This window comes from Carettochelys insculpta, chromosome 4 (genome assembly GCF_033958435.1).
Source record: "Carettochelys insculpta isolate YL-2023 chromosome 4, ASM3395843v1, whole genome shotgun sequence".
Taxonomy (NCBI): domain Eukaryota; kingdom Metazoa; phylum Chordata; order Testudines; family Carettochelyidae; genus Carettochelys; species Carettochelys insculpta.
In genome coordinates, this window is record NC_134140.1 from 138,602,433 (window position 1) to 139,088,415 (window position 485,983).

At 46.1% G+C, this 485,983-nt stretch overlaps 2 protein-coding genes across 5 annotated transcripts; one reads left to right on the forward strand and one right to left on the reverse strand.

The window, feature by feature from the left end:
* The first annotated feature begins 5,244 nt into the window (after positions 1-5,244).
* DUSP4 (dual specificity phosphatase 4) lies at positions 5,245-51,378 on the forward strand. Of its 4 annotated transcripts, none has more exons than XM_074993942.1 (6): positions 5,245-5,687; positions 16,886-17,022; positions 17,781-18,000; positions 18,630-19,967; positions 50,411-50,564; positions 51,242-51,378. In XM_074993942.1, the coding sequence occupies exons 1-4, from the start codon at positions 5,297-5,299 to the stop codon at positions 19,013-19,015; spliced, it is 1,134 nt and encodes a 377-aa protein (XP_074850043.1). In that variant the 5' UTR covers positions 5,245-5,296; the 3' UTR covers positions 19,016-19,967; positions 50,411-50,564; positions 51,242-51,378. The 4 variants fall into 4 exon arrangements, with proteins under 4 accessions (XP_074850043.1, XP_074850041.1, XP_074850042.1 ...); XM_074993940.1 differs by having other exon boundaries at positions 51,239-51,357; XM_074993941.1 differs by lacking the exons at positions 50,411-50,564; positions 51,242-51,378 and adding exons at positions 22,326-22,501; positions 25,737-29,360.
* On the reverse strand, positions 29,498-345,492 carry TNKS (tankyrase). Its single transcript, XM_074993939.1, has 27 exons — positions 344,997-345,492; positions 331,997-332,221; positions 302,532-302,627; positions 216,083-216,119; positions 215,177-215,252; positions 154,969-155,063; positions 145,801-145,867; positions 145,163-145,349; positions 130,789-130,910; positions 126,873-126,964; positions 126,695-126,773; positions 118,000-118,171; positions 114,455-114,534; positions 109,672-109,817; positions 108,390-108,555; positions 101,612-101,831; positions 101,229-101,338; positions 88,910-89,098; positions 85,318-85,555; positions 84,652-84,734; positions 63,021-63,141; positions 62,057-62,154; positions 52,903-52,977; positions 51,276-51,381; positions 47,364-47,550; positions 37,750-37,906; positions 29,498-29,930 (listed from the first exon to the last, which is right to left on the reverse strand). The coding sequence occupies exons 1-27, from the start codon at positions 345,484-345,486 to the stop codon at positions 29,844-29,846; spliced, it is 3,801 nt and encodes a 1,266-aa protein (XP_074850040.1). The 5' UTR covers positions 345,487-345,492; the 3' UTR covers positions 29,498-29,843.
* Between the last annotated feature and the right edge of the window lie 140,491 nt (positions 345,493-485,983).

Genomic DNA, 485,983 nt, shown 5'->3' on the forward strand with positions numbered 1-485,983 from the left:
AATAAATGGGAGCTGCCTGATCTGAAAGAAACTACAGGCTGAACCTCTCTAAGCCAGAACTCTCTGGCCTGGCAACATCTGGAATCCAGCATGATTTCAGTTAGCTGGACGGCCACTTGGGGAGCAGTGAAAGAGATGCCTTCTCCCCTCTACCACACCGGAGGCAGAAGGGGTATTGGGTGCTTGTGGCACGCTGCACCCTGTAGACACCCCTCTATGTCCCTCCGCTGCCCTCAGACCTTTGGACCCTCACTCTGCCAATCACACAGGGCCAAGACACAGCTACTGCTCCAGTTAAAACTGCCCTGTTGAAGGGATGATGAGGAGTCTGGCGGGTGTCAGGCTCTACCCCCAAACAAGAATGGTTTGACTGGGGAGGGGGTTTCCAAGGCTTGGGGTCAGAACAGCACATTGGCTTGGGCCTGTTCAAACACCAGCAGCCTTTCAAGCCGTGGTTCCCTTTCCTTCCGGCCATAGAGACGTTGCCTTCATGGGTCGGGGCAGGCACACCCGCGTCCTCCAGACACTCAGAGCTGAGGCAGGATTCCTCCTTCGACTCCCAGCACAGTAGCCAGAGTCCCGCAGCAGCAGCAACTCACACTCTCTGCTGTATACACACTGCTCCAGCCCAACGATTGAGGGGCTGGAGCACAAGACCTACGAGGACAGGCTGAGGGATTTGGGCTTGTTTAGTTAACAGAAGAGAAGACTGAGGGGTGATTTAATAGCAGCCTTCAACTTCCTGAAGGGGAGCTCTAAAGAGGAGGGTGAGAAACTGTTCTCAGTGGTGTCAGATGGCAGAAGAAGGAGCAATGGTCTGAAGTTGAAGAGGGAGAGCTGCAGGTTAGATATTAGGAAAAACTACTTCGCCAGGCAGGTGGTGAAGCATTGGAATGTGCTGCCTAGAGAGGTGGTGGATTCTCCATCCCTCAAGGTTTCTAAGTTCCGGCTTGACAAGGTTCTGGCTGGGATGACTTAGTGGGGGTTGATCCTGCTTGAAGAAGGGGGCTGGACTAGATGACCTCCGGAGGTCCTGTCCATCCCTATGATTTTTTGATTTACAACCCACTTAAACCTCTCCAGGAGCAACAAGTTGTTTGCATTTTGTCCTGAACTGTTGCGTAGTGCTACTGTGTGCTGTTAAAGAGCTGCTGCACATCACCCCAGAAACGACTGCATTCTGAAACTTTTATTGTTCCCATTTTCCTCTGTTTTATACATTCTGTGCAGGATCTGTATTGGATAAAGGTGTGGGCATGGCAGTATTTAAACTGTGGCTAGTCAGCTTCAGTAAACTTGCCCAAAGGGAATCAGGTTTTCTCTCTTCCTCTATTATTAGGGTTGAAAAATTGAAATTGAAATTCTTCTGTGAATTCAGGTAATATTGATCCAGTCAGCCACCTATGACTATAAACAGCTTACACTCACTGCAGACAGTGAAACAAAAAGCAGTCAGGTAGCACTTCAAAGACTAGCAAAATAATTTATTAGGTGAGCTTTCATGGGACAGACCCACTTCTTCAGACCATAGCCATAACAGAACAGACTCAATATTTAAGGCACAGAGATCTGAAGAACTGGGTCTGTCCCACAAAAGCTCACCTAATAAATTATTTTGCTAGTCTTTAAAATGCTACTTGACTGCTTTTTGTTTTGATAGTATATAGACTAGCACAGCTCCCTCTCTGTTACTATGCAGAGAAATGAAATGCATTGATCTTATCTACTTTGCTGATATTTACACTTCTGAATATTATTTTTCTGTACTAATACTGCACGATGCCTTTCACTTTCTAACATGTGCATTTTAAAACAGGAACTGTCACTAGAAACAGGTTTTGTCTGACCTGTAAATTTGGGAGGTGACGACACACCGACACGTTTCTGTGAATCCACCTTGAGGCAATTATGGGAGCCAGTCATACACAGTAATTGCCAGGTACACAGAGCTGCAGGTTACAGCTGTCTTGTATCATGACATTTAAATATAAACTGATATGTAATTAGTATTTAAGGTGTCTGAGATAGTAACATGAAGCTGAATGTTTTCCCCATGATTCCATAATATGTATCTGCTGGGAGTATGCACTCTGGATTTCCAGCAAAGAGAGGCAGGTTTCTCTATTGTAGGCAAGTGTCAGACCTTCCTCTGCTAAAAGGCCCATAGTTCAGAACTAATTCTTGAAATGGAGCTTCCACTGGTTCCAGGGGAAATTTCCTGAGCAGCAAAATGCACTTTATGGTTCAAAATAGGATTTTAAAATGACATTCCATACATTCAGAATTTAAATTAGTTTGAAATCTGATACTGAGTTTTACTTTTCTTTTTTCAAACTTCAAGATTTAAGGGTGGGTTTTATGCTGGGCACCAACAGAAGCATGACATCTCTTAGCTGCAGGGCAAGGCCAAGGTATCTTCTTGTCTGTCAGTCCCTGTTGAAGCAGACTTACTCTTTTGTGGCTGCTTCTCACAAAGTTATGATTTGTGTATATGTCAAAATAATGTTTTCTTACACTGGATTATTTCTAACTGGGATGCAAAACATTCTTTGGGGGTATTAAATACACTGCATCCAAAGTTTAAAATATGCTAGAGCAGGCGTGCAAATGACTGACTATATTTTGCCAGCAGAAGCACTCTTAATAGTAAATTGCTGAAGGGTAAAACATGCACCACTGGTAAGCACACAAGTCAACAATGTAGCAGGCAGAAGTCACTCTGGTAGCAGTCAAAGAAGCTAAGGGAGTGTGGGGAGAAGGCAGCAGCAGGGAAGCAGGAAAGTGGTTCCTATCCACACCATGTGTCTGGGAGCCGGGAGCCAGCTGTATCTGCTGTGGGCTTAGCTCTTTTACTGCCCTGCACCATGTGTTGCTGTCGACACACATGTAAAATGCTACCAAAGCTGAATTCTCCATTCACAGACCTTGGTGACAGTGCTCCAGTCACTTTACACACTCTGGAGTGTGTAAGGATGTGGCAGTTCAGATCCCCTGCAGTGCCTGGTCAGTTTCCCAGCTCCTTGTTGCTTCTGGGAGCCAGGAAATTGACCAGGCATTGCTGCACTTGGCTCCCTGAGGCTGAGGGGTTTACCCCCTTCCCTCCGCCACACTCCCCCCAGCAGCAGCATTCCCCTGGCTTTCCCCAGCTGGGGGAAGTCAGAGGGAAACCATACCTGTCCCCTCCCCCACCCCCAGGCTCCAGCTACCAGCTTCCCCCAGCAGGGGGAAGTCGGCAGCTGGAGCCTGGGATTTTGACATTTGTGTTAATACTGTTAACACCTATGTCAAACTTGCACAGAGCAGGGGTTTATTGTAATCTAAACTGATATAAAGTTCAGTTATGTTCATATGAAAAAAAAGCCCTTTTGGCATGTGTAAGAAATAAGTATGTAGAAAGTAAAAACATTATTAACTGGTATAGAAATGTAAATGCACATACATAAAAACAGTAACATATTTCAACATTTTATTGAGATAAGCCAGAGACCTAGCAGCCAATCTTACTGTGTCCGCCTTTTGAAATTTCCTGCCCTCCTCCCACCTTTGCTTACCCCTAGATTAAGCAATAGGTAAGCGAATGGTAGGGTTGAGGCAGGAGAAAAATTTTGCTTTGCCAGTCTCACTGGATGGATGTATGGCACCATTATTAACACAGTTCCTGTTTTCTTACCATTAACATAAGGCATTGCTCCATTACAGCATCCTCCATCACCACCATCATTTCTCATCATCCCATCTCTTCCTTTTGCCTGCCTTCCACAGGGTTTTATCTGGGGCTGGAGCAGCAGAGATGAAAAGCAGATGAAAAAACGTAAAAAGTTTGCTCACCCCTGTCTGTAACATGATTGTCAACAAGACAGCAGTTTAGGCTCCAGGGCCCTTTTGTTGTCAGATGGGTCTTCCTGTTTACCAGACAGCAACGTTTGCAGATCTTCCGGTCTGAGGGCCAGGCAGTCTGACGGCTGTTAACAGAGCCGATTGCTCTTTTGATCAGCTCTTATGTGTAGATGCAATCTGTGGACAGAAGTTTTGTGGGGCAAACCCTTCCGACAGTGACTTCTGTCGACAGAGTAGTGTTCCTCTTTTTTCCTCTCTGAAAAGCGGGTGAACTCTTAGGGACGCCTCGGCCCTGGTATTATGAATCAGACTGTGGTATAGGAAGAGGAACGGCAGACCAGCCAGACACACTTCAATATGTGCGTGCGAGGCTCTCAGAATAGAGGCCCTGGCGTGTTCGAAATATTATCCCCCTCGCCCCCCCACGCTGCAGCGGAGCGTCTTTGCGGCCCGCAGCCTAGTCACGGGGGCAGCCACGAGCGGGTGGGTGAGACACAGCTTTTTCTTTAAGGACACCCCTGAATCCCCAGCTTGGGCTTCCCTCCGGTTGGCCGAGGTGCGCTTCGGTCCGCAGCAGCGCAAGCGATGGCCACAGCTCGTTGCTAGGGCAGCCTCGCTCCCCGGGGAACGCCCACCCCATCTTCTTTCCCGGAAAAAGACGAGCGCCTCTTCTTTTCCCAGTCCTCCCTGCAGAGCGTCCCCTCCCGCCGGCAGGTCACCGCAGGAGCAGGGAGCCCGCAGCGCCGCGTGCTCCCCAAGGCTGAAGCGGGTCTCGCCACGAAAGCTCATCACCTAATCAATTACTAACAGCAACGAAGGGTCCTGTGGCACCTTACAGACTAACAGAAAAGTTTTGAGCATGAGCTTTCGTGAGCACAGACTCACTTCACCAGGTGCTCACGATCATGGTGCATCTGGTGAAGTGAGTCTGTGCTCACGAAAGCTCATGATCAAAACTTTTCTGCTGGTCTATAAGGTGCCACAGGACCCGCCGTTGCTGTTACAGATCCCGACTAACACGGCCACCCCTCCGATACCTAATCAATTACTATTGGTCTGCAAAGTGCTCCGTGGCTCCGCCTCTCCGCGCCTGCGCCGCGCTGCCGGCGGCCGGATGCAAACAGGGCGCAGCCAGGCGAAAGGCTGCAGAGGGCGCTGCCGTGGGGACCAGTCCGGCCTCGCCCCGGGGGCCAGGGTGGGGCTGGAGCGCCGGGACTGCCAGAGAGAGAGCGGCGTTTCCCCGCACGCCCGCCAGGTGCCAGCAGAGGGACCGCGGCCCATTCACCCGCCGACCGTCCCGCCCCGCCCCGCCCCGCCGCGTTCTGTGAATGGAGGCGGGCGGTGACGCGCCCTATCGCGGAGGCGGGAGGGCGGTGACGCGCTCCATTGCCGAGAGGGCGAGCGGCGCGGCGCGGCGTGGGGCTGGGCCGGCCGCGGTAGAGGGCGGGCGGCGCGCGCTATGTGGGAGCTGCGCGAGCTGGAGGGCAGCGCGCTGCGGCGGCTCCTGCGGCGCGAGGCGGGCCCCGGGCGCTGCTCGCCGCCGCCGCTGCTGCTGCTGGACTGCCGCTCCTTCCTGGCGCACAGCGCCGGACACATTTGCGGCGCGCTCAACGTGCGCTGCAACAGCATCGTGCGGCGCCGCGCCAAGGGCGCAGTGGGGCTGGAGCAGATCCTGCCGCCGGCCGAGGCCGAGGTGCGCGCTCGCCTGCGCGCCGGCCTGTACGCAGCCGTGGTGCTGTACGACGAGCGCAGCGCCCGCGCCGACAGCTTGCGGGAGGACAGCACCGTGTGGCTGGTGGCGCGGGCCCTGCGCCGCGAGACTGCGCGCGCCGACATCAGCCTGCTCAAAGGTGCGTGGCGTGATGGGGGGGCGAGGGGGTGTCGGAGTAGGGGGACGGGGGAGCCAGTAGGGGGCGTGGTGTGATGGGTGCGGGGGGGGGCGGTGGAGCACGAGGAGGTGAGGGGGTGTCGGAGTAGGAGGACGGGGGAGCCCGTGGGATGTGTGGTATGATAGGTGCGGGGGGGGGGGCGGTAGAGCACGAGGAGATGAGTGGGTGTCGGAGTAGGGGGACGGGGGAGGCAATGGGGGGCGTGGTGTGATAGGTGCCGGGGGGGGGGGCGATGGAGCACGAGGAGGTGAGGGGGTGTCGGAGTAGGAGGACGGGGGAGCCAGTGGGATGTGTGGTATGATAGGTGCGGGGGACGGTAGAGCACGAGGAGGTGAGGGGGTGTCGGAGTAGGGGGACGGGGAGGCAATGGGGGGCGTGGTGTGATAGGTGCCGGGGGCGGGGGGCGATGGAGCACGAGGAGGTGAGGGGGTGTCGGAGTAGGGGGACGGGGGAGCTAGTGGGTGGCGTGGTGTGATCGGTGCGGGAAGAGGGTTGCGTGGTGGGCGGACCAGTGTTATGGGGGGAGGGAGTGTGCGTGGCGGGGGGCGGCGGCGGGTACGTCGGTGCTCCTGCGTGTGGCCGGGCCGGGCCGGGCCGCTCGCGTGCGGGACGCGTGTCTCCGCTCCGCGGGGAGGCCGGGGTGAATGACCCGTGTGTGGGGCGGGGAACCTTTGGCGGGATTCCCCGGCGATCTGTGGCTGCGCACAGCTGGGGTGGCGGGAAGCCTTTGATGTGACGGCGGCCTTGTCCGCAGTGGAGCGGGTGCCCCAGACCGCTGCCCGCATGGGGGCTTGTGAGACCCCCTCTGTCCGCGCACACCCACGCAACGCGCGTGCCGCGTTTCTCGCGCGGCCGTTGGCCGCGGGCGGTGGCGCAGGATCCCCGTGTGTGCGTGTCGCGTTGCAGGCCCGTCCCCCCCGCCACTCCGCTCCCCGCCGGCGGGGTAGGGGGGGCACGGCGCTGGGAGTAGCGGGGCTGGGGGCGGCCCTGGGAGTACCTGGGAGTGGCGGAGCGGGACGGGGCGCTGGGAGTGGCGGAGCGGGGGGCGGGGCTGGGGGCGGCACGGCGCTGGGAGTAGCGGGGCGGGGCGGGGGTCACGGCCCTGGGAATGGCGGGGCACCGCGGGGGGGGGGGGCACGGCACTGGGGGTAGCGGGGCGGGGCGGGGGTCACGGCCCTGGGAATGGCGGGGCACCGCGGGGGGGGGGGGCACGGCACTGGGGGTAGCGGGGCGGGGCGGGGGTCATGGCCCTGGGAATGGCGGGGCACCGCGGGGGGGGGGGGGGGGGGCCACGGCACTGGGAGTGGCGGGGCGGGGCGGGGCGGGGCGCTGGGAGTAGCGGGGCGGGGCGGGGCGGGGGTCACGGCGCTGGGAGTAGCGGGGCGGGGCGGGGCGGAGGGAGTAGCCGGATCCCGCGTTTCCTTCCTTCCATTCACGCTTCGGGCGCGGCCCGTTCATTCTCCGCGCTCCCGGCCAGCGGCTGCGGGCGGGATGGGGGGGCGGTGAAGCACGTGCGCAGGCTCTGCCCGGCCTCGTTTGCCCGAGCTGGAGCCTGCCCGGCGCAGCGCGCCCGTGGCTTACCCTGGGCGCCCCGCAGCAGTGGTGCGGATTGTGTGCGCGCCGCAGGCGTGTCCCGCCCGTTTGACCGCTCACGGGGCGGGGGTGCCCCTGCTGCCCTCTGGCAGGCCCGCGAGGGAGATCTGAGGTGTTTTCCGGCTATGAGGTGTTTGGGGCTCCCCCAGGAGCGGGGTGGTATTAGAAGCAGAACGAAATTTAGAAGAGGGCCGGCCCAGTCCCCCTCTCTTTGCAGTGCTGCAGCGTGGGGCGGCCTAGAGGGGGCTCGGCTAGCAGTGCTGGCTCGCACTGCCTGCAGCGATGGGGCAGAGCCGAATGCGAAGTCCCTTGGCGTAGGGCGAGGGTGTCACGCTCTCAAGGTGCCTGCTCCCTGTATGGCTTAGACAGAACAGTTGGGTCACTTTACAAAAGTCCCCTTCAGGGACAGGTCCAGTGCCTCTCCTGTTTGCCTGGTTGTGCCCGTTTCCTGGAGCCGTGCAGCCACCCCTGGATCAGACTGGACCTCTCCCTGCTGACTTTACCAATGGGCTTTGATGTGATTAGCTGGTTTTCTGGCTGTTAAGAGTATAATTGAACTACTGCATTGTATTTTCAGGAGTATGACACTGACATTGAGGTCCACAGGATCCCTTACAGGCAAGGCACGAGTTTTAGGTAGACCAGGTTGGAGCCACAGGCAGGTTTTTGACAATTCAAAATAGTCCAGAGAGAATGCCAAGCAATCCTGTAGCACCTTAAAGATTAACAAATTTATTTATTTCATTGGTAAGACCCACTTTTTCAGATTCCTAAATGCGGGAATGTTTGGAGGCGGGGGAGGGAGCATGAATTTTGTCAGTTAGAGGTTCTTTAGTGCAGTACTATCACTTAGGAGTTCAGTGATCATCGTACTTGTGGTTGTCGTCTTTCCATAGTCACTAAATTATATAATACAAAACTTTATAGCGCCTGGCACTCCCAGCCTCCCTCACTCTAAATAAATGCCACCCCAGAGCCTGGCACTCCCAGCCCCCCGACAAATAAAGCCCTCCCCCAGAGCCTGGCACTCCCAGTTCCCCCTCATCTAAATAAATGCCCCCCTCCCCAGAGCCTGGCACTCCCAGTCCCCCCATAAATAAATGCCCTCCCTGAGCCAGGCACTCCCAGTGCCCGCATAAATAAAGCCCTCCCACAGGGCCAGGCACTCCCAGCTCCCACCAATAAATGCCCTCCCCTTCCTTCAACTCCACCCTGCCCTGGTCTAATTCAGTGCCAGTGACTCACCAGAGCCCCTGGGGCTGCCGCTGCTGCTGCCATGCACTTCTCCTACCACTTGATGAGATGCGTGCATGAGTGGGCAGACAGCACTCCCCACCTGTGGCTCTCAGGAGGGGCCACATTTAAGGGCTCCTAGAGCCACATGCAGCTTGAGAGCCATGGCTTGTCCATCCCTGTATTCACCACAACCCAGTGTCCTATTCGCCACATGTGGTGAGTAGCAAACATGTTGGACACCACAGCTTTAGTGTCTTCCTCTCTTTTCATTCAGCTAAGGCTATGCAAATATCCGGAATAATTTTTTTTCTCTGCTAAGCTGAGTGTAGAACATATTTAAAATGTACTTGGTTTTCCTGGTGCGCTTCAGCCATTTCCACTTTTAAAGCAGACTGATCTCTGCAGGAGGTGGGTTTGTAATGGCAGAACTACTCCGGTCTTCAGGGGTGTGGCTCAGTTGACACAGGCTGATTTTTTTTGCTGTAGCAAAAACAGTCTGAAGTGTAGCTGTAGAAAGAAACATCTAGAACTGGATGGTATCTGTTGCTGATTTAACAAGCTACACCCCAGCAGTCGCTATTTAAAAAGGAAAAAAAACAAGGCAACAGTAATAACAGTTTCATGCCCTTAGATTTTATTATTTTCTTTTTTGGGTAATGTGAGGAGATCTGTGTGTGGCCAGCTGATGGTGAAAACATTAACAGATTGGTTCAATGTACTATTTGACATCTTATGTTGTGCTAGTTACAGTAAAAAAAAGCAGCAGGAGCTTGCAGAACCTAGTGTACCTGTTTGGTCTTCTGTTAATCATAAACCACTCTGCTGCCAATAACTACATGCAAACAGAATTTGTGTCCATACAATGACTGTCTTATTCACTTAAAAATTGTTTGACTGAAACGGGTCTGGATTTCACTGGGGCCAGGACTTCATCCCAGTGTCATTGGAACTTGCTGAGTGGAAGGTAGAGGTACCATCTGGATGTTGACTAGAGAACAGCCTGGGCCCTGATGCCACAGTTCAGCTCAGTCCTTGGATGTACACAGAGCACTGGTGTCTCTGAGGGTTTCCCCTGGGAGCGGTGACTGACTTAAAACATGAAAACTGTTTGTAGATATCAAACGAGAAAAAACCAGGATCCTGATAAACGTGGTCACCGCATGGCAGCCTAGCCACTGTGAAGGGAGAGAAGTGTCATGTCACCTCGCCAGCGCACAGTCAGTTGTCATCCTACACTTCTATTATCCCTTCTAGCATGAGTGTTTCTGTGAATGGAGATTCTGCCAGCTCACCCATTATGTGGTGGGTGTTAGAAGAGCACCCACAGTCCATCTTCTTCTGTGATACCTTTTGCTGCTGGTTATGCTACATAGCCACACCTCAGTGGCCGCCAGGGGAAAAGCGAAGCCTGGGCCTACAAAAATAAGGTTACATGAGAATTTGATATGTTCTCTTTAGTGGCCCAAAGGATCAGTTAACGAAGATTTCTGAAATCTATTTATTGCTGTGTTTCATGTGTAATAAGGGGCAGTATGTTGGAAGGAGAAACGTAGATCAAGTAATTTAGTCTGCTAGAATTTACAGAAACTGCTACCAAGGAATGGTAATTGGAAGACCGGCAAGTCCAGAACTGCATTTCTCTGGTTGGGATGAAACACACCTATGGATTAAGGTTTCAGCAATTAACTTAAAAAAATAAAGGCTTTAGTCTGGCTAGTTTCCTGCAGTGATAATGAAAGAGCTGAGTGGTGTGCACAATATAAATGTTTAAACAGAGGTCAGTGCTTACCAAGATGTTATAGTCGCCAGTGTTCAAAAGAGAGAAAAAAATCCATGAAAGTAAAGAACGGCAGATGACATTTGAGATTCCCTGCACTAGAGGCCCATTCAATAGCAGCTTTGTTTTGTCTGGCAAGAAAATTTAAAGCCATCTGTGATTGAATATCACATGGACAATCCTGAAAACCAACCAGCTGTTTCCATAGCCTGATCAGATCTGTTTGTGGTTTCTGTTTATTAATAGGCGTGTGATACTGCAAACTGTGTGTGTGGAAATAACCCTCTTCTGATTCTGTCAGCTGCAGAGCTTGGGAGAGCTGGGCTGAGAGCGCACGCAAGCCCCTTTTGAACAGGGAGGTCTGCAGTGTGCTGAGAGGGAGGGCACGAGTAGAGTTGCTGCTGAGAGCAGCATCAGCCCAGAGTTCATAGACAATGAGCATCTGATTCCAGGCTGTCTTAAGAGTAGCTGGGTCTGGTGCAGCTTGTAACTTACACTTGTGCAAGTGATAACACAAGTCAGCTTCACTTGCAAAGGAAACCTGGTTTCCCCCTCCTCATTCATCTAATGCTTGTTACATCTGGTGCTGAACACAGGATTGTGAGATCATTTGGGGGTTGGAAGTAGAGAGGGTAAAACCCTTTAACCACCACCATGGGGCAGTTTCCAAGGGGAAGGAACTGGCTTGTAAATGGCAAGAGATGGTGATAGCAGCCCAAGGAGGTGTGGAAAGAGAAGTCTCAGACACTGCAGATGTTGCTTCCTCTAGACAGTGATGGCAGCCAGTAACTCATTTGTGGCCCCGCCAACTTGCTTTGGAAAGCTGACCTAACCTGTTCTCTGTTCCCCAAGACCATTTGAGCTAGCTCCCAACTGTCTTGCTCCCGCTCTCTGCTCAGCTGCCTTTTCAGTCTCTGGAGAATGGGGCCTTTGAAGATGTGCTGTTTGCCCTTCCTTTGTTCCCTTGGTGTGAACAACTGGACCAATGGCCTCTGTAAGGTCCTTTTGTCTTTTGGGCCATTTAAAGCCAGATGAGCAGCTCCCAGCCTTTTCCAGAGGAGGACCCATTCTGACAATTCATGAAGACTTGGTGACCCAAGGCAAGTCAAAACCTGGGTGTGGGGGGTGGGCAGCTGTGCCATAACTAGCTAATTTTGCACCAAAGCCAAGCATATAAGATTGTGCCCTTCATGTTTATATATTCACAACAGTTATTTCATAGGAAAGGGGAAATGTATTGATAAAATAACACTGCATTTACTATCGTTAATCAAAGTTGAGGTGGAAAGGCTCATCCCCAAAGTGCTCCCCCTGGCTTAAACCCCACAGTCAGAGGCTAGGGGAGTCGCAGTCAGGGGCGAGGAGGGGGCTACAGGAGTGACACTGAGGGGCTAGGAGTCACTCAGGGGCAGGTGGGAGGGGGCTGGGGCAGGCACAGGGTCCTCCCTCGGCTGGAAGCCAGCTGGGGCATGGAGCTCCAGCCAGCAGCGCCAGCCACCTGGGTGTGGGGGGAACCCTGATCCCCCTGCCACAGCTGGAAAAGGTGCAGAACCCTGGGCTATCAGTGCCAGCTGTGAGAGCCCCAGCTGGTACAGGGGGAACCCCCATCCCTGCAGCTGGAAACTGGCTGGGGCAGAGCCCTGGCTGGCAGCACCAGTTGTGGGAACCCTGGCTGAAGTGGGGGGACAGACCCCTGACCCCTGCACCTGGAAGCCAGCTGTGGCAGAGCCTCCCTGGCAGTGCCAGTGGTGGGGACCCCAGCTGGGGTCTGTTGGAGGGATCCCGACCTCACATGGTTGGAAGGTGGCTGGGGAGAGAGCCCTGGCTGGCAGAGCCAGCTGCAGGTACCCTGCTGGGGGTTGGAGGGGGAACCCCACCTTCTGCAGAAGCTGGAAACCAGGGAGCTAATCAGCTCTGCCCTCCCTCCCAACCTCAGACCCAGGCTACTACCTCACCCAAACTGGGCAGTGCTCCTCAGATATGCAGTTCCCTGCCCTGTAGCTGAAATGGTTCTCAGTTTGATTGGCTTAACTGCCTGAGGGCTGTTAATCCAATTAATGAGTACCACCTCAGTGTGACTGGCTTCTTAAGAGCCACCTGTGGAGCCACCCACCCCAGCCCATGACCCTTTTCAAATATAATCAAATTAATTGTGACCCATGTTTGGGAAAGGCTGAGCTAGATAACAGGAAACTGCCCTGCCATCCTTACCTGAGCTGCAAATCTGAGCCCCCATTCCAAGCTAAACAGATATTTAACTAATCCCTGACCCTATCTTTTATAAATATGCTGTAAATGCAACAGTGTGATGCTGTTGCAAAAAAAGCAAACACGATTCTGGGATGCATTAACAGGTGTGTTTTGAACAAGACACGAGAAGGCATTCTCCCGCTCTACTCTGCGCTGGTTAGGCCTCAGCTGGAGTATTGTGTCCTGTTCTGGGCACCGCAGTTCAAAAAGGATGTGGAGAAACTAGAGAGGGTCCAGAAAAGAGCGACAAGAATGATTAAAGGTCTAGAGAGTGTGACCTATGAGAAAAGGTTGAAAGAATTGGGCTTGTTTAGTTTGGAAAAGAGAAGATGGAGGGGAGACATGATAGCGGTTTTCAGGTATCTAAAAGGAGTCATGAGGAGGAAGGAGAAAACTTGCTCTTCTTGGCCTCTGAGGATAGAACAAGAGGCAACGGGCTTAAACTGCAGCAAGGGAGGTTTAGGTTGAACACTGGGAAAAAGTTTCTTACTGTCAGGGTGGTCAAACAGTGGAATAAATTGCCAAGGGAGGTTGTGGAATCTCCATTGTGGGAGATATTTAAGAACAGGTTAGATAGATGTCTGTCAGGGATGGTTTAGATAGTACTTGGTCCTGCCATTGGGGCAGGGGGCTGGACTCAATGGCCTCTCGAGGTCCCTTCCAGTCCTAGTATTCTATGATTGGGCTTGTTGGCTCAGTAGCCCCGACTGGTGCGAAAGATGGCGCAAGGATTCCATTTTGGAGCACTTGGAAGAGGGGAAAGTGACCAAAAGTAGCCAACATGGATTCACCAGGGCTAAGTTCTGCCTGACCAATCTGATTAGTTTCTATGATGAGATGATAAGCTCTGTGGACATGGGAAGGTCAGTGGATGTGATATACCTTGACTTCAGCAAAGCTTTTGATATAGTCTCCCACAACATTCCTGCCCATAAGTTAAGGAAATATGGATTGGATCCTTGGACTATGAGGTGGATGGGCCCAACAGGTAGTGGTCAACAGGTCAGTGGTCTCGATAATCTGGATGGTGGTCTGTTTCAAGCGGAGTGCCGCAAGGCTCGGTTCTGGGGCCAGTGTTGTTCAACATCTTTATTAATGACCTGGATGAGGGGCTGGATTGCACCCTCAGCAAGTCTGCACATGACACAAAAACTAGGGGGGGAGAGGTAGAGACACAATCCAGAGTGACCTGGATAAATTGGAGGACTGGGCCAAACTAAATCTCATGCAGTTCAACAAGAAGTGTAGTGTCCTGCACCTGGGACGGAAGAATCCCAAACATTATTATAGGGTGGGAATCGACTAACTCAGCAGCAGTATGACGGAAAGGGACCTGGGGTTATGGTGGATGAAAGGCTGGATATGAGTAAACAGTGTGCCCATGTATCCAAGAAGGCGAATGGCATACTAGGGTGCATTGGGAGGAGCATTTTGAGAAGATCTAGAGAAGTGGTTGTTCCCCTCTATTCAGCACTGTTGAGGCCACATGTGGAATATTGTGTCTAGTTTCGGGGGGGGCCCCCAGTATGAAAAGGAGGTGGATGTATTGGAGCAGGTTCAGTGGAGGGCAACCAAAATGATTAAGGGTCTGGAGCACAAGACCTATGAGTATAGGCTGAGGGATTTGGGCTTGTTTAGTTTACAGAAGAGAAGACTTAGGGGTGATTTAGTAACAGCCTTCAGCTGCCTAAAAGGGAGCTCCAAAGAGGAGGGTAAGAAACTGTTCTCAGTGGTGTCAGATGGCAGAAGAAGGAGTAATGGTCTGAAGTTGAAGAGGGAGTGGTGTAGGTTAGATATTAAACTACTTCACCAGGCGGGTGGTGAAGCACTGGAATATGTTGCCCAGAGAGGTGGCGGATTCTCCATCCCTCGAGGTTTTTAAGTCCCGGCTTGACAAGGTCCTGGCTGGGATGACTTAGTGGGGGTTGATCTTGCTTGAAGCAGGGGGCTGGACTAGATGACCTCCTGAGGTCCCTTCTTGCCCTATGATTCTATGAAAAGATGCAGCTAATACTGAAGAGGTGGGCAAGGTAGGTAGGTAGCTGTGCATGCCTATGGGTCTTTGAGCTTTGCTGCCTCTTTGTGACTATTCGCCCTGTTGGAGAGTGGTTGCTGTGTTAGTGTAACCTAACAAAACAAAAAACCAGACCTGTAGCACCTCAAAGAGAGCAAAATAACTTATTAGGCAATGAGCTTCTGTGGGGCAGACCCCCTTCTTCAGCTCTAGAAATAGTACTGAAAGTGAATTGGTATGATGATCCTATAACAGAGAGAGAGGGAGAGAGATACCTGGCTGTTACCTACTAGTGCGCTGTTATAGAATCGTCAGGCCAATTCACTTTCAGCACTATTTTCAGTACAGCGCTAATCTCCAGATGCGAAGGGGGTCTGTCTCACGAAGTTCCTCACCTAATGAACTATTTTGTTAGTCTTTGAAGTGCTCCAGGACTGCTTTTTTCTTTTCCACAGGGTTTTTGAGCCTGAAGATGGTGCAGCTTGGGGAAAGAGCTGTTAGCCTAGAGCGCTGGAAGGGGTTGTTTTGATCTACTACCCACCTCCCACAGCTGTACTTGCAGTTGGGCAACTTGCTTTAAGCGAAATGAAATGTGACATATTGGGGCGGGGGCTGTGTTTGTGTATAGGCAGAGCCCAGCACAGGCTGCCCCACCTGTCGGGATGAGAGGGTTAGACTAGCTACTGCTCTGGTAAGTGTGCTTCTCATGTTGGTAAGCAGTGAGTCACAGCTGTGTACTGAGCTCACAGGGTCACACCACGGGGGCTAATGTGCAGCCACGGCTGGGGTCTGCTAGTGCCACCCCTTTGAAGGGTTGGGGGGGTCATGCTTCATTGGTGCAAACCTCTGTAGCAAAGCTTGCAGGCCTGAAGAAATGATCCCATCAGAGCAGAGGTTGTGTCACACAGGGCTGGTTGACCTCTGTTTCTGCTCCTTCCCTGGCCATACACTGCTGCCAGCCTGTGGTAGGCAGTGCAGCCAGCGGGGTCAGATGACTGCTTTCCCATGTGGGATATTTGTGGGTGGGAGGTGGTGTGGGGCAGCAGATACTGGCAGCCTGGCATGGGAGAGCATGAAAAATGGCCATCTGCAGCCTGGGCCCTGGGCTAAGGCCAGATCAGAAATGAGTTGGTGCACAGCTCTGCCCGAGATGCAGTGGTGCTGCCAGGCACTGGGCCCAGTCTTTCAGAACAGCTTGGAGCCCTGCCTGCAGCACTGGGCACGTGTCTTCTCACGCCGGGAGCAGACCAAACAATGACTTGCCACGGGGGGCAGCCCACAGCACAACATGGCCCCATCTAAGACTGTGCGCTGGGGATTACACTGACACCAGCCACTAGTGCAAGGAGCCCAGAAGAGGTGCGGTGATCTGTGCCCGAGTAGGCCAGGGAATGGGACTGCACTCAACCACCACTAGTGGCAGCTACGCTGTGTACGTGGGAGGCATGCAATGGTGCCTAGAAAGGTGTTGATGCTCCGCCCTGGACAGGGCTGAGCCCTGTGGCGGGAGGGTACCAGAGTGCTGCTTTTGTGGGTCTTTTGCTGCATGGCAGGGGCCTGGCATTTGCTAGTTGTGGGGTGGCTCTTGCAGGGAGTCAGGAAGAAGTGGGCAGGGGTCTCTCCTCAGCTGCAGTGGCGAGGCAGGTGCCCGTGTCCCTGAGAACAGACGCATAGTGAAGCCACAGGGCTCCAGCTCTCCTACCCCCACGCCATTGCCGGCCTGGGCTGCTGGGTTTCAAGTGAGGCCCTGTGTAGTGATCACAATGGCCAGCCTGAGACTGGCGTAAAGCTCACCGTGGGCAGGGACTTAGAGCTGAGGGTCCAGTCCCAGAAGTGCTGAACAGCTGCAATGCCGTCGTCTGTCACAGGCTTTCCTGGAGCCACAGGCACTTCCTTGGCAGCCCAGAGGGGCCAAGCAGAGCTGCTCAGGGGTCTGTAGCTCGGCCGTGATGTGATGTAGGCACTGGCCGGCGCTGTCTCTTGAGGTGCCTGGCACTCCTGGTTGATACCCTTCTCCCCTGTGCACTGGTAGCCTGGCCCCAGAGCCAGTACTGTGAGATGGAGAGCAGAAAGGCCCAGCGGCCCTGGAGCACTTTCTTTGCAATAGGGCCATCAGCTGGCAAGGGTGGGGTGGAGGTGCAGCTTGGCAGAGGCTCTGGCAGGTCTCTGCCATCTCTCAGCCCTGTGCACCTGTCGGTAGCCAGGGAAGGCATCACACCCTGTGGACCTTTCTGGCTGATGAGCTGGCTTTTCTAGGGTGACCCTTCACGTTTTTCTCTTCAATCGCAGGAGGCTACGAGAGGTTTTGTTCTGAGTACCCAGAGTTCTGTGCAAAAACAAAACCCCTGAGCAGCATTTCTCCACCTGCCAGTGCGGAGCCACCTGAACTGGGCTGCAGCACCTGTGGGACCCCCCAGCATGATCAGGTAGCTTCCCCTCCTGCAGCCCTGCTGTGAGCTCCCTGTGTACTGAGCTCCCATCCCCCTGCCTGGCTGCTGGGTTTTACAGGGTTTCCCACATGCTGGGGAACTCCACCTCAGGGTGGGGTAGGGATGTCTCCAAAGAAGCCCAAGTCCCCACCTCTCCTGGCTCATCACATGTGAGCCTCACAGTGTGACCTCACAGGTACAGTGCAGGTGAGATTATGCTGTGCGCACAGCCCCGTTTCACTCTGCCTGGGGTCTTGCCTTCCAGAACGCCCTTAAAAGGGGGTGGTGCAGACAGACCCCCTGGGGAGGCCAGCTGCGGCAGAGGTGCTCTGCTCTGGAGGCTAATCTGGCCTGGCTGCATGGAGCCTGGAGAGCTGGAACCAGGTGCAGTCTGTGCCACTACATGTGCCTGACTGGCTTTGCTGGAGGCTCTTGGGATTCCCCAGAATCGGGGGGATGGCCTGATTTGCCCATGGAGTGCCAGCACCTCCGTTGCCAGGAGCACAGTGATTTTGTGCATCTGTTCGTAGGCCCTGGTGTGAGACCTGGGTAGGGGTCTGGGACTGTGTGGTGCACTCTGTCTTGGGCCATGCATCTGGAGGGTCCCTGGTTCCTACGTCCCTGCTGAACGTTTAGGTTTGTTGGTGTTCGCTTGTAGCAGCTCCCAGCTCCTGCCCCTTCTGCCCATGCCTGACTCCTTGCCCCCTTGTCAATGCTCCCCACTGACAGTGACCTTTCACTCTTTCTGGAAACAGGGAGGCCCAGTTGAAATCCTGCCCTTCCTCTACCTTGGCAGTGCCTATCACGCAGCCCGGCGGGACATGCTGGACGCATTGGGCATCACAGCCCTCTTGAACGTCTCCTCGGACTGCCCCAATCACTTTGAAGGGCACTATCAGTACAAGTGCATCCCAGTGGAGGATAACCACAAGGCCGACATCAGCTCTTGGTTCATGGAAGCGATTGAATTCATAGGTAGAGTTGCTTTGCTGGTGAAGCTGGACATCTGTGGGATGGGGCTGGGGGCAGATGTGTATCTGGGTGGGGGAGCAGGATTCAGCTCCATGCCAGGCACAGTGGGGATAGAACTGGGATGCTGGTGGAGCAGGGGTCAGAGGTACTATCGCCACTGGTTCCCTTGCTTGCTTGAGTTGAGAAATAGGAAGCAACTAAAGCTATTCCATAACTCCAGCCGTCTCAGGCCTGAGAGATGCTCCCCCAGCTGCCACCCTCTGTGTGCTGGTTCTTCATTCTGCTGAGTGCGCTGCAGTCTGGGGTTCTCAGAGGCTGCTCCCGTCCCACACCACAGCAGCTGGGGCAGGCTGAGAGGCGCAGAAACCCAGCGTGCCAGGTCACAGCAATGAAGTGGGAAGCAGGAGCCTCTGTCCAAGATGCCTAATACACACAGCACTTAGTGCATGTGGCCCTGCCCCCACATCACTTTGGCTTCAGGATCATGGTTGCTGCTCCCTACAGCTGTCCTGGTCCTGTGGTCTGTCCTGCTGATTGCTGGTCTCTGGTGCACATGGCCCCTTGGCAGCAGGGTGTTCCTGGCTGTCTTGGAGCAAGTGAGACATTCACACCTCCCTCCCTTCTGCCCTCAGACTCAGTGAAGGACTGCCACGGTCGGGTGCTGGTGCACTGTCAGGCTGGGATCTCCCGCTCCGCCACCATATGCCTGGCCTACCTGATGATGAAGAAGCAGGTGAAGCTAGAGGAGGCCTTTGAGTTTGTCAAGCAGCGCAGGAGCATCATCTCCCCCAACTTCAGCTTCATGGGGCAGCTGCTGCAGTTTGAGTCCCAGGTGCTGGCGACTTCCTGTGCTGCGGAGGCTGCCAGCCCCTCCGGGGCACTTCGAGAACGGGGCAAAGCCTCTGCCACGCCAACCTCCCAGTTTGTGTTCAGCTTCCCGGTCTCTGTGGGTGTGCACACGACGCCCAGCAGCCTCCCCTACTTGCACAGTCCAATCACCACCTCCCCCAGCTGCTAGTGCGTGGACCAGACTGTGGCTGGGGCCTCCAGCAGCAGGGCTGTGACCTCAGGGCCCTGCCAGCTGCAAGACTGCAATAAGGGCCTGAGGGCCTGGCTTTGCTGGGTAGCCCGCTCCTCACTTAACCGCGAGCAATAACCATTGGCTGGCCACCAGCTTCCAACTGCACAGTGTGTGGGGGAGGTCCTTGTTTTCTTAGAAATTTCTTACCTCATTTTTTTTCCCTCAAGCAGCAAGGCTTGAAATTGTGAAATCCTGACAACGTGTCTGACCAGTTCTGTTTGGGGAAGGAAATTACAATTTCCCAAAGGGCCTGGTTTTGGCTTTTTTTTAAAAATAAAACCCTGTAAAGCCTCACCCAGCACAGCTGCTCTTAGCCTGGGCTGAAGAGCGCCGGTTTAAAATGGACGTGCTAGGGACAAAGTTTCGAGCATAAGAGTTCCTGTGCTGATTTCTTCGGAGGACTGCAGTGCAGCATTGGTGCTCTCAGTGCGACTCTTTAACCTGTCTATGGTCGCTAGGAGCTCAGCAGTAGGCAGCTCTTGAAACAGCTGGGAACCTGTTCAGCTTCTTGTGCTCCTGCAAGGACTAGTGTCAGGGTCCTGCAGCGCTCTCCCTCCTCCCTGGGAGAGCAGCGTCGGTGTACACGTTTCAATGCAGGACATGAAGTGAGTTCACACTGTTGTCACTGTGCCAGGTCCTTACCACCCAGGGATCAAACTCTGCTTCGTGGGTAGCTGGTAGGAGTAACATCCTTCCTCCTTCCCTGCCCTGCTTGCAGTAATGCTGCTTACAGCAGAGACAGGGGCCTCCTGTTCTTGGGCTTGACCACTGCTTGTACATATACTTTGCATGCACCATGCTCCTCTTCAGTGTGCTGGCTGTGTGCTCCTTGTGATGCCAGGCTGAGCTCCTGCATCCTTGCTTGGGATCCATCTGCTGGGTGTCTAAGGTAAGTTCCATGCTGGGCACATGAGACGGGGCGGGGGGTCTATGGTGAGTAGCAATTCCCACACAGTGTGGCCCCAGCATTGATATTCCTCAAATCATTGATACCTGAGAGCAGTGTTCTTTCTGCAGTGGGGATGAGCCCTGCCAGGGGTCTGTGTCTGTGTGTGCACGCATGTGCACCTTTATCATGAGGGTTGGGGGTTGGTCTGTCACTGGGCCAGCTGTAGTACCCAGAGGCACTGAGCCCTCAGCGGGGGGTGAGCGAGGGCTCTGCTCTACAGCCCCAGCTGAGTGCCAGCTGGCCTTTCGCTCATGTGGTAGAGTGCAGGGCTTTAGATCCTATGCTCACAGGTTCTATCTCCGGGGACAGCAACCTGGGTCTGTCGGTGTTACATATCCACTATTTATCGGCCTGATGCTGCAAGACCATGCTGCAAGACCCTGCTCCAAACATGCACCCAGCTGTATCTCAGACCCTCTGTGAGACTGCATTGTGGTAGCGAATCTCAGACTAAGGCTTATGCAAGGGTGCTAAAAATAGCAGAGTCAAGAGTCTGTGTGGGCTGGGGCTCTGAAAGCTGGGAGCCTCAGTGTGTGTGGTATCTGTTTTATGTCTGGCCATGTAGCACCCCCCCAGCCCCGCCAGTCCTTGGTAGCTAGCCCCAGCAGGGAAGGAGCCATTTTTGGTTGTGTGTGCAGGGCCCTGAAAGGAGGGGGAGGGCAAACAGGTTTCAGTGCTGCTGGATTTATTTCCAGTAGTGTGTACTACTACTTGTGCCTTCGTGCTGGTTGAGCAGTCTGACCAGAGCAGTTGCACAACTGAGACAGATGGGTTCCCCAGACTTCAGTACTAGGGGAAAAGCCATGGGCTTGTGCTGCTGGGGGAAGGAAGCAATAGTGTTTGCCACAGTGGGGTCTCAGTAAAGTCCCCCTTCTTAAACACTGTCTTGTCTCCTGATTCAGGGGGTAGTGGAATGGGCTAAAATTGCCCATTAAAGGACTAAATTTTTGCCATGGAAAATAGAACTCTCACCCTTGCACTAGAAAACACTCTATTCACTGACCATAGCTTAGTGCCTGTAAGAACAGCCAACACTGGGTCCTTGCAAATGTCCATGGCTTTTACTTTTGCACATGTAAATGTCATGCAGTTATTGCTTTGGGGTAAGGGGTGGGAACTGTTTCCAGTTGTAGGTGCCTGACCAAAACGGTCCCTCTGCCCCATGTCAAGGCCTTAGTGACCTGAAGCAGGGCATGAGCTCACAGGACAGCCATCAGCAAAACTGCATTTCATGCAATACTGTTACTGTTGCAAATACACCACCTAGTCAGTGACCACTTCCCTGGGAACAGGTTTCAAGCTGCCTGCACTTGCCCAGTTACAAAAAAACAAAACAAACCCCAGAACTATTAAGGGGTCAAAGCTGTTCATGGGGGGGGGGGGGATGGGTAAAAATCTATGCCCAGTGCTGTTCAAAGGCCAAAACATTCAGGGACCCTCCCCCCCCGGTCTGTTGGGTCCCTTGGTCTCTCTTACCTGTGCAATTGCACCCCTGGGGTGTGGCAGGGGTGGGCACCTTGCCCTCTGTGCCCAGGCTGCAGCCAAGGGTGCTTTGTGCAGTGAGCTGTGCAATTTGCCACACCGCTCCACGCCCCCCCCCCAAAACCAACGTAGCAGGCTGGGGGAGGGAGGCGTGGGAGAAGAGCTTGGCGCTTGGGCTCATAGCTGCTGCCATGGAGTGCGGGGCGGGGTGGGGCTGGGGACCCCCTTGGCAGGGTGGCGAGCACTGTGAATTCCAGGGCCAGTGCCACTTGCCTTAGCTGCACTGTAAGCAGGACTGCAGGGTAGTGTCAGCCAAAAGAGGGCTGCTCCAGCTGGTGGTGGTAGGCTGGTTTCCCACTCTGCTGTTCTGTGTCTGGTTGGAGATTTTGGGGGGGGGGGGCTGTCTGGGATTTGGTCTAGCACAGGCTGCTCAAATTGCCCACACACTCTCCTTCTACTTGAGGTAGCACAAGTCTTTGGCCTGCCCGTAGAGCAGCTCCTTGTGTGGGCACAGAATGTGTCCCTTGAGCTGCCCTTTTGTGAGCAAGGGGGCTGCTGGTGCTTCACTGGGGCGGGGCGGGGCCAATGAGGAGGCAGTGCTGGAGAAAAGCTGGGGCTGCAATGCAATAATTCCTGGGTACTGGGCCCTGCTGCACAGTAAGCCCATTGCTACAGGAGTCTGTGTGAAATGTAGATGTTATGGTTTTCCTACAATGTTGACGTGTTTGTTTTTTATTTATTGCCTGCCTGATCACTTTTAAGGAAAAAAAAATAAATACTTTAACTAGCACTGTCTGTGTTTCCTGCACCTCCCAGGTAGCACTTTGCAGCAGTAAATTTCAAAGCACTTCTCCAAAGATGGCCAGCTGGGAAATTGAGGCAGCACTGAGTGGAGGTCACCAACCATGTCATGTCAAATCAATCTGATAGCTTTCTTTGATAGGATAATGAGCCTTGTGGAGAAGGGATGGATGTGGTATAGCTAGACTTCGGTAAGGCATTTGATATGGTCTCGCATGACATTCTTATCAATAAACTGGGCAAATAATCTTAGATGGGGCTACTATTACATGGGTGCAAAACTGGCTGGATAACTGTACTCCTAGAGTAGTTCTTAATGGTTCACAATCCTGCTGGAAAAGTATAACAAGTGGGGTTCTGCAGGGGTCTGTGTTAGGACTGGTTCTGTTCAATATCTTCATCAGTGATTTAGATATTGGCATAGAAAATATCCTTATTAAGTTTGCAGATGATACCACGCTGGGAGGGGTTGCAACTGCTTTGGAGGATAGGGTGAAAATTCAAAATGATCTGGACAAATTGGAGAAATGGCCTGAGGGAAACAGGATGAAGTTTAATAAAGACAAATGCAAAGCACTCGACTTAGGAAGGAACAAGCAGGTTCACACATACTCCCTAGACAGTCACTTCCCATTCTGTATGTCAGAAAGGGATCTAGGGGTTACAGTGGGCCACAAGCTAAATATGAGTCAACAGTGTGATGCTGTTGCAAAAAAAAAAGCAAATGTGATTCTGGGATGCATTAACAGGTGTGTTGTGAACAAGACATGAGAAGTCAGTCTTCTGCTCTACTTTGCACTGGTTAGGCCTCAGCTGGAATATTGTGTCCAGGTGTAGGCACCACAGTTCAAGAAAGATGTGGAGAAATTGGAAAGGGTCCAGAAAAGAGCAACAAGAATAATCAAAGGTCTAGAGAACATGAGCTATGAACAAAGGCTGAAAGAATCGGGCTTGTTTAGTTTGGAAAAAAAAAATTGAGGGGGGACATGATAGCGGTTTTCAGGTGTCTAAAAGGGTGTCATAAAGAGGAGGGGGAGAACTTGTTTTTCTTGGCCTGAGGATAGAATAAGCAGCAATGGGCTTACACTGCAGCAGCAATGGAGTAACAGAGATAGCCTTGGTAATCTACATATTAGCAAAACAAAAAAAGCAGTCCAAAGGCACGTTAAAGACTAACAAAATAATTTATTAGGTGATGAGCTTTCAGATCACAGCCATACCAAAGAAGTTCTGGTCTGGCTATGATCTGAAGAAGTGGGTCTGGCCCACGCAAGCTCATCACCTAATGAATTATTTTATTTGCTGCTGGGCTGCCTTTTTGTTTTGCAACAAGGGAGGTTTAGGTTGGACATTCGGAAGAAAGTTCCTAATGGTCAAACAGTGGAATAAATTGCCTAGGGAGGTTGTGGAATCTCCATCTCTGGAGATATTTAAGAACAGGTTAGATAAATTGTCAGGGATGGTCTAGACAGTACATGGTCCTGCCATGAAGGCAGGGGCCTGGACTCGATGACCACTCAAGGTCCCTTCCAGTCCTAGTATTCTACGAGTCTATGAACCAGGTCAGTGGCAAAATCCTGAATGGTCTCCTAAATCCTGTGCTCTATTCCTGAGGTCTCATTGCTTCTGCTGTGGGATTTTTGTGATTTGCTCTGGGTTAGTTAACAGAAACAGCAAACGGATATTTTGAAAGGGCTTTCTCCAGTTGAAGGAGATAATCCTGGGCCCTGGATTGAGCTTATATTTTTAGTACCCAGGCAAGGGGCTATCAGTCACGTCCCACTCCTCAGTGGTGTAGCAGAAGATGGAGCCCAAAGCAAACCAGAAGGGTCTACTTCCTGGGTTAGGACCAGGAAGTGGTTATAGCAGGTGGTAGGGAATCCAACGCACAATAGTGTTCTCATTAAGACCCTACCTCTTTCCAGGTCAATTTCATGATCATATGCTTTTAAAATTAGCCTAATTCACATCTTTAGATGTTTACAGAGGGGTAGAACTGTTGAAGTTCCAATCCAAACTGGGTTTGGGGGAATGCAAAATTGCTGGGTGTGGGTCTTATAGGAGTGCCAGATTTTTTCCCAGAGCTGGTGGATTTCACTTGTATGCCATCTGTTCAAGATTCGTAGGGAACAGTACTGCTCCCTTCACTATTCTGTAACGTTTCCATTTTCAAATATCACCACTGTTCCTGCTGCTAAACAATGTAAATATCAGTTGTGCTGCCCCTGTTAGCAGATGCAAGTAGAGAAACAAACAAGAGCAACACTCTTAAAGCTGTTTGGATGTTGACTGGGGGGGGGGAGTAAAAAGGAGAAAAGAGGGGGGAAGGAGACACCCATATTCAAGGGGAACGAAAAAAAACAGTCACATCTGTTCTTGTGTCATGGCAAAATCCACTTTTTCTACACACTTTGGTTGGCATGGTGTTTGCATTAACCCATTTCTTACCTACCAAAATTGAAGTCTTGTTCTAAAAAGTGCTTGAGACAGCAGTTAGATACATTCTGTGCTGGATTTCTGAGCTGTGGGCACAGTTCCACTTGCATGCTCTGGTGTCTAACAGCAGCAAGGAAGCAGGAAAAGCCACAAAAAGTGATGAAATCCCAACAAACACACACTCAACCCTGAATTCCATGATTCTCATGGAGCATAAGATTAATCCAACTTTTCTCCATTGTTTATGCAAATTTGGTTATGGGCAAATGGGGGATATTCTGTTAACAATCATATGTTAATTCCAGATAAAATAAGGAATTATGTACTCTGCATTAGTCTAAGGGGATTTTGCCAAAATTACAGCAAACTATAATGGTCTGCAATTATCACAAGACTCAAAGTGAATTACAGCCCTAGGGACAGTGTCCTATATGGCAACTGCCTGGCAACATGTCAGACCACACAGCTGCATGTAGCTTTGACATTCACCAATTCTTCACTCTTCCCTTGGAAGCAGTTTCCCTGCCTGCCTTCAGCAGCAGCAGCAAGACAATGATCCCTGCACTGGGAGTGAGTGGGAATTCTTCCATCAAGCAGCTAGCAACTTTCAGACACCAAATGCTTCCTCTGCATTTGCTTCCATTCTCACCAGTGGTGACAGAAAAAAGCTTCATGGTTCTTCTTCTCACACAATTTTTATTTTTAAAATACCAGTCCATAAGTAAAATAATAAACAAGCTTCTGCCACATACAGTGACGGGGTGCTCAGCAGAAAGGGGATTTGATCAAAAAAGGTGTCCCCATTCTGGAGGAGTTTAGAAAGATACCATTCTTGTTCTCGGTAATCAAAAACAATTGCATTCCAAAATGGTGAAAATTCTATCCAGAGTTTGCAATAATTTAAGAGCTGGGATGGAAAGTAATATGCTAACACAAAAAGTTAAAATGAAAGATTAAGGTTTCATGTTCTTGTTTGTTTTCTCCTTACAGAATTTGTGTTTACAGCACCCACACTGCAGTATCATATTGTGGAATTGCACATTCATTTATCTGACTCACTGAAACAAATGCAGTGATGAAGAGTAAAATTGGTATTTCCAGTGTAAGCAGTTGTTTTATTTTTGAGGATCATATCACAAAAGGATCGAGCACAGTGGCAGGCAATCTTTGGCTACAAGATTTTTGTTTATCAGTGCCCACCTGTGGGGTTGACAGATTTTGCTGGTTTCCATCTGCAATTTTTTCTTAACAGTATTACTGAAGTGTCACGCATCTAAAGTGAGGGCACATGAAAGTGAGGTGCATGCTGACTGCATACAACTTTGACTGTGAGAGCATGTGTTCCCTCTTCAACCAACCAAAGAACTGAAATGATTAATTCCGCACACCCCAGAAATTTTAGGTACACAAGCACAATTAACAAAGCTATCCAATCTCAGGAGACCATCTTGGTTTTGACAATCTTGCAGCCCACTGACAGGAAAGAGGGCCACTCCGACAGCCCACTCACTAGCCTGGGTTGCCCATCACTGGTTTAGAAGTTTCACGGTGCATGGCCAGAACAGGGTCGATGCTAAATGCTGACAACACTGAAGTCTGACCTTTCATTTTCCCCACAGTGGGCACACAGGCCCTGTATATGTCAAGCACATTTCAGAATCAGATAGAGAATATCTTACTGCCCAAATATAAAACCATGATATAATCACATCTTGAATACTGCATACAAATGTGGTCATCTCATCTCAAAAAAGATACATTGGCATTAGAAAAGGTTCAGCTCGAAAAAAAGGGCAACTAAAATTTTAGGGGTTTGGAATGGGTTCCATATGAACAGAATGTAAAGAGACTAGGACTTTTCAGCTTAGAAACGAGCAGAATAAGGGGGGATATGATAGAGGTATATAAAATTATGAGTGGTGTGGAGAACGTGAACAAGTAAAAATTATTTACTTGTTCCCATAACATAAGAACTAGGGGACACCAAGTGAAATAAATGAGCAGCAGGTTTAAAACAAATAAAAGGAAATTCTTCTTCACACAGCGAAAATGTGGAACTCCTGGACAGAGGAGGCTGTGAAGGCCAGGACTATAACAGGGTTTAAAAAAGAGCTAGATAAATTCATGGAAGTTAGGCCCATTAATGGCATCCCTAGCCTCTGTTTGTCAGAAGCTGAAGATAGATAGCAGGAGAGAGAGAATCACCTGTTCGGTTCACTTCCTCTGGGACACCTGGTATTGGCCACTGTCTGCAGACAGGATACTGGGCTACATGGACCTTTGGTCAGACCCAGTATGACCACTCTTATGTACTGTTTTAAAGATGTAAAAGACTTGAAGCTAATGCCTTTTGTAAAAGGCTCTCCTTTTCCGATGACAGCATTTGGTTTCTGCACCAGAAATGGGGAGAGCTGTTTGAATGCTTACCCTAAGGAAGGCAACTCTGAGGGTAGGATGGATCCTTGTCAGGTGTCAAGTGCCATCAGTGGAGGTCTGACAATGTACAACATCTGTGGATCTGCTCCCTGTTCTCTTGGCAAGAACTGTATCAGGCTTCTATGACATGAGAATGAGATTTAGGTGCACTTGGCAGACACATTCTTCACCTTCTGGCCAGGAACAGTTACGAAGTCAAGTGATTACAAGACAAAAACCACTGCAATGATTTCCTTACATAGCACCTTTACTCTGCACAGAACATCAGATACAGAACACTGGCAGTTAAAAGATACTGGACCACATTTTTGTCCTCTAGAATTTTAGAACTCCAGCTGAAACCTGGACCAACCATTAGTTCAATTAGTACATTGGAAACAACAAACAACATCAGAATCAGGCATAGGGTTTTTTTTTTAAAGCTGTAAAGCTTTGAACTTCTACACCCATGTTAACTGTTTCACTTAACTAAGATGCACAACTGTGTTACCATTTAAAACTATGTCTAATGAGGGATGGCGGGTAATATGCATTTTAACAGCTATTTGAAACTATTGCAGATGGCACATCCCCAACCCGTGATTAACTAAATAAAATTAAAATAAAAAGCCTCCTAAATGAATACAAAACTTCAAAGCCTAGTTGTTATCATTTGAGTTCTAACACTATTAAACAAATAGCCAAAACACAAACACCCAACTTGAGTCAATGATATTTAATCGAAAGGGACACCTGTGTCTTACTTCTGGTTTGGACTGACAACGTATATTAAATGGAGTCACAAAAACAAACTCAGATCCCTATGTCCAGTGCCAGCACAGGAGATGTAAGCAAAACCAGGAAAAGTTTGATATTTATTGGAAATACTACTCCTAACCTTTTCTCTAGGCATATTGCAAAAGATGATGTGCAATTCAGCAAGGCTGCCTCAAATTACCAATTTTACAAGTGGTAAAATTTTTTCTCCACAAGGATTTCTCAGCAGAATTTCATCTATTCCTACAGTAAAAATTTTCTGATCAGTTTGTGGATATTTTTATTTATTTATTTGGCGCTTGTTTTATCATGCAGGTAGAGAATTCTTTTATTTTGTAAAGTAAATGCAATACTCACCTGCCATTTCAATACTTAGCAGAGGTGAAAGTCATTAATGCAAGAATTGTAACATGAACAATTTAACATTGCTAGCTGTTATGGATTCATAAAAAATTTAGTTCTCAGACACACATTTTCGAAAGTCACTGCATACAAATGCGGCTGTGCTCCTCAGTGATCTATCTGGAGAATTTTAAAATAGTTTGATTTTCAACTTCCTATTTCTTTCTGAAGTCAAACTTGCAGAAGGAAGTCAAGATGTTTTTGTTCAGTTAAACCCTCTCTGTATTGGATATCAGAAACCCCTTTACATTATGCTAAACAATGCTTGAAAGTAATTTGACCTCACCCAGACAAAATAGAAGCAAAAAGTTATAGATAGGATGATTAGAAAGGACAAAGCCTGGCTTTGTTCTCATATAAACTCAATCTCCACTAATTGATGGTTAAAACCAATTACACTGGTAGAAATAAATATTTGTATCTTTTTTGTACACCACCATGTACTTCAATTTTGATGTTGTGCATAAAAATACAACAGGAACTCAATATAATGTAATCCATTCCTGTTGCTTTAAATTAGCCAGTTGCTGGGTGTGTCTTTAAGGACCTGCACTGATGCACATAATCTTCTGACTTTTCACCCATTGATTTTCAGCCCCCCGCAATTACTCCTATGAAATCATGCACCATGGTCACTGCACTGGAGAACATTGCGCAGTTTGCACAGCCGTAGAAGCCCCTATGATATTATAGCATCTTTTAAACCTTTCAATCATAAAGTGTTATTTATATTTTAGTCAGCAGAGGGCACAGACCTGCTTCATGAAGCTTTACCACGCACAAGCAGCAGCTTTATGACACCCATGAAGTTCACTAATACGCCCCCTAGAAACCAGAGAGAGTAAGCAGCAAACTGGAATTTGATTCTATTCCACCCTAAACTTATGCCTCTAGCAATGTTTGCTCATAAAAGTGCAAAACACTGGACCTAGTCCCTACGTGGATAAGAAACTCATGTTGCATCGTTCATGATTTCAGTCAACTTGACTTTGTGCAAAATATCTTTTAGAAGGTTCTGGCTCAAGTTCAGAATACAAAAAAAGCAAAATAAATAGTTGACAAAGATCTCTTTAAACACATTGAATTTTGTGTGCTGAAAAGAAATTATGGGTTTAATACAATTTATCTGTAAATAAACATGAGAACAATAGTGTGTGAAATTTTAACATACAGCATTGTACTAGTAATGTTTCCTGCTTGTAGCACAATGTTCCCAAAATCTAGCTCAATGCAATGTTGTTTTACACTTGGTAACTGCAGTGAGAATGAGCCTGAGATATGTTATAAAAAGGCAGTCCCTTGTAAACATTTCCTCAAAAGGAACAGTAGCAGTTGAGTATGTATCATTTACTCATACTATTCTTGTCAATATAGCAATGCTTTATAAAAGACATACAGCGTATATCCAGGTTGTCAAGAATTTTATATGATATTGATTTGCTGAAACAAAATGTCATCCAGTCCAAGATTTAAATCATATTTTGCTTCACCACTCCACGTTTACTAGGTTTTCTGCTCTGCTGCTGTTGCAGTCTGTGACGGTACGTCTGGTTTCATGATCTGGTACGTAATAAGATATTCCGGGTAAGCCTGGAAATAAGCAGAGAACAAAACCATTGCTTCCACAGAGATACAGATGGTAAGTTATAACTTCAGCCTTCATTTATTTTGCACGGGGCTTGAATCTTGGTCTGCTGAGCCTGGGACAGTGCACTTACCACACAGAGCCACCAGGTGGACATGAAGAGCCACAGCCAGGGAGCACTGCGGAGAGGAGCTGCAGCACGGGCAATCAGTCTGTAGTCCTCTGGCCAAGTGCACTATTAAGCCCCAGGGGTTGTCCAAGAAGGCATCTGGGGCAGGACACAGACTTGGGCCTGCTGCGAGGCCAGATTTCGCTTTGTCCCTGGACCTCTGGTCTCTGGTCATGGCCTGCCTCTGACTCTAATCTGGTACTAGTTCGGACTTCTGGTTTGCAGCTCCAACCTGCCTTTGATTCTAACTCTTGCTTCCTGAACCTGGCTCCTGTGATTCCTCTGACTTCTGCTCAGCAACTACCGTTCCTGAGCTGCAGACCCCAGTCCATCTAAACCCCTCAAGGGTTGAACTCACAACCCTGGGTTTAGCAAGCCAATGCTCAACCACTGAGCACCCCCCATGTCCCTGACAAAAGGGCTTTATACCATACGTCTGTTACTGCAACACTGAGGTTTCAGTATTAACATCCTTCTCCTCCTATCATCTCTTCCTCTTTAGCTTTTCCTTGATGTCCGTACAGATCAATCAGATTCCTCAGTAGGGAGTACTGTATAACCGCTCCTCCTACCTCCCCACACAAAAAACAAGCAGTCCTGTGGCACCCTATTAGTCTTTAAGGTGCTACAGGACTGCTTCTGTTTTGTGAAGCTACAGACTAAAAGGGCTACCCCTCTGAAACTATTCACCTCCCCACACTCATTCACAGCACCAGAACTCCCGAACAGCAGTACCAAAGAAGCGAAGCAGAGAGGAAAGCAGCAGGAGAACTACATGTCTATACCAGTGAGTGCACAGCAGGAAAAAGCTTATATTAAGAACCAGATTTTCCAGTGTTCACCACCACAAGGGGAGCCGGTGGGTGTGAGCACTCATGCCCTTATGGTTTCACATTTTTAAACATTCAAGGCCCCTCTGAAAGGAGGCAGTAAGTCTTTAAAAAAGGTGTTTGCTCCACATGGGCATTACCACTGCATGGGTTACTGGACCCTGCAGCAGAACTGGGACATGTTCTATCTTCCTGGGCTAGCACTATAGATTAGTTCCTGTCTCCATCTCCTCCAAGCATGTAACAGAAGACAGGTGGTAGTATTTGACTGGTCAGTGACCACAACAAAGTGCTGGCCAGTGATCTGTTCTGTGACCTGCAAACATTTTAAAAGTAAAGTTAGTACTGAAAGGGCACTGAGCACAGGACTGTACTTCCCTGCCAGTCCCACCCTTCAAGGGCCTTGGGGCACAGCACTGTGCTGGGCCAGGATATTGTATTCTACAACTTCACTGTGGGGCCAGCCTTCCTACTGGTGCTGACAGTAAGCATTTCCCATGGCAAATGGCTTATCCGAACTCTTTTTATGCAAATCAAGTCTTGAATATTTCTTATACTGACACAAAGATAAAACCAAGTTTAGCCAAAGAAGGAATTTCTCTCACTCCCTTTCTGGATAGCAACTGTATACCCTGCAGCAACAGCCGATATAACCAATAACAGCATCTATGGAATCAGATTCAGCTGTCCCCACTGATTACCAGAACTGTATTTAAAATGAGTCTGCCTTTGCTGAAGCAGAGCCAATGCCTTGGAGAATCAGTGCCCTCTCTGTTGTGGCTACCAAGGCCAGTCATGTATATTAACAGCCTCTTGTCTAGCAGATCCAATATCACCAAGTATCTTCATCGCACATCTGGAGAGCGCGATGGACAAGATCAAGGAAGAGGTAGAAGGGGTATCTGTGCACAGGAAAAGAACTAACAACTTGAGGTTTGCGGATGATACAGTTGTCATTGAGGAAGATGAGGAGAAGCTAGCGAAAACGGTGTGGGTGTTAACGATTAAGGGAAGCGGTACGGACTGATTATGAATACCGAAAAAACAAAAACAATGGTATCTGGAGACAAGGATATAGGAAGGAAGATCAGTGTGGATGGTATTGAACTAGAAAATGTAGAGAAGTTCACATATCTGGGGAGCAACGTAACATATGATCTAGACTGTAAGAAGGAAATAGCAACTAGAATAGCGAAAGCAAGAGCGAGTTTGAAGGCGATGGATAAGATTTGGAAAAGCAAAGCAACTAGCTTAAGAATGAAGCTGGGCATCTTGAAAACGTGTATTCAGCAGCATGTTGTACAGATGCGAGACATGGGTGATAACGAAAGATTCTAAAAGAAGAATATTGGCTTTCAAAAGGAGTTGTTATAGAAAGATTCTGAGAATAGGATGGATGCAGAAGGTCACCAATAAGGAATTATATAGGAAGATACAGCCAAACAAGAATCTGCTGCAGAAGGTTATAAAACAGAAGCTACAACTATTTGGACATATTTGCAGAATGAACGAGGAATGAAAAATCAAGACCCTAGTATTTGGCATAATGGATGGCTCGAATAGGAGAGGCAGACCCCACAGAGAATGGATAGATGATGTAGTAGATTGGTGCGGAGCTAGTCTACAGAAACTAAGCCACTCTGCACTGGATAAGGAAAGATGGAAGGAAATAGTGAGAGAAGCATCAGACACCAATGGGCGCTGAGCCCACGGTTATTGATGATGATGTCTAGCAGTACCAGACAGAAGGAGAACAACAAGAAGTCTTGTGGAACCTTATAGACTAATAGATATTTTGGAGCATAAGCTTTCATGGGCAAAGACCCGCTTCATCAGATGCATGAATGGGTGGGGGTGGTTTCACAGGGGTATTTAAAGAATGGGGTCCCAAAAAAGGGGAGGGCCAGAGCTGACAAGGTCTATTCAGCAAGGTGAAAATGGTCCATTATCAATAGTAGGTATCAAAAGAGGAAAAAACAAGTCAGATCAGACAGGGAGATATGAGCCATTGTCAGAGTCTAATGGGGAGATCTTAGCACACAAGGCACAGAAGACGCCTTTGTAAGATGCCAGCCACTCCCAGTCTCTGTTTAATCCTTGGTTAATGGAGTCAAATTTGCAAATAAATTGCAGCTCAGACATTTCTCTCTCCATTTGATTTTTAAAATTTCTTTGTTTCAGGACTGTGACCCTTAAATCTGCTACTGAGTGTCCAGGGAGATTGAAGTGTTCCCCCACAGGCTTCTGTACACTACTGTTCCTGATGTCTGATTTATTCTTTGACGTAAAGACTGTCCAGTTTGGCCAATGTAAACAGCAGTGGGGCACTGCTGGCACACGATGGCATATATTATATTAGTAGATGTGCATGTAAAGGAGCCCCTGATGGTAAGGTTGATGTCAGGTCCTGTGATGATGTCACTGGCATAGATATGTGAGCAGAGTTGGCAGCGAGGACTGTTGCAGGGGCTGGTTCCAGGCCTAGAGTAACTGGTTTGTGATTTGTAGTGGCTGGTGAGAATTTGTTTAAGGTTGGGAGGCTGTCTGTAGGTGAGAACAAGCCTGCCTCCCAAGGTCTGCGAGAGTGAAAGATCATTGTTCAGCATGGGTTGCAGATCACTGATGATGCATTGGAGAGGCCTTACGTGGGGGCTGTATGTGATAGTCAGTGGTGTTCTCTTGTTTTCCTTGCAAGGCCTGTCTTGTAGCAGGTGGCTTCTGGGTACCCATCTGGCTCTGTCAGTCTGTTTCCTCACTTCCTTAGGTGGGTATTGTAGTTTGAGGAAAGCTTGGTAAAGGTCTTGTAGATGTTTGTCTCTGTTTGATTGATCAGAGCAAATACGGTTGTACCTTAGTGCCTGGCTGTAAAGAATGGATCGTGTAGCATGCCTTGGATGGAAGCTGGAGAGGTGTAGATAAGCACAGCGATCCATGGGTTTTCAGTAGAGGGCGGTATTTACGTGACCGTTGCTTATCTGCACAGTAGTGTCCAGGAAGTGAATCTCTTGTGTGGACTGGTCCAGGCTAAGGTAGATGGTGGGGTGGAAACTGTTGAAATCACAACAAAAAGGAGTCAAGTAGCACTTTAAAAGACTAGCAAAATAGTTTATTAGGTGAGCTTGCGTGGGACAGACCCACTTCTTCAGACCATAGCGAGACCAGAACAGACTCAATATTTAAGGCACAGAGAACCAAAAACAGTAAGCAAGGAGGACAAATCAGAAAAAGATAATCAAGGTGAGCAAATCAGACAGTGGAGGGGTGGGGGGGAAGGCCAAGAATTAGACTGAGCCAAGTATGCAGACGAACCCCTATAGTGACTCAGAAAGTTCCCATTATGATTTAAACCATGTGTTAATGTGCCGAATTTGAATATAAGAGCCAGCTCGGCTATTTCCCTTTCCAGAATGGTGCGATAATTCTTCTTCAGTAACACACATACCATTGACAGAATGCCCCATTCCATTAAAATGTTGACTAACTGGTTTGTGAATCTGGAGTGTTTTGATGTCTGTTTTGTGCCCACTGACCCTTTGTCTAAGGGAGTTAGAAGTCTGTCCAATATACAAAGCATCTGGGCATTGTTGGCACATGATGACATATATGAAGTTAGTAGAGGAGCATGAGAAAGTGCCTGTGATTCTGTGAGTAACCTGGTTAGGTCCAGTGATGGTATTTCCAGAGAAGATATGTGGACAAAGCTGGCAGTGGGCTTTGGTGCAGGGAAAGGTTCCAGGACTGGTATTCCTGGGGTATAGACTGTGGCTGTTAGTGAGGATCCTCATGAGGTTGGGAGGTTGTCTGTAGGAGAGAACAGGCATGTCACCCAGGGCCTTCTGGAGTGTGGCATCCTGATTAAGGATAGGTTGTAGGTCTTTAATAATTTGTTGCAGTGGTCTGAGTATGGGGGCTGTAGGTGATGACCAGTGGTGTTCTGTTCTTGGCTTTTTTGGGCCGATCTTGGAGTAGCTGGTCTCTGGGTATTCATCTGGCCCTGTCGATTTGTTTTTTTACTTCTCCTGGTGGGTAATTCAGGTTTATGAATATTTGGTAAAGTTCTTGTAGTTTTTGGTCTCTGTCAGTTCGATCAGAGCAAATGCGATTGTACCTAAGAGCTTAACTGTAAACAATGGATCTAGTCACGTGTGCAGGATGGAAACTAGAAGGGTGTAGATAAGTATAGCGATCAGTAGGTTTTCGGTACAGTGTGGTACTGATCAGGCCATCCTTGATTAGTACTGTAGTGTCCAGGAAATGTATCTCTTGCATGTTGTAATCGAGGCATAAGTTGATGGTGGGGTGCAGATTGTTAAAGTCTCTGTGGAATTCTTCTAGAGCCTCTGTACCATGGATCCAAATCATAAAGATGTCATCAATGTATCTTAAGTAGAGGAGTGGTAATAGGGGACAAGAGCTGAGGAATCATTGTTTCAGGTCAGCCATAAATATATTAGCATATTGTGGGGCCATGCGGGTGCCCATAGCAGCGCCACTAATCTGGAGGTATAAATTGTCCGCACAACGGAAATGATTGTGTGTGAGAACAAAAGTTACAGAGGTCAGACACCAGATTGGCTGTGGTGGCATCAGGGATGGTGTTCCTGATTGCTTGTAATCCGTCTTTATGTGGAATATTAGTGTACAGAGCCTCTACATCCATTGTGGCAAGGATGGCGTTATCAGGAACTTTTCCGATGTTTTGTAATTTGAAATCACGGTGGAACTCTTCAAGAGTCTCCTTCCCATGGGTCCAGATGATGATGATGTGATCAGTGTAGCGCAGGTAGAGGAGGGGCGCTAGGGGACGAGAACTGAGAAAGCGTTGTTCCAGGTCAGCCATAAAAACGCTGGCATACTGTGGGGCCACGTGGGTGCCCATAGCAGTGCCACTGATTTGAGGTATAATTTGTCCTCAAATCTGAAATAGTTGTGGGTGAGGAAAAAGTCACAAAGCTCCGCCATCATTTGTGCCTTGGTCTCATCAGGGATAATGTTCCTAACAGGTTGGAGTCCATCTTCATGTGGGATATTGGTGTAAAGGGCGTCTACATCCATGGTGGCCAGGATGGTGTTTTCAGGAAGGTTACCAGATAGAAGGAGATTACATATACATTAAGGCCAGATCCTCATCTGTGTAGTAATATGCAGCTCTAGGGGCATCAATATGAGTTATGTTGATTTACACCAGATGGGGATCTGGCAGCCACTATGTATTTACATGACTTTTAGAGCCCTGACCTGTGCATAATGGGGGGACTTGAACTGGATTGTTATCAGACAAGCACCTGTATATGACACACTCACTATGCATTTGGCACATACCATTATTCTGATGCTTTGTAATTAAGCTCTCATTTTCAGTTTAAACTGACTTTTACTGAAAAAGTCCTAAGTTTCACGAAAAGTATGATTTTTTTCTGATTTTCAATCTCCCTTTGTAGCATCCAAATATATAAAAAAATTACTCATTGAATTAGGAAAATACAATACATTGCCTGAGATCTATGTATTCTGATAATATATAAATCTGTGTGCATATGCGAAGTTGCTTGTTGAAGCCAGGCTATGTATCTGAAGATCCACACAACAACAGCCAGGTACACAAGCTCTGAAGTGTGAGAGTATCGGAATGCACTGATGAATCTCACGCGCATCATATACACACTTTAAGCTACTAGCAAATAATGGTTTAAATATTTAGCACAATAAAATAGGGTAGAACAAAAAACAAAATGTGTATCAGAATGTGTTTCAGAACAAAGGAAATATTTGAAAATAACCACCACTCCCCCCCCCCCCGAAACAGAAAAAAGGATGAAGCTGAGTTGTACACACTGCAAATGAGAACATTAAGTAGTCTTGTGGCACCTTATAAACTAGCAGATATTTTGGAGCATAAGCTTTTGTGGGCAAAGACCCGCTTCATCAGATGCATGAGTGGGGGGGTGGTTTCAGAGGGATATTTAAAGAGTGGGGTCCCACCAAAAGGGAGGGCCAGAGCTGACAAGGTCTATACAGCATGGTGGAAATGGCCCACTATCAATAGCAGGTATCAAAAGAGGAAAAAAAATCAGATCAGACAGGGGGATTATGAGCTGGGTGTTAAGATCTCCCTATTAGACTCTGACAATGGCTCATATCCCCCAGTCTGATCTGACTTGTTTTCAGCTCTTTTGATACCTACTATTGATAATGGGCCATTTCCACCATGCTGAATAGACCTTATCAGCTCTGTCCCTCCCTTTTTCTGGGACCCCATTCTTTAAATGCCCCTCTGAAACCTGCCCCCGCAACTCATGCATCTGATGAAGCGGGTCTTTGCCCACAAAAGCTTATGCTTTAAAATATCAGTTAGTCTATAAGGTGCCACAAGACTTCTTGCTGTTCTCAAAGCTACAGACTAACACGGCTACCTCTGATACGCTGCAAATGGTGTGGAACAACCATTAAATGTAAATATTTACAGATTAACAGTTCTAAAAATCTACAACAAAAACTGTTTATTCAAATGAAATTTTTATTTCAAGATTAGAAATATATTGTTTTCTTAAACTCAGTGGTGGCATTCTGTTTGGAGTTTTTTTTTTTTTTTTTTAGTTCTGCAGCAAACTACATTAATGAACAGAATACAAACCATGAATCTAATGAATATTTTTTTTCCTGTATTTGAATCCACCAAAATAAACCCAATATTTAGCAAGAAAAATTAATATTTTTGCAATAATACTCACATTTTTGTTATGGCAATAAATGCTGTTAAATTCAAGGGAAAAATTAAATAAAACAAAAATTGAAAACAAGAGGCCATATTTATAACCTACAGACCTGCTCTCCTCTGTAGATAACATATTCAGCATACGCAAGTCCATTCACACTTGGTCTGCCAATTACAGAATGATGTCCTGGAGGGGCATGAGCCATTTTCATTGTACTGAACTGCAGGAAGGATTTTCCAAGGGTGACTCTACAGAAAAGCATTTGTCTAAGAGAAAAACAAACACAGCACATAAAACAAATATTCCTGGGAGCAGACAACTACTGTAAACTTTAAGAATGATTTCAAAATTTAGGAATGCATCTAAATGATCAGATTCCATTTCCCTGAGCCTTCGCATAAGGAAATTAAGAATACAAGCTTTAAACTTAAAAGTGTGAATGAAAGGGAAACATTCAAAGTGGTGTACAAGGACATATGTCTGGTAAAATGCTGGCTGTAGAGATGTATTTTATAATTTATTTTAAACTGTATTGTTACAAGCAACTCAAATCCTTATCACCAATGACTGATTCACAAAAGGAGAAGGGCCAAGGCCACTTGCCCACAAACCCCTGCAGACATATTAACAAGCATGGCGTTGACCTGGAACAACGATTCCTCAGCTCTCGTCCCCTATGACCCCTCCTCTTCTTATGATACACTGATGACCTCTTTATGGTTTGGACCCACGGTATAGCGACTCCAGAAGAATTCCACAGAGACACTAACAATCTGCACCCCACCATCAACTTATGCCTCGACTACTCCACATGAGAGATACATTTCCTGGACACGACAGTACAAATCAAGGATGGCCTGACTGGTACCACACTACCAGAAACCCACTGATCGCTATACTTACCTACACACTTCTAGCTTCCCTCCTGCACACACAACTAGATCCATTGTTCACAGTCAAGCCCTTAGGTACAATCACATTTGCTCTGATCCCACTGACAGAGACAGAAAACTACAAGATCTTTACCAAATATTCATAAACCTGAATTACCCACCAGGAGAAATAAAAAAACAAATCAACAGGGCCAGATGAATACCCAGAGACCAGCTACTCCAAGGTAGGCCCAAAAAAGCCAAGAACAGAACACCACTGGTCATCACCTACAGGCCCCAACTCAAACCACTGCAACGCATTATTAAAAACCTACAACCTATCCTTAATCAAGATGCCACGCTCCAGAAGGACTAAGGTGACGAGCCTGCTCTCTCCTGCAGACAGCCTCACAGCCTTATTAGGGTTCTCACCAACAACCATAGTCTGTACCACGGGAACACGGGTCCTGAAACTTTTCCTTGCAACAAGACCCGTTGCCAACTTTGTCCATATATCTATTCTGGAGATACCACCACTGGACCTAACCAGGTTATTCACAGAATCAGGGGCACAGTCTCATGTTCCTCAACTAACATCATACATGCCATCATGTGCCAACAATGCCAGATGCTTTGTATATTGGACAGACTTCAAACCCTCTTAGACAAAGAATTAATGGGCACAGAACACACACAAAAACACTCCCGATTCACAAACTTGTCAGCAAGCACTTTAATGGAGTGGGCCATTCTGTTAATGACCTGAAAGTTTGTGTCTTACTGAAGAGGAATTTTCACAACAGTTTGGAAAGAGAGGCCGCTGAACGCTCTTTTATATTCAAATTTGACACATTAATACATGGTTTGAACCGGGATGGGAATTTTCTAGGTCATTGTAGGGATTCTTATGCATCCTTGGCTTTATCTAATTCTTGACTCTCCCACCTCCCCACTTCTGCCCCTCCACTCTCTGATTTGTCAACCTTGATTACTATTTTTGGTTCTCTGTGCCTTAAATATTGAGTCTGTTCTGGTATGGCTATGGTCTGAAGAAGTGGGTCTGTCCCATAAAAGCTCATTGCCTAATAAATTATTTTGTTAGTCTTTAAAGTGCTACTGGACTGCTTTTTTGGCCTTGACTAAATGACACATATTAAATACGTGAATATATGCCCTCTACAAAACCCCTGTTCTGAGGCTAAGTGCAATAAATCCAGCTCTTGGCATCCCCATTTTGCTATCCCAGTAGAAGACACTGCATGCAGGCACAAACAACTTTGAAGACTGAATGCATCCAATTGCTATGATTACTCAGTTTCAATCCTGATTTTTCAATCCTTATTCCTAAAGTGCCACTCTCATTTATCTGTATTTCCTGTAAACTCAACATCTAGATCAGCAGTTACCAACCTTTTCCAGATGGGGACCCATTTTGACAATTCAGGAGAAATGGTGACCCAAGGCAATTCAAAACTGGGGAATGGAAGAGGGAGTGAGAGAGCAGAGCCATAACTAGCTAATTTCTACACTTGAGGCACCCCTCATGTTTATATATTCATAAGTTATTTCATAGAAAAGGGAAAATATATTAATAAAAGAACAACATTATATTTACTATAGTTAGTCAGAGCTGTGGTGGTGGAAAGACACTCATCCCCAAACTGCTCCCCAAGCTTAAACCCCACAATCAGAGGCTAGGGAAGTCACACTCAGGCTGTAGGGGGGTAGGTGGGGCTAGGGGCATCACACGGGCTGCAGGGGGCTCGGGGAGTCACACTCAAGGGCTGGAAGTCACTCGGGATGAAGGGGGCCTAAGGGTGTCTCACTCAGGGGCTAGGGGAGTCACGGAGCTACAAGGGGCTAAGGAAGTCACACTCAGGAGCTGGAGGGGGCTAAGTGTCTCACTCTGGGGCTACGAGTCACTCGGGCTGAAGGGGGCTAAGGGTGTCTCACTCAGGAGCTAGGAGTCACTCAAGGCTGTAGGAGGCTATGGGAGTCACACTCGGTCTGGGAGTCACTTGGGCTGAAGGGGGCTTGGGGAGTCGCACTCAGGGGCTAAGAGTAATTCAGGGACTGAAGGGGGCTAGGGGAGTCACACAGGAGCTAGAAGTCACTCAAGGCTGTAGGAGGCTATGGGAATCACACTTGGGCTGGAGGGGGCTTGAGGGTGCTAGGGGAGGCACACTCAGAGGGTAGGAGTGTCTCACTCAAGCACTAGGAGAGTCACCCTGCTGGGGTCTGCAGGGACCCCATCTCCTGCAGAGGCTGGAAGCCAGGGAGCTGATTAGCTCTACCCTCCCTCCTTCCCAACGTTGGCCTCAGGCCCCCACCTTATCTGAGCTGGGCTGCTCCTCAGGTATGCACTTCTATGTTCTGCAGCTGAAATGGTTCTCAATGTAATTGATTGGCTTAACTGCCTGACAACGTGCATTTGTCCTGCCAAAGCTCATCATGAAATCAATCATTTTGTTAGTTTTCAAAGTGCTACATTTATGCCGCTTTGTTTTGCCTGCCGGTGGTTAATCCAATTAAGAAATTGAGAATCACTTCAGAAGCGTGAATGGCTTCTTAATAGCCACCTGTGGAGCTGCCCAGCCCCCCCAGCTGGCGATTCTTTTGAAAGGTAATCATGACCCATGTTTGGGTCCTGACCCATAGGCTAGGAAAGAGAAGTTACTCACTTGTAGTAACGATGGTTCTTCGAGATGAGTCCCCATGGGTGCTCCACAGTAGGTGTCGGGCTCACCCCGGGGCCACAGATCGGAATTCTTTTAGCAGTTTCCTCTGGATTGAGCATGCGCCGATGCGCATTGCTCCCTCGCATGCCCTCGGTCATGTGCGCGATCTAGTCCCCGCCAGTTCCTTGATCAACCGCCCCGGATGCTCCTGAAAAACACCAGACAGAGATCCGACGTGGGGAGGATGGGTGGGTAGTGGAGCACCACGGGGACAGATCTCGAAGAACCATCATTACTACAAGTGAGTAACTTCTCTTTCTTCTTCGAGTGGTCCCCGTGGGTGCTCCACAGTAAGTGACTACCCAGCAGTAATCCCAAGTAAGGAGGTGGGTACTCGATTCATGTGCAGCTTGCCCTTGAGAGGACTGCTGTCGACAGACGGGTATCCTCATCGGACACCCGATACAGGGCATAATGCTTGGCGAAGGTGTTGTAGGATGACCGAGTCGCCGCTCTGCAAATGTCTTTCAACGTGATTCCCTTGAAGAAGGCCCTTGATGCTGCCACCGCTCTGGTGGAGTGAGCCCTGCGCGGGGCTAGCAAAGGGGTCTTTCGAAGCTCATGGCACAGTTTTATACAGGACACAATGTGATTTGAAATTCTCTGGGAAGAGAGGCCTTCCCCTTTCGACCTGGGAGCGAGAGACACCAGAAGCCTGTCCGTTTTCAGGAAGGGCTTAGTTCTGTCTATGTAAAAGGCCAACGCCCTCCTCACATCTAGGAGATGCAGGCACGCCTCCTTGCTGGAGCTGTGAGGCTTTGGGTAAAACGAGGGTAATACTATTGGTTCGTTAATGTGGAACTCCGAGGAAACTTTTGGAACGAAGGCTGGGTGTAACCATAAGATCACCGCCTCCTTTGAGAATACTGTGCAGGGCGGTGTTGCCATCACTTCTGCGAGCTCGCTCACCCTGCGGGCTGATGTAATCGCAAGAAGGAAGGTCATTTTCATGGTAAGTAGTCAGAGGGGTACCGTGGCTAATGGTTCAAAGGGTGGTCCCGATAGCGCGTGGAGTACCAAGTCCAAACTCCATGACGGTGGTAGCGGCTTTCGAGGAGGGTACAGGTTTACCAGCCCCTTCAAGAACCTTGTGATGATAGGATGGGTGAATACGGTGGGCCCTTCCTCTTTGTGCCGAAAAGCTGATATAGCTGCGAGGTGGACTTTTAGCGAGGATAGAGAGAGCCCGTCTCGTTTGAGGTCCAGCAGGAATTCCAGAATTACAGTTATTGGGACATCGGCACCAGGCAGTAAATCGTGTCCATTTCTGTTCGTTAAGTCCTCCTGGTGGAGGTCCTTCGGCTACACTCTATGACTTGTCTTACTCCCTCCATACACGTGCTCTGTAAGGCGTTGAGCCATGGATTAACCATGCTTGTAGGCAGAGTCCCTGAGGGTGCGGGTGCACTATGGACCCCTGAGCCTGCATGAGTAGGTCCAGCGCTACCGGTAGGGGAAGTGGTGGATGATCCGACATGCGCAGAAGCAGGGGAAACCATCGTTGTCGGTCCCAGGTTGGAACTGAGTATCATGCGAGCTCTCTCCCTTCTAGCTTTGTGCAGAACCTTGTGGATAAGTGTTGTGGGGGGAAACGCATAGAGTAGAGGGCCCTTCCATGAGACCCCTGCCTTATTCCTGCTCTGGAGCAGTACTGAGGGCATTTCTTGTTGCGTTGGGTGGCAAACAAATTGACTTGGGGAAACCCCCAGGTGCGAAATATGCGTCATAGCAGGTCGGAGCGGATCTGCCACTCGTGCGTGAGTGCAAAGCGCCTGCTCAGTTGATCTGCCTTCAAGTTGTGGGTGCCCGGCAAGTACGAGGCTTTCAATGTTATGTTGTTGGAAATGCACCAGTTCCACAATCGGACTGCTTCTGCGCATAGTGCACGGGACCGTGCCCCCCCTTGTCGATTGATGTAAAACATGGTGGAGGTATTGTCAGTATTGATCCCGACTACCTTGCCGTGCAGGTATTTCCCAAAATGTCTGCACGCATTGAACACTACTCTGAACTCCAGTATGTTTATGTGCAGTGTCTGTTCCACGGGGGACCATAGTCCTTGTGTCACCTTGCTGCCAATGTGCGCTCCCCATCCTATGTAGGAGGCGTCGGTTGTAAGAAAAATGGAAATTTGTGGTTGGTGGAAGGGTACTCCCACTAGCAGGTTCTTGGGATCTGCCCACCACACTAGCAACTTCCATACCTCCGTCGTGGGCGATACTACCCTGTGGATGGTATGGGCTGCCGGTCTGTAAACGCTCGCAAGCTAATGCTGCAGGCTTCGCATGTGTAACCTGGCATTCTGTACCACAAACATGCCAGCCGCCATGTGCCCCAACAGTTGCAGGCATGTTAGGATCGGCACCGCGGGGCTGTACATCATGACTTGCACCAAGGATTTGATGGTGCGGAAGCGGGCATCGGGCAGGTATACTCTTGATGCGATAGAGTTTATGCGTGCCCCTATGAACTCTATATCTTGCGTGGGCTTGGTCTTTGACTTTGCAAGGTTGATAACTAGGCCCAGCGAAGTAAATGTGTTTGCAGTGACGCGTATCATGCGTCGGACCTCTGCCTTTGAGGCCCCTTTCAGTAGGCAGTCGTCCAGATATGGAAAAATAAACAAGCCCTGCCTGTGCAGGTAAGCTGATACCACTGCCAGGGTTTTGGTAAAGACTCTGGGTGCTGAGGATAGGCCAAACGGAAGAACCCTGTATTGGAAATGCTCCCCGCCGACCGTGAAGCGGAGGAAGCGTCTGTGTGCCGGGTGGATTGTTATATGAAAGTAAGCGTCTTGTAAGTTGAGGGCTGCAAACCAGTCTCCACCATCCAGTGCCGTAAGTATGGAGGCAACTGTGATCATCCGGAAGCGCTGCTTGTGCTAGTATCGGTTGAGGCCCCGTAGGTCCAAAATCAGCCTCCAGCCTCCTGTTTTCTTCTCTGTTAGGAAGTATCGTGAGTAAAAACCTTTTCCTTGGAATTGTTCCGGTACTCCTTCCACTGCCCCTATGAACATGAGGTGATCTACCTCCTGCTTCAGCCTCGCCTCGTGAGAAGGGTCCCTGAGAAGAGGCCAGGTGGGAGGTTTCGTCGGTGGTAGTGACTGGAAGGGGATCGTGTAACCCGTGGCTATAATTTCCAGCACCCATTTGTCTGTTGTGATGTTTTGCCATTGGGAGTAGAATGGTTTGAGGCGATGATGGAACATGAGGTGAGAGTGGCGTTGAGCGATGGTGTTGATAGTGCAGTCCTCGACATACCCGTCAAACTTGCTGCCTCTGGGCTTGCCCCGAGGTTGTGCGACTTTGCTGAGAACGTCACCTAGGGGCCCTGCACTGTTGCTGCTGTTGATGGCTCCCTTGGTCATAGCCTTGCTGATATTGTGCACGTTGTGGTTGGTAAGCGTAGCGCCTTTGCTGAGGATAGAATTTCTTTTTCTTGTGTGGAGGAGTGTAGATACCCAAGGTCTTAAGTGTGGCCCTCGAATCTTTGCTAGAGTGGAGGACCGAGTCGGTTGATTCTGCAAACAGCTTTTGCTTGTCGAAGGGAAGATCCACGATCTTCACCTGTAGATCTCTGGGGATACCAGACATCTGGAGCCAGGATTCCCTACGCATTACCACTGCTGCGGCTGTTGAGCGTGCCACTGTGTCTGCCACGTCCAGGGCAATCTGAACTCCCATTCGCGAGGCCGTGTAGCCCTCCTGGACGATCGCCTTTAACACTGGCTTCTTGTCCTCCGGGAGGGAATCATGAGAGAGGTAAGTCTAGAGTAATGGTCTAAGTTATGGTTTGATAGATGTGCCACGTAGTTTGCCATTCTCAGTAATAAGGTAGAGGAGGAGTAGACCTTTCTGCCGAACAGCTCTAATTTCTTAGCATCTTTATCTGACCACCCTGATTTGTATTGAGGCGTCTTTGACCTCTGTTGGGACGATTCGACCACCAAAGAATTGGGCTGTGGGTGGCTAAACAGGAATTCCATGCCCTTGGCTGAGATGAAGTATTTCTTATCTGCCCTCTTATTTGTAGGTGGAATAGAGGCCGGAGTCTGCCATATGTTAGTGGCTGACTCCATAATGGCTTCGTCCAGTGGGATAGCGATTTTAGATGAAGCCGGGGGTCTCAAATTTTTCAGGAGTTTATGATGCTTCTCCTGCACCTCTGCTATTTGAATGTCCTGCGTGTATGCTACTCTTTTGAACAGCTCCTGGAATTGTTTAAGGTCATCCGGAGGGGAAATGTCCCCGGGGAGGATGAGGAGGAGCCACTAGGATAAACCTCCCCCAAGTCCTCTGGCTCCTGAGTTTGCTGGTATGTTTGCTCCTTCGTGGGCTGTGAAGGAAAGTCTCGGAACTCTGGACCTAATTCCCCCTGGGACAGCTGCGTTCCTCTCCCAGAGCAAGAGTGTACATGGGGGTATTGGCGAGGAGTGGGTGGGGATCTGCCCCTGGATCTAGACCTCCGATGTCGGTGTTCAGTATGATGAGGACGGCCATAACAACATGGACAAGGGCCCGGTGATGGAGACCTGGACCACGATCGGAGTGTGTACCTATGATGTCTGGGAAAGCGAGATCTCCGTGATGACATTGATAATGGTGAATCTGATTTGTGATAGTACTCTTAGGGATCCAAGCCCAAAAAGGGTGAAGGTGGCCTGAGCCAAGGCGAAGGTGGTTGGAGGAATTGAGAGGGAGGTCCGAAACAGGCCAGTGGAGTTGCCGCCCGGCGACGCGGCGTGTGTATCTCGGGGGGGGGTGGGGGGGAGATGGACTGAGGTGCCGGGTTTTGGCTCTAGCTTTCCCCCACACCTGCAGGGTGGGCGCCGCCCCCTCCCGTGCCAGGGATCTCGGCCCCGCTGTCGGTGCCGCGCGGGTAGCTTCCTCTGGCGCCCCTGGGCCCCGTGCTGGGTGCCCCTGTGCCATTGGCGCCGTGAGAGCTGGTGCCGCGTGAAGCGGCGCCGCCGATTCCAGCACTTGCTGCGCTGGCGCCCGCGGTGCCAACTGCTGAATAGTCAGAGGCCTGGCCTCGGCCACATGCACGACCGCGCTGCCGCTTTCATCAGCCCGCGGTTCAGGGCTCTGCGTTCCGCTCGTCCTGCTCGCTGAAACCGCTGGCAAGGATCGAGCCGGGGAGAGTTTCTTCTTCTTTTGCACAGAGGAGGTCAAACAAGCCGCCTTCCTTTTGTGCGACCCAGAGGGCCCTTCTGTGTGAGGCTTCTCCAGCGGCTCAGGCTGAAGGGCCTTATCAAACAAGATCATTTTGAGCCTCATCTCTCTGTCCTTCCCAGCCCTGGCTGTAAGCTTAGCGCAGTGCGAACACTTCTGGGTAACATGGGACTCCCCCAGGCAACGAATGCACTTACTATACCCATCAGAGGCTGGCATAGTCTCGCAGCATAACTCACACTTCTTAAACCCCGAGGAAGACATCGCAGTGAGTCTTTACTGTTAATAGGGTACTTAGCCGCTAATCAGTGCGTTCTACAACACAAACAACATTTACGGCCTTCAGGGTAGCGGATGGCTTAACCAGCCTTCTTTATCCGCTCCTCTTCCCTCCGTTCCTCTTCTCTCTTTTTATTTATTTATTTTTCACTTTCTTGCTGCTTCTGGTTTTTTTGTATAATAGTAAAAACAACGAGCTAACAAGTAGAATTAACTGTCTTATCTGTCTCAGGCGTTAGAGCTGGAGCGAATTCTGTCTGCAGCCATTGGCGGTTGAGAAGGAACTGGCGGGGACCGGATCGCGCACATGACCGAGGGCGCGCGAGGGAGTGGCACGCATCGGTGCATGCGTGATCCAGAGGAAACTGCTAGAAGAATTCCGATCTGCGGCGCTGGGGCGAGCCCGACACCTACTGTGGAGCACCCACGGGGACCACTCGAAGAAGAATCCCTGATCTAGATTTAACTGTCAAACCCTTTTTAGGGTCTGCTGCATTTACACCCCTTTCTGTTCAGCTTTGGGAAAGTGTAAAACCCAAATTTCCATGCCATGCCCATGCAGCAAGTCCTTCACTACAGCTCATTCTGTACCAGAACCGTGCAGTATAAAGAAGACTGAAACAATCTGTCTTTTCTCTGAGGGCAAACCCAATGAAAACTTACCTGTGACAGATGTAACAGGATCTGTCTTTGTGTGTTGGGCAGCCAGTGCCTCCCCCAATGCCATACACATACTGGTTACTTTTCGAGGAGTTCTCTGCAAAGTAAATTCCAGCTCCAAACATCCCTCCAATGTATGCATGTCTTTCATCGAACCCTTTGTGAATAATCGCATTAATAAAAGGGGACCCTATAACAGACATGTAAAGGGTTAGCTTTTGCAAAGAAAGGTTAGAGCTCAGACTTACTGCAGATTTTTACTGGTAAGATGTAGTTGTTTATATGTAATATGTAAATTAAACATTTGAACATTAATTCCATCAATTCAAGAGGATAGATGTAGGACAAGGTACTGCAATGTGTGGGATTTATCATTATGTACCACAAGCCTACATGACTTATGATATTAGTAATTCATTTACTAAATCTCGTTAATGTCTTTTCCTCAATCAAATTCCAGTACAATTTATTTTGCCAAATGTAATCATTCTTTAGTAGATAATTCCACTTAAGACCGTCAGCTTTTGTTGCATTATCCCAACAATACATCTTGCTACACAAATCTGGCTTTTACTGAGGCTTGTGTAATTTGTGTAAGCCATTCAGGCTGTAGTTTTTAAGCATTTCTGGGAAGCCTCCAGAATCTTTGAATGTTCTCTTTCTTCTTTCCATCTTCTCTGGTTCCCTGACCTATAGAATCATAGGGCTGGAAGGGACCTCAGGAGGTCATCTAGTCCAGCCCCCTGCTTCAAACAGGATCACTCTAGCTAAGTCATTCCAGCCAAGACCTTGTCAAGCTGGGCCTTAGAAACTTCGAGGGATGGAGAATCCACCACCTCTCTAGGCAACGCATTCCGGTCATGGCGCAGCTCCCCTCCTTTCTCTGACATCCTGCCCCTCTCATGGCAATGCCATGTCCTAAGGGCTGCCAACAGGTCCAGCAAAGTGGCTTGCACTGAATATGGTTTAACAAAGAACGAGCAAGTCTGAAATATAAAGGGGAGATTTTAAACCTGTGCAATAAGTTCAATTCTTTAAGATGCGTCTCCCAATGGGGACTCTACCACAGACACGTATGTACCCAAGTGCCTTTGATTGGAGATTTTTGATAGCACTGCCTGTTCACAGCCCATGCATGTACCTTACTCACCCTTATGCCCTGTTTCGAGGGCAAATAGAGCTGCTCAGGCAAACCATCCTCAGTTCCTTCCATAATGCAGAGAGGAAGGAGCATGTGGAGCACATCTCAATGAATTCGTTACTGCATAAGGTGAGCAACTGCTTCTTTTTCAAGCAGCGTCCATATGGCTGCTCCACTTCTGCTGCCTGCCAAACACTAGCCCCACAAAGAGGAAGCAGCTCCGAAACAGAACTGAATTGCTACCCTCAGCCATGTGATATATCAGTATGACCCACAGAATAATTGTTGGAAAAAGTATGTGCTGAAATCCAGCTGGAGGGCCTACGAATCTCAACACCACCATTCTCAAGTCATGCCAGAGAAAGAGACTGTGGTATTGTAGAGTAGGCCACCCCTCTAGAAGCCGGCAGAATGTGACCAGAGTCATACCATGAAATAACATACCCAAAGCTCTATCTTAAGTTCCTCTGGCTGGAAACCGTGGATCCCTTGGATCAGTCAGCAACTGAAGCAGACAGGCATCCTAGAGCAGCTTCTTCACATCAGCCATCTAGAGCTGAGAGCAGTGAGAATCCTTCACCAGTTGAATGACCACAGAACCTTCTGCAGACCAGGGGCTTGCCCAGTGTCTCTTTGTTTGGGAATACAGGCTATTTGATGCTCTGACTCCTGGCATGCTGAGATAAGAGATGCAAATGGCCATGTGCCTACAAGTTGAAGATAATTTTTCTTTCAGGGGATCTGAGGGCTGCAGTTAATTTTTGCCATGAGATTCTGTGGAGTGAGAAATCTGTCCCTGGGTAGATAAGCCCTGGCTGTTAACACATCCAATGAAGCACCTCTGAAGTCTCATTGCTGTTCTATCAAAACTGACTTCTTGAGGATGAACTGATGTCCCAAAGTGTAGAATAATGAGCTCATTGTTTGTACTGCTGACAATGCCTTGCAATAAGATCTGCCCTGATCAGCAAATTGCCAAAATCAAAGGACCGTTATCTTCAGGTGAGGAAGGTGGGTTTCCAAGGCTACAAGGATCTAGGAAATAACCGTAGGGCAGAGAAAAGGCTGAAAGGGAGCATGTGGTACCAACAGTGGTTGCATTTGAGCATGATTTGAAGAAATCTCTTGGGAGACAAATTAATTGCCATAAGAAAATGTGTCTTGAAAATTAAGAGTCTCAAGCGAAATCCTAGAATCTAGGGAGGAAATTATAGCTGCAAGGGTTACATCCTGAATTTCTGCTGTTTCACACAATCGTTCAGGCATCTAAGATACAATACTGACTTTCATTCCCATTCTTTTTGGGGCCCCTAAAGTACTTGAATAGCACCTCTTTTCTTACAACGAGGCAATTTCCTGTCTCAGCAATTGACCAGGATAGAGGTCCTTGAAAAGGGACAGGGAAAGGGAAGGATAAAAGTGAAAAGTCTCCCATTAAGGTTGAAACTGGGAAAGAAAGTATTCAAAGGGGAGGAGGAGGTTAGGACAGTGCAACAGTGAGTCCTTGTCAAACAGGCCAGTTAGACTCTTGATGAAGAGATCAGAACTGGTGCTTGGACTTCACAAGACAAATACAAAGTTGTGGCAACTGCTGATTTCCTTTTTTTGAGTATTTTGGCCTTCTAGCCCCTTGGGTGCTCTATGGAAGGTTTAAAAATGGGTTGAAAAAGGTCGCTGTGCTGACTGACTTGATAAATTTTCTTTGGTATCAGAGAAGTAGCCGTGTTAGTCTGTATCTTTGAGAACAACAAGAAGTCCTGTGCCACCTTATAGACTAACAGATATTTTGAAGCATAAGCTTTCATGGGCCAAGACCTGCTTTGTCAGATGCATCTGTAGGAAGTCATGTGTAGACTTGGGAAACAGCTGTCACAATGAATATTTACAACCGTGTTCTTTATCTCCCCAGGAAAGCACGATAGCTGCAGCCAAGATGTTCATCATATTACAATTGCAGTGGACATGGACCAAGAGACTGAAAGGATGTTTTTGCCAAAAGCTGATCTTCCTGCGTAACAGCTTTAAGCTGCCCCTGATGCTCCCCTGCCAGATGTTCAATAAAGGTGTTAAATTTACAGTAGTTCCAATAGATGTATTTTGATGCAAAGGCCTGACAAGTCACCGTTTGAAACTGACAGTCAGGATCATCAGAGCTGATATTTGGCTTTGTGTGGGTTGTTTCTGGATGTTGTCCCAGCTTTGTGCAGACAGCACAGCAGACCTCAAGTGCACTGCACAATGACCACAAGACCTATTAAAGTACAAAGGCACCAGCCAGGTTTACTGCTAATGAATCTTGGGTACTGGTATTCTGCAGCTCTATTGGACCATTAAACGTGTATGCTCATAACAATGGGTGCAGCTCAATCAGTGGTTGGACTTTCCATTGCCCCCTAAGCTGACCAAAGACACTCCACTTGAGACTCCATAGTACAAACAAGTTATGTATTGCCCCTCTGGTGTGGCCACTTACCATCCATCACCTTGGAAAAATAATTGAGGGTGCTTCTCCACATGCAAGTCTATATATCAATGGAAGTGACACATGAATGGCCTATTCAGGCACTGCTTCCAAAAGTCTTTGCTCAAAGGTGCATTTCTCTGAAATGAAGCACTCACAGGGACACTGAGCACATCTGCATAAATGCTGATGGTGGACAGTAAAGTGAGTAGAAATACAATAATGCACAATGATTATCCCTCACCATTACATTCCTCTCCACCCCACTGTTTTTAGAAGCCGTGAAGCTTAGAAACAGAGACCAGTTCCTCACCATGAAACAGCATGCGCTCATTGTGATGGTTGTGATTTTCCTCAGAGACCTCCTTCTGCCTGTGACAGAATCTCTCTCTCAACTTCTTGTTCACAACCTTCTGAATCTACAGTGCAAAGAAATAATGAGTCACTTCTAATTAAATGTATTGGGAAATTGTAGCAAGAGGTATGAACTGTATAATAAATATCTCAGGCCACCCAGTTTCTAAGCTCTCTTTTTGAAAGAAAATTAGCAAAACATTACAGACAGCTGATCACATCCTCTTTAGTCAAGATAGCCCAGCACTTTCCATTATAAGATGCGATTTTCAGTTGCTTATGACTTTGCCAAGCTTTTATCACTTGGGCTGAAATTTTCCTGGCAGGTTTCTGCCTCAGACAGAATTTTGTTAGAAAATTTAGGCAAAAGGTGTTCCGCCATTTCTGAGACAAGGTTAGGGGAAAATGTGTTGTTTTTTGAACATGAAAAAATTCTTAAGACTGTTTCTCTATGACGCTCTAATAGAGGCCTTTCAAGCTTTTGAAACAGGCTTAAAATGTGGTGTGTTAATGCAGGCTGGCTTTTACCATTCCTAGGCCAGGTAAGAGCCTGAGACATCTATTTGAAGATTCTCTGTACAGACTTATAAGAAATACTCTGAGCACTCTATCCGCACTGAGCATACTCCATCCATTCACAGCTCCTGATGGTAACGGAAGTGCATTTGGTCCCCACCCCCACAACGTTCCTGGGTTGTCCCATCTGAGAGCAGCAAGGGAACTCTGTGGTGCCAGGTACAGGAACTGAAAGGCTGTCAGCTGCCTCTTTTGTGGTCCCTGTACTATACCTGTATGAAGCAGGTCAAAGTTTACTTATAAAAAGTTGGAGACATTAAATTAAAAATATCCAAAAGCAAGAGAATGTTAAGACTGCAAAATCATGTAATCAAAAGACAGAATTAAGGCTGCCTGTCCCAATTCAACTTGCTCCCTTTGTGTATTCACTTTATAGTACAGTCTGTAATTACACAGACTATAGTACTAGTCTGTAATTACTGCTTCCTTTGCTGTACAGAATGGAGGTACAGTTTTAATCGTGTTATTTCTTACCTCCTGAGTGAATGACTGTGTAATTTTAACATTCTTTTAATGCGGATTTTTATGCATTTACATCATGACAGGGCAGCATATCACAATGATTTCACGTGTTACCATAATTATAGGGCAACTGTATCTCCCTGTCCTAAATACGGAACAGGGAGATATGAGGGAGAGGGGTGGTTCCTCCTGGCTCCACCAAGGGCTGGGGAGTCAGGAAGGAGGTGGCAGCTGCCCTGGGGAAGCAGCAGCCCCTCAGTGCTCCCTGACCTCCAGGGAAGTGGAAGCCACCAGCCCTCCCTGGAAGCCCCAGGCAAGTGGCAGCTGCCGGCACTCCCCCAGCTTCCCTGAGGCTCAGGTAAGTGACCTAGTGCTCTTGGGCCAGCAGCTGCTGGTGGAAAAGGTCAGTGGTGGAGGGCCAAAATCAAGGACAAGCAGTCCCTTTTAAAAAATAAGTAGGGACTGTTGTTGGCATCCCAAATACGGGACGGATGGTCACCCTACATTGCTTGTTCTACTTCTGATTTTCTGAACTCTTTGAGACTTACCCTGATGACATTGTATCTATTGAAGATCCCTCCAGCATTGCCACCATCCCTGTGCTCCCGGATTGTACTTTGCATCTGCATAAAAATACAAAATGGAATTCTCAAACACAAAACTTGACATCTGCTAATAACGAGATGGAAAGTGAGTTCACTTACCAAGACCAAAAATGAGGAATGATGAATATACTTAAAATACATACTTAATGAGAATGAGCAGGGACGACCACCAGTTTAGAGACCTTAAATTCTAACACAGCGATGCCCTTTTATTGAGTACAGAGTGCAAAAAGTTCTACTGGAGGATACTGCTCCAGGACATTGGCTGACGACAAATTCAATGGCCCAACTTTCCAATAAACTCCATCTAAGAGAATAAATGCTTTAGAATTTACTATCAAAAATAGTCATGGGCACTGAATAACAAAAATTCAGTTTATAATGTTACAAAAAGCAAGAAAGATATTATGGAAAGATTATATTGATATAATAAAGCATGTATAACTAATGTATATAATCTTCCATTTCTTGGTCAGAGGGGGAGAAGGATCAATAATGGTGACATTTGCACATCACTATTGCTTGCTATGAAGAACTGTAATTTCATCTATAGCTAAAACAACAGAATTTAATAACAGCCCAAACAAATATTGCATTTAACTCTTCTGGGAGTTACACAATCTCTATGAAATCTTGTATGAACCCTGGATTCAAAAATGTTAGTCTAAGGAAGAAGCAGCTTGAACATTTTAACTTACTTATGAAAAACCCCACTAGCACAGCACAGAAACAGTTACAATCTGGTGCATTCTTAAGTCAGAAAATCAACAATCAACATGAAGTGAGAGGCAAAAGAGTCTAATAAAAACCTAAACTTTGCAGCTGATATTCTGACTCTTGCTAGGGTAGCTGCTGTTAGGATTTCTAAGCAGACTATTGGCATCACTAACTCACTGGTGACAAGGTGAAAGGACATGATGAGGTTGTCATACCATGCCCCTTTACTAAACTAAGCAAACTATTTGTTAAAACAGCACCTGAAGTCATTGATCCTGCACGTCTTATTGTGATTTCCTAGGAACATAAAATGGACAGCTCACACCAAAGGTCTAGGGTTCAAGATTGGAGTTTTACAATGTCACCTGTTCATTTTCCCATTTAAACAGTTAATACCACAAAATACTACAGGTTGAACCTCTCTTGTCCTACACCCTTGCAACCTGACTGGTGCTGACTGAGAGAATTTGCCAGATCACGGGAGGGTCAATATTATCTAGCACGTTACCAACACTTCGCTGCCTACTGGGTTCTTAGAAGACATTTGGGGTAAATTGCAGTTAAACAGCAGCACACAACACTGAGAGCCACGACTGGTGTAAACAAACTTAATGGGACCACAGGAAATGACACTAAGCTAGGGGGAGAGGTAGATACGCTGGAGGGCAGGGACAGAGTCCAGAGTGACTTAGACGAATTGGAAGACTGGGCTGCAAGAAATCTGATGAGGTTCAATAAGGACAAGTGCACAGTCCTGCACTTGGGCTGGAAGAATCCCAAGCATTGTTACAGGCTGGGGTCTGACTGGCTCGGTAGTAGTTTTGCAGAAAAGGACCTGGGAGTTGTAGTGGATGAGAAGCTGGACATGAGTCAACAGTGTGCCATTGTAGCCAAGAAAGCTAATGGCATATTAGGTTGCATCAAGAGGAAAATTGCCAGTAGATCCAGAGAAGTGATTATTCCTTTTTATTCGGCTTTGGTGAGGCCGCATCTGGAGTACTGTGTCCAGTTCTGCGCCCCCAAATATAGAAAGGATGTGGATACACTGGAGAGGGTCCAGCAGAGGGCGACCAAAATAATTAGGGGGCTGGAGCATATGACTTATGAGGAAAGGTTGAGGGAATTGGGACTGTTTAATCTGAAGATGAGAAGACTGAGGGGGGACTTGATAACAGCCTTCAACTTACTGAAAAGAGGTTGCAAAGAGGCTGGAGAGAGGCTGTTCACAGTGGTCACAGATGGCAGAACACGGAACAATGGTCTCAAGTTGCGATTGGAAAGGTCCAGGTTGAACATTAAGAAAAAACTTTTTTACTAGGAGGGTGGTGAAGCATTGGACTGGTCTACCCAGGGAAGTAATGGAGTCTCTGTAGTAAGTACAGGCCCAGTATGAGGCCTTAGGCCTGAACCAAAGTAATGGTCAAAACTTTGGTAACAGAAAGCAAAGTGCAGCTGTGAGCTAAAGGAATGCATTGCTCACAGAAGTTGGCAAGAAGAGGGTTGATGTTGCATAAACATATCTATGTAGCATACTGAAATAGGAACATGGTACCAGAACACCCGACCCTGGCACATTCCACAGATAAGAAAGAACAGGCCGACCCATCCCAATGACAGGGGCAGAAGGGTGATATGATGGATAGAGTTGTTTTGTTCAAACCAACATGTACAAGGTGAAAGACGGCACCTGACTACGTAGAAGGGTTGTACCTCAATACGTCAGGAATGATGTGTGAATTGTTTGTACCTGTGTATAAGAATGTACTTCTGGGATGTGGTCTGGGTCCGGCCGAGGGGGCAGTGGAAAGTCCCGCCACTGACTGAGCCGAGTCCATTGACCGTGGGTGCATATTTGTAGTATGCCCTGACTTAGTCTGAGGAGTCTACAGGGAACTACTATTGTGTCCAATACAGCAATAAACCTGGCCGACGTGCCTTCGCACCTTACTAGACTCTGTGGTCATTGGGGGTTCTCCTCGAGTCTGCTGTGTCAGCAATCTGCAGAGCTGGGACAGCACACAGAGGGAACACACACACGCAGCCGAGTGATACATTGGAGAGAGCAGAGCACCACGCTGGTGGCAACTCTGACGACGCTGGTGACCCCGACCACTGATCTGGTGAGTAAGCGAGCTGCCCACTGTAGGAATCGCGATCTAACATGGCAGAAAACCTCAAGCTAGGGAACCCCCTGATCCCTTCCCTTATGATCCCCATGGAGTTTGATAACTCTTGGGCCCTCTGGATTGCCAGTAAAGGGGGCCCATATGAATTTAACAAAGAGAGTGGGGAAACATGGACTGGCATATGTAGAGCGATGGTAGAAACCGAGGCTCTGAAAAATAGTAATAAAAGTAAAAAAGCAAGAACTTTGCAACTTATGTCTATGGCCGTAAGATGGCTTAGACAACATGCTGGCCTGCTGGCCAAACAAGTAATGGAAAAAACAGGGGAAGTAGAAGAGGTAACCAGGGCAGTCGAGCACTGGAAAGCCCAAGCTCTTTTAGGAGGGCAGCAGGTGATCCAGACTCATGATATGCTCGAGCAAGTAAAGCAGGAAAATAAACAATTGGAAACAGCTGTAGAAAACCTGCAGAAGCAAAAAGTGCCATCCCCTGGTATTCAAAGTAATTTAGGTGCTGCTACAGTGCCTGAGGAATGGGGACAGAAATGGAAACAGGTGGCTCTTGCCAAATTAAGAGATGGAACTTGGGACAGTTGGGATGGGCGTTGCACTGGGGACCTGTGGAATGGCGCTGGTGACCCACCCTTTCGTGACCCATGGGCAGGGACTACCGCACCGCAACCGCCACCTTATGATGTAAGCCAGGTTTGGGATAAGCCCTCCCCAAAACCTAGATCAACTCCAGTAAAAAAAGGAGAAATGGGTGAAAATGGGACAGAAATTGGACCCGATGCTACCCCGCAGTCACAGAGCCCTCCTGCATTAAAGTTATGGGATGAAGTGGAAAATGTAACAAAAAACTTAACTGAGCATTTGAGGAAGCCCTGGCCCCGCCGTAACGATGCAGCCAGGGAAAGAGATCAAGAACCTACCTCCCCCCCGCATCCCCCACGCGTGAGCGGCTCTGCAGCCAGGCTCGACGCGTTAAAGATTAATGGACTAACTGCGCTAGCTGGAGCTGTTGGACCTCCCCCCTCTGAACATTTCAGTGAGTTTCTGGCATGGCTCCCTAGAGGCTCTCGCAGTCACTCAGAGCAGTCGGGATTGACATGCTGCAGGAACCAATCTTGGTGCAAACTCTGTTGGGACCCCTGAACTGTCACACCCTCGGTTTTGATGATGATGTTGCACAAATGCTTAAACGTGTGGTTCAGAAGCACTTTAAGTTGTCCAGTGAGTTAGCTACTCTCAAAGGAATTGCAAGACTGCAGGGGGAGGCTCCAGCCCAACTGGCAGATGGAATTCAAACTTATCTCAGATTAACAGCAGGGTCTGCTAATGTGGAAGATTTGAAGCAAATTGTTTTGGAGGCGCTGCCTCCCAGTGTGTTAGACTGGATGAATGCTTGGTGTGAGAATGGAGGTAAAGAGGTACCTTGGGACGAATGGATTGCAAAGATGGAGACGGCAATTAAGCAGCAGGAAGGAACTCCTGTTAATGAGCTGCATACTCAGTTAGGACAATGGAAGACAGAGGGTCCTGGATACTCTCCCCGTGATCGTGGCCGGGGTTGGAGAGGTCGTGGACCAAATAGAATTAGAGGAGGTGATAGAGAGAGCTTGTGGGTACCTCCTGGAGGTCTAAAACAGGAAAACTTGAACCTGAAAGGAGAGATTGAGAGGCTGCAGGCACAGCTGCAGGCACGTATGATTGGCAAGGAGTCTCAACAGGAAAAAGATAAGACGGGGACAAATGTAGCCAGGGCGACAGTCTTGACTTCAGGACTGAACGACCCAATCACTACCGATACAGTAGCACAGGACAGCCCTATCCTCGACTCAGAATGCATCTTTCAGCAACCCATGACAGTAGGTGTATGGGGACGCCCCCATTTAAGCATTCGAGCTGGGGAAGGGCTAGTAGATTTTCTATTGGATACGGGGGCTGGAATTCCTATAGTCAAAGACAGCTTTGATGCATACCCAGTTGGAGAGTCTGTGCAAATACAGGGAATATCTGGAACTAACCAAACGTATAATGTTAAAATCCTTCCTCTCCGGTGTGGGATGCATACCGTTCACGAGAAGTGCACTATTGCAGGGAGAGAGAACCTAATTGGGGCAGAAACCATTAAACGACTGGGATTAATTTTGGACATTCCAAACATGTGTATTAGACAAACTCTCACTGTAATGCAAGGTACAACTGATACCAATCTAATCCCTATGGGACTGGCTACACAGACAGTAAAAGCAATAAAGCCTAAACAACCGCCTCCCGCACCAAAAGGCTGGGAGAGCTGGTGGACTGAAATTCAAACCGTCTGGGCAGTGGACTCCCTAGATATGGGTAAAATGCAGACCTCGGTTACATTGGAGGGAGATACACCCCCATTTATAAAGCAGTACCCAATACCTCAGGAAGCAAAGGACTCATTAAGGCAAGTAATAACAGAATTGGAAAAACGAAATTTAATTGGAAGGTGTTCAGCGCCTAACGCAGCACCAATTTGGCCAGTCAAAAAACCTGATAGTACATGGAGATTAACTATTGACTATCAGGGGTTAAACAAGACTGCCAAACGGAGGGCTCCCGTGGTGGCAGCTTACCCCAAACTGTTGGAGGTGGTCACCCCTGACATGAAGTGGTTCTCAATACCTGATGTGGCAAACGGCTTTTGGAGTCTACCTTTAGACCCAGAGTCTCAGTATCGAACAGCTTTTGTATTCCAAGGTATGCAATACTGCTGGAATGTTTTGCCAAGGGGGTACTGTGACGCACCAACAATCTTCCATACAGTCGTGAGAAATATGTTGGAGAAAGAGGGGCTATTACAAACGGGAAGAATTGTTCAGTATGTAGATGACATTTTAATAGTCAGTGAAACAGAGCAAGAGCATGAAGCGTTACTGAAACAGCTGTTGACCAGCTGCCAAGCTTACGGCTTAAAACTTAACCCCTTGAAGTCTCAGATTAAACAGAGAGAAGTGCAGTATCTTGGAATTTGACTCAGTTCTGGGGGAAGGTCTGTTTATAAGGAAAGAGTAAAGTGTATTGTTAACCAGCCCATGCCGGTAGACACCAAGTCTCTGCAGTCCTTTCTGGGACTCACTAACTTTTGCAGAGAATTTATGGTAGGATACGCAGAAAAGGCAGGTCCCCAGTATGAGGTACTTAAAAGACCACAGTGGACCTGGACAGAAGAGGCAACTAAGGCATAGGAAAGTCTGAAACAGGGATTGACGGAGGCACCTACCTTAGCTGCCCCTAATAATGACTTCCCCTTTGTACTGTATCCTAGTGTTAAGAATTTCTGTATTGTTAGTATGCTAACCCAGGATACGGGTGCTGGGGAAAGACCCATTGCGTATTACAGCAGAGCATTGACTAGTCCAGAGAGCAAACTGGGTGTGTGTGAGCAAACGGCCCTTGCTGCGTACTGGAAGTTACAAAAATCCCAGGCAATTGTTGGAGCAAGCGAGGTGATTGTAAAAAGTCACCATGCACTGGGAAAGCTACTCAGTCAGGAAAATCTGTCTAAAGGACATGTGAGAGTCAACAAAGACATTCAGTGGGTCTTTGCTCTCATGTCAGAGAATGTTCAGTTAGTCACACTGAAAGACCCAAAAATATCTGTGTGGGGATTAACTGTGATTGGTAGAGAACATGTATGTGAGCCTCAAAGAGAATCTAAGGCACATCCTGTGTTTAAAACAGCTGCTGTGGATGGTAGGGCCAGGCATCTCGTGGATTAATAATGTACCTACTGTTCCCTTGGGAACAAGATTCCTGTTCATAAATCCACCAAGTGATGCGGTTATACTGTCTTTGTTATATGGGGATTATACCCAGGAAGAGCCAGTGAGAAAGGAATAGATGCGGCTGATATGACTGGTCCTATATCAGGTACAATGGCTATGAAGGATTGCTGCTAAAAAAACAAATTGTAAGAAAGAAGCGAGTGTTGTTTTGTATTTTTACAGGTTAAGATGCCAACGTGGACATCGACCTTGGCGGGCATTTTGGCGATAGCCCAAGACTCGAAGGGACTGGTTGATGTCATTAAGATCAACCGAACACATTCAGTAACCAGGATCTTCCAAGTCAAGACAGCAGATAACCCTGATGGATGGGAGACAGCAAGTCAGCAGCACCCTATCGGGACTGTATTAAAGCTGGTGTGTGAAACTCAAGGAAAGCGACAAATGGAAAACATCCTCAGGTTTTCGCCCTTCCCGATTATGACGACGTGGGGATGGACAGTTAAAAACGGCAGCCAAACTCAACGCGTTCCCATCCCAAAGCTTGAAAATGCACGAAGACGAATTGAAAAGGAACTGACTTTTAAGTACAGAGACACAGGGGGAGTATGCATGCTGTTGGAAGGTTGATGTTGTTGTTAACTGTAAAGCCATTGATATTATCGCCCATCCTCATCCAGGTAGTACACCACAACCCCATGAACATAATACAAATAAGGAAAGGAAACGAGCAACTCCGGATATGGAGCGTGCTCTAATGGCACCAAAGCAGATTATGGAGGCATATCTTACAGGTATGGTGGGGGAGGATCTTACTCTAACATGCATTATACAACCACATGTGCTTCAAACCAATACAGTATATCTGGATTGGTTTCGAGCAGTAAGCCCAGTTATCAGTTACATTGGAGGACAGGTAAAAACTTATGGGGATTGGCTAAATAGGGTGGTATTTACAAATGTGCAAAATAAGTGGAGTGCATCTATTCGCATTTGCAATATACAATTAAGGGATGCAGGTACATACACAGGGACTTAGTCTATAACCCCGAGTACCAGTAAATGTATTTACCATGTGCAGGTCTATGAGGATGCCTGTGCTACATCCCTGGAGGTGTTTAAGTCTCGACTCAACAAAGCCCTGGCGGTGCTGATTTGATAGGTTTGGTCCTGCTTAGAGCAGGGGGCTGGACTTGATGGCTTTTTTTAGGTCTCTTCCAGCTCTATTATTCTATGAAATGTGGCCGTGGCGATGCCCATGATGAGTGGTAGTCCGGCTAACTAAAATCATGCCAGATTTTGAATACTGCCAGACAAAAGAGTTCCAGATTGGAGAGATTCAACCTGTGCACACAAAGGCTCCCTCCTCATCTCCATCTGTTAGATGAGCCCTTTGAACACTTTTAAGAAGCCAACGCAAAACAAAATTGTAAAAATACAAGCATAACAAGAAGCCCTGTAGCGCCTTATAGACTAACCAATATATTGGATTGTGGCAGGGTGGGGCCAGGAGAGGGGAGGCAGGAGTAAAAAGAGAGCTGAGACAGAGCTGGCAACCAAAGTAGGAACAGCTGAAGAGTAGGCTGCCCTAAATCAATCAGGGCCAGCTGATCCTACTCAGGGCTACCTTTATAAGCTCTTCTCCACGCAGGCCAAGGGAAGGGTGGTGAAGGAGAGTTTGGGAGACGAGTGAGGGGAAGAAAGGAGACTGAGAGAAACACCTGGGGCCACGAAAGAGGAGAGGAGCCTCAGCGACCTAGGGGGGCTGTGCTGCCCCAACCCAAGGAGGGCCTGGAGCCTCACCAGAGACTTGGAGGAACTGGTCAGCTGAAAGAGCCAAACTAAGGAGGAGACCAGCTGCTACGACTATCACTCGAGGAAGGGGATGCCAGGGAGAAGCGTCTGGGGGAAGTGGCCCAGGGAGAGAAGCTGCTGGGGCCAGGGCGAAGTAAGTCAGCCCTCACAGGTAGCGGCTGTCCAGGGTCCCTGGGCTGGAACCTGGGGCGAGTGGGTGGGGACCAGGTTCCGCCCCCAGACTGCCCGAGCAAGGGTAACATGGTGCATACGGTGGGGCCAGTGGACTAAACAGAGGACCTGGGGCCCGGGAATGAGACTGACTGCACCACATGGAGCATAAGCTTTCATGGGCAAAGAGCCACTTTGTCAGACATGTCATGGCAGCTCTTTGCCCACTCCAAAAATCTGTTAGTCTATAAGGTGCCACAGGACTTCTTGTTATTTCTGTGGATACAGACTAACGTGGCTACCCCCTAATAAAAATACAAAGTGAGCAGAACTCCTTTGACTCTATTTTAATCTATGGTCCCAAAGACCCAAGCTAAACACAGAGAACACTGTGCAGCAGTAATGTGGAATCCACCAGTGCTCTTATTGAGAGGATTGCTTTGCAGTGTAGAACTACACTGAGTTCCAAGACAGACATTACACAGCAAACAAGACAATTTTGAAACAAAAATATTTGCATTTATAATACCTCTTCTTCTACTGACTGATATTCCTTATCATCAGGCGCAAGATCTAGGAGAATAGTTCCTTGGGTCACACAGTGAAAAGTCAAATAAGGGTTGGTGCCTGCAAAAGACAAGTGTTTCAGAAGTAAAAATTAAACATAAGAAACAATACCAGCTGTATTTTTACTCAGCCTTACAACTATTAATGGTTAAATACTCACAGAGCAGGAGCAAGTGCAATATAAAAAGTAAAGGAAATAAAACCTAAATCAGATCAAATGTTTGAAAAGCAGCAGGCATTAAAATAGAGTTAAAATAAAATGAAATATTAAAAGAAGAAAAAGTATGTGGGAGATAAACTTATCTTGCAATTTCTTCTTTCCAGTGTAGCACCTGAAGTCCATGTGACAGACACAAATCCAACAGTTTGCAATACAATCTGACCCATTCAGGAATGAGTTATTAGTAATGAACTGTTGTGTGTGTTAATCTCAGAACAAGCCCCTGCACCAGACTGTCACTTGCCCTTTCATAGGTATACAAGGGAGAAAAACGGAAAGAGCTGCTCCTGCTTAATGCACTTCATGCTGGAGCATGCCAGAATGATGGCCTTGTGCTCAGAGCAGCATGGGGAACCCTCCCCACCATGCAACCCTTGGGGTATGCATTCACCTGACGAAGGGTAGAGGAGACATGACCATGGCCCCACACCATCTTTGCACCACAGCAATGTAAGCTCCCTCAGTCTCAAGCCATTTTAGTTTTGCTGCCTAACTGAAGTTTGGTCAATGCTCAAGCAGGGTGGCATCCAACCCCACAGAGATTCTTTAAAGTCTGGTTGAAGACTGGGGGGGCGGGAGAAGGGATCATCTAAGAGGATTAGTTTTACAAGGTGATTGCTGAAAGCTGCTGGAAATTATTTCAAGCAGGGGTGGGTGTACATAACTCGTAGTTAAGAGGCATGTCTGGCTGTTTCAACATATTTACCTTGCTGCCCTCCTAGAAGTCTCTCTACGCCTTTTATTAGTTTGTGACGATGTCCATATGCATTAATGCCAATTTCTTTTAGCTCTTCATGCCCCATGTCTGCCAATACATCAAGAGTTATCTGAAAAGAGAAAAGATGACACAAATGAGTAGCCAAGTCTTTATTACCTCCTAAGGAAAAATAAGACAAAGTTCCATTGTTACAGCAAATATGCTGTACTTGCACTGCATTTATGCTAGGAGTAGAATCCTTCTCAGTTTGTGTGTTTTGTGTTTCTTTTTTTTTAAACAATGGTCCCACAATCTAATAGATTTCCATTTTCCTGTCTAAGGCTGGCCCAGGTGAATATCACAAGTCTCTTTCCCCATCATGAGACTGCAGAGAGCTGCTCTAGTCTGGCTGTTGCAGAATGTGTGTAAATAACACAGAACATACCTCTCTCTTCCAAAACCTAACAGGGAAAATTAACTGAGCATACTAGTTAAAAAGTAAACTAATTTCCCAGGCTTTTTTTTTTTTAAATGGTGAGACTCCATATCTAACTGGGAATAATTTCTAACCATCTAATGGATGCACTGAAACAAGAGTCAGATATGACTATGAAATTATTTAGTCTGGCTCTGATAGTGCTAAAACAATAATAGAAGGCTTAATTTAAAACTGACAGCAAATTTCAAGTGTGCACCAAAATCCCATAGACAACTGCCCCATTGCAAATCAGTGGGAATATGTGTTCCTCTGTTCCTTAAGTGCATCAAAATTCTCCACCTTCCATGACTCCCTTCCTGATATGGAATCTCTAAAAATAAATTCCTGTTCTGAAGTGTCAGTGATGGAGCTCCACTGGGATAATACATCGAGGATGACTGTACACAGGTAGCTAGTTGTTGTACCATCTAGAACTACTCTGAGGAGGATTACATGGCACACCAGTTAATGCACCACCACTAACACACCAACCATTGCCAGTACTGCTAGAGCCACACAAGTGATAGTAGAAATAGTAATAAAAGAAATCCCAAATGAGCAACAGTTCTCCTGTCAAAATTATCAAGGGGTTAGGATCACTAACATGGTGCTGTTATATCAGCACTATAAACAAACAAACAGCTTAAAACACACTATAGCAAAATTTCACATATTTGTACAAGTATCTATAAATGTATTTCCATAACATTCAGTCCAATTTTAGCCTGATAATTTCCCATGCTCTTGCTTCCTTATTAGAATGCCTGACTTCTCCTATATTGATGTCGTAACAGCTTTTATAAAACATTCATTCAGTGTTTGTGTGCGAGTCGGGGGGGAGGGTTTCCAAAACTGATTTGGCTATGTTAAATCATGCTTACATAATGTAAGGCTTTTAGCAATGACAACTGTGATGACAGATAAGGATTATGCACTGGTTGTAACTATTAAGATTTCTCAAAACATCGGCCAAGACTGCATTTCAACGTCATAGAGATTGTTGGCTAAAGCATAAAGTACTAAATAGGATGTCAAACGGGATGTGAAACAGAAAACTGATTTAAAAGCAGGAAATAAAGGGCAGTCTAGACACAAACATCTCATACAGTAATCCCCTGATATGCATGATTTCGATTTGCGCTTAACTCGCATTTAAGTATAAACCAAAAGCACTCCAGCCCCTGGCTCCCCCAGCTAGGGGATGCAGGGAAGAAAACCCACCAGAGTGACTGTCTGCCTGCCAGGCTCCCCCAGCTGGGAGAGGCGGGTGGGCAGACAGCCGCGGAGGTGTGGCTTCCCCCAGCTGGAGGAGCCGGAGAAAGCTGTGCCTGGTTCCTACAAGCCCAGGGGAATCAGAAGCCAGGCTGCTGCCTGGGTCATGGTTCCTGCCTCCAATTTACATGAAATTCAGTTATATGAGGGTGTGCAGTAATGCAACCATCACAGAACTCGGGGGACTACTGTACTGTGCAGCAATTTTATGTGTATGTGACTTTTTGGACTTTAGAAAGATTTCATTTCAGAAAGATGCTCAAATACACCTGCTCCCACATGTACACATTACATAGAACTGGAGGTTTAGTAATCAAGGGGAACCCATGCAATTAGACTCAAAAGGAGCTGGAGAGTTAGGGGGACTAGATCTGCTAACAGGAAAGAAAGTCCACTTATCCAAACATAAAACTGCATATACTCAGCCACGGTATATGCAACAAACAGGAAACCCAACATATTGATCTGTCAAAACATAGGAAAACTACTACAAAAAGTCATTGAAAACATCCATCAGGTGCAGAGCAGCACCACAAAAGCCAACAGCAGAAACTGCCATATTGCTAGAGGACTAGGATTAATGTCAGGGAAGATCCAAAATGAGAAACCAACCCTCCCTAGTAACTGTATCACAGGAGAGCTGTTTCCTTACAGAGATTGTAGCGTATGGGAAACAAAGACAGTTCCAGACCTCACGCATCAGAATAATAAGGAATGACTGTGAAGATGCAATCATTGTCTTTGGAAGGATAAACACCATGCAATGAATTTACAAGTTTTCAGAATGATGAAACAAACTAGTAAAGTTGATTTGCACATTTAAAAACCTGACTAGTGGGTATGTGTGTGGGGAAATAATATGGAAAACCTGCAGTTAGGGCTGTCAAGTAGTTAAAAATTAATATCAATTAATTGTGCTATTAAACAGTATGGCTGTCTGCATTAGCACCCCTTTTCAAAAGGTGGATGCGAATGAGACACTTCAGGATATGCTAATGAGGAACTGCAATGAATATGCAGCATCTCAGTCGCATAATGGTGGGCATGGCACTTAACAAGTGCTGCTTGTGATCGCATGTGGCTTGTCTATACGGGCTCTCTGGTCCAGCAACATCAGTGGCCTTGCCGGCCCATGGATGTTGCCAGACCAGAGTGTCACGGATTTCAGAGATTCAGCCTGTACTGTGAAGTAAGATATAATGTGAGGGGAAAAGAAAATATGCATCAATGTTTCCTACAAGCGCTCACTACATTTGTATCACTTCTGTAGATACAACATTTCGGGTAAGCACATTTTTAGACCTAATTTGTACATTCTGCCTTGGTGTCCTGTGAACCAGTTGCCCTTCTGCACATATTTTGAGGTTTCCGCGGTTGCCTACATGACTCAGTCACATATAACTGGCCATGAGTAAAAACTGGTGCAGGTAAACATATTCCATATTTCTCTAGACTGTCCGTTCCTGACTTTTGCTTATAGTCATTGCAAACGCTGGCCTGATGGAAAATTGTTGGCGCTGCATGACAGTGGTGTTCAATAGTAATTCAAGGACCACCACACTTGTGGGTTGTCATCCTTCCATATTCGCCACAGCCCACCCCGGCTCCACTTTAAGTAAATGCCCTTCTCAAAGCCAGGATCCACCAACCCCAACTCCAAAATAAATGCCCCGCTCCTCCCCCAGAGCCAGGATTCCCCAAAAATCAGGCACTCCCAGGACTCCTCTAAATAAATGCCCTTCCCTTCCCCAAGAGCCAGGCACACCTAGCCCCCCTTGCTCTAAATCAATGCCAGCAACTTTCCAGAGCTGCCAGAGCAGACACTGGAGACACTGCCAGGGCCAGAGCTGCTGGGGCCACTTTGGGCAGCCAGGGTGTCTGGGGCTGCAGTATGATTAAAACTGAAACTGTGATTAATTTTTAAATCAATATTAATTTTTGAGTTACTTATGCAAGTTACCTGCAATTAATCAATAGCCTTACCTAAAAGATAATGATCTAAAGCAGAACCTCTTAAGTGCAAGAGGAAGAATTTTTTAAACAGGAAACATGAGTTTAAAGAGCACTTAGAGATTTAGAGAGATATAACTAAAAGAAACATCCAAAATTAGATTAAGATTACCCAAGAAAAAAGAAATATTTGGACAGAAAGGCTATTCCTGGCTCTAAAATGCCAAAATGTCAGTTTATCTGATGCACATACATGTCTATTAAATTTATGGAAAGCATATTTCTATATAAGAAGAAAAAGGTAGCTGAAAGTATCACAATACATGCTGAAGTACTGAAGAGGTATACATAATGTAAATGAAGACTAATGAAAAACTGTCATAACTACAGCAGTTGGGAACGAAGAATAACAACACTCCACACAGTTTAAACAAATTATGTTTAAAGTGTTTGTTTTCTGATCATACAGCTACAGTTTAACATATTTTCTTTTCCCCTCACATTGTATCTTACTTCACAGTCCAGGCTCAACCTCTGAAATCTGTGACACTCTGGTCTGGCAACATCCATGGGCTGGAAAGACCAATGATGCTGCTGGACCAGAGAGCCCCTGCAGGTAGGAGTAAGGGCCAGGAGCCTCAGCCTAGTCCAGGCAACCACAGCCAGCAACATGGGGACTGGAAGTGTCTGGGGATACTGCCTGGGGCCAGGAAGCCTGTGGGCTGTGGTCCTGGCAGGGTGGCCAGGCCAGGAAGCTGGCATGGAAGTTGGTAACAGCTGCATCCTTCGGGGACCAGGGAGGGCTTCAGTGGCTTGGACCAGGAAACCACAGCCAAGGCCAGGTAGCCATTGCCTGGAGTTGGGGAGCAGGAGACCAAGAGTGGGTGCTCGCGAACAGGGTGCGTGCTAACAGGAGGGAGTTTTGAGAGGCTCTCCTGGAGGAGGAGAAGGAAGGAGCAAACTAAAGCACCTTGGGGTAAGTGGCTGCTTATATTTGGGGGTTTTGGGCTTGTGTGTGTTTGTTTGTTTGTTTGGAGTTTGGAGTGCTGAGCTGAGTGTTTGTTTGAAAGGCCGTGTGCTCAGGCAGGCAGTTGGAAGCTGTGAGTCTTGATTAGGTTTGAATTGAAACACCGTGTGCTGATTGGCTGAGCTGTAGGCAGAGGGAGGAGCTATCAGGGAGGCTGAGCACTTAAACCCCGCTAGTAAGCGACCAGGGAGCTTTGCGACCGGGTGCTCGTGAACAGGGTGCGTGCTAACAGGAGGGAGTTTTGAGAGGGGAGCTTGGAGGGAGCCAGTGACTTCTATTGCCCTTAAACTAAATCCTTTATAACAACCTCTATCTGAAACATTTAATTAACCCTCATATATAATTAGAGTAGGAAATGGAGGCAGAAGCCCAGCAGCAGAGTGGGGGCTATCCTGTTTATTGTGTCGAGTGCAGTATGTATGACTACCTACCCTGTGGGTGGGTGGCGTATGTGTGCGCTCGATGCAAGGAGCTCCTGGCCCTCAGAGACCGAGTGCGTGCTTTGGAGGCCAGGGTGGCTGAACTGGAGGAGCTAAGGAAGGCAGAGGTGTTTGTTGATGAGACTTTCCGGGACATAGTAGGGCTGTCCCACCTCCAATCTGACAGTCCTGATGCTGTTACGGAGGATGAAAGGCTCAGGGAAGGAGAGCAGTCAATGGGAGCAGAGGGAAACCATCCCATAGTTGGGACCCTCCTTCCAGAGGGTGCTATTGTATCCTCTCGTGCCGAGGATACTTCACTGGGGGAGGGAGCACCAGCTGTTAGGAAGAAGCAGGTTTTAGTAGTGGGGGATTCGATCATTAGAAATATAGATAGTTGGATTTGTGATGACCGGGAGAACCATATGGTGACTTGCCTGCCTGGTGCGAAGGTTGCGGATCTCTCGAGGCATCTAGACAGACTTATGGGCAGTGCTGGGGAGGAGCCGGTCGTCGTGGTACATGTTGGTACCAATGACATAGGGAAGGGTAGAAGAGATGTTCTGGAGGCCAAATTTAGGTTACTAGGAAAGAGACTGAAATCCAGAACATCTATGGTGGCATTCTCTGAAATGCTTCCAGTTCCACGCGCAGGGCCAGATAGACAGGCAGAACTTCAGGGTCTCAATGCGTGGATGAGACGATGGTGTAGGGAAGAGGGGTTTAGATTTATTAGGAACTGGGGACACTTTTGGGGTAGGGGGAGCCTATACAGGAATGATGGGCTCCACCTAAATCAAGGTGGATCCAGACTGCTGGCATTAAACATTAAAAAGGTCGTAGAGCAGTTTTTAAACTAAGAAGTGGGGGAAAGCCGATTGGTGCGGGGGAGCACCTGGATCGGACGGAGACTTCTCTTACACGAGGCTCCATAGATAGGGATTCCCTAGAAGTTAGTCAGATAGGGAACGAGGGAAATAATATATGGGCAAGATCAGATGTGAAACAATCGCATATAAAAAAATCCAACGCGTCTGTGAAAGGCGGACATATAAATAGTGGTAGTTTTTTAACGTGCTTTTACACTAATGCTAGGAGTCTGTCTAATAAGATGGGTGAACTGGAGTACCTCATATCAAAGGAGGAAGTTGACATAATAGGCATCTCAGAAACATGGTGGAATGAGGACAATCAGTGGGACACTATCATACCGGGATATAAATTATATCGGAAAGACAGAACAGGTCGTGCGGGTGGTGGAGTGGTACTATATGTGAAGGATAATATAGAATCAAATGAAGCAAAAATCCTAAAGGAATCAAAATGTTCCATAGAATCATTATGGATAACAATTCATTCCTCTAATATGAATATGGCATTAGGAATATATTACCGACCACCTAACCAGGACAGTGATAGTGATGCTGAAATGTTAAGGGAGATTAGAGAGGCTATCAAAATAAAAAACACAGTAATAATAGGAGATTTCAATTATCCCCATATTGATTGGGTGCATGTCACCTCAGGACGGGATTCAGAGATTAAATTTCTTGATGCCTTAAATGACTGCTTCTTGGAGCAGCTAGTACAGGAACCCACAAGGGGAGAGTCAATTCTCGATCTAGTCTTGACTGGAATGCAGGATCTGGTCCAAGAGGTAACTGTTACTGGACCGCTTGGAAATAGTGACCACAATATAATAACTTTTAATATTCCTGTGTTGGGAAGAACACCGCAGCGGTCAAACACTCTGGCATTTAATTTCAAAAAGGGGAATTACACTAAAACGAGGAAGCTAGTTAAACAGAAACTAAAAGGTAGAGTAATTAAACTAAAATCCCTGGAAGCTGCAGGGAAACTGTTTAAAGACACCATACTAGAGGCCCAACTTAAATGTATACCCCAAATAAAAAAACACAGTAAGAGACCTAACAAAGAACCACCATGGCTAAACAGCCCTGTTAAAAAGGCAGTGAGAGAGAAAAGGGCAGCTTTTAAAAAGTGGAAGTCAAATCCTAGTGAGGAAAATAGAAAGGAACATAAACACTCCCAAATTAAGTGTCATAATGTAGTAAGAAAAGCCAAAAAAGATTTTGAGGAACAGCTAGCCAAAAATTCAAAAAACGACAGCAAAATGTTTTTTAAATACATTAGAAGCAGGAAGCCCGCTAAAAAAGCAGTGGGGCCCTTAGACGATAAAGATATAAAAGGAGCGATCAAGGAAGACAGTGCCATTGCGGAGCGATTAAATGATTTCTTTGCTTCAGTCTTCACGGCTGAGGATGTTACAGAGGTTCCTAAATCTGAGCCAGCCTTTTTAGGTGACAAATCTGAGGAACTCACTCAAATTGAAGTGACATTAGAGGAGGTTTTGGAGTTAATTGATAAGCTGAATAGTAACAAGTCTCCAGGACCAGACGGTATTCACCCAAGGGTTCTGAAAGAACTCAAATGTGAAATTGCGGAGTTATTAACAGTGGTTTGTAACCTATCCTTTAAATCCACTTTGGTACCAAATGACTGGAAGACGGCCAATATAACACCAATATTTAAAAAAGGCTCTAGAGGAGACCCTGGAAATTATAGACCGGTAAGTCTAACATCAGTACCAGGCAAATTAGTAGAAACAATAGTAAAGAATAAAATTGCAAGGCACGTAGAAGAGCACGAATTGTTGGGCAAAAGTCAGCATGGTTTCTGCAGAGGGAAGTCGTGTCTAACTAATCTATTAGAATTCTTTGAAGGGGTTAATAAACATGCGGACAAGGGGCACCCAGTGGACATAATATACCTAGATTTCCAGAAAGCCTTTGACACGGTCCCACACCAAAGGCTTTTATGTAAATTAGGTGGTCATGGGATAGGAGGAAAGATCCTTTCATGGATCGGGAATTGGTTAAAAGACAGAAAACAAAGGGTGGGAATAAATGGTAAATTTTCACAATGGAGGAGGGTAACTAGTGGTGTTCCCCAGGGGTCAGTCCTGGGACCGATCCTGTTCAACTTGTTCATCAATGATCTAGAAAATGAGGTAAGCAGTGAGGTGGCAAAGTTTGCAGATGACACCAAGTTGTTCAGGACAGTCAAAACCAAAACAGATGGTGAAGAACTACAAAAAGATCTCAGCAAACTGAGTGATTGGGCAGCAAAATGGCAAATGAAATTTAATGTGGGTAAGTGTAAGGTAATGCATGTTGGAAAAAATAACCCAAATTACACGTACTACACGATGGGGTCAAATTTAGCTACGACAGATCAGGAAAGGGATCTTGGAGTTATAGTGGATAGTTCTCTGAAGACATCCATGCAGTGTGCAGCGGCAGTTAGTAAGGCAAATAGGATGTTAGGAATTATTAAAAAAGGGATCGATAATAAGACAAAAGATATCATACTTCCCCTATATAAAACTATGGTACGCCCACATCTTGAGTACTGCGTGCAGATGTGGTCTCCTCACCTCAAAAAAGATATATTGGCATTAGAAAAGGTTCAGAAAAGGGCGACTAAGATGATTAGGGGCTTGGAACGGGTCCCATATGGGGAGAGGCTAGAGAGACTGGGACTTTTCAGTTTGGAAAAGAGGCGATTGAGGGGCGATATGATAGAGGTATATAAAATCATGAATGGTGTGGAGAAAGTGAATATAGAAAAATTATTTACCTTTTCCCATAATACAAGAACTAGGGGACACCAAATGAAATTGATGGGTAGTAGGTTCAAAACTAATAAAAGGAAATTTTTCTTCACACAGCGCACAGTCAACCTGTGGAACTCCTTGCCGGAGGAGGCTGTGAAGGCCAGGACTCTATTAGGGTTTAAAAAAGAGCTTGATAGATTTTTGCAGGTTAGGTCCATAAATGGCTATTAGCCAGGGATAAAGTATGGTGCCCTAGCCTTCAGAACAAGGGCAGGAGATGGATGGCAGGAGATAAATCACTTGATCATTGTCTTCAGTTCTCCTTCTCTGGGGCACCTGGCATTGGCCACCATCGGCAGATGGGATGCTGGGCTGGATGGACCTTTGGTCTGACCCAGTATGGCCATTCTTATCTTCTTATGTTCTTATGTCTGAAACCGGCTGCTTGCAGCTGGTTGAAGAAGCTGATGGCCTGGGCTGGGAAGCTGGCAGTCCCACAGCTGGGCTAAGTAGTGGGGACCAGAAAGCCACTGGGCCCACAGCCAGATACTGGAACTGGAAGCCAGTGGCTGGGGCCAGGGAGCCACAGGCAGTGTCAGGCTGACAGCCGGCAGGGGAGCCCGGAGGCCATTGACCTCTGGTTTGGCAAAATCCCTGGTCTGGGATTTCTCAGGTCTCGAGGGTGCTGGACCAAGGAGGTACAAGAAGCTATTCATAAACTGAATTCACAAGTACATTCAAAAGCTACTCTCTTCGAAACATTGACCATAAACATGGTAACTTCTTACAACACATTTTGCATATCCAGATTTATCGCTGATTTTAGTAACATTCTTTTTTCTTACTATTTATTCTTCAGCCCCACATACCCAAAACAGATAAGAACATAGCCCGGTTGGCATTAGTAAACTATTTTCTGAAATTGCCTAGTATAATCAAGGGCTGGGGAAAGTAGCTTCTCTTCTACTTTCTCCATCATGTTCTAATCACATTCAGAATCATAACTGTGCAATTCAACAAGTTTGAACAGGCATCACAGAATTGTAGGACTGGAAGGGACTTTGAGAGGTCATCTAATCCAGTCCTTTGCACTCATGGCAGGAGTAAGTATAACTCTGGCTTGTTGTTCTCAACTAGGGGTACACGTGCCTCTGGGGGTACGCATGTACTCCATGGAGTCAATCAACTCATCTAGATATCTGCCTTGTTTTACAACAGGCCCCCTCAAAAGTATTGCTGAAGTCTGTACAAACTAAAATTTCATACAGATAATGACTTTACACTTCCCTATACACGATAACAGCGTTTTTCAACCTGTTAGTGGTGATTTATTTTATAATTATACAGTAAAAAATGAGAAAGTAAGAAATTTTCAGCAATAGTGTGCAATGCTAATCATCTTTTATATTTTTGTTTGATTTTGTATGCTAGAAGTTTTAAAGTGAGGTGAAACTCGGGGTATGCAAGTGAAATAGGATTTCTAAAAGGGGTACCGTAGTCTGGAAAGATCTAGACCATCCCTGACAGCCATCTGCCTAACTTTGTCTTAGAAATTGCCAAATGATGGAGATTTCATAAACTCCACGGGCAATTTATTCCAGTGCTTGACCCTCGCTCATGCAAAGCTTTTCTGATGTCCAACCTAAACCTACAGCACCTTTGGGAAAGTGGCTCTCTGGAGTGTGTGGGTGTCTGGGTTTGGGGGTTCTGGGCTTGGGTTTGTCTGTTTATTTGGTGTTTGGAGTGCTGAGCTGTCTGTCTGTTTGTTTGAAAGGCCATGTGCTCAGGCTGGCCATGTGCTCAGGCTGCATGCCGATTGGCTGAGCGGTAGTCAGACGGAGGGGCTCTCAGGTAGGCCAGAGCTCTAAAGCCCTGCTGGCAAGCGACCAGGGAGCATGCGAACAGGGTGGTTGCTAACAGGAGGGAGTTTTGAGAGGGGAGTTTACAGGGGGAGCTTAGAGGGAGCTAGTTACTACTTCAGGTGTAAGAGGCAGCATCATCCCCAACTGCTGGCTGGAGCTGAGGGACCCGCAGCAGCATGTGGAGCAGGGGGGCGAGATCGAGGGATGTCAGTGGTGGGCAAGTGGTATGGGGGCGTCTGGTATGGCTGTGAGGATGGCAGCACCCACGGAGGCTGCTTGCAGCGTGCTGGCTCAGATTGCATGGCTTCCAGGCCCAGTCCTGCGCTCCCTGCATGCACATGCCGCACCAGATCTGTGGGGCTCCAGGGACAGCCATAGCCAGATGAAGAGTTGGTAGCTTTGGCTGTGACCCAGGGTGCGGCTGGGCTGCGAGATCGGTGCCTTCCTGGAGGATGTGGGGCTGCAGCAGCGTGTGGCCAGGTGCGGAGAGGCCAGGGGAAGGGGGACCTGGGGGCAATGAGAACTGATAGCAGGCAGTGTGGTGCAGTCAGGAGACATGGGAGTGGATGGGGGGAAAAGGGGACAGGGAGGGAGGATCTGGGGCTGACGGTAGCTGATGAGAGGCAGAGGGTTGGGGAGGAGGGTCCTGGGGAGGTGAGGTGGTTGTCACAGGGAGCTATGGGGACATGTGGTGCCAGGGAGGTGCAAGAGGTAGTGGGACCGTACCCACATTCTCCATGCCCCACTGCCTTGTGGGTGATCCTGGAAAGGAGCATGGCTAAGGGAGTAAACCCTGGCAGAAAATCCGGAGGGGAATCCTAAGGCGGTTCTGTGCCAACTTCTGGCATTGACCCGACAACTCCTGCAGCTGAGCTGGTACCAGACGTAGAGGTTATCCTCACCTTTGGACTATATCAGTAAAGCCGAGAAGGGAACACTGGTGTCTGGGCAGCCCAGGGTCCCAGTAATTGCCCAAGCTCGCGCCTGGAGAGGTACTCCAGCATCGCTGAAGAGAAGTTACTCACCGTAGTAACGATGATTCTTCGAGATGTGTCCCCGTGGGTGCTCCACGATAGGTGTCGGGCTCGCCCCGGCGCCGCAGGTCGGATCTTTTCAGCACTTTCTGCCGGACCGCGCATGCGCCAACGCGCGCTGCTCCCTTGCGCACTCCCGGCCGCGTGCGAGATCCGGTCCCCGCCAGTTCCTTGACCAACCGCCTCGGATGCTCCTGAAAAACACTAAACAGAGATCCGAAGTGGGGAGGATGGGCAGGTGGTGGAGCACCCACGGGGACACATCTCGAAGAACCATCGTTACTACGGTGAGTAACTTCTCTTTCTTCCTCGAATGTCCCCGTGGGTGCTCCACGATAGGTGACTACCCAGCAGTAACCCAAGATAGGAGGTGGGTAATCGGTTTATGTGCAGCTTGTCCCCGAGAGGACCGCTGTCGAGAGACAGGTATCCTCTTGGAATACCCTGTGAAGGGCATAATGCTTGGCAAAGGTGTTATAGCATGACCAGGTCGCCGCTCTGCAAATGTCTTTTAGTGCAATGCCCTTGAAAAAGGCTGTTAATGCCACCACCGCCCTAGTGGAGTGAGCCCTAGGCGGGGCCAGTAAAGGAGTCCTTCTAAGTTCGTAGCACATTTTTATGCAGGATACGATGTGCTTCGAGATTCTCTGCGAAGAGAGACCTTCTCCTTTTGATGTGGGAGCGAGAGAGACTAGGAGTCTATCTGTTTTCCGGAAGGACTTAGTCCTGTCTATATAGAAAGCCAGTGCCCTCCTCACGTCCAGGAGGGGTAGGTGCGCCTCTTTGTTGGAGTTATGAGGCTTTGGATAAATGAGGGTAAAACTATAGGTTCGTTAATATGAAACTCTAAAGAAACTTTGGGAACAAAGGCTGGATGCAGCTGTAAGGTTACCGCCTCCTTGGAAATTACTGTGCAGGGTGGCGTTGCCGTAACTGCCACAAGCTCGCTCACCCTGCGAGCTGACGTGATTGCAAGAAGGAAGGTCGTCTTTATCGTAAGGAGACGGAGGGAAACCGTGGCTAAGTGTTCAAACGGTGGTCCCGTTAGCGCATTAAGCACCAGGTCCAAGCTCCACGAAGGTGGAAGCGGTTTCCGAGGGGGGTATAGGTTTACCAGCCCTTTGAGGAACCTGGTAACCATGGGATGGGCAAACACCGTGTGCCCTTCCTCTTCATGTCTGGAAGCCGATATAGCGGGAAGGTGGACCTTCAACGAGGATAGGAAGAGTCCGCCTCTCTTGGAGTCCGGTAAATACTCTAGTATTACAGGTATAGGCGCAGCAAGGGGAGCTAATTGCTTGGTAGAACACCATGCAGTGAATCGAGTCCATTTTTGCTTATAGGGCTTCCTGGTGGAAGTCCTCCTGCTACTTTCTAGGACTTGTTGCACTCTCTCCGTACACGTGCTCTCTAGGGAGCTGAGCCATGGATTAACCATGCTTGCAGTCGCAGGCCTCGGGGGTGTGAATGCACTATGGACCCCTGTGCTTGCGTGAGCAGATCCGGCGCCACCGGGAGGGGCATCGGTGGACAGTCCGACATGCGCAGGAGTAAGTGGAACCGTTGCTGTCGATCCCACCTTGGGACTACTAGGATCATTCAGGCTCTCTCTCTCCTGGGTTTCTGCAAGACTTTGTGGAAAAGCACTGTGGGAGTAAAGGCGTAGAGCAGGGGGCCCCTCCACGAGATCGCGAATGCGTCCCCCAGGGACCCCCGTCCCAATCCTGCCCTGGAGCAGTATTGTGGGCACTTCTTGTTGTGCTGAGTGGCAAACAGGTCTATCTGGGGAAATCCCCCTGCATGAAAAATCGGTCGTAGCAGATCGGAACGGATCTGCCACTCGTGTGTGAGTGTGAAGTGCCTGCTCAGCTGGTCTGCCTTCGCATTGTGAGCGCCTGGTAAATACGAGGCTTTCAAGGTTATATTGTTGGCGATGCACCAGTTCCACAATCGGACTGCTTCCGCACATAAGGCACGGGACCGAGCTCCTCCTTGCCGATTTATATAAAACATGGTGGAGGTATTGTCTGTACTGAACCCGACTACTTGCCTTGTATATGGTCTCGAAAGTGTTTGCAGGTGTTGAACACTGCTCTGAGCTCCAGTAAATTTATGTGCAGTGACTGTTCTGTGGAGGACCACAGTCCTTGCGTCACCTTTTCGCCCATGTGTGCTCCCCACCCTATGTGGGAGGCATCGGTAGTGAGAAAAAACAGATATTTGTGGTTGGTGAAAGGGTACCCCTGTTAGCATGTTCTTGGGGTTCACCCACCATTGCAGGGATCTGCACACCTCTGTCGTGGGCGACACCACCCTGTGGACGGAGTGTGCTGCCGGTTTGTAGACGCTCGCCAGCCAGTGCTGCATATATGCAATCTGGCGTTCTGTACCACAAACATTGCTGCTGCCATGTGGCCCAGCAGCTGTAAGCATGTCAGAACCAGCACTGTAGGGCTGAAGGTGATGACTTGCACGAGGGAACCAATGGCGCAAAAGCGGGCATCTGGTAGATAAACCCTTGCTGTGATGGAATTTATACGTGTCCCTATGAACTCTATGTCCTGTGCGGGGTCTATCTTTGATTTGCCAGATTGATGACCAGGCCCAGCGAAGAGAACATGTCTGCTGTGACGCGTATCATGCGAAGTACCTCCTCCTTCGAGGCCCCTTTCAGTAGGCAGTCTTTTTTTTTTTTTTTTTCCCCCAGATATGGGAATATAAACACCCCCTGTCTGAGCAGGTCGGCTGACACCACTGCCAAGGTCTTGGTGAAGACTCTGGGGGCCGAGGAGAGGCCGAACAGCAGAACCTTGTACTGAAAATGTTCTTTGCCTACCATAAACCGGAGAAAACGCCTGTGAGCCAGATGAATAGTTGTGTGGAAATACGCGTCTTGTAAATCGAGGGCTGCGAACCAATCTCCATCGTCCAGTGCCGTAAGTATACAGGTGACTGTGATCATCCGAAAGCATTGCTTGCGCAAGTACCGGTTGAGGCCTCGAAGATCTAGGATGGGCCTCCAGCCTCCTGTCTTTTTCTCTGTGAGGAAGTATCTTGAGTAGAACCCTTTCCCTCGGAGTTGCTCCGGCACTCTTTCCACTGCCCCTATAAGCATAAGATGGTCTACCTCCCGCTTGAGTCTCGCTTCGTGGGAGGTGTCCTTTAGGTGGGGTCTGGGTGGAGGTCGTGGCGGTGGGAGCGACTGGAACGGAATCACGTAACCCGTGGCTATGATCTCCAGTACCCATTTGTCTGTGGTGATCTTTTGCCACTGGTCGTAGAACGGTCGGAGGCGATGGTGGAATAGTAGCTTTGGATGACATTGCATGATGGTAGTGATAGTGCAGCCTTCGATCTGTGTGTCAAACTTGTGGCCTTTGGCCCTGCCCCGAGGACGCACGGCTCTGTTGAGAACGTCGCCTGGGAGTTCTGTACTGTTGGTGCTGTTGATGTCGCCCTTGCTTGTAGCCCCTGTGGTACTGGGGACGCTGTGGTTGATACTGCAAACAGCTTCTGCGTGTCAAAGGGGAGATCAACGATCTTCGCCTGCAGATCCCTCGGGATACCCGATGTCTGGAGCCAGGACTCCCTGCGCATGACCACTGCCGTAGCTGTTGAGTGTGCTGCCGTATCCGCTACATCTAGGGTGATCTGAACTCCTGTCCTTGAGGCTGCGTAGCCTTCCTGCACGATGGCCTTGAGCACCGGCTTCGTGTCCTCTGGAAGCAAGTCCATGAGGGAAGTCAGCCTGGAGTAGTTGTCGAAATTATGGTTCGCTAGATGCACTGCGTAATTCGACATTCTCAACAGTAGGGTAGAGGAGGAGTAGACCTTTCTGCTGAACAACTCTAGTTTCTTGGCATCTTGTCCGTTCCCCGTCTTGTACTGATAAGTTTTCGACCTCTGTTGAGACGATTCCACCACCAGAGAATTTGGTTGCAGGTGGCTGAACAGGAACTCCATGCCCTTCGTCGGGACGAAGCACTTCTTATCCGCTCTCTTGTTTATAGGCGGAGGGGACACAGGGGTCTGCCATATTGTGGTGGCGGACTCCATGATTGCTTCATCAGCGGAATAGCTATTTTGGAAGAGGCCAGAGGTCTCAGGTTTTTAAGGAGCTTATGGTGTTTCTCCTGCACCTCTGCTGTTTGGATGCCTTGCGTGAGGGCCACCCTTTTAAACAGCTCTTGGAACTGTTTGAGATCGTCCAGAGGATGGACGTCCCCTGGGGCCGTGGCCTCGTCAGGGGAAGATAGCGAGGAACCGCTAGGGTAAACCTCTCTGGACCCCTCTGGGTCCTGTTGACGGTGATACATCCTCTCGCTAGATACTTGCGAGGGAAAATCTCGGGGTTCCAGAATCAACTCCCCCTGAGATATCTGCGTTTCCGTCCCCGTCCGCGATTGCCCTCGGGGATATTGAACCGTCTGGGGGGATCTGTCCCTGGGAGTATGACTATGGTGTCTATGCCCCGTGTGATAGGGGCGACCATGGCAACACGGGCACTGTTCCGGAGATGGAGACCTGAACCACTCTAGAGTCGCACACCCCCTGCGTCTGGGGGAGCGAGATCGTCTGGGTGATTGAGATAATGGAGAGACTGATTTGTGGCAGTACTCCAGGAGTTCAAAGCCCAGGAAGGGCGATGGTGGTCCGAGCCATGGTGATGCTGGCTGTAGGAACGGGGATGGGGGCTCAGGGTATACTGGAGGTGACCCCTGCTGCTTCGTTGGAGTCCGCAGCATAAGTGGAGGGCTTAGAGCGAGTAGCCCTGCAGCCCTGTCTGGAGAAGGGCTGCGGTGCCGGGTTTTCTGTGCTGCCTTTCCCCTCCCCTGTGGGGCTGGCTCCGCCCCTTTCCACGTCGGGGATCTCGGCCCCGCTGTCTGCGCCGCGCTCGGCACGCTCCGCTGCGGTGCCGCGTGGGTGGTCTCCCCCGGTGCTTGCAGGCCGCGTGCCTGCAAGCTCTGCACCACCGGTTCTCCGGGGGTCGGTGCCGCTAGCTGCGGTGCCGCCGGTTCCGGCGCTTGCCTGGCTGCCGCCTTGCCCTCGGTGTGGGGCAGCTGTTTGATTATCGGAGGCTCAGCCTCTGCCACGTGTGTCTCTGCGCTGCCGCCGCTCAGCTGTGACTGCGGCTGGGGGCTATGCGCTCTACCCATCCCACTCGCTGTGGCTGCCGGCAGGGATCGGGTTGGTGGAAGCTTCCTCCGTTTTTGCGCTGATGGGGTTAGGGAAGCAGCTTTCCTTTTATGGGCCCCTGCGGGTCTCTCCTGCTGAGGCCGCTCCGGTGCGTCTGGCTGGAGGGCCTTGTCAAAGAGCAGCATTTTCAGCCGCATCTCCCTGTCCTTCCTTGCTCTGGCTGTGAGCTTTGCACAGAAGGAGCATTTCTGTGCTCATCGGAGGCCGGCATCGCTTTGCGGCATGACTCTCACTTTTTCAATCCTGAAGAGGACATTGTGGTGAGTCTGAGTTGTTAATAGGGTACTTAGCACCTTCTCTGTGCCTGTTCCCCTCTCGGACTCAGCCTGCTGCGGCAGGAGGCCTAATGGCCTTACGTCCCCGGGCCTCCGCTGCTCCGCTTGCTACTAAGGCTGTAAAACTTTACTTTTTACTCTCTCTTTTTTTTTTTTTTTTTTTTGAAAACAATAACAAGCTAACTTAAGCTAAAGACTGAAAAAGAAGCTCTAAACACTTTAAAAACATTGAATATGCTAACTCTGGCCGTAGCCTGAGCGAATTCCGTCTGCAGCCGATGGCGGTTAAAGAGGAATTGGCGGGGACCGGATCGCGCACGCGGCCGGGAGCGCGCAAGGGAGCGGCGCGCGCCAGTGTATGCGCGGTCCGGCAGAAACTGCTGAAAAGATCCCACCTGCGGCGCCGGGGCGAGCCCGACATCCATCCTGGAGCACCCACGGGGACACTCGAGGAAGAACAGCATTGAACCAACACGGGAGGTAACAAATACCGGTTATACGCTCTTGCTCGATTGGCGTAGAGAACGAGCGCCAGGGTTTGTCTCTGACGGTGGGTGAAATCATTGCATCTCACTGGACAGTCACCACCCGCCTCAAGCTGGGCAGCCCCCAGCCAATAGGGTACTGTCCCGCCACAGTTCACCTGCCTCACTGGGTGCGTGAGGCTTAAGGTTCCCAAACCTGACAAGTGACCTGAAATCTGAGCACCAGGCACACCAATAAGAAAATCAACACGAAAAGGAAACCATCAAAGTTTTAAGCTTGCTTGCTGGAATGTGCAGACCATGCTGACATGTCTGACTGAAGATCTTCAGGACATCAGTGACACCCGAAAGACCGCTGTCATCGATGAGGAACTGAAGAGGCTCCAAGTTGACATTGCTGCTCTGCAAGAGACATGTCTCGCAGATTCGGGATCTCTAAAGGAAAAGGACTACACCTTTTTCTGGCAGGGTAAAGCCCGAGAAGAACCCAGGGAGCATGGTGTTGGCTTCACCATCAGAAACACCCTTCTACAAATGGTGGAATTAGTCATGGGTGGATCAGAAAGACTCCTTCAGGTCATACTTCAAACTCGTGCCGGTCCTGTCCACCTGATCAGCGCTTACGCCCCAACCCTGTACACCACACCAGGAAGTAAAAGACAAGTTTTATGACGTGGTTAGTGCTGCCATAGCGCAAATACCTGCTCACAAACAACTGTACATTCTGGGTGACTTCAATGTGAGAGTTGGAGGCGATCGTGACTCGTGGCTTTCCAGCTTAGGCCACTTCGGTGTGGGAAAAATGAATGAAAATGGTCAGCATCTTCTTGAACTTTGCACGTACCACAATCTATGCATCACAAACACATTTTTCCAAACCAAGCCACAGCACAGTGTGTCATGCAGACACCCACGCTCAGAACACTGGCATCAACTAGACATGGTCATCGCTAGACGTGATAACCTCAAAAACGTCCTTCTGACACGCAGCTATCATAGTGCTGACTGCGATACAGATCGCTCGTTAATTTGCTCCAAACTCAAGGTGATTCCCAAGAAGCTGCACCACTCTAAACCAAGTGGAAGGCCCCGCATCGACGCCAGAAAGATGGCAAACTCAGAGAGAGCTGAAAAGTTCAGAGTGACCCTCGAGGAGAATCTGCGCAGCAACCCTGAGGGTGCCGATGTGACATCCAGATGGCAGCAGCTGAGGGATACAATGTACAACACGGCCTTGTCGGTGTTTGGAAGAAGAGCTAGAAACACAAATGACTGGTTCGAAGCTAACTCCAATCAGATGATTCCAGCCATTGAAAAATAGTGCGCTGCACTCCTGGAGTACAAATGTTTGCCGAGCCAGAATACCCTGCAAGCGCTCAGAGCAGCCAGAAAAACAGTAGAGCAGATGGCCAGGTGCTGTGCCAACAACTACTGGCTCAAGCTATGCAGCAGCATCCAGACCAGTGCTGACTTTGGTAACCTCAAGAGAATGTATGAGAGCATCAAGAAGGCATTAGGACCCACCCAGAACAAGATGGCACCTTTGAAATCCAAATCTGGTGAAGTCATCACTGGCAAAGCCAAACAGATGGAGCGCTGGGTTGAACACTACTCCGAGCTGTACTCACGCGAGAACATTGTGGTCGACTCAGCCCTCGATGCCGTCGAACTCCTACCAGTAATGGACGAACTGGACCAGGAACCAACTGTGGATGAACTGAAGAAAGCCATCGACAACATCGCAGTAGGAAAGGCCCCGGGCCAGGATGGTATACCACCAGAGGTAATCAAGTGTGCCACAGACACTCTCCTGGAACCCCGACACGAGCTACTGTGCCTATGCTGGAGAGAGGGAGAGGTTCCACAGGACATGAGTGACGCTAACATCATAACCTTGTATAAGAACAAAGGAGACAGAAGCGACTGCAACAATTACCGTGGAATCTCCCTCCTAAGCATCACTGGTAAACTGTTGGCTCACGTCATCCTCGGCAGACTCCAGAAGATTGCTGAGAGGGTGTATCCTGAATCACAGTGCGGATTCCGCGCAGAGAGATCTACCGTCAACATGGTCTTCTCTCTGAGGCAGCTGCAGGAGAAATGCAGGGAGCAGAGAAAGCCACTCTATAGTGCCTTCATCGACCTAACCAAGGCCTTCGACTTGTTCAGCAGGGATGGACTGTTCAAACTGCCCCACAAGATAGGATGTCCGCCACGGTTACTCAAGATGATCCAGTCTTTCCACGAAGACATGAGAGGAACCATCCAACACGATGGCACACTACTGGATGCTTTCAGCATCAGGAGCGGCGTCAAACAAGGATGCGTCCTTGCTCCGACATTGTTCGGGATCTTCTTCGTACTCCTCCTTAAACACGCCTTTGGATCTTCAACAGAGGGCATCCTTTTACACGCAAGATCTGATGGGAAACTGTTTAATCTTGCAAGGCTGAAAGCTAAATCTAAGGTGCGGGAAGTCGTCATCAGAGAGATGCTGTTTGCAGATGACGCTGCTGTCGTGTCACACACAGAAGACCAGCTTCAGAAGCTGCTGGCTCGGTTCTCCAAAGCACGCAAGGAGTTTGGGCTCTCCATCAGCCTAAAGAAGACAAATCTACTTGCTCAGGACGCTGCTGATTCTCCATCAATCAGCATTGACAACTATACGTTAGAGGTCGTCCACGAGTTCGTTTACCTCGGGTCCACCATCACTGACACCCTGTCCTTGGAGACTGAGCTAAACAGGAGGATCGGTAAAGCAGCCACAACTCTGTCCAGACTCAGCGAGAGAGTGTGGAATAACAACAAGCTGTACACTCACACCAAAATGCAAGTCTACAGAGCCTGCATCCTCAGCACCCTCCTTTACGGCAGCGAGACTTGGACCCTATACGCCCGCCAGGAAAAGAGGCTGAACGTCTTCCACTTGTGCAGCCTCAGGCGCATCCTTTGAATATTGTGGAAGGACAGAGTGTCCAACACTACTGTCCTTGAGCAAGCTGGAATCCCAACTATGCACACCCTCCTCAGGCAGCAGCAGCTCCACTGGCTTGGCCATGTCCACAGGATGAATGATGGAAGGATCCCAAGAGACATCCTGTATGGCGAGCTAGCCTCTGGCAAAAGACCTCCCGGATGCCCCCGGCTGCGCTACAAAGATGTTTGCAAGAGAGACCTCAGGGAAGTAGACATCAATCCAGACAGCTGGGAGGAGCTGGCAGACGATCACAGCAGATGGAGTCAGGAACTATACAAGGGCCTTCAGAAGGGTGAGTTAAGGATCAGACAGCTAGCGAAGGAGAAGTGAGCCCACACAAAGCACAGCAAGGACCTGCCAGGCACCCATTACATATGCAACAGATGCAGCAAGGACTGTCACTCTCGTGTGGGTTTTCAGAATCACAGCCGATGCTGCAAATGAGGGTGCCAAACGGAAGTACGAAGAGCGTGTTCCATAGTCTACGTAGACTGAAGGATGCTACTACTACTACAATCTAAACCTTCCTTGATGCAACTTAAAACCATTATTTTGTGTCCAAGCCTCAGAGGTTAAGGAGAACAATTTTTCATCTTCTTCCTGGCAAAAAAAAACCTTTAATGAGTTTATGAATGGTAAAACACGTGCAGTTCAGGGTCTAATTTGGCCTGTAAAACCTTTATTTGTGACAATGCTCAAAACCAAAGGACCTATTCGTGACTCCAATCCTCGGATGAATTTGCAGAGCTAGCAGAAAAAATATTTTACTTGTAAACTGAACAAACTTGATACAAGATTTTCATAACTGTGATCCCATTTATTCAGTCCTTTTCTGAACAAAACCTCACTGTAATATCCTAGATGACTCATTTGTAGCTTTCTTTATTACTTCTCTTTTTCACAGATATTACACTACTTTTTTAAAAAACAGTAAGAAATAACAAATGCAATCAAGACTTGCTTGCATATTTATTGCATTCGCTACAAAGGAATCTATAAGTGTGTCATACATGAGGCTCATTCCTTACCTGTTCTGTTTCAAAGATATCCCGAAGGTGTTCAAGGCCAAGACTTTTCAGGAACTGGCTGATATTCATGTCAAGACCAGTGACTATAATGAAAGGAACAGATTGATGGATGATGTCAGCTTGTCCTCAGTTTCAAACCACAGCTGTGTTGTCCTCAGCCAAATAACCTACCTCAGCATGTACAATAGCTCAGTAAAAACTGAATATTAAACGTACATTAAAATAAACAAGCACTTAAACAGATCACAACATCTGAGTTGCAGTAAAATAGGATGGCTCTTAGAGACATACAGCTGAAAATGGGTGCATTTTTACTACACCATACTTCCAATGCTGAAGGACAGCATACACTTCAAACATTAATCAAAGGAATACATTTTAACAACTACTCCCGTATCTGCCTTTATGTTTCCCCAATCATAATTACATTCATCAGATTTTCTGTCCAGCCACAACAGCAGAAATCTGTTAACTGAGTCAACGAACCTTGCCTTTGTATTCTGAGCTAATCCAAATGGAAAGATAGAACAGTCACCCACAGAGCTGAGGCAGAAAACAGGAGAAAGAAGCAATTTACATTTAAGAGGATCAGGTATGGCAGAATTTGATGCTAAGCACCTTCCTGTTTTATTTCTGCAAAGGAACCATCCCCAGCAGAAAAATTACCTTCTCCTTCTTTTCTTTCTGTTCCTGCTGCTCCATCCCCAGCATTTGATGCTCCTCCCACTGCTAGTTCTGCCAGAGGTCCTGTAAGGTTATCTATGCTACTGGCAGCAGAGAGACAGGAAGGTGTAGATGCTGGTGAGATTAAAGAGGCACTAACTACAGTTGCTTGAGGTTTAAAACAGGTAGGCAAGGTTTCTGGAGGCATTGCATCTATCAGTAAAGCTCGGATATCATCAGCCTGAAAAACAGAAAGCACATTCAGAGATGGTTTTATTTTCATTGAAATCACCATCTGTGCATTTAATAAGGAAGGAAAAATATATTCAGCGGATAACCTTATTCCCAGCTCCCATTTAAATAAAAACCCCAACAATCCAATAACAAACTTAATCCTGTAATAGGTAATTCATTTATAAGAAAACATAAGAAAAATGCAAAAATTGCACACACTTAACAGAACATTTTAGGACCTGGTCTATTTTCTACTATGCATTGGAGAGTCTATTTAATTGTTTCCTCATGGCAGGGTGATTTTGTATATTTTAAGGCCAGAAAGGACCCTTATATTAATCTCATCAGTACTGCACAGCAAATCAGATAGTACCACCATGTAACTCCCTCTTGAATCTGGAGCACCTTTTTTAGAACATTTCTAAACACACACTTGGGCTGTGTTTCCATCAGAGAGCTTGAAACAGTACAGTTGCACCACTGTAAGCTCTCCCATGTAGCTGCTCTGAACTGACAGGAGAGAGCTCTCCCAACAGCTTAACTATGCCAGCCACCACAAGTACCAGGGGCCATGTAGGCAGGCAAGTATATCCTGCTGACATAGTGCTGCCCACACTGGTGCTTGTTGGTATAATTCATATTGCTTGGGGTGGAGAGTGTTTTTCACAATCCTGAGCACTGTAACTTATGTCAACATAGAGAACAACAAGAAGTCCTGTGGCACCTTATAGACTAAGATATTTTGATTACAAATTTTCTGATCTGTCAACCTTGATAACTATTTTTGGTTCGTGGTGACTTAAATATTGAGTCTGTTCTGGCATGGCTATGGTCTGAAGAAGTGGGCCTGTCTGACGAAAGCTCAGCACCTAATAAATTATTTTGTTAGTCATTAAAGTGCTACTGGACTGCTTTTTTTGTTTTGATAGATATTTTGGAGCATAAGCTTTTGTGGGTAAAGACCTGCTTCATCAGACGCATGAGTGTGTGTGTGTGCGCACGCGCGCATGGGGGTGGGGGAAGGAGTTCAGAGGAGTACTTAAAGAGTGGGGTCCCAGTAAAAGGGAGGACCAGAGCTGACAAGGTCTATTCAGTCAGGGTGGAAATGGCCCATTATCGGTAGTATACATCAAGAGATAACGGGCCATTTCCACCCTGACTGAACAGACCTTGTCCCAGTAAAAGGGAGGGCCAGAGCTGACAAGGACTTGCTGTCAAGTATCCGAGGGGTAGCTGTGTTAGTCTGGATCTGTAACAGCAACGAAGGGTCCTGTGGCACCTTACAGAGTAACAGGAACAGACTTAAAAGTAGCTATCCTACAGCAAAGAAATTTCAGGACCAGACTCCAAAGGGAAATTTCTGAGCTACAATTCATCTGCAAATTCGACGCCCTCAGCTCAGGCTTAAACAAAGACTGTGAACGGCTGGCTAAATACAAAAGCAGCTTTCCCTCCCTTGGTGTTCACACCTCCAGATCAACTGCTGGTAGTAAGCCTCACCCTTGCTGACTGAGCTAACCTTGTTATCCCCACCCTGGCTCTGGCTTATTTATACCTGGCCCTGCAGATTTCCAAGACCAGCATCTGATGAAGTGAGTCTGTGCTCATGAAAGCTCATGCTCAAAACTTTTCTGTTAGTCTACAAGGTGCCACAGGACCCAAGGACTTGTTGTGGTTCTCGAAGATACAGACTAACACAGCTACCTCTCTGATTATGTCAACATAGGCTGTAGGGCAGACAGAACCTTAGTCCACAGAAAAATAGGTAAAATTAAAAAGCTGAGAATGAAACTGAATTTAAAAGTTACTTTAAACCTATTTAAGCTTATGGTATCTATTCTGGAGATACCATCACTGGACCTAACCATGGTATTCACAGACTCACAGGCAAATTTTCCTGTTCCTCAGCTAACATCATATATGCCATCATGCACCAACAATGCCCGCATATCATGTATATAGGACAGACTGTAAATACTCTTCAACAAAGAATGAACAGATACAAGACAGACATCAAAAAATTCCTAACTCACAAACCTGTCAGCCAGCACTTTAATGGAGTGGGCCATTCTGTTAATGACCCGAAAGTCTGTGTTTTACTGAAAAGGAACTTTAACGATCGTTTACAGAGAGAGTGCTCAGAACTCTCATTTATATTCAAATTTGACTCATTAACACACGGTTTGAACTGGGACAGCAATTACCTGGCCCATTACAAGCACTCTATTAAATACTTTAACCAACTCTTGACTTCCTCACCCCACATCCCCCTCCCGCCGCCCCTCTCCTCTTCTGATTTGCCAGCCTTGATAACAATTTTTGGACTTCTGTGTTTTATATATTGAGTCTGTTCTGGTATGGCTATGATCTGAAGAAGTAGGTGTGTCCCACAAAAGCTCATCACCTAATAAATCATTTTGTTAGTCTTTAAAGTGCTACTGGACTGCTTTTTTGTTTTAAACCTTAACTGAGAGATGCTAGCATCTCATCCTACGTGCTCTGCATGGGCTTGCCACCAATAAGCCGTGTCTACACATGCACGCTACTTCGAAGTAGCGGCACTAACTTCGAAATAGCGCCCGTCACGGCTACACGTGTTGGGTGCTATTTCGATGTTAACATCGACGTTAAGCGGCGAGACGTCGAAGCCGCTAACCCCATGAGGGGATAGGAATAGCGCCCTACTTCGACGTTCAATGTCGAAGTAGGGACCGTGTAGTTGTTGCGCGTCCCGCAACATCGAAATTGCGGGGTCTGCCATGGCGGCCATCAGCTGAGGGGTTGAGAGACGCTCTCTCTCCAGCCCCTGCGGGGCTCTATGGTCACTGTGTGCAGCAGCCCTTAGCCCAGGGCTTCTGGCTGCTGCTGCTGCAGCTGGGGATCCATGCTGCATGCGCAGAGTCTGCAACCAGTTGTCGGCTCTGTGGATCTTGTGTTGTTTAGTGCAACTGTGTCTGGGAGGGGCCCTTTAAGGGAGCGGCTTGCTGTTGAGTCCGCCCTGTGACCCTGTCTGCAGCTGTGCCTCGCACCCTTATTTTGATGTGTGCTACTGTGGCGTGTAGACGTTCCCTCGCAGCGCCTAATTCGATGTGGTGCCGCGCAACGTCGATGTTGAACGTCGACATTGCCAGCCCTGGAGGACGTGTAGACGTTATTCGATGTCACTACATCGAAATAAGCTATTTCGATGTAGCGTTCACGTGTAGACGTAGCCATAGAGACATAAAAAAGTCCTGACTGCCCTACCCTTTCCAAATCCCAGGATGGGGAAGGCAGAGTACCAGTGGAAGTACTTAGTGTTATTCAATATACAAAGCCAATTCTTTATAACATTTTCTGATGCTTTGCAATATGAACTTACTGTTGCCAGATCTAAAGGTGTTTGACCCTCTTGATTCTTCATGGTTGGATCTGCACCATGAGCTAGTAGCAACGCACATAGCTGTGTCCTTCCTTTTTGCGCTGCTTCATGCAATGGTGTGAATGCCCATTTATCTGTTGCATTTACACAAGTGCTGTATTTAATCAAGAGTGCTGCTATATCGACATGCTGGGGGAAAAAAGGCAATAACTTTAACATGAAAGTACAGAGAAACTGCCATAGGGAACAGCAATGTAGAAGCCATGCCAGCCTGTGACATTGTTAAGCAACATTTCGTTTCTTGAATGTGGTGATAATATGGGTATTAAGAGAACCTCGCCATTTCCCCTCCCTGTATTTACACCCACCACTTGCCCGCCCAGGTCAAAGAACTTCCCCTTCAGTCAAGGACCAGAAATCATTCCCACCAACAATGGACACATGAACAGCGATGGCTATTTTTTTCTTCCTCCTCAGCTCAGCTCCACTCCGCAATTTTAAAGTTGTATGAGGCAGCACCAGGCCACATTTTGTTAGCCAAATAAGCTACATTTCTCTAAGTATGGAAGAGCTAAGGAAACCCTACCTTCTCAATTTTCACCAGGGAGTCAGTTGCGCTAGTTGTTTTGGACTGCATGTAACTCGTAGTTTAACTGTACTGTACATAAGCTATTAAGTGAGTCAGCTCCAGAATAATGAAGTTAGGTGATTTTCTTTGTTTGATGTTGTAGAAAGGGACATGGAATTTTAGATTTGCATCTTCTTTTTCCCAGAAGAATTCCTTATTCTTTCAAACCCTGATCCTGCACACACACGCTTAAAGTAAAGCACATTTGTAAGAGAGCAGGGATACCTGACTTCCCGTGCAGAAGTGTTTGTAGGACCAGAACTTTACTGAGGAAAGTGTGTATACTCCTGAACTGTTATTTTATTTCTGAAGCTCAGATACTGCTCTCAAGTCCCAGGAATAGGAAAAACATTCTAGATACTCACAAGCAGAACAAGTACCATCCTTCCACAGACTGCTACAGCTCAGCCTGACGTAGATTTTAAATATGTTTGAACAGGTTTTAAAAATATACTTTTCATATCCCACTTTGGTACTGCTTAGTCATTAATTGGCTTATGCCCAATGCTATATAAAAGCAAACAGTTAAAAGAGCTACAGAATATAATACAAGATAATTAAAAAGAAACAATATTGTTTTGTGTTCAAAGGACCACCTTTTATGCTATCAGTTATTGCATCGTAGTTATTTTCAGACACACTTTAACAAGTGCTCCCATTTGGGAACCTAAATAAGTGGTCAGATTCAGTTGCAGCTGGTGGTTGATGAACCCTTTTGAAAACCGGGCCTTTAAACATATATTTCATAATATGCCCTGTGCCCCAGCTACATGGCCCTACATATGCTAGTTGGCTTCAAGCCTCAATCATTACTACTTAAGGAAGTATGGATTGGATGAATGGACTGTAACGTGCGTAGAAAGCCAGCTAGACTGTCAGGCTCAATAGGTAATGATTAACAGCTTCATGTCTAGTTGGCAGCTGGTATAAGCAGAGTACCCCTGGGGTTCATCCTCGGGCTGGCTTTGCTCAACATCTTCATTAATGATCTGGATGACACCAAATTAGAGGGAGAGGTTAATAAGCTGGAGCATAGGGACAGGGTCCAGAGAAGCCTAGACAAAGTGGAGGACTGGACCCAAAATATCTTATGAGGTTCAACAAGGACAAGGGCAGAATCCTGTACTTAAGACCAAATAGGGGACCAACAGACTAAACCACAGTTCTTCAAAAAAGGACGTATGGATTAGAGTGCACAAGAATCTGGATATGAATAAAGAGTGTGCCCCTTTTTACCAAGAAAGCTAATGATACATTGTGCTGCATTAGCAGGAACATTGCCAGCAGATGAAGGGAAGTGATTGTTCCCCTTTATTAAGCATTGAGGAGGCCACATATGGAGTACTGTGTTCAGTTTTGGGCCCCCGACTACAAAATGGATGTGAACAATTTGGAGATAAGTATCAGAGAGGTAGCCATGTTAGTCTGTGTCTTCAAAGACAACCAGAAGTCCTGTAGCACCTTATAGACTAGGAGATATTTTGGAGCAAAAGTTTTCATGGGCAAAGACCCGCTTCATAAGATGTGTGAATGGGAGGGGAGGGGGTTTCAGAAGCGGATTTAAAGAGGGGGGTTTCAGTAAAGGGGATGGCCAGAGCTGACAAGGTCTATTCAGTCAGGGTGGAAATGACCCATTATCGGTAGTATTCATCAAGAGAGGAGAAAACAAGTCAGATCAGTCGGGGGGATATGGCCCATTGCCAGATTCTAATGTGGAGGTGTGAACATCAAGAGCAGAGAAACTGCTTTGGTAATGGGCCAACCACTCCCAGTCTCTGTTTAATCTTTGGTTGATGGAGTCAAATTTGCAAATGAATTGCAGCTCAGAGATTTCTCTCTCCATTTGATTTTGAAAATTTTTTGTTTTGGGACCGCTACTTTTAAATCTGTTACTGAGTGTCCAGGGAAACCGAAGTGTTCTCCTACAGGTTTTTGTACGTTACCATTTCCGATGTCTGATTTATGTCCATTTATTCTTTTACGTAGAGACTGTCCAGTTTGGCCAATGTAAATTACAGTTGGGCATTGCTGGCACATTATGGCGTATATTATATTAGTAGATGTGCACGTGAAAGAGCCCCTGATGGTGTGGTTGAAGTGGTTAGGTCCTGTGACATCATCACTGGTATAGATATGTGAGCAGAGTTGGCAGCGAGGTTTGTTGCAGGGATTGGTTCCAGGTTTAGAGTTACTGTGGTGTGGTCTATAGTTGCTGGTGAGGATTTGTTTAAGGTTAGCAGGATGTCTGTAGCTGAGGACAGGCCTGCCTCCCAAAGTCTATGACAGTGAAGGATCATTGTCCACGATGGGTTGCAGATCACTGATGATGCGCTGGAGAGGATTCAGCTGGGGGCTGTACATGATGGCCAGTGGCGTTCTCTTCTTTTCCTTGTGACGCCTGTCTTGTAGCAGGTGGTTTCCAGGTACCCGTCTGTCTCTGTCAATCTGTTTCCTCACTTCCTTAGGTGGGTATTGTAGTTTCAGGAAAGCTTGGTAAAGGCCTTGTAGATGTTTGTCTCTGTCTGATGGATTGGAGCAAATGAGGATGTACCTTAGTGCCTGGCTGTAAACAATGGGTTGTGTAGTGTACCCTGGATGGAAGCTGGAGGCGTGCATTTAAGCATAGTGGTCCGTGGGTTTTTGGTATAGGGTGGCATTTACGTGACCATCACTTATTTGCACAGCAGTGTCCAGGAAGTGGATCTCTTTTGTGGCTTGGTCCAGGCTAAGGTTGATGGTGGGGTGGAAAGTGTTGAAATCATGGTGGAACTCTTCAAGAACCTCCTTCCCATGGGTCCAGATGATGATGATGTCATCAGTGTAGTGCAGGTAGAAGAGGGGCACTAGGGGACAAGAGCTGAAGAAGCGTTGTTCCAGGTCAGCCATAAAAATGTTGATATACTGTGGGGTCAGGAGGGTGGCCATAGCAGTGCCACTGATTAGAAGGTATAAATTGCCCTCACATCTGAAATATTTGTGGGTGAGAACTAACTCACAAAGCAGTTTCTCTGCTCTTAACGTTCACACTTCCACATTAGAATCCAACAATGGGCCACATCCCCCCACTGATCTGACTTGTTTTCTCCTCTCGATGTATACTTCCAATAATGGGACATTTCTGTCCTGACTGAATAGACCTTGTCAGCTTTGGCCCTCCCTTTTACTGAGACACCCCTTTAAATCCTCCTCTGAAACCCCACCCCCACTCATGTATCTGGCGAAGCAGGTCTCTGCCTACGAAAGCTTACGTTCCAAAATATCTGTTAGTCTATAAGGTGCCACAGGACTTCTTGTTGCATTTGAAGACAGTCCAGTGAAAGGCACAAAAATGATTGGAGAGCTGGGACACAACTTTTGAGGACAGACTGAGGGAAACGGTCTTATTTAATCTGCAGAAGAGAAGAATGTGGGGAAGGGGGTTTGATAGCAGCCTTCAGTTACCTGAAGTGGGAGGGGTGCCAAAGAGGATGGAGCCAGGCTATTCTCAATGGTGGCACATGACAGAACCAGGAGCAATAGCTTCATGTTGCAGTCAGGGAGGTCCAGGTTGGATATTAGGAAACACTATTTTACTAAGGGGATGAGGAAGCACTGGAATGAGTTACCTAGTCTATTGGAATCTCCATCCCTAGAGGTTTTTAAGGCCAGGTTTGACAAAGCCCTGGCTGAGGTGATTTAGTTGGGGCTGGTTCTCCCAGAAGATTGCCTTTCGAAAGAGTACATCTACACACAACCAGCAAATTGAGCCTTCGACCGTAACGTGCAAACCTGGCCCGCTCTTTCAAATGGGAGCATCCACACAGCGGCGGGCGCTCTTTCGAAAGAGCAGGCCAGGAAATGCAGTGGATGGGGTCGCACGGCTTACAAGCCCTTCTGGGGGCCGCAGCTAGCCACAGCTGCTCCCTTAAAGGGTCCCCGGCCAAAACCCTCACCCTGCACACGCTGAGGGCTGCCAGGCTGTCTGCCACACAGCAGACGCCGTGCATGGAATGGAGCCACTGCGGAGACACCATGGATCCCCAGCAGCCCCCTGACAAGGACGATCCCAGTGCCGGGGTCCACTTGCTGGCCATGGTGGTCACTGTCGCCCTCTACCTCCTCTGGTGGCTCACCCCTATTGCCATGGTCATGCAGTCCCCTGGGCGATCCAGCACCTGTGGAGCTATCCCGTGAGCTCCGAGCAGTGGGAGTGGCTCGTGATGGGTGAGTGGGATGATGACCGCTGGCTCCAAAACTTCCACATGACCAAGTGGATATTTCTAGAGCTATGTCACTGGCTCGTCCATGCCCTCCAGCACCAGGACACCTGTATGAGGCAGGTGCTCTCACTCGAGAAGCAGGTCGCCATTGCAATATGGAAGCTGACCACCCTGGACAGACACTGGTCTGTGGGGGTACCAGTTTGGGGTGGACAAGGCGACCACTGGGGCCATCCTTATGGAGGTAAGACATGCTTGGGTCAGAGACCTGTCACGAGAAGGGTATGGGCTCCTGGGCAAGGGGGACCTTTGGTGACTGAGGGTGGGGGCCCTGGAGAGAACAGGGGACAGGAGTCCTGGAAGGGTCAGGAGGTGGGAGGAGGGAAAGGCACGTTGGGCATCAGCTCCAGCTTCGGCTCCTGGACAGTGCTGTGTCCTGAGGCGAAAGATGGCGCTCTTCATGACACGGGAATGAAAGAGTGCTTTTGAAATGCAGGCTGTGCTCTTTCTAAAGTACTTTATAAAGACTGTGTTTTGTGTATAGACGCTCCACAGTCTGTTTTGAAAGAGCCCCTTCTTTTGAAAGATTTTTCAAAAGTACTTACTAGTGTAGATGTAGCCTAACTGAAAAGCAAGGCTAACAAACATGCTAAATAATCTGCAATTTAGTGTCATAGTCTCCTCTACCTGGGAGTCGGTCAAGAACAGACTCCACACTGCAGCTTGAAATAGATTTCCTTCTAAATGCACTCACAAGGAAGAGTGGAATGGAATGTTTTAGAAAAGAGAAGTTACTCACCTGTAGTAACGATGGTTCTTCGAGGTGTGTCCCCATGGGTGCTCCACAATAGGTGTCGGGCTCGCCCGGCGCCGCAGATTGGAAATCTTCCAGCAGTTTCTCCTGGATCGCGCATGCGCCGGCGCGCACCGCCCCCCTGCGCACCCCCGGCTGCGTGCACGATCCGGTCCCAGCCAGTTCCTTGACCAACCGCCTCGGATGCTCCTGAAAAACACTAGACAGAGATCCGAAGCGGGGAGGATGGGCGGGTGGTGGAGCACCCACGGGGACACATCTCGAAGAACCATCGTTACTACAGGTGAGTAACTTCTTTTTCTTCTTCAAGTGGTCCCCGTGGGTGCTCCACAATAGGTGACTACCCAGCAGTAACCCAAGTAAGGAGGTGGGTAATCGGTTTATGTGCAGCTTGCCCCCGAGAGGACTGCTGTCGACAGACGGGTATCCTCTTCGAATACCCGAGGCAGGGCACAATGCTTGGCGAAGGTGTCATAGGATGACCAGGTCGCTCCTCTACAGATGTCTGTTAACGCGATGCCCTTGAAGAAGGCTGTTGACGCCACCACCGCCCTGGTGCAGTGAGCCCTGGGTGGGGCCAGCAGAGGAGTCTTTCTAACTTCGAAGCACATTTTTATGCAGGACACAATGTGCTTTGAGATTCTCCAGGAAGAGAGACCTTTTCCTTTTGGCCTGGGAGAGAGGGAGACTAGGAGCCTGTCCGTTTTCCGGAAGGACTTAGTTCTGTCTATGTAGAAGGCCAACGCCCTCCTCACATCCAGGAGATGCAGGCGTGCCTCCTTGCCGGAGCTGTGAGGCTTTGGGTAAAACGAGGGTAAAACTATTGGCTCATTAAGATTGGACTCCGAAGAGACTTTTGGAACAAAGGCTGGGTGCAGCCTTAAGGTTACCGCCTCCTTTGAGAATACTGTGCAGTGCAGCGTTGCCATCACTGCCGCGAGCTCACTCACCCTGCGGGCTGATGTAGTTGCAAGGAGGAAGGTTGTTTTTATCGTAAGGAGATGTATGGGAACTGTGGCTAATGGGTCAAAAAGGTGGACCTGATAGCGTGCTGAGCACCAAGTCCAAATTCCACGATAGTGGAAGCGGTTTCCGAGGGGGGGTACAGATCTACCAGCCCCTTCAAGAACCTGGTAACGATAGGATGGGCGAATACCGTGGGCCCTTCCTCTGTATGCCGAAAGGCTGATATAGCGGCGAGGTGGACCTTTAGCGAGGACAGAGAAAGCCCGCCTCTCTTGAGGTCCAATAAGTATTCCAGTATTACAGGTATAGGAACATCAAGGGCAGCTAACTGCTTGGCGGAACACCAGGCTGTGAATCGAGTCCATTTCTGCTTGTAAGTCCTCCTGGTGGAGGTCCTTCGGCTACATTCCAGGACTTGTTCTGTTCCCTCCACACGTGCTCTTTAAGGAGCTGAGCCATGGATTAGCCATGCTTGTAGGTGCAGACCCTGAGGGTTCGGGTGCACTATGAACCCTTGAGCCCGTGTGAGTAAGTCTGGCGCCACCGGTAGAGGGAGCGGTGGGCGGTCCGACATACGCAGAAGCAAGGGAAACCATTGCTGCCGATCCCAAGTGGGACTATGAGTATCATGCAAGCTCTCTCCCTTCTGGCTTTGTGCAAGACCTTGCAGATAAGCGCTGCAGGGGAAATGCGTAAAGTAGGGAGCCCTTCCATGAAAACATGACCAGGGACTCCTGCCCCACTCCTGCCCTGGAGCAGTACTGGTGACGCTTTTTTTTTTTTGTTGTTGTTGTTGTACTGGGTGGCAAACAGATCGATCTGGGGAAAACCCCCATGTACGAAAAATGCGCTCTAGCAGATCGGAGCGGATCTGCCATTCGTGCGTGATTGCGAAGCGCCTGCTCAGCTGATCTGCATTCACGCTGTGAGCGCCTGGCAAGTACGAGGCTTTCAACGTTATGTTATTGGCAATGCACCGATTCCACAATCAGAGTGCTTCCGCACATAGGGCACGGGATCGTGCTCCTCCTTGTCGATTGATGTAGAAACACAGTGGAGATATTGTCGGTACTGAATCCCGACTACGTTGCCATGTAGGTAATCTCGAAAATGTTTGCAGGAGCTGAACGCTGCTCTGAGCTCCAGTATGGATATGTGCAGTGTCTGTTCCGCAGGGGACCATAGCCCTTGCGTTACCTTGTCACCGCTGTGCGCTCCCCATCCCATATGGGAGGCGTCGGTAGTAAGAAAAATAGAAATTTGTGGTTGGTGAAAAGGCACCCCCACTAGCAGATTCTCGGGGTCTTCCCACCACGCCAGGGATCTGCGCACCTCTGTTGTGGGCGACACCACCCTGTGGACAGTGTGGGATGCTGGTTTGTAAACGCTCGCCAGCCAGTGCTACAGGCTTGACATGTGCAACCTGGCATTCTGTACCACAAACGTCGCTGCCGCCATGTGGCCCAGCAGCCGTAGGCACGTTAAGACTGGCACCGTGGGGCTGTATGTCATGACTTGCACCAGCGAACTGATTGTGCGGAAGCGGGCATTGGGTAGGTACACCCTTGCTGTGATAGAGTTTATGCGTGCCCCTATGAACTCTATATGCTGTGTGGGTTCGGACTTTGACTTTGCAAGGTTGATGACTAGGCCCAGTGAAGAAACGTGTCCGCTGTGACACGTATCATGCGTGAGACCTCTGCCTTCGAGGTCCCTTTTAGCAGGCAGTCACCCAGATATGGGAAAAATAAACACCCCCTGTCTGTGCAGGCAGGCTGACACCACTGCCAGGGTTTTGGCAAAGACTCTGGGGGCCGAGGAGAGGCCGAACGGAAGAACCCTGTGCTGGAAGCGCTCCTGGCCGACCGTGAAGTGGAGGAAGCGTCTGTGTGCCGGGTGGATTGTTGTATGAAAGTAAGCATCTCTTAAGTCGAGTGCTGCAACCCAGTCTCCATCGTCCAGTGCCATGAGTATCAAGGCAACTGTGATCATCTGAAAACCGTTGCTTGCGCAAGTAACGGCTGAGGCCCCGAAGATCTAAGATGGGCTTCCAGTGTCCTGTTTTCTTCCCTGGTAGGAAGTAGCATGAATAAAAACCTTCCCCTGGAATTATTCCGGCACTCTTTCCACCGCCCTTATGAACATAAGGTGAGTCACCTTGTGCTTGAGCCTCGCCTCGTGGCAGCATCCCTGAGGTGAGGCCTGGTGGGAGGCTTCGTCGGTGGAAGCGACTGGGAGGGGATCACGTAACCCGTGGCTATGATCTCCAGCACCCATATGTCTGTGGTGATCTTTTGCCATTGGGAGTGGAACGGTCTGAGGCGATGATGGAACATGAGATGAGAGTGGCATTGAGCGAGGGTATTGATAGTGCAGCCCCCGACATACCCATCAAACTTGTTGCCTTTGGGCCTGACCCGATGGCGTACGGCTTTGTTGAGAATGTTGCCTAGGAGTTCTGTACTGTTGCCGCTATTGATAGCGCCCTTGGCTGTAGCCCCGTTGATATTGAGCACACTGTGGTTGTAAGCGTAGGGTCTTTGCTGAGGATAAAATTTTTCCCTCCTGTATGGGGGACTATAAATGCCCGAGGTTCTAAGTGTAGCACTCGAGTCCTTACTGGAGTGAGAGACTGAATCGGTTGAGTCCGCAAACAGCTTTTGTGTATCAAAGGGAAGGTCCACGATCTTAGCCTGTAGGTCCCTCGAGATACCCGACGTCTGGGGCCAGGATTCTCTATGCATGACCACTGCTGTAGCTGTTGAACGTGCCGCCGTGTCCGCCACGTCCAGGGCAATCTGGACTCCCGTCCGCGATGCTGCGTAGCCCTCTTGAACTATTGCCTTTAACACCGGCTTTTTATCTTCCGGAAGTGGATCCATGAGGGGAGTAAGTCCGGAGTAATTATCAAAATTATGGTTTGCTAGGTGTGCCCATAATTTGCCACTCTCAATAGCAGGATAGGAGAGGAATATATCTTTCTTCCAAACAGCTCTAGCTTCTTAGCTTCTTTGTCCGATCCCCCGATTTGTACTGAGAAGCCTTTGACCTCTGCTGGGACGACCCGACCCCCAAAGAATTTGGTTGTGGGTGACTGAAGAGGAACTCCATGCCCTTTGCTGGGACGAAGTATTTCTTATCCGCTCTCTTGTTCATAGGCGGAACAGAGGCCGGAGTCTGCCATATAGTAGTGGCTGGCTCCAGGTTGGCTTTGTCCAGCGGAATAGCAATTTTGGATGAAGCCGGGGGTCTCAAATTTTTCAGGAGTTTGTGATGTTTCTCCTGCACCTCTGCCATTTGAATGTCTTGCGTGAAAGCCACCCTTTTAAACAGCTCCTGAAACTGTTTAAGGTCATCAGGGGAGAAACATCCCTGGGGGCCATGGCCTCATCTGGGGAGGATGAGGAGGAACCACTAGGGTAAACCTCCCTCGAACCCTCGGGTTCCTGCGGCCGATGATACACTTGCTCGCTGGAGGATTGTGAAGGAAAGTCTCGGGGTTCTAAAATTAACTCCCCTTGAGACAACTGTGTTTCCGTCCCCGATCGGGAGTGCCCACGGGGGTACTGAGCGGCTGGGGGGGCGGGGGGGGGACCTGCCCCTGGGTGTAGGCCTGTGGTTTGTCTGTGTCCAGCATGATAAGGACGACCATGGCAGCATGGGCAAGGGTGCGGGGATGGAGACCTGGACCACTCACGGGGTGTGTACCCCCGATGTCTGGGAGAGCGAGACCTCCACGACGACACAGATAGAGGTGAAACTGGCTTGTGATAGTACTCCAGGGGATCCAATCCCAGAAATGGTGAAGGTGGCCCAAGCCATGGTGACATTGGTTGGAGGAACGGAGAAGAAGGAGTTTTTTTTTTTTTTTTGTTTCTTTTTTTCCGGATGGGCCGGTGGAGACACACACCTTCAGTGTGGTGTGTGTATCACAGGGGGAGGGCTTGGTGCTAACAGCAGCGCAGCCCTGTCCAGAGATGGACTGCGGTGCCGTGTTTTTGATGTTGCCTTGCCCCTCCACTGCGGGGCCGGCACCGCCCCCTCCCGTGCCGGGGATCTCGGCCCCGCTGTCAGCGCCGCACTCGGCACCATCAGCTGCGGTGCCGCGCGGGTATCCCCCTCCGGTGCCTGCAGGCTCCGTGCCTGGCGCCCCTGCACCGCTGGTGCTGCGGGGGTCTGTGCCGCCTGTGGCGGTGCCGCCGGTTCCGGTGCTTGCCTGGCTGACACTCTAGGCGCCGTGCATGCTGGGTGTTGTATAACTGGAGGCTCAGCCTCTGCCACGTGCGCTGCCGCACGGCCGCTTACCTGAGTATGCGGCTGGTGGCTGTGTGCTCCACTCGTTCTGCTCGCTGCAAACGCACAGCAAGGATCGAGCCAGGGAGAGTTTCCTCCATTTCTGCACTGAGGAGGTCAGAGAAAAACTGCCCTCCTCTTATGCAACCCACCGGGCCGTTCTGGGTGAGGCTTCTCCGGCAAGTCCGGCTGGAGAGCCTTATCAACAAGAGCATTTTACGCCTCATCGCTCTGTCCTTCCTGGCCCTGGCTGTGAGCTTAGCTCAGTGAGAACACTTCTGGGTAGCCTGTGATTCCCCCAGGCATCGGATGCATTCGTTATGCCCCACGGAGGCCGGCATAACTTCACGGCATGACTCCCGCTTTGTAAAACCTGAAGAGGCCATTGTGGTGAGTCCTTTATTGTTAATAGGGTACTTAGCACTTAATCCGTGCCTTTCCACCCCAAATAGTGATCACCGGCCTGCGGCAGCGGGTGGCCTAAATGGCCTTCACGTCCGCTCTTCTCTTTTTCCTTTTTTTTTTGTTTAATAACCGAAAACTACAAATTACACGTGGAAAAAAACCACTAAGTAATCTGACTCTGGCCTTAGCCTGAGTGGATTCCGTCTGCAGCCAATGGCGGTTGAGAAGGAACTGGCGGGGACCGGATCGTGCACGTGGCCGGGGGCGTGCAGGGGGGCGGCGCGCGCCGGCGCATGCATGATCCAGGAGAAACTGCTGGAAGATTTCCGATCTGCGGCGCCGGGCAAGCCCAACACCTATTGTGGAGCACCCACGGGGATCACTCGAAGAAGAACAGGTCCATTTTACAGCTGTGCAGATATTAAGATGTGCGATTCTCTGTATGCCAGTGATGCTTTGTGAGGTGGGAAGGGAAATCACTAACAGACTACTCAGCCTAATCATGCTGCTCCACAATAAACCTGGACTTGATCCACAGACACTACCCTCTCTTCCTTTCCCACTGAAACTCTTCCTTTTCATCTAAATCTTGGCCTATTTCTACAACTGAAGGAGAGATTTCTCCTTAAAACCCAGTGGTGTCAAACATTAAGCCAACTTGCTACAAATGTTTGTGTGATTGTAACAGCTACTGTTTCAATGGTATTCCAACACTGCTGTAAGTGACCCTTTACAGTACAGTAGCAACTGCATCCCCCCTCCTAGTCAAATTGTAGGGTGGCTTTTTGTTTTTTTTATGGAAGTCACCGAGACCTTGGGAGCATGCTATAGTAGTGACTTGGGCCAATAATTCTCTCACGGCTACAACACCAAACTTCGTTCAAGACGGCAGAGTCTGATAATTTGCTTTTGATGCAACCATTTGAAAGACTTCTCCCATGTTGTGTACTAAAAATATTACAAAGTTACTAGAAGCTTAGCACTGTAAATCACAAGTGCAAATCCTTTACTCACTCCATAGGATGCTGCATTATGCAAGGGAATTAGTCCTCCTTTGTCTTGAGCATTAACATCAGCACCATGCTCTAGAAGGTATTCAGCTACTTCCAGGTTGTTATAGCCAGCTATGAAAAGAGATGAGAAAAGAAAGCATCAGTAGAACTCACAGAAAAACTGGAAAGGTGTGAAACCAAAAACTAGTTGATTTTTAGAATTCAAAAGCAGCTCTTCAGCAAGGTATTGTTTTTCTGTAACAAGTCTAGACAGCTGGCACTGTAACTGAGGCAACTTGCTGTGAAACTATTACTATGTCAGTTCCTTATAACATGCTCTGTTTTTTGTTGGTTATGTTACATAAAGATGATAAGAGATGTTAGAAGCTCTGGTAAATTACTTACCTGCGAGATGTAATGGTGTTGAATTTCTTCCTTGGGTGTCTCTGCAATTGATATTGTCTGGTGTACACAGCTTCTGCACTCTTGCCAGACAACCCTTTTTGGCAGCATCCAGTAAGGCAGCATCTCCCCGCAGCAGGTCCTGTATATCCGTGTCTCCTTCTTTCACCAGGTCTAAAGGAGTGTTACCATCTCTGTTCTTTTTTGTTGGATCTGCTCCATGCTACAAACCATAGCTTTAAGTTATTGTCGCAAAGAAAGGAGTACAGAATCAAAGAACACTAGAACTGGAACAGACCTCGAGAGGTCATCGAGTCCAGTTCCCTGCCCCCTCAGCAGGACCGGGGTCTGTCTAACCTGCTCTTAAAAATCTCCAGTGATGGAGATTCCACAACCTCCTCAGGTAATTTATTCCAGTGTTTAGCCACCCTGACAGTTAGGAAGTTTTTCCTAAACTCTAACTTAAACTTCCCTGGTTGCAGTTTAAGACCATTGCTCCTTGTTCTATCCTCAGAGGCCAAGGAGAACAATTTTTCTCCCTCCTCCTTGTAACCCTCTTTGAGATGCTTGAAAACTGCTATCATGTCCCTTTTAAGTCTTCTCTTTTCTAAACTAAACAACACCAGTTCTTTCAGTCTTCCCTCATAGCTCTTGTTCTCTAGACCTTTAATCATTTTTGTTCCTCTTCTCTGGGTCTTCTCCAATTTCTCCACATCTTTCTTGAAATGTGGTGCCCAGTAGTGCACACAATACTCCAACTGAGGTCTAATCAGCGCTGAGTAGAGGGGAAGAATGACTTCTCGTGTCTTTCTCACGACATTCTGTTAATGCATCGCAGAATCATGTTTGCTTTTTTTTTTTTTTTTTTTTTTTTTTGCAGCATCACTGTTGACTCATATTTAGCTTGTGGTCCACTATAACCCCTAAATCCCCTTCCACAGGATCCCTTCCTAGACACTCACTTCCCGTTCTATACGTACGAAGCTGATTAGTCCTTTCTAAGGGGAGTACTTTGCATTTGTCTTTATTAAACTTCATCCTGTTTACCTCAGAGCATTTCTCCAATTTGTCCAAATAATTTTGAATTATGACCCTATCCTTCAAAGCAGTTGTAACTCCTCCCAGCTAGGTGTCACCTGCAAACTTAATAAGCGTACTCTCTATGCCAATTCCTAAATTGTTGAAAATATTGAATAGAACCAGTCCCAAAACACATCCCTGTGGAACACCACTTGTTATGCTTTTCCAGCATGACTGTGAACCATTAATAACTACTCTCTGAGAACGGTTATCCAGCCAGTTATGCACCTACCTTCCATTGGCCCAACTGAAGTTGTATTTGCTTAGTTTATTGATAAGAAGATCATGCGAGACCATGTAAAATAGCTTACTAAAGTCTAGGTGTACCACATCCACCACTTCTCCCTGGTCCACAAGACTTGTTGCCCTGTCAAAGAAAGCTATCAGATTCGTGTGGCATGATTTGTTCTTTACAAATAATATATAGGTATGTCAGTTCATGGACTGAATTCTGCAGCACAGCTCTGGGAGTGCTCTCAAAGCTAGTGAGATTTTTGGCAAGCCATTTTCAGGAATTAACAACCATGTACTTTAGTGGATACCAACTGTACAGAATACACATTATGAAAGCTAAACTCAAACAATTCATCCACAGAGTAACCTTACAGGTCTGAAGAACCTTCTCTATACCAGAGGATTATCATGCTGTGAACATAATCTGCACTAATAACGCCTTGCATCCACACACTACCCAGTCTACCATGGTTCAAAAGTTTTGCAACTGCATCATTGTTGGAGACTCTTGATTCAAGCAATTGCCTTCAGCATTTATGCTGCATGTGTCTTTTAACAGTTGCAGTGTTAGTGTAATCTAAAAGCACCAGCACTGTAACAGCACTATTGTACAACATTCCTGTAACCCCTTGGACAACCAGCTCTGTCGGTTGTGCATGTTTTCTCCTATACTCTGATAATTTAGTTTTGAACTGCTGGAGCTTCTGTGCATTGTGCTTTGTAAGCAGCTGTACTGAACCATAAAGGCTTTTAAAATTTAAGAATATATTTTTATCCAACACAAAACGTTGATCTATGCAATCTGCATTTAAAAGGCTTTGGTACTGATCCTGCAACTGAGGATTACAAGTCCCATAAAGCTGTGCCTCTGGGCCCCTTTGAATAGGTAGATAGTGTGCTGACCCTAGAAGGGAAGGAGGTGTACTGAATACTGAGGCATTGCAGTGAAGCACTCAGAGAAGGATGGCCTGTAGAGATGCATTGCATCACCGCTAATGACGACAATTTAATTTCAGCAAAGCTGAGATTCAGGAGAGGAATGTGAATTGATATCAGGGAATGTTTTTACCAGAAGTTAAAGTTAACACCTTACATTACTTTCTCCCCTGCCCCTCTTTGTTACATACAATCGCATCTGCGCCGCTCTTACTGAAAGAGACCGAGAAATTCAAGATCTCTACCAAGCATTCAATAATAGAACACCACTTGTCATTACCTATAACTCCCAGCTCAAACCCCTGCAATGCATTATTAAAAGCGTACAAGCTAGCTCAAACCCCTGCAATGCATTATTAAAAATGTACAACCTATTCTAGATCATTATGCTACACTGAGGAAGGCCCTAGGTGACAGGCCTGTTCTTCTCCCATAGACAACCTCCTAACTTAAGGAAGAGTCTCAGTAGCAATCACAGGTTACACCATGGTAGTATTAATCCTGGCACTTTTCCTTGCAACAAACCCCACTGCCAACTTTGTCCACATATTTATTCTGGGGATACTATCACTGGATCTAACCATGTTAATTACAAGATCAGGGGCTCATTCTCCTGTACCTTGACCAATATTATATATGCCATCATGTGCCAGCAAGGCCCCTCTACAATATACACTAGACAAACCAGGCAAACACTTTGCCAAAGAATGAATGGACACAGAGCAGACATTAGGAATCTCAATACACATACGCCTGTCAGTGAGCATTTCAATGAATTGGGCCATTCTGTTGAAGACCTGAGAACATGTGTCCTACAACAAAGAGACTTTAAAAGCAGATTACATAAGGAGATTTGTGAACTGGGGTTCATACTCAAATTCAACACATTAACACACTTGATATGAACAGGGACAGCAATTATCTCATGCACTACAAGGATTGATTCCCTTCCTTTGATGTTTGTAATTATCTCAGGCAAGATATTTAACATTCCCCCTCCCCTCACTCCCCTCCTTCAGTTCTATTTATTTTATTTGTCAGTTTTTATGACAATTTTTTGGACCTCTGTGCTATATAACTGAGTCTGCTCTGAAAATTCTATAGATCTAAAGAAGTGGGTCTGTCCCATGAAATGTCATCACCTAATAAATCATTTTATTAGTCTTTAAAGTGCTACATGACTGTTTTGTTTTGTTAGAATACAGATTAACAGGACTAGCTCTCTGTTACTAATTGTGCAATGTTATGATCCAAACAACGAAGCAGCTGAGGAATGTAAAACAGACTTCTATGAGAAACTATGAAGTGTGGTGAACCAGAAAGCAAAGAAGAATATGCTGATTTTGATGGGCGACTTCAATGCGAAAATTGGAAGCATAAATACAAGAAAAGAAAAGACCATGGGAAAAGAAGGCCTACGCAACATGAATGAAAATGGAGAGCATTTCAGTGACTTTTGCTCCTTCAATGGATTAGTGACAGGTGGTAGTGTATTTCCACATAAAAGGATCTATGAGGTCACTTGGGTTTCACTGGACCACCAGTCAGAAAACCAGATTGATCATATCTGTATCAGGAGTCCTTTCAGAGAATTGATGTAGGACGTCCATGCTAGAAGAGGAGAAGATGTAGGTTCAGACCACCATTTGGTCATGGTAAAATTCAGGTTCAAGCTCAAGAGATACATCACAAAAGCAATCAGGCTGGGATTGAGATTCAACATGGAGCAGCTGAAGGATTTAGAGACACGAGCCAGTTTCCAAGTGGAGCTGTCCAACAGATATACACTTCTGGCAAACCTCTTCCCGAAAGATGCTACAGCGGAACAAATTTGGGAACACACCAAAACAGCCTGGAAAGAAACCTGCGATAAGACACTGGGAAAGAGGACAAGGCGTCACAAAGAATGGATCCCACAATAAGCTCTGAAAAAACAAAAGGACAGAAAAGCAGCAGTCAACAATAGCAGCCAAGGTGGAAACTCAGACACTGTATTCAGAAGCCAACAAAGAAGTTAAAAAGGCTATAACATGGGAAAAGAAGAACTCTGTGGAAAAACCTGCACAACAAACTGAACAAGCTGCAGGAAAGAGAAACCTGAAAGATCTCTATAACATCACATGGAAGCTAGCCAGGTCATGGCATACAGTGGATCAGCCAGTACAGGATAAGGAGATGTAGCCAACCGGGCTCGGGTTCCCCAGAAACAAGGCTGCACCCAGAAGGCGAGTGCTATATTTAGTTTATTGAAAGCGCGTGACACCCGCGACGGGAGCCCTGGAGACGCCACAGTCACCAGTGGGGGAAAACCGCGAGTGCTATATTTAGTTTATTGAAAGCGCGTGACACCCGCGACGGGAGCCCTGGAGACGCCACAGTCACCAGTGGGGGAAAACCCGATGCGTCGGAGCTTCGCTCGGGGAGAGGCTCTGTAACAGGCCTCCTAACACCAGCTGATAAAGCTGAACTCATTAACATAAGATTGCCTAAAATTGCCTATGCATTTCTTATCACTATCTCTTGTGGCCTACTGCCAGCGTAGCCTTGAAGTCTTGGCAAGCGTGCCTTGTTCTGCAGTAGTTCCCATGGCAGTTATTTTGCAGCTTTTCACCTTGCACAGACTGGTCTGTTTAGATTCTCCTGAGGCTTCACAGAGGGATCGGACTGCACTCTTGACCGTTACAATTCCTACAGGAGAGGAATGTGCTAACGAACCCAAGTGAACACCTCCGTAGATGAAACAAACACTTTGAAGAGCTACTGAACCGCCCTGCCCACATGGAACCTCCCGAGTTACCACCTGCAAATATACCACTGCAAATTAACAGCAGCAGACCTACAACAGAAGAAATCAGAAAAGTGGAAAAGCGCCTGGTCCAGACAACATCCCTGCAGAAGCAATTAAGGCAGGTAGTGAGACATCAGCCAACAGGATGTATGATGTATTTGGGAAAATTTGGGACACTGAAGAGATCCCACCAGACTGAAAAGATGGCTACCTTATCAAGCTTCCAAAGAAAGGCAACCTGAAGGAATGCAAGAACTGGAGGGGTATCACATTACTGTCTGTTCTAGGAAAAGTGTTCAACAGGATTATCTTGAAGAGAATGAAGACAGAAATTCATAAGACCGCTCAGGGAACAGGCCAGTTTCTGAAGTGAGAGATCCTGTCCTCACCAAATAGCAACTCCCAGAGTGATCACAAAACAATTGCTTGAGTGGAACTCCCTCCTATATATGACCTTCACAGACTTTGAAGAAGCCTTTGACTGTGTTGATAGAGACACTTTGTGGAAACTGCTGTAACACCATGGCATCCCACCCAAAATTATTAACTTGATTTGTTCAATGTACAAACCCTCAACATGGCAAGCTGTTTGTAACAGTGTCCCGACAGAATCCTTCAGTATATTCTCAGGAGTACAAAAAGGGTGCCTATTGTCACCTTTCCTATTCTTGATCACAATGGACTGGATTATGAACAGGACAAAAGATGGCCATCAATGAGGCATTCAGTGGACACTTTTCAAATAGCTAGAAGACATTGATTTTTCTGATGATGTTACCCTCCTTTCACACCGACATGAAAACATAGAAGAAAGGGTAACAACACTAGACAAAACTGCAACAATGGCTGGACTGAGCATTAACAAGGGCAAGACCAAGGGTAAGACCAAGACAATGAGGATCAACCAGTCCAACACCACCACCATCACACTCAGAGGGGACGACCTGGAAGATGTGGAGCAGTTCACTTACTTGGGGAGTATTATGGGCATAGACTGAGGAACAGATAAGAATACCAGTGCCAGGACGGGGAAAGCAACAGCTGCATTCTAGACTCTCCATCCCATATTGAGTTCAGAAAGAATATTGAGAAGATGAAACTGCGGCTCTTCAACACAAATATGAAGAGTGTGCTCTTGTATGGATGCAAGAACTGGTGTACTAAAGTCTTCAAATCACAAGCTACAGACATTCATAAACAGATGCCTGAGGTACATCCTTCACATCAAATGGCAAGACTTTGTCACAAATGAGGGGTTTTGGAACACAGCAGAAGAACCAATTGACAATGAAATCAAAAGACGAAGTGGGAATGGCTGGGCCACACTCAGAAAACCATCATCCAGCATAGTCTGTCAAGCCCTCACATGGAACCTGCAAGGAAAATGCAAAAGACGACGACCACGGACAATGTGGAGAAGGTCTACAGAGACTGAACGGCAACAACTGAGGTACTCCTGGAGTCAGCTAGCAGTTTCATCCCGAGACAGAGTGAAGTGGAGACTTGTGGACGAATTATGCTCTACTCAGAGAAAAAGGGTTAAGTAGAAGTAGTAGTAGAACATGTTCAGAAAGAAACTTCAAAAGTGTTCACCTTCAACATAGAAACCTCCAGGTATCTCAGTAAAATTTAAGATGAATATGAATTTAAATTAACTCACTGAAAAACAATAAAACAATCTTTGTTTCAGATCTTTAATGAACGCACATTGAAAAATACACCTGGTAATTGTAAATGACCTACTTTTAAAAGAAGCTTGCAGATTTCGTATTTTCCCTTTGCTGCTGCTTCATGCAGAGGCGTGAATTTCCACAGGTCTGCTACATTGACAGAGGCCCCATGCCTCACTAATAGCTCAGCCACTTCGTAGTGTCCATAAGAACACGCATTATGCAGAGGTACTAAGCCACTAATTAAAGAGAAAAACACTATTAGTTACCAAAAGTTAAATTCAAATACAAGTTTACAAAGTTCCAGTGGATAAAACTGTCTTTTCTTCCTCTCTGAGGCTACCAGCATCTTTTAATATCCCCCATTTCACAGCTTTAGAGGCCCTGCTATTGAGGTTACTATGAAATGAACATTGCTTTTCCAGGGAGCAAATACAAACAGTTCTTCAGCTCCCGCCAATGATGTTCCTAACTGATGATGTTCAACCAATTGTCATTACTGGTCATTGCTATCAACAGGCCATATCAACACTGCTAACAATATTGCATATGTTGCAAGAATCACTGTTGTAATGCCAACTTTAGATACTCGAGTGTAAATTTCCAAAAATAGTTTTAGAGGGTGGCTAAAATCCCATCTGATACGTTAAGTTTGGGTCCTACATCTGTAATATCCTGGGGGAAGATGAGGGGAGGGGAGTGTTAAGAATAAATGTACTCAATTCCATATGGAAGGAGCTTGAAACTTTAGGACATTTAGGCCATGAATCTTACCATCCTCCTGCTCAGTTTTTGCTTCATTGTTGGTGATTTATATTAATACAGAAAATTAACTTTTTAAAAAATGAGTTTGTTTCTTCTAACTATTGTGACAATCTTCATCCTTTTGTATTAAACTACTTGGGAAGCTACAAATAATAAAGACATTGTGTAATATTTCTGGCTTTTCCAGACAGTTTGATTTAAAAGGGAGAAATGTGTCATAACAGTTCTAGCAACCAGTAGTCAACTTTTTAGAAGTTAACTTTTTGTATTAAGATAAACCACCCATTAAGATGAGAAAAATGTGCAGAAGTCACCCTGGCTATTTCACATCATATAGCTAAAAAGCCAGTTTTAGACCTTCAGAAATATTTCAAAAACACTGTTTAGCAGAATGAACAAAACAAAAAAGGGAATAGAGAAGAAAAAGCTGCAGGGAGTACAGAAGTACTACTATCCCAACTATAATACTATCATCTAATCTTTTGGTATCAGTACAACAAGAAAGCTAAATATTACTTAGAAGACCGTTAATGCTCTCCCACAATGACTATGAGAACATTGGTTAAGCAGAAATAGTACTGAAAAGTTACCCTTTGTCTTTGGCATGCACATCGGCTCCATGGTGCAACAGATACTCTACCACAGACACACGGTTATAACCTGCGGCAAAGTGCAGTGGTGTTGAATGACGTCCCTCCAAATCTCTACAATTCACATTCTGAGGGCTGCAAAGCTGCTGTTAAGATAAAAGAGAAACCAACAAGTTTACTATAGAACTTGATCACAGTTAGAGGCTGGCTTGTGTTTTCACCTAATTTTTTCCCTTAATTAAAATCTGAAAAGTAACTACAAATTTCTGTTCTGAGAGTTGGCCGTTTTATGAACTTGAACAGGGGCACTGACTCATGTTTCATGGCTTCCATCTGACAAATTTTCCTTTTATTAAGGCAGTATATTTTGAGTTCAGCTCCTCAAGTCCACAAATTAGAATACTGATAAACAGAATCTATCTATATGGATCACAAGAGAAGGCAGGTAGGTATAATGCCCATTTTTCAGGTGGGGAAGCCGGTCTGTGGTGTCCAGTTCTGAAGGAGTGGGGTTGTCAAATGAGACTATCTTCAGGACATTTTTGGCCATGGTCCTCCACCACAGTGAGGTAAATGAGGTAAGAATTGCTGGGGGAACAATGATGACTTTTTCCAGATAATCCCAGTAGGGGGAATGGGTGAAACCTAGCTATTGCTGGGGCAGATTGCACGCAGAGCCTGGTGTGGTGCACTGCATATATGCATGCTGCCATGTGGCCCAACAGGCACAGGCAGACCATGGCTGTCATCAGGAGAAATATGGATACCTCCACAGTAAGGCTCAACAAGGCCTGAAACCTGTGCAATGGCAGGAAAGCTCTGACAATGGCCAAGTCTAGGATCACTCCGATAAAGTTTATCCTTTGCATAGAGATTAACATGGACACTACAGCATTTATGAGGCTTGCAAGAGGTCAGTACCTCCTTAATGTCCCATCAGACCTTAGGATCTAGAAAGGCCTTTGATGAGCCAGTCACTGAGGTATGGATATATTTGTGCCCCTCTGTGTCTCTGGTAAGCAGTGATCACTGCTGTGCTCTTGATCAACACTCTTAGTGCTGTCACTAAGCTGAAAGGCAACACTGCTAACTGGAAATGGCCAGGGCCCACTGTAAACTGGAGGAAGCCTGTGTGTTTTGGGAAGATCACCTGGCATCCAGAGTAGCCCACTTCCCAAGAGGAACCTGAGGTAATCACTGCCCACAGAAGATCAAAACAGCAGCAGCAGTCTTCAGAGCAGTCTTGTGACCCACAGCCAGGTGAGATGAAGGATCGATGCTGCTCCTTTTGTCAGCGGGCACATGCTTCTGCAGGTCTAAGCCCAGGCACTAGTGAACTATGCTCTGATTCACGCTGTGAGAACCTCCTTCCAGTGAAACCTGCCTGGTGTAGTGATGCTGGCTGGTGTCTGACTCCCCGATGGAGGAGTTGAGCCACGCAACGCAGGCCAGGGGTCTTCTCCAGCCCTTCCCTTTCACTTACGGGAGATGAGAGATCATCCCCTCATAAGCTTCTTAGTCTTTTTCAAGAGTGCTGGGAAGGGAGACTGGTGCTGGTTGGAAGATGGTGTCAGTGGGGTACTCACACTAATAATCCTGTTGTGCTCAGGGCAAAGATGAATCTTTGCTCTGGCGCTGGAGTTAATGGTGACTTCATCAAGAGATGCCATGAGATGACGGTCCCTCTCCCTTTTTGTCCTGCTTATAAACAACTTACATATTTGACATCTGTTGCAAATGTGTCCTTCTTCCAGACAGTGAAGGCAGCTGATGTGAAAATCGCAGATGGGCCTGGGATGCCTACAGCAGCCACATAATTTAAAGCCTGTTCAGGATCAACTGCTAACCCTGACTACTAAGGGATAACTATAACTCTGTTACAGGGAAAAAGGCTGTTAGACAAAATTATGAACAACACTAACACAGAGCAGCAGAACATACCAGCAGTATCCTGGGTAGCAATAAGAAACAGAGTTGGGGGGGTGCACAACACCCCAATACACCAAGTCATGGAATCACCACTCCAGGGTCACCAGAGCACGTACACTGCTGAGGGAAAACTTCCAACCAGTGGGGGTGTGTGGGGAGCACACACAACACCTCTACTGTGCAACAGACATAAGCAGTCAAAGAACTTATCTTTAATGAATTTTACTGTGTTGATTTCAGACCAATTAGTTAATTGTTAAAGTAATTCTGAATTTTAAATTCTCCATAATGCTGACAACCCACCTTCATGTCATCAGCAGATTTTATAAGCCATATTCTGCACTCCACTATCCAAGTCATTAATGAAAATACTGAATAATACCAGATCCAGGACTGACCGTGGAGTACCCCACTAAATACATCCTTTCACTCTGACAGCAACACATTTACAACTACATTTTGAGTACCATCTTTCAATCAGTTGTGCACCCACTTCAGAGTAATTTAATCTAGACCATATTTTCATCATTTGTTTATAATAATATCACATGTACTGAAGCCCTACTAAAATTAAGATATACCCTATTGATTGGTTCCTTCCATCTACTAAGCCAGCTACCCCATCAAAAAAGGAAATTAACTTGCTTTAACATGATTTGTTCTTGACAAATCCAGGCTGTTTGTTTCTTATAACCCTATTATCTTCTATCTCAGGGATTTCCAACCTACGGGTAGGGACCTCAACATGGGTCGCCATTAGATTTTCTATGGGTCACCAGCTGGGCAGCTCCAAGCTGCATGTGGCTCTTTAAGGAATTATTTGTGGCTCCTGCTGCTGCTCACTCGTCCAGCTCTCAGTCACTGCCCTGCCATGCTGAAACGGAACTCAGTTTAAGTGGTTTAATGGCTGGCAGATGGGATCTGGCCATTAAACCAGTTAAATTCACAGAATCACAGAATTATAGGGCTGGAAGGGACCTCAGGAGGTCATCTAGTCCAGCCCCCTGCTTCAAGCAGGATCAACCCACACTAAGTCATCCCAGCCAGGACCTTGCCCAGCTGGGACTTAAAAACCTCAAGGGATGGAGAATCTACCACCTCTCTAGGCAACGCATTCCAATACTTCAACCACCCGCCTGGTGAAGTAGTTTTTCCTAATATCTAACCTACACCTCTCCCTCTTCAACTTCAGACTATTACTCCTTGTTCTGCCATCTGACACTACTGAGAACAGTTTCTCACCCTCCTCTTTAGAGCTCCACTTCAGGAAGTTGAAAGCTGCTATTAAATCACCTCTAAGTCTTCTCTTCTGTTAACTAAACAAGCCCAAATCCCTCAGCCTATCCTCATAGGTCTTGTGCTCCAGCCCCTTAATCATTCTTGTTGCCCTCCGCTGAACCTGCTCTAGCAAATCCACATCCTTTTTATACTGGGGGGCTCAAAACTAGACACAATATTCCAGATGTGGCCTCACCAGTGGCGAATAAAGAGGAATAACTACTTCTCTAGATCTGCTCAAAATGCTCCTCCTAATGCACCCTAGTATGCCGTTAGCCTTCTCGGCTACAAGGGTACACTGTTTACTCATATCCAGCCTTTCATCCACCATAACCCCTAGGTCCCTTTCCATCGTACTGCTTCTGAGCCAGTCGGTCCCCAGCCTGTAACAATGTTTGGGATTCTTCCGCCCCAGATGCAGGACTCTGCACTTCTCCTTGTTGAACTGCATCAGATTTCTTTTGGCCCAGTCCTCCAATTTATCCAGGTCACTCTGCATTCTCTCTCTACCCTCCAATGTATCTACCTCTCCCCCTAGTTTTGTGTGATCTGCAAGTTGAAATTGAGTCCCATTTCAGCATGGCAGGGCAGGGAACTGCCCGCACTGCAGGTGTGGAAAGGGAGTAAGAAAGGTAGCGCCGCAGAGGAGGCAGCAGCGGCCTGGCGAAGGAGCAGCAGCAGCAACAGTGTGCAGTGCTAGAGTGAGGTAGGTGGAGGGGGTGGTTTGGGGCTGAGAGAGGTTTAAGCATGCATTTTTCACAGGGGAGAACCTCCTCCCCCCTGCCCCGTTTTGAACTGCCTTGGGACACAAAGTCTAACTGAATTTTCAAAATGGGTTCCTGTTTTGAAAAGGTTGGGAACCACAGCTTTAGCTATTTACAAATGTTCCAGTGTTTTTCCTCATATCAAAGTAATACTGACTGATCTGTAAATTTTCCAGCTCACCTTTGTTCTCCCTTTCTTAAAAGCAGGTTCTATTGTTTGCCCTTCTCCAACTCTCTAGAACTTCTTCCATCCTCTAACGGCTCTCAAAGATAATCACTAACAATTCCAAGGTTGCTTCAGCAAGTTCCTTAAGTATCCTAGAATGAATTTCAGCAAGCCTTGCAGACTTGAAAACATCTGATCTATTTAAATGTTCTTTAACCTATCTTCCCCCATTTTTGACAGGTGTTTCTTCACCTTGTTCATTTTAATTGTGTTGAGTATCTGGTCACCATTAACCTTGTCAGTGAAAGCTGAAGCACAACAAGCATTAAGCAGCTCAGCCTTTCTGATGTCATCAATTATTAGTTCTCCTTCACTAAGTAGAGGACCTATACTTGCCCCTAACATGTTTAACAAATCTTTTATTGCCTTTTATGTCCCTTGCCAGATGTAACCAATTGTGTGCCTTAGCATTCTTGATTTTGTCCCTAATTGCTTAAGCTATTAAGTTGTATTCCGCCATAGCAATCAATCAATCTATTTTCACAGTCTTTATAGGATTTTGGTGGGGGGTCATTCCACTTCCTCCTAGCAGAGGTCTTTCATGGTAATACTTTGCATCATGTAAGTATCACCTAGACAAACCTACCTTCACAGTTTCCAAGTCTCCAGCTTTGGATGCTTCTAACAGTCGATAGTCTACATCAGAAGTGCGCACAGGTGTATTTTCTATAGAAACAAAAGAAACTTTGCTAGGTATTTTGGCATAGGGCTAAACAATTACAATACTACTATGCTGTCCTAAGCCCTGTATTATTTCTATTATTTTCTAAATTATTCAAGGAGACTACAGACACAATTTTTAAAGTGCTTAAGCAACTTCGAGTTGAAGTCCAAGGCTCAGAATCACTTAGGCAATAAGAAGCAGAGTTGCTGACTTCAAATGCTGAAATAGGATTGTACAGGTTTTTTACTCCTGAGCATACTAGAAGGCCAACACAGCAAAAAGCAGGAGCTGGAGTCTAGAATCTGGCCATGAGAAATGGCTGTCCAGGGTGCACTCAGACTTGCCAGGTATGACTTGCTGATAATGTAAAAATTGTGCACAGTTATATTAATTTAGAAGGAATAAATGGGCCAAAGGTGTTACCACAACTAAGTTATGGTCTATTAATAAACAGTTTTGAACAAAGTCTGGGGTTTGGTGTACAGACTCTTGAGCTTGCTTAGCATCATGGCAAATATACTATTAAAAACCTTTAAAATCTTTTATTATAGATATAGAAGAGGAGAAAGTTAAAACCTTTGATATGTAAAGTATTAAATAAGGCTCTAATTTTAACATTATTTTTCTTTATCTTTAGTTGAATAGAGTTTAAAAAGAAAAACTCCTTGTTTGAGAGTCTCTTAGCTGGTACCAAAGAGAACTTATTTTTTGGAAAAAAGATGTTAGTTGACGTGGGCTTGAGATGTTTTTATTGCTGTTGCTCGTGTTCCTTCCTTTCCAATACCATTGGGGATGAAATCTCTCTCTCTCTCTCTTCCAGTTGTAGTCTGGTCAGGGAATTTTTTAAAATTAGGATAAGACAGACCCAGGGCCCCAGGAAACAGAGGGAGTAGAAGTTTGCTTTTGTAGGCTCCATTTATTTGGTCAAATGTGCTTGCTTTTTAAGTATCTTTTCCACAAAATTATGTTTTTTAAGGACGGAAAAAGTGAGGGATAGGTGGGAGGTTACATCCCAACGTTATTTTACTTGCCAGTTGGGCCTAATATCTAACATGCCAATTTTGGCTCACCAAGTTCTGTTTCTATATATTTTGTATTTAACAACTATAATCTGACCACATTTTAAAATCATATTAATTTAAACCTTTTGTTTAGACTAACAGTTATTTTCTATTCCTTTCCTACTTTGCCCATCAACATTTGCTATTATAGGTTACTACAAATTTTATGAATACTACATAATTTACAGTTAAGCTTACACTCTGGATAAACTGGTAGGCCCTAGTGTCACAACAGCGTCAACTGCCAAACTGAAAAATCTCTCTGCCTCTAATATTTACTAGATCTGGCTTTAAAAAATGGAATGGGGAGTGATAAGATGAATTTCAAATATTCCCTTCCTTGGTTTTAACTGGTAGTTAAAAATTACAGGTATTAGCTCCAAACCCAGACCTAAACTCTTCCCCTCCATTGCCCATCTTGACCAGCTATTGCTTCCTCTTCTTCCACCTGACTGCTGTGTGGGACTTAAGTACCTGCATGAGGAAGACAGCTGTAGAGAGAGGAAGAGGCTGGATGGAAAGGTGTGACAGCCTAGCTGACCTTGGAAAGGTCACTGTAGTCTCCTGACCACTTCTGACGGCTAAAATAGAAACTCTTCATTATTTGTAACAAAATAGGACTCAAAAGAGGCATGTGTGCCACAAACATTTCTGGCAGCTGTATTTCTTTTCTCCTATAATTTCACTGGAAAATATTTTTTATTGTGGAAGGATACATTGCTTAAACCCCCTGCAGTTTAAGAAGCTGAGGAATAATTATATCTGTAATGCAGCCTAATCAGTGATTCTGAGACTATTTCTTATTTCCGGCATAAAGGGAGAGCTCTTGGGGATGGGATCTCTTGTATTCATTCCCTCAAAGTTCAGATACACTGCCCCAAATGCCAATACTCCTACATGCTCATGAAAAGGGAGTCTGAAAACGTATTCTGGAAGGACTGAAAAAAAAAAAAGCTTTAAACATGTATAAAATATTCATTGTCATTAAGAAAAGTAACCAAACAGGCCATACGTTTGTATCTGCATCCACAAAAATGATCCACGGATCCCTGCAGATATGCAGGGCTCACTACACGTAAGAACCTCCTGCAAGCATGCACACACACACAGTGATCTGGTGTCATTAAAACCTCACTTATTTGCTATACCTAACCAGATAGTGCAATCATCTAATACAAAAGGACATCTGAATTCCCATCTAGCTGTGAAACTCTCATGTGCATGTGCATTGATTTGCTGGTCCAATCTAAGCTCGTAGTTCTCATTTGTAGACCCTGTCTTCTCTTTCTGACAAAGTCTGAGACAAACCCTGTGATGATATAGCAGGGAGAAGGTTGGAAAGCACATAGACAGCAGATATCCCAGCTGCTGTTCTTGAACCCTGCCACAAAGATACATTAATCTGCTTCCCTTCTGTCTCTTGCTGTGGGCAGCGAAGGCAGAGGAGAAAGATGGGCAGCAGAACCTAGGAACCCACTTGCAAGGTGGGAATATCCTCAAAGAACAAGGGCAGAGGAAACTTAATTCTCTAAGAATGGGATCAGCACCTCTGGTATGTCCTGAAATCCCAAGTCTTTCCCTTGAACTTACACAGGAAGCTAGCACCCCTGGCAGATGCCAGCATGGACATTAGTAAGCGATGTGTGAGAAGGGGATGCAGTAGGCTAACCGCTAGAATCAGCAGCCCTGGGTAGATCACAGCATGAACCTAATTAATTTTTTTAGGCCCCCACCAGTCCCCCAAGAGGTCTCAATAGAGTCTAGTATCCCATTTCCTTCTGCTCCCTCAGCATCTGCTGGAATTCACCTGGCCACAACCTCCTCACAGCCTTGAAATAAGGAGAAGTGGGTATCTCACTGCTTTGAAAGATCACAAAATGTCACCTGAGACTTGGCTCTTCAGCTGTTTACTTATCTGCTCTCTGGCCTTCTGCCCTCTAACACTTAAAAACTTAATGGGACTCAAATATCTTTAAAGGCAGGCTCCAGTTTCTAGTAGGTATTAATCCCTAGCAGAAGGCAGGGACAGAAGAAATAAATAAAATTAAAATGACAGCTATGCTATCTGTCATTCTTATCACCTTGGGTTAGTCAGGTCCTTCAGCATATTCATTTTTTGCCATGTGCACAGTTACACGTAAATGTCTACTTGGCAGTTTTCTTTACATAAAATAACAGAAGCATGAGGGCATATCTTTATCAATGACACCAAACACAATGTAAATTGCCGACATTGTGCGCATAGTGCAGTAGCAGAGGGAAGACAAAACTGCAGACCATGTAAAAAGATCAGTCACAGCAGAGAAAGCATGTTTAGGTCATTACAAATTTAAAAACAAAAAACAAAAAAACCAAAAAGGTTGGGGGGAGAGGGTAGTGTTAAATATGTCATCTATTTCTACCCACCATTTAGAATTTGCTGCACTGCTTCATTTCCCATCTGTGCTGCTGTGAAACCTTGTAAGGAGATGATGGAGGGGTCAGAGCCATAATTCAGCAGGAGGCGACAGGTTTGCAAGTGACCTGCCAAAGCAGCCCTGTGCAAAGCTGTTTGACCAAGTGTGTCCAGTGCATTCATCTGAAAATCATTCATCAATATAAAATTAAGTATATTTATAACTGCAAGCCTCCACCTCTCCCCATAATCTTAACAAGAAAGAAGAGTAACACGTACAATTTCAGAACATGCTAATTTCCTTATAAATGCCACTGCCTTTCCACATTATTAAAACAGAATGTGGATCAAATAAGACTCGTAGTTAAAAATAATTATTTCAGAATTACTTTCTTAACTTTTCAAATAATACAGTTCATTTATATTGCTAAGAAAACAAAATAAGATAACCAGAAAAATCTCTGTTTTGAAACTTTATTAAATACTGTGTCAAAGTTCAAGTTGGAAACAAAATATCTTTTTGAAATAAGATCGCTCTAACAAAATTTACTGTTTCAGCAAAAATTGAATACACAGAGGATTTGTTGATGTATTTGTATCTACTTAAGAACTTCACCGCAGGTCATATCTGCAAAAAACTTACCATCTGTCATGCTCAGGGGAGAAATAATTCAACATTATCTAATAATAATAATTTAAAAATGCCTCTGAAGAGGTCAGAGGGAGAATTCTTTGCAGAGAAAAATGCAACCCTGAAACTTAAATTTAGTTATCATGAATTCAGCACATCATCTTGTTACTAGTTAATTCTTTTAATTCAATAAAAATACAAGTCATTAGTAAAATACTATGACGAGAGCTCGTAAGCAGGTCACAAGGAAGCAGGTAATGCAGGATCTTAGCATAAAGCCACGAACAGGCATCTCCATGTGACTTAATAAAAAGTCTCATCTAATGGAAACCTACCTGTCAATATCTAATATAACAACACACACCTGAAATATACGCAGAACACTCACAGAGCATGTAGAAGAATAATAGCCAAGATGTTCTACTGAATTTTTTTTCAAGTGCCTCTGTAGTAACTACTGGTTGCTCATGGCAAAAGTAAATGCAGATGTCCAAGAGTTTGGGAGACATTTTTTGGTCAATTTAGGAAATACAAACTACTCTCTGTTCTTCGGATATCCTCAGAAATAAACTTGCCATTAGTATCCAACCATAAGTATTCCACACTTTCAGCTGCACGCACCATGGATGTCCTTACTATACAGACCACCCATCTTACTGTCCCAAAATTCTTACCAGGGTAGACTACAACCAAGCTTTTGCCTGATTTCCTGACTGAAAAAGTACTGCCTACAAGTTTTGATATACTTTCACAGCAGGTAAGTAAACATAGGAATCCATATCTTTAAGTTAAACAGTAACTAAATAACATTAATTAGGAGCATACCTAATACAGATATTTGTTACTGGGCAGGATAAATGAAGCCTTATTAAGTTCTTCCCTTTCATTTTCATTGAACAAAAAGACTTACAAAAGAGTAGCCCAACCACAAACACAAACCAGGCATTGAAAAATTAAAATCCAGTTTTATTCAACAGAAGATTTATTTCTGACTTGGAATCCAAGATTACCATAGCCATTGACAAGGGGCACAACAAGGACTTAATGGCTATCCATGGTTATAGATGGTGAGGTTAGGATAAAGTTAAACTAAGATAAACTGACTATAGATAATATTGCATTTTGACACTGGGATGAACTAGAGCTGAGGTCTTCCCTTTATCTAATATTATTCCTTTCTATAATCTTTATAAATGGGAGGACCACCCTTGAAGGCCCCTCCAGAGCCAGGAGGTCTACCTTGATTCCTTGATTTCAGCCACCTCCTCTGCCTGGACACCCACTCTTGGGCCATTTGGAGGAACAGGTCCTGGAGGGCCCAGCGGTCAGTACGAGGAGGTCCTGATTAGATGCCGCAGCCACCACCTCCTCCAGAAACAATAATGAGAAAGTCACCAGAGGAAGAGGACTTTCCTGGTAATGGCTGTATCAGCACGTCTCCTTGACGACTACCCACTAAAGCGTGCTCAAAGGGGAGCTGAGGCTGAGTAAGCACTTGGAGTTCTTTACTAGCCATCAAATCATTTGCACTAGATAATTTTGAAAGTGAGGCCTCTGGGGGTGAGGAGTGGAGGAGATGGCCTCTGGTGACCCACGGTGATTTAGGCCTGACACGGCTGACCTGGAGGCCATAGAGGTTGCCTCCTGGGCCTGATGTTATGCCCAGGGGGTTTAGAATGGCCACTGGCGTGATGGAGGCCACTGTGATTGCCACAACATATGACAGTCCACCCTATGCCAGGACGCATGCCTGGCCCCCTTGAAATGGATGGACTCCCCCTCTGGTACAGACAATGTTGAAGGGAAAGACCACGATGGTACTGTTATTTCCCTTGCTCTTTTCATTTCAGTTCCTCCACCATGAGATCATCTGGTACAGAAAATCAAAATGAATGTGCACTACCCAATGCTGAAGACATTATTTCCATCACTGCATTGCTGCTGTCTCTCAGAGCAGATTCCAAAGCTATAGCACTATTTCGACATAAGTCATTAGAGTGACTAGCCCTAATGCAGTGGTGCAAAGGAATAGGAGGGATCATGGCACACTTCTTATGTCTTATGAAATTTCTTATGTCTCCACCTTGCCAAGCAGACTACTATAGTCAGCACACGGACCTCCAAAGGATGCTGATGAAGTCCATATCCTGCAGAACACAAAATCTGCTACCTTTGTGTGCTCGCCCACACCCCACTGAGTGAAGAGAAACAGTGCAATGGGACAATGGCTCTCCACTAGTCGGTGTTGTGCTCACCCACCTTCAGGGCGTATTCAAGTCACAGTAAGAGGCAGAGAGCACCACAGGTAGCATGTAGGGGATTAGAGAGCCACAGACGGAGCCTTGGCAACGTATTCTAGCAGCTACAGAGTTGAAGTGTGGAAGCTGAGGCAAGTGACACGATAACGAATTCCCTGCCCTTACACAATAAAGTGGTGGAGAAGCCTTAGATGAGAACTGGAAAGCTGTGAGATCACAGATGCTATGAAACAGGGCAGGGAGACCAATCAACTGCAAATTCAGTTAAAACAGAAAATGGCACACAACGAAACTACATGAGAAGAATATTCCCACCTGCCAAGAGTGGGCCACATCCCAAGTCTCACTGTACTGCACTTGGCTTAGAACCGAAGGATGAAGGAGAACGTGGCTCTAAACTACCTTTATCCACTGCCTCTTGCATCACCTGTAGCAGCTGAGGAACTGAGCCTCTAAACTATGACAGCTTGGTCAGTCCCCTAGGGTGGGAGCCACTCCATCTGGCTCCTAGCACACAAAATATAGATATACATATAGATATAGATAGTCCGTCGTGTCCGATGATGACGTCTTGAGCTTGCACAGGCTCAATCGGTGGTGGACTTGCATGTGGCTGAGGAGTCCAAGCTTTGAATGGCATGGGCGTTCACAGTGGGGGCAAGGGAATTGTCCTGGCTCTCATGGTGCGGCTGCTTCTGTTGCTTTCTTCCTCTCACGAGCATCAATGAGGTGTATGCATCACTGCTCTTCAAAGTTGTCATGCTGTTTGGTCTTTTGCATGCTGCTCTAGCTGATCTGGTTTTAAACCAGCATGAGCAATGTTGGCCTTCATGCAGTCTTTATACCTCTTGCAGGGCCTGCCTTGATTCCTTTTGCTCTGGGAGAGTTCACCGTAGAGGAGTTGCTTAGGGATTCTTGACTCCTCCATTCGTATGACATGCCCTGTCCAGCAAAGTTGGGCTTTCAGAATCATGGCTTCGGTGCTCATGGTTCCTGCTCTCTCCAAGACTTCCAGGTTCATAACTCTGTCCTGACACTGAATGTGCAGTATTGACCTCAGGCTGTGTGTATGGAAGCGCTCCAGCTGTTGTATATGTTTTCTGTACAAGGTCCAGGTTTCACAGCCCTACAGGAGACTGGTCAGGACTACAGCCTTGTACACTTTCAGTTTAGTGGACTGTTGGATATTGTGCTGATTCAACACTCGCGCTCTCAGATGTCCTAATGCCCGGCTGGCCTGGCAGATTCTGGCATTGATTTCTTTGTCAAGGGAGCCGTCATTGGCTATCACACTGCCAAGGTGCTTGAACTCCTCTACTGTTTTTAACTCTGTTCCTTCAATAAAGGTTGAAGCGGGGAGAGCAGCAGATCCTGGATCAGGCTGAAACAGCACCTCAGTCTTTCCTAGGCTGATGGTCAAACCAAAGAGGCGAGCGGCATCAGCAAACTTGTTGACAATGAGCTGGAGATCAGATTCCTTGTGTGCCATAAGTGCCCAGTCGTCAGCAAAAAGGGCTTCAAGGGTGAGCCTCTCAAGCATCTTGGTTTTAGCATTCAGACGACGAATGTTAAAAAGTGACCCATCAAGTCTGTATTTTATGTAGACTCCACGGTCCAGGTCCCTAACTGCGTGGCTGAGGATGCACATGGAAAAGAGGTTGAACAACACTGGGGCCAGTGTGCACCCTTACTTCACACAACTGGATATCTCAAATGGATCTGAGGGCTCACCATTTGAAAGACCAACTATAGCAGCTGAGGAATTGATCCTCTAAACTGTGACAGCTTGGTCAGTCCCCGAGGGTGGGAGCCACTCCATCTGGCTCCTAGCACACAAGGTGGGTGCAAATAGCTACACTGACCTTATACCACCTAAGGATCCCCCCACCCCACTTTAGAGGAATTCAGTTTTCTTTTTAGGGCAGCTCTTATTCCTCACTGAGCTGATAGAATGGCTAAAAGAGGATGGTGCCAGGATGCAGCTCAGTATCTTTAGAGAGACTACCTCAAACTTCCTCGCATATTACTGCAGAAGCACTTACATTTTAAATGAAGCAAGTATCATCAGCAGCCAGTCTGCAATCATATAAATATATACCATCCTATTAAAACTGCTTGTTAAGGGAAATTTCACCAGTATTTCTCTTCCATGGAGTTCACCAATTCTAGGCTTCCACTGCATCAGAAACACATATATAGAGCAGAGACCACATCTCTCTCTCCCCATCCCCAACCTCGATCAGGATTTTTCCAGGCTGCATGATTCCCTGCCCACACTGATATTTCTAGCATGACAAACTCTGTAAAAGTCAGCATCTGTGCTTTGCTTTCCTTCCGGAGGCTCTGCCCATGGTATTGCCTGCAATTACAAGCTACCACACAGTAATATCTATGAAAACATTTATTCTTTGGTGAAACCATCACAGAGAAATCACATTAAAGGAAACATAAAAGAACCTACATGTGTGCTAAAAGGCTGGCCGGAGTACCACAACTAGAAACCTAAGCTCTAATAGGTGTGATTCTTTTAAAACACTCAACCGGATATTCCTTGTGATTAACAGTTCATAAATATAGGTTCCATAACCAAAGTATTCAAGAATAGCTATTCCTTCCTTAATATAGCTTGGGCCTTTGATTCAGGACTTGTGTAACAGGTAATCAGCAAAGAATGGCCCCCATCTCAGGGTAAAGATTCAAAAGGTTGTTTTTTTCCATAACCAGATATGGAGCATTTGCATTCACATACCCCCAGAGATTCCACAGAAAACTAGGATCAGTTTCTGTTCCAAAGGTCCACCTCTGTCACTTTGTTTAACACAGTCTTTTGAACCTCCAGGTATCATGAATCACACCTTCCCCCTTGAGAGGTTTATAACAAAATCCTGGGCTGTAAGATAGAAACCATGAATTTAATATAAGGGACCCCAAAGATACTTATGATTAATTCAGTAAGGTCTCCCAAAGGTATTGTAGGAAATTGCCATACCCATCAAAGTGCTCATTTGAGCTTCTTGGCAGAGGCAATCCCCGTGACTGTTGAATCTCATCACATTTCTTTTGGCCCAAGTCTCCAATTTTTCTAGGTCACTCTGGACCCCATTCCTACCCTCCAACACATCTACCTGACCCCCCACATTAGTGTTATCTGCAAATTTCCTGAGAGTGCAATCCATCCCCTCATCCAGGTTATTAATAAAGATGTTGAACAGCACTGGCCCTAGAACCGATCCTATTTAAAAATAATTAAATCCCTACTACCAAAAAGTGTATTCAAATGTTAAGGCATCTTTTGGAATCCCTCCTCCACAAACTGTTATTAGATCTTGTCCAACATATGAAACAAAACTGACATTCCTGAGCTTTAAGAAAAGCTCTTTTTTAAACCTACAAAATGCATACAGAGCTCCATTTACTAAGCTGCTGACCATCCTTATTCTGATCTAGTGCCACTGAGCTGCTCACACTAAAAATTAAGCACCTGCTTAAATGTTCTCCCGGATTAGGACTACAGTGGATAGCAACTTGCAGGCCCAAGCCATAAACGTGGAATACAATCAGTTTCTCTCCCCCATCCTTATACAAAGCAAAGAACCATTCCCTACCCCACCTGAATAGCTACCCAACTACATCATATCTATGTCTGGTACACTTTGTAAAGAAACACACAAATTTATACACATTACAGTCCAGAGTCTTCACTCAATGTATAAAACTGAACTAAGCCATCTCACATGAAGACCCTGATCCCAATTACTCTTGTGCTTCCTTCTTACACATTTGTCTTCCACATCCACAGGTGTATCTATATTTGAATTCTGTCTTCCTGGGTTAGACTGCAGAACAAGCGTTCCAGAAAATGGAATTTTATAAAGTAGACATTTTTCAAATAGTTAATACAATACATAAAAGAGAGTATCAACATAAAAGTATAAACAAACATGACCAGAGCTTTACAGGTAAAAGAACATCCAACCAGTAACGTGAAAAGCACTGGCTAAGGCAGAATGCCTGTAATAGGGAAAGGTCAAACAAACAAACATTTCTGAAATACTGCTATGTGACTAATCAATAGGAACCTACAATATAAATAGCCAAATCACCATCCGCAGTCAAGACAAATTTACAGATGCACTATAAAGAGGCTCAACAGAATTTGATTTTCCTTTTTTATTATTCTGATGGATAACAGAGAAGTTTATTTTTGAGCTTTCAAATAAATTCAGCTTGTGATTTAAAACATCATACGTATAAGAAATGATGTGGGGAGAGAGACAGACAATAATTATGTAGTAACAGACACAGATTCAGAAATCTAAAGCTTTATAATCATTAAAATACAAATTGTCCATTTCATGCCAAAATATACAACGTAGATGTCCTTACATGAAATTCCAATAAGTTCTCAAGCAGCATTTTTTTACACTTTACCTGTCTGAAATTTTTTATTACTATTTATAAAAACATTTTGTTGGGATGTGTGTATACAGTGAAATCACTGTTTGCTCACATTTACAGATAGAAATCTAATCCTTCCAGATCTAACTAGGTGTTAAACTACTGCTCAGAGACCATACTGGAAGTCTGATTAAGGATAGCTATAATTTTAATCCCCTCCAATGCTGTTATTTCCCTGTCCTCCATGCTACCTCCCACACCAAACACTGAGACTCAGCTCTTGAAAAATCTGGCCCATACTCCTATGAAAATGCAAATCTACTACTGTAAGCAATGGATAATGTATCTAGTATATAATATATTATCAGGAGATAGTGTGAGAAAATGATCATAAATGAACAGTTTGAATGAGTGCAAACTCTTCTCTTAAAAAGAAAAAAACTCCCAGAAAAGACTTAGGTGAGAGGCTGTGATATCAAACTCCTGGAACGTGACACACTGTGCCACGATCACAGTCATGAAAGTATTTTATGTTTCTATTAAACCCCTCTGGAAGTGAGTCAGACACTAAAATCTGCAAGGGCATCCAAACTGTAATTCAGTTTGTCTTAAAATAAAAAGATTTGTATTACCTATATGTCCAATTACATTGCTTTCACTTCCCAGGACTTCAGAAGTGACATTATAGATTGTTATTACAGTTGTACATCTTCATTTCTAGCTACCTAATAAACTGACCTAACTTAAAAGTAAAAATAAGACTGTTCAAATTTAACTGATTCAAAAAACACATTTCATGCAGAACACACCTGAGAGAAGCTAAGCAGCAAAATGGTAATGATCACGATAACAATTTTAAAGTTAGCTGCTACAATCGTTCAAAATGACACTTCTGAAGGAGGCTCAGAAGACCACTGTTTGTGGGACTACATTTTCATCCCACAACTATCAGTGAACTTACACATGACTTGGATGTGTAGTGGTCTACAGTAAAGGGTGAATTAATAAAAGGGCTTGCTGGAAGGTTAAACCAGAACAGAGTTAATTACTGAAGACTGAGAACAAGGTTTTAAAAAATGGATAACCAAAACTGGGCTCCTTAATCTATAATTAAGGTATCTAAGCAAAACTGGCTTGATTTGTACAAGTACTGGGAACTTAAGCCTCTTGCATTTCTGAAAACCTAGGAGAAGACTTTCAAAGAAATGGGTAACTAAAGTTTGGTTCTAAATATGCACTTATGTGGGTGGCCTAAATTTCAAGTGGTGGGCACTCAGCATTTCCCACTAATTTAACGTAAGCACAAATTTGAGGCCACACAGGAAGTCTGAGGGAAAAAAACAGTTCTCCTGACCACTAGTCACGTGCTCTAACTATAAAAACCTCTACCTCACACTTATTTATTTAGAACATACTTACCTTTGCTCCATGTTTATGCAGAACTTCCATGACATCATTATGAGCTCTTTCAGCAGCAACATGCAAAGGTGTCATGAAACTAGGTTGAAAAATGACAGATGTTAGTTTTATCATGCAAATGCTATATTACCTAGTCCTTTGCAAAAGTAAAATTTGGCTTAAATTTTCAGACACCTACTCTTTGTTTTTCTCATTAACATTAGCTCCTTTCCTGAGCAACAGTTCTGTAACTTGCTTCCGTTTAGGATGCAGGGAAGCCACAGCACAGTGCTGCAAAAATAAATGAAACAAATTATAATCTATAATGTATAAGCAATATTTCATGATGCGTGCTGCATCTTCTTTACATATTGCACTGAATATTAGACTGTGAAGCATATAAATCCATCCCATGGATTTCTGCCTCAATATAAAATAATACCAAACAAAATGTAAAGTAGTTATTATGGGTAAAACATGTTGCTTTTCAAACATTTTTGATTTTATAACTCTTAGTCACACCTGAGGAACGGTTAAGTCACCATGTCTAAAAGCAAGACACAGGGACATTAAGGGCTTTTATCCATCATGGGATGGATTGATGCTGCTGCAATTGTTTCCACCATGAAGACCACTAAATCAATCACTGTTCACTCTGCTGTGGAACCCAGTACTCCACCGGAATGAGAAGAGCAAGAAGAGCTGATGGGAGAGTTTCTTATGTCAACCCATCATTGTGTGAATTCCATGATAAGTAGATCTAAGCTATGCCAATTTGAGTTATGTTACTAATGGAACTAAAATTGCACAACTTAGATTGACCTGTCCCTGCAGTATAAACCTGCCCTTAATGTTACAGTACTACAAGTGTTTAAAGGCAAAAGAATTTTAAAATCCAGCTTTTTGTATATGGCTTCTGAAGAGTTACATTGGAATTCCCGTTTCCTTCAATGTAAAATGAGTTCCATGGTAGATTGAATTGTTTTCTTCATTCTTCTATTCAGATATATACTTAAAACATTAATCTTAAACTGACTGCCATGCTGATATGTGTTTGCAGTTACTGCTCAATATCCAGCTAATGAAATGAAGGAAAGTCATGCACTTTGCTTGGAATAGTTTTGTTATATATTCTAAGTAAAAGATATCTTTAGTTGGGTATTTTAGAAGCAAGGGCCTCTATAACCTTCCTTATCCATGGGAAGACAAGAACATTTGTTACTAGGTGTAACAGTCTCTTTGTGTGGGTCATCTCTGCTGGCTGCTTTGAAGGGAGGGTTGCAGAGTACCGGGTATGTAGCCTTTGCCCACGTAGCCATGCATTCAGATATGGCAGAGTAGTGTGCCATGACATAAGAAATTTTCAAACGTGTCCACTAATTTTGAACCCCAAACTGAGATGCTAAAGGCTTGATCTTTAGAGAAGCTGAGCACCTTGTAGCCAGACAGAATCCCCCTGCTCTACTCCATCTTGCCTGCCCCTCTTCGGTGCCTCAGAGCACACAGCACAAAGAAACAGCACAGTCTTGGAATGTTTTGAGAGCACAGATGCACTAATCTCAAACACTGTCCGGTGCCTCACAAACACAGATGTGCTATGTCAGCATGACCCTGAACTGAAGAATACAGATAAGAGGGCTAATGGTCTAGCCGACGGCCTTGCGGCTTCAAGCTGCCCTTGGCTGGTATTGATAATTGATCTGCCCACACTTTTGTCCCAGGAAGGGGAATTTTACTGCCCATGTGAAAGTTTGCCCCGTTTCTATAAATTTAGTTATCTCTGTCCTTACAGGTGTAACTGCCTTGTAAGCGTTGGCATCACAAACATGAGCCGGCACAACTGGTACCTTGGGATAAGGAAGAACCTACGTGCCCCAAGGGGTATAAAGAGGGGCCCGGCAGCCTTCCTGTACCTGCCGGTCGGGTAAGGTTATTGCCTCCCGAGGACCCAGGGGACCCCCTTGCTCGTACAGTTCCTTCCCAAGGGATTCAGTGAATGACTTTGGCTACGCCGGAGTCGAAGGACGCAGGCATGAGAATTATACCTGCAATTTTTTTTTTGTGCACATTTAACAGTAAGAGCTCTTTAGTCTGAGGCGTCTGGTCCTCAAATGGGTAACTTTCTCTAATTGACATGTCATTTGTATCATCCTACTATAGTAGCTAAGCAAACAGAGCAACAACAGTGTAACCATTAAGATTTTATCTAACTTTTCCTGCAACTGCAACCATTAAGACTTTATATAATTCTGTAACCACTAAGATTTTCATTTCTGCTTTGTAATAAATAGTAACCATGTTTAAGCTTCAGCCTGACTCCTTCTAGTTGCTGTAACTTGGCCAAACACAAACAAAGAACCTTATCCTGTTTGGCTATGTTCAGCCTGGTCAGTGGTAAGGTGCAGTAAAAGCTGGGCGGTGAGTCGTGCTGCCTCTACGGAGCAGACTCTTGGGGCACCCGTCAGCCTCCCTGGCTGCCCACTGCGAAGGGACAGTCTGTCCTAACAGTCAAAGTCTCGGGTGGAATAAGGTCTCTGCACCAATCTCGGGGGCACCCGTCAGCCACACTAGCTGCCCACTGTGAAGGGACAGTCTGTCCTAGCAGTTAAAGACTCAGGTGAATCTCGGGGGCATCCATCAGCCATCTTGGCTGCCCGCTGCGAAGGGATGGGCTGTTCTAGCAGCTAAAGACTCGGATGTAAAATAGGCTTACAGACCGCTCATTACGTGGCCATCGGCTGACACACCTACAATTCCAAGTGACTGAAAATCAAGTCCTAGATGATAAAGTAATGATTGGAAGAGACCACAATTAGGACGAAAGGCCATCTTGGACAAGTGCTAGTTATTGGGCCCAGTAAGATAGGGACTATTGATGTTTCTGAGCCCAGACACAGGATTTTTAAACAGCCAGCTGTGCATAATAGTAGTTTTATTTCTGTGAATTCCATCTAACAATTAGAGTAAACCAGCCTAGCCATGACGAGCTGAATGTGACCATCAATTCTATCCCACTTAACTTTCTATGTCTTACCTGCAAAATAGAAAAAGATTGCTGGGACACTGATTCTTTGCTCTGTTACTTCACTTCTTCCTCAAATAATGATTTGAGACTACACACTAATTCCAGTGAAGCTATTAAGACATAAAACATGCACAACTGCCACTGTACCTTCAATGCAAGGCCCTCTCCTAGCTAATGCCATGACCACAGCAAGAATAAATGCCACCATACTGCTGGGCTGCTTCACCTCTTGTAACATTTAACAGTGTTTTAAACCAAAGACCTCAACAACAATTGAAAAGTCATAGGTGGGCCAACTACCTCAGGCAAATCCAATAACAAGTGTGAATGCTAGACAAGTTTGAGTGCTACCACATTAAACAGAATTCACTATACTCATCAGCTGGAGAAGGGAAATACTTGGTAGGTCCTTGAGAGCCACAAAGCCCCTATAAAGCAGGAACAGCAACAAATATTTTATAGTTGACCTCTATCAGTTATAGAAAGAACTAAATATTGTTAATAAACTCATGTGAGGGAATGTTAGAGAATGATTTTCATCAAGAAGCAAGACTAACTGGGATTCTGGTGAAAAATTTTATTTAAAAATAAAACACAAAAAGGTAGAGAGCAGGCTGCTAACTTATTCCAATCCCCCATAGTCCATGACAGTTTTCTCTTGCCTGCCTCATCCCAAGCTTCAGCCACCCCAAAACATTTTTTGTAACAAGTGTCCATAAAAATATAACAAAATAAAGGGCTAAAACCAAGAGAACAGCAGTCACAGCCAAACACAGAGCAACCCCTCCAGCAGCTGGCACTACAGGGAAGGTAATCAGGTAGGAAGAACACACAGGTTCAACCTGAAGAGGCAAGCAGTAGCCTACCATCAGGTTTCTGGAGAAATCCTGCCTAAAAATTGAACTCAAGGGTGGAAAAAATGTACAATGCTTTTTATACAACAGTAATTTATTTTTAAGACTTTAGATGCCTTGTGGCATAACCTCAATTATATTTGCATCACCTACCAATACAAAAATTCCTTCAACTAGCGCTACTTTCACATATATTCCACATCATTAAAAAATATTAATAGACTATATAATCTCACCAGTGCTGTCTCATGTGACTGTGGTTGTTTGAAATTAATGATCTCCAAAGCGAGAGTCTTTTTGACTTTGGCTAGGTCTGCCTCTCTGGCTGCTTGCAGTAAAGAATGCCCTTTGAATTCATCTGTTGGAAAAATGAGACATATTTAATATTCAGTAAAACATCAGGTTTGTGAATCTTATTTCAGAAATCTAACTACAATCAACCAGAGTAGAAAGAAAATTAACTATGCTGCCCTAAACAAGAATGTCAGATATGATAACAGACTACTAAACCCTGTCCTAGTGAAGGCAGATAGTTATATGTGGGGTGAGGTAGGGTATAAATCAATCAATCAATCAATCAATCCTCCACTCCAACCCCAAGATCACAAGAGTTATACGGATCCTTAGAACCTCTGTATCTAGCCAGAGAAGGGTTCTTCTAGGACCAACACTACAGAAGACAACTGCCAGGCCATCTACCGAGAGCCCTACCGCAAGACCCACCCTAGGGCACATGCCGGGGGTAAGGTTGCATCACACAGCACTACAGAGATTTCAGGCACAAGTTATACCAGTAGCCCTTCCACTTTCCAGAGCAATTTGGACCAAGAGGGCCCAAAGATGGCTTAAGGTCTCCTTACTCAACCCTCTCCCACCCAGCCTGAAAGTATAGTATTGAACCTGATGGAAGTGCAGCACAGATCCTCACCATTATATTGTTCCTTTAACATAAAAACGGCCAAGCATTGAATCCTGCTCACTTTGCTCCTGAAAGTAATCCCACTGACAATACTGGGATTACTGTGGAGAGTGAGGAGAGCAGGATATATTAATATCCAAATATGTAAAAATTATCCTTTAATAAATGATGAACAAAGCCAGAAGTCAGCAGATAAACAATTTCTAACATATTTCAGAAGTTACTTGTGAAATTAGCATTTTTCAATAACTTTAAAACTTGTCCTGTCTTTCATTGTAATAAAAATGGGACAAGTGAGAGAAATTTATACACAAGTTTAGCATTTGACTTTCCCACCACAGGGCTTGGAGAAATTCTTCTGTATCAGCTTTCTGAACAGATATCACAAAAAAGAACTGAGGAAAAGAAATGAAATCTCTTGGGAGGGTGGGGAACAGATCTTTATTTCTATTACAAATGATGAATCAGGAGTTCAGTAACATGATTAGACAGAGATGAATTACAGAAAACCTTCAATTTAACTCACACCGATTTAACAGACTTCGGACATAGCAGCTGCTGTCCGACATGCCCCCCTGCAAAAAAATGCTGGTGGTTCACCAGAACTGCCGGAGCCAGAGCTGCAGATGGTGCTGCTGGGGCCACTGGGGCTACTGCAGCAGGGTGAGTGCCCAGACCAGACAGCTGGTGGGCATCCTGCCAGCTGGAGCCCTAGGCAGAGGCACACCCGACCCAGGGAAACTTAGTTTCTGCGGGAGTGCCCAGCCTTGGGCGGGCAATGAGCGGCTTGTGGCAGGCGAGCCCAGAGGCTCTGCTCTGTAAACTGCGCAAAGAGCCTGCTGCCGAGCTTTCTCTCTTGAGCCCACTGTGTTCCTCCCAGGTCTCAGATGGAATGCTCCCTAGTGTGTTTTGCACTTTGCCTCCAGTCCTGCAGATTTGGATTTAATGGACTTTTGGTATTAACAGACATCCCTTCCCTCCATTAGTCTGTTAAATCAAGGATTTACTGCACTGAATATATTTATACCATCATATGCAAATTCAGACCACTGACCATCACAAAATCATCAAGAGCCTTTGAGAAGGAATTCAAAAGAATTAAATACCTTCTGAGAATTAGCTACAGTATCCATGGCAACTTCACCCTACAAGACCAGATGCCAGCATTTTTTCACATCAAAATGATGACATGCTGCAACAGATTCATCTAACGTGACAGCCCAGGAAGAATACACATATGAAACAGGATGACAAAGCAAATTGAAAGCCTTTTTACTGCTTCACTGCCATCTGTTCCAAAAAGTACTGAACTGGTTCTGTCAAAACCATCTTCTCTTGACCAACAATAAGGCTGGCATAGTACAATGAGAGCCACATAGCCCAGCAATGCCAGGAGACCTTACAGAACACTGGAAAACTAAGCATCAGAAATGTCACACATCTCCTCTTTCCTTGTCATCAGTTTGCAAAAGCAAACCAACAATTGGTATAGGCTGATTTGCAGAGCCAGATATATGCCTGAATGACATCGTCTGAAAGTTGTGCCTTTGCTTTACAAAGTTAATTTAAATTGTGTGCCTGAAAATCATTCTGTTCTTAATTATTTAATACCAAAAAATAAATTTTGAGTTTGATTCAAGTGGAGTGGGCAGGTTTCACAGATCAGAATATATTTTACTGGCAGCCACTCATTCAAACAGGAGAAGACTAGAACCTCTCCAGACGTTGGGCTTAAGCCACTATAATGGAGAAAACCTTTCCGAAGATTCCAGGAGCAGTCATAAGTCTGAGTGAAAGAACCACAAGCTGGAAGTGCTGAAGTTCTATTCTGAAGTTCAGGAATTTCCTGTTGGCTAGGTGTACATCAATATGAAAGTATCCAGAAAACCATAAACCATACACCTTCTTCTAGCAATGAAATGGTGGCAAACATGACCACATGGAATTTTGCAAATTAGGTCTCTATCCCAATTTTTTCTGGGTACCAGGGAGTTGTTAAAGTAGAACTGTCTCCTGAAAAGGTGCACCCTTCTCTGCAGGTTCCATGCTGGCCCACTGCTGTTCTCTGCAGGATAGAGTCCACCTCAAGGGTAAGAATACTATTGTGAGAGTGATCACAGAAATGGGTGAGGGAGGGATGCAAAAGAGATTATGTCAAACTCCAGGGTGTAGTTCCACTGCAGGACATCCAGAACCTGCTTATCTGTTGCTATAGTTCTCCTTGCTGATAGAAAGGGCTTAAAATGACCCACCAAGCAGGATGATGGTAGGAATGCTGGTGCTCAGAGTGGCTGACAACTCTCTAGACCATTCAGAAATGCCTTTTCATAACAAATAAGTGCAATGTGCTGGAGTCTGTGTTGCCTGAACAGAGGAGTGGGTTCTGTGCATTTTAAATTGATTCTAGGAGGTTCATATTCTCATTGGTGACAGAAATGTAGTGTTCTACAGCATTGGTTTCATGGTGAGCAATACAATTTTCCTTTTGGTACCTCTGTGTATGTGTGTGTCTGTGTGAGTGAGATCAAGGATTGTAAGGGGCACTACAGTCTTTTAGTGAGTGAAAGTAATCACCAGTTTTTTCCACTGGAGATGTCTGGCTTGTCAAATGGAAATTTTTATTGTTTTGCAACTCTCTTGGGAAATCTGAGGATCATAACAAGGATCCCCTCCTCATGACAATTCCCATTGCTAATACACAACAACGTATTAACTGAAACAAATGTAGCCTAAAGTATTTGCCTTCTTGTAAAATTGCCTAAAAGCAATTATGATTCCACTTGAGTAATTTGCCTGTAAATTCTTCCATTCAGCCACAGTTTATAAAGTCATACTTGGCCATCAGTGTTAAGTAGTTAGAGATCTGGAACTGTAGGAAAGCTGAGGAGAAGAGCTTTGACCAGTGTCTTACACACCCTGACTGCCAGGGTGGAGCACTGTTGTTTTGTCTGTTGCAAGGCAGCCTACATCACCAAGGAGTTAGCTGGAGGGTATGAACACAGAAAGAGAAGCTACTCACCTTCGTGCAGTAACGATGTTTGAGATGTGTCACTGTAGGTGCTCCACCTTAGGTGTCAGGATCGTCCTGCTGGCGCAGCTCAGAGATCTTGCCAGCTGTTTCTGCTGGACCACACATGCGCTGTTCCGCTGCTTCTCTTCGTGGTTTTTACATCATGTGCACAGTTCGGTCTCATACAGTTTCTTAAAACCGCACTGGCTCTGAAACAGAAAGCACAAAAAAGAATCCAAAGTGGGGAGGAAGGGTGGAGCACCAATGGGGATACATCTCGAAGAACCATCGTTACTGCACGAAGGTGAGTAACTTCTCTTTCTTCTTCGAGTGTCCCCACGGGTGCTCCACCTTAGGTGACTGAGTAGCAGTACCCTCCCCCCAAGAAACTAGTAGGCAGGTACTGGATTCAGGTCTTGTCCAGGACAGACAGCACTACTGTGGACAAGGAGGTATCCTCAGTCATCTGTCAGTAGACGGTGTAATGCTTGACGAACGTGTCGTAGGATGCCCAGGTTGTCGCCCTGCAGATATCTTGAAGGGGAACTCCTCTGAAGAATTTTGATGACGCTGCCATCGCTCTTGTCGAAGGTGCCCTCGGTTGGCATGCCAAGGACACGCTGCTCAGGGAGTAGCACATCATGATGCAAGATGTGATAAGGTTAGAAAGTCTTTGCGAGGAAACTGCTTTGCCTTTACAGCAATGAGCTATGGACACCATCAGCCTCTCGGTTTTCCGAAAGGGCTTGGTCCTGTTGATGTAGAAGGTCAAGGCTCTTCTGACATTCAGGGAGTATAGTTGCACCTCTCGTGCTGAGGCATGTGGTTTAGGATAAAACGTGGGCAGCACTACAGGCTTGTTGACATGGAAATCCAAGGAGACTTTGGGGATGAAATGGGGATGTAACCTGGGTGTCACCCCATCCTTATTAAAGATCATGTAAGGTGGAGTCACCATAAGGGCCAACAATTCACTCCTTTCAGGCTAATGTGATTGCAGGAGAAGGCGGTCTTCAGCAACAGCAGTCTGAGCAGAGCCGTGGCCAAAGGTTCGAACAGACCTCGTCAAAATCTCTAAGACCAAGTCCAAACTTCACAGGGGCGCCACTGGCCACCTCAGTGGGTATAGATTCTCCAGCCCTTTAAGGAATCATGCCATAAATGGGTAAGCAAAGACCGACGTGCCAGCTACTGTGTGTCTGAAGGCCAATATAGCAGCCAGGTTTACCTTTATCAATGCTAGTGCTAGCTCTTGCTGTTTCAGATCTAGTGGATTTGTGCTTCACTCGGTAACAGTTGTCTAGAGGAGCACCAGACCCCAAACTATAGCCATTTCGAAAGGTAAGTCTTTCGTGTGTTTTCCCATCTGCTTTATATGAAGACTGCCTTTACTTGGTCTGAACAGAGCTCTTCCGTCACATTGAACCAGCGATCAGCCAGGCTGTGAGGTGAAGGGTGCACAGCTGTGGGTGCATGATCACTCCCTTGTGCTAATAACAGGTCTGTAGGACAGGGCAGGAGGAGAGGCGCATGCAGCGACATTCTGTGGAGAAGCAGGAACCAGTGCTATCAGTATAAGTTTGGCTCCATCCCTGTTGACCTTCTGCAGCACTCTGGGAATGAACACTGTGGCTGGGAACGCATAGAGCAGTGGACCGCTCCAACTGATTAAGAATGCATTGCCGAGGGAGTGCGGCCCCAGGCCTGCTCTGAAACAGTGTAGCTCACACTGGTGATCGGAATCCATTGCAAACAGGTCTAAAACTGGGAATCCCCATCGGTGAAACACAAGGAGGAGAATATCGCTGCTGATCTCCCACTCGTGATCCTGTGCAAAATGTCTGCTCAATGCATCTGCTTCCATGTTGTTACCCCAAGCAAATAGGAAGCAGTTAACGTTATGTCATTGTGGATAAGCCACTTCCATAAACGGACAGCTTCTACACTGAGAGAGAGGGAACAGCCCCTTCCCCCCCCCCCCCCCCCGGACGGTTCATGTAATACATTGTAGCAACACTGTCCATGAATACTTTGACAGACGTGTTGCGAATGCATGGCAGAAAATGTCTGCAGGCATTCCGTGCTGCCCTCAGCTCCAGTAGATTTACGTGGAGAGTCAATTCCATGACAGACCATCAGCCTTGCACGGACTGGCCGTTGAGGTGTGCTCCACAACCCAGCAAGGAGGCATCTGTCGTCATGAGTGCCCTGGGCTGTGGGTGGTGAAAAGAAACTCCCGCCAGTAAGTTGTCTGGCACTGCCCACCACTGTAAGTATTTGAGGAGATCGCCTGGTACTGCCACCCATTTGCACAGATTTCAATGTACAGGCCAGTATATGATTGCTACCAGTGCTAGAAGCATCAAAAACACAGATGCATATCCCGAACCACATACGTTGTGACAGCCATGTGACCCATGAGCTGCAGGAATATTATGATCTGCACCTTTGAACCTGTTGACACTGTGTGGACAAGATCCTGGATAGCCCAAAAACATTGAAATGGCAGGTATGAATGGGCAGTGATGGAGTTCAGCCTCACCCCAATAAACTCTATGTCTTGAGTTGGCTCTAGGGTCAATATCTGTTCATTTATGAATAGGCCCAAGGAAAGAAAGTTGGACTTCATGACCTGAACCATCATGTTGATCTCCGCATGGACCTCCTTTTATGAGGCAGTCGTCTAGATATGGGAAGATGATGATGTCCAGGAGGTGAAGATGGGCTGCAAACACTGCAAGAGTCTTTGACAACACCCTCGGAGCAGTAGCCAGGCTGAAGGGCAAGACTCGGTACTGAAAATGATTCTCTCCAACCACAAACTGAAGAAATCACCTGTGGGCAGGGGGGATAGTTACATGAAAGTAGGCATCCTGAAGGCTGAGAGCCATAAACCAGTCCCCTTGATCGACCGCAGGAATTACAGAAGTCAGTGTGACCATTCTGAATCGCTGTTTTCATAGGTGGTGATTCAGATTGCAAAGGTCTAGAATGGGTCCCCAACCCCTGGACTTCTTTTGCATGAGGAAGTATTGGGAGTAGAAGCCCCTTCCTCTGAACTAATCCAGCAGGGGCTCCACCACCCCACGGCAAGAAGGTGGTCTACTTCCTGCTGCAACTTAGTTTCGTGAGAGGGGTCTCTGAAGAGGGATGGGATTGGTGGAGTGGTGGGTGGGATGGTTCGAAACAGGATAGCATAACCCGAAAACACTATTTCTAGCATCCGTCTGTTGTAATTCTGGACCATTGGTTGAGATACGGTCGTAGCCAGTGGTGAAACTGCATCGAGGAAGGAGATGGAGCTACTGGCTTGGAGGGGGTGTGGCTCTAGATGATGCTGTCAAACTTGCTGCCTCAGCTGTTGCTGCTGCTGTGGCCATGAGACTGCATGTGTCTATGCCTCGGTGGTCTTTGAGAAGGCCTGGACTGCTCATATTGTCAAGGCTGGTACTGTCTGTGGAAGGGTTGAAAGTACCTCCCTCTGGTATGGACCAAAACATCTGTGCCTGAATGGCGGTGGGTACATACCCAGAATCCTAAGGGTAGTACACAAGTCCTTACTTGAGTGAAACACCGTGTCTGTAGATTTGGTGGACAGCTTATGATTATCAAAGGGCAAGTCCTCTACCTTTGCCTGGAGTTCTCTGGGGACGCCCGAATTCTGCAGCCAGGATGCCCTTCTCATAACTAGGGCCATGTCAGCTACATCAAGGGCAATCTGGACACTAGCCCTGGAGGCAGTGTAGCCCCTTTGGACAATAGCCTTCAATAACGACTTTTTTGAATCGGGCAGATACTCCATCAGCAATGCCAGCTTGGAGTAATTATCGAAATTGTGATTGGACAAGTGCACACCATAATTAGCCATGCGCAACAACAGTGCAGAGGACGAATAATTTTTTCACCCAAATAGGTCCAGTCATTTGGAGTCCTTGTCCATAGACTTGCATTGAGGCACCTTCACTCTCTGTAGTGAGGATTCCACGACGAAAGAATTTGGCTGCGGGTGGGTAAACAAGTATTCCATATCCGCAGATGGGATAAAGTACTTCTTGTCCACTCTCTTATTTGTGACGGGTGCAGATGATGGCATCTGCCAGATGTTATCGGCCGCCTTTATGATGGCCTAACCCAGTGGAATGGCCACTTCTGCCAATTGAATTCCTTGAGAGTTGGCCACCCAACAAAATAAGTCCTGGAAGTCCTGGAGGTCACCCGGGGGAGACATATCACCCAGGCCGCCTTTATGATGGCCTAACCCAGTGGAATAGCCACTTTAGTAGAGACGGAAGTCTCAAGGTCTTCAATAACCCTTGTCTCTTTTCAGGCATTTCTGCCAATTGAATTCCTTGAGAGTTGGCCACCCAACAAAATAAGTCCTGGAAGTCCTGGAGGTCACCCGGGGGAGACATATCACCCAGGATGACTGCTTCGTCTGGTGAAGACGAGGAAGGACTGTTGGGGGAGGATTGTCTGGAAGGAAATCCGCATCAGAGAATCGAGCCTCCTCTTCCCCAGACAAAGGTGGTGAAGACAGAGGCTGAGAACCCAGTGGTGGTGGAGGCACCAGAGAAAGAGTGGGAGACCAGAATGCCACAGAAAGCCTTTCTGGTACTTCCACCAGCTCTTCTACGTATCGCTCTGTATGGTGACGCCATTCATTGTCTCGAAACCTTGCGCAGCACGGATAGCGATGATGTCTGTCTGGTGAGTGATGCGCATACAGTGAGTAATGCCCGTAGTCATGCCCATGAGATGAGTAAGAATGCAAATGCCTGGAGTACTAAGGTGGTGACATGGAGGGACGGCTACTTCATTGCCTCCTGGATTCAGCCTCATGCTGCCGAGGGTATTGAGGTCTCAACGCTGGAGATGGTGACCTTGAACTACAGTGGGGAGGTGAGGGACCTCAAAACGGTGACAGAATGGAATACTATTACAGAGAAATCTGTGAAGATACAGATATGGGTGATGTCAAGCGCTGAGGTGAGGGTTCTCAATGGTGCCTATGCCTTGACTTGGTGCTTGCTTTGCCAAGGTTTGTTGAAATTGTTGGCACCAATGAAGTCGATGCTGAGAATGTAGGAACTGAATGAGCCAGTTCTGTATGTCGCAGTGCCAGAATTGTCAGTGCTGGGAATGTCGGTGTCACTGTCTTGAGAGTTTGTGCCGCTGGCATCAGCGCCGCACTGTGAGACTTAGCTAATACTGCTGCCGAGGCCTCCATGCAGCTGAAGTCAGGGCCATTGGTGCCGCCTTGGGACATTCGGGAGCTTGTGAGACACACGGTTCCATCTGTCGCATTGGAGATGAAGGCTTCCTCTTAGTCTTGGCCTTCTTCGGAGCACGAGAGACCACTGCAGTGCCCACTTCAGCCTCACTTGTCACACCTGCAGGCAGACAGGGTCGTGATCAAGTAGGAGAGACTCTCGGACACTTGTGTGAGACCACTTTCTTTGAAATGTAAAACACTAACAGATAAGGAGTAGGCTGTAAAGATTTACATGGTTTTGAATGTACATATGTAAAAATACAACGTTACAATGTTAGCGTCGTGCATATCCTGTGGAACCTCACCATCTTTCCAGCACAGGCACAGTAGCTCATGTAGGGGTTCCAGGAGTGTGGTCTTCTCTCTAAGGCAGCTGCAGGAGAAGTGCAGGGAGCAGAGAGAGCCACTTTACATAGCCTTCATCGACCTGACCAAGGCCTTTGACTTGGTCAGCAGGGATGGTCTGTTCAAACTGCTCCACAAGATAGGCTGTCCTCCACGGTTACTCAAGATGATCCAGTGGTTCCACGAAAACATGAGAGGAACCATCCAATATGACGGCGCATTATCGGATGCTTTCAGAATCAGGAGCGGCGTCAAACAAGGATACGTGCTTGCTCCGACATTGTTCGGGATCTTCTTCACACTCCTCCTGAAGCATGCCTTTGGATCTTCAATAGAGGGCATCTTGTTGCACACAAGATCTGATGGGAAACTGTTTAACCTTGTAAGGCTGAAAGCTAAGTCTATGGTGCGAGAAGTCCTCATCAGAGACATGCTGTTCGCAGACGATGCTGCTGTAGTGTCTCACACAGAAGACCAGCTTCAAAAACGGCTGGATCGGTTCTCCAAAGTGTGCAAGGACTTTGGGCTTACCATCAGCCTAAAGAAGACAAACGTACTCGGGCAGGATGTTGCTGAATCCCCATCAATCAGCATTGACAACTATACATTAGAGGTCGTCCACGAGTTCGTTTACCTCGGATCCACCATCACTGACACCCTGTCGTTGGACACTGAGCTAAATAGGAGGATCGGAAAAGCGGCCACAACTCTGTCCAGACTCAGCAAGTGTGTGTGGAATAACAACAAGCTGTACACTCACACCAAAATGCAAGTCTACAGAGCCTGCATCCTCAGCACCCTCCTTTATGGCAGCGAGACTTGGACCCTGTATGCCCGCCAGGAAAAGAGGCTAAACGTCGTCCACTTGCACTGCCTCAGGCGCATCCTTGGAATATCATGGAAGGACAGAGTGACCGACACTGCCGTCCTCGAGCAAGCTGGAATCCCAACCATGCACACCCTTCTCAGGCAGCGTCGACTCTGCTGGCTTGGCCACGTCCACAGGATGAATGATGGAAGGATTCCGAAAGACATCCTGTATGGCGAGCTAGCCTCTGGCAAAAGACCTCCTGGACACCCCCAGTTGCACTACAAAGATGTCTGCAAGAGAGACCTCAGAGAGGTAGACATCGAGCTGAACAACTGGGAAGAACTAGCAGATGACCGCAGCAGATGGAGGCAGGGGTTACACAAGGGCCTTCAGAAGGGCGAGATGAAGATCAGACAGCTAGCAGAGGAGAAGCGAGCGCACAGAAAGCACAATAAGGACTTGCCAGACACCCACCACATCTGCAAGAGATGCAGCAAGGACTGTCACTCTTGTGTGGGTCTTCATAGTCACAATAGACGCTGTAAATGAAGTCCTCAATTGAAACTTTAAAGGGCGCGATCCATAGTCTACGCAGACTGAAGGATGCCTACTACTACTACTATGTAAAAATATAATTCTACATTTGTAAGTTACACTTTCATTGTATAGAGACTGCACCACAGTACATGTATAATGTGAACTGAGAAAAAATATTTCATTTTTACAGTGCAAACACTTGTAATCCAAATAAGATGAGCACAGCACAATTTGCATTGTGTTGTAATTGAAATTGAAGAAACACCCATAAATAATTATTATTTACCAGTGGAATTGAAAAGCATTTGGGAGTCAAAATGGACAAGGAATGCGGCATAAAATGACAGTGGAAGACTGTGGAAGAGAGGACCAATGCAATTCTTGGATGTATGAACAATAAGTGAGAGAGAGAAGGTGATTTAATGCTGGTGCCACATTTTAAAAAGAATACTGAAAATCTGAAGAGAGCCCACAGACGAATCACAATGATTAAAAGGCTGGAAATAAGGCCTTAGTGTGAGAAACTAACAGAGCTCAGTGGCTTAGCTTGTCAAAAAGAAGATCCAAAGGTGACTTAACTACAGTGTTTGACTACTTTCATGTGAAGAAAAAAGCGGGTACCAAAGGACAGACACGACAAGAACCAATGGCTGTAAGTTATCTCCAGCCAAGTTCACATTAGAATTAAAGCACACACTTGTAAAGGAGTGGATGATCAGAACAGACTACCAAGGAAGTGCTGGATTCTCTCTCTTGACCTCTTTAGATCAAAACTGGATGCTGCTTTGAAAAATAGTCTTTAATCAGACAAGTTATAGGCAGTGGTGGATTAGTCACAAAGCCCATAGGGCTGTACTCAAGGGACCCAGAAAACTGGTGGAGGTGGTGGTTTGGGGGTCTGGGAAAAATTCCTTGAAGGGCAGCAGAAACCCAGATATCTGACCACTGTGCATGCAGGATGGGAAGAGCCCCCACACACCAATCCCACTCCCCAACAGCAGAGCTAGGCAGGCAGGGGAATCGGGATGCCCTCTTCCTTAGCAAACCCAACCCAGTTCCATCCTCATCAGACAGCACAGGAGAGGGGAAGTCTCACCAAGGGGCAACCCTGCCCCCATCAGAGGCTGCAGGACTAGGGAAACCACCACCCCAAGGCTGTCCACAGCAGAAACTGCAGGATGGGAGAACAGCCACAATACATGGAAGCCACCCAGGAGCTCCCAAATACAGCCCCAGCAGAAGCCATGGGATGGTAAAAGCCCCTCACTCCTGTGCAGAAGCCATAAGGCAGGGGAAGCCTCCACCCTCAGCAGTTCCCCACCCATCTTCAGCAGAAACCTTTGGCTGGGAGAAGCCCCAGCACCTGATACCTGTTCCTGGAAGAAACCTTGGGGCAGCAGGGAAGCCTCCTCACCCAACACCACTCTCTAGCAGAAGTGCTGGGCAGGAAGGGTGGGAGATGCCCTAGTGCTCTGTCTCTGTTTGCCTCTAGAAGTACAGGGGATGGTGCAGTCCTGGGACACTCTGCTGTGCTCTAGGGCCATGGCATGGGGACAGAGCTTCTCTGGTCTTGGGGCCATTAGGAACGAGGGGGAAAAAGAGAACAATAGGTTGCAGGGCTGCAGTGGAAAGAACTGTGGGTGGAACAGGGGTGGGCTCCAGGGAAGAAGCAGAAAGGACTCAGGCTGCGAGAGGGACTGAGGTGGAAGGGGCGGGGCCACAGGTGAAAGGGTGGGGCATGGGCCCCCCACCTGCTTTAGCTCTGGGCCCCAGGAAACCTTAACTCACATTTGATTATAGGGATCACTATAAGAGTTATTGAGTGAAATTCCCTGGCCCTGTGCAGGAAGTTAGAACAGCTCAGAGCTCTGCAACCGAAATAGTGAGAAGAGCCATTTTTTTCTAAATTCATTTACAAAATCAATACTTCAAGAGCCTGAGTGCAAGTGAATATGAGACAGTCCTTAATAAATAACACCAACCATACTTTTTATCACCCCTATTTTAAGAACAGCACACACACATTCGTTTGTGCCACCTAGAAAGCTAAGGTACCCATTGTCAGGCTTAATCCACCTCAGCCGCCAAATCCACCCTTTATCCCCATTCCCCAAAAATCCACCCCCCATCTCCAGGCTTAATCCCTCTCAGCCCCATACTGCTTCCCGCATACCCAAGCTTAATCCCTCTGAGCCCCAAACCACCCCCCACATACCCAGGCTTAATCCCTCTCAGCCTCAAAGTGCCCTCCCACATACCCAGGCTTAATCCCTCTCAACCCCAAACCAGCCTCCCATCCTCAGGTTTAAGCCCTCTCAGTCCCAACCCACCCATCCCCAAGATTAACTTGCCTCAGCCCCAACCTCCACCCCTACCCCCAGCATCAACAGAATTAACTTGCCCAACACACACAGCTCCTCCACAGGCAACGCCTCCCCTCTGCTGCTCCCTGCCACCTCCTCCTAGGCAGAGCTGCACGGCTCTGGCAGTGGCAGGCTTGGCCACCCCTCACCCCCAGCATTCCTGTGGCACTTCCGCTTTATGCAGTCAGGATGGCTCCCTGCCCTGCTGGCTGTCTCTTCCAGGGCTCCCTTCCTTGGCTACGTCTACACGTGCAGACTACATCAAAATAGCTTATTTCAATGTAGCGACATCGATGAATAACGTCTACACGTCCTCCAGGGGTGCCAACATCGACGTTCAACTTCGACGTTGGGCAGCACCACATCGAAATAGGCGCTGCGAGGGAACATCTACATGCCAAAGTAGCACACATCGAAATAAGGGTGCCAGGAACAGCTGCAGACAGGGTCACAGGGCGGACTCAACAGCAAGCCGCTCCCTTAAAGGGCCCCTCCCAGACACAGTTGCACTAAACAACACAAGATACACAGAGCTGACAACTGGTTGCAGACCCTGTGAATGCAGCATGGATCCCCAGCTGCAGCAGCAGCAGCCAGAAGCCCTGGGCTAAGGGCTGCTGCACACGATGACCATAGAGCCCCGCAGGGGCTGGAGAGAGAGCGTCTCTCAACCCCCCAGCTGATGGCCGCCATGGCGGACCCTGCTATTTCGATGGTGCGGGACGCAGATCGTCTACACGTGCCCTACTTCGACGTTCAACTTCGAAGTAGGGCGCTATTCCCATCCCCTCATGGGGTTAGCAACTTTGACATCTCGCCACCTAACGCTGATTTGAACTTCGAAATAGCGCCCAACACGTGTAGCCGTGATGGGCGCTATTTCGAAGTTGGCGCCGCTACTTCGAAGTAGCGTGCACGTGTAGACACAGCCCTTGACATGGCTTCCTTCTCCAGGGCTTCCTGCAGTAGCTGACTGCTCAGCAGCTCTAGAGGCAGCCACTGCTTAAACCAAAACCCCCCTAAATTCAGTTGGCTTAACAACAGTCAACTGAATTTTTTTGTTCAAGTGGCAGCAGCCTCTGGAGCATCAAGGAAAGTGAGTGGCGGCAGCGATTGGAGCCACAATTAACTCCTTAAAGAGCCACATTCTGCTCCAGAGCTGCAGGTTGCTGAGCTCTGGACTAGCTCTAACAGTCCCTTCTGGCCTTAAACACTATGAATAAAGATAATTTCATGTCTAGATCTCTACCAGTTTTGAAGTGAGAAATCAAGAACTCCATATCTTGCTGTTTTGCATTTGCCCATTACTAATAGGAAATTGGACTGAAAAGTGAGCAAGGTTATATTACATACAAGTCAGTCTCTCCCTTAGCTCAGGTGTTGGAGCCATATCAACAGCACTCTTGCCATGGCAGTTGACCAATGTTGGATCTGCACCATGACTAAGCAATAAAGAGCAGACTTCTACACGATTCTTCGAAGCAGCCTCATGTAAGGGTGTAAACTGCCAGAGATCCATTGCATTAACACAGGCTCCATGCTACAAGTAAAAAAGAGGTTCTTATGTTAGTAATGAAAGATAACTGTGACAGAGATCACAAGATTTTCTTTTAACAGCTTTTGCACTAGTTCAGTTCTTTTCAACTGAAATGAAAAATAATTGATTAATCTGCATCTACCAAAATCTGTACTTTGCAAAAAACTTAACTTTTGATGAGACACCTTTGCATCAGAAAAATTCTAGTCAACTGAATTCCAATACTTGTCTTCAGAGATTATTCAGACAAACGTACATTTAATTCTGTCATACAGGCATCTGACTAAAGCCCCAAAGTTCCACACCACTGAGCTAATATATTAGAGGTATGAAAATTAGTTTTTTTTTAAAACAGAAATAAGGTTGCAGCTGTAATTATTGTATGAATTAACCACAACTTTCCACAATTTTGCAAGATGGCAATGCTTACATATTGTTACATTCTTCCACTCACCTTGAGTAACAATTCTGTGACTTCATAATGTCCGTATGAACATGCATTATGAAGAGGTACGAGTCCACTAGATTAAATAAAAGAAAATAAAATTACATAGGTAGGAACCATTTATGAAGATTTATGAACTAATTTTATGGTGAAAAATTAGCAGATTTCAAAATCAATTAAATCTTAACCAAATACATTTACATGTGTTTCAAAAATAATGCACTTGTTAAGAATGGTATTACAACATGTTTTGAGTAATGTAACATGGGGTTTAATCTGCCATATATTAGTGTTAACAAATAACACTCATTGCATTCAAAATTATCCTGCAGCCAGAGACAAAGAGGAAGAAAGAGCTACACTACATTTTAGTCTTGGTAAAGGCAAATATTCTGGTCTATATGCACCCATAATAATTTTACGTGGTAGGTTATGTGAGAAATCTCCATACAAAGATTACCTTGCTTCTATGTATATTATGAAGATGTTCTGATATTTATAGGCAGCAGACTGATATAACTACATCAGAGTACAGAGCAAGACAATTTTGCTGCATTCTTCTGAAGCATGTTATACACTTAAGCATATATAATTATAAAACTTCTGAACCATTCTGAGGGTTATTGGACTTTCTGTATAGTAGCATCATTTAAAAATGAAAGTGATAAAGCCAATGACACAGGTCGAATCATAAGCAAAGGCCTTATAGAATGAAAAACATATATATTTGAAAAGGTGGACAAAAGTGACAAGCAATAAAACAAAATTATTTGTGTGTGCAGGAAAGCAAGGTGAGGCACTTGTGGCTCCACAGACATGGCTGAGTACTGTAATTTAAGCAGAAAGTCAACCTGTTTGTTATGCACGAAAAACACCCTCTCCAAACTTATAGCATTTATTCAGAGTATCAAGTAAAACATTTTGAGAATTTACATAAATTTAGATTATTTAAAAAATGTAGCATCCACTGTCCCTACTTGCCAGAGGAACAATGCATATTCTTCAAACTTCCCATGCAGTTAATATCACTGAACTCTTGAATGTGAGTTACCTTTGAAGAAATGTTTTAGAAATCTTAGGATATATCTACACTTAACAGGAGACTGACCCGGTCAGGGTCACTCTTCTGGGGTTTGATTTTGCACACCTAGTGGGGACGCATGAAATTGAATTATCAGGGGTTAACAGCTGACCCCTGTACACCTCATTCTCATGAATACTAAGGGAGGTCAACGGGAGAATTTCTCCCATTGACCTCCCTCAGTGAGGATGGCCAGATAAGTTAATCATAGATACGTCTATTTCAGCTACTGCACTAAGATGACTGAAGTATGCAATTATGGCTATGTAAATAATGTAGCTGGAGTTGATGTACCTTAGGTTGAGTTACTGTGGCGTCTACACTACTGTAAATGGGAGATGCTCTCCCATCATCATACCATACTCTTCTCATCTGGGGTAGAGTAAATGGATCAACTGGAGAGCTATCTGTGGTCGATTTGGCAGGCCTTCACTAAACCTGATAAACTGACCACTGGTGACTCGATCTCTGTTCTGTCAGTCCCAGCTGGAGTGCAGATGTAGCCTTAGTTATTTTCCATAGTTATGTTTTATATCTGAAAATTGAGAAATAGAGGCTGAAGAACATAATTTTCTGCATCAGAGAATTCCACAAAAAAACTGTCATCTTTCAAAATGGCAGCCATCTTCTAATATTTCAAGTAAGGACTTGAAGCCATAAGGTGCCATTACTAAAGAAGAGTACTGCCCAATTCTCTTGGTCTGATTCAGTGTCCTTATCAGCCTCCCAACACTGCATCTTCTCTCACATCTTGCCTAGAGGCAAACTGACTTCATTCTAATTGGGCATTTTGAAAACAGGCATCTTAATTAGTAGAACCTTTGGCCTGAGTCCTCACGGAGAACAACTGGAGATGGCAACGATTTTGAAGAATGTCCAGAAAAATCAGTTCAATCAAGTTTAGATCCACAAACACTAACATACAATCATATTCAGATGATGTCATGAAGGAACAATTCATTAATGTTGTTTGGGTGGCAAACCTACATTAAAGTGTTTATATTAAAATTTAAACATGACCCTCAATTTCCTGTGTTTCTAATACTTGGTTTTGGAATAAATGCAACATATCCCTGTAACATATGCTATTCTAACTTACTGATACAACTTCTCAAGTGACAGTTTGTGCCTAGAATTAACTTTTCAAGCAAATAATTCTAACCATAAACCACTATTGATAAGTCCGTTTATCCTGAAATTCTCTTTCAGTTGATTATCAGTGTTTGGAATCATGTAACACCATATAAAATGTGTAACACAACATGCAAGCATACAGAATATGCACCTTAAACATAATTCATTTTGATAACTGTAGAGCAATATATAAAGTAAGTTTTACAACTTCTTTGACAGCAGATTCAATATACAGAGGACAGTGCCACAAATTAATCTTCAAATGTTCTAGTATGCTTAGAATTGTCTGAGAGATACTCTGTGTGTGTCTACATTGAATTTTAAAACACATGGCAGCAACTTTCACAGACAAAATCTATAGGCTCACAGAACAGTGCTAGAAACAGCAGCACAGAAGTTGAGGTTGGGGCTCTGAAGCCTGCGGCAGATTATAGAGCCCAAGCTATGGCCCACGACATGATGTCTACTCTGCTTTTCTTAACTTTATCCCATAAGCTCAAGTCTCTAGACCCAAAGCTGAGACTAGCTGTCACATGTTTAAAAATGTGCAGATATGCCCAAAATTAACTTAGTTTTTCATTTGAAAGACCTCAGGACTCAAGTTCTTGGTTAATGGTGCACTGAGGAGAACACTAGATAATTAATAGAGAATTTCCCATGTTGGCAGACAGGTGGACAACATAGTCTGGTAGCTCTTTTTCTAAAGTCTAATAATCTCACAGTCAGGGCATGTCTACACTTGGGAATAAAGTCAAGTTTGTTAAAGTCGAATTTTTAAACACGAGATTTTATAAAGTTGAGGTTGAGAGTCCTGACCAACTCAGAAAGTTGATTTAGTGTGTCCCCACATGGGTGCCTGAATCCGACTGTGGTAGCAGTGCATTGTGGGCATCTAGCCCACAATTCCTGCAGCCCGTTACATTTTAGGATTTTGTGCCAGTGTTTTATGGAGGGAAAAAAGTTGCTGCAAGTGGTTCTGGGTTTCTGAAATCATCCCAGAATGCATTCTCCTCACCTCCCCTTTCTGGCTGGGAAAAAATGGCATTTTCATGCCAATTTTTGTCTTGACCGCCAGCTGCCATTACAAACACTAACATGGATCCCAATATGCTTCAAAGTTTCATGCAGTGTTTTTTGCTCATTTCCAACAGTGCAACACAGTATCTTCTGAACATAATGCCCATGCAGTATGAGCTCATTGTTTCTGGGGGCATTGCCAAACATGAATCTCTGGAGAGAAAAACCATGGAGTTTCTGGCAGCACTAGAGTCATTGTACAGTGTGAAGTGCAGGTTCTGGAGCCACAAAATCAACACAGATTGGTGGGTTCACATAATTTTGCAGTTAGGGAATGACTAGAAGTGGCTGTCAAACTTCCACGTGAGTAAGGCCACTTTCAATGAACTTTGTGAACTGCTGTCTCCTGCCCCAAACTGGAGTGATACCAGAATGAGACATGCTTTGTCAGTCGAGAAGCGTGCGGCAATTGCTCTTTGGAAGTTTGCAACACCAGACAGTTACCACTCAGCTGGTAATCTATTTGGAGTGGTAAAATCTATGGTGGGGGCTGTCATCATACAGGTAGCCAAAGTGATCAACATGCTTCTCCTCTGAAAGACAGTAACTCTGGGGAATGTGCTGGAGATGGAGGACAGGTTTGCTGCCTTGGGGGTCCCTAACTGCAGTGGGGTCATAGATGGAATGCACATCTCCATCCTGGCAGTGGACCACCAGGCCTTAGAGTACATTAACCGCAAGGGAAAAACCGCAAGTTTGCTATGGTGTTGCACGCGTAGGTGGATTACAAAGGTTGTCTCACTGACATCAATGTGGGGTGGTCAGGAAGGGTGCATGATGTGTGAATCTTTAGGAATTCTGGTCTGTTTAGAAGACCCGAGAGTGGTACTTTCTTCCCAGACCAGAAAATCACCAATGGGATCTAGAAATGCCCACAGTGATTTTGAATGACCCTGCTTACCCCTTGTTTCCTTGGTTCATGAAGCTCTGCACAGGAATTCTGGACTCCAGTAAGAAGTTCTAACTACAGGATAAGCAGGTGCAGAATGGTGGTAGAATGTGCCTTTGGCTGTTAAAAGACAGGTTTAGGTGCCTTCTGACCCACTTAGACCTCAATGAAGAAAACTCTACCCTTGTCATTGGGGCCTGCTGTATTTTTCAAAACATTTGCAAAGCGATACCTGTGTGGAGGGCTCAGGCAGAGATCTTGGCAAGAAATTATCAGCAACCAACCCCAAGGGAAATCAGGAAAGCCCAGAAAGAGGCACTGAACAGGAGGACTGCCTTAAAAACCAAGTTTGTGAATGAACATGAAGGGCATTAACTGGCATCCCTCATCCCCAATTATGCTGTTTCCTTGGTCTTCATGAAAACCTTACCGCCCCACCATCAACCACGAGATGAGCATCACCACCCACACAAGTCCAAAGCATGTTAACCAATAAACAAAATTCTTTCCCCAATAAATAATGTTTTTATTTAGGGAGCACTAATAGAAGAGTGAGCAGTATAAGAAAAAAGGATAATAAGGTCACAGTTAAAGGTTAGCTTTCTGGTCAGTGTTGATTTTGTGGGGCTATGAACCAGGGCTCTCCATGGCCTTTCCCCCCTTGTTCTAGGTACCTGAGAAGAGGAGGGTGCTGAATGTGTGGAGGGGGGAAGTATTATTAATTACATGCGGAAGACAGAGCTAGGATCTGGGGAATGAACTGACTGGGTTGAGGGAGGTCTAAAATGATGTTGCCTGGAGTGGCTGGGGAATGCAGTGCCCCATCCAGGGGAGGAGAATGAATGAGGTAAGGGTGGTATGTATCGGTGGTAACTGGCATGGCCTGGGAATGCTGTGACTCTAAAATGGAAGGTAATGTATAAGGATGGGGGGCATGTACTGGGTGAGGTGGCATGCATGGTTCACTGACTTTTTAATCAAGCACAGCTTCAATTAATGTTGAGGTCCCTGACTGCAATTTCTGTATCAATGAATTAATTAATTTCATCTGCTTGCCCATAAAGGACATGAATGAGTCATGCATTCATTCTTGAGAGTCCACCATTTTTTTTCCCCAGTCAGAGTTCTGTTTTCTACTTTGTGACTAGTTAAAAATAATTTTCCAACAATTCATTCTGGGTCTTCTTTTCCTCCACATCAGATGCAGCCTCTTATCTGCTGGCCTGGGCCAGCTTTGTCTTTTGCCAGGGTTGTTTGCTGATAAAACAAATTTAGAAATATTAATGTCATTAGCAATAGAAATATTTTTATCTTTACTTAGAACAATGACCATATTGACAAAGAATGGCTGTCTGTCTCTATGGAAGAACATATTGCAATTGCAAGGTCACTCTAGTCACTCTGAAGACTGAAGAATGCATTACTCCAACAAACATGATTTCAGCTATCTATGGCAGAGGTTTACCCTAAAAACTATGGTAAGCTATCCTCAGTACCTGAGAAAAAAAATTCTTAAAGCAATGCCGAGGGTGAGGGAGAAGAGCAGAGGGTGAGGGGGGTTCTGGTATGTCAGAGACGCTGGTCCATGGGGGAGTGGTTGGCTGCACTGTGCCATTGTTATAGTATGCCATCCCAGGAGGTATGCCATCCCAGAGGTTGCCTGGAGTGTGTGCTGCTTAAAGCAGTACCTAGATTTTAAAGTGGCTGCTCCAGCAGTTAAAAAATCATTAAACATCACTGGGGGTGTGCATGTAAACCATGGGAGGGTCTGACTGACTACCAGCCCCATGGGGAGAGGTTGCTGCCGCATGAGTTTTGCTCTGCACAGGACAGGCCCCAGGCCAAAAATCATTAGTGACTCACAAAACATGCATTCTAGGTGGCCAAATGAGACATCAGCCTCATCACACTAACAAGAAGGGATAAGGAAAGATTACTCGTTCTGTTCAGGTACCATGTTGGAAAATTTGCAAGAATGCTCTGTGGGTCCATACTTCCAGATCATTTACTGGTGGCTTGGCACTGTAAGGTGTCTTACCGTGGAAGCAGGAATAAGTCAGGTCTCCCTAAAAATCTTGTGAAGAGAATCCAAAAGTGCCTGTCTAAGACCTTCAGCTTTTTGTCCAAACAGGATCTGAGCTCCATCCCCAAACATATAAACAAGTTGTTCTAAGGGAAAGGTGCATAGACTCTCCACCCCACAATTGCAACATACTATTATCAGGAGAAAAAAAAAACCGCACACTTACCAGAAGTGCCTCTCCAGGATCTGGGTTGGCCTCTGAAGCTGCTTAAGTTAAGGAGCTCCAGCTCAATAAACAGCTCCTGGCTTTCAGGATCTATTTTATGCTGGAATGGATCCTGCTGTCATCCACCCCTTCCATAACAGGACACACTTCAGTATTCTCCCCACAAATATAGGAGTCATTGGGACTCTTGGGGGAAGAGGCTATGCATGTCCTCAGAACAGCATGAAGCTCCATGTAGCATTTGCATTTCTGGGGAGATATCCCAGACTGAATGTTGTTTCTCTTGCATTTCTGATAGCTCTGCCTCAGCTCCTTAATCTTCACACAGAACTGCTGAGTGTACCTGCTGTACCCTTTCTCATGACTCACAAAATTTTTGCATAAATATCAGCATTCCTTTTGCTGGATTTGAGCTGGATGAAAATAGCTTCTTTGCCCCACACTGAAATGAAGTCCAAGATCTCCTGATGGCTCCATGAGATCCCTTTTGAGATCCTGGGAAGTCATGGCTACGAGCTGTGCTAGGTGTAATGCAGAGATGTGATCCACACATCTGCTTGCCGTGCTGGGCAGTGAGGAAAGGAAATCTAATCAAAATTCCCTGGGTGATGACCACCGCTTCCTGTCACCTACTTACAGCTCAGCTGGAGAACAGTGGGGGCGGAGCGATGACTGCAAAGGACACCTCGAGGGGCACTGTGGGACAGTTTAAAGGCTAATAAAATCGATTGTAACAGTGCTGCCATCTCCACTTGTCTAGTTTGACTTTGCAAATTTGACTTCTCGAGTTACTTCAGACGGAAGTCAGCATTACAAAAGTCGACCTTAGAGCCCCTTAAAATCAGCCTGTTGGGTGCTGAAGTGTAGACAAATCGTTTATAAAGTCAAACTTAAATCTTTAAATTTGACTTAATCTCCTAGTGTAGACCAGGCCTAAAATGTGTGGGATTAGGAGCGTGTTTTGCTAAGTATATATACAACCTTACAACAATAGGATGCTGATCTTGACCACAAATAAAAAATTCCCATCAAGCCATCATCTAGACCTACTCCAGAATTAAATCTACAGATTTAATAAAGCAAGAACATCAAAATCATACATCTGACTCTCCCCATTTCACTACAGTATTTTATATAATTATCTCGCTTACCATATAAGAACATAAGTATGGCCATACTGGGTCAGAACAATGGCCCATCTCCCCCAATATCTGTTTCCTAACAGCGGCCAGCAGCAGGTGCTTCAGAGGGAATGAACAGAACAGGCTAATTATTGAGCGATACATCCCTGTCTTTCAGTCTCACCTTCTAGTAGCCAGAGGTTTAGGGATACCCAGGGCATGGGATTGCATCCTTGATCATCTTGGCTAACAGCCAATGATGGACCTACCCACCACAAACTTATGCAATTCTTTTTTAAACTCTTCATCGTATTGGCCTTCACAAAACCCCTGGCAACAAGTTCCACAGACTGGCTGTGCATTGTGTGAATGAGCACTTCCATCTGTTTGTTTTCAGTCCGTGGTGATTTGTTTTAAATCCCCTAGTAATTTCACTGGGGGACCCCTAGTTCTTGTGCTGCATGAAAGGCTAAGTTAACACTTCCCTATTCATTTTCTCCATGCCATTTGTGATATTACAGACCTCCACCATTGGACTCAGTTGTCTTTTCTAATCTGAAGAAGGCCCAGTTATTTTAAGCTCTCCTAATACAGAAACAGTTCCATTCCCCTAATCTTTTTGCTGCCATTCTCTGTACTTTTTTGAACTCTAATAGATCATATTTGAGAAGGTGCAAGCAGAACTGCTTGCAGTATTCATCAAGTGGGTGAGCAATGGATTTATATGGAGGCTATATATTTTCTTTTATTATTTTCTATCTTTTTTTCAATGGTTCTTAACATTCTGTTGGCTTATTTGCTCATAATGTACATTACACAGAGGTTTTCAGAGAACTATTTACAATGATTCCAAGCTCTCTAGAAGCTAATTTAGAACCCATCATATTGTACATATAGTTGGTATTTTGTTTTCTACTGTGCATTGCCTTGCACTTACTGACACAGAATTTCATCTGTCATTTTCTTGCCCGATCTCCCAGTTTCGGAACTCCCTTTGTAAGTTTCCACAGTAAGATTTGGACTTAACTGTCATGAATAATCTATCAAATGTGTTAATTTTCTTTAGAAAAGACTACCCTGCTCTTTCCTCGTAGCATGGTGTTAACTGATGGTAATAGCTGTGAAACTAAGTGCTTCCTTGTCTCATCAGCTGTGCATACACCACTCATGCATATACTTGACAAGAAAAGCTGGTTGCAGAAAAGTGTCACTAAATATGCCTTTTGTCTTTAACAGCTTGCATTAATGTTTATTGCCAAAACAATACTAGAAGTCCACAAACACTTGAAATTGTCCACCGAATACACAGAGGACGCATGAGAAACCAAGCAATCTAGGTTTTTTAAATACACTTATTTAATGAAGGAATAATGCATACAACAAAGATCTGCAAAACTAAGCAGTACACCATCCCAATTCAACGTTTACAAAGGCTTTTACAAAAGATGATTTACTGGAACAAAAATTTTTGTTCTGGAAACAACTTTGCTCCAATTCTTGTCTCCAATTTAAGATAAACTCATTTTCAGATACATGCTGAATTATACAAGAGAACAAAGAAAAATAATTCTTAAAATGTAACTAATTATTGAAACCAGAGAATGAATTAAAAACGGATATACGTACCCCTTGTCCTTTGCATGAACATCAGCGCCATGCTGCAGCAGAAGCTGGACTATTCGAACTCTGTTGTAGCCTGCTGCTAGATGCAAAGGAGTGGACTGCAAACAAAAAGGAACAGAGAGAGAGAGAGAACGTATATACGTTTTGCTATTCACAGAGCGCACATCCTAAGAGAAGTAATTGAAGTTCATTAACAACAGAACGAATGCTTAAAAAAGGCTGAGAATCATTATAGGAGCCAAATCACCAATCTCACATTCAAAATGTGGAATACCCTGAAACTCCTAACAACTTCAGGGTACAGTATTCCACATTTTTTGACTTATTTAGGATGCTTCATTTAACCTCTGCAGCCTAACTTTGTGACCCTATTTTTGGACATCTTGGCTATAATTAGTAAAGTCCAGGTCTAACGTGTGATTCTGGGCATCCATGAGAAAAGATCTTGAGTGACTACAACTTTTCTCATTATTCCTGAAGAGAAATGCCACAAACAACTTTATGGCAGCCAAAGAGCAATTAAAGAATCTACTTCTCTCTTCAAATAGTTGATTCGTGTACACTACACGAATTAGTGATGGTTTAAAGCACTATGAGACATGCTAGTATAATTTGGTAACTATAAAGCTCTTCATTGGACTTCAGAACTTTGTTTTTAAAAAACCTACCTCGAATCTCTGATTCCAAAACATGTCAGAACTCAACGTCCTGCTTTTAACGCCAAGCCAACATCACCAAACACTGCTGACATCTTTTCCCACCTTCCCAAACTCGTCTCCCTCTCTCCTTTTCTTTATAGTTCATAATTTCACTATCCACACAAATTCCCAAACACCAGAATACATTTGAGTCTCCCCCCACTTGTAACTCACTGCTCATCCCACCCTCTTATTACTTCCTCCACAGCTCTAAAAATCTAACCTTACTTCATATATTAGTGTTAACACTCTTCTCAATGCCTTTGGCGAGCTCTTATGAAAGGCATCAGTCCATACAACTGCTACTGCCAAGACACCTTCCTCTCATGTTTCTCATCACTGCTTTTAAGGTTCTAAAAAGACTCTGCTTCTGCTTACATATCTCATCTTTCTGCTTTCCACTCATTGCTTTCAGTCAGTATAAGCCAGACACTTAACTACTTTCTTTGTTACTTTCTCACATAGACATCAATTTTTCCATTGTAAACATTAAGTTTGCAATAGTTTGAACCTTTGTTTTCAACCTCAATCTTTTTTTCCCAGCTGATATTTTATTTGCTGAAATTATTCCTTAATGGAGGATTCATAGTAACAGCCATATTGGGTCAGACACTTAGCCCAGTATCTTATCTTCCAACAGTGGCCAATGCCACATGTTCCAGAGGAAATTAACAGAACAGGTAATCAAGTGGTTCATCTCCTATTGCCCTTTCTTCTGAAAAATTTGGTATGATCTATCATACAAGTTATTTCCACTAATTATGAGTGATTCACTGAAAAAATCCAATCCAAAATACTGCATAATTCAAGATCTTCCCATGAGCAAACACATAGAATCATAGAACACTAGGACTGGAAGGGACCTCGAGAGGCCATTGAGTCCAGCCCCCTGCCCCCATGGCAGGACCAAGTACTATCTAAACCATCCCTGATAGACATTTATCTAACCTGTTCTTAAATATCTCCAGCGATGGAGATTCCACAACCTCCCTTGTCAATTTATTCCACTGTTTGACCACCCTGACAGTTAGGAATTTTTTCCTAACGTCCAACCTAAACCTCCCTTGCTGCAGTTTAAGCCCGTTGCCTCTTGTTCTATCCTCAGAGGCCAAGAAGAACAAGTTTTCTCCCTCCTCCGTATGACTCCCTTTTAGATACCTGAAAACTGCTATCATGTCTCCCCTCAATCTTCTCTTTTCCAAACTAAACAAGCCCAATTCTTTCAACCTTTTTTCACAGGTCACATTCTCTAGACCTTTAATCATTCTTGTCGCTCTTTTCCGGTCCCTCTCTAGTTTCTCCACCTCTTCTTTGAACTGCGGTGCCCAGAACTGGACACAATACTCCAGCTGAGGCCTAACCAGCGCAGAGTAGAGCTGAAGAATGACTTCTCAGGTCTTGTTCACAACACACCTGTTAATGCATCCCAGAATCATGTTTGCTTTTTTTGCAACAGCATCACACTGTTGACTCATATTTAGCTTGTGGTCCACTATAATCCCTAGATCCCTTTCTGCTGTAGTCGTTCCTAGACAGTCTCTCCCCATTCTGTATGTGTGAAACTGATTGTTCCCTCCCAAGTGGAGCACTTTGCATTTGTCCTTATTAAACTTCATCCTGTTTACCTCTGACCATTTCTCCAATTTATCCAGATCATTTTGAATTATGACCCTATCCACCAAAGCAGTTGCAACCCCTCCCAACTTGGTATCGTCTGCAAACTTAATAAGCGTACTTTCTATGCCAATATCTAAATCATTGATGAAGACATTGAACAGAACTGGTCCTAACACAGACCCCTGTGGAACCCCACCTGTTATAGTTTTCAAGCAGGATTGAGAACCATTAAGAACTACTCTCTGGGTACGGTTATCCAGCCTGTTATGCACCCACCTTATAGTAGCCTCATCTCAATTGTATTTACCTAGTTTTTTGATAAGAATATCATGAGAGACCATATCAAATGCTTTACTAAAGTCTAGGTATACCATATCTACCGCTTCTCCCCTATCCACAAGGCTTGTTATCCTATCAAAGAAAGCTATCAGATTAGTTTGACAAGATTTATTCTTTACAAACCCATGCTGGCTGTTTCCTATCACCTTACCACCTTCCAAGTGCTGTAGCCAGACAAAGTCTCCCCCTGACAAGCCAGCTTGCTCGTTGCCCCCCCCAACTGAGGAGCACACAGGGCACGGAAACGGCTGCTGACAGCACAGTCTTTGATGCCCTCATTGAGGCCCAGATATGCTGGCTTATCGTGACCCTGAGAAGCAGAAAGTACAGCTAGAAGGCTAACAGGCCAGACTGTCAACATGCGGGGGGGGGGACCCTCAAGAAATCACCCCAGCTGGCATTGATCAATATGATGTGCACACACAATCACCCAGAAGGGGACGTGCCCCGCCCGCACAAAAGAATGTCCTGTACTCCTAAATTGCTTATCTCTTGTCTTGCAAGTGCAAACTAAGTAAGAAATGCTCTTGTAACAAACTGGTGTCACAAAGACAGACCAGTATGATCTGGCACCATAGATAAGAAAGAGAATACATAATCCAAAAGGGGTATAAAAGATGGGTCCAGCAGAACTTTAACTTTGAGTGCATTCAACCAACTTCCTGCTGGTCGGGTCAGGTGATTGCCTCCCGAGGTCCACAACTGGGGACGCCCAACCTCGTATTCTTCTTTCCGCGGAACTGAGTGACCGATCCGGCTTGGCTACGCTGGTATCGAGAGACGCAGAGAGGGTAAGATACACCCATGCTAGGTCTCTGACTTTTTTTGTGCACAGCTAAAGAACTAGAGCTCTGTAACTAGATGTCATTGTGCCAAGATGTCATTGCGTTAGATGGTAACAGATATCTTTGTATTGGATTGTAACGTAACTTGTTAACACCTGTACTTTGCTAGCATATAAGAAGTAAACAATAGCTTTTCGTAACCGTACGCTTATAACTGTAGCTTAATAAACTTGTAACTAGTTAAGATCCAAGCCTAACTATTTTGTTAACCCTTTTGTCACTGCAACACAGCCGGCACAACAAAAGAACTTTAACCGTTTGGTTACTACAGCCTGGCCGTGGGTGAGTGTGCTAGGAGCTGCCTGCTCTAACAGTAAAAAACTGGGTTGCTTAGGACCCAGGGGGTACCTCACCGCACATTGCCCGGCCACCGGCTAACAAGTGCTTGCAGATGATTTCTTTAATTTCCTGGTCCATTATCTTTCCTGGCACAGAAGTTAAGCTGATTGGCCTGTAGTTTCCTGGGTTATTCTTATTCCCCTTTCTATAGATGGGCACTATATTTGCCCTTTTCCAGTCTTCTGGAATCTCTCCTGTCTCCCATGATTTTCCAAAGATGATAGATAAAGGCTCAGATACCTCCTCTATCAGCTGCCTGAGTATTCTAGTATTCACACTCCTCTGAAATATCTGCTCCTTGTTCTCCTTCACTTTCAAAACTTTCCCCCACCAAGCATATTCTCTCACCATCTTGTACATCTTATCTTGTCCTGAGTGATTAATGAGTACCATTTATCATCATCCTCTTTACAACAACACACCTGTACCCCCCACCTTCCCATCAGTCCTTGCTTCTCCAGACTAAACTTCAATTATTTTTCCCATTCCTTCCTTGTAGTGAATTGTTTTCTCGACTTTTAATCATGTTTGTTGCTCTTCTCTGGCCTTTCTCCAGTTTACCCACATCTTTCCCAAAGCATGGTAGCCAGAACTGGATACAACTATTCCAGCTGAAGTCTTATCACAAAGTAGAGTGGAATCATTACTTTTTTGTTTTGTTTACAATTACTTATTTGTTTTGCTTATAACGCTTCTGCCAATACATTCAAGAATGAGGAGGGCAACAAAAATGATTAAGGGGCTGGAGCACAAGACCTGTGAGGATAGGCTGAGGGATTTGGGCTTGTTTAGTTTACAGAAGAGAAGACTTGGGGTGATTTAATAGCAGCCTTCAACCTACTGAAGGGGAGCTCTAAAGAGGAGGGTGAGAAACTGTTCTCAGTGGTGTCAGATGGCATAACAAGGAGTAATAGTCTGAAGTTGAAGAGGGAGAGGTGTAAGTTAGATATTAGGAAAAACTACTTCACCAGGAGGATGATGAAGCATTGGAATGCGTTGCCTAGAGAGGTGGTGGATTCTCCATCCCCCGAGGTTTTTAAGTTCTGGCTTGACAACGTCCTGGCTGGGATGACTTAGTGGGGGTTGATCCTGCTTGAAGCAGGTGGCTGGACTAGATGACCTCCTGAGGGCCCTTTCAGCCCTATGAGTCTGTGATTCCGTCATGTTCACTCTTTTTGCAACAGTATTAAATTACAGTGACAGTCATAATTTACTTTGATGGGAAATAATGAGAAGTCCTGTGGCACCTTATAGACTAATATCTGTTAGTCTATAAAGTGCCACAGGACTTCTTGCTGTTTTTGAAGATACACACTAACATGGCTACCTCTCTGATACTTTGATGGGAAATATTACCTGATGACTCATTTACTTTGGTATTTACTCTAATCCCCAGATCCTTTTCTGCAGTACTCCTTCCTAGACAATTGTTTCTCATTTTATATTTGAGCAATAAATTAGTTCTTTGCAAGTGTAGTATATTGCATTTCTACTTATTAAACTTGTTATTTATTTCAGAAACTTTCTTCAGCTTGCCATGATTGTTTTGAATTGTAAACATGTTGTACATTCTACAAAGTATTAGCAACCCCTCCAGCTTGGCAATGTCTGCAAACTTTTAAGCATACTTTCTTTGCCATTATCCAAATCATATAGGAAGAAAATGACTAGCATCAAATACAAACAGCTATATGCAGGGCTTCCTTAAATGGGTCTTTCCAGCTTAATGGTGAACCATTGACAACTAGTTTCTGAATATGATGTTTCAACCAAATGAGTTTCTCCTTCATACAGGTTGAACCTCCCAAAAAGAGAAGTTACTCACCGTAGCAATGATTGCTCTTCGAGATGTGTCCCCGTGGGTGCTCCACAATAGGTGTCGGGCTCGACCTGGCGCCGCAGATCGGAAACTTTCCAGCAGTTTCTCCCGGACCACGCATGCGCCGGCGCGTGCCACTCCCTTGCGCGTCCCCGGCCACGTGCACGATCCAGTCCCCGCGCGCGATCCAGTCCCCGCCAGTTCCTTGACCAACCGCCTCGGATGCTCCTGAAAAAAACTAAACAGAGATCCGAAGCGGGGAGGATGGGCGGGTGGTGGAGCACCCACGGGGACACATCTCGAAGAACCATCGTTACTACTGTGAGTAACTTCTCTTTCTTCTACGAGTGTCCCCGTGGGTGCTTCACAATAGGTGACTACCCAGCAGTAACGCAAGTAAGGAGGTGGATAATCGGTTTATGTGCAGCTTGCCCCTGAAAGGACTGCAGTCGACAGACGGGTATCCTCTTCGAATACCCGGTGCAGAGCATAATGCTTGGCGAAGGTGTCATAGGATGACCAGGTTGCCGCTCTACAGATGTCTTTTAACGCGATGCCCTTGAAAAAGGCTGTTGACGCCGCCACCGCCCTGGTGGAGTGAGCCCTAGGCGGGGCCAGCAAAGGAGTCTTTCGAAGTTCGTAGCACATTTTTATACAGGACACAATGTGCTTCAAGATTCTCTGTGAAGAGAGACCCTCTCCTTTCGACCTGGGGGCGAGAGAGACTAGAAGTCTGTCCGTTTTCCGGAAGGACTTAGTTCTGTCTATGTAGAAGGCCAACGCCCTCCTCACGTCCAGGAGATGCAGGCGTGCCTCCTTGCCGGAGCTGTGAGGCTTCGGGTAAAACGAGGGTAAAACTATAGGTTCGTTAAGGTGGAACTCTGAAGAAACTTTTGGAACAAAGGCTGGGTGCAGCTGTAAGGTTACCGCCTCCTTTGAGAATACTGTGCAGGGCGGTGTTGCCATAACTGCTGCGAGCTCGCTCACCCTGCGAGCTGATGTGATTGCAAGGAGGAAGGTTGTTTTTATTGTAAGGAGACGTAGGGGAACTGTGGCTAAGGGTTCAAAAGGTGGGCCCGTTAGCGCGCTGAGCACCAGGTCCAAGTTCCACGATGGTGGAAGCGGTTTCCGAGGGGGGTACAGGTTTACCAGCCCCTTCAGGAACCTGGTAACAATAGGATGGGCAAATACCGTGGGCCCCTCCTCTTCATGCCAAAAAGCAGATATAGTGGCGAGGTGGACCTTTAGCGAGCAAAGGGAAAGCCCGCCCTTCTTGAGGTCCAGTAAGTATTCTAGTATTACAGGTATAGGAACATCAAGGGGAGCTAACTGCTTGGCAGAACACCATGCTGTAAATCGAGTCCATTTCTGCTTGTAGGTCTTCCTGGTGGAGGTCCTTTGGCTACTCTCCAGGACTTGCTGTACTCCCTCCGTACATGTGCTCTCTAGGGAGCTGAGCCATGGGTTAGCCATGCTTGTAGGTGCAGGCCTTGAGGGTGTGGGTGCACTATGGACCCCTGGGCTTGCGTGAGTAGGTCTGGCACCACCGGAAGGGGGAGCGGTGGGCGATCCGACATACGCAGAAGCAAGGGGAACCATTGCTGTCGATCCTACGTTGGGACTACTAGAATCATGCGGGCTCTCTCCCTTCTGGCTTTCTGCAAGACCTTGTGGATGAGCACTGTGGGGGGAAACGCATAAAGTAGGGGGCCCTTCCATGAAATCGCGAATGCGTCCCCCAGGGACCCCCCGCCCCAATCCTGCCCTGGAGCAGTACTGTGGGCACTTCTTGTTGTGCTCAGTGGCAAACAGATCTATCTGAGGAAACCCCCATGTGTGAAAGAGCGGTCGTAGCAGATTGGAACGGATCTGCCATTCATGCGTGAGTGCAAAGCACCTGCTCAGCGGGTCTGCTTTCACGTTGTGAGCACCCGGCAAATACGAGGCTTTCAACTTTATACTGTTGGCGATGCACCAATTCCACAGCCGGACTGCTTCCGCACATAGGGCACGGGATCGAGCTCCTCCTTGTCGATTTATATAAAACATGGTGGAGGTATTGTCTGTATTGATCCCGACTACTTTGCCTTGTATGTGGTCTTGAAAGTGTTTGCAGGCATTGAACACTGCTCTGAGCTCCAGTATATTTATGTGCAGTGACTGTTCCGTAGGGGACCATAGTCCTTGCATCACTTTGTCGCCGATGTGAGCTCCCCATCCTATGTGGGAAGCGCCTGTAGTAAGAAAAAGAGAGATTTGTAGTTGGTGAAAGGGTACCCCTGTCAGCATGTTCTTGGGGTTTACCCACCGCTGCAGGGATCTGCGCACCTCTGTCGTGGGCGACACCACCCTGCGGACAGTGTGGGATGCCGGCTTGTAGACACTCGCCAGCCAATGTTGCAGGCTGCGCATATGCGATCTGGCGTTCTGCACCACAAACGTTGCCGCCGCCATGTGGCCTAGCAGCTGCAGGCACGTTAAGACCTGCACCGTGGGGCTGAATGTAATGACTTGCACCAGCGAACTGATGGCGCGAAAGCGGGCATCGGGTAGATAGACCCTTGCTGTAATAGAGTTTATATGTGCCCCTATAAACTTGTGTGGGGTCAGTCTTGGACTTCGCGAGGTTGATGACCAGGCCCAGCGAAGAAAACGTGTCTGCTGTTACGCATATCATGCGTAGGACCTCTGCCTTCGAGGCCCCTTTCAGTAGGCAGTCGTCCAGATATGGGAATATAAATACCCCTTGTCTGTGCAGGTAGGCTGACACCACTGCCAGGGTTTTGGTAAAGACTCTGGGGGCCGAGGAGAGGCCGAACAGAAGAACCTTGCACTGGAAATGCTCCTTGCCGACCATAAAACGGAGGAAGCGTCTGTGTGCCGGGTGGATCGTTATATGAAAATATGCATCTTGTAAGTAGAGGGCTGCAAACCAATCTCCATCGTCCAGTGCCGTGAGTATAGAGGCGACTGTGATCATCCGAAAATGTTGTTTGCGCAAGTGCCGGTTGAGGCCCCAAAGATCTAAGATGGGCCTCCAGCCTCCTGTTTTCTTCTCTGTAAGGAAGTATCGTGAATAAAAACCTTTCCCCTGGAATCGCTCCGACACTCTTTCCACTGCCCCTATGAACATAAGGTGGTCCACCTCCTGTTTGAGTGTTGCTGCGTGGGAAGCATCCCTGAGGTGGGGCCTGGGCGGAGGTTTCGGTGGTGGGAGCGACTGGAAGGGGATCGCATAACCCGTGGCTATGATCTCCAGTACCCATTTGTCTGTGGTGACCTTTTGCCATTGGGGGTGGAACGGTCGGAGGCGATGATGGAACATTAGCTGGGGATGGCATTGCGCGATGGTAGTGATAGTGCAGCCCTCGACCTGCCCGTCAAACTTGTTGCCTTTGGGACTGCCCTGAGGATGCATGGCTTTGTTGGGAACGTCGCCTAGGAGTTCTATACTGTTGCTGCTGTTGATGTCGCCCTGGGTCGTAGCCCCGTTGGTACTGAGCACGCTGTGGCTGGTACGGGTATCGTCTTTGTTGAGGGTAATACTTTTTCTTCCTGTATGGAGGGGTATAAATACCCAGGGTTCTGAGTGTAGCTCTTGAGTCCTTACTGGAGTGAAGGACCAAATCGGTTGAATCTGCAAACAACTTGTGTGTGTCAAAGGGGAGATCAACAATCTTCGCCTGCAGATGCCTCGGGATACCCGATGTCTGAAGCTAGGATTCCCTGCGCATGACCACTGCTGTAGCCGTTGAGCGTGCCGCCGCGTCTGCCACGTCCAGGGCGATCTGGACTCCTGTCCTCGAAGCTGCATAGCCCTCTTGCACAATCGCCTTCAGCACCGGCTTCTTATCTTCCGGAAGCGAATCCATGAGAGAAGTAAGCCTGGAGTAATTGTCGAAATTATGGTTCGCTAGATGTGCTGCATAATTTGCCATTCTCAACAGCAGGGTGGAGGAGGAGCCTTTCTGTCGAACAGCTCTAGCTTCTTGGCATCTCTGTCCGTACCCACCGCTTTGTATTGGGAAGTCTTTGATCTCTGCTGAGACGATTCTACCACCAATGAATTTGGTTGTGGGTGACTAAAAAGGAACTCCATGCCCTTCGCCGGGACGAAGTATTTCTTATCCACTCTCTTGTTTGTAGGTGGAGAGGAAGCCGGGGTCTGCCATATGGTGATGGCTGACTCCATGATGGCTTCGTCGAGCGGGATAGCGATTTTGGATGAAGCCGGGGGTCTCAGATTTTTGAGGAGTTTGTGATGCTTCTCCTGTACCTCTGCTGTTTGGATGCCTTGCGTGAAAGCCACCCTTTTAAACAGCTCCTGAAAATGTTTGAGGTCGTCCGGTGGAGCAATGTCCCTAGGGGCCGTAGCCTCGTCGGGGGAGGACAAGGAGGAACCACTAGGGTAGGCCTCCCTCGAACTCTCAGGTTCTTGCGGTCGATGGTACACCCGCTCGCTAGAGGCTTGCGAAGGAAAGTCTCGGGGTTCCAAAATCAACTCCCCTTGAGACAACTGTGTTTCCGTCCCCGTCCGAGAGTGTCCGCGGGGGTATTGGACAGTCGGGGGGGGGGGACCTGCCCCTCGGTGTATGCCTGGGGTGTCCGTGCCCAGCATGGTAAGAGCGACCATGGCAGCACGGGCACGGTTCCTGGGATGGAGACCTGGACCACTCTCGGGGTGTGTACCCCCTGGTGTCTGGGAGAGTGAGATCTCCGTGATGTTTCAGACAGTGGTGAAACTGGTTTGTGATAGTACTCCAAGGGATCCAATCTCAGAAAAGGTGAAGGTGGCCCAAGCCATGGCGATGCTGGTTGGAGGAACAGAGAAGGAGGCTCTGGGTAGGCTGAAGGAGACCCATGTCTTCTGGGTGGCGTGCGCAGCATAAGGGGAGGGCTTGTTGAGAGTAGCATTGCAGCCCTGTCCGGAGAAGGGCTGCGGTGCCGGGTTTTTGCTCTCGCCTTACCCCTCCCCTGCGGGGCTGGCACCGCCCCCTCCTGTGCTGGGGATCTCGGCCCCGCTGTCGGCGCCGCGCTCGGCACGCTCAGCTGCGGTGCCGCACGGATAACGTCCTCCGGTGCCTGCAGGCTGCGTGCCTGTTGGCCCTGCACCACGGGGGTCGGTGCCGCTTGTGGCGGTGCCGCCGGTTCTGGCACTTGCCTGGCCGCTGCTCTGAGAGCTGCACGTGCCGGCTGTTTAGTAATCGGAGGCTCAGCCTCTGCCACGTGTGCTGCTGTGCTGCCGCTTGTTTGGATCTGCAGCTGGGGGCTGTGTGCTATGCCCGTCCCGCTCACTGTGACTGCCGGCAGGGATCGGGCTGGAGAGAGCTTCCTCCGTTTCTGCACCGAGGGAGTGAGGGAAGCCGCCTTCCTTTTATGGAGCCCAGGGGGTCCCTCCGATTGAGGCCTCTCCGGCACGTCAGGCTGGAGGGCCTTATCAAACAAATGCATTTTCAGACGCATTTCTCTGTCTTTTCTGGCCCTGGCTGCGAGCTTTGCACAATGGGAACACTTCTGGGTAACGTGTGATTCCCCCAGGCACCTAATGCATTGACTATGCCCATCGGAGGCCGGCACAGCTTCGCAGCAGGACTCACACTTTTTGAATCCTGAAGAGGACATCGCGGTGAGTCTTTGAGTTGTTAATAGGGTACTTAGCCCTAGATTTGTGCCTGTTCCCCTTTCGCGGACCGCAGCCCGCTGTGGCCAGAGGCCTACTGGCCTTCACGTCCCCGCGTCTTCTCTGCTCCTCTCTCTCTTTACTAAACCTTTTATATATATATATATATATATATATCTATATATATATATATATATATATCTATATATATCTATATCTCCATATCCTTTCTTTTTTTTCTCCCTTTTTTTTTTTTTTTGCAAGAAAAAACCAACAGTTTACACTAAAAAAACTCTAACTAAGCTGACTCTGGCCGTAGCCTGAGCGTATTCCATCTGTAGCCGATGGCGGTTGAGAAGGAACTGGTGGGGACCGGATCGCGCACATGGCCGGGGATGTGCAAGGGAGCGGCGTGCGCTGGCGCATGCACGGTCCGGGAGAAACTGCTGGAAAGTTTCCAATCTGCGGTGCCGGGGCGAGCCCGACATCTATTGTGGAGCACCCACGGGGACACTCGTAGAAGAACCAGATTTCTCTTGTCTGGCAACATCTGTCGTCCAGCAGGACCACGGATGTTATTGAGCCAGAGATCTCAGGTTGGAAGGTTAGTAAGGGGAGCCTAGCAGGGTTTGCATCCCTGACCAGAGGTGACAGCTGGCCAGAGCCGGCCTCAGTGGGCTTGGAGCTGCATCTGGCACTTGCGGGGCAGGGACTGTGCAGGCAGCCTGTCTGTGGTTGCACCAGGCACCTGTGAGGTTAGGACTGCCCCAGGAGCCTGTCCGGGGCTGCCCCAGGCACCCATAGGGTCAGGACTATGCCTGCACCCTACCATGGCTGCATCAGACATCCAAGGGGCTGGGACCACACCAGCAGCTGGCCAATCCAGAGCCAGCCTCCGGGCTGGGGCCAGTGCCTGCTGTGCCAGGGCAGTGTCCAGCATGCCGGCCAAGGCTGGAGCTGGCATCTACAGTGTCAGGTCTGCACCTGTGGCTCTGGGGGCAAGCCAACAGCACAGTGAGGGAAGAGCTGGTGCCCATGCAGCCAGAGCTGTGAATGGGGTCAGGCCCATGTCCAGCATGGGGCTGGAAGCAGCCTCCTTGGCCAGGGCTAGCAACGATCCAGCAGGAGCCAAAGTCTTGCAGGAGGTAAAGAGGTGCCAGGGCTGGAGATGGAGGCAGGGAGGAAGAGGTGGCTAGAGCAGGTGACCTTCATCCAGCAAATTCCCTCCAAATCAGGTCCCAAGGGTGCCAGACGAAAGTGGTGCAGCCTGTAGTAGGTTTGTCTGGGCTGTGTGCCTCAGGCTGATACTACAAGCTTAGGTCAAACTTCGCTGCATTAGATTGATTTGTTAACCATGAGTCCACACTATCAAGCTCATTCTGACGTTAATGGGTATAAAGTTTGGTCTTGGTAGTCCTGCTTTTCATGAGGCGTGTCACGCAGTTCAGGGGTCCCCAAGCTCTGCACCCCAACTGTAGCCAGGAGTGACTCACTGAGCAGGTAAAACAGAAAGTTGATTAGTTGACAGAGACACAGCACAGTGCAGAGGTGTCAGTCCACCAGTCAGTCAGTCATTCCAATCCATCTTGGGGGGAAGAGCCTGAGGGGTGCCCCATCTGGGGTTTAGCCTTCCCTCAGCACAGGCTAGCTGTCTTCCCACTCTCCCCTAGCTTCCAACTGCTGCAACCGATTCAAAACCCAGCTCGGCTCCACCCTGCTCTTTGTTCAGGGACAGATGTTACCTGCCAGTTTAGGTTACAGACAGCAGGGTGTCATCCCCAGCCATTGTGAGCTGCTCAGCCTGTCACATACACATCCAGCCTGACACACGCACACACATATCCCCAACTCCATCACATCGAGTAACAGTAAATTCAATCTTACACAACTGACTTTGCGGTAGCATACATGCAGTATTGTAAAAGTCAATGTTCTTGACCTCTGGAGGTGCCAACAATGTCCCAATGTGATTGCTCTAGCTAGCACTTTCTACTCTGCCACTCTCCATGTGCACAGGGAAAGACCCAGGAAAGTGTGAATTTCATTTCCTGTTTGGCCAGCAGACAAACTCGAGCATGAAGCCTGCTACAGACCCTGGACTTGACCACGATGTAGGGGATGAATCTGAGCTTGTGGAACTAGAGACCTCAGTTACTTGTGGGTGAGTCTGATTGTTAGGCTAATTGTTTGAATTTCAATTTCAGTTTGCTGTGTGTGAATTTGAATGTCTAAATCTGAATTTCAGTTTGCTAGGCTGATTGTGTGAATTTGAATTTCTGAATTTCAGTTACTGATTGAGCTCAGTTACTGGGCAGTTAGTTTGAGTGGGTGTGTGAGTGTGTGAGCAATTGAGCTCCTCCCCCTGTGACTCACCAGGGGTAGGAGGGGCCAAAGGAGAGATGTCTTCAAAAGCCAGAGGCTAGTGACCAGCAAGAGTGTGACAAGCCAGGAGCTGCAAACAGGGGGCTACTAACAGGGGAGTTTGCCTGAAAGTTCACCGTGGGGGGGAGCCCCATATTATTTGGTCTTTCAAGTTTTGTTTCTCTTTTGCCCCTCAAGGCGGCATTAATTTCATCTGAGGGAATTCTCTGAAGAAATGGAAAAATGGATAGTGACAAGTCTACTGATAAGTCAGCTGTTGTGACCTGCACAGCATGTGCTATGTTTGTTTTCCTCCCAGAAGACAGAAGGGATTTCATATCTATCCAGTGCAAGCTGGTCATCATCTTGGAAGAAAAGATTAGAGGACCTGAGGCAGAAATATGAACCCTCAGGTCCATCAGAGAAGGTGAAGACTTCCTCGACAGAAGGCAGCATTTAGTCCTTCAGGCACAGCAGGCTGAGCAACCAGTGAGGGTAGTACAGAACAAGGAAGAAAACTGGCAGCATGTAACCTGCAGGAGAAGAAACCCAGTTCAGACATCTGCAATTCCAGTGGAGGTAAGCAACAGCTTTCAGGCTCTCTGCATGGGTGCTATGGTGGAGAATGTTGCGTGAGAGAGCTCTCACAGAAGGGATCAGAAGACGACTCTACTGGCTGGAAGGCATGGGATGCGTAGTGCTATGGGGATGGAAGTCCTACGACCACTACCCCCAAGAGAAGAAGGTGGGTGGTGGTGGTCAGGGACTCCATCTTAACACAGACAGAGTCATCCATCTGCTGTCCACACCTGGAATCTCAGGAAGTTTGCTGCTTACCGGAGCTAGAACCCAGAATGTGACAGAAAGTCTTCCAAAAGTCATCAAATCTGAGGATTATTGCCCCTTCCTATCTCTCCATGTAGGAACTAATGACACAGCAAAGAATGACCTTGAGCAGATCACTACAGATTCTCTAACTCTGAGAAGGAAGATCAAGGAATATGGAGCACAAGTGATGTTCCTGTCCATCCTCCCTGCTAAAGGGGTCTAAGTGGAGATTGTCATATCATGGAAGTAAATGGGTGGTTGTGCAGGTGGTCTCAGAGAGAGGGATTTGGTTTCTTCGGCCATGAGATTCTGTTCTGGGAATAAAGACCACTAGGAAGAGATGGGATCCACCCAACCAAGAGAGGAAAGAACATGTTTGCGGGCAGGCTTGCAAACCTAGTGAGGAGAGCTTTAAACTAGGTTTGTCGGGGAATGGTGACAAGCCCTGAGGTAAGTGGGGAAAGAGGAAGGAACAACAAAGGAGCACCCCTAGTTAGAAATGAGAAAGTAGGCCAATCAGCTAACTGTCTAAGGTGTTGGTACACAAAGCCTGCACAACAAACATGAAGGATTAGAGGCCCTGGCACAGTCAAAGAAGCATGAAGCGATTGGAATGACAGAGACTTCATGGGAAGACTCACATAACTGGAGCACGGTCATGGAAGGGTACAAACTGTGCAGGAAGAACTGGCAGGGGAAAAAGGAGGAAGAGTTGTGTTGCATGCGAGAGAGCCGTATGATTGCTCAGTGCTCCAGGACATGGAGGGAGAAGAGCCATTTGAGAGTCTCTGGGTTAAGCTTAGAGGCGTAAGCAACAAAGGTGATGATGTCTTTGGTTTCTGCTATAGACCACCAGATCACATAGATGAGGTAGACAAGTATTCCTTCACACAACTAAGAGAAGCTTGCAGATCACAGGCTCTAGTTCTCATGGCAGACTTTAATCACCCGGACATCTGTCGGGAGAGCAATACAGCAGCCCACAGACAATCCAGGAAGTTTTTGGAAAACGTTGGGGATAACTTCCTGGTACAAGTGCTGAAGGAACAGACAAGGAGTCGCATGCAGCTAGACCTGTTGCTAACAAACAGGGAAGAACTAGTAGGAAAAATAGAAGTGGGTGGCAACCTGGGCTTCAGCAACAATGAGATGGTAGACTTCAGGATTCTGACAGAAAGGAAAAAGGTCAGCAGTAAAATACAGACTCTTGATTTCAGAAGAGCAGAATTGGAATCCCTGAGAAAACTGATGGGCAGGATCCCTTGGGAAACTAATATGAAGGGGAAAGGAGTTCAGGAAAACTGACAATATTTTAAAAAAAGACTTATTGAAGGCACAGAAACAAACTATCCTGGTGCACAATAAGAAAACCAAATAAGGCAGGCAACTAGCTTGGCTCACTAGGGAAATCATTGGTCACCTTAAACTCAAAAGGGATACAAATAAGAAGTGGAAACTTGGAGAGATGATTAAGGAAGAATATAAATATATGGCTGGAGGATGCCAGGGAGTCCTCAGGAAAGCAAAAGCGCAATTGGAACTTTTCTACAAGCATGTTAACAATAAGAAGATTAACAGGGAGAGGGTGGGGCCATTACTGGATGAGCGGGGGTAACCTGGTGACAGATGATGTGGAAAAGGCTGAAGTACTCAATGCTATTTTTGCCTCTGTCTTCGCAGACAAGGTCAGCTCCCAGACTATGCCACTAGGCAATGCAGTATGGGAAGGAGGTGTACACCCCTCTGTGGGAAAAGAACAGGTTAACAGCAACTGAGAAAAGCCAGACACACACAAATTCATGGGTCCAGATTTAATGCATTCAAGGATATTGAGGGAATTGGCTGATGTCATTGTTGAGCAGCTGTTTCCAACCTTTTCGAGATGATGAACCACTTTGACAATTCAGTAAGACTTTGCGACCCAAGGCAATAGAAAACCAGGGGGGAAGGTTCTCCCCTGGAAAAATGTTTTTGTAAAACTGGATTCCACCCAACCCCTACCACAGGCTTAAACCCCTCACAGCCCCAAACTCCTACCCCCACCCACCTCACACAAGCACTGCTGCTGCTCCTTTGCTGGGCCGCCACATCCTCTGCCACCTAGCTCACCACAGACCTCCTACCCTCTTCCCTCGCCTGCAGCGAGGGCATTTCCCTGACCTGCTGCACTGAAATGGGACTCAGTTTAACTAGTTTAATGGCTGGATCCCTCCTGCCAGTCGTTAAACCAATAATATTGAGTTCCAGTTCACCACGGCAGGGCAGGGACTGGGAGCTGGACGAGTGAGCAGCAGCAGCAGCGGAAGCTGCAAATCGCTCTTTGAAGGGGCACATGCAACTTGAAGCTGTACAATTGGTGACTCTTAGAAAATCTAATGGTGACCCATGTTTGGGTCCTGACCCATAGGGTAGGAATCCCTGGTGTAGAGTCTTTGGCAATTATCTTTGAACACTTGTGGAGATTGGGAGAGATCCCAGATGATTGGAAAAAGGCAAATGTAGTGCCCATCTTTTAAAAAGGAAAGGAAGACAATCCAGCGAACTATAGACCGGTCAGCCTTACCTCAGTTCCTGGAAAAACTGTGGAGGGGATCCTCAAGGAATCCATTTTGAAGCACTTGGAAGAGAGGAAGTGATCAAGAGCACTCAACAAAGATTCACCAAGGGCAAGTAATGCCTGAGCAATCTGATTAGCTTCTACGATGAGGTAACTGGATCTGCGGAAATGGGGAAATTAATGGATGGGATATACTTTGACTTTAGCAAAGCTTGTGATACAGTCTCCCACAACATGCTTGCCCATAAGTTAAGGAAGTATGGATTGGATATATGAACTGTAAGATGGATAGAAAGCTGGCTAGACACTCAGGCCCAATGGGTAGTGATCAATGGCTCTGTCTGGTTGGCAGTCAGTTTCAAGTGGAGTGTCTCAAGGATGGGTTCTAGGAATGGTATTGTTCAACATCTTTATTAATGAGAGGATGGATTGCACTCTCAGTAAATCTGCAGATGACACTAAGTTAGAGAAAGAGGTAGATATGGTGGAGGATAGGAATAGGGTCCAGAGTGACCAAATAAATTGAAGGATTGGGCCACAAGTAATCTGATGAGGTTCAACTAGGAGAAATGCACAGTCTTGTACTTGGGAGGCAAGACTCTCAAGCATTGTTACAGTCTGGGGACCAACTGACTAAGTAGCAGTGCAGCAGAAAAGGACCTGGGGATTACAGTGGATGAGAGGCTGGATATGAGTAAACAGTGTGCCCTTGTAGCCTAGAAGGCTAATGGCATATTGGAGTGCATTAAGAGAAGTTTTTTGAGCAGATCGAGAGAACTTATTATTCCCCTCTACTCTGCTCTTGTGAAGCCTCATCTGGAGTATTGTAACAAAGGCAGTCAGTTGCCAACAGAACTCACATGTATGATCTGTACAATACAATCCGTGAGATTTGATTATGTTTGTGTAACTCATGAAAGCTCCTCTTATGCGGTGCTTTGTTTATTGCTGGTATGTATCAAAACAAATTATAATTTCTTACTTTTTCTGTAATGGGAGACTAAAGAGTATTCTGAGTGATTTTTCAGTTTTCAACTGAAAATTACATTTCTATTTCTTTTAAGTTTAGGGGAAGTGTCAGACCCACTAGGCCCCTGAGCAAAACTATTTCCTAATAGTTTTTGGTGGTGAAACACTGGAATGCTGTATCTAGAGAGGTGGTGGAATCTCCATCCCTAGAGGCTTTAAAGTCCTCGCTTGACAAAGCTCTGGCTGGGATGATTTAGTTAAGGCTGATCCTGCTTTGGGCAGCGGCCTGGACAAGATAACCTCCTAAGGTCCCTTCCAGCCCTAGGATTCTATGATACCAGCAAAATTAACACTGATACCTATGGCAAGATGGCAGAGGGCATGGCGGGAAAAGGATACACTAGGGACAGCCAGCAATTTTGTGTCCAAATAATGTACCACAAGCAGGCATACCAGAAGACAAAAGGAGGCAAATGGATGGTTTGTGTCATCGCCTCAAATACACTGCTTCTAAGAGCAGCAGCACAGTATTCTAGGAGCAGACAGAACCACTGTCCCAAAACCATACGTGGCTACCACCCAAGAGATTCTTCAGGCAGGCTCGACAACAGGGGGCACAACATGGTTGATGATAATGAGGAGCAGAATGGTCTGCAGGAGAACGGAGTAGGTGATCTCACTGACAGCTAGGATCTTTTTTTTTAAAAATAAAAAAAACACTTCTGGAATCAAATCACCTTCTCCCAGGACATACTGCTGCCAGAACCTGATGGTGGGGAGGGTACTTCCAGTAAGTTCACATTTTTAACCTTGCTACAAATGGATTAAGGCAACTGGATGTGATCTGTGGCAGCCACTCTATCTAGAAGGGGTCCCCAGAAAAGTTTGTTAACATTTAGTTAACTTTAGTAACTTTAGTAAAGCATTTGATACGGTCTCGCATAATATTCTTATCGACAAGCTAGGCAAGTCCAACTTAAATGGGGCTGCAATAAGGTGGGTGCATAACTGGCTGGCTAATCGTACCCAGAGAGGAGTAGTTAATGGTGCTCAATCCTGCTGGAAAAGCATAACAAGTGGGGTTCCGCAGGAGTCTGTTTTGGGACCAGTTCTGTTCAATATCTTCATTAATGATTTGGATATTGGCATAGAAAGTACGCTTATTAAGTTTGCAGATGATACCAAGCTGGGAGGGGTTGCAACTGCTTTGGAGGATAGGGTCATAATTCAGAATGATCTAGATAAACTGGAGAAATGGTCTGAAGTAAACAGGATGAGTATTGTATCCAGTTCTGGGCACCCCAGTATAGAAGGGCTGTGGATGCATTGGAGTGGGTTCAGCAGAGGGCAACAAAAATGACTAAGGGGCTGGAGCACACGACTTCTGAAAAGACGCTGAGGGTTTCGGGCTTATTTAGTTTGCAGAAGAGAAGAATCAAGAGCAATTTAATAGCAGCCTTCAACTTCCTGAAGGGGGGCTCTAAAGAGGACAGAGAGAGACTGTTCTCAGTGGTGACAGATAGCAGAACAAGGAGCAATGGTCTGAAGTTACAGAGGGAGAGGTGTAGGTTGGATATTAGGAAAAACAGGATGAAGTTTAATAAAGATAAATGTAAGGTGCTGCACTTAGGAAGGAACAATCAGTTTCACACATACAAAATGGGAAAAGACTGTCTAGGAAGGAGTACAGCAGAAAGGGATCTAGGGGTTCTAGTAGATCACAAGTTAAATATGAGTCAACAGTGTGATGCTGTTGCAAAAAAAGCAAACATGATTCTGGGATGCATTAGCAGGTGTGTTGTGAACAAGACACAAGAAATCATTCTTCCGCTCTACTCTGCGCTGGTTAGGCCTCAGCTGGAATATTGTGTCCAGTTCTGGGCACCCCAATTCAAGAAAGATGTAGAGAAATTAGAGAAGGTCCAGAGAAGAGCAACTAGAATGATAAAAGGTCTGGAGAACATGACTTATGAAGAAAGGCTGAAAGAATTGGGCTTGTTTAGCTTGGAAAAGAGAAGATTGAGGGGTGACATGATAGCAGTTTTCAGTTATCTAAAAGGGTGTCATAAGGAGGAGGGAGAAAACTTGTTCTTCTTGGCCTCTGAGGAGAGAACAAGAGGCAACGGACTTAAGCTGCAGCAAGGGAAGTTTAAGTTGGACATTAGGAAAAAGTTCCTAACTGTCAGGGTGGTCAAGTACTGGAATAAGTTGCCAAGGGAGGTTGTGGAATCTCCTTCGCTGGAGATATTTAAGAACAGATTAGATAGATGTCTATCAGGGATGGTGTAGATAGTGGTCGGTCCTGCCGTCGGGGCAGGGGACTGGACTCGATGGCCTCTCGAGGCCCTTTCCGGTCCTAGTGTTCTATGATTCTATGATTTCTGGAAACAGAGAATTCTCCTCAAACATCTTAGACAAAGCATTGATGGAGGTTCTTTTTCGTCCTTCTCACAACATTTCTGAGGAGGCCTTTCATATTCTGTCCTCCACGTTAGGACAGGTTTTCACACTAAGCCAGTAGAGAGTGATTTGGCGTCACTGCAGCACAAAGCATTGTAACGTAAGGTTCAGGTTTCCAGCCACATTCAGTCAGCATCTGCTCCTTATTATTTTGTGTGATCCAAAGATTGATATACATGGAAACCTGATGAAGCAGGGGAAGCTATGTAACTTATACTACTTGAACAGTACAACTCCATTTGTTCTTTCCCAATGAGAGACAGTCTCAGGTAAACCCTAGCCCGGCCACCACACCCAGCCCCTCTTCCCTCTGCTACCTCCCTTCTGCAGGCTCCTGTGGGAAAGTTGCACTCTCCCAGCAAAGAAGGGGTGCTGAACACAGGGTGACCATGAGAGCTACAATCCTGCCCTGTCCTGATCCCATGTTACCATGTCCCCCCACCATCCTCAACACACACACATACACACACACTTTTGCAAATGTAGAACCTTGGACAGCTGCAGGAGTTCCTATTTTCAGTCACTGTCTCACACATGCTTTCAAAGCAGAAGCAAAATAGCAAGCCCTAACTTGTTCCTTACTACTTTTGTCACCAGAGTGAAGCTGCTCCCTTAAGATCTCTGAGCTGTACCTGTTGCAGTGGCTGCTTAAAAGTTCCAATATTTCATTTAAAAAACAACAGCTGCTCTAGACTACTAAGCTATAAACCTGTACCTCTCCCAGAGGAAATAACTATCATGTGTACTGTTTGAAGCAATAACACTGATATATTGCAGGAAAAACATCTGCACTTACCACTTGCTAGATATCTGTTTCTGGATTTTAAATTAGTTATGTAGCTTTGTATGAGAGATATGCCTTGAGAATAGTCTATTTTGCTTCCACAGTTCATTACACTGAAAACACTAAACAACAAATGTATAGCTCTTAATTTGGAAACAATAATCTGAGCCATTCATCTTGCTACAAAACTTCAAAAAGATAAGAAAAAGTAATGTCCAGTACTTTCTGATTTTAGTCCCTTGTAAGTACAAAAGGCTTCTTCATATTTTATGCCCTTGAAATTCTTGGGATACCCTACGTTCAGTCTGTCCAATGTACAGTGGCTTAGTGTCAGGGCACTGTTGGCACATAATAGCATATATCATGTTGCTTGAAGCGCACAAGGACATGCCTTTGATCTTTTAACTAACATGGTTAGGTCAAGTGATGCTACCCCAGAATAAATACGTGGACGAAGTTGGCAGAGGGGTTTGTTGCAAGGAAAAGTTCCATGATTAGTATTACTGTGGTGTAGCCTATGATTGCTAGTGAGAATCTTCCTTAGGTTAAGAGGTTGTCTATAGGAGAGAACAGGCCTGTCACCTAGGGCTTTCTGGAGTGTAGCACCATGACCTCGAATAGGTTGTACATTTTTAATGATGCGTTGCAGGGGTTTGAGTTGGGGGCTATAGGTGATGACAAGTGGTGTTCTGTTATTGATCTTCTGGGGCTTCTGTCATGGCAGAAGAACTCCATAATTTTTATTTTGAAAAATTCAAAATTACATTGACATATTTTGCTCTTTTTGAAACATTTTTAAGGTTTCTCCAGCTGCCTGGAATCCCCTGTCAGCCCACTATGCAATGGCTTTCAAAAGTTTGAACTGCTTCATTCTTCGTAGGTAAGGCACCCTGGGAGGTTTCCTGGAGCTGCCTCCTATTCTCTGGCTTTCCCTACATGGAATTGCTCATTGATGTGCTACACGGCTCAATGGACTCAAACGTAGGCAGGAGAGCCTGAAGAACAGCACAATAGGGAAGGCAGAAAGATGAGCTACTGAAGCAGACAAGAAGTGTTTCCCTTCCTTGAGACACCTGGAAGGTTGGTGATTCTGCACCAGACTGCCTAGATAATCTCATGCAGCCAAAGCCCGGGGCGTGGTGCTAAGTTATCTGAAGAACACCTTGAAAATAATCACAATAAAACAATCAGTGGAGTTTATGCTAATGGGTTCTCAACTATGAGCCATAACAATGCACACTTCTGTGGAGACAGAGGTTGCACCAAAAGAAACTTCATGATGACCAAATACATTAAACATTCGACTTAAGGTCTTTTACTGGAGAAATTAGTCATTATTGCCATAGAATTTGGTGATTTTTGCCTCATAATTTAGCCTCACTATATCAAGGTGTACACAGGGCACTGGTCACAGAAGCTCTAAAAGCACGCAGAGAACTTCTACAGGCCTTCTCTGCCAGTACGCTGCACTTCAGCAGATGGTGCTGGTTAAAAGGCTCATTTATGCTTCATGCAAAAAGAGTCTTTCACAGATTACATGGATTCCAAGGCCAAAAAGGACCATTGTGATCATTTAGGTCCCGGGTAACACAAGCCAGAGAATTTAGCCAAAATAATTCCCACAGCAGGTCTTTTAGACAAAAACATCTTATCTTGATTTGAAAACGGTTGGTGATGGAGAATCTATCAAAACTCTTGGTAAATTTACATCTTATTTCCAATGTGAATGTGTCTCTCTTCAACTTGTAGCCTTTGAACCATGTCTCTGATAGCCTATTAGTAAAAATTTGTTTCCTGAATAGTTAACACAGACTTCATGCAAGTCATCCCTGGATCTTCTCTGTTCAATTAAACAGATTAAGGTCTTTGAGTCTAATACTGTAACATGTTTGCTAAACCTTTGGTCATTCTCATGACTCTTCTCTGAACTCTCCCCAATTTCTCAAAATCCTTCCTGAACTGTAAACACGAGAAATGGATACAGAATGCTATCACTGGCTGCATGAGTGCTAAATACATAGGTAAAATAACCTCTCTACTCTTACTCAAGATTCTCGTGTATATGCATTCTAGGAACACTAGTTCTGTGGACACTCAGACCCAGTTGATTATCCATCACAACTCCCATAACAGCATAAGACCATAAGAACGGCCATATTGGGTCAGACTAAAGGTCCATCTAGCCCAGTATCCTGTCTGCTGACAGTAGCCAATGCCAGGTGCCCCAGAGGAGGTGAACCGAAGACAACGATCAAGCGATTTGTCTCCTGCCATCCATCTCCAGCCTTCGCAAAAAGGTTAGGTGCCATACCTTACCCCTTGCTAATAGCCATCTATGGACCTAACCTCCAAACGTTTATCAAGCTCTTTTTTAAACTCTGTTAAGAGTCCTGGCCTTCACAGCATCCTCTGGCAAGGAGTTCCACAGGTTGACTGTGCACTGGGTGAAGAAAAACTTTCTTTTATTAGTTTTGAACCTGCTACCCATTAATCTCATTTGGTGTCCTCTAGTTCTTATATTATGGGAACAAGCAAATAACTTTTCTGTATTCACTTTCTCCACATTATTCATGATTTTATATTCCTCTATCATATCGCCCCTCAGTCTCCTCTTTTCTAGACTGAAAAGTCGCAGTCTCTCTAGCCCCTCCTCATATGGGACCCGTTCCAAACCCTTAATCATTTTAGTTGCCCTTTTCTGAACCTTTTCTAATGCTAATATATCTTTTTTGAGGCGAGCAGACCACATCTGCATGCAGTACTCAAGATGTGGGCGTACCATAGTTTAATATAGGGGACATAAGATATTCTTCGTCTTATTTTCTGCCCTTTTTTCAATTATTCCTAACATCCTATTTGCTTTACTGACTGCCGCTGCACACAAGTGGATGTTTTCAGAGAACTATCCACTATAATTCCAAGATCCCTTTCCTGATCTGTTGTAGCTAAATTTGCCCCCATCATATTGTATGTATAATTGGGGTTATTTTTCCCAATGTGCATTACCTTACACTTACCCACATTAAATTTCATTTGCCAACAGCCTCCCTGTTTTCCCATAGAGAGTTGCCTATCCTGTAAGACTAGCTTACATTCCCTCTTCCACTCTTTGTCTTGAAACAATAGGAAGAAATTAATGTCTAACAATACCTATTATACACAAGCTAATTAATTAAAGTAAGGCCTATCAAATTAATGTCACACTACAAAACATGATCATTACACGAATTACTAGAATCAAGGAAAGAACCAGTAAATACTGCAGTAAAAGGATACTATGTGAAACTGATCGATTCTGCTTACAGTGTCTGCTCAGGAAGGATAGACGGAGAAAAGGGACAAGGTGTTGCATTATATATTAAAAATGTACACACTTGGACTGAGGTGGAGATGGACATAGGAAACGGATGTGTTGAGAGTCCCTGGGTAAGGCTAAAAGGGACAAAAAAACAAGGGTGATGTCCTGCTAGGAGTCTACTACAGGCCACCTACCCAGGTGGAAGAGGTGGATGAGGCTTTTTTTAAATAACTAACAAAATCATCCATGGCCCAGGATTTGGTGGTGATGGGAAACATCAACTATCCAGATATATGTTGGGAAACTAACAAAGCGAGGCACAGACTAACCAGTAAGTTCTTGGACTGCACTGGAGACAACTTTTTGTTTAAGAAAGTTGAAAAAGCTAGTGGGGGTAAGCTGTCCAAGATTTTATTTTAACAAATAGGGAGGAAATGACTGAGAATTTGAAAGTGGAAGGCAGCTTGGGTGAAAGTGATCATGAAATCATAGAGTTCACAATTTTAAGGAAGGGTAGAAGGGAGAACAGCAAAAGAGAGACAATGGATTTCAGTAGAGTGGATTTTGGTAAACTCAGAGAGCTGGTAGGTAAGGTCCCATGGAAAGCAAGACTGAGTGGAAAAACAACTGAGGAGAGTTGGCAGTTTTTCAAAGGGACATTATAATGGGCCCAGAAGCAAGCTATTCCACTGCATAGGAAAGACAGAAAATATGGCAAAAGACTGCCTTGGCTTACCCAGAAGCTTTTACATGATCTCAAAATAAAAAAGGAATCATATAAAAATGGAAACTAGGACAAATTACAAAGGATGAATATAGGCAAACACCACATTGTAGGGGCAAGATTAGAAAGGCAAAGGCACAAAATGAGCTCAAACTAGTTACAGGCATAAAGGGAAACAAGAAGGCTTTTTATAAATACATTAGAAACAAGAGGAAGAACAAAGATAGTGTAGGCCCATTGCTCAGTGAGGAGGGAGAAGCAGTAACAGGAAATTCAGAAATGGCAGAGATACTTAAAGACTTCTTTGTTTTGGTTTTCACCGAGAAGTCTGAAGAAGAAATGCTGAACAGTGAATGCTAGTGGAAAAGGGGTAGGGTTAGAAGATAAAATGAAAAAAATAAGTTAAAAATCACTTAGGAAAGTTAGATGTCTGCAAGTCACCAGGGCCTGATGCAATGCATCCTAGAATACTCAAGGAGCTGATAGAGGAGGTATCTGAGCCTTTAGTTACCATCTTTGGAAAATCATGGGAGGCAGGAGAGATTCCAGAAGACGGAAAAAAAAGCAAATATAGTGCCCAACTATAAAAAGGGGAATAAGAACAATGCAGGAAACTATGGACCAGTCAGTTTAATTTCTGTGCCAGGAAAGATAATAGAGCAAGTAATTAAAGAAATCATCTGCAAACACTTGGAAGGTGGTAAGGTGATAGGGAGCAGCCAACATGGATTTGTAAAGAACAAATCACATCAAACCAATCTGATAGCATTCTTTTATAGGATAATGAGCCTTGTGGATAGGGGAGAAGGGGTGGATGTGGTATACCTAGACTTTAGTAAAGCATTTGATATGGTCTCGCATGATATTCTTATCAAAAAACTAGGCAAATACAACTTAGATGGGGCTACTATAAGATGGGTGCAAAATTGGCTGGATAATCCTACTCAGAGAGTAGTTATTAATGGTTCTCAATCCTGCTGGAAAAATATAACAAGTGGGTTCCGCAGGGGTCTGTTTTGGGACCGTTTCTGTTCAATATCTTCATCAAGGATTTAGATAGTGGCATAGAAAGTATGCTTATTAAGTTTGCAGATGATACCAAGCTGGGAGGGGTTGCAACTGCTTTGGTGGATAGGGTGAAAATTCAAAATGATCTGGACAAATTGGAGAAATGGTCTGAGGTAAACATGATGAAGTTTAATAAAGACAAATGGAAAGTGCTCCACTTAGGAAGGAACAATCAGTTTCACACATACAGAATGGGAAGCGACTGTCTAAGAAGGAGTATGGCAGAAAGGGATCTAGGGGTTATAGTGGACCATAAGCTAAATATGAGTCAACAGTGTGATGCTGTTGCAAAAAAAAAAAAGCAAACATGATTCTGGGATGCATTAAGAGAAGCGTGGTGCGCAAGACATAAGAAATCATTTTTCTACTCTTTACTGATTAGGCCTGAATTGGAGTATTGTGTCCAGTTCTGGGCACATTCCAAGAAAGATGTGATGTGGAGAAACTGGAGAAGATCTAGAGAAGAGCAATGAGAATAATTAAAGATCTAGAGAATGTAAGCTGTGAGACAAGACTGAAAGAACTGGGCTTGTTTAGTTTAGAAAAGAGAAGACAGAGGGGACGTGATAGTGGTATTCAAGAACCTAAGAGTGTCACAAGGAAGATGGAGAAAAATTGTTCTCTTTGGCCTCTGAGGATAGAACAAGGAGCAATGGGCTTAAACTGCAGCAAGGGAGGTTTAGGCTGGACAATAGGGGAAACTTTCTAACTGTCAGGGTCGTTAAACACTGGAATAAATTACCTAGGGAGGCTGTGGAATCTCCATCACTGGAGACATTTCAGAGCAGGTTAGACAGACACTTACCAGGGATGGACTAGAGAGTCTTTTTGGTCCTGCCATGAGGCAGGAGATTGGATTTGATGACTTCTTGAGGTCTCTTCCAGTTCTAGTGTTCTATGCTATGAATTCACTGTTTCTCCAAGGCTTTACACTGTAAGTCAAGCGGCCTACAGTTAGAAGTCCTTAGATGGTACAGAATTGTAGATATGTTTTACCATATGGCAGATGTTTTGAAACCTTTTTTGCTCCATCCCTCTTTGGATACTCACATCCTGTTTGTGGCCCTCTCTGTCTAAGATGCCCTATTTTTGCAGATAAGGGAGAAGCTGTCCTCTCACTCCTTGACTCTCCCGTCCCTTTTGTTCTTTTAGCATGGCAGCTGTGGCAAGAGCTGGAGCAATAGCCTGGGTACTGAGAGCTCAGTTAGGCCCTTATTTCCTCCTGGTAATATTTTTGTGTTCTTAGGGTTTACCACCTTTGAAATGGGGAGGCGCCCCAAGAACAAACTATAGCACCATTCCTCCAACATGGCAAGCCCGTCACAAACCCTCCTCCCAATCACAAGCAACTCCACCATTTCCCCTTCAACAGCCACTTACAATATCTGGAGAGAGAACACATATAGACAAATACAGGTAGTATTGCATATCTTTGCACTCTTGCATGACTCAAACCCTCACTTACACACATACGTTGTGCTTGCATGTTGGCTGACGGGCAGACAGCTGCTATATATTCAACAGTTTTGGTCTGTTATCACTTAAATTCCAGAAATGGGAACATTGCAACCTCTGTAGCTGCACTCAAGCTTTTATTATACTATATATTGGGGAAATAATGCACATATTTAAATCAACATGAAAGAAAAAAGAATATGGCAAATTAGACTATTTTCTGGCAACTGGCAAATCCATAACAAAACTGGCCAGACTGAACCAATACCATCCAAGTGGTAAACTAAGTACTCCCCAAAAAGATGCACATCAATGCCACATACCAATAATTTTCTAATGGCTAGGGTAATTAAAGAAGAGTAACTCTGCTTCACAAACTAAAGTAAATTCTCTAAGATGGCTGCGTTATTGGAGAGTTGTAAGGTATCTTTAAGTCAGGGAAAGTGGGTAGCACTCATATCAGTAGAGATCATTGTATACAGGTTGGCAATCACTGCCAGATTTTATACACTTGATTTGTACTACAACAGATTTCACTTTTCTTTAAATTTTTAAAAAAATTAGCTGCCAGGGAATTTGAGAAGCAGGACAACGATGTAAGCAAAGAAATATAAAAGGGATTCATGTTAATTTCACTTAAGTTTATTATCATGGTCTGTACTTCTTACAAAACTATATTTGCAATAAATTCAGGCAAAATCAAATTCTAAGAAATGCAGTACAAAGAGAAAAATATAAAAGCACTCCAAAATACTGAGAGGGAAAACTGAGAGCCCACTATATACAAAGTCGTAAGGCTTTAATTCATTGTAATGCCCTCTAGTTACTTCCTGGCCATTATTTTGCACTAAACAAACAGGTTTTTGAACTGTGCAAATTAACTGTTAGTTGGTTTTACAAACACCAGTGGTGCCCTGTCCTTCAGTTATTCCAAACTAACTTGCTGACCACTTGCTTGAGGTTGGAAAAATTCTCCTGAATAAGGTCACAACATGGCAGATGCACAATGGTGGCACTCAGATGATGCTTTCTCAGTGCATGGCCCCATTCACAAGCCCTGAGTTAGACAATGAACTGAGCTATATCAAAACCATTATGACAGCAGGGTACAATATTTTGCCAAAATTCTTGAAACACCCTGAACTCAAGTTTTGCTAATGGCTATCCAAAAGCCTGACAACACGAGGTTAATGAGGGTAACTTGTCAAGGATCTGGAAGATATCAAAAATAATCACCCTTCTAAAATTCAGAGAGCACGTACACAATGTGGTAAGCTACAAACAAATCTCTCCCATATGCATCATCTGGAAAGTACTGAAGAGACCTATCCTCCCTCATTTATTTTCAGAGATGGAGATAACTTTCAGCGTCAACCCAGCTAGCTTCCAGAAGGGTAGAACCATACATGACCAAGTTCCAGCCCTAGCCCTCACTACATACACAGAAAATGGGTCTCAAAAGAAGTTGAAGACATGATCTGTTAATTTGGACCTGACAGTGATACAGTATGGCACATTGATCTTTTGGTAAAACTGTCATAGAATACTAGGGCTGGAAGAGACCTTGGGAGGTCATCTAGTCCAGCCCCTGCCTAAAGCAGAATCAACCCCATCTAAATCATTCCAGCCATGACTATGCCAAGCTGGGACCTAAAAACCTCTAGATATGGAGATTCCACCACCTGTCTTGGTAACACATTCCAGTCCTTCATCACCCTTCTGGTGAAATAGTTTTTGCTAATACCCAACCTACACCTCTCCCTCCATAACTTCAGACCATCGCTCCTTGTTCTGTCATCTGTCACTGTACGGTGAAAATTCCTGAGGCAGGCAATGGTTTGTGCTAAAGACCCCCTCCTTGATTCCTAAAGTCTGGAGTAGGCCTATAGTCCTATAATACAGAAACCCAGTTAGCATGAGCGGAGAGATATCGCTGGGTCCCCCCTCCCTCATCTCACTCACAGGACCCACGGAAGGCCGTCCCAGCTCGGGCAGGACCTTGGAGTCTGAAGGGAGGGATAGTTGCCTCAGTAACCACATTCCAAAGAGACACCCTACATATGAGAACCAAGTTACGGTGTTTTCTCCTCCGCTATCCCAGACCTGTACTCAAAACAAATATGTTATTGCTTTATGTTATTAATGTCTTTTGCTTCAATCCTCTACATAAGCACCTCTGAACGTGCCAGTGTGGAGGCACCATCGTTACCCTTGTAGACGCATCATCCATCCTATCCGACATAAATATCTTATTGTCTATCTGTTTTGTTCTAATAAACTTGTTAGGGAAAACCACCTGCACTAGAGATAAGATGTTCTATAACCTATGGGTGGCGATACTATGTAACCCTTTTAGGTTATTGGCTTATTTTGTCTTGTTGCTAGGACCTATCCAGGCTTGGCTGACACACATGCAGTAGTTTTCCCCTCGGCCACTAATAATCTATATAATTGATTAAAACCTATTGTCTGACGGTAATCACTGAGCCTAACATGCAAGGTTACACTCCATTAGCTGCGTGTAATAAACCCTCCCGCTTGCTTCATACACGGTGTCCAGACTTTGTTCCAACAGTCACCATTGAGAACAGTCTCTCTCCATCTTCTTTAGAGCCCCCTTTCAGAAAGCTGCACACTGCTATCAAATCACCCCTCAGTCTTCTCTTCTGTAAACTAAATAAGCCCAAATTCCTCAGCCTCTCTTTATAGGTCATGTACTGAAGACCCATAATCATTTTCATTGCCCTCCACTGAACCCGCTCCAAAGCATCCACAGCCTTTCTATACTGGGGTGCCCAGAACTGGATACAATACTCCAGATGAGGCTTCACAAGAGCAGAGTAGAGGGAAATAACTTCTCTAGATCTGCTCAAAATGCTTCTCTTAATGCACCCCAATATGCCATTAGCCTTCTAGCCTACAAGAGCACACTGTTTATTCATATCCAGCCTCTCGTCCACTGTAATCCACAGGTCCTTTTCCGCTGCACTGCTACGTAGCCAGTCAGTCCCCTTCCTGTAACAGTGCTTGGGGTTCTTCTGTTCCAAGTGCAGGACTCTGCACTTCTCCTTGTTGAATCTCATCAAATTTCTTTAGGCCCAATTCTCCAATATTTTTAGGTCACTCTGGGCCCTATCCCTACCCTCCAATGTACCTACCTCACCCCCTACCTTAGTGTCATCTACAGATCTGCTGAGGGTACAATCCATCCCCTCATCCAAGTCATTAATAAAGATTTTCAACAGTACTGGCCCTAGAACTGACACCTGGGGGCACTCCACTTGAAACCAACCACCAACCAAACACTGAGCCATTGACCACTACCCTTTAGGCCTGTCTGTCAAGCCAGTTTTCTAACCATCTTACAGTCCATGTATCCAATCCATACTTCCTTAACTTATAGGCAAGAATATTGTGGAAGACTGTATCAAAAGCTTTGCTGAAGTCAAGGTATATCACATCCTTTGACTTCCCCATGTCCACAGAGCCAGTTACCTCATCACAGAAGCTAATCAGATTGGTCAGGCATGACTTGCCCTTGGTGAATCCATGTTGACTACTCTTGATCACTTTCCCTTCTTCCAAGTGCTCCAAAATAGATTTATTCAGGATTTTTCCAGGGATTGAGGTGAGGCTGACAGGTCTATAGTTCCCTTGATTATCCTGCTTTCCTTTTTAAAGATGGGCACTACATTTGCCTTTTTCCAATCATCTGGAATTGCTCCCGATCTCCACGAATTTTGAAAGATAATGGCCAAAGGCTTGGCAATGACATCTGCCAATTCCCTCATTACTCTTGGCTACATTATATCTGGACCCATGTCAAGAGCTTTCCCAGCACGAGTGGTGGACATTGCTGAATATCTGCTTCATAACAAACACTTTCCTTGACCCACACTGGTATGGCAAAGGTTAACTCTACTTTTCTGGGCTGAAGTGGCTATGCCCTCTCTGCCCTCCTGGGTGTTCTTCATCCAAAAACATAATGATATCACTTTAGGACTCTGCTAAACAGGTTTCTAACTGGCCACGGAATACGCGCAGCCATCCTGTACAAAAAGGGTCTGCACGACAAACAACTTAGTCACTTTGGTCTCAGTCAGTCAATGACACATATCAATGAGTATCAACTGACTAAATTTCATGGTGGCCTTAGAGCTCTTCATTGTGTTGATGAAACTGCTGCTGGGTGGCTTGGATAGCACAGCAAACAGAATTATTTGGCCTTTAAACTAAGGTTGACAAACCTAGGTGCTGAAAAGATCAACTACATAAAATGCTTCTTGTGACTTCTCTTTATTCATCACTGACATTTGTGTGATGTACATTCTTTGGGCTGCTTCTCTTTTTATTTATGCTATAAGTCAATTTGGTTATTATGCATCTTTAGGTCAGGGTCGCCTAGAATCTTCTGATGCCTTGAGGTTTCTGGCCCTTGCTGACACTGAAAGGAAACAGAAGATGAACTAAATAGGTTCCTGACATCAAAATCAAGACCAGAAGGGCCACAACTCCAGCTTGTTGTGAATTTTCCACTGGAATGATTCTACAGGTACTTCATATCCTCCAAAATCTAAGTTTTCCCCAGAAAATGTTGACTTATTTTTGGAGAATCATTTCCAACTCTGTGGGCCACCTACTTCCCAGCAACCCATATGGTAGATTGATAAGATGCCTGGACTCCCAGAGAGCTGACTACCAGGCTCAACAGCAGCCCATAAATCCCACCTTTCAGGCGCCCAGGTTCTCCAAGCTCCCTGCATGGTGGGCTGACAGGGGATTTCAGGCAGCTGGGGAAGCCTTAAAAATACTTCAAACAGATCAAAACATTTCAATGTCATTTTGAATTTTTCAAAATAAAACATATGGAATCCTTCTGCCATGAGAAATTTTAATGTCTTTCCATTTCAGAACAATTTTTTTTATTTCAGAATTTCCTCTTTAGTGGGAATTCAATTTTTCAGTATGCTCTGGGGAAACTGCCGCCCCAGGTTCTAAAGGCAATGATAACAGTTATCAACATGCCAAAGTATGTACTGAAATGCTACAAACACTAGAAATACTGCACGAATGTGCTGGGTGAAAGTAGTACTCTGAGAAAGGCACCAAAGGACATAGTGAAGTAAAAGTATTAAACTACTAAATATAAGCAGCATTTAAAATGTACCACAATACTCACTGAAAGGCAGAATACAGAGAAAAAGACATAACGCCTTCACGCCTGGCCAGCAAAATAAGGAACTGGAGGGCCCTCAGTGAGGTTCAGTCTTGTGAGGAGAACCTTTGTCTAACATGGAAGGAATGAATTTAGGAAGCTTCTAGAAGCAGAAAGTAAACTCAAAATCTGGAACGTATTTTTCAGGGTTTAGCTCACACTCCACCCCTGGGATGAATTTATTTGAAAAGCTCATGGATTTCTCCCCATCTCACATGGGGGTACGGAGAACCTAAGTGAGAATCCTGGCAGACAGGATCTTTAAAGAATAAATATTTTAAAAAGCTGAGGTTCTTAATTCTGAACATGTCCCATATTTTTAATGTTACTGTTTGAATAACACCACATTACAACACTAAACCTTCTGAAGCACACAACTTGAGTTAATCTAGCTGGCTATGGATTTGCTGTATTTAACCCTTAAGGAAGGCTACTATTAATTACTGTACAGGACCTGATCCTGCACACACCTACGTAGGGCAGTAACTCTAAGCAGTCCTATTAAAGCCACTTGGTTAAAATAACAGAGATGGAAGAGTGTATGCAAAATAAGATACCTATATTTCATCATGATTCAGCAGGCAGTTTCTCTCTCCCTCCTCTTCAACCTAAATCTTAAATCGATATACCAGAGGTTCTCAAACTTTGTGATACTGCAACCCCCCAAAATGCTAAAAGAATTCATGTGACCCTACCCTCACTGTTCCACAAGTAAAGCTAATCAATTCATAGGAATTAAGATTGGACAAAAATATGCCAATAACTTTTGATAACTAAATTTTTATTGGACATCTACAAAACAAACATCAAATTTGGAATCATACTGTTTAATGTGAAGGATGAGCTCATTTAATGTTGCATAATTTTTGAAATCTGGGTTTTATTGTCGAGATAGCCACTCTTATTTCTCGTTCCACATTTACTTTTGATGGATATTTGCTTTTTATAGCAGCACCTGCAGAAAACCCTAACTCTCACAAGTAAGATGTTGCAAACAGGATCATACGTTCATAGCCTTCCCACTTCATTCTTTGTACTCATGTTGCAAACTCATCCAAAAGTCAGGAGAGACATTGTTGAGAATTTTATTTTTAAAGCACTGTCAGGAGAGAGATCAGTGATTGCTCCTCCTAGGTACTAGCGTAGCACTGAATGGGTTCCTTACCCAACAAAATTTTTCAATATCCATATCTGAGAAATAGTTCTTAAAGTGAAATTTAAAAGGTGATTTAAAATGCAAAATTTCACATCTTCACTAATATGGTATTTAATTGTATTAAAGTGGGAAACACACCTAAATCTGAATTTTCCATTTTGCTCTGCCACAGTTCAACTTTCCTAATAAAAGCTTTCAAGATTATTATTACCACCTTGCAGTGAGGTATTAAGAATATTCATCTTATTGTATGTCACAAATATGCTAACTGCATATTGAAATCATAGTCGATAAACGTGTGCACTACTATGTCTTTCCTCAATCAAATACTGGTGAAATTCATTCCTTGGTTCAAAAAAACATGTCAAAACGTATCCCTGAGACAGCCATCTTGACTCACAGTAAAACAGCAAGGAAGTGTACTCAGCACCCATCTCTCCGCAAAATGTTGCAAACATCCCTGCCTTTACAGGCCTGGTTTTTATATAGTCACAACATTTATGGTTGCTTGTAGAACATTCCCCAGTGCTGGGCTCAAATCCTTTGAAGCGAGAATTTGCCTATGAGTCATACAGCGTGTCCAAACAGCACCAGGAGATTTTTGGGATATTAATGCTTGAAGTCCTCTGTGACACCTGACAGAGTGTGCTCCATCAGTGCATATGACCACGCAGTTTGACCACTCTCAGAAATTTAACTTTACAAAGCTATCAGTTATATTGAAAAGATCCTCAGCTTTACTCATCCTTGTAATTTCTTTGCAGAAGAGTAAATCTTCATTGATTTTACTGTCATCTATGAATATAATGTATGTTATTAAATGAGCATCTTTAGCATTATCCATTGCCTCATCTATCTGAATCACAAATGATTTGCTTCTTATTTTTTCCAATTAGTTGCTCACCATACCTGCAATTTAGCGACAAACAGCGTCATTAGATACTTTAAAGCTGTTTAGCACTAGACTCCCCCAACACAGTCGTAATTATATCAATAGCTGATGGAAGTATTAAATTTTCTTCAATTGTACAGGGCTTTTTGCACTGAGCAATTCTCTATACAGCTTGATAAGAAGCTAAAAGTGATTTTGAAGGGACACATTTAACTAGACTTACATTTGGTTGTTTCATTTGATCTCTTTTTCAAATAAAAAATATCAAGGTTTGTTAGTTAAGTCTGCGTGACTTGCTCCCAGATGTCATTTTAGTTTGCTTGGCTGCATACTTTCAGTGGATAGCGTTTTCTGAAAAATAACACCTGAGGCTGTTCTAGCCCAGTAACAAAACCGCTCATGAAACCAAAAGATATGTAGCTTTCATCATACTTTCTTGATTTATGCCTATTTTTATCAGCAATATCAGTAGATTTGTCATCAGTTTTTCACTTACCACCCAACAAAAACCTTTCCATGTTGTAAGGCTAAAAATTTAAAATGACAAATAAAAGTTTTTATAAATTTATGATAATTGATAAAACAACAGAACTTCACATACACTCCAAGGACTACTAAAGACGTTGCACTAGTAAACACTGCAGTGCCAGCAGAGACACGGGAATCACATGAATATTTGTTAAAGAAGCCAAACCCAACCACCTGTGATCACAGGATTGGCATTTAGTTGTCAGTGGAGACATCAGAGACACACGAACATTTGAAGACAAGTTGAGCCCACCTATTGGTAATCACATGATCAATGTCAGTGGATTGCCAGTTGAGATGCCAGAGAGACAAATTTTTGCAAGAGAAAAAATAAATTCACTGCAACCCCTATCTAAGCGGGTTGGGACCCACAGTTTAAGAAATGCAGTGATATACCCCTACTATTCTAGTCAGCAGTGGAAGGAACAAATCTGAAAAAGCATTATGAAATAATAATATGCATGATTACTGGAGGCAGCACTACCTTGAACAGAAGTAATTTTCTATCTATATGCATTTTACTTTTGGTCTAGCTAGTTAAAATGCTGGCAACAAAGGGAAAATGATAGTTTCACAGTTCAACACAATTCTAAAATGGACGTTATCTTCACTATCAGCAACTAAATTGCTGCTGCAATTTCTTTTAATCATAAATGAAATTGCCTTTTTTGCTTTCTGCAACCAAAGGTTCAATAGTGTTATGTTCTACAGTTATTGCAATGAATACTTTTTGTCTGTGTCTACACTACAGTGATCTGTCAACAGAAAGTACTGTCAGAAGAGATCTTCTGGCAAAATTTCTGTAAACAGATCATGTCCACACACAAAAGTGGATTGAAAGAGCAATCCGCTCTGTCGACAGATGGGCCAGACTGCCGAATGCTCTCTCAACAGAATGGCCAACTAGAAGCTCAGCAAACAGGGATGCCTGGTGAGCTGGAAGCACTGTCTGTCGACAGAGGGCCCCCCAGAGCATCTACGTGGCTTTTCTGTCGACAGAAACTGTTGATAAAGGCATTATGTCTTATCGCAGAGAGGCAAAACGCTGTCAGCAGAAGTACTGAGTTTTGTCAAGAGACTGTCAACAAAACACATTTTGTGTGTAGATGCTCCATGAGTTTTTTGAACAAAACCCCAGTTTTGTCAACAAAACTTTCTAATGTATATTTAGCCTTTTTGCTAGTTCATAACATTAAGACATTAAGTTTCAAATGGTAGGTTTTCAGCTACGCAAATTTTGCTCTTCTAAATATATTAAGATCTGACTTAGCTTCCCAGACCCTGTATTTTAATATAAAATACAAAACACAGTGTTAGCAAAGAACTGGTAGACAGACATACTTGTGTACCAGAGCTCTGATCAGCAGGCAATATTGTCAAGAATCCAGTTCCTGCTCCCTGATTTTGAGAGCCAACTAACACCAAAAACAAGTTTCACCTGCTGCTTTAAATTATGCCACTGACTTAAGGTGGACATTTTACCAGCAGAAGATAGCACTCAAATAACTGAAATGGTACTTACCCCTGGTTTGGTAACACTAGTGAACAAAGAAGAGAAGAGGTATATCCCTTTTTTGCTCTTCTAGGACATACAAGTAAATTGAAGCACTTAAGAAAAAGGAAGATGAGTACTGCCTGCTCTTTATGAGAGAAATATCACAAAACTCAAACTTCCTCATTGCTACAGAGCTCCTTGGAGGTCTCAGACTTGAACTGTAAGCTTTCAACTCTTAAGTGAAGGAACAAGAATGCTGAAACCTAAACAAGAATCAATTTGCTCCCTATTTTTCAGGCATCTATGTTCAATAATAAACAAGCCAGAGTTTTGAACTGTAAATAAAAATCAAGTGTTCTGTTATTTTGATTCACTTACATCATGTTTTGGATGTTAGAATAGTACTGGCTCTACAGGTACCCAAAAAATCTTTTAGGAAAATCAGCAAAGACAAGATTTAAATTTCCAATGTAAATTATTAGGCAGAAAATCTCAGAGACCCTACACTTTTCAGGATTTCTGTACAAATAATGAAGAAAAGGGAGTATGCCCCAGTTTTTGCTTTGCCGGGCAATTTTAGCTGTGTTATACCACAATACTTTGGATTTTATTGAGTACATTAATAAGAAAATAATTCATTTAGCTTTATACAAGGAAGAAGAGGAAAAGAGAAGTTACTCACCTGTAGTAACGATGGTTCTTCGAGATGTGTCCCCGTGGGTGCTCCACAATAGGTGTCGGGCTCGCCCGGCGCCGCAGATCAGAAATCTTCCAGCAGTATCTCCTGGATCGCACGTGCATCAGCATGCGCCACCCTCCTGCGCGCCCCGGGCCGCGTGCGCGATCTGGTCCCTGCCAGTTCCTTGACCAACTGCCTCGGATGCTCCTGAAAAACACTAGACAGAGATCCGAAGCGGGGAGGATGGGCGGGTGGTGGAGCACCCACGGGCACACATCTCGAAGAACCATCGTTACTACAGGCGAGTAACTTCTCTTTCTTCTTCGAGTGGCCCCGTGGGTGCTCCACAATAGGTGACTACCCAGCAGTAACCCAATTAAGGAGACGGGTAATCGGTTTATGTGCAGCTTGCCCCCGAGAGGACTGCTGTCGACAGATGGGTATCCTCTTCGAATACCCGAGGCAGGGCATAATGCTCGGCGAAGGTGTCGTAGGATGACCAGGTTGCCGTTCTACAGATGTCTTTTAACGCGATGCCCTTGAAGAAGGCTGTTGACGCCGCCACCGCCCTGGTGCAGTGAGCCCTGGGCGGGGCCAGCAAAGGAGCATTTTGAAGCTTGTAACACATTTTTATACAGGACACAATGTGCTTTGAGATTCTCTGTAAAGAGAGACCTTTTCCTTTTGACCCGTGAGCGAGAGAGACTAGGAGCCTGTCCGTTTTCCAGAAGGACTTAGTTCTGTCTATGTAGAAGGCCAACGCCCTCCTCACGTCCAGGAGATGCAGGCGTGCCTCCTTGCCGGAGCTGTGAGGCTTCGGGTAAAACGAAGGTAAAACTATTGGCTCGTTAAGATTGGACTCTGAAGAGACTTTTGGAACAAAGGCTGGGTGCAGCTGTAAGGTTACCGCCTCCTTTGAGAATACTGTGCAGTGCGGCGTTGCCATCACTGCTGCGAGCTCACTCACCCTGCGGGCTGACGTAGTTGCAAGGAGGAAGGTTGTTTTTACTGTAAGGAGATGTATGGGAACTGTGGATAATGGTTCAAAAGGTGGCCCCGATAGCGTGCTGAGCACCAAGTCCAAATTCCACGATGGTGGAATCGGTTTCCGAGGGGGGTACAGGTTTACCAGCCCCTTCAAGAACCTGGTAACGATAGGATGGGCGAATACCGTGGGCCCTTCCTCTGTATGCCGAAAGGCTGATATAGCAGTGAGGTGGACCTTTAGCGAGGATAGAGAAAGCCCGCCTCTCTTGAGGTCCAATAAGTATTCTAGTATTACAGGTATAGGAACGTCAAGGGCAGCTAACTGCCTGGCGGAACACCAGGCTGTGAATCGAGTCCATTTCTGCTTGTAAGTCCTCCTGGTGGAGGTCCTTCGGTTACGTTCCAGGACTTGTTGTACTCCCTCCATACACGTGCTCTTTAAGGAGCTGAGCCATGGATTAGCCATGCTTGTAGGTGCAGACCCTGAGGGTGCGGGTGCACTATGGACAACTGAGCCTGCGTGAGTAAGTCCGGCGCCACCGGTAGAGGGAGCGGTGGGCGGTCCGACTTGCGCAGAAGCAAGGGAAACCATTGCTGCCGATCCCAAGTGGGATTATGAGCATCATGCGAGCTCTCTCCCTTCTGGCTTTGTGCAAGACCTTCTGGATAAGCGCTGCGAGGGAAACGCGTAAAGTAGGGAGCCCCTCCATGAAAACATGAATGCGTCCCCCAGGGACCCCCCGCCCCACTCTTGCCCTGGAGCAGTACTGGGGACACTTTTTGTTGTACTGGGTGGCAAACAGATAGATCTGGGGAAACCCCCATGTGCGAAAAATGCACCGTAGCAGATCGGAGCGGATCTGCCATTCGTGCGTGATTGCGAAGCGCCTGCTCAGCTGATCTGCTTTCACTGTGTGAGCGCCCGGCAAGTATGAGGCTTTCAACGTTATGTTGTTGGCGATGCACCAATTCTGCAATTGGACTGCTTCCACACATAGGGCACGGGATCGTGCTCCTCCTTGTCGATTGATGTAAAACATAGTGGAGGTATTGTCAGTATTGAATCCCGACTACTTTGCCATGTAGGTAATCTCAAAAATGTTTGCAGGTGTTGAACACTGCTTTGAGCTCCAGTATGGTTATGTGCAGTGTCTGTTCCGCAGGGAACCATAGCCCTTGCGTTACCTTGTCACTGATGTGTGCTCCCCATCCTATGTGGGAGGCATTGGTAGTAAGAAAAACAGAAATTTGTGGTTGGTGAAAAGGCACCCCCACTTGCAGATTCTCGGGGTTTTCCCACCACGCCAGGGATCCGCACACCTCTGTTGTGGGCGACACCACCCTGTGGACAGTGTGGGATGCCGGTTTGTAAACGCTCGCCAGCCAATGCTGCAGGCTTCACATGTGCAACCTGGCATTCTGTACCACAAATGTCGCTGCCGCCATGTGGCCCAGCAGCTGTAAGCACGTTAAGACTGGCACCGTGGGGCTGTATGTGATGACTTGCACCAGCGAACTGATGGCGCGGAAGCGGGCGTCGGATAGGTACACCCTTGCTGTGATAAGAGTTTATGCGTGCCCCTATGAACTCTATATGTTGTGTGGGTTCGGACTTTGACTTTGCGAGGTTGATGACTAGGCCCAGCGAAGAAAATGTGTCCGCTGTGACGCGTATCACGCGTGAGACCTCTGCCTTTGAGGCCCCTTTTAGCAGGCAGTCACCCATATATGGGAAAAATAAACACCCCCTGTCTATGCAGGTAGGCTGACACCACTGCCAGGGTTTTGGTAAAGACTGTGGGGGCCGAGGAGAGGACGAACGGAAGAACCCTGTGCTGGAAGCGCTCCTGGCCGACCATGAAGTGGAGGAAGCATCTGTGTGCCGGGTGGATTGTTATATGAAAGTAAGCATCTCTTAAGTCGAATGCTCCAACCCAGTCTCCATCGTCCAGTGCCATGAGTATCAAGGCAACTGTGATCATCCAAAAACGTTGCTTGTGCAAGTAATGGTTGCGGCCCCGAAGATCTAAGATGGGCCTCCAGTCTGTTTTCTTCTCTGGTAGGAAGTAGCGTGAATAAAAACCTACCCCTGGAATTATTCCGGCACTCTTTCCACCACCCCTATGAACATAAGGTGATTCACCTTCTGCTTGAGCCTCCCCTCGTGGCAGCGTCCCTGAGGGGAGGCCTGGTGGGGGATCACATAACCCGTGGCTATGATCTCCAGCACCCATTTGTCTGTGGTGATCTTTTGCCATTGGGAGTGGAACGGTCTGAGGCGATGATGGAACATGAGATGAGAGTGGCATTGAGCAAGGGTATTGATAGCGTAGCCCCCGACATACCAGTCAAACTTGTTGCCTTTGGGCCTGACCCGAGGGCATACAGCTTTGTTGAGAACGTCACCTAGGAGTTCTGTACTGTTGCTGCTGTTGATAGTGCCCTTGGTCGTAGCCCCGTTGATATTGAGCACGCTGTGGTTGTAAGCGTAGCGTCTTAGCTGAGGATAAAATTTTTCCCTCCTGTATGGGGCAGTATAAATGCCCAAGGCTCTAAGTGTAGCTCTCAAGTCCTTACTGGAGTGAGGGACCGAGTCAGTTGAGTCTGCAAACAGCTTTTGTGTATCAAAGGGAAGGTCCACGATCTTAGCCTGTAGGTCCCTCGGGGTACCCGACGTCTGGGGCCAGGATTCTCTACACATGACCACTGCTGTAGCCGTTGAACGTGCCGCCATGTCCGCCACGTCCAGGGCAATCTGGACTCCCGTCCGCGATGCTGCGTAGCCCTCTTGAACAAATCGCCTTTAACACAGGCTTTTTGTCTTCCAGAAGTGAATCCATGAGGGGAGTAAGCCTGGCGTAATTATCAAAACTATGGTTTTTAGGTGTGCCCGTAATTTGCCACTCTCAATAGCAGGGTAGAAGAGGAATATACCTTCCCGCCAAACAGCTCTAGCTTCTTAGCATCTTTGTCCGATCCCCCCAATTTGTACTGAGAAGCCTTTGACCTCTGCCAGGACGACTCGACCACCAAAGAATTTGGTTGTGGGTGACTGAAGAGGAACTCCATGCCCTTTGCCGGGACGAAGTACTTCTTATCCGCTCTCTTGTTCGTAGGCGGAACAGAGGCCAGAGTCTGCCATATAGTAGTGGCTGACTCCAGAATGGCTTCGTCCAGCGGAATAGCAATTTTGGATGAAGCCGGGGGTCTCAAATTTTCCAGGAGTTTGTGATTTTTCTCCTGCACCTCTGCCGTTTGAATGTCTTGCGTGAAGCCACCCTTTTAAACAGCTCCTGAAGCTATTTAAGGTCATCCGGGGGAGAGACATCCCTGGGGGCCATGGCCTCATCTGGGGAGGATGAGGAGGAACCACTAGGGTAAACCTCCCTCGAACCCTCGGGCTCCTGCGGTCGATGATACACTTGCTCGCTGGAGGATTGTGAAGGAAAGTCTCGGGGTTCAAAAATTAACTCCCCTTGAGACAACTGTGTTTCCGTCCCTGATCGGGAGTGCCCACAGGGGTATTGAGTGGCCGGGGGGGACCTGCCCCTGGTGTAGGCCTGTGGTGTCTGTGTCCAGCATGATAAGGACGACCATGGCAGCATGGGCTGTAGTAAGTACAGGCCCAGTATGAGGCCTTAGGCCTGAACCAAAGTAATGGTCAAGACTTTGCTAACAGAAAGCAAAGTGCAGCTGTGAGCTAAAGGAATGCATTGCTCACAGAAGTTGGCAAGAAGAGGGTTGATGTTGCACAGACATATCTACCTAGCATACTGAAGTAGGTACATGGTACCAGAACTCCCTACCCCGGAACACGGCACAGATAAGAAAGAATAGGCCAATCCATGCCAATGACAGAGGCAAAAGGGTAGTATGGCAGGTACATGGTACCAGAACTCCCTACCCTGGAACATCCCACAAGTAAGACAGAATGGCCAATACATCCCAATGACAGGGGCAAAAGGATAATATGATGGATAGAGTTGTTTTGTTCAAACCAACATGTACAAAGGGGGAGGCGGCACCTGACTATGTAGAAGGGGTGTACCTCAATACGTCAGGAGTGATGTGTAAGTTGTTTGTACCTGTGTAGAAGAATGTAATCCTGGGATGTGGTCTGGGTCCGGCCGAGGGGGCAGTGGAAAGTCCCGCCACTGACTGAGCCGAGTCCATTGACCGTGGGTGCATATTTGTAGTATGCCCTGACTTAGACTAAGAAATCTACAGGGAACTACTATTGTATCCAATACGGCAATAAACCTGGCCGACGTGCCTTCGCACCTTACTAGACTCTGTGGTCATTGGGGGTTCTCTTCGAGTCTGCTGTGTCAGCTCTCTGCATAGCTGGGGCAGCACACAGAGGGAACACATGCACGCAGCCGAGTGATACCAGCATTGGAGAGAGCAGAGCACCACCCTGGTGGCAACTCTGACGACACTGGTGACCCCGACGTGATCCGGGGTCCGGGGATGGAGACCTAGACCACTCACGAGGTGTGTACCCCGATGTCTGGGAGAGCGAGACCTCCGCGACGACACAGATAGAGGTGAAACTGGCTTGTGATAGTACTCCAGGGGATCCAATCCCAGAAATGGTGAAGGTGGCCCAAGCCATGGTGACATTGGTTGGAGGAACAGAGAAGGAGGTTCCGGATGGGCCGGTGGAGACACAGGCCTTCGGTGCGGTGTGTGTATCACGGGGGGGGGGCTTGATGCTAACAGCAGCGCAGACCTGTCCAGAGATGGACTGCGGTGCCGGGCTTTTGATTTTGCCTTGCCCCTCCCCTGCGGGGCCGGCACCGCCCCCTCCCGTGCTGGGGATCTCGGCCCCACTGTCAGCGCCGCCCTCGGCACCATCAGCTGCGGTGCCGCGCGGGTATCCTCCTCCAGTGCCTGCAGGCTCCGTGCCTGGCGCCCCTGCACCGTTGGTGCCGCGGGGGCCGGTGCCGCCGGGTCCGGCGCTTGCCTCGCTGACACTCTAGGCACCGCGTGTGCCGGCTGTTGTATAACTGGAGGCTCAGCCTCTGTCACGTCTGCTGCCGCTTGCGTGAGTATGCGGCTGGGGACTGTGCGTTCCGCTTGTCCTGCTCACTGCAAACGCCGGCAAGGATCGAGCCAGGGAGAGTTTCCTCCGTTTCTGCACCGAGGGGGTCAGAGAAAACTGCCCTCCTCTTACGCAACCCAGAGGGCCCTTCTGGGTGAGGCTCCTCCGGCAAGTCTGGCTGGAGAGCCTTATCAACAAGAGCATTTTACACCTCATCTCTCTGTCCTTCCTGGCCCTGGCTGTGAGCTTAGCTCAGTGAGAACACTTCTGGGTAGCCTGTGATTTCCCCAGGCATCGGATACATTTGCTATGCCCCATGGAGGCCGGCATAGCTTCACGGCATGACTCATGCTTTTTAAAACCTGAAGAGGCCATTGTAGTGAGTCCTTTAGTGTTAATAGGGTACTTAGCACTTAATCCATGCCTTTCCACCCCAAATAGTGATCACCGGCCTGCGGGGCAGCTGGCGGCCTAAATGGCCTTCACGTCCACTCTTTTCTTCTCCCCTCCTCTCTTTTTTTTTTTTGTTTAATAACCAAAAACAACAAATGACACATAGAAAAAACCCACTATTTAATCTAACTCTGGCCTTAGCCTGAGTGGATTCCGTCTGCAGCCGATGGCGGTTGAGAAGGAACTGGCGGGGACTGGATTGCGCACGCAGCCGGGGGTGCGCAGGGGGGCGGCGCGCGCCGGCGCATGCATGATCCAGGAGAAACTGCTGGACGATTTCCGATCTGCGGCGCTGGGCAAGCCTGACACCTATTGTGGAGCACCCACGGGGACCACTCGAAGAAGAATACCACATTTTATGCATGCAGCTTTCCCACCTTCCAGTCTGCAAGTCTGAATACATTTATAAAATGCAAGCAGTGGTGCAAAATTCTCACTCATACTCCATCACATGCTATCAGTTACTTTTACCCAAATCAGAACGTATTGCCTACAGAGAATAGCAGGGCTAATGATAAAACTTTGTATTTATTTAGTATGTCTTGGAAGCTCCATCAAAGCATTACAAGTTTATCCCATAATTCAAAGAAAATTAAACAGCAGGGTTTCTAATCAGAGAAAAAGTCTCAGGTTCATAGTTATAGCCAACTATTTTGAAAGATGGCCTGATTCTTGACAAGATGATTATTTGAATTTGGTATACAGTAAACCCTCGAGATACTTGTAATCAAGTAGCACATGTCTCGGGTTAACACGACTGCTGCCCCGACAGGAACGGGAAACCACTCCTACTAGGGGCAGCAGCCGCAAATCAGACTGCTGCCCCTGACAGGAATGGTTCCCCAGTCTCCGGAGTGACATGGAGCTGGGAACCAGATGGCGGGCTGCCCTTGGTTCCTGGTTTCATCTCCCCTCCACTTGCTGGAGCCAGGAAACTGAACGAGGCTGCTGCCCTGCTCATTATCCCCTCTCTGCAAGGGAAGGGGAGCTGGCAGACAGGCTGATGCCTGATTTCCAGCTCCCCACCACTGGCAGGACCCGGGAAACTGACCAGCTGCTCAGTTTCCTGGATCCCACAAGCAGCAAACTGCGGGGAGATGGGAACCAGACTGCGCCCTTGTTCCTGGCTCTCTGCCATTCTGGAAGCCAGGAAACTGACCAGTCCTGCTGGGTTGGTCAGTTTCCCAGCAAGCCCCGGGGAGCCAGAAACCAGGCTGCAAACTGGGTTCCGTCTCCCCTTGACTTGCATAAAAGTTCAAGTTATGCAGGGGTTGCACTGCAGTCCATTTCTGCAACCCCTGAATAACTTGAGGGTTTACTGTACTAAGCCAAAGCTTCTGAGCAGGAAACAATCCTTCCTTCCATGGGTTAGAATTTATGCTACTCCAATCCCAATAGCTGAGTCTATTTCATGCTGTTCTCTTAAAACCTTCTTCAAAACGAATTGCATCGCTCACCAGAGTTCATCAGGAACACCTTCCAAATGTAGCAAGGACACCTCTTGCTGCACTTTATCACACTGATTGACGAGAACGAAAATAGTTAGAATTATTCATGATTCCACAGCAGACACTCCTAAGCATTTACACTGTACGTATGTGCTTATTTATAAACTAGCAGCTTGAAAAGTCAGGCTACAGGAAATACTTTGCAATAATGTATCCACTGTGACAAAGTCAGCAGTTCCTGGGCCTCTGTCCTCTGACCAGTCCACTAGGACCCCTTGAGGGCCCTGTTGCCCTCGCTGGGGCGAGGGGTGGTTGGGGGGGAACCGGGCCCCCACCCACTCATGCTGGGTTCCAGCCCAGGGACTCTGTGCAGCTGCCAGTGGGAGGAGCTGACTCCCTTGGTCCTTGGCACAGCAACTCTCCTCCCTGGGCCACTTCCCCAGACGATTCCCCCAGTACCTTCCCCAGGCTGTAGCAGTTCCTGGCCTTCTCTCTTGATCTTGTAGAAGCTCCTGCTCTCTCTCTGTGATCTTTGGTGTTCCTGCTGTTCTCCTTTGCTCTTCTCAAACTTGTTCTTTCTCTTTCTCTTTCTCTCTCTCTCTCTCTCTCTGCTCTCCTCCCCACTGTGGAGGGTTTTAAAGGCCTCTTATTGGCCCAGTCATTGGGACCAGCTGGCTTTAACTAGGCTGAGCTGTCTCCCACCTAGCTGCCTCTGATTGCCCTACAGGCCCTTCTGTTTGTTTACACAGAATCACAGGGCTGAAAGGGATCTCAGGAGGTCATCTGGTGCAGACCCCTGCTTCAAGCAGGATCAATCCCCACTAAGTCATCCCAGCCAGGACCGTGTCCAGCAAAACCTCAAGGGATGGAGAATCCACAACCTCTCTACGCAATGCATTCCAATGCTTCACCACCCTCCTGGTGAAGTAGTTTTTCCTAATATCTAACCTACACCTCTCCCTCTTCAACTTCAGACCATTGTTCCTTGTTCTGCCATCTGACACCACTGAGAACAGTTTCTCACCCTCCTCTTTAGAGCTCCACTTCAGGAAGTTGAAGGCTGATCTTAAATCACCTCTGAGTCTTCTCTTCTGTAAACTAAACAAGCCCAAATCCCTCAGACTATCCTCACAGGTCTTGTGCTCCAGACCCTTAATCATTTTGTTGCCCTTTGCTGAACCTGCTTCAGCAAATCCACATCCTTTTTATACTGGGGGGCCCAAAACTGGACACAATATTCAATATGTGGCCTCACCAGTGCCGAATAAAGAGGAATAACTACTTCTCTAGATCTGTGTGAAATGCTCCTCCTAATGCACCCTAGTATGCCATTAGCCTTCTTGGCTACTAGGGCACACTGTTTACTCATACCCAGCCTTTCATCCACCATAACCCCTAGGTCCCTTTCCATCATACTGCTGCTGAGCCAGTTGGTCCCTAGCCTGTAACAATGCTTGGGATTCTTCCGCCCTAGGTGCAGGACTCTACACGTCTCCTTATTGAACTGCATCAGATTTCTTTTGGCCCAGTCCTCCAATTTATCCAGGTCACACTGGATTCTCTCTCTACCCTCCAACGAATCTACCTCTCCCCCTAGTTTTGTGTCATCTGCAAACTTGCTGAGGGTGCAATCCAGTCCCTCATCCAGGTCATTAATAAAGATGTTGAATAACACTGTCCCCAGAACTGAGCCTTGCGGCACTCCGCTTGAAACAGACCACCATCCAGATATTGAGCCATTGACCACTACCCATTGGGCCCGACCATCAAGCCCTCTCTCTCCCCATCTTATAGTCTAAGGATCCAATCCATATTTCCTTAACTTATGGACAAGAATGTTGTGGGACACCGTATCAAAAGCCTTGCTGAAGTCAAGGTATATAACATCCACTGACTTCCGCATGTCCACAGAGCTTGTTACCTCGTCATAGAAGCTAATCAGATTGGTGAGGCAGGACTTGCCCCTGGTGAATCCATGTTGGCTACTTTTGATCACTTTCCCCTCTTCCAAGTGCTCCAAAATGGATTCCTTGAGGATTCCCTCCATTATTTTCCCAGGGATTGAGGTAAGGCTGACCGGTCTATAGTTCCCTGGATTGTCCTTCTTTCCTTTTTTGAACATGGGCACTACGTTTGCCTTCTTCCAGTCATCCGGTATCTCCCCTGATCTCCAAGAGTGTTCAAGGATAATGGCCAAAGGTTCATTAATGACCTCTGCCAATTCCCTCAGAGGGAATTCTGGGGGGCATTAAATCCAGACCCATGGACTTGTGCACATCTAGTTTTTCTAGATAGCTCAGAACTTGTTCCTTCCCCACAGGTGGCTGCCCCCCACCTTCCCATACTGCATTGTCTAGGACCGGCATCTGGAAGTTGACTTTGTCCAGGAAGACTGAGGCAAAAAAGTTTAGGCTTCCTTCACCCTGGCCCTGCCACACCACTTTTGTCTCTTGTCCCATACTGAGACTGTAAGCTCTTCAGGGCAGGAAGCACCTTACTGTAAGGTGTTTGCACATGCCAAACACAATGCAGCTGGGGAGGCTAGACAGTCACAATAGAAAACAATGAAATTTAAATTTCTGATACCAAAATAGAGTTTCATTTTAAATATTTATACTGTGGTGCCCAGAGGCTCTAATCAGAATCAGAGCTCCGCTGTGCTAGGTGCTATATAAAGAGGCGAAGAGATCTAATTAATCGCATTAGATTCTCTGTGACTAGACAAGAGTTAATGCAGACATGCTAGTCAGCCATGTGGCTTAGAATCCTCAACCACTCAAACTCCAGCACTTCTGCCCCTTGCCCCAAGTCATTTTATAGAAATCATCTGCTGGCTAATTCCATGGTTAACCATTATACTGTAAGGACATCTTTCTAAATGTAGCTCCATGAAACCAAGTTAAGTCTTGCTCTTGAATGTCAATGGATGAACAGAAATAAGTGTAAACCCTCTGTTCTGGTATGGCTATGGTCTGAAGAAGTGGGTCTATTCCATGAAAGCTCACCACCTAATAAATTATTTTGTTAGTCTTTAAAGCGCTACTGGACTGCTTTTTTGTTTTGATAGTATGTAGACTAAACACGGCTCTCTATCTGTTACTATAGAACCAAACCAGTTACTGAGTTAAATTAATGTTTGTAAATTATGTGTAGAATAAAAAAGGCAAGTCTTAACTATAAGATTTTACAACTGAACAAAACACATTTCCCACACAACTGTGAATTAAGTTTAAATCCTGAGATTAGAACTTTAAGTTAAGTTTAGGTCACAGAGCCAGATAGCACAGCACAGGACTAACACAATACTTATCATATGGTCTGATTAGTAAATCTGTTTTCAAGTTATCCTATAGATTGGATTTACAATTGGTAATTTAAATGTAGTTAATTTAACTGAAATCACATTCCATCCAGAACACAGCCAGTGATACTTAATTGTGCTGTGTAACGGAATAATTTTAGTCTGGTAAAATTCATAATAATTCCTACTAAAATAAACTCCCATGGGGCTTTACAGCCAGTAGTATATACTCTCCCCAAAACATTCAGATCTAAAAAAATACTGATTCCATTTTTAGAATTATCATCTCTTGTGAGGAGCTGAAAGAGACAGGGCTCAGATGAGGGCCAATTAGATAAAGAAAGAAAAGGGAAGTACATATTTTTCATCCTTCCTTTACACTGTAGGGTTAGGGTGAGGGCAGCAGATCAGTATTCCTGGGCTACAGAGTTTATTCTCATACATCTGACCTTTGCAAATGGTTTCTGAACTAACCACTGAACACTCACGGCAATGTAACACAGTAGTGCTTATATTATACAGGTCAGAGTTGGGGCTCGCTATGACTGTCTACACTAGCCCCTCCTTTCAGAAGGGGCATGGTTATGAGGGAGTCTGGCAGATGCTAATGAGGTGCTTTCATGAATATGCAGTGACTCATTAGTATAATGGCAGCTTCACATGATTCAGAAGTGCTGCTTTCGAAATGCACACGGCCTATGTAGATGGGGCCCTTTCAAAAGGGCCCCCCAAATTTGAAAGAGCCCTCTTCCCAAAACTAAATGGAAAGGAGGACCTTTTCAAATCAGGGGGTCCTTTTGAAAGCCCCCCCATCTACATGGGCAGCATGTCTTTCAAAAGCGGGACCTTCGAAACATGTGCAGCCACTATTATGCTAATGAGGTGCTGCATATTCATGTCAGCGCCTCATTAGCATGTGCAGTACTCCCTCATTACCATGCCCCTTCTGAAAGGAGAGAGAGAGTGTAGATGCAGCTTATACATCATGGTGGACAAACAGTAGTAACAGTAGCATTGCCTAGGGCCTTTCTCAAAGAACTAATGCTTACACAAAAACAGTTGTTTGAAACATGTGGCCAGGTGTGGGGGAAAAGGGAACAAAAGAGGGCTAAAGCACAGTCCTATATACGCTATGTCTACACTAGCCAAAAACTTCAAAATTGCCATGCAAACAGCCATTTCAAAGTTTACTAATGAAGCGCTGAAATACATATTCAGCACCTCATTAGCATGTGGGTGGCCGCGGCACTTTGAAATTGACGTGGCTCGCCGCCGCGCGGCTCGTCCAGACGGGGCTCCTTTTTGAAAGGACCCCACCTACTTCAAAGTCCCTTTATTCCCATGAGCAGATAGGAATACGGGGACTTCTAAGTAGGTAGGGTCCTTTCGAAAAGTCATCCTGTCTGGGCGAGCCGCGTCAATTTCGAAGTGCCGCAGCCACCCGCATGCTAATGAGGCACTGAATATGTATTTCAGTGCTTCATTAGTAAACTCTGAAATGGCCATTTGCATGGCCATTTCGAAGTTTTTGGCTAGTGCAGACACGGCCATAGTGTTGGGGACAGTGGTGGAGACTCTCACAAAATGTTACAGTATCTATGCCTATCAGAGGTGGAGAAAAAATGATTAAGTATTGCCCAAAGAGATCAAAGGAAGGCATGGCGTTAGAGACTGACAAGACTTTCCCTTATGGTTATCTTATATGCTGGGAAAGGCTCCTGTGAGATTCAGGAACTGTGCAACAAGGCAATGGAGTCACTATCTAGGAGTTCTATGAACACCAGAAATAGAACACCTTTTATACAAAACAAAAAAGCAGTCAAGTAGCACTTTAAAGACTAAAAAAATAAATTATATTTGTTTAACAAATTATATTTAACAAATATAATTTATTTTGTTAGTCTTTGAAGTGCTACTTGACTGCTTTTTTGTTTTGATAGTATACAGACTAGCACAGCTTTCTCTGTGACTTTTATACAAAATTACCCTGAATTCCTGTCTTCTCCTGAAACCCCTTTCTCATTCCCCAACTGAACTCTTGCTGCAAATCCCTCTGAGAAGGTTCAGTGGGACAGCCCATTCTCACTTCTTTCTATTCTCATACCCATTAAACTACACTGCAGTAGGCTAACAGTGCAAAAGCAGGCCACAGAAAATCCACTAAACCCCTCTTTATGAGTAAAACACCAACAAGCCCAGCAGACACAAAACAGAAATAATTTAGTCATTTTGAATATAAGTGGCACAAAGAAACATTACTTAATGATATTATTCTGTTGTAGCCCTTTTATCTGCCATAATAAGATAATAAGACAAAAGATATCATACTTCCCCTATATAAAACTATGGTACGCCCACATCTCGAGTACTGCGTGCAGATGTGGTCTCCTCACCTCAAAAAAGATATATTGGCATTAGAAAAGGTTCAGAAAAGGGCGACTAAGATGATTAGGGGCTTGGAAAGGGTCCCATATGGGGAGAGGCTAGAGAGACTGGGACTTTTCAGTTTGGAAAAAAGGCGATTGAGGGGTGATATGATAGAGGTATATAAAATCATGAATGGTGTGGAGAAAGTGAATATAGAAAAATTATTTACCTTTTCCCATAATACAAGAACTAGGGGACACCAAATGAAATTGATGGGTAGTAGGTTCAAAACTAATAAAAGGAAATTTTTCTTCATACAGCGCACAGTCAACCTGTGGAACTCCTTGCCCGAGGAGGCTGTGAAGGCCAGGACTCTATTAGGGTTTAAAAAAGAGCTTGATAAATTTTTGCAGGTTAGGTCCATAAATGGCTATTAGCCAGGGATAAAGTATGGTGCCCTAGCCTTCAGAACAAGGGCAGGAGATGGATGGCAGGAGATAAATCACTTGATCATTGTCTTCTGTTCTCCTTCTCTGGGGCACCTGGCATTGGCCACCGTCGGCAGATGGGATGCTGGGCTTGATGGACCTTTGGTCTGACCCAGTATGGCCATTCTTATGTTCTTATGTTCTTATGCCATCTTATCAAAATTCGTTATGCATAACTGTTTTTCCTACCTAAAATAAATCAACTTTCAAAGGGGTGACTGAGCTAGGGCAGAAGACACTAGAACAGAGCTCTGTGTTCACTTTAGAAATAAGTGCCATAGAAGAGTATCGTTCAGCCTGATCCAGAAAAACAGCAGATTTCAGCTGAGGGATAACAACTCCTGAATCCTCTGTGATTAAGTTGGTTCTAGCTGTAAGGTCACTTTCAGAGGAAGCAGATTCAGAGACCAGGCCTAATGCTTCAAAGAGCAGTCCCATAAACATCTGAAGAATATGGGACTGGGCCTATTGAGTAAGCAGTGCCTTAAAGGGGCCCACAATTGCTGGGAACAAAAAAAAAGATATTTACTAGATGGATGGAAACCCAGGTTCCAGCTAGTGTTCTCTCTAACCTTTTCCATCCATGGGCAAAATAAATTTTATGTGCAGCATGGCATGTGCAGCTGTGCACCACCAATAGAAACATGTAATGCCCTCTGTGGATGGCTGCGGGCGTTCTGCTGATCAGCTGGGTGGCGCCTAAATCTCTCCTGGGTGGCCACCCAAGTGCTCAGCTTCCAGAGTACATTGGTCCCAGACACCAAAGCACCAAGAATTTTAGAAACAGCGAGTGCCTGTAACTGGAAAATGATCTCCTCTTGCTAAAGTGGAAGCAAAACAGGGAAGAAATTTCACTGCTATTAACAGGAATCGCTACAGGATATCCAAACATCTAGCATTCCTATAGTGGCTGCTGATGCCTTCTGGTCACTCTAGATATGTCTACACTGCAGCTGGGAGTGAGACAAACTCAGACAAGCTCCACTAAAGCTAGCACACCACACATAAAGTGTGGCTCTTGTGACTCCAGTGGAGGACTAGGCTAGACATCCAGTGTCAGACTCATGGGGTTAAGTGGGCATGAGTAACCGCACTGCAACTTTCACAGTGCTATACTTGGTCTGCTAACTTGAGCTGAGCTAGTGAGAATATCCACCTGAACTCAAAGGCTCACTCTCAGTGCACATGCACCCTCTGCCACCAGAGTGTGCCAAGCTGGTCTAGGTCGGTAGACTGAAAAAGGATTAACAATTTTTATTTCAACAGTCTGGTGGGTATATTTGTTCAGATTTGTATTTAAAATTAATTAAATTTGGCATCTGTAAAATTAGAATAGTAGAGACTTTCATACTGGCTTGAGCTAGGCAAGCTTTTCCACAGTTTTCCAGGGCACCTCAACTCTAATCAGCACAGTCTGTTAGCCTTTAACCATCCTCCTGTTAATCTTCTCAAACCATGTGGTTTAGTAACAGAGAGGAAGCCATGCTAGTCTATACACTATCAAAACAAAAAGCAGTCAAGTAGCACTTTAAAGACTAGCAAAATAGTTTAATAAGCTTATAATAAGTTTATATTAATAATATATTATTAATAATATAATAAGTTTATATTAATAATATAATAATAATAAACCTAATGAACTATTTTGCTAGTCTTTAAAGTGCTACTTGACTGCTTTTTGTTTTCATGTGGTTTAGTGTTTTTAATGACTATAAAGGGATTAGGATGAAGTCACTTTGTTCCCTCCACCAACATACACATTTTCATCCTTTCGAGCAGGTCTAAAACTACAGTGTCAGAGTCTATAAAAGCCCAATCATCAGATATTTCATACAACTTCTTTCCCTTTTTAACGAAGCATTTTAGTGACTGCTGTGATAGCATGGAAGACACTAACTCATGGTTACCCTACCAAATGATCAGGAAAGGATTGTGTACAATATTAAAACACTTAGCCACAGAAACCTTTTAAGACAAGGAATCCCTGTTTTATTTTCTTACCCTTTAGTTGCAATCAGGATTTTTTCTCTATCATAACAGCTTAATGACCCATTTCACTTTCTTTACATGCTTAAGATATTTTTCTACCATTTATTCCCTATCATCTTTGTACACTGATTTTTAATTTCACCAACCCCACACTACTTCAGGCTGCAATTCAGTGCACTTTTCATGGTGAAGAATTTTAGATCATTTTGTCCATTCCTGTTTGTACTGGACTGCACTCTACCATTTCACACGTTAGAATACAAGTGTCATTATGTAATGCCTCAAAATAAACTGTATCGAGTACAACAGGTATGCCCTATCTAGAGGCCTAAATAAAGCAGAAATGCTGAACAGAGTGTGAGATGATAAACATTAGTGTTCATTCCTGACATTTTGGGACCAAATTGATCTGAAGAATGTAAGACACTTTCAAAAGCAATTTATCAATACCCTTTTCAAACCAAAAATGGTTATTTAAGATCTGTATAATTTAATGCCTTAAAAATTCAGGGAAGCAGATCACATTGTTCTACTGAAGAAACAAGGCCGCCTTGAAAAAGGGGGAAAAAAGCAAAGAAGAGATCATTCTTATAGTTAGCATCAGTGTGCATCATTATTGAGTAAGTTTTGTCTGTAAGAAGTAGGGATTACAGTAGATGAGAAGCTGGACATAAACTGGGGTGCCCTTGTTCCTGAAGCGGCGAGTGGCCTATTGGGCTGCATTAGTAGGAGCAGTGCCATATCAAGGAAAGTGATTATTCTCCTCTATTCAGTACTGGTGAGGCCACATCTGGGGTATTATGTGCAGTTTTAGGCTCCCCACTACAGAAAGGATGTGGACAAATCAGAGTGTGTCCAACAGAGAGCAACGAGAATGATTGGGACACTGGGATGCATAACATGAGGAGAGGCTGAGGGAACTGCACTAATTTAGTCTGCAGAGGAGAAGAAGGAGTGGGAATTTGACAGCAGCCTTCAGCTACCTGTAAGAGGAAGGAAGGGGTGTGTGGGGGGTGGGGGTGGGGGTGGTTTCCAAAGAGGAAAAGGCTAGGCCATTCTCAGTAGAGATAAACAACAGAACAAGTTGCAGTGGTAGAAGTCTAGTTGGATATTAGGAAAAAACTATTTCACTAGAAGAGTGGTCTCACACTGAAATGGGTTACCTATGTAGGTGATGGAATCTCCATTCCTATTGTTTAAGACCCACCCTGACAAAGCCCTGTCTGCGATGATTTAGTTAGGATTGGTCCTATATTGAGCAGGGAAGCAGAACAGAGAGACCTCCTGAGGTCTCTTGAAACCATAAACTTCTATGATTCTGTGAATGGCAAAAACCCCAGTGATGATGTTCTCCATCATCTGACACTCAGGAATCCATCCAATCAGCCTTCAAGGCTGAGACATGTTATTCTACACCATGCTGTTCATCTTTATAGTTTCTCTATCACCCACTATAACAACATTCAAGTGAATTTACCTTACCCAGGTGAATTAGGTCTGCAAGATGCATTCCCAAGTGGTTTCTTAATCTTCTGCTTTTTAATTTTACATGATAAAGAAGATTCTTCCTGAAATATACATGGTCCTGTATTCTAATATTATAGAACAGGCTGAACCTCTCTAAAGCAGAACTGTCAGATTCACCAACATCTGTAATATGGCATGATTTTAGTTAGCCGGGCGTCTACTTTTCATGGCTGTGGCCAAGTTTCCAGGGATCCCATAAAGTTTGTTGACAGCCACCAGTCTTGGCTCTTAGTGGCATGTGCTGTTATTTAGCTCTAATTTACCCCTAAATGTCTTCTATGAACCCAGTGAACAGTGGAAGTGTTGATAATGGCTAGATAATATTGACCTCCCGTGGTCCAGCAAACTCTCTCGTCTGGCACTGGTCAGGTCCTGAGGATGCCGGATTAGAGAGGTTCAACCTGTAATAAGAAAAGCGATCTTAAGGGCCAGATGAAGCAGAGAACAGGACCCCACAGGTTTGAACTTGATTCTCTTCAGTGCACTGAGGAGTAAATTTAGGTCCCTCAGTGGAGATCATTCCTTGACATGGGGAAAGAGGTTAACAGGTCTTTGATAAACCTCACACTGGTTGAGGGGGCGAAGACTGAACAATCCCTCGATACTAGTGCGAAATGCTGTAATGGCAGCAAGATGAACATTAATGAAATTCATTAATAATCCTGTAGTTTTTACCGAATAGGTAATCAAGAGTATGTGTCAGACAAGACTCAAAAGAAGGCATAAACCAGTGATCGTACTAAGACTTAAAGCACTTCCACTTCTGCAGTTGAGTTCTCCTTGTGAGTTTTCCGCTGTGGAGTAGCAGTTTGTACTTAAGGGGAGCATTTTTGACCTACACCAATAAACTATTAAGCAGCTATACCTAGAGGTGAATTACCAAGAAGTATAGGCCGGTGATGGATTTCTATTACTTGAAGGAGGAGATTTTCTGTCTGAGACATGGGAACAGTTGGTCTCAGAAACAAACTCTGTCACAACAGTTCTATGAGGATGGCTTCTAACTTTTCTTGATTAAATTAGTTCAGGAGCTTAAGCAGTAAGGGAGTTGGGGACAAGCATGCAGCAATATGGATTGCTAAGAAGTGACATGGGCATGTCCCATCCAGTTGTGACCATACCCCTTCTCCTCCAAAAAGAATCATCGGCACTTAACATTGGATGGCTTCTCAAAGAAGTCTATTTATGCATGATCCCAGGCAAGATATATCTGGGGAAACTTTGTTCAGCTCCCACCTGTTGCCAACGCTGAAATGCCTACTGAGGGAGTCAACACTGTGTTCTGTAGTCCTGGGAGATATTCCACTGAGATCTGCAGGAACTGTTAATACACATCAGTTCTGTAGTTTTATGCCTTTGATGTACAAGGAATGGGATGTCTCTCAACAACTGATGTAACACATTCCTACTCTGTTGTTCTCTGTTATTCTGACCACATGGCCCATGTGCCGGCAAGGGTAACAAACTGCCCTGCCATATCAAGGTATTAGAGGATCACATGTTGAGAGTCCATTTGTTTGGTTCTATGAGATTTTAGAAATGTGTTCCCCAGTCAGTTAGGGAGATGTGGATAGTGGTAATAAGGAGCTGAACTGGATGCAGTAAGCGGTAGAAACCCACCTGCAGTATCCACCTATCAAGATAATGAGCCCCCAAGAACGTAGAAAAATAGATGATCCTCATGAGGGGGAAGAGGGGCAGAATAACATCCAGAGTGGGAGAGAATTCATTACTTGAATTTCCAATCTGCACACTAATACTGAAATAATAAAGTCTTTACATAGTCTTGTCTATGAGCAAACGGGTTCAGTTTATCCAGCAAATGGGTTTGGTTGTACACATTTTTACGATACTGACTACTACTACTACAGAAAGGACAAAGCTATAACAATTAACAGAAACCACCTCGTTGCTTAGAGTGCTTTTAGCAACTGGCTCATTTACTGACAAGTATTGGACAAACACAGATCAATTTATCTTCTAAAGGTCAGCATTGTTTAATTCTAACTTTGATATGCTTTCTGAATATGGGACTTAAGTTTTTGTGATGACTCAAGTTCTGTCATACCATTCAGTGATACCTAGTACACTCATCCCTCCTTAAACAAGTACTTTACTTACGAGTACTTGCTAAAACGAGGGACACATACACCTACCTTTGTTCATTAGACGAGTGAACTCCTCGCCACCCTGCTAACTCGAGCCTTACCCCACTCCCCACAGACCCAACCTGCAGCATCTTGAACCCCCTGCCCACCCAGCAGACCCAATCCACGGCATCCTGAACGCCCCCCACCGGCTCCATGGCCTCAACCTGCCTCAGCCTGAACAACCTGCCCTCCCTGTGGCCCCAACATGCTGCAGCCTGAACCCACTGCTGGCCCTGAAGACCCAACCGGCAGCACCCTGAAACCCCCGCTCGCCTCACAGCCCCAACCCACCTTGGCCTGAACCCCGCCCAGCCCACACTACAGACCCAACCCGCAGGAGCCTGAACCCCCCTCCCTTCTCGCCTCACAGCCCCAACCTGCTGTAGCCTGAAACCCCTCACTCACCCCACAGCCCCAACCCACATCAGCTTGAACCCTCCCCACTCGCCCCACAGCCCCAACCTGCTGCAGCCTTAACCTCCCCTCGGCCAGCCCCATGGATCCAACCCACCACCAGGTTTTAACCCTCCCTCCTGCTCATGGCCCCAAACTGCCTCCAGCCTTTAACTCTTCCCAACCCGTCCCTACCCACCAAACCCAAGGTTCACTTGCCTTTCAAAAGCAGAGCCACTTGCTGCCACTCCACTGAGTTATGAGCACTTGGAACAAATCAGACTTTTACATGTATTTTAATGGGAATTTAGTGTCCCTCTCACAAGTTTTCACCTACAAACAGAAATTTGGGAACCAAGTGTGCTCAAAGGTAACTTGTTTCCTTATGTCTAATTTTTATTTCAATGCAACAAAAATTCTGGTCAGTATCTTTCTGAGGATCATAAGTTTTGTTGACATAGTTACAATCCTATCTTTGACCGCTCATCAATAGTGACAAGACCCAAGTGCTCAGCCAAAAACACGTTGCTGATTTGTATGCCTCAGTACTTAACTAAGACAAAACAGCACATTATAAATATTTAAATAGTACTTCATTGAAAAAGTCTATCTTTCTTAAAAACAGCGAGTTATCTCTTTATTATAACAGATAGGGAATACATCATACATATCCATGTATAAGGACAAAATAATGCATTGACCTTTTTTCATGGGTCTTAAATTAAATGTGTAGGTAGCTTGCTCTACCAAGATTCAGAAGGGCTCAGTTATTGACAATCACCTTTAATATTTAAAATACCAGTAGTGGAAGTAAAACCCTAGGCTTTGTGTGTTTCTAGGCACAGCAATTCAAAGATAATTACATTTATGTAGACAAAAGTTATATATTTCATTTAAGCAAATGTTAATCACACTCATGTATGTAAAGGTCTGTTGGCATATTTTAACAAACAAAGCAGCATTCCAGTAGTCAATAGCAGGCACTCTCAGCAGGTAAGGCAAGAGATTCTTGTCTAGCATAAATCAGCATGCCCCCATTGGTTTTAATGGAGTTGTGCCTATTTACACCAGCCGCAAATCTGGATCAGCAGTTTTATTATACTTAAAAACAAACAAACAAACAAACAAAAACCCAAAGACATTGCACTGAAAATACTTTCAAGAACAGTAGGAATTTAAAACACTTGCTTTTCAGCATGAAATACCTCTCAAATGGATGAAATCTAACTCTTGAGAAAGTGATATACAATTGCATGTAAGAGATTTTTCTACTCTACATGTAGTTAGAAAATTCTAACACATACTTACAGGCAGCCACCAAAATCTAGAAGCCTAGAAAGCTAGATAAATCTGTCTCTTTAATATGAATGGCTCCCATCATAAATCTTAAAACCATAAGGACCATAAGCATAGAAATTAAGTAGCCAGATGCATATTATGTAATTTACATGAACATATCCTAAAAATCTTTCCAGCATTCTAACTTTGCTGTATGTGGCCTTCCTTTCCCCTAATTACAAATAATCCTCATTCAATTTCACTCAGCATCCCTAATAAGTAAGCCTATAGTCAAACCCATCAATGCAATATCAAAAGTTAAGAAATTTCAGTTAGTGCTGATCTCATCAATACACTGACAGATTTAACTGGCAAAGTATTAGGGTCTCTGAGAGCCAACTTCCTCTACCAAAAAAAAGCCTCTCACACCTCCCAAAAATGGAACAGTCATACCACATAATGCAGTTGGTCTCAAACTTTTCTACGGGTGATTCTTTTCACACAGCAAACCTCTGAGTGCAACCCCTCCTTATAAATAAAAAACATCTTTTTTATATTTAATGTATTTATAAATGCTGAAGATGAAGCCGGGTTTGGGAGTGGAAGCCAACAACTCGTGACACCCCCACCCCTCAACCTCACCCCTCCCACACACATAACCATCTCACAACCCCTTGATAGCGCCACAACCTCCAGTTTGAGAGCCCTAGCATAGTATACAGACAATGAACTACCCTCTGGTCCTTTAGCAATTTTATTAAGGATGTAAAATGGCACATTTTGTTCTTAATACCGAAGATTCTGCCATCTCACTTTCTATACAACACAGTCTCTGACATTTAAAAGAAAAAGCATGCTCGATATCCATGGTCCACTGGCTCTGTCGGTCTGCCACAACTGCCAGTATCAAGTATGGTAGCATTCAGTTTCATGGGGAAAATATATCATTAGAATTCAGTCATGTACTCTGTGCTCATGTAAACAACTTAATGTGTTTACCTCTCTAAAACAGTAAATACATTAAATTGATATTATCTTACTTTTCGCCCATCACTTGCATGGCAGTTCACATTTAAAGGAGTCAATAAAGCCATTAGTTTTTCTTCATTACCGCTCCTGCAAAAGCAGAAGTAGACAAGACATGGCCATTTGTAAAAGATTTGATAAGAAGTTTTATATATATATTGTTATTCTTCAAAACAGAGGGAACATACTAATTTTCAAAATCTCACTACTGTTTTAGAACTGTTGTTGAAATACAGAATATTCTTCTATCTGATATTAAATCCACAGTCAATCATGCAAAAAAGAGTCTATATTTTTCCTTCAGCCTTATAACAGAATCTTTCCAGTAGCCAGTTTTACTGATCTGCTGAAAGCCATTTTCTGAATTAGTAGTTGATAACTTATTCTTCAGATCTCATGGCAAGCAAGCTCATATTGCTAAAATATTTTAAAATACTATTGAAAGGGAAAATGCAATATAAGAAAAATGGTTTTATAAGCAGTCAGAAAGACAAGGATGGATAAAAGCATTTCTAGGATATTATATTGAACTTTACACCTTTCACTCTTGCTCCTCTAGACTGTATTTTGGTAGGAAACATTTTGAAAATAAAGCTTTCAGACAGTGAAATAAAAAGAAAATATTACAATTATATTATATTTGCACCCAAAAAGGACAATAAATAAATGGTAAATAAGATTTCTAGCAGTTTAAAGCAAGAACTCAATGATAACCTTATAAACATCATATTACGGGATTTCAATTAAACAGACTTTTCTATTTGCAACAGACTGTAAAGGCCAAAGAGATTATTTTAATGAACTGGTTTACCTGCATCAGTTCACAGAAAGGAATGACAAAACATTACACTTTATAAAACCCCTTTTTCCTCATCTCTTGCCACCCCCAAAATATGCTTTGTATTCTAAGCAGCACTTACCTAGCAGCTTCCAGGAGTTCGTCTTTCTTGTATTCACCTAAATGATTGCAAAATATCATGCTGTTAGCATTTGGCAGAAGACAGATTATGAAATGCAGTAGGAAGCAAATACGGAATTAAACAGAAGAGGAGGAAAAAAAAAGAGCCCACACCCCGCTGGGTGATGGAGCTGTGACGTTAGCCAGCTTGTGAAGGCAGCATCACCAGTGCCTTGGAGACGGGCAGCAAATTGACGCAGCTTCTTAACCAATCCTCAGATGAAATGGCTTTCTTTAGACAGCCAATGAATGCCAAATCTTGTGTCCAGAAACACATTCCCTCTGATAACAGCATGCCAGCTAAAGACAATGTCCCCTCCCCCACTTTCCCATTCAGTAGGACACAGCATACTTGAAAAGCATAATAAATTCTGAAACAAAAGCAAGGCATTATGGCTCATTAAAAGGTACAAATTACCAGTTTCTAAGACAATTTGTTTCTGAAGTTCAATATTACTATTTAATGTCCTTACAAACAGGAATGGTTCATAATGGCTTAGGAAGTACCTACAATCAGAACTTCTCTAGACGTCAGAAAAAACATCCACTTTTAACATAAAAAATACACCCCAAGGGGCACAAACACTCAAAGTTGCAGTTTCATACTTGCACTTAATTGCAGCAAGCATGTCCTTAAAACATAAACCAATATTTAAAAAAAAAGAAATCCCATGAATGGTTGAAGTACATTTTAAAAATTAAATCTCCTGAATATTTGAAGTGAAAAGAGAACACAGTGAAGACAAGTTGTTCTGGTGCCTAAGTGCAACTGAGATTTAATCCAGAGAAGCTAAAGCATAACTATACATATTAATCACTGATTATATTCAGAATTATGGAGAGACACCTACCTCACAGAACTGGAAGGGACCCTTCAGAGGTCATCAAGTCCAGTCCCCTGCCCTCTCAGCACAACCTAGCACCCTCCCTGATGGATTTTTTTTTTAAATCTGTTTGCCTTAGATCCCTAAAAGGTCCCCTCAAGGATTGAACTCACAACCCTGGGTTTAGCAGGCCAATGCCCAAACCACTGAGCTGCCCCTCACTTAGATCTGATTTTTAAATATCCTCAGCAAAAGCTCTCAAAGTAGGATATTCCTAGAGTGCTTAATGGAGGATTTGGAAAATGCACTGAACTCCCAGGCTGTGGCCACATTTGGCCAAAATTTCAAAGTGGCCATGCCAATGGCCAAATGGGAGGATACTAATGAGGCGCTGAAATAAATATTCAGCGCCTCGTTAGCATGCTGCCGGCCGCAGCGCTTCAAAAGTGCCGCTTTCGATCCTGCGCAGCTCAGCTATACAGGGCTCCTTTTCGAAAGGACCCGCAGACTTTGAAATACCCTTATACCTGTCAGCTGATAGGAATAAGGGGATTTTGAAACGTGCGGGGTCCTTTCAAAAAGCACCCCCATGTAGCCGAGCCATGCACGGTCAAAAGCAATGCTTTTGTAGTGCTGAGGCTAGCCCCATGCTAATGAGGCACTGAATATTTATTTCAGTGCCTCACTAGTATCCTCCAACTGGGCCATTAGCATGGAGAGTTCAAAAATTTGGCCAAGTGTGGCCACAGCCACACTAACCGGAGGATTAAAGTAACTCAACAGTAGATTCAAAAAAATGGGATATGGCAACATTTCCCAAAGCGCATTCCATGGAACACTGGTGTTCCGCACAATGTGAATTGGTATTTCATGAAAACAATTTGATTCTTGCAATATTTTTCCTTCTAAAATATTAAATATGAAATTATGCATATATCAAAAATACCAGGGTATTTTTATAGTAGTTAGATCTTAGATGTTAATATTTGTAAAGCATTCTTAAGAGTATGGTTGTTACAATACAACTCGTTCTGAAACAGAGTCTCTTTGGATTGTTTCAGCAGGAATCATGTTCAGAGAAATCAGGTGACGCTGCACCTGATGTGAAGATCCAGCTCTCCAGAATCATTCTTAATATCAAGTGTATTTGTGATCCAAAGATGTAAAAACACTCTTCCCATTAAAAAATTGCCAAATGTTACTTATTTTCATTTTCCAGTAGTTTTCTGCTAAAATAACAAATTTATAAAACAAAATTTATTTTTTCCCATACTTAAATTTGCATCTCTTTTTCATAAAAAATGTTTTTGAGCTTTAAGGATGCACAATCCTTTTTTGAACATTATTGTCCTTTCAATTTTTGTACTAAAGAATGATGCTATCCAGCCTTTTTTTGGCTGTTATATAGATGTTTTGGTTCGGGCTTGTACTTAATTTTTATATTTAATTATGGGGTTGCTAACTGTCCTCCTAGCAGAAGGACATCAGTTATTCATTCAGATGACTTTGCTTGTTATTTTTTGCTCTTTGTAAAATAAGAGACATCTAAAAAGACTAACTCTTTTAAATCAAATTTCGTGTGGCAGTTTTGGGGCACAAAACCCCTCCCCCTCCACTCAAACCAGCAAGTATGTGTTCTGTCAACATATTCCAAGCCCAAAACTATTCTATGGCCAAATTAGTTTGGGAAACACTGAAATAGACAGTTATAGTCAAAGAAACCAGCAATCAATGAGCAACAAAATAGAAGGATTAACATGTTTTTTTAAGAATTGACAAGTGGCTCTATTTCAAAACAGGCTCTACTGTAGGTAGACCCGGTATTTCAAAATAGCTAAGTGCAATTTCAAAACGCATTTTGTATGTAGCAGTGTTATTTTGAAATAAAATATTCTGGAATATCTTCTCCGGAATAGCTTATTTCAGAATAACACTGCTATACAGACAAACCCTCAGAGAGTGGTTATTAATGGTTCACAATCATGCTGGTATGGCATCACAACTGGTGTTATGCAGGGGTCAGTTTTGGGAATGGTTCTGTTCTGTTCTGTTCATCAACAATTTAGATACTGGCATAGAGAACCTATGCTTATAAAGTTTGCAGATGACACCGAGCTGGAAGGGTTGCAAGTGCTTTGGAGGACAGGGTCATAATTCAAAAATGATCTGGACAAACTAGAGAAGTGGTCAGATGAAGTTTAATATGGACAAATGCAAGGAACTCCACTTAAAAAGGAACAATTAGTTTCACGTATACAAACTGGGATGTGACTAGCTGAAAATCTGAAGTGGGTCTTTTCCACGAAAGCTCGTTACCTAATAAATGTTAGTCTTTAAGGTGCTACAGGACTGCCTGCTTTTGTCAAGCTACAGAGTAACATGACTACTCCTCTGAAATGGTCTAGAAAAATTACAGCAGAAAAGGATCTAGGGGTCATAGTGGCCCATAAGCTAAACGTGAGTCAACAGTGTGCCCCAGTTGCAAAAAAAAGCAAACATGATTCTGGGATGCATTAACAGGAGTACCATAAATAGGACACTAGAGTTCATACTTCCATTCTCCTCTTCATTGACTAGGCCTCAGTTGGGAGTACTGTGCCCAGGTCTGGGCACCACATTTCACGAAAGAGTGAGACATTGGAGAGGGCCCAGAGAAGAGCAAATACAATGATTAAAGGATCCAGAAAACTTGACATGAGAGAAGACTGAAAGAATTTGGTTAGTTTATTTTGGAAAAGAGAAAACAGAGAGGACGTAAAAGTAGGTTTCAAGTACCTAAGAAGTTGTTACAGGGAGGAGGGAGAAAAACTGTTCACAATGATCTCTGATGATAGAACAAGAAGCAACAGGCCTAAATTGCAGCAAAGCAGGTTTAGGTTAGATGTTAGAAAAAGCTTCCTAACTGTCAGGATGGTAAAGCTCTGGAATAAATTGTCAACAGACTCTGCGGAATCTCCACTGTTCTAAATACTTAGGAGTAGGTTAGATAAACATCTATGAGGGATGATCTTGATGTCCAAAATCTCCTGTTTAAGCCAAGGTGGTCTTTTGCAATACTTTCTATCTTTCCCACGAAGCAGAATCGCTTGCTTTTTGGGCCCTTAGTAATGTCTCTTTGAAAAACTGCCAGCCCTTACTTTACCAAAAGCGGCCTCCCTGAAATCCATTGTCTCAACTCTGCTGTTCTCCCTTCCACCATAACTTAGAATCACGAGCTCTATGACTTCCATGGGCACTTTCTCCCAAACTGCCTTCCACTTTCAAATCTTCAACCAGTTCCTCCTTATTTGTTAAAATCAAATCTAGAACAGCTTCCCTCAAATAGCTTTTTCAACCTTCTGAAATAAAAAATGGTCTTCAATGCAGTCCAAGAACTTACTGGATATTCTGTGCCCCCCGCATCAGTTTCGCAACATATGTCTGGATAGTTGAAGTCCCCCATCATCACCAAATTCTGCACTTTGGATGATTTTGTTAGTTTTTTAGAAAAAGCCTCATCCACCCCTCATACTTCTACACATGAAGCTTTTCCTCAAGGTGTATTTTCATTTTATCCAGTCACTCATTCAAATTGTAATTGGAGAACAAAACAGACTGATGGCATGCAGAGAAACTACTGATAGATATTTGTAACACTAAATGTACATTAGCTAGAAGGTGGAGACGTAGACTCTTAGTGAAAAGTACCTGCATCCTGTACATTTTTAGAGACAAGTTTTTGAAAATGTAGCATCCAGGTGGCAAAAGGTGTGCATTTACTGGGGGTAGATCTCCCTTATGCTCAATGAAAGTTATGGGATGCTCAATACTTCTCAAAGTACAGCAATTAATTACTCCTCACGGAATTCTGTGCCAAAAATTAAACATTATGCACCACTATATAATTCTTTAAGTGCTTTACTATCCCTCCTCTCCCCATAATTATAAAAAGCACATCTCTTATACAGCAAGCCAGATTCTGCCTGGAAAAATTGATGTTTGGTTAACACAGCAAGGGAATGAGGAAAATTAAATTTGTGAAGATGTCATCAGATACCCACAGCCACTTCCTGGGCATTTTTTTCCCCTTGTTGCACCAGTGAAAATACCCAGAATGCTATGGGGGGCTCAGGGAACTGTGGGATAGGTTCCCACAATACATTACTGCAAAAGTCCATTTTGGTGACTTGTGCGTAGCAGCAGTAAGTTGATTTTGTGGGGAGCCTGTATCAGAGAACCATAGAATCATAGGGCTGGAAGGGACCTCAGGAGGTCAGAGTCCAGCTCCCTGCTTCAAGCAGGATCAACACCAACTAAGGCATCCCAGCCAGGACCATGTCAAGTTAGGACTTAAAACCCTCTAGGGATAGACAATCCACCACTTCTCTAGACAACACATTCCAATGCTTTACCACCCTCCTGATGAAGTAGTTTTTCCTAATATCCCTCATAGTCCTCTACTTCTGTAACTTCAGACCATTGCCCCTTGGTTCTGCCATCTGTAAAGACTGAGAGCAGTTTCTCTCCATCCTCTTTAGGGCTACCCTTCAGGAAGTTGAAGGCTGCTATTAAATCACCCCTAAGTCTTCTCTTCTGCAAACTAAATAAGCCCAAATGCCTCAGCCTCTCTTCACAGGTCATGAGCTCCATCCCCCTAATCATTTTAGTCGGCCTCCATTGAACCTGCTCTATCATATCCACATCCTTTCTATACTGGGAGGCCCAAACCTGGAAACAATACTCCAGATGTGGCCTCACCAGTGCTGAATACAGAGGAACAACAACTTCTCTAGATCTGCTTGCAATGCTCCTCCTAATAGACCCCAATATGCCGTTAGCCTCCTTGGCTACAAGGGCACACTATTGACTCATACCAAGCCTTTCATCCACCATAATCTGTAGGTCCCTTTCCACTGTACTGATGCTTAGCCAGCCAGTCCACAGCCTATAACAATGTTTGGGATGTCTGCGTCCCAAGTGCAGGACTTGTCCTTGTTGAAACACATCAGATTTCTTTTGGCCCAGTCCTCCAATTTATCCAGGTCACTCTGGATCCCATCTCTACATTCCAATGTATCTACCTCTCCCCCTAGTTTTGTATCATCTGCAAACTTGCTGAGGGTGCAATCCAGTCCCTCATCCAGGTCATTAATAAAGATGTTGAACACCAGCCCCAGAACAGACCCTTAGGGCACTTCACCTGAAACCGACTGCCATCCAGATATTGAGCCATTGACCACTACCAACTGGGCCCAACCATCAAGTCAGCTTTCTATCCATCTCATAGTCCATGCATCCAATCCGTACTTCTTTAACTTATAGGCAAGAATGTTGTGGGAGACTGTATCAAAGCTTTGCTGAAGTCAAGGTATATCACATCCACGGACTTCTCCATGTCCACAGAGCCTATTACCTCATCACAGAAGCTAATTAGATTGGTCAGGCACGACTTGCCCTCGGTGAATCCATGTTGACTACTCTTGATCACTTTCCCCTCTTCCAAGTGCTCCAAAATGGAATCCTTGAGGATTCCCTCCATTACTTTCCCAGGGATTGAGATAAGGCTGACCTGGATTGTCCTCCTTTACTTTTTTAAAGATGGGCACTACATTTGCCTTTTTCCAGTCATCTGAGCTCTCCCCCTATGTCCATGAGTTTTCAAAGACAATGGCCCACGGATCAGCAATGACGTCTGCCAATTCCCTCAGTACTCTTGGATACATTAAATCCAGCTTATGGATTTGTGCACATCTGGTTTTCCTAAGTAGCTCTTAACTTGTTCCTTCCCCTCCGAGGATTGCTCTCCACCTTCCCATACTGCATTGTCTAGCACCATAGCGTGGGAGCTGTGCTTGTTCATAAAGACTCAGGCAAAAAAAGCACTGAGTACTTCAGCTTTTCTTATATCATTTGTCACTAGGTTACCTCTCTTATCCAGTAATGGCCCCACACCTTTCCTATTAACCCTCTTGTGGTTACAATGCCTGTAGAAACCTTTCTTGTTACCTTTCACATCCCTTGCTAGCTGCACTACCAATTGTGCTTTGCCTTTCCTGATGACTCTAGTCATATTATTTTTATATACACATGCACACGCACGCGCACGCACACGCACGCGCACACGCACACTCCTCCTTAGTCATTTGTCTTATATGCATCCTTTTTGAGTTTAGGATGACCAAGGATTTCCCTGGTAAGCCAAGCTGGTTGCCTACCATATTTTCTTACCATGCAGTGGGATGATTTGTTCCTGTACCTTCAGTAAGACTTCTTTAAAATACTGCCAGTTTTCCTGAACAATTTTCCTCTTCATCTTTGTTTCCCTAGGGATCCTGCCCATCAGTTCTCTCAGGGAGTCAAAGTCTGCTCTTTTGAAATCAAGGTCTGTATTTTACTGCTCACCTTTCTTCCTTTTGTCAGGATCCTGACATCTACCATGTTATGGTCGCTGTAGGCACGGTGCCACCCACTCTTATTTCTCCTACTAGTTCTTCCTTGTTTGTGAGCAGCAGGTGAAGTTGTGTACAGCCCCTGGTCGGGTCCATCAGCACCTGTACCAAAAAGTTATCCCCAACGTTCTCCAGAAACTTCCTGGATTGTCTGTGTGCTGATGTATCGCTCTCATAACAAATGTCTGGATGATTAAAGACTTCCATGAGAACCAGGTCCTGTGATTTGGAAACTTCTCTTAGCTGTCTGAAGAAATCCTCATCTACCACATCTCCCTGATCTGGCTGTCTATAAGAGACACCAAATACAATATCATCTCTGTTGCTTTCATCTCTAAGCTTAACCCAAAAGGTACTCAGCAGGCTTTTCTCCCTCCATATACTGGAGCTCTGAGCAATCATACAGTTCTCTCACATACAGTGCAACTTCTCCTCCTTTTCTCCCCTGCCTGTCCTTCTTAAACAGTTTATAACCTTCCATTACCTTGCTCCAGTTATGCAAATCATCCCATCAAGTCTCCATTATCCGAGCCACCTCATACTACTTTGACTGTGCCAGGAGTTTGGAGGTATATCTGGAGGTATAAATTGTCCCCAAATCAGAATTAATTGTGGGTGAGAACAAAACTACAGAGGTCAGACACCAGATTGGCTGTGATGACATCAGGGATGGTATTCCTGATCGCTTGTAATCCGTCTTTGTGTGGAATATTAGTGTACAGAGCCTCTACATCCACGGTGGCAAGAATGCGGGTGTCAGGAACTTTTCCAATGTTTTGTAATTTCCTCAAGAAGTCAGTGGTATTTTGGAAATAGCTGGGAGTGTTGGTGGCATAGGGTTTGAGGAGAGAGTCCACATAACTGGATAGTCTGGTGGTAAGGTTGCCAAAACCCAAAATGATATGGGGACAATTTATACCTTCAGATTAATGGAACAGGAATGGGCACCCGCATGGCCCCACAATATGCTAATATATTTATGGCTGACCTGGAACAATGATTCCTCAGCTCTTGTCCCCTATTACTCCTCCTCTACTTAATATACATTGACGAAATCTTTATGATTTGGACCCATGATATAGAGAATCTAGAAGAATTCCATAGAAACTTTAACAATCTACACCCCACCATCAATTTATGCCTCGATTACTCCATGCAAAAGATACATTTCCTGGACACTACAATACAAATCAAGGATGGCCTGACCAATACCACACTCTACTAGAAACCCACTGATCGCTATACTTACCTACACACTTCTAGCTTCCATCCTGCACACATAACTAGATCCACTGTTTACAGTCAAGCCCTTAGGTACAATTGCATTTGCTCTGATCGTACTGACAGACACCAAAAACGACAAGAACGTTACCAAATATTCATAAACCCGAATTACCCAACAGGAGAAATAAAAAAAACAAACTGACAGGGCCAGACAAATACCCAGAGACCAGCTACTCCAAGATCAGCCCAAAAAAGCCAAGAACAGAACACCACTGGTCATCACCTACAGCCCCCAACTCAAACCACTGCAACGCATTATTAAAGACCTACAACCGATCCTTAATCAGGACGCCACACTCCAGAAGGCCTTAGGTTACAGGCCTGTTCTCTCCTACAGACAACCTCCCAACCTTATGAGAATTCTCACCAACAGCCACAGTCTATAGCACAGGAACACCAGTCCTGGGACTTTTCCTTGCAACAAAACCCGCTGCCAGCTTTCTCCACACATCTATTCTGGGGATACCATCACTGGATCTAACCAGGTTAGTCACAGAATCACAAGCACATTCTCATGTTCCTCAGCTAACAACATATATGCCATCATGTGCCAACAATACCCACATGCTTTGTATATTGGACAGACTTCAAACTGCCTTAGACAAAGAGTTAATGGGCACAAAACAGACATAAAAACACCCCGATCCACAAACCGGTCAGCCAACACTTTAGTGGAGTGGGCCATTCTGTTAATGACTTAAGAGTGTGTGTCTCACTAAAGAGGCTGCTGAACTCTCTTTTATATTCAAATTCGACATGTTAACATGTGGTTTGAACCAGGATGTGAATTTTCTGGGTCATTATAGGGGCTATTTTGCATACTTGGCTTGATCTGGTTCTTGTCTCCCCCGCCCCTCTGCTCTCTGATTTGCTCACCTTGATAGGGTTTTTTTTTCTGATTTGTCAACCTTGATTACTATTTTTGGTTCTCTATGCCTTAAATATTGTGTCTGTTCTGGTATGGCCATGGTGTGAAGAACTGGGTCTGTCCCACGAAAGCTTAACTAATAAATTATTTGATTAGTCTTTAAAGTGCTACTTTACTGCTTTTTTGTTTTGATAGTATATAGACTAGCACAGCTTTCTCTCTGTTACTAATCAACATGCAAGAGGATGCCAAGGTTCTCTAAAAAAGGAAGCACACCTGAGATTTAAAAAGCAAACTACATAGTCACATCATGTAAGTCAAGGATGTAGCTGGAATGTTATAGTTTCTGTCATCACAATGAATCAAAAGATGGAACAGATAGCTCACCACGTGCTTTAGGACTTATTCAGTCTATGAGAGAGAGGAATTTGACTTAAGACCTAACGGGGGGGGGGGGGTGGGCGCGGCCAAGGGATTTTTAACCCACATGTGCCTCCTGCCTAGTTCTGACATATGGCCATAAAGCATCTGGTGCAGACCCTGTTCGAAGCTATGTACTGGAATGCGTAGAGCTTGGATCTGATTAAGTTAGAAAAAAGCACCGCCATTCCTTCCCATGCTTACCCTAGTGAATTCTCACTAACTGCTCAGACATTGGCATCTCCCTGGGCAAATCTCCTTGATAATGGCACAGCCACATGTATTCTCTTGATCAATGCCCAAGTAAGTGTGGTGGAACAAATAGTGAAGTAACCTCAAGATAAGCTTCTCATTCACACTTTGAACACAATTTTGGGAGCAGAGGGATGGACAAGTATGCTACGAGAAGGCTTGAAAGTTTTGAAGAGACTTGGATCAAAATCACATATATATTATTTTTGCTGTGTGCGTCCATCTGTCTGCCTGAGCAAGGTTCTCCCATGTTTCTCCTCCTCCTCTTCCCAGCCCCTTTTCTGGCCAGCTCAGGGCCTGGCCCAGTTCCCCCACAACAGAGCCCCCTCCTCCCCCATCACCACGCTAGCCTCAGCCCCTTCCCCAGACAGCATGGGGCCCCCCCCCTCCCTCCCCAGAGCACTCCTCCCACATGTACCATGTCAGCCCCACCCATCCCTCAGCCAGCACGGGGCCCAGCCCAGCCGCCAACGGAGCTCCTCCCCAGCCAGCATGGGGCTCGGCTCATACAGTTTGGATGTGCGTTACGAGTTTCTGTCTACAACTTTCCTCCAGCCCAGCTTCTGCTTGCAAGTGGAGCTTCCACCAAATCTCTAGTTTAATTGATGAACACGCTTTTCTGCTCTAAGGTATACTATCAAACGGGATTTATCTGCATTTGACAAACATATATCGAATGTGTGAAAATTATTGTGAAACTACAGTAGTGACTTTCAGCTGATCACAACATGAACTCATACAATCATAGAATCATAGGGTTGGAAGGGACCTCAGGAGGTCATCGAGTCCAGCTCCCTGCTTCAAGCAGGATCAACACCAACTAAGTCATCACAGCCAGGACCTTGTAAAGGTGGGACTTAAAAACCTCGAGAGATGGAGAATCCACCACCTCTCTAGGCAACGAATTCGAGTGCTTTACCACCCTCCTGGTGAAGTAGTTTTTCCTGATTTCCAACCTACTCCTCTCCCTCTTTAGCTTCAGACCACTGCTCCTCGTTCTGCTATCTGCCATCACTGAGAACAGCTTCTCACCATCCTCTTTTCACCAAAATGTAGGGCTGCTAATAAGTAGACTACATGGATGATCTGCATATCTCCCCAAAGTTAGAACTGGTATTTGAAACTGGGGACTGAGATTACTCCTCTGTTTTATCCCGTTTACTTCAGGTGACTCGATGTGAACTTGCTTATCTTGATCTGCTCCCACGTGGCGTCCAAAGGCAGTTTACATAGGAAAAGGATTAAGTAGATGAAGACAACATTTAAAAAAAGACTCAAAAATGACCAAGAAAACAAACTTCTAGCCACGTTCAATAATATGCACCACAGACTGTGGAAGACACAAGATGTTCCGCACTGGCGGATGGAACAGAAAAATATATATGAAGGTTGACCACAGGAAATCAGTGGGCAGAAAAATTGCAATTACTGTCATGCTGAAAGCCAGAAAGGCTGATGAGAGCTGTTTTGTGAACGTGCTCCAGTATTTCCACCAGATTTTAAGGAGGGAGCGGAGGAAAGAAATATCCCCTCCATCCCTTGTACACAATACTAAACATTATAATCACAACCATTCAAGCTGGGGCTTTGAACTTTCAGCACAAAGGTTCAAGTGTGCAGCATGTCGGTGACATAACACTCCCAGCTGACACCTGCAGCAAGCAGTTGAAAGTCTGGTGTGCTGGGATGGTGGTGGTGGGGAGTTGAGCATGGGGAAGGTTGGGAGAGGGAGACCTTTTATTTCTCACTCTTCCCCCCTTCCCCACCTTCCTCCAAAATCATATCTGGCATTTTTGTGTTATAGAATTGTGGGGAGAGGAAGAAGAGTATTTCAATAGATTATGCACGGTTATGCACAAACAAAAAAAGAGGGAGCCTCTATTACTTGTGTAAGAAATTTTTATTACTGAAGTTAAAACATATTTTATTATTTTAAGCCTGGACTCCTGCTTATTCTATGATCACAGAAGTTGCAAAAGAATCCATCCCTTGCCAAGGAAAATATTGTGACTCTCCTTTTGTTTTCAAAAATAAATGAACAGACTATAAAATGATGAAATAGGCTTTACCTATACTGAAAAATGAGTTGCATCAGAAAACGTGTTAGCTCTCTTGTTAAAGGGTCCAAGCATGCAGCTTTCTTCAAAATGGCTGTTTTCTCACATAAAAAGCTACATATAGCCATATGTTGTGAACGTGAGGGATTTTTGGCTGATAATGTATTCAAATTTAAGGGTCAGATTTTCATGTTTACTAGAGAATGTATGCAGTTGGACAAGTATTGTTGCTTGCCATTTTTAATCTTAAAAGTCTATTATGGAAGAGTAATTTTCTCCTGTATCTCTGCAGACATCACTCATGTTTGAACAGTTTACAGCTTGGGAGGATTAATAATGGCCTACCCAAAACAACGTTGCCACAATTGCCATTTACACAAACAATCAGGAATAATACTAAGAAGCCAATAAAAATTTAGTCAGTTCTCTGGTGTGAATCAGAAGGAGTAGTATCTGAAAAATCTATCGTATTAAAAATGAGAGAGAAGAGAAACCTTAATTTCTGCTCCCCCTTCTGCCAAGAATGTCATCCAAACAGCAGCAGCAGCACAGTGATTCACCACATCATAAAACAGGCCTGAAATAAATCAATCCCACTTTGCTGCAGCCATAGTTCAAACACCTTTTTGCCAGAGATTCTCCTCAGCCTCCCACACACTTCCAATTAACACGGAAATACAGTTGTGCGCCTTTCTTTGATAAAGTGACACAAAAGGTTTGTAAACTCATTGGTCAAAACCTAAAAAAATCTCCCTCTTTCTTTCCAGAAGAAACAAACAAGGTTGATCTATCTAACTTAGCATGCACATCATAATCAAGCCTGTAAATGGTATTTTAGAAGCTAAAGAAGATTAGGAACAAAATCAACTGCATCATGTCCTCATTACGAAGTAGCTAGAAGTGTTAAGGAAAAACAAGACATCATATTTTTATGTAACATTTACAGTAAACTGTGGCAAACAATTTATCATAAAAAGAATGTCAGAACAGAAGTAACAGATTTCATTATAATGAATACCTGTCCTGTGTAGAAAAACTGAACTGTCGATAAATCATTTCTCTAAAGCATTTTGAAAAATACTGTTTTCCACAGTAAAAAACAAAACAGCTTTTCCACATTTAATTTAAAAGCCTTGAAATTCAAAAGTAATTTTGCCTCCCAACTACAGTTATAATTCATTAAACGTTCTTTCCTCTGGCTACCTAGCACGTTTTGTCAGTTACAGACTCAACAGGCATGCAGTTAGCAAATAGGAAAATAATTTGAAATAAAATAGTTTTGGAAAATAGGCAGTAGCTTAGAGGTATAACACTAAATGACTATTTGCTATAGTACATAATATTTAACGACCACTATATATTACCTGACCCCAATATCCCTCTTCATATCTCAGATCAGTTACATCACTGGTCAAAAAAAAAAAAAAAAAAGGCCGGGGGGCGGGGGGGGGAGACACAGAATAATATGCATTAGATGTGCTTGTGAAAGTTCTGTAGGGAAGACTGAGATTTGGTTAACACATAATATTCAGATTCTCTACAACCTATAGGTTTTTGGGTTTTTTAAATCTATTAGAGTGGCAGCTCAGAAAAATAATACAATTTGCCTAGTATTTAAATATTGGTGTCATTTGCTGGTTGTGAAGAGATACAGCACAAGTTGGCTAGTATTACAGTAATATAGGATAAAACTGTGCTTAAAGGTTTACCTGTAAAGCATTATTATTCATTCGTCACTGAAGACAGAATGAAGGACTTTTCTCATGACTACTACAAGAGAACTTGCTTAAATGTCTTCAGGCTCCAGTGCCAGTATGTTCCACTCTTACATATTTATTAATATAAATGTCTTGTGTTTGTTAAATATCAAATGAGTTGTATGCTAGTAGTATACTGGAAAAAGGCAACCAATAATTTCTTTTGAAATTTTATCCTGTTTGACAATACACTTCACTGTCTGAAAATAATAGTATAAATAAAAGCTTAACAACTCAGAAAATAGACTGGCAGGAGGAAAGAAAAACAACTTCAGGAAAGGGATCTTGGAGTTATAGCGGATAGTTCTCTGAAGACATCCATGCAGTGTGCAGCGGCAGTTAGTAAAGCAAATAGGATGTTAGGAATTATTAAAAAAGGGATAGATAATAAGACAAAAGATATCATACTTCCCCTATATAAAACTATGGTACGCCCACATCTTGAGTGCTGTGTGCAGATGTGGTCTCCTCACCTCAAAAAAGATATATTGGCATTACAAAAGGTTCAGAAAAGGGCGACTAAGATGATTAGGGGTTTGGAACGGGTCCCGTATGGGGAGAGGCTAGAGAGACTGGGACTTTTCAGTCTGGAAAAGAGGCGATTGAGGGGCGATATGATAGAGGTATATAAAATCATGAATGGTGCGGAGAAAGTGAATATAGAAAAATTATTTACCTTTTCCCATAATACAAGAACTAGGGGACACCAAATGAAATTGATGGGTAGTAGGTTCAAAACTAATAAAAGGAAATTTTTCTTCACACAGCGCACAGTCAACCTGTGGAACTCCTTGCCGGAGGAGGCTGTGAATGCCAGGACTCTATTAGGGTTTAAAAAAGAGCTCAATAAATTTTTGCAGGTTAGGTCCATAAATGGCTATTAGCCAGGGGTAAAGTATGGTGCCCTAGCCTTCAGTACAAGGGCAGGAGATGGATGGCAGGAGATAAATCACTTGATCATTGTCTTCTGTTCTCCTTCTCTGGGGCACCTGGCATTGGCCACTGTTGGCAGACGGGATACTGGGCTGGATGGACCTTTGGTCTGACCCAGTATGGCCGTTCTTATGTTCTTAACTTCATAAATTAAAGACAAAATCCTTTAATTTACTAAGGTGATGAGATTTACTTTTGATTCCAAAACACAGCATTATTAAACATTCCATTTATGCATGAAAAGCTTTATCAAACATGTTACAGCTGACCATTCCCAGCATATGCTACATGAAGATCAATCCATCAGAATCAGTCTCAGGTTATTTCCACCATGCTGAAACTGTCCACGTAGAAAAAAAAACACATTCTTTATGTGGTTTAACCCCCAAAGTGCTTCAGGCTGTGTAGGTACTGCATACAGAAGTCAATGGAAGTTCTTTGCATGAAGCAGCTCCAAAACAATACTTTTCATTTTCATAATTAGGAGGATTTGCTGGTGATGGGGGACAACTATCCCCATATATGTTGGGAAACTAATGGTGCATCTACACTTGCATTCCTCTTTCGAAAGAGGTATGCAAATGAGGTAAATCAAAAATGCAAATAAGGTATTAATTTGCATATCTGGCACCTCATTTTGCATATTTAAATTTCAAAAGCGCTTCTTTCAAAAGGTGAAAGCCAGTGTAGATGCTGTTTCAAAAGTAAACCCATCTTCGAAAGAATCCTTCTTCCCTTTATTTAATGGAAAGAAGGATTTTTTCAAGGATGGGGTTTACTTTTGAAAGAGCAGCGTCTACATTGGTATTCTTGTTTTGAAAGCAGCTCTTTTGAAATTGGAATATGCAAATGAGGTGCCAAATATGCAAATTACGCCTCATTTGCATTTTCAATTTACCTCAATTGCATACCACTTTCGAAAGAGGAATGCAAGTGTAGACGCACCCTAACACAGTGAGGCCCAGACTACCCAGAAAGTTCGTGGACTGCATGGGTGTTTTTTTTTTTCTTTTTTCCCAGAAGGTGGAAAAAGCTACAGGAGGGTGGGGGGAGCAGTTCTCAATTTGATTTTAACAAATAGGAAAGACCTTGTTGAGAATTTGAAAGCTGACGACAGCGTGGGAGAAAGTAACCATGAAATCACAGAGTTCATGATTCTAGGAAACGGTGAAAGGTAGAAAAGCAAAATAGAGATAATGAATATCAGGAAAGCAAATTTAGGTAAACTAAGAGAGCTGGTAGATGAGGTCCCATGGGAAGCAAGACTAAGAGAAAAAACAACTGAAGAGAGCTGGCCATTTTTCAAATGGACATTATTAAGGTCCCAGAAGTAAACTATAACGCTGCACAGGAAAGATAGAAAGTATGTAAAAATCCACCTTGACTTAGTCAGAAGATCTTGCATGATCTCAAAATCAAAATGGTGTCATATGAAAAGTGGAAATTAGGAGAAATTACAAAAGATGAATATAAGCAAATAATACATATAGACAGGGACAAGATTAGAAAGGCGAAGCCACAAAACGAGCTCAAACAAGCTAGAGAAATAAAGGGTAAAGAAGTCATTCTATAAATACAGTAGAAGCTAAAGGAAGACCAAGGACAGGGTAGGCCCACTTCTCAATGAGGAGGGAAAAACAATACCAGGAAACCTGGAAATGGAAGAGGGCCAATGCATTAATGCCTAACCATGTAGGCCAGTGGGAAAGTGGAAAATTTAGAGGACAAGTTAAAAATTACTTAGAAAAATTAGGTGTCTGCAGGTCACCAGGGCCTGATGAAATCATAGAACACTAGCACTGGAAGGGACTTTGAGAGGCCATCGAGTCCAGCCCCCTGCCCCAATGGCAGGACCAAGTACTGTCTAAAACATCCCTGACAGACATCTATCTAACCTGCTCTTAAACATCTCCAGCGATGGAGATTCCAAAACCTCCCTTGGCAATTTATTCCACTGTTTGACCAACTGGACAGTTAGGAACTTTTTCCTAATGTCCAACCTAAACCTCCCTTGCTGCAGTTTAAGCCCATTGCCTCTTGTTCTATCCTCAGAGGCCAAGAAGAACAAGTTTTCTCCCTCCTCCTTATGACACTCTTTTAGATACCTGAAAACCGTTATCATGTCTCACTTCAATCTTCTCTTTTCAAAACTAAACAAGCCCAGTTCTTTCAGCCTTTCTTCATAGGTCACATTCTCTAGACCTTTAATCATTCTTGTCACTCTTTTCTGGACCCTCTCTAATTTCTCCACATCTTTCTTGAACTGCGGGGCCCAGAACTGGACACAATACTCCAGCTGAGGCCTAACCAGCACAGAGCAGAACAAAAGAATGACTTCTCGTGTCTTGTTCACAACACACCTCTTAAAGCATCCCATAATCATGTTTGCTTTTTTTGTAACAGCATCACATTGTTGACTCATATTTAGCTTGTGGTCCACTATTACCCCTAGATCCCTTTCTGCTGTAGTCGTTCCTAGACAGTCTCTCCCCATTCTGTGTGTGTGAAACTGTTTGTTCCTTCCCAAGTGGAGCACTTTGCATTTGTCCTTATTAAACTTCATCCTGTTTACCTCAGAGCATTCCTCCAATTTATCCAGATCATTTTGAATTATGACCCTATCCTCCAAAGTAATCGCAACCCCTCCCAGATTGGTATCATCTGCAAACATAATACGCCTACTTTCTATGCCAATATCTAAATCATTGATAAAGATATTGAACAGAACTGGTCCTAACACAGACCCCTGTGGAACCCCATTTGTTATACTTTCCCAGAAGGATTGAGAACCATTAAGAACTACTCTCTGGGTATGGTTATCCAGCCAGTTACGCGCCCACCTTATAGTAGCCTCATCTAAATTGTATTTGCCTAGTTTTTTTTTTGTTTTTTTTTTTTACAAGAATATCATGTGAGACTGTATCAAATGTGTTACTAAAGTGTAGGCATACCACATCTACCGCTTCTCCCCTAACCATAAAGCTCGTTATCCTATCAAAGAAAGCTCTCAGATTAGTTTGACATGATTTGTTCTTCACAAATCCATGCTGGCTGTTCCCTGTTACCTTACCACCTTCCAAGTGCTTGCAGATGATTTCTTTAACTACCTGCTCCATTATCCTAGAATACTTAATGAGCTGATATAGAAGGTTTCTGAGCCTTTAGCTATCATTTTTGAAAAGTCCTGGAAGTCAGGAGAGACTCCAAAAGACTGGAAAAGGGCAAACGTTGTGCCCATCTATAAAAAGGGAAAAAAGAACAACCCAGAAAACTACAGACCAGTCAGTTTAACTTCTGTACTGGGAAAGATAGTGGAGCAAATAATTAAGGAATTCATCTGAAAACATCTGGAAGGAAACAAGGTGATAGGCAACAGGATAACAAGGCTTGTGGATAAGGGAGAAGTGGTGGATGTAGCATACCTAGATTTCAGTAAGGCATTTGACACGGTCTCATATGATCATCTTATCAATAAACTAAGCAAATACAACTTAGATAGGGCTACTCCAAGGTGGGTGCACAATTGGCTGGATAACCGTTCTCAGAGAGTAGTTATTAATGCCTCGCAGTCATGCTGGAAGGGTATAACAAGTGGGGTTCGGCAGGAATCTGTTTGGGGACCGGATCCAATCAATATCTTCATTAATGATTTCGATATTGGCATACAGGGTATTCTTAAGTATGCAGATGATAACCTGGGAGGAAATGCAACTGCTCTGGAGGACAAGGTCAGCAGACAGGATGCTGGGCTAGAGGACCTTTGGTCTGACCCAGTAATGGCCATTCTTACATTCTTAAAATGTAAATCCAAAAATATAATAAATTTCAACTAGAATTCTATCGTTTAAAAATCCAATTAAAAGTATGATTAACTGTGATTAATTTTAATCACGCTTAACTGTGAGTTAATTAAATTAACTGTGATTGACAGTCCCAAAATATAAATTTTAACGTGTCAATGTTGAAAAACTTGTTTTTTAAAAAAGCCTTCCAAAAAGCATTACCAGATCTGGAAACAAATGTGAATGCACAATAAAATAAATTCCCTGAATTCTAACACATTGCACTTGTTCACTGTCAGAAAACAGCTTCAACAGGAGTTGAATAAGCTTCATCACTTGTTTTGCATAGCTCATGGTATTAATTCAAATCAAGAAAAGCAATACTTTATGTTATTTACACTGAGGACTTCTGTTCTAGTTCCCACTAATAGCTGTTTGATGATCTAACAGCATATTTCCATCTTACAAAAAGCATTCAGTGGAACAGGGCAAAGAAAGATCATAAACAGAGCGTAATAAACTTAAGGACAGGTGGGTAAAGCAAGGAGGGAGGAAGAACTATGGAGAGAAAGCACATCATCAAAGACAGTAAATGAAAACACTTTACTGATCGCAGCCCAAGCCCAAAGGTCTAATGGTTAACCTTTTTACCATGATAACAATCCCTCACTCTAGCACAATTTTTACATGGTTCACTGTACTTAAAACACATCTAAATTTGGCAAACAGAAACAGCATGCCGCAGTTCAAAAAAATGAGATATTTGGAGGAAAACAGATGAGTCCCAGAAAGAAACATTCTCCGTCACATCTCAAAATGGAAAGAAGAGATCTCAAAAACAACAAACCACCAAAATTCCTAGACAAGATGTATCAGTCAGGAGAGAGGGAGAAAAGAGGCTCATCAAACAATCTTCACCCTTTATTGCATTCAGCCTCAGATTTTCCAAGCAGGAATAATACCTCTGCCCTATTCTATTTCCTCTGCAGAAGAATTCATCTGAAGCCATAAAAATATAGAAAAATGACAGCAATTACAAAGAAAACAGTTCCTTCTGACATCCTGGTTTGAAGACTTAAAGGGATTAGTTGTCAGGTACGAATTCTTGAGCAAAGGAAGTTATTTGTTTAACTTGGGAAAGATGCTTTATAAGGAAATAAGACATTCCAACTCCTCCCATTAAGAAGTGAGCAGTAGTGATGATGTCTGAGAAAACGGGTTACCTTAGAGCACGTGTACAGTAGAAGAATCTATATACTTTCAAAAACGGATCTAGCACAATCAAAACAAAAAGAAGTCAAGTAGCATTTTAAAGACTAGCAAAATAGTTTATTAGGTGAGCTTTCGTGGGACAGACCCACTTCTTCAGACCAGGTGGTCTGAAGAAGTGGGTCTGTCCCACGAAAGCTCACCTAATAAACTACTTTGCTAGTCTTTAAAGTGCTACTTGACTGCTTTTTGTTTTGATAGTGTATAGACTAGCACGGCTTACTCTCTGGATCTAGCACAGTGGGACTACTCTGTCACCATCAGAGGAAGCAATGGCACTGTGTTTAATAAAAAGAAAAACTCAAGTGGCCACCTCGAAGATTTAAACAGTTGCAACTCTGATTTGTAAGTCAAAGCAGCAGCAATCCTGAAACAACAACTTGGAGGGGGCAACACACTTTTTGGAGACATTTAGGTTATCAGAACAAAAGTTTGTTTGTTTTTCCTGATAAATGTTCTAGTCTCATTCCACCATGTGTTACTTCACTTGTAAGAGACAAGATGTGAGTTTCTTTACAAGCAAGTCAAACATCTTTGTTTTCCTAAAGACCTCTTCTCTATTACAAAAATCTGATCCTGTTAAGTTCTGTTCACTTCCACTGGTTATAGTCATGTCCTGCAAAAACAAGTCCTGTCTCATCTTATAGACTAACAGATATATTGAAGCATAAGCTTTCGTGGGCAAAGACACACTTCATCAGCTTATACTCCACATCCCCCTGTCTAATCTGACTTGTTTTTTCCTCCTTTGATAAGTACTGTTGATACTGGGCCATTTCCACCTTGCTGAATAGAACCTGTCAGCTCCCTTTTACTGGGACCCCACTCTTTAAATACCCCTCTGAAACCCACCCCCCACTCATGCATCTGACGAAGTGTGTCTGCCCACGAATGCTTCTGCTCCAAAATATGTTAGTCTATGAGGTGCCATAAGACTTCTTGTTGTTCTCCAATATATTGGTTAGTCTAAGGTGTCACAGGACTTCTTGTTTTTGCAGACACTGACTAGCATGGCTTCCCCTCCGATACTTGTCAGTCATGTCCTGGTCACTGTTTGTGGAAATAATTTTGTAGGAAAATGTCAATGTTCACAGAAGCATATGGGACAACGTGGCAACTAGGGAAGTCTTGCAGATCTTGAATGTTGATTCAGCTTCCGTGGTTGACTCATCTCATTACATCACGCAACCATTGCTTGGTGAACCAAGGGAAGATTTGTATCATTACTGCTTCAGAGTGCCTTCTCAGAGATTCTTCTATTTTTCTATCCATTAAGTTCTTGAGAGAAAAAAGTCACCCGCAGAGATATGAATGGCTCCTTAACAGCAAGCAAGCAATTTTATCCAGTGTATTTGTTAATTTGTGTGCATGTATGGATATACGCATATATACACACAAAAATTACAAAAACCGCATTAGTACTCATGAATGAGTGCATAATTTAGGATAAGACCATTCACATATCACATAAAGAGCCTTGTGTATTTTCACAATATAAAATATCTACACACAAGATCTGCTTGTACAGTAAATTCTTTCATAGCCAGCATTCTATTATCTGGAACTCTCAAACGGCATTTTAACCATGAGTAAATTTTAGTTACATTTGCCATAAGTATACTATAGTGAAAGTAAATACAAATAAATACAGCAACTACGTTATACGTTTACAGTGTACAATACGACTGCTGTTGATAAATAAAGTACTCTGTATCCACTTTTGTTTGTTTCTCAATATCTAATCTTGACTTTCTTTAGTGTTAGGCACTGCTAGGTATACCTACCTATTATCTGGAATATCTGAACATCCGAAAACCTCCCAGTCCTGGGCTGTTACATATGAGGCTGTATCTACACTACAAGATAAATTTGATCTATACTAAATTTGAATACTTAAGCTCGATATTACAAATTCAAATGAAGTGTCCACAAACCTAGAAATTTGACCCGCCTTTTTTCTGTATCAAATCTCCACATCCCCATTGCCCCGTGCAAGTTCAACAGCATGAGCATTGCATCGTGGGTACCTATCCCACAGTGCCTTACCCCCCGTTGCTTGTGGGTGTTTCATTTTGGAATTCTAAGCACCATCCCAGAATTCACTACATCACTAACCAAGCGAAAAAAAGAACTGCAGATCCCGCCATTTCCTGCTGCAGCATTCCAGTGCAAGCATGGATCACAAACGCTCCAACTCATAGCATGGACCGTTTCAACAATCACAGCAGCTGTCAGACAATTTGTCCTTCAATTCCAAAGCTCAATGACACTTCACTATCCCACTGGTGCTGCTGCTGCTGTTGTTGAGGATGGTGGTTTGGAGCAGCAATTGTCCCAACTGCAGTCCAAGAACTCAAAGCAAGTGGCTGCCATAACTGCATTGCTGACAGTGGAATGGCGGTTTTGGACTAGAGACACCAGCACACACTGGTGGGATCATATCATTTTGGAGTCCTGGGACGACCAGAAGTGGATGCAGAACTTCTGCATGCGCCAAGTCCACCTTTATGGAACTTTGTGACGCACTTGTGCCCTCCCTAAAGCACAGAAACACCAAAACAAGGCAGACTTTAACAGTTCAGAAGCAATTGGCAACTGTACTGTGGAAGTTTGCCACCCCTGACAGTTACCGGTCAGTGGCAAATCAGTTCAGGGTGGGCAGATCTACAGTGGGGTCTGTGGTGATGGAGGTGGCCCGTGCAATGTCAGCGTCTCCTCAGGAAGACTGTGACCGTGGGAGATGTACAGGCTATAGTGGCTGGCTTTGCTGGCGAGGGCTTTCCTAATTGCAGTGGGACAATAGTTAACAAGCACATCCCCATCATAGTCCCAGCCCACCTGGCCTCAGAGCATATTAATCGAAAGGGGTACTTCTCTATGTTCATGCATGAGTTGGTAGATCACAAAAGTTGTTTTGCCAACACAAGCTGATGCAAACAGCAGCAGCTAACAGGGAGTTTGCCTGGGAAAGCATCCTTGAAGAGCTCAGGTGAGTGTGGCATTTGGAGGGCTGCACTGTGAGCGAGTGGCTTGAATTTCTTGTCTGTGCATTTGTTTGATTTTGCATAGAGGATCAGTTTGAATAGCTGCCTGTGTGCCTGAGCATCTGTTTTGCAGAGAGGGGCAGTTGGAAAGCATGTTTGGCAGTTTGGCAAGTTTGCAAGGTGTGAATTGGGAGACCTTCCTTCCAGGTGGGCCTTCAAGGGCTGATTAAATTGGAAGCAAAGGCTTTTAGCTGGGTCTAACCAGCTAGCAGCTCTATAAGAAGGCAGCCCCAGGGAACCCTGTGAGCAGCAAACAGGAGCAGCTAGCAGGGAGTTTGGCTGGGAGTTCACCTTTCGGAGGAGCCCCATACCTGTTTCCCCTTTCTTATAGGGTGTTTCTCTTGGGCCCTTAAAGACGGCAATAGAAACAAATATGGGATCTCTGAAAAGGGAAAAAATGGACAGCGACATGGCTTGTGAGAGGTCTGCTGTTGTGACCTGCATGCCATGTTTGTCTTCCTCCCGAATGACAGGAAGATTTTCTATGTACCAAGTGCAAGCTGGCAGCCATTTTAGAAGAGAAGGTTAAAGGACTTAAGGTGCAAATATAAACCCTCAGGTCCATCAGACAGGGTGAAGACTTTCTGGATAGAAGGCAACAGATAATGCTGCAGGAACAGCAGGCTGCCCAAAACAAGGGGTAAAACTGGAAGCATGTTACCTCCAAGAGGAGAAAACCAGTTCAGGTCTCTCCAATTCCAGTGGCGTTAAGTAACCACTTTCAGCCTCTCCCCACAGGTGGTACAGTGGAGATAACTGGGGCTGATGCCTCACAGGGATTGTACTTGAAAGAGTCCCCACGGTTTCTAAGGCATGGGACGCGCAGTCCTAGGGATAGGAGTTCTATGACCACCACCCCTAAGAGAAAAAGATTGGCGTGGTGGTCAGGGACTCCATCCAAAGAGGAACGGAGTCATCCATCTGCCATCCGGAGATAGAATCCCAGCAGGTTTGCTGCTTACCTGGAGCTAGAATCTGGGATATTACAGAGACCCTGCCAAAAACTGTTAAACCTGTAGACTATTACACCTTCCTACTTCTCCACGTAGAAACCAATGATACAGCTACTAGCAACTTTGACGAGATCCCAGTGGATTATGTAACCCTACAAAGGAAGATCAAGGAATACAGTGCACAAGTGGCGTTCTCGTCTATCCTCCCTGTGGAAGAAAGGGGTCCACATAAGGATTGTCAAATCACAAAGGTAAATGCATGGTTGTGTAGGTGGTATAGCACGGAAGGATTTGGTTTCTTTGACCATAGGATTCTTTTTCGTGAAGAGGGATTGCTGGGAAGAGATGGGATCCACCTCACAAAGAGAGGAAACAGAATCTTTGCGGGCAGGCTTGCAAACCTAGTGAGGAGGGCATTAAACTAGGTTCATCAGGGGAAGGGGATACAACACCTGAGGTAAGTGGGGAAGGAGGAGGGACAATCAAGTGGGTTTCCTGGGTGAAGAGGAGAAAGTGGGCCAATCAGCCCCTTCTCTAAGATGCTTGCACACTAATGCCAGCAGCCTAGGGAACAAACAGGAAGCATCAGAGGCCCTGGCACAGTCAAAGTAGTATGAGATGGTTGGAATAACGGAGACTTGGTGGGATGATTTGCATAAGTGCAGCACAGTCATGGAAGGTTATAAACTGTTTAGGAAGGACAGACGGGGAGAAGAGGAGGACTTGCACTCTATGTCAGGGAGCAGCATGCTTCCTCAGAGCTCCAGTATGAGGAAGGAGAAAATCCAGTTGAATGTCTTTGAGTTAAACTCAGAGGCGGAAGTAACAGAGGTAATGTTGTAGTTGGTGTCTGCTATAGACGCCAGATCAGGCAGATGAGATACATGAGGATTTCTTCAGACAGCTAAGTCAAGCTTCCAAATCACAGGCCCTGATTCTCATGGGAGACTTTAATCATCCGGATATTTGTTGAGAGACCAATACATCAGCGCACAAACAATCCAGGAAGTTTTTGGAGAATGCTGGGGATAACTTCTTCATACAAGTGCTGTGGGAACCAACCAGGGGCTGTGCGCACCTTCACCTGCTGCCCACAAACAGGAAAGAACTAGTAGAAGAAATAGAAGTGGGAGGAAACCTGGACTGCAGTGACCATGACAGCGTAGATTTCAGGAACCGGACAAAAGCTGATCAGCAACATATAGATCCTTGATTTCAGGTGAGCACATTTCGACTCCCTGAGACAACACATGACCAGGATTCCTTGGGCAAAGGAGATGAAGGGGAAAAGAGTTCAAGAGAACTGGCAGTATTTTAAAGAAGTCTTAGTGAAGGCACAGGAACAAACCATTCAGCTGCATAGTAAGAAATGTAAACATGGTAGGCAACCAGTTTGGCTTAATGAGGAAATCCTTAGTCAGCTTTAACTCAAAAAGGATGCATAGAAGAAAAAAACAGACACTTGACTAAGGAGGAGTATAAACATACTGCTGGAGAATACCAAGCAGTAATTAGGAAAGCAAAAGCACAATTGGATCTGCAGCTGGCAAGAGACATGAAGAGTAACAAGAAGGGTTTCTAAAGGCACGTTAAAAATAAATGGGTTATCAGAGAAGGTGTGAGGCCGTTACTGGATGAGGGAGGTAACCCAGTGAGAGATGATGTAGGATGATGCCTATATACAAATACAAGAAGTATGGGTAATAAGCAGGAAGAACTGGAAGTGCCAATACATAAATAAATAAATACCACTGTGACATCGTTGGCATCACAGAAACTTGGTGGGATAATACATGATTGGAATGTTGGTATTAAAGGGTACAGCCTGCTTAGGAAGGACAGATAGGGAAGAAAGGGGAGAGCTATTGCCTTATATATTAACAATGTACACACTTGGACTGAGGTGGAGATGGATGTGTTGAGAGCCTCTGGGTTAGACTAAGAGGGGTAAAAAACAAGGGTGATGTCCTGCTAGGAGTCTACTACAGGCCGCTTACCCAGCTAGAAGAGGTGGATGAGGCTGTTTTTTGGTGGGTGATGGGGGACTTCAACTATCCAGATATATGTTGCAAAACTGATACAGCAAGGCACAGATTATCCAGTAAATTCTTGGATTGAATTGGAGACAATTTTTTATTCCAAAAGGCGGAAAAAGCTACCGGGGAAAAGCTGTTCTAGATTTAACAAATAGGGAGGAATTGGTAGAGAACTTGAAAATGGAAGGCAGCTTGGGTGAAAGTGATCATGAAATCATAGAGTTCACAATTCTAAGGAAGGGTAAAGGGAAAACAGCAAAATAGAGATCATGGATTTCAAGAGGGCAGCTTATGATAAACTCAGAGAGCTGGTAGGTAAGGTCCCACGGGAAACAACACTGAGGGGAAAAACAGCTGAGCAGAGTTGGCACTTTTTAAAAGGGACATTATTAAGGGCCCAAAACCAAGCTATCCTGCTGCATACGAAAGACAGAAAATATGGCAAAAGACCACATGGGCGTAACCAGACCTTGCGTGATCTCAAAATAAAAAAGGAATCGTATAAAAAAATGGAAACAAGGACAAATTACAAAGAATGAATATAGGAAAACAACACAAGAATGCAGGAGCAAGATTAGAAAGGCTAAGGCACAAAATGAGCTCAAACTAGCTACAGGCATAAAGGGAAACAAGAAGGCTTTTTATAAATATCTGAGAAACAAGAGGAAGACCAGGGACAGGGTAGGGTCATTGCTCAGTGAGGAGGGAGAAACAGTAACAGGGAACTTGGAAATGGCAGAGATGCTTAATGACTTCTTCGTTTCGTCTTCACTGAGAAGTCTGATGAAGGAATGCCCAACATAGTGAATGTTAGCAGAAAAGGGGTAGAGTTAGAAGATGAAATAAAAAAAGAACAAGTTAAAAATCACATAGGCTACGTCTACACTAGCCCCAAACTTCGAAATGGCCACGCAAATGACCATTTCGAAGTTTACTAATGAAGCACTGAAATGCACATTCAGCGCTTCTTTAGCATGTGGGTGGCCGCAGCTCTTCGAAATTGGTGCGGCTCGTCCCGACAGTGCTCCTTTTCGAAAGAACCCCACATACTTAGAAGTCCCCTTATTCCCATCTGCTCGTGGGAATAAGGGGACTTCGAAGTAGGAGGGGTCCTTTCGAAAAGGAGCCCCATCAGGACAAGCCGTGTCAATTTCAAAGCGCCGCGGCCGCCCGCATGCTAATGAAGCGCTGAATATGCATTTCAGTGCTTCATTAGTAAACTTCAAAATGGCCATTTGCGTGGCCATTTCGAAGTTTGGGGCTAGTGTAGACACAGCCTTAGAAAAATTAGATGTCTGCAAGTCACCAGGGCCTGACGAAATGCATACTAGAATACCCAAGGAGCTGATAGAAGAGCTATCTGAGACTTTATCTATCATCTTTGGAAAATCATGGGAGACAGGAGAGATTCCAGAAGACTGGAAAAGGGCAAATATAGTGCCCATCTATAGAAAGGGGAATAAGAATAACCCAGGAAACTACAGGCCAGTCAGCTTAACTTCTGTGCCAGGAAAGATAATGGACCAGGAAATTAAAAAAATCATCTGTAAGCACTTGGAAGTTGGTAAGGTGATAGGGAACAGCCAGCATGGATTTGTAAAGAACAAATCACGTCAAACCAATCTGATAGCTCTCTTTGATAGAATAACGAGCCTTGTGGATAGGGGAGAAGCAGTAGATGTTGTATACTTAGACTTTAGTAAAGCATTTGATATGGTCTCATGACATTCTTATCAAAAAACTAGGCAAATACAATTGAGATGAGGCTATTATAAGGTGGGTGCATAACTGGCTGGATAACCATACTCAGAGAGTAGTTCTGAATGGTTCTCAATCTTACTGAGAAAGTACAAGTGGGGTTCCACAGGGGTCTGTGTTAGGACTGGTTCTGTTCAATATCTTCATCAACAATATAGACATTGGCATAGAAACTACGCTTATGTTCGCAGATGATACCAATCTGGGAGGGGTTGCAACTGCTTTGGAGGATAGGATCATAACTCGAAATGATCTGGATAAATTGGAGAAATAGTCTGAGGCAAACAGGATGAAGTTTAATAAGGACAAATGCAAAGTGCTCCACTTGGGAAGGAACAATCAGTTTCACACATACAGAATGGGGAGAGACTGTCTAGGAACGACTACAGCAGAAAGGGATCTAGGGATTATAGTGGACCACAAGCTATATATGAGTCAACAGTGTGATGCTGTTACAAAAAAAGCAAACATGATTCTGGGATGCATTAACAGGTGTGTTGTGAACAAGACATGAGAAGTCATTCTTCCGCTCTATTCTGTGCTGGTTAGGCCTCAGCTGGAGTACTGTGTCCAATTCTGGGCAATGCAGTTCAAGAAAGATGTGGAGAAATTAGAGAGGGTCCAGAAATCAGCGACAAGAATGATTAAAGGTCTAGAAAATGTGACCTATGAAGAAATGCTGAAAGAACTGGGCTTGTTTAGTTTAAAAAAGAGAAGATTGACGGGACACATGATAGTGGCTTTCAGGTATCTAAAAGGGTGTCATAAGGAGGAAGGAGAAAACTTGCTTTTTTTCGCCTCAGAGGATAGAACAAGAGGCAATGGACTTAAACTGCAGCAAGGGAGGTTTAGGCTGAACATTAGGAAAAAGTTCCTAACTGTCAGGGTGGTCAAACAGTGGAATAAATTGCCAAGGGAGGTTGTGGAACCTCCATCGCTGGAGATATTAAAGAACAGATTAGATAGATGTCTATTAGGGATGGTTTAGACAGTACTTGGTCCTGCCATTGGGGCAGGGAGTTGGACTCGATGGCCTCTCGAGGTCCCTTCCAGTGCTAGTGTTCTATGATTCTATGAAAGGCTGAAGTACGTAATGCTTTTTTTGCCTCAGTCTTCACGGACAAAGTCAACTTCCACATGACGGTCCTAGACAACGCATTATAGGAAGGTGGAGGACAGCCATCTGTGGGAAAGGAACAAGTTCTGAGCTATCTAGAAAAACTAGATGTACACAAGTCCATGGGTCTGGATTTAATGCACCCCAGGGTACAGAGGGAATTGGCAGAGGTCATTGCTGAACATTTGGCCATTATCCTTAAAGATGCTTGGACATTGGGGGAGATGCCGGATGACTGGAAGAAGGCAAACGTAGTGCCCATCTTTAAAACAGGAAAGAAGGACAATCCAGGGAACTATAGACCGGTCAGCCTTACCTCAATCCCTGGGATAATAATGGAGGGAATCCTCAAGGAATCCATTTTGGAGCACTTGGAAGAGGGGAAAGTGATCAAAAGTACCCAACATGGACTCACCAGGGGCAAGTCCTGCCTCACCAATCTGATTAGCTTCTATGACGAGGTAACAAGGTCTGTGGACATGGGGAAGTCAGTGGATATGACATACCTTGACTTCAGCAAAGCTTTTGATGCTGTCTCCCATAACATTCTTGTCCATATGTCAAGGAAATATGGATTGGATCCTTGGACTATAAGATGGATAGAAAGTTGACTTGATGGTCTGGCCCTACGAGTAGTGGTCAATGGCTCAATATCTGGACAGTGGTCGGGTTCAAGCGGGAGTGCCATAAGGCTCAGTTCTGGGGCCGGTGTTATTCAACATCTTTATTAATGACCTAGATGAGGGACTGGATTGCACCGTCAGCAAGTTTGCAGATGACACAAAACTAGGGGGAAAGGTAGATACATTGGAGGGTAGAGAGAGAAGCAGAAGGACCTGGATAAATTGGAGGACCGGGCCAAAAGAAATCTGAGTTGGTTCAACAAGGAGAAGTGTACAGTCCTGCACCTGGGACAGAAGAATCCCAAGCATTGTTACAGGCTGGGAACCGACTGGCTCAGCAGCAGTACGAAGTAAAGGGACCTAGGGGTTATGGTGGATGAAAGGCTGGATATGAGTAAACAGTGTGCCCTTGTAGCCAAGAAGGCTAATAGCACACTTGGGTGCATTAGGAGAAGCATTTCAAGCAGATCTAGAGAAGTAGTTATTCCCCTCTCTTTGGCACTGGTGAAGCCACATCTGGAATATTGTGCCCAGTTTTGGGCCCCCCAGTATAAAAAGGATGTGGATTTCCTGGAGCAAGTTCAGTGGAGGGCAACAAAAATGATTAAGGGGCTGGAGCACAAGACCTATGAGGATAGGCTCAGGGATTTGGGCTTGTTTAGTTTATAGAAGAGAAGACTTAGGGGTGATTTAATAGCAGCCTTCAACTTTCTGAAGGGGAGCTCTAAAGAGGAGGGTGAGAAACTGTTCTCAGTGGTGTCAGATGGCAGAATAAAAGGAGTAATGGTCTGAAGCTGAAGAGGGAGAGCTGCAGGTTAGATATTAGGAAAAACTACTTCACAAGGAGGGTGGTGGAGCATTGGAATGAGTTGCCAAGAGAGGTGGTGGATTCTTCATCCCTCGAGGTTTTTAAGTCCTGGCTGGACAAGGTCCTGGCTGGGATGACCTAGTGGGGTTTGATCCTGCTTGAAGCAGGGGGCTGGATTAGATGACCTCTGGTTCTGTGAATGCTATCTGGTATGGGAGGGTTCATGATGTGCGCATATTCCAAAATTCAGGTCTGTAGTGAAAGCTCCTGGATTGGACTTTTTTCCCTAATCAGAAAAATCAAGATTGGCGACGTGAAGATGCCTATTGCAATATTGGGCGACCCTGTTACCCTCTGTTTCCCTGCCTACAGCGGAGCCCTGAACCCCAGCAAGGAAAACTTTAATCACGGACAGATCAGGTGCAGAACGATTGTGGAATTTGACTTTGGAAGTTTAAAAGCAAGGTTCAGATATTTATTGACCCGTTTGGACATTCTGAAGCTTATGTCCCCACCATTATTACAGTGTGCACCATTTTTCACAACATATATGAACCAAGGTGGGATACTTTTCTGTTTATCTGGAATTCCGAAGCTGAGGCAATAGGCAGCACGCACTTGTGGCCATCTGCAGTGCCATCCACCAGTAGTCACGGTCAGGCTGCAGCAATAAAAGGACACTTTAAGAAAAAGCTTTATGACTGATCTATAGCAGACATGCTACCTATGTATGTCTCTGCCATAATTCTAATAAATCATACCATCCCATAGTGAATGAATGCTCTTGGTGGGAGGGTTTAAGATGCAGTAAACAGAATGCATCTAGAGGGTAGCTGTGCCTTCAGCACCCCCCGCCCCCGCCCCCATCCACTCAGTTCCCTCAGCTGCATGTCTGCTGTGAACAAGGGTGTTTCACTGCCTAATTGTGCCTTCAGCGGTACTTGCTCTCCCCCACACCCCCTTCCTGGTTCCCTCAGCTGCACACCTGCTGCAGACAAGTGAATTTCACTGCCCAGCTGTGCCTTCAGCGCCAGTCACCCTCCCCGCACCTGGCCGGTTTGATTTGTGCTCCCACCCCACTCCTGCAGGACAAGAAATTACACTGAGCTGAAAGGAATGATTTTATTTTGGGGGTAGAAGAGGTTTATGTGGCTGTGAAAAGAAGTCTTCTGAAGGGTGCGTGAAGAGACTTTTGCAGTCTCCCTTGGGGCTGGAGTAGCAGGGTAGCCTTACCCTTCCTCCCCACATGCGGGGACTGCAACGATGGGGGGGGAGACTTCTCAGGGGACTCATTGTAGGGACCACAGTGACGGAGGTGGACACCCTGTCCTTAGGGTACTCTAGCCAGCGGGTATCAGCTGATGCCCTGCTGGGGTGGGAGTCCCTCTGCAGCTACAGCAGCGAGAGCAGGACCTCCATCTGTTCAGCAATAGCCCTTATGAGCTTTGCCGCAACCTTGGACTGCTTTGCCCCAGCCTCATTCATTTTTGAGGATTTCTGCTGCTGGAGGTCAAGCAGTCTCTCGTTAAGTGTACTTGACTTTGATGCCACTCAGCTGTATTGTGACATCACTGAGCAGTGTCCTTTGTCAGATTCTTGTGCTCTGCCTCAGTGTTTTCCACGTGCTATAGAATCAGATCTTGTTTGCATTTCTTGCGTCTCCTGGTTTTCTCTAGAACACTGGGCACTGCGTCTGGAAAACGAAGGTCAAAATTAAGATACAATTCACATAATGTGCTTTGAAGTGCAATTAATAGGTCTTTCTGTGTACTGTCACTGAAAGTATACTTTCATGGGCACATGGGTTATTGAGGATGGGACAATATGCGTATATTTCACAATACCTCACTTGCCATCAATTATCCAGCACACTGTTTTGTGGACATGGTAAGTTATAAGCAATTATACTCTTTTGGTGGGAACGGGAAGGTCTGCAAAACAGGGGCAGCCTCCAGGTGTCCTGGGCCGGTGTCCTGTGGCAGTGAAAAATGGACGGCTATATGTGGGGCTTCAATGCACAATACAAATAATGTAAAGAAAAAATATCCGAAGAAAGGCTGGATGTAAAGGGATATGGGAGGGAAAAAGCACAGCAGATGAATCCCTCCCATGGCGTAAGGGGATTCCTGAGAACTGAAAACAAATGGTGCTTGGAAAAGGACATGGGAGAGGAAACGCTTAGCAGAGCCCAGCAGCTGCATGGCACCAGGGAGTCCTAGAGAAAGTAAAGAAATGGTGGAAAACAAATGCTGTGGGAAGGGGACATGGGATGGCAAAAACACAGCAGAGACCAGCAGTAGCATGGCGTGGGGGAGTCACGCAAAAAATAAAAGAAATGATGATTGGAAAGGGACATGGGGAGGAACCCCCACAGAGCCTGCAAACTGTGTTTTGGGGTGGGAAACGGAGCTCCCACTGGCTGCTGCAGGCCAATGTAAAGGGGCAGGAAACGTTAAAAAACAAAACAAACCAGATGTGAATTCCTATACTTCTGCAGGTTGCCAAAGACGACATCACCCTCCTAAAACTAACAGATATGGAGAAAGAGCAGCTATTCCTGAAGTGTGACCAAAAGCCTGGAAAATTTGCTAAAATGCTGTGTGGTGCCATGACACCAGATCACTATCTGGTTGCCTGGCATGGCAAGGTGTGCTACAGTGGAAGCCACAACAAGACAGGCCTGCCCAAGAACCTCATGGAAAAAAATACAAGAGTGCCTGGATGAGGCCTCTGAGGAGATCTCCCAAAAGGAGAATGACCATCCCAAGAAGCATTAACAAGTTATTCTTCTGTGCCCCTCAGAATAGCAAGCAAACCCGTACCTATACACAACCGTACAGCTATATCCACCCCCAACCCTCTTCTAACATACACAATAAATACTCACCCAAACCGCTTGCTCCATTGCGCTTGGGGACTGGCATGAGGGTGACCAACATTAAGGGGACAGCCATGGAGGGGAACGCTGTGGAGGGGCCAAGTTCCAGGTCGATGGTGAAGAGCTCTGAGCTCTCTGGAACAACCTTCTCTGTCCCCCGCTTCGTGCTCCTTTCCTCCTCTATGTCGCCCTCTTCCTCCAGGCGACCCTGCTCCTCCGGGCTCACCCAAAACTCCATACTAGGGCCTCCACAAATGTCATAATTCAGTGTGGGCGCTGTGGTGGGGTCGTTCCCCATAAGCATGTGGAGCTGTTGATTAAAGCGGCAGTCCCATGGAGCTGTCCCTAACTGCTGATTGGCTTCCTGGACTTTGATAGGTCTGACAGAGTTCTTTAACCTTCACCCGGCATTCCACAGAGTCCCGGGCAGCCATCTCATGCACCCTCTGATCATAGATGGCCATGTTTCTCTTGACCACCCAAAGTCTCTTCACCACCAACTGGTCTCCCCAAATGGCAATGAGATCAAGAATCTCCTGGTGGGTCCAAGCTGTAACTTTCTTGCAAGCTGAGAAGTGCTGGTCAGATCACTAACCTGAGTGCACATGACTGCAGTATGGGGCTACTGATAATTGCTATCGACATGGTACAACAAGACGGGTGAAGGGATTTTTACACAACGGATGCCCTTTATATTTACAGGGCTGGGTTGCTAATTCCAATTCAAATTTCAATTCAAATTCAATCAAAACTTCACAGGCTTACTTTGACCTTCTTCCTTCACGCCTGAGAGCAGTGCACAACAAAAGTGGCCATGCTTGGAGGATCGCCACATAGTTTTGTGGGATACATACAGGACACTTCTGGAGGCTAAGAAATTCGAATTAAGGACATGGTGCTTCCACATGTGCCTTGATTCGAGATTTTAAATTTGAAAGTCACTACACCCGCCCCGTAATATCAATATTTTATAGTTGGTATTATGGATCAATACATCAAGTTGACAGTATTACATGTGAAGACAGTCACGTTTTAATATTGAGCTCAAGTCTTGAAATTCGAATTTATCTCATAGTGCAGATGAAGCCTAAAAGAATTTATTGTATGTGTTATCTGCATTTTATAAAACATTACCCATTTCGTTAGTGTACCCTATTTGGATTATTTGACTTATTTATGCTGATTAACTTTTAACTCCTCCACTATACAGTAAACTCTTGAGTTATGCAGTGGTTGCGTTTCTGCAACCCCCACGTAACTTGAATTTTCATGCAGTCTGGTTCCCAGCCCCCCTGGGCTTGCAGGAGCTGGGAAACTGACCAGCCCAGCAGGACTGATCAGCTTCCTGGCTCCCAGAGTGGCAGAGAGCTGGGAACCAGGATGCAACCTGGTTTCCGTCTCCCTGACTCTTGCTGCATGCAGGAAGTGGGAAACTGAGCGGCTGGTCAGTTTCCAGGGTCTCACAAGTAGCAAGGAACTGGGAATCAGGCAGCAGCCTGGCTCCTGGCTCCCCTCCGCTTGCAGAGAGGGGAAACTGAGCGAGGCAGCAATCTAGTTCAGTTTCCTGACTCCAGCCAGTGAGGACAGCCAGGAACCAGAGGCAGCCTGGCTCCCTGCTTCCCTATGCTCCTTGGAGCCAGGAAACTAACCAGGGCTACTGCCCTGCTCAGTTTCTTGGCTCTGCAAGTGGAGGGGAGCTGGGAGCCAGGCTGCCGTCTATTTCCCAGCTCCCTGCCATTCCGGAGACCAGGAAACCGCTCCTCTGAGGGATGGCATACTGACTAGTGGCTGCTGCCCTTGACAGCAGTGGCTGCTGCCCCTGACAGGAGCAGGAAACTGCTCCTGTCGGGGTGGCAAGAGTCAGGCTGATGCCCCTGAGAGGAGCAGTTTCCCCAATACCATCATGGATGGCAGCCTGACTCGCACCTCCCGCTCCTGTCAGGCACGGTGGTTACATTAACCCAAGACAGGCACAACTTGATTGCGTGTATCTCGAGGATTTATTGCAGCTATAACTGTCTCCTTAGAAAACATGGGGAAAGAATTCCTTCTTTCACTTGAACTTCCTCTTCTATGTGGTCTTATTGCCAGATACTTGAGTCAACCATACTAGTTCACGGAACGCTGCAGTGGCGAGTGAGAAGAGAAAAGCGATAGGATGGAAAACATTGTGGAGATAGAAACCACTGAACAAAGGGCTATGTTGAAATTCTGAAAGACTAAAAATAACAGGTAATGTGGTTTCTAATTTTCTCTTAAATCCATTAGCAAAATCCTTTCCTTAGACTGTTAACTCCTCAGTGCAGGGACTCAAGGCAATCACAATGTGTGTGTTCTGTGCCTGAAAAATGGACCACGATTTGGACTCATAGGCACAACTGCAATACAAATCAACAGCTCCCACCACACAGGAATGCACAGGGATAGGGCCATGGGCACTCACTTGCAAATTGCTTTCAATTGTGTAGTTACTGGCCTGAGTAGAAAAAAAGCCATCATAAGGACAGACGGTGCCTTCAAAGGACAAAAAGTCTCCGAAACACGTAAAAGGGACAAGGGGATGAGAAATGACAGCAAAATCCAGAGGTACAAGTAAAAAAAAAAATTGTTCGATTTTTGAAAGGAGGCTTACCTGTTATTTCTGGGCATAATTCTAATGCACAGTGGTGGTTAAGTGAACGAGTAATCATAAAAAATAGGGTGGGCAATAAGCAGACCAGGAACCAGACACAGCTTGCCAGGGTTAACTCCTGGTGAGCTGCTGGAGCTTTATCTATCTGCACATCTGCATGTATGCCTGCTCGCAGCTCTGGCTGGCTGCAGACTGCCATTCTTGGACAACAGGAGCTGCAGGAAGCGGTGTCCCTGTCTGCATCACTTCTCACAGCATCCAATGGCTCTGAACACAATATGCAGCCAACAGGAGCTGCAAGAAGCCGTACTTGCAGACACACAGGTAAATAAAGTGCTGGTGGACTTCCAGGGGCTAATCCTGGTGAACTGCCTCCGGTTTATCACCCACCAATTCTTGAAACATTGTCATACCCCAATGTGAAAGAGCATGAAGGTGGAAGGCATTAACACGTCTGAATTACCTGAAAGACCAATTAAATTAAACTACTCTTCACATGCCAACTATCATGAGGTCCTGTGCAAGTCACATGGCAAATGAGAGAAGGCTCTCTTCCCGACACTCTCTCCTAGATGCACCATGGTTTTCACACAGCCATACATTTTTACAGCATTATCTCTACTGTAATATTCAAGTCAAAAGCCTGAGAATTGTAGCATTTCTCCCATCTCAAAACAATGAAGATCCATTGCCAGCTACCACTTCAACCTCTTTTGTCACTTCTATAGTAATATCATAGCATTTATGTATTAATTTATTAATCACCTTTTCAAATACTAAAACTTGCCCTAGAAAGATCTTCCAACCCACAAATGAGTTATTTAGAAAGTGTGCAAATTGCCACAACCATGGGCCCTGACACATGTCCAGGGAAGGCAACCATGTGGTTCTACAGGAACTCTGCACATTCAAACACCACAGAATTATTCACCATACTTGAAAGGAACTGCAGAGATCCAGCACTTTCACACAACAATTTATGCAACAGGAGAGGAGCTAATCTGTATTCATAGAATCACTGAACACTAGAACTGGAAGGGACCTCACGGCAGGACCAAGCATTGTCTAGAGAATGGGTATGCCGCCAAAGTAGCGAGAAGAGTAATTTTTCTCAAATTTAGTTAAAAAAAAAAATCAATAATTCCAAGAGCCACAATGCATGTGAATACAAGACAATCCTTAATAAATAATGTCACACTATACTTTTTGTAATGTATATTTTAAGAGCAGCATACACACAAGTTTAAGTTACTTTCACCCCTGGATTGAAGAACAAATGAGGACAAGGAAAATACCTTGCCTGGAAAGAGACTCTTAAGCAGGAAGCAGCAATGTTCACATCAACCCTCCACATACACACACACACACACACACACACACACACACGCCACTTCCAGGCTCTACCCCCCTTGGCCCACAAACCCATCTCCAAGCTTTACCCACTTCAGCCCCCCAAATCTGCCCCGTCCCTAAGCTTTACCCCACCATCCCACAAACCTGCCCCTCCTTCCCCAGACTTAACCTCTCTCAGCCCCCTAACTTCCAACATCCCCTGGATTAACCTGCCTCAGCTGACAAGCTCCTCCAGCTGCGCGTGCTGCTGCTACTCTTCCGCAGCCACTGCCTCCTTCTCAGCAGAACTACATAGCTCCCGCAGTGGCAGACTTTGCTACCCATCCCCGCCAGCCCTCTTGCGGGCTTAGCTCTTCCCCCACCTGCAACATAGGTGGTTCCTTACTCCCACTGAAATAAGGGAAATCAATTTAATTGGTTTAATGGCCGGATCCCTCACGTCGCCACGTGACCGTTAAACCAATTAAAACGGATTGTTCCAGGTAAAGGAGAAGCAAATACAGGACACTTAAGGAAGAGGCTGTCTAGGTGTGTGTTGTGTTTGGGGCTTTCTGGCTGTGACTGTGGTGTTTTTCTGCTCTGTGGGTGTTTGTTTTTTTTTTTCCTTCCCCTCCTGCCCTCCCCTCCCACAGGGTGGACTGGGACTGGCAGTTGGAATCTCTTGGCTTCTAAATAAGCTTGTTATCTAGAAGCCTCTGCTGATTGGCTGAGCCTCAGTAAGGGGAGGGACTCTGAGGCAGTTCAGGGCTTTATAAAGCAGTGTCCAAGCGAACAGGGGACTGCAAACAGGGAGTTTAGAGAGGGAGTTGGGAAGGCAGTGGAAGGGGTCAGGGACCCTTGCCCTTCTTTTAAATCCCTGTTCTAGGATGGCAGGCATAGATAGTGACAGGTCTGCTGCTGTTACCTGCTTGGCATGCACCATGTTTGTCTTCCTCCCCGAGAAAAGAAGGGATTTCGTCTGCACTAAATGCAAACTGATCTCCATTTTAGAAGAAAAAATTAGAGGACTGGAGACTCAAGTGTTGACCCTACGCTCAGTCAGTAAGGATGAAGACTTCCTTGACAGAAGGGAGCGTTTAATCTTGCAAGCATGGCAGGCAGAAGAACTGGAAAGGGTGGTAAGGGATGAAGCGGAGAACTGGCAGCACATAAATTCTAAAAGAAAAAGAAGGCCAGTACACGAGTCCCCCATTGATATAGAGATAAGTAATCACTTTCAGACACTCTCCACTGGTTCTGCGGTGGTGAATGCTTGGGAAGCAGCCTCACAGGGAAAAAAACCACAAGGAAACTGCTTCTACTGCAAGACATCGGCTGTGTAGTCCTAGGGGTGGGGGTTCAATGACCATTACCCCCATAAGGAAAAGACGGGTGGTAATGGTAGGGGACTCCCTCCTAAAGAGGGACTGAACCAACCATTTGCCAACTGGACCTGCAATCTCGTGAGGTGTGCTGTTTACCGGGAGCTCAAATTCAGGATGTGACTGAAAGCCTTACAAAACTGCTCAACCCTTCGGAATACTACCCCTTCCTACTTCTGCATGTGGGAACTAACGATACGGCCAAGAATGACCTTGAGCGGGTTACTGCAGATTATGTGGCGCTGGGAAGAAGGGTCAAAGAATTTGGAGCGCAAGTGGTGTTCTCATCCATCCTTCCTATCAAAGGGAAAGGGCTAGGTAGGGACCGTCAAATTGAGGAAGTAAATGCATGGTTACGCAGGTGGTGTCAGAGAGAGGGCTTTGGATTCTTTGATCATGGGATGCTGTTCCGGGCACAAGGATTATTGGGAAGAGATAGGGTCAGCCTAACCAAGAGAGGAAGGAGCATTTTTGCAAGTTGGCTTGCAAACTTAGTGAGGAGAGCTTTAAACTAGGTTTCCTGGGGGAAGGTGACCAAAAACCCATGGGTAGAAAGGAACTTGGAGGCCTGGAAGAAATGCAAAGAGGAATGTACAACAAAAGTAGCCCCTTGGTTCGAGTAGTGAGGGCGGGGAGATCGACTGGTTATCTAAGGTGTGTGTAAACCGATGCCAGAAGCCTGGGTAACAAGCAGGAGGAATTAGAAGCCCTGGCCCAGTCCAAGAACTATGATTTGATTGGGATAACAGAGACTTGGTGGGATGACTCGCATGACTGGAGCGCTGTCATGAAAGGGTATAAATTGTTCAGGAAGAACAGGCAAGGGAGAAAAGGAGGAGGAGGTGCACTGTATGTAAAAGAGCACTATGATTGCTTGCAAGTCCAGTACATAGAGGGAGAAAAGCCTGTTGAGAATCTATCGGTCAAGCTAAGTGGTGTAGGCAGCACTGGAGATATGGTGGTTGGTGTCTGCTACAGGCTGCCAAATCAGGATGCGGTAGATGAGGCTTTTTTTGGACAACTGAGAGAAGTTTCCGGATGGCAGGCTCTCGTTATCGTGGGGAACTTAAATTACCCTGCCATCTGTGGGGAGACATAGGGCAGTACAAAAGCAGTCCAGGAACTTTATGGAGAATGTTGGGGACCACTTCTTGGTACAATTGCTGAAGGACCCGACCAGAGGTCGTGCATGGCTCAACCTGATGCTTACAAACAGGGAGGAACTAATAGGGAAGGTGGAGGTGGGGGACAACCTGGGAAGCAGTGATCATGAGATGGTAGACTTCAGGATCCTGACCAAAGGAAGGAAAGAGAGCAGCAAATTACACACCTTGGACTTCAGAAAAGCAGACTTTGATTCCTTGAGGAACCTGATGGGCAGAATCCCCTGGGATGCTACCCTGAAGGGAAAAGGAGTCCAGGAAAACTGGCAGTATTTTAAGGAAGCCCTATTGAAGGCACAGAAAAAAACCGTCCTGATGCGCAGCAAGAGAAGTAAATATGGTAGGAGACCAGACTGGCTTAATGGGGAAATCCTTGGAAAACTTAGGCACAAAAAGGGAGCTTACAAAAAGTGGAAACTGTGAAAGATGTCTACAGCGGGATATGAAGGTATAGCTGGAGAATGCAGGGCAGTTATGGGGAAGGCGAAAGTGCAACTGGAATTGCAACTCGCGAGGGATGTGAAGGATAACAAGAAAAGTTTCTACAGGCATGTTAACAAGAAGGTGATCAGAGAGGGCATGGGGCCCCTCCTGGATGAGGGAGGTAACCCAGTGACAGATGATGTAGGGAAAGCTGAAGTACTTAACGCTGTCTTTGCCTCTGTCTTCACGGACCAGGGCAGCTCCCAGACTAATGCTGTAAGTGATGCATTGTGGGATAAAGGTGGACAGCTTTTGGTGGGGAAAGAACACGTTAGGAGCCATCTAAAAAAGCTAAATGTACATAAACCCATGGGCCCAGACTTAATCCATCCTAGGGTTCTGAGGGAGTTGGCGTATGTTGTTGATGAGCCCTTGGCTATTACCTTTGAAAAGTCATGGAGATCGGGAGAGATCCCGGATGATTGGAACAAGGCAAATATAGTGCCCATCTTTAAAAAGGGAAGAAGGATGATCCCAGGAACTATAGGCAGGTCAGTCTTACATCAGTCCCTGGAAAAATCACGGAGGGGATCCTCAAGGAAGTCATTTTGAGACACTTGGAGGAGGAGAAAGTGATCAGGAATAGTCAGCATGGATTCATGAAGGCCAAGTCATGCCTCACCAATCTGATTAGTTTCTACGATGAGATAACTGGCTCTGTGGATGGGGGGGGGCGGAAAAAAAAAATCAGTGGATGTGATTTATCTGGACTTTAGCAAAGCTTTTGATACAGTCTCCCACAATATTTTTGTCAGCAAGTTAAAGGAATGTGGATTGGATAAATGGATGGTAAGATGGATAAAAAGCTGGCTAGAAGGTTGGGCAAAGTGGGTAGTGATCAACAGCTCGATGTCGGGATGGCGGTCGGTTTCTAGTGGAGTGCCCCAAGGTTTGGTTCTGGGTCCTGTTCTATTCAACATATTTATCAATGACCTGGATGAGGGGTTGGATTGCACCCTCAGCAAGTTTGCGGATGACACTAAGCTAAGGGGAGAGGTAGATATGCTGCAGGGTAGGGATAGGGTCCAGACTGACTAAGACAAGTTGGAAGACTGGGCTGCAAGAAATCTAATGAGGTTCAATAAGGACAGGTGCAGTATCCTGCACTTGGGCCGGAAGAATCCCAAGCATTGCTACAGGCGGGGATCTGACTGGCTTGGCAGTAGTTTTGCAGAAAAAGACCTGGGAGTTGTAGTGGATGAGAAGCTGGACATGAGTCAACAGTGTGCCATTATAGCCAAGAAAGCTAATGGCATATTAGGTTGCGTCAAGAAGAGCATTGCCAGTAGATCCAGAGAAGTGATTGTTCTTCTTTATTCGGCTTTGGTGAGGCCACATCTGGTGTACTGTGTCCAGTTCTGGGCCCCCAAATATAGGAAGGATGTGGATACACTGGAGAGGGTCCAGCGGAGGGCAGCCAAAATAATTAGGGGGCTGGAGCATATGACTTATGAAGAAAGGTTGAAGGAATTGGGACTGTTTAGTCTACAGAAGAGAAGACTGAGGGGGGACTTGATAACAGCCTTCAACTTACTGAAGGGAGGCTGCAAAGAGGCTGGAGAGAGGCTGTTCAGTGGTCACGGATGGCAGAACACGGAACAATGGTCTCAAGTTGCGGTTGGGAAGGTCCACGTTAAGCATTAGGAAAAACTGTCTCACTAGGAGGGTGGTGAAGTATTGGACTGGTCTATCCAGGGAAGTAGTGGAGTCTCCATCCCTGGAGGTGTTTTAAGTCTGACCTCAACAAAGCCCTGGCTCGGCTGATCTGATGGGTTTGATCCTGCTTAGAGCAGGGGGCTGGATTTGATGGCTTTTTTAGGTCTCTTCCAGCTTTACTGTTCTATGACTCTAAATTTAGTTCAATTATTTCAGAGGCGGAATGGCACGAAGCTGCCAAAGGAGTCAGAGGTGGCAACACCTGGAGCCGCAAGTGACTCCTTAAAGAGCCACATGTGCCTCCAAAGCCATAGGCTGCTGACCCCTGATCTATACCATCCCAGATAGATGTCTGTCTAACCTGCTTTTGAATATCTCCACTGATGGAAATTACACAACCTCCCTAGTTAACTTGTTCCGGTGTTTACCCACACTGACAGTTACAAAGTGTTTGCTAATGTCCAACTTAAACCTCCCTTGCTACAGTTTAAGCCAATTGTCCTGTCCTCAGAGTCTAAGAAGATTTTTCCCTCCTCCTTGTAACACTCTTTTAGGTACTTGTAAACCACTATCCTGTAAACTGCTATCACGTCCCCTCTAACTCTTCTCTTTTCTAAACTAAACAAGTCCAGTTCTTTCAGTCTTTCCTCATAGCTCATGTTCTCTAGACCTTTACTCATTCTTGTTGGTCTTCTCTGAACCGTCACCAATTTCTCCACATCCATCTTAAAAATGTGGTGCCAAAAACTGGACACAATACTCCAATTGAGAGCTAATCAGCATAGAGAAGAACGGAAGAATGACTTCTTGTGTCTTGCTCACCACACTACCATTAATGCATCCCAGAATAATGTTTGCTTTTTTTTGTAAGAGCACCACACTGTTGACTCATGTTTAGGTTATGGTTCACTATGATCCTTAGATATTCCTTCCTAGACAGTTGCTTCCCATTCAGTATGCATGAAACTGATTGTGCCTTCATAAGTTGAGTACTTTGCATTTGTCCTTACCAGACTTCATCGTGTTTACCTCAGACCATTTCTCCAGTTGCAATCCCAATTTAAGAAAATTCTGTATGCCAATATCTAAACCATTGATGAAGATACTGAACAGAACTGGTCCCAAAACAGACCCCTGCAGAACCCCATTTGTTATGCCCTACCAACATGATTGTGAACCCTTAATGACTACCCTGTGAGAATGGTTACCCAGCCTGTTATGCACCCACCTTATAGCAGCTTCATTTAAGTTGCATTTGCTCACTTTATTGGTAAGAAGGATTATGTGAGACCATATTCAATGCATTACTAAAGTCTAGGTATACCACATCCACTGCTTCTCCCTTACCCACAAGACTTATCCCATAAAAAGAAAGCTATCAGTTTGGTTTGACATGATTAGTTCTTTACAAATCCATGCTGGTTGTTATGTACTAGCTTATAAACCCGTAGATTATTACCCTTTTCTACTTCTCCATGTAGGAATGAATGATACAGCTAAGAGCAACTGTGAAGAGGTCACGGCGGATTACAAAACCCTAGGAAGGAAGATGAAGGAACACGAAGCACAAGTGGTGTTCTCATCTACCCTCACTGTGGAAGGAAGGGGTCTGCATAGGGACTGTTGAATCACAGAGATAAATGCGTAGTTGTTTAGGTGGTGTAGCAGGGAAGGGTTTGGTTTCTTTGACCATGGGAATCTCTTTCGTGAACAGGGATTGCTGGGAAGAGATGAGATCCACCTAACGAAGAGAGGAAAGAGCACCTTTGCGGGCAGCATTGCAAACCTAGTGAGGAGGGCTTTAAACTAGGTTCATTGGGGGAAGGTGACACAAGCCCTGAGATAACTGGAGAAGGAGGAGGGAACAAATCAAGTGGGTTTCCTGGGTGAAGAGGAGAAAGCAGGCCAATCAATCAGCCACTTCTCTAAAATGCTTGTACACTAATGCCAGAAGCCTAGGGAACAAATGGGAAGAATTAGAGGCCCTGGCACAGTCAAAGTAGTATGAGGTGGTTGGAATAACTGAGACTTGGTGGCATGATTCACATAACTGGACCACAGTCATGGAAGGTTATAAACCGTTTATGAAGGACAGATGAGGAGAAAAGGAGGAGGAGTTGCGCTCTATGTGAGGGAGAATTATGATTGCTCAGAGCTGGAGTATATGGAGGGAGAAAAGCCAGTTGAGTGTCTTTCGGTTAAGCTTAGAGGCGATACCAATAGAGGTGATGTTGTAGTTGGTGTCTGCTATAAACCACCAGATCACGGAGATGAGTGAGATGAAGCAGATGAGGATTGCTTCACGCAGCTAAGTCAAGCTTCCAAATCACACGCCCTGGTTCTCATGGGAGACATTAATTATCCAGATATTTGTTGGGAGACCAATACAGCAGCACACAGACAACCCAGGAAGATTTAGAGCATGTTGGGGATAAGTCCTTGGTACAAGTGCTGAAGGAACCGACCAGGGGCCATGAGCAACTTGACCTGCTGCTCACAAACAGAGAACTAGTATGTGAAACAGAAGTGGGTGAAAACTTGGCTGCTGCGACCATGAGATCGTAAATTTCAGGATACCAACAAAAGGAAGAAGGGTGAGCAGTAACGTACAGACCCTTGATTTTAAAAGAACAGACTTCGACTCCCTCTGAGAACTGATGAGCAGGATTCCCTTGGGAAATGAAGATGAAGGGGAAAGAGTTCAAGAGAACTGGGAATATTTTAAATATGGGGCCATTACTGGATGAGAGAGGTAACCTAGTGAAAGATAATGTACGAAAAGGTGAAGTACTTAATGCTTTTTTTGTCTCAGTCTTCACGGACAAAGTCAACTCCCACATGACGGTCCTAGATAATGCAGTATAGGAAGGTGGAGGGCAGCCATCTGTGGGGAAGGAGCAAGTTCTGAGCTCCCTAGAAAAAACTAGATGTACACAAATACAGGGGTCTGGATTTAATGCACCCGAGAGTACTGAGGGAATTGGCACGTCACTGCCAAACCTTTGGAGATTATCTTTGAAGATTCTTGGAGATCAGGAGAGATCCCACATAACTGAAAAAAGGCAATCCTAGGGCCCATCTTCAGAAAGCAAAGAACAATCCCAGGAACTATAGACCTGTCAGTCTTACCTCAATCTCTGGGAAAATAATGGAGGGGATCCTCAAGGAATCCATTTTGCAGCACTTGGAAGATGGGAAAGTGATCAAAAGTAGTCAACATGGATTCACTGGGGCAAGTCCTGCCTCACCAATCTGATTAGCTTCTATGACGAGGTAACAGGCTCTGTGGACATGGGGAAGTCAGTGGATGTTATACACCTTGACTTCAGCAAAGCTTTTGATACCGTCTCCCACAACATTCTTGCCCATAAGTTAAGGAAATATGGATTGGATCCTTGGATTTAAGATGGATAGAAAGCTGTTAGGCCAAGCTGGTTGCCTACCACGTTTGCATTTCTTACCATGCAGTGGGATGGTTTGTTCCTGTGCCTTCAGTAAGAGTTCTTTAAAATACTGCCAGTTCTCTTGTACTCTTTTCCCCCTTCATCTTCGTTTCCCAAGGGATCCTGCTCTTCCATTTTCTTGGGGAGTTGCAGTCTGCTCTTTTGAAATCAAGGGTCTTTATGTTACTGGTCATCCTTCTTCCTTTTGTCCAGAACCTGACATCTGGAGCCCAGGTTTCCACCCACTTCTATTTCTCCTACTAGTTCTTTCCTGTTTGTGAGCAACCTTTAATGATAAAGATAAAAGAACCTTTAATGGCACAGGGGTTTCCAAGAATACCCTCAAACTTAATAGGTACACCATAACTTGGAAAAACCTGAAATAACTGATTTAGACCAGACCAAATAACTGCATAGGAAGGAAATAAATGTGATATTTAACTACAAAGGGACCCTGACAACAAAATTGATATTTATGATATGTTAAGATCAATGATATACTGACTTATAGGAAAAAGACATTTCACTATTAGTAATGGGAATAAATACAAGAGAAGAAAAGGAAACATCCCCTTTTGAATATGTATCAAACATAATGTTAGCACAACACAAGAGGCAGCAATAAAACAGTGGCGGTTTGCCTGGGCTAACCCCTGGCAGGCCACCAGAACTACATTCACTTGCACATCTACAGGTATGGGCGATTGCAGTTCCCACTGGCCACAGATCGCTGTTCAAGGCCAATGGGAGCTGTGGGAGGCGATGTGGACTGGGCCAGGAACATCAATCTGTGGTTGAAATGAGCTGCAATCACACATACCTACACAGGCACAGGTAAATACAGTGCCAATGCGCTGGCAGGAGCTAACCCTGGGGAACCTCATCAGGCCCACAGGTATTTGGTATAACATAAAAGTGGCATCGTAGCCTGGCGCAGCAGGAGAAGGAGATGCTGTCCTTGGAAGGTGCCAGAATAATGGCCACTGTTGATGATCAGGTTGTTTGAGAGGGAACAATGAGAGTTTTTCTCTCTCTCTTCTGAAGTTGGGTATTCGTGACCATGCTAAACATATTTACTATATTTTTAAATATACAAACTGTCCCCTTTATACGTCACCCTGATACCAGATGTTGCACACTCATATTGTCGCCATATTGAGGACAACGTAAGAATCCCCTGCTCTTGTCGTCATGACTTATGTATAGCCAGAACAACATCTAAGCTTGAAGTTTGATGCAGTGCCACTGTCTTAGCATTATACATCGGCAACCTCCACATCACTTCTCCAGCCTAGTGTGTTCTCTCATGTTGTGATTAGCAGTTCAACACACTTTCTCCACCATCGTTCCTTCCATTTTATTGTGTTACATACGGTAGTTGCCATCCATTAACCTAGAGTAGCAAGCATAGTACAAGCACAAATGAACACGCTAAGATAGAGAAACATAGTAGTACTGAGTTAAACATTAAACTGGATATTATAATTCATAGTAAACAGGGTGAATGTGCAGTCAACATTGCCTGCGCTCTTAACTTGCCTCTGACAAGTGTTCATACAATAGTGAAGAACACTTTTGAAATAGAAAGCAAGGCTAAGCATACTTTGAAGCATTTGGAGGTAAAAATAATGAGGCAAAAGAAGTGAGATAATGGAGAAAATGGAACCATCGTTGGCATTATGAACTGAGGATCTCCATAACCAGAACACGCTGATCAGTTTAGCCATCATTCAAGAGAATGCTTTAAGCTTATATGAAGATCTAAAAAGGAGTTGGGAGAGGAATCTACTTCAAATGAAAAGCCATTCAAGGCTGCCTGAGGATGGTTTCACTGTTTCCAAAAAAGGTCTAGTTTCAAAAATGTGGGTATGATTTTAAGCAGGTGTTTAATGTTGATGAAGCAAGGCTGTATTGGAAAGTGCATAGCTACTCGGACATATGCTTCTGTGAAAGAGAAGACTGCTCCTGGTTTCAAAGCCACAAAAAATAGACTCTCTCTCCTTTTAGGTGGCAACACCCATGGGGATAAGAAATTAAAGCCATTGCTAGTTTATCGTAGCGAAAATCCAGGAGCACTGAAGAAAAGTAAAACCTCTGCTACCTGTTACGTGGAAAACCCACCACAAGGCTTGGATTATGAGACAAATATTCTGTGAGTGGTTCATTGATTACTTTGTCCCTGAAATGAAAGAATACTGAAAAAAAAATTAACATTCAAGATTCTGCTCATATTAGACAATGCCAGAGTCCACAACCTTGATTTTGTAGACCTGTGTCCCAAGGTTAAGGTTATTTTCATGCCAAGAAAGACAACATCTCTGCTGCAGCCTATGGACCAGGGTGCCATTGCAACGTTCAAGGCCTGCTATTTGAGGAAGACATTCTGTAAATTCATAGGTGACACTGACGAAAAACCCACAGTTCAGGAATTCTGGCAAAATTTCAGTATTTATGACTCTGTATTGTTAATTGGTTCCATCTGGGATGAAGTTTCTAACTGCCTAATGAACGGTTCTTGGAAAAAAATGTGTCCTGCTGCAACCCACTCCTTCCTTGGCTTCGATGACATGTGGGCGCTGTTAGTGTACATGAAGTCTCTATCCACCTGTACTCATATGTATTCTTATGGGGAAAAAAATCCCCTTTATACGTCATATCATTTTAAATCACGACATCACAGTCCCTAACCAAGACATGTATTGGAGATCCCCGGTACAGGAGTTCCTATAGTGTGAGTGTTGCAACTGTGTGCATCAGAACTTCCAATGACAGAATAATTTAAATACTTGGCCTGATCCTGGGACATCATCAACCCTCAAAATTATAACTGGAAAATCATACGTAATTGACATAAATTAATATACAACCTAAACATCAGGCAACATGTAGTAGTAGCAGGCATCCTTCAGTCTGCATAGACAATGGATCGCGCCCTTTAAAGTTTCAGTTGAGGACTTCATTTACAGCGTCTATTGTGACCATAAAGACCCACACGAGAGTGACAGTCCTTGTTGCATCTTTTGCAGATGGAGTGGGTGTCTGGCAAGTCCTTATTGGGCTTTCTGTGCGCTCGCTTCTCCTCTGCTAGCTGTCTGATCTTCATCTCGCCCTTCTGAAGGCCCTTGTGTAACCCCTGCCTCCATCTGCTGCGGTCGTCTGCTAGTTCTTCCCAGTTGTCCAGCTCGACATCTACCTCTCTGAGGTCTCTCTTGCAGACATCTTTGTAATGCAACTGGGGGCACCCGGGAGGTCTTTTGCCAGAGGCTAGCTCACCATATAGGATGTCTTTCAGAATCCTTCCATTGTTCATCCTGTGGACGTGGCCAAGCCAGCGGAGTCAACGCTGCCTGAGGAGGGTGTGCATGGTTGGGATTCCAGCTTGCTCGAGGATGGCAGTGTTGGTCACTCTGTCCTTCCATGATATTCCAAGGATGCGCCTGAAGCAGCGCAAGTGGAAGACGTTCAGCCTCTTTTCCTGGAGGGCATACAGGGTCCAAGTCTCACTGCCATAAAAGGAGGGTGCTGAGGATGCAGGCTCTGTAGACTTGCATTTTGGTGTGAGTGTACACCTTGTTGTTATTCCATACTCTCTTGCTGAGTCTGGACAGAGTTGTGGCTGCTTTTTCGATGCTCCTATTTAGCTCAGTGTCCAACGACAGGGTGTCAGTGATGGTGGACCCCAGGTAAACGAACTCGTGGACGACCTCTAACATATAGTTGTCAATGCTGATTGATGGGGATTCAGCAACATCCTGACAGAGTACGTTTGTCTTCTTTAGGCTGATGGCAAGCCCAAAGTCCTTGCACGTTTTGGAGAACCGATCCAGCAGTTTTTGAAGCTGGTCTTCTGTGTGAGACACTACAGCAGCATCGTCTGCGAACAGCATGTCTCTGATGAGGACTTCTCGCACCATAGACTTAGCTTTCAGCCTTGCAAGATTAAACAGTTTCCCATCAGATCTTGTGTGCAGCAAGATGCCCTCTGTTGAAGATCCAAAGGCATGCTTCAGGAGGAGTGCGAAGAAGATCCCGAACAATGTTGGAGCAAGCACGCATCCTTGTTTGACGCCGCTCCTGATTCTGAAAGCATCTGATAATGCGCCGTCATATTGGATGGTTCCTCTCATGTTTTCGTGGGTTTCAATCAAAAGGCCTATTCTCCTACAGACAACCTCCCAACCTTACGAGGATTCTCACCAACAGCCACAGTCTATACCGCAGGAACACCAGTCCTGGAACTTTTCCTTGCAACAAAGCCAGTTGCCAGCTTTGCCCACATATCTATTCTGGAGATACCATCACTGGACCTAACCAGGTTATTCACAGAATCACAGGCACATTTTCATGTTCCTTAGCTAACACCACATATATTGGACAGACTTCAAACTCTCTTAGACAAAGAGTTAATGGGCACAAAACAGACATAAAAACACTCCTGATTCACAAACCGGTCCACCAACATTTTAATGGAGTGGGCCATTCTGTTAATAACTTAAAAGTCTGTGTCTTACTGAAGAGGAATTTTCACAACAGTCTTGAAAGAGAGGCTGCTGAACTCTTATATCCTCTGTTATATTCAAAATTGACAAGTGGTTTGAACCGGGGTGGGAATTTTCTGGACATTATAGGGGCTCTTTTGCATACTTCACTTAATCTCATTCTTGACTCCCCCCTGCCCCTCTACTGTCTGATTTGCTGACCTTGAGAATTTTTTTTTCTGATTTGTCAACTTTGATTACTATTTTTAGTTCTCCGTGCCTTAAATATTGAGTCTGTTCTGGTATGGCTAGGGTCTGAAGAAGTGGGTCTGTCCCACAAAAGCTCACCTAATAAATTATTTTGTTAATCTTTAAAGTGCTATTTTACTGCTTTTTTGTTTTGACAGTATATAGACTAGCACAGCTTTCTCTCTGTTAGTAATCAAAAGTAAAGGAACTCAGGAAAGGATGAGGAGATTGAGTTTATTAGACAACAGTTTTGGAATACATTTCTGGAACCCTGGAGAGAACTTCCACCATATTCTACAGGCTATTATGTGAAATTAAAAGGAATCTCCATTATAGTCTACATTTTAAATTTGTGTAAGCTAAATAAAGAACGCTAGCAGTGAAAAGTTATTATACTGTATTCTGATACGAATGTCAAATGTAAGGTATGAAAGCTATGGAAAATATTTTCTGTAATATGCTTCATTCTGTTCTTTCATACATAACAAGATTTGAGTATTAAAATTTGTCATTGAACATTTTCTACCCCCTCCCTTTTTTTGTGATTACTGAAATATATTATCTCCCTTTATCTGTTAGATTCTGGCAATGCTATTGATAAAAGGCTTTGCTATGTTTTCAGGAAAGTAAAGAGCATTTCAGAGGCAAGTTTGGTTTTCTGTTTTCACTGTCATTGGCATTTCAATAACTTCTTAAAACTTGTTTAATTTGTGTTCTGTCATAGACACTATTTCATTTGCAGTGCAGTGGAGGATAAGAGATAAATAGCAAAACTACAGGTGAAACAGTAACTATATCACTGAGAAAATCATTTATCTTCACTTATCCAAGGCATCTTTGTCAGGTACTTTTTACTGGGCTCATAACTTGAAAAAAGGAGAATTTCTCTCCCATTAAACTGGGCATACAGTAGATTGGATGACTCAGGGAAACAAGACGATGCAGGATCTTTCACCTCCAGATCACTAGTTCAACTTAACCTAAGAAAGTCTATAAATAATAGGGAAGATTCACACTGCAGTCACACAGTGGGACACAGATTTGGACTCCCAGAATCAACAAAGGAGGAGCCCTTAGGGAGGACAAGAAGGGCATTTTCCTGGAAGAGGTGCTTCATTGGTACAATTCCCCAAGCTGGTCTTGTTGATATGCATTCATCAGCAATTCAGAAAGTAAGCCGTGCTAGTCTATATACTATCAAAACAAAAAAAGTAATTTGCATCTGTTCCCAGTGGATATCTGTGTACAATGGCACCTTTGCTGAAACTCTCAATGAAGCTCTAAGGAACTATGATGAGCTATACCATGGCCTTTGAGACCCCCTTCTGGAGACCTTGAAGTACTACCACACCCCTCGCCAGAAAAGGAGAAGTGACAACGTGTCCTCTGGAACCATCAGAGACGCTGCAGGGAAACAGCCTTCAGAGCACAGCAGGCCCAGTAAAAAAAGAGGGTGCATGGTCAGAGCAGATCAGCAGGCAGAGGACAGAGGAACATCCCATGCACAGAGGCCTGGAAGAGAACCTGCACAAACACGGAACCCAAAAGGTAACAGGTGAAGGTGATGGCACAGAGTAGAAAGCAGCACAAGGAATGGAGCTACAGCAACTGATAAAGAAATCAACAGGAAGCTGCTATTTGTAAGGTCTGTCCCTGGATTGGGACCTAGAACCATGAGCATGCTTGAGTTTCCACACAGACTACTGGGAAGGCAACCTAAACCACAAGAAAGGGACAAGACTCAATACTAAAAGCTTAAGAAAGGAGCTAGAATATAAACAAACCCAGGGAAAGGACTGAAGATCCCAGAGAAGACCAACCATTTTCTGAACTGTTACACCTTGGAAGGGGTTCTTTCATAGGTTTAAAGAATCAAGGCCAATAACAGGCAGGCTGGCATCACCCACTTGCACGGGACCCAACATATTCTATCACAAGGAGACTAATATGACCCCTTTTTGTCTCGAGACAATGGTTAGCAGTGGCAGTGAGGATCGATGGGCAGCGTTTGAGTCTGCAGCATCTATCATGGTTTATCCATCCAATATTGGATTTGCATGTTCGACTGCAATAACCACATGTCAGTCCTTTTCTGAATTCTTGAGTCTGAACACTTTTCCTTCTAAGACAAAGTTCTTCTGCGTGGCTTGCACATATACTATCAAATGAATCTACCATTTCAGGCTTACTTTCACCCAAACTGCCCTCTATCTTCAAGTTCTCAATTAGATGCCATCAATTTATCAAAAACAAATCTAGAACAACTTCTTCCCTAGTAGCTTTCTCCACCTTTTGAAATAAAAATTATGTCCAACGCAGTCCAAAATATTGCGGGATAATCTATATCCTACTGTACTTTTCCCCACAATGGGCGTCTGGGTCATTGACATTTCCATCTCCACCAACTCCTGTGCTTTGAATGATTTTGTTAAACGTTTAAAAAAACTTCACCCACTTCTTCTTGGGTAGGTTACGTGTAATAGATTCTCCACTATATCACCATTTAACCCCTTTTGATCCTAACGCAGAGGCTTTCAATAGGTCTGTTCCATTTGTCCCTGCATCATTCTTGCCCCAGCCTCATGTGGACCTGCACCCTCTTTCCACTCACCCCAGCTCAGTGCTATCATCCCGCTTGCTCCTGAGCCCACACCCCAATCTGTCCTCCCTACCAACCCTTCTGAACCCCAGTCTATTTAATATTCCCAGAAGCCCCACATGTCCCACTCTGCCCCCTCATATCCTATGCCTCTTCACCATGCCCCACATGCACAGTATTGTCAGGAACACAGCCTCTGGCAGCTCCCTCACTGCAGCTGCCTTCTCTTCTTGCACAACAGCAGCCACTGGTGGACGAAAGGTATAAATGCAGTGAATTTCTAGCAGAATGTATTTTCTGTAAGGGGGAAAAAAAAATCTGGGGGGAAACATACTTCTGGGTGAATGCTGTGGAAGCACAGAATGTAATCACAGGACCCTTGCCTCATTCAGTGCACAGCATAAATAGTATGAAACAAGACGAAGAGATGTTCTGGCGTAGCTAAGGCACTGAGCCCTGACTCAGTAAAGCTCATTATTCTTCCTGGTTTCCTGACAAGATTCTTACGTGATGTTGGGCTAGACTATCCCAATCAGAACAAATTAAGGCTCTAGAGCAAACCTTAGTTCTGACATTTCCTAAAATTTCAGTGTGACTTTTCAAAATGAAAATTCTTTTAATTTTACAATTACATTGGCTTTTAAAAAATGTTAAAAGCAAACAATTCAGAAATTCTATCACATAACTTTGCCTATGGCTTTGTAGTATAAAACACTATTTTAGTCATATGTAATTGAGGACAATGTTCTTGCTGTATTTTAATAGCTTTCCTGTATCTGATGTTGAACTCAGATTGTAAAAGAGCTGATGAGTGGTTTGTTAAAAATAATGTTATACAAAACAAAAAAGCAGCCTTGTAGCACTTTAAAGACTAACAAAATAGTTTTAGGTTATGAGCTTCTGTGGGACAGAAAATTATGTTCTACCTAAATTCTGAATAGTAACAGAGAGAGATCCATTACTCTATATGCTGCCAAAAGAAAAAAGCAGTCCAGTAGGACTTTAAAGACTAACAAAATAATTTATTAGGTGGTGAGTTTTCGTAGGCTAGACCCACTTATATTTCAGTTCAAATGCCAGAAGCCTAGGGAACAAACAGGAAGAATTAGAGGCCCTGGCACAGTCAAAGATGTACGAGGTGGTTGGAATAACGGAGACTTGGTGGGACCATTCGCATAACTGGACCACAGTAATGAAAGGTTATAAACTGTTTAGGAAGGACAGACAGGGGAGAAAAGGAGGAGATATTGTGCTCTATGTGAGGGAGCAGTATGATTGCTCAGAGCTCCAGTATAAGGAGGGAGAAAATACAGTTGAGTGTCTTTGGGTTAAGCTTAGAGGCGGAAGTAACAGAGGTGATGTTGTAATTGGTGTCTGCTATAGACCGCCAGATCAGGGAGATGAGATACATGAGGCTTCCTTCAGGCAGCTAAGTCAAGCTTCGAAATCACAGGCCCTGATTCTCATGGGAGACTTTAATTATCCAGACATTTGTTGGGAGACCAATACAGCAGCACACAGACAATCCAGGAAGTTTCTGAAGAATGTTGGGGATAAATTCTTGGTACAGGTGCAGAAGGACCCGACCAGGGGCTCTGCACAACTTGACCTGCTGCTGAAAAACATGGAAAGAACTAGTAGGAGAAATAGAAGTGGGTGGAAACCTGGGCTGCAGCAACCATGAGATTGTAGATTTCAGGAACCGGACAAAAGGAAGAAGGGTGACCAGTAAAATACAAACCCTTGATTTCAAAAGAGCAGATTTTGGACTCCCTGAGAGAACTGATGAGCAGGAACCCTTGGGAAACTAAAATGAAGGGGAAAAGGAGTACAAGAGAACTGGCAGTATTTTAAAGAACTCTTACTGAAGGCACAGAAACAAGCCATCCTGTGGCATTGTAAGAAATGCAAACATGGTAGGCAACCAGCTTGGCTTAACGGGGACATCCTTAGTCAGCTTCAACTCACAAAGGATGCATACAAGAAATGGAAATATGGACAGTTGATTAAGGAGGAGTATAAACATACGGCTGGAGAATACGAGGGAGTAATCAGGAAAGCAAAAGCATAATTGGAACTGCAGCTGGCAAGGGATGTGAAGAGAAACAAGAAGGGTGTCTACAGCATGTTAAAAATAAACGGGTTATCAGTGAAGGTGTGGGACCATTACTTGATGAGACAGGGAACCTAGTGACAGATGATTCAAGAAAAGCTGAAGTATTCAATGCTTTTTTTGGCCTCAGTCTTCACGGACAAAGTCAACTCACACACAACAGTCCTAGACAATGCAGTATGGGAAGGTGAAGGGCAGCCATCTGTGGGGAAGGAACAAGTTCTGAGCTATCTAGAAAAACTAGATGTACATAAATCCATAGGTCTGGATTTAATGCACCCAAGGGTACTGAGGGAATTGGCACGTCATTGCCAAACCTTTGGCCATTACCTTTGAAGATTCTTGGAGATCAGGAGAGATCCCACATGACTGGAAAAAGGCAAACCTAGTGCACATCTTTCAAAAAGGAAAGAAGAACTATCCAGACCCCTCAGCCTTACCTCAATCCCTGGGAAAATAATGGAGGGAATCCTCAAGGAATCCATTTTGGAGCACTTGGAAGAGGGGAAAGTGATCAAAAGTACCCAACATGGATTCACCAAGGGCAAGTCTCGCCTGACCGATCTGATTAGCTTCTATGATGAAGTAACAGGCTCTGTGGACATGGAGAAGTCAGCGGATGTGATATACCTTGACTTCAGCAAAGTTTTTGATACAGTCTCCTACAACCTTCTTGCCCATAAGTTAAGGAAATATGGATTGGATCCTTGGACTATAAGATGGATAGAAAGCTGGCTTGATGGTCGGGCCCAACGGGTAGTGGTCAATGGCTCAATATCTGGATGACGACCGGTTTTAAGCGGAGCGCCGCAAGGCTCGGTTCTAGGGCTGAGGTTATTCAACACCTTTATTAATGACTTGGATGAGGGACTGGATTTCACTCTCAGCAAGTTTGCAGATGACATAAAACTAGGGGGAGAGGTAGATACATTGGAAGGTAGAGAGAGAATCCAGAGTGACCTGGATAAATTGGAGGATTAGGCCAAAAGAAATCTGATGTGGTTCAACAAGGAGAGGTGTAGAGTCCTGCACCTGGGACGGAAGAATCCCAAGCATTGTTATAGGCTAGGGACTGACTGGCTAAGCAGCAGTATAGTGGAAAGGGATCTAGGGGTTATGGTGGATGAAAGGTTGGATATGAGTAAACAGTGTGCCCTTGTAGCCAAGAAGGCTAACGGCATACTAGGGTGTATTAGGAGGAGCACTGCAAACAGATCTAAAGAAGTGGTCGTTCCCTTCTATTCGGCACCGGTGAGGCCACATAGGGAATAGTGTGTCCAGTTTTGGGCAGTATAAAAAGGATGTGGATGTGGTGGAGCAGGTTCAGCAGAGGGCAACAAAAATGATTAAGGGTCTGGAGCACAAGACCTATGAGGATAGGCTCAGGGATTTGGGCTTGTTCAGTTTACAGAAGAGAAGACGGGTGATTTAGTAGCAACCTTCAACTTCCTGAAAGGGAGCTCTGAAGAGAAGGATATGAAACTGTTCTCAGTGGTGTCAGATGGCAGAACAAAAAAGTAATGGTATGAAGTTAAAGAGGGAGAGGTGTACGTTGGATATTAGGGAAAACTACTTCACCAGGAGGGTGGTGAAGCATTGGAATGCGTTGCCTAGAAAGGTGGTAGATTCTCCATCCCTTGAGGTTTTTAAGTCCTGGCTTGACAGGGTCCTGGCTGGGATGACTTAGTGGGGGTTGATTCTGCTTGAAGCAGGGGGCTGTACTAGATGACCTCCTGAGGTCTCTTCCAGCCTTATGATTCTATATGCTTTCCAATACAATTTTAATGATACCCCCACCCCAAGATGTCTTCCTCATTTGCTGCATGCAATGAAAAGTGCTCAAACAACCAATCAGGAGTGTGTAGTGAATAAGGCTGTTAGTTGGACCCTTACCTAATTTACCGCAGAAGTTGGAAGGCTGAAAGGGATGGCAAGACAAGACAATGGCTAAGATAATTAATTGTTATCTAGGAGAACTCCAGTCCATCCCAGGCTCTGCCACATGCAATTTCTGATGGTCGGCAAGTCACTTAAACTAAGCTTTTTGCAGGTAGCCCGAAATTGCATCTCTCATTTTCTCTGTGCCTTACTTGACAAACATGGAGCCTACTTTGTAGAAGTGCTGAAATGAAAGTCAAATCAACTGAAGCTGTGCTTTGAACATAAAAGGCTATACAAATATCTCAAAAGTCTGCAAAATCAGACTTCAGATGTCTCAGACTGGGTGCACACAGTTAGTTCATTCTTTTGACCTCAAACTCTCTTTCTCCATTCCACCTTCTATAAAATGGGACTAATACTGTCTTACCTCACAAAGGCATTTAAAGATAAACTCATTAATGTTTGTGAAGCACTCAGATTATACAGTAACAGAGAGGAAGCCGTGCTAGTCTATACATTATCAAAACAAAAAGCAGTCAAGTTGCACTTTAAAGACTAGCAAAATAGTTTATTAGGTGAGCTTGCGTGGGACGGACCCACTTCTTCAGACCATAGCCAGACCAGAACAGACTCAATATTTAAGACACAGAGACCTAAGCAAGGAGGACAATCAGAAAAAGATAATCAAGGTGAGCAAATCAGAGAATGGAGGGGTGGGGGGGGTAAGGTCAAGAATTAGATTGAGCCAAGTATGCAGACGAGCCCCTATAGTGACTCAGAAAGTTCCCATCATGATTTAAACCATGTGTTAATGTGCCGAATTTGAATATAAAAGCCAGCTCGGCTGCTTCTCTTTCCAGATCGGTGCGATAATTCCTCTTCAGTAACACACATACCTTTAGGTCATTGACAGAATGCCCCATTCTATTAAAATGTTGACTAACTTGTTTGTGGATCTGGAGTGTTTTGATGTCTGTTTTGTGCCCGTTGACCCTTTGTCTAAGGGAGTTAGAAGTCTGTCCAATATACAAAGCATGTGTCTTCTCTGGAAATACCATCACTGGACCTAACCAGGTTACTCGCAGAATCACGGGCACTTTCTCATGCTCATCAGCTAACATCATATATGCCATCATGTGCCAACAATGCCCAGATGCTTTGTATATTGGACAGACTTCTAACTCCCTTAGACAAAGGGTCAACGGGCACAAAACAGACATCAAAACACTCCAGATCCACAAACAAGTTAGTCAACATTTTAATGGAATGGGGCATTCTGTCAATGACCTAAAGGTATGTGTGTTACTTAAGAGGAATTATCGCACCGATCTGGAAAGAGAAGCAGCCGAGCTGGCTTTTATATTCAAATTCGGCACATTAACACATGGTTTAAATCATAATGGGAACTTTCTGAGTCACTATAGGGGCTCGTCTGCATACTTGGCTCAGTCTAATTCTTGACCTTCCCCTCCACCGCCCCCACTCTCTGATTTGCTCACCTTGATTATCTTTTTCTGATTGTCCTCCTTGCTTACTGTTTTTAGTTCTCTGTGTCTTAAATATTGAGTCTGTTCTGGTCTGGCTATGTTCTGAAGAAGTGGGTCTGTCCCACACAAGCTCACCTAATAAACTATTTTGCTAGTCTTTAAAGTGCAACTTGACTGCTTTTTGTTTTCATAGATTGTACAGTGATATGCAACTTGGAAAAGCCAGTGAGGAAATTAATAATTTGATATTCAGAGGGTTTGACTGGAGTGCAGTTAATAAAGACCTGAGGCCATACACTGAAAAAAGAGCAGAAAACATTGACTAGATCATGAAGTAACATCTATTCTGTGCACAGCAGAAGGCAGGCGTTCTGTTAGGAAAACAGTATATCATGTAAATATGGAATGTATCAAAGCGCATGGGTACAAGGGGTATGATTTGAAGTTGCACAGGAACCTCAATATGGCATTTCCTAATTTTTGAATGTTTGATTTTGTAACCCAACGCAGGTTTCTCTTCAAAATGTAATTCATATAAAGAGCCCCGATTCTGAGGCTGGTACTGGGATCATCATTGTTGTACAATGTGAATTTACCAGAGAGAAGGTGGCCTCACTGTCCATTGCTAATGAACTGGAAACCATGTTCCAGCCCCGACACCTTCTAAAGTCCAAGACCTACAGTTACTGCTCCTTAGCTCAAGAATTGTGTTTAAGACAGGATTTTTGTGAGTCTTGTCCAGATTGCCAGTGAACCAGTGCAAAGGTAGTAATAACGGCCCCTTTGATAGAATTACTGGTAGCTCAGGGTTCCACTTGAGCAGACTGGCCTGGACCTGGTAGAACCCTTGGAAAAAGCTAAATTTGAGGTGCAAGTATATCCTCGTGTTGGTGGACTTGCAGCACCAAGTACAACTACACCAGGGTCTGCAACGTGTGGTTCTTTAAAAACTTCTTCGTGGCTCACAACCCTATAAATGCAAAAAACAAAAAAACAAACAAACAAACAAAAAAACTACCCTCCTCCTAGTTATTTTTGATAAACAGTGAACATCTAAATGCCCAAAAATGAAAAACTCATGTCTAAATAGCAAACGATATGTAATCTAGGAACATTGAAAAACTCCCCCTAGCATCCTCCAGAAAGAGAGAAAATGTTTGGGAATGAAAGTCAGGAAGACAGTGGTACAAACACACATGTAAAAAGCGTGAGGTGAAAGAATACATAAAAAGTTTGTGGACATCCTGCTGTAAACATATATTACATTACAAATCATTGTGTGTGCACTGTTCTTAACATAAAGGTTACAAAAAGTATAGTTTGACGTTGTTTGTTAAGGACTGTCTTGTTGTTGTATGCATTGGAACTCTCGAATTACTGTTTCTTCCTGTCTGGTTTAAAAAAAAAAAAAAAAGGCTATTCTTGCTATTTTGGTTACCAACCCCTGCCCTAGACTGCCTCTTTGCAGAATATCACAGTCCTGCAATAGCAGATCTTTTAACATTTTTCTCCCAGGTGGGGATACATAGGGAATACTGACAAAAGGACCATTGATTTCTAAATATTAGGACCCTAAAGACTACCATATGTCACCTGCAGATAGAAGGGCTACTGGAAAGGTTTCTTCAAATGCTAAAGTCCATGTTAAGGAAATTTGTAGACGATGATCCCCAACACTCAGACAAGCTACTCCCAGCCTTGTTGTTTGCATTGAATGCAGTCCCCCAGGCTTCCACAGGCTTCTTACTATTCAAACTCCTTCACTGGAAGCAATCACAGGGGATCGGCAACCTTTCGAAGGAAACCTGGGAAAAACAGAGATACTGTGTCCTGGGATCTGTCCTTACATATTCCAACTTTGTGAGCAATTCAAGAAATTAGGAGAGTTTGCCCAGACAAACCTCGTACAGGCCCAAGAGACCCACGCTCAGTTAGTAGTAGTAGCATCATTCAGTCTATGTAGATTATGGATCGCGCCCTTCATAGTTCCGTTTGGCATCCTCATTTGCAGCGTCGGCTGTGAATGTGAAGACCCACACAAGAGTGACAGTCCTTGCTGCATCTGTTGCATATGTAATGGGTGTCTGGAAGGTCCTTGCTGGGCTTTCTGTGGGCTCGCTTCTCCTTTGCTAGCTGTCTGATCCTCAACTCACCCTTCTGAAGGCCCTTGTATAGTTCCTGACCATCTGCTGAGATCGTCTGCCGGCTCCTCCCAGCTGTCTGGCTTGAAGTCTGCTTCCCTGAGGTCTCTCTTGCAAATATCTTTGTAGTGCAGCTCGGCGCATCTGGGAGGTCTTTTGCCAGAGGCTCTCTCGCCATACAGGATGTCTTTTGGGATCCTCCCATCATTCATCCTGTGGACGTGGACAAGCCAGCGGAGCCACCACTGCCTGAGGAGGATGTGCATAGCTGGGACTCCAGCCTGCTCAAGGACGGTAGTGTTGGACACTCTGTCCTTCCACGATATTCCAAGGATGCGCCTGAGGCAGCGCAAGTGGAAGACGTTCAGCCTCTTTTCCTGGCGGGCATACAGGGTCCAAGTCTCGCTGCCGTAAAGGAGGGTGCTGAGGATGCAGGCTCTGTAGACTTGCATTTTGGTGTGAGTGTACAGCTTGTTATTCCACACACTCTCGCTGAGTCTGGACAGAGTTGTGGCCGCTTTACCCATCCTCCTATTTAGCTCAGTCTCCAAGGACAGGGTGTCAGTTGTGGTGGACCCGAGGTAAACGAACTCGTGGACGACCTCTAACATATAGTTGTCAATGCTGATTGATGGAGAAACAGCAACGTCCCGAGCAAGTACATTTGTCTCCTTTAGGCTGATGGAGAGCCCAAAGTCCTTGCATGCTTTAAAGAACCGATCCAGCAGCTTCTGAAACTGGTCTTGTGTGTGTGACACGACAGCAGCGTCATCTGCAAACAGCATCTCTCTGATGAGGACTTCCCACACCTTAGATTTAGCTTTCAGCCTTCCAAGATTAAACAGTTTCCCTTCAGATCTTGTGTGCAAAAAGATGCCTTCTGTTGAAGATCCAAAGGCAAGTTTAAGGAAGAGTGTGAAGAAGATCTCGAAAAGTGTCAGAGCAAGGACGCATCCTTGTTTGACGCCGCTCCTGATGCTGAAAGCATCCGATAATGTGCCGTCGTATTGGACGGTTCCTCTCACATCTTCCTGGAAAAACTGGATCATCTTGAGTAACCGTGGCGGACATCCTATCTTGTGGAGCAGTTTGAACAGTCCCTCCCTGCTGACCAAGTCGAAGGCCTTGGTTAGGTCGATGAAGGCAATATAGAGTGGCTTCCTCTGCTCCCTGCATTTCTCCTGCAGTTGCCTCAGAGAGAAGACCATGTCGACGGTAGATCTCTCTGCGCGGAATCTGCACTGTGATTCAGGATACACCCTCTCAGCAATCTTCTGGAGTCTGCCGAGGATGACACGAGCGAACAGTTTACCACTGATGCTTAGGAGGGAGATTCCACGGTAATTGTTGCAGTCGCTTCTGTCTCCTTTGTTCTTATACAAGGTTATGATGTTAGCATCGCACATGTCCTGTGGAACCTCTCCCTCTCTCCAGCACAGAAACAGTAGCACATGTAGGGGTTCCAGGAGAGTGTCTGAGGCACACTTGATTACCTCTGATGGTATACCATCCTGGCCAGGGGCCTATCCTACTGCAATGTTGCCTATGGCTTTCTTCAGTTCATCCACAGTTGGTTCCTGGTCCAGTTCGTCCATTACTGGTAGGAGTTCGACGGCATCGAGGGCTGAGTCGACCACAACGTTCTCGCATGAATACAGCTCGGAGTAGTGCTCGACACAGCGCTCCATCTGTTTGGCTTTGTCAGCAACGACTTCACCAGATTTGGATTTCAGAGGTGCCATCTTGTTCTGGGTGGGTCCTAATGCCTTCTTGATGCTCTCGTACATTCCCTTGAGGTTACCAAAGTCAGCACTGGTCTGGATGCTGCTGCATAGCTCGAGCCAGTAGTTGTTGGCACAGCACCTGGCCGTCTGCTGTACTGTTTTTCTGGCTGCTCTAAGCGCTTGCAGGGTATTCTGGCTCGGCGAACGTTTGTACTCCAGGAGCGCAGTGTGCTTTTTTTCGATGGCCAGAATCATCTCATCGGAGTTAGCTTCAAACCAGTTATTTGTGTTTCTAGCTCTTCTTCCAAACACCGACCAGGCCGTGTTGTACATTGTATCCCTCAGATGCTGCCATCTGGATGTCACATCGGCAACCCCAGGGTTGCTGAGCAGATTCTCCTCGAGGGTTGCTCTGAACTTTTCAGCTCTCTCCAAGTTAGCCGTCTTTCTGGCATCGATGCGGGGCCTTCCACTTGGTTTAGAGTGGTGCAGCTTCTTGGGAATCACCTTGAGTTTGGAGCAAACTAACGAGTGATCTGTATCGCAGTCAGCACTATGATAGCTGCATGTCAGAAGGACGTTTTTGAGGTTATCACGTCTAGCGATGACCATGTCTAGTTGATGCCAGTGTTTTGAGCGTGGGTGTCTCCATGACACTCTGTGCTGTGGCTTCGTTTGGAAAAATGTGTTTTTGATGCACAGATTGTGGTACATGCAAAGTTCGAGAAGATGCTGACCATTTTCATTCATTTTTCCCACACCGAAGTGGCCTATGCAGGAAGGCCACGAGTCACGATCGGCTCCAACTCTCACATTGAAGTCACCCAGAATGTACAGTTGTTCGCGAGCAAGTATTTGCGCTATGGCAGCACTAACCACGTCATAAAACTTGTCTTTTACTTCCGGTGCAGCGTACAGGGTTGGGGTGTAAGCGCTTATGAAGTGGACAGGACCGGCGTGAGTCTGAAGTATGACCTGAAGGAGTCTTTCTGATCCACCCATGTCTAATTCCACCATTTGTAGATGGGTGTTTCTGATGGCGAAGCCAACACCATGCTCCCTGGGTTCTTCTCGGGCTTTACCCTGCCAGAAGAAGGTGTCGCCCTTTTCCTTTAGAGATCCTGAATCTGCGAGACGTGTCTCTTGCAGAGCAGCAAATATCAACTTGGAGCCTCTTCAGTTCCTCATTGGAGGACAGCGGTCTTTCGGGTGTCGCTGATTTCCTGAAGATCTTCAGTCAGACCTGTCAGCATGGTCCATCCATTCCAGCAAGCAAGCTTAAAACTTTGATGGGTTCCTTTTCTTGTTGATTTTCTTATTGGTTTGCCTTGTGCTCAGCTTTCAGGTCACTTGTCAGGTTTGGGAACCTTAAGCCTCACGCACCCAGTGAGGCAGGTGAACTGTGGCGGGACAGTACCCTATTGGCTGGGGGCTGCCCAGCTTGAGGCGGGCAGTGACTGTCCAATGAGATGCAATGATCTCTCCCACCGTTGGAGGCAACCCCTGGTGCTCATTCTCTACGCCAATTGAGCAAGAGCTTATAACCGGTACCTGTTACCTCCCGTGTTGGTTCAACGCTGTTAGCGATGCTGGAGTACCTCTCCAGGCGCGAGGTTGGGCGATTACTGGGACCCTGGGCTGCCCAGACGCCAGTGTTCCCCTCTCGGCTTTACTGATATAGTCCAAAGGAGAGGATAACCTCTACATCTGGTACCAGCTCAGCTGCAGGAGTTGCCGGGTCAATGCCAGAAGTTGGCACAGAACCGCCTTAGGACTTCCCTCCGGATTTTCTGTCAGGGTTTACTCCCTTAGCCTTGCTCCTTTCCAGGATAACCCACGAGGCAGTGGGGCATGGAGAACGTGGGTACAGTCCCACTACCTCTTGCACCTCCCTGGTGCCACATGTCCCCATAGCTCCCCGTGACGACCACCTCGCCTCCCCAGGTCCCGCCTCCCCATCCCTCTGCCCCTCATCGCTTACCATCACCCCCCAGATCCTTCCTCCCTGTCCCCTTTTCCCTCATCCACTCCCCCGTCTCCTGACTGCACCACACTGCCCGCTATCAGTTCTCGTTACCCCCAGGTCCCCCTTCCCCTGGCCTCTCCGCACCTGGCCACATGCTGCTGCAGCTCCATGTCATCCAGGAAGGCGCCGATCTCGCATCCCAGCCGCACCCTGGGTCCCAGCCAAAGCTACCAACTCCTCATCTGGCTACAGCTGTTCCTGGAGCCCCACAGATCTGGTGAGGCGCGTGCATGCAGGGAGCGCAGGACTGGGCCTGGAAGCCATGCAATCTGAGCCAGCATGCCGCAAGCAGCCTTCGTGGGTGCTGCCATCCTCACAGCCACACCAGACGCCCCCAAACCACTTGCCCACCACTGACATCCCTCGATCTCACCCCCCCGGCTCCTCATGCTGCAGCAGGTCCCTTAGCTCCCTCTAGAACTCCCCTCTCAAAACTTCCTCCTGTTAGCAACCACCCTGTTCGCATGTACCCAGTCGCTTGCCAGCAGGGCTTTAGAGCTCTGGCCTACCTGAGAGAGCCCCTCCCTCTGACTATCGCTCAGCCAATAGGCACGCAGCCTGAGCACATGGCCTTTCAAAACAAACAGACAGACAGCACAGCACTCCAAACACCAAACAAACAGACAAACCCAGTTGTATAACACACACAGTTATACAAACAGCAGAGCAAGGCTATGCACTTTTGAGCCAGGAGACTAAGCCCTCCACCTCCTCCTATCATCAGGCAAAATGGTAGGGCCCTTTGGAGATAGTATGGCATGTGGGGCTGGTGGATTACAAAGAGCAGCTAAAAGGCAGAAAGAAAGAGATCCAGACTTACCACATTAAAATGGAAAGCCCGAGAGGGCTTAATAACTGCCCCATACTCACCAGCATCCAAGGTAAGGCCATTGGCAATTGAGCCCATGACTTCCACCTCAGTCATGATGGGGGAAGAACTGGATCGAAAAAAAAGGAGGAGCTAAGACAACTAGTCCAGGCCTTCCCCTATGTTACCTGCCCACCCTGGATGGACCAAATTTACTACCTTGCCAGGCCAGCATGTCCAGGACCCACCATTAACCCCTTTCCTGAAAGTGTGGGAGGCAGTCCAGAAAACTCCAGACTATGCTAAAAATGGAGATAGTAGAAGAGCAAGGAGTGAATGGAGGAGCCCAACTGTGTAGGTCCCAAATCTGGATGGGGCCATAGGGATTTGTGTGAACTTCTGCTAAGTAAATGGAATACTGCAGTTTGATGCCTTCCCCATGCAGAGATTTGATAAGATGCTTGAGAGTGGGCAATGCTAAGTTGATCTTCACCTTCAATCTGATTAAAAGGTATAGAAAATCCCCCAACCGCTGCTTCCCAGGAGAAAACAGCCTTTCCTACACCATCTGGGGTGCATCAATTTGTCACTGTGCCCTTCAGCCTCCATGGTAAATTTACCATGTTTACCACAGGGGATAGTTCACAAGGAGCTCTGAAATGAAGAAGGGAGTCCAGCAAGGCTGTTTGTTGTCACCATTCCTTTCTCCTGGTGATAGACTAGCTCATAAAGACAACGGCAGGGAAAAGAAATGGGACCCAATGGACACTGTGGAACCAGCTGGATGACCTGGACTTCGCTGACGACCTGGCACTTCTGTTCTAAGCCACCAACAGATGCAAGAGAAGACATCACACCTTGCCAACATCTCAGCTACAGCTGGCTGAATATCCACAAAGGAAAAACTAAGATTTTGATAATCAGCATCAGTAATACAGAGCCACCATACTTGGTGGAAAGGCTCTGGAAGAAGCTGAAATCTTTACATACCTGGGCAACAATAAATATAAAGATGGGGGCTGATGTGAGAGTGAAGATTGGGAAAGCAAGAACAGTTTTTCTTCTCATGAAAAACATCTGGAATTCCAAGCAGATTAGAACTCAGACTAAAATCAGGTTATTGAACTCATATGTCCAATCAGTACAATGGTACGGAGCAGAAACTTGGAGAACAAAGATGACTCTCAAAAATCCAGACACTTATCAATAACTGCCCCCATGAAATTCTCAGGATCCTCTGGCCATACATGAACCACCAAAACCTGTGACAACTGACTAACTTCTTGCCAAACAAGAAACCAGGAAGAAAAGATGGTGATGGATTGGACATACCCTCAGAAAACCAACCATCACCATCACAAGGCAAACCTTAAGTTGGAATGCATAAGGAAAAAAGAAAACAGGGTGCCCAAGACACCCCTGGCATAGAGACCTGAGGGCAGACACTAAAAAAGATTGCCCAGGAGAGGGGATGCTGATGAACTGTCATCAATGGCTTATACTCCAAGCTATAGGAATGGAAGAGGCTTATTACTACTACTACCACCTTCAGCCTGCATGGGGCTGCTGAAATGTTCCAGCAACTCCTGGACCAGCTGTTACAACCCCCATCATCACTACACAGTGATATACATAAATGGTATAGTGAGATACAGCCACGTGTGGCCAGAACGTCTCCAGCATCTAGAGGCCATGCTACGGACTTTGGGTGAAGCTGGACTCATGGGCAACCTCAACAAGTGCCACCTGGGAAGACATGAGGTGACCTACTTTAGCTACATCATAGGGTAAGCGACTCCAAACCCACTATTAGGCAAGATGCAATACCTAAGAGATTGCACAGCTCCCACAAAAAAGTATGCCAGTTTTTGGGGTTGGTAGGCTATTATTGCCACTCTGTGCCAGACTTTGTGAAGCTCGCTGCTCCCTTATCCAACCTGATGGAGAACTCCCAAATCAGAAAGGTTCAATGGTCAGGTGAGTGCAAGAAAGCTTTCCAAGCCCCAAAAGAGCGATTAAAGCCCAAGTTACCTAGATTTTCCAAGACCTTTTATTTTATAGGCATATGCATCAGAGGTGGGAGAGGGTCTATGCTGTCCCAGGAGATAGAGGGAGAACACCTGGTCCTTTATACATGTAGTAAATTGTTTCCACACAAACAGAAGTACTACCTGCTGAGGAACCCTTTCCAACCTGTCACCAAATATGCCTAACTTAGATGGCTGAATAGCATGAAAGATACCAGCCCACTCATATGAACTGAAACAGAATTGTGTATCATCACTATAACTGAATGAGAGTATGAGTGAAGGAGTGAGTGGGGAAAAATACTGAAACATTACAAGGTGAACATGGAATTGGCTGGTGCAGCTGACCAAGCAATAAAATGGACATTGGATAGCAGTAAACAACAATAAATAAAAATGATGGACCCAATTGTGCAGGGTGCCTATGTGAGTGGAGGAACAAGGTGAAGTCTGATGCTGCATTAGCAAAGATGAGATCATTTGAAATGAGGAATTTGTGTACGTGACCAGCAAGAACTAAAAGGCTCAACCACCAGGGATACTGTGGAGACAAACCAGCGAACATCACCCAAGGCAGCATACACACCGCCAGAGCTCCAGCCTCCAAGCTTCACCCTCACTTTGAGCTAGACACCCAAGGATGAATGATTATGATGCATGAATGAGTGTAGTAAAGTTCTGCTGGTATTTTGAGAAATAAAGTAATTTTTATTGAGAAATAGTCTCATGGTGTGGCTCCCTCTCTATAAGATCCTGGTAGAAGGGCTTGATCAACTCTCAGTGCCACAAAGGCAGTTTAACACCATGGATCAAGAGATGTTACCTATCACTGCAGCTGTAGGATTTTAGTGTGGCCCAGCAACCAGCTAAGGCACATGCCAATGTGGACTTTTTGCTCCCAAATGGGAGGGAAGAACACAATACTGCGACTGACATCAGACGCCCATTTAAGAGGGAGAGTGCTTGACACGATGTATCAACCCCGCAGGGGCCTGAAGGGATTAACCTGGTTCACCTAGCTGAGGAAGCCAGGTTCCCACAGTCCTGCTGGACATGTTCCAGCTGGAGGCTGGGTATAAAAGTCTGTGGAACTACTCAGTGAGGGCTGACAGCTGAAGAGGAAGGAGGTGCTGCAGGAGTGCCAGGACAGGAAGCACCAACAGACCAGGCCACAGCAGACAGCCCATGAGAGACTGCCAGACAAGCCCCAGACTGGAGCAAAGACATGGCAAGGCCTACCCCAAGAGGCTGGTATGAAGCAGCTCAGGGTGGGGAACATCCCTGGGAGCTTGGTGTGTTGTGATGGGACTCCCCTCCAAGCCAGTAGTGGAGCATATCACTGCTAAGAGGGCCCTGGGCTGGGATCCAGTAGCAAGAAGGCCTGGGTCCCCCTACCCTCTTCCTCACCCACCCCACATGGGTATTTAACACCTATTAATTGATTGGGGTAGTATAGCCTGGTGGTTGGCAAAGCTGTAGAGGAACTGAATTGACTGACTATTGGGTCATGCTGTCATGCAGACAGGGAACAATGAACTGACTCTGGCCAATGGACCATACTGCCTAGTGGGAAGGGGCAAACTGATTGTTTCTGGCCACTGAGCTGCAATGCCCTGTAGACTAAGGATCAGTTCACAGACTCTGGCCAGTGGACCACATGATCCTGAGTAGAAAGGGGTGGAAATGGTGCAAAGGGCCCAGTGCACCCTCAGAAGGGCTTGGACCAAGCATCCCTCAATTGGGAGGGGAAGTACCTTTCACTGCCACTGGCCAGCGCTGAAGGTCTAGGGATTGGTGCTGGACAAGGGAAGTTTTTGCTGACAACAGGGCTAGTTTTCTTCTGGTTAGTACCAGAGAACCCAGGCCAGATAAGGGTCCAGGGTAACATTCTCCCTCCTGCTTGATGATCTCACCAGTCTTGGAACCTGTCCCACCAGAGATGGCAGTACTAGGAAAGTAATTAGGTAGCTGGCTACTGCAATAGCCTCTGGAAGGCACTGCACTCTCATTGGTGCCATGATGTCCCCTCTGGTGTCTGTGGATGGTCCTGCATCGAATTCAACAGCACCTGCAAGTAGGGTAGAATCAACTGTGCCACTTATGGAGAAGAGCTGGAGAAGTACCCTAATGTTATTTTGTAGCAGGATCAAATCACATCCCTGCACCTCCACTTCCTCAAACCAGGAATTGACTCGGTCTGTTGACTGAGTTGCCGCCATGCCAGAGTTTCACCTGTCATTGCTTTGTGCTCCTTTTCTCCACCTTTTGGCTCCGGACTGTCTTAGTCTGTGGTGTCCACTTCAGGACACTGCCACCTAGCAGTGCCCACTACTCTGTATGCCCCTCTTCTGGGGGTATCAACAGTCCTCAGTCCACACACGTTCCTGAGGGGCCAAGGGCAGCCCCAAAGCCTAGCCCCTTACCTCAGGGGCAAGACGCAGTCCATCAAGGCCATGCTCCATGGTGGCCAGGTGTGGTGCAAGTAGAGAGAGCTTGCCCACTCTGACCTAGGGACAGATGACAGGCATCTCCCACACACTTTGTTCCCTTGACTGTGCACATTCCCTGGGCCACTTCCCTGTGACCCTTATACCTTCTCACCACTTGTATCAAGGCCTACAGCCTGGCAGGTATCAGGCAGGAGCATCCCTCTGGCTCCACCGAGCCTACCCAACACTGTTCTGTCCAAGGTGCTGTGACTGCACTGGGAACTAGCCCTTCATCCTTGCTGGTCAGGCCCCAACTGCCCTCTGCTCTGCTGAGTCACTCTTTGTATCAGAACTGTTCCAGCGAGCTGCCTTCTGATTGGCTCCTTATATGCCTGTTCCTCATTGGCTGGGTTTGCATAGGCCCCCTTGAATTTGGTTTTTTACCCTTTTCTTGCCAAAGTGGGACAGCAAAAACCCACTACAAGGTCATACTCCACAGCACTTCCCTTGCTAGCCCTTTCTCAGTTCCAGGAAGCATGCTCTGCAGAACCACTGAATGAACACCTTGCTGAAGCAAAATAAGTTATTCCAGACACTGTCATGGGGAAACAAGAAGAAACTCTGATAGTGCAGGGCCAGCCAGACCCCTTAAATACATGCATGAGTGTACACAACCAGAAAGTACTAGAGCCAGCCTGATGGCATGGAGGAAAAAATCTCTGTCAACAGTGTACAAGGCATGCACACTCATGCTGTGAAATGGACATGAGCAAGCACTTAAAGAACAAATGAAAATTTATCCTTTCCTCTTGAAGCTAGTTATAGTAAATTCTTTCAGATCCAGCAACCCTGGGACTGGGATATTGCTGGATATGCAAATATGCCGGTTAATCGGGAGCAGCTGGGGAGGCCCAGGCAGGACTCAAAGACGAAGTCAAAGAATTCCCATAAGGGGCCGGCAAAATGCCAGCAGCTCCAGGGCCGGGAAGCCGTACAGAGCTGGGTGGAATGCTGGCAGCTCCTAGGCTGGGAAGCTGGACGGGGCAGTGGGGAGGAAGCTGGCTAGGGCCAGGGTGAAGCAAACAGTACTGGATGGAGGGGACAGGAAGAAGCCAGCTAGGGTCAGGGTAATGCCAGCAGTGCTGGGGCCAGGAAGCTGGCTGGTTCCAAGAAGCTGGCAGTGCTGGGATTATGGCAATTTCAGCAGTACTGGCGCCAGAAAGCTGGCTAAGTCCGTGGAAAAGCCAGCAGCAACAGGCCTGGAAAGCTGGCGGGACTGGGGGAAATCTGGCAGCGACGAGCCAGGGAAGTGGTATGTTTGTGCCGGTTATCTGAGAGTTCCAGTTGAATGAATATCAGGTAATAGGGTTTACTGTAGTTAAAACAAAATACTTAGATTGCACAGAAAGTCTCTGTCCCACGAAAGCTCACCAACTAATAAATGATTTTGTTAGTCTTTAAAGGGCTACTTTACTGCTGTTTTGTTTTGTTACAATACAGACTAACACAGCTACCTCTCTGTTACTCTCCAAGCCTGGGTAAACTATTTCCAGAATATTTTGCCCTTTTGTCTAATAATAAATTATCCATTGATGAGACTTGTGTACAAATGCGTACATTTTAAGTAAACGTTCTCATAACTGTGTGTGAACTATTTGCTTTCAGCATGAAGGTAATATCATAACATTGGTTTTGGTCCATGAGTGACCAACAAAGATTTAAAAACGGAAGAATCAGATTATTTCAGAATGGCTGGACAAACACATGAATATTTATGTACATTCTTTAAAAAGAAATCACTTCTATCAAAGTTCACCAAAAACTAATAAAAAGGGATCAAACTCCAAAATAAACTTTCTTATTCATCCAAATTCTCATTAACTATTTTTGTAGTGTTATCCCTGCTCAAACACTACCAATTTACCTGTCCCTAACATCTTTTTTTAAAATAGGCAAAAGTGAGAAAAGCTGAATATATCATTTTAGCAACATTTTTTTAAAAAGAAAAGTGGTATTTTTATTTCCATACTAAGTAGGAAGCTAACACTCCTTGTTCTAACTTAGAAAGTGGATTCAATTAATGAACAAGAAATTACTTTTCCTTAAAATTATTTGTTTTATAAGGAGAAAGGATCTAAAGGCATTCAGATTTGGGTGTTTCACATCTCACGTAACCCTCACCTACCAAAGAATGTATTTTCCCCTCCTTGAATATTTAATATCCATTAATATCTTTGGAACAGTTGCACAAGAGCTCTGATCATCAATTCATATGTAAGAAAACTCAGAATATCAAGAGGTAGGAGTGGGAGTATTAAAGCTCACAACGCCAACAATTTTAAAATAGTTAATTTTCTCAGTTAATTATGACAGCACATATAAAAATAAAAATATTAATATTTAAAACAGAAATAGAACAATGCAATAATTAGATGTTGGTACTTATAGCACTAGTATTACAATACATTTCCAAGAAGTCTTAGTCATTATTAGTGCTCAATGTGCTAGAAGCTGTACAAACACAAAGTAAGAGTGAGCCCTCGTCCCAAAGAATTAATAGTCTAAGAACAGTTTTACCAATTTATGGAAAGGTAACTAGCTTCTTTAAAAGGGTGCCGTATGTTCTTTACCTTTTCTTTAGATGTGTTTTTAATTTTTATAGAAATACTGATAAGGTCAGTACAGCAATTTTAGCCATAAGGAAGGCAGTTATCATGAGGTATGTGTACTTCATCCTGGGTGCCAAGTGGCATATGCTGTGACAAAATAAAAAAAAAAAAAACTACATAGCAGCCTGTTAGGTCCTGTGTTCATCAGCCTGAATTTAAAAAACGGTAGTACATCCTAATAGCTAGAGTTCCTTCCCACTGAAGACAACGTGGTCATGGCTAGAGTCAATAAAACACTTCTATGGGATTATGCGGCCAACTGACCCATTGGGAAGTGGAGCTCTATTTGGGAAGCGTGGTGCCCAGAGCAGGGGAATAGGACCTTCTATCCTCCTCCGATTCCCAACCCAGCATCCTGGGCATGTGGGGATGCTCACTGAGTAACAGGGACCCTCCCGGAACAGGCTGAGTGGTTCCCCAGTTTGCTCACCAGAGAAAAATCTAAGCCTTCTAGACTGCTTCCTACCCCTTCTCCCTCAGCAATAATCCGTGGTTTCCCAAGGTCAAACAACACGGCTCTTGCCAGCATGGTCCCTTTCCCAGGCTCATCAGGCAGCCTGGAATCTACCTGGAGCTCTATGTCCTATAGCTTTAACCGGAGCATGTAGAAGCTCCCTGAGGAGAGCCTGCCATCTCCCACATTTCCTTTCACCAACCTGCCCAGACCCTTCTGCTACTGCCTTTTATAGTCTGCCTCCAGGGTGAGCATGCCCAGGAAAGTTAGAGGGGCAGGGCTCCCTCATCCTGCAAAGCACAGTCAGCCTTCTGGGGATTGGTGCAGGGTAGGTATGCCCTGGCACAGTGATAAAAACCTTGCTTCAGTCAGCCTGTGGGGGAAAAAGCTAGAATCAACTGTTCTCTTGCTAAGAAAGGCACAGGAGTTTTAAAAGTTAGTGGTAACTAACCACTGGCATGACATGCTTATATCACTGTAGAACTGCTTGGTTACCTTGCAAAAGGAAGGGAAGCTTGTTTCTAAGTGTAAACATCAGACCACAATTCCCCCTTCTATTTCCAGGAGCCAAACTAGGTGCTTGCTTAACTGTCATTAGAGAAATTAAACTGTTTTAAATTCAGGCTGTGTCTAGACTGAGTTAAAATCAAATTTAAACAACTCATCTCAAACTTAAGATGTCATTGTCCTCATTGTCATTATCTTGATGTAATCAGCCCTAACAACAACAACAAAATATCGATAATTAAGGGATAGTTATAGCTCCAATCTCAATTTTAGAATCTCGAATGTAGGCTAATGTGAAAGCACAGCATCTAATTCAAATGCATCGGCCTCCAGAGGTGTCATGTATGTATCCCACAAAGCCATGCGGTGACCTCTCTCTGCATGTCTGCTTCCATCTCAGTGCAGAGGAAAAGGGTCATAATTTGATTTAATTTCTGCACTGACCAGTGCTGCAACTATAGAGTGTGCACACAATGTAACAATTCCTTTGTCTATTACACTTCACCCCAGAGGTATCAATTACATTGATACTTATTGTGCATTCTCTTAAGATTGTTACTTTTTTGCTGAGATTTTATCCATATAATTTTCATACAATACAGATATAATATATGCTCAAGGTTTTTATTTTTTATAAAGAATCTTTCTGGCTATATTTTTAATTTTGTAATACTTCAGTGATTTCACAATGGAGCAACACCACGGACTCAATAATCAGGACATTAAGTTCTCTCACCTCCCTCGCTGCACTGCACTGAAGCTGGGCAGTTCAAGGGTCATTCTTGAACAATAAAACTTTTGCGTTTACATTTTCCCCTGCACCCGCCCCCACATTCCCTCCTTTCCGTCCCCAAGAGGTACCCACCTCCCAAACTTCTTTCCACTTATTCTGCACCCTCACAGTGCCCACCCACTCTGGAACATTCCGTCACACTCATCACATGGTTTCAACCTTAACCCATAAAAGGACATTCTGAACCTGCTGCCAGTCAGCTTGTGCACAGTGAGGGTGCTGCAGCCGACAGTGGGAAGTCTCCTTCAGCAGCTAACGTGTTGGGCAGCTTGCAGCCAACCAGGGAACTGAGTCAATGGCCCGTTTCTGTTTGCATGTAGCAACGGTGCATACAGATGCCTTCCTTGCTGATTCAGTGGCACATTACAGTTTCAATGTGACCTTCCTTGTATGTCCACTTCTTTGTGCCTTGCTCAACCATACAGGGGTGCAGGAAGGAGGTCAGAGTAAGCCCGCAAATTCTTGCTAGAATTAGAATTGAAATGGAATTGGAATTCATGGGCATCCAGCCCTACAAATATAATGGGGGCAGACAATGATAGACTTTCTTTGGCTATAGCAACGCACCACATAGGTAGCAATAGTCTCGCTAGCTAGCCATCGCCACAGTCACTCATGAGCACTCAGGGTACTCATCTGTCTAGTACTTCTCAGGTTCGAAAAAGAGCACCAGTGTGGACCCACAAGGAGACTCTTCATTGAGATGAGGCAGTGGCAGATAGACTTCGGCCAAACAAACCTCGTCAATATACGAGCATATGTTGTAGGAGATGATCGCCTGAGGTCATGCCAGGGATGCTGCCCAATGCCAGGTCAAGATGAAAGCATTCCAGCAGTCTTATCAAAAAATCCAAGAAGCCAACCAGCGGTCAGGAGCAGCTCCTAAGAACTCCTGGTATTATCATCAACAGCTGCACTTGCTTATGGGGACCGATCCCATCACAGAACCAGGCATCAATTACAATAGCTGTGGTGACCATGGACTGGAGTTCAGGGTGACCCAAGAGGAGATAGTTGCCACAGACCAAGAGGGCAACAGAGAGGAGAATGGGAGCTACAAGCAGGGGAACAAGGAGATTATTCCTGGCAGCCCAGATCTCTTTACATTAGAGTCTGAAATTGTTCCCTCCACCCCAGTCTCCTGCAGCCAGGTGAACAGCAACCTAGCCCCAAGACAATTGGACCAAACTGTTCCAGTAGGTATTTGTTGGGAGAAGCAGGTTGTGTGTTGGTTATAGACATAGCTTTTGGTACATGTACAGGTTCAGTTTGGTTTTGAATCTAAACAACCAGATAGCAAAAAGCACTGAACAGTAAGTCCCCAACTTACACCGTTAATTCACTCCAAAGGTCACCATGTAAGCTGAAAATCATATGTCTAACACAATATTTTGACATATACATTGGTTTCAATGGATAGTTAAAGCTAAAAAAGTAGGGTTTATAAAAACAAAATATTAAGAATATGAAAACCTATTCAATACAGTACATATATAAAACTCAATGTTAAGAAAACTAATATTTACTATTTAATAATTTGTCGCTCAGATTCTGCAGATGTTGATGGCATTGGATCTTTTCTGTTTTCTTTATGTACATATACTTGTCCAGTGATGTTTGTAGTGCAGTTTTTTTCTTCTCATCATAAATCACTTTATAGCATGCAGTAGTGTCATGCACTGCTCTAGACACCTTTGTAAACCTTTTGATGTTTGGGTCCTGAGCCTCTAAAAACCAGCCAGTCTTTCCTTGATCATATCAAAGCATTCTACCATCTGCTTAGTCACAAATCTTTTTGGTGGCTCAGCCTCCTGCGCTTCCTCTGAAACTTCATTTTCCTTTCTATGGTCTTTGAGCTCCATTAAATCTTCATTGCGCAATTCCTTTGCATGACGTTATAACAATTCATTGGAATCATTTGCCTCCAGATTTAATTCTAATTTTCTGCCCATTTCCACGAGGTTGTTAATTACATCTTGCTCCTCAAATCCCTTGATGTCCTGAACAAACTGGGACATGAGGTTTTTCCAAACAGCATTCATGCTAGATATTGTAATTTCACGCCAGGTAGCATCAATGTTAGCAGCTTTGTAAATATCACATTCTTTCCACAACTGCCTCAATGGTATTCCATTCTCCTCTTCAGTAGCCTTCACTGCCTGTCTGAATGTTCTTCATAGGAAATATTTTTTTAAAGGTCTTATGACGCCTTGATCCATAGGTTGTATGAGAGAAGTTGTGTCTGGAGGCAAGAACATCGCCTTGATGTTTTCATGATAGTCACGCACAGTTGCTGCGTCACCTTGGTTATTGTCAACCAAGAGCATGATCTTAAATGGTAGGTTATTTTCCTAGCAATATTTTTCAACCTCATGCACAAAATGTTGGAAAAACCAGTCATGGAAAAATTACTTGAGTCACCTATGCCTTTGGATTGGATTTCCATACAACAGGCAGTGAAGCCTTTGCAATGTTTTTGAGGGCCCTAGGGTTTTCACTATGGTAAAGAGGGGTTTTATTTAGCAGTCCCCAGTAGCATTTCCATCAAGTAGGAGCATCGGCCTGTCCGTTGATACCTTGAATCCCGACATAGTTTTTTCTTCTTTTGCTATGTAAGAACGATCTGGTATTTTTTTCCAGTATGATCCAGTTTTGTCAACATTAAAAATATCTGTGGTGGTAGGTAATCCTCATTTTTGCTGATTTCTGCCAAAGCCTTAGGGAACTCGGTCGCTGCTACTGTGCGCGCAGTGGCAGCCTCACCAGTCACTTTGATGTTATGCAGTTTAGCATGAGTCTTAAACCTATTAAGCCATCAGTGACTAGCACTGAATGTAGCACCAACACTCTCACCATATTTATCTTTTAGATCTTTAAAAAGACTCAAGGCTTTCTCTTGTACGAGCATAAGGCTTATTGACATTTGCCATTAATGTTGGTCTTTAATCCAAACACTCAATTTTTCCATTTCTTCTATTAATATGCCTCTTTTCTTAGAAACAATTGTGGGCTGCATTGGCACATAACTTTTCACATTCTGCATAATTCAGTCTCTCTCTTACAACTGTTCTAATTGTCTAATAGTGCGTTAACACACTATTAACGCCATCTACTGAGCTGCAGTTGGATTAATGATTGAACACACTGATAAGTTACACCATCTATTGAGAGGTAGTTGAACTAAGGATTGTACTCGTGTATCTACGGATCCATGTAACTCGGACTCATGTAAGTCGGGGACTTACTGCAGTTTGGATCGGATATTTTTGCCATGGTATGGGCAACAGAGGGTTAACATGTTCCTTTCCAGCCTGCCTGCCTGCCTTTTTTTGTGCCTTTTGCAGGTGGTCACACCCATGGCTTCCAGCTGGCTAGGTGCCCATGATGGCTTCCAAACCTTGTCCAGGCCCCAACGTTGTGTGAGTTAGTTGCAGCTTTTCTCCCCTCCCAAGTCCCTTTCCAGGCTACCTGCCTTTTTGGGTTTTAATGTACAGGTGGCCATGCCCATACCTCTCAGACGGCAATGTATACATGATGGATTCAAACCATTCCCCACACGCCAGTGCTGCCTGTGCTATCAGCAGTCATTCTTCCTTCCATATCCCTTTCAAGACAGCCTGCCTTTTATGGTTTAAACTTGTAGGTTGCCACAGCGATGGCTTTCAGCCAGCTAGGTGCCCACAATGGCTTCCAACTTTTGCCCAGCCACTATGCTGCCTGAGTTAGCTGTGGCTTTTCTCCCCGCCCAAGTCCTTTTCCAGCCTGCCTGCCTTCTTGGGTTTTAATTTGCAGATGACCAGTTGGTGTGTTACAGGCTCATTGGGCCGGATTCCCTCAGCAATAGTTGAAAACAGATGTTCCCCAAAACAGAGGGCATGACAGCTTTCCTTCATCTGCAGCCCTTCCCTTTCCACAAAAATAGGACAACTGATTGCTGCTTACCATGTCCCGAAAGAAATTGGTTTGATAATCGAGGGGAAGTAATCCCATCCTTAAGTATCCCATGTCCCTGCAAAATGAAACTCTCTCTGATAGTAGACACAGGCACCTATTCATTAGATTCATTCCAATGCAGTGTGATAATTAATTGAATCTTAATTTTGACCTTAACTTCACAGCTGCCACACCAAACATGAGAGAGCCAGAAACAGAAAGAAATGCAGGCAGGATATCATCATTCAGCACATGGAGCATTTTCAGCACAGTGAACAGCAGTGGCGGCATGAGAAGTGGAGGAAAACCGTAACAAAGCATAGCAAAAGGCTCAAAATGACTTACAAAAAAAAAAAAAAAAAAAACAACTGATGTCCAGCAACAGCTACTTGATGTCCCTGGATGGGAAATAATCAAAGCTGTTAAGGGCAGTGACAGAACAAATGCAGGTCCTTCACTCTGGTGCTGAAGAATGTCAGCAATGAAAGCCAAGAAAGGCCTTAGCCCATAACAGCTCCCAGGAATGCAATGAAGAGACCTCCAAATGCAGGAAGGGACAGAAAGGAGGCCCTCACGCTACCGCACCCACAGACAGTGCAAGAGGCTATTAAAGAAACCTTGAGCCCAACAGTTCTTCTAAATGACTCTCCTTTAACCTGCCACTTAAAACTTTCCTCCCTCTTTTACCTGCCACTTAAATATCTCCTACCCTCTCCCCCATAAATAAAATCACATCTTTCAGCTCTGTGATAATTTGGAGCGTGCATGCAATGAGTAAAAGAGAACCCAAATCACTGTTGGGATAACCAGGGCATGCTGGGAGAGAGCTGAAAGCAGAGCTGGGTGCAGCAGTGGCAAAGACCGCTGCACATGTGCAGGATGGGGAACCAGGGAGGAGCAGGTGGGAGAGGGTTGCTGGGATGTATGAAATGAGTGATGGAACCATAGAGAATGCAAATCATTGCAAGGAGAACCAGGGCATGCTGGGTGAGGGTTGAGGGAAGAGCTGGGCACAGCGGTGGCAAAGGCCACAGCACTCCCAAGAGACAAGGAACCAGGACAGGGCGGGCATAGCAGAGGCAAAGACTGTTGCACACACATGGGACGGGGAACTGGGGCGGTGCAGGGCGGGTGGTGGAGGGCTACTGGCAAAGCTGGGATGCATGCAATGTGTGACAATGATAGAGAACACAAAATCACTGCAGGGAGAACTGGGGCGTGTTGTGGGAGGGCTGAGGGCAGAGGTGGATGCAGAAGCCAGAAGAGCTCCACCCGCAAAGATACAACATTCATTCAGACATGGTCTGATTTACTGGTATTATGACATGGTCAAATAAAAATAATACATAGGTAGCATGTTCACTGCCACTCATTCACAAACATGTCTTTTAAAACCTCCCTTATTGCTACTGTTTCACCATGGCTGTTGGTGAACGGCTGTGTAGGAAGCTGCGAGTAAGCCCTGCTCATGGCCTCAGCCTCAGAATTCCAGATGGAGGGGAAGTCTCACACCGCAATTCACAAATGTCGTGCAAAATTACACATACTGCGACCACGGTGGGGATATTAGCTTCCAAAAGACCCAAATGGGTCAATAAACATCTGAATCTCGCTGTTAAAATATCCAAAGGCGCATTCCACTGCCATTCTGCAATGGCTGAGTTTTTTTCATTAAAGTTTTTCTTGATGAGGTCCAGGGCTCTTGTGTAGGATTTCATAAGGCAGGGGAGCAGGGGGTAGACAAGGTCACCCAAAACAACAAATAGGCAACTGCACATCACCAATCATGATTTTACAGTCTGTGAAAAAAGTACCATCCATGAGCTTTCCGGGCAGCCCAGAATTTCTGAATATGCATGTACCGTGAACCCTTCCCAACCACCCATGTTGATGTCTGTGAAATAACCCTTATGATCCACCAACCCTTGCAAAACCATCAAAAAGTACCCCTTTCTGCTTATACACTGAGGGGCCATATGCTTGGGGGGGGGAGGGAGGGCAGGATGGGGATGTGCATGCCATCAATTGCCCCACTGCAGTTAGGGAACCCCTGCGCAGCAAAGCCATCCACTATAGCCTAAACATCTCCAAGGGTCACAGTCTTCTTGAAGGGACAGTGACAGATTGCATGGGCCACCTACTTCACCACGGACTGCACTGTAGATCTGCCTACCCCAAATTGGTTTGCTACTTAACTGGTAACTGTCAGGCATTGCATACTTCCACAAAGCAATTGCCACTTGCTTCCACACTGTTAATGCTGGCCTCATTCTTGTGTTGCTGTGCTCCAGGGCAGAGGACAGAACATCGCAAAGGACCATAAAGGTGGACTTCCACATGCGAAAGTTCTGCACCCACTGCTGGTTGTCCCAGAACTCCAAAACTACATGGTCCCACCAGTGTGTGCTGGTCTCACAGGTCCAAAACCGCCACTCCACTGTCAGCAATGAATCCAGGGCAGCCAGCAGCTATACAGTCTGGGAACACAGTCGAGCAACTTGTCTATTCGGCCGAGTGAATTTTTGATTACTATATCACCAGTATATCTATTATTAGAAGCAGAAGCACCACGATATGGAAACCTCACTAGGAGACCTGATTGTCCGAGAAACTGGATGACAGCACTGGTGGATGACAAAATGATGAATGTTAGCACTTGAAGCAGCTGTGGATCCATGCTTGTACTTGTGGAGAAAATGCCAGGGAAAATGGTGCCATCTGCAGTTCGTTTCACTTGGTTACTGAGCGCTCAGAATTCTCAGGAAGTGCTTTGCATTGCAGGATTCGGACACCAAACATCAACAAGCAACCGGGGATGTGCCACTGTGGGGGAGGTACCCAGAATGCATTGCTCATGAAGTCGAATTTGGATAAGAAAATGAAGACACGGAAACTCAACAAGGAAACACGGGGGGCTGATTTTCTAGAATGATTGTAAACACTTGAATTTAAATTATAAAAAAAATTTAAACAATCTCTTCTCATAAATATTGATTTTAACTCAGTCTAGATGAAGCTTCAGTTTTAAATTTTCAAATAAACTTCAAAATGTCATTTTCATCATAGAACTGGTCCGTCATTTACATTGCACTTTCTCTGTACAAAAACAAAATGTAATAGAAGAAAAGCTGGAAGTCTTCCCTGAAGGCCTTGCATTATACACCCTTTCATTCATTTGCCTAGTCAAGAAATGAAGAAAACAATCACTGTGGATGTGATAATTACCACCACTGTGCCTAAACATTGCTGCAAATGCAATCTACAAAGAAACTCCCTTTATTGAGCAAATGTAGGTTTTTCCTCTTACATCTAAATCTGGATGAAATATATCTTCTATGACTTACCCAGTTATTGACTTCTCTGTTCACAAAAAGTTCACCGCTGAAGTTTACTCCCAAAGCATGTAACAATGCATAAAAGTCTCTGGGTAAATAAATGATCTTGTAGGAAGAAGCTCAGTGTCCCATAAACTATGCAACAGTGACCATATTACACACATGGACACTTGAACCCTACATAAACAAAACAGCTATAAATCAGAATTTCTTTAATAAGTGAATTCTCTAAAGACAGAAACATAATGAAGGCTTGGATGAGTTTTCCAATATAATTGGTATAACTCTGCTCCCATTAAATTCAGAAGTTTCAGCATTGCTTTTGCCAGGAGAAGTGTTAGATCAACACTGAGCCTGTGACAGGGTGGACCAGGACCTGAAGCCCCCTGCTGGAAGCAGGAGCCCTTGCAACACTCTCCCCAAAAGAGAAGCCATAGAGAGGTTTGCCAAGCAGGCTAGAGAGACTGGAGGAGAAACCAGCCAATCAGGGGTCAGGAAGGACTACAAAAGGAGAGGCAGGACCATATTCAACTTAGTGTCACTGGAGATCTTAAGGAGGAAGACAAAGGGTTACTGATTACCTGAGGGAGAGGCACCACCTCAGAGGGCTCTGAGTGGAGAGCTGGTGAGAGACCATGGACTACTGGTAGATACTGACAGAGCCCTAAGGTAAGGGCAAGGAAACTGAAAGCCCCATGAAGAAGTGGTTCAGGGAATTTAAGCAGCATTAAAATCAGACATAGCAGATAGCTGTGATCTACAGGTTCCCTGAGCTGGGGTCCAGAGTCAAAACCAGGACCGCTTCTCTAACCATTTTCTCTGCTTCTCAGGATCACCCCACCCCCACCAATCCTCCATTAGCAATTGGAAAGAAGTGGTCTGGATCTTGGCATCCCATAAGTGAGAAGGAACTGGACGATACAGAGAGACAGCCAGAGAGATGGAACTAGAAGGGCCTTGGATGACTCAGACACCGTCTCAATGAGAGGAAAAAGGAAGAATAGAAGCAACTCTGGTTCCGTTTATGTTTGAAGTTTAAATGCAGCACTGGTACAGACTTTTAACTTCCATCTATGTCTCAATATATCCCTCAGCAGTCAGTCACTCTTGTGCTAAGAGAAAGAACAACTGCAAGCTCCATACTGCAAAAAATTGCTTACTCCAGGGAGAGTCTACCACCTTCCAGAAGGCCATTTCCAATAACCATTGAAATCTGTGAAAAGATCCCCATTTACTGTTGCCATACCCTTTTCAGTCAATAAATTAGGGAAATGGAAACTAAGGGCTACTATGAAGTGGGTGGGTAAATGACTGGATAACCATTCTCACAGTAGTTATTATTGGTTCATAGAATCATAGAACACTGGACTGCAAGGGACTTCAAGAGGTCATTGAGTCTAGTCCCCTGCCCTCACGGAAGGATGAACCACTATCCAGACCATCCCTCATAGATGTCTATCTAAGCTGCTCAAATATTTCCAGTGATGGATATTCCACAACCTCCTTTTGGCAACTTATTCCAGTGTTTAACCACCCTGACAGTTAGGAAGATTTTCCTAATGTCCAACCTAAACCTCACTTGCTGCAGTTCAAGTCCATTGCCTCTTGTTCTATCCTCAGAGACCAAGGAGAACAATTTTTCTCCCTCCTCCTTGTACCACTCTTAGGTACTTGAAAACCACTATCATGTCCGCTCTAAGTCTTCTCTATTCTAAACTAAACAAGCCCAGTTCTTTCAGTATTCCCTCATAGCTCATGTTTTCAAGACCTTTAATCATTCTTGGTGCTGTTCTCTGGACCTTCCCCAATTTCTTCACACCTTTCTTAAAATATGGTGCCTAGAACTGGACACAGTATTCCAACTGAGGCCTAAAGTGTGCTGAGTAGAGCAGAAGAATGACTTCCCATGTCTTGTTCTCAACACTTCTGATAATGCATCCCAGAATCACGTTTGCTTCCCCCCCCACCCCAACAGCATCACACTGTTGACTCAACTTGTGGTCCACTATGACTCCTAAATCTCTTTCCACAGTACTCCTTCCTAGACAGTTGTTTCCCATTTGTAAATATGAAGCTGACTGTTTCTTCCTAAGTGGAGTATTTTGCATGTGTCCTGATTAAACTTCATCCTGTTTACCTCAGACCATTTCTCCAGTTTGCCCAGATCATTTTGAATTATGATCCTATCCACCAAAGCAGTTGCAACCCTTCCCAGCTTGGTATCATCTGCAAACTTAATAAGCATACTCTCTGTGCCAGTATCTAAATCGTTGAAGATATTGAATAGAACCAGTCACAAAACAGACCCCGCAGAACCCCACTTATTATACCCTTCCAGCATGACTGTGAACCATTAATAACTACTCTCTGAAAACGGTTATCCAACCTATTATGCACCTACCTTATAGTAGCCCCATCTAAGTTGTATTTGCCTAGTTTATTGATAAGAAGATCATGCAAGATCATGTCAAATGCCACATCCACCGCTTCTCCCTATCTTGTCAAAGAAAACTATCAGATTGGTCTGGCATGATTTGTTCTTCACAAATCCATGCTCGCTGTTACCTATTACCATATGTTCTTCCATATGTTTGCAGATGAGCTCCCTAATTATTTGCTCCATTATCTTTCCCAGCACAGAAGTTAAACTGACTGGTCTGTAGTTTCCTGGGTTGTTCTTTTTTCCCCCATTTGATAGATGGGCACTATATTTGCCCTTTTCCAGTCTTCTGGGATCTCTCCCGACTTCCAGAATTTTTCAAAGATGATAGCTAAAGGTTCCGATACCTCCTCTATCAGCTCCTTGTGTGTTCTAGGATCCATTTCTTCAGGCCATGGTGACTTGCAGACAAGTAATTTTTAGCTTACTCTTTTTTTATTTTGTCCTCCAAACCTACCCGCTTTCCACCAGCATTCATCATATTAGGCATTTCTGCATCAGATTTCTTGTTGAAGACCAAAATAAAGAAGTCATTAACCACCTCTGCCATTTCCACATTTCCTGATATTGTTTCTCCCTCCTCGCTCAGCAGCAAAGTCACGCTGGAAGGGCATAACAAGTGAGATTCTAGAGAGATCACTGTAGGGTCCAGTTCTGTTTAGCATCTTCATCAATTATTTAGATACTGGAGTGGAGTACGCTTATAAAGTTTGCAGATGATAGCAAGCTAGGAGGGGTTGCAAGTGCTCTGGAGATACATATCTCACAGAGCTGAGAGAGATTTCAGAAGGTCATTGACTCCAGTCCTCCGCCCTCTTGGCAGGACCAACCACCCTCTCTCTCTCTCTCTCTTTTTTTTTTTTAAATCTATTTGCCCCAGATTCTTAAATGGCCTCCTCAAGGACTGAACTCACAACCCTGGATTTAGCAGCCAGTGCTCAAATGATCTGGACGAACTGGAGAAATGGTCTGAGATAAACAGGTTGAAGTTTAAGAACGGACAAATGCAAAAAGTACTCCACTTAAAAATTAGAAATGATCGTCTAGGAAGAAACACTACAAAAAGTTAACTAGGGGTCGCAAGGGACCACAAGCTAAATATGAGTAAACAGTGGGACACTGTTGCAAAAAAACATGATTCTGAGCTGCATAAGCAGGAGCGTCATAACCAAGCCATAAGAATTAATTCTTCCGCTCCACTCTGCACTGATTAGGACTCAGCTGTCATTCAATTCTGGGAACAAAGTTTCAAGAAAGATGTGGAGAAAATGGAGATGGTGCAGAAAAGAGCAACAAAAAAGATTAAAGGTCTAGAAAGCATGACCTATGAAGGAAGACTGAAAGAACTGGGCTTGTTTATTCTGGAAAAGAGAAGAATGAAATGGGAGTCGCTAACTGCTTTCAAGTACCTAAAAGGGTGCTTCAAGTGGGAGGGAGAAAAATTATTCCCTTTGACCTCTCACATGACAAGAGGCAATGGCCTTCAATTGCAAAGAAAAAGGTTTAGGTTGGACATTAGGAATAACTTCCTGTCGGCGTGGTTAAACACTGGGATAAATTGCCTGGGGAGCAGGGAGGGGTTGTGAATTCTCTATGATTAGCCATTTCAAGAGCAGATTGGATAGGCATCTGCTGAGGATGATCCTGATGGTACTTGATTCTGCCATGAAGGCAGAAGAGTGGACTTGATGATCTCTTGAGGTCCCTTCCAGTTCTAGTATGCTATGATTCTACTTAATATGGTTAGGGGCCATGTCTTAGTGACATCACCTTTGAACGACTTCTTCCTGAATTTACTGCTGATGCCTGAGTAGGCCATACAGAGAGCCTGAAAAGCTGCTTTGAGTCTGTGATCCCAAAGCTGAAAATTTCCTATGTCACTTGTAATTAAATTTTCCATTCCCATGAAACTCCTCCTAGGCAGTTTAAAGTTGCCTTAATTCCCACATACACCCTGTCTGCGCACACTGTCTGTACACAGAATTACCTTTCATTAATTGAGAAAAATCAGATGAGCCTGATTAGCACAGTTAACATTAATGTTAACACTACCGGAGTTTCTTTAAATATAAGATGGGGAAAATAACTTAAGTCATGTGTTTAAAGAGCTTTGTTTCACAAACTCTGTTTACTCAAAAGCTTTAGATGATAATGTATAAAAGAATATTGAGGAAAAAATAGGGAGAAAATATCTTCTAACTAAATGTGATGGCAGATCTATTCACCCCTCCTAAACATAAATGTACAGAGGGGGAGAGAGTTTTTTTTATTCACGTATCAACTGCAAATTAACTAGTCAATACAAAAGGGGAGGGAGGCAAGAGAGCAAAGACAAATAAAACACTAGAAATGGCTAGTTGACAACAACAATGGTCGATTGCTGAATCTCATCCCCCACCTAATTATGCTTTTACAGCCACTTACCTCCTTGTAACCTCTATTTCCCAAAGCTCATTCAAAACAAAACCTGTCACAAAATGCATATGAACTTTAACACAAACTCTTCTACAGGATACTAATATTTAATGTTCACTGATATTTTAAAGTGAGTAAATTATATAAAAGCTATATAAAGATATTGCATTAGTAAAAATAAATGTGCAAAGTATTCTTTAATGGTTAGGTTAATAGCCCACAGAAAGAAGTCAGTGTTATCCATCACTTTTATACCTAAATGGCTTAAGATAAAGAAGAGCAGTACACAAATCTATAGTAAATATTGATTTAATCAATAAGGTAGCAGGTTACCTTTCTGATCATAGCTACTATTATAGTAACACAAATGTCCTTGACTGTTAAGACCTTCACTGTTGAATAACTGACTCCCCCCACCCACTCCCCAGTGTTGGAGGCTGCTATTCAACCCACATGAAGGCTAGTGATAATGCAGTGAATAATGAATGATGTTTTCCAATATGATAATTCTCTCAAATAAGTGAAATAAGCAATTCAAACCTCTGGAAGCATGGCAATTAATGGCAGTTACATCAGCTCAGTAAAGAACCCAGTAATAATATGTACATTTTTGCTGCTTTCATATGAAAGAAACATGAAAGACAGTCAGCATTGAAGAGGTTGAAACAGTTTGTATACAATGAACTGTAGCAGATATTCAATAGAAACTTGTGTCTCTTACCAGTGAGTACACCTTTTGCTGAAGGATCTGCCAGGTCCAGCGCTGATTTCCCATCAGTGTTCCGAATGTTTGGATCAGCTCCGTGTTGCAGCAGCACTGTACAGGGAAAGCAGAAACAACGTCTTACCTCAGGGACACACATTATTTACTGGTAAGGGTCTCCTAGTCATGGTGAAGGCATAAAACCACAATGTACGATTTCCCTTTTTTGTAAACACTGCAGCAAAGAATCCTTTCTTGGGTAAAGCTAAGTTGGCAACTTAATGTATAGTAAAGATCACATGACTTAGCATCATAATCATGAAACATGACTATTTTTCAATATACAGTTTTGGTTTCCTCCTGCAGGCAGCTATCTGAGATGCTGCATACACACTGACTCACTGTGAAATATGCTAACTGTGGAACCTGCTCTGTCTTTACTACAGTTGTTGCTGCTGAGGCACCTTTTACTGATGAATATCCAGATCTTTCTGCCTCTGAACAATTGTAACACCCAAGTCTTTTAGTAGTTCACCACTTACAGAGGAACCTTGCCACAACATACGCTGTGTCCAAGAAATGTAACAAGTAGGTAGTATGTACTAGTCTGGTATCCTGCAGTGGGGATGCTCAGAAGTTAGGTCCATAGCATTTTTCCACTGGAACTACTGAGACAAAAAAATTCAACTACATAAAAATATTTGAAGTAGAGCACAATACACAACAATATGGCATATTTCTTCTGTGAATTACCACATGTAAGAACCTTTACAAGAAACTGGAAATGAATATGCTGCATTAAAAGATCTTAAACAGAAATGACTACACTAATACAGTTCAAACCTTTTACTTTCAAGACAAAAATATTTCCTAAAAAATGGGATAACAAGTAATGAAGCCAAACACTCCAAGTTGAGATGTAAAGTTGCATTTAGTTAATCAGTTAAGTGGTAAGTTAAACAAGTTAACCTACTGCGGGGGCAGAAGCGGGGCAACACCACCCCACCCCACCCCCTAAGCCCTCCCTATAGAGCTCCTAGAATAACAGCTTTACTAGAGCTGCTGGAAATGCTTCTCCTAATGCACCCCAGTATGCTGTTAGCCTTCTTGGCTACAAGGGCACACTGTTGACTCATATCCAGCCTCTCATACACTGTAATCCCCAGGTCCTTTTCCGCTGCACTGCTACTTAGCCAGTTGGCCCCAGCCTGTAAAGATGTTTCGGCTTCTTCTGTCCCAAGTGCAGCACTCTGCACTTCTGCTTGTTGAAGCTCAGCATATTTCCTTTGGCTCAATCTCCAATTTGTTTAGGACACTCTGGAACCTATCCCTACCGTCCAATGTATGTATTTCTCCCCCCTAGCTTAGTGTCATCCACAAATTTGCTGAGGGTGTGATCTATCCCCTCATCCAGGTCATTAATAAAGATGTTGAACAATACCAGCTCTAGAACCCATCCTTGGTGCACTCCACTTAAAACCAACTGTCAACCAGACATAGAGCCGCTGATCACTTCCCACTGGGCCTGTCTGTCAAGCCAGTTTTCTATCCATCTTACAATCCATGTATCAATCCATACTTCCTTAAGTAAATCAGCAAGAATGTTCTGGGAGACTGTACCAAAAGCTCTGCAATAAAATCGAGATCTATCACATCCATCGACTTCTCCATCCACAGATCCAGTTACCTCATCATAGAAGCTTATCAGATTGGTCAAGCATGACTCGCCCTTGGTGAATCCATGTTGACTACTATTGATTACTTCCCCTCTTCCAAGTGCTTCAAAATGGATTCCTTGAGGATCCCCTCCATGATTTTTCCAGGAAATGAGGTAAGGGTGACCTCACAGTCAATGCACATGAATATGAGACAGTCATTAATAAATAACGTCAAACCATACATTTTGTCACTCCTATTTTAAGAACAGTGCACACACAATGGTTTTGTACCAGTCAGAAAGTTAAGTTATCCACATCGCCAGGCTCTACCCACGTCAGCCCCCAAACCTGCCCCCCACCTTCAAGCTTTACCCCCCATTCTGCAAACCTGCTCCCCCATCCCCAAGCTTAACCCCTCTGAGCCCCAAATTGCACACCCCATGCCCAAGCTTACCCCCCTCAGGCTCTGCCTACATTACCTCTGAAGATCGACCTACTCAGGGTCAATTTTCTGGGGCACTGTTTCGTGCACGCGCAAAATGGCACAAGCCACTAGGATTAAAAGGAAGGTCGATGTGAGGAGTGCTCCTGTCGACCTCCTTCCGTGAAGACAGCCACAAAAGTCGACAGCTGAAAAGTCAATTTTAGCTACGCAAGTGGTGAAGCTAAAATCGCATATCAGCCACTGACTGATATGACTGATTTTAAAGCAGTTAGCTCAATTTCACAGTATCACAGTCTTCACTGTGAATGCCATCAGGTCAATTTTCAGGAGCACTAAATTTGATATTACACCCACAAAGCGAGTTGGCATAGAATCATAGAATATTAGGACTGGAAGGGACCTCGAGAGGCCATCAAGTCCAGCCTCCTGCCCCAATTGCAGGACTCAGTACTGTCTAAAGCATCCCTGACAGACATCGATATGCTAACCTGTTCTTAAATATCTCCAAAGATAGAGATTCCATAACCTCCCTTGGTAATTTATTCCACTGTTTGACCACCCTAACAGTTAGGAACTATTTTCTAATGGCCAACCTAAACCTCCCTTGTGGCTGTTTAAGTCCATTGCCTCTTGTTCTATCTTCAGAGGCCAAAAACAACAAGTTTTCTCCTTCCTCCTTATGACACCCTTTTAGATACCTGAAAACCACTATCATGTCGCCCCTCAATCTTCTCTTTTCCAAACTAAACAAGCCCAATTCTTTCAGCCTTTCTTCACAGGTCACATTCTCTAGACCTTTAATCATTCTTGTCGCTCTTTTCTGGACCCTCTCTAATTTCTCCACATCTTTCTTGAACTGCGGGGCCCAGAACTGGACACAATACTCCAGCTGAGGCCTAACCAGCGCAGAGTAAAGCAGAAGAACGACTTCTCATGTCTTGCTCACAAAACACCTCTTAATGCATCCGAGAATCATGTTTGCTTTTTTGGCAACAGCATCACACTGTTGACTCATATTTACCTTGTGGTCTGCTATAATCCCTAGATCCCTTTCTGCTGTAGTCATTCCTAGACAGTCTCTCCCCTTCTGTATGCGTGAAACTGATTGTTCCTTCCTCAGTGGAGCACTTTGCATTTGTCCTCATTAAACTTCATCCTGTTCACCTCAGACTATTTTTCCAATTTATGCAGATCATTTTGAATTATGACCCTGTCCTCCAAAGCAGTTGCAACCCCTCCCAGATTGGTATCATCTGCAAACTTAATAAGCGTACTTTCTATGCCAATATCTAAATTGTTGATGAAGATATTGAACAGAACCAGTCCTAACACAGACCCCTGTGGAACCCTACTTGTTATACTTTTCCAGCAGGATTGAGAACCATTAAGAACTACTCTCTCAGTATGGTTATCCAGCCAGTTATGCACCCACCTTATAGTAGCCTCATCTAAATTGTATTCACCTAGTTTTTTTTTTTTATAAGAATATCATGAGAGACCATATCAAATGCTTTACTAAAGTCTAGGTATACCACATCTACCACTTTTCCCCTATCCACAAGGCTCATTATCCTATCAAAGATAGCTATCAGATTAGTTTGACATGATTTGTTCTTTACAAATCCATGCTGGCTGTTCCCTAACACCTTACAACCTTCCGAGTGCTTGCAGATGACTTCTTTAATTACGTGCTCCCATTATCTTTCCTGGCACAGAAGTTAAGCTGACTGGCCTGTAGTTTCCTGGGTTATTCTTATTCCCCTTTTTATAGATGGGCACTATATTTGCCCTTTTCCAGTCTTCCGGAATCTCTCCTGTCTCCCCTGAGTTCCCAAAGATGATAGATAAAGGCTCAGATATCTCCTCTTTCAGCTCCTTGAGTATTCTAGGGTGCATTTCAAACAATTTCAAATTAAAAAGGTCAAATTAATGCTAGTGTGGAAATGCCATTTCTTTAAATAGACTTCATTACCCTCCAGAAGTGTCCCATACATATCCCACAATGCCCCACAGTTGTCCGCTCTGGCCAATTACATCTCTGCTGCTCTCCAGGTGTGCAGGAAGTCGGTAACAGGAAGCCCACAAATTTGAATTTGTCACCAGGGAAAGTGAAGTTACTCACCTCAGTGCACTAACTATTGTTCTTCAAGATGTGTGTCACCATGGGTGCTCCACTGTAGGAGCAACACCTACATGCACAGACTGGCCATATACAGTCTTTGAAGAGTCTCTGATGTGCAGCACTGGGACGAGCCCAGCACCTACTTGCTTTCTACAGAGTCACCTACCGAGAGTCGGGTCTACAAAGAAAGCAAGTAGGTGCTGGGCTCATCCCAGTGCTGCAGATCAGACTCTTCAACGCTGTACCTCACCAGCCTGTGCATGCACTGATGCCGCTTCTCTCCGTTCACGCTCTTTTGATCACATGCGCAGATCAGCTCAAGCCCATTCCTCAAAAACCTCTCCAGAATCTGAAAAAGACAGACACACAAGCCAGGCTCCAAAGCAGAGAGAAGGGTGGATAGCAGTGTACCCACAGGGACACATATCTCGAAGAACGACAATTACTGCACCAAGGTGAGTAGCTTTGCTTTCTTCTTTGAAGTGTCTGTAGCCCATTGGTTCTGGACAGCAAAGTGCCTCACAAAGGTGTCACGGGATGACCAGGTAGCTGCTATGCCGATCTTTCTAACAAGTACTCCCTTCAGAAAAGTTGTCAAAGCCACCACTGTTCTCATGGAATGAGCCCATGGTTGCATTGGGAAAGGTGTCTGGCTGGAAGAGTAGCATGTGGTGATGCATACAGTGATGATATGAACTATCTGTTGGGACAACAGGTTCACCCTGGAGTGCTCCACCAATGAAACCAGCAGGCAGTCTGTTTTCTGAAACGTTTTTGTTAGGCCCATCTAGAAACCAAGTACCAGCACATGACTAGTGTGTGCAGTGCCGTTTCCTGCAGTGATGAATGCAGTTTAGGATGAAATGCAGGTAATATTATTAGTTCCTTGATGTTAAAAGCCGAAAAGATTTTAAGAATGAAAGTGGGTGATGTCTGAGGGTTACTCTGTCCTTAGTGAAGATTGCGTACGAAAGTCCCACCATAAGGGCTGATATGTTGCTGACTCTACAGGCGGATGGAATGGCAAGAAGAAAGGCTACCTTCATGGTAAGTAACTTGAGAGGAAGTAGCCCAGGGCTTCAAACTGTGGTCTCATCAATACCTATAGTACTATGTCAAGACGCCACGAGGAAGGAGTCGGTCTGCATGGGAGGTACATATTTATGAACCCTTTGAGAAATCTTTTAGTGATTGGGTGGGCGAATACTGAGAACCTGTCTATATGCCCTCTGAATTCCATAATCGCAGCAAGATGCGCTCTAAGGGAGGGTAATGCCAATCCCCAATCTTCTAGGTGCATTACATAGTCCAAAATAGCATGAAGGGGAGACATCAGTGGTTCTACGTGCTGTACTGAGCACCAGATTGCAAACGTGTGCCACTTGGAAAGGGAAGCAATCCTAGTAGTTTGCTTCCTGCTGCACTCTAAGATTTCCCTGACCGGTGTGCAGAAAAGTTCGGATTCACCGAACCAACTAGGAACCATGCTGTAAGGTGTAGCCTGCACATCTGAGGATCTCGTAGGGCTCCCTAGTTCTGCATTAGAAGAGCCGATAGGAGGGGTGGAAGATATGAAAGGTACGGCGATATTTGCTGCAAGAAGAGAAACCAGAGTTTCCGAGCCCACGCAAGGGGCCACTAACACCATGATGGTCTCATCTACTCTGGCCTTGTGAAGTACTCTGGGAATGAGTAACATTGCGGGGGGGTGGGAAGAGGCATAAAAGAGAGGGCCCTTCCACATCCTTAAGAATGCTTGACTTACTTCGGACCACTAATGACATTTCTCATTGCAATAGGTGGCGAAGAGGTCAATGAGGAGAGTGCCCCAACACTGGAACAGGGAGCGGACAACTCCACTGTGGAGTTCCCACTCATGATCCAGTGTGAAGTGTCTGCTCAGCAAATCTGCCGGAACATTGCTGAGCCCAGGTAAGTAAGACACCGCAAGCATGATGTCAATCCATATGCACCAATTCCAAAGTTGGACTGACTCCACACAGAGAGAACGTGAACAGGCCCCTCCCTGGCGAATGATATTGTAAATTGTCGCCACGCTGTCTGTTAGTATTTTTACTGTAGTACCCTGAACGTACCACCAGAAATCCTGGTAGGCTCTGAGAACGGCCCTGCGCTCCCGTAAGTTGATGTGAAGTAGGCATTCTTGCAGGGACCATCGCCTCTGAATGGACAGGGTGTCCATGTAGGCTCCCCACTCTAGTAAGGAGGCATTTGGAGTAATATGTCGGGAAGGTTGCCTGGGATGGAACAGAACTACGGACAGGAAGTTTTACCTGCTCTGCCACCATGAAAGAGACATAAGTACATGAGGTGGAGGTACCACCGAGCAGTGAAGGCTGTGGCGTGTGCTGCTGTAAATAGTGGCCACCCAACGTTGCAGCAAGCAAAAAATGAAGTATGGTGTGCTGTACCACAAAAGTTATAGCTGCCATGTGGCCCATGAGTGTGAGGCCTACCACTACTTGGACTGTGGGACTGCCCATGAGGTCCTGAATGGCCTGGAACCTGTAAAGGGGAAGTATGCTCTCGCTGTAGTTGCATCGAGACAAGCCCCAATGAACTCTAAATCAGCGGTTCCCAACCTTTTCCAGCTGGGGACACATTTTGACAATTCAGGAAAACTTGGTGATGCAAGATAATTCAAAAAATGTGCGGGGGGGGGGGGGAAACAGTGCTGTAACTAGCTAATTTTGTGCCTGAGGCAAGAATATAAAATTCTGCCCCCTTGTAATTATATATTCGTAATAGTTATTTCATAGAAAAGGGAAATGTATTAATAAAATAACACTACATTTACTATAGTTAATCAGAGTTGTAATGGTGGAAAGACACTCACCCCAAACTGCTTCCCCAGCTTAAATCCCACAATCAGAGGCTACAGAGTTACACTCAGGGGCGAGGGGAGGCTGGCATGTCTCCCTCAGGAGCTAGGGATATCACACTCGGGCTACGGGAGTCACATTCAGGGGCTGGAGGGGACTAGAGGAGTCACACTCAGGCTTTAGGAATCACTCAGAGGCTGAAGCGGGCTAGGGAGGTCTCACTCAGGGGCTGGAGGGGGCTAAGGGAGGCATGGGGACCCTGTGGCTGGAAGCCAGCTGGGGCGTGGAGCTCCTAGCTGGCAGCACCAGCCACCCGGGTGTGGGGGAAACCCTAACCCCCACATCTGGAAGCCAGCTGGGGCACAGAGCCCTGGACCATCAGTGCCAGCCACAGGAACCCTTGACGATACAAGGGGAACTCCCATCCCCATGGCTGGAAGCCGGCTGGGGTGTGGAGCCCCAGCTGTGGGAACCCTGACAGGGTACGGGGGAGGGATCCCAACCCCCATGTCTGGAAACCGCCTAGGGCAGAGCCAGCTGCAAGAACCCCAGGTGCAATCTGGGGGGAACCCCCTATCCCTGCAGCTGGAAGCCAGCTGGGACAGAGACCTGGCTGGCAGAGCCAGCTGTGGGAATCCTAGCTGGAGCTGGGGGGAGACCCCGACCCCCACTGTGGTTGGAAGCTGTGGGTGAGCAGAGCCCCACAGGCAGCGCTAGCTGTGGGAACCCTGCTGGGGGAACACCATCTCCTGCAGAGGCTGGAAGCAAGGGAGCTGATCAGCTCTGCCCTCCCTCTCAACCTCAGACTCAGACCCCCACCCTCACCTGAGCTGGGCAGTGCTCCTCCAGTATGCAGTTCTCCGTGTGGTAGCTGAAATGGTTCTCAATTTAATTGATTGGCTTACCTGCCTGACAGCTGTTAATCCAATTAAGAAGTTCAGTACCACTTCAGTGTGAATGGCTTCTTAAGAGCCACCTGTGGAGCCACCCAACCCAGCCGGTGACCCTTTTCAAACGTAATCACTAGCCAAACATGGGTTGCAACCCACAGTTTGGGAAACCTTGCTCTAGATCTTCCCTAGGTTGGGGGGTTGAATTTTTCTCACTGATGAGAAGACCCAGAGAATGAAAAAAAAAAACTTTGTAGTGTGCACCATGTGTGCCGTCTTTGTGGGAAAGGGTCCTTTTATGAGGCAGACATCCAGGTAGGGGAATATCAGGACCCCATGTCGATGCAGGTAAATTGCCACTACTGCCAGAGTTTTTTTGAACACCCTGGAGGCTGTCGAGAGTCCAAATGGAAGGACCCTGTATTGAAAGGCCCTCCCTCTTACTGGGACCCCACTCTTTAAATACCCCTCTGAAACCACCACCCCACCACTCATGCATCTGATGAAGCGGGTCTTTGCCCACAAAAACTTACGCTCCAAAATATCTGTTAGTTCTATAAGGTGCCACAAGACTCTTCCTGTTCTCGAACCTACAGACTAACACAGTGACCTCTCTGATACCTGTATTGAAAGCAATCCATCCCTATGGTGAATCGTAGGACTCGTCTGAGAGCCCAGTGACTAATGACGTAATAGTAGGTATCTCGGAGGTCAAGAGCAGCAAATCAATTGTTGAGGTCTAGGATTGGAATTAAGACTTTCACACATATCGGTTCAGCAAATGCAAGTCCATTATTGGTCTCCAGCCACCACTTTTCTTCTGCGTGAGGAAATAGTAGGAGTAGAAGCCTTTGCCCCTGAATTTGTTGGGAACTTGTTCTACTGTTCCTATAGATGGGAGATGGTCCACCCCCTTGCACAGTAGATTCTTGTGAGAGGGGTCCCTGAAGAGGGCTGGGGTGGGTAGTGTGGAAGGTGGGATGGAGATGAACGGAATGATAGAACCTGATCTTACTATCTCCAGAACCCACTTGTCGGTGGTGATGGATGCTCATTGGTGGAAGAAGGGAGAAACACACTGGAAGGTTGGGAACTGACATTGACAATGTTGCTGCTCTTGACTGATAAGAGCTAGGAAGATGAGTTACATCTGCCTTGGTTTCTATCCCTTTGTGGCCTTTGTTGAGAGCGGGGTTGTTTGTAAGGCCTGATAAGGCTGTGGTCTGTAAAAAACAAACAGCTTCTTAATCCCTCTGGTAGGGTTGGTAACACTGCCTCCTATAGGGAGAAGTATATATTCCCAGAGTGCATAGCGTCGTTCAAGAGTCCTTACTAGAGCGAAGGATTGAGTCAGTATTCTCTGCAAATAATTTCTTTTCATCAAAGGGTAGGTCTTTGACTTTCGACTGCAGCTCCTTAGGTATGGCGTCGGCTTGTAGGTATGAGGCAAGCTACATTACAACCGTGGTGGCTGTTGCTCTTGCCACTATATCTGCTACATCCACGGCCAGCTGAACAGCTGTCCTGGCTGCGGTACAGCCCTCCTTAACCACCAACCTGAGGATTGGCCTCAGACTCTGGTAAGTAGCTCAGAAGTGGCATCAATTTAGCATAGTTGTAGCAGTCGTAGTTTGAGAAGAGAGACGCGTAGTACACTATGCAGAGAAGGAGAGTAGCTGAACAGCATAGCTTCCTCCCACAGGTGTCGAGTTGTTTGGCTTCCTTGTCTGTTGTTGCTCCCCTCAACTGCAATGTGCATAACCTATACAGCACAGCATCTACCACCAGTGAGTTTGGTTGTAAATGTGTGAATAGGAACTCCATCCCTTCTGGAGGAACAAAGCATTTCTTAATGGGCTTCTTATTAGCAGGAGGTACTGAAACAGGATATCAATGACGATGCGGAGGCAGCAGTGAGAACATGGGGGAGTTGGGAAGTTGGTTTAAAACTAGTAGAGGCACAAGACAAGGAGATCCAATATCACCTAGTATCTTCATCGCACATCTGGAGGGAGCGATGGACTAGATCAAGGAAGAGGTAGAAGGGGTATCTGTGCACGGGAAAAGAATTAACAACTTGAGGTTCACGGATGATATAGTTGTCATTGAGGAAGATGAGGAGAAGCTAGCAAAAATGGTGCAGGTGTTAAACGAACAAGGGAAAAGGTACGGACTGATTATGAACATAGATAAAACAAAAACAATGGTATTTGGAGATAAGGAAATAGGAAGGAAGATCAGTGTCGATGGTATCGAACTAGAAAATGTAGAGAAGTTCATATATCTGGGGAGCAACATAACATACGAGCTAAACTGTAAGAAGGAAATAGAGACTAGAATAGTGAAAGCAAGAGCAAGTTTGAAGGTGATGGATAAGATTTGGAAAAGCAAAGCAATCAGCTTAACAACAAAGCTGAGCATCTTGAAAACGTGTATTCAACAGCATGTTGTATGGATGTGAGACATGGGTGATAATGAATGATTTGAAAAGAAGAATACTGGCGTTCAAAAGGAGTTGTTATAGAAAGATGCTGAGAATAGGATGGATGCAGAAGGTCACCAATGAGGAATTATACAGAACAATACAGCCAAAAGAGAACCTGCTGCAAAAGGTTATAAAATGGAAGTTACAACTATTTGGGCATATTTGCAGAATGAATGACGAACAACAAATCAAGATGCTGGTATTCAGCATAATGGACGGTTCAAATAGGAGAGGCAGACCCCACAGAGAACGGATAGATGATATAGTAGACTGGTGCAAAGCTAGTCTACAGAAACTAAGCCAAACCACACAGGACAGGAAAAGATGGAAGGAAACAGTGAGATAGGCATCAGACACCAACAGGCACTGAGCCCATGGTTACTGATGACGACGACGATGACAGAATCATAGAACAATAGAGCTGGAAGAGACCTAAAAAAAGCCAGAGTCCAGCCCCCTGCTCTAAGCAGGACCAAACAATGACCCCAATGGGTTTGCCATCTGTCATCGGACACCTCTGATGTCCTCTTCCATGGGTATGGCTACTCTGGAAGATTTTGACAACTGTTGCTTAAAAGCCAGCACCGTTTCTCCTGTACCTTGGCAAGCAGTACGTCCTGGCTAACAGACACCCTTTTGAATAAATCATTAAACGGCTTTGTGTCATGTAGGGGCAAAATATCCCCCACAATGATGGCCTCGTCAGGTGAAGACGACGACTGGTCATTGGGAGTTGCAGCAGGCTCCTGCTCCTCTGTGTCAGATGCAAGCACTATTTCTGCTTCCAGCTGCTGGGGTGATGCAGACTGCGGAGGCGGAGATGGGGCCAGAACAGGCAACAGTCAAGAAGAGACGTAGCTTGTAATAGAGCAACACCACTACCAAAAGCTGTCAAATTATTCCTCTCTAGGAGTGCATCTACACTAGCCAGCTACTTCGAAGTAGTTGGCACAACGTCGAAATAGCACGCGTTGCATCTACGTGCGCCGTGCGCTATTTCAACATTGAAATTGATGTTAGGCAGCGAGATGTCGAAATCGCTATTCCTATCCAAAGATGGGAATAGTGCCCTACTTCAACGTTCAATGTCAAAGTAGGGCATGTGTAGATGATACGCGGCCCGCTACGGCGAAATAGCGGGATCCTCCCATGGCAGCCATCAGCTGAGGGGTTGAGACATGCTCTGTCCAGCCCCTGCAGGGCTCTATGGTCACCGCGTGCAGCAGCCCTTAGCCCAGGGCTTCTGGCTGCTGCTGCAGCTCAGGGTCCATGCTGCGTGCATGGGGTCTGCAACCAGTCGTTGGCTCTGTGGATCTCGTGCTGTGCAGGCTGTGTGTGTCTGGGAGGGGCCCTTCAAGAGAGCAGCTTGGGGCTTTGCTGGCCCCTTATTTCGACGGGGAGCGCTTGTGTGTGTGGACACTCCACATTTCCTTCTGGGGTGGCTCCTTTCAATGTTCTCCATCGTTACTTTGATGTTGAACGTCGATGGCACCAGCCCTGGAGGACATGTAGACGATACGCATCTAAGTAGCCTATTTCAATGCTCTTATGTCAAAATAGGCTACTTCGACGTAGTGTGCTAGTGTAGACGTAACCTGGGGAGTATCGCCAAAGAAAGTAATGGTGGCAGCAGTTGTGACAGAGACAGCTGCTGAAGTGGAGGGAGTGTACCGACTCATAAGAGCATCTATGCCAGTCCCAGCACAGATCTCTGATGTGAAGAAAACCACTTGCAGGACATCCTGGAAGATGAAGGTGGTGAAGGTGACAGATGACAGCGGTACACCTTGTTATGTTCAGCGGTTAAGAAAGGGAAGGGCAGTCTGCATAGCTCAGAGCATCGTGGAGGAGGTGATCTGTGTTAGCATCTTCAGAGATGGAAAGAATGCTGGGGAAAAAAGTTGGTGATAGCGAGCATGGAGATGGGCTCCGGTACCGTGACTTAGTTGGTGACTTCCTCAGTCCAGCATCATGAGGGGGCTTCTGGTGCTGATGATGTGTGTGAAGACTGTGCTGGAGATTGGTGCGGAGAAGTCCGCACCAGCAATGCTGGTATTGTTGCCGGTGCCGTAACAATGGTCAGTGCCAAGGATGTTGTCCATGGCAACATGCTGAGAACCAAGCACTTGGAGGAAGACGTCTGTGCTCTCAGTTCCGAAGACTTCATGCCCAAAGGATTCAGTATTGGTGCAGTGGACTTTGCCATTTTGTTGCTCACAGCTGCCTTAGAATTTAAAGAGGCAGTACGAGAGGTGCCAGGCTTTATTGTAACCTCAGGAGTGCTCTGCAATACAGCAGGCAACAACCTGGTCGGCAAATCTTTAGATTTCCTGGAGGGAACAGTGGTTGAAGAGGAAGCCCTGTGCTTAAGTGCAGGCTTTTCCAGGACCCTGGTGGTCTCTTCGGTAGAAGGCTGAAGAGCCTTGTCAAATAAAATAATTTTTAGGGGCATTTTTTGATTGCACCGAGCTCTGGACATTAGTTTTGTGCAATGCAGACATTTTGGAGGGATGTGACCCTCTCCCAGCCACCTTATGCACTCAGAGTGACCATTCAAGGCAGGAATTTCTTCAGGGCACTGTTCACATTTCTTAAAGCCTTGTGAGCCAGGCACAATGAAAAGGTTCAATGCAGCCTAGTTCTTGTTGCGGTGACAGAACCAGCAAACAAACAGAAGAAAAGTGAAGCCCAGACTTGAACTTCTAACTTGATCTGCAACAAAAACTTAACTTTAGACTTAACTATGGTTCAACTTTAAGATTTACGTATAACAGACAAGGTTTGAAGAGTAACCTCTCTCTTTTTATTTTAAGGAAATAACTAATGAACAACAACTGAGGAACAAAAATAAGAACTATATGCAGAAAATAGAGATTTTTTGAGACTCTCAATGTCAAGTTGGGGTGGGGGGGCAGTTAGCTCTGTCTGCAGCCTGGGGTGGTTCAGAGGAACTGGCTTGAGCTGGTCTGCGCATGGGATCAAAAGAGCACGAACAGGGAGACGTGGCAGCACTGCGTGTGCAGACCAGCCACATACATCTTTGAAGAGTCTCCAGTTTGCAGTGCTGGGATGAGCCCAACACCTACAGTGGTGCACCATGGAACTATCACTTAAAGAACCCAAGAAATTGTAGTGGGCACCTGGGTGCATTTTGAATTAATTTCTTTATTATCAGCTCAGTGATCGCAACTACCCATGAAAAAATAGCCCCAGGCCTATGTAGTGGCTTCTTCCCTGAACAGGATATAGCAGGAAAGACAGAGAATTTTTCTTCTGCATTGGTGACAGCTCCCACCCCACCACACAATGTGGCAGCGAGGCTGTGGAGGGTCATGCTTGCATGAGAGGCTAAGAAACTTTTCTGCAGTTCACATTTGCACAAGGGAAGCCCCCCTCCCTTGTGCATCAAAGGCACCATGGAGTTGGGGTCTATCCATTGCCCAACCACATCACATGGCTAGCCCCACAACCCCATAAAAGCACATGCCTGTGGTTAGCTGCAGACCATACTGCCAGATGGCACCATGTGCTGGCTTGCATGTAGTGAAGGTTCCAAACAAGGGAAAGATTTTCAGGGGCTGCCTGTTGCCAGGGGGAAATCTCCCCTCTGCAGCAAAGGTTTTCAGGGGCTGCATGTCACGGGGGGGAAACATCTCAAATGGCTATTCAACCACCTCCCCCAGCACAGCCCATGCGGTCACTGGCATTAGGGGCTGCCCCCCAACCCCTCCCCATCAGAGAAAATGCCTGAAGGGACCCTGTCAACTTGCCCTTCAACCAATTTCCCCCATGACATCCCTCTGAGTAGGGGGGGATGGCTATAATCTGTTCCTGTAATATTTTCAGAGAGAACATTTCTGGCAGAGCCATACCATTCTGCCAAGGCAAAGGAGCTAACAGAGACCCGCAAGAGGAATCAGCAATGGCCGTGTTCAGAGCCACAAATGACTTCTTAAAGAGACGCATGAAACTCTGTAGCCACAGGTTGCTGACCCCTGGTTTAGGTGAAGTTTACTGGTCAACCAGTTTAACCACTAACATCACATATTAAACACCAGGAACCCAGACGTCCACTGCCCTGCCTACTGCACGAAGTTAGTAAAATGATCCCAATTCTGGATGACCATTTCAGACCTATTTTACACAGGTGTGAATGACATTAGAGTGTCCAATACAGTGAAGAATCAGTCTCAAGGACCCGAAAGGTAAGACGCAGATATTGGGGCAGCTCAATCAACAACGCTTGTCATGAAGCTGCAAGACCACAACGCATTCTGAATGAAAAAGCACTGGTAAATATTTCATCTTGCAGCTGATAAACCCCACATATTTAACTGACAGAATTCCAGAAAGAGAAAATTAACTGATCCAACAAAAAAGAGCTAGTCAATAATTAATCATCTCTAGCCAGTGAGAGATTCTTGCAGACTGAGGTATGTGTGCCACCTGCATTGAAAATGTGCCTGATACTTCCCTACAAGACAGCTCTGGTTTTAATTGTTTATAACTTCGCAAAACTTCAAATTATTTAGAGTGAAATTTCCTGTGCCAAGCATCTGCCTCAGTAAATTTCTGGATGGAAGTTTCAGCAAAAGAGGTTCATCTGTTTCAAAGAATAAGACCAAAGAAAAATTGTTTTGCCCATCTTAAACATTCATATAGCTGTTTTGTTAAAAAGAACTAGCACTTTCATGCTTTAGAACGGGGACATTAAAATGGGGGGGGGGGAATGGGGGATGTAGTAGGTCCAGGTGTCAGATGTGCCCTTTTACTGGTCTGAGCAAGAAACTCATAATTTGGCCACATTATGAACCTTTAAATAATCTTAGCATATGCTCTGCAGAAATTTGTTAAACAACTTTCCTTATAATTGCTGCTCCAGATTGCACCAGCCAAAAAAAACTGAAGAAAAAGTCTGCATTGTCAGTGTTCATCCCACTAGGCCCAGCAAAAGCAAAAAGCAAACTGTTTGAGGTGCACAGAAGATAAAACCAAGAGCTGGGGAAGGGAAAGGACTGGTACAAGGAGCCAGGGAAAGGGTATCGAGACTGGGAGCTGGAGTGGAGAAGGAGGGGCTAGAACAGGAAAAAAGGGGGAAAGCAGGACTGAATGCACGAGGCAGGAAGACAGACAAGGATCTGTGGGGTGGGGAGGAGACTGAAGAGCTTAGAGGGGATAGAAAACCAAGACTGAATAAGGACCCCAAAGAGGGAACTGGCAGTCAAGGTCTAGTGATAGGAAGCATGGGGAAGTGAGCAGAAATCTGCTTTGGAGTCTGCGGTGGGAGAAAACGGCTGGCTGGGGAAGCAGATTGGGACTGTAATGAGAGGTGTCACCGTTGGGTTAGGTGAGGTGGCGTATGGAGATTATGACTGACTAGATGAGGAAACTGGAAGACAGACAGGCTGGAGCCAACACTGGAGTACGCTCCCTATTCTACTCTCTAGATCCTGAAATGAAATACAAAATTTCTGAGTCTCTCTTTCTGTGCTACCAGCAGACATCTGTGAAGCCCACTGACGAAGTATGCTTCTCCCTCTAGTACCATAATTATGAGATCATCTTTTCTCCTGTGGTCTTCTACTTCATTTGCCACACACCTTCCAAAGTTCAGCTACACAACGCAAGGAGTCCTGGAGACAACTGCCTCCCTCTTCTACTACACAACCCTGATTTAATCCCAGAGTGCATTGTATGAGGCAGGGGTCCTGCAGGGAAAAAGTTAGTATCCAATCACATAACTGAAAACTGCATCATAGTGCAGAATTACTGCTGATCAAAAACCTCATTTATACCTCCACAATACACAAATTAACTATACAATACCTCCTTTCAAATTTCAGAGAGGTAGCTGTGTTAGTCTGTAGCTTCAAGAACAAAGTCTTGTGGCAACTTACAGACTAACATATTTTGGAGCATAAGCTTTCATGGGCAAAGACCCGCTTCATCAGATGGATGAGTGAGGGGTGGTTTCAGAGCGGTACTTACAGGGTGAAAACACCATCCTGGCCACCATGGATGTAGAGGCCCTTTACACCAATATCCCACACCACGATGGACTCCAAGCTGTTAGGAACATTATCCCTGATGAAACTTAGGCAGAAATGGTGGCAGAGCTTTGTGACTTTGTCCTCACCCACAACTATTTCAGATTTGGGGACAAATTATACCTTCAAATCAGTGGCACTGCTATGGGCACCCGCATGGCCTCACAGTATGCCAACATTTTTATGGCTGACCTGGAACAACGCTTTCTCAGTTCTCGTCCCCTAGTGCCCCTCCTCTACCTGTGCTACATTGATGACATCTTCATCATCTGGACCCATGGGAAGGAGGCTCTTGAAAAGTTCCACCGTGATTTCAACAGTTTCCACCCCACCATCAACCTTAGCCGGGACCAGTCCACACAAGAGATTTACTTCCTGGACACTACTGTGCAGATAAGTAACAGTCACATAAATACCACCCTATACTAAAAACCCACAGACCGCTATGCTTAGCTACACGCCTCCAGCTTTCATCCAAGGCACACTACATGATCCATTGTTTACAGCCAGGCACGAAGGTACAACCGTATCTAATCCATCAGACAGAGACAAACATCTACAAGACCTTTACCAAGCTGTCCTCAAACTACAATACCCACCCAAAGGAAGTGAGGAAACAGATTGATAGAGCCGGACAGGCACCCAGAAGCCACCTGCTACAAGACAGGCCTTGCAAGGAAAACAAGAGACCACCACTGACCATCACATACAGCCCCCACCTAAGGAATCTCCAGCGCATCATCAGTGATCTGCAACCCATCCTGAACAATGATCTTTCACTCTCACAGACCTTGGGAGGCAGACCTGTTCTCGCCTACAGACAGCCTGCCAACCTTAAACAAATTCTCACCAGCCACTACAAATCACAAACCAGTGACTCTAGGCCTGGTTCAACAGTCCTCGCTGCCAACTCTGCTCACACATCTACACCAGTGACACCATCACAGGACCTAACATCAACCATATCATCAGGGGCTCCTTTACCTGCACATCCACTAATATAATATATGCCATCATGTGCCAGCAATGTCCCACTGCAATTTACATTGGCCAAACTGGACAGTCTCTCCATGAAAAAATAAACGGACATAAATCAGACATCAGGAACAGCAATGTAGAGAAGCCTGTGGGAGAGCATTTCAATCTCCCTGGACACTCAGTGGCAGATTTAAGGGTGACAGTTCTGAAACAAAAAATTTTCAGAAATCAAAGAGAGAGAGAAATCTCTGAGCTGAAATTTATTTGCAAATTTGACTTCATTAACCATGGATTAAACAGAGTCTGGGAGTGGCTCGTAGCTTACAAAGACAAAAAGCAGTCAAGTAGCACTTTAAAGACTAGCAAAATAGTTTATTAGGTGAGCTTTCGTGGGACAGACCCACTTCTTCAGACCATAGCCAGACCAGAACTGGTCTGGCTATGGTCTGAAGAAGTAGGTCTGTCCCACAAAAGCTCACCTAATAAACTATTTTGCTAGTCTTTAAAGTGCTACTTGACTGCTTTTTGTTTTGATAGTGTATAGACTAGCACGGCTTACTCTGTTACTTACAAAGACAATTTCTCTGCTTTGGGTGTTGATAGCTCCCCATCAGATGCTGACAAAGGCCCACATCCCCCTGTCTGATCTGACTTGCTTTTATCTCTTTTGATAAGTACTGTTGATACTGTGACATTTCCACCTTGCTGAATAGACCTTGTCAGCTGTGGCCGTCCCTCTTACTGGGACCCCACTCTTTAAATACCCCTCTGAAACCACCCCCCCACTCACGCATCTGATGAAGCGGGTCTTTGCCCACGAAAGCTTATGCTTCAAAATATCTGTCAGTCTATAAGGTCCCTTTCAAATTTGTATTTAATTCAAACTTTTTTTCAAACTCTGGCAGTCAAAATACAACAGACATACACAATACAGATTGAACTTCTCTAGTCCAGCATGATTTTAGTCATCCTGGATGTGGCCATCTGGCTAAGTGGATAAGTCTTCCACTGTCTCATAAAGTTAGTTTACAGCCACCAGTCTTGGCTCTTAGTGTTCTGTCCTGTTACTTAGTTCTAATTTACACCCTAAATGCCTTCTCAGAGCCTAGTAAGCAGTGGAAGTTTGGTGATGCTGCTAGACAAAACTGACCACCCATAGTTCAACACTGATCAGGTCCTGAGGTTGCCAGACTAAAAAAGTTCAACCTGCAATACAGCACCTAAGGCCCTGCCTCCCACTGTGAGCAGCAGCTGCTCTCCCCCCCCCCCACCCTCCGGCTAAGGGACAGGGATATCCCAGAAGGACCAGCACATGTGCCCTGCTGCATGTGCAGTCCGCCGTGCCTTCGGGAAAGGGCTGACCACAGCACGTCCTGCCCCCACCCACTCGATGGGCTAGTGGCCTAAGGAGAGGAGGGTGTTAGGCTGCAAAGGGATCTCCACATGGGTGGCAGGTGAGCCAGGCATAGGCCCCACATGTTTAGCTCACAGTACTGTTCACAGGAGCAGATTCTCCCCTGAAGGCATGCCTGCATGTCCTCAGTGTGTCAGGTCAGGCCAGAGCCCGTATGGCTGGCCCACTTTCAGTCATGACATGGGTTGGTGGGGGCCTCCCTCCCCCAGGGCCTGGGGTTCACCAGGCCTCATGTGAGGCTGGCAGCAGGCTGATGCTCTTGCCCAGGGGCTGCCTACTAGGTCCAGGTGGGACGTGCTGCCTTACACATGGTTTTACGTGCTGGGACTACTGTGTGAGGTCACATCCAAGTCCGCCTGCCAAGCCTTGCAGGACGCCCCCATCTGCACCCGCTCCCCATGCCCTTAGGCATGTGACGTGCAGGGTACTTACCTGAAGATCCCTCCAAGAGGTCTGGGGATGCCCTGGCTCAAGGGTGCTCTCGCTAGCCTCCAATCACCGCTGGGTCCTAGAGTGCTCTTCCACTTTCTCAGGCTCGGGTGGTGGGGCCTCCTTCTGTAACTTCACACCATCGCTCCTTGTTCTGCCTGCCACCTGTCACCACTGAGAACAATTTCCCTCCACTCTCTTTAAAGCACCCTTTCAGGAAGTTGAAGTATGCTATTAAATCACCCCTAAGTCTTCTCTTCTGTAAATTAAATAAGCCCAAATCCCTCAGCCTCTCCTCAGAGGTCATGTGGTCCAGCCCCTTAATCATTTTTGTTGCCCTCCACTGAACCTGCTCCAGCACATCACATCCTCTTTATACTGAGGGGCCCAAAACTGGACACACTATTTCAGATGTGGCCTCACCAGTGCCAAATAGAGGGGAAGAACCACTTCGCTAGATCTGCTCCCAATGCTCCTCCTAATGCACCCTAGTATGTCGTTAGCCTTCTTGGCTACAAGGGCACACTGTTTACTCATATACAGCCCTTCACCTACCACAACCCTTAGGTCCCTTTCCGCTGTACTTCTGCTTAGCCAGTCACTCCCCGGCCTAAAACAATGCTTGGGATTCTGCCATCCCAAGTGCAGTTGTCGTCACAGGGCGATCGATGAGATCAAGAACTGGAATAGTAATGTTCATAAGGATAATGATGATGGTGATGGCCATAACGATAATGTGCTGCCCAGGTGATACTCAGGGATGAATGTCGCAATGAGAAGGCACTTCTACAAATCAAAATATCTGATAGCCCTAGGAAAGTGAAGAGATGTAGATGGCTGTGGAAACTGACCATCTCTTCTGGCTGATCTGTCTCTGTGGGTTGTAGAACAACAGGAACAAGGAGAATTAAAGTATCTTTGTGAGTTGTAATGGTGATAGCCACTAGCAGTGTTCCTGTGGTGTTAGGGTGGACTGAGGGATGAGATATAATGCCCCTGTGATGATCTGCTCAACTATCTAGGGCTATGATTCCTTCTGGGAACCCTGCTTGGTTTTGCCCTAACTTTGCACAGTGCTGCGGGTGAGCAATGTTGCCACAGGGAAGTTTGATCCGACAGTGCTGGGGAAGAATGCAGCACAGCATGGTCATCCAGAACTGGTAAGGGTTGTATCTCCTCAGGTGCCAGCTGCACACTTGGCATCGTTGTGGCTATGTGATCGTGCGGAGCTGCTAACGGCTGTGGTGCTGCTTTCAGAAGTGCCAGTGCCGGGGATGCCACAGCTGCTTTAACTGAGGAGCAGCTTTTAGTTTTTGTGCTGGAAACAGGCTTGGACTTCTGCATGCCCAAAGTACCCTGTCTGTCTGAAGTATTCAGCCTGGGTAGGGAGGCAATGACGGAAGGCTTTGAGTGAACCTGTGATTCCAGAGAGGAAGCAGGAGTGTCCCTGACAGAAGGGACGCTGCTGCCTGGAGTTGAAAACGGTTCTCCCAGCCACTGGAGCACTTTGTCAAATAAGAACATTTTTAGTTTAGGCTCTCTGTCCTTCCTTGCTCTAGCAGTGGGAGACATATGAAGAGAGCATTTAGAAGAAATATGTGCCTCTCCAAGGCAGCGTATGCAGTCCAAGCGTCTGTCCAAAGCAGGCATCCGATCTTGGCAATTCAAGCACTTTTTGAAGCCAGGAGCAAGAGAGATGTTAAAGTTCTGCGGTTTGACTCTGCTTTGGATTGTTTGCTTTTCTTCCTTTACTTTGTTGGGTTTTTTCTTCCTTTGTTGGGTTTTTTTTAAACATCTCTTCAGCACAATATGCGTAACAGAAGTGAAACTGAATAGAAGTGGGAAGCTCCCACGCCTTGTTACCTTTTCTTTTCAGCTCAAATAAATGTTAACAAGCAGAACTGTCTATAAAACAAGAAACTAGCTATATATTAGAACCCACAAATAACTAAATCCTATTATCTCACTATAGATCTGAGGGGAGAGCCATGCTCTGATTGCAGCTGAGGGCGGCAATGAAAGAACTGAGGAGAAAGCGGGGCTGTACGTGCTATCCCTAGTGGCGTGAACATCATACACTGGGTTAGTGCACATGCACCCTCACTCAATACTGCTCAGCTAGTATCTGCCCTGCAGTGCTGGGTGAGCCCAAGCCTACTGCAGAGCTCCCACGGGGACAGCACTTGAAAAAGAACATTCAATCCCTCACTCCAGTAACTTTCCATGCACATAGACTCTGAGGAAAGGCAGTGGCATCTCTTTGCTTCTTTTCTGCTCTTCATCCCTGAACTGAAATGATCTCCCCGCTTCAAATGTTGGGTGATCCAGAGACTTACTGCAAACTATCAAATTTATCGTAAAGCGAAGTTACTCACCTCGGTGCAGTAACTATCGTTATTCGAGATGTGTGTCCTCATGGGTGCGCCACTGTAGGGCATTCTCTTCAACCGCCATTCTCTCCAAGAAAACCAAGGCTTTGCCAACCAGGTCATTGTTTCCCTATCGCAGAGCACGTCTGATACCATAGCAAAACCCGCCAGCTCAGCACTAACGATGCTGAGGCTGGTGGCAGGGCCGATGACTGTACTGGGGCTGGAGTCAGTGCCGCAACAGTGGCTGGTGCTGGTACACTAGGAAACAGGTGCTTGGAAAAGATTATTCTGCACTCTCAGTTCCGGGGACTTCAGGTCCAAAGGTTTCAGTGCTGCCAGCACGGGCTTTGCTACCTTGCCATACCTGGCTGCCTTAGAACTTAAAGTGATAGTGCCAGAGTTGCCAGGTTGCACTATGACATCAGGTATACTCTGCAATGACAGGCAATGACCTGGTCAGTGAAGCCTTGGTTTTCTTGGAGGGAATGGCTGTTGAAGAGGACACCCTACCGAGGAGCACCCACAGGGAAATCACTCCAAGAAGAATTGATATTATCCTGGTCTACAGACTCTGAAATCAACTGTAATGTATATGATTCATTTTAACAACTTTTTATACTAATATGCCTTCACATTCCTAAAGGATGGGCTTTCAACATGATTTTGGGGTAAGATCTTAAGTATATTTGGAGATGAGATATGTGACTAGTTCTTTGGAAAAGAAAGAACCTAATACTTGCTGGCTTTTGTTTTAATAATTATTGATCACAGAAGCCTGATTTGTCTAATTGGTGCATGAGAGATCAGAGGGCCAAAAAGGACTGTGTGCTGCTTTATAACTATATTTTGAAAGCACGCATTTGTTACTGGCTTAGTTTGGGATATATGCCCTGACTTCTGACAGTCTGATCTGAGACTGATGCACTTGGCTGTCCCATACCAGGCATCGTGACAACACGAAACAGATATTATAAGCAGGAGTAAAACACACAAAACCGTATGGGCATTCCATGAAGTCTAAATATGTTATCAGTCTAATACCTATTTTAACTACTCTAAGGGTGTGTCTACACTAGCTCCCTACTTCGAAAGGAGCATGGTTAGTAGGGTGTGGGAAGATTATTCATAAAGTGCTGTGCTGCACATGTAGCACTTCTTTAAGCTAATTCTCCCCTGCGGCAACTTCGAAGTGTTAAACTTCAAACTACCAGCTCGCATGTAGCTGCAACTAACCTGCCGGTACTTCTAAGTGCCTGGGCAACTTCAACGTCCCGGCTCTCACCAGTAATGTACAGAAACCTGTGGGAGAGCATTTCAATCCCCCTGGACACTCAGTAACAGATTTAAAAGAAGCAGTCCTAAAACAAAGACATTTCAAAAATCAAATGGAGAGAGAAATCTCTGAGCTGCAATTTATTTGCAAATTTGACTCCATCAACCAAGGATTAAACAGAGACTGGGAGTGGCTGGCCCCTTAAAAAAGCAGCTTCTCTGCCTGGCGTGTTAATATTTCCCCATTAGACTCTGACAATGGGTCACATCCCCGTCTAATCTGACTTATTTTTTCCCTCTTTTGATACATTCTACTGATAATGGGCCACGTCCACCTTGCTGAATAGAACTTGTCAGCTCTGGCCCTCCCTTTCACTGGGACACCACTCTTTAAATACCTCTCTGGAACCCCTCCACCCCATTCATGCATCTGATGAAGTGGGTCTTTGCCCACAGAAGCTTATGCTCCAAAATATCCCCCTGACGGTCATACTGAAAGTCTGTATTTCTACGTACAATGCTTCTGCAACCATGCTCAGACTGACATTATACGCAAACAATGCCAAATGAGACACAATCTCAACTATGCTGAATGCTATGCTGTCCAGAGTGTCAAAAATAACCCAGACATTATAATCAAACCAGCTGACAAAGAGAGTGCTGCTGTCGTCATGAGAAGTGAGACAACTCTCCAACACCACATTTTATAGACCTCTCTCCTCTGATCCCACTTAGAAATTCCAAAGGAAATTACAACAACTACTTAAGGAACTCCCTGCTGCTACTTGTGACCTTATTCACTCAGACACACCCTCTGAGCCCCAGTCTGGATTATTCTATTTACTTCCCAAAATCCACAAACCTGGGAACCCCAGACAGCCTATCATATCAGGTTTTGGCACCCTTACTACCAGACTATCCAGTTACATGGACTCCCTCCTCAAACCCTATGACACCAACACTCCCAGCTATATCCGAGATACCACCGACTTCCTGAGGAAATTACAAACCATTGGAAAAGATCTTGACAACACCATCCTTGCCACAATGGATGTAGAGGGTCTGTACACTAATATTCAACACAAAGACGGATTACAAGCAATCAGGAATACCATCCCTGATGTCACCACAGCCAGTCTGGTGTCTGACCCCTGTAACTTTATTCTCACCTACAATTATTTCTGATTTGGGGACACTTCATACCTCCAGATTAGTGGAACTGCTATGGGCAGCCACATGGCCCCACAATACGCTAATATATTTATGGCTGACCTGGAACAATGATTCCTCAGCTCTTGTCCCCTGTTACCCCTCCTCTACTTAAGATACATTGATGACATCTTTATGATTTGGACTCATGGTATAGAGAATCTAGAAGAATTCCACAGAGACTTCAACAATCTGCACTCCACCATCAACTTATGCCTCAATTACTCCACACAAAAGATACATTTCCTGGACACTACAGTACAAATCAAAGATGGCCTGATCAGTATCATGCTTTATCAGAAACCCAGTGATCACTATACTTACCTACACACTTCTAGCTTCCATCCCGCACGCATAACTGGATCCACTGTTTACAGTCAAGCCCTTAGGTATAATTGCATTTGCTCTGATCCTACTGACAGACACCAAAAACGACAAGATCGTTACCAAATATTCATAAACCTGAATTACCCTCCAGAGAAATAAAAAAAAAAAAACAAATAAAAAAAACAAAATCAACAGGACCAGACGAATACCCAGAGACCAGCTACTCCAAGGTAGGCCCAAAAAAGCCAAGAACAGAACCACTACTGGTCATTACCTACAGCCCCCAACTCAAAACACTGCAATGCATTATTAAGACCTACAAACTATCCTTAATCAGGATGCCACACTCCAGGGCCACGTCTACACATGCACGCTACTTCGAAGTAGCGGCGCCAACTTCGAAATTGCGCCCGTCACGGCTACACGTGTTGGGCGCTATTTTGAAGTTGAAATCGACGTTAGGCGGAGAGACATCAAAGTCGCTAACCCCATGAGGGGATGGGAATAGCACCCTACTTCGAAGTTGAACGTCGAAGTAGGGCACGTGTAGACAATCCGCGTCCTGCAACATCGAAATAGTGGGGTCCGCCATGGCGGCCATCAGCTGAGGGGTTGAGAGACTCTCTCTCTCCAGCCCCTGCGGGGCTCTACGGTCACCGTATGCAGCAGCCCTTAGCCCAGGGCTTCTGGCTGCTGCTGCTGCAGCTGGGGATCCATGCTGCATTCACAGGGTCTGCAACCAGTTGTTGGCTCTGTGGATCTTGTGTTGTTTAGTGCAACTGTGTCTGGGAGGGGCCCTTTAAGGGAGCGGCTTGCTGTTGAGTCCGCCCTGTGACCCTGTCTGCAGCTGTTCCTGGCACCCTTATTTCGATGTGTGCTACTTTGGCGTGTAGACGTTCCCTCGCAGTGCCTATTTCGATGTGGTGCTGCCCAACGTCGAAGTTGAATGTCGACGTTGGCAGCCCTGGAGGACGTGTAGACGTTATTCATCGAAATAGACTATTTCGATGTCGCTACATAAATAAGCTATTTCGATGTAGCGTGCACGTGTAGACGTAGCCCAGAAGGCCCTAGGTGACAGGCCTGTTCTCTCCTACAGACAACCTCTCAACCTTATGAGGATTCTCACCCACAACCACAGTCTGTACTGCAGGAACACTGGCCCTGGAACTCTTCCTTGCTACAAAACCCGCTCCCAGCTTTGTTCACATATCTATTCTGGAGATACCATCACTGGACCTAACCAAGTTATTCACAGAATCACGGGAACATTCTCATGTTCCTCAACTAACATCATATATGCCATCATGGGCCAACAATGCCCACATGCTTTGTATATTGGTCAGACTTCAAACTCTTAGACAAAGAGTTAACGGGCACAAAACAGACAAAAACCACTCCTGATTCACAAACTAGTCGGCCAGCAACTTAATGGAGTGGGCTATTCTGTTAACGACTTAAGAGTTTGCGTCTTACCGAAGAGGAATTTTCACAACAGTCTTGAAAGAGAGGCTGCTAAACTCTCTTTTATATTCAAATTCGACACTTAACATGTGGTTTGAACCGGGATGGGAATTTTCTGGGTCATTATAAGGGCTCAATTGCATACTTGGCTTTATCTAATTCTTGACCTCCCCGCCCGCTATCTGCCCCTCTACTCTCTGATTTGTCCACCTTAATTACTATTTTTGGTACTCTGTGCCTTAAATATTGAGTCTGTTCTGGTATGCTTATGGTCTGAAGAAGTGGATCTGTCCCACAAAAACTCACCTAAAAATTATTTTGTTAGTCTTTAAAAGTGCTACTTGACTGCTTTTTCGTTCCAAAATATCTGAAGTCTATAAGGTGCCATAGGACTTCTTGTTATTCTTGAAGATACACACTAACTCAGCTACCTCTCTGATACTTGTCACCATGCAAGGCACTGCATTTAACTATACTGAGTGGAAATCCACCAACCTCATGAAAAAACTTGCACAGATACAGACAGACATAATTTTCCTCTCCAAATGCAAACAGAAGGACATCATACCAAAAGGACTGAAGGTGAAAACCCCACTGAACTGAACATACTACTCAGATTTTCATGAGAGATTGTGCCACACTCTAAGAAACTGAGGAACGACATGATCAGCAACCTGTACAGAAAACAGGAAAACATCAAAAGAGCGCTCTCAAATCTGGAGACCCTCATCTTCCACCCAAACTGACCTGCAACAACGCTTCCTCAGTTCTTGCCCTCTAGCACCCCTCCACTACCTGCACTACATTGATGACATCTTCTTCATCCGGACCCATGGAAAGGAGGCTCTTGGAGAGTTCCACCATGATTTCAACAGTTTCCACCCCACCATCAAGCTTAGCCTGGACCAGTCCACACAAGAGATCCACTTCCTGGACACTACTGTGCAAATAACTGATGGTCACGTAAATACCACCCTGTACCGAAAACCCACGGACCACTATGCTTAAATGCACGCCTCCAGCTTCCATCCAGGGTACACTACACAACCCATTGTATACAGCCAGGCACTAAGGTACATCCTCATTTGCTCCAATCCATCAGACAGAGACAAACATCTACAAGGCCTTTACCAAGCTTTCCTGAAACTACAATACCCACCTAAGGAAGTGAAGAGACAGATTGACAGAGCCAGATGTGTACCCAGAAGCCACTTGTTACAAGACAGGCCCAACAAGGAAAACAAGAGAAGGCCACTGGCCATCACATACAGCCCCCAACTAAAGCCTCTCCAGCACATCAGTGATCTACAACCCATTCTGAACGATTCTTCACTCTCACAGAGCTTGGGAGGCAGGCCTGCCAACCTTAAACAAGTTTTCACCAGCAACTATAGACCACACCACAATAACTCTAAACCTGGAACCAATCCCTTCAACAAACCTCACTGCCAACTCTGCTCACATATCTATACCAGTGATATCATCACAAAACCTAACATTAACCGTACCATCAGGTGCTCTTTCACCTGCACACCTACTAATATAACATATGCCATCATGTGCCAGCAATGCCCCACTGCAATTTACCTTGGCTAAACTGGACTCTCTAAATAGAAGATTAAATGGACATATATCAGACATCAGGAACGGTAACGTTCAAAAATCTGTAGGAAAACACTTCAATCTCCCTGGACACTATAGCAGATTTAAAAGTAGCAGTCCTACAACAAAAAAATTTCAAAAATAAAATGCAAAGAGAAATTTCAGAGCTGCAATTCATTTGCAAAATTGACTTCAACAACCAAGGACTGAACAAAGTCTGGGAGCGGCTGGCCAATTACAGAAGCAGTTTCTCCGCTCGATGTTCACACCTCCACATTAGCAACTGACAATGGGCCACATCCCCCTGACTGAACTGACTTGATTTCTTCATTCTTGATGCTCACACCTCCACATTAACTGCCGATAATGGGCCACATCCATTCTGACTGAATAAACCAAGGTTTCCCAAACAGGGGTGTGTGAAGAAATTCCAGGGGGGAGGGGGGCACACAAGGCGACCCAGCCCCCCCCACCCCCCCATCATTTTCCCCACCAGAAGAAAGAGCCAGCCTTTGCTTCTGGCTCTCAGCCCCTGCCTTTTTACATGGGTAACCCGGTGTAGCCACTATCAAAAGCAGGCAGCCAATGAAGACCCACATGGAGCTAGCTGCCTTCTGCAAAAATGAGTGAGTGTGGATTGGGTGGGGGAGCAGGAGGATAGGATTAGATGAGAGGCTGGGGATGCCTGACTCAGGTGAAGGGGATGGAGTAAGAGCAGGGGGCTGGTGGTGCCTGGCTTTCTGGGATGAGAGGGGCTCAGGCTGCTGGCCAGCTTGTGGGACTCATAGTGCTTGGGCAGCTGGCCCCAGCATCGCAGGGTTCAGGCACCTCGGGCTGGCAGCTGACCGCAGTAGTGTGGCACTCAGGTGTCTGGCCCTGGCAGCGTGGGGCTTGGGTGGCTCAGGTTGGTGGGCGGGCAGCTGGCCCCAGAAGCATGGGGCTTGGGTAGGTGGCTCAGGCAGCTGGCCCCTGGCTGAGGTGGGCGGCTGGTGGGTGGGCAGCTGATCTCAGCAGAGCAGAGCTCAGGCAGCCTGCAGGTGGGCAGGCAGCTGGTGGATGGGTGGGTGGCCCTGGCAGCGCAGGTTTCAGGTGGGCGACTCTGGACGTGCAGGTCTCAGGCGGGCAGGTGGCTGTCGCGATCAGCTCTGGGGCCCGCAAGGGGCCAAGAAAAACTATTTGTGCTTGCTTTTAATTTTAAATAATATTTTTATATCAAGTTTTCGTGTTTATTTTAAATTACAAAGTGAATTTTTTGTTAAAAGTGGGGGTTGCATAATGGTAAAAAAGAGGCAGGGGGCACGAGGGTTTCTCAAAAATCAAAAGGGGGCATGATGCCGAAAAGTTTGGGAAACACTGGAATAGAACCTGTCAGCTCTGTCCCTTCCCTTTACTGAGGCTCCATCTTTAAATCCTCCTCTGAAACCCCACCAGTCATGCATCTGACAAAGTGGGTCTTCGCCCATGAAAGCTTATGCTCCAAAATATCTGTCAGTCTACAAGGTGCCACAGGACCTAGCTGAGAAGGAGGTGGGTAGGCATTTTGGGGCCGAGAGGGTTTAAGCCATGGGGGCTGGGGGGGCGGTTGCAGCTGAGAGGGAGTCTAAGCTGAGGGGCAGAAGGGTGCATTTTTCCCATGGGAGAATCTCCTCCTCCCACTCCAGTTTTGAATTGACTTGGGTCATGAAGTCCTCCTGAATTGTCAAAATGAGTCCCTATCCTAAAAAGTTTGGGAACCGCTGCTATGCACCTTCTTTACTAGTAAAAATAAAACCATTCTTAAAAAGGAAAGGAAAAGCAGCAGGTCCCTTCCTTGTCTATCAAATGAAATGGAAACTGTCACTACAATTATGAACTATACAAGTTCACTGCAATGTTAATGTATTTTAATTTGAAAATAAATTGATGCAATCAATGACAAATACTTACCAATACACACATCTATCTTCCCTTTGATAGCCGCTTCATGCAGAGGAGTGTAATTCCAATTGTCTCTGGCATTTGGATCTGCACCTTGACATAACAACAGGCTAACCACCTCGGCATGACCAAAGGAACAAGCATTATGAAGGGGTATTAGCCCTCCATCATCACGAGCATGAACATTGGCTCCTGTTTGCAGCAAGTGTTCTACTACATCCTTCCTTCCAAAACCTGCCAAAAGTAAGAAACCTTTGTTAAACGTGTATCAATACAGAATATAATTAAATATCTATGTTGGGCTAATAAGTATGTTTTAGTGATAGGGAACAACCACATGAGATGTAAATCCATTTTGAAGTCTCTGCATTGCAATCATTTGGTCATTGACCTGTACTTAACATTCAGTGAAAAACAAGCTGTCCTGTAGCACCTTAAAAAGACTAACACATTTATTCATTAGGTAATGAGCTGTCATGGGTAAGACCCACTTCTTCCCATCTGGAGAAATCTGAACTGGGTCTTACCCATGACAGCTCAAAGACCCACTTCAGATTTCTCCAGATGGGAAGAAGTGGGTCTTACCCATGACAGCTCATTACCTAATGAATACATGTGTTAGTCTTTAAGTAGCTATAGAAATGATTTTTTTTCTGAAGTTACAGACTGATATGGCTGTCCCTCTGAGGCTATGCAGCATTCAGCATTTAATACATTTTCCACTTGACAGATGCACTTAGACTGACAATAAAAGCAGAGGCAATCAGGAGAACATCCCCTAAACTCACATGCTTTCAGAACAGGGGCTGGCAAGATATGGCCTGAGGGGCCAGAGCCAGCCCACCAAGCCTTTTGATCCAGCTTGCTGACAGCCTCTTGGCTGGAGAGGGAGGACAGCTTCATGTGCTGCCCTCTCCCCCAGCATAGAAACTGGCCAGTGGGCAAAGAGATTTTGTGGGCCAAAGGCAGTGCAGAAGAATTTCTCAGCTCCCATTGGTCAGTTTCTGGTCTAGAGAAGCCGAGAGGTTTTGCTGGAGCTGGAAGCATCAAACAAACCCAACAAATGAAAGCTGTGAGATTTTGCTGGAGGTGTGGGCAGTGCAGGAAGTTCTACCTCTGACAGAACAGAATCAAATGACACAGCCAGTAGTCTGTGGTTGCTCACAGGTAGGAAAGCCTTCCAGACAGTGCTGCTGGACAGGAGCTGCTTAGGCAAGCATCTCCTAGCCAAAGCCTGCTTCTGGCACCACACCCCAGCTCACTTCCAGACCATATACCGACTCCTACACCCCTCTTCCAAGCCAAAAATCAGCTCCTGAACCTCAATGTCCCACCCAAGATCACAATGACATCCTTCAACCAAACTCTCTCTCAGACCCCACACCCTATCCTGCACCCCAGTTCCCTACCCCGAGCTCTCTTCTACACCCAACCCACATTCCACACTCCACACATAAGAATAGAATATAAGAATATAAGAATGGCCATACTGGGTCAGACCAAAGGTCCATCAAGCCCAGCATCCCATCTGCCGACGGTGGCCAATGCCAGGTGCCCCAGAGAAGGAGAACAGAAGACAATGATCAAGTGATTTATCTCCTGCCATCCATCTCCTGCCCTTGTTATGAAGGCTAGGGCACCATACTTTATCCCTGGCTAATAGCCATTTATGGACCTGACCTGCAAAAATTTATCAAGCTCTTTTTTAAACCCTAATAGAGTCCTGGCCTTCACAGCCTCCTCGGGCAAGGAGTTCCACAGGTTGACTGTGCGCTGTGTGAAGAAAAATTTCCTTTTATTAGTTTTGAACCTACTACCCATCAATTTCATTTGGTGTCCCCTAGTTCTTGTATTATGGGAAAAGGTAAATAATTTTTCTATATTCACTTTCTCCACACCATTCATGATTTTATATACCTCTATCATATCGCCCCTCAATCGCCTCTTTTCCAAACTGAAAAGTCCCAGTCTCTCTAGCCTCTCCCCATATGGGACCCTTTCCAAGCCCCTAATCATCTTAGTCGCCCTTTTCTGAACCTTTTCTAATGCCAATATATCTTTTTTGAGGTGAGGAGACCACATCTGCACGCAGTACTCGAGATGTGGGCGTACCATAGTTTTATATAGGGGAAGTATGATATCTTTTGTCTTATTATCGATCCCTTTTTTAATAATTCCTAACATCCTATTTGCCTTACTAACTGCCGCTGCACACTGCGTGGATGTCTTCAGAGAACTATCCACTATAACTCCAAGATCCCTTTCCTGATCTGTCGTAGCTAAATTTGACCCCATCATGTAGTACGTGTAATTTGGGTTATTTTTTCCAACATGCATTACCTTACACTTACCCACATTAAATTTCATTTGCCATTTTGCTGCCCAATCACTCAGTTTGCTGAGATCTTTTTGTAGTTCTTCACAATCCCTTTTGCTTTTGACTGTCCTGAACAACTTGGTGTCATCTGCAAACTTTGCCACCTCACTGCTTACCTCATTTTCTAGATCATTGATGAACAAGTTGAACAGGATCGGTCCCAGGACTGAGCCCTGGGGAACACCACTAGTTACCCCCCTCCATTGTGAAAATTTACCATTTATTCCCACCCTTTGTTTTCTGTCTTTTAACCAATTCCCGATCCATGAAAGGACCTTTCCTCCTATCCCATGACCACCTAATTTACATAAAAGCCTTTGGTGTGGGATCGTGTCAAAGGCTTTCTGGAAATCTAGGTATATTATGTCCACTGGGTGCCCCTTGTCCGCATGTTTATTAACCCCTTCAAAGAATTCTAATAGATTAGACAGACACGACTTCCCTCTGCAGAAACCATGCTGACTTTTGCCCAACAATTCGTGCTCTTCTATGTGCCTTGCAATTTTACTCTTTACTAGTGTTTCTACTAATTTACCTGGTACTGATGTTAAACTTATCGGTCTATAATTGCCAGGATCTCCTCTAGAGCCTTTTTTAAATATTGGTGTTATATTGGCCGTCTTCCAGTCATTTGGTACCAAAGTGGATTTAAAGGATAGGTTACAAACCACTGTTAATAACTCCGCAATTTCACATTTGAGTTCTTTCAGAACCCTTGGGTGAATGCCATCTGGTCCTGGAGACTTGTTACTATTCAGCTTATCAATTAATTCCAAAACCTCCTCTAATGTCACTTCAATCTGAGTGAGTTCCTCAGATTTGTCGCCTAAAAAGGCTGGCTCAGATTTAGGAACCTCTGTAACATCTTCAGCCGTGAAGACTGAAGCAAAGAAATCATTTAATCGCTCCGCAATGGCACTGTCTTCCTTGATCGCTCCTTTTATATCTTTATCATCCAAGGGCCCCACTGCTTTTTTAGCAGGCTTCCTGCTTCTAATGTATTTAAAAAACATTTTACTGTCGTTTTTTGAATTTTTGGCTAGCTGTTCCTCAAACTCTTTTTTGGCTTTTCTTACTACATTATGACAGTTAATTTGGGAGTGTTTATGTTCCTTTCTATTTTCCTCACTAGGATTTGACTTCCACTTTTTAAAAGCTGCCCTTTTCTCTCTCACTGCCTTTTTAACATGGCTGTTTAGCCATGGTGGTTCTTTGTTAGGTCTCTTACTGTGTTTTTTTATTTGGGGTATACATTTAAGTTGGGCCTCTAGTATGGTGTCTTTAAACAGTTTCCATGCAGCTTCCAGGGATTTTAGTTTAATTACTCTACCTTTTAGTTTCTGTTTAACTAGCTTCCTCATTTTAGTGTAATTCCCCTTTTTGAAATTAAATGCCAGAGTGTTTGACCGCTGCGGTGTTCTTCCCAACACAGGAATATTAAAAGTTATTATATTGTGGTCACTATTTCCAAGCGGTCCAGTAACAGTTACCTTTTGGACCAGATCCTGCGTTCCAGTCAAGACTAGATCGAGAATTGACTCTCCCCTTGTGGGTTCCTGTACTAGCTGCTCCAAGAAGCAGTCATTTAAGGCATCAAGAAATTTAATCTCTGAATCCCGTCCTGAGGTGACATGCACCCAATCAATATGGGGATAATTGAAATCTCCTATTATTACTGTGTTTTTTATTTTGATAGCCTCTCTAATCTCCCTTAACATTTCAGCATCACTATCACTGTCCTGGTTAGGTGGTCGGTAATATATTCCTAATGCCATATTCATATTAGAGGAATGAATTGTTATCCATAATGATTCACACCTTCTCTATACAAAAGTGCAGCCCTTAACCACTTGCCAAAATCATGGAGTAACTCCGCCATCAAAAATTATTTTCCACCCATGTTTGAGGGCAAGAGTTGGCAACCAAAATAGCAAGAAGAGCCTTTTTATTTCTAATTTGATAAAAACTCAGTAATTCAAGAGTTGCAATGCATGTGAATGAGACGGTCCTTAATAAATAACATCAAGCCATATGTTTTGTAATCCGTTTTAAGAACAGCACACACAATGATTTGTAATGCAATACTTATTTACTGCAGGATACTCACATTTTTTCTATATTCTATTTCCTTACATTTCACAAGTGTCTGCACTATCTTCCTGACTTTCACTCCCAAACCCACTTAAATTATGCCAGTTTTACTTCATGTTTAATTTCAGTTTTCTTTCTTAAAATGCATGTTGCCCTTCACAGAAGCAATGCTGCAAGCTTCATTTCAAAATCAAGACTTCATTAGCAACACAATCAAAACACAGGTAAGATACCACATCCCACAACAGATGGCACATATTAAGGGTGGGAGAAAAAAGCAGTCTTGTAGCACTTGAAAGACTAAAAAATAATTTATCAGGTAATGAGCTTTTGTGGGAGACAGATCCACTTCAGATCTGTCTCCCACAAAAGCTCATCACCTGATAAATTATTTTGTTACTCTTTCAAGTGCTACAACTGCTTTTTTGTTTTTTGAAGATACAGACTAACACAGCTAACTCTAATTAAAAAAGAGGAGTTAGCCAATGTTTTGAGATCACACATCATTTGCTATATATATATATATATATATATATATATATTCACTGTTGGGAGTTTAGATGCTCACTCTTTATTGAAAATAATCAGGAGGGGTGGATTTTTTTTGTTTTTGTTTTTTTTTAAACTTTGCAATTAGAGAGTCAGGAGCCACAAAGAAGTCCTTAAAGATCCATAGCTTGCAGACCCTGGTTCTAGGGCCTCTTGCAGGAACATCTTCCTGTCTTTCGGGGCACTTTCTGCAAAGACCAACCAGGCATCATAGTCTAACACTTTCAATCTGAAGCTACAATAATCCAATTCTTTTAGAGGGGCCTATCTTGGGCAAGGCCTAAATTAAAGATTCTGTGAAATGCTCCAATAGTAAAACCAAACTCTTAATATTTAGAGGAAAAAAATAACGAGTAGATGAAGGGAGAGAGAGGTTCTATAACCCCTCCAAAGACACAGAAATGGAAGGACCACTGTAAGTTAGCAGTCTATGCAATGGGAGAACTGCAACCGTACCTGCCAATCTTGCCGTATCCAAGATTAAGCACAGAACTCTTATGCAAGGCTCTGTGAAAGCAGAATCAAAGTGAAAATAAGGAATGCCTTAATACTATACGTTAATTTGAGAATTTTAACGTATCTTTCTAGAGCTCATCATTATATCACATCCCAAAATTATGGCCAATCCAAAGATTAATTCTCTAGAATCCATAGTACCAGAGTGCACGCACGCACACATGTAGCAGTCCCCAATAACAGGACATCTTCAGAAGCCTACATGCAAAATTCTAACCTTTTCCTTCATTTTTTATTGAGGGAGAAAAAGGTTTAGAATCCTCTCTCCTGGATGACATCCTATTCATTTCCAAATTTTATGTATTCAGGGATGCCTTTTCAAAGAGCACAGCTAATAAAATTTTAATGTGGCTGAAGTAAATACTGACTTTAATCTAGCTATTAGTACTGTTAGAAAGAAAAGGAAAGGAAGTGCTGCTAGATACTCCCTTGCACATGCAGATTAGGGCAACAACGTGAACAAAGCAAAGTTCTTTCTTCCACATACTCAGGCTGTTTCTACACTAGCAAGTAGTTAAGAAATATTTTTCAAAAGAAGGGGCTCTTTCAAAACATCTAGTGAAGCATCCACACACAAAAAGTGTTATTTCAAAATGAAAATCAAAAGAACGCAGCACTACTTTCGAAAGCGCTCTTCCATGCCCGTTTCAGGAAGAATGCCTTCTTTCGAAAGAAGACACAAGTAGACACTCCACAGGCCACTCTTTCAAAAGAACAGCCCTCATGGCACCGGATTTTCCAGTCTCTGGCCCATTCTTTCAAAAGACAGGGTGCTGTGTAGCTGCTCTCTTTAGAAAACAATGGATTGCTCTTTCAATCCATTTTTTGTGTGTGGACACTCTTTCGAAAGAAGATTTCCCAGAAGATCTTTCTAAAGACCACTGTAATGTAGACATAGTCTCAATCTGTCCCTCACAATTTGTCATCATGTCCCTTACTCAGGCATATCACGAATTAATGGAACTTTGAAGATTTAAAAACAAATGTCTACTTAGCACTTTTTCAAAAGTCTTATTTCCCATTCTATCAATGAAGTTTCTAATTCAGAAAATATGTGACTCAGTTGGAACTGTTAAAGAAGCTGCCCCCAAAATAAAACTAAGCCATGATTTAAAGATTTTTTTCCCTTAATTGAACTGTCAGTAGGGCCACTTCGACTGCATAGCACTACAGATGCTAACAAGCTAAGCTAAGAACATGAGAGCATAAGAATGGCCATTACTGGGTCAGACCAAATGTCCATCTAGCCCAGCATCCCGTCTGCTGACAGTGGCCAGTGCCAGGTGCCCCGGGGGGGTGGATCGAACACTATGATCAAGCAACTCATCTCCTGCCATCCATCTCCAGCTTCTGACAAACAAAGGCCAGGGAAACCATTCCTACCCCCAGCTAATAGCCTTTTTATGGACCTAACCTCCATGAATTTATCTAGCTCTTCTTTGAGCTCTCCTATAGTCCTAGCCTTCACAGCCTCCTCTGGCACAGAGATCCACAGGTTGACTGTGCACTGCGTGAAAAATAACTATTAGTTTTAAACCTGCTACCCATTCATTTCACTTGGTGTCCTCTAGTTCTTAACTTTTCTTTATTCACCCCCTTCACAGCTCTCATGATTTTATGCACATCTGTCATATCCCCCCTCAGTCTCCTCTATTCTAAACTGAAAAGTCCCAATCTCTTTAACCCTTCCTCATATGGAACCCATTCCAAACCCCTAAACACATTAGTTACCTAAACTCTTAGTTTCTATTGGAAAATCTAAGCTGACAGTTTTTATTTATTTTTAAAAAGCGGGAGTTTAAACTGGTACAGTATCAACTAAAGACCGTTCATAGCTGTAGCAAAGCTAACTCTGCTAGAGCAGAAATAGTAAAACTAAATCCTCAACTTGCCATATCTGTTTATTGTTCATTTGGCTTCACTTGGAAATAACCCACCGTAAGAGTTCTGAAAAGAGAATAGGGCATGTAACTTATGCATTACAAGTATAATCTCCTGACCTTTGAGATTCACAGATATGACAGATATCCCACTTAATTTACTTTTCCCAGAGGTTTCTCTCTCTCCCCGCCCCCTTCCCCTCCTTCCTCTCCCCCACTCCTTACTTTTTAATTTTTATATTTAGCTGATTCCTCAGTTTTCTCTCACTTCTGCTCCAGAATCTAAAGAAGTGGGGTCTCTCCCACGAAAGCTCATTACCTAATAAATAAAACTGTTAGCCTTTAAGGTGCTAAAGGACGACTTGCTTTGTTTTTCAGTTAGGAATGGTTTGAGATACATTTGCATCATCATCTTGCACAACACCTTTTCCTCTTTTATGTACGGAATGAATGTTTTCAAAATATTTCCAGATAGGTTCTCTCTTACACTACAGATGTAAAATCCTGTCTAATTAGTTAACTGCTTAAACAGAGGGAGGAGAACACAGCTCCTGGCACAGGCCCACTGCAGACATTGGAGCACTCCCTCACTACGGCAGACCACGCGAGGCTGAAGCAACCCCCAGTCCACAGTGGGTGAGGAGCTGCTCCAGCCCCCACCAGTTAATTGTAATCGGTAGCCTCAGCCATGTAAGAGATGATTTCCCAAACTGGGAGGTGTGGCCACCCGGGGGCCATGAAGAAATTCAAGGGAGGGTTCGCGAGACAACCCAGACCTCCCCATCATTTTCCCCCACCCTTTGCTTTTGGCTCTCAATCCCTGCCATTTTACATGGGTAACCTGGCCCAGCCCCTATAAAAAGCAGGCAGATGGCGAAGACCCACTTGCAACGGTGAGTGAGTATGGGTTGGGCGGAGGAGGAAGATGGGGTCTAGGGATGCCTGGCTCAGGTAAGGAGGATGGGGTGAGAGCAGGGGGCTGGTGGTGCCTGGATTTGTGGGAGCGGAGGGGCTTGGACGGGTGGCTCGTGGGGCTTGCGGGGCTGAGGCAGGAGGACTACTTGCAGAACTCACAGGGCTTGGGTGGCTGGCCCAGGCAGCATGGGAATCGAGCAGGAGGGAGGGTGGGCGGCCAGCCGCCCGGCTCTGGCAGCAGGCTCTGGCCCCAGCAGCACAGGTCTCAGGCAGGTGGGCGGCTAGTGTGGGCAGCTCTGGCAGCTGGCACAGGGCTTAGGCAGCTCGCCAACTGGGGCTGTACCAGGCATCCGCAAGGGGACAAGAAAAACTATTTGTGCTTACTTTTAACTTTAATAACATTTTTATATCAAGTTTATGTCTATTTTAAATTACTAATTGAATTAGTTATTAAAAAGGGGGTTGGAGGATGGTAAACAGAAGGGGGAGAGAGAATATTTCTCAAAAATCAAAAGTGGGGCATGATGCCAAAAAGTTTGGAAGCCACTCATTTAGGGTGATGCTTACTAGTTAAATGTTAACATCCCTCTCTGATGCCCAGAAGCTGTGAGCTTTTCTGTTGCTAAAGTGCTGGGGAAGATAGCAAGCTGTGTGTGTGCACTGAATAATGTCCTCCCTTTTTCCTTCCAGTCCACTGCACAGTTCCTTTCTATGCAGCCTCTGTCCTTTCCTATATACAGTAAACACTTTGGTATCTGGCATTCTATCTGGAACTCTCAGATAACCAGCATTTTAACTATAAGTAAATTCTAGTTATGTTTTCCTTAAGTACAGTATAGTGAAAGTAAATAAAAGTCATACAGCAATATAGTATAAGTTTACAGTGTACAATACTACTGTTGTTGGTAAGTAAAGTACTCTAAATACTTTTTTTTTGGTTTCCTTAATATCTAATCTTTTTTCTTTAGTGTCATGCATTGCTAGGTATACCTCTATATTATTCACAATATTTGAACATCCAGCAACCTTCAGGTACCAGGGCTCCCAGATATGAAAGTTTACTGTACTGTCTCTGCCCTAATTCAATGCCATAACTAACTTTGCCGCGCTTGGCACAGGTCCACCACCACATAATCACAGAACAACAACAATCCTGTCCAGTTCGTGTCTCTCTTTGCATCTGTGACTTCCTAATCTGCTGAAAAAACAGAAATTGAAAGCCCAGAACTTTCAACAAGCAAGAGCTAGCAGGCAGTCTGGACAGAAGAGAGCCATTAATTAATTTTACGAAACTGTGGCTATGTCCACACTTGCTCTGAACTTCAAAGGGGGCACGGTAATCAGGCTGATGGGAGATTACTAATGAAGTGCCGCAATGAATATGCAGCACTTAATTAGGCTAATTCTTCCCCACGCCAACTCAAAGTTGGTTAAATTCAGCAGCCCATCTAATAGCACCAAGGAAGAATAAATGTGGCCCCCAGCCAGCCCTTCAGACACTAGTTCTGCTTCCCTTCTCCCACTGCAAAACACATACTCCCTTTTCTGGGAGATGAAGTTCCTGAAAAGGAGAGCAGGAAGACGAGCATCTCCTGTTCATAAAAAAATCCATAATTCCAAAAGAGAAAGCTCAGTAAAGATGAGCTACCTGAATAAGGAAATAAATGAAACATCTTACTGACCATTCCCCTGATACGGTGGAAAGACTCCACCACCCAGATATGGTCTAAAAAGTCAGTTTTACCCTACTGATTGCAGGTGAGAGGACTTATCTTAAGCCTCTAACCACTGCTCCCCTGATTAAACAAGCTGATATATTAAATGCAATAGTTTAAACATCCTGAGTTCTGCAAGCAATTGCTCCATAGTACACATGTATTTTGCAGTTTTTGCATGAGAGAGAGAGAGAATTCTGATTCCTAATGTTTCTTTTCTCATAGGCTATATTATTCTTCTCTCACTCACTCTCTCATGAGAAAGATTTGAGTCTAAAAATTTCATAACTTTATAAAAGACTGAACTCAGTACTTTTTACTAACACACCTGAAGACAAAAGACTACTGTTAGCAATTGTAACTTTGGCGATACCTGCGTTTCATTAGCTGTGAGCAAAAGTTTAATTATGTTAGTGAAGCTTCTATAAGCTTGAATTCAGGGAAATAGGAGCTTGTGAAACTTTCACCCAATCTACAGAACTTTAGGAGTTTGCACCGCAAGTCATGGCTCTTTAGAATCAAGCTCCGTGTGCATATTCCTTGAAGATAAACAACTTTTATAAATTCAGCTAATATGACAGCATTCACAAGACACAGGATATGGGCTCCCCAGAGCATCATCTGTTGTTTTAAACTTACATACCAAGATGATGCTAATGATTAGGGAAACTGCAACCACTTTGAAGTCTTTAAGGATGCTTTCCTTAATTAAAAAAAAAGCTGATTTTTTTTATTAAAGCAAGTTCAGACCAACCACACAAACATTTTTTAAAATGTAATGCTGACCATTATGTATACATACAAAGTAAATGTTGTATTAAATACATTAAGAGTAGTGTCCACAAGCCCCAACGTACAGCATTAAGCACAAACACTTAACAGGATGTGCCAGACAGTTTACACTCTGCACAAGAGCCAAATCATGTTACTTAAGGGTATGAGGCTATGGCTTATTTTGAACATCTTGTATATTTTATTATTCTTCCCCTTCCCTATTTGCATGCTTTTATCCACTTGTCATTTTCACTAGCCAGCAGTATGTTCTTTAGAGCAGTACCTCAGTTTTTACCTACATGCCCACAGCTGAATGGAGGCAAGGTTGATGCAGCTATGAACTCGAACTACCAAAAACATCATCCCCCAAAAGGAAAGTGGAGCCTAACCATGTTCCAAAAGTGCCCTGATGTTACTTCCTCCCCTAATTATATGCACTTTAGTGTATTAATTTCTCATGTAATGAGTAAAGAACATTTTCATGGGCTATGATTTTTTTCCTCTTACCTCACTGAGTAAAAGGTATCACTTTTTGCCTTTACTTGGGGGAGAGAGGATTTTTGAAGATTCTGCTCTCTCTTGCAGATGCTATTAAGATTCCATCACTAAAGCAACTTTGCCCCCTACTTAACACAATGATGGCACTTGGCGTCTTTGGAAACAGTGGAGAGCCATCATCAATAACCATGAGCTCCGCGCCCGTTGGCATCTGATGCCTCTCTCACTATTTCCTTCCATCTTTCCCTGTCCAGTGTGAAGTGGCTTAGTTTCTGTGGACTAGCTCTGCACCAATCTACTATATCATCTATCCATTCTCTGTGAGGTCCGTCTCTCCTATTCAAACCTTCCATTATGCCAAATACCAGGGACTTGATTTTTCGTTCGTCGTTCATTCTGCAAATATGCCCAAACAGCTGTAGCTTCCATTGTATAACCTTCTGTAGCAGGTTCTCTTTCTGCTGTATCTTTCTATATAATTCTTCATTGATGACCTTCTGCATCCACCCTGTTCCCAGAACCTTTCTATAACACCTTTTGAATGCCAATAGTCTTCTTTTCGAATCTTCTGTTATCATCCACGTCTCACATCCATACAACATGCTGCTGAATTCAAATGTTTTCAAGACGCTCAGTTTCATTCTTAAGCTAACTGCTTTGCTTTTCCAGATCTTATCTATTGCCTTCAAACTCGTTCTTGCTTTTGCTATTCTAGTTGCTATTTCCTTCTTACAGTCTGGATCGTACATTATGTTGCTCCCCTGATTATGTGAACTTCCCTACATTTTCTAATTCAGTACCATTGACACTGATCTTCCTTCCCAGTTCCTTATCTCCAAATACCACTGTTTTTGTTTTATCAATGTTCAGGTGGAGAGCCACTTCCACACAAATCCTCTTTAGACAGCATGGACATAGCATCTCTCTAGCAACTAGGAATGATCACAGGACAAGCAAGAATGAGCAGAACAGAGAAACTCACACTGACACCAAGACGAGTTTGAACCAAGAGCTCGGGCAGTGAGCAGTTACTGAAATCAATAAGGGCTCACCTTAAGGGTGTAGCACTTACTGTCATTATAAGAAAAGGCCAGTGAGTTACACCCATTCAACAGTTTTGAACAGCTATGAACTTTATATAACATTGATTTCTCTGTTACAGAGAAGAGGGCCTGTGACATTCACTAGGCAGACCAGGAAAGGTGGTAACAAAAAAACTCCTGCTCTCCAAATCTGTAAGACTCCACAATGAAAAAGGAAAAGACAACACCTAAGAAACACCTGGCACAGAGACCTGAAGGCAGACACTAAAAAGAAGGGATACAACTGGTCAGGAAAAGTTTGCCCAGGACAGGGGACGCTGCTGAATGATTGTCAATGGCCTATACTCCAAGATGTAGGAGTGGAAAAAGCTTACTACTACCACTTTCAAGACACATGCAAGACAAAATATTTCAGATTTTAAGGGGTGAAAATTAGAGATGATGTTTCAGACTCCAAGCTAGTTCCAAGGCAGCAGTCTGAAGTATTCTCCCCAAGCGCAAGAGCCAGCTTTCTCTCTGTCTGTTCTAGCTCAGCCCATGGGGATCTCAACTTCACCCTCGTAGCCTGTTCCAGCCCCACTGCCAGGCAGCCCGCCTGGGGTAGACCCTAGACCCCTCGGCCCTGCCAGCCCCCAGCAGTAATCCGCTCACCCGCGGCGAAGTGAAGGGGCGTGGACTTCCTCCCCGCCATGTCCTTGGCGTTCACGTTGCCCGTGTCCACCAGGCGCTTGACCCGGGTCACGTCTCCATTGCGACAGGCCTCCAGGAGTTCCCGAAAGGCGCCGTTCCCCGCACCTGGGCCGGGCAGCTCTGGGCTCTCTGCCGCCGGGCTGGAGGCCGCCGAGGAGGCCGCCGAGGTGCTGCCACTGCTGGTGGCCCCGCTACTGCTGCTGCTAGAGCCGGAGACCGGCGGCGGGAGGGCCCCGACCGAGCTCTCCGGTGGTTCCGGGGACAGAGCACGGTCCGCGTCCCGCCCGCTGCCCGCCAGCGGGGCCTCACCCTCCGGCCCGGCCAGGCTGTGCCGCTGGGGGCAGGGCGCAGTGCCGGCAGGCGAGAGGCCGGGGCTGCGCGGCGGGGAAGTCGGCGCTGGGGGTGGCGGGTGATGGTGGTGATGATGCTGGGAGCGACGCGGCGCCGCCATCTTGCACTCCGGCCCCGTCACTGCGGCAACGATGCGGCCCCCGCCCTCGCTTCCGACTAGCTCGGCCAATCATCGCTCAGGACGCCCGGAAGTGAGGTATGTTGTTGTGTTGATGGGGCCTAGGAGCGAAGGGAAGAGCCGGAGAAGAACAACGGGGGGCGGGGTTTGACTGGAGCTCTTCTAGCTCGAAGGCGGCTTGGCCTTGTCCCTGCTCTGCTATCCCCAGACGCGCGGGTCCAGAGGAGCTCGCGGGAGGGGGCTCGCTCCCCTCCTCATGGCCCTGTCTCTCGCTTGCACCCTCCACCACAGTTCCTGCCGCTGCCGCTGCCGCTGCCGCGCAGATTCGCCTCGGCTCCCGCCTTCCGTTTTCATCTGTGCCCCTGCTCTTCTCTGCACGCTCACCCCTCCATCCACACCACAGTCTTGCGAGCTGGCGACGTCCATGCCCTACCACCTTGCACCACCACCCCTGTGCAAACTCAGCCCTTCGCCTCCTGTCCCTTGCTAGAGTCATCTCTCATCTATTGCACATTCACCTGCTGCCCTCCCCTACTTCTGCGCCAGTGCACACTCACAGCCCCATGGTCCTAGCCCACAGCATACTCTCATGCACATGTATGCCCTTCCCATGCTTATCACAGAGCCATACATGCTGCTGCTCATGCCCGGGTTCCTTCCTTTCAATGCACATGGATTCATTCATTCCTGCTTCTCACTGGCTTGTGCATGTGCTTGTGCACTCTCGCACGTTCTGTTCTTTAATAGCCATTCACACGTCTTCCCTCATCCTGCAGACAAGCACACTGGTGGAATGCAGCCTTATAGTCACACCGTACACATTATTGTAATAGTCCTTGTACAGAATGTGCCTTGTAAACTATAATTTGAAAATGGTGGTCAATAATGGTGAAATAGGTGTAGCAAGGCTTTTTAAACCCGAGATTGCGAGTTCAATCCTTGAGCAGGTCACTTAGGGGTCTGGGGCAAATAGTTTCAAAAATCCCTCAGGGAGGGTGCTTGGTCCTGCTGACAGGGCAGGGAACTGGACTCAATGCTCTCTTGAGGTCCGTTCCAGCTCTGTGGGATACTCTATTACTTCTGTATTTGGACTTGAGGCTATACAGTAGTACATTGCAACAGAACACATGCTGCTTTGTGTTCAAGTTCTGGGTATTCTCCAGAGCTGTGTCCAGGTGTGCGCAAAACATCAAAATATGTGGACCTCTTTCGAAAGAATGGGAGGAGCATTAACATATACAACACCTACTTTTGAAAGCAAATCAAAAGAATGGGGTGCACATGTTGAGATCTGAACTCGAATCCATATCAGGAAGATTGTCCCCTTTTGAAAAACTAAATCGAAAGACTAAACATGTAAGCGCTCCACATCCCGCTTTTTCAAAAGGGGGTCCACCATGGTGTTGGTCAGCTGGAGCACAGGGCTGCTCCAGCCAGCAGCAGTGTAGCTCTATGATTCCTGTGTCCGGCCGCCTTAAAGCCAGCCACGTTGCTCCCCTTCTGCACATAGGCTTTCCCCTTACCCTCCACAATTTTGTGGAGGATGCAACAGGCCCACCACCTGGGACATGTTGAGGACTCTGACCTCCAACCACATGTGGAGGCACCTCCACCACCCCATAAGGCACCTGAAGGTCCACTCCACAATGTTGCGGGTGTGGTTGAGGCACTGGTTGAACACCTCCCAGATGGGGTTGAGGTGTCCCATGTACAACGAATGGAGCCACTGCTGGAGGGGTAGGCTGCATCGGCCACCATGCAGAGCGGCATGCTGACATCGGCTCTTCGGCTGGGGGACAAATGTCCCTACCCCTGTGCGCTGGCAGAGCCTGGTGTTCTGGAAGACCCAGGCATCGTGGGTGTGACCGGCCCAGCCCATGTAGATGTTTGTGTACCAGCACCTAGCATCCAGCAGGGCCTGGAGGCCCACCGAATGGTACCTTTCTGTACCTTTTTTTTGACATACTGGCTGGCACTGCATGCCAGGGCATGGATGGGGAAGTGTGTGCCATCCAACCTGCCAAAGCAGTTCAGGAAGCCCAGGTTCTCAAAGCCTGCGATGGCAGCATCCATATCCCCCAGGTGAATGACCCTGTGCAGCAGCATCATGTAGATGGCTCTGACAACCTGCATGGGGGGATGTGTGCTCCCATGAGGGTGTGGCTGGCTGGCTGCCCCCTGCCCCGGCCCCCCCCCAAACTGCTCCCTGACAGCCTGCCCCCTGCAGCCAGGTGTTCCCCTCACCCCAGCCTCCCCACCTGCCCAGGGGGAGGGGGGGGTGCATGGCCCAGCCCTGCCTTATCTTCATAAGTACAGTCTTGACAGTGGCCTTGCCCACCCCAAACTGTTGTCCCACAGAGTGGTAGGAGTCCAAGGTGGCCAGTTTCCAAATGGCGATCATGATCAGCTTCTCCAGAGTGAGAGCAGGCTGCATGCATGTGTCCTGGTGCCAGAATGCAGGGGCAAGCCAGTGGCAGAACTCAGAATCACAGAATCATAGGGCTGGAAGGGACCTCAGGAGGTCATCTAGTCCAGCTCCCTGCTTCAGGCAGGATCAACCCCCACTTAGTCATCCCAGGCAGGACCTTGTCAAGCTGGGACTTAAAAACCTCAAGGGATGGAGAATCCACCACCTCTCTAGGCAACGCATTCCAATGCTTCGCCACCCTGCTGGTGGAGTAGTTTTTCCTAATATTTAACATACACCTCTCCCTCTTCAACTTCAGACCATTACTCCTTGTTCTGCCATCTGACACCACTGAGAACAGTTTCTCACCCTCCTCTTTAGAGCTTCCCTTCAGGAAGTTGAAGGCTGCTATTAAATCACCCCTAAGTCTTCTCTTCTGTAAACTAAAGAAGCCCAAATCCCTCAGCCTATCCTCATAGGTCATATGCTCCAGCCCCTTAACTCAAAGGCCTGCCTCGATATGCAGAAGTTCCACAGCCACCTCTCATCATTCCACTCCCCCAGCACCAGGTGCTCCCACCAGTTGGTACTGCTGGGATGGCTCCAGAGGCACTGGGGCGCCCGGGGGAACACGGCGGTGTCCTGGACAGGGGGTCCATTCAGCCACCTGAGTAGCTGGGGGTGCAGCTGCAGCGACAGTGCAGAGCACTGACAGCAGGGTGTCCAGGATGAGAGTGTCATCCTACAGGAGTTGCTGCTGTGCCTCCATCCTGGAGCATGAGTGGGCTCTGCCAGGCTGGGGACAGCTGGGCAGGACTCAGCTCATTTGGGGTGGAGGGAGGGGCGCTTTAAGGAAGCGGCTGGCTGCAACCCCCGGAACAGCTTGTTGGCCATGGCACTCTGTCCACAGTGTTTCCTGCCTTCCTTCTTTTGAAGAAGACCTTGGAGCCATGTGGACACTCCCTTTCAAAAGACCGCAGCGGCTCTTCCAAAGGGCGGAGCGACCTATGCGGTCGCTCCCTCTCAATGGCCACTGTTTCGACCTCCACATGTTGATTTTGGCCATTTCGAAGGGGTGCTCACGTGTAGACCCAGATCCGGTCTTTGACTCCATAACTCAGTCAGGGAATGACCATAATGTTTCATCACAAGAAATTGTAAGCATGCGTTCTTGTGCCTAAATGGGCAAACCAGAGGGAAACAAAGTGATTTCATTTCTGAAAGGATTATGTAGCCAGTTATTTGGTTCAGCTACAACTGGAAAGTAATCTTCAAACTATTGCATAAGAATGACAAGGCATTCCTTTGATGTACTTTTTTGTCAATAACCAGTTCATTTTCATACACAAAACCTTCAATTGTTGGAACCTCATGGGGAATTATCCATGAGCCACCTGAAGAGAGCTTGCGGACTGATGGTGGTCTGTGGACCACAGTGTGAGAACCTGTGATCTATGGGTCATGGTCAAGAAAATGCATGTCAAATGGTGATAAAACTATATAAAAGTGAGTGGCAACCCCCCAAGTTCTCCCTCCCTCCTTCAGTTAAAAAGACAAGAGAAACAGCCATTGGACTTTGGAACCAGATGCTGGCCAGGGAGCTTGGTTGTCAATTACTGAAAATGTGGTAACGGACTTCCTTCAAGTCTAATTTGTTAACTTTAGAAAACATTTCCTTACTTTTCTTGTAACTATTTCTGACTTTGTGCCTCTTTACTTGTACTCACTTAAATGTCTCTATTTGTAAGTAAATAAACCTAATTAAAACTAATCCAGCGTCTTGAATTATTTAGGCAACATTATTTAAGGTAGCAAACTCATAGCTACGTCTATACTAGCCAAAAACTTCTAAATGGCCATGCAAATGGCCATTTCGAAGTTTACTAATGAAGCGCTGAAATACATATTCAGTGCCTCATTAGCATGCGGGCGGCAGCGGCACTTCGAAATTGACGTGTCTCGCCGCCGTGCAGCTCATCCAGATGGGGCTCCTTTTTGAAAGGACCCCACCTACTTCTAAGTCCCCTTATTCCTATGAGCAGATGGGAATAAGGGGACTTGGAAGTAGCTGGGGTCCTTTCGAAAAGGAGCCCCATCTGGACGAGCTGCTCAGCGGTGAGCCACGTTAATTTCGAAGTGCCGCGGCCGCCCACATGCTAATGAGGCACTGAATATGTATTTCAGTGCTTCATTAGTAAACTTTGAAATGGCCATTTGCATGGCAATTTCGAAGTTTTTGGCTAGTGTAGACACGGGCCATATTTGTTTCCTCTTAAAGGGGCAACCAACCTATATGCACCTGTATTGTCCAGGCACAGGCCATACCTTGCAGAACTTTTGGAAGAAATTAATGAATGGAGAGTACAGTGGGGTCACCTTGCAAAGTGCAACCAAAGTTGGTGGGAGCTAGAGCGTAGCTAGTTTGTTGGCCAGCTTCTGAAGTCAAAGCTGTTGGACTAGGGAAGTATCCACATTCAGACATTCAGGAATTGACCCGCATGATCCTTAGCTTGGTAGAGCCCAAGCTGCGAGCTATAACAGCACACACCCCACTGGAGAGCCACACACACCCCACTGCAGAGAAGTGGTGACATAGCCGTTGCTAGTCTGGATTGCACCACAGAACATCACAATATCACAACTGCCCCCCTTACAGACATTTCTGTGCTTGCCCATTCTCTCTCTCTCTCTCTCTCTCTCTCTCTCTCTCTCAGAAAAGTCCATTCCAGAGGAACATTTAGGCTGCATTCTTGTCTGGGGATTCACTAGGAGGGTATCAAGCCAATTCCTCAAGAGGTCTCATGACAGAAGAAACAAGAGATTAGGGTGATCATCCATCCCATTTGTCCTGAGAGAGTCCCTTATTTAAGCTCTCTCACAAGTGTCCTGACTCTTTTTGAGAAAATGGGCAAATTGTCCCATAATCTGTGGGACTCCTGTTCCCCGGCACCCAGGGTTTCTCAGTGCAGCAGCCCCTGCTGCCAGGGAGCTCCTCTACTGACCATCTGCCCTATTGCATCGCACGCCTCAGAAGCAGCCCCCACTGTGGGTGAGTTCTGCCATGGGGCGGCTTCTTCATTCCTTGGTGCCCCCCTGTTGGGAGCTTGTGGATCCCCCCCCATCCTCCACTTCCCCTCATCAAGAGGCTCCAGAACCCCCACTCCTGGTGTCTCACTGTGGGGCAGCTTCCCCTATCGCTGAAGACCCCTGACATGGAACAACACTCCCCCATCCCCAGAGGCTGATGTCCCATATTTCCCATAGGCCAATGTGGTCACACTAAAAGAGATAGAATATTAGGCAAGTTATGTTTGCACCATTGTCACACATATTTGCTTCTGAGTAGTTCTGTAGGCTATTGAGCAGTGTTTCCTAAACTTAAAATATTTGCATATCCCTTTCATGTCTTTGGCCTTATTGGCATACCCTTTCTCCCAGTGCCATCTCAGTGCTTATCTCCTGTTTTTACTAATTTATCTTCTGCCGTGTATCCCCTGAAATCCTTTCATGTACCACCGACAGTATGCATATCACAAGTTTGGAAACACTGCTATAGAATTTATTTTTTCCACATACCTATGATGAATCCAAAACAAATGGCTCCACTCCCAAACCACACAGGCAGGAATGGCTTGCTGAATACATGGCAGGATCTGGGAAATCTGGTCATATGCTAAAACTAATGGTTTCTCTCTCACACATGATACTATGAGAGAAGAGCTATCATGTAAGGAAAGGGGGCAGATAGAGCTTTAGTAAGTTATCTCTAGGACATTAGTGTTCTTTTATTTATTTATTTATTTATTGGAGTAAAGGGCTTAACTTCTGCTCTAACAGTATAGAATTACCCCTATTGCTCATCCAACATTCACATTGGTCAGTTGTCAAGGTTACTGCCGGATGGTTGCCTTTTGTTGGTTAAATTAAAGTTGTCAAGTAATTTAAATTAAAAAAACTTCAAAAATTTTCTTCCCATAAGAATTTTTACTTTGTCGAAAGGTCCATACAGTGCAAAACCCCATTAACTTCACTGACCTTTCCATACCAATTGCATCATAACTATTTCATTCCCTTGTCAGGTCCATAGCATCCTTCCTCTGAAAAGCATTTAGGAGGTCACAATGCTAGGATGCACTCAGGCAGTCTGCCATTCTGATTCAACAGCTCATCATTCAACATCCTAATGATTGTGAGACATTGTTAGCCCACAGAACCAGAAGCAGAATAAATCCCCTGCAGTAACCAGGAATTCTCCAGCTCTGGCATCTGAGGCCACAGCAGCCTCTCTGATATTGCCACAAGGTATCAACTTCACATAAATGTATTTATATTCTCATCAGTCAATACAAATGGAGTTTCACATAGCACAGTATTGATGTTTCTTGCCCTTTCCCACAGGACGAGGGAGAATGAAAACTAGCTTGTAAGCTCAGATAGCCCAAATCCCTCTACCTTGGCACTGCCCTCCTGTGCTCTTAACTAGCCTCTCCAGTTTGGAGATGATGATGGTGTCTATTTGGGTTATGCAATGAGACAAGCTTCTTGGTCTTTTGACAAATTTCCTGTCTCTCATCTTCATCTTCTGTCAAAGCTTCACACGTTCTGTCCCACTGCTCCTCAACTGTCTTAAACATGAGTAGTTTGCTGTTCTATTGTGTTTCCGCATCTCATGACAGAGACTTTTGCGGTCTGCTTTGAAGTCCAGATCTCCTGAAGTAAGTAACCAAATTTTGGCATGTATTGATCAGTTTAGTTACTGCTTCCTCTTTCTGGTTTCCTTGCTTGGTAGCGTGCTCAAGTACAGTATTTATACTGCACACTGAGCAGCTTATCCACACAGGAGACTTGAGGGCTGAACAACATTTGCTCCCCATTCAGTAACAAAAGCCATCTGATTTGTAATGTTGTGTATATCAAATCTTCTGGCTGCCCGAATACCAGCCAATTCAAATTGTTGTGGCTCTATTTAATGAACAATTATTCCCAAATAGGCAACCTTTCTCTAATCCTCTACCACAGATAAAGGGTAAGACCTCCACCTACTGTGCCTAGAATGTTTTTCAGCTCTGTACATTTGTTTTCTTTTTTCTTCTGCCACAAGTGCAGCATGCCAGGCTAATGTTGTGAAATGTGGTATTAGCATATGTGCATCCATTTCACCATGGTTGGCACCAATGCTAATCAAACATTGAGACTATGCAAGGAATTCCTCACTGCTGACTACCTCAAAAGGTCTTGTGTGTTGTGCAACAAATTTCAATAATTCATGAGTCACGGTTGTCCCCATGCCTCATGTGATAGTGACATTTCTAGATTAATATCTTCAAATTGAATTATGATTTTGGTCCACGTTTGTGTTTAAGTAAGTTTGAAGTCCCGTACAGGCTTTTTTGCTTTTGACACATGCAACATATCCACCCACAGTATCTCCTTTTCCATTGATAAGAAATCTGAATGTATTCCAGATTGGCAATTTGCCTTTAAAGAACAAGAGCCCTGGAAATGATAAGATTACAGGACAGATCATTAAATATGGCACAGAAAGTATGATTCATGAAATACACTGACTATATAATGTAGCATGGGAAGAAGGAAAGACACCTAAGGAATGGACAAGATCTGTGCAAGTGACAATACACAAGAAAGGAAGTGCACTGGAGTGCAAAAACTACACAATGATGGCCTTAACAGTCATCTAGGCAAGGTGCTGATGATGATTCTCATGGAAAGACTAAGATCACAGATAGAAGAACATCTATCAGACAAGCAAGCAGGATTCAGGAAAGACAGAAGTACCATACAGCAGATATTGGCACTGAGATTAATAGCAGAGAAAACTCAACAAAAGAACAAGAACATCTACATTTGCTTTGTCGATTTTCAGAATGCATTTGACAGTATAGATCAGAAAGTGACTTGGTCAGTGTTGGAGTCATACAGAATGGATAGCAGACTGATACGGTTGTTGAAGGATATCAGGGACAATGCAGAGGCAGTGGTGAGAACATGTGGGGAGTTGGGAAGTTTGTTTAGAACATGTAGGGGTATGAGACAAGGAGATCAAATATTGCCAAGTATCTTCTTCACGCATCTAGACAGAGCGATGGACAAAATCAAGGAAGAGGTAGAAGGGATATCTGTGCACAGGATAAGAATTAACAGCTTGAGGTTCGCGGATGATATAATTATCATTGAGGAAGATGAGGAGAAGCTAGTGAGAATGGTGCAGGTGCTAAACAAGGAAGGAAAGCGGCATGAACTGATTATGAACATCAATACAACAAAAACAATAGTATTTGGAGATAAGAAAATAAGAAGAAATATCAGTGTAGAAGGGATCAAACTAGAGAACAAAGAGAAGTTCACATATCTGGGGAACAACGTAACGTATGATCTCGATTGTAAAAAGGAAATAGCGACTAGAATAGCAAAAGCAAGAGCAAGTTTGAAGGCAATGGATAAGATCTGGAAAAGCAAAGAGATCACCTTAGGAACAAAGCTGAAAGTCTTGAAAATGTGTGTATTCAGCAGCATGTTGTACAGATGTGAGACATGGGCAATAACAAAAGATTTGAGGAGAAGAATATTGGCATTTGAGAGGAGTTGTAGAAAAATCCTGAGAAGATTCAGCTGAAAGAGAACCTACTGCAAATGATTTTACAACACAAGTTACAGTTATTCTGTCACATTTGCAAAATGAATGACGAATGAAAAATCAAAAGCCTTGTATTCAGTATAATTGACAGTTTGAATAGGAGAGCAGACCCTACAGAGAATGGGTAGATGATACAGTAGATTGGTGTGGAGCTAGTGTACAGAAATTAAGCCACTTGCACTGAACAGGTAAAGACAGAAGGAAATCGTGACAAAGGCATCAGACACCAATGGGTGCTGAGCCCATGGTTATTGATAATGTTGATGATTTCTCTTCAAACTGTATGAAGGGAGGTGCACTTGGTGACAAAATGGGACACACACCCACACACCAGCCATGCTCCTTGTCAGGAGCAACCTGATCTCCACTCCTCAGTAAGTGCTGGGTAGGGCAGAGGGGGAGAAGCCCAGCATCATGCTCATGCTTCAGCAAGAGCTACCCAACCCCACTGCATGGTAAGTGCCTGGTGGGTGGGCAAGGACACCCATTTTTCTAGGTCCTCTGGCCATTAATCCCCTTCTACCTCTGTAGAGCTATGTCTACACGTGAATGCTACATCGAAATAGCTTATTTCGATGTAGCGACATCAAAATAGTCTATTTCGATGAATAACGTCTACACGTCCTCCAGGGCTGGCAACGTCGACGTTCAACTTCGACGTTGGGCAGCACCACATTGAAATAGGCGCTGCGAGGGAACGTCTACACACCAAAGTAGCACACATCGAAATAAGGGTGCCAGGAACAGCTGCAGACAGGGTCACAGGGCGGACTCAACAGCAAGCCGCTCCCTTAAAGGGCCCCTCCCAGACACAGTTGCACTAAACAACACAAGATCCACAGAGCCGACAACTGATTGCAGACCCTGGGCATGCAGCATGGATCCCCAGCTGCAGCAGCAGCAGCCAGAAGCCCTGGGCTAAGGGCTGCTGCACACGGTGACCATAGAGCCCCACAGGGGCTGGAGAGAGAGCGTCTCTCAACCCCTCAGCTGACGGCCGCCATGGCGGACCCTGCTATTTTGATGTTCGATGTTCAGCTTCGAAGTAGGGCGCTATTCCCATCCCCTCATGGGGTTAGTGACTTCGATGTCTCGCCGCCTAACGTCGATTTCAACTTCGAAATAGCGCCCAACATGTGTAGCCGTGACGGGCACTATTTCGAAGTTGGCGCCGCTACTTCGAAGTAGCGTGCACGTATAGACGCGGCCTAGGGGCCCAGGGGTGGCCACCTCACTTTTAAAAACCCTGAGGGGTAGCGATGGGATGGGGGACATGCAGGCAAAGATGGAGGAGCAGGGTCTTGCAGGGAATAGACTGAGGAGGCTAAGGGGCAGTGCATAACGGGTGCTGCATCTCAGTTGCTCAAGTTTCCAATTTTGGGCTCTTTCATATCCAGCAGAGGTATTCCATTGGTGTGTAGCAGCCTCTGAAGGCCATATCTGCAGAAGCACAAGGAACAGTACATAGAAACATGATTGTTAAAAACATATATAGCATTGAAAAACTACAGTAAAATATACCTGTAGTAAGTACCAAAACAAAACAGCAGTCATGTAGCACTTTAAAGACTACCAATATAAATTTATTAGGTGATGAGCATTCATGGGACAGACCCAGCTATCTGTCACTATTCAGATGTGTAATAACATACCAATCAATTCACTGCCCCTTGACAGACATCCACATGCCAGCAAACACTCCAAGCATGGTGACTTTACCTCAGGGTAAGGGACATTGTACGTGGGGAGAAAATCAGTATGAAAGATCACAGTGCAGTTGACTAGGGATAATAGTCTAAATTTTCCCACCCTTTTCCACAGGTGGGGTGTGTTGTACCAGAAAGCTTACTCCTCAGGGTAAGCTGGGCAGTTAACAGAGCATCTACTACTTGCTTGTAGCCCTGTGCTGCTCAGCTGTGTGCTTCATTGGTCACTGAACATGACATTGTAGAAAGCGCAAGAAAGTTTCCTTCAGTGGGGGAAGGAACAAAGCAGTTCCTTGGCAGAGAACTGCTGAGTACACTTAGTAAACCTTCCTAGAGATCTCTGGGGGACTCCTGTGAAATCTCAGTGTGCATTAATAGCCTGTTCTGCTGTACTGCTTAGCTGCATAAGAATATGTCCAGCACACAGAAACTCAGCCAGCCTTGTACATTTATAAGCTCTCAACTCACCTTCCTACTTCACAAAGCGCAACCACTTACCAGGAGTCTTTTGCTTCTTGCTTGATGGAGTGAAACTGCCGAGACGGGCTAGACACCTCTGCAGTGGAGAACATCTCCTGACTGGACTCACCATTGGATGATCCTGCTGTGGATGCTACATCGTTGTCTGCCTCGACCTCTTTCTCAAAGACATCATCCACTAGGTTAGGTCCACAGCCCACCAGATCTGTGGCGTCTGCCTCTCCTATTCCAACGGTCCATTATGCCAAATAGCAGGGTCTTATGAAATCACAGAATGAATCATAGAATCAGTCTTGATTTTTCTTTTGTCATTCATTCTGCAAATATGCCCAAATAGTTGTAGCTTCCATTTTAAAACCTTCTGCAGCAAGTTCTCTTTTGGCTGTATCTTTCTATATATTTCCTCATTGGAATTAAAGCATCCAAGGACTTTGGGCTTTCCATCAGCCTAAAGAAGACAAACGTACTTGGTCAGGATGTTGCTGAACCTCCATCAATCAGCTTTGACAACTATACGTTAGAGGTCGTCCACGAGTTCGTTTACCTCGGGTCCACCATCACTAACACCCTGTCTTTGGAGACTGAGCTAAATAGGAGGATCGGAAAAGCAGCCACAACTCTGTCCAGACTCAGCAAGAGAGTGTGGAATAACATCAAGTTGTACACCCACACCAAAATGCAAGTCTACAGAGCCTGCATCCTCAGCACCCTCCTTTACGGCAGCGAGACTTGGACCCTGTACGCCCGCCAGGAAAAGAGGCTGAACGTCTTCCACTTGCGCTGCCTCAGGCGCATCCTTGGAATATCCAACACCGCCGTCCTTGAGCAAGCTGGAATCCCAACCAGGCACACCCTCCTCAGGCAGCGGCGGCTCCGCTGGCTTGGCCACATCCACAGGATGAATGATGGAAGGATCCCAAAAGACATCCTATATGGCGAGCTAGCCTCTGGCAAAAGATCTACCAGATGCCCCCAGTTGCGCTACAAAGATGTTTGCAGGAGGGACCTCAGGGAGGTAGACATCGAGCCGGACAGCTGGGAGGAGCTGGCAGACAATCGCAGCAGATGGAGGCAGGAACTACACAAGGGCCTTCAGAAGGGTGAGATGAGGATCAAACAGCTAGCAGAGGAGAAGTGAGCCCACAGAAAGCACAGTAAGGACCTGCCAGACACCCATTACACATGCAACAGATGCAGCAAGGACTGTCACTCTCGTGTGGACCTTCACAGTCACAGTCGACGCTGCAAATGGTGATCCCAAATGGAGCTACGAAGGGCACGACCCATAGTCTACACAGACTGAAGGATGCCTACTACTACTTCGGTGACTTTCTGCATCCATCCTATTCTAAGAATCTTTCTATAACAACTACTTTCAAACGCCAATATTCTTCTTTTCAAATCTTTCGTTATCACCCATGTCTCACATCCATACATGTTGCTGAATACACATTTTCAAGATGCTCAGCTTCATTCTTAAGCTAATCGCTTTGCTTTTCTAGATCTTATCTATCGCGTTCAAACTCACTCTTGCTTTTGCTATTCTAGTCTCTATTTCCTTCTTACAGTCTAGATCATACATTATGTTGCTCCCCAGATATGTGAACTTCTGTACATTTTCTAGTTCAATACCATCCACACTGATCTTCCTTCCTATTTCCTTATCTCCAAATACCATTGTTTTTGTTTTATCGATGTTCATAATCAGTTCATACCGCTCCCCTTCTTTGTTTAGCACCTGCACCATTTTCGCTAGCTTCTCCTCACCAGGGGTGGTTTAGACAGTACTTGGTCCTGCCATTGGGGCAGGGGGCTGTACTTGATGGCCTCTCGAGGTCCCTTCCAGTCCTAATATTCTATGATTCTATGATCTTCCTCAATGATAACTATATCACCCGCAAACCTCATGTTGTTAATTCTTTTCCCATGCACAGATATTGCTATCCACTTGTATGACTCCAAGACTGCACAAGTCACATTCTAATCTATAGTGTCAAATGCCTTTTGAAAATTGACCAAACAATTGTATATGTTCTTGTTCTTTCATTGAGCTTTCTCCGCTATCAGTCTTGGTGCCAATATTGCACTATTGCAATAGTACTTCTATCTTTTCTGAACCACGATTGCTCTTCTGCTATATGTTCTTCTATCTGCGATCTTAGTGTCTTCATCAGTATCATCATAAGCAACTTGCTTAGATGACTGTTAGGGCAATCGTTCTGTAGTTCTTACACTCCAATGTACTTCCTTTCTTGTGTACTGTCACTAGCACAGGTCTTGTCCATTCCTTAGGTGCCTTCCCTTCTTTCCATGCTATATTAGAGTCAGTGTGTTTCCAGAATCATGCTTTCTCTGCCATATTTGATCATCTCTCCTGCGATCTTATCATTTCCAGGGCTCTTGTTCTTTAGTTGTTTCACTGCTTTTTCTACTTTCTCCTTCGAAATATTGGTCTTGCCCTCAATGCTTGGTGGAGGTATCTCTTTCACTTCTTCAATCAGCCTCTCTGAGACACTGTGGTCCAACTGTGCTTTGTACGGATCCGTGCAATATCTCGTCTATCACTGCACAATCTTCTCCCTGTTCATGAGCACTTCTTCATTCTCATCTTTGATCGCCATCTGCTTCGGTTGCCATTTCCTATTAATATTTCTAATTGTCTTATACACAGCCCTGGTCTTACATTTGCCATAATACCTCTCTGTGTCTTCACAGTACTCCTGTAACAATTTCTCCTTATCCTTTCCGTCTGCTTTCCTTACCTCATTGTATTTCACCCTATGCTGCTGTTCTGCCATCTTGGAAACATCTCTTCTAATCTTCAACTTTCTCTTCTCTTGAACCAATTTTAGTGTCTCCTGAATAATCCACTTCTTATTGATCTTCTCTTCTTCTGGTACAATATGCTCAATTGCCTCTTCTATCACGGTGGCTATCCCTCATCTAGGTCTTTCTCTGTGGCGATATGCTTAATCTTCTCTTCAAGCACTGCTCTGTATGCATTCTCTGTTCCTTCTTCACCTAGCCTCGCCATGTCTCTTCTTTTCTTCAGCTGTGTCTTACACTTTCTTTTGAGTTTTATCTTGATGTCTGCGATCACTAGACTGTGGTCCAAGTCTATATCCACTCCTTGGAAAGTTCGGCACTGCTGTATTGATGTTACCCATCTTCTTCTTATCAAAATCATACCTACCATGTTCTTGAACTTCCCATCATTTGATTGCCATGTCTACTTCCTACAGTCCTTTTGTTGGAATCTCATATTGCAGGTCACCATCTCGTGCTCTGCAGCAAGCTCTAGTAGTTTCTCACCTTGTTTGTTTCTTTCTCCATATCCAACCTTCCCATGACTCTCTCCCAACCTTCGTTATCTGTTCCAACCTTTGCATTCCAATCTCCTCTGATGATCAACACATCTTTCTTCGGTATCTCCTCCACTGTCTTTGTCAAGCCTTTATACAATAGCCCAATCTCTTCTACTGTACTGTCCAACGTGGGTGCATACACCTGAATGACTGAGATGTTGAATGGTTTTGCTTCGAACCTCGCTACCATCATTCTTGCGCTCACTGGTTTGTATCCTAATAATGCTCTTCCAGCTGTTTTGCTAAGAAGGAATCTGACTCCTGCTTCATGTTTCGCTTCATTTCCTGACCAAATGACTTTGCAACCACACATCCCTCCCGATGCCGTCCAACGCATCTCTGCCAGTGCAAGTATATCGCATCAGTATTTCTCCATCTCCTTCTGAAGCAGCTCTAATTTTCCAGTTGCCCACGGTGTTCGGATGTTCCATGCTCAAATGGATAGCATATGTGTTAGTTGTAATTTTGTTTCAGTAGCCAACTTATCGACCCAACCCCAATTGCTCGATTGGTGTTGCGGACCTTGTTTATCCAGGCAACGTCCGAGCCGGCATCTTCTATTATTTAGTTGTACTGGCATCAGATTTCATTCATATTGTTGTTTCACGGTCAGCACATCAACGCTCACCTAACCAACCTTCCTCCTTCATTCAGGCTTGGGACTGGCATGGAGCTCATAGAGACTTCATGGCAGAGTTATATTGAAGGCTGCTAAGACCAAATCCCTCAGCCTCTCCACATAGGTCATGTGCTCCAGTTTCCTAATCATTTTCTTTGCCCTTTGCTAAATCCGCTTCAATGCATCCCTGTCCTTTCCATACTGGGGGCCCAGAATGGGACACGATACTCCGAGTGTGGCATCTACTGTGCAGAACAGAGGGGAATCACTTCTCTAGATCTTCTGGTAATGCTCCTCCTAATACATTCTAATATGCCATTGGCCTTTTTGGCAGCAAGGGCACTGTTGACTCATATCCAGGCTCTCATCCACTGTAATCTCCAGGTCCTTTTCTGCGGCACTGCTACTTAGGCTTTCGGTCCCCGACAGTAACAATGTCTGGGATTCTTCCACCCCAACTGCAAGAGTCTGCACTTATCCTTGTTAAAGCTCATTAGATTTATTTTGGCCTAATCCTCCAGTTTATCTGGTCATCCTGAACCCTAGCCCCACCCTCCAATATATCTATCTACCTGTCCCCCTAACAGTGTCATCTTCCAGTCACCAGGAGTTTTCAAAGATAATGGTCAAAGACCAAAAGCACCATGCACACCTCAACTGGGAAAACAGTCAGGTAGTTTTCCACATACCTGGCCCATCTCCACCAGCAGGTATGCAGGTTCGGAACACACCTAGTTTGATGCAAGAGATGTGCTCATGAAATCAAAAGCATTTCAGAGACACGCCTGGGCTGAACTAGGCCAACACAGATCCGTCTCGCCCACCCCATGTGGCAGGACAACACCAAGGGCGCAGTGGCGCGTTGCCTGGGATGCACCTGGTATTGGCTGCTGAGGAGAAGGGCTGGGGGCGCCAAACCCCAGTCGCCATGGCTTCCCGCTCTGGGCGGGCTCAGCGCCTGCACAGCGCCCGCCTCTCCAGTCCCCCTCGCCCGTTGGAGGTGGCGGGGCGAGCAGGCTGCAAGTGAGCTGGTGTGGGAGCACAGCCGGGGAAGGGGCTTGCGATGGGTGCGTGGCCACCCGCAGAGGCCAGTGCTGGCTGCCCCCCTGGCAGGGGTCACGGAGCTGTTCGGGGCCACTTGCCGGAGTGGTCCGTCGTGCACGCTCCGCCAGCCGCAGGCAGCGCCGTGCTCACCACGCCCGGACGAGCACACTCTCCCTCGCCCCGGGGAGCTCCGCGGTTAACCTCCGCATGGGGACTGCCTGACCCAGGGTGCCGCGCTCACCTCCTGCCCACAGGAACCTTCCTCCCTCACAGCACCATGCTCGTCTCCTGCCCATGGGGACCTTCCTCCTTCACAGGACCATGCTCGTCTACCCGCGGGGACCTTCCTCCCTCACAGCGCCACGCTCGCCTCCTGCCCACGGGGACCTTCCTCCCTCACAGCACCGCACTCACCTCCTGCCCACAGGGAACTTCCTCCCTCACAGCGCCGTGCTCGCCTCCTGCCCTTGGGGACCTTCCTCCCTCACAGCGCCACGCTCGCCTCCTACCCACGGGTCTGGACCTTCCTCCCTCACAGCGCTGCGCTCGCCTCCTACCCGTGGGACCTTCCTCCCTCACAGCGCCGCGCTCGACTCCTACCCAGGGGTCCAGACCTTCCTCCCTCACACCGCCACGCTTGCCTCCTACCTGGGGGTCTGGACCTTCTTCCCTCACAGCGCTGCGCTCGCCTCCTACCCGGGGGTCTGGACCTTCCTCCCTCACAGCGCCGCGCTCGCCTCCTACCCGCGGGTCCAGACCTTCCTCCCTCACAGCGCCGCGCTCGCTTCCTGCACGTGGGTCCGGACCTTCCTCCCTCACAGCGCCGTGCTCGCTTCCTACCCGGGGGTCCGGACCTTCCTCCCTCACAGCGCCACACTCACCTCCTACCCGGGGGTCTCGACCTTCCTCCCTCACAGCACCGCGCTCGCCTCCTACCTGGGGGTCTGGACCTTCCTCCCTCACAGCGCCGCGCTCGCCTCCTACCCGCGGGTCCGGACCTTCCTCCCTCACAGCGCCGCGCTCGCTTCCTACCCGGGGGTCCGGACCTTCCTCCCTCACAGCGCCGCGCTCGCCTCCTACCCGGGGGTCTCGACCTTCCTCCCTCACAGCGCCGCGCTCGCTTCCTGCACGTGGGTCCGGACCTTCCTCCCTCACAGCGCCACGCTCGCCTCCTACCCGGGGGTCTCGACCTTCCTCCCTCACAGCGCCGCGCTCGCCTCCTACCTGGGGGTCTCGACCTTCCTCCCTCACAGCGCCGCGCTCGCCTCCTACCCGCGGGTCCAGACCTTCCTCCCTCACAGCGCCGCGCTCGCTTCCTACCCGGGGGTCCGGACCTTCCTCCCTCACAGCGCCATGCTCACCTCCTACCCGGGGGTCTCGACCTTCCTCCCTCACAGCACTGCGCTCGCCTCCTACCCGTGGGTCCGGACCTTCCTCCCTCACAGCGCCACGCTTGCCTCCTGCCCATGGGTCTGGACTGTCCTCCCTCACAGCGCCGCGCTTGACTCCTACCCAGGGGTCCAGACCTTCCTCCCTCACAGCACCACGCTCGCTTCCTACCCACGGGACCTTCCTCCCTCACAGCGCCGCGCTTGCCTCCTACCCGGAAGTCCAGACCTTCCTCCCTCACAGCACTGTGCTTGCCCCTCCCCATTTATTATTATTTTTTGTGTATTAATGGCTTTATTTTTATTACTTTATACTCAGACTACAAAAGGTTACCTGTGGCTGAATGAAAAGAGTGTCAGGTTAGACACTGGCTAAGTTCCATTGGAATAAAATAAGAAATACAGTCAATTCTTTCGTACCTGGCTACCCCAGCACCGGGAGGTTGCCAGATGTTCAAATATTCTGCTTAATAGAGAGTTATACCTATCAATGCATAACACTAAAGAAAAACAAGATTAGATATTAAGAAACGAAAAAAAAGTGTGTTGAGTACTTTATTTACCAACAACAGTAGTACAGTAAGGTCTCAGAGTATGCAAGGGTTCCGTTCTGCGTGCCATCACGTAAACCCAGATTGGATCCCTGGACTATAAGATGGTTAGAAAGCTGACTTGACGGTAGGGCCCAACAAGTAGTGGTCAATGGCTCAGTATTGCGATGGAGGTCAGTTTCAAGTGGAGAGCCTCAAGGCTCAGTTCTGGGGCCGATGTTATTCAACATCATTATTAATGACCTGGATGAGGTACTGGATTGCACCCTCAGCAAGTTTGCGCATGACACAAAACTAGGGGGGAGGTAAGATACGTTGGAGGGTAGAGAGAGAATCCAGAGTGACCTGGATAAATTGGAGGACTAGGCCAAAAGAAATCTGATGCAGTTCAACAAGGAGAAGTGTAGAGTCCTGCACCTGGGGCCGAAGAATCCCAAGCATTGTGATAGGCTGGGGACCAACTGGCTCAGCAGCGGTATGATGGAAAGGGACCTAGGGGTTATGGTGGATGAAAGGCTGGATATGAGTAAACAGTGTGCCCTTGTAGCCAAGAAGGCTAATGGCAAACAAGAGTGCATTAGGAGCATTTTGAGCAGATCTAGTTATTCCCCTCTATTTGACACTGCTGAGGCCACATCTGGAATATTGTATCCAGTTTTGGGCCCCCCGGCCCCAGTATGAAAAGGATGTGGATTTGCTAGAGCAGATTCAGCGGAGGGCAACAAAAATGATTAGGGGGCTGGAGCACACGACCTATGAGAATAGAGTGAGGGATATGGGCTTGTTTACTTTACAGAAGAGAAGACGGGGTGATTTAATAGCAGCCTTCAACTTCCTGAAGGGGAGCTCTAAAGAGGTGGGTGAGAAACTGTTCTCCGTGGTGTCAGATGGCAGAGCAAGGAGGAAAGGTCTGAAGTTGAAGGGCGAGAGGTGTAGGTTAGATATTAGGAAAAACAGCTTCACCAGGAGGGTGGTGAAGCATTGGAATGAGTTGCCTAGAGAGGTGGTAGATTCTCTATCCCTTGAGGTTTTTAATTTGCGGCTTGACAAGGTCCTGGCTGGTTGTTCTTTTGAGGTAGTCAGCAGTGAGGAATTCCTTGCATAGTCTCAATGTTTGATTAACATGGGTGCCAACCATGGTGAAATGGATGCACATATGCTAATACCACATTTCACATGAACCTGGCATGCTGCAGTTGTGGCAGAAGAAAAAAGAAAACAAATATAGGCTACATCTACACGTGAACGCTACATCGAAATAGCTTCTTTCGATGTAGCGACATCGAAATAAGCTATTTCGATGAATAACGTCTACACATCCTCCAGGGCTGGTGCCGTTGACATTCAACGTCGACGTTGGGCAGCACCACATCGAAGTAGGCGCTGTAGGGGAACGTCTACACGCCAAAGTAGCACACATCGAAATAAGGGTGCCAAGCACAGCTGCAGACAGGGTCACAGGGCAGACTAGCACTTCCGGGGCAACAGCTAGCCGCTCCCTTAAAGGGCCCCTCCCAGACACACTCAGCCTGCACAGCACGCGGTCTGCAGAGCCATAGGCACACAGACCCCGGGCGACGCAGTCATGGACCCCCAGCAGCAGCAGCAGCAGCAGCAGCAGCAGCAGCAGCAGCAGACAGAGGTCCACCCAGCCGCCCCTGTAGGATCAGTTCTCGCCCTACTCGATGCCATGCAGGAGGCAGCTGATCACATCCCAGCCACAGAGGAGAAGCTGCCCGAAGGGCAGGAGAAAGAACCCCAAACCCTGCAGACCCCGCCCCCACCCCCGCCGCACACACCGCCGGCTGTGGAGCTACCCCACCAGCACCGACTGGTGGGAGCGGCTGGTGCTCAGAGAGTGGGACGACAACCGCTGGCTCCAGAACTTTCGGATGAGCCGGCAGACATTTCTGGAGCTATGCCAGTGGCTCACCCCCGCACGGAGGCACCAGGACACTGCCATGCAGTGTGCCCTCAGTGTGGAGAAATGGGTCGGCATCGCTGTCTGGAAGCTGGCCACTCCCGACAGCTACCGATCCATGGGCCAGCAGTTTGGCGTCGGCAAGGCCACTGTCGGGGCTGTCCTCATGGAGGTAAGAGGACCCATGGGGGGAGGGGGGAGGGGGCCCTGGGATGGGAGGGGAGCCCTGGCAGGGGAGGGCCACACACACCCTGCACACCCCTCATTGGTGGTCTCCCATGTGCTTCCCCTGCAGGTCGTCTGCGCCATCAATGCCCTGCTCCTCCACAGGCTCGTGCGGCTTGGGGACCCGGATGCCGCCATCGTGGGGTTTGCCACCCTGGGCTTCCCCAATTGCATTGGGGCTCTGGATGGGACCCGCATCCCCATCCATGCCCCGGAGCACAGTGGAGGACACTATTTAAACAGGAAGGGCTACCACTCAGTGGTCCTCCAGGCCTTGGTGGACAGCTGGGGCCGCTTCCTGGACATATATGTTGGCTGGCCTGGCAGCACCCACAATGCCTGGGTATTCCGGAATTCGGGCCTGTGCCACCAGCTGGAGGCAGGGACCTACATCCCCCAGTGGGAGATCGCTGTGGGGGACACCACCATGCCCCTCTGCATCATCGCAGACACAGCATACCCCCTCCGGCCCTGGCTCATGCACCCTTACACAGCCACCTGTCAGCCAGCCAGGAGCGCTTCAACATGCGCCTGAACCACACGCGCCAGGTGGTAGAGCGCACATTTGGCCGCCTCAAAGGGCGCTGGAGGTGTCTCCTCACCCGCCTTGATGCGGGCCCCACCAACATCCCCCCCAGATTGTGGGTGCGTGCAGCACCCTCCACAACCTCGTCGAGAGCAAGGGGGAGGCATTCTTTCAGGGCTGGGCTGTGGAGGCCGGCAGGGCCGATGTGCAGCCACACACTGCCCCCAGTCGCCAGGTGGACCCCGAAGGGACCTGGGTCCGGGAGGCCCTGCGGGCCTAGTTCGACCAGGCCGCAGGGTGAACACTGGCAGGCCCCCCACTGCACCCCCCCATCCTCCACAACACTCCCTGCCCCTACGCCCACACCACAGAGCACCCAAGAGCACACACCCCCACACTTTTCTTGTAAATAAAAACAGACATGTTGTTCGTCAAACCAGAATATGTTGAACTCTTATTATTATCATAACTATTTACAGGCAAAATAAATATTATATATATATGTATTATAAGATAAGATGACAGGAAAAAAAAGGGGAACACAAGGAAGGGGAGAACTATTTACATGGGGGGGCAGGTATCATCATGACAACATAACAGGGGTCTAATACAAACTATTTACAAAAGACAAGTGAAGGGGATATATACAAGGGGGGGGGCATGTCCTGGGCCCCACACCCCCTAATGTCCAGCAGTGGGGGTGGGCGGCCGCGAGCCGCGCCTCGGCCTCAGCCCTGTCCAGGGCTGGCTGGGGGCTGGGCGGACCGGGAGATGTGGCCGGCGGGTGTCAGCTGGCACCAGGTCCCCCTCGGCGGAAGGGCCCTTGGTGGCGGATGGCGGTGTGACGGCGGGTGGAGCAGCGGGTGGAGCAGGCAGGGTGGGCTGAGCGGCGGCCAGTGCGGCATGGGGGGCCAGGTAGTCCGCAACACGCTCGAATGTGCGCATAAAGGCCCCCCATGCCTTCTGGCGCCAGGCCAGCGCCCGGTCCTGAAGGTCAAGACGCTGCTCCTCCAGCCTCAGGTGCTGCTTGGAGACCTCCAGCTGCCAATGCAGGATCGCCAGCAGCTGGGGGTCTGTCGCCATCCGGGAGCGCTGGCTCTGCCGTCGTCTCCGCCCTGGGGCCGGTCAGTGCTCCGCCGAGGGGCTGGCCTGGACTGATGGCCCCAGTGGGCTCTCCGGGACCACTGACGCATCGCCTGCACTCTCCGGTCCCTCCGATGGTGCAGCTGCGGAACACGGGGGGGGGAAGAAGAGTGGAGACAGCCGTTAGTGTGGGCCCCAACCCGTGGCCCTTGTCCCCCGACCCCTCTGCTGCTGGTTCCCCATCCCCGTCCCCGGGAGATGCTGCTGCTGCTGATGGGTGTCCCACCCCCTCCCCCCAGGGGACCCTAGGTTCCGCTCCCCCCATCCCCAGGGATGGGGCATGGCACTGTTGTGCTGAGGGGGCAGGGGCTGATGCACTCCTCTGAGGGACATGCCACTGCTGTCCTTGAGGCCATGGTCATCTGGGTATGTGGAGGGCCCTGGTCATGTCTGTTACCCCCTCCCCTCAACCCCGGGGGTGTGCACCGGGGGGGTACATACCTGAGGGTCCGCTCCCACGGTCGGGGGACACCCAGTGGGCGGATGCCCTGCTGGATCTCCGGGACGGGATGTCTATCTGGAGCCCCCCATCGCTGGAGGAGGATCCCTCCTCCTCCTCCTCCTCCGGTGCCCCAGGGGTGGGCTCCTGGGGGGGCCTCTGGGGTGCGGGGCTTACCTCCAGGGCGGACTCCGCCTCCGGGGCCTGCTGGGGCTCGTCGGCCGAGGTATCAAGAGTGGCCGGAGGGGAGGAGGTGTGTCGGGGGCCCAGGATGGCCCTGAGCTCCCTGTAAAAGGGGCAAGTGACAGGGGTGGCCCCAGATCGGTCGGCCGCATCCCGGGCCCAGGCATAACCCTGCCGCAGCTCCTTCACCTTACTCCTGACGTGGTCAGGAGTGTGGGCAGGGTGACCTCGGGTGGCCAGGCCCTCGGCCAGCCGAGTGAACGCATCCGCGTTCCGCCTCTTGCTCCCCATTACCTGGAGCACCTCCTCCTCACTCCAGAGCCCCAGCAGGTCCCAAAGCTCAGCCTCCGTCCAGGAGGGGCCCCGCTGCCGCTTCCCGGCCTGGCTGCCGGGCTGGGAGCCCTGGCTCCCCTTGGGGGGGGTGCCCTGGGGGCACTTGGGGGGCTGGCGGGCGGCCATCACAGTTGGGAGGGTGTCTGTGGCTGCAGAGGGGCGTGCAGGCTGGCCGCGTGGCTGGGCTGCCACCTGCACGCTCTCTCAGCTTCCTGCACAGGAAGGCATGGGGCGGGGACCTTTAAGGGGCTGCTGCACGTGGTGACCACTGAGCTCAGGGGCTGGAGAGAGCATCTCTCAACCCCTCAGCTGATGGCCGCCATGGCGGACCCCGCTATTTCGATGTTGTGGGACGCACAACGGCTACACGTGCCCTACTTGGACATTCAACGTTGAAGTAGGGCGCTATTCCCATCTCCTGATGGGGATAGCGACTTCGACGTCTCGCCCCCTTACATCGATGTCAACTTCGAAATACTGCCCACCACGTGTAGCCGTGGCGAGCGCTATTTCGAAGTTGGCGCAGCTACTTCGAAATAGCTGGCACGTGTAGACGCAGATATACAGAGCTGAAAAACATTCTTGGTACAGTAGGTGGAGGTGTTACCCTTTATCTGTGGTAGAGGATTACAGAAAGGTTCCCTATTTGGGAATAATTGTTCATTAAATAGAGCCACAACAATTTGAAATGGTGGAGCGGGTGCTCAGTTTGAGAGCAAGAAACCAAAAACTGCAGAGAACATTTAATTGGCTGGTATTGGGCAGTCAGAAGATTTGATATACACAACATTACAAACCAGATGGCTTTTGTTACTGAATGGGGAGTGAATGTCATTCAGCCATCAAGTCTCCTGTGTGGATAAGCTGCTCAGTGCACAGAATAAATTTTCAGGAAGAAGGGGCCTCCGGAAGAAGGACTTCCTTCTGGAAGACCCCCTGGGGACCATGCTTCTAAGCGGCATTTTGGAGTCTGGAAGAACGTGTTCTGGACTCCAAATCACGTGACCTTATGATAATGAGGTGCAGGGAATTTGCATCTGTGCCTTATTAGAGTATTTCGGGCCGTGTATCAGCATGCCACTTTTGAAGAAAGTGGCATGTTTAGAAACAGCCTAGGAAAAAAATCTTTGTCTTTCCTCTTCACTTTCCAGACATTGCCAACACAGGAGATTGCAGTGAAATCTCATACACTGAACTTATAACAGAAACAGGAATCTCAACTTGCCCTTCACCTTGTGTTTTTGGGTAGTCAAAGCATGAAGAAAGTAAGGAAATGTTAGGAAAGATATTTTATAACAGAAATATCAAAGCATCAGGTGTCTGTGATGGACAGCAAGACCCCAAAAATATCTGTGGTCTGTGGCTGTAGAGCCAGTTGAAATGTTGAAGTAATTGAAGAAGCTCCCCACAAATATCTGAGCTGCCAGGAGAGAATGTCCCCCGGGCAGAAGCAAGCTCCCCAGTATCATAGCTGCTGGGGGAGACTTCTCCCCAGCAGCAGCAAGCCCCGTTGGTCCCTTGCTGGGGAGGAGGTTTTAGTGGGGGGCCAGTTGAATTAGTTCCCCCAAATATCTTAGCCAGAGGGGGAGACTTCCCCCGCTCTGGCAGCAGCAAGCCCACAAAAATCTTTCCTGTCCTTGGAACCCTAATCATGCTTAAACCAGGATATGTGTCAGGGGCTACCCAAGTGATAGATTGAGCACGGAAAAGACCCCTACTGCATGGCACCTGTGGGAAATGAAGGAGGATTTGAACACAAATATAAACTGCTTATGCAAGCACGACCCCCACAACAGCTTTGCTGCCACATGTTGCAGCAGGGCAGCGGCTGGCATCAGACAGCGCAGAAAAAAATATCAAGTGTACAGACAGAACCACAAACTCCATGCGGGGGCTTTTTGTAATGGGTAGATGCGCTCACAGCACTAATAGCTAAGAAACAAAGACATTCTCAGACAAACATGAGCCCACGGCCGCAGGCTTCCTGGTCCCTATTTGAAATTCCCAGTCTTCCTGTTACCTAATTCCTGTGCACCTAGAGAGCAGTGGCCAGAGCAGAACACTGAGGGGCATTGGGGTTACATACGGGACACCTCTGGAGGCTAATAAATTTGATTTTAAGATGTGGCACTTCCACACTGGCCTTTAACCAAACTTTTGAATTCGAGCTTGGGATGCTATACCCATCAGGTACTGACCATATTGTAATATTGATATTAGTGCTCTCTAAATTGATCTAATGGTGTTTACAGTGAAGTATTTACCAGTCACTTGGTAATATCGAGCTAACTGCCTTAAATTCGAATTTATCTCATAGTCTGTGTCTACACTTGCATTCCTCTTTCGAAGGAGGTATGCAAGTGAGGTAAATCGAAAATGCAAATGAGGTATAAATTTGCATATCTGACACCTCATTTGCATGTTCTTATTTCAGAATAGCTTCTTTTGAAAGAAGAAAACCGGTGAAGACACTGCTCTTTCGAAAGTAAACCCCATCTTTGAAAGAATGCGTCTTCCCTTTTTTTAATGGGAAGAAGGATTCTTTCAAAGATGGGGTTTACTTTTGAAAGAACAGTGTCTACACCAGTTTTCTTCTTTTGAAAGAAGCTATTTTGAAATAAGAATATGCAAATGAGGTGCCAGATAGACAAATTTGTACCTCATTTGCATTTTGATTTACCTCTTTTGAAAGAGGAATACAAGTGTAGACACAGCCATAGTGTAGTTGCAGCCAAAGAGTAGGAACAGAGTCTCTGTGAAGAATGAAGAACCAGCAGCTTTTATTCAGGACTTACAAGAGAGTGGTGACAGAATAGAAAAGACTGAGTCCTGTAGTAAAGGGGAGCTTGTGGAAATTCATGAAAATTTAGGGCAGAAGTTATCAGTCTTAGTCACTGAATGCAAGAAGCTTGTAGAAAAGTGTCTGAGTTACATCTCTGTCACAAACAAATGCAGAAAGGAAGATCTTAAGTCTGTCAACTTTTTATACACGTGAATATTTTTGTATGTGTATAATCGTGGTGATTCCAATATGCCAGGTTTGTGTGCCAAGTACAAAGAGCATCATACAACAAGGATACAACTCTTGCTTTCATTGGAATAATTTTGTAAGATGAGCACCACCGGATTTCAAAAATGTTTCCCATATGATTACACCAGCTGGATATTTTGCAGTAGATGTAGTGGCTTCCTTAGTGATGAAAATACTTGGATTAGAACTAATAAAATTATCTTCAGAAAATCATTTCAGATATCTTTGAACATCCAAAGTGATCTTTTGTGATACTTTTTCTACTGTTATTACCTGTGGAGAAGACAGTTATGGACATCTTCCAAGAACTCTATACAGAAATTAATGGTATAGTTTTCATCACATGCATTTCAGAGTCCAAAGAAAATTATGAAAAGTGGGCTAACCTAGCTCAGGCATACTGTATCATTGAGACATTAGAATAGAGAAGCATTTTGGGTGTGAATCTGAGTCACATAGATGCCGCTATTCAAAACATGATGCGTTCTGTAATATGTCTCAGATATTTACCAGTTTCTACAAAAGATGTGTGTGTGCTTCCAGACACAGGAAGAAGAGAACATGCTTTCCTTTGAAATTTTGTGTACAAATGAATGTGATGATATCCAACTGAGCATCAAAGAAATATAAGAGATTGAAGATACATTTTACCAAGGCACAGAAATCAGCTGGAAACATTTGTTGCTTGCAGATAAAGGGAGGTGCAGAGATGTTGTTGAACAAAATACCCGCAAAGAGGTCCATAAAATCTCATGTGGCATATTACACAAGAACCAAATTGGGTTTTCTGTGGTGGCACTAAAAAAGTTTAATCAACCTTGAAGTGGAGGAACCACCATTGCAAGGCCAGTATTACAAAAAAGAAAAGAGGATTTAGGATGTGCTGCAGTCAAATTCTCATACCCAGTTGCAACTAAATACCAGCATGCAGTTAATTTAGATAATATGATGAAAATAGCACAAATTCACTCCCATTCCTCCTCCTGGTTGAAGGTAAAGATTATCTATATGAATTAAAGAATAATATAATGGCTACAGTGGAAGTTAAGAGAGATCATTCATCAAAGCCTTGTTTCATCTTGATGTGTGTTAAACAATCTGAGGTCCCTGAAAACTTTGCACAGATTCTCCCCTATAGTTGCTGTCATTCACAGAGTTAATTACTTGTTTAAAACCAAATTTGAAAAATTCGAAATGCAGAAAAAAGTCACAACAAATGAACAGAACAGCAAGGCTATGTCTACATGAGAGGCTTTTCCTGGCAAAACTGGGCTTTAGGCAGGAAACACCTCAAAGCATCTACACACAAATTACGCTTTGTCGACAAAACCCAGCACATCCTCCAGCACATTATACTTCATCCCATTCAGGTATAACACCTCTCTCAACAGTGTTCTATTGGCAAAACAGCCATGTAGACTCTCTGGGGCCCTTTTGTCAACAGACAGGTCTTCCAGTTCACCAGGCAGCCCTGTTTTCAGAGCATCTGTTCAGCCATTATGTTGAGAGAGTGCTGGGCAGTCTGGCTGCTCTCTGTCGACAGAACAGATTGCTCTTTCAACCTGCTTTTATGTGTAGATGCAATGTGTTAACAGAAGTTTTTCTGGGAAATCTCTTCCAACAGCAGCTTCTGTCAACAGATGCTTCTCGTGTAGACGTAGCCCAAATGTATTTTGATCTAAGAGAAAATTTAGTTATTTTGATAGATACCATTCTTTTAGCCTTGAAATTTCCTACAACTGGACAAGAGGCCAGAAAATCAGGCTACAACATTGCTTATTTTGAAGAGGTTGAAGTGGGATGTCTTCTACTGAAATTCCTATTTTCACCTGATGTATTTTCCAGAAAAACAAAGGGGGGAATATCTGAAGGTTGTATGTTATTTGCAAATAGATTACATTTGTGTGGACATTAAAAATCCATGGTGAAAACTTCTACATTGTTTAAAAGGCTTACACCTGAACATTTGTAATGCTCTGGAACATATTTCAGAATATCTAAGTTACTCCCACAGAGATAATAATCAGGACAACAAAGATAATTGGGGAGGAAGGACTTGAATATAAAATGGTTCAAAATATTCAAATATGCTACAAATTTTTCTTCAGAGTCCTTTACGGAATAAAGCAATGCAGGACTAAAAACAATTAGACATCAGCTTTCATTGAAAAAATGCCCCTGGGGTGTCAACACATTTTTTCCCCGAAAGAATCCTTCCGAAAAAGGCACTCTTCCTTATCTGGGAGAGGAGAAGGGACACCAGAAAAAGTGCTGCATTCTTCTGATTTAATTTCAAAAATGCATTTTGTGTGCAGATGTTCTGTAAGATTTTTTGAAAGAGCCCTGTCTTTTTTGAAAAAACTTGCTAGTGTAGATGTAGACTCAGAGAACTTAGCAATAGATTCTTCATATTGTGATAGACCACAGCACACTACAGCAAACTGTTGGAGGGTAGATATGTGGGCAATTGGGTCTGTGCATTTATGTTTCCTAGAGACTGAGGCTTATCTAGGATCAGTCAGCAGCAGCAGGCTAAACCAGTACCTGCTGCTAATTGAACACCTATGGCCAATTAAGGCCTGCAGCTTTATAAGTGTTTTCCTCAGGTGATCAGGGAGGAGAGAGAGAACGGACAAGAAAAGAGCCAGGGATATGAAAGGAGAACTCACAGGAAGAGAGAGCTGCTGCAACCACCTGAGGAAAATACTGGGAAGAGTCTGGTGGAAGTAGCCCAGGGAGGCAGTTGCTGCATCAGTAGGAACCAAGGAGGAAAGCCCTTATAGCTGCAGCTGTGTAGGGTCTGTGGGCCAGAACCCAGTACATGTGGGAGGGGTCCAGGTTCCTCCCCAGACCATCCTACACCCAGGGCAGCCCTGGAGGGTAGGAGGAGATGGGGGACACCTAAGGGGTCTCCTCCACGAATGACTGTGATATGGACTGTGCCAGTGATCAGAATGGCTCCATCATGCCATATCCCAGGTCTCTGTGAGAACAGGAGGCAGAGCAGGGACATGGCAAACCTCTGAGGCCGCAGCTAAACCACCATGAAGCACAGGACCCAAGAAGGACAAACTTGGGGCTTTGCTATGGTACAAAAAATAATATTCCCGCCCCCCCACCCACCGCCAGTGCCCATTTTTAGTTCTACTTACAGTACTGACTTGATGATGCGTTAGACAAAAAAAAATCCAAATACAGATGGTACTCTCACATCAATAGCTGAGGTCATGAAACACTTGAACGAGGCCAAAGTCAAAAATGTCCTCAAAGAAAGAAAGGGCCCTATGCACACCATTTCCTGGGAAAGGGCAGTGGTCCAAGAAAGATTGTGAATTACCCTTGGATTGGTCATTTAGGAAGCTGTCAGTTAATTTACCAATGAACAAAGCAACAAATAAGTGATGGATGGAATCTCAGGTTAGGGCTAGATACCCAAAAAGGTCTGCAGTGTCTGAGAACACTTTCAGAAAATCGGATGCATTCTTTCAACAGCCCTGTAAACCTCATTCTATGAGGAAGAAAGGATTTCCTGAGAGAGGAGAAATTTGGCACCTTTCTTTTCAGAAAAGTGGAAAAAGATATGCAGATTGCATACATTTCTTCACAGTTTAGCCACAGCATCAGTGACATGCAGGTTGTTCTAAACAGAGCTGCAGGTTGAACAAAGAGTGGAAACTTTGTACACTCATCCCTCGTTAAATGAGTCTGTTATTTACGAGTACTCGCTTAAAGGAGGGACACATTTACTGACCTTTTGTTCACTGGACTTGTGAATTTTCCCCGCTAATATGAGGCTTAGCCCCTCCCCATGGCTCCAACCTGCCGCAGCCTGACCCCCCCCACCGGCCCTGCAGACCCAAACTGTGCCAACTTAAACCCTACCCCCTCAGACTGCTGTGCACACGAACCAACGAAACCTAAACCCTCCGTCGGACCCCGCACTCCTGAACCACCACAACTTAAACCCTCCGTTGGCCCCCGCACACCCAAACTGTGGCAATTTAACGCCCCCACCGACCCCTGCACACCTGAACTGCCAAAATCTAAACCCCCCCGCCTACCCCTGTGCACCCAAACTGCCAAAACCTAAACCCCGCATCTACCCCCGCATGCCCGAACTGCTGAAAGTTAACCCCTCCCACTGACCCCCACACACCCGAACCACAGCAACTTATACCCCTCGACAACCCCCACAAGCCTGAACCGCCACAACTTAAAGCTACCACAGGCCCCTGCACACCCGAACCGCTACAACTTAAACTCCGCACCAGCCCCTGCATGCCCGAACCGCGGCAACTTAAATCCCCTGCCAGCTGCTGCGCACCCGAACTGCTGCAGCCTAACGGCCCTGGCCTCTCAGACCAAAACTGTCACAGACTTAACGCCCCCCCACCAGCTTCACAGACCCAACCTGCAGCAGCTTGGACCCCACCCCCCACCATCTTTTAACCCTCCCTCCCGCTCATGTCCCCAGACTGCCCTCAGCCTTTAACCCCCCACAACCCCAGGCTCACTTACTTTTCAGAAGCAGCGCCATCTGCTGCCACTCCGACCACTGGGAACCAATCAGAGACTGTTACACATATCTTAATAGGACTTTAGTGTCCCTCTTCTGAGTTTTTGCCTACAAGCAAAAAGTTAGGAACCAATTGTGCTCGTATAGCATATAGCGAGGGATGAGTGTACAGGGCCAGGTCAGGCAGATTTATGTTATACCTTCATGTTATGATTCAGTGCCTCCAAAACATAAAAGTGTGAAGTATAAGGTGCTGTGATGGGGGAGTGAAGTTAGGCAAACTTCCGTGTAAGTTATGCGCTTGGGAGGTCACTCAGGAGAGATTAAAATGCAGACTAGCTAATTAGAAGAGGGTCCACAGTTAGATATTTTTGATAGTGTTGCACATTCACACGTAGAATCATAGAATTCTAGGGCTGGAAGGGAAGTCAGGAGGTCATCTATTTCAGCCCCCTGCCTAAAGCAGGATCAGCCCCAACTAAATCATCCCAGTCATGACTCTGTCGAACCAGGACTTAAAACCCTCTAGGGATGGAGATTCCACTACCTCTTTTGGTAATACAGTCGAGTGCTTCACCACCCTCCTGGTGAAATAGTTTTTGCTCATATCCAACCTCCACCTCTCCCTCTGTAAGTTCAGACCATTTCTCCTTGTTCTGCCATGTATCACCATTGAGAACAGTCTCTCTCCGTCTTCTTTAGAGCCCCCTTTCAGGAAGTTGAAGGCTGCTATCAAATCACCCCTCAGTCTTTTCTTCTGCAAGCTAAATAAGCCCAAATCACTCATTCTTTCCTCATAGGTCATGTGCTCCAGCCCCCTTCTCATTTTTGTTGCCCTCCACTGAACCCTCTCCAATGCGTCCACATCCTTTCTGTACTGGGGGGCCCAGAACTGGATGCAATACGCCAGATGTGGCCTCACCAGAGTTGAGTAGAGGGGAATAATAACTTTTCTAGATCTGCTGGAAATGCTTCTCTTAATGCACCCCAATAGGCCATTAGCCTTCCTGGCTACAAGGGCACACTGTTGACCCATACCCAGCCTCCCAGCCACTATAATCACCAGGTCCTTTTCTGCTGCAATTCTACTCAACCAGTTGGTCCCCAGCCTGTAGCAGTGCTTGGGATTCTTCCGTCCCAAGTGCAAGGGACTCTACACTTCTCCTTGTTGAACCTCATCAAATTTCTTTTGGCCCAATCCTCCAATTAGTCCAGGTCACTCTGGACCCTATCCCTATCCTCCAATGTCTCTACCCGACCCCCTAGCTTAGTGTCATCTGCAAATTTGCTGAAGGTGCAATCCATCCCCTCATCCAGGTCATTAATAAAGATGTTGAACAGTACTGGCTCTAGAATCGATCCTTGGGGCACTCTATTTGAAATCAACCACCAACCAGACACTGAGCCATTGACCACTACCTGTTGGGCCCGTCTGTCAAGCCAGTTTTCTATCCATCTTACAGTTCATGTATCCAACCCATATTTCCTTAACTTATGGGCAAGAGTATTGTGGGAGACTGTATTAAAAGCTTTGCTAAAGTCAAGGTATATCACATCCACTGAGTTCCCCATGTCCACAAAACTAGTTACCTCATCACAGAAGCTAATCAGATTGGTCAGGTACAACTTGCCCTTGGTGAATCCTTATTGACTACTCTTGATCACTTTCTCCTCTTCCAAGTGCTCCAAAATGGATTCCCTGAGGATCCCCTCCATGATTTTTCCAGGGACTGAGGTAAAGCTGACCAGTCTATAGTTCCCTGGATTGTCCTTTCCTTTTGTAAAGATGGGGACTACATTTGCCTTTTTCCAATCATCCAGGATCTCTTCCAGTCTCCATGAGCTTTCAAAGATAATGACCAAAGGCTCCGCAATGACATCTGCCAATCCCCTCAGTACACTTGGATGCTCTAAATCCGGACTGATGAATTTGTGTATCACTAGCTTATCTAAGTAGCTCTTAACCTATTCTTTCACTAGCAAGGGCTGCCTACCTTCCAATACAGCATTGCCTAGTGCCATAGGTTGGGAACTGATCTTGTCTGTGAAGACTGAGGCAAAAAAGCATTGAGTACTTCAGCTTTTCCTATATCATCTGTCACTAGGTTACCTCCTGCATCCAGAAATGGATCCAGACCCTCTCTGATCACCCTCCTATGGCTAACATGCCTTGGTGCACATAAAAATTTATTCTGCACATGAAAAAGATTAAAGGCAACACTGAAGAGAAAACTGCAAGCATAAGTTGTTACATTCAGAAAACATTGTACCTCAAGAAATTAAACTCTATTATACTGGGGGTGAAAAAAATAGGACCACAGAATTGCAGGGTGAAGTATAGTCAGCTTACTTCACGATCTAGAAAGTTTGGAAACTTCTGTTTTTAAAAAAAACCTCTTTTCTTTAAGGCTGTTGATTAATCACAATTAACTCACACAATTCAAATAATTAATTACATTTAAAAATATTGATTAAGCACATTGTTAAATTTGTAGATTTTTTTCCTATGTTTTCAAATATATTGATTTTACTACAACAGAACACAAAGTGTACAGTGCTCGCTATATTTTTATTACAAATACATGCATTGCAGAAATGATAAATTCTTCATGGAAACTTTTCAAAGACACCATAATAGAGGCCCAATTTAAATGTATGCCCCAAATTAAACATAGTAAAAGACCCAACAAAGAGCCACCATTGCTTAACAACCATGTAAAAGAAGCAGTGAGAGATAAAAAGGCATCTTTTAAAAAGTGGAAATCAGATCTTAATGAGGAAAATAGAAAGGAGCACAAATACTGCCAAACTAAAAATGCAATAAGAAAAGCCAAAAAGGAGTTTGGAGAACAGCTAGCTAAAAACTCCAAAAGCAATATCAAAATGCTTTTTAAGTACGTCAGAAGCAAGAAGCCTGCTAAAAAACCAGCGGGGCTCCTATACAATCGAATTGCAAAAGATACCACAGTTACCCTCCTACCTACGGTACAAGAAAAGGAATTCCTCATAGACTGCCCTCGAGGGTCGAAATGACAAACTGGACCTATACATACAATGCTTCTGCTGGCGTGCACAGGCAGGAATTGTGGAAAAGCGGCATCACTTACCCGATAACCTCAGCCATGCAGAACGTAACACCATCAACAGCCTCAGAAACAACTCTGACATTGTCATCCAAGAGGCCGACAAGGAAGGCACTGTTGTCATCATGAATAAGACAGACTACCAAAAGGAGGCTGCCAGGCAATTCTCCAATACCACATTCTACAAGCCTCTGTCCACGGATCCCACTGAGGAATACACAAAGAAACTACAGCATCTGCTCAAGACCCTCCTTATAAAAACACAAGAACAGATTTACACAGACACAACCTTTGAACCCAAACCAGGTTTATTCTACCTGCTACCCAAGATCTGTAAACCTGGGTTTCCTGGATGCTCCATCATCTCAGGCTTTGGCACCCTCACCACAGGATTGTCTGGATATGTGGACTCTCTACTTAGACAATATGCTACCAGCACCCCCAGCTTTCTTCAAGATACCACTGACTTCCTCAGGAAACTACTATCCATTGGTGACCTTCCTGAAAACACCATACTGGCCACCATGGACGTAGAGGCCCTTTACACCAATATCCAACGTGAAAATTGACTCCATGCTGTTAGGAACATTATCCCTGAAAAGACTGAAGCACAAATGGTGGTGGAGCTTTGTGACTTTGTCCCACAACTATTTCAGATTTGAGGACAATTTATACCTTCAAATCAGTGTCACTGCTATGGGCACCCGCATGGCCTCACAGTATGCCAACATTTTTATGGCTGACCTGGAACAACGCTTTCTCAGTTCTCGTCCCCTAGTGCCCCTCCTCTACCTGTGCTACATTGATGACATCTTCATCATCTGGACCCATGGGAAGGAGGCTCTTGAAAAGTTCCACCGTGATTTCAAGAGTTTCCACCCCACCATCAAGCTTAGCCAGGACCAATCCACACAAAAGATTCACTTCCTGGACACTACTGTGCAGATAAGCGACAGTCACATAAATACCACCCTATACCAAAAACCCACAGACCGCTATGCTTATCTAAATGCCTCCAGCTTTCATCCAGGGCATACTACATGATCCATTGTTTACAGCCAGGCACGAAGGTACAACTATATTTGCTCTAATCCATCAGACAGAGACAAACATCTACAAGACCTTTACCAAGCTTTCCTCAAACTACAATACCCACCTAAGGAAGTGAGGAAACAGATTGACAGAGACAGATGGGTACCCAGAAGCCACCTGCTACAAGACAGGCCTCACGAGGAAAACAAGAGAACACCACAGACCATCAAATACAGCCCCCACCTAAGGCCTCTCTAGTGCATCATCAGTGATCTGCAACCCATCCTGAACAATGATCTTTCACTCTCACAGACCTTGGGAGGCAGGCCTGTTCTCGCCTACAGACAGCCTGCCAACCTTAAACAAATCCTCACCAGCCACTACAAATCACAAACCAGTGGCTCTAGGCCTGGAACCAGCCCCTGCAACAGTCCTCACTGCCAACTCTGCTAACATATCTACACTAGTGACAACATCATAGGACCTAACATCAACCTTACCATCAGGGGCTCCTTTACCTACACATATATCTACTAATATAATATATGCCATCATGTGCTAGCAATGCCTCACTGCAATTTACATTGGCCAAACTGGACAGTCTCTATGTAAAAGAATAAATGGACTTAAATCAGACATCAGGAATGGTAATGTACAGAAGCCTGTGGAGGAACACTTCAGTCTCCCTGGACACTCAGTAGCAGATTGAAGGGTGGAAGTCCTGAAACAAAGAAATTTCAGAAATCAAATGGAGAGAAGAATCTCTGAGCTGCAATTTATTTGCAAATTTGACTCCATTAACCAAGGATTAAACAGAGACTGGGAGTGGCTCGCAGCTTACAAAGGCAGCTTCTCTGTCCTGGGTGTTAATATCTCCCCATTAGACTCTGACAATGGCTCATATCCCCCTGTCTGATCTGACTTGTTTTTTCCTTTTTTGATACCTACTATTGATAATGGGCCATTTCCACCTTGCTGAATAGACCTGTGAGCTCTGGCCCTCCCTTTTACTGGGACCCCATTCTTTAAATACCCCTCTGAACCCCCTGCCTCCGCCACACATGCATCTGGTGAAGTGGGTCTTTGCCCACGCAAGCTTATGGTCAAAAATATCTGTTGGTCTATAAGGTGTCACAAGACTTCCTGTTGTTCTCAAGATGCAAAAGGAGCACTCAAAGATGACAATGTTATTGTGGAGAAACTTAATGAATTCTTTGCTTTGGTCATTGTGAGTGAATATGTTAGGGAGATTCCCAAACCTGAGCTGTCCTTTGTAGATGACAAATCTGAGGAATTGTCCAAGACTGAGGTGTCATTAGAGGAGCTTTTGGAACTGATAGATGAACTTAACAGTAACATGTCACTGGGACCAGATGGCATTTATCCAAGAGTTCTGAAAGAACTTGAATGTGAAATTGCAGAACTGTTAACTGTGGTTTGTAACCTATCCTTAAATCAGCTTCTGTACCCAATGACTGGAAGATAGCTAATATAACACAAATATTTAAAAAGGGCTCTAGAGGAGCTCCCAGCAATTACAGACCAGTAAGTGTAACATCGGTATCAGACAAATTAGTAGAAACGATAGTTAAGAATAGAATTGTCAGACACATAGAAGAACACAATTTGTTGGTGAAAGTCAGCATCGTTTCTGTAAGGGAAATCATGTCTTACTAGTCTATTAGAGTTCTTTGAAGGCATCAACAAATGTGGATAAAGGGGATCCAGTAGATATCATGTACTTGGATTTCCAGAAAGCCTTTGACAAGGTCCTTCACCAAAAGCTCTTATGTAAACTAAGTTGTAATGGAATAAGAGGGAAGATTCTTTCATGGACTGAGAACTGATTAAAAGGAAGAAAACAGAGCATAGAAATAAATGATACATTTTCAGAATGGAAAAGGGTAACTAGTGGTGTTCCCCAAGGCTCAGTCCTAGGACCAATCCTATTCAAGTTATTCATAAATGATCTAGAGAAAGGGGTAAATTGTGAGGTGGCAAAGTCTGCAGATAACATTAAACTGCTCAAGATAGTTAACACCAAAGCAGACTGTGAAGAACTTCAAAAGGATCTCACAGTACTGAGTGATTGGGCAACAAAATGGCAAATGAAATTTAATGTGGATAAATGTAATGGACATTGGAAAATATAACCACAACTATACATCAGGAAAGAGGTCTTGGAGTCATCGTGGATAGTTCTCTGAAAACATCCATGCAGTGTGCAGCAGCAGTCAAAAAAGCAAATGGGATGTTAGAAATTATTAAAAAAGGAATAGAGAATAAAATGGAGAATATATTATTGCCCTTATATAAAAGCATAGTATGCCCACATCTTCAATACTGTGTTCAAATGTGGTGGTCTCATCTCAAAAAAGACATATTGACATTAGAAAAGGTTCAAAAAAGGGCAGCTAAAATATTTAGGGGTTTGGAACAGGTTCCATATGAACAGAGGTAAAAGAGACTAGGGCTCTTCAGCTTAGAAAAGAGGAGACTAAGGGGGATATAAGACCGTAGTGATCTGAGTCAGCAAGAGCACATGCCCCCAGTGCTACATTACATCCAATTTATCCCGATCATTTTTAATTATGACCCTATCCTCCAAAGCAGTTGCAACCCCTTCTAGCTTGGTATCATCTGCAAACTTAATAAGCATACTTTCTATGCCAATATCTAAATTGTTGATGAAGATATTGAACAGAACTGGTCCTAACACAGACCTCTGTGGAACCCCACTTATACTTTTCCAGCAGGATTGAGAACCATTAAGAACTACTCTCTGAGTATGGTTATCCAGCCAGTTAAGCACCCACCTTATGGTAGCCCCATCTAAATTGTATTTGCCTAGTTTTTTGATAAGAATATCATGTGAGACCATATCAAATGCTTTACTAAAGTCTAGGTATACAACATCTACCGCTTCTCCTCTATCCACAAGGCTCGTTATCCTATCAAAGAAAGCTATCATTAGTTTGATATGATTTGTTCTTTACAAATCCATGCTGGCTGTTCCCTGTCATCTTACCACCTTCCAAGTGCTTGCAGATGATTTATTTAATTACCTGCTCCATTATCTTTCCTGGCACAGAAATTAAGCTGACTGGCCTGCAGTTTCCTGGGTTATTCTTATTCCCCTTTTTATAGATGGGCAGTATATTTGCCCTTTTCCAGTCTTCTGGAATCTCTACTGTCTGCCATGATTTCCCAAAGATGATAGATAAGGGCTCAGATATCCTCTTATCAGCTCCTTGAGTATTCTAGGATGCATTTCATCAGGCCCTGGTGACTTGCAGACATTTAATTTTTCTAAGTGATTTTTAACTTGCTCTTTTTTTATTTCAACTTCTAACCCTACCCCTTTCCCGCTAACATTCGCTGTGTTGGTCATTCCTTCATCAGACTTCTCAGTGAAGACCGAAACAAAGAAGTCATTAAGCATCTCTGCCATTTCCAAGTTCCCTGTTACTGCTTCTCCCTCCTCACTGAGCAATGGCCTTACCCTGTCCCTGGTCTTCCTCTTGTTTCTAATATATTTATAAAAAGCCTTCTTGTTTCCCATTATGCCTGTTGCTAGTTTGAGCTCATTTTGTGCCTCAGCCTTTCTAATTTTGCTCTTGCATTCTTGTGTTGTTTGCCTATATTCATCCTTTGTAATTTGTCCTTGTTTCCATTTTTTATACGATTCCTTTTTTATTTTGAGATCACGTAAGATCTCCTGGTTAAGCCAAGACGGTCTTTTGCCTTATTTTCTATCTTTCCTACACAGCGGGATAGCTTGCTTTTGGGCCCTTAATAATGTCCCTTTGAAAAACTGCCAACTCTGCTCAGCTGTTTTTCCCCTCAGTTTTGCTTCCCACAGGACCCTACGTACCAGCTGTCTGAGTTTACCAAAATCTGCCCTCCTGAAGTCCATTGTCTCTATTTCGCTGTTTTCCCTTCTACCCTTCCTTAGAATTGTGAAGGTCCAATGAAGGCTTTACTGGAGGAGATGATCCAGTTTAAGGGGAAGCCCCAGCTGCTGCCCCTGAGGCCTTGTCTACACTAGCATCTCGCTTTCGAAAGGGGGATGCTGATGAGACACTTCGGGATATGCTAATGAGGCGCTGCAGGGAATACGCAGTGCCTCATTAGCACAATGGTGGCTGTGGCACTCTGAAAGTGATGCTTTCGATCATGCACAGCTTGTCTACACAGGTTCCTTTTCAAATGGACCCCTCACACTTCGAAATCCCCTTATTCGTATAACCTTATAATAGGAATAGGGGGATTTCGAAGTGTGAGGGGTCCTTTAGAAAAGGACCCCATGTAGATGAGCCACATGCAATCGAAAACAACACTTTCAAAGTGCCATGGCTGCTGTTATGCTAATGAGATGCTGCATATTCCTTGCAGCGCCTCATTAGCATATCCCAATGTCTCATTAGCATCCCCCTTTCAAAAGTGGGGTGCTAGCATAGATGTGGCTTGAGGGAATACCACATGCCTGGATCCTACTTCTCCCCTTCCCATTCTGTCTCTTTCCCCTTCTCTTCCCGACAGCCTCCCCCTTCCTGTCCCAACTGTCTACTGCCCAACTTCTCCCCCACCATCCCCACCTAGTCCCAGTCCTCCTCTTCTCCCCACAGTCCCACTCCCTGTCCCTGCTCCCTTCTCCCCACCGTCCCCATCCAGTCCCTACCCCTTCTCTTCCTCCTAACTTATCGTATTGTCTCTTCAGTCACTCACCTTCTGCCAGCCCAGCTCCCCTGCACTGGCGCCCTATGAGCACTCGCTATTGCACTAGGACCGAGGAGGTGATATCCAACTGCTGAGTCAACAACCTGGACTTCAGAAAAACAGCTTCTCTGTCCCATTCCCTCCACTCCCTGCAAGCCAAAGCATGCTGGGTGAGGGGGGGAAAAGAGGTGATTTTTCTGGATATTCTTCTTCCTCAGCATGTTTCTGAGTTTTCTGAGGTAACCTGCTATTGGAGTTATCCCACAACAGTGACAGTATGAACTATCACCAATGGATCCTTACCCATCAACTTCAGAAAGCTACCCAACCTGTGACATCTCATGGATTGGCTCAAGTAAGGCAGTACACCTATTGTTTGTGGTATGTTCTTTCAGTTCTACTGAATATGGAGTCCCCAGCAAGGATCCTCTCTCTTCATTGGACCATTGGTAAATTCTTTGTGGCAAGCTTGATTTTCGTACAAGTTAAGTTGAGCTGCCATCCACCAATATTACCAGTATGTTGCTCTGTTCCCTTGGATCAGATCCCAGATTCCTTGAATCCTAAGCAGTATGTTCCACAGTTTCCACCTTGAGACCTGGTATTGACTGAAAACTTGTAGCTGTGTAGAATTCCTGCTGGTGATCTTCTATCTAATGTGCACCCGTGCCTCAGTTTCCCATTGGTGATCTGCAGTCCCTTGGTGTTGGTAGGCTAATTTAGATCTCCGTTTCCTGTGAGGCTGGGGGACCCTTTTCAAATCTAAAAAAAATTGATCTTTTGTTTTGGGCTACATTACCCCACTCTGTTCAACTTCTATGTGGCACCTTGTTTCTGCAGAAGAAATAAGGACCCTTGTAAAAATGTTCCATGAAGTCTTTTCTATTATCATCTAATTCCTCATTTATTGTCCTGTGTCCTGACATTTTATATAAACCAGGAACTCTCTTTTACAGCAGATTCAGCTTCCTGGTAGAACTATGGCAGAATTGCAGGGTTCTTCCATGGACAAGCCTGGCTCAATATGCTTTTATTATAATAACAGCTTTTCACTTGGATGGTATGTTGAGAACAGCTTCCTACAGTATTAGCAAAATTATAGTAGTGCATCTGAATCTTGACCAAGGCTGTGCTCTAATTACTATAATTCAGGTCTGCCACCTAAAATAATGTAGGAACTATCTAATGGTAGTCCATCGATCCGAAGATGACAAATCTGTGCAGATCATCTGTTATTGGTCTCATGGTGTGCCCTCTGGTGACTGTATAAGCCAATTCTAGAGGTGCACATTTTGCTGCAGATGGTGCATGGGAAGTTTGCAATCTGTGGGTTGTGCATTGCTGATGCTCTGTGTCGTCATTTGCGTGCCTCTTGTAGACTCTGGCAGTGGTCTTCCTCAAGGGCAATGCAGGTATTTCTGACTGTTGCACGCCACTGTATTCTGTCACTGGCAGCGTCCTCAAGGTCCGTAGGTTTGATACTGCTGTACTGCAGATTGGCTTTGATGGTATCCTTGTAGCATTTCCATGGACGACCTATACACCTAGATGCCCTGGGAGAGTTCACCATACAGAAGCTGGCGAGGGATTCTGTTGGCATCCAAGCGGCTGACATGACTGGTCCAACATAGTTGTGACTTCATAGTCATCATTTCAATGCTTGTCATCTGGGCTTTCTCAAGGACCTCAAGATTGGGCACTTTGTCTTGCCAGCGGATCTTCATGATGTTACGGAGGCAGCACATGTGGAATGCTTTGAGCTGCTTAATGTGACGCCTATATAGTGTCCATGTTTCACACCCGCACAAAAGAGATGAGAGAACAACAGCTCTGTACACAAGCAGTTTTGTTGACATCCGGATGTTGTGGTGGTTTAGAACTTTGACACGCAGACAGCCAAGTGCCTGGCTCGCTTTGGATATTCACGCGTTGATCTCATTATCCAGTGATCCATCACTGGATATGACACTACCCAGGTATTTAAAGTTCTCCACTACTTTAAGCTGAGTGCCGTCAATGGAGATACTCGGGACAGGAGCATTTGATCCAGGTGCAGGTTGATGGAGAACTTCTGTCTTTCCAAGGCTGATAGTTAGCCTGAAAAGTTGCAAGGCCTCAGGAAACTTGTTGACAATGTGCTGAGGATCGTTTTCAGTGTGACCCACAAGGGCACAGTCATCGGCAAAGAGTGCCTCAGAAAGGAGTTTCTGCACTGTCTTAGTCTTTGCATTCAGGCGACAGAGGTCAAAAAGTGAACCATCATGCCAGTATTTCAAGTATATACTTCGGTCCAGATCTTTCATTGCATGGTTAAGGACGCATGCAAAGAACAGGTTAAATAAGACAGGAGCAAGAACACATCCTTGTTTCATGCCGTTGGTGATGTTGAAGGGGGCTGATGTGGCTCCATCAGACAGTACTTTGCTTGTCATGCCGTCATGGAAAAGGCGTATAATCTGGACAAATTTTCTTGGGCAGCCCAGTTGTATTAGAATGGTCCAAAGGGCTTTCCTGTTGATGGTATCGAACGCCTTTGTCAGATCTATGAAGACAGCATACAGGTGCATGTTCTGTTCAATTCACTTCCTTTGTATTTGTCTGACAGCAAATACCATATCGACTGTGCTCCGGCCAGGTTGAAACTGCATTGACTTTCGGGTAGATTTGCCTCGGAAATACTGACTATTAGGCAGTTCAAGATGATGTGGGCGATGATCTTCCCTCCAACAGAGAGGAGGGATATGCCTCTAGTGTCCACATTCTGCTTTGCTGCCTTTATTCTTAAAAAGGGAGACAATAATAGCATCGTGGAGGTCCTGTGGTATGTTTTCATCCTCCCAGATGCTGATGATCATGCTATGGAACGCTGCTAGTGCTGCTGGACCTGCCACTTTATATATCTCTGCTGGTATCCCATCTTTTCCAGGAGATTTTCCTGAACTCATCTGGCTAACAGCTTTCTTAATCTCATCTATAGTGGGCAGAAAGTCAAGATCTGTCAGGACGGGTTGTTGTGGAATTTCATTGAGGACGTTAACAGCAATGAAGGGTCCCGTGGCACCTTATAGACTAACAGAAAAGTTTTGAGCATGAGCTTTCGTGAGCAAAGACTCACTTCATCAGATGCTGGTCCAGCATCTGATGAAGTGAGTCTTTGCTCACGAAAGCTCATGCTTAAACTTTTCTGTTAGTCTATAAGGTGCCACGGGACCCTTCATTGCTGTTACAGATCCAGACTAACAAGGCTACCCCTCTGATAATTGAGGATGTTATTATTCACGGTCGATGGTCTGTTAAGGAGGTTGCTAAAGTGTTCTTGCCATCTTTCATTGATTCCCTCTTTGTCTTTGACCAGCGCTGTGTTGTCTGATGAGAGCAATGGGGTAGTCCTTGGTTTAGAAGGTCCATAGATAGTCTTAATAGCACTAAAGAACATCTTTGAGTTGTGGGTCTTAGCATAGTGCTCAATTTCTTTGGCTTTGCTCTCCCACCAGCTGTCTTGTATCTGATGGAGGTCTTTCTAATGCGCTTGTAACTGCACAACACTTTTTGAACAGCAGATGGCCTTCGAGATACGCTGTTGGCCAAAGCAAATAGTTTCTCAGCTATACCTGTGTACATTATTTTAACACGTCCTACACTCGCAGGCACAGATGCTACTATTGACTGGGCCCTGCTTTCAGCAAAGTGAAGTGCTTTTGTCTAATTGTGTGTCACATGTCTCTCCTTTTGCCAAACAAAGCAAGCAGTCCTGTAGCACCTTAAAATCTAACAATATTATTTATTAGGTAAACGCAAAAGCTGTCCAGTAGCACTTTAAAGACTAACAAAATAATTTATTAGGTGATGAGCTTTTGTGGGACAGACCCACTTCCTCAGATCATAGCCACACCAGAACAGACTCAATATTTAAGGCACAGAGAGGAAACCATGCTAGTCTATACACTCATCTCTATCCCATAACCCCTTTTGAGGGTTGTTGGGGCACCGCAGATGACTTCCTGATCAACTCATTCCACCTCATCCTGTCCTGTGCAGCTCTCTCCAACTTGCTCACATTCAGGTTTGTCCACTCTTTGATGTTATCTTCCCATCTCTTCTTTTGCCTGCCTTTCTTTCTACCACCAGGTACTGTGCCTTGCGAGATGGCCTTTGAAAGGCCTGATGATCTGATGACGTGGCCATACCATCTGAGCTTGTGCTTCTGCACCACAGTGAGCAGGTCGTCATGTGGGCCTATGACATGCCTGATCCTATGTCGTACTTCTTCGTTCGTGACATGCTCAATATAAGAGATGCCCAAAAGCCTCCTATAGCATCTCATCTCCATGCTTTGGATCTTTTTCTGCAATTCTGCTGTAAGGGTCCACGTTTCGCAAGCATACAAGAACACTGAGATGATCAGTGAGCGCATCAATCTTACTTTCGATCTCAGACTGATGTTCTTGTCCCTGAAGATGGGTCTAAGTTTTGTAAGCACTGCTGTTGTTTGCGCTATTCTGGAGAGGACTTCTGGTCTGGACCCCTCATCTGACATGATTGCACCTAAGTACTTGAAGCTGGACACACACTGAAGAGCTTGTCCATTCACCATTATATCCCTACTGATGCCATTGGTGTTATTGGTCATCAGTTTTGTCTTTTCTGCATTTATCTCCATTCCATAGGCTTTTGAGGTGGTATCCAGCCGTTCTGCCAAGCTGGCAAGTTCCTCTTCTCCTCCAGCTAATCCGTCTATATCGTCAGCGAAGCGAAGGTTGGTGATTATTCTGCCCCCTATGCTGACAGTTCCTTCGTGGTCTTCCAAGGCATCAATCATGATGTGCTCCAGAAAGATTTTGAAAAGCTTGGGGGAGAGCAGACAACCCTGACAGACGCCACTGTCGTTCTGAACCAGCTTCCAATGGTACCGTTGTGGAAAACTGCACTGGTGGCATTGTCATACAGATGTTTAACAACTTGGACAAGGTTGGGGCTGATGTTGTACTTTCTCATGGTGGCCCATAATGCTGCCTGCCAAACTCTGTCAAAGGCCTTTTTGAAGTCCACAAAAACATAGTACAGGTGCTGTTGGTGCTGCAGATATTTCTCACAGATAATTCTTAGGTTGAATATTTGTTCGGTGGTACTCCGCCCTGCCCTAAAGCCGGCTTGTTCCTCAGCAATAATCATCTCAGCTTGGGGCTTCAACCTGTTCAATATTACTTTCAGTAAGACTTTACTTGGGTGGCTAATGAGGCTTATTGTACGATAGTTTCGGCACTGTTGGAGGTTGCCCTTTTTGGGAAGTGCAATCGCTAGAGACTGGGTCCATGACGTAGCATTTTCCCGTCTGCCAGATCTTATTGCATGTGTTGGTAAGGGCACTGATCATGGCTTCTCCCCCTGCTTGTATCAATTCTGCTGGGATATTGTCCACTCCAGCTGACTTTCCTTTCTTCAGTGATCACACTGCTGCCTCTACTTCTTCCCGAAGGATTGGGAGGCTGTCCTCTTCGGTAGCATATGGACATTTCAGTATTTCTAGGTCTCCATCGACCTTATCATTGTACAGCTCAGAACAGTATTCTGTCCACCTGCCAAGTATTCTGTCCACCTCCCTTTCTCTTCAGTGAGGCAGTTCCCTGCCTTGTTCTGGACTATGGAAACTCTTGGTTGTCTAACATTTGTCAACTCTCTTACTGTCTGGTATGCCTTCTTGCTGTTATTTTTGTTAAGGCTGTCTTCTATTTCCTTGCACTGGTCTTCTACCCAATTCTGTTTTGCCACCTTCATGCCTTTCCTGATGGTCTTGTTGATTTCTCTGTATTTCTCAGTCCCACCAGCTTCACCTTTCTTCTTTTTCAGTTCTCGCCGTTTGTCACAGAGGTCAAGCAGATCAGCAGTAACCCAAGGTTTCTTCTTTGGGCAGTGTTTGCCAAGAATCTCAGTAGCTGTTTCTACTACTGCTGTGTTAAAGATGTAGGCCATTATGTCCTCATCTGCTTCTTCAGCACCAAGGATGAGCAGTGCTGCGAGTCTCCCTCCTATTTTTACTTGGAAGGCTTCTGCCACCTCAGGATCTTTGAGCTTTTCAAGGTCAAACTTAATTCTTGTGTGCCTTGATTTTAAGATCTTCTGCAAGCGTAGGCGGAATGACATCAACACTAGATCATGATCACTTCCAACATCCGCTCCCGGAAAACTGCGTATCTTTGCAATGTTAATGCTTGTTCGGAAGTGCTTCTTGACCAAGATGTAATCAATCTAACTGTGATGGTCTCCACTGGGGCTGTGCCAAGTCCATCGTCTGGACACCTTGTGAGAGCCGAATGTATTAGCCAGCATGAAATCATTATATCTGGCAAACTCCAGAAGTTTAAGGCCTCTGTCGTTGGTTTCAGTGTTGCAGTATGGCCCACCCGTTCCTTTCCAGTTACTATATGCATCTGCTCCAACTTTTGCATTCCAGTCTCCTTGTACAATAAGTATGTCCTTTTTTGGTGTTTGCTCCAGGACATCCTGTAACTGATCATAAAACTCTTCTACTTCACTATCATCGTAATCGGATGTTGGCGCATAAGCCTGAATGATGGCGATGTTGAAAGGGGATACTTTCAGATGGATGGTGATGAATCTGTTGGAGACTGGTCGGCATCCAATGACAGTATTCACAATGTTGCTGTGTATTAGAAAGTCAACACCGTGCTCATGCTTATCCTCCTTTCCACTGAAGTACAACTTATGACCCCCTTCAATTGATTGTTCACCAGAGCCTTTCCAACGCAGTTCACAGATACCCAAGATGTTCCAGTTCTATCTTTCCATTTCATGGGTCAGTTCTCTCAACTTCCCTGCTGCTCTCAATGTACGTACATTCCAAGTACCGATAACAGTGTTGTCTCTCCCACGGATCCTGCTTGACTGGTCACCAGTAACATACTTTTCACCTCCGTCCTGGTGTGCAACGGTGGGCACGGTCATTGTTAACCCAGGCTGCAACCGATCCGGTATGAGTTGGGTACTGGTAGATGTCATCATGTGGTGTGTCACGGGCAAGATAGCCTGACGGAGCCCATCTCTCTTCAGGCTGTTGACCACAGCCAAAATTCCACAGTAACTTTGTGGCTTGCCTTGGTCCTGAACGAGTCTATACACTATCAAAACAAAAAGGTCTGTTCTGGTCTGGCTATGGTCTGAAGAAGTGGGTCTGTCCCACGAAAGCTCACCTAATAAACTATTTTGCTAGTCTGTAAAGTACTACTTGACTGCTTTTGGTTTTTATTTAAGGCACAGAGAACCAAAAATAGTAATCAAGGTTGACAAATCAGAAAATTTATTATCAAGGTAAGCAAATCAGAGAGCAGAAGGGGAAGGGGGGGGAAGTCAAGAATTAGATAAAGCAAAGTATGTAAAAGAGCCCCTATAATGAGCTAGAAAATTGTCATCCCAGTTCAAACCATGTATTAATGTGCCGAATTTGAATATAATAGAGAGATCAGCAGCTTCTCTTTCCAAACAGCTGTGAAAATTCCTTTTCAGTAAAACACAGGCATTCAGGTCATTAACAGAATGGCCCACTCCATTAAAGTGCTGTATGACAGGTCTGCGATCAGGAGTGTTTTATGTCTATTTTATGCCCATTAATTCTTTGTTTAAGAGAGTTTGAAGTCTGTCCAATATACAAAGCATGTGGGCATTTTTGGCACATGATGGCGTATATAATGTTAGTTGAGGAACATGAGAATGTGCCCATGATTCTGTGAATAACCTGGTTAGGTCCAGTGATGGTAGCTGGTTTCTGGGTATTCGTCTGGCCCTGTCAATTTGTTTTTCTGATGTTTTGTAATTTCCTCAGGAAGTCAGTGTTATCTCGGAGATAGCTGGGAGTGTTGATGGCATAGGGTTTGAGGAGGGAGTCCACATAACTAGATAGTCCAGTGGTAAGGGTGCCAATACCCGAAGTGATAGGGCATCCGGGGTTTCCAGCTGACAAAGGGCGTGCTCATCACCTAATAAGTTATTTTGTTAGTCTTTAAAGTGCTACTGGACTGCTTTTTTGTTTTCATAGTATATAGACTAGCATGGCTATTTCTCTGTTACTATTTATAAGGTAATGAGCTTTTCTGGGAAGGACCCACTTCTTCAGCTTCTGGAGCAGAACTAATGTGGGGAAATGGTAGTGGGACACAGGAGATTTGTTTTCAGTTAATGGTCTGAGTGAAGGGCAGGGGCCAGGTAATGTGCGGTGAGGTACTCCCCTGGGTCCTAAGCAACCCAGTTTTTTTACTGTTAGAGCAGGCAGCTCCTAGCACACTCACCCACGGCCAGGCTGTAGTAACCAAACGGTTAAAGTTCTTTTGTTGTGCCGGCTGTGTTGCAGTGACAAAAGGGTTAACAAAATAGTTAGGCTTGGATCTTAACTAGTTACAAGTTTATTAAGCTACAGTTATAAGCGTGTGGTTACAAAAGGCTATTGTTTACTTCTTATATGCTAGCAAAGTACAGGTGTTAACAAGTTACGTTACAATCCAATACAAAGATATCTGTTATCATCTAACACAATGATATCTTGGCACAATGACATCTAGTTACAGAGCTCTAATTCTTTAGCTGTGCACAAAAAAGTCAGAGACCTAGCATGGGTGTATCTTACCCTCTCTGCGTCTCTCGATACCAGCGTAGCCAAGCTGGATCGGTCACTCAATTCCGCGGAAAGACGAATACGAGGTTGGGCGTCCCCAGTTGTGGACCTCGGGAGGCAATCACCTGACCCGACCAGCAGGAAGTTGGTTGAAATGCACTCCAAAGTTAGAGTTCTGCTGGACCCATCTTTTATACCCCTTTTGGGTTATGTATTCTCTTTCTTATCTATGGTGCCAGATCATACTGGTCTGTCTTTGTGACTCCAGTTTGTTACAAGGGCATTTCTACTTAGTTTGCACTTGTAAGACAAGAGATAAACAATTTAGGAGTACAGGACATTCTTTTGTGCGGGCGGGGCACGTCCCCTTCTGGGTGATTGTGTGTGTGCATCATATTGATCAGTGCCAGCTGGGGTGATAGCTGAGGGTCCTCCCCCCTCTCATGTTGACAGTCTGGCCTGTTAGCCTTCTAGCTGTACTTTCTGCTTCTCAGGGTCACGATAAGCTAGCATATCTGGGCCTCAATGAGGGCATCAAAGACTGTGCTGTCAGCAGTCATTTCCGTGCCCTGTGTGCTCCTCAGTGGGGGGGGGGGGCAATGAGCAAGCTGGCTTGTAAGGGGGAGACTCTGTCTGGCTACAGGCGTCACACCTTTTGTGCTGCTATGTTCCACAGTCTGTAACAACGTAAATCCTGTACCACTGTTTGGATCTTGAGGGGTATTTGCTGGCAGTTGAGGGACTTTGAAACCCAGCTATATAGATTCCCTTGTGGAATCAAGAAAAATGTCTTGGATTTTACAGAACCCCAGCAATATGTGCACAATCAGTCACTGCATCAGCAGTAACTTAACATCTGTAGGATTCCTCCCATAATAGATTTCATAGTATACATAGCACTGCACCCTTTTCTTTTTCGGGGGAGTGTGTCATCTTCTTTGCATTTTCATAATGAAGGCATTGACAAATTGATGGTGATTAACTTGGCAGATAAACATTTTTTAAATGTTTCTGCAGAACAAATGTCTGAAGCAAAAGCCTAGAAGAAATCCGAGGCATGGCTAACAAAACTAATGAATGGTTGGACTGACAGAATAATAAATAATGCTCCCGATCTTCCTGTTTTATCTCAAAATGTTCATTATCTAAGAAAAGCACCTATGCAGGAAATGAGGAAAAAGCTCTTCCTCATACATTAGCAATAAATCAAATATTGCTTCATTGTCAAAAATGGTTACATGATCAGTCATGATAGCTTTATCTTAGCAGTTCAGTAAGAACTGTTGTGGCATTGCTATCTTTCTAATAGCTTCCATAGTTATCAAAACAAAAAGCAGTCAAGTAGCACTTTAAAGACTAGCAAAGTGCTACTTGACTGCTTTTTGTTTTGGTAGTGTATAGACTAGCACAGCTTCCCCTTTGTTACTATTCAACATAGTTAGTTATGTGTAATTTAGCAGGGACAAGCAGGGCTACGGCGAGTCTTTCCAGGCCTCTGGGCAACGTACCAGGTGGCTGGCTCTGTCCTCCCAAATGGGGCCAGGCTCTGGTCGAAGGGGTGTGGCTGTGGGGCCAGCCTCCCCACAGGCAGCCCTTAGCACTACCTGGAGCTGTTCCCTTCCTTCTCCCCACCTCGAGCAACCTCTGACCTCTGTATTAAAATTCAAAGTTGTTTGGATTTAGGAACTGCTTCAGCCCAATCTGGAGAAGTACCTGCTGTCCTTTTTTAGCTACTAAATTGTGTTTTTAATTCCAAACTGTCTGCAGAATCATATTTTCCTCCTCAATTAGAGTTCTGCACAGAATGTGAGTATTAACTAGGAGATCTTAAGTATTTAATGATAAGAAAGGGAGGCTTAAATGTATATTGTGGCATCAAGTTAAAAAAAAGACAATGTCTCTTCGGGAAGCTTTGAAAATGTTCCCATGAGCTTAATATACGAACAGTACTGAGCACAGTGTTTCCTGCCAGGTGCAGATTCGTTGGCCTTTCTGGAACTCCCCATGGTAGCAAAGTAGCAAGGGCCAGATTCTGCCACTCAGTGGTCATGCTCAAAAGTATTGCTCTTCAGGAATGTATTTCTGAAATGTGTCAGAAAACGGTGATATAATTAAACCAGAACTTTTTGCAGAAACCTAATAAGTTTTGCCAAAAACTCCCACTGGGATGATTTTTCAGGTCTAGGAAATCTGTCCTGCATAGCCACCTATACATGGAGATCTGCTTTGTACAAGAACCAAAACAAAGACCTTTGGGAAATTTTCTGAAAAAATTGGAGTGCTGGATCAGTCAATAGCCTGGTGGTCAGGGCACGCCCCTGGGATGGAATAGCCCAGCTTGCAAGTACTTGCTGCAAATCAGGCCGACAAGAGACATGTACCTATGTCTCTCACATCCCAGGGGAATGCTCTGACCCAGGGGCCAATGGCTAGTTGGGAAGAAGTCTCTTGATTTCCTCCACTCCCACACACATCCACACAAAAAATCGAAAACTTTTGATTTTATCCAGATGCAGAATAAAACCAAATTTGGAAACTTTGAAAGTTTTGGCAAAAATGATCTCAGAAGGGTAGCTATGTTAATCTGTAACTTCACAAAAAACAGGCAGTAACACATCAAAGACTAAGGCTGCTGTTACATTACCACTCTCCCGTTGGAGGTGCCATGATAGTGAGGCAATTCAAAGCAGGCTAATGAGGCACTAACATGCAAATTCAGTGCCTCATTAGCATAATGGCTGCTGCACAAATTTCAAAGTGCAGACTTTGAATTGCAGATTGAAGTGAAGATGGGGACAGCTTCGAAATAAGAGCCCCACTTCAAGATTCCCTTAGTCCGATCTAGTTCTGTGGAGGTAAGGGAATGTCAAAGTGGGGTGCTTATTTCGAAGCTGCCCCTGTCTTCACTGTCACTCTGCAATTTGAAGTCTGTTTGCATGGCTGCCATTATGCTAATGAGGCACCAAATATGCATGTTAGCGCTTCATTAGCCAGCTCGAATTGCCTCATACCATGGTACCTCTGACGGGAGAGTGGTAGTGTAGCAGCAGCCTAAGGCTATGTCTACACTAGCCAAAAACTTCAAAATGGCCATGCAAATGGCCATTTCGAAGTTCACTAATGAAGCGCTGAAATACATATTCAGTGCCTCATTAGCATGCGGGCGGCCATGGCACTTCAAAATTGGCACGGCTTGTCCAGACGGGGTTCCTTTTTGAAAGGACCCTGGCTACTTCAAAGTCCTCTTATTCCTATCTGCTCAGAGGAATAAGGGGACTTCCAAGTAGCTGGGGTCCTTTCGAAAAGGAGCCCCATCTGGATGAGCCACGCGGCGACGAGCCACGTCAATTTCGAAGTGCTGCGGCCGCCCACATGCTAATGAGGCACTGAATATGTATTTCAGTGCTTCATTAGTAAACTTCAAAATAGCCATTTGCATGGCCATTTCGAAGTTTTTGGCTAGTGTAGACATGGCCTAAGAGTCTTATTTATTAGGTAATGAGCTTTCTGTTGAATCTGAGGAAGTGAGTCTTACCTACAAAAGCTCATTACCCAATAAATAAAATTATTAGTCTTTACGGTGCTACAGGACAGCTTGATTTTGGCAAAAATGGAAGTACTTGTGTTCTGGTTAGCCTTATTCTTGTGGTAATGGAGGCAAAATCTGTCCATAATTGTTTGCAGAATTGGCCCCTTAACTGTTGTGGGTTTTAGTCCCTCTATTGTGCAATTTAAGGGGGCTCTGTCTTTCACAATAGCACCAGTTTACATTTTAAATTGCCAATCTGTAGTTGGAGATGTTCTGCAGTTCACTTCATACCATTAGCAACGTTCCCATATTTCCCACCATGATGAGGAATTTTTTTCAAATTAAATTAATCTAATTCTGTTTGTTCAGAATCCAAGTGCAGTAAGTGGTCTTGATGGCTATGGAAACCCATTTCCACAGAGCAAGGTAGTGCGCTGTGGTTCTCCCAGCATTCCCATGATAACTTTTCAGTGACTCAGATGCTGTCCGGTGCTGTAAGGAACAGAAGGAAGAAGTTACAAACAAACTGACAACACTGTCTCAGTCATAACTGACAGGAAGCAATAACACATTGTATCCTGGACAGGATGCACTGCAAGCATTGTCATCGCCCTTTTCTCCCAAGGGATTTCCCCCCCCGAGAAAAGTAATAAAGGCAGATAACAGCCTATGCAGGCATTGAATCTGAGCAGCCATGACTCCACTGGAGACAGAGGGGGCTTGTCTACACTGGCCCCCAACTTTGAAGGGGGCATGTTAATCAGGGCGACAGGAGATTACTAATGAAATGCTGCGGTGAATACGCAACACTTCATTAGGCTAATTCTCCCCCGTTGCAACTTCAAAGCTTCAAACTTTGAAGTGCCAGCATGTGTGTAGCCGTGGGCACTTCGAAGTGCCCACACTACTTCGAAGTGCCTTTTCTTCTCAAAATTTAAGATAAAGTATCCTACATTCCTCACACTCCTGGGTAGAGGGGAGACAGGATCCAATGTCCTGCATTGGCAGGATTCTTAGATAGGGGCTCTTGTTCCCTTACCCCCACCCCAAATGATGCCTTAAACTGTAAAATAGAAGGACTAAAAGCCACAACAGTTAAGGGACCAATTCTGCAAGCAATTATGCAGTAATTTTGAGAAGTAAAGGGACATCAAAGTAGCGTGGGCACTTCGAAGTGCCTGCGACTACACGCATGCTGGCACTTTGAAGTTTGAAGCTTCAAAGTTGCCACGGGGCTGAATTAGTGTAATGAAGTGCTGCGTATTTACCGCAGCACTTCATTAGTAATCTCCCATTGCCCTGATTAACATGCCCCCTTTGAAGTTGGGGGCAAGTGTAGACAAGCCCAGGGTGAAGGAAACAGCACTGGCAGTGAGAATGGAGGGATGGGAGCAGAGTTGAAATGTGCTCCCTTCATACTAGAGGAACTTGCTTACTGAACAAGTTTGAAGGTGAGGTGGAGCCTTGTTGGTACTGTGTTGCAGTTGAATTTTGGAGGGAAAGTATTTCTGTGCATTAGATACTTTGTGGTGTAAAGCAGGTGGAAGAGTGGGTGTCATTTTGGGGAGCAGCAAAAAGATTGTGTGACTCTTAGTGGGGGAGGCAGGGTGGACATTGAAGGGCGCTAGTACAGAGAGGTTGGGAAAGAGGAACATTGAGCAGAAGGACTGATAGAGAGGAGAGTGAGAGAAGGCAGAAGACAGCACATCAAAGACATAATGTTTATGTATGGATTACCACTAAACTTCATGCAGGTAAAATTCTTATGGAAGTGAACAGGATGAAGACTAACTTCACAAGAAGGTCAGGCAGAGCAGACTGGAATTACTTTGTACCCTCAATGGGGTGTTTTCTGCACACAAAGCAGAGTAGATTAAATTAGGTTAATTAACCAGAGCTGTCATTTCAAGTTGGGGTGAGGGAAGTGGGGCTGACAGCCATAATGGACCCCCAGGGAAGGTGGGAGAAGACCTGGTCTCATGCCCCTGGAAGTTTGCAGGCAGAAAGGACAAGGGCCTTCAGACCCCTTTCTGGGCTGGCAGAGAGGCACAACGCTGCTCCAGTCCCTGTGAACTGCTCCGCACCGCAGCTCAAAGGGAGCGGGAGATCCTAACCACCCTTGAAGGGTTGTCACAGGAGCAATTTCCCCTCTTGACTCCTCGCTGCTGTGTATTTGCATGTGGCTGGGCTCCCTGGTTCTCTCTGAGTTTGTGCATGTGTGCGTGGCTGAGCTCAATCATTCCCAATTGAGGGGTATGTAACTGCTTTAAAAATGCCTCCATTAGTAACTGATGGGTGTGGTGCCATGGTGGCACACATCTGACCAAGCACTCATGACTTCAATATTGGTGCACAAAACAAAATTCACTCCACTCATGGATGAAAAATCGTGGAGGGAGCAGTGTCCCTCACCATGTCTCCTTGCCTTCTGAACCCTCCCTGACACACACCCCAACCCTCTGCTCAGAACCCCCACTCTCCACCGACCACTTAAATTTCATACAGGCATTGTTTTGTCACAGCGGCCGCCAATGGGTGAGAGGAAAGGCTTTGATAGTGCACTACCTATAAGAAATTTGTTACTTTCACCCCAGTATGAATAAATACAAAGGATTGTCAGGAGGTTCCAATCCTAGTATTTCTCTGAAGATTTGAGAGTACAAACATCACCTTTATGACATTCACTGCAGGCATTCAAGTTTGAGACACTCTGCTACCTTCAGTAATATTAAAAAGTAAACAGGAGCTAATATTACTTACCAGTGGAAACAGGTAGATAGTACAGGAGACACGCAGCTGTAAAATGGCTCGCTTCTTAGGGCAAGAATTTGTTGCTTATGTACAGTAACCAGTAGTAAAGGTGTTCTGGGGAAAACTCCTTAGACTTCAAAAGTGAATTTGCTATTGTGATGAGGAATCAACATTTGTGCATAACAGTCTTGGCCCAACCTGGTAATCTGACCGAGCCCACTGTAAAGGAAAAGTCTCTTGGACAAGCGTGAAGTGGAAATAAATGAAAGAATAGATACCCCACCCTGGGGTAGTAACAGAGAGGGAGCCGTCCTAGCCTATATACTATCAAAACAAAAAGCAGTCAAGTAGCACTTTAAAGACTAGCAAAATAATTTATTAGGTGAGCATTCGTGGGACAGACCCACTTCTTCAGACCATAGCCAGACCAGACCAGATTCAATATTTAAGGCACAGAGAACCAAAAACAGTAATCAAGGAGGACAAATCAGAAAAAAATGATCAAGGTGAGCAAATCAGAGAGTGGGGGGAGGTCAAGAATTAGATTAAGCCAAGTATGCAGACGAGCCCCTATAGTGACTTAGAAAATTCCCATCCCGGTTCAAACCACGTGTTATTGTGCCGAATTTGAATATAAAAGACAGCTCGGCTGTTTCTCTTTGAATAGCTGTGCAAAAATTTTTTTCAGTAACACGCATACTCGTAAGTCATTAACAGAATGGCCCATTCCATTAAAATGTTGACTAACTGGTTGGTGGATCTGGGGTGTTTTGTTGTCTGTTTTGTGCCCATTAACCCTTTGTCTAAGGGAGTTAAAAGTCTGTCCAGCATACAAAGCATTGCAGCACAAGACCTCTCTGAGTTTAGGCAGCTAACATTCAGCTCTATTGAATTCAATAAGACAACAGATGAGCCAAACTGGACACTAGTAAAACCAGCTCCACCAAGGCTGCTTGATGCAGCTAACTCTAGTATTTTATACCCTTACACAAACAAGCCCAGTGTCAGAGGCAAGTACTTAGAGAATCATAAATCACTTTTCATAGAGAAACCGTTATCAGCAAGGAAAAGCAGGTACAAGGGAGCTGGATCCCCAACTCCAAACAGTTCATTAACGCATTCCATAGAGCTCATCCTCCCAGCCATTCCCAAACACGTCCAGGAAAGTACAGCCTCTTGTGTGCGTGCAGAAGTAAGGGATGTGAAATGGCTTCTATACAGGATGGCTTCCACATATTATTCCCCCCAAAATTGGAGAGTTGGAAAATATAGGAAAGTTTTAAGTGTAATTTAAGCAATGTTTGTGGTGTGACAAGCATGTTTCCTTCTTGACAGCAGGGAAAGATCCCAGCAGGTGGTCATTCTTTAGCTCTGCTGTTCTTACAGTGAAGCATTCCTATGTCATAGAGGAAAGAATAGCCAGCTAGAAGGGAGCGGGGAGTGAACTTTTCCATCAGTGCAGCTGAGGGCAAAGGAGGGCAGGGGAGCCTCAGAGAAACAGCAGAGCTAGAGATGCACAAATAAAGTATCCTGCATTCCTCACACTCCTCAGTAGAGGGGAGGCAGGATCCAATGTCCTGCAGTGGCATGGTTCTTAGAGGAGGGCTCTTGTTCCCTTCTCCCACCCCAAATGATGCCCCTGCTTTCAACTACCTGAAAGGGGGTTCCAAACAGGATGGAGAGAGCCTGCTTTTACTGGTGGCAGTTGACAGAACAAGGAGCAATGGTTTCAAATTGCAGAGGGGGAAGTCTGGGTTGGATATTAGGAAAACCTATTTAACTAGGAGGGTGGTAAAGAACTGAAATGGGTTACCCAGGGAGGTGATGGAATCTCCATCCCTGAAGGTTTTTAAGGCCAGGCTCGACAAAGCCCTGGCTGGGATGATTTAGGTGGGGTTGTTCCTGCTTGGATTATGGGGGTGGACTCAATGACCTCCTGAGATCTCCTGCAACCCTGTGATTCTAATATTCTGCATATATTCACTGTACATACACATCATAAAGGTTGTGATTTAGCAGAGACCTTACATAAACCTTGTCAGTGACCTCAGGGGAACCACGTAGCCTTATGCACCCAGTGCCCCTTCCAGTTGGCATCACATTCCTTTCGTCTCACTTTCCATGACAGGCTAATCACCCCTATCAGTTGCTGGCACCAGGCAGTGACACTGTGACCCTGAACTATCAGCACAGTCCTGGGCCACGGCACTGCAGTGAATCTCAATGCTGTCACCACATGTGGCATGCTCACTCAGGGAAATGTTAATCGAGGGGAGACACATGAGAGTACAATGGCAAGAGCATGGTTGCTGCTGGAAACAGAAGCATAGCCATGTCTACGTTTGCGGTTATGACATTTTGCTGGACTCATTGAGTTCTTTGGCTCAAGATGGAGATCACATGCTTGTGCTGCTGCTATCTAGAGTTGCAGCAGTTCTGTAGCTAACAAACAGCATGTTCTATACAAAACCAAAGGTGTAGCAGATTCCAAGTAAAACATGGAGGAACCTATTTTGGCGATCCAGCAAGTATTAGCTAGCAACTGAATACAAATCCAATGAGCCAAAAAGATGCTGAAAATCAAAATGAAATGTAAGTAACATTCGGGTCTTTTAAATAAATTGCTCGTAGTTTGTGTGTGTTCCGATTTCCTGGCTTGCAGTCTGCTCTGAGGGTGTGTTGTCATAAGACACAAATCTTTTGCATCTTTTGTCTCAGAAAAAACCTTTTGCAATTTGAATTCCTGTTGATCCCTTTCCAGAAAACTGCTACTACTACTAGTAATTAACTGTTGTACTCCATCTGGTGCATAGGGCATCGACAAGTCTCCTCCACTTCACTCTGTCGTGGGACCCAACTTCTTGCTGATTCCAGGAGTACCCCATTGTTGTCCTTAATCTGAGTAGACCTTCTCCACATTGTCCGAGGTCTTCCTCTTTTGTGCTTTCCTTGCAGATTCCATGTGAGATGTTGATGTACTATGCTGGATGATGCTTTTCTGAGAGCGTGACCCAGCCATCCCCACTTTCTTCTCTTGATTTCAATGTCTATTGATTCTTGTCCTGCTCTGTTCCAAAGCTCCTCATTTGTGATGAAGTATTGCCATGTGATGTGGAGTATGTACCTCAGACATCTGTTTATGAATGTCTGTAGCTTGTGATTTAAAGACTTTTAGTACATCAGTTCTTGCATCCATACAAGAGCGCACTCTTCACATTTGTGTTGAAGATCCTCAGTTTTGTCTTCTCAATATTATTTGTGAACGCCATGTGGGATAGAGAGTCTTGAATGAAGCTGTTGGTTTCCCTATCCTGGCATTGATATCCTTATCTGTTCCTCCGTCTAAGCCCATAATACTCCCAAAGTAAGTGAACAGCTCCACATCTTCCAGGTCATCCCCTCTGGGTGTGTCTACACGGGCACAAATCTTTGAAATAGCCATGCTAAATGGCCATTTTGAAGGTTACTAATAAGGCGCTGAATGGAATATTCAGTGCCTCATTAGCATTCGGACGCTTCCGGCCGCAGCGCTTCAAAAGCATGGTAGCCAGTGGCCGGGTAATGAGTGCTCTGTGAGCCTTATTACATCCGAGTCTTTAACTGCTAGGACCGGAAGTCCCTTCGCAGCGGGCAGCCAGGGTGGCTGACGGGTGCCCCAGGAGTCTGTCCCATGGAGGCAACATGACTCAGCGCTCAGTTCTCACTGCACCTTACCGCTGACCATGCTAATATAGCCAAACCGGCTCAGGTTCTTTGTTTGTGTTCGGCCGAGTTACAGTAACTGGAAGGAGTCAGGCTGAAGCTTAAATAGTTACTGTTTATTAAAAGCAGAAATAAGAATCTTAGTGGTTACAAGGTTATTGCTCTATCTTCTTAACTACTCGTAGGATGATACATATGGTATACCAATTAGATTATAAATGAAAGTTACACATTTAAGGACAAAACGCCTTAGCTTACAGAGCTCTTACTATTAAATGTGCACAAAAGTACATTGCAGGTATAATTCTCACCCCTGCGTCCTCCGACTCCGGCGTAGCCAGCATCGTTCACTCAATCCCTCGGGAAGAAGAGTACAAGGAAGGCGTCCCCTGGGTCCTTGGGAGGCAGTGATCTTACCCGACCGGCAGGTTTAGGTGATTGGAGCTCAGTTAGAGTGGGCTGCTGGACCCTTCTTTATACCCCTTGGGTCACGTACACTCTTCCTTATCTAAAGATGCCAACTGAACTAGTTCGCCTTTGTGATGCCAGTTCTTCCAAGGGAGTTGCAACTTAATTTACACTTGTAAGACAGAGATAACTGAATCATTAAGACAAGACATTCTTTTCGTATGGGCACGAGATTCCTCTCCTGGGACAATGTGGAGGCGTATCAAGTATCAGTACCAGCCAAGGGCAGTTTGAAGCCCTGTCATCATCAGCTGGCCTGTTAGCCCTCTTATCTGTGTTCTTCCGTTGTTCAAGGTCGTGATGAAGCAGCACATCTGTGCTCCCAGTCATCAAAACTGTGCTGTTTCCTTTTGTCCTTTGTGCTCTGAGGCACCTAAGAGGGGTAAGATGGAGTAGAGCAGAGGGATTCTGTCTGGCTACATTCCACCCCCTTGATATGCCACAATACATCCCAGAATGCAAGGTGGTGGTGGTGCCAGCACCTCTTGCCCTCCTTGGAGGAAGCTAGAAATGCCCTACAGGTATGGTCTCATTAGATGATTTACAATCAAGGGAGTGGTTAGGATCGCTTTCCAATGCCATATATCGGATTTGCGCAGAGGATACAGCTACATAAACCAGATGTTTAACAATGCACAAAATTATACAACAAGCAATTACAACGATTAGAATGGTTAATACAGTAGTTATAATGGAATGAAGAAATGGAGTAAGAGAAAATCCTAATAGTTGAGCTAGCCATTCTAACCATGAGGCCTTTCCGTACTCAATTACAGCACGTAAGATTTTAACTGCACCTTTAACGGCAGATACATCTTGTTCAATTTGCCCTGAGTGGTTTACGTAAAAGCAGCAGGATTGGTTAATTACAGCACATACTCCTCCTTGTTGGGCCAAGACCACATCCAAAGCTATTCAGTTTTGTAAGGCAAGGCGGGCTACCAACTGTACTTGTTCATTGAGCAGGCCTAAGGCATCAGAAGTATGGTTAAGGGTTATCTCTATCTGCCCAGAGACATTTACCAGGGCTTGCTCAAGGTCAGCTACCCCGAGCCAGGGCAGAAGTGCACAGGTAAACCAATGGAAGCCAGTAGGGCGTTCTATAGGAGGGTTAATGGTAACCTTCCTTTTTAATGCGGGAAACTTCCAAGGTTGGTAATGCCTGGAGCTGTAATATGGGGGTGCATAGTTAGTCCCCCAGGGACAGCATGTCCAAATGAACATCACCCTACCCAGCCTACTGGTAGGTACTTGTAGGCCTTTTCTCCACAAATAAAGAATAGCCCTGGTTCCTTGTTAAGGACAGGGGAATAGGGTCCCTTATACCACCCTTTTCCAGCGGGCCTTCTCTTTAGAGCATGATAGATGGTGCAATAGCTATCGTTGGTGACTGTGCATTGCAGAGTGAACAGCAGGTCTTGTAAGATTTGGTCCACCTGAAATAAATCTACCTTGGCACACTGGTTTGGGAGTAGGGTGCTACTAGTTACAGTGTAGGATTATATATATGTCCAGTGCTAGGGATCATGAATAGGCAATTATTGTACCAGGCGTTGCTCTCAGGGTACTGGCTAAAATCCAGGGGTACGATGGCAGCATTACCAATGCCAAATAGGGGTCTGTGGCCGAGAGAAACGTTAATAACATTTCCCCAGCAGTTCAAGGGCCCCCTGTGTGTGTTACTATCCTGGTTGAAATAGGTATCCCAAGCTCCCAGTTTCTCATTAAAGGCTACAATATGGGTGCACTGGTGATCTTCCAAACAACCTAATTGAGATCCAGTGCCATCTTCATTCTCAAAGCAAATAGGGTACATTCCCCTAGAGATTCCTGTTATGTATTCTACTGGTTGACCCTACACCGTGAGTTGCCATTGTCTACGTCTTCCCCTGTACCTTCCTCCAGAGTCATTTCGAGGCTTATGGTTGTAGAGGTCGCTGTCATCAAACCAGGCTGGTCCCCACCGGAAGATGTTGCTCTTGTTCCACCAGTCGTTCAGGTTCAGAGGGACGAACTCGATTCCCAATCCAGTGGAGGAGTTCAGCAGGGTACACATCCAGCAATCCGTGGCACCAGCGGCAGAGACGATGGACTGGATGGCATTCCTGAGGGGATGCTCAGGTGTGGCAGAGGTCAATGAGGCGGTTAGAAAGGTAATGAGGAGTTGAGGTAGCATGCTGTCACCCAAGTTGGGATTTGCCACACAGCTAGGTTTACAGCAATTTTTAAGAATCTATTATCACTAATGTAGCAGTACACATATATTGTATACATTAAAAGTCCTTTGGTGCGCTTATGTTAGAGGTAGCCACCACCTGTGCTTCACTCCTGGGGAGGCTTATGTTCCAGGTTGTTCCCACCTTTCCTGAAGAGAAAGCACAATGTCAGCCGGTCTTGGATGTGATCCAAGCCTTGGTAATTGTTATTGGCACCCGTTCAGAATCTAAGGCAGTCCACACCCCTTTTCTTTTGTAGGCATGTAGGATACATGTTCATGTTCCCAGGCTGGTCTCTTTAATTACAACAGTGTCTCCAGGAGCATATTTGGGATTCTTAAGTGGTACAGATGGGATTGAAGGGATTTTCCCTGCGGGGAAAAATCCCTTGCTGATCGGACTGTCTGTAGGGGTCTGCCGATTGTTTAGCCATTGCACCACTGTATCCAATCTGTCTCCCCATGTACAATTGGTGGGCTTTAGGTGATTCTTTAACAGCACATTCCAGTGTTCAACCATGCCATTAGACTGGGGCCGCTATGGGAGGTGAAAGGTCCACTGAACTCCGTTGTGGAGGGCCCACTCTCTTACAAGCTTGTCCTTGAAAAGTGAGCCATTATTGGACTGGATTTCTTGGGGGATTGGGATGATTGCTGTTAAGCGGTTTCCTCCCATAATTATGGACAGTCCTGTTGCCAATTGAGTTGGGTAGGCAAAAACCAATTCCTGAGACAACGTCTACTCCGGTTAGGATATACTTCCACCTTTGTTTACTGGTGGGCAATGGACCAACATAATCAACCTGCCAGGTTGCCCATAATGTCTTTCCCTCTCAGCCTAGCAAACCATTGTCCTTCAGTTATGTGTTTTTGGGTTTCAGCACAGATAGTGCAAGCTTGTACTAGATCTCTGGCCTGTTGGTGGGTGATAGGCCACCCCCGATATGTGCTTGCCGCACCACCTCATCACCCCCTGTATGTCCCAGAGTCTCATGTAGCCATATGTACAAACGTTCCCAAACTACGTGGGAGGCGGAGATCTGGGCTGCCGCATCTGCCAAGTTATTTAGCTGTGCAGCCGGGGTGTTATTCTTTTGGTGGGCTGACACATGTCCTATACTTAGGGGTTGCTGGGTGGCATGGTGGTATATCCATTTCCAGTATTCCAGTCCCCATACAGGCTCCCCTCCTATCTCCCAGTTGTTGTTTTTCCAGTTAGTTATCCATTGGGTGGCACCTGCCCATACAGCATAGGAGTCAGTGTAAATAGTATTGGCGCCTGCCTCACAAGCCAGCTTGATTGCTGCTAGCTCTGCAAGCTGAGCTGACCCTTCAGTTACAGGGGTGCAGCAGAGGTGTCTGCGGGGACTGCTGCAGCTTTTCCCTTCCATTTTCCTTTAACCAGCTTGGCACTCCCATCTGTGAACCATCCACCTTTAGGGTGAGATGGATTGAATGGGGCAGTGTTTTGAATAGGAGATGGTTGCGGGGGTAGATGGTGCTCACTAGGCATTCCCACCTTCCATAGGGATTCCTTAATTAAGGTGGAGTTCTGTGAGGTATGAGCTTTCTGGCATGGATATGCCTCTACCCACCCAGAGAACAAACAAACAATAACCAGCATATTTTTTTAAAAGATTTACATTTGGGTAGTTGAATGAAGTTCATTTGTAACTGCATGAACAGTCCTAAAGGCAGAGATCTGGTTGCTAGAACGGTGTTTACACGTTTGCCCACGTTGTGAGCTTGGCAGACAGGGCAAGCCAGACAGTAGTTTAGGGCCACTTAGGAAAATTGGAAGCAAACCAGTTTTGTTTGAACAGCAGTAATCATCCGCCTGCTTCGTTTACATGAGCCACGCTGTGGTGCATGCAAGCAAGATAAGGGAGAAGGATCTTGGGCACAACCAGGCGGCCGTCCGGGGAGCACCAAAGGTGTTCAAGATGCAAAAGACATTCATCCAGTCTCCAGATAGTCTTCTCCGAATTTAGGGCCTGATCTTGGAATAGTGCAGTATCAATAAGAGTTGCAATAGGAGACTGGGAGTCTGTAAAAATAGGAAATAGTGAAGTGGCCCAAGAGGGGAAAGGGCTGAGCTTTAGCTGCTGTGTTAGCCAAGGCATTTCCACATGTAACTTTATCATGAGCAACGTGATGGGCAGCACACTTAGTAACTGCAACAGCACATGGTAACTGCAAGGCATTTAATAAGGCAGCAACATACGGACCATTTTTTTTAATTTGTGAGCCCATGTGTATTTTTGTTAACTTACCAATATAGACAATTTGATAATGCAATTAATAAGAGAAGCACAAACATAAAATACAAAACCACATTCTTCATTTTGAGAGAAGATTCATGATGTTTTAGGTTGTTCTTCAGTAACTACCAGTTTTTCTACTTTGCTGTTACAGATCCAGGCTGTGTCTACACGTGCCCCAAACTTCGAAATGGCCATGCAAATGGCCATTTCGAAGTTTACTAATGAAGCGCTGAAATGCATATTCAGCGCTTCATTAGCATGCGGGCGGCAGCGGCGCTTCGAAATTGACGAGCCTTGCCGCCGCGCGGCGCGTCCAGACGGGGCTCCTTTTCGAAAGGACGCCACCTTCTTCGAAGTCCCCTTATTCCCATGAGCTCACGGGAATAAGGGGACTTCGAAGTAGGTGGCGTGCTTTCGAAAAGGAGCCCCGTCGGGACGCGCCGCGCGGCAGCAAGGCTCGTCAATTTCGAAGCGCCGCTGCCGCCCGCATGCTAATGAAGCGCTGAATATGCATGTCAGCGCTTCATTAGTAAACTTCGAAATGGCCATTTGCATGGCCATTTCGAAGTTTGGGGCACGTGTAGACGTAGCCCCAGACTAACACGGCTACCCCTCCGATACTTGATACCAGTTTTTCTGTGTTTCTGAAAGACAAAAGAATATTTTTCTACCCCCTTTGGGGTGGCAGGTTACATCTTAGAATACTCCTTTGGAAAAAGTTTTTTTTTTTTAGAATGACTTCAAAGACACCAAGAATTGTTCTTTATAGCATTTTACAAAGTTTAACTTCTTAGTTTCCTCGTGACTCTGCAAGGTTAATTTACTTTTTCCTCTCGAATTGCTTGCTTATTTCCCAAAATGACATTTTATTGGATATTACCATTTTTAAGTATTACTAAAGGGATCTAGATCTTTCATACCTAAACTTACTGTTTTTCCTATGTTGGAAGGCATCCCCTCCTCATGGATACAGCAGCAAGACAAACAGACAGACAGACAAACAAACAAAATTACCCCAGACCAGTCACAAAAACTAAGAAGCCCCGAACATAAAAGACGAGGAATACAGATTAGTACAGATTCTTATTGCCAGACATTTGGCAGCACAAAACCAAAACAGCTCTTTGTTGCTGCAAGGGCAAGTTATCAGATTTTGACATAAACACGTGTTAGCAAAACACTTAATTTAAACAAAACTCCATGACATATACACATACACCGCAACATAAATGCTTGCATGACTACACTTTTGTACCACAAACAGTTAAGAACTTGAACTAACAGCTTTCAGAGTTGGGCAGTTTCTTCAAGCTCTTATAATCTGGGCTTTTGTCCAAAAAGCTGTTTCTCACAGCCAGATGCAACTGCTCCAAAATTCCTTTTTCCCTTTTTTTTTTTTTTTAGTTTACAAGGAGTTCTCCGCTTACAGAACTGTGACCACAATTCCTCTGGATTGTCCCAATCTTTCCCCAACATTTCCTTGTCCCATTTAGGGTCACCCCATCCTTCTCGGGTGACCTCCTTCTCTATTTAGCTGAAATCTGTGTCTATCGTGACTGGCTTCATGTTACTGTGTTTCAGCCGATAACACAAATCCTTCAAACAACTATGCCAATTCTGTTAGCCGATGGCTGGGTAATGAGTGGTCTGTGAGCCTTATTACATCCGAGTCTTTAACTGCTAGGACTGGCAGTCCCTTCGCAGCGGGCAGCCAGCGTGGCTGACGGATGCCCAAAGGTTGGTGCAGAGAGCTTATTTCACCCAAGTCTTTAACTGCTAGGACAGACTGTCCCTTCACAGCGGGCAGCCAGGGTGGCTGACAGGTGCCCCAGGAGTCTGTCCCGTGGAGGCGACATGACTCAGCACTCAGCTCTCACTGCATCTTACCGCTGACCATGCTAATATAGCCAAACCGGCTCAGGTTCTTTGTTTGTGTTCGGCCGAGTTACAGTAACTGGAAGGAGTCAGGCTGAAGCTTAAATAGTTACTGTTTATTAAAAGCAGAAATAAGAATCTTAGTGGTTACAAGGTTATTGCTTTATCTTCTTAACTACTCGTAGGATGATACATATGGTATACCAATTAGATTATAAATGAAAGTTACACATTTAAGGACAAAACGCCTTAGCTTACAGAGCTCTTACTATTAAATGTGCACAAAAGTACATTGCAGGTATAATTCTCACCCCTGCGTCCTCCGACTCCAGCATAGCCAGCATCGTTCACTCAATCCCTCGGGAAGAAGAGTACAAGGAAGGCGTCCCCTGGGTCCTTGGGAGGCAGTGATCTTACCCGACCGGCAGGTTTAGGTGATTGGAGCTCAGTTAGAGTGGGCTGCTGGACCCTTCTTTATACCCCTTGGGTCACGTACACTCTTCCTTATCTAAAGATGCCAATTGAACTAGTTCGCCTTTGTGATGCCAGTTCTTCCAAGGGAGTTGCAACTTAATTTACGCTTGTAAGACAGAGATAACTGAATCATTAAGACAAGACATTCTTTTCATATGGGCACGAGATTCCTCTCCTGAGACGATGTGTAGGTGTATCAATTATCAGCACCAGCCAAGGGCAGTTTGAGGCCCTGTGGTCATTGGCTGGCCTGTTAGCCCTCTTATCTATATTCTTCCATTGTCCAGGGTCATGATGAGGCAGCACATCTCTGCTCTGAGGCATCAAAGACTGTGCTTCAGATTAGCACATCTGCGCTCCCAGGCATCAAAACTGTGCTGTTTCCTTTTGTCCTTTATGCTCTGAGGCACCTAAGGCGGGGGTAAGATGGAGTAGAGCAGGGGGATTCTGTCTGGCTAAAAAGCGCCACTTTCAAAGTGCTATGGCCGGAAGTGTCCTAATGCTAATGAGGTGCTGAATATTCCATTCAGCACCTCATTAGTAATCTTCGAAATTGGGCTATTTTGAAGATTTGTGCCCATGTAGACAAAGCCTCTAAGTGTGGTGTTGGACTGGTTGATCCGCATCGTCTTGGTCTTTCCCTTGTTAATTCTCAGTCCGGTCACTGAGGCAATTTTTTCTGGTGTTATGACCTTTTCTTTCATGCTTTCATGTTGGTGTCAAAGGAGGGCGACATTGTCAGCAAAATCAATGTCCTCTAGCTGTTTGAAAATTGTCCACTGAATGCTTCATTGATGACTATCTGTTCATAATCCAGTCCACTGTGATCAGTGTGATCCAGTCCATTGTGATCAGTTGCTATGCTGAATGTTCTGTCACGACACCATTGTGAACAATTTGGCATGTCGAGGGGTCATACACTGAACAAACCAAGTTAATAATTTTGGATGGGATGCCGTGGTGTTACAGCAGTTTCCACAGTGTCTCTGTTAATGCTGTCAAAGGCTTTTCCAAAGTCTATAAAGGTTATGTCTGGAGGGGAGTTCCACTCAAGTGACTGTTCTATAATCACTCTGGGTGCATCTACACTACCAAGTATATTTGAAAGTGAGGCCGAAAGACGGCCGTCTTTTGAAACAAGCCGTGGAGCATCTACATACACTCCGCAAACATTCGAAAGTAACTTCAAAGTTGGTCCTCCTTCGCTGCAGTGGGAAGAGCACCCTGTTTTGAAAGATTATTTCAAAAGAGAGTAAATATAGACGCTCCACAGCCCACTGTTTTGAAAAAAGGAGTCCTCCATGGCGGCGATCAGCTGGCAGGTGGCAGCACCGCTCACAGCTCAAGCAGAGCTCTATGGCTCCAGCATCCGGCCATGTTTAAAGATGCAGGGTCCAACAAAGCTCCAGGTAGGAAGCTGAGAGCATGCAGGCTGCAGGGAGCCCATGTTGCTGTACAGCCCGCAGCCAGCTCTGACACCCCAGGCACAACAGTGCCCTCCCTGGCACCATGGCCCACAACCTGGACCTCTGTCCAGGCCAGGGGTTCCCCAAGGACGCTGGGGGGTCCTCCCAGGAGAGGAGCCAGGCACCGAAACACTGGGCCCCCTCGTGGACTGAGGGTGAGCTGTGGGACCTCCTCACCCTCTGGGAAGATGAGGAGGTCCTGTACCAGACAGGGCTCCAGAGCTGGAACATGGCAGTGTTCAAGCACCTTGCCAAGGGCCTCACCGGCCAGGGTCACCCCACCCACACCACAGACCAGGTGAGGTCCAAGGTGAAGGAGTTGTGCCAGGGCTACTCCAGGGCCTGGGACATGGCCGGGCAGCTGGGAACAGTGCCCACCAGCTGCCCCTACTTTAAGGAGCCAGACCGCCTCCTTGGGCCCAAGGAAGTGGGACCCCCGGCTGTGATCTTTGACATGGCGGACCCCAGAACCAATCCAGAGCCTGAGATGGGGACCAAGGGGGAGAACCAACCGGGACCAGTGGCCAGCACCATGCACCCATGGAGGCTCTGGACCACAAGTGATGATGAGAGCTTGAGTGAGGGGGCCCCTGTCATCGACGTCCCATCTGGCCCTCCCAGCCTGGCCCCCTCCAACTGTGCCTTGCCTGAATTTCTGGAGTGACCCAGAGGTATGTGCCATGCATGCCAGTCATGCCAATCACCGTGGGGCCAAGGGAGGGGGCACGTGGTCCCACCTGGGGTGGCCGCAGCCCACCCACACAGCCGTCGGCAGCAGGGCACAGGCAGGCCAGATGACCCCACTCCCCTTGCCTCAGAGGGCCAACTTGCGGCACTCAGCACCATGCATCTGGGACAGCACCACAGGCCATCCAGCAGAGGAAGGGCTGGCGGGGATTGCTGAGTGGAGTTTTTACTCCTGGCACCCAAATGGGGAACCCCAGGATGCAGTCCCTGCAGGGCCCCTAGGATATGGTGAGGAGGGGAGGGTTCACCAAGGCCTTTGCTAGGGACTAATGGTGCATTCCTCTTGTCCTTATGTCTCCACAGCTCCAGCAGCCAACAGCCAGACGAGCCCCATGATGGTCCCTGGGAGGCCAACCACAGGGTGGGAGAAGGAGGGGCCTGGACCCCAACCCAGCACAGCATGGGGCTGCCACCGGGTCATCCACTGGTGCCACCAGGCCAGGGAGGAGGCAGGGGATGCAACCCACATGGCAGCTCTGCGGGACCTGACAGGTGTGATGCAGGAGTGGCTTGCCATGGAGCGGCAGGCCTGGGACCATATGGCAGCCATCCTGGATGCCCTGACCCAGGCTGTGGTCGGCCACCTTGCCCCAGCCACTGCCCCATTGCGCGCCACTCCTGCATCTTCCCCCCCACCCCCCCACCCCCACCCCCACCCAACCGTCCCCCCCTGCCCCCGTTACCTGCCCATCCCCTCTCCTTCCCCTTGCAACTTCTCCCATGCCCCAATTCCCCATCCCATTTTCCCCCCACAGCAGCACCCCCCCAAGAGCCCAACCTCGAGTCCCTGGTCCCACCCCACCTCCCTCTGGCCAGCCTCATGCATCTGGCCCACATGTTACTGGCCAGGGCCAGCCAGATGGAGGCCTCGCCCCCTGCCCCCTGCTCTCCCCATGCCAACCCTGCTGAGGCTGCTGGGACCACACCCCAACCACGCCCCTACCTCCCTGTGCCGCTGGCCCCAGCCCAGCCCTGACGGGGCCTCTGGACATGGGGAGGAAGGGACAGGCAACAGGGATCCAAGTCATCGAGCCCCATCAAGAGTTAAGGCCCCCTGCCTCGACCCAGGGCCCACAGAGTGCCCACCCAGGGCCTCTACACCGCTGTAAATGGTCCCCCCCAGCCCCCCACTAGCTGTTCCCCCTGCCGCCTGCAAATAGTTCCGCCTGGCCCCCCATTAGCTGTTCCGCTCCTGCCTGTACGTAGTTCTCTCAATCCTGGAGAGGCACAGTTAAGTTCCAATAAACGTTTTATTGTTCAGTTTCAGCCTGTGTCCCCTGTGCATGTGTTGTGGTGTGTGTGTGTGTGTGTGCGCGTGCAGGGTGCTGGTGGGGGTGTGTGTATGCAGAGTGCTGGTGGGATGTGAGTGTGTGCAGGGTGGGGCGGTCATCATTGCCCCGACTCGAAGACCTGGTGCAGGGCCTCCCATACCTGCAGCCTGTCCTGCTGGGCCTAGCGGCATGGGGCAGCAGGAAGCTGTTCGTACCTGCACCCCACCTCAGTGGCCCACCCCTGCATGAAGGGCTCATGCTTTGCCTCCACCAGACTGTGCAGGGTGCAGCAGGCCCCAACCACTGCTGGGACATTGGGGAGCCCCACCTCCAGCCAGGTGTGGAGGCATCTAAAGTGCCCCTTCAGGTGTCCAAATGCCCGCTCGACCACATCGCAGGCCTGGTTCAGCAGCACATTAAAAACATGCTGACTAGGCTGTGTATGTCCTGTGTATGGCCTCACCAGCCAGGTTTGCAGGGAGCAAGCCGCATATGCCATGATGCAGGGCAGCATTGCAGTGTCCCCAGTGGGGAGCTCCTGTCAGGGGGTAAAGGTCCCCTTGGCCATGCAGCATCCCAGCCCCAAGTTCTGGAACACCCTAACATCGGGGACGCAGCCAGACTGGCCCACGCAGATGTCCTGGAAGTGACCACTGACATCAACAAGCGCCTGCAGGACCATGGAGTAGTAACGCTTGCTGTTTACATAGGCCCTGTGGCTGTGCTCCAGGGCCTGGATGGCGATGTGTGTGCTGTCCAGGTCCTCAAAGCAGTTCGGGAAGCCCAACTCCTTGAAGCCCCAGATAGCATCGTCCAGGTCCCTGGTGCTTACCAACTGTCTCAGGAGCACCTTGTTGATGGCCCAGACAACCTGCAGGGGGTGGGGTGTGGCATGCCCGCCTGTCCCTGACCCTGCTCCTTGCCCCCTGTATGCCTGCCTGTCCCCACCCCGTCTCTGGCAGGGGGTGCCCCCCAGTTACTGATGGTGCCCCTTGCCAGGGTGTCCCCAGAATGAGGTCTAGGTGTGACCCGGCATGGCTTACCTCATTGAGGACATCCCCAATGGTGGCCTTGCCAACCCCGAACTGGTGGCCAACAGGTCAGTGATTGTCCGGGGTGACCAGCTTCCAGAGGGTGATGGCCACCCTTTGCTGTAGCAGGAGTGCCGGCCTCAGGCAAGTGTCACGGTGCTGGAGGGCTGGGGCGAGCCAATGGCACAGGTCCAGGAATGTTCCCTTGGTCATCTTGAAGTTCTGTAGCCACTGGTTGTCACCCCAGCCCTCCAGCACCAGCTGGTCCCACCAGTTGCTACTTGTGGGGAAGCCCCACATCCGACAGATGACCTGGGGGACCAGGTGGGGATGTCGTGCCCTGGGGATGTCGTGCCCTGAAGATGCCCTTGCAGAGTGGCTACCTGGAGCCACTGGTGCACAGCGGCCAGTGCACCAGCCACAGCGGTCGATGGGGGGTGGGCGCTGCTCGGGGTTATGGGGGTGGGTGCTGCTCGGGGCTCTGGGGGCCCAGGATGCCTCCTCCGCTCTGTCTCCCTGCGTGCCTGGGGACAGGTAGCTGGCCCTCAGCATGTGCAGGCTGAGGCTTAGAGTGGGGGGGCCCTTTAAAGGGACAGCAGGTGGCAGCCCCGGCAGGGCTTATCCGCCATGTGACCCTGCCTGTGGCGCTTTGTGCCCCTGTGCTTTCGAAAGAGCACCTTGAGACATGTGGACGCTCTCGTTCGAAAGTGCACTGAGGGCCTCTCCAAAGGATGGGTCAAACCTTTGGTCCCCATTTGCATGTGTGGATGCTCTGTTTCAAAAGGCCATCTTTCAACGTTTGATTTCAAAAGCCATCCTTTCGAAACAGAGCTGTAGTGTAAATGCACCCTCTGAGAGTTGCTATTTGGTCAGTACAAGATCTCTCGGTTCAGAAGCTGGCCTGTTCTTCCCTGAGCTGTCTACCAGTTTCTGTCTTCATTCTCTCCAAGAGAATCCTGTTGAACACTTTTCCTGGAATAGACAGTAATGTGATACCCCTCCAGTTCTTGCATTCCTTCAGGTTGCCTTTCTTTGGATGCTTGAGAAGATAGCCATCTTTTCAGTCTGGTGGGAGCTCTTCAGTGTCCCAAATGGATTATACCTCATGTTGACTGATGTCTCAGTACCTGCCTTGATTGCTTCTTCTGGGATGTTGTCTGGACCACATGCTTTTCTGCTTTTCAGATGGGCAATAGCTTTTCTGATTTCATCTTTTGTAGGTCTGCTGCTGTTAATTTGCAGCAGTATATTTGCAGGTGGTAACTCAGGAGTTTCCATGTGGGCAGGGCAGTTCTGTAGCTCTTCAAAGTGTGCCTTCCAACTACTGATCTGCTCACTTGGATCCATTAGCATATGCCCCTCCTTATCATGTACTGGCTGATCCATTGTATGCCATGACCCAGCCAGCTTCTGTGTGACATTATAGAGCTCTTTCAAGTTTTTCTGTCCTGCGCCTCTTCTGGCTTGTTGTACAGGTTTTCTACAAAGTTCTTCTTGTCCCATTTTATAGCCTTTTTAACTTCTTTGTTGGTTTCTGAATACAGAGTCTGAACTTCCACCTTGGCTGCTCTTGCTTTGCTATCAATGACTGCTGCTTTTCTGTTCTTTCGTTCCTTCACTTTTCTCAGAGTGTCTGCTATGATCCATTCTTTCTGACGCCTTGTTCTCTTTCCAAATGTTTTATCCTAGGTTTCTTTCTGGGTTGTTTTGGTTTGTTCCCAAATTTGTTCCACAGTAGCATCTTTCAGAACGAGGTTTGCCAGAAGTGCACATCTGCTTGTAACAGGATTGAGCTGCTCTCAGGTGTCCCTCTGTGGCTGAGGGCACCTCGTGCAGTCCTGATCACTGTCTTCTAAGTCCTGAGGATGGGATCCAACACATCCTGCCAACAGTGCTGTCAGGTCCTTTATCACGTTTGTGGCCAGTCTCCAGCCATGGGCCTGGGTCTTACCCAGGTCAAAGCACAGCGCTCACTCAGGCTGTCCAAGTATTGCTGGGCTCCCAGACAGCACAGGCATGTGCCTAAGTCAAACTCATGTAGGGAACTGCCTGGCCCTAACCCAGTAGCTTCTTTTATACTGGCATGCTGGGCCTTGATTGGCTGCCACTGAGACAGAGGCTCTATCCTCCCTGGAGGACCTCTTGTCTGCTCCTTGCTGGATACGGCAAGGCCTCTGTCCTCTGCTAGAGGGTGTTGGGGCTTAGTCCACCCCACCACTCTCTTGAACAGCTTCACTTGGAAACCAGCTCTTATCTCTAAATCCTTCAGCTGATCAGTATTGATTCTCAGTTCTGGCTTGGTCACTTTTCTGGTATACTTCTTGAGCTTGAACTTCAGCTTTACTTTGACCAAATGGTGGTCTGAACCTACATCTGTTTCTTTTCTAGCACGGACATCCTGCATCAATCTTCTGAAAGAACTGCTGATACAGACGTGATCAATCTGGTTTTTTGACTGGTGGTCTGGTGAAACCCAAGTGACCTTATGGAACATTTTGTGTGAAAAATCCCTACTACCTTTCACCAATCTGTTGAAGGAACAAAAATCATTGAAGCGCTCTCCTTTTTCATTCATGTTGCCTAGACTTTCTTTTCCCATGGTCTGTTTTCTGCCTGTATTTATGCTTCCAATTTTTGCATTGAATTTGCCCATCAAAATCAACATATCTTCTTTGCTTTCTGGTTCACCACACTTTGTAGTTTCTCATAGAAGTCTGTTGTACATTCTTCAGCTGCTTCATTGGTTGGTGTGCAACACTGCACAATTAGTACCATTCGCACTTTGGTGTAGAATCTGGCTGTGATGATGCGTGATGATACTGCTGTCCACTCCACGAAGCCCACAACTTCTGTGTGTGGTGCACTCTCTTCTTCATGTCCTGAATAGACAAGGGTTTCACCTTTTGCCAGGCATAGTTGCCCAGATTGTGCCCATCTTGTCTCACACAAGCCCAAAACTGCAAGCTTGTGCTGTTTCATCTCTACTGCAATCTGTGCTGTCTTCCCCACTTGATACATGTTCCAAACATTCCACGTACCAAACTGGGTGGTTGTCCTGTGTGAGAAGAGAGTCATCTGTGGGGCAGCTTCCTTTCACCTTTCCCTGCCATGCTTCATACTCAGTCCAACCGGATTGTCAGCTCCTCCCAAGACATGTGTAGTTGTAGATTTCTTTGTAGGTGTTTCTGTAACTTCTGTTTTTTTACAGGTAGGATTGTTAACCCTAAGCCAACTCCTCTTACCTCATGGAGAGCTGATCCAAATTTGTCTGGTCTCTACCCTTTGACTTTTCCAGTTTGGGTGACCCTTCCAGTAGTGTAGCTCCCACTGGCATAGCTCTCCAGGTCCCTGAGACACACAAGCTACCTCGCTACAACAAGGAATGGACCATGAGGTAGCTTTCCAGAAAAGCCTGTGTTTAACTACATTTTCCGGAGAACATGATAATAGTGTCTCAGCTCTTACTGCCAATGGGACTTCCACAGTAGCCTACAGTGTTTTGGAGTGAGAACCATCCTGGACAAATTCAGAACAGAGACTTCTCACTACACACCAACTCATAGGCTCGCAGCTTTTTAAGGTTAGATCAGGATCTAGTCTGACTCCTGTGTGCCACAAGCCAGAGAATTTCACCCTACTCCTGCTGCAAACAGCATTACCTAGCCAAGAAAACAACATACCTTCACTGCTTTAAACCCTTCTTTAAAGAACAATGTTTGCAAGAGAATGAGGGACCCCTAAGGCCAAAAACTGTATTATTACATTCTCTGAATATTGATTCTCTAATTGCTGTGCTCAGTTGTGTGCCACATGGCAGACTGTATTAATGTTACAGGGCATCAGACTTATGGCTGAGGCATTTCAGTGGGTTGCTATTAATCATGTGGATATCTGATGAGTTTACATTTTGTGCAAATGGGTGTTCCTTGAATCCAAGCACCTCTAAATATCTAGAGTCCATCATAATTCAAACATACATCCCAGACTTGACTTGCCATGATCTGAATTAGGTCTTTGTACGATAGGGTAAATATTCAGCGTCATACATCAGCATTTCTCCAAGTAACTAAGAAAAGTTGTAATTCAAATTCTGCACCCAGTACTTTCAAGTTATGTCACGGTAAAGAGCAGTATTTACTGCTGGCCTTATGCTGCTCCCATTGATGTTAATGCAAGTTGTTGAATGGAACCAGAGGAAGAAAAATGCCGAGTGCCTCCAGCCCAGCACGTCCAGTTAGAGAGGCAGCACTAGGCAGTATGGCATTCTGTAAACCTCACTTATTCGTTGCTGCACCCTACCTATGAATACGACCTCCGAACAATTGTTTGCACTCATTGAAGCAAGTAGTACTCAGTGTTCCAAATCAAAGAGAAATCATCTCTGAAGGCAAATTTTGAAATGCGTTTGGTAACAGAGTACCGCATATTCCCATTCACTACAGCCAATTATCACCTGCGCTTTTAGTCACTAACAGTGGTCTGCACAGCTGGTTTGCCATACTGCCAACCACTGTAAATAGCATTTTCTCTTTCATGAAAAGAGACGTTTTCAGGAGACACAGGAATGCAGGAGGTTAAAATGAAGTCTGCTTAGCTCCCATTGGAACCCCACTCCTTGGTGTTAGTTCAGGGAACCTTCACATTCTGATTACAATGGTTTTGGCTGTGCTCTTCTAGTGTCATGATACTGCATAGATGTGTCTCTCTTGCTCCTCCTTTATTTCCCAAGGAAAACTCATGTCTAGTTCACCCTGGTGTTCCCAAACAGGATAATCAGGTAATAAAACCCCAAGATCTGCTTGCTTCTTGAGTGAACATTCAGTTATAATCTCATTAATGCTTGGAGACTTTATCTTACACCATTATAGAACTGGAAGGCATCAAGTCCAGTCCCCTGCCGTCCTGGCAGGACCAAGCACCGTCTATATCATCAATATTAGATAGTTATCCAAACTGTTGTTAAATGTCTCCAATGATGGAGATTCTACAACCACCCTAGGCAATTTATTCCAGTGATTAACGACCCTGACATTTAGGAAGTTTTTCCTAATGTCCAATCTAAACCTCCATTGCTACAATTTAAGCCTGTTTCTTCTTTCATCATCCCTCCTCCTTCTAACACCTGTGGCAGACTCTAGCCTGTAGGCTGCAGGGATCTGATCCTACTGGTATAACCAAGGGAGTGGGCAGGCACAGCTGGCTCACAACAAAAAGGTCCCCCTTAAGAGGAGGATCCATTAAAATAGTACAGTTCCCAAATGAATACAGGGGACAACTAAAGAAAGAACAGGAATGGGTGTGGGGGTAAAAGGGCTAAAATGAGGGAGCCAGAGGGGGACACTGAGAAGAGAGCCCCGGACAATGCCCACTGCTCCTTGAAGGTGTTGAGGGAGCCAGTGGACACCGCCCAGAGGAACTCTGTCCATATTTGTGAGTGGATGGCGTGCAGGGACCTGATCTAAGGCAGGCATTCCAGATGGTGGGCTAATGCTCTTCTGTTCCCTGAGTAAGCCCAGTTAGGGCAGGCAGCTGGGGCTTTGTTATAAGTCAGACACAGCAGAGTGTAATCAGCACCCATGGCCAGCTGAGGCCTCTGGACTTCCTATAAAAAGCTTCCCCTCAGGCAGTAGTGGGGAAGGAGTTGGAGGGTGCTCAGGGGAACAATACAGCACAAAACGATGCTATGGGGAAGTGGTGGGTGAAGTGGCCCAGGGTGAGGTTGTTACGCTGGGGCAGGGACAAGAACTCCGCCAGTTGCCTCTTGTCCTCTTAGGTACCCTGGGCTGGAGTCCCCCCACCCTCCCCCAGAGGGCTACCTCAGTGGAGCAGGCAAAATCCTGCAAGGGGGCCTGTTTTACCTCCCATTGGCTACGTCTACACTAGCCCCAAACTTCAAAATGGCCACGCAAATGGCCATTTCGAAGTTTACTAATGAAGCGCTGAAATGCATATTCAGCGCTTCATTAGCATGCGGGCGGCTGCGGCGCTTCGAAATTGACGCGGCTCGCCGCCGCGCGGGTCATCCCGACGGGGCTCCTTTTCGAAAGGACCCCACCTACTTTGAAGTCCCCTTAGTCCCATGAGCAGATGGGAATAAGGGGACTTCAAAGTAGGCGGGGTCCTTTCGAAAAGGAGCCCCTCGGGACAAGCTGCGCGGTGGCGAGCTGCGTCAATTTTGAAGCGCCGCGGCCGCCCGCATGCTAATGAAGCGCTGAATATGCATTTCAGCGCTTCATTAGTAAACTTCAAAATGGCCATTTGCGTGGCCATTTCGAAGTTTGGGGCTAGTGTAGACAAGGCCATTCTGGACTTGCCTATGATGAGAATGGCTTGCTAAGTGGAGACCCTTGCCTCTGGAAAGACCTGGGCAGTTCTGGTGATTGTAATACATTTTAAAATGCCCTGTTATTGTGGAAATGGCTGAGAAATGTCCATTCATATCAATTCAAAACATAAGGGGAAGGTCCTTCAGGAAAAAGGAGTTCAGTGGATTATAAGATGTTGGCTGCATACCAATAGCACCACTATCATCTCCACCAGCACAACTGCCAGCTAGCACCTCTCTTCCAGGCAGAAGCCAATGAGCTGGTGGGAGGGAGTGCACTGTCAGACATTGGGGTCTGATCCAAAGGTAAACAAAGTCAATGTGAGTCTTACCCATTCTGGAAGCCTCTCTCAGAATGCTCTACTTGAGTGCAATTTGCATCAGATGCTTAGTATGCTGTGGAAAAGCAGGAAAACTCCCCTCCTCCTAGCTGGCTGAGTTTTCTCCACATTTATCTCACAGCCACAAGCAGTGTTTTAAAGGAATCTGCTCTTTGGGGTTCCTGTGATGTGAGAGTGAAGTAAACCCTTTCTGTAAAAAGGACCAGAGGATGGGCTTGCCTGAAGAGAGGTGACTTTTTCATGCACATAAGTGATGGGAATACTGCCAGCAACCGGCTCAGTGTAAGGCAAAACAAACCAGCTACTCAGCCTAACATTGGAAAGTCCAGATTTTCTGGCACATACTGAAATATGGGCTGTCCAGGCTGAAACTCGCATGAGGAGTGGGGAGAGGAGATCACAGGAGGTGAAAGGGAAAGTGAGTCAAAGATTTGTGGAGGCTCACTGGTTTGGAGAATGAGGTACAGCCTTGTTCTCTAAGAATTCAGAGTGGGGTCTGTACTGTGTATCTTGCATGGCTGTTATAATCCCACACCTTTTCTTATCTAAAGCAAATCTCCCCACTCAACAGAAGGCCCAAGTGCACAGTGTGAATTGTTCAATCTACAATTTTGTAAGAGGCCTTCAGTAAAACTGCAGGTGGAAAGAGACAATACCTAACTTGTGCCAAAGCTGAGCTTGCAGTTCATAGCCCTGGTACCTTTAGGCTTGCTTCAGTAGTTATAAAGTTAAGAAAAATTGCTTGAGCCCCAACCCCTCTTCCATTACCAATTAATGCTGCTGAGAGGGCATGGAAAGAGACCAATACCAGGCTACTGCATTCCTGATAAAACACCACTGGGAGATGGCCAGGTTCAATCATTGCAATCAGCATTGAGAATCAGGACCCAATCCTTCCCTGGGAAGCTAGTGATTTCACAACCTGACACAGAAGTGGCCAATCTTCACACTAGGAAGTTATCGCCTGTTTCATATTCCATAGAGCAGACACTGAATTCCCATAAGCAGAAAAGGGGAAGATTTATTTGTAAATCTGGAGGAACCCTCAGTGCTCAAAAGCCAGCTATAGGCTCTAGAAGACAGTACTGTGTGGTAAATCTGTTCTGAGCATGGTAGCAGGGGTGGTGCAGGGAGGGAGTCAGAACAGCCCCCTCTCAAACAAGCAACCAATTAAGGGCAGTAGCTAAATAATTCAGGGCTGAGTCAGCTGAAGTCTGAGCCCTTTCCAGTGGTGGGCTCTGTCATATGCACCCTCCCAATCACAACAGGGCTTTCGTCTGGCTAGGTGCCACCTGCTGAGGGACGGCAGGTGGAGGACAGGCACAATGTCAAAGCATCAACTTCACAGGCAGGTCACCTGCCAATGTGCCAGTGCGTGTGTCCCTGACCAAGCTTCTCGTGAAATCCCAACACTCCATGGGGCCTGGTCACAGGGGAAGAAGGTGCCAAAGCTGGCTTTCAAAAACCAGAGGTGTCAGAAGTAACTTTGAGTTCTTGACTAAAAGGGAGCTGGCACCTTCCTACCCTAAGGCAAGGGAGAGGCTTAGGGATACCAGGATGGAGGTGGGTGAGTCTCGCAGTCAGGAGTCACTAATGAGCACCAGCACTCTGGCTTTGGTCCCTAAATCCCACATGCAAGGTATGTCGGGGGAAGCCAGTTTTCCTTCAGGGTGGTCTTGCCATAGCCTCTGATTGGGGCAATCGGGTGGTGACAGTGCATCTGGCACTGCATGTCCTGTGCTTTGTGGGGGCACTGGTTGTCTGAGGTGGCATCTAGGAGGGAGTGAAAAATCTCAGCCTCGCTGCTAGAGACACCCTCCGGCTCTGCAGAGAGGTAAAAGAGCAGCTGCTTCCTCTCTTGAGTACCAGTTCTCAGCCACATTAATATATTAGGCATGCATAGGGAAGGTGTCTGGAATGTCTGGTTTTCCTACACCCTGTAGGGGTTCCAGGAGTGTGTCCGCGGCACATTTGATTACCTCTGGTGGTTTACCATCCTGACCAGGAGCCCTTCCAGCTGCAATGCTGTCGATGGCTCTCTTCAGTTCATCCACAGTCTGTTCTTGATCCAGTTCGTCCATTACTGGAAGGAGCTCGACGGCATGGAGGGCTGCGTCAACCACAACATTCTCACGTGAGTACAGCTCGGAGTAGCGCTCAACCCAGCGCTCCATCTGTTTGGCTTTGTCAGCGATGACTTCACCAGATTTGGATTTCAGAGGTGCCATCTTGTTCTGGGTGGGTCCTAATGCCTTCTTCATACCCTTGTACATTCCTCTGAGATTACCAAAGTCAGCACAGGTCTGGATGCTGCTGCATAGCTGGAGCCAGTGGTTGTTGGCACAGTGCCTGGCTGTCTGTTGTACTGTTCTTCTGGCCTCTCTAAGTGCTTGCTGGGTACTCTGGCTCAGTGAGCGTTTGTACTCCAGGAGTGCAGCGCGCTTCTTTTCAATGACTGGAATCATCTCATCGGAGTTAGCTTCGAACCAGTCATTTGTGTTTCTAGCTCTTCTTCCAAACACCGACAAGGCCGTGTTGTAAACTGTATCCCTCAGATGTTGCCATTTGGATGTCGCATCGGTGCCCCCAGGGCCTCTGCGCAGATTTTTCTGGAGGGTCTCTCTGAACTTTTCGGCTTTCTCCGAGTTTGCCGTCTGTCTGGCGTCAATGCGGGGCCTTCCAGCAGGTTTAAGCCGTGTCTACACGTGCACGCTACTTCGAAGTAGCGGCACTAACTTCGTAATAGTGCCCGTCACGACTACACGTGTCGGGCGCTATTTCGAAGTTAACATCGACGTTAGGCGGCGAGATGTCGAAGCCGCTAACCCCATGAGGGGATGGGAATAGCGCCCTACTTCGACGTTCAACGTCGAAGTAGGGACCGTGTAGTCGTTGCGCGTCCCGCAACATCGAAATTGCAGGGTCCGCCATGGCGGCCATCAGCTGAGGGGTTGAGAGACGCTGTCTCTCCAGCCCCTGCAGGGCTCTATGGTCATCGTGTGCAGCAGCCCTTAGCCCAGGGCTTCTGGCTGCTGCTGCTGCAGCTGGGGATCCATGCTGCATGCCCAGGGTCTGCAACCAGTTGTCGGCTCTGTGGATCTTGTGTTGTTTAGTGCAACTGTGTCTGGGAGGGGCCCTTTAAGGGAGCGGCTTGCTGTTGAGTCTGCCCTGTGACCCTGTCTGCAGCTGTGCCTGGCACCCTTATTTCGATGTGTGCTACTTTGGCATGTAGACGTTCCCTCGCTGCACCTATTTCGATGTGGTGCTGCGTAACGTCGAAGTTGAACATTGACGTTGCCAGCCCTGGAGGACGTGTAGACGTTATTCATCGAAATAGGCTATTTCGATGTTGCTACATCGAAATAAGCTACTTCGAAGTAGGCTTCACGTGTAGACGTAGCCTTAGAGCGGTACAGCTTCTTGGGTCTCAGCTTGAGCTTGGAGCAAACTAGCGAGTGATCTGTATCACAGTCAGCACTATGATAGCTGCGTGTCAGAAGGACATTTTTGAGGTTATTACGCCTAGTGATGACCACATCTAGTTGATGCCAGTGCTTCGAGCGTGGGTGTCTCCACGACACTCTGTGCTGTGGCTTCGTTCGGAAGAATGTGTTTGTGATGCACAGATTGTGGTACGTGCACAGTTCAAGGAGACGCTGTCCATTGTCATTCATTTTTCCCACACTGAAGTGTCCCAAGCAGGAAGGCCATGAGGCCCAATCAGCTCCAACTCTTGCATTGAAGTCACCCAAGATGTACAGTTGTTCACGAGCAGGTATTTGCACTACAGCAGCACTAAGCACGTCATAGAACTTGTCTTTTACTTCTGGTGTGGCGTACAGGGTTGACCCCTACATGAGCTACTGTGCCTGTGCTGGAAAGAGGGTGAGGTTCCACAGGATATGCGTGACGCTAACATTGTAACATTGTATAAGAACAAAGGAGACAGAAGCAACTGTAACAACTACCGTGGAATCTCCCTCCTAAGCATCACTGGTAAACTGTTCACTCACGTCATCCTTGGCAGACTCCAGAAGATTGCTGAGAGGGTGTACCCTGAATTGCAGTGCGGATTCCGCGCAGAGAGGTCTACCGTTGACATGGTCTTCTCTCTTAGGCAGCTGCAGGAGAAGTGCAGGGAGCAGAGAAAGCCAGTCTACATAGCCTTCATCAACCTGACCAAGGCCTTTGACTTGGTCAGCAGGGATGGTCTGTTCAAACTGCTCCACAAGATAGGCTGTCCTCCACGGTTACTCAAGATGATCCAGTCGTTCCACGAAGACATGAGAGGAACCATCCAATATGACGGCGCATTATCGGATGCTTTCAGAATCAGGAGTGGCGTCAAACAAGGATGCGTGCTTGCTCTGACATTGTTTGGGATCTTCTTCGCACTCCTCCTGAAGCATGCCTTTGGATCTTCAACAGAGGGCATCTTGCTGCACACAAGATCTGATGGGAAACTGTTTAACCTTGCAAGGCTGAAAGCTAAGTCTAAGGTGCAAGAAGTCCTCATCAGAGACATGCTGTTCGCAGACGATGCTGCTGTAGTGCCTCACACAGAAGACCAGCTTCAAAAACTGCTGGATCAGTTGTCCAAAGCATGCAAGGACTTTGGGCTTACCATCAGCCTAAAGAAGACAAACGTACTCAGTCAGGATGTAGCTGAATCCCCATCAATCAACATTGACAACTATACGTTAGAGGTCATCCACGAGTTCGTTTACCTGGGGTCCACCATCACTGACACCCTGTCATTGGACACTGAGGCTACGTCTACACGTGCACCCAACTTCGAAATAGTTTATTTCGATGTTGCGACATCGAAATAGGCTATTTCGATGAATAACGTCTACACGTCCTCCAGGGCTGGCAACGTCGATGTTCAACTTCGACGTTGCTCAGCCCAACATCGAAATAGGCACAGCGAGGGAACGTCTACACGCCAAAGTAGCACACATCGAAATAAGGGAGCCAGGCACAGCTGCAGACAGGGTCACGGGGCGGACTCAACAGCAAGTCGCTCCCTTAAAGGGCCCCTCCCAGGCACACTTTCATTAAACAGTGCAAGATACACAGAGCCAACAACTAGTTGCAGACCCTGTATATGCAGCACGGACCCCCAGCTGCAGCAGCAGCAGCCAGAAGCCCTGGGCTAAGGGCTGCTGCCCACGGTGACCACAGAGCCCCGCAAGGGCTGGAGAGAGAGTATCTCTCAACCCCCCAGCTGATGGCCGCCATGGAGGACCCCGCTATTTCGATGTTGCGGGACGCGGATCGTCTACACGTCCCTACTTCGATGTTGAACGTCGAAGTAGGGCGCTATTCCCATCCCCTCATGGGGTTAGCGACTTCGACGTCTCGCCGCCTAACGTCGATTTCAACTTCGAAATAGCGCCCAACACGTGTAGACGTGACGGGCGCTATTTCGAAGTTACTGCCACTACTTCGAAGTAGCATGCACGTGTAGACGCAGCTTGAGCTAAATAGGAGCATCGGAAAACCGGCTACAACGTTGTCCAGACTCAGCAAGAGAGTGTGGAATAACAGCAAGCTGTACACTCACACCAAAATGCAAGTCTACAGAGCCTGCATCCTCAGCACCCTCCCTTATGGCAGCGAGACTTGGACCCTGTATGCCCACCAGGAAAAGAGGCTGAACGTCTTCCACTTGCGCTGCCTCAGGCGCATCCTTGGAATATCATGGAAGGACAGAGTGACCAACACCGCTGTCCTCGAGCAAGCTGGAATCCCAACCATGCACACCCTCCTCAGGCAGCGTCGACTCCGCTGGCTTGGCCACATCCACAGGATGAATGATGGAAGGATTCCAAAAGACATCCTGTATGGTGAGCTAGCCTCTGGCAAAAGACCTCTCGGATGCCCCCAGTTGCGCTACAAAGATGTCTGCAAGAGAGACCTCAGAGAGGTAGACATCGAGCTGGACGACTGGGAAGAACTAGCAGATGACCGCAGCAGGTGGAGGCAGGGGTTACACAAGGGCCTTCAGAAGGGCGAGATGAAGATCAGCCAGCTAGCAGAGGAGAAGCGAGCGCACAGAAAGCACAATAAGGACTTGCCAGACACCCACTACATCTGCAAGAGATGCAACAAGGAGTGTCACTCTCGTGTGGGTCTTCATAGTCACAATAGACGCTGTAAATGAAGTCCTCAACTGAAACTTTAAAGGGCGCGATCCATAGTCTATGTAGACTGAGGGATGCCTACACCCTGATAAGAAATCTCTTCCTTGGTTCCCACAGTCAGAACCTGGGTGCAGGGACTCTGAGGCAGCCCAGTGTTGGCCTTCCTGTGACAGGTGCCAAGCCAGTCCAGACCCACCTCAGGAGACCTGAGAACTCATTAGCTATCATGTCCTGCCACTTCAGCCAAGGAAGAGTGACATGTTCTCAGCAGGAGAGATTGAACAACGGACAGAGCATCTGGGGAAAAAACTTAAGAATGGCCACGCTGGGTCAGAACAAAAGTCCATCTAACCCAGTATCCCATCTTCCAACAGAGGCCAATGTCAGATGCCCTAGAGGGAGTGAACAGGTAACCATCAAAGTGATCCTTCTTCTGTCATCCATTTCCAGCCTCTGACAAACAGAGGTTACAGATATCATTCTTACAGATCCTGGCCAATAGCCATTGATGGACCTAACTTCCATGAATTTATCTAGTTCTTTTTTGAATCCTGTTACAGTTGTGGTCTTCACAACATCCTCTGACAAGGAGTTCCACAGGTCGACTGTGTGCTGTGTGAAGAAAATCTTCCTTTCGTTAGTTTTAAACCTTTTATCCATTAATTTCCTTGGTGACCGGTAGTTCCAATCAAAACAAAACAAGAAAAAAAAGTAGTCCTGTAGCAACTTAAAGACTAACTATTATTTATGAGTTGATGAGCTTTCCTGGGACCCACTTCTTCAGATCTGGAGAATAACAGATAACTAATAGGAAGAAGAACTGATGGGGGAAAAAACTGACAGGAAAAAAAAGAAAGAAAAAACCATGATTCAGCTAGATGTGGGGAAGGAAGGGGAGTGAAATCTCTGTAAGTGTCTGTTAAGTGGGATGCCTGCCATTACCGTGAATATCAAAGGTGGGGAAATTGTCCTTGTAATGTGTAAGATAATTGAGATCTTTGAGTTCATGATGTTAAGTATCAAACTTGAAAATGAATTCCAATTCAGATGTCTCCCTTTGTAATCTGATATTAAAATCTCTTTGTTTTAAAACACACACCATTAAGTCATCAATAGCGTGTCCTGCCAAGTTGAAATGCTCACATATAGGTTTATGTTCCTAATGTCTGATTTGTGTCCATTCATTCTTTGGCAAAGTGATTGTCCAGTTTCACATTAGCAGAAGTGCAGAAATACAAGCCCCTTATCATGTGACTGACATGGTTAGGTCCAGTGATGGTGTTTCAAGTGTAGATATGTGGACAGATACATACAGAGTTGGCAATGGGGTTTGTTGCAAGGAAAGGTTCCAGGATTAGTATTTCAGTGGTATGGTGTGTAGTTGCTAGTGAGAATTTTCTTGAGGTTGGGTGGCTGTCTGTAGGAGAGAACAGGCGTGTCATTCAGAGCTAGTTCTTATGTTATGGGAACAAATAAATAACTTTTCCTTATTTACTTTTTCACACCAGTCTTGATTTTGTAAACCTCTATCATATCCCCCTTCAATCTCCTTTCTTCCTAACGTGAAAAGTCCCAGTCCTTTTAATTTTTCTTCATATGACACCCATTCAAAACTCCTAATCATTTTTGTTGCCTTTTTCTGAACCTTTTCCAGTGCCACTGTACCTTTTTTGAGATGAGGTGACCATATCTGTACACTGTATTCAAGATATGAGCGTACCATAGATTTCTATAGAGACAATAAGACATTCTCTGTCCCGTTTTTACTGGTTCCTAACACTGTTTGCTTTTTTCACTACTGCTGCACATTGAGTGACAGAGAACTATCCACAATAACTGCAAGATCTCTCTCGAGTACTTACAGCTAAACTAGTTCCCATCATTTTGTATCTATAGTTGGGATTATTTTTTCCAATGTGCATTACTTTACTTTTCATTTGCCATTGTGTCGCCCAGTCATTTACTCTGTGAGATCTTTCTGAAGCTCTTCACAGTCTGTTTTGTTCTTAACTATCTTGAGTAGTTTAGTATCAGCAAATTTTGCCACCTCACTGCTTATCCCTTTCTCCAGATCATTCATGAATAGGTTAAATAGGATTGGTCCCAGTACAGACCCTTGGGGAACACCAGTAGTTACCTCTTGCCATTCTGAAAACTTACTATTTAGTGCTACCCTTTGTTTCCTTTTAACCAGTTTTTAGTCCATGAGAGGATCTTCCCTCTTGTCCTGTCACAACTTATTTTACTTAAAAGCCTTTGGTCAGGGACCTTGTCAAAGGCTTTCTGGAAATCTAAGTACCCTATTTCCACTGCATCCTCTTTGTCCACATGCTTATAAACTCAAAGAACTATAGTAGATTGGTAAGGCATGTTTCCATTTACCAAAACCGGGTTGACTTTTCCCCAATAAATTATGTTCATCTATGCGTCTGACAATGTTATTCTTTACTGTAGTTTCAACTAGTTTCCCCAATACTGTCATTAGACTTACTGGTCTGTAATTGCCAGGATCACCTCTAGAGCCCTTTTTTCAACTATTGGTGTCACATTAGCTATCTTCCAGTCATTAGGTCCAGAAGCTGATTTAAATGATAATTTACAAACCATGGTTAGTAGTCCCACAATTTCACATTTGAGTTTTTTCAGAACTCTTGGGTGAATGCCATCTGGTCCCAGCGACTTGTTACTATTAATAGAGAGGTAGCTGTGTTATACTGTACTCCAACAAAACAAAGCAGAAGAAATATAGCACTTTAAAGACTTACAAAATGATTTATTCGGTGATGAGCTTTCATGGGACAGTCCCACGAAAGCTTATCACCAAATAAATCATTTTGTTAATCTTAAATAGCTACATTTCTTCTGCTTTGTTTTGTTGTTACTATTAAGTTTATCAATTTGTTGCAAAACCTCCTCTAATGATGCCTGAGTCTTGGCCTATTCCTCAGATGTTCCACCTGAAAAGCATGGCTCAGGTTAGGGACACTCCCTAATGTCTTCTGCCATGAAAACAAACAAAAAATTCATTTAGTTTCCACACAGTGGCCTTATCATCTTTGAGTGTTCCCTTACCATCTCGATGATCCGGTAGCTGGCCCCACTGGTTGTTTAGCAGGCATCCTGCTTCTGATGTACTTAAAAATATTTTCCTATTACTTTTTGAGTTTTTGGCTAGCTGTTCTTCAAACTCCTTTATAGCTTCTCTTATTATATGTTTTTACACTTAACTTGACAGTGTATTCTCCCTTCTATTTTCCTCACTGGGATTTAACTTCCACTTTTTATATAATACCTTTTTATCTCTCGCTGTTTTTTTTACCTGGTTGTTAAGCCATGGTGACACATTTTTGGTACTCTTACTGTGTTTTTTAATCTGAGGTATACATTTAAGTTTGGCTTCTATTATGGTATCTGAAAAGTTTACATGCAGCTTGCAGAGATTATACTTCTGGCACTGTACCTTTTAATTTCTGCTTAGCTAACCTCATTTTTGTATAATTCCCCTTTCTGAAATTAAATGCCATAGTGTTGGGCTGCTGAAGTGTTTTCGCTACCACAGGAATGTTAAATTGTATTACATTGTGGTCAGTATTTCCAAGTGGTCCAGTTGTATTTACCTCTTGGACCAGAGTCTGTACTCCACTTAGGACTAAATCAGGAATTGCCTCTTGCCTTGTGGGTTGCAGAATCAGCTGCTCTAAGAAGCAGTCATTTAAGGTAGCAAGAAACTTTAGCTCTGCATCCTGTCCTGAGGTGACATGTACACAGTCAATATGGGGATAGTTGAAATCCACTATTATTATTGAGCATTATTGTGGACAGGGTGAGTTGTGTACCTTGATGTGGTGGAGGCAGAGAGTTTCTCAAGGGCTAGCTAAGAAGCTACCCCAACGGGTCTCGCTAAAGATCAGGTTTCCTGGGAGAGGATCAGTCCCCAGGCATCCCCAAGGGAAGGCTTCTCAGGGGTGCTGGTGATGGAGGTCACCATTGTTGGGATATGTAAGAGTTAATAGGGGTCTGGGAAGGCAATACAATAGTGGTAAGGGTATGGCCAGAGCAGGCTTTTTCCTTGCTGACTTATAGATATGGTTTTCCTCCTTTCTTGTGACCTGGAGTGACAGATAAGCATACAGTAACACCAAGACTGTAATTTTGATGAATGCATCTTTTGTTGAGTTTCTTCTTTGTTCCTCTGCCTGGTTCTTACTCACACTGTACAAATACTTTCAGGGTCACATCCTCTGTAACCTGCTGATTTGGGAAGTATGCAATGTAGAAATGTGCTGAACTAACTGAAAATCCTGTAAACAGTAAACTGAGGTGGGTAAAATAATATTCACCACCTGCCTATTAATATTCATTTCATAGGAGTCAACATTACTAAATAAGTGTTTCAAGGAAGTAGTGATACCTGTGTGATTTATGCACTAAGATGGATAAAAGAGTGTAACTGGTGCTAAATCACTGATCAGTCAGAAAAGTGTTTTGGAGGTCCAAGGCAGAACAAGTATGGACAATAAAGCAGTCCACTTACTCCATCCTCTCTTGTTTCTTCTCTAACAACCAGGACCGGACACCAGGATGAGTGTTCCTGGGTGGGGGAGGCTCAGCAAGGGAGGAACTCAAAAGGAAGGACTTCACTAAGCGGGAACAGAAGCCCCAGATCAAAGGTAGTATTTGCTGTCCTGAGAAAGGGACGTTATAGTGTGATCTGTGCAAGAACCCAGGTGGAGAGATTTCCCAAGCTGATGACAAAAAGTCTGGATACCAAAAGAGGTTTCTGTCTCAAGAGGAACTCTCCAGTAAGGGATCTGGATATGGAATTTGGACTAAGGATGTTAAGGTTGAGGCCTATTTGTGCAGTGTTCTACCAATGGGGGTTAGGTAAGTTAGATCCATGAAGGGGCACTTCAGCTCACATCAGCCTCATTGGACTTATTGGAAGCTCACTATGGGAAACTGAGGTAGGGATATAATTGTGGTGCTGTACTGGGCCCCTGTTACAACTTACCTTTACTGAGCCCATGAATGTCTTCAGCAAAGCAAATAGTGACAACTTGTTAGAGGGGTCGTATGCTGTAGGCGTGTTGGCATTTCTCTTCCCAAACCATTCTCCCCGTTTAGCTCCCTAGGAATGCAGAGAGGGTCTGGGTTGTATGTGCAAGATGGGACAGCATCTCCTTTTCAGCCTCTCATCAGACAAAATGGCTGCAGTATGGCTCCTGGTGTTCCTTCTACTGCCTCACACTGGGAAAATATCATTGATTTACACCCATTCATTATCAATGGTTCCTTCTCCTCTCTGAAAGGTTGGTAACAGCAGCAGGCTCTAGGAAACTAGACAGTGCAGTCCCATATGACCCCAGGTGTTTTCTGCATTGTATCAAGAACCTTACTGGAGAATACCTGACTGCTTGAGGGGAGCCTACACTAACCTAATTTTATGTAAATTTCACACTTGATAACAACAGTTCTGCTCCACCAGTGATATCAATGCCAGGAACACCCAGGTAATCTGTCTGCTTGCATCTTTCCAGTGGTTTAGGGGGTTCACAACATCAGTTGCTACTGGCACCCTGTCTGCTTAAGCAGTCCCATGGTTGTTTGTACCAGTGAGCTGCCTCTGTAGTAGCGGTAGTGGGGAGCAGTAGAGTAATAGGCCTGTGGCACAGGAGGCTTTGGAAAGCTACTTTTTTACTATGTCCCATCATCAGAGTAAGAAAGATGACAACTACAGAGCAAAGGAAACAGCTCATGGGCTAAGGAATTATGACCCATCTGGTGCATAATTTGGTACAAAGCCCAGCTGTAAAATACAAACATAATGCACTCCAGAGAGTGGTTTGCTCTCTGTTTGCTATTCATTAATATTCTAGTGGGCTATTGAAAATGCTGCCTTGCTGCACACTGTGGCCAGAAAGAGAAATGATGTGGAAAATCTGAAGTGTTGATGGCACTGTGACAATAGCTCCACCTGAGGACTTTGACAGGTGTGCTCTGTGCTAGTCACAGAGGCCAGAGCTGCTTGTGGCCCCTAGGAACTCACCAGAGACAGTGGCAGGGGATGGTGATCCTGAAACCAGGGTGAGTCCTGTGCACCTGGCAGAGGTCAGGGCTGCTTGCCTTAGGAACTCACTGGGTACAGTGGAGGAGCTGATGGTCCTGCGGCCAGGGTGATTTGTGCACCTGGATGGTGCAGAGACAAGCTTTGTCTCATAACAGCAGAAGGGTCAGCCTGAGGCTGGCAAACCCCGTAGTGTTTTCCCATCTCCTGCAGAAGGCCCCTCGGGAAGAAGAGCAGCAAGACCAATGGCACCAACCCCTATATGAGTCATGTTGCATCATACTCACAGTGTCCCATAGAGGAACTAGAGCACTGGCCATGCCAATGTACAGCCCAGAGCCAGAGCTACTCTGTGCACACCTGGAGCAAGGGCCAAGCCCAACAGGGAAAGACACAGCTATTGTGCTGCGGATACAGGGGTGTCAGACACAACAAATCAGCTGATCAGTTCTCATGTGAACAGAATCTGACAAAGACCTCAGGGAAGATGCCCATCAGCCTTTCTGTACCAATTAATTCAGACATCTACGACTGAAAACAATGGATGTCATCCTGTTACATCACATCACTTCTTCAGTGATGTCATCCTGACACCAGTGGTGCTTCTGGGAGTCAAAGCCCATAAATCACTGCCCTTTGCTGTTCCCACCTCCCAGGCCAATAGTCCCAGTACTAGATCAGCTACTGTTCCAGCTAGATGCCCATTGCCAAGAGTGGGTGCTTTGCCTGAGCATGATCAGAGTAACTGCTGAGCCACTGCATGCTGGTGCTAGCCTCTGCTCTGGGCAGAACTGAGGTTTGGGTGGCTATCTCTCCAAGGCAGGATCCCAAGGCAGGCCCATGTCTGAGTGCTTTCATCTCCAGAAGGAACCTCTGACATTTATATAGAAAGAACTGTTAAACAGCTTGTGCCTCTCTTGCCAATGCACATGGTATAGGATATGGTGGTTGATTCAGGGTTATTGCTGGACCTCTCAAAATCCCTCTGCTGCTGAAGGACTCTCATGCTCTAACCATCCCCTCATGTAGCTGTTTTGTGCAGAACATGAGTGCAGAGCTTTGAGAAGATGACCCCCATACACAAGATCAGCAGGCAAAGCAGGGCTTGGACTGACATCCCTGCATAGCTTTCCTTCTCGACCACATGGGCTTCTCTGGATGACCAGCTGTAATATTCTCCCAGCGGCAGGGCTGCCCCCCTGAAGCCATTATCCATCAGTACATGTTAGACTAGTGTACCCTAGTGACTGGGGAGTGCAGAGCTGGGCTTGACATTTCTTCTGGCACTATGATTTATGCCCTTTAGCCCCAGAGAAGGACACAGCCAAGGCCCAGTATGCCCCTAGGTCAGGCGAGCATGGACACCTAGCATTCTGAGCAGGGGCTGGTCTTCTCTACTTACATTTTAGTCTAGACTTCTGACTTGGGCACTTGCAGTGCCCCAAGAACATGTAAACACAGGGATGCTGTCCAGGGCCCTGACACTCATAGTTTAGTGAGTGATTCAGGGCCCCTCGGCTTGTTGTTGGCAGCTGAAGCACCAGCTTCTCTCTGAAGTAGGTGGCTGCTTGAGGGCATCAGACCGCCAATGCTTTGCCAGAGCATAGTCATTGCATGGCCCCTCTCACCCCATTTAAAACAATAGGCCTACATGTTCCCATTCTTGCAATCAAGAAATATAGCACAGCCTACCCCACTGTGCTGTTCAGCACCAAAGAGCAGCTAGGCCCAGGCAGTGCCCACTCAAGTCAACCCAAGGCTCCTAGTGACCACAGTGAATGTTGGAGGAGGAGCATGATGCACGAGTGGACTGCCCTCACTAAAGCTAGAGAGATTCCTTCCATTATGCTCCTGTCCTTTGCTCAGTATTGCTGCATTTGCCTCATCTGCGGCCAAGATCCAAGAGAAAACTCTCACAGTCCTATACCTAGGAGAATGGTGCTGTGAGTGGAGAAATGCAATAACCAGTGAGGCCCGGATTCTAACTTCTCCTGAAATCAGTGGAAATGAGGAGGCAAAATACATCTGGGGATCTGGCCCTGCATGACCAATGGGAGGTGTGGGTACAAGCTGCTCACAGCAGAGTGCAGTCAAAAGATGTAGACACAGCCACTTGGGAAATTATGTCTCATCAGAATTACTGATTTTAGAAATATCATCTGATAGTAACATTCTTTCTTGGTTAACCAGCAAGATTTGCTGGCTGCCACATTAAAGTACATGCCATGTGGTTTCACTCAGGAGACATCACATTTACTGTATGCTCATAGTTATTACTCCTTAGTATTGTTGCTGCAGTGACCATGGTCCCCAGCCAGGGCCAGACCCCACTGTTCTGGGTGCTACAACCACAGCCTTTTATGTAATCCTGTAAATGTCAAATTCAATCCAAATAGAAACAGCAGTTTTCTCTCTGAGCTGATTTTATTGCATTACCAGGACCCAGGGTAATCAAGATCAATGACTATTAGCTCTTCTGTGGGTAGATTAAATGTCTCCTTTCCTGTAACATGAAACAGTTGGTGCTTTTTGTAGGTCCCTTATCTTTATTGCAGAGCCAGAGGGCTCAAAGCTGAAAAGAAGCATGTCTGCAACTCCAAAGAGGATGAGGGGTACTGTGCAAATAGGTAAAGGGAACATTGTGTATCTAAGCAAGCAGTATTAATTATTTAAACTAGTCCTTCAAAGCCCATGGGCATTGCAGTGAGCAGCTCTCTGCAGGGCTAAGTGCTCAGAGTGAGTGTACCTAGCCCACTATTATGTAGGGAGCTAGGAAACAAAAAAGTAGGAGCTCACGGACACATTCTTTGACTATAATGTGCATTCAAATGATGGTGCAGGTGCTACCTGCAGGTGTTGATGCACTGGCCAAAGAAGTCTTTAAGCCACCTATTCCTTCAGCCATCTGTAGAATTTGTGTGCATCTGACACACTCTCACTTTAGCAACACAACTTTAATCAACCCCGAGAGGAAAGAAGATCAAAAGACTCACATCCATCACTACTGCTGCAGAGCTGTAATTCCATCTAGTTGTCCAGCAGGTGCTGGGAAGTAACTCTGCCACTGTCACGCTGGGAGGTCTGGGGAAAGAGTTTGCTCTATGTGCCCCACTAGTTTGAGTACTTTAATTGCTGGGTGTCCCACTCAGTAGCTGCTTCCTCATTTATCAGCAATACTGAGTAGTGCCCAGCAGCTCAGAGAACGTGGTCCTAGCTGCTTCAAGCTGGGCACCCCAATTTAGTGAATGCTTGTGAAAGTGTGGGCCCAACTTCTTTACACTCAATTTGTCCTTCTACACAATGGGGAGAATCACATTCAACCGCAGAAACGTCACAAGTGTGTTGTGGGACTTTAAATGTTGAGCAAACAATGCAGATCCATTGATGAAATATGCCCCTGGGGTGGAAGCCATGATGCATTGCTCTTTTTGGAATGGCAGCAATTTTCAACCCCATTTCCAAAGATATTTTTCCTTTAAATACTGAATCATGTTGATCTGCCTATGGAGGCTGATAGAAATAGCTCTATGTTGCTTCATGTCATCTAGGTACATGACAGATATTCTTAGCAGCTGCTGGTATTCAGAGGTGGAAAAATTACCCAAAAAGTTACTTGAGTAAAAGTGCCGCTGCAGGGGCAGGGAGTATACTTTATTTCATACAAGTCACTGGTGTCCCTCTGGAAAACTACTTGATTAAAAGTGCATGTATGCATGCACACAATTACACACACATATCTTTATTGTACTCAAATACCCAGAAGTGAAAGCAGCTGCACTTTTGCTCAGGTAATGTTTGGGGTACTTTTTCCACCTCTGCTGTTATTTGACTCAGGCTGCTTCTTGTCTCCCATAGTCTAAAGCTATAAATTGCTTTCTTTAAAGTTCCTGAGCAAGTATGGTAGCTGCAGCAAGCAACCGCAAGAATGTTCTCTGATTACTAGACATGTGCATGTGGTACTCCTGTGGCCAGAGTAAGGAGTACTAGAAGGAAAGGAGTACTGCAGCATAAGGTAGTACCTCCTTCTCTGTCAGAGCACAAGGGATCTCTCATCACCAATCTGCTTTGGCTAGCCAGGTGAGCTCCCATTTCAATCTCCTTTTACTCTTGCCTGTCTCTAGCCCCAACAGTGAGACATTCTGTAGGAGTATGAGTGATAGACCTGTCAGTCTATAAGGTGCCACAGGACTTCTCGTTGTTTTTGTGAATACAGACAAACAGATTTTTTGGAGCATAAGCTTTCATGAGCAAAGAGCAACTTTGCATCTGACAAAGTGGGTCTTTGCCCATGAACACTTATGCTCCAAAAAAATCTGTTAGTCTATAAGGTGCCACAGGACTTCTAGTTGTTTGTTTTGTAGGTGAGCCAGCATTGGTCTGGTGTACATCCGGTGCTTGGCTGCTGCAGGTGGCTGGGAAGAGCCACAGGTGACTGTCAGTTTTGTAAAAGAGCACAGAGAACACTGTCACTCCTAGTCATCTAAATCACAGAAAATCTTCCTTGCAAGTAGCAAAACTACAGGGAGCTCTTAGCAGTTTCCAAGTCACAGTTAGAACTCAGATACTTCAGTATGAAGGTGGAATTAGTCCCCTGAAGAGGTATTTACTTATCATTTATTCCTACCCTTTGTTTTTTTTCTTTTAACCAGTTATCCATCCATGAGAGGACCTCTACAGCCCTTTTTAAATGTTGGTGTCACATTAGCTGTCTTCCAGTCACTAGGTACTGAAGCTGATTTAAAGGATTTAAAGGATAAGTTTCAAACCACAGTTAATAGTTACACAATTTCACATTTGATTTCTTTTAGGACTCTTGGGTGAATGCCATCTGGTCCTGGTGACTTAATAGTGACAAGTTCATTAATTTGTTTCAAAATCTCCTCTAACGATACCTCAACCTGGGACTATTCCTCAGATTTGTCGCCTAAAAAGAATGTCTCAGATTTGGGAATCTCTCTAACATCCTCAACCATGAATATTGAAGATTTTTTGCTAGACAGAAGAGCCCATTATTTATTGCACTGCGAGATACTTACTTCTGGTAATCAAGTCACAGTTTAACACTATCTTTATTAAAATAAATTGAACTCCTTAAATCTGTCAGCGTAAGGCATGTTTTCTAAGCCACATTACAGCTTTAGTTCTAGCAAACTTACTGTGTAGACCAATGGTTCCCAAACTTTTTGGCATCATGCCCCCTTTTGATTTTTGGGAAACCCTCGTGCCCCCCCCATCTTTTCTTTACTGTCATTCAACCCCCCTTTTAACAAAAAATTCAATCATAATTTAAAATATACAGAAAAATGTGGTATAAAAATGTTATTTAAAATTAAAAATAAGTACTAACAGTTTTCCTTGAGCCTGGCTGGTGCCTAGCCCTGTGCCAGCCACCAGAGCTACCCACTCCAGTTGCCTGTGTTCTCAAGCTGTGTGCTGCCAGAGCTGTCTGCCCGAGCCAACTGAGCCCCACACTGCTGGGGCCAGCTGCCCGCCTGTCTTCTAGCTGCCCAAGCCCTGGGCTGCTGGGGCCAGCCCCACAAGCTGTGGGCCAGCTGCACAAGCCCCACGCTGCCAGGGTCAGCCACTTTCCCACCAGCTGCCCAGCCACCCAGCCAAGCTGCAGGCCAGCCACCCACCTGAGCCCCTTGCTGCCAGGGCCAGCCACCCACCTGCCAAACCAAACTGCCTGAGCCCTGCGCTGCTGGGCCCAGCTGCCTGTCCACCCACCTGCTGGTGGGGCCACCTGCCCCTCCTGCCTGCTCCCCCGCCTGCCAGTCACCTAAGCTCTGCGCTGCCTGGGCCAGCTGCCCGAGCCCCAAGAGCTGCCTGTCCAAGCCCCTCCCCTCCCCAAAGCCAGGCAGCACCAGCCTCACACTCTCACCCCATCCCCCTCCCCCAAGCCAGGTACCCCCAGCCCCCCATCTAATCCCCTCCTACTCCTCCTCATGCTCCCTCACCTGTGCAGGAGGCAGCTAGCTCCACATGGGTCTTCGCTGGCTGCCTGCTTTTTATAGCCGCTGTTCTGGGTTGCCCACATAAAATGGCAGGGGCTGACAGCCAGAAGCAAAGGCCAGCTCTTTCTTGGGGTGGGGCATTGATGGGACGGCTGGGTTGCCTTGTGCCCTCCCCCCAGAATTTCTTCATGCCCCCCAGTTTCAGAAACCATGGTATAGACCAGGAGATTGACGAGATTTCATCTGAGTCAGAAATTCAGGTGAATTGCCATATACATGGTATTTACTGGCACAAGGAGGTGCAATCATATCTTAGAGTGTTAACCAATGTCATTGAACTACTTCTAAGCATTAATGGAGTTTCTGTATTCAAATCCCACCTGAGGTTATGCATGCAGGAGTGATTGGCACAAGCCAGGGTCTGCTGTCTGTGCTCAGAATGCAAAGCACCAGTAAGGCAAAGACAGGCCAAAAGAACTGATGCATAGTGGACTTTGTGTAGGTTTGACCATTCATTGAACTTTTAGGTTGGGAGCATGTTGTTTGAGAGAGAAGCCTGTGTAACTGAGCAAAAGGTCTCTGCATGGGGCTCAGAGAAATGTGGAAGTGGGGTGGGACAGTGAGGCCCCCTCATTACCTTTTGCTTCATGTTTACACTAGATAGGCTTGATCCTAAAAATACACTGAACAGAGGCCTAAGGAAAACATTCCTCCACAACTCTTGCCAGGTTCCCTGCCTCACACTGCTGTTATAGCAAAGAGCTCATCTGTCATTGGTTAATGAAATGCCCTCATAGGAGTCAGCTGCTTTACATTTATTCTACCCTCCCTAACCCGAGGGTAATACACTGTATTGACTCACCATCTGCACAGACCTCTAGCTGCTGTCTGACTGTTCCAAAATGTGCAGTGCTCCCAGAAGATGAACAAAACCAACCTCTAACTAATGGCAGATGTGAGCAAATTCCCGAGTCCAACATCTCCAGCAATGAATTCTTGGCCAGCAGCTTCTCCCCTGAAACCAAGGGCCAGCAAACTGCCGGCTCTTCACTGAGCACAGGTACAACCACGCCAAAATGTCAAACCATGCACCTTGCTGAGAATGGATATGTGTGCCTGGAGTGTAGGCAGACCTAGCTAACATGATCCCTTTAATTCAAAGTTAACTGTTGGAGCCTCAGTGAAGACCGCATGCACTAATTCCAGCTAACACAATTGTAAATTGTCTGAACAGGGCTGTTCAGAATCGGGTTACCGCACTCCAGTGAAGTAACATGGTTTTAAAAGTCCTCCTCTTTCACCATCTAGGCAAGGCCTAAGGGTGCATGTCCTGGGACCAGCTCAGTCATTCCTTGAGGAAGCAGCTCTGGTGATGCAAGTCATGCTTTCCAAGGAGGACAGGACAAGAAAAGCTTTTGTGTGAACTCAGATTCTGGCTACAAACAGCTCTGGGCTGGGTACGGAGCAGCTACCAGAAGCTTTGTCAAAGCTCTTAAGACGTATCTACACCCGGCCTGGCAGTAGTTTAACTAGAGATGCTCATTTACCCAGTGCCAGCTTGTATGTGACGTGCTTATTTTCAGTTTAACGTCATCCTGGTGTGTGCCATGTATGTTGAATGGCCTGGGACACGCTGCAGCTGAATGACAGTGCTGCTCCACACCAGCAAAAGGGGAGTTACTTTAGTGTAAGTTTGGTATCTAAGTACCAATCCCCCAGCCAGGATATCAGGCTCCCTAAAGATGGCCTCTCATCTGGTGAGATGAGGTTTAGATCTTGCTTTTCATGTGCCAAGCACTTTGGGTGCTCACTGCTGAGCACAGACAGAATGCCAAGCAATGCCCAGACAGTGGCCATTCCTGCACAGATGCCATAGGTGCTCTCGTCCCAGGCCCGATCACAGGCTGGCTTAACCCTGGGAGCTCTTGCTGGGCAGAAGCAGCAGGCCTTTTGGGCCCCCTCACAGCTGGCCAAGGCCTGTTCAAGTCATGTTTGCAGTGTGCTGGCTGTGCTGCAGGGGACGTGTGCAGTGTTTGTGCTCTGCAGTATTTGTTCTATGAACAAAGCCAGGACTTCAGTCTCTGACCTGTCAGACTAGCAGCTTTCCAGCACTCTGTCTTCATGTGATTGCTACCCAGTGAGCTCCCTGTGGTGGCCTCTCACATGTTCACTCCAGGTGTGTTTGATATTCTCACCTCACTGCAGGGGGAGGCAACAGCACCAATGGGTGTAAGTATGGGAGCTTCTACTGGAGAATGGGCCATGCACTTGGAAATTGCTTTCCTCCCCTCCATGACACTGAGTGGGGTGAGGGTTCTGTAATTATGGATTATAGTAAAATGTTCTTAAACAGCTCACAGTTTGCTGTTTAAATTCTTCCTCATTTTCCACATTCTTAAATTGGCCCTTTTGAAAGCGCTGAGTATATATATTGTTGTTCTGGATTTATTATATTTCATCATCATCATCAATAACTGTGGGCTCAGCACCCATTGGTGTCTGATGCCTCTCTCACTATTTCCTTCCATCTTTCCCTGTCCAGTGTGGAGTGGCTTAGTTTCTGTAGGCTAGCTCCACACCAATCTACTATATCATCTCCCCATTCTCTGTGGGGTCTGCCTCTTCTATCAGAACCATCCATTATGCCAAATACCAGGGTCTTGATTTTCATTTGTCATTCATTCTGCAAATATGCCCAAATAGTTGTAGCTTCCGTTTTTTTATTATGTTTGCACATTACAAAAGTGATCAAGTCATGATCACTCTTATTTTAGCTACTGCTGATTTACCACTTCTAAATGACTTCAGTAGAGTTATTCCTTATTTACAGCAGTGTGAAATCAGACACTTTTCCAATGGACTCTTCTGTCCAAAGTATCCCAACCCTGCCTTATGCTACCTGCATGATGCAAATATCCTGCCGCTCTGCAAGAAACAGATCAAACACTTGGTCCTTACATAGGAACTGAGCAGAAATGTCTTTGGCATCTTTCCAAGTGTTTCCATGCAGCATTCTGTATCATGGTGGTGGGAGATTGATCCAGAGGCAATTAGATTGCTTTGCTATCATCTTTCATGTGCCCTAGAAACATGATGGGGACATGGTGCTTTGGCAACCACAACTCACTTCTCCAATTGACATGATCACTCTGGCATGGAGTCCAAAAAATCAGATGAGTGTTTCCTTGTGGTTATTTCACTCCTATCAAGCCTTGTGTTTGGCTCTTTTTTAAGCTTGGCCCTTATTATTCTTTTTGGCAAAGAAAGGGCTATGGATGACCATGCAAAAACAGCAAAGGGCGCAGCCATGTGTATTCAAGATGGATCCAGTCTGCACCTGTGAATTGGCTCCAGGGGCTATATTAATCAGTCCTACTTTCTGCTGAACCAGAGGAGTACTCAGAATGGCTGCCAGAGGCCCCGCTATCATTCTGAGAATATAATGGATCTGTTGGGCCCCTCTGCCAGCCAGCACTGCAGCCATCCCTACTGGATAAGAGGTACTGGATTTGAACTTTTCACGTGTCAGAGCAGTGTCTGGCATGCAAGGGATGCTGGATCTATGTCCATGCTCCATGCTGTTGGTTAATAGTTGGAGTAGCTTTTGCTATGTCAGTAGCTCAAAGCGATCAAAATCCTGAAAATCTTATGGATGCACTCAAGACTTGTATGCAGTAGTTGTGCACATGTCTAAGCAGGGGAATGGGCCTGCTATAAAACGGAAGTTTCATGGCTTCTACACAATCCCAGTGAAATGGGCCAGTATAAGTACTGGAGTCCCCTCTCCCACTTCCTTTACCCAGAGGCCTCCCTGACTCTGAGGGCTCCCCTCCTTTCTTCTATGTGGTAGAGTTCACCTGACCCCAAAAAGGCAGGGTCCAGGATTCATGGAGGGTCAACCCCCAACCTTGTTGCTATCAGCTAGGACTGGTGCTAGGGTAACCCCACTCCAGGGTCGTCTCTCCATGTTGAATGCTTTCTTGATCCACTGATGATTACATTCATTTCAAAGCAAATACAATTTATTAAACTGAAATCGATTTTTAAAAAGAGGGAGAATAAGGAAAAGGGAAATGTCAATAGGAAAATGTATTACTCTGCTCTGTGACACAGAGACCTCATAACTAGCGTCCCTAGAATGTCAGGGCATGTCACAGTCTGTTTCTTATAGGTTCCAGGCCTCCTTCTCAAGGCTTGACTATGCTGCAGGGATGCTGCAGGTCAGACACTTACTCTGGATGGCAGAAACCTTCTTCCCAGTCTGGCCTGCAAGCCCTCTTGGCTAATGGAGTCCCCCTGTGCTGAGCTTCTATCCAGAGTTTCCTTTGCTGCTCTCTGCAAGCAGCTCCAGCCCCAGCTCCACTCTCTGCTGCACTGCCTCCAGCTGCTGGGCTGTGTCTCTGGCCCTTCTGGCTCTGTGAATGTTGCCCCACTCCCAATGTGGATCTGTTTCTGCACTCTGTCTCAGGATCTGCACAGTGGCTCAAGGTCTCTGTCTGCAGCTCTCCCTGCGCCATGGCTCTGCTGCTGAACTGTCTCTGTCATGGCTCTCCTCCCAGCTCAGGCATATGTGGTCTCCTTACCTCAGCCCCACTCAGTCTGACCCAGGAAATTAGCTGACACAGAGGAGAATCTCTCCCCAGATGCCTCACTCCCTCTTTAGCCTGCCTGCTCTGGCAATCAGGCTGACGTGGTGGACTGGCCTCTTCCCTTTGTTCCTGGGGGCTGTCCATCTCAGAACCCTGATTTCTTGTAGACCCTTCCCTTCTTTTTGATATTGGGAGCTAACCAACCAAAAAACCCCACTGAGTTTTAGTAAGGGGTGATCCCTTATACATAGGATCTTAGGGCTTGTCTCTACACTACATGGTGCATTGACTACTCCAGCATCGATCCACTGGTGGTTGATTTATTGTGTCTGCTTAGACACAGTAAATCAACCTCTGAGTGCTCTCCCATCAATTCCAGTTCTCCATCAGTATGAGAAGAGTAGGTGGAATCGATGGGAGAGCATCAGCTGCCAACCTTACTGCACAGAAGACACTACAGAAAGTAGTCCTGTGGCACCTTATAGACTGACAGATATTTTGGACCTTAAGCTTTTGCGGGCAAAGACCCGCTTCATCAGATGTCAGGTCATCACTAAGTAGGTCAACTTCAGCTACACTGTTCACTTCACTGAAGTTGTGCCTTTTAGGTCGACTGGGATGAGGGGGTGGGAGCGAGGGGTGGGGGTGCTGTGTGAACCAGACCTCAGTGTCTGAAAGTGTCCTGCAACTGTATTTTAAGGACTTCCAGTCATGTGCATGAAAGTGGAATAGCATCCCACTGAGACCAGAGGTGCTGGCATCTGCTGGAGTGGCTGAAGGGCTGGAAACAACATACAATGCCAGTATGGGGGTGGACATTTAGGCAGATACATAGGTATCCCAAATTTCAAATGTGCTGATGGCTAGCAATTCCACTTGAAGTCTTTTAGCATGCTAAGCTTTACTAGAGAAGTCAAGCTCCAAAGTTTTGTTGTCAGGAGGCCCTTGATCTATTTGTCTGACTCTCAGACGAGGGTGAGATTTTTCTATCTAAAAAACTACTCTGAAAAGGAGATGGAAGTGGCATTTAATGAAAAGAGGGGTACACAATGTCACCAAGCCAAACTCAGACAGAAGGTCAGTCCTCCTGATTTACCTGTCATTGAAATGTCAGGTCACTCAGTGGTTCAAAGAAGAAGATAGACCAGAAGGGAGCATTCACCTGAATTAGGAATTTCTCTTCAATTTTTTCCTTGTATCACAATTTCATTACAGTATGCATGCACAGGGCCAAATTATGCTTGCCTTCTTCATGGATGTAGTCCTGGTGGAGTCCTGGGCCAAGACTTACAAAAAATGGGTACCTAAAATTTGGATTCTAATCCATATTAAGACACCTGAATTAATGTCTTAATTTTCAGAGCTACTGAGCTCCCAGGTGAGTCACTTGGGTAGATGCCAACATATAGACGTAGGAGCCTGACTTTAGACTCAATTTTTTTTAAATGTTGGTCAAGTAACTAGGTGTGTGAGTCCAGCTAGCAGGGTCCTGGCCACCCTCTGATTCTAAACACTTGTGTTAACACTTGTGGTGTTTTCTCTCTGCATTTTCTATGCAGAGGAAATATACCTATGACCCTTTGGACAGAAAAGCAGCTCGTCCTGCTAGAGCTGGCCAAGTGTTCAAGTGAGGTGCCTTGATCCTGCTCTACAGCATTCCCAGAGAGCAGGAGCCAAGATGAAGAGCAAGGTTAGTGGGAAGGTCATGGACAGATGCTCTGGGCTGGAGGGTGCCAGGGATGAGGGTCTCAAACAAAGCTTGAGAAAAGTATAACTAGTGGGGTTCCGCAGGGGTCTGTTTTAGGACCGGTTCTGTTCAATATCTTCATTAACAATTTAGATATTGACATAGAAAGTACACTTTTTAAGTTTGCAGATGATACCAAGCTGGGAGGGGTTGCAACTTCTGTGGAGGATAGGGTCATAATTCAAAAGGATCTGGATAAACTGGAGAAATGGGCTGAGGTAAACAGGATAATAAGGACAAATGCAAAGTGCTCCACTTAGGAAGGAACAATCAGTGTCACACATACAGAATGGGAAAGGACTGCCTAGGAATGAGTACAGCAGAAAGGGATCTAGGGGTTATAGTGGACCACAAGCTAAATATGAGTCAACAGTGTGATGCTATTGCAAAAAAGGCAAACATGATTCTAGGATGCATTAACAGGTGCGTTGTGAACAAGACACGAGAAGTCATTCTCCCGCCTTACTCTGCGCTGGTTAGGCCTCAGCTGGAGTATTGTGTCCAGTTCTGGGCACCGGAGTTCAGGAAGGATGTGGAGAAATTGGAGAGGGTCCAGAGGAGAGCAACGAGAGTGATCAAAGGTCTAGAGAACATGACCTATGAAGAAAAGCTGAAAGAATTGGGCTTGTTTAGTTTGGAAAAGAGAAGATTGAGGGGGGACATGATAGCAGTTTTCAGGTATCTAAAAGGGTGTCATAAGGCAGAGGGAGGGAACTTGTTCTTCCTTGCCTCTGAGGATAGAACAAGAGGCAATGGACTTAAATTGCAGCAGGGGAGGTTCAGGTTGGACATTAGGAAAAAGTTCCTAACTGTCAGGGTGATCAAACACTGGAACGAATTGCCAAGGGAGGTGGTAGAATCTCCATCACTGGAGATATTTAAGAAGAGGTTAGATAGATGGCTTTCAGGGATGGTCTAGAAAGTGCTTGGTCCTGCCATGAGGGCAGGGGGCTGGACTCGATGGCCTCTCGAGGTCCCTTCCAGTCCTACTCTTCTGTGATTCTATGATTCTATGAAAGCTTGGCCATTGTTTCCAAAACAGCAGGCACTTCTGACCAGCAGTGTAATGATGCAAAATGAATCCTTTGGCTTCTTCCACCCTTATGTTCTAGTAACAGAGAGGAAGCCGTGCTAGTCTATACACTATCAAAACAAAAAGCAGTCAAGTAGCACTTTAAAGACTAGCAAAATAGTTTATTAGGTGAGCTTTCATGGGACGGACCCACTTCTTCAGACCGTCTGAAGAAGGTCTGAAGAAGTGGGTCTGTCCCACGAAAGCTCACCTAATAAACTATTTTGCTAGTCTTTAAAGTGCTACTTGACTGCTTTTTGTTTTGATTCCTTATGTTCTAGGTGTGTCTCCAATTACTTATGATGTTGATTATTAAATATTTATCTTGCTGATGCACGCAGAGGCCCCATTTAGGTGAGGCCCTGCTGTGCTAGGCCCTGCATAAAAATGCCTAAAAGCAGGGTGCCTGCCACATGTCAAAGGACTCACTCCTTTTATTTGCTTTCATAACAAGAATGTACTTTGTGGGCTGCCTGGGGCATAACAAGAGATACATCCGATATTAGAGCAGGGGATGGACAAGCTATAGTGGAGGAGCAGTGGGGAGGGGTACAGAAAATTAAACATCAGCAGAGAAACAGCAGCAATGTGACTTGGGAAACAAAGACTGGGGAATAAAAAAACAGAAATATTTTCAGGAAAAAAAAAACCAGCCACTCTTCAAAACCAGTTCCCGGGTGATCTGGAAATGTTACAAGCTCATGCACTATTACAGTCCTAAGGGAGACCTGTACGGCTTCTACATGCTTGTCTATCTAAAGGGAGGGCCAAGAGTTTTTCTGAGGGGCTAGAACAGATGAAAGTATTCAAAATTGCCACGGTCCTTTTGATTGACTTGAAACACAGGAAAGGAATTTGACTCACTGCACCTTTTGAAAACTGGCTGGGCAGGGATTCGCAGAGGAGTTCAGGAGACATTTCCAGGAGTTTGGAAAAGTGGGTCATGCCTAAGTGGGCTCCCCTAACTCATTGATTGAAATGATAATTAGGTGCCAACTTGCTCAGATGCTTTTGAAAACCCGGTTAGGTGTTTACCTGCTTCTTCATGTGCATAAATACTCGTGAAGATCTGGCCCTGAGGCACTACTGAAAATGTTGACCATGAGCTTTAACATGCCCAAGCCACTTTTGAATCTGGCACTTAGGGCCCTAAGTCACCTAGGCATTTTTGAAAATGATCCCTCTGTACTTGCCCTGGGGATTCCACTCCCCCTCTCTTTTTGTGTACTTAATTCTTCCCCAAAATAAAACTGCACAAGAAATTCTCAAGCACCTGTGTGGGTTCATGATTAATGGTTCACAACCTTTCCAGACGGGGACCCATTCTGACAATTCAGGAAGACTTGGTGACCCAAGGCAATTTGAAAACATTTGGTGACCCCTAGTTCTTATGTTATGAAACTAAATATTTACCTACCATGTTATTTCCATATGTATAGTACTGTAGTAAATGAAACAATGAATTCACACCACTGTGGCTCTTTTGGGCAATGGTGATTACTTATTCAGCTGCTAAATCACTGAGCTCTGAGTATCACTGCCCTACGGTGCAGCTTCCCAAGTGATTCCTGAGCAATACAAAATTATCCTGTGCATATCTCAGGGGCTGCAGAGGATACAATTGTCGAGTGCTGGTGTTAGCTAATACCATGGGCAGTGATGGAACATGTCACTCTGTGTCGCTGTGGTCTAGTGTCTGTGTGGACGTAATGCACACACAATGTGTGTGTGTGTGTGTGTGTGGGTGTGTGTGTGCGCGCGCACATGCACACGCGTGCATGCATGGATATATGCATATTGCAGGCTCAATATGAGTTAGGTTCAGGGAAATAAAATATATATTTATATTTACAAAGCAACATAATTTTGGGTAGCACATGTGCATACATGTACACATCTGTCTCATGTGTATGTATATGTACTGCCCAAAATTACTTTGCTTTGTAAATATAAATCATAGAATCATACAACACTAGGACTGGAAGGGACCTCGAGAGGCCATTGAGTCCAGCCCCCTGCCCCAGTGGCAGGACCAAGTACTATATAAACCATCCCTGATAGACATCTATCTAACCTTTTCTTAAATATCTCCAGCGATGGAGATTCCACAACCTCCCTTGGCAATTTATTCCACTGTTTGACCACCCTGACAGTTAGGAACTTTTTCCTAATGTCCAACCTAAACCTCCCTTGCTGCAGTTTAAGCCCATTGCCTCTTGTTCTATCCTCAGAGGCCAAGAAGAACAAGTTTTCTCCTTCCTCCTTATGACTCCCTTTTAGATACCTGAAAACCATTATCATGTCTACCCTCAATCTTCTCTTTTCCAAAATAAACAAGCCCAATTCCTTCAACCTTTTTTCATAGGTCACATTCTCTAGACCTTTAATCATTCTTGTAGCTCTTTTCTGGACCCTCTCTAGTTTCTCCACATCTTTCTTGAACTGTGGTGCCCAGAACTGGACACAATACTCCAGCTGAGGCCTAACCAGCGCAGAGTAGAGCGGAAGAATAACTTCTCAGGTCTCGTTCACAGCACACCTGTTAATGCATCCCAGAATCATGTTTGCTTTTTTTGCAACAGCATCACACTGTTGACTCATATTTAGCTTGTGGTCCACTATAACCCCTAGATCCCTTTCTGCTGTAGTCATTCCTAGACAGTCTCTCCCCATTCTGCATGTGTGAAACTGATTGTTCCTTCCCAAGTGGAGCACTTTGCATTTGTCCTTATTAAACTTCATCCTGTTTACCTCAGACCACTTCTCCAATTTATCCAGATCATTTTGAATTATGACCCTATCCTCCAAAGCGGTTGCAACCCCTCCCAACTTGGTATCATCTGCAAACTTAATAAGCGTACTTTCTATGCCAATATCTAAATCATTGATGAAGACATTGAACAGAACCGGTCTTAACACAGACCCCTGCGGAACCCCACTTGTTATACTTTTCCAGCAGGATTGAGAACCATTAGGAACTACTCTCTGGGTATGGTTATCCAGCCAGTTATGCACCCACCTTATAGTAGCCTCATCTAAATTGTATTTGCCTAGTTTTTTGATAAGAATATCATGAGAGACCATATCAAATGCTTTACTAAAGTCTAGGTCTACCACATCTACCGCTTCTCCCCTATCCACAAGGCTCTTTATCCTATCAAAGAAAGCTATCAGATTAGTTTGACAAGATTTATTCTTTACAAACCCATGCTGGCTATTTCCTATTACCTTACCACCTTCCAAGTGCTTGCAGATGTTTTCTTTAATTTCCTGGTCCATTATCTTTCCTGGCACAGAAGTTAAGCTGACTGGCCTGTAGTTTCCTGGGTTATTCTTATTCCCCTTTTTATAGATGGGCACTATATTTGCCCTTTTCCAGTCTTCTGGAATCTCTCCTGTCTCCCATGATTTTCCAAAGATGAGAGATAAAGGCTCAGATACCTCCTCTATCAGCTCCTTGAGTATTCTAGGGTTCATTTCATCAGGCCCTGGTGACTTGCAGATATGTAATTTTCCTAAGTGATTTTTAACTTGTTCTTTTTTTATTTCAACTGCTAATCTTACCCCTTTCCCACTAGCATTCACAATGTTGGGCATTCCTTCATCAGACTTCTCAGTGAAGACTGAAACAAAGAAGTCATTAAGCATCTCTGCCATTTCCAAGTTCTCTGTTACTGTTTCTCCCTCCTCACTGAGCAATGGCCCTACCCTGTCCCTGGTCTTCCTCTTGTTTCTAATATATTTATAAAAAGCCTTCATGTTTTCCTTTATGCCTGTAGCTAGTTTGAGCTCATTTTGTGCCTTAGCCTTTCTAATCTTTCTCCTGCATTCCTGTGTTGTTTGCCTATATTCATCCTTTGTAATTTTTCCTTTTTTCCATTTTTTATACAATTCCTTTTTTATTTTGAGATCATGCAAGATCTCCTCGTTAAGCCAAGGCGGTCTTTTTCCATATTTTCTATCTTTCTTGCACAGTGGGATAGCTTGCTTTTGGGCTCTTAATAATGTCCCTTTGAAAAACTGCCAACTCTCCTCAGCTGTTTTTCCCCTCAGTTTTGCTTCCCATGGGACCTTACCTACCAGCTCTCTGAGTTTACCAAAATCTGCCCTCCTGAAGTCCATTACCTCTATTTTTCTGTTTTCTGTTCTACCCTTCCTTAGGATTATGAACTCTATGATTTCATGATCACTTTCACCCAAGCTGCCTTCCACTTTCAAGTTCTCTACCAATTCCTCCCTATTTGTTAAAATCAAATCTAAAACAGCTTTCCCCCGGTAGCTTTTTTAACCTTTCGGAATAAAAAATTGTCTCCCATACAATCCAAGAACTTACTGGATAGTCTGTGCCCCACTGTATTAGTTTCCCAACTTATATCTGGATAGTTGAAGTCCCCCGTCACCACCAAATCTGGGGCCCTGCATGACTTTGTTAGTTGTTTAAAAAAGCCTCATCCACCTCTTTCACCTGGCTAGGCGGCCTGTAGCAGACACCTACCAGGACATCACCCTTGTTTTTTACCCCTCATAGTCTAACCCAGAGACTCTCAACACATCCATCTCCTATGTCCATCTCCACCTCAGTCCAAGTGTGTACATTTTTAATATATAAGACAACACCTCCCCCCTTTCTTCCCTATCTTTCCTTGCTAAGCAGCCTGTACCCTTCAGTACCAACATTCCAATCGTGTATTATCCCACCAAGTTTCTGTGATGCCAACGATGTCATAGTTATATTTATTTATTTGCACTTCCAGTTCTTCCTGCTTATTACCCATACTTCTTGTATTTGTATACAAGCACCTAAGATATTGATTTGATCTTGCCTCCCTGTTTTGCCCTGACCCTCTTTTCGCTCTGACATTGTTGCCCATGCTGCCTCCCATTTCTGACCCATCACCCAGGTTTCCATGTTCTCCACTTACCTGTGGGCTTTGCTCCCCTGCCCCCTTCGAACCTAATTTAAAGCCCTCCTCACTAGGTTAGCCAGTCTGTGTGTATTTTATTCTTCCTGAACATAATTCATATTGTGCCTGTAGCGCATACACACTTTGTAGGGGGGGAGGGATAGCTCAGTGGTTTGAGCATTGGCCTGCTAAACTCACAGTTGTGAGCGCAATCCTTGAGGAGGCCATTTAGGGATTGGGGCAAATAGATGTCAGGGATGGTGCTTTGCCCTGCCAAGAGGGCAGGGGAGTGGACTGGATGACCTCCCAGGGTCCCTCCCAGCTCTAGGAGATGTGTATCTCCAATTGCATCATATTATAACTTTGAACAGAGCTGCTGGTATTGTACCTCATTCCTTAGGGCAGCCCGGGATTGGATCCCGAGCAGAGCTGTTTGCTGGTTGCTCAGGTGAGGACACATGCTCTGCCAGCAGGCTGCACTCAGTAGCCATGCTTGCAGTTTAAGGGGTGCAACAGGGATCAGATCAGCCCTTTTCTCAAGCTGGCATTAGCTTCTTGATCTCAGTTCTCTAGCAAGGTCAGGTCAGCAGTTGACCGCCTGTCACTGTTACCTAGTACTGTGCCATCTCCCATATGATACAGCCCAGAGCCCTCAGGGACACTTAAGGTTATGCTGTTCACTACAGTCTGCTGTGCTAATCTGGGCCTGGAATAAACTTTCCATTGCTCTGGTTCAAGCATCTCCTGTGTGCCCTGCTAATGAGCTCAGATGAGCGCAGCCTATACAAGCTAGGTCCTCCTGTGGGCTGGTATATCAAGGAGATGCCCCTGGAAATAATGCATGAGAATGTAAACACAATAATAATTACAACATTTATTAACATTCTATACACATGTATAACCCCATCTGGTATGGGACATGCACCCTACAATGCAATCTGTAGTCTTGGCTTATGAAGGCCTATCACTGTCTATGGCGTGTTGTTCCTGGCACAGCTCCTAGCAAAGACTGCCCATATCCTTTTGGTTTCAGCCTTAATCTGCACAGTCCTCTCCTCAATGTCTCTTTCTCAGAGAGGGAGCCGTGTTAGTATTTATTTTCACAAAACAAAGCAAGTGGTCCTGAAGCGTCTCAAAGAATAACAATATGTATTGGGTAATGACCTTTTGTGGGAAAGACCCACTTCTTCAGATTCTGGAGCAGTACTCCAGTACTGGAGTGAGTCCTGCTCCAGAATCTGAAGAAGCAGGTCTTTCCCACAACAGCTCATTACCTAATAAATAATATTGTTAGCCTTTAAGGCCGCAGTGTCCAGTGTGCTCCCCATTCACTACACATGGAGAACAGGGCAGCAGAGTGTGGTGAATTGGCAGTGGTGAGGCCACATCTGGAGTACTGCATCCAGTTCTGGCCCCCACCCCCCCCAAGTATAGAAAGGATGTGGATGCATTGGAACGGGTTCAGCAGAGGGCAACAAAATGATTAAGGGGCTGGAGCACACAATGTATGAGGAGAGGCTCAGAGATTTGGGCTTATTGAGTTTGCAGAAGAAAAGACTGAGGGCCGATTTGATAGCAGCCTTCAGTTTCCTGAAAGGGGGCTCTAAAGAGGATGGAGAGAGGCTGTTCTCAGTGGTGTCAGATGACAGAACAAGGAACACTGGTCTGAAGTTACAGAGGGTGAGGTGTAGGCTGGATATTAGGAAAAACTTTTTCACCAGGAGGGTGGTGAAGCACTGAAATGTGTTACCTAGAGAGGTGGTGGAATCTCCATTCCTAGAGGTTTTTAAGTCCCAGCTTGACATGGTCACAGCTGGGATGATTATTTGGGGTTTATCCTGCTTTGGGCAGGGGCTGGAGTAGATGAGCTCCTGAGGTCTCTTCCAGCCCTAGAATTCTATAATTCTATGATTCTATTAACTGCAGCTCAGCAGCCCAGGAGAGTTGCACATGTGGGGTGCCTCTCTAGCCATTTCCCCACGCACCCCACAACAAGGTGGGACAAGCGCATGGTATCAGTGGCAGAGGCAGCCCCTGCTGTAGTTTCTCCAGCGCAGCACCTGTGGCACCAGCTGGGAGCTGCCCAACTCTTTTGGCCCCAGCGCAGCTCCTGCTGCCCCAGCGCCTGTGGCCCAGAACAGCCTTGGAACCCAACATGGCCTTGGGACCCAGCATGGTGCCTGCAACCCAGCAACCCTGGATCCAGTGGTGGCTACTCCAGTGAATCATGTGGAATATATGGGGCTGGGGTGGCCTGAGAGTGCCTGGCTCGTGTGGGGAAGGAGGGCATTTATATAGAGCCAGGGGATGCCTTGTGGCAAATGTGCAAGAATGATAACCGCAAGTGTGGTGGTCCTTGATTTACTATTGGACTCCACTGCCTTGAAGTGCTACAGGACTGCTTGCTTTTTTCCCTCTCAGAGACAAGTGGTGCCCCTGGCCAAGTGCTCTGAGTGAAATGAAGCATATGTCTGGATCTAGCTGCTCCCAAACTCTAAGCCTGGCTCTAACACCAAAGGCCCACTATGGTCTTGGCAAACCACTAAAGCTCTCTGCAGATTTGCCACCTGCCAAGAGGGGGCAAGAGATCCTGACCTGTCCTACGTGTCCCAGTTTGAAGGAATGAGGGGAGGGGTTCTCGCTCATGAAGGGCTGCTGATCAGAGCAGCCAAAATACCTTCCGAAGCCTGTGCATCTGCTCCATTGTGTATGTAACCCTTCTGTCAGGTGGAGTCAGCAGTTACCAGGGCCAGGTTTAATAGCTAGGGGTCCATTTTCTGTGACCCCTTCTGCTCCCTTGTCTATCTCACTGTCAATGAGTGCTGGGAGGCAGGGCCAGGTTCTGCCTGTGCCCAGTGAGTGCCGCGGGAGGTGGGGCGGGGCTCTACCTGTGTCTAGTGAGTGCCGCGGAGAGTGAGGTGGGGCTCTGCCTGTGCCTGGTGAGTGCCGCGGGAGGTGGGCCGGGGCTCTGCCTGTGCCCGGTGAGTGCTGTGGGGGCAAGTGCCAAATGCCCCATCAGCCTTTTTCTTCAGCATCCTTCACTGTAGTATCTAAACTCAGCAAAGTTGGTGTCAGGAGAACTGGTAGTATGGAATTTCCCAGTGCTGTTAAAACAGGTCTGACTCACCTCCCAAAATCATGAACTGTGGGGGACTGAAGGTCTCAATCCTTCAAATCCCAAAGTACATGCCTAATGGATAATGGAGCAGGTAATTAAAGAAATCATCTGCAAGCACTTGGAATGTGGTAAGGTGATAGGGAACAGCCAGCATGGATTTGTAAAGAACAAATCATGTCAAACTAATCTGATAGCTCTCTTTGATAGGATAATGAGCGTTGTGGATAGGGGAAAAGCAGTAGATGTGGTATACCTAGATTTTAGTAAAGCATTTGATACAGTCTCACATGATATTCTTATCAAAAAACCAGGCAAATACAACTTAGATGAGACTACTATAAGGTGGGTGCATAACTGGCTGGATAACATACTCAGAGAGTAGTTCTTAATGGGTCTCAATCCTGCTGGAAAAGTATAACAAGTAGGGTTCTGCAGGGGTCTGTTTTAGGACCAATTCTGTTCAATATCTTCATCAACAATTTAGACATTGGCATAGAAAGTGCGCTTATTATGTTTGCAGATGATACCAAGCTGGGAGGTGTTACAACTGCTTTGGAGGATAGGGTCATAATTCAAAATGACTTAGATAAATTAGAGAAATGGTCTGAGGTAAGCAGGATGAAGTTTAATAAGGACAAATGCAAAGTGCTCCACTTGGGAAGGAACAATCAGTTTCACACATACAGAATGGGGAGAGACTGTCTAGGAATGAGTACAGCAGAAAGGGATCTAGGGGTTATAGTGGACCACAAGCTAAACATGAGTCAACAGTGTGATACTGTTGCAAAAAAAGCAAACATGATTCTCGGATGCATTAACAGGTGTGTTGTGAACAAGACACGAGAAGTCATTCTTTTGTTCTACTCTGCACTGGTTAGGCCTCAGCTGGAGTATTGTGTCCAGTTCTGGGCCCCGAAGTTCAAGAAAGATGTGGAGAAATTAGAGAGGATCCAGAAAAGAGCGACAAGAATGATTAAAGGTCTAGAGAATGTGACCTATGAAGAAAGGCTGAAAGAACTGTGCTTGTTTAGTTTGGAAAAGAGAAAATTGAGCGGCAACATGATAGCGGTTTTCAGGTATCTAAAAGTGTGTCATAAGGAGGAGGGAGAAAACTTGTTCTTTTTGGCCTCTGAGGATAGAACAAGAGGCAATGGACTTAAACTGCAGCAAGGGAGGTTTAGGTTGGACATTAGGAAAAAGTTCCCAACTGTCAGGGTGGTCAAACAATGGAATAAATTGCCAAGGGAGATTGTGGAATCTCCATCGCTAGAGATATTGAAGAACAAGTTAAATAGATGTCTATCAGGGATGGTTTAGATGGTACTTGGTCCTGCCATGAGGGCAGGGGGCTGGACTCGATGGCCTCTCGAGGTCCCTTCCAGTCCTAGTATTCTATGATTCCATGACTCTGTGATCAGAACAGTAATCCCTTGAAATGCGCAATTTACGCACAACTCAAAATCCTGCTCCCCTCAGCCCCATGCGGCTCCAGCTCGCTGCCTCCAGCCCCACTTCAAATCCCCCAGAGCCCAGCTCACCACCCAAGCACAGCTCTGGCTCACCACCCCCACATGTGACTCTGGCTCAGCTCCCTCACCCCAGTTCAGACCCCTCCATCTCTGGCTCACGCACTTCCCTGTGCAGCTCTGGCTCACACCCCCCCCTCCCCACACACAGCTCCGGCTCAACTCCACCCCCCGGACTCTCTGCAGCCTTAACCCACCCCAGGCTTAATCCCATTGCCTCCCTATCCCATGGCCCTAACCCACTGCCAGGCTTAACCCTCCCCAGCCTTACCCCCACAACACCCAGGACGTATCTTTCAGAAGGAACTCCAGTGTGACTGCAGAATGTGCGTTCCAATGGGGAAGATAGCTACCCCCCCTAACTTACGCGAAATTCCAGTTATGCAAGGGTACATGGGAACGCAACTCTCACGTAACTCAAGGGACTACTGTACCAGACAAATTAGTTGAAACTGTATTAAAGAATAAAATTGTCAGACACTTAGAAGAACATCACTTGTTGGGGAAAAGTCGACATTCTGCAAAGGGAAAGCATACATTACTAACCTGTTAGAGATCTTTGAGGTGGTCAATAAGTATGTGGACAAGGGGATGCAGTGGATATAGTGTTAGATTTCCAGAAAGATAAGATCCTGCACCACAGGCTCGTAAATAAAATAGGTTGTCATGAGATAAAAGACGAGGTCCTGTCATGGGTTAAAAACTTGTTAAAAGACAGGAAAGAAAGGGTAGGAATAAAAGGTAAGATTTCAGAATGGAGAGAGGTAACTAGTGGTGTTCCCTAAGGGTCTGTACTGGGACCAATCCTACTCAACCTATGTATAAACGATCTAGAAAAGGGGGTAAACAGTGAGGTGACAAAATTTGCTGATGATACTAAACTGCTCAAGATAGTTAAGAATAAAACAGACTGGCTGCATCTACACTTACATTCCCCTTTCGAAAAAGGAATGCAAATGAGGGAAATTGAAAATACAAATGAGGTGCAGATGTACATATCTGGTGCCTCAATTGCATATTCTTTCAAAAGAAGAAAAGCAGTGTGGACGTGGCTTTTTCAAAAGTAAATAGGGAAGAAGGGTTCTTTCAAAGATGGGGTTTAGTTTCAAAAGAGCCACGTCTACACTAGTTTTCTTCTTTCAAAAGAAGCTCTGTCCAAAGGAGAATATGCAAATGAGGCACCAGATATGTAAATCTGCCATTTTTGATTTCCCTTATTTGTATGCCTTTTTCGAAAGAGGAATGCAAGTGTAGATGCAGCCACTGTGAAGAGCTTCGAAAATGGCAAATGAAATTCAATGTTGATAAATGTGAAGTAATGCACAGTGGAAAAGTAATCAACTATCCATACAAAATGATGGGGAATAATTTAGCTATAACCGCTCGAGAGAGATGGAGTCATTGTGGATAATTCTCTGAAAACATCCACTCAGTGTGCTGTAGCAGTCAAAAAGTCAAACGGAATGTTAGGAATCATTTTTAAAGGGATAGAGAATAAGACAGAGAATATCTTATTGGCTCTATATAAATCCATGGTGTGCCCACATCCTGAATACTGCATACAGATGTGGTCGCCTCATTTGAAACAGGAGGTATTTGCACTAGAAAAGGTTCAGAAAAGAGCAACAAAAATTATTAAGGGTTTGGTATGGGTGCCATCTGAAGAAAGATTTAAAAGACTGGAACTTTTTGCTTAGGAAAAAAGGAGACTAAGGGGAGCTAGACGTATATAAAATCATGGCTGGCATGGAAAAAGTGAATAAGGAAAAAGTTATTTACTTGTTCCCATAACACAAGAACTAGGGGTCACCAAATGAAATTAATGGGGAGCAGGTTTAAAACTAACAAAAGGAAGTTTTTCTTCACACGGTGCATAGTGGAACTCCTTGCTGGAAGAGGTTGTGAAGACCAAGACTTTAACAGGGTTTAAAAAAAAAAAAACAAAGTAAGTTCATGGAAGTTAGGTCCATCAATGGATACTTGCCGGGATGGGTAGGACTGGTGTCCCCAGCCTCTGTTTTTCAGGGGTTGGAAATGAATGACAGGAGAGGGATCACTTTTGTGATTATCTGTTCTGTTCCCGCGCTCTGGGGCATCTGGCATTGGCGACTGTTGGCAGACAGGATACAGGTTAGATGGACCTTTGGTCTGACCCAGTATGGCTGTTCTTATGTTCTTACATGTGTGAGTGGTTGTCCTTCATCTGTGAGGAACCAGGGTTCAAAGGTATCTGTGTGAGTTCACCTCCCACTTTAGAAGGATGCCTTCTTGTTTGCTCTGCTATGTGGACACTCAGGCCTGCGGCTGGGGGGTGGAGAAAAGGACAGTTGCCCTGGGGTCCAATAATTCAAAGGGGCCAGGAGGTCCCAGCCACCACTGCTGCTACTATGGCAGTGGCCAGAGCCCTGGGCCCTATGAATTGCGGCCCTGTGAGCTGGTTAGGTGAGTGGCACCACGCTCCAGGCAGCACTGAGGGCTGGTTAATCCTGGCCCCACCCCTTCTTCCTGAAGTCTTGTTGTTTCTGGGGGTGTGGCACAGGGCCCTCCCTCACTTGGCCCAGGGACCCCTTGAGGCTGTTAGCCCCCCTGTGACTACTTCCTCTCTGCCAGCCACCCCACCAGCCATGGTTCCTCTCCCCTGGCTGACCCACCAGCCACAGTTCCTCTCTGCCAGCTGCCCTGTCATCTGCCCCATCAGCTACTCCTTCCACTGGCTGACTCAGTCACTTCTGCTACCACCTTCCTCTCTTCTGTGGTCTCTTCATGTCAGTCTCTGCAAGATTCTTTCAGCTCTGCACACTGGACGGAAATACTGCACATTTGAACACTTGAACTCAGCAAAGGGCTCCTAATGAAGTGCATAAAGCTGTCTGTGACCAATGGGGAGGAACAGGTTAAACCAGAGAGGGGACCCTTCAGGAGACACTATGCCTCCTGGCTGGGACATCTGTCCCATCCCCTCTTACTTTCACAGGGGCCTGCCAGTCTAGCCCCTGACCTAACAAGATTCTTTTCAGCTCATCTTAATCCAGAACAGCTCAGCACAGTTCAGCTCCACTTTAGTTACACAATGAAGAGAACATTTCCCCGCCTCTGCATTCAACATTACACTACAGTGATTTGTAACCGAACACCAGCCATGGTGGTGCTACACAGCTCCTGTCTTCTGGATACCTAGGCACAGCAGTTGTGTTCATGTCAATGCAGTCTGGTGGTCCTGAAGTCTCTGTCCCTCCCATACTGGCTCTGTGGAGTCAGTTCATTCAAACTCTGCTTTCATGTATTTATTTATTGACATTTCCCAGCACTGGGGACTGAAGAATCTGAGTGCCCAGCCACCAACTTTAATAATGCCTCCTTCACAACACCCTTGGGAGGTGTGCCCACATCCTAAGCCCCAGCTGACAATTGAGGAATGGAAGTGTAACCCACACATCCTGGGTCTGATGTTCTGCCTCATCTACTGGCACTGAAACCACTTAGCAAGAGATTAATGAATCTGCTCTGCAGCCTTAGCTAAGCACAACATGGTTTTTAGTTCATGCAGCAGAGGATCATATGCTAAGCTCCAGAGGTTCCAGGTTTGATCCTGTCCACCAGTGGCTAAGGCCTGTTGGTGTTACAGAGGCACACAGAAACTGAGGCCAGACTTTCAGAAGGGTGCAAAACTGGACGGAGCTTTTCAAAAGAACCCAATTCTCATTGGCCGGATTTGCAGAAGCATTCAGCAGATCAGTGCAGTTTGGGTGCCAGGCAGTTTTGATGATCCATCCCTAAGGGTCACAAAGGGACCTGCACAGTTCAGAAAATCTGGACCTCATTTATGTACCCAAAAGGAATTGAGCTTAAAATCAGGCATTGAGAGACTTGTCCAGAGTCCTCCAGGAAATGTATAGTAGGGAAATGACCCTAGAGTTGCCTGATTCCAGTCCACAAGACCAGCCAGGAAAGGAGAAAAGGAAAGAGAAGATAATCCAGAGCAACTCCTGCACTGTCTCGCACAGATGAGACTAAGGAAAGCTGTAGCCCAGTCCCTGTGTTTGCAGGGGCCAACATTCCAAAATGCTGGAGTGTGTTCATCTCCCAGTTCTGCCTAAGGCCTTGCCCCCTCTCCACTCATTCCCCCAAGGCCCCATCTCTGTCCTGCCTCTTCCCATCCAGTTTCCCCTTCCCACAAATGCATAGTGTTCTCACTCTTCCTATTCCCCCCACCCTCCTCCTGTATGTGGCAGGCAGGGGTCACTGGGGAAGGAAGAGGCACTGACCCACAGTTTCTTCTGGTGGGCAGGAGACACACTGCAAGGTGATGGAGGGAAGCTCATATGGGGTCTGCTGGTGGGTGCTCAGAATTTTTTCACGGTGGGTACTCCATCACTAGAAGAACCCGCAAAGTCATTACGTATGCCTATATTATGGGCAGGATGTTAGCAATGTGTTTGTGTGGTTTGGTTTGGTTTCTCAGTTTAATAATAGAATTTTCTAAAAACATGGCAACTAGCTCATCTGTATGCCATTTGATCCTCATTGCCAAAGTTTGCTTTTATTCCCTTTTTCTTTATTTGTTCAGCTCATGCATTAATATTTTAAAGGGTTCCTCCTTTCTCGGCTCTTTGTTCTTGAGACATTTTGGGAAGATTTTTACCTTGATATCTGTTATCACAGCTTTGTGGATTCATAGTTACTTGATCTGATAAAATAATATGAGCAAGGGATGTAGTTTAAATAAACACCAATTTAAAATCATTTATGTCCTAGAAAATATCATTATCAAACCATTATTCAGCTGTGGTGCAGGGCTTGGTGCCGTGCATTGTGGAGGTCTCTGAGTTAATGCTCAAATGCTGATCTGTTGTCTTTAAATGAGCTCCAGTGCTGGAACTGGGCCAGAACTGAGTGCTGGTATTTGAAGGTATCTCAGGACCTTGCATATGGGAGGTCAGGCTAATGAGAAAGGGGCCCCCTTGGCTTTGCCAGCTGCATTCCAGTCCTGAACACAAGACTGTGGTTCAGGAGAAACAAAAGTGGAGCTGCAGAGCCCTGAGCCATGGCTGCTGTGCCGTGATGTTGGCAGCTCCCTGCTATGTGCCTACCACAGGGGTAGGCTGTGTGCTGGAAAACTGCAGATTCTTTCTCTTCTGCTGGCTGGAGTGACTGGTCAGAGGGAGCCAGCTCACAGGCTGTCTCCTAGCCTTGGTGACAGACTGAATAACCCTGCTTTCAGTCCATGGCTGAGCAATCTAAGCAGCTAATATTACATACGAGAGAGTCCACAGAGAGGCATGTGACCCAAATGGAGGTCAACAGAGAAGTGGTTCTATCAGCATGAAGGCTGTATGGGTGTGGCTACTCCCCCCATGGGCTGTGAATGTGCTGTCCCTATGTAAGGCATAGTTATACCAGCATAACTGCATCCTTAACCTGGGTTGTACAGATAACTATCTTCGGGTAAACATCAAACCCCACGCCAGTTACAGCTACAAAAGCTGCATATAAACCAGGGCAGCAAAATATGGCTGGATCTGGCCTACCACCATCTGTGGCCCAGCAGGCCCCTCAGGCAGGCTTTCTGCCTGCTGAATCCCTGCATACCTCTCAAAGCTGCTGGCTGCAGAGCCATGTGCATCTCCGCATGCCATTCACCCCAGGGGTGGAAGTTTTGCTGTCCCCTCCACCCTCAGCACAAATTTGCAGTTGCCATTGGTTGGAAATTGGTCAGTGAGAGCTTCCTGGGACAGACAGTGGCAGAGACAGTGTGCAGAGGGGTCACAGCATGCAGAGGAACACATGGCCCAGTGGCCAGGTGCTTTGGCACACTGGGTCACAGCAGGAAGAGAGTCTCCTTGAGGGTCCCACTGGACTACTGGCCAGGAGCCGTTTAACATATGTGCCTCCCAGCCACAGCCTGTATCTAGCACCCACTTCCTCCTGTACCCCAAACCCTGCTCCAGGTCACAAACCAAACCCTCTGTACCTGTCCCATCCTCTTGCCCCAGCTGACACACCAAATCCTCTGTACTGCCACCTGCACCCCAAACCCCTCTCCCAGGTCACAACCCCTTCCTTTACTCAACCCTACCAGACCCCAGACTCTGTCCTGCATCCCAGTCCCCCACCTCAAGCTCCCTTCCGCAACCAACCTCCATCCAAGACCCTGCACCTTCTCCATTAACATCCTAGAAGAATGTGACCCTTGACCACTTACCAAATTCTTGGATTGCCCCTTCCATCAAAAATTACTGCCCACCTCTGCCATGTGGGTCAAACAGATGGCCCACCTAGCCCAGTCTCTTCTGACAGTAGTTAATCCCAGGTTCCATTGAGGGAATGAACAGAACAGGGCCATTCTCAATTGATCCATCCCTTGTGGCCAGTCTCAGTTCTGGCCAACAGAGACTACAGGTGCCCAAAGCCTGGGGATACCACTCCTCCCCATCCTGGCTAATAGCCATTCAAGGAGCTTCCCCAGCCTGTCATTATCCAATTCTTTTTAGGAGCTCAGTTCTAGTAGTGGCCTTCACAGTATCCCTGACAAGTGGCTCCATAGGCTGATGTTGAGTTGTGTGAAGACTGTGCATATTGTCTCCCTGTGCAGGAATTCCCTTTGGTTAAGTCATGGGGCTCCATCCCTGCTGCCCTGGTGGAGCAGTATTTAGTTCCCTTTGTGCCACCAGAATGAAGGAGAGGCAATGGAGCCCAAGATAGTGTGTGTGGAGGGAAGGGTCTGATGCACATCCAGCCTGGGACCTCTGGGTATCAGGGTGTGAAAGGTGACACAGCGGCTTTCTGGCTCCTCCATGTTCCTAGCTGCACTGCAGCCTGGGCAAACATTGCCATATGTAACATTCCCCCTGCTGCTATTATTCCTGTTTAGGGATCACTTGAATTCTTGTGTCTTATCAGGTTTTCCAGATTCCTTTCATGCTGTTTTCAGACACCACCAGCTGCTGCCACAGCAGCCAGCTCCCCCAGCATTGCACAGAGCCAGTGGTGGGTCGTGACTTTTTTGACAGGTGAGTCACAAATCACAACCATGATTTCTAACCCCCTACTCCACCCTGCAACTGAGCACAGTCTTTAAGGGCTATTGAAACTTTATCCTCTTTACAGTGCAACAGCGGCAGGCAACCATGGGAGCTGCAAACACCCCCACTGTGCTGCTCCAGGGGCTGGGTGGCCCATTGCTGCCATGGCTGTAGCTGCTTGTGCATAAGCCTGGGGCCCATCCCATAACAGAGGGGTCAGGGAAGTGCACCTCATCCATGCCCCCTGCAAATTCCCCGCAGTCCAGGCATAACTGCTACACTCCTGTAGTTCACCTAGAAAAGCCCTGAAAGAGTGCCTCCTGCCTGGTTGCAGTACATTGCCATGGTAACAAGGCATCTTCCTGAGGCACTAGGAGCAACCACAAGATTCCTGTGAGATATTGGCGTGCATCAACACCCAGCCATAAAGATTAGCTACACAGGGAAATGTCCGGCTCATGAAACACAGCCACCTGCCCATTTTTTTATACCCTAAGCCAGGGTTGGGGAACCTACAGCCTGTGGGCCAGACCCAGCTCGTGGCTTACCTTAATCTCTTTCACAGCTTTCTTTGATCCAGTCCGCAAAGCTCAGCACTCCCCATTATGCCCCAGCAGCTGGAGTGGCACCTGCGCCACCAGGTGCTTGCATGTTACCTGGATCCCCTTGGATCTGCATCAGGTATGTGCCTCATCCCTCAGCCAGCTCTGGCCCAGCTCCCATATGTCCCATGACCTGTCCAGCCCACTGCTGCACCCTCCCAACCACCCAGGCCCCACACCTTATCCCCACCTGATTCCTACACCCTACCACCATTGTTCTATTTTTTTCCATTCATGGGCAGAATAAATTCTTTTATGTGCATCACCAATAGAAACACACACTGCCCGCTGTGGGTGGCTGTGGATGCCCTGCTAAGCAGCGGGGCAACATCTGAATCTTTTCTGGGTGTCTGCCAAAGTGTTCAGCTTACAGGGAACCCTGCCTACCACTTGCCCATACCTGTGCACCTTCACCTGACTCCTACAGCCTACCATCTGCCCACACACTTCACCCTCACTCTCAGCCCACACTTGCACCCTATGTCCTACCCAGACCTCACACCTACACACCACTCCTGAACCTACCTCCCGCACACTGAATCCCTCATTTTGGCCCCACCCCAGAGCCCATGGGCCCCAGAAAATCTGCTAGCCTTGAGCCCCAGAAAATCTGCTAGCCTTGGCCCCCAGAAGAATTAATCCAGTCCTGAGGGGAAGTGCTGAGCCTTGGTGGCCGCCTTTTGTAGTTCAAGGTTCGAGGGGAAGCTTGACTCCCTGAGTTATCAGCTGGGGGACATGTGCATGAGGTAATTGGGGATTTTTTGTTACAGGGTTTTTTTTCCTTCTCACTTGCATGTGACCCCCAACTAAATTTTCTGTGGGTCAGTGGCTTCTGACCCAAAAAAAGTCCCCATCCTTGCCCTAAACCCACCTTGCCACTGCACAAGTCACTACAACTTATTCTGCCTCTCATCTCCTGCTTCCTGCTCCACAGAGAGCACCTGTTGAGACTGGAGGTTGGTGAGGCGCCTCAGGAGCAGAGAAGGAGCACATGGCAATGACTGTGCAGGGAGGCCTGGGAAGAAAGGCAGAGGGTGCTTGTGGGAGACAGGGACAAAGGGACAATGAAGCTGGTGTGGGCGGTGGCATAGCAGGGCCAACAGACTAAGATACAAGAGATGGTGCGCAGCAAAGGATAAAGCTGGGACAATAGGAAATTTCACTTTGATGTGATAGAGGTGGGGGACCCAATGCAGGGGCTCAGAGAAGGGGGACACACTCAGAAAGCTAGGTGAGCATCATGGCTTACTAGCAGCATTTTGAATGGAGCTGAGGTGAAGATCTTGTGCCTTGTAGGCAATATAATCCAGCCCATAGAGCAGAAGTGGGACATGAGGTGACTAAACTGACTCTGGGAGACAACATGGCAGTGTTTCCAGATCCCAGTACTCTGGTTTTCAGGAGTTAAGCTCTACAATGAAAGACCAGTTCTCTTAGCAAACAGCCAACAATTCTCACAAGAAATTCTGCTCCATCAACCCCCCAGTTTTCTGCTGAAAAACAGTTCCAGTAGAAAGGTTTCTGAGCAGCCTTGGTGACAGGGCTGTGACACAGCATGGCTGTGCGGGACTGCATATAGAAGACTGAAAGATGTCTGCATGAGAGAGAGCACCCTAACAGGGAGAGCACTGGGCGGGCAGCTCTCTACGGAAGGTTTGCCCAAGGATCATGTAAGTGTCTGCACATATACGCAGGAGGATACGTCAGGTCTTTGTGGATAATACCTTCTTGCACAGTGGGCTTGGGGATACTCAGTACATTTCTGCTTGTCAGGCATTTTGAGATCTAGGGCTCAAGAGTGTTGTGCTAATGAAGTGCAAAGCATTATGAACTCTATTGCTGACACATAGAGATAAAGCTAGTGTGTCTGCATTTCAGGGCATGAAGCCAGCCACTCTGCAAAAGGCCATATCATTATTACTATACTGTGTGGTAATGCATAGTTACTGAATTCTTCCCTTAATTTGTTCTTGCTCTGGCACTGTGTATTTCACCAGAGGCTTGTCTTTGCATACAGCACTACTGCAGCACCCATACTTCAGTTAAGATGCTACTCTGATGGGAAAGCGTCTCCCATTAATGCCTGGTTAATCTGCCACCCCAGGAGGCAGTAGCTATGTTGGTGAGAGAAGCTCTCCTGTTGACATATTGCTATCTACAAGGGGAGCTATGTCAGTGTAACTACATCACTTGGGAGGGTGGGGGTGAATTTTTCACACCCTGAGAAATGTAGTTATAACTAGAGCCCTTCGTGGGTACATAATTTGTATATACATCCAATCCATGATCTGCAAATGTGGTCGTGGCTATCCATTGATTTGCAGGGCTCTAGTTATATTGACATTGGTCTGTAGTGTAGGCCTGGCCTTTTTGTATAATTGCACGTATATCATTCCATAAACAAACACTACAGCACTGGGCAGTACCAACTGTCCCATTTCCTTTCCCCTGCTGACCTCTTACTCTGGATTTGCTGTGTAGGTTTGGGTCAGGAAATCCATTTGGAGAGCACATCTCTGTTTGCATTTTTGCAGATCACGACGATGGGGGTTACATATGAGAGCGCTAAAGACAATGGGTTTTTGTTTAGGCTGGGAAGCCACTGGGGGATGTTTAAATCAGAGATGGCCGCATAGTTTGAAAAAAATCATGAAAACCTCTCTGCTCACACAAGGGTTTGTGAAACAGTCTGGAGGTGGTGACTGATCTTCCTCACCTCAGAATTAGCAACATCCTTGAGCAAATTGAGCTTGTGTGACATTGTGCTGTAGTAGGTCTTTGTCTTGCAGAGAAGGTCATTCCAGGCTAGCAGCCGCATAACCCAGTGGGTAAAGCTTTGGCTTATAATGCCAGTGAGCTGAATCTGTTCCTGGTTCTGTTGATGTGACCTTGTAGAGGTCACTTTCCCTTCTGTAGAGTGAGTGACAATATTCATGGTCCTCTGAGACATGCTTGAGCATTAAGTAACACTATGGGAGGCCTGGACTAACGTTGTTCTGTGGCTCCCTTTTTGTGAACATGGTGTTAATGAAAGTGAAAAAGGAGACAGCTTAGGACAATGAACAAGTCCCCTGTATAGCTGAATCAATATGAAAAGAAATGGAAGACAATAAACAGATTATATAATGCCTGGATTAATATAAAAATATACACCCTTAGAAGTCTAAGGAAATGCTGCATGTTTCAGCTGGCGTCCTGCAAGCTTTAAGTGTTTCAAATGCAGTTATTTTATCCACAAAACGAGTGTGCAAAGTAAATCCCATTCGACTGACATGAGAGCAAGAGCATTCATCTTCATTTCTTCCACAGCTGACAAAAGATGATTTTTTAACGTAGGCAAGTCTAGAGAAAGATTGCTGTGCTTCACAGGTGGCAGTGATTAGCCTCATGCAGTCTCACTGCACTGAAACAGTTCAGACAGACATTACACAGATCTTCATCAGGAAAAAATTGGATAATGCCAGTGGCACTCTTACCCTGCACACCCCATTAGCTTGTAAATGCTGGAAATGGATACATTGGGCCAAAATGTTCATGCTCTATATAGAATCATAGGGCTGGAAGGGACCTCAGGAGGTCATCTAGTCCAGCCCCCTGCTTCAAGCAGGATCAACCCCAACTAAGTCATCCCAGACAGGACCCTCTCAAGCCAGGACTTAAAAACCTTGAGGGATGGGGAATCCACCACCTCTCTAGGCAACACATTTCGATGCTTCACCACCCTCCTGGTGAAGTAGTTTTTCCTAATATCCAACATACACCTCTCCCTCTTTAACTTCAGACCATTACTCCTTGTTCTGCCATCTGACACCACTGAGAACAGTTTCTCACCCTCCTCTTTAGAGCTCGCCTTCAAGAAGTTGAAGGATGCTATTAAATCACCCCTCAGTCTTCTCTTCTGTAAACTAAACAAACCCAAATCCCTCAGCCTGTCCTCATAGGTCTTGTGCTCCAGCCCCTTAATCGTTTTTATTGCCATCCGCTGAACCTGCTCCAGCACATCCACATCGTTTTTATACTGGGGGGGGGGGCCAAAACTGCATACAATATTCCAGATGTGGCCTCACCAGTGCCGAATAAAGAGGAATGACTACTTCTTTAGATCTGCTCGAAATGCTCATCCTAATGCACACTAGTATGCCGTTAGCCCTCTTGGCTACAAGGGCACACTATTTACTCATATCCAGCCTTTCATCCACCATAACCCCCAGGTCCTGTTCTGCTGTACTGCTGCTGGGCCTGGCAGTCCCCAGCCTGTAACAATGCTTGGGATTCTTCTGCCCCAGGTGCAGGACTCTACACTTCTCCTTGTTGAACCGCGTCAGATTTCTTGTGGCCCAATCCTCCAGTTTATCCAGGTCACTCTGGATTCTCTCTCCACCTTCCAACGTATCTACCTCTCCCCCTAGTTTTGTGTCATCCGCAAACTTGCTGAGGGTGCAATCCAGTCCCTCATCCAGGTCATTAATAAAGATATTGAACAACACTGGCCCCAGAACCAAGCCTTGTGGCTCTCCGCTTGAAACTGACCTCCACCTAGATACTGAGCCATTGATCATTACCCATTGGGCCTGACCATCAAGCCAGCTTTCTGTCCATGTTATAGTCCAAGGATCCAATCCATATTTCCTTAACTTTTGGGCAAGAATGTTGTGGGAGACTGTATCAAAAGCCTTGCTGAAGTCAAGGTATATCACATCCACTGACTTCCCCTTGTCTGCAGAGCTGGTTACCTCGTCCTAGAAGCAAATCAGATTGGTCAGGCAGGACTTGCCCTTCGTGAATCCATGTTGGCTACTTTTGATCACTTTCCCAGTGTAGACAGAGGTAGGTTGATGGAAGAGTTCTATCAATTTATCTACTTCCTATTGGGAAGATGGTTTACCTATGCTGCCAGGAGAATCCCTCCCATCTCAGTGGTGAGAGTCCATACTAAAGCACCGCCCCAATGGCTTGCACACCACAATCCATACCCTCATGAGCTGGTGCTGCAGAGATCACCTTGGCAGGCATGGTCGTCCTGCTCCTATGCCTCACTGGCACTATCCATGATGTGCAGGGATTACCCCATGTCACCACAACCCATCATGTTGGCAACGTATCCACCATCTCAACATTCTGGGACTGACGATCCCCTTTCAGAGGGTGAGGATAGATCCCCTCTGCACCATTCCTCTTCTTCACCAGATGAAGCAGTGCTTTTAGAGTCGCCTCCCCTGCAGACAACTCAAGGGCATTCCAGGAATTTTTCAAATGGGTGGCCAAGGCCCAGGAAAAGGACCTGCAGGAGGTGTTGGTTAAACAATAAAGGCTTCTCCATACCCTGCAGCCTCCTTCCTCGTCCACAATTGCAAGGCTGTTATGGACCCTACTAGCTTCATATGGCAGACACCAGCATCCATCATGGTGTAGCCACAGCCTCGGTGAAACAGACGTGGAAGCCTGTCATCAGCCTTCCTTAATCTGCTCCCTCTTCAGCTAGAGACATCCTGAATTCTGGTGACCAGGTCTCCCATATTTGGCGGGACAGTCCTGCATTTGGGACGCCAAAAAGGCATCCCTAGTTATATTTTTAAAAGGGACTAATTGTCCCATATTTGGGCCCTCTTTCTGCTGACTTTTTCCACCAGCAGCTGCACAGGACTACTGCTTCCTTGGGCTCCCAGAGAGGGCTGGGGGCTGCTGCTTCTTTGGAGCTCCCAGACAATGCCAGAAGCTGCTGCTTCCCCAGCGCTCAGGGCACTGTCCTTAGTGCTAATAGCTCCTCACAACTGGAGACCAACCTGGGACCCTCCCAAATCCCAGGGAGCGTGGATCATGCGGGCCAGTTCTGGCAGGGACTGTGCTGTGTTGCTGATCATCTTTCATGTGGTGTGAGTGAGTGGTAGTATTTGTGTCTCAAACACATGATATGCTGTGAATGTTCACTAGACCCATCCAGAAGGCCAGGGCACTATCTGCACACCAAGCTCTGGGGGACTAAGGCCCACATCCTCAGATATTTAGGCTCCTAATTTCCATTGAAGTTGTGATCTCAAGAGGACTTGGTGATGGAGCAAGGAACTGAGACTGTGTATCCTTCATCCTTGCTCAGAATCCATTGTTCCTGTCCATTGTCACTCACACACACTGTGTGAAAGCATGACACCGATAGCACTCAATGCAAACCATTTTGCATTGCCCCCTAGCAGCACTGTCCAGCATTATGCTATAAATTGCTGCTAGCTCCTATCCAGATCATACCATGAGAATGTCACCACCGAAACAAAGGGGGATTCAGGGCCACTGAATCTTGGAGTTTGGACTGGAAATGCTCTAGATCTGAGGAAGTGGGTCTGTCCCATGAAAGCTCATCATCTAATAAATCATTTTGTTAGTCTTTAAAGTGCTACATGAGTCTGTTTTATTATGGTAGAACCTGCTTGTCAGGGAGCCAGCTGTTCATATGCCACAGCTTTAGGATAATTTAGCATTGGCTACCCAAAATGTACTATTTTCTGCCACCTGTCTCCTGCCAAAAGTGAAATGCTATTGGACTGGTGCCAAATGCGTTATTGTTTCGGTGTTTATGACTGGTACCTATGTCCAATCAAATCCTTCACATACAGACAATTGTTTAAGGTTCTAACCTGTGGAGCAAATGGGGCTATTCATGTCAAGCTAACAGAGTCAGGCTCAGCTCAAACATATCAGTGCAGTGAGAAACAGACCAGAGAACAGGAATTTGCCACCCTGCCTCTCTTTAATAGCAGCCACTGATGCGTCTGACATTTTCAAATGATCTCTCCTCCCTACTGCAGACAGCTGCATGTGTCTGTTACCTCCAGAGTCCTGCATTTCTCCAGGCTGAGCTCACAGGAGGGTCTTTTGCAGAAAGGACTGGAGCAAAAGGAAATGGCTGCCAATTGTCACTAGAGTGAAGTTTACAAATCAAGTCAGGTGACATTGGCCTAACAATCCATAAATGGCAATTCTTCAGGGAAGCACTTGGCTTGTCCCAGAGTCTGATGTCACACCTACAATACTGCTCCTGTATAAGTAGGACAGGGCACACATGGCCTTCTGCAGGCACCCTCCTGTGAGTCTGGGGCAGTCTCTGGGGAGTTAACAAAGTAGGAGCTTCACACATGGGGCATGTTTTTGACACATGGCAACACTATTTCCTCCTGTCCTTAGGCAGTAACACTGTAGTGAGGGGAAGCAGCCTGCAATGAGCAAGCGTGATAATGTAGAGAGGATGCATGTGCATGATAAGTGGAGCATGCTAAGTATATGTGGATGTTCCTTTCGTTCCAGACATGGGATATAGGCTACAGCTGCTCAGCACGCATGCTAGCCTCCCTGCAGCAGGGTATGTGAAGTATTTTCTGCTGCTGGGCGGAGGCTGCAGCGTGTGTCAAGAAGTCATTTAGACACCAGGGCAGTAGTCCGAACACTTTGCTCTGTTTTATTTAAAGAGGATTAGTGGTTTGTTTTAATGATTATGTTTGTGTCTGACCTCTGAAGGTGACATGACCTCACCTGAATTTATGGCACCACATGATTCTTCTGTTTGCTACAGAAGCTCAGTTACACTTCCTCTCATCTCATGCAACTAAATACTTAGGTTCTAGCAGTTTCCGAGGCACCTCCTCTCCAAGTGCTACCAAGTTTTGATATCACTCTGTGTCCCCCTGATGGAAAAAATACACCCTGGGGACATATGGGGCAGGTGCACAGATTATGAGGCTGGAATTCTGTCAGGCGCGGCTGACCTGACATCCTAAACAGAAAGCAGCTGAGCCTTGAGACCAAAATATAGCTTCATGTGCAAAGCCCAGCCACCCCAAAACCAGGATTAGCTTCAGGGTCATAACTGCTATTTATGGATGCTTCACAGAAAGTTTAAGGGAGAGAGCGTTCATAGCCCCAAAGGGATTTAGAAGCATACCTTCTGTTGACAGTGGTACATTAAACTCCTGAGTCCCTTAGGCACATTTGAAAGTCCCTCTCCTGAAAAAGTTTAGGTTTTATCATCATTAATGGCTAATTGCCCCTTAGCACTGACTGGGTCTTTCTGCCTGTTTTGGCTCTGAGTAGATGCAGAAGTTAGGTTCCTGGGAAGGCCAGTGGAGGATTGCCAGGCTACTGAACTCTGTCATAGTCCATCTTCACTTTGCTCCTAATCACGTGCTACAGATTGTGCGTACCGTTCACATGGAAATAGCAGACTCCACCCTGCGGAGCAAATATGCTGTTTTCCAAGTCCTAAATAAGGGTGCAGGTGAGAGGTGGGTGAAGTGTTGAACTGGGGAAAAGGGAGGGCTTCTTCTTAGTGATGGCCCGCTCCACTGAGAGTGATTGTGCTATTTATTATGAAACTGACATAATTATGGCTGTGGCTTACACCACACTACTTATAGGAGGAATAGGATTACACCCAAAAGGAAAAGAAACACCCCCTAGGGTTTTTCTAACTCCCAGTAGTTCTCTAAAATAGCCCACAGGTTGGTGGAATTCATTGGCTGTTATCTATCCTGATTTCTAAGAGCTGTTATCTATCCTCAAGACGTGTGAGTTTTGAGTTTCAGGGGATAGGACTGAAGGATTAATAGGAGCAAGTAACGTACAGACACAAACAACACTCTGTTCTGTAGAACACGGAGGTTCAGCAGACCACACTTCCCAGCTGAGGCAGCTTGCTTTCAGAACTTCCCAGGCATCGGGTCAAAGCCATCTCAGGGGTCCTGGGGCGTCTTTGCCTCAGCCTTACATGTGACCCTTACAGACTCATAAAACTAAAGACATACACACAGCAATACACATAGCTATGGCAGGGTATCAAAAGAAAAGCCAGCAACAAAATGCAACTGCTGACTTTTACTTACGTAGCTGAGCAAGTACAGGAACAAAACAATAAAACACTGCATCTGGCTATCTAAGCTATACTGTTACAAATTGCTTTGTGGTACCAATAGATTTTCGCAACTACTCTATTTAACTCGTGAGCAGGCGGGAGGCGCAGCAAAGGGTGATCAGTCCTTGTCTCAGACAGCATCCGGTCTCTCCAGGATTTGGGAGTTCCTTTTCCTCCTTACTTTGTTGCCCCCTTTTATGATCTGCCGTTTGCTGACTCCACCCGAGGCCTGACACATCACACCCTGGTAGCTTCTGCTGCTCTTCACCTGCAGCCCCCTCCCCTTTTTACACACCCATACATCCCATACTTCTTTTTCCCTTTTAAGGTATGCAGCTGGCACCTCTGGGCTGCTAGGTCAGAGGCCATGGCTCTTTTCTGTATAGGGTTTTCCTGTTTGACAATTTTAGACTGGGGTGGGGGTTGCTGCTGACAGTGCAGTCTGCAAGCACTTCAGTAAATTCCATTGCTAACTGGGTTAGACTTCCCCAATTCACTTGGTTCCTCAGTTCTTGGTCTGGAGTTTGCGATTTAGCCTTTTGTGCTAAGGCACATTTCCCTATCACAATTTAAAAGGGTCTCTGGACCCTGCCTCCACCCCACATACCTCATTATGTTGTTCAAGTGCCCATGCAATTCACCCTAACATGCCCAAGCGTGGCTGTTCACTTAAGGGTCACCAGGTAATTTTGCACACACCCCAACTGTGTGGACTGTTCACTGGCTATGATCCAATCTCCCTCCCAGCACTCAAAAGTGCTAAGCATGGAACTGACTGTCAGCTTGTTCAGCAGTGTCTTCTCTAGTCTGAATGAACGTTTATGCATTGTGAAGGATTCTAAGTTATTCTGCATCTAGCCCCGTCTGAGCTGTGCCCAGGTTATGCCTAAATGAAATTGGGTTGAATGGGCACTCTGCAAAGAAAACCAATTTGCTTGACAAAGTCATGGAGGTAATTCAGTAGGCACATAACTAGAAACCACTGTAATGAAATATAACATAGTGGTTAGAAGAGGAATTGTGGGTCAGAAGACCAGGGTTCTTTTCCCTGACTTGCTCTGCTACTTCAGTTTACTCATTTGGGTGCAAATATACAAACTGACATCTCAGGGGCTGGTGAGAATGAATGAATGTTTCTAATGTGCTTTGTGACCATCATCTGACAAGAAAACTGAGATTAGCTTGATAAATTTGCTCTCTTTCAGGTTGATTACATGCCAAGAATCCTACTGTTCCTGGGAGATCATATTCTGAAGTGCCAGAGATATGAGACCAGGGTAATTAGTTTAGCCTGTTGCAGTGCTGCTGGTGCCAGCTGCCTGATTCACTGCTGTGCACTGCAGTGTCACACTTTTCATTTCAAGTCAATGACACTGGCATATCATTGGTATAATGAAATAGAAACCAATGTCTTTTTTAAAAAGCAGCAAAGCTGATATATCAGGAGACCCCAGGATCAGGGTGACTAATGTGCTTTTAAATATGAAGAAATTCTGAAATCACATTGAACTGATTTGTGATGAAGGACTAGTATATGATGCAGTTTGCTTTGTGAAACTCATTTGGTCTCCATGAAAATGATAATATCTCTGTCACAAAAGTCTCTCTCCTTGGGATCATTTGATCCTGATTAGCCAGATAGATCATCAGCCATCATGCAGAGCACAAGCCTTCACCAAAGCAGTCATACATGTATGTTTTTCTGTCTAGGACTGAGACCTAAACATTGTACAGCCAAGAAGCTGTCTGTGCTTCACACTCAGTGATGTGCATAACTTTCATTCTGTGCAGTACATTAAAAAGCCAGAAGCCTGTGACCTGATCTGCTTTCTCTTTTAACCAAAGCATGGCCCTTTAAAAGCAGAGGACAGTAGTAAGGTAAGTATGGGGCAGACGTTCAGCTGGTGCGGCCTGGCCACTGTGAGTATGTCCCTTTTTCTTTAGCTTGACTAATTTCATATGCAGATCTGTTAGGTCATTTCAACCTGTTGTTGCCTATTCCTTTGTATTGCGTTTACTATGACTCTAATCTTTTCCTTGTCTTTTTCCAGATTTCCAGATCTCCCAGCACAGAGCTTCAGCTACCATGCATTGACACGGGCCACAAACTTTGCAAAGCATGGGCATCTGAGTATGGGAAATGGGCACTATGCCACCACTGAGCACTTTTGGGTGAAGATATTAAGTGGTACAGGCTGTCAAGCAAGTAGGGCTTGGGTACTAGCCACACCCCAGATCCAACAGTTCCTCTCTGGCTACGTCTACACGTGCACCCAACTTCGAAATAGCTTATTTCGATGTTGCGACATCGAAATAGGCTATTTCGATGAATAACATCTACACGTCCTCCAGGGCTGGCAACGTCGATGTTCAACTTCGACGTTGCTCAGCCGAACATCGAAATAGGCGCAGCGAGGGAACGTCTACACGCCAAAGTAGCACACATCGAAATAAGGGAGCCAGGCACAGCTGCAGACAGGGTCACGGGGCGGACTCAACAGCAAGTCGCTCCCTTAAAGGGCCCCTCCCAGACACACTTTCATTAAACAGTGCAAGATACACAGAGCCAACAACTAGTTGCAGACCCTGTATATGCAGCACGGACCCCCAGCTGCAGCAGCAGCAGCCAGAAGCCCTGGGCTAAGGGCTGCTGCCCACGGTGACCACAGAGCCCCGCAAGGGCTGGAGAGAGAGTATCTCTCAACCCCCCAGCTGATGGCCGCCATGGAGGACCCCGCTATTTCGATGTTGCGGGACGCGGATCGTCTACACGTCCCTACTTCGATGTTGAACGTCGAAGTAGGGCGCTATTCCCATCCGCTCATGGGGTTAGCGACTTCGACGTCTCGCCGCCTAACGTCGATTTCAACTTCGAAATAGCGCCCAACACGTGTAGACGTGACGGGCGCTATTTCGAAGTTACTGCCGCTACTTCGAAGTAGCGTGCACGTGTAGACGCAGCCTCTGTGTGGAAGAGCCAATGCATGTCTGGAGCCTTGTCACTCACTCCTGGAGAAATTCCCGTTAGCATGAGCAGCCAGCTGGGGAGAATATGCCACACAGTTTTTTGCCCTTCTCCTTCACCCTAACCATCTCCTCCCACTGCACTTCATTTTCATTGCTTTCCCTACTTCCCCAGCACCCAGCTCTATCCCTGACCTGCGTAATGCCTACGCAGGACGCTCAGGACCAAGGAGAAGCATGTATCCAAGTGAGCAATTTGCTTTAGTATTCACTTTTATCCATCAACGCTTCCAGTGCCTTGACTTGCCCCCACTACTGGGCTGTGGCCATCACTGCCAAATCTGTTTAGGCAAACAGCTGATCGGAGCAGGCTGCTGCTGCTGGGCTGTCTCCCAGTCCAACCCCTCTCCATCTGATATGCAGGGAACAGGATGGTTTTGGGCTAAGAAATCAGAAAGAGGGAAGTCAGAGAATGAATGAGAGAGATGAAAATGTTCAGTGGCTCCAAGACACAGGCAGCTCCTGGCTGTCAGCCCTGGAATTCTGGTCAGATTTCAGTCCCGACAATCTGACTTTCTCCTCATCGATCAAAGTAAATACCAGGCTTCCTATGAATAGACAGCTTTCCAAATCCTGTACAACTAAAGCAAGCTATTTGCCACCTCCAGAACATTCCCCATGCAAGGCACATTTTCTGGTCTCTGAAGGCCTGCCGTACTGCAGAGTCTGTAATACCACTCACAATGCCAGGCCCATCAACAGAGGAGTCACAGGAAGCAATTGCCCCGGGCCCAGCATTTCCAAGTGGCCATAGCTCCAGCCGCTGCCATTGCTACCTTGGTCCTTTCGAATGGCTACAACAGTGCTGCTGGGGGTAAGAGTGAAGGCCTGCATGTAGCTGTCTGGGTGGCACTGAGGGTCAGAAGACCTAGGTCCCACCTCTGCTGTGTTGGTCCCACCCCTTCCAGGCCCCCCTCCCACCTTGTCCTGAAGCCTGCGGCAGCTGTGGCCTCTGCTTCATGTGGCAAAATGGTATCCATTTGGTTACCAGTGATGTCATGGGTCTCAAACTGAGGCCTGTGAATTCCCAGCCAGCTGCCTTCTATCCACTGTCTGTGAAAGCTTGTTGGCTGAGAAGCAATAGGCCTATAGCCTCAGTAATGGCACCACCTCTGGAAGCCCTGACTAGAAGATCATCTGCCTCCACCAGTTGATCCAATCTTCCTATTTAAGCCAAAAGAAGGTACACAAAGTTGTCTGAGGCTTGGTCTACATTTGGAGATTAGCTCAAATTTAGGTGACTTAGGTCAAATTACTAAGGAATCAGGCCACACTGCAGGGGCCATTCCATCAACTTTAAGGACTCGGAGGGTTGACTTTTGTACTTCCACTTTTCAGAGGCGTAATGCCAAATTCGCCCTTGCATGGTCAACCTTAGGGTAGTACAGGCAGAGTGTTGTGAAATTTGACATTCTTGGCCTTCTGGAGGTGTCCTACAATGTCCCAATATGACCACTCTAGCCACCACTTTCATCTCTACTGCTTTCTAGGTGTGAAGGAAGCAGCCCAGGAAAATTTGAATTTTATTTCCTGTTTGGTCAGTGTGGCGAGGGGAGCAGGCAGAACACCTCTGCAGCACACCCCAGGAAAACATCTGTCTATGAATTCCCACGGTTGCAGACAAGCTCCAGCATGGAGCATGGAGCATGCAGCAAATCCAGGACTTCATTGCTGTATACGGGGATGAATCTGTACTGGGAAAACTACAAAGCAGAAAAAGAAGTGCAGATATATATGCTGAGAGGTCTCACAGGGCATGGAGGAAAAAGGATACACCAGGTATTTTCTCCTTCAACAGCAGATGTATTTGTTTTACTCATAGTGCTGCGCAGCCTTTCTCAACTGCAGCATAGTAACTGCAGTGGTAATTGCATGATAGCTTGGGGCAAAACTATGTAACAAGCTGGAGAGATATGTTATCTATTGTGTTAGCATGAGATAAATGCTATATTTAGAAACTCTTTGAGCACTTGTATAGCCTTCTTGGTGATCCTGGTATGGTCCACCCACAGTCATTGCAACTTTTTGGCTTGCACTTGGGGAGGTGAGAGTTCTCTGTTTCCTCAGAATTCCCTGCAGTTTAAGGTTTAGGATGAGAGGAGCTATTCTGTGATGCAGGGAATGGCTCCAAACCCAAATTCCAGATCCAACCTCATCACAGTCTGTGGAGGGCCAGGACCTGGCAGTGAAAGTTCATGATTTCATAAATTTGTTAGTCTGTAAGGTGTCACAGGACTGCTTGCTGGTTATGTGACAGCCAGCTATTCCTGTGCCCTGTGTTTTGGAATGAAGGGAGGGAATCAAACTTTGGATCCAGAGCTAATTTGAACGACTTACACCCCTTGTGACAGGATTACAATGAGAGTAGGGTGCCTGAATCAGCCACACTGTGGTTCCTACACTGATGCCATAGATCCCCTTTGGTTTCTCCCTCACAGTCAGTGTGTTCAGAGGCAGATTACTGTTTTGTGAGGCCCTGGGCCAGAGCAAGTGGGGACTGCTCCTCACTCCTTTGGCCTGCAGTCATCCCCTACACCCTCTGTCTGCCCCCACACTCCTGACGGAGAGCTGGATCAGGACATGGGGGCTTCCCCCACTTCCAGGCAGCAGTGCTGGATGGGTTAGCTGAGCCATCCACTGAGCCCAGACCCCATTCCCTGGCAGGAGCACTGGGTGGGTGGAGCTGGTAGGAGTGTTGGGGCATCCATTTTTCAGAGTCCCCCAGGTGGCCAGGGTCCCAGGCATGTGTCCTGTTGGCCCAGTGGCCAAGTCACCACTGAGTGCAACGTACACATAGCTGTAACAATAATGAACATACACTGTGGCCTTGGACCTGCAAGACCTTGCCCAGTTCATAGCAGGGAGAACCAAGCTGTTGTACACCACGGCAAATGTGAGAGGAGGCTACTGATGAGCACTCTTGTCCCATTTGCCCCAGACACTGGGCTTTGGAGTGGCAGTGCACCTCCCTCCCCAACATCTTTGCAGTCTCATTCACAAGTGTGCACCAATGGTCTTGGCTGAGGAGCTGAGTTTAAATGAAGGCTCCATCCCACCAATCAGGACTATGCATTCCCCCTGGGCAAAATTCTGGGCCTATTAAAGTCAGTCGCAAAACTCCCATGGATTTAAAAGGGGCCAAGATATCACCCAGGGTTATAGCCCCGTTGTGGGGCAATGAGGACTTGATAGTTGCCTAGCAGCACTCTCAGGACCAGTATACCCTGAGCTACGCATGCTTCCTGCCAGCTAGGGTCAGTCTGCATCTGTATAACTCCATAGGTCTGCTGTCCTCCAAAAGCATATTTTGCCATAGCTGTGTCGTTAGGAAGGGTGATGAATCCATGACCCTGAATGTAGTAGCTATGCTGACCTATTCCCAGCTGAGTCAATGGAAGAATGCTTCTGACAGCCTAGCTACATGTGGCGTTAGTCATGACCTAGCATCTGAATCCTCCATGTTCTTCAGTAGGCAATTACAATCAAAGCACCTGCACTTTTGAATTTAAGGCCAATGGGGCAAAACAGGTAGATGTAGAGTTATTTGAATACACTGAAACCTAGGATGGTTTAGCCCCAGCCACATTTATCTAGGATCTCCCACAATATCAAGGGATTTTTGAATAAATGGCTTTGGTTTTACTCCATCAGAGTTCAGTAAGAACATTACACATAAAGCATTTTGATTACACACCAACTCATTTTGATTGGCCTGCAGTCAAACATTAATCTTCTACCAGAAGATGCCAGGGAAATCAAGCCTGAGAGTGAAGTCTGAGTCAATAGAAAGGTAAAGATATGGAGTGGTCTGAGGCTGTAGTCCTGCCAAAAGCAAACACACAGACAAGTCTGGCCCCACATGACATTCCAGAGGGTTCCAGACTGCCCTAGACAGCACAGGATCATTGGCACTATTACCTTTACTAGCTGGCAACTTGTCCTGATCTGTGCTACTCTCCCTGGAGACTGAGACCAATTTGTGATGAGCAGTGAAGCTATGGGAGAAAAAGCCCTCACTCTCATTCTCTTCTCTCCTCTCATCCTCAAAGGCCAGGCCCACATGATACATGAAAGCTATGTCTACACATGTATGCTACATCGAAATAGCTTATTTCAATGTAGCGACATCGAAATAAGCTATTTCGATGAATAACGTCTACACGTCCTCCAGGGCTGGAGCTGTCAACATTCAGCGTCGACGTTGGGCAGCACCACATTGAAGTAGGCGCTGCAGGGGAGCGTCTACACGCAAAAGCGGCACACATCGAAATAAGAGTGCCAGGAACAGCTGCAGACAGGGTGACAGGGCGGACTAGCACTTCCGGGGCAACAGCTAGCCGCTCCCTTAAAGGGCCCCTCCCAGACACACTCAGCCTGCACAGCACACGGTTTGCAGAGCCATAGGCGCACGCACACCTCGGCGAAGCAGTTATGGACCCCCCAGCAGCAGCAGCAGCCAGAGGTCCACCCAACCGTCCCTGCAGGAGCAGTGCTCGCCCTGCTCAATGCCATGCAGAAGGCAGCTGATCACCTTTTAGTCACAGAAGAGGAGCTGCCCCCAGGGGAGGAGGAAGCAACCCTAGACCCTGCTGTCCTCCGCACCCCCCCCACCCACCGCTGCACACGCCGCTGGCTGTGGAGCTACCCCACGAGCACCGACTGGTGGGAGCGGCTGGTGCTCGGCGAGTGGGACAACAACCGCTGCCTCCAGAACTTTCGTATGAGCCGGCAGACATTTCTGGAGCTCTGCCAGTGGCTCACCCCCGCACTGAGGCACCAGGACACCGCCATGCAGTGTGCCCTCAGCGTAGAGAAACGGGTCGGCATCACTGTCTGGAAGCTGGCCACTCCAGACAGCTACCGATCCGTGGGGCAGCAGTTTGGCTTCGGCAAGCCTACCGTCGGGGCTGTCCTCATGGAGGTAAGAGGACCCGGGGGGAGGGGGAGGCAGCCCTGGGATGGGAGGGGAGCCCTGGTGGAGAGGGGAGGGGATCCCTGGGGGGGAGGGGAGCACTGGGGGGTGGGGGAGGGCCAGACACATCCTGCACACCCCTCATTGGTGGTCTCCCATGTCCTTCCCCTGCAGGTCGTCCGCGCCATCAATGCCCTGCTCCTCCACATGCTCATGCAGCTTGGGGACCCGGATGCCGCCATCGCGGGGTTTGCCACCCTGGGCTTCCCAAATTGCTTCGGGGCTCTGGATGGGACCCATATCCCCATCCGTGCCCCGGAGCACAGTGGAGGACGCTTCCTCAACAGGAAGGGCTACCATTCGGTGGTCCTCCAGGCCTTGGTGGCCAGCTGGGGCCGCTTCCTGGACATTTATGTTGGCTGGACTGGCAGCACCCACGACGCCTGGGTATTCAGGAATTCGGGCCTGTGCCGCTGGCTGGAGGCGGGGACCTACATCCTCCAGTGGGAGATCCCTGTGGGGGACACCACGATGCCCCGCTGCGTCATCACAGACACGGTGTACCCCCTCCAGCCCTGGCTCATGCACCCTTACACGGGCCATCTCACAGCCAGCCAGGAGCGCTTCAACACACGCCTGAACCACGCGCGCCAGGTGGTTGAGTGCACATTTGGCCACCTCAACGGGCGCTGGAGGTGTCTCCTCACCCGCCTTGATGCGGGCCCCACCAACATCCTCCCAGATTGTGGGCGCGTGCAGCGCACTCCACAACCTGGTCGAGAGCAAGGGGGGAGGCATTCTTTCAGGGCTGGGCTGTGGAGGCTGGCAGGGCTGATGTGCAGCCACCCGCTGCCCCCAGTTGCCAGGTGGACCCTGAGGGGATCCGGGTCCGGGAGGCCCTGCGGGCCCATTTCGACCAGGCCGCAGGGTGAACGTTGGCAGGCCCCCCACTGCACCCCCCCACCATCCTCCACAACACTCCCTGCCCCTATGCCCACACCACAGAGCACCCAAGAGCACCCCCCCGACTTTTCTTGCAAATAAAAATAGACCTATTGTTCGTGAAACCACAAAACGGTGAATTCTCTTATTATATTATTACTACAAATATATTATATATTATTATTATATGATAAACAAACAGTGGAACACAAGGAAGGGGAGAACTATTTACATGGGGAGGCAGGTATCATAAAATAACGGGTATAATACAAACTATATACAACATAAAGGGGATATGTACAAAGGGGAAGGGGGGGGCCACGTCCTGGGCCCCGCACCCCCTAATGTCCAGCACTGGGGGTTGGTGGGCGTGACCCTTGCCTCGGCCTCAGCCCTGGCCGAGGCTGGCTGGGGGCCGGGCGAACCAGCAGATACAGCCGGCGGGTGTCAGCAGGCCCCAGGTCCCCCTCGGCAGCAGGCCCCTCGGTGGCGGACAGCGGTGGGACGGCGGGTGGAGCAGCGGGTGGAGTGGCGGGTGGAGCAGGCAGGGCGGGCAGAGCGGCGGCCGGCGCACCATGGTGGGGGGCCAGGTAGTCTGCGATGCGCTCAAATGTGTGCATAAAGGCCCCCCATGCCTCCTGGCACCAGGCCAGCACCCGCTCCTGTAGTTGGAGGCGCCGCTCGTCCACCCGCAGGCACTGCTCCGAGACCTCCAGCTGCCGCTGGAGGATCGCCAGCAGCTGGGGGTCCGTCACCGTCCGGTGGTGGTGCTGGGTCCGCTGTCGGCCCCGCGTTGGGGCTGGTCGGTGCTCCGCCGAGGGGCTGGCCTGCAGTGATGACCCCGGTGGGCTCTCCGGGACCACTGACACCTCGCCGGCGCTCTCCGGGCCCTCTGATGGTGCAGCTGCGGAACACGGGGGGGGACAAGAGTGGAGACAGCCGTTAGTGTGGCCCCCGAGCCATGACCCTTGTCCCCCCAACCCCTCTGCTGCTTGTTCCTCATCCCCATCCCCGGGAGATGCTGCTGCTGCTGCTGGGTGTCCCACCCCCTCCCCCCGGGGTACCCTAGGTTCCGCTCCCCCCACCCCCAGGGATGGGGCATGGCACTGTTGTGCTGGGGGGGCAGGGGCTGATGCACTCTTCTGAGGGACATGCCACTGCTGTCCTTGAGGCCATGGTCATCTGGGCATGTGGAGGGCCCTGGTCATGTCTGTTGTCCCCGCCCCTCAACCCTGGGGGTGTGCACTGGGGGGGTACATACCTGACGGTCCGCTCCCACGGTTGGGGGACACCCTGTGGGCAGACGCCCTGCTGGAGCTCCAGGACGGCAGCGTGATGTGGAGCCCCCCATCACTGGAGGAGGATTCCCCCTCCTCCTCCTCCTCCGGCATCCCAGGGGTGGGCTCCTGGGGGGGACCCCTGGGGTGCGGGGCTTGCCTCCAGGGCGGACTCCGCTTCCAGGGCCTGCTGGGGCTTGTCGGCCGAGCTGTCAAGAGTGGCCGGCGGGGAGGAGGTGTGCTGGGGGCCCAGGATTTCCCTGAGCTCCCTGTAAAAGGGGCAAGTGGCGGGGGCGGCCCCAGATTGGCTGGCTGCATCCCGGGCCCAGGCGTAACCCTGCCGCAGCTCCTTGACCTTACTCCTGACGTGGTCAGGAGTGCGGGCAGGGTGACCCCAGGTGGCCAGGCCCTCGGCCAGCCAAGCAAATGCATCCGTGTTCCGCCTCTTGCTCCCCATTACCTGGAGCAACTCCTCCTCGCTCCAGAGCCCCAGCAGGTCCCGGATCTCGGCCTCCGTCCAGGAGGGGCCCCGCTGCCTCTTCCCCAGCTGGCTGCCAGCCTGGGAGCCCTGGATCCCCTTGGGGGGTGCCCTGGGGGCGCTTGGGGGGCTGGCAGGCGGCCATCGCAGCGGGGGGGGGTGTCTCTGGGCTGCAGGGAGGTGTGCAGGCTGGCCATGTGGCTGTGCTGCTGCCTGCACGCTCTCTCAGCTTCCTGCACAGGAAGGCAGGGGGCGGGGAGCTTTAAGGGGCCGCTGCACACGGCGACCATAGAGCTCAGAGGCTGGAGAGAGCGTCTCTCAACCCCTCAGCTGATGGCCGCCATGGTGGACCCCGCTATTTCGATGTTGCGGGACGCGGATCGGCTACACGTGCCCTACTTCGACGTTCAACGTCGACGTTCGACGTCAAAGTAGGCCGCTATTCCCATCTCCTCATGAGGATAGCGACTTCAACGTCTCGCCGACTTACATCGATGTCAACTTTGAAATAGCACTCGCCACGAGTAGACATGGCAGGAGCTATTTTGAAGTTGGCGCGGCTACTTCGAAGTAGCCGGCACGTGTAGACGCGGCTGAAATGGCACAGGGAGAGCTGAAAGGATGTCATAGACACAGAATCTGGGAGCTCTGCTCTAGAATCACATGTCAACTCATCTTGAGTGCTATGAATTTTCAGCATCCTGAACTCCAGAGAGCCACCAGGAATCCCCCACTGATCTTAGTGGGCTAAGGAATTCCTTAGGGCACAAATTTTATGGGGCAAATATCCTGTCTACCTTTGTTTATACAGCAATCACCACAGCAGGGCCCTGATCCTGATGGGGGATCCATGCCATCACAACAATATAAAATGCTACTACAGTAAACCCCCGAGATACATGCAACTCAGGTTAACATGACTGCCAGCCCTGACAGGAGCCGTTTCCCTGCTCCTGTCAGTGGCGGCAGCTGAGTCAGGTTCTCAGCTGCTCCCACTGACAGGAGCAGAGAAACTGACCAGGGCACCAGCCCTCATCAGTTGCCTGGTTCCCCTGAGTTATGTGGGAAATTTGACTTACATGGGGGGGTGCGAGAACACAACTTTCACGTAAGTCACGGAGCAGGTAATTAAAGAAATCATCTGCAAGCACTTGGAAGGTGGTAAGGTAATAGGAAACAGTCAGCATGGGTTTGTAAAGAATAAATCTTGTCAAACTAATCTCATAGCTTTCTTTGAGAGGATAATGAGCCTTGTGGATAGGGGAGAAGCGGTAGATGTGGTATACCTAGACTTTAGTAAAGCATTTGATATGGTCTCTCATGATATTCTTATCAAAAAAGCAGGCAAATACAATTTAGATGAGGCTACTATAGGGTGGGTGCATAACTGGCTGGATAACCATACCCAGAGAGTAGTTCTTAATGCTTCTCAATCCTGCTGGAAAAGTATAACAAGTGCGGTTCCGCAGGGGTCTGTGTTAGGACCGGTTCTGTTCAATGTCTTCATCAATGATTTAGATATTGGCATAGAAAGTACGCTTATTAAGTTTGCAGATGATACCAAGCTGGGAGGTGTTACAACTGCTTTGGAGGATAGGGTCATAATTCAAAATGATCTGGATAAATCGGAGAAATGGTCTGAGGTAAACAGGATGAAGTTTAATAAGGACAAATGCAAAGTGCTCCACTTGGGAAGGAACAATCAGTTTCACACATACAGAATGGGGAGAGACTGTCTAGGAATGACTATAGTAGAAA

Coding starts and splice junctions, on each gene's coding strand:
- DUSP4 (XM_074993942.1), top strand. CDS start 5,297: ATGTGGGAGCTGCGCGAGCTGGAGGGCAGCGCGCTGCGGCGGCTCCTG. Junction 17,023..17,780: donor GGACCCCCCAGCATGATCAG/GTAGCTTCCCCT, acceptor TTCTGGAAACAG/GGAGGCCCAGTTGAAATCCT. Junction 18,001..18,629: donor GGAAGCGATTGAATTCATAG/GTAGAGTTGCTT, acceptor TTCTGCCCTCAG/ACTCAGTGAAGGACTGCCAC.
- TNKS (XM_074993939.1), bottom strand. CDS start 345,486: ATGGCGGCGCCGCGTCGCTCCCAGCATCATCACCACCATCACCCGCCA. Junction 216,120..302,531: donor AGCAAAAGGTGTACTCACTG/GTAAGAGACACA, acceptor GCAATCATTTAG/GTGAATACAAGAAAGACGAA. Junction 130,911..145,162: donor GCTAAGGGAGAGACTGACTT/GTATGTAATATA, acceptor TTTTTCCAACAG/ATGAATTCAAAGGGCATTCT.